The sequence below is a fragment of the Gorilla gorilla genome, chromosome 2 (assembly GCF_029281585.2).
Source record: "Gorilla gorilla gorilla isolate KB3781 chromosome 2, NHGRI_mGorGor1-v2.1_pri, whole genome shotgun sequence".
NCBI lineage: Eukaryota > Metazoa > Chordata > Mammalia > Primates > Hominidae > Gorilla > Gorilla gorilla.
In genome coordinates, this window is record NC_086017.1 from 118,217,685 (window position 1) to 118,724,800 (window position 507,116).

A 507,116-nucleotide genomic window follows, 5' to 3' on the forward strand; every position below is an offset into this window, starting at 1 on the left:
GTGTGGTGGAAAATACCTGTAGTCCTAGCTACTCAAGAGGCTGAGGTGGGAGGATTGCTTGAGCCCAGGAGTCTGAGGTTACAGTGAACTGTGATCATCAGGTCATTGGACTTCAACCTGGGTGGCAGAGAGAGACCCTGACTCTAAAATAAAAATAAAACTACCTGTAGTATTCTGAATATCTATTATGCACCAGGCCCTATGCCAGGCATGCTACATTTGATATCTTAAAACCTTGGCTGGGCGCGGTGGCTCACGCCTGTAATCCCAGCACTTTGGGAGGCTGAGGCGGGTGGATCACGAGGTCAGGAGATCAAGACCATCCTGGCTAACACGGTGAAACCCCATCTCAACTAAAAATACAAAAAATTAGCCGGGCGTGGTGGCGGGCTCCTGTAGTCCCAGCTACTCGGGAGGCTGAGGCAGGAGAATGGCGTGAACCTGGGAGGAGGAGCTTGCAGTGAGCCGAGATCGCGCCAGTGCACTCCAGCCTGGGCGACACAGCAAGACTCCATCACAGAAAAAAAAAACTCACAGAGTCCTTCCAGACAGATATAATTATTTTCATACCCTTACACTACTTAAGAACTCTAAACTGAAAAACCTGGATTGGAATCCAGCTTTCTCTAGTTACATTTTCTTTTAACACCCTGATTGCTCCACAGTTAGATGAATGTGAAGGGGAGAGTGGAAGAGGGTTTTATTCAAATTTTTCTTTGCCTCTTTCATTTATTAATCATTCCAACTATTGGTAATTTTTAAAAAAGTTAGATTCAGAAGCAAGAATCGAGAATACTGATAGATTCTTCATGACAGTTTGTCTTTATTTATTTATTTTTATTGAGACAGGGCCTCACTCTGTCACTCAAGTCGGAGTGCAGTAGTGCAATCACAGCTCACTGCAGCCTCAACCTCCTGGACTCGAGTGATCCTCCTGCCTAAGCCTCCCGAAGAGCTGAGACTACAGGTATGTACCACCACGCCTGGCTAATTTTTGTAGAGATGGGGTTTCACCATGTTGCCCAGGCTGGTCTTGAACTCTTGGGCTTAACTGATCCACCTGCTTCAGCCTCCCAAAATGCTGGGATTACAGGCATGAGCCACCTGGCCTGGCCAACAGTTTATATCTTTTTTTTTTTTTTTTTTTTGAGATGGAGTCTCACTCTGTTGCCCAGGCTGGAGTGCAATGGCGCGATCTCGGCTCACTGCAACCTTCGCCTCCTGGCATCAAGCAATTCTCCTGCCTCAGCCAGAGAGTAGCTAGGATTACAGGCGCGTGCCACCATGCCCAGCTAATTTTTGTATTTTTAGTAGAGACGGGGTTTCACCATGTTGGTCAGGCTGGTCTCGAAATCCTGACCTCCTGATCCGCCCCCCTTGGCCTACCAAAGTGCTGGGATTACAGGTGTGAACCATCGTGCCCAGCCCAGTTTATATCTTCTATTGGCACAATATGAATGCTGAGATGAAGTGAAGATGGTGGGTTTATTTAGGTGACTCATGGTCCTGATGTTATAGGTTACAGTGGCATTTCCCAAAGCACACCCCATATACCACTGCTAGTCCTCAACATAACTTTAGGTTAACATTTCAACATTTTACTAGCTATATAGTTTTAACATTTTAACCTTTACTTTTTTTTTTTTTAAGACAGTGTCTTACTTTGTCACCCAGGCTGGAGTGCAGTGGCAGGATCTCAGCCTACTGCAGCCTTGACTTCCCAGGTTCAAGTGACTCTCCCTCCTCAGCCTCCCAAGTAGCTGAGACCACAGGTGCATACCACCATGCTTGGCTAATTTTTTTTTTTTTTTTGTATTTTTCGTAGAGATGGTGTTTCACCATGTTGCCCAAGCTGGTCTCAAACTCCTGGGCTCAAATGGCCCACCCATCTTGGTGTCCCAAAGTGCTGGGGTTACAGGCATGAGCCACTATGCCTGGCCAATATTTTTAACATCTATCAGGAAACAAACTAGCAGAATAAACTTTATAACACTAACAGATGATTCACTCATTAATAAAGTTTTACAACTATCAACACTAGTGCTCTTATTTGTTATAAACTTCTGCTATTATGTCTAGGAATATTTTCAAACCTCTTAACCATAATTTAAAATTGGTGGCTTACACCTGTAATCTCAGCACTTTGGGAGGCCGAGGCAAGCAGATTACATGAGGTCAGGAGTTTGAGACCAGCCTGGCCAATGTGGTGAAACTCCATCTCTACAAAAAATTTAAAAAAGGCGGGGGAAGCAGCCAAGATGGCCGAATAGGAACAGCTCTGGTCTACAGCTCCCAGTGTAAGCGACGCAGAAGACGGGTGATTTCTGCATTTCCATCTGAGGTACCGGGTTCATCTCACTAGGGAGTGCCAGACAGTGGGCGCAGGACAGTGGGTGCAGCACACTGTGTGTGAGCCGAAGCAGGGCGAGGCATTGCCTCACTTGGGAAGCACAAGGGGTCAGGGAGTTCCCTTTCCTAGTCAAAGAAAGTGGTGACAGACGGCATCTGGAAAATCAGGTCACTCCCAACCTAATACTGCGCTTTTCCAACAGGCTTAAAAAACGGCGCACCAGGAGATTATATCCCGCACATGGCTTGGAAGGTCCTATGCCCATGGAGTCTTGCTCATTGCTAGCACAGCAGTCTGAGATCAAACTGCAAGGTGGCAATGAGGCTGGGGGAGGGGCGCCCACTATTGCCCAGGCTTGCTTAGGTAAACAAAGCAGCCAGGAAGCTCGAACTGGGTGGAGCCCACCACAGCTCAAGGAGGCCTGCCTGCCTCTGTAGGCTCCACCTCTGGGGGCAGGGCACAGACAAACAAAATGACAGCAGTAACCTCTGCAGACTTAAATGTCCCTGTCTGACAGCTTTGAAGAGAGTAGTGGTTCTCCCTGCACACAGCTAGAGATCTGAGAAGGGGCAGACTGCCTCCTCAAGTGGGTCCCTGACCCCTGACCCCCAAGCAGCCTAACTGGGAGGCACCCCCCAGTAGGGGCGGACTGACATCTCACACGGCTGGGTACTCCTCTGAGACAAAACTTCCAGAGGAACAATCAGACAGCAGCATTCGCGGTTCACGAAAATCCGCTGTTGTGCAGCCACCGCTACTGTTACCCAGGCAAACAGGGTCTGGAGTGGACCTCTAGCAAACTCCAACAGACCTGCAGCTGAGGGTCCTGTCTGTTAGAAGGAAAACTAACAAACAGAAAGGACATCCACACCAAAAACCCATCTGTACATCACCATCATCAAAGACCAAAAGTAGATAAAACCACAAAGATGGGGAAAAAACAGAGCAGAAAAACTGGAAACTCTAAAAAGCAGAGCGCCTCTCCTCCTCCAAAGGAACACAGTTCCTCACCAGTAACAGAACAAAGCTGGACGGAGAATGACTTTGACAAGTTGAGAAAAGAAGGCTTCAGACGATCAAACTACTCCGAGCTACAGGAGGAAATTCAAACCAAAGGTAATGAAGTTAAAAACTTTGAAAAAAAAATTTAGATGAATGTATAACTAGAATAACCAATACAGAGAAGTGCTTAAAGGAGCTGATGGAGCTGAAAGCCAAGGCTCGAGAACTACATGAAGAATGCAGAAGCCTCAGGAGCCGATGCGATCAACTGGAAGAAAGGGTATCAGTGATGGAAGATGAAATGAATGAAATGAAGCGAGAAGGGAAGTTTAGAGAAAAAAGAATAAAAAGAAACGAACAAAGCCTCCAAGAAATATGGGACTATATGAAAAGACCAAATCTATGTCTGATTGGTGTACCTGAAAGTGACGGGGAGAATGGAACCAAGTTGGAAAACACTCTGCAGGATATTATCCAGGAGAACTTCCCCAATCTAGCAAGGCAGGCCAACATTCAGATTCAGGAAATACAGAGAACGCCACAAAGATACTCCTCGAGAAGAGCAACTCCAAGACACATAATTGTCAGATTCACCAAAGTAGAAACGAAAGAAAAAATGTTAAGGGCAGCCAGAGAGAAAGGTCAGGTTACCCACAAAGGGGAAGCCCATCAGACTAACAGCAGATCTCTCGGCAGAAACTCTACAAGCCAGAAGAGAGTGGGGGCCAATATTCAACATTCTTAAAGAAAAGAATTTTCAACCCAGAATTTCATATCTGGCCAAACTAAGCTTCATAAGTGAAGGAGAAATAAAATACTTTACAGACAAGCAAATGCTGAGAGATTTTGTCACCACCAGGCCTGCCCTAAAAGACCTCCTGAAGGAAGCACTAAACATGGAAAGGAACAATCAGTACCAGCTGCTGCAAAATCATGCCAAATTGTAAAGACCATAGCGGCTAAGAAGAAACTGCATCAACTAACAAGCAAAATAACCAGCTAATATCAAAATGACAGGATCAAATTCACACATAACAATATTAACCTTAAATGCAAATGGACTAAATGCTCCAATTAAAAGACACAGACTGGCAAATTGGATAAAGAGTCAAGACCCATCAGTGTGCTGTATTCAGGAAACCCATCTCACGGGCAGAGACACACATAGGCTCAAAATAAAAGGATGGAGGAAGATCCACCAAGCAAATGGAAAACAAAAAAAGGCAGGGGTTGCAATCCTAGTCTCTGATAAAACAGACTTTAAACCAATAAAGATAAAAAGAGACAAAGAAGGCCATTACATAATGGTAAAGGGATCAATTCAACAAGAAGAGCTAACTATCCTAAATATATATGCACCCAATACAGGAGCACCCAGTTTCATAAAGCAAGTCTTGAGTGACCTACAAACAGACTTAGACTCCCACACAATAATAATGGGAGACTTTAACACCCCACTGTCAACATGAGACAGATCAACAAGACAGAAAGTTAACAAGGATACCCAGGAATTGAACTCAGCTCTGCACCAAGCAGACCTAATAGACATCTACCGAACTCTCCACCCCAAATCAACAGAATATACATTTTTTTCAGCACCACACCACACCTATTCCAAAATTTACCACATACTTGGAAGTAAAGCTCTCCTCAGCAAATGTAAAAGAACAGAAATTATAACAAACTGTCTCTAAGACCACAGTGCAATCAAAGTAGAACTCAGGATTAAGAAACTCACTCAAAACCGCTCAACTACATGGAAACTGAACAACCTGCTCCTGAATGACTACTGGGTACATAACAAAATGAAGGCAGAAATAAAGATGTTCTTTGAAACCAACGAGAACAAAGACACAACATACCAGAATCTCTGGGACACATTCAAAGCAGTGTATAGAGGGAAATTTATAGCACTAAATGCCCACAAGAGAAAGCAGGAAAGATCCAAAATTGACAGCCTAACATCACAATTAAAAGAACTAGAAAAGCAAGAGCAAACACATTCAAAAACTAGCAGAAGGCAAGAAATAACTAAAATCAGAGCAGAACTGAAGGAAATAGAGACACAAAAAACCCTTCAAAAAATTAATGAATCCAGGAGCTGGTTTTCTGAAAGGATCAACAAAATTGATAGACTGCTAGCAAGACTAATAAAGAAGAAAAGAGAGAAGTATCAAATAGACACAATAAAAAATGATAAAGGGGATATCACCACCGATCCCACAGAAATACAAACTACCATCAGAGAATACTACAAACACCTCTACACAAATAAACTAGAAAATCTAGAAGAAATGGATAAATTCCTCGACACATACACTCTCCCAAGACTAAACCAGGAAGAAGTTGAGTCTCTGAATAGACCAATAACAGGCTCTGAAATTGTGGCAATAATCAATAGCTTACCAACCAAAAAGTCCAGGACCAGATGGATTCACAGCCAAATTCTACCAGAGGTACAAGGAGGAATTGGTACCATTCCTTCTGAAACTATTCCCATCAACAGAAAAAGAGGGAATCCTCCCTAACTCATTTTATGAAGCCAGCATCATCCTGATAACCAAAGCCGGGCAGAGACACAACTGAAAAAGAGAATTTTAGACCAATATCCTTGATGAACATTGATGCAAAAATCCTCAATAAAATACTGGCAAACTGAATCTAGCAGCACATCAAAAAGCTTATCCACCATGATCAAGTGGGCTTCATCCCTGGGATGCAAGGCTGGTTCAATATACGCAAATCAATAAATGTAATCCAGCATATAAACAGAACCAAAGACAAAAACCACATGATTATCTCAATAGATGCAGAAAAGGCCTTTGACAAAATTGAACAACCTTCATGCTAAAAACTCTCAATAAATTAGGTATTGATGGGACGTATCTCAAAATAATAAGAGCTATCTATGACAAACCCCCAGCCAATATCATAATGAATGGGCAACAACTGGAAGCATTCCCTTTGAAAACTGGCACAAGACAGGGATGTCCTCTCTCACCACTCCTATTCAACATAGTGTTGGAAGTTCTGGCCAGGGCAATTAGGCAGGACAAGGAAATAAAGGGTATTCAATTAGGAAAAGAGGAAGTCAAATTGTCCCTGTTTGCAGATGACATGATTGTATATCTAGAAAACCCCATTGTCTCAGCCCAAAATCTCCTTAAGCTGATAAGCAACTTCAGCAAAGTCTCAGGATACAAAATCAACATACAAAAATCACAAGCATTCTTATACACCAATAACAGACAAACAGAGAGCCAAATCATGAGTGAACTCCCATTCACAATTGCTTCAAAGAGAATAAAATACCTAGGAATCCAACTTACAAGGGACGTGAAGGACCTCTTCAAGGAGAACTACGAACCACTGCTTAATGAAATAAAAGAGGATACAAAGAAATGGAAGAACATTCCATGCTCATGGGTGGGAAGAATCAATATCGTGGAAATGGCCATACTGCCCAAGGTAATTTATAGATTCAATGCCATCCCCATCAAGCTACCAATGACTTTCTTCACAGAATTGGAAAAAACTACTTTAAAGTTCATATGCAATGAAAAAAGAGCCTGCATCGCCAAGTCAATCCTAAGCCAAAAGAACAAAGCTGGAGGCATCATGCTACCTGACTTCAAAGTATACTGCAAGGCTACAGTAACCAAAACAGCATGGTACTGGTACCAAAACAGAGATAAAGATCAATGGAACAGAACAGAGCCCTCAGAAATAACACCACATATCTACAACCATCTGATCTTTGACAAACCTGAGAAAAATAAGCAATGAGGAAAGGATTCCCTATTTAATAAATGGTGCTGGGAAAACTGGCTAGACATATGTAGAAAGCTGAAACTGGATCCCTTCCTTACACCTTATACAAAAATTAATTCAAGATGGATTAAAGACTTAAACGTTAGACCTAAAACCATAAAAACCCTAGAAGAAAACCTAGGCATTACCATTCAGGACATAGGCATGGGCAAGGACTTCATGTCTAAAACACCAAAAGCAATGGCAACAAAAGCCAAAATTGACAAATGGGATCTCATTAAACTAAAGAGCTTCTGCACAGCAAAAGAAACTACCATCAGAGTGAACAGGCAACCTACAAAATGGGAGAAAATTTTCACAACCTACTCATCTGACAAAGGGCTAATATCCAGAATCTACAATGAACTCAAACAAATTTACAAGAAAAAAACAAACAACCCCATCAAAAAGTGGGCGAAGGACATGAACAGACACTTCTCAAAAGAAGACATTTATGCAGCCAAAAAACACATGAAAAAATGCTCACCATTACTGGCCATCAGATAAATGCAAATCAAAACCACAGTGAGATACCATCTCACACCAGTTAGAATGGCAATCATTAAAAAGTCAGGAAACAACAGGTGCTGGAGAGGATGTGGAGAAATAGGAACACTTTTACACTGTTGGTGGGACTGTAAACTAGTTCAACCATTGTGGAAGTCAGTGTGGCGATTCCTCAGGGATCTAGAACTAGAAATACCATTTGACCCAGCCATCCCATTACTGGGTATATACCCAAAGGACTATAAATCATGCTGCTATAAAGACACATGCACACGTATGTTTATTGTGGCACTATTCACAATAGCAAAGACTTGGAACCAACCCAAATGTCCAACAATGATAGACTGGATTAAGAAAATGTGGCACATATACACCATGGAATACTATGCAGCCATAAAAAATGATGAGTTCATGTCCTTTGTAGGGACATGGATGAAACTGGAAATCATCATGCTCAGTATACTATCGCAAGAACAAAAAACCAAACACTGCATATTCTCACTCATAGGTGGGAATTGAACAATGAGAACACATGGACACAGGAAGGGGAACACCACACTCTGGGGACTGTTGTGGGGTGGGGGGAGGGGGGAGGGATAGCATTAGGAGATATACCTAATGCTAAATGATGAGTTAATGGGTGTAGCACACCAGCATGGCACATGTATACATATGTAACTAACCTGCACATTGTGCACATGTACCCTAAAACTTAAAGTATAATAATAATAAAATAAAATAAAATAAAAAATAAAAAAAATAAAAAAATAGAAAATAAAAAGAAAAAAGAAAAAAATAATTTAAAAAATGAAAAACATTAGCCAGGCATGGTGGCAGGCATCTGTAATCCCAACTACTCGGGAGGCTGAGGTAGGAGAATTGCAGAGGATGTAGTGAGCTGAGATCGTGCCAGTGCACTTCAGCCTAGAGGACAGAGCAAGACTCTGTCTCAAAAAAAAAAAAAGGAAGAAGAAGGATCTTTTATTTTTTTAAAAAGAGTCCTTCAAAACCACAATGTGATACCAGTCAGAATGGCTACTATTAAAAATTTAAAATAACAGATACTGGCAAGGTTATATCATTTATAAATGGTATTACTTGCTGTAATGCCAATATATGTAATGCCATGGACTGAGTCTGGTTACTTATGCTGACCTATGAATGGATCGAAGTGTCAATAATTAAAATGTCTGCCTTGGATGTAAGGATACTGTGAATATACAAATGACCACTATAGTTTCTCATAATATTGAATTTTCAGTCTTATCATCATGTATTTCTTAGTGATACATCAATTCAGCACTTCTAGAAGTCAAATGTACATATACATTTTCATGAGCTATAATCCAGGTTGGACTCTTTTTTTAATTTAACTTTTAAGTTCAGGGATACACATGCAAGTTTGTTATATAGGTAAACTTGTGTCATGGGGGGTTTGTTGTACAGATTATTTTGCAACCCAGGTATTAAGACATTAGTTATTTTTCCTGATCCTTTCTCTCCTACCACCCTTCACCCTCCACCCTCCTATAGGCCCCAGTGTTGTTGTTCTCCTCTATGTGTCGATGTATTCTCGTCATTTAGCTCCTACCTATAAGTGAGAATATGTGGTGTTTGGTTTTCTGTTCCTGTGTTAGTTTGCTAAGGATAATGGCCTCCAGTTCCAACCACATTCCTGCAAAGGACACAATTGTTCTTTTTTATGGCTGCATGGTATTCTATGGTGTATATATACCACATTTTCTTTATCCAGTCTACCACCGATCAGCACTTAAGTTGATTCTATGTCTTTGCTATTGTGAATAGTGCTGCAGTGAACATACACGTGCATGTGTCTTTACAACAGAACGATTTATATTTCTTTGGGTGTATGCCCACTAATGGGATTGCTCGGTGAAACGGTATTTCTGTTTTTGGGCCTTTGATGAATTGTCACACTGTCTTTTACAATGGTTGAATTAATTTACAGTCCCACCAACAGTGTATAAGCATTCCTTTTTCTCTGCAACCTTGTCAGCATTTGTTATTTTTTGACTTTTTAATAATAGCCATTCTGACTGGTGTGAGGTGGTATCGCATTGTGGTTTTGAAGAACCCTTTTTTTAAAAAAAAATTGATTCTATTATGATTAAGAGGTTTAAAAAATTTCTGGACATAATAGAAGAGATTTATAAAAATATGAGCACTAGTGTTGATCATAGCAAAACTTAATTAATGACTGAATCACCTGTTTGTGTTATAAAATGCAAGCTTCAACAAAAATAACATTACACAAAAATGACAAAAATAGTTTGAAATTTGCAATTTAATTGCCAGCTGAGAGTGAACCTATTTCATTGTAGGTTGTGTCTCAAAATACTGGTGTCATTTGACACATACAAAGAACATTATGAGAAACTTATTAAAATTTCTGAGGCAAAGTAGAAGAACATTCAGGCATCCTAGGAACTAACATGTGTGTAATACGGATAAGAATACAAAAGCTGGAGAAACCTTCCCTATGTTGTTGTAAAATAGTTGATGAAACACATATAATCCTACAGGCAAATAAATGCAAAAGCAGTGACTGGGGACAAAGCAAGCAAAATGATTGATAAAGTGCCTCTGTCAAATAAGAGTCTATTTTGGAATTGCAGCTATGAACAGAAAGTAAAGGACCAATTATTATTCAGAGAATGACAAAGTCAATAAAATTCTCTGAAAACTGATGAATCTACCAGTATCGTATCGTCAGAAAATCTTTTGTAACTGTCTGACATGATCTGAGTAAAGTGATGTATAAAAAATTTTTCTCAGCCAAATTGTACATTTGAAGTAATATTTTTTAAATATATTGATTATTTCAGGTAATCAATAGCAATGATAAGAAGTGATATTGAGGCAGGAAATAAGCTCTGCATACAGGGAACCTAAAGAATTCCTAGAACTAAATTAAACTGAAAAACCCCAACCTTCTAAACCCAAGTATTAATAAAGAGCTTTGTAACTTCACTTCAGCTACGGCAGGAAACATCCTCTTCATTTGCATAGGACCTACACCAAGTAAATAACTTTGTAACTTCACTTCATCCTCTTCATTTACATAGGGCATACACCAAGTAACCAATGGGAAATCTCTAAAGGGTATTTAAACCCTAGAAAATTCTCTAACCAGTGCTCTTGTGCCGCTTGCTCAAGCCGGCTCCCACCCTGTGGAGTGTGCTTTTGTTTTCAATAAATCTCTGTTTTTGTTACTTCATTCTTTCCTTGCTTTGTTTGTGTGTTTTGTCCAATTCTTTGTTCAAAATGCCAAGAACCTGGACACCTTCCACCGGTAACAATACGACCAGGAATTCCACTCTGAGGTATCCACCCACAAGACCTGGAAGTATGTCCACACAAAGATTTGTACCCAAATGATCCTAGCAGCATTATTCATAATATTCTGAAATTGTAAACAATCCAACATCCATCAACCTGAGAATGGATAAACTAAATGTGATCCTCATACAATGAAATACTATTGAGCAACAAAAAGGAATAAAATGTTGGTATTTGGTACTAAATGGCTGAACCTCAAATACATTATGCAAACTGAAAGAAACCAAATGCAAAAGAGTACACATTGTATGATTCCATTCATATGAAATGCTCAAGAAAAAGACAAATGTGTAGAGACAGAAAGCAGATCAGAGGTTTTCTGGAAATAAAGGTGGCAGAAAGGATTGATTTCAGATAGCCTGAAGAGAAGTTAAGAGGAGGGGGTGATGGAAATGTTCTAAAACTGTATCGTAGTGATGGTTCTAAAACTGTATCGTAGTGATGGTTCAAAAACTAACAACTCTATAAATAAAGTTCCCCCAATGGAGTATCACAATCCCTAGCCAGGTCTTTGACTCAACCATCTACTGAAGGAATGAGCAGATCCCCATGAGGAAGTAGTCGAGACACAACGGTAGTAATTAACCAGTTCTTCCCTAAAGGAATCTGATTATTTATTCAGGTAAGTGTCCAAGGGAGAAGGGAAAAACCCAGATCTTAGGACGGTTGTTGAATACAGAGTCTGAGTCAGCTCTTACACCTGATACCAGCATGGAAATGTATAATTTGTGGATCAATGGTCCTCAAACTTTAACATTCATTGAATCACACACAAAAAAGAGCTTGTTAAAACAAATTCCTGAGCTCCTCGCCAACAAAGAGATTCTGATTCAGCACAATTCTGAATTTCTAACAAGCTCCCAGGTGATGAAGACAATGAAGGTCCACAGACCACGCTTTGGATGGTGCTTGTCTACGTGATATCCATATGGGAAACTTCCATTTAACCCACTCATATTCCAAGACAACTTCCCTCTTAGAAAAGTTGCTTAGGCCGGGCACGGTGGGTCATGCCTGTAATCCCAGCACTTTGGGAGGCCGAGGCAGGCGGATCACCTGAGGTCGGGAGTTTGGGACCAGCCTGACCAATGTGGAGAAACCCCATCTCTACTAAAAATACAAAATTAGCCAGGCACGGTGGCTCATGCCTGTAGTCCCAGCTACTTGGGAGGCTGAGGCAGGAGAATCGCTTGAACCTGGGAGGTGGAGGTTGCAGTGAGCCGAGATCATACCATTGCACTCCAGCCTGGGCAACAAGAGCGAAACTCCATCTCAAAAAAAAAAAGAAAAGTTGCTTACAGGACAAGCGTATGAATTTTAAAATCACATACAAATAAAAACATAACTCAGTAATGATATTCACATCAATGTACAAAGAAATTACATCACTACCTGCATTTAGTCAAGGATAATAATTCCTTTCACTCCTTAAATTTGTCTCAATTTTTAGTTCAATCATTGGAACTCATTTTGTCTTGTAATTAAGAAAGATTATCAATTGTTTCCAATGAAATAGATGAATAAACACAATGCATTAATTTTTATTAATAACTATTATGATCCACTAGCAAAAACATATGTTACATGGAAGACAGCTTGTTTAAATGAAACCGAGTCCCAGAAAAAATATCCTACCATCTATAAAATCAAATAATCACAGATCTATTATGATGATGGTTAAGAACAAAAATAGGCAACGTTTTTTAAATACTGAATTAAACTCTAATCTAAGCAAACAACACACTGCAAAACTCTACCTAAAATGGGCAGGAGAATCTCACCACAACTTGACATTGCTTTTAAATATTGTCAAACAAGTGTATGTTGCCTTTGTTCCCTGCCTTCATTTTTATTTTATGAAACTTCATATTGATATCATCAATTAAAATCCAACATTTCCTCCCAAGTACTGCCACTCAATAAAGTCAGGAATGTGACCACATGATGGGTAATTGCTGAACTATTGTTTTAAAAATAACATCTGTATGTGTGTACTTTGAGCTGAAATACGTCAGCTCCATTGCCAGAAGTTGATATTATTATAGCATATTTCAGAAATGTAGCAGCTTTCAAAATAATTTTTAAAAGCATTTTACTTTTATTACAGGAACTTCAGAGCATGCACGTGAGCTCGACAAAGCTATGCTTCCCAATGACATATCATTTTTCAACATACTGTTGTTGTTACATTTACACCACTCAGAAGACTGGGGGAAGTACCTGTTTCTCTCGGTCTTCTGTGTCCCTCTCTCTAGTAAACAAGATAATACCTGCCTCCTTGCTGAAATATTATGAAGCTACAGGAGCTAACACTATCATACAATTTCTGCCTAAAATTTTGTTTATAAATGTGCTAATAATAAGGAGAGAAGCTTTGAATACAACATCAGTGCTGCAAATTTCCATGAAAGCTCATTTTGGTACAACTCTAATTGGGCTGAGTGGGTGACTGAGTCACTCCTCTTCAGTGCATTCCTGGGTAGTCTTAGGATGCTGGTGTAGACCAGAAGAAGCACTGCTGCCTAGAGAGTGTAGCCAACTCAACCAGACTTCCCACCCACTCCCAGACTTGGCCTGACATCCAAGAGCCTCTTATAAGAAGTGAAGACCCCTAGAAAGAAGCCATTTCTGAATATTTTCTTATCTCCCAACATTTCCATAAACTAACAAAACAAGGAAGAAACTCTTGAGCATGTTGCTGTTTGTCCACTGCTCACGTAAGATATAAATACACGACTCTCTAAAACAGCGCCTACTGTTAAGCAGCCTTTTATACTTATTTTTGTTTTGTTTTTAAATAGGCAACTAATTGTATTATCCAGAAAACATAACTCAAATCCATTTGAGTGTTACTTCAACATTCCTGTCTCAGTAATAGGACAAGTAGACAGAAAATGAGTACGCATGTAGTAGAACTGACCAACACCATCAATCAAGTAGACCTAATAGACATTTTTGGAACATTTCGCCTAAAAAGAGCAGAATACACTTTCTAGTCAGCTGTACAAAGACCATTCACAGAGATAGGCCACATATAGGGCCATAGATAGGTCTCAATAAAATTAAAAAGATAGAAATCAGACAGACCGTGTTCTTTGACAACAATGCAATTTTACAAGTCAATCGCAAAAAATATGTGGAAATCACCAAATATGTGGAAATCAACACAATTCTAAACAATCCATGGGTCAAAACAAAAGTATTGCAGGGAAAATTAGAAAATATTTTGAACTGAGTGAAAATTATACGTGCTGCCTATCCTTGATGGGATATAGTGTCCAAAGGAAAAAATATTGTTGTAAATGCCTTATATAAGCACATAGATAGAATTAAAAATCCAAAATTAATGGCCTATGCTTTTTATTTTCAGAAAGAGAAAAAAAGGAAAAGCAAAGGGAAAGAAATGTATTTGAGTGAAAGGGTATTTCCTGAAGAACCTGGGTTATGCCCCCAAATTGAAGAAAGAACAACAGGAATGAGGGCCCCTGTGGGGACAGCGCCAGAAACAAGAATTCAAACATTGTCAGCCCTGTCTGCTTTGTCTCTCTCTGTTTGCCCTATTTTATTCATCACTGCATAATGCCACTGCTCTCAGTTTTTTCATGTGGCAGGGAACATCCCACATTTTCACAGCTCCTGAACACATAGAAAAGACACATTTTCTCTCCCAGCTTCTGATTAGAACTCCCTAGAGAAGGATGCTGGCCAACCTGCTCTAGACCCCTGGCTGCCCCTGGCCAGGCCACAGAAACCACTGTGATTGGCTCAGTCTGGCTGGTTATCTACTTCTGTGACCAGGGCATTGGGTGTGTGATTATGGGATTGTCTGCCCCTGGCAAAACCACAGGGCACTTCCCCCAAAGGAGCAGAGTGGCAGGGTACAGCAACAGAACCACAATCATTTTGGCTTCGGAATAGCTCTCTTTGCTATCAGCTCCAGGAAAGTTATTTATCCCATTCATAAATGAGAAAACATAATAAAACACAAATTAAGACACACACACAGTGGAAAGAGATGGAGTCAAATCATATTCATGACATTCAAACAACATCACTTTTGAAGATTTTAATAAACATACCTTCCTTAGCAATCTGTTACTGATATAGTTAGATTTTCAGAAATTTTGTTGTAGGAAAAATTGAGAATTTCAGACCTTAAAATGGATTAATCAAATACTCACTTTTGGAGGGGTCAGGGAAGATAGGAGAAAATTTCCAATACATTGTTCAGCAGTCTGGGGACGTGTTAGTCAATATCTGTAGTGACTCAGAATACAGAAGTGAGGTGGTGTTTTGAGTATCCTTTATCTCTGTGCACAATGGCTCCCCTTCTTACAGGTTCTGTTTCCAGAGAACAGGAAATATTCTGTGCTTTCTAGATTAACTCACACTTCCAGGTAGGACTTGGTATCTGAATTGAATATATCCCAGCTGAGCAGTCTACAGCGAACTCTGATGCTGACATTGGTTGTTTTGTTTTGTTTTCAGTAAAAGAAACTTACTTAGCTGCGTTCAGGTCTCTGACAAATGATCAGTAGCTATTTGGAAGTGCCTAATGGTCTAACACCTAAAACTTTGGTATTATGCATAAAATTTTTATTTTTAGTTAACTGGGTGGTTCAATGGGACAGATAAAAATTGAGACATCATTATGAGCCAGGAAAAATATTTACTTTTTTTTCTGTGTATTTCTTGCAATCTAAATGAGATCAAGTTATTTATGAGAAAAGAGAAATCCTAATAGGAACCAAAGGCAAAGCTTATTCAAAAACACTCCAGGCTTTAGAAAATTAAGTCAAATTAGATGAATTATTAAACTTCATGCATGCAAAAGTAAAAAAGCAAATATTAAATAAAAGTGTCTTAACTAATTGAGTATAAACCAGGTTGAAACCAAATTTTAGGGAAAGGCTTTGATTTGATGTAATCATAAACAGTCATGTAATCAAAGTATCACCAAAAGCTCACAAATCACCACTATAGAACTTATTCATGTAACCAAACACCACCTGTACCCCAATAACCTATGGAAAAAAAAGCTGAATTCTGTAAATTTACATAGACTTGAGTTTTTTAATAAGAATAATGCTACTTGTCTAGCCCAGGGTTAATACAGATATTTTTCTCTCTAACATAAATTAGAATAATTTGATAACATTTGGGTTTTATGAATAATACAGAGATGAAACCACCTCACATAATTTAGTATTAAATCACTTAATCCATAAACATTTGTACCTGATTTCTCATAGGAAGGTAATGATTCAAAATAACCTCTCAGGCAAAGTTAAAACTGTTATTTTGGAAGCATAAGGATATTCTGATGATGAGCCATAGTCAGATAACATACAGGGGTCTGGGATACTAAATTCTGTTCTTGTATTTTAGAAAGGCCAGAACAGGAAGCAGTATGATGTAAAGGAAATAACACTCAACTAGGAGATAGGACGTTTGGACTTTGATGCCTTCTACAACCAAATAGTCAGATGACCTTGGATGAGCCACTTAAATGCTTTGTGACATAGTTACTTCTGTAAAATAAGAAGGTTTGAGAGATGATCTCAAAGTCCATTCCAGCTCTGTAATTCCACGACTCCTTACATGTAAATGTGATTAGCATGCTGCTTAGACCATGGAAAATAATTTTAAAATGCTACTATATCTTCTTTCTTTCCTTTTCTTTCTTTTTTATCTTAATCCTTTTTATGACTCCAACCACATTTCCAATCCATATTGATTTCTGTATCTCCAATACACATCTAGTACAGAAGCTGGCAAAAATTGTTATCTATTAAAAGGGTAGTATCTGTTGTCAAGGAACTCAGTCTAACAGGGCAAATGTGTAAGTAAATTGCATTACTGTGATTGAAGTCCAAAAACATTAGTAATTTATGTTCCTTACAAAACAGTACATCAAAGAGACTGATGAGCTATTCTTTAAGGTAGGCCAGAGACAATTAAGCAGAGAACATCTCAATATCTGAAATATATTTTTTAAATGATTAGGAGCTAGTCAGGCGATAGAGAAAACAGAATAGTCGTTGGAGGTGTGACGCAGTAGTGTATTCAACTTAGGTGCAAATACAAAAATTGTGGTTAGTTGTCATAAATTCCCTGTCCTTAAAATCAGATTTCCTGGCATATACTATCTCTTCTGAGTGATTTTTTTTAATGACAAATGGTTTATTTGGTTTAGAGCTTCGACTGAAATATCTCTATCACATTTAGTATTCCTTGATTATTATAGATATCATTATGCATATAACATTATATGTTTACATATTTTGGGGTGTTTTCTATTTGGTTCCACCAATGAGTATGCCTATTCTTTCACAAATATGAAGTATATTAACTACTATAACTTCATAATATATCATGATATCTAAAATGGCAAGTCCTCCCAAATTTATTTTTTAAAATTTTTCCTCTTTAAGAATGTCTTGCCTATTCTTGAGATTTTGCTGTTTCATATAAAAGTTTAGAATCAGCTTGTCAAGTTTCACTAAAACCACCATTGGAATTTTACTGGAATTTCATTTGTCTAAAGATTAATTTGGGGAAAACATACATCTTTATGATATTTAGTCTTTCTATTCATGAAGTGTTATGTCTGTATTTATATAGGTCTTCTTTAATATATTTTAATAAAGTTTTAAATTGTTTCCATAAAGGTTTGCCTATTTATTGTTAGATTTGTTACTCTGTACCTATTTGCCTATTTTTATTGCTATTATAAATGGTATTTTAAATATTTTTTCAAATTACATATTTGCTAGAATCTCTAATACAATGTTAAACAGAAATGTTGATGATAAACAACTTTCCTGATTTTAAATAAAATGCTAATATATTTTACCATTAGAAAGGATGCCTTCTGTTCATTTTTGGCAGAGAATTTTCATCAGATTAAAAAAAGACCTTTTTATTCCTATTTTGATAAGAGTTTTTATAGTGAATGTGCATTGGCATTTCAAATGCCTTGTTTTCACTTATTGAAATAAAATTATGCTTTTTCCCTTTAATCTATTATTGCAGTGAGTTACATTAGTGAAGTTTCTAATATTAAACTCCCTTGCATACCTGGGATAAACCCAATTTGGCATATATATATATATATCACTGGATTTGATTTGCCAATAGTTTGTTTAGGATTTTTGCATCTATGTTCATGTCTGATATTGGACTACAAATTTGCTCCCCCATACAGTCTGTTCCAGCTATTTTATTGCTGCATAACAAAGTACTCCCACCCACAGAGGCTTAAAGTAACAACTATTTTATTACGTCTCCTGGTTTTGTGGGTTGGAAATTTTGGCAGGACTTCTCTGGGAAATTGTTCATTTCTTTACGCCATTAACTAAGATCACTCAGTGGTAGTCAGCTTGTGACTGAACTGAGCTGAAGTCCAAGACAAATTCAATCAAATGCCTGGTGCATTGGCAGGGAAGCCTGGAATGCTGGGCTCAGCTGGGCCCCTCTCCTTCTCCATATAGTCTCAGGGTCTCACTGCATAGTCTATACAACAGGATAGTTACGCTTCTTCCACAGTAGTTCAGGGCTCCAAGCAACCAAGGTAGTACCCATCAGTCCTCTTAAAAGCTGGGTCCAAAATTATCATAGCACCACTTCTGCCATACTTTATTAGTTCTAAAAAAAGGCAGTGTAAGCATTAAATACTGTAGAGGAGAGGTAAACCTAACTCTTTATGGAAGTAGTTTCAAAGACTTTGCATCCATGATTTACCTACCACAATAATTGTTTATGATCTTGTTATCAAGACCAAACTAGCCTAATAACATGAGTTTGATTTCCTCTTTGTCTATTCGCAAGAAAACCCTTAGTATGATTATCTGCTCCTTAAATGCCTGTTACAGGTTTCTTCTAAAACCTTTTTTGCCTGTTGTTTTTTGTATGAAGATAATAATTTTAAGACTACTCAGGCTTTCATTTTTTTCTGAGTCAGTTTTGATAAATCCTTTTTCTAAGGAATTATTCATTTTTTCTAAGTGTTTAGCATATTGGCACAAAATTGTTCATTGTTTTCTCTTTTTATTGTGTACAGATCCATAGCTATGTCAATTTTATTATTAATATTACTATTTTTTTTGAGAAAGCATCTCATTCTGTTGCCCAGGCTGGAGTGCAAGTGGTACAAATATGGTTCATTGCAGCCTCGACCTCCTGGGCTCAAGTGATCCTCTGGCCTCAGCCTCCCAAGTAGCTGGGACCACAGGCATGTGCCACCACATTCAGATAATTTTTTAAATTTTTTGTAGAGATGGAATCTCACTATTTTACCCAGGCTGGTCTCAAACCCCTGGGCTCAAACAATCCTCCCACCTGGACTTCCCAAAGTGCCCAAAGTGAGATTACAGGCACGAGCCACTGTGCGCAGCCTATGAATATTATTTATGTGTTGTTTGTTTATCAATCTAGCCAAAATTTATTTACTTCACTAATATTTCAAAAACTAACATGGTTGATAATTTCTATTGCTTGATTGTTTCTCCTTATTTTCTGCACTAATTTTTACTATTTTTCTCTCATCATTATTTCTATTACATTTACTGTGATGTTTTATCTTTTTAAATCTCTTATTCTTATCCATGTCTTATCCATTTGTAAAAGTTTTTTATACATTCTGAACATAAGGTTTTTGTTGATTATAAGTGTTATAAGTATGTTCTCCCACTCTATCTTTTTGCTGAACAAGTTTTCTTAATTTTAAAGTATTCTAGTATATCAATATTTTCTTTTATGATTAATGTTGTGTGTGCTGCTCAAGAAATCTATCACAATTTTCAAAGTCATAAAGATATTCCATATTATTTTTAAAAAGATCTAGCATTCATATAGAATCCATATTTGCATTTGATATCAGTAGGGGTCAAATATATGGTTCATTGTCTAGTTATAGTTATCAAGTTGAGCTGGAACCACTTATTGTTACCTAGCTGACCATATGGTTATCTAGTTGACCCAGAACTATTTATTGAAAAGAACTCCCTTTTCCTACTGCTCTATTATTTCTTCTTTAACATAAATCAAATAGACGTATATGTGTGGGTTTGTTACTGAGCACCATTTTGTTACATTGGTCTATTTATCCATCTTTGTTCCAGCACCACATTATTGCAATTACTATAACTTCATAATAAGCTTAATATCAATTAGAGTAAGTTCTCTCATCTTGTTCTTCTTCATGAAGGAAGTTGATTATTCATGGCTCTTGGCTCATTGCATTGCTCTGTGAACTTTATAATCAACTTGTCAATTCATACGTTAAGAAGACAGAAATTTCACTAGAACTGCACTAAATCTAGTGGATCAGACTGAGTAGAATTGACGTCTTTGAAACATTGACTGTTTAAATCCATAAATGTAGTGTATGTCTCCATTTCTTTAAGTCTTCTAAAAATTTACCTTTAAATTGTTTTTTGAATAGCAGTCATGCACAACCTGTGTCAGATTTATTGCTAGGTATTGGTTGTTGTTTTAATGCTACCATAATTGTTATTTTATTTCATTTTCTAATTCTCTGCCAATACATAAAAATATAAGTTATGTTTTCATATTGGATCTTGCACTCAATAAACTTGCCAAAATCATTTCTTAATCCTAATAATTTATCAGTGATTATTTCGGATTTTTGGAGCATGAAATTATACTGTACATTAATAATGATAAATTTTCTTTCCTTTCAAGTGATTGTATTTTAATTTCATTTTGATTTATTGCACTGGCTAGGACCTATACAAAAATGTTGACTTAAAGTGATGATAGATAGTGCCCTTATATTATTTTCTATCTCCAACAGAAAGCTTTTAATTTTTACCATGGAATTTGATGTTTGCTGTAGTTTGTTTTATTTGTTTTAGAGTATCTTGTATTTGAAATGAGATTAAGGTCTCATTCTTAGTTAGAGAAGAGCTTTTACCATTAATAACATTAAGTTTCATCAAATACTCTTTCTGAATCCATTTGAATACTTACAACATTTTCTCTTTTATGCCGTTAATGTAGACTACAATGACTGATTTTCTAATATTAAACCTACCTCATATTTCTGAAATAAATCAAATAAGGTCAATATTTTATACTTTTATCTATTGGCTGATTCAAATTTCTAATTGAATTTACAGACTTTCATGTCGTCATCATAAATGAATTGGCCTATAATTTTCATTCTTTAATATTCTTTTAAAATTTTCATTTTGAAAATTATTCTTACCTAATAAAGTAAGCTTGGACATGTTTCTTCTATTTTATTCTCCAGGAAAGGTGACAAAATTAGCACTTTATTTCACAAAGTTTACTAGCAAATATAATACATTTATTTAGAATATTTATAATTTCTATTTCTTCTTGCATCAGTTTTAGTGTTTTATTTTTCTAGGACTTTATTAATTTTACATATTTTTCAAATTTATTGTCATAAAGTTGGGAACATAGGATCTGTAGAAATATAACCTTTTCATTTCCAATATTAGGTATTTCTGCATTCTCTCTTTTTAAACTTTTTCTTCACCAGTCTCAGAAGGAAGGAGTTTGTCAATTTTATTACTCTTTCCAAAGTACCCCATTTTGGTTTTGATGCCTCTATCTCACTTTTTTAATCTATCATGGATTTTTTGCTTGTCTCTTTATGATTTCTGTTCTTCTGTTCTACTGCCTTCAAGACTCAATTTCTTGAGACAGTTCATTAACTTTAATCTTTCTTTTCTAATAGATGTATTTAAAACTAAAAATTTCTCATTCAGCATGCCTTTAATTACATACCATGAGTTTTGACAGGTATTGTATTTATTAACATTTTAAAGTATTTTCTAATTTTTGTTGTAATTTATTCTTTAACTCACAGATTACTTAGGAGCATATTATTATTTTCCAACTATTTGGGGGATTTTCAAGTTTTCTTATTGTTGTTGACTTTTATTTCTACTGTGGTCAGTGAGCACACTCCATTTTATTATAATCCTTTTAACTCTTTTCCTGATTAGAAAAAAAAAAAGCTTTCTGCCAGTGCTCATTTAATTTTACAAAAATATGCTCTCTGAGGCTGAAGCAAATCTGACTGGTTTTCACTGGGAAAATAAAATATAAAAACTGAGCTGGGCATGGGGCTCATGCCTGTAATCCCAGCACTTTGGGAGGCCGAGGTGGGTGGATCTCCTGAGGTCAGGAGTTCAAGACCAGCCTGGCCAATATGGTGAAACCCCACCTCTACTAAACATACAAAAAAATTAGTCAGGCGTGGTGGCACACGCCTGTAATCCCAGCTACTCGGGAGGCTGAGACAGGAAAATTGCTTGAACCAGGGAGGCAGAGGTTGCAGTGAGTCAAGATTGTGCCACTGCACACCAGCCTGGGCAACAGAGTAAGACTCCATCTGAAATAAATAAATAATAAAATATAAAAACTGTTCTTGGAGTTTTTTCTAAACAGAACTGACATCAGAATTGTCTATTTCAAAAAAACTGGATTTATCAAATGTCAATACCTGTCAGAGAATGATGTTAATATCACGTGTAAGAATGCTACTTTTTCTAGAATTCGACATTTTCAGCAATTGAGAATTACTATATTTTGTAAATGGGAATAACACTACTAAGGACAGAATGCATAAATAAAAAGATGGCTTTTCTTTCCAAAGTCGATATATGAGAGCAATGTTAAAATAGTAATAAAAGCGAGATATTTTGTTGCAAAGTTAGTTACCTCAGGGTCAAATGCTACAGCCGCCAAGTGTGGTCAGCGAGTATTCTTGGGGCTTCTCGGAGCAAATGGGCCAAGAGTTAAACATGTTGCGACATGCTTTCTGCCCTAGCTAGCATGCATGTACTGAATTTTCATAAATTTTCTCTGCTCACAGAGAATTAAGCTAAAAATGTCACCATTTGGTGTTATTTTTTTCTTCTTTCTTACTTTAAATAATTGACTATTTTAGTTATATATTCTTTACTTTTTTTTATTACCCTGAGCGATTAAAACCTGGATTCTTCATTTATCAAATACTAGGATAATTTAGCCCTTATATTTCTTCCAAGACAGTTCAAGAACCTTCGAACATGTAACCACAGTTTATCATTCTTTAGATTTAGATGGCATTGTTGTCATATATTTTAACTCTATATGTTTTAAATTTTAAATATGATATTATTATTATTAATTTGAACAGTAAATATTTAGACCCTTTTTGCTGCTCTTTCTCTTGCATCTCCACACTTTTCTGTCTAGTTTTCTCTCTAGTTGTCTGTCTAAAACTATCCATTTACCCTTTCTTACTGAAGAACATGCCTTAGTATTTCTTTCAGTGTAGATTTTCAGGTGATAAATTCTTGCAGTTTTTGGTTATGTGGAAAATATTTTATTTCACCTTTATTCATGAAGAATGTTTTTATTGAAAATAGAATTTAGAATATATGTATGTATAAAGAAAAAAGAGAAAATACAATTTTAGATTGGCAGTTATTTTCTTTCAGCCTTTATTTTATTGTGCTTGAGTTTCCATTGCTTCTATTAACTCACTGACTTCAATTTTTTTCTTCTAACATATATATTTGAAATGAAACATTCGCTCAACATAGCTTTAGCTACATATTATGAGTTTTGATGGTTAATCCTATTTTAATTCCTGTAGAGTTACAAAGATTTCTTCCTGGTTGCTTTAAGCATTTTTCTATCTTTGTAGTTCCGCAACTTTACTATGATATACTTATGTGCGACTTTGCTTTTATTTACCCTGTTTGTTTCATAAAGCACCTTGAAGCTATGGCTTTAAATCAAGCGTGTCCAAACCATGGCCCATGGGCTGCATGCAGCCCAGGACATCTTTGAATGTGGCCTAACACAAACTCATCAACTTTCTTAAAACATTTTGAGATTTTTTTTTGTGATTTTTTTAAAGCTCATCAGCTATTGTTAGTGTATTTTATGTATGGCTCAAGACAATTCTTCTTCCAATGTGGCCCAGGGAAGCCAAAAGATTGGACACCTCTATTTTAAATCTTTCATCCTTTTTGGAAAATTATAAGTCCATTATTATTTTAAATACACTTCTGCCTTATTTTCTTTCTACTCTCCTCCAGGATTCTCATTATCCACGTGTTAGTTGTGACTCACGTATTCCCAAACTTAGGCTATTTTATCTATTTTCTGTCTTAAAAATATATTTTCTCCGAGCTGTCTTCTAATTGTTAGTCCAAACTGCACCATTTTTTAAGCTCCCTGCTTTTTTGCAGACCTTGGTCAAAGTGAAACATTTCATGGGGGTTTGGGCCATGAGAAACCTCCTGCCTAACCACCTGACCGTGTCGCAAGGCAAACAAAGGCCCAACTAAAGAAACATCCCTATCACATCTTGCTGGACAAAGGTCCAAGGAACACCACGATGACATCCTGCCGGAACAAGGGCCAGAACCGCCTCATCATTGGAACATCTTATCAATATCCTGCCGGGCAGCAAGCCATACTGCCCAGATCCCTCCCGCCCATAACTATAAGTACACCCAGCCTGTAAGCAGTGGTGGGCTCTGGCATTAGGCTGGTCCCCCACTTCTGTAGGTTTTATGCTGGACATGAAGCCTCCATTTGCTGCTGCGTGCCCTCTTCCTCTGTGTGTGTGTGTGTGTGTGTGTGTGTGTGTGTGTCTTTCTTTAAACCTCGCCATCCCTTCAAAACCTAACACTATTCATTAATCTTCTCTTCCGTCAGATCTTATCTGATAGTAAACTCATCATTTAGTTCTCAGTTTCAGGTTTTTGTTTATTTGTTTCATTCCAGGATTTTCATTTAGTTTTTTGTTGAAATTATCTTGAACATTGTTAGCAGAGTGTCTTTAAAATCTGTGTCTGGTACTTCCATTTTCTGGACCCCCTAGAATCCCCTAGGTAATGGGGCTCTTCTATTATCTGTTGTTTCTCTTGGATTTTGATCATATTGTTTGATTTATTTATGTGTCCTTTTAAATTTAGTGCCAGACAGTATATATAAAACATTTTAGAATTTAATTTAGGCTATATTATCTTCCCTCGGAGAAAATTTATATCACCTTTGGCAAGTGATTATGGGCTCTATCTGGAATCACCTTAATCCAATTCGAGAAGCTGAGATTATTCAAACTAGGTTTCAGTTCCTTCAAGGACTTCATTTACAGTTAATCACTTCTAGAGTGAGTTGTTCAGGATCCCAACCCAAAGCATGAGGATTCTACCACTTCTCAACCTTTCTTGATATGCCCTTGTCTCCAATATTTAGGAGGAGGGGAAACTGGGGCCTAAATTGAATATGCTATTACCCAGGGAAAAATTAAATTAAAATTATTTCTTCTAAGACTCAGCTTAGACTTGAGAACACTCTGGCCCATTCTAAGATGCCCAGATTAATGTGGGGGTTTTAGGATCAGCAACTCAACCTTGTTGCATGCCTAAGGCTTAGTCTCCTTGCCTTAGCTCTGGCACTGGCATTAAAATCAGGGTAGCCTTGCTTTTCACAAGGGTTTACTCGTTGCTCTGGTTTTACTTCACAGATTATATTTTGTGTATTCTTTCTGCGTTTGTGTGTTTTGGGCTGCTGAAGATTTTCCTTTCTTCCTGTAAGCCCAGTGATGCAAGAAAAATTTATTAATGCAGGATTTATGCAAAATCTTCCTTGTTCCAAGTTATCATTTTGTAAGTTTTTTTGAAAAAGGTAACATTCTCAGAATACTTAACGTACTGAAGTCAAGTTTAAGCTTAGTGCTCTTATGGAAAAACTATACAGTGAATTAAAACATGCTTCTGCTAATTACAAATGCATCTTTTTTGAAATGCTTTATAAGATTTAAAAAATTATTAATCCCTTATTTTCCTCATTACATTATAGTTGCTTTATAGGTGACTAATAAGTCTCAGGTGAGTCAATGATATAACATTAGATTCTTACATGGGGATCAGTAGATATTCAAGACAACCTGTTATTTAAACCTCAAATTCTGGCTTTACCAGAAAGATCTGCACAATGGCAGTCATCCCAGTTCTCCTATTCATAAGCTTCAGACCTGCCTGTATACCCTGCTAGCTGACTCAACATGAATGGGAGCTTTCAGTAGATGTTGAGCGAATATGAAAGCTGGAGAACTAGACTGAAATCTATGGAATAAATTACCAATTTTTTAAGTTGCAGTGAAACAATTTGTATTTTTTTTTTTGGATTAAACATACCCATAATTTGGGAGGTTGAGGCCTCCCAAATTTGGGAGGATTGCTTGAGCCCAGGAGTTTGAGGCTGCTGTGAGCCATAATTGCACCACTGCACTCCAGCCTGGGAGACAGAGCAAGGCCCTGTCTCAAAACGAAAAATAAAAAACATATCCAGAGAGCTGTAATATGTTAAGAAAAGAGAGAGGTATTCCAATGTCCTAGCAGCACAGTTCCAAATGGCTTACTTCTGCCTAATCATTCGGATGTTAACTACAAAAATAGTACTAGTGTGTGATAAATTATGGATAAAAAGGTGGTGTAGGGCAGGCTGTGATCAGACTGACCTTTATGCTTAAATCTCAGTTCACGTAGTTATAAGCAATTAAATTTTGGGTGAATTTCTTAACTTCCTTAGTCTTCCATTTCCTCAGTAAAATGTTACTACTTGCCTCATATGATGATGAGGTTTTCAGATATGACAAGTTACTAAAATATAGTAAGGATTCAGGAGATTTTTATCAAGTTATTTCTTTTTTACTAGGTTTTTTTCTTGTCCAGGAAGAGTAATAGTGTTCTGAGGGTCAGTTCTCCAGCCAAGCTCCAAAATAGACCTCATGGCTTATAAGGCAACATGAAAAAATATAAGCTGGTGCTCAATCCATGCTTCGTCTAAACCAAGTAAAGCCTAAATAGCCAATAGAAATAATGAAAAGCAAATAGGATGTTCAAGAGTCTTCGTTATAATCATATATGACATTTTTATTTCAAAATGCATTATTTAGGCCAGGCTCACTCCTGTAATCTCAGCACTTTGGGAGGCTGAGGCAGGGGGATCACTTGAGGTCAGGAGTTCGAGACCAGCCTTATCAACAGAGTAAAACCCCGTCTCTACTAAAAGTACAAAAATTAGCCGGGCATGGTGGTGGTAGGCACCTTTAATCCCAGCTACATGGGAGGCTGAGGCAGAAGAATCACTTGAACCCAGGAGGCAGAGGTTGCAGCGAGCTGAGACCACACCACTGCACTCCAGCCTGGGCGGGTGACGGAGTGATACTCCATCTCAAATAAATAAAATAAAATAAAATAAAATGCATAATTCTAAACCTAACAGTAATTAAACATAAAAGAATTATTAGTACTGTTGGAGGATATAAATAATAAATTTTAAAAAGAGGTAAATGGCTATTAAACAGAGCAATTAAATGTTTGAGAATTAGGAAACAGAGGCAACTATAAAAGCAGGCTCCAAAAAATTTATATTGAAATGGTTAATATCGAAAATAATGGAACTTTAAGAAAGTATGCATATGTTATAAGAAAATATCCAAAGCGGGAATTCAGATATCTAACCACCTAAAATATCTTGTTGTACCGAAAAGGACCAGTTTTCCCTCAATTCATAGTCATATTTAGCAGTTATGTGTACATTTTTAATGTTTAATATATTTTTAATTAAAAATATTAATGTGTTGTTCGATCAGTATTTACTGAGCATTTAACTACCAGCAATTACCGTTCTGGCTCCGTACAAGTACAAAACTGCATGGGTCATGGTTTTTGCCCTCAAGTGAAGACATACATTATAATATGATTTTAACTGACTGTATAAAAAGCTGTGTGATCATAGGGCCATGCAAGACACAGCATATATCAAGAGTATAAAAACTGAGAAAGAAGAGACATCTGGAAAGATCAAGGTAAAAAGACTTGAACCATGTTGCTATTCGAAAGTGTAAAGACCTTTCTGTGGTTTTTCTGATCTACCCTAGCAAAAATAATAGATTACATGTATTGATTTCTGACTAGTACGTGGAACAGGCACTGTGTCAAATTCTTTAAATATCTTATTATTGTTTACAATAACCCTGCATGGTAGGCACTTTTAAAATCCCATTTTCTAGATAAGGGATTAAGAGATTGACTTGAGCTCATTCAGCTGCCAAGTGGCAGAGCTAAGTCCTGAACTTAGGCAGGCTATCCCAAGAAAAAGCACTTCACCATGCACTGTACTGCTTCATAAGCATCCAAGCATACTGCACATTTTGTCCAATGTGAACCTGTCTCAAATAAACTGAAGACAGCTTATGAAGACACTTGCTGTTTGTGTTCTTTGTAGTCTTACTTCATATCCTGCTGCAACATGAGCTCATGATCTTTATTTACAAGTTGCCCCCAAAGCTTCTAGATTCTTTTATTTCTAGGACTGAGTCTTATGTTTTTATCTGCATCTGTTCTAACACATATTTTAGCATGTGATAAATTTCAATGTAGTTCTTTCTATATGCCGAGCCCTGAGAATACACTGGTGAATCTGTGAATTTCTGCCATTTCTGCTTATTATTGAACTCAATCTCATGAGTGAAGTATCTGTAGCCACCAGTCTTATTCTGGTTAACTTAATTAAGACATTTAAAACACACATATTGAACTCAAACTACGTACATTGCATTGATTTAGATTCTGTGATGGATACAAGAAGTTTAAGACACAGTCCCTGTTCTCAACAAGTGTATACTTCAGCTGCATAAAATATAAAACAAATATGTAAAAGGTAAATAATTCAAGAGTTCTATTTCTACACAAGAGAATAAAACCAAGCTCATCACAGGGTGTTACATGATGATGAATTTGTTAGGATATTATAGAAAAAAAAGAGGTTCTGTAGTAAAAAAATAATTTGGAGATTCTAGATTACATATATTCAAGTAGTTTTCTTTAATGCACAATTTCTCATCGCCTTTATTATGGCAATGTACATTGCAATCTTGCAAGAGAGTTTCATTCTTTGTAATATTTTCCACATTTGTTTTGAAAAATGCTATGGTCTGAATGTCTGTGTTCCCCCTAAAATTCATATGTTGAAATTATAACCCCAAAGTGATGGTATTAGGAGGTAGGGCCTTTGGGGAGGCGATTAGGGCTTGAGGCCTCTGATAATGGACTAATGCCCTTACAAAATAGGCCAAGGGAGCTCATTTGCCACTCCCACCATGTGAGGACACAAGACGAAGGGGTTTCTATGAAACCCCTTGCAAGGAGGAGGTAAATGTTGAACTGAGCTTGGAAATATGAACAAGAAATTCCTTCATTAATTCTAAAACTTTAACTTTTTTTTTTAACCTGGATGAAATTATTTGCTTACTCAGGCTTTCCTCAAGTTATGTATTCAGGAGAAAGGAAGGTTAGGGAACAAAAACAGAAATAGATACACGGCCAAATATAATTAGGTTAGAGAGAATTACTAAATATAGTAATTCATACATCAAAGAACTTGTGAGAACTACAGAATAAGCACCTTTGGTGTGACCTGAGTTTCTCTAGGCAGGCCTCCCCAGCAGTTGTGTATGGGTAGAATAATATTAATGGTCACATCTCATATTTCCTGCCTCTTTTTCTCACCTCCATAGCAGACATAAATCAGTTTCATGCAAAACAAGCCTCTGCAGCCATGCCCAATTATCTCTAGAGGTCCTGAAAGGGTATCTCAAAGTTTTCACAAACTATCTTATGTTCAGCCTGTGGCCTAATTCACTATAGTCAAATACTGACAGAAGTCAAGGAAAGTACTTATGTTCACACCAATAGTCTTGTTTTTTGCTACTTCTCAAACTGCAAACACTTGAGATGCCTGTATGGAATGGCCTCCACTGTAATTCTCTTGGAGCTAAAGTCCCTCTGTGTCACAAGAATAAGTTGCAAGAAGAATGACCCTGATGTGATTTGGCTGTGTCCCCACCCAAATCTCATCTTGAATTGTAGCTCCCTGAATTCCCACATGTCATGGGAGGGACCCAGTGGGAGGTAATTGAATCAAGGGGGTGAGTCTTTCCCATGCTGTTCTCACGACAGTGAATAAGTCTCACAAGATCTGATGGTTTTATAAGGGGAGTTCCCCTGCACATGCACTTTGCCTGCTGCCATGTAAGATGTGACTTTGCTCCTCTTTCACCTTCTGCCATGATTGAGAGGCCTCCTGAGCCATGTGGAACTGTGAGCCAATTAAACCTCTTTCCTTATATATTACCCAGTCTCATGTATGTCTTTGTTAGCAGCATGAGAACAGACTCATACAGTCCCTCTCCCTACTTTGTGTCAACATGGCTGGACATGGTGGCTCATACCTGTAATCCCAACAATTTAGGAAGCCAAGGCAGGAAGATCGCTTCAGGCCAGAAGTTCATGACTAGCCTGGGCAACACAGGGAGACATGGTATCTACAAAAATTTAAAAACTAGTTGATCATGATGGTGCATACCTGTATTCCCAGCTACTCAGGAGGCTGACACAGGAGGATCGCTTGAGACCAGGAGTTCAAGGCTGTAGTGAACTATGATCATACCACTGCACTCCAGCCTGGGCAACAGAATGAGACCCTGTCTCTCTTAAAAAAAAAAAAAAAAAAAGACACGATTGTCTCTCTGCTTTTTGCTCCTCACATTCCAAGGTCACCAATTAAAATATTTCCTTCAGTCTCTGTTTGGAGAACCTTGCTGGAAGTCAATTCCCCAGGGGTCTCTCACATTTCTGCACATCTTGTGAGCAGAGGCACTGGCTAACTTTGTTCCAAATTATTGTTTTAGTGATGTCTGTATGGCCAACAGCCCTGGAAAATAGAGTGTCTTTCTGTGGAACAGAGGGAAGATTTGTGCAGGCTTCACCTAGCCCTTTTGCATCTCCCTCTGGGAACTCGAGCAAGTGGAGTCAATTCAAATATGCTGACTACTATGCCATGAATAATAAAGCCCTTTGTCTCTGATGCAGGAGTCTCATGTCTTCTGCCAGCATCCACAAAACTGTGGCGAGCTAACTTGTTAGGATGTTTCACAGTTATTGACACACCTTTCATTACAGGATTCAGACAGAAGTTCATGACAAGAACCACTGTCTACGACAGATACTGTTGACCTTGGCTCCTCTTCCTGGGTATTCCCCAACTAGTCTGAGAAGAGTGGGGGTACTAGGGCCTGGCCATTTCTGCTTATTAGTGAGCTCAATCTCATGGACAATCTTTGCTCCAAAGCTCCCTGTTGGATTTTCTGAGACTTTGTCTAATCTGTAGGCATTTCCTGCCCAATACAATTTCTCTGCCTTTTGTATTTCATAGGTGTTATCTCTAATAAACTGCTTGTACTCCCAACTCTGTCTCAATGTCTGCTTCCCATAGAACCCAACTGACATGCCTAGTCTCCAGCTATAGACTCCAACTGATATGCCTATCTCCAGCTATAGACTCCAAAACAAAACTTTCTTCCTTCTCTGAAAGCACCCCATTTGAATAAATTCGTATACATTAACACCTCATATGCATACTCAGTTTCTCCCAACATGACCAGACATGTTATTATAAATCCCAGTTTAGGCCCAAGTTGGAAATTCCATTGAATAAAAAATGCACAGTGTAGCTTTGTATACTAAAAATGATTACGTTTGGATACATTAAGTTCATGAAACCCTTAAGTTAAAGGATTAACATGTATAGTGCCTTTATGTAAGATTAGAAAACTCTTAAATTAGATGTTTATAGTATATTAATATGTGCTATATTTTAAGTCTAAGATGTCATTAACTGCAAGCATGCTATTAAGTATTTATTAAAAAAGAAAAGCATCACCAACTAATATACGACATAATACTAAGATGCCACCTATTGTAAGACAAATTTCAATTTCAGGGATATGAAAATATGCAAAAACATGCATCTTAGAGTTAATGAAATGCAGTATTAGATGACATGGGAGTTTTCCTGGACTCAGATTATTTGCACATTTCTAAAACCTAAGCACATATTATTAAAGAAAGAATCTCCAACTCCTGAATTATTTTGCTTACCATGTGGCAATTCATAATTAAATAGATAATATTTAATTTAAATTAATAACCAAGTATTGGACAGCAATCAAGTAAATTTGTTAAAAAGCTTCAAGCTTACTAAGCATATAAAAGTAGGCTTACACTGTGAAAATGGGATGTAATTGAATAATCTTAATACAACAGCAGGGTTTTAAAAAAAAAAATTCAATAAAAATTAATCAGGCCAGGAGTGTTGACTTATACTGTAATCCCAGCACTTTGGGAGGCTGAGGCAGGAGGACTGCATTTAGGCCAGGAGGTCGAGACCAGCCAGGACAACATAATGAGACCCTTTCTCTGTTAAAAAAAAAAAAAAAGCCAGGTGTGGGGGCATGCACCTGTAGTCCTAGCTATTCAGAAGACGGATGTGGGAGGATCACTTGAGCCCAGGAGTTCCAGACGGCAGGCTGCAGCGAGCCATGATCTCACACTGCACTCCAGCTTGGGTAACCAAGTGAGATGCTATTTCTAAAATAAATATTTTAAAAATAAATAAAAATTAATTAAATCTACCTTCTGACCCATCGATGTGCTTTTTCTAATATTGGAATTAGAATGGAATTAAGATATCATTAAGCCTCATCTCATCATTTTTCTGAAGATCACCATGAAGCACAGGGGGTGGGGTATATTTCCTTCCATGCAGTTAATGACAGAGCAGAACCAGAGCCTTCTGCTGATGAACCCAGGGCTCTCTCTGCTACCTCACCATGCCAAACTCCAGGCCATCATACTGACACTGAACAAGACTTGAACGCTGCTCAGAGAGAAAGTATCTCCCTCCCTTAGCACAGAGAAGAATGGTTACTTCATTGCCACAAGTCATGTGGAAGCAAACAAATAGTGTAGGCCTAGAACTGAGAGAGAGAGAGTGAGTGAGAGAGAGAGAGAGAGACAGAGAAAATACCTTACTTTGATTTATTTCTTTTTCTTCTTCTTAAACCATGACCCTGCTAGGAGATTATTGGTATCTGCCAGTTCTGAGAAAGAGGTGGATGGTTAGAGCTGGGGATTTATAGATTGAGTGTAGGAAGCAGGCTTCCTTCTCCCACAGCACATCTCCAGGAAGAACCAACTGTGATGGAGCTATTGTGAAGTTGGAGAGATGATGAAGAGTCAGAACCAACTTCAATCCACATCTTCCACCCCTGACACCTAGGGTTTGTGAGCACCTGGAAACAGAAAATTTGGCTCTTCTGTAAGAATAGCAAACAAACTGGCTGGGCATGGTGGCTCACACCTGTAATCCCAGCACTTTGGGAGGCCAAGGCGGGCAGATCACTTGAGGTCAGAACTTCAAGACCAGCCTGGCCAACATTGTGAAACCCCGTCTTTATCAAAAATAGAAAAGTTTGCCAGGTGTGGTGATGCATGCCTGTAATCCCAGCTACTCAGGAGGCTGAGGCAGGAGAATCACTTGAACCCAGGAGATGAAATTTACAGTAAACCAAGATCACGCCACTGCACTCCAGCCTGGGTGAGGCAACAAAGTGAGACTCTTGTCTAAAAAAAAAAAAAAGAAAGAACAGAAAAGAACTAAAAAAGTTTGGTGAAATCTTGTTTTATGTTCAAGACAAATAAAAAAGAAAATTTCAATGATGAAGACCTCAAAAACACATGAGACAGAACCAAAAATAGACAAATGGGACTTAATTAAACTAAACCACTTCTGACAGTAAAAGAAATAATCAAGAGTGAAGAGACAACCCACAGAATGGGAGAAAATATTTGCAGACTACACATTAGATAAAGGACTAATATATTCGAAATCTATAAGAAACTCAAATAACTCAACAACAACAACAAAATAACCCCATTAAAAAGTAGGCAAAGCACATGAACAGACATTCCTCAAAAGAGGATATACAAATGGCCAAAAAGCATATGAAAAAGTGCTCAACTACATTAATCAACAGAGAAATGCAAATCAAAACCACACTGAGATACCATCTTACACCAGCACTTGTATCCCCTAAATCTATACAAATTAAAATTAAATCAAAAAGTCAAAAATAACAGATGTTGGTAAGAATGTGGAGAAAAGGGAATGCTTATACACTATTGATGGGAATGTAAATTAGCACAACCTCCATGGAAAACAGCACAGAGATTTCTCAAATAATTAAAAATAGAACTCTCATTCAATCCAGCAATCTCCACTACTGGGTATCTACCCAAAGGAAAAGATCATTATATTAAAAAAAACCTATATCCATATGTTTATCACAGTATTAGATTGGTGCAAAAGTAATTGCGATTTTTGCCATTGAAACTAATGGCAAAAACCGCAATTACTTTTGCACCAACTTAATACTATTCACGTTAGCAAAGATATGCAGTCAATCAACCTAAGTGTCCATCAATGGATGAATGAATAAAGAAAGCATGGTTTTTATACACAATGAAATATTACTCAGCCATAAAAGAGAATAAACTTATGTCTTCTGCAGCAACATGGATGAAACTGAAGGCCATCATCTTAAGTGAAGTAACTCAGAAAGTCAAATACTGCATGTTCTCACTTTTAAGTGGGAGCTAAATAACGTGTACACATGGGCATAGAGAGTGGAATAATAGACATTGGAGACAAGGAAGGGTGGGAGGGTGGGAGGGGGATAAGGGACGAGAAATCACTTAATGGGTACAATGTACACTCTTTGGGCAATGGCTACACAATATACTCAGGTAACACAATTGCACTTGTACCCCCTAAATCTAAAAAAAAAATTTTTAAAGAAAAGTTCAAGGTTGTATTTAAACATTTCTTCTTCTCTCTTTCTGTACTCAGTTTAGACTAGTCTGGCAGCATGAGCCACCTACTGGCCTCTCGCTCTCTCTCCTCTGAACTGGGGTCAGTTGATTCCACAGGACAGTGGGGATGTCACCAAGAGACCCAGCTGGCAGCTGGCTTCTGGCTTTCCCTCCTTCTTCGAGCAATATTAACAATTTTAAAAGGAAATTCCCTCACATAGAAACTATACCTAGATTTTACAGGATCAAAATGACAATGGTTGAATTAAAAATAAAAAGAGACATTTAGAGAATAAACAGAAGGGGAAAAGATGAGGTCACCAATAACACTTGTTTCTTCTTCCCATCTTTTTAATTCCTCTATCTTGGACAGCAAAATGCTTGGTTGCTAAGTTCACTAATTCATAAAGAATGCTCTTGTTCTGATACAGTGCCAAGTACACCATAGACATTGATTAAACATTTATTGAATGCTTATGATAGGCCAGTACTGAATTATTTCTCAAATACATTTTCTCATTTAGTTTAATCCCCTCAAAAACTTTATGAAATACTATGATTCCCATATCACAGATAAGAGCATACAAAATTTTAGAAACTGATCGAAATGCCTCTATCTGGTAATTTTCATAACACCATTTTAAAAAAGCGGCTCAGTATGGTTTTCCATGTTTGCAGTGAAAAGAAAAAAGAAAAGATGTACGGTCACGTCAAAATTATAAACTCTGTACCTAAAATCAAAATTTCAAATTCATAGGCTTCTCACCAAATGTAGTTCACTCTAAATAGAATTTACTCGGGGCTACTCCAAAACCGCAGGCTGAGTAATACCATCCAAATTTGCAATGATTACAAATTAGTCTATTTTGTTGAGTGTATGAAAAGGTGAGTAAATTATGCTATTATTCTGCTCCCAATTTCTACAATAATTGAAATAGTCAGAAGAGTACAGTAGATCAGAGATCAAAATATCACCCTTATGATGGATGTAGCATAGAAGTGTGACAACCATAATCTTCCTAATACCCAATCTCAGAATTGGATTGAATCTCCAGGCTTCTCCCTGTGCCTCTCCAAACCCCACTCCTGATCTTTAGGGGCAGAGTCTGCCCTTATCCAGCTGATGGCATGGAGGACAGAATGAAGAATAAAGAGTGTCCTTGGCAGGCAGGCAAATTCCAAAGACAAAGGAAAGGAGGAAGAAGCTGAGCTATGCACGCCCAGTTCCTCAGTCCAACCTCACAACCAGCAAAGGCATTCCCCTCCTCTGAGGGGGTGGAGAGAGGGCAGAAGTGATATGCTAATTCTTATCCCTCCTTGTGGAAACTCCAAGTCCCAAAAAGGAGGTATCACCATCCTACCCATCCACCAACCGACATATATCCTGTGTGACCAGACTGTGATCTATTCCATCCTTTTCATTTGGGGCATGTTGGCCCTCAGGCACTTCACAACATGATTATTTTATTCCTAACGGTCAGTAGCGAATAAGACTTAAAATGACATAGTTCTGCTGTGGGTAAACTCAAGGTTTTAAAAAGGAAAAACTTCATTGTCACTTGCATTATATATGTAAAATACACAAATACATGTATAGCTATGTAAATTCTATATCTAAAAAGGAAAAAAATGCCCAATGGTGACACAGCATTAAATGATTTAATAGCTAAGGATTTTATTTACATCTCAGAATAAAGGAATGCCAAAAGCTGATTCACTGCACCACAGTGATGACTCAGCAGGTAGGCAGGAAGAGGAAGGAGCAAGCCAAAAAAGGGGTGGGGGAGGTGAAGCAGGTTCTGCGTTTGATAACAACAGCCCCCGTTTTTAAATATTTCTGAAAGAGGAGAGGGAAAAAGTCAAAATTAACAATAACTTTGTTGTCCCACCAAGCCTCTCCTTCTTTCCTACCCACTCTAGGAAATTAGGAAAGTGCACGCTGGAGGAGTTCCATTGAAAATGTCGGCTCTTCCACTGCTGTAGGCAGTTTAGGTCTACCGGTTAACTTCTGAGATTTGGAATCCTCACTATCAAGTTCCATTTCTAAAGGCCATTAGAATTTCATAATAAAACACTGGATATAACATTTCTGTTATTCCTTAGTTTCTTAGCAATAAAATCAAGACATTTAATTTTGCAAATCTGACCCTTAAAACAACTCTTATGAAAACATTTGCTCCCAACTGACCGCAAAAGATACCAGCCCAGCCTCCAACATTCATCTCAGTCGCTTTGTATCGGGGCGCACACAGAATTCCCTCCCTGAGTTTATGTTATTTCTCTTGGTTCAAACTCCTCACTAGAAATGAAGCACAAAACACTATATATTTATTGACAGCCTGGTGGCTCATAGCTTGCACCAAGCTAGTTTGTTTAGAAGAACAAACTAAATAGGGTCCTTGACTTCATGGTGTGTACAGCACAGAAGACCTTTTTGACTTTCACCTGTCCAGACCTCAGTTGTTTTCAAGGATTTCATTCCCAAGCCAATACATTCCATGGGGATCTCCCTCCTTTGTTCCTCAGATAATCAACTGCCTGCATTCTCAGCACTTCACGTATTCTAAGTTCTTGAATTAAACCACCTAAAGGCTCTAGCTCCTTCAAATCAAAAACACTCATAAAGGGAGCCTGAATAATGTTTGGTCCTCCTTCTCTTATTGTGAGGATTTTAACCTGGGTTATATCTTACGGTGTCCATAAAGGGCTTTGAGGATTGGGGTGGGAGAGGTCTGTGTGTCTATCCCCTGATGTACTTATGTGCAAATTTGTGTGTGTATGCTAATATTCTGTATTAGTCCATTCTTGCACTGCTATAAAGAAATACCTGAGACTGTGTAACTTAAAAAGAAAAGAGGTTTAGTTGACTCACTGTGCCACAGGCTGTACAGGTAACATGGCTGGGGAGGCCTCAGGAAACTTTCAATCATGGCTGAGGGCAAAGGGGAAGTGGGCACGTCTTACATGGTGGGAGCAAAGAAAGAAAGAGAGGGGAGAGGAGAGGTGCTACACACCTTTAAACAACCAGATCTTGTGAGAAATCATTATCTCAGGAACAACGGGTAAATCCAGCTCCATGATCCAATCAGCTCCCAGTTCACACCATGCCCCACCTCCAACATTGAGGATTACAACGCGACATGAGATTTGTGTGGGGACACAAATTCAAACCATATCAGTGCTGTTTTCTGAAAAAGCACGCAAAACTTTCATCGGATTCTCAAAGGAATGCTGGAACCCAGATCTGCTTTACTAAGGTTTAAGCAATTATATCACTTTCTCAATCATTTCAATGAGCCTGGACATTCATTTGACTTCAGCTCTACTTTCTAACAACAAAGAATGTGATTTCCAGCAACATGTTCTTATTTTTAAATGTCATTTAAAAATGTAAATGTAAAGTTCAATGGAAGTTACAACAGAAATTTTTGCCTATCTTAATATGTAAATTGCCCAAGGGCTCAGACCAGTTTCTTTTCATTTTACACTGCACGGTGGAGGAGAAACTTCGGCACTTAAATAGAATGAGCAGTAATTAAGTCTCACAAGTTACAGTGAGAATTGTAGCCATTAGTGCCAAACACTGAAGCTGAAAATTATTGAAATATGTATTTAATAGAACTGTCTTGTCGCTGTACTTTTTTTTTGAGACAAAGTTTTGTTGCCCAGGATGGAGTGCAGTGGTACAATTTTGGCTCACTGCACCCTCTGCCTCCCAGGTTCAAGCGATTCTTATGCCCCAGGCTCCTGAGTAGCTGGTATTACAAGCACGTGCCACCATGGCCGGCTAATTTTTGGATTTTTAGTAGAGACAGGGTCTCACCATATTGGCCAGGCTGATCTTGAACTCCTGACCTTAAGGGATTCACCTGTCTTGGCCTCCCAATCATTCTACTTTTTTGTTATTCAATACTTACATTACTTTAAGACTACAACAAAGAGACTCAAATTTCCAGAAAGAGAAGTACCCACCTCCCCCAAAAAAATAAAATTCTCAATCTTACAGTTAAACATTCCTAAACACCTTTTGTATTCTAGTTGGCTTTTGGCATAATAGAAACAGCTGCAGCAACAGTACACATTTCTACTGGGGGAGCCTTCAATAAATATTTAAAACAATGAATAAATATTTTCTCCTCAGATTATCATAGTTATAAAAACCTAGGTAGAGAAGGAAGAAAAAAAAAACCCACTTCATTTTATGATTGCCTTTTGGACATTTTCCATTTTGTGTGCAATCACAGTGCACAAGCAGAAGGAATACATTTGGGAAGTTAAATAAGATCTTTGTAATCCAAACCCATGCAGGAAAAAGGATGCCTGTAGCTTTAAACAGAGAAAGGAAATGATTCCAAAATCAAACTGCTGAAGAAAAAACACTGCCAAAACCATGCATAATAAGACGTTTACAGTTCTTAAATAAGAGGTATAATATAAAATTTAAAATTAGATATAATAAACATTTTCATGTTAATTCTGTGACCCCCTTCAATGTCAACATATGGCTTTACTGCTGTTCTCATTGTACAGATGGAATGAAACGGAAAAATAATACACCCAAGATAGAGAGGACGCTAATAACAGAAAGCAAAATACAGTCAAGGGATAAATACACATTCACTTCACAGAGATATGGGTGCAAATTCCATTAGAAACATAAAATGCCATCATAATACATGTCTCTCAAGGTGAGCACTATTAGGAAAAGCCAGTGCAGTATTTCACTTTATCACCTTTAAAATGTTGGAATAAGAAAGAAGATAGCTCCTTGGATTTTGTACTCCAAAGTACTACAAAGCATTAGGACAACTAAAAACCCAAACAGGAAAACAGAGTTTTTCTTAAAATTAAGGCTATACTAACATAGCAACATACCCAGAGACGACACCACTGCAAACTACACAGTATAATAATTAGAAATGGGAATACTAGCATTCTCCAATTTTTTAAACTTTATGATTTCTGGATTTGTTCACACTTAAATCCCCATTTCCAATGTGATCACTATTTATTCTCTAGCTTTTAATTTTTGGTTTCCTAAATGAAGAACAATACAATTCAGGAACAAGACAGCAAGTTGACTCTGTGCTGCACCCGTCACATAATGGTTTCCAAAAAAGATCTGCTAAATGATATAAATTCAGTGAAACAAAGGTGTTTAAATAGACTAACTCACTGAATTTATTCTCCAGTTCCATTAAAGGAAAGAGGTGAATGGTTAAGTGAAAACAAATCTCTTTCAGTTTCCCTTCATTTTTCCAGACATTTATTTTTACGGCTGCATCAATTGTGCACATCGAGACTTATAAAGCACTATAAGAAGAGTGTCAATCATAAGCTAAAGAGAGCAGAGGTTTCAAGGTGGTATTTGAGAAGGGAAACCAAGAGGTGAAGTTGAGAATTACAGAAACTAGGCAACCTCATATAATAAATTACCAGGGAGAGCCAAGCGTAACAGAAAGAACTGGAGGAAGATGACAGGGAAGAGAGATCAAATAAAATACTAATGTGCCCCAAGGGTTATGGAACTACATAGTGAAGGGTATGTTTAGATAAGCTAGAGAGAGTTCACTGTAAATTTGGAGTTCACAGTATAAGATGACAGAAATAAAGAGATAAGTGCCTGAGTATCTAAATTGATGACGAATGCATTCTCGGGCAATCCCACAGAGGTATGGAGAATACACTGATAACCTGTGGTTCTCTAGAGGCCTGAAAGACTTAATATGTTGCACAGGGGGTACATATGCCATGTACTTTAGTCACCTCTAGGACCAGAGCCATCACCTCCACCCCTGTCACCATCATTACTGGGCTCTCTCTCTCCATTCCATAGCTGTTTCCAGGTATGTAATTACCTCCATCTCTCTCAATTTACTGCCACTTAACTGCTTCAAGTCTGTGGGGAGCAATTATTAAATCCTATCCCAAAATTGCTAAATGATCCCCCAGGAACTGAGAAAAGTTATTCCCATTCTGAGTCAAACAGTGTATCTCCTTGCTGTCCATAGAAATAGGCTCAGGAGAGACCCAATCAACATCTTGACAATCATCCACAGGTGCATTCATTCATCCTTTCATTCAATGAACAAAGATTTTTTGAGCACTAACTACATGTTAGGCTTTGGGACACTGAGGATATACAGTTAAAAAGCAAGTCTCTGGTGGTGCACACCTGCAGTCCCAGCTACTGGGGAGGCTGAGGCAGAAGGATGGCTTGAGCCCAGGAATTTGAGTCCAGGCAGGGCAACATGCTGAGACTCGTCTCTAAAAAAAAAAAAAAACCCAAGTCTCTCCTCTCAAGGAACTCGGAATCTAGAGGGGAGATAGGCTCACCAACAATAACAATACAATGTGGGAATCATTGCTAGATGGAGACCCAGATCTGTTGGAAGCATTGGGAAGACTATAAGGAGAATCAGAAAAGGCAAGACAAGTGTAGTAGATGAATGAATGACTCCAAAGGATGGGTAGAAATTTGCCCTGGCGATAAACAGATGAAAGATTTTCCAGAAAGACCACACAATTTTAGTTATAGTGAAAAAGTAAATTATCATTGCCAAATATTATTTAAAAGTTATCGTTCCATCATTTCCTCAAAGGTGTTCACCTCATTTTTTGGCTTGTGGTCTCACAGGATTTTAAAGTATCATTATGAGTATTTATTAGAACCACATAGTGGATGCGGCCCTTTCCCTTACCCCATGTGTCACTCTCACCAGATGGCCTTATCAATGTCCCTGGGCTCCATCGCTTCCTTCAGCCTCAGACCTTGCCTACATTATAAACACTGTGACTTTCCCCTGTTTCTCTGTCCTGGTCCAGTGCAACAGCTCTGATTTCAAGCCCACTCTCTTCTATTTCTCATGGCTAAAAAGGAAGAAAAGTAGAAGACAGCTTTCCCTTTGGGCCCTTCATAACTACTTAGCATGTGTAACAGGAGATTGAATTCGCACATTCTTATCCCCTTGAGTCAGCTCACCCTGATCAAATTCGAAAGACTTTCCTGGTTCCTGTTTCCTCAATCTTTTATCCCACCATGCACATGACAGGTGATAGTCAGGTGGGAGGGTCCAGATTCTTGTGAACCTGGCCCCTAAATTTTGTGGGGGAAGTTAAAGACTTTTAATAAGTTTTTGTGGTCACGACCCCTAAGGTAACATGAGTAATAGTAGATCACTACAGGTGTAACACAAACGTTATACATAATGCTCAATTGCTAGCAGGATAGCTGTAACTATCCCACTCTCTCCTACACACACACAAAAACATGTTTAAAAAAAAAGAGTAACTTTTTTGTTGTTGTTGTTTTTGTTTGTTTGTTTGTTTTGAGACGGAGTCTCGCTCTGTCGCCCAGGCTGGAGTGCAGTGGCGCGATCTCGGCTCACCGCAACCTCCGACTCCCGGGTTCACGCCATTCTCCTGCCTCAGCCTCCCGAGTAGCTGGGACTACAGGCGCCCGTCTCCATGCCCAGCTAATTTTTTGTATTTTTAGTAGAGACGGGGTTTCACCGTGTTAGCCAGGATGGTCTCGATTTCCTGACCTTGTGATCCGCCCGCCTCAGCTTCCCAAAGTGCTGGGATTACAGGCGTAAGCCACCGTGCCCGGCCCAGAGTGACTTTTATATACGTAATTTATATAGATAATCTAAACTCTGCCATAATTAATATATAGTTAGTGTACTCAAACACACAGAATTTAAAATATTGAATAATATTATGTATTATTAGAGCCATCTAACCAGTGGTTATTCTACTCCAGTCTGCCTGAAACCAAAGCTGGTTGGGAAACCCTGTGCTAAGAGATAAAGGGCTGATATGTCACCCTTGTTTGCTGCATTTCAGTTGCCTCTAATCAAAATGCTTTCCCTGCATGGTATATTGGGTAGCAAGGACCACACACTTTATGTCTTGGTCGTATTGAAAGAGGGAGAAAGGCAGAGTGAGAGATTGAGAGAGCAGGCAGAGCTAAAGCTGAAAACGGTTAACCATCTCCTTTCATCTGGAAGAAGAGAAGTGAGAGACAGGTGGTGGGAAATGAGGAGGAAAGGACTTGTAACTATTCAGCATCTTAATTCTCAAAACCAGTCACTGAACTAGGTGCTGTTATTATCCCATTTTACAGGCTTGTGGGAGGCTAGAAACTTGTGTAAGAGCACTGAGTTAGTCATGGGACAGCCTTGAACCTTTCTGGCTCCAAATACCATTCCTGTGAAAGCCAACCTCCTGGAGAACAGGTAGACTCAGGAAGTCTCCCACTAGGCTTCAGACCACTGTACTATTTTATTCCTAAATGCCTCCATACCCTTGGCAGGAACCCGAAGAGCGGAAGTCAGCTTATTTCCCATTATTCATTCACTTTCTGACTGCTCTCATAACTTCGCCCAAATCAATAGGCTTACCTCCTCCCGGTGCAACTTTTCACCACCTGGCAAACCCCAGATAAGCCAAGGCTCCCTTTATTGACATTACAAAGGAAGTAGTTAGAAACCCAGACAGGTTTATGTTTGTATCAGCCTATTAGATTTATTTGTTTTATAAAAATAGTAAGCATACATTCATATTTTAAGTTGAAAACTTTAATTTTTTTAATTCCAATTATTGTATTACTATGTCTACCACAGTAAGGAAAGTAAGCCTCCAAATATTCACTTTTACCTATAAATTAGAGCTTGTTCAACTTCTAAAGTCTTCACAAATTTCTGTATCAAATGCTTTCGGTAAATAAAATAACCAATGAAAGCTTAAATTTTCTCATAATGCTAAACAGACAAAATTTTAATAAAATAAGTCTTCTATAAATATACAGTAGGATTTTAAAAAGAAAATGTCCATCTTTTTCTGAGTTGTACTAAATATATATTTTAATCATGATTGTGAGGCAGTAGAGGTAAAACACATGGACTCTGGAGCCAGAATGTAAGCATTTGAAATCTGACTCTGCCCATTTTTAAGCTCTATTACCTTAGGAAAGTTACTTGACTTCTCTGAACATAGTTAAGTAAGCTAATAGTTAGAACAGTGTCTGGTATGCACCCAAGAAGTCTTAGCTGTTATTAACCTGGAGGGAGTAATTATGACAAGCAGTCCCTCTAATTTAACTGGGAATTCTTGGAAAGTGAGAATACGTAATACACAAATTGCCTCCAAATATAATGAAATTTTAATAATACTAAATCTAACAATTAATGAATATGACAGTACATTTCAGAGACGTTTCATTAAACATTTATTGTTTCAATCTTGCAGCTTTCTTTCAGTATTCTGAGCCACTGTTTTTTTTTTTCTTCTGTTCTTAAGTATTTTCATTGGCCCTTAAAAACTGTATGGGCCCTAAGTACTGTGTCTGCAGAACTCGACGGATAAAATGGCCTTAGCCAGAGTAAACGGGACGGCTGTGAACTCTAACCTTTCCAAGCCACAAATGCCATTCCTGTGATAGTCTGCCTCTTGGAGAATATTTTCCTCAGCAAGTGTTTGGAAAGGTTTCTAGACATTTTTGAAAGGTTACTAAACAGCATTTGAAAGATAGGAGAGTAAGGCAAAATCCCAGATATTATTGATGAGCCAAAATTTTAAAATTACTGCTGGCAAAGCTCACTGTTTGTACCAAATCCTGGGCCAACACTGACCCTCCAATTGGGCACAGATAGAAGAAACAGTGATTTGGTAGAAGGTTGGAATTGGCATGGATCCAAGAGGGAATGTCCTTTTGAGTAGAATGGGACTGCTCCTTGAGAGACATGTGAGTATCATGTCATTTTGATTCCAGAGTGTTCAGTCTAATGTGTTTAGAGAATAAAATTAGGTTTTTACCTCAATATATAAAATGGGCCAAATATTATTTAATATTTCAAAGGGTTTGAATTTCAAATACTGTTATGTAGAAAAACCTATAAGAAGGAACATGAGAAATGGCTGATGTTATTTTTAAATTCTAAGGCAGTGACTCTCAAAGTGTGGAATGCTTTGTGTCATGAGGCCACTCTGTAAGTGTGACCATGAGGGCAAAAATATTTCAAAATAATCCTAGGACACCGTTTGTCTCTTCCACTGTGCTTACATTTGCCTGTTGAAAATTACATTGCAAAAGCAATGGTGGGTAAAACTGTTGATACCTTAGCATGAACTACAGCAGGGGTACCACACTGACTAACAGTGACTCAATCAGAACAGGCAAAAATTACAAGAAAAACCAGTTTCACTCAAGAATGTCCTCAATGAAGCAGTAAGAATTTTTAATCTTATTAGATCTCAACCCTTCAGTACATCTTTTTTATATTATGTATGATACAATGGGAAGTAAACATAAGTGCTTCTGCAGCTTAACAAAGTATACTGGTTTTCATGAGGAAACGTACATAAGTATTTGAATTGCAAATGTATGCTTTTTTCATGGAACACTATTTTTTCTTGAAAAAAAAACTGACAGCAAACTACAGTGTTCATAGTTGGGCATTTGGCAAGCATTTTTGCAAAAAAATGGATGGAGGGAATCTGTCACTTCAAGGAAAACAATAAACCAGCTTGATAAATTTCAATATTTTCAAGCTAAAATTAGAATTTTGAAAAATTTGCATTTGCTACCATGAGCTTGGCCTCTTCTCAGTACTCAAAGACTTTTCCGGTGAGATTGGTGGAGATATTAATGAAAATGATATTTTGATATTATATAATACAATGAGTCAACATTTGGAAGACCTACATAATTCAGTGAACCATTGTTTGCCAAATGACCAATACATGATATTATGCATCTATTCAAAATAAAAAATAGACCAGTGACTATTAATATAACAGAGTATGAAAGTTCATTGATTTGGCCTAAAATGACACATTGCAGCTAACTTCTTAAAAAAATACCATTTGTCAAATTTTCATAAAGTAGCAAAGAATGATATCCTCAATTATCTGAAAAAGCTATGAAAATACTCTCCCCTTTCCATTTACGTATCTCCATGAGGCTATTTTTTCTTCATATACTTCAAAATAATATATCACAACAGATATAATGCAGAAGCAGATATGAGAATCTAGTTATCTTCTATTAATTCAGGTATTTAAAACACTTGCAGATACGTAAAACAATGCCACTCTTCTCACTTTTTTTTTAGAAAACCAAATTATTTTTTATGAAAATATATTACTTATGTTAACATGTAATGGGTTTTTAAATTTAAATTAATAACTAATTATCTAAGACTTTCTTAGTTTTAATGTCTACTATAAAATGTAGGTAGATATAACCCAAATAAACAAAATCTGTGTGATCCTCAATAATTTTTCATTTTTATTTATTTTTATTTATTTATTTATTTATTCATTTTGAGACAGAGTCTTGCACTGTCGCCCAGGCTGGAGTGCAGTGGTACCATCATGGCATACTACAGTCTCCACCCACTGTGCTCAAGTGATCCTCCCACCTCAGCCTCCCAAGTAGCTGAGACTACAGGCACGCACCACCATGGCTGGCTAATTTTTTTATTTTTTTGTAGAAACAGGTGTTTTTCTGTGTTCCTCAGGCTGCTCAACAATTTCTATGATTCAAAAGAGCCCTATGACCAAAACTTTTGAGAACTGCTGTAGTTAAATGTGTTTGTTCTAAGCCAGCAGTCATTGTGACATCAGCAGCAAGTCAATGATTACCATATGAAGGATTCCATGCAGTTGACTATTATTTCACAGAGCTCTCTGGTTGGGCTGCTCTGTAAGAAGCTAATCACCTAAGAGTGTCTATTGCTGTGGCTGATGATTTCCAGAGCGTTCTAAGATGTTATCAGGAAAGGCATCCCACAAACAGTAAGAGAAGGACCATTTCATTTGTACATTATTTCTTCCTGTGATTCTATGTTTTCCAACACCTTGCCTCTTGTTTCACCATGAAAGATGTACACGCTTCACACCAAAAGGGTAAAAGCTGCTGCTAGGCAGATGTGGACTTCAAATCTCTCCAAGGTCAGACAGTCTCTTAAAAATGTTTACCACAAATGTAAGATTCGGCACCAAGATTCAACTGGATATCCCACTGTGACATCTGATGATTGTAATCAAGATGATGTTAGTTATCACGGAAAAATGAATCTTCCAGTAGTGCTCCAAGATGTTAAAACTGCTCAAGTTGAACTTTTCAGCCAAATGACTGACATTGTCCAGAAGATACCAAAAGTCCAGGAAAAGACTGACTTGTATCAAAAACAGATGGAGGTCCTGGAAACCAGAATGAATGTTAATGAAGACAAACAATGCACAACGACTAAAGATATCCTCTCTATGAAAGAAGACATCAAGGCATTAAAGAAGAAGGTGACAGAACTGGAAAATCAGAATTCCTGCTCCACGATACATTGTCTAGAGATTCTGGAGGGAGAAAGGGGTAAAGAAATCACAGAACTGCTTTACAAACTCATACAACCAGCAACTCTGAAGAACACTTTGGCCTCTACAGACATGGAAATCTCTTCAGCAGAACCAGAGAAAGTGCCCAGTTATCCAAAGTCCACTGACCATCTTGAGAAGAAAACAATTTCTCCCCAAATGAAAACTCTGAAGAAACGTAACCATCAAAATGCATCAAGGAGCTTTGAAAAAGCAAAGCCAAATATTTACATTTACCCAGACTTCAGTACATGGATCAAGCTAACTTTTGTTCATGGAGGAAAATGGACATTTTTCCTCAGTGCTACCAAGTTAGAAGAATTCATCCAGTGGCTTCTTTCTAGGCCAACCATTCTTCCTGAGGAACCCCAGGTCATAACCCAGAGATACTGTCCATTCACTGGGCCCATTTTGAGCTTGACCACAATCTGTCTCTCCATCTTCAACAATATTTACGGCTTTATTTGTTCCTTAAAAGAAGAAGTAACTCGACTATAGAGTTATGTTCTGCTTTGCTTGGCACAAAATAAATGTAACCTGGAGGCTCCAAGTATTCACACATTGGTGTGGTGGCTGTGAATTCTTCGGTAGTTTGCTCACTCTGGGCCCACTGTCTGCAGAGTTTCTCTATATCTACAGTAAGTTAAGGCACATGATCTAATTGAACTGTCGCAATTCGTTTTCTCTCAATGTTCTTGTTTTCTCAAAGGCAATTCATGAGGACTCATCCTGGGTCCATTTTCATAGATAATTGGAAACAAAGAATGAAGGAGCCCAGGGCAATGTGTAGTATGTTTGGTGGCCTCCATGTCAGTTTTCTATACACTTTGTCCTCGTGGCCTTTGTGGATACAGTTTGTGATACCAGAAACATACTCTACTGACAAGACTTCATTTTATTTGTTATTTATTTTTGAAATGGAGTCTCACTCTGTCACCCAGCTGGAGTGTAGTGGTGCAGTCTCGGGTCACTGCAACCTCCGCCTCCCGGGTTCAAGTGATTCTCCTACCTCAGCCTCCCGAGTAGCTGGAATTACAGGTGCACGCTACCACACCCAGCTAATTTTTGTATTTTTAGTAGAGACAGAGTTTCACCATGTTGACCAGGCTGGTCTCAAACCCCTGGCCTCAAGTGAGCCACCCACTTCGACCTGCCAAAGAGCTGGGATTACAGGCATGAACCACCACGCCCGGTCAGACTTTAGGTAGTATAGAGTGAAAAGGATACCCATTGTCAAGGCTACTAAAGTTAGCAGTATAAAAATGAAAGGGATTGAAAGGCCAAGTTATTGCAAGGAACATATTCAAAATATTGGCTTTTTCTTTCAACTTCAGCTTCTTTTCTATCAAACAATTAGATAAGAGGAGAAAGACAATATGATACTGGGTAGTTTTTACATTTTCATGAAAGGAGAAAAATACCATGTCCTATAGGTTTGATGCAGGGGAAAGGGAAGATCTAAGAAGGGGTTTGTGAACCAAGTTAAATCTTACCACTATAATACCCTAAATTCTTATATGATAGGTTTTTGTTTGTTTGTTTGTTTAAAGCATATAGCCAAGAAGAGCTTCATTTTTAGATATAACAGGTGGTTGTCATTGTAATTTCTGAATATCATGCAGAATAACTGAAAAACAATGTTTCCTTCACCACTTAACTCAGTGAATGAATTCTACCTTCCTTTGCGGTCATATATTAAACCACAAATATTCCTGGCAAATGTACTACACTTAATTATTTGCAGTCAACACTTTGAAAGGGGGGTTTTGGTAGCTAGCTGAGAACAAATGAAAGAGGACAAAGGACCTAAAGGTGGGCACAGCAAAACTTAAGACACAACTTTGTCTGATGCCAATCTGGGAGTAATTATATACCACATTATTTTTTCATTGACAAATATATTCTATTTGATCCTTCTTTATAAATTTATAGATATGTACATAATAACTTTTAGAATATGTCAAAATGCAGGGAATCAACCTAAATGCCCATCAATTACAGATTGGACAAAGAAAATACGGTACATATACACCATGGAATACTATAGACAGCCATAAAAATAGATGAGATCATGTCTTTTTCAGGAATGTGGCTGGAGCTGAAGGCCATTATCCTTAGCAAACTAATGCAGGAACAGAAAACCAACTACCACATGTTCTCACAAGTGGAAGCTAAAAGATGGGAGCTCATGGACACAAAGAAGGGAACAACAGATACTGGTGCCTACTTGAAAGTGAAGGTTGGGAGGAGGGAGAGAAGCAGAAAAAAATAACTATTGAGTATTAGGCTTAGTACCTGGGTACTAACGACTTGAGTTTACCTATAAAACAAACCTGTGCATGTACCCCAAAACTAAAATAAAAGTTAAAAAAAAGAATAAAATATGTCAATATGCAACATACCTAATAAAAGCAAAGGTATTTATTAAATGAGTTTGTTTAAAAATGAGATAACTGTGCTTACAATGTATTGTTCTGTTAAAGGCACTAGCAATCTCTGTGTATTTACTTACCATCAGAGATGTCCGTAAGGAACAGCCAGCACTCTACTTCAGTACCTTAGGTGTGATGCTCACATTAGGACAATATCTAGGGAAGGCAGGCCATGACACAGGCAAATGACATCACAAATAACTTCTGGAAGAGAAAAAAGTGACCCAGCTGGTATAAGCCTGGGTCATCTGAGCCTCTGTATATCAGCACTGACTTTCATTTTTCCCCCTCACATGTCCCTTAGACAGCGCTTAATGTTTCTAGAGAGGCACGCAGTTTACGCGCACACGCTTGAGGATCAAAAGACCAAAGTTCTCAACCTAAGTCCTAAATTTTACTCTTACAAATTATATTATTTAATTTCAACGAGGTTTTTCTGTCAGCTGTAAAAATATAATCATTATATGAACTTAGTAAATATTTTTTCAGTGTTCACTAATAATAAGGGATCGTGGAGGATACAAGAAAAGGTAGACATTCCATGTCCTGTAAATATAGAACATTAAATGGCATAAATAAAAAATGTACACAAAGAACTCTGAGACATGATAAATGGGGATGGGCAGCAAATAGCAATACTGCAAGTATTGCTGGTGTCAGAGGAGAAACAAGCTTGATGAGCCTTGCGGTAAGGAAGTAAAGTGAGGAGGAGGTGGAGAGGACAATGCAGCTGACAGAGGGAAAAACAGGAGCAGAGGGCGGGGGGATAGTAAGGAACGTGGGATGTGAAAGCCACCGGGCATTAGATAACATAAAGTACAGACAGGCTATTATTTCAACCCTTTTATGGATCTAATTTTTCTCTTCAGAGATTCCCACCATGTTCATTTCAACCTGTTTTCTTTACCTACATAAGAATATTAGAGGGGGAGAAAGTGACTCTACGTGATTTTCACAAGGTCTCACACTTTCCCTAGAGAGGATTCTGTTTGTCCTGTTAATGAATTGAGTTCCCTGTGAGCAAAGGGAGGATTTTACTTCTGAGTCAATTATTTATTGTCACCTAGACAAGATCTCACATGACTTGTTAAAATTATAAATCATCTTATAACTCAGCATGTGAGCAAATAACTTTTCCCCAGTCCTGGTTTGCAAGTTCACCTGCCTCTCACCAGCCCACCTCCATCCCTCCTGGCTTGGAGAAGTGGCGTTTCTCTAACCCACATTCCTCCACCAGTGCCTTGCAGAGTCTTCATCAATTATTCCCCCTTTCCCCTCCATCTTAATCACCACCTCTCAGTTCTTTGTACTCCGCTTACAAAAATACTCACCTGGTTCCCTTGTCCTTGTGTTCCCCTCGTCTCCTGCCAATTTCCCATCATCTTTTTGAATGAGAGGCCCACCCTCCCTGTCCTCACCTTCCCTCTCCTCTTCTCTCCATGGTTCATGGGAGCATGTCTTCCAGAACAGTGCTTTCTCATCTAGTTTTCTTCCCATCACTCTGGCAGAGCCTTCTCAGTTTTCTTAGATGATTCCTCTGCTACTAATCATTCTGTTAAAATATGGATACTTCATTTTCGTGATCCCAAATCAAAGAATTCCTAATCTAGCCTCTCCTGGGACGTCCTGAGTTTTGGTTCCAAATTACTATTTATCTTCTCCACTTTTATGTCTACAAAAAAAAAGTATATAAATATAATTAGACGAATGTCTATAATGTATATCAGTCAAACATGAAAGTCATTGTGCATTCACCAAAACATCTCAAATCATTGTTTTTGCTATTAAACACATCTATTGAGGAGGAAACACTCGGTGGTAAAAAGAGCAAAGACATTCAAAGAAGAACAGATTTTAGAATGATTATTTACTAAACATTTATATTATGTATCAGGCACTATGCTAGTTTGGTGTACAATTATGACCCTCATAACTATGTGATTTTGGCAAAGTCCTTAAACCTTGTATTCAGTTTTCTCAACTCCGAACTGAGAACAATTTATGTCATGAGACTCTTGTGTTAATGAAATGAAATCATGTGTATAATCTGCCAAGAATAATGCCTGATTTCGTAGGTGCTTAGCATATGGTGGTCATTTCCTTCCCTCCATAGGCTAAATGTCAATGGAGGGCATGAAGATGAACAGGACATGGGCCCTGCCTCAAGCAGCTCACATTCAGGACTCTGCCTCCTTTCATCAGCCATAAAGGACTCCAGACAAATAGGGAACAAAGTGACAGGCTAAATACAAATGCTTCAAACCAAATCTTGACTCCCTCATCCAAAGACAGTGTGATAAGAATAAGACGGGGTGTGAAGCTCTCCTCCTGGTCTGGGCACTCAACCAATATTCCATCATCTACAACAGTCGTTTGCCAACCTTTAATTGCACGCTGTATAAATAAGCAACAAAGAAAAGGATCTGGAGGGAAGGGAGGCTGAGTTAGGATAAATAATTTAGTTCAGTGTGTAATACTTGCTTGCATAGACACAGACACTAACAGCATTCTGTTCATTCAAAAACAATATTCACCAACATGTATTGAAATTTGACTCTATACCAGGAAGTAGCTGAGCTAGGTGTGAACAAACAGAGATGCAAAGACATCAGTCCTGTCCTGAAAGAACATACTTTCAAATGGTGTTATTTCCAGTTGCCAATTATTTTGGTCTGTTGCTTAGATTTGGATTAGAAAACCACACACTTCATTTAAAACTTAATTTAGCTTTTTTGTGGGACACAAATCAAGTCCCATTTAGAAAAAGACATTGCTTTCCTAAAAGTAATGTTTTAAGTTTAATTCATCAAGACAGAAAAATATGGTTTTTTTCTAAATGCTTCTACACACCTTCAAAATGTAGACTGTCACTAACATATCAGTGGATTATGCTCTGAAACTTTATTTGTAAATCCTTTAAAACTCAGAATGCACACTACAAAGAAATAGTATTAAAGTTGGATTTTTTGACCAACCTGTAAAAGCTGACTGAACTACAATGTAGCTGAGATAATGGCATTAATAAAACTCTAAAGCCAAGTTTTCGTATATTCCCATGCTAAAGTGTATTCAGGAAAATAACTGCAATAGTGGTAGTCCTGACAGCTGGACCAGCGCCCCCACGCTCCTTATTCTCTCTTCTATCTGATAGTGGAGTGAAAATTTCATAGATTGACGGCCCTAGTGGAGGACACCACGGAGAACAGGGAACAAAGAACAGCAACTAAGTGGGGGCCAAGACAGGTGCTCCACGGATGGGAAGCCAAGGTGGAAATTCTTGGGTGAGGAAAGAGACAAAGGCTCCATGTGGCTGCTGAGAATCTAGTCCAGGGAATAAGGACTGAAGTGGGGCCAACATCATTTTTTACAGTGATGAGGGACTGAAGGCTGCGTACAAGGGAGATAATTGAAGCATGTAAAGCATAATTTTTGGCACATAGTCAGGCTCAATAAATGGTGATAATGATACTGGAGATGATGGAATAGAGGCAAAAACTGTGGGTTTTGCTTCTTCATTTGTTTTTTGGAATACAACCTATTTGGAGGCTAATTTTATTTGTCAGGAACATGAAACTCCAATGTCAGTGGCAGATGGAGTTACTGGAGCAGGGCGATGGTTGTGCAGATGGGACATGTAGGTAAAGGAATGTTGCACTAGTGGGGCTCTTGGGACAAAGATAGGATATGTGAGCTTGTCCTCTCATCTTTCTCCTTTTCCATGCCATTCTTTTCACCTAAAGCTTGAGATGCAAGGATGTGGGGTTTGGGGAGACACATCCTAGACAGAGGCAGAGGTGGGGTGGGGGAAGAACAAGAAGAAGAAAAATGCTTCAATAGGATTAAGAAACAACTGATGTTCTAGTGCAGCCCACTCCTCCCATGCAGAGCAAAGGTACTACACCATGCGTTCCGAAAATGCTAAAAAAGGCAAAAAAAGGCAGTGCTTCCTTAGGTAATTTAATGATATGACCATCCTTTTTCTACCCTTAGTTACATGTTAGCCCTAAGCAATCTGCACAAGCTTCCAGGAATGACTCTCAACAGGACTCTTCCAATCTTTGTTTTTGTCAAAGATTCCACCAATTTTTTTCCCACCTATTTTTAGATCCTACCTTTCTCTCCCACTCTCATCTGCTGTCATAGGAAAAGAATGCATGAAAATGTGGCCAGGTGATCATCTGATTCTGAAGATTTATTCCTAACGTCAGTTGTTTCAGAAGGGGTGTTCTCATCGGCCAATCTCCTGATGAAAGGTGTGACATGCCTTTCAGATTATCAGAAAATCTAAATTTGGATAGTGCTGTCATTTATAGTGACCCTTAGTCAACTTACATTTACCAAATATAAAGATAATAATTGCTTGATGTACAGGCTGTAATTGGATCACAGCCATCAGTGACATGACTATTTGTTGTTATAGCAATATTAATGAAATTATGCCTACGGCAGCCTAATTAGAAAAGCACCATCACGACCCAGCTGGCATTTTCAATATGTTATCTAAGAGGTATGATCAGAAGACAAATCAGAGCTGACTTAACGAAGTTTCTGATCAGAGGCTGCTCTGAAGACAATGAGCTATTGAAGGAGACAAAGAGGAACTCATGACTTGCAAATTTATGCAGGCTGTTACAGAACAACAAAACACAACAGAGTTTGCAAGATTCGATCTTGTTGAGAGTGGTAGCAATAGAAATTTTCTTCCTTCTCAACAGCAGGATCCCAAATTCATAAAAATTTAACTACGAAAATAAGCTTAAAGATTACTTGGTTCAGTGATATTCAAGTGGGGGTACCCCCAAGGGTCTTTTAAAAATCTCCCAGCAGACATTTGCAAAGTAATCCCTCCCAATACCATGATACACCTATGGGTTGAGGGACACGACGTTGTCTGTACCCCATTTAAGAATCATGACAATAGGACCAGCATAATGTAGGGACTAAGAAGAAGCACCTAGATATTGGACAGGCCAGAATTCATGAGGGCTGTTACTCACTAGATGTGTGACCTTGCTGAATTTCTTAAATCCTCTGAGTTGATTTCTTATCTCTGAATTGGAGATAATAGAATATAAAGTAAAATTATGTGCTACAGAAAAACAAATGAGGAAAAACACTTAGCTCATCATCTGGCACATAGTAGGTACTCAATTAATGTTTCATATAACTCTACCACTACTACTACTATTACTACTACTACTGAACAGGCTGGGCAGCTGCTGTCCAGTATGTTGAGGCAGAAAAAAGACTGAGGACCAGAAAACTGGTCCAACCTACTGAGGAGGAACCTGAGATCCAGAGGCAGAAGTGACTTGCCTAAAGTTACCCAGCTTATAGGAGTGTGAACCAGATTCCAGGGCTACAGATGGTGGGTGTTGTGATTTTTAGACCATACTGAATCTGACAACTTAAGTAATAATCAGTGAAAATAACCAGGGAAATGCAGTGGCCTAGCAGTCAAAGACAAATTTAGCTGTGCTTCTCTCCCTCTGTGCAGTCTCCCTGATGTTTTATAAAGTATCAAAGTGCATTGATTGAGGATAAGAAATCTGCTATTACTGCAATTCAACCAAACCCCTTTGCTCAGATCATACAGTGCATGTTCCATTACCTTTGAGACTTTGACTTTTCTCACTCCATAATTTGTCAGGCTGGTCTTCTATTATTGATCATTTGATCAGGGATGAGGTGTGAATATTATATGGCAATGTATGTATGTACACACATATGTAGATTTAGATATATGCATACATATATGTATATGTGGTATCAAATGTGTGTGTATTATACACACACATCCCAGAGATTTATAATCTTTGATCAATTTTTTCAACCTATTGTCAGTGCTATTGTTCTAGTTACTATAGCTACAGATGAAAAAAACAATAGTGATAATAAGCACCCACACACACATACTTGTAATAGAAGACTCAGATGGTCCCTGTAAATGTTAATGTACTTTTAGAAAGTTGAAGAGCTGTGAATAATATAGTTTATATGAGTCTTAAAGGACAATGATAACTTACTGTGAAGCCTGTCATTCAAGGGAAGAGCAGAGTTTGACAGGAAACATGTATTAATACACTTAATGTAAAACCTAAAACCTAGAGAAGCACTCTCAGCCTGTCTTCCCTTCCTTCTTGCCATCTTCTTTAAAAACAAACAGGATTATTTCTCTTTTCCTATCTCTTTTCCTGGGTTTTTGATAAAGTGTTACTATTTCCACCAGTGGACTTCTCCCTCTTTCTCTCTCTGTCTCTGTTTCTCCCTTCTTCCTCCTTCCACCTCAGTTTTTCTCAGGATGGTGCAGCAGCCCATGGGGTCACACATATAGTCACTTGCCAGCCAAGGTCACTTTCCCCCACTCAGTTTCAGTGTTTACCTTTCCTATTCTTCCTGATTCTACTTCCTGTTATCCCTGCTTCCTGCTCCAACTTCCTCCCGTGGTTTCTTACAGCTACATCCATTTCCCAAATACCCCTCCCTAGGTCCTGATTTCTGTGTCCAACTCAGGCCGGCAATCATGCTTCGCCTTCTGACTGTCCTCTTGGTATGGCGGCTTCAATGTACCCATCTGATCCTAGACTGTATCTCCATTCTGACTCATTCTTACTTTTTTCCCATAGAACCGATGGTAATACAGAATAAAATTTTACTGTAGAACTTATTTTGTGTAATAAAGACAATGGAATGTTCCTTGGTCTGAATTTCAAAAGCAAGTGAATAGAACAAGTTATAATTTAGCTAGGGAAGTAACTTTAGCTATAGTTGCTTTTACTTATTATTTTTCCTGTAGCTTCTCAATTGCAAAAAAAAAAAAAAAAAAAAAAAAAACAAAAAACTCCATCCTGAGAAAATACATGCAAAAAGATTTTAATCCAATTTTCTTATCTTTATTTGCTCTTATATTCTGGTCCCTTTGTAGTTTCAAGCAAATTAATTTGTTTTAATTTGTAAGAAGAGATAGGGGATATTTTTGGTTGTTTTTCAATTCACTGAAAATGGGTTTTAGAATAAGCATGTTTTGAAGGAACACTGAGTCTGTCACCTGCAACAATGAAATGTAAGAAAGTCAGGAATAGCATAAACAAATAATTAGACAAAAATTTCAGATTTTTGGAAATTACTGGATCTGAGATGAGACTGCTTCCCTAGCTCCCCTTATCTCTTGGTTTAAAACAAAAACTTCCTAGGTTTTGAACTTCCACAATTACGAAATCAATTTTACGTATTTATAACTTTGAGAATACTACATGACTACACAGTCTAAAGAAGACTGAAAAAATTGTAAAGATTCAATTCACTCTGACTCATCTAAATGAGGCGAAGAACTAGGTAGTCTCAAATTCATTTCTCTTTCACTTTATTAAAACAAACTCATCTTACAGACAAATGGAATTTTTAATCAGGAGTGAAATTTCCCCAGCCAAGTATTCTGGTCCCTTACTAACTGCAAGTGCAGAATATTTTGAAGGACAGGAAAGACATGCAGGGACATGATGCACAGGGCTGCTCCAGATCCCCTGCCTCAGCTTGTTCTGCAGTCCCTGCAGTGGGTGGGGGTCCCAGTTGGCAAAGCCCTGAAACGCATCTCCATCCCAAACTCCTCAATTCTATGTGTTTCTTTTAAACAGGCTTATTTCCAGGACATATATTGGGAAAGAACATGAAGAGGATACGTCCTCCTTCCCGTCTGAAAATTAACCATTTTAATCTGCCAAATCAGCCCCAACTCCATGAAATAAATCCCAAATTAAGCAAGGAAGCAATAGTTTCCCACTACTATCATCTTGGATTTATCTCCCCACGTTCTTTGTTAAAAATTAATATTATTTTGGCCAGGCACAGTGGCTCACGGCTGTAACCCCAGCACTTTGGGAGGCCGAGGCAGGTGGATGACTTGAATTCAGGAATTCGAGACCAGCCTGGCCAACATGGTGAAACCCCATCTCTATTAAAAATACAAAAATTAGCCAGGCATGGTGGCACACACCTGTAATCCCAGCTACTCGGGAGGCTGAGGCAGGAGAATTGCTTGAACCTGGGAGGTGGAGGTTGCAGTGAGCCCAGATCGCTCCATTGCATTCCAGCCTGGGTAACAGAGTGAGGCTCCATCTCAAAATAAATAAATAAATAAATAAATAAATAAATAAATAAATAAATAAATAAAATTATTTTAATGGACAAATCATAATTATATACACATGGGGTACAATATGGTGTTTTGATATATGTAGATGTGTCAGGGTTCTCCAGAGGGACAGAACCAATAGAACATATGCATATATAAAAGGGAGTTAATTAGAATTTGCTCACACGGTTACAAGGTGAAGTCCCTTGACAGGCCGTGTGCAAGCTGGGGAAAGAGAGAAAAGCTGGTAGTGGCTCAGTCCAAGTCTAAAAGCCTCAAAACTGGGGAAGCCGAGAGTGCAGGCTGCAGTCTGCAGCCCAAGGCCTGTGAGCCCCAGGGAAACCACTGGTGCAAGTCCCAGAGTCCAAAGGCTGAAGAACCTGGAGTCTGAGGTCCAAGGGTGGGAGGAGCAGAAGCAAGCATCCAGCACAGGAAGAAGAAAGAGAGCCAGAAGACTCAGCAAACAAACTTATCCCACCTTCTCCTGCCTACTTTGTGGGTGCCCACCCACACTGAATATTGGTCTTCATCTCCTTGTTCACCAACTCAAATGTCAGTCTCCTCTGGCAACACTCTCACAGACACACTCAGAAACAATACTTTACCAGACATCCAGGCATCCCTCAATTCAATCAAGTTGACACCTAACATTAGCCATCACAGTATACAACGTGGAATATTAAATTAAGCTAATTGACAGATCCACCACCTCGCCTGCTTATCATTTTTTTGTGGTGAGACATTTGAAATTTACTCTAAATTATTTTGAATCACATGTTCTCATGGTAGTTTTGTTTTTTATTTTTTGAAGAACTTACATGCTATTTTCCATAATGCCTGCCCTAATTTATCTTCCCACCCATAAGCTTCTCTTTTCTCCCCATCCTTGCCAACAATTATCTTTTGTCTTTTTGACGATAGCCATTTTAACAGGTATAAGGTGATATCTCATTTAATTTTGCATTTCCCAGGTGGTTAGCAATGTTGAACAGTTTTTCATACACCTGTTTGCCATCTGCATGTCTTCTTTTGTGAAATGCCTACTCATGTCCTTTGCCAATTTTTTTTTTATTCAGGTTATCTGTTTTCTTGCTATTGAGTTGAGTTCCTCACATATTTTGGAAATTACCCTTTGTCAGATGTTCGGTTTGCAAGTATTTTCTCTCTTCCATAGGAATGGGAGACATCTTCACTCCATTGATTGTTTCCATTCTCAGCATTTTCTTAGATGATTCATTTATTCATTAATTAATGTAACAATAATTGAGAATCTACTATATACCAGGCACCACGCTAAGTTCTTGGTAATAGGTTGGTAAGTAACATAGATATGATTAACTATCCCGAGCTTCCTAGAGAATGGGGTAGAAGCCCGCAGAGCTTTTGTCTCCCTGCGAATTCTTCTTTTTGCTTTTGCAGATGCCACCTGATGTCTTCAACCTCTTTAGAGCTATTTTTATGGGGTGACTCTTGCCTCCTCTGCCTGGGCCCTGGTCATGGCTTGCCATCACCACTACCAAGTGGTTCAATGCTTTTCTCTCCTTGAGAACTACTGTCTCCCCCTGGGTATCCTGTGGCTCCCTATTGTTAAATGACACTGTTGCTTGGGCTACCTAAAGCTATTTCCAACCCTCCTCTATCATGATGCCTCCAACCACAGGGGCTATAGAGTCAGATATATACTCTCTTAGCTTCCTTTTACCCCCAGCCCAGATGTAAGCAGAGATTCACTGGAGGGAATTCAGGGGAAGCTTGCCTCTTTGATAAAAAGGGACACTTGCAACTGGTAAGCACTTCTAAGTTTCTTCTTCCTGCCTCAAAAGCAGAAGAAAGAGCTACAATTTCAGCACTTACATTGTGAGCATGAGGAGACAAGAGAAGCACAAAGATGCTCACCTTGACATCATTGAGCCACTGAAACGACACCAGCAACCTGTACTTCAGGACTTACTATGATGTGAGAAAAAAACCTCTGTTATTTAACTCCTATCATAAAACCCAATGTAGTTGGGTTTTTTGTTTCTTGCAGCCAAAAGCAAGTCTTACCAACATATTGCCATTGCCATGATCAGAGCCAAAAGTGCCTCTGCGTCTTAGGGCTTTAGTGAATCATTCTATTTTTGTGCTGCCCAGAACATGGGTGAGAAACTGACCTCACAGTCTTATTCAGTCCTGTTGAAGTCTACAAGCACTTCAGGATTCTTATGGTTATTTGGTGCCTATCAACTTTTATTTTGGTTGTTTGCTTTGAGTCCTAAGCCAAATTGCCTTGTGAAACTGGGTGTGAAAAGTGAGTGCAGCAGTGTGAGAGCAGCAGTATGTGTAAATACTACACCAGTACTACATACATGGCCACTTTGGCTCTCCCAATCCCCAGGCCAATGCAGTAACATATATGCCAACCCACTTCAAATAGGATTATGGCAACTTATCTACTGAATACTTGGTGAGTATTTGTGGAAGGCATCCACAAATACCCGCCTACATTTTAATTCCCAAGAATATGGACATTAGTTTCCAGTTCTGGAAGCACGTGTGCAAACAATCTCAGATCACTAAGATCATTCATTCTAGAGGAGAATCACATTTAAATGAATATATATATTCATTATATATGAATATATATTCATATATAATATATTCATTATATATGAATATATATTCGTATATATAATATATTCATTATATATGAATATATATTCATACATATAAAATATATTCATAATATGTATAAATATATTCATAAATACATATATATAAATATATATATATTTTTTGAGATGGAGTGTCTATCCCTTAGGCTGGAGTGCAGTGGTGCAATCTCAGCTCACTGCCACCTCCACCTCCTGGGTTCAAGTGATTCTCCTGCCTCAGCCCCCTGGGTAGCTGGGATTACAGGCATGTACCACCACACCCAGCTAAATTTTGTATTTTTAGTAGAGACAGGGTTTCACCATGTTGACCAGGCTGGTCTCAAACTCCTGAGCTCGAGTGATCAACCCACCTCGGTCTCCCAAAGTGCTGGAATTACAGGCATGAGCCACTACCAGGCCTTAAATGAATATTCTAAACTTCACAGTTATTAACTCTTTATTTCCTCCTGTTACCAAATAAAAGTGTTTTCTATCATAGGAGAATCTCTTGATATGTGCTATTAATCCCATCTCCTCCCACTTTCTCAGAAACCTTCTCCTCTAGAAAATACCCATTTTCCCCTACATAACTTCAACCTCTCTTTCTCTACTAGACACTTTTCATTATCATCTGTACATACTATTGTCTCTCCTATCTTAAAACATGTATACACAAATTTTACCGAACTACAGATCTCCAACTAAAATTTTATCTACTCTCCCAGTTACAAAATACATAGCTATAACTTCAGTTTCTACTTCCTTCTGCTACTGACTTCTCAGCCCACTCCAAACTGGCTTCTGTTCTTAACCTCTCAGATTCTAGCATTAGGTCGCCAATGATGTGCATGTTGCTAAGTCAATGAAAATATTCATGTCTTTCCTATTTAACCTCTCAGCATCATTTGTAACAGATTTCCACTCCTTCCTTCTAGTAATATTCTCTTTCCTTGCTTTCTATCTTTCCACGTCTGTTTACTTCTGTTGTTTTCCCTCTGATTTATTGTTAGGCCTCTTCAGAGACTTCTTCTCCTCGACCCAAACTTTTCACGTAGACCTTTTATCATGACTCAGCCTCGGACCTTCTTCTCTCTCATATTTTCAAACATCACCTCTCATATCTTATGAGATAAGGTGATCTTATCTACTGTCATATCTTCAAATGTCATCTAAAGTCAGTGGTTTTCAAAATTATATCTCCAGCCTAGACTACTCTTCTGAGTGAGAGACTTATAGGTCCAAATGTTTATAGTATTTCCATTTTGGATACTTGGATGTGTTAGAAGAATTTCAAATACAGCATGCCCCAAAATAAATGTATTATATTTAACCATCTTGCCCTAAAACTGCTTCTCCTCTAGAGCTCCCTAACATAATAAGTGGTACCCACATCCTCCCAGATGCTCCAGCCAGAAGCCTGTGATCCAACCATAACCGATATCTCCCTTCACTATCTACCCCCAAAAAATCAGCCACCAAATCTAGTTTACCCCACCTTCTAAATCTATCTGTTTTCCAGTTAACGTCACCGTCTTGTCTCAACCAGACTACTCCAGTTACTTTCTGGCTAGTTATCTCTAACCCACTTTTCCTTGCCTCAATCCCATTTTTCACAGGGCAGTGAGAGTAATTGTTTACAATGTAAATCTAATCAAATCACGCCTCTGCTAAAACCATGTAGTGGCTCCTCAGTACTGAGTATTAAATCCAAAATCCTTTGTATTTCCTGAGAAAAACAAGCTCTTTCTTGCCTCCAGCCATCACATGTGCCTCTGCCAGGAATGCTGTTTGCTCCACACTGTGCACAGCTAACTCTTACTCATCTTTCAGGTATGAGTTTAATTACTACTTTCTTTAAAAAAAAAATTTCTCCTGATTAGATTAGAAATATGTTAGGTTCCCTATTTATTTTCATGCCACCCTGTGATTTTTCAATTATAGAACTTGTCGTCTTAGTAATTAAATACTACTTGTGTGATTCTCCAGTAGGAAGACTCTAACTAAATAATGTAAGCTCCATGAGGGTAGAGACCGGGAATAACTTTCTCACTAAGGTATTCTCAATTGTTAGCAGAGAGGAATAGTGAAGCTCAATAAGATTTCTTGGATGTGTAAACTGAACTTTATACACTTCCATCTTTAAGATTTATATTGACTTTCTTTTCTGTTCACAAACATACTTGATTTAACTATGACTACTTATGTTTTAATTGTGATCATTATTCGATTATGACATATTTATACTTTAGAATTATTTGATTATGAAAAGGAATAAATTTCTAAAATCTAAAAGAAGTTCTGGATTTTTCTAAGAAGTCCATTTTAGGAACAGAATTTCATTTTTCTTGAAGACTACTAGCCAGTCAATTGTCATGTATTTAAAAAAAGAAAAAAAAGATAAAAGATAAAAAGTCAAAAATCAACTAATTCAGTACAATCGGTGCCTATCAAGGTTTAAAATATAGAAAAACATCTCTCACTTTCTTGAGGCATTTTCTAAATTGAACGAAATGTTACTACTAAATCTAGAGCTGTGAGATTAAGTAAGAAAAGAAGTTGAAGAGTGACACTCCAAAAATTTTCTCTAGTAATGTTTTAATACAAGGACCTAAAGGCCACTGTGTCCCTGAGGTCCATTATGAATATATGTGGGAATAGAATGATTAACATATAATCAGAGACTATGGGAGAAAAACCCTCCAAAAAGAAAAAAGACTAATGAAGACTTGAATTCTGAGAAAGCCCAAATTCTCAAGGGTTCTGATCTATTGGCATAAGAATATTATGGCAGACAAAAGTAAGAGGAAGTAGTAATTAGAGCAGATTTCTTAACTGCAGCACTCCTGACATTTTGTGCCGGATAATTTTTTGTTACAGGAGGCAATCCTGTGCAATGTAGGATATTTAACAGCATCCCAAGTCTCTGCCCAGTAGCTGCCAACAGTAAACCCACCCACCAATCCCCAAATAGTAATACTCAAAAGTGCCTCCCATACATTGCCAAATGTACCAGGGTGGGGGTGGGAGGGCAGGTGGGCAAAATTGCCCCTGGTCGAGAGCCATTGAGTTGGAAAAAGTCAAATGAATTTGTCAATTCAAAAGTGCAAAAGGACACAGGTTTTCAACCATTTACTGATTTCTTGACTCATATATTTATTCATTCATTCATTTGACCAGACACATTACTAGGCACGATGTTTCAAATACGAGTACAGCACAGTTTGTGTTAGGAGCTGAAAGTCTGTAAAGAGACAAAAAGCCCACTGTCTTAGAATGTATTGTGGATTTGCAGTTATGTGAGGTGTAGGTTTTAATGAGGAATCAAAATTAACCAATAAAGGTCCTAACCTTGCTCAAAATTCATAGTACACCTGGTTATGGTAGATATAGTAGATTACTATTCAGCATCCAATTCATCTTCCTAGAGTGCCTTCCTGACCTGCACCAGTCGGACTGATAAAACTACCTTGCCCAGAATCCCTTGCTGCCAGGTTTCTGTTGCATAAGGTTGAATCCACAAGTGAGGAAGAGTCTATCTTCCTGCTGCTTGCTGCTCAGAGGCACAGTCCTGGAGACTGTGGGTTTTCTCCAATTGTGTCCCAATGTCTGGTCTTCAGCTCTGTGGGCATCCAGAGGTAGGTACGGTGGGGATAGTAGTGGTTTCCTGATCCCTGAATGACAGCTATGACACTGTGCTTTTGAACTCAAAACCAAACAGGTCAGTAGTGAACTCTTAAGTCTGCCTCCCTGCTTTGACAGAGGCAGCAGCACTGCTATCTCTGGAACTTATCCTGACACATTCAGCCTTAAACCTCCAGCAGTCTGATGAATGTATATAGGCCTGATTCTTTGTATTATAATCCATCCTACTTAAAATAGATAGAATGAGTTCTGTTTTTTTTTTTCCAAACTGAGCCTTGCTACTGTATACAACAAACTGTAATAGCTCAGCAAATCAACCACACACAGTGCGATCACACACCCCCAGTATGGAAATGGATCACAGTTTCTTCAGTTAAGCACCAGATGAAGAATTTGGCTTTCATTTAGGGGCCATGCTGCATGAAAAATATGTTTGCTTTTGTTTGTGTGTTGTTAAATTGATGCAAGTGAAAATATAAGATTGCAGTATAAGTGCAGTGCCAGAGATAAGCACAGGATGCAATATGGAGGTGGTGCACAGTCAAGGAAGATTTTTTAAAGAAGTGATGTCTGAGCTGAGTCTTGAAGTGTGAGTAGGAGTGAGCCAGGAAAATTGCATTTGAGGATGAGGAAAAGGAAAAAGCAGGCTAAGCAGAAGATGTGTATTAGGTACAAAAAGTTGAGAAGGCATAGTATATTTACAAAGGTAAAAATTGTTCAGTGTAGCTGGATTATATGATGAGAGGTAGGGAGTGTGGAGAGGTCATTTGGAAAGCAGAAACAAGACGTAACTTCCACATTTTCTGGAGTCTAAGAGGTCATTGGTTATAAGACACCACCCATTTTATAAGAGCTTTCAAGGGAAAAATAGAAGCACTACCCTAAATGTCACATTTATTTTAAAACTAATTAAAAATATCATTCATTTATCCATCTAAACTCTTTCTTTTCAATACCTAAATCAGAATTTGCATCCAAACCTTCTTGATAAATAGAAAGAGTATAGAGATCCTTCTAAATCACTTTCAGTCATTTGGCAGTTATATTTAGCTTCTCACCAGTGCCTGTGGTCTTAACTTCTTTTAAGATTGACAGTACATTTCAAACCTTATCAAATTATATTAGAATTTCTTCCTCTGCATTTCCTATTTGGTTAAACTCAGAGGTTTTTTGTTTGTTTGTTTGTTTTGCATGATTACCTATTACTACAGGTCGAACAGCTTCTCTTAAAAGTTAGCTGGATGGCCAGGCATGGTGGCTCACACCTGTAATCCCAGCACTTTGGGAGGCCGAGGCAGGCAGATCACATGAGGTCAGGAGTTCGAGACCAGCCTGGCCAACATGGTGAAACCCCGTCTCTACTAAAAATACAAAAATTAGTGGGTGTGGTGGTGCATGCCTGTAATCCCAGCTACTCAGGAGGCTGAGACATGATAATTGCTTGAGCCCAGGAGGCAGAAATTGCAATGAGCCAAGATCATGCCACTGTACTCCAGCCTGGGCAAGAGTGAGACTCTGTCTCAAACAAACGAACAAACAAAACACAAGTTAGCTGGCAACTTTAACATTTTGATATTCCATAACTGAATAAAGGACCTACATGAATGCAAATTAACCACACTGACATCTTCCTGCTTTGAAAAGTCTATGATCTGACGTAAAAGACTTGGCAAGTTCAACACCCTTAAATGCCATTACCTGGTATATGACAGGCAATCATCTATGTATAGATAGAATTTATTTCCATTTCAGTGCTACATCATAAAGATATCTTTTTGCAAAAATTCTGAGCAAAAAATTGGGGATCCAAATTAAGTTTAAATTCAACAACTTGTTATCAATGCACAAAGCTCAACTAGAAGTGATAATAGAATGAAGAGATACTCTGATACACAGCTTAGTTCACATATACTGAACAAATAACAACTACCACAACTCCACAACACTCTCCTCTCCTTGGAAACTCTGACTGTAAGAGTTTTCCTGTCTTCAGAAATGGTAAAACGCAAAGAGGGGGGGAAAAAAAAAACCTCAGGCAAATTGGAGTCTGGAACAAAGTCCAAGGTGGGCCCCTTGCTTACAACAAAAACAAAACTTCCCCTTTCCCTTCAGACCAGGAGATACCACAAGACTGAGCAGGAAGATTATTTTGGATGAGAGATGGGAGTGGAAAACAAGAAAAAGAAAGCAGAAGTCTTTTGTTTTGATATAAGGGGTGAGTTTATTGAAGCAAACAAACAAACTTACTACCATACCCAAGGGATACTCAGATATGCAAATAATATGTGGTTTCTTTAATCCCTAAAACATGCCTAATCTTTCTCTGGAACTACCATCCTGCTAAGTAATGGCAGCAATTTAAACTTGTAATTTTATAATATTTTGATTTTCTGGTTAAATTATCTTCACTCACTTTAAACATTCAATCTTCCAACATTTTGTTTCCCTATCCAACTGGCTTAAAAATCTCCTTCAGATGACTCAGTTTTATGTCTTTCACATTTCTGTTGTATCCCTTTCTTGTCCCTAAAATGACATTTTGAATATAGAGTATGGGGAGTTATGTGGCTCATGTAATCTCCAGACAGCAGGGGCTGAAAGTTCCTCTAATCCTTATTGGGTCCTCTGCTTCCCCTTAGGAGGAGATATTCAGCCCCATCTCTGCCCTCTCTAGTGTAATATTTCACACACCCACATGTAGGCACACATAGGGCTGGCTCTAAACCTTATAGGGGCACAGTTTAAGTTGTCAACCCTGCAGCCCTTGTCTCAGCTACTTTACCCCCTCCTCCACAGCAACACCCCCACTACACACTGGAAGCCCTCCAGCCAGCCTCTCGGGGAATTCTAGGTTCCCCATCAAGGATATGAGAAAATACCTAGGTCCTAGCCATAACTGAGGAATCGACAGTGGCTTGGGAAATTTCAGTTGTGGAATTTCTTCAGCCAACCTTGCTGAGCTTTTGAATATGTTTTGATGCAGTCACTCCCAATTTGGTGTGGGGTGGCCCGTGAGGCATCTTCTTGCTGAGTTCCACATTCTAGAGAAAGGCAAAAAGCCCCAAGTAGAGGGTGCTTCCTCCATTTCTCTGACACCCTACATCTCTATTGTCCAAGCCAAAGCATGGAAAGGGATGATCAGTCTCACTCTTCAAGACACAAGAGTAAGTTGGGAGTGGAGAAATATGATGAGTTCGACTGTAGGTATTCTTATCTTCTGAGTGTGAAATGTCTGTGGTACATCAAAGAGGAGATGTTCATTGGGCACTTTGATATGTGGGTCTGGAGTTTAGACAGGGATTGAGGCTAGTAAAACAGATTTGAGAATCTTTGCAATATTAATGATAGTCAAAGTCATGAGAGTGGATGAGCTCACTCCCCCCAAAAAGTGTCTAAATTAAAAAGAGAAGAGGAATGAAAAGGAGACCTGGTTACATCAACATTTGAAGAATGCACAGAGAAAAAGGAGCAAAGATTGAAAATAAACGTCCATGGAAGTGAAGAGATAGAGAAAAAAAGGAGAATCAATCTCATAGAATTATAAAATAAGGCATCTACTTTTTATTTATTATTTATTTTATTACTTGATTTTTTTTTAATTTTAAAAAGCTAACATAAGTATACGCTTTATATTATTCCCCCTTGTGGGGTGTTGGGGACCAAGGACCTGGAGCCAGTTTCATTCAGACTTTTCATCCGCTAACCTGATCTAAGTTTTCAAGATCCACTCTTCTGTGGGTGCTGAAAACTGGGGGAAGGAGGGACTTCTTCATGCAGCGAGTTGGACAGAAGCTGGGTTTCAGCAAAGGCTTGCACAGGGATGGGCGATAACACTCCTGCTGGACAGTCACCAGGCAAAGTCGTAGCATGGCCAAGGGAAGTCCTCACTGGGCTCCAATGGGAAAGGCAACTAGCAGAGTCCCTGGGTGCGAGGACAATGACCTCACTCTCCAGAAGCCCTTGGACGCTGGACAATGCCTCTCACAGTGGTCCTCCTCTGAGACAGTCCTCATTGCTGGCTGGATTGGCTCTTTCTGGTCCAGCCATTTTCTTCTCATCCCTGTAACTTCTCTGCCCATTTCTTCAGTCTCTCTGCCTCTCCAATATAGATTTAGGAAGATGTTTTTCCTTTGAGCAGTCATGGGAAGAAAGCACTGCTCTCACCTGTGATGTTTCCCCAAGGAACCGTAGGGATTTTTAGACCAAAACCAGGAAGATATTTTTGCTTTCTCTTTCCACCTTGTCATGTCCTTCCCCTGAGGCAATGAGCCCAAAGAACCTAGTTGCTTGAATTAGGAAGTGGGAGGGGATGTCAAAGGAGATGAAAGGGAACAAAAATGTTCTATCAGTAGAAAAACATAATTTACTATATAAAATATTACACTGACACGAAAAAAAGCTGGATAGTGTTAAAAAGATGACTTGGATATAGTGCAATAAGAATACTATTTGCCTAATGGGATAAAGTGACAAAGGCCAATAGACAGTGGTGTAGACTAGGACCTTATTTTCCTTCTGAAGAAGTTAAGAGAAATAGATAGGGGTAATAAGTATTAAATTCTTACTGAGGTAGATTTTTCCAGGGCCTAAGTCACCCCTCTACACCCAAAATAAATTTGTTATTTTGGACTGGACATTGACTCTTTCTGAGCTTCATGGTACCACTTAGAATTCAGATTTGTATTATGATAATCAAGAGTCAGGTCATAGATGGAAATGTTTTATCAGCCAGTATTGACCAGTTTCATATCGTTGGTTCAAACAAATGTGGCTGTTGATTAGTCCATTGAATCTTTTTCCCATCCTCAGGTTCAGGTGGAATAACTGACCAGGCCACAGGCCCACCATTGAAAAGGGTAAAAGTGGCACCTAACAATGATATGTCCAACTCTGACCTCATCCTTTACCACACCCCAAGGTTCTAGACTCCTTATAAAGAGAGATTAGGGAATGATTCAAGTTCTTCTTACATATCACCATCTATGTATTTTTGAAACCTTGCTTTCCTACTTTAATCATAGGTTTTTGGTCAGTGATACTTTTTTACATAGCATTGCTTTGTATTTCAAAACAAATATTAGAAATAATCATCTATATCCCAGAGAAAATATTCTAAAATACAGAAATGGGAGGCAAATATAATCTTCTGAGTATAGTCCTCTTAATTAGAAGCAAATGTGGTGTAACGGTAGGAACATTGACTCTGGAGCCAGGTCTCATGGACTAACATCACAACGTCACTAGCTAGATAACTTTGGGCCTAAGATATATCCTCTCTGTGCCTCAATTTTCTCATCTGAAAATTTCAAAAATAATCTTGGCCTTATGCACTAAAGCTTTCAGGACACTGCCTGCCACATACTAAACACTCAATAAATGTTAAATATTGACTACTATTTTACACTTTTCAAAAGTTTCAGTTTGCTACTTAACTTTTTGCCTTATCATTTTCCTTAAGGCCCATCTTTAATGCCAAAGATAATAATTAAGTCATTGATAATGATGATAATGCAAGTGATGACAATGAGTTCACCATAAGTCTAAAGGGAGGTTTTTGGTCTAGAGTATCTTGGAAACCTTGGAAAGATATTATTACAGAATCTGTCCTATACTCTGACAGAGACAAAACTTCAACTCTCAATAGCCAATTTGATTCACATTGTAATTTGCTCAAACAATCTTATTACATAATATAGTTTACTCTCAAAATGTTCATTTCAGTGGCTGTAGGAATATATAATTTGTCATAAGACCTATTATCTTCATGTATTTTCATAACAAGATAGGGAATCAATTCATCCAACTAATTCAGTAAAAAATTCATTACAGTTAAAAAATGGGAATTAGCATTAGTCTGGCATCATCAAACCTTTTTTTTAAAAAAAGAGGTTTTCTGACAATGTCAGAGGGGAGTAAAAACGGACGAGATCATTGAGTCCAAGGTTAGAGATTATGGTCAGGGTGCTACTTTAATGAAATTTCTTATTATAAATGAAAACAGAATATAGGATTTTTTAACACAGAGGAATAACCACTCTGACACTTTAGCCCAAAAGGCTAAAGAGAAATATCTTTAATATTAACCTAATATTGTGACCTCATTATACCTTAGTCAGTGTAATCCTTAGCCATTAGCTGAGATATAGATTTTTGTACATGAAGGTATTGTTCTCTCTGTGAAAAAAAAAATGACTGTAGAAACATTTCAAACATTTCAAATAATTTATTATAAAAGCTTTCTGGTGAAACTGTGGGGTAGTGGTAAGAATGTGGAGGTAGGGAGAATGCTATTTTTAAGACTCTAAAATGACTTTCTGATGCTGAGTATAAAATAGCCTGATTTGAACTTCGAATTTCCAGAAGGATTTCTTGTTGAAACAGGACGAACTTCTCTCTTAAGGAATTCTATATTTAAATTAAAAGATAAAGGTCATTGCTGGGTGAAGTCAAAGTATGGAGGAAAACAGCAAATAGCTATATTTGTGCAGTATAAGGAAATATGCAATATATGTATATTGATGCATGTATATATTATGTATGTATATGTATGTGTGAAGTATGTATGAATATGTATAATTATGTCTGCAGTATGCATGAATGTGCATATGTATATGTATGGCTGTGTATATTATGTATGCATATGTATGTGTGGCAGTATGTACGTCCTGTGGGGAGCCATCCAGATCCACCCTTTATGACCCAGGCATACATTTTGCCAGCTTCAAAGGAGACTGGTTGCAGAATAGTCACAGCTCAGGTCTCTCTGCCAATTGCCACCAGGGAAAGGGAGATGACTTGGTCAAGTTTTTACACCTTGCTGGGAGAAGCCCCTATCCAATGACTAATCAATGTGTAGGTATAAAAACCAGACCCCTTTGCCTCAGTTTGGAACAACTCTAAAGGACTATCCCGGCTCCATAGCCCCTGTGATATGAGCTGTCTTTGTTGCATGAACACTGCTTTCCTCACTACCTCATAGGGGTTGTTCAGGAGAGCACGCCACCATAAACTTCCCAAATATAAATCTCCATCTCAGAGTCTGTTTTCCAGGGAACCCAAACTAAGACATTAGTATTATTTAGTATTACTTATAACAAAATGTTCGTTAACTAATTCATAAATGTTGAAGAGAGATAAATGTGGGATGGAGCCCTGAATTTAGCGAAAGTATTCATTGAGACATACAAGTAAAGAACTAAGATGGTGCTTTATGATTTTGTTAGCCTGATAGCTTTTGTGTCTTCTCTCAGGGCGGATTCCCAGACAACTATCTAAATCATTTTTTTAAAGGCTTTCAATCCAGTTATGTTCATCACACCTTCTAACCACCTAGACTACTACCACCATCGCCTTTCAAAGACAGTAGTTTTGGGGTTGGATGACCCTTTGAGAGTAGAAGAATTTAAATGAAGACCAGGCAGATAACATTGCAAGGAAGGATATTTAAGATGATAAAACAGCATGCCTTTCCACTATACTGATGAATAATGAGTGGTACTTTAGATGAGCTATAGGTGTCAGAGAAATCCAGCAAGCTGTCATCAGGACATGTCAACCATTGAATCTAAGTTGAGAGCAGGCGTCACTTAGAGATCACAGCGGGTAAGCAATTGACATCAAAGACATCCAGAAGCAACACAGTTGTGGAACTGAGGTTCAGAGCTAGGTTCCAACATGGTGCACACGGGAAAGTTCTGGGCTGAAGTTTGGTAGGAATATAAGTGTGTAAAAAAGAGCTACCATTTTACTCTCCCCTAAGTTCCTCAATATTTTGGTTTCCCACTATTTCCTCCATGTATTTCCATCATAGCAATAATCACCTTTTAAAAAATGCTGACAATTTATAATTTTTTGAGAATATTCTTATGAGGAGAAACCAGCTTCCACTGCTGCAGATCCAGCTTCTCAGAGACTAGAACATGGGCATAGGCCAGCAGCTTGGTCTCAAACAAGGCAGAGTCTGGTTGCCAAAACTCAGACGCAAAGACAGACAGCAAGATTGAATAGATCCTTAATCAAGTTCTAAGAAGCAGATTGATTGGTTGATTTCAGAGCCTAGGGTGGGGCTGAACCTACAGTTAAGGATCAGGAAATCTCAGTTATGAAGAAAGGAAGCACACGATGACAGTGAGCCAGGAATAGCACTGCAGTAGGACGGGGGCAAGACCAGGGATAGTAAGTAAGTGTCAAGTAGTAGGGGGAGCAATGGTCTGAATGTTTGCGTTTCTGCACAGATTCACGTGTTGAAAACTAAGCACAAATGTGATGCTATTAGGAGCCTTTGGCAGTGATTAGGAATGGGATTACTGCCCTTATAAAACAGGCCCAGAGAACTGTCTTTCCTGCTTCCACCATGTGAAAACACAGTGAAAAGACACTGTCTATGAGCCAGAGTGGGCCCTCATCACACAATGGATATGCTGGTGCCTTGATCTTGAACTTCCCAACCTCCTGAACTGTGAGCAATAAGCTTCCTTATTTATAAACCATCCAGTCTATGGTAGTTCATTATATCAGCCCAAACAGACTAAGAAAAGGGGAGAGTGGTATTTCATAAAAGAGAAAATCATTATTGCAAAACAAAAAAAGAAAGAAAGAAACTACAGGTACAGAGGGAAATGAGAATGTATACATTCCACGTAATGCTTGTGAAAAATAACTTTACCCACAAGCATGCAAAGTAGGCCTGTTCCTTTACATGTAAACCTCTGAAGGCTTTCATTAAAGATTTAGAATATGTTCTGTACATTTATTCATCAGCCTGTGCAGATTTAGCCCCATTGGCTTTTTTCCCTGTGGTTCTGATAAACCCAAAAATCATATCAAACCTAATCTACATTGGTCTAAATGTATCTAAAGAGATCAACTCAGATAATGATGATGTGTTTTATACCTGATAAAACTTGATTGTACATTATCTCACTTGAAGAATGTTATGTACTATTATCATTATTTTATAGATGTGAAAATTGAAGCTATAAGTGATATTATAAGAGGCATCTTGCCAGGAAGTATCAAAGCCAGGACAGAAATAGGTCTCTAGACCTCTAGATTAATTCTCATCACACCATTCTGTAGAAACTCTTAAACCTAGAACACCAAGACAGAGTCAGATATCCTGTTCATAATGTTCATAAATGTTCATTAAAGGAACATTTTATGACTACCATTATTTACCTGTGACATGACGTTTTCTTCCACTTAGTGGTTTGCTAGACCTAAGCATATGAGGTTGCCTTTGGGGGCTCAGGTTCCAACTATAAAAAAGGAGATTTGAATAGACATTTTTATAAGATTCTTTCAGGGTATAAGATCTAACAGGTTTCTTCTCCAGTAAATGATGCACAAACCTTCACCATCTGGTAGCCTGTAGCAGTGTAGATTGTGTGTGTGTGTGTGTGTGTGTGCGCGCACACGTGCGTGTGTGTGTATCTGTTGGCACAAAAGATTTTTCTCTACTGATTACATACAAAAGGTTGCTTTTTAGAAGCAGTTTTCATATTTCTACCAGTTTTCATATGAGCTCTGAGAGGTTCAACTATGTTTATATTAAGTTAATACAACAGGAATTCTCTGCTATTTATTAAGGGATATTTGGTGGTTCAAAACTTGCCTACATTTCTTATCTCCACAGATATTTTTCCTTCCTATACATTTTCTCATGTATATTTAGGGGTATACCCAGTTAATTGATGATTTTCTAGTACTAGTTAATTAAGGTTTAACTTTTATGACTGTTAATAATCAGTTACCAGTAATATTGATGCAAACTGTGACATAGAGTTCAAGGAAACTTATTGAGATCTATGCAGGTTTGCATTTACAAATCCAATTGTGTTATAAATGTAATTACTCTTAATTACAATGATATATGTTTACACATATAAACCTATGAAATGTAGAACACTTGGTACATATGGGTTTACAGTTTACAGCTTTCTTTCACATACACCCACAGAACATTTTGTGCAATATTTATGTGACCTTCGAATCATCCTCACTTATTTCTTTGCCTAGGCTATTGAGTGGCTCTGACTGTCATACATTCTTTCCTCTGGTATGTTACAAACACAGCCCACAAACTTTAGAAATATGCCTACCACCCAAAAGATCCAGCTTGATGTTTAACAAAAATCTAAAAATGGAGACTAAGTGACCTCAGTTATGTGAAGTATCTGAAATTTCAAAGTAATTCAACTCTATATGCAGACTAGATCATTTGTCTTTTTTAAAAAGCAGATGTACAAGAAATCATTTCATTGAATCTGCTTATCTGTTAAGTATCCTTTTCGACAATCATGAAATTTTAGCTTTCTGAAGCTAAAACTGCTGAAAATATGGATTAGGAAAAACTAGGTTGTTTCTGCTTGTTACTCTTTGTTCTTTTGATGAAAGTGTGTTCCTCCCAACAAATCACTTAATACAGAGAAGAACGCAAACTCTTAATGTTAAGCGGATGGTCCTAACTGTATGGGGGACTGAGTTCCTGCTCAGCCAGGGATGGAGATTGACTTTCAGTCTACTAATTACTGAGTATGAGAGATTGTACTGCTCAAGCTGACATCATTTTATTTTCATGTGCTGTATTATTCCTGGTGTACATACGTTTGTTTTCAATCAATTTTTTTCCTCTTTTGACCTGTTCTTTTCCAGCCACCACCTACCATTATTTTATATTGTTATTTTCACAGATTCTTTGATCTAATATTCTTATTTCTGAAGACTTGGATATTTATGAAGGAAGTTTTTACTAATAATAATACATTAATCCATGTTTGAGCTTTTTCTAAGATGTATTTGTTTAACTATTTGCTTAGACAGCCTGCTAATGAATTACTGAAGTTCTACTTTAGTTTATCCTAAATATTGTTTCACAATCTAATTTTTATTTTGTTTCTACTTCACTTTCTTTGATTCTTCTATTCACTTTTCAAATCAATATACAATACTTTAAATTTAGAACAGAATAAAACTGAGTGACAGCAAGATCAGTACCACATATGTATACTGTGCTCTAAAAAGTCAAATAACCACATAGCTTTATTTCATAGAATAATTACACTATAAAGTAACATTCTGTCAACAGAAGGGATAAAAATAGTCCATTTATAAGTCCAAATGATCATTTTCCTAGGGCCCATTTTGTAAGGTCTTAAAATATAAAAACAAATCTTTTAATATCTTTCTGAAAACCAAAACTAGTATATAAGTTAATTATTCATTTATAGAGGCATTTGAACACATCTAAAAGCTCAAAACATAATAAGACAGAAATAAATGGCTTTTATCGTGTCATAAAGATAGAATTATTTTACTGCTTTACTTAGTCGCTACTAAAATGAATTTCTCTATTATGTCATAAACTGGGCCAAGACACCATTATGGTATATATATATATATATATATATATATATATATATATATATATATATGAATGAGCTGCCATTTTAAATTAATTCTCCTACAGAGAATGCCTCAGAAATTTGTGGGAAATCCTTGAAGAATCAAACCATTTTAAAAATAAAAAATAATGAATAGGGACTTAATCCTTTAAGCAAAATTGAAGTTATAGAAATTGCAGGGATTTTTTTCTGACTAAATTTTTTTCTTTTCTTTTTTTTTTTTTTTTGAGACCAAGTTTCACTCTTGTTGCCCAGGCTGGAGTGCAATGGCTCTATTTCGGCTCACTGCAACCTCCGCCTCCCGGGTTCAAGCGATTCTCCTGCCTCAGCCTCCCAAGTAGCTGGGATTACAGGCATGGACCACCATGCCCAGCCAATTTTGTATTTTTAGTAGAGACGAGGTTTCTCCATGTTGCCCAGGCTAGTCTCAAACTCCCAACCTCAGGTGATCTGCCCGCCTCAGCCTCCCAAAGTGCTGGGATTACAGGCGTGAGCCACAGCGCCCGGCCTGACCAAAATATTTTAAGAGACTTTTTGATTTGAGAAATTATATTATTAGGAATTGCTGCATTTATTTTAAAATAGTAAATAAAATTGAGATATTTATTTAGAAGAAAATATCCTTTCTATATATTTCTGAAAAATGAACTGACAGATGCTGCTGGGCATATGAACTCAGGGTTTACATGAATCTAAAAGGCAAATACCTCCAACTGTTCTAAAAACATGGTTCTGAAAACATTTTACCATAAATTGTATTTGTCTGTCAAAGTCCAGCAAACAGAACAAGACATAACTTAAGCCAAATTAAGCCTTTAAATAAGATCCCATGGACATCTGAACACAGGATATTGCTGAAGTAAAGGATTCAGTGTAACATCCCATCTCCCCATTTGCTCCTTCTCAAGTCTCATGGAATTTAATCTGGTTAGTTGGCAATTCCCCATATATATGTATACATAATCTAATTTCAGACCTCCAAGACCTAATCCCTGATAATCAGAGAAGATAGACTTAAATTTTACTTTCTAAAATGACTCTGGACAGAATCATAGATTTATAAGCAGTTGTGGCCTATGCATAGAATAGAGATATAATTTATCACCAAACCAAGCTATTTTTGAGAGTGTAAAGGGGCTCAGTATAGTTACTGTATTAGTTACCTATTATTTCTGTACACAAATTTAGTGACTTAAAACACCACAAATGTATTATCTTACAGTTCTAGAGGTCAGAAGTCCAAAACGAGTTTCACTAGGCCAAAGTTAAGGTGCCTGGAAGACTAGCTTCTTCTGAAGCCTGTAAACGGAGAAGCTGTTCTCTTGCCTTTTTCAGCTTCTAGAGGCTATCTGCTTATCTAGGCTCATGGCTTCTTCTCATATCACTCCAACCTCATGCGTCTACTATCACATTCCATTATCACATCTCCCTCTACTAACTCTGATCTGCCTGCCTCTTTTCATAAGTACTGTTGTGATTACATTGGGCCCACCTAGTTAATCCTGGATAATCTCCCCATCTCAAGACCCTAAATTAATCACATCTGTACTTTCCCTTATACTAAGTAAGGTACAAATTTATAGGTTCCAGGGATTAAGATGTGGACATCTTTGAAGGACATTACTCAGCCGATCACAGTTAACATAGGCAAGAGGTATAAACTAGGATTATAAACTGGGACTATCCCAACATGACTGAAACATTAGGTCACCCCTTCAAATGAGAGATCAGAAGAGATATCAGCAAGATGGTAAAGATTTTAGCCTTTGCACCCCTACAAAAAAAAAAAAAAAAAACAACCATTAGACAGCTATTCATGAAGAAAAATAGCTCTGGGGATGCTCAGGAGCCCAGTTAAGAAGCTGCAGCAACACAGCGGAGTAAAATACCTGAGAAAAAAGGCACAAAATGGGTAGGAAAAACAGTTTCACTTTGGCTGTATCATCCCATCTCTGTGGATGATACACTGAGAGGGAACTCTCAGGCCACGAGTCCTCCTCCCAGGGAAAGGGAGAGTAAGGGGAACAACCAGTTTCCCTAGACTTTTGGGGAACTGCCTGCAGGACCCACTGTGTTTCACCCCACCCAGCCTTCACCACTGAGGACCTCAGTAGCCCTCACAACTGCTGCAGAGTCCCTACAGCTTTCACCACTGAGGATCCACAATATTTGTTGTAATGAATCTCAGTGGCCTGCTTCACAGAAGATCCTGGCAGCTTTTGCCACCAAGGGCTTACAGTTGTTTGTCTTTGCAGACTCCAGCTGCCTGAGCTGCCATACCACTCACCCTGCCAGAGCTGCCCCCACTTCTGCATGTGTGCCCACCGCCAACCCCTGCAGCTGCATGTGTGCATGATGCCAGCCCCAGCCTCCAAAGCTTCGCATGCACATGCATCTGGCCCACACAGCCACGCATGCACTGCACTTGGACCAGCCCTTGCCACTGGCAGCAGCCCTCACCATCATGTATTTGCCTGCAGCCAGCCCCTGCCACCAGTGCGTGTGCCTTTAGCTGGCCCCTACAGTTGGTCCCTGTAGCCAAGTGGATGCATATCATTGTCCGCAGTCCCCACAACTGCTTTCCCTGGTCTCTTGCTGCTGTGCCTAGAGGCGCTGTTGACTCCAACAGCCTTCACAGCCACTGTGAACCAGTCCCCTCATAGCTCTTGCCACCAAGAAGCATGCAAGTGCCAATGTCAGAGGGGCAGCTGCTTGCACCATCCAGACACCATGCCCCCAAAAGCCAGAGCCACTGTATGCCCCCACATTTGGTGCTATGTGTCTCTAGATCCAGTGCCACTAAACCTAGTGCCAAAGCATATTTCAGTGTTCCCTTACTCCAATAGGCAAGGGTCTCTCCTTACCAAATCCAGTCCATAAAGCCTGGAAGAGGTAGTTGCCTCTTCAAATATGCAGACACCTAAAAAAAAAGCTACAAGAATCATAAAGAATCAAGGACACATGACACCACCAAAATAATACGATACACTTCCAATAACCAACCCCAAAATATGGAGGTCCACGAAGTGCCTGACAAATAATTCAAAATAATTGTTCTAAAGAAGCTCAATGAGATACAAGAGAACACAGATAAACGATTTAACAATATCAAGAAAACAATACAAGAACAAAATTAGATATAAAGAAATATAAAACACAAGAAAGAACCAAATAAATTTTGAAATTGAAGAATACAATGACTGAACTAAAAATGCAATAGAGATCTTCAACAGCAGGCTCAATCGAGCAGAAGAAAGAATCAGCAAACTCAAAGACAGGACACTTAAAATTAATCAGAGGGAAAAAAGAAAAAAATGAAAAGTAATGAAGTAACCTTATGGGATTTACGTGACACCATCAAGGGAGCTAACATACACATTATGGGAGTTCCAAAAAAAAAGAAAGGAGGAAGGGACAGAAAGCTTATTTAAAGAAAATAATGGCTGAAAACTTCCCAAATCTGAGGAGAGATATAGACATCCAGGAACATGAAGCTGAAAGCATCCCAAACAGATTCAACCTACGAAGGCTTCAATGAGACACATTATAATCAAACTGTCAAAAATAAAATATAAATAACTTTGAAAACAAGAGAAAACAGATTTGTTACATATGAGGGAACTCCTATAAGACCATCCGGGAATTTCTCAGAAAACACCTTGAAAGTCAGGAGAGTGGGATAATATATACAAAGTGCAGAAAGAAAAAACCTGACAACCAAGAACACTCTACCCACAAATCTGCCCTTCAGAAATGAGGGAGAGATAAACACTTTCCCAGACAAACAAAAGCTGAAGGAGTTCATTGCCACTAGATTTGCCTTACAAGAAATGCTAAAAGGAGTTCCACAAGCTAAAACAAAAGAATTTTAATAATATAGGAAACATGTGAAAACATAAAACTCATCAGTAAAGGTAAATATATAGTCAAATTCCAATTACTCTAATATTGTAATGAGGGTGTGTAAATCACTTATAACTCAAGTACAAAGGTTAAAAGACAAAATATTAAAAAGAGCTGTAACTACAATAATTTGTTAATGAATATACAATATAAAATTATGTAAATTGTGACATCAAAAACAAAATGTGGGTGAGTAAATGTGCAGAGCTCTTGCATGTAATTGAAGTTAAGTTGTTATCTCAAAATAGAATAATATAATTATAAGGTGTTTAATGTAAGCCTTATGATAACCACAAAACAAAAACCTATAGTAGATACACAAAAGACAAAGAGAAAGAAATCAAAGCTTACCGGTATAGAAAAGTATCAAATCACAAAGGAAGAGAGCAGAGATGAAGAAGGGAAAAAGAATACACAAAACATGCAGAAAAACAACAAAATGTCAGTAGTAAGTCCTTACCTATCAATAATGACTTTAAATGTAATGAGAGTTCAGAGACAGAATAGATAGGACATAATAACTATTGCCAGCTTTTCCCCACATTCTTGCTCAATGCCATTTCCAAGTCCTGGAATGCTCTCCCTCTTCCAATCCATAATACCATCTCTGCTATTTGAAATACTTCCTATTGTTCAAGACCCATTCCTAAAGGCACCTCCACCATGAAAAATACCCAGCTCAGAGTAATTTCTCCATTCTTTGCTTTCTTTTCAGCATGGATTTATATAATCTCCTACTATACTTACCACAAACTGCTCAATTTAATGTAAATATATTTGTGAATTTGTCTTTTCTCCCCTACCAGAAATAAGCTCTTATTATTAAGGCAGATCTAGTGGCATTACTTTTAATGGTGAAAACTGCAATTACTTTTGAACTAACCTAATAATAGGAACATACTCTAGGCCAAAAGATAGCTGCAAGCATTTAATACCTGCAATGAAAACATGTCTGCAACCATTTTTAGGCCAATATCTGTTAGAGCAGCCTCTCCAAGCCAAATTCCTATCAGCTTATCATGCCAGCCAGCCAAATGCATGAGTCACTTGACACACTGGACAACTGAAAAGAACTTTCTACATCCTAAAAAGAACAATATTTCACTAGAAACTTCCTTCAGACTGGGTTAAATCCAACATTTTGATGCACCTATGTCTATTAACCAAGATGATTTTTATCAATAGGATGCTGCCAACCACATCTGCTTCTCCTGGTTATTCATTACAGAAACAAAAAATCACTTTGGATAGTGTTTAACTGTAAACTAAGCACGTTTAGATGTTCATCAACAATTAAAACTCAGCAGCATTGTTTCTGTATTTTTTTAATTAATAGCAGAAGATGATAACACTGAAGTATTTTTTATCAAGGGAAAAATACACACTGCTAGAATCCCATTTAGTCTGTTATTTCTCTAGAAATTGTATGTAATGGTGGGGTGATATTGAAATCCACAAGAAGTTATGTTTATTTAGTGGACCCTAATCAAGAAAGTTTCTATACTGAAACAATGGCCCTCAGTGCATTTGCTTCACCAGAAGCCCCCATAGCACAGACTCCCAGTACTTTTCAGCATGATTTTAGTGTAGCAGAAACTGAGAGAGAGAGAGAATAGTAGACATTGTAGAATTCCTTGTTAGGCAAAAACCTTGGAAGTCATTCTGACCACTTTTTTTTTCTTTCATTATTAGTCCTACGTTCATTCACAACCCAGGGAAGGAAAGGCCAAAAATAGCCACCAAACCATTGTGAAGCAGCTGTCTTTGGTGTATGAAGGCAAGCAGACATTTAGAAGTCCAAGTTTAGATAGTAAACAGAGGCTATACTGAAACAGTAATCATGCTAATTAATCATCATTTTGTTAGCAAATGTGCGCACTTTGTATTTTCAAAGCATTGTATCGTCATTAATTAATCAGCTGTAATCACTATTGCAGTGGCAAATCAAATTATGTACAAGACTTGAAAAGAAATTGTTTCATATGGAGTGCACTTAAAAAGTGCAAGTCTTTTTCTTTCTGTTATTGTTTTTTATTTATTTGTTTGTTTCTCCATCGAACAGGCTGTGCCACATTCTCTTTCACTTTTCTGCCCTAGCTTATGCTGTTCCTTCTACCTAGATCACAGATAACTCCTGTTCCTTTGTTAGATATCATCATAAGCAACACTTTTTCCTAGAGACAGTTCTCCAGTCCTGCTAAGCTATTTTAGAGACTCCTATAGTCCTTTTTCGTAGAAACTTTTACCCTCTGTTAAATTGCCTGTCTAGTCGTTTGTTACTCATGCTAGGCTGCAGGTTTTGTGAGGAAGAGGCCACAGATGACATGTTCATCACTGCATCCCTGGCATGGTGCCTGACACTTGGTAGTCACCCAAAACGTGTGTTTTTTAAATGGAAAAAAAAAGAATCCTCCATGAGAGAGAGCTAATAAAAGGCAGTTACTGTTAACATGAGCTCTCAGTACAAATCAATCTACTCAGCACTCCAGATGCTCTACCTCATTTAATGCTCACTGTGTTCCTTTGAGGTAGGTACCATATAGGTAATTGAAGTGACAGAGAGCAAATCATTTGCCCATGATCACACTGAAAGTAAATAACAAAATTGAAGTTGCATCATAGATTTCTCTGATTTCAACCCTACATGTCTATGAAAGTGATGAACAAGAAAATAGCAGGCCCTAAATCCAGAAACTAATCTGACACAACCAGGTCAGTGTTATCACAAACCGGACCAATGCTAATGGGTAGGTCATATTGTTCCTCTGTTGAACATTAGCAATCTCACAAAACAGCAGCATGAGACAAAGCCACTCTGAGACCATGATAAAGTGAAACAAAATATTAATAAGTCCACTTCATTATTTTATCTAAGCACACATCAAAATAAGGCCACTGTAGAAACCCCACAAAATACCAAACATCTCTTTCTCCTAGCTAATATGAGTCCCTGTTGCTTCTTTACTAATTATAGCTTTACCCTTGCTCTAATCTGCTGATATGGTTTGGATCTTTGTTCTCACCCAAATTTCATGTTGAATTGTAATCCCTCGCCATGCTAGAGGTGGGGCCTAGTGGGAGGTGTGTAGATCATAGGGGTGGAGGCTTCATGGCTAGGTGCTGTTTTCCTGATAGCGAGTTCTCGTGAGATCTGGTCATTTAAAATTGTGTGAAACCTCCCAGACACAACTCTCTCTCACTTGCTCCTGCTTTCACCATGTGACATGCCTGCTTTCACCATGTGACATGCCTGCTCACCTGTTGCCTTCCGCCATAATTACAAGCTTACTAAGGCCTCCCTAGAAGCCCAGCGGATGCCAGCACCATGCTTCTGGTAAAGCCTGCAGAACCGTGAGCCAATTAAACCTCTTTTCTTTATAAATTACCAAGTCTCAGATACTTCTCTTTTTTTGAGACAGAGTCTTGCTCTGTTGCCCAGGCTAGAGTGCAGTGGCACAATATGGGCTCACTGCAGCCTCTGCCTCCAGGGCTCAAGTGATTCTCCTGCCTCAGCCTCTCGAGTAGCTGGGACTACAGGCATGCGCCACCACACCGGGCTAATTTTTTTTATATTTTTAGTAGAGACTGGGTTTCACCATATTGGCCAGGATGGTCTCAAACTCCTGACCTCAAGTGATCCGCCCACCTCAGCCTCCCAAAGTGCTGGCATTACAGGTGTGAGCCACCACGCCCAGCCTTCAGATATTTCTTTACAGCAATGCAAGAATGGTCTAATATACCTGCCTTCTTTATAAATAAGGTTTATTGAGATACCCAATCATAGAATTTCCTTCACTTCCTGACAGCAGTTATGCAGAATAAATTGTTTCCCTAGACTCTTTTCAAAATCACCCATTCAAAGCCCCATTCTTTAATACACCTTTCTTAACATCCTCTTACTGAAACAGTTCCCATGGCATGATTTTTGTCTTGCTGCAGTGAGAAATAAACTCAACTTTTTCAGCTACAGGTGGGTTTCTGGCTAGAGGGTATTGACATTGGGTTAATACAAAAGCACCTATTAGGCTGGAGAAAGAAAACGTGAGAACTTTTAATTATAAATTTTTGTTTTGAAAAATAAGAAAAATAATCTTAACCAATATTTAATACAGTATACACACATGGTTCCCTTTCTTCATCCTTCCCTCTGTGAGATGGCCACATGACAAATTAGGTACACAACATAACTAGAGGGTCACACAAGGACAAATACTGTACAATTCCACTTACATGCAATATCTAGCAGACAAAATCATAGAAACAGAAAGTTGAATGGTGGTTTCCTGTGACTGAGGGGAGGGAAAAATAAGCAGTTGTTTGATGGGTATAGAGTTTCAGTTTTATAAGATCAAAATGTCCTACAGAACTGTTATACAACAAATGAATATATAGTTCATACCACTGAACTGTGCACTTTGAATGATTAAGAGAACATATTTTATATTATGTGTTTTCTGTCATGATTAAAAAAAGAAAAACTAGAGGGAAGAGCGAGTGTTCTACTGGAGGATTTGACATGGCAGCCATAGTCTTTAGTTCACTTCCTGGACACTGCAACATACTGCAGGTGACATTGTCCCCAGCAACAAAGTTTGTATCTTATGTAATTAGTCACTGATAATATACCTTAGTAACTAAAACTTGAACCATGTTATGAGGGTACTGGTACTATTTATTAAACCATGGTAACTGAAATTCATTTGACAGACTTTGTCTCTCATTTATGTTTTTCTCGAAGAATATAATGGTATATGCCATGTTAAAAAAATAGATGAGAAGGACAAAATCCCTCACTTCAACAAGTTTATAGTTTAATGGGTGTCAATAAAATACATAAATTCTGTAATCTGATAAACATAATGATCAAAAATAATGTACAAGTTTATAGGTGAGTGAAATTACCCTTGGTCAAAGGATCAAAAAGATAATGAAGCTAATGGCACGGAAGACAAACATTTTCAAAGTTATTCCTGTGGTTTCATGGCTTTCTATTGACAGCATCACATTTTTACCTGGTTTTTCCTATTTCCCAGATGTTAGTTGTTTTGCTGTTTTAAATAGTGTTATGATGAATAACTTTGTAATTGCCATAACTTTGAAGTGGAATACCTAGACAAATGGGCATGGAGATTTTTAAACCTGTTGGTGCATACTGCTGGTCTTAAAATGTTTAATGCCATTAGCTTTTATGATCTTTGTCTTCATTCCTCAATCAAAACTAATTTTACTCACCTATAAGTTTTCATAGCATCTTTGATCCTTATGTCCATTGAGTTATATTATTCTATGCATAAAAGTGTGGAAACAATACTTATAAGGTATTAGGGACCTATTTTTCTGGGGAGCCAAAATTGGGAAAATAGCATGCATTGCTTACTGAATGCCAACAATCAGAGCTGTCTCAGAGAACAAGAGTCTCTCCAAAAAATATTTTCTGAGCTTTCTAGGAATTATAATCCATGTGGAAAAATTAACCATATTGGTGAAATATTTAATAGTTTAGGAACATTTTGTACTTTGATAGCTTCAGAACAAAACCTCTTTGTGACTGTTCAAACAAAGAAAATTGTTTTTAAAATGTAGTCAACTTGTGCTTGTCTTCCTTCTACCACCAAACTGGGTTCAGTGCCACTAACAGTAAGGGCTCTAGAGAAGAGTCAGGGGACAAATGGGGTAGGAGTGAATTTTGTTCATGTTTGGTATTATGTCTATATAAACATTTCATAATGCCTTTGAAACCATACACAAATACTGAGTGATTTAAAAATTAGAATTTTGCTTATCTCAGGTTTTACATACCAACATGAAGCTAGAATTACTCTGTACTTCTTTCATGCTTATTCTGCTCTATTTCAGGAGAATGTAAAAATTATATTTCATTAATATTTTTCTCCAAAAGGTTTCCAAAGCATTAGGTACAAAAATCAGATGAATATATGGACATTGCCTCAATTTTTCTGCATAGCAGGCTCACATCTGTGATTAAAAAGTAAAGAACTGGAGACTTTCCGTTTCTAGTCTGGACTGTGAAGAACTTAGAAGTTGTCACACTTCCTAACAAGAGGCAAAAAGCTGAACAACCTGAAAAATCAACAGCACTTCTTAGAGCTGTCAGAGAAGTGAGGTGACAGGGCAAACCACTGCCCCAAACTTGAAGAGAGCAACAGGCAAATACAGAGAATTGGAATTTACCACAGCAGAAACCCCAGGGGCAGGTTAGAAAACTTCAGCCTAAACTAGTAGCAGAGCGGGAAAACTTGAACGTCTAGAGGCTGAATGAGAACCAGCCTGAGACCTTACAATTTTAGGAGGACCCAGGTATAGGGGATCCCTCATGCTTTGTGAATTTTACCTCTGGGAACTCTACCATGTCCATGTCCTGATAGTGAATAATGGAGAAAAATCTCCCTATGCTTCTGGTGAGGGAATGAAAAAAGAATCTATCTGTTCTTTTTAACAAGTCCTGTCCTCAGGACCAGAAGCTAACCTGCTAGAGTTTTATCAGAGCCCAGCCTACGCAGGGGAAGGGAAATATCCAATGCCAGCCCTCTGTAGCCATCCTGTCTAGCCTAATAGGGGAAATAGCATTGAGAAGCACTGGCGAAGTACAGGCGTACAGAAACACTGAGACCTAATCATAGGATACAGAATGCTTTTCTTCCTTCATACCTTAAACTGCACCACTAAAGGCCTGGTTATTAGAGCTTCTTTTACATATATACCATGTATGATTTCAACAAAAAATTATAAGGCATACAATACAGAGTATAAAAATTAAAAGGCAAACAACACAGTTTAGAGAGACAGAGCAAGCATTAGAACCAGAGTCAGCTATGACAGGTATGTTGCAATTATCCAACCAGGAATGCAAAACAACTATGATTAATATGCTAAGGGCTCTACTGAAAGAAGTACACAACATGCAAGAACAGATAGTGCAGAGAGATGGAAATTCTAAGAAAGAATCAAAAGAAAGCCTAGAGGTCAAAAACACTTACAAATGAAGAATGCCTTTGATGGACTCATTAGTAGATTGGACACAACTGAGGAAAGAACCTCTGAGCTTAAAGATATGAATAGACATTTCCAAAACTTAAAAGTGAAGAGAAAATTAAAATTGAAAAAAAAAAAGACAACAAAATATCCGAGAACTCTGGGACAACTAAAAAAGATATACCATGCACATAATAGGAATGCCAGAAGAAAAAGACATAAAGAAAGGGGAAGAAGCAATATTTAAAGCAATAACGACTGGGAATTTCCTCCAAATTAATGTCAGACAGCAAACCACAGATCCAGAAAACTCAAAAGATCAGCGAGCAGGATAAATGCAAAAAAGCAAAACAGAAAAACAAAATAAAAACCCTACACCAAGGCATACCATGTTCAAACTTCAGAAACAAAAAAAAAATTTTTGGAAAGAAGGCAGAAGAAAATAAAAAGCACCTTACTTACAAAGGAACAAAGATAAGAATTACATCCAACTTCTTCCCAGAAGCCAGGCAAGCAAGAAGAGAGTGGCGTGAAATACTTAAAGTGTTGAGAGAAAAAAAGAACACCAACCTAGAATTTTGTACGCCATGAAATTATCCTCTAAAAGTGGAAGAGAAATAAAGACTTTCTCAGACAAACAAAAATTGAGCCAGTAGACTGAGAAATGTTAAAATAAGTTGTTCAGAAAGAAGGAAAATGATATAGACTAGAAACTCAGATCTACGTAAAGAAAGGAAGAGCATCAGAGACTGAATGAAGGTGAAATAAAAACTTATTTTTCTTATTCTTACTTGGTCTAACAGATAATACTTTCTTCAAAATAATAGCAACAATGCATTTGATTATATATGCTTATGTATAAATGAAATGAATAACAGCAGTGATACAAAAGGAAGGGAGGAAATAATTATACATTTTTAAAAGCCCATAGAATGTACAACACCAAGAGTGAACTCTAATATAAACTATGAGCTTTGTGCATGTGTGCGGACAGGAGGTAAATGGGAACTCTACACTTTCCTCTCAATTTTGCTATGAACCTAAAACTGCTTTTAAAAATAAAGTTGGCCGGGCGCAGTGGCTCACACCTGTAATCACAGCACTTTGGGAGGCCGAGGCAGGCGGATCACCTGAGGTCAGGAGTTTGAGATCAGCCTGATCAACATGGAGAAACCCCGTCTCTCCTAAAAATACAAAACTAGCTAGGTGTGGTGGCAAGTGCCTGTAATCTCAGCTACTCGGCAGGCTGAGGCAGGAGAATTGCTTGAACCCAGGAGGTGGAGGTTGCGGTGAGCCAAGATCGCACCATTGCACTCCAGCCTGGGCAACTAGAGCGAAACTCTGTCTCAAAAAAAAAGAAAAAAAAATTAAAAAAAAAATTTTAAATAAATAAATAAATATAAGTTTAATAATTTTTTAAAGCCCAGCACACTGAGATGTACTATACACCTACACAATGAATAAAAGCAGAAAGTGACATCACCAAGTGTTGGTGGGATGCAGAGCAAGAGGAACTCTCAAATTTTACTGACAGATAAATGGTATCCCTTGCAATAATGCTAAGCAGTTTTTTACAGTTAAACATACATCTACTTGAAATAGCAACTCAACTCGTGTATCTTATCATAGAGAAATGAAAACATATTACTGTAATAAAAGAGTTGCACAAGAATGTTCATAACAAATTTATTCACAATAGCCAAAGAATGGAAACAATCTAAATGTCCATCAACAGGAGAATGAATAAACAAATTACAGTATATCAATACAAAAGAATAGTACGTAGCAATAAGAATGAACTACTGATACATAGAACAACATGGATGAGTCTTATAGGCAAAATTCTGAGCAAAAGTAGCAAAATGCTAAGAAAAATAATTATCTGATACATTAATTTCCCTAATCATACATTATCAGGAAATTGCATATTAAAACAAGATGCGACTACATACCTATTAGAATGACTAAAATCCAAAACACTAACAACAAATGCAGGCAAGGATGTTAAAGCAACAAGAATTCTCATTCATTGCTGGTGGAATGCAAAATGGCACAGTCACTTCGGAAGACAGTTTGGCAGTTTCTTACAAAACTAAACATACTCTTACCATAAAATTCAGCATTTGCACTTCATTGTATTTACCCAAATGAACTAGAAACTTATGTCCACCCTAAAAGCTTCACACAGATGTTTTTAGCAGCTTTATTCATAATTATCAAAACTTGGAAGCAGCCAAGATCTCCTTCAGTAGTAAAGAAACTGTGGTGTATTCATACAATGGAATATTAGTCAGCACTAAAAAGAAATAAGTTATCAGGGCATGAAGACATGGAAGAAACAAATGCATATCACTAAGTGAAAGAAGCCAATCTGAAAAGGGTTCATACTCCAACTATATGAAATTCTTGAAAAGGCAAAACTATAGAGACAGTTAAAAAAAAAAAATAGTGGCTGCCAGAAGTTAGAGGGCAAAGAGGGAAGGAAAGACAGAGCCCAGAAGTTATTTAGGGCAGCAAAACTATTCCATATGATACTACAATGGTGAACACATGTCATTAAACATTTGTCAAAACCCATAAAATGTACAGCACCAAGAGTAAACCGTACTGTAAACTAGTGACTTTGGGTAATAATGTGTCAATGCAGGCTCATTGATTGGAACAAATGTACCACCTTGGCGGCAGATGTTGACAGCAGGGGAGGTTGTGGATGTTTGGGGACAGGAGGTATATGGGAATTCCCTGTACTTTTTGCTCAATTTTGCTGTGAATCTAAAACTTCTCTGTATTAAAAAAAAAAAGTAAAGAATTGAATGTTTTTTTTTCTGAAAAGAGTGGCTGTGAATCTAGTAGACATTGACAGTATAATGTAAAAAAGAAGAGAAAAGATAGAGTTCAGTGAATACCTATGATGCAAGAATAGAGAGTTTTAGTTCACTAGCTAGTAGGATGTATAAGAAAATATCCCTAAGGTGTCTATAAATGTAGAGATTGACATTTTGAAAAACCAGCAAAAACTTTGTGGGACTTCACTCATAAATGGAATGTCAACATAAATTGGCACAATTTATATAGCTAGCACAGAAAGGAGAATTTTGTCACTGAATTTATGAAAAACCTGAAGGATAAATATTTTATTTTCAAGAGAATTTTTAAGGATATTATAAACTGAATAAAATATCATGTTGCTACTACTATAAGAACAAGTTTATCTCCATTATCGGTGACAACTTTCAGAGGACTACAAATCCAGTGTCACTTGGGGCTCTGCAGTTTCTAGTTCCTTTGGAAGAACTATAATACAGATATTTTCAGCAAACAGACAGTACCACAAATCAGCCAGCCTATTTTAATATGTCCTTGTCCAATCAAAGTAAATGATGAATTAACCAGAAACATCAACACTGTTCATGTTTATTGGTTATTTAAAATATCATAATAAACTAAGTAACACAACCAGTTTGACACTCACTTTTTAGATAAGTTTTGTTCATCTGTATTTACTTTTGTTTATGTTTCTTTATTTCCCCATGTTAGTTAATTAACACATATATACATAGATGTCTACACATTCTCCTCCCAGAATTTGCAGCTTAAAATGTATAAAAGTCATTTTCTTTTGATTGTTAATATGGTATTTGTTCCAAAATCTGTTAATGCTCTCATTTCTTCTGGCAATGTGTTAATTGCTAACAAAAATAAGGTTTTGTTTACATAGTCATTACATCTACAAACACTTAGAAAATTTTGTTTGTCTCTTAAGAAAAGTAACAGTACAAATGAAATGGTCACTCACCAATTAAAGATGGTAGCTGACAACCATAAAACACATTATTCTGTTTCTTGCCTCTGTATTTGCTACTTTACATTAAATTCTAAATTTAATAAAATATTTCATTTATCTCTCTCTCCAATGTCACCAAAATTTTCCCCCAATATCTGAGAGACTAAAATGCAACCTTACTTGCCTGAATCCTTATCCTAAGTAGTCACTGTCCAGTAAGCAGGTAGCATGTGTCCCTACGGGCACACGATTCAAACCAAGAAATAGAAAAGTCTTGAAAAAACTTTCACATTCAAAAGCGGCACCTTTGTTGATCTCTGAGAGCTCTGGTACAGTTCCTCAGCTTGTTGTCAGTTTTTGTCACTAAAATACTGCCACCTTCAGGAAGAAATGTAGGAATCTGCAATTACATTAGTGAGGGAATCTGACTGAGAACCCTTAAATCCAAATTCCACATGGCCCTTTATTAAAGCATAGCTATAATGTATCCTAAGTTATTTTTTCTATATAACTAAATATTAGTAATCTATTTTAGTAGATTTTTTTCCTTAATAGCTTTTTTTTTCTGAATAGCTAGACATTACAGTGAAAAGCTGCCCAGAAATAACAAATGAAGATAATTCACTATTATAGATAAAAGTAAAACTTCTTCAGTAAGACCAGGGATTCTCAGGTATTAAATTACAAAACATGAAGAACAAGTTACAAAATATTTTCTATACTCAAATAATGAAATATATATATAGAAAATATTGGTACACTGTTTTAAGAAATAATTCCATGACCCATTTATACATTTTACAAGAAATATATCTCTTTAAATCCTCTTTGAGAATGCTAAAATAGGATTTTTTCCCCTTTACCTTCTAGGTCCTCTTTCATTTATCAGTTAACATAAAAATTAAAAGTAACTTTGTGCCAGCTTTCTAGTGTTTGAATTGAATATTTCAGTTTACATCAAGAATGTTCTCGTTCTCTCTCTTTCTTTCTCCTGCTTTAAAAAAAAATTCTAGAAGTTCAGCTCTCTATTTCATAATCTGCTCTTGGTCTAATGTTATTTCATTTCCTTTCACTTATTCTTTCCCTTATCTTCTTTTCTATCTTCTTCTCCTCTTCATTGGTTTATTTTTACTTAATTTAGAAAGTCCATTGTAATTAGCCAATTTCTTTTATGTCCTATAAGCAATATATACAGAGCCCTCTTTCTGTTTTCCCTTTATTCAAAACCCATTCCCTATTCAGACAATGCCAACAAGTACTTTTCATAAACAGTTTTTTTTTAAATACATGATTATTGTGAAATGTCACAAATATTTTACAAAACACTAATCATAGAGTCTGACTGGAAAGGACACATACACAAAGCCTTCTCTTATTTTAATCCTCAAAGCAGTTTGTCAGATCGCCCCAGGTTAATTTCAAAATTGAACAAATTAAAATTTCAATGTGATAACTTTGGGAAGAAGGAGGAACTTTACAAAATAATTTTGATATTCCCCTAAAGGAATTGAGTGAAGACAATAACCACTACAAATCAAGTTTCTGGAAAAAGAAGATTATTAAAAGAGGAGGTATACTATCAGAGATTAATAATAATTAAAACTATGTGGAATCAGTGTCTGAAAACAAGAACATATGAACGGAGTGCAAAAGGACCCTAGTATAGCTAAGAATTTAGCAAGCGTTAAAGTGAGGGCAGATTGCTTATTTTTAAAATGATGTTAGAACAATTGGTTAACTATTTGAAAAAAAAAATTAGAACTTCTACTTTATAAATACACCAAAATGAAATAAATCCAGAAAAAGTAGAGTGAGCCATTTGAAAATTAAGGTCTATTTTAAAACACAAATGAATACTTATTTGATTACAACATAGACAAGGAAGAATCAATAAAAAGATTGATAAGTGGATTAACCTAAAAATTAAAAGCATCTCTGTTTAAAACATCATAAATATAATTAAAAGGCAAATGGTAACTTGGAAAAAATATTTTGGACATTAATGGCAGCTAAACATTTAATATCTTTACATTAGAAGACATCTTACAAACAATAAGATAAATACCTATACAGCAGAAAATGAGCAATAACCATGAGCAGACCACTCAAAAGAAACATTCTTGTCTCATTAACATATTTTTTAATGTTCAATCTCAATCGAAAATGCAAATTAAAACAGAAAGTTTTGCTTTCAAAATTGATGAATATTTTTTAAATTTTAATACCTGGTTTCACCAAGGGTATTGCAAAAATAGCATTGCCATACAAACTTTTGGGATGACAACTGACAATGTATATCCATAGTCAATCCCCTTACCCTTCACCCAGCAGTTTCTTAGGACACAGTCCTGTATGTTTAAGGAAAATAATCAAGATGTAAAAAGAAATCTGTATATGAGAATAATCACAGTGGAGATTGGTAAAATGAATAATGGCACATATATATAATGGAATACTATTATTTATTCAGTTTAAAAAATAATTACATGGGAAAAATTCATATATTTACTAAGTGATTAAACAACTATTAAACTATATTATGTAATGATCATAATGTGTGCTTAAATACACAGAAGAAACTGAAAAATTGTTAAAATAACAAACACATTTTTTATTTTTCCTGAGCGGTAAGACCATGGTTAATTTCTTTACTTTATTTGAATTTTTTTTTTTTTTTTGGTTTTTTCAAATGTTCTACAACAATATGATGTTTTAAACAAAAAAAAAAAGGCTTGTTTTAAACCAGTGAAGACCCTCATTGCAATTCCAGTTATTATGAAATATACATTTCAGGCCATGTATATTAATAGAAAAACAGAAATGTCATATGTAACATACATTTTTTAAAAAATGATTCCTTTGTCCCCACCCATAGAATGTACAACACCAGGAATGCACCCTAATATAAATTACGGGACTTTGGGTGATACAATGTGTCAATGTAGGTTCATTGATTGGAACAAATGTACCAGTTTGGTGTGGGATGATGATAGTGAGGGAGACTGTAACTGTGGGAACAGGGAACTCTCTGTACTTTCTGCTAAATTTTTCTGCGAATGTAAAACTGCTCTAAAAAATACAGTAAAAAAAACATGATTCCCAGAATGCAAACTGGATGCAAAGTAAATCTGCCACTGCTTAGCACAGAAATATAAAATCAATGCTGATTTAGTGAGGAAGGCTTTGAGGTGTGCTGAACAGGTGTCTAATAAAATTTTTTGTCTAATAAATTTTTAGATATCAATTGCTTTATGCAAATCTATATCTCACATAATGAGAATAAAATTAATATATAATATTTTCTCATTTGCCTTCTTATCCACATAGGTAGAAGGAGGTGTCCTAAACCAGCTCTGTCCAATATAAAATATGAATCACATATATAATTTTATTTTACTATTTTTATTTCATTTTATTTTTGAGACAGGGTCTCACTCCATCCCCAGACTGGAGTGCAGTGGCATGATCACGGCTTACTGCAGCCTCTACCTCCCAAACTCAAGTGATCCGCTCACCTCAGCCTCCCAAAGTGCTGGGCCAGGCACCACACCCAGCCTCTCACACATAATTTTAAATTATCTGGTAGCCACCATTTTAAAAAAGTAAAAGGAAATGTGCAAAATTAATTTTAATCACATTTTATTTAACCCAATATATCCAATTACCATTTCAAAATATAATCAGTATAAAGATTATTGAGACATTTTATCCATTTTATCATATTAAGTCATTGAAATTTGATGTGAATTTAACATGTGCAGCACATCTCAATTTGGTTGCTAAATTTGCACTGGAAGTACTAGATCAGTATTTAGATTTCATAAAATTTACTGTTGAAAAAGTAGATTAACATACCCAAGTTTTTCCAAACATAATTGTTTTAATGACTAATTGAGAATCTGTTTTAAAATTTAAATTATAATTCAAATTCAAGTTTCTCAGTTGCACTAGCACATGTATCTAGATGCTAATTTGTTAGACATATCTCCTCTTGGAAGGGGTTAATAGTGAAATATTGTCACCGGACATGCTACTTTAGGGGAATAGGCCTGAATACACCTAGTACTCAGCAAGTTCAAATCTAAATGTTAATCATGTTTAAAGAATGTAAATTGTGTATCCTTACCTACTTTCTTGGCCTTCTTTAATATCACTGAGTCACATATCTGTTAAGTTATTCTTAGCAAATTCATCTGCAAAAAGGGAAGTCATTTCCTACACTGAAAATGAGGTATTGCTCCCAGTAATCAATTGGCTGCATAATTTCACTTCCCCTTGCTGGATTAAGGGATGATTCTGCCACTATACAATTTCCAATAGTAAAGACTAAGAGTGTGAAAAGTGAAAAAAATACAGGCATATTGCTATTTATAGTAGATTGATTTGTGACCTCACAGGCAACAGAACTTCCTCACACATTTAAGAAGTCTTGCATGACCCAAAGGAGTGAAACTAATGAACTGTCCAAATTTCAGCTGTGTTTTGCAGCTTGCCGTACAAATTGGACAAGCCCTTTACTATTAGAAGCCATTCCTCTGGTGGCATTCATGACTGTCATATTTTAAATTCATCACAAACTGGACTCAAATTCTCATACACTGGTATGGAAAGTTGTTTCCTGTACTAGCAATGGAATAGCTAAAATGGAACACACACAAACATGGCTTCCAATGATGATAGCTGTTTGGAAAAATAATAACGTATCATGACGAATGTCCCTTTCCTTCCTCAGAATAAATGTATTCCCCCAAATGTATTTCTTCACTTGGTAACATAAGTAAAAAAGCAAAACCAGCTAGGATGTGATCTGCGATAAACTAAGAGTGTACATGAACCACTAATTCCAATGTGTCAGTCAATCAGTCATCAAAAAACTGTAATTGTACTGCCTGCCAGGCACTTCAACCATCCTCAAGATACATACATAAATAATACGGTTCCTAATTAGGGAGGTTAGATTTGTAGACAGCAGAAGACAAGTAACAACATAAGGTAGCATGTAGTCAAGTAGCAAGTGAGTGACCCAGATAACAACCGTTGTAGGACTAGAGCACTGGTTCTCAAAGCGTCTGTGGAGGTCCTCGAGACTCAGGGGTTCTGTGAGGTTAGAACTATTTTAAAGTACTAAGGTGATATTTGCCTTTTTCACTTTGCCAGTGTTTTCACTGATGCTGGGTGAAACTGTGGTGGTCTTGGCACAAAGCAAGGAAGTGGCATCAAATTGTAGCAAAAAAAAAAAAGTCAGTTTCACTCAAGAATGTACTGCATAAAGTAGTAAAAAAAAAAAGATATTATTTGACTAAATTTATTAAATCCTGACCCTCTAGGGTATGTCTTTTTAATATTTTGTGGGACAAAATAGAAATGATACGTAAAGTGCTTCTATTACACACAGATGTACGAGGGCTGTCTAGGAGAAGCACTAGTGCAATTGAGTTTCAAGTTGAACTAGTCACTTTTTTCATAGAATAGCATTTTTATTTGAAAGAACAACCGACTGACAAGACAAATTGTGGTTATTCAGACTCGAATATTTGGCAGATTTTTTTTCTCAGAAATAAACAAAGTGAGCCTGTCACTTCTAGGAAAACAATCGACAAGATTTTTTTTTAACCAATGATAAAATTATTTGAACTTACAAGTAAAAATTAAAATATTGGAAAATTCATATCCTAATATGTAAAATATTTCCTGATGAAATACAACTAATGAATATGATATTTTTGATATTGTACAATGAAATAGAAATTTGGAAGAGCTGCATAATTCAGTGAAGGAATAATTTCCCAGTGACCATTACCTGCTGTTACAAATCACTCACTGTATTATGCTTTGTGTAAAACATCCAAGCAATAGACCAGTGGGTTTTAATGTAACAGAATATGAAAAGTTTATTGATATGGACTTAAATTCCCCATTGCAATTAACTTTTTTGAAATTATCATTTGAAGGATTTTGTAGTAGTATTAAAGACTATCCACAATTATCTGAAAACACTCCTTTCTTCAATGATGTTTCTCTTTGGGGACAGATTTTCTCATGTACTTAACCTACACAACATGTCACAATAGATGAAAATGCAGAAGCCAATATGAGAATCCAGCTGCCAGATATTAAAGAGACTTCCAAAATATAAAATAACATTTTTCTCAAATTTTTGTTTGGGAAAACACTTATTCTTTTATTAAAATGTGTTACTTATGTTAATACGTAATGGCCTTGTCATTATTATAAATTAAGTAACTCAAGTAACATATTTGAAACATTTCTTCAATTTTAATTTCTAATACAGTAGTATCAATAGATGCAATCCTCATAAACTTACATAAACAAAAACTTTGTGGGGCTTTAAGATGAAAATATTTGAGAATCACTGGACTAGAGAAAGAGCAGCCATCAGGAGAAGTTAGAGAAACTGTTCTCTGGGACCTGCTATTTCATAATCTCCAAACACACCCTTCCTCCTCCAGCGCTTTATGACCCAGACTGAATGGTGTTGATTATTTAGAGTTGGCCAATTTACACTAGTGTTCTTCAGGTAACATTTATATTTGTGGAAATGCAATATAAAATCCTTAAATGCAGCACAACTCCTTCATAATCACAGACCTTCTATTAAGTGGCAGAACTAATAACACACAGAATAAATATACGAGATTTTGCCATGTATCAGTGGTTCTTTTGCATGTCCAAAGCCTCCCTTTTAACATTTATTATTATCATTTTCCAACCCTTCCATGGACCTAATATAATTAAAGATATTGTCTAGCAAACAAACTACATTTATTAACAGTAAATTTACTTTCCTACTTTGGATTGACTTTATGCAATGCCAGGCAAAGCAAAAACAATAGAATTTTCTGCAGTAATCACGCAATATCTGTTTAGATTTTTGAAAATTTAAACTAGGTTGTAGATTCCTCCCCACCCCATCATTACTTCCAAAAAGCACTTGGGATATAGAAACTCGAGTTTGAGATCCTCTGTGGCCTGTAGGTTTTGGTTTTGTTTGAATTTAGCTTTTGGTTTTTGGTCACTCAAATCATGACAGAAATAAGTTTTCCCATTTTTGCTCAGTGATCAGATATCTGAGAATCCAAGGTTTGAATCCCTTATACGGATACACGCAGTTTTAGGGTTTGCAGTGAGACAATGAAAAAGCCTGGGCTCTAAAATCAGAAAATGGCCTTCCAGTTAATAGCTGTGTAAATGTAGGCACGTTGATCAAGTTCACTGAACCTTAGTTTCCTTATATGTAAAATAGAGCTAATCATATCTACCTTGCTTAGCTGGTGTGTGGCACAGGAAATGATAGACATTATTATTCAGCAAATAAACCAAGTTGTGCTATAAATCCATAGACTGCTTTCAATATTGAAATTATTTCATATTTTTGCCAATTTGTGGCAAAAAAATGTAAAAGACACTTTTGTGATTGGTCCTTGGTACAGTTTTGCTCCTTTAAACATGGACTAAAACGTGCCCATGCTCAGTGTGCAGGTCCTTCAACACATTTGAAGGTGAACAGTGCTGGTCCCTGACAAACTTAAAAATTGTTCAGGTTTATCTTTAGGCACAAAGAATAATCTGTGTTCTCAAATGCCATAGTGACCTCTATCCCACGGTTCAACAGCTGTAGGGCTATCCATAGAAGCAGCTGGGCCTCTGGTTTCTCTTAGTATCATGAACCCAATATGGAAATCCTCCCCCTCAGATTTACTCACATTACTTCCCTGACCTAGACCACAAGTTAGTCCTTTCCTTCCTCTAATTCCTCCTCTCCCCTCTCAGATACAGATTTTATACTTTCCTACAAATGTTCTATGACTTTAATTAGTATTCATCATTAATTTGAAGAGAGTCTATATTCTGACATCATGATATGAACTTTCCACGTTAATGAAATTTCTGACAATTTAGTTTGCTATTGAAATTCTTCCCTTCTCTAGTGGTTATGGTTGCATTTCTAAAATCTGTTATGATGTTGGAAAAATTACATTAAAAGTAGATATCATCAATGTTTTGTTCATTATTGTAATAAAATGAAAACATCTTAGTGTTGTGTTATAAATCCTATAATTAGTCTGTAATCCTTCCCTCCCTTCCAAAGGTATTTCAGGGATTAGAGTTTTTAATTGTGCATGAGATTCATAAAGTAGGGGCACAGCTTTGTTACTACTATTACACATTTTTTTTTCATTCGGATAATTTAGCCGTTATCACTTCAAAAAGCTATTTAGAGATGACTATAATAGCTAGTCTCTACATTTTTACATTGGATTTTTCTTTCTTCCAAAAAAATTACTGTTCCACAAATCCCAAATATATTTTTAATTTAGGGAAAAAGTGCTCATATCTGAGAAAATGTGGATTTGGAGAATATACAGAACCTTTCCTCGGGAATTCCGAAAACTCAAGCGCTCTGGCTTACCAAGTGAAGTAGGTTTTCAGGAAATCCCAGCCCCTCAGGACTCTCGATCTGGACCAATCCCAGCTGCCATAGCTCCGCGCTCCCGGGATGGGGCTGTGTTGCCCACGCCTCGCGGCGCGGGCGGACACACACCCTGCTAGGACTAGCTCAGTCCTCCCAGTTTCCCTTCCGAGATGCCTCGGAATCTTTACCACGGTCATCAAACGATTCTGTGGATCAGTAGTTCCCAACTTCTAGGGACAGACGCCCTTTTAAAATTCAACGTAACAGACCACCACCCTCCAAACAGACTGTGATAGCCGTATTTTTAAATTCTCTACTGATTGAGAAAACTCAAAAACAATTAAAAACTCCAATAGAGCCTACAGTACTTTCAAATGACTGTATATTTTAATTATAGCATTTGCATACAACTGAGTTTATTTATCTATGCTGTACGCTAAGTTTAGGGGCAGGCTTGGTGCACAGATGGTTTCGCCCACCCTTTGCACAGGGGAAGCCCCCCAGGCGCCCAGGCTGGGAGGCCCAAGTCCCGGCAGCTGCTGCGGTGGACTTAGAGGCAGCAGGTCCTGCTTCTGCCCCAAACGTTCAATGTAGTCGGATTCCCGGGGACAGCAGGGCAGTCTGCGCGCACACCGCCGGAGCATCGCAGGACACCTGCTGCCCCCTATCGGTGGTGAGAACAATAACCCGAACCCGGTTGGAATCAACTGGAAGAGGCCTTTTGAAAAAAAGAATATTCCAGGACTACGCAGTAGCCAGACGACTCTCTAAGAACATGGGTTTCCGCAGTCAGCTCCGACTGCCTCGTTTTAATGCAGTTTTTCGCAAGTGAAGGAGAGCATGCTGGATCGAAGAGGACTCTGACACTGCTTCGGTGAAGGCAGGGAGTGGGGAAGGGGGGGTGTTGAAGGGGTTCAAGATACACCAGGGTCTATTTGTTTTCCACCTCCCTATTCAGCAACCCATCTGGTCCTTATGCAAAGCACTTGACTTCGCCCGGGATGGGGACACACATCAGAGCACAGCGTGGTGTTTTCCCAAGCCCCCGAGGCACCTGTCCCCTCACATTACACCTTGAGGAGAGTCCAGTGACCTCTGCTGCAGAGGCGACAAAGGCTCCCTGGGAAGCCGGCCTCAGTGGTGTCCAGGAATGGCTTTCAAACAGCGTGTACTCCTGTCGTCCCTTTAATAAATATAGGGCTATGCTTCAGAAAAGCAAAAATAAATGCCGAGAAGTAAAAGGAAGCTATCGGTTACCCCGTTACCTCTGAAGCCTGTATATGTGAAATTTTCTTCTAAGACCGAGCATTAAAATTTGCTTCCACTTGGACATAGCCAAGATTGCTAACAGGCTGGGAACGTGTGTGTGTGCGTGTGTGTGTGTGTGTGTGTTGCTACATACTCTGGGATTTCTAATTTTATTTTCATCACTTTGTCCCCGCTTATTACTACCCCCAACCCCAATACACACACACTTGGCAGTATCCTAACTTCTTCACTCTTGTCCACATTTGTCTTGGCGCTCTGGGGAAGAAGGCAAGAATAGACAGACGAACGAAGGTGCGTGCAAGAAAGGAGGGAGGGGAGGAGGTACGGTCGGCTTGCACACCAGACTGTGCTTGTTTGAGCAGGAATAGTGGCGGGGTGTCTTCGAGAGGATAACGGAAATGCCCCACCACACGCCCACAGCGCAAGTGCCGGCGTCCCCAGTCGGCCAGTGGCAGCAGCAGAACCGGGGTCCACTTGGCACCTCAGGGGCTCTCGTCCGTCCGCTCTGGGCGTCGGGCTGTCCAGTTTCCCTGGGAATCTGGGAGAGGAAGGAGGCTTAGCTAGCTCTGTTCTCCCTGCCAGTACGCTGTGGCGGCGGCCCCTGGCCAGGGCCCGGCCAACTCCCCGCTCTTGGGTGGTTGCAGGTGCCCAGTGGCCCATCCCCAGCGGGGGCGAAACGCCGAGCTGGCCGAACCTTCCAAACGTCCAGCTCGGAGTGCGTCTCAGTCGCGCGGCAGAGGCCCCTGGGCCCGGGCGCTCTGGGTTCCCGCGGCCTGTGGGCGCGGTGCACAAGGGCGCGGGCGGGCGGCGGCAGCTCCCAGGCGGAAGGCGCGGCGGGGCCACGGTCACCGCCGCCGCCGCCGGGGCTCGGGCGGAAGCGCGGGCTCCGGGGGGAGGGGCTGCCGCGCCCCGCCAAGGCCCAGGGATCCCGGCCCCGAGCGGCTCCCGTCCGGGCAGCAGCGGATCCCGGGCCGCCCTTACTCTCGCCGGGCAGGGATGAGCCCTGCTCAGGTTCAGCCGGAACCCCGCGCGCGGCGGGGCGAGGCCGAAGCCCACGCAGGTCCGCCCGGTGTGCGTCTTTCACTCGCACACACGGAGCCCCTTGCCAGGCGCGCAGGCCCTGGCTACGAGGCCGGCTGCTCCGGCGTCTGCCACCTCCAGGACCCAGAGCCGCCAGCCCTGGGCTCCCGGCAAGCTGTGACTTCCCGGATGGGGCCATGCTTTTCTTCCAGGACAATCGGGGCTCCTCCCCTCCCGGCGATCTTTCTAGGAGGCCACCTCCAGAGATTGCGAGGCGATTTCCTCCCTGCCGGTACCAAACTGTAACTCCTCTCGCTACAGACGCCGAGAACCAAACGCTGACTATTTGACGAGGGACCACCACCACCACCCAGAAAAACACACGGTTCAGTGTGCGTGGATTGTTTGCATCAGCGAGTTCATGGCGAATAGAAGTTCTCTATTTTTGATAGCCCTGATTTTCAAGCGTTTTAAAAGTTACGTTGTTCTGTTTTCTGCTTGGTCAACAACACGGAAAATGGAATATTGCTTTTTTTGTGATTCAAAATCAATTGTAGTTACAATGACTTTGAGAATTTCACGGCATCTTGTGAGATAAAATGGAGATGCGCACCTAGGTGAGAGTCACTGGAGTGGATTACGTAGTGGCCGGCTGGATCCGGCTAACAGTCTCTGAGGCTCATTCCTTTTCGTTCTCAGCTCGCCCACTCTAGTAGGACTTTCATCTTTAAATTATTTTTTAATTATCATGAGGCTCTCAGTCTAAGATAGCAAAGATTGAGCGCCACATTTAAGCAGTTCTCTCAAACTAGCTTTACCTTTTCAGGGAAGTAATTCCTGGGCTAATCATTTCAGATCTGAGAACAAAAGAAGTTGCTAAAAAAAAAAACAACTTTTATTTACGCAGCAGATACTTATGGATCGTCTACCTTGCACCAAATACGCGCGCGCGCACACACACACACAGTGAATACTGTGGGCTATACAAATAATATATAACATCTGTTGAATGATTAATATGTGACAGGCAGTATACTTGCTACTTAAAAAGGATTCTATCATTTTACCCTCCCGGGGACATATGAAGTAGAGATACTGTCATCCCTGCTTTACCTATGAGAAAAATACGACTCATGAAGTAACTTACTCTAGGTCACCCAGTTAATAAGTGGCAGGACAGGACATTACACTTTACGCCCAGTCTGATACAGAGACCTCAGCCCAACCTCTACACTGTGTCCTCCAGTCAGATCTGGGAATCTGTATATTTTGGAACCACCTTAGGTGAATGTGATAAAAGTAGAACTTGAGAAGCCTTGATGTAATCAAACTTCCTCATTTTCCTGATCAGAAAACAAACTCAAAGAAGCAATTTTTCTGGAAACACACAATTGCAGAAAGAGATTCAGAGAGGCTGTTCCTGGTTTCTTGGCTAAGGTCCTTTCTACTATCCAGACTACATTGGCTCAGTCCAGGAGGAGTCAAAGAAGGTAAATAATTCAACAGTTACAAAAAGTGTACAGTCAAATCTTGATTATCCTTAGTTTCCCCTTCAAATTGCTTGCCTTCTGGATTTTTGACTGTTAATCTAGTTTCTCTCCCAGAGGGAGAGAGAAACCATGTGAAACTCGATTATTTCATTTCTGCTCATGTTACCTGGTAGGAACGCTAATATTATAAAGGAAAATGGGGGCCAGGCATGGTGGCTCATGCTTGTAATCCCAGCACTTTGGGAGGCCAAGGCAGGAGGATAGTAGAAGTTCAAGACCAGCCTGAGCAACATAGACAATCCATCACCCCCCCGCAACCGCCACCCCACCCCCACCCTATCTCTGCAAAAAGAAAAAAAAAATGGGCATGGTGGTGCATCCTGTAGTCCTAGCTACTCAGGAGGCTGAGGTGGGAGGATCATTTGAACCCATAAATTCGTGGCTGCAGTGAGCCATGGTCATGCCACTGCACTCCGGCCTAGGTGTGGTGGTGTGCACCTGTAGTGCAGCTATTCAGGAGGCTGAGATGGGAGTGTTGCTTGAGCCCAGGAGGTCAAGGCTGCAGTGAGCCATAGTGCACCACTGTGTACCAGCCTGGGCAACAGAGAGACCCTCTCTCAAAAGAAAGAAAGAAAGAGAGAACCATGGAGACTACTGCCTTTTCTCAACAACTCTGAGCAAATTATTTCCTTTACTTAAAATCATTTGCTGATCCCCCATCCATTCTACAGGATAAAATTAAAATTAGACTTATGAAGAAGGCAGATAAAATATTACATGATATTACTACTTTTCATCACCCACAATTCTGCCTCTCATCAAACTTTGAGCAATACTAAACATGCTGTAGTCCTCTGCACATATAGTGCTGTCCCCTGCTTTGTGTTCTTGCATTATTCCCGTCCTCTGCCTGGCCTTCCTTCCACACTTGTCTCTTGGAAAATGCCATTCATTTCCCAAAACTCTGCTCAGACAGCACCACACATGTGAATTTTCCTGACCCTCTGCTACCTCCCACAGAGCAATAACCTCGCGCTTGTGCAGCAGACCTCTTCTGTTCCTTACATAGTCTCTTTTATGGCTCTTAATCTGTATAATGAGTTGTTTCCATATCCTTCTCTTCTCACTAGAGCTCCTGAGGAATCTGTCTATGTAAACTTTGTTTAGTGTATCTGAAAACTTAGGAAAGAGGCTAAACTTACTTTAAATGGAATGTTACATTTTCAAATAATATCTTCAGTATGTTTAAAGCAATATGTCCATTTGTCATATACTACGGAATGTCAAAAAAATCTGAAAACAGAGGAAAACATAGTGTATTTATTATACTTTTTCAAAATACCCCATTACTTTAAATTTAGAGGTATTTAAACTTCTGGAAACTTTTCTGGAGAATGAGGAAAAACATACTAAGCAGATTTGAAAATGTAACTAAAATACTGTTTAAATATAAGTACACACTGTTTCCTGACTTTCAGACACCTTGTAATCCCGGGACCTAACACTATGTCCCAGTTCCCAACACATAGAATCTGTTGAATTGTTCTAAACTGAACTGAGCAAATAGTTTAAATATCCATTGATCCAGGGCCTTCCAGTTCTAGCTCATCACAGTTCAACCTTCTGTCTCTCCTTTTGGTGAGCTCGTATCAGCTTTAGTCACTTTGTCAATCAACCCCTGTATTTGCTCTTTCCATTTGTATTAATGCTTTTAGCTAAATTATAATTGTATGTATGCTGTTTACATTTATTAGGGAAGGAGGTCCCTACATTCTTCCCCATTGGTGACAGTACAAGTTGTTGAGGGTTAGAGACAATTAATGGAGCAATAGAGTAGATAAGGCCTTCAAAACAGCTACTGGATCATTCATTCATTTATCCAACAAATATTTTTTCAGCATCCATTATGTGTCAGACTCTGAGCCAAGGAATGGCCTCCCAGACATGTAGAGGAGTCCTGTTTTATCCAACATCCCCACTTGTACTTGTTGCACAATTTCATACTGCTAGAAGCTTATGAGTGGGCAAATGTTTTCTGTACCATCCGGGACCATGAGGGTGTCCCAAGACTAGCCACTTAAAGATTTTGCTTGAATAAATTTTCCATGTCAGTTCAACTCTTTAGTGAATAAAGCACATTGTGTATATTTATGCAAAATTCAAAAGGTAATTGATAAACGTTTACAGAACCTCTGGAGCACAAATAGGTATACCCATGGACCACTTCCTTGACAAATGGTCTCAAGTTAACAAACTGATCTCATATGATAAGGAATCTGCATCTCTAGAAGGGTTTATTTCGCATTTAATATAATAATACCATGACTATCTTATATGTCTGTTTATTTAGATATATTAGTAATGTTTATATGCTCACCACAGGTAATTAGAATGCTTGTGAGATAATAGGTACAGTTTAATATACTTTTTAATATCATTAAAGTAGACTTTGTATATCACTAGGGAGGAGAATCTAGAACTCTAGATTCTTTCATTCTAAGGAAAGCAATGGGAAATATAGCAAGCTATGGAGAATTAATGAAGTCTGTAGTTCAGAGAAGAGATTATATTCTCCAACAAAAACACTTTCGGAACTTTTGGCTCAAGAAGCATTTCTTAGAGTACAGATTTGAGAAATAAGGGATCTAAACATATCATTTTTTGGAAATGCAGTTTTATTTATTTATTTATTTTTTAATCCTCATTGACACTCGGGTTGTGTCTCAATTTGCAAAGCAACCAAAAATATCCAGTCGATTACTTGAGTAATTTAGGCCCCTAGATAAATTGCTTGAATTACCTCAGTAGTTATCACCATTATAATTGTATTAAGTGAGGAGAGGTAACACAATATATTGGAAATATTTGGAGCCAGATGATTTGGATTCAAATCCTGACTCTTCAGTTTACCAGCTCTATGACCTTGCATCACTTCTTTCCTTTTGTGGCTAAATCCTTTGTGAAACAGGTATATCTCTACTGCCCTGTCTACCAATAGGGGGATACTGTGAGAATCAAATGAGGTAATGGATGAGAAACTGCACTGTGAAATGCACAGCAGTGCAAATGTGTTTCTGATGTAGGTCACACAATTTTCAATTAAGAGAAATATTCCTTGAAATTTAATAAAAGGAATATCCAAATTGATTCTTGGAATCACTCACAGAATAGAATTCTCTGAATTAGATAACAAGAAACCACTTTCTCAAATATTAGTCCATTTTGTTTTGCTTTGTATTTGATCAGGAAAATGAGTTCTGATACTGCTAGAGCTGCCAAACAATTTCTACTCTGATTCCTAAACTGGTGAGGAAAGCACCAATGCAATGACAAAAAGTATCATTGACTTCTCCTGTCCTTTTACAGAATTTATTTTACTATGAGTTTGTATTATTTTTACTAATTTATTTTATAGGATTCATTATTAGTATCTATAATGATAGCTAATAAAATATTTATAAGGGGGAAATGGGAAGATGGCAATCAAAGGCTACAAAGTTGCAATTATGTTGGTTCAATAAGTCTAGAGATCTGATGTTCAGCATGAGGACTATAGTTAATGACAATGTATTGTATACAGAACTTTGCTAACAAGATTTTTAGGTATTCTTAAAAAAGTAACTATGCGAAATAATGCATATGTTAATGTCTTTGACTACAGTAAAGTAGTATGCATATAAAAATATGATGTACACTTATATATACACAATTTAAAAATTATTAATTCTATAGCCATTTATTCAAACATTTATGAGTTTATATGAAAGGCAGAGGAGAAAACTGAGAAACAAAAAAGTGTCCTATTGCTAGACCTTCACATTTGATTTTGAAACCAGTTTTCCCTAAGCAAAAAGATGCTACAAATTCATAATTTTAAACTACTGGTGCTGTTCAAACTGGAAATGAGAGGAAAATGTATTAATAAAAATAGCTGTATAAGAATTAACTAACTCATCCTAACTCAAAACAACACCCATTTCTTCCAGTTAAGTTTTCTGTTTCATTTCCCACCTCTACTTTTCCCTGTAAGTTTGGTGATTTGTGATTAAAATGGACATACTTTTCATAATAATTGCATTAACATGTCCCTGTTTTCATCTTACCGCCTAACTACTGCAGTAAACAGTAAAATTATTGCAAAATGAAAATACAAAAAACAACCTATGGCTTTTTTTTAAAATTTATTTTGGGTAAGGAAAGGGAAAATTTGAGCATCACTGGCCAAAATAAATTACATACAAATTGTGTGTAAAATTAAGTTATTTGATTCTTTTAAAATTCTATGATGTTACAATCATCTTGAGTGAGTTACTAAACTAAGCTCCTTTCTTTTTTTTTTTTTTTTTTGAGACGAAGTCTCACTCTGTCAAGTGCAGTGGCACAATCTTGGCTCACTGCAACTTCCCCCTCCCGGGTTCAAGCATTTCTCCTGCCTCAGCCTCCCGAGCAGCTGGGACTACAGGCACATGCCACCATGCCTGGCTAATTTTATTTATTAATTTATTTTTTAGTACAGACAGGGTTTCACCATATTGGCCAGGCTGGTCTCGAACTCCTGACCTCGTGATCCACCCGCCTCAGCCTCTCAAAGTGCTGGGATTACAGGCATGAGCCACTGCACCCAGCCCTAAGCTCCTTTCTGACAGGTAAAGAGACCAGGTTTGGGCTGGGCGCAGTGGTTCCTGCCTATAATCTCAGCACTTTGGGAGGTCAATGCCAGCAGATGGCTTTCGACTCAGGAGTTCAAGTCCAGCCTGGCCAATATGATGAAATCCCATCTCTACTAAAAATACAAAAATTAGCTGAGCATAGTGGCGGGCGCCTGTAATCCCAGGTACTTGGGATGCTGAGGCAGGAGAATCACTTGAACCTGGGAGGCGGAGGTTGCGGTGTGCCAAGATTGTACCACTGCGCTCCAGCCTGGGCAACAGAGTGAGACTCCGTCTCAAAAAAAAAAACAAAAAACAAAGAAAAACAGGTTTGACATGATTTTGGATATCTCTGTAGTGGGGAGTGTAGAGTAAATAACTGGTAACTCCCATCTCTTTGCAAATAAGTGATGTTCGCTGGAGGTTTTCCTAGAAAGGCTGAGAAGTGAGTAATATTCAGTTACAGGGTTGTGAAGGTGTCCAGGGGTTTCTACTATGAGTATCTGTATGTGTGGATATGTTAAAGAGATTCCTTGGAGGCTAATGTTCAAAAACACTAGAAAACACCCACTAGAATTATTAATGACTCTTCAGTTTTATGATTGTAGTTTCCTGATTAACTTGGTAAATTAAATTGTTCTTAAGTGGACAGAATAAGAGATAGGTATATGTTTACACAAGATTGTTACAGATGACGAAAGAAGGGGTTTCACAAGGAAAGTCAGGTTAGGTATCATAAGAAAAGAAGGATGAGTAGGCAAACCCTCACGGCACCTCCACGGCTGCAGTTCTTTTATAACTTTCTTCTATTTCTAATCTTCCTTGCAGACTAGAAGGCCTGATTTCTTGCCTTTCCTCAGTTCAGTCCTCAATGCTATTTGAGAGAGATGGCTTTGCCAGCAAGAGTTCCATAGCCACCGTGTTATCTTGAAGTCAGCAGTGTGACTAGAGGCTGGAGGCTGGAGTAGATTAACCTGATTATGGACTGGCTTGGAACACGGTGTTCCTGGCCTCAGTGCTTGGGCTTCAGCCTTCTCTCCTGACCCTGAGTGTGTAAATCTGCACAGTATGTCTTTTAGCACATAAGCTTCCAAAGAGTACACAAAATTTCTATTTTACTAACTCTGCAAAAGCTCTAAAACAGGGCTGTGACTAACCTCTTGCTGTGTTTGGGGGGACTTTTTCTACAGCATATTGATTCATAATTAGTAAAATTGAATAATAGTAAAACTTTTTTGAGCAATTACAGATTAGTAAATGATATTTGACAATTTTTCCTAACGAATTCATTTAACAATTCCTGAGCAACCACTACATACCAGGCACTGTTCTAGGCCCTGCAGTTACAGCAAAACAAAACTGACAAAGACCACAGAAGTAGAATCTACAGTGCATGAGGTGGTTATAAGTGCTGTGGACAAAAATTAAGCAGGAAGGGCAATGGGGCGGGGGCTATAATTTGTTAAAAATGGCTTCACTGAGAGGGTGAGTGACCTTTAATTAATGACCTGAAGCACAGCCAGCTGTGTGCAGCATGGAGCGGGAGCAGGGCAGGCAGGGAGAGATTGCAAGTGTCCAGCCTGTGAAGCAGGAGTGTGCCTGCCACACACAGAAGAGCAGGGAGACCAGTGTGGCTGAGAGAGGGCTGGGGAGAGGAGAAGGAGATGGGGTCAGAGGTCATGGGTGAATGGCACAGACCAGATGCACTGCGCCTTGATGCTGTTGTAAGGGCTTGGCCTTGGTTCTGGGTGAGATGGAAGGGTTCTGAGCAGAGATGTGACATGAGCTGTCTTCTGTTTTATCAGGGTCACTCTGTCTGCTGTGTTGAAAATAACTAGAAAGGGACAAAGGTGGATGCTGGGAGACAGGAGCTGCTGCTGTGGTCAAGGGAGGGGTGACAGTGGATAATGGCAGCAGTGGAGATAGTGAGGAGTAGCACAGGTATTTTGAAGGCAGAGCTGGCAGTATTTCCTGATAACTTTGATAAGGGGTATGAAAGAAAGGGAGGAGTTTAAAAAACAAACCATCAGAAAACCGTAAGAAATGGAGCCTGAGCAACTGAAAGGAAAGAGTTACCATTACGGGAGTTTTAGGGAAACCTGTATGAGGAGCAGGTTTGCGGGGAAAATCAGGGCATTTTAAGTTCAAAATACCCCTATGTGTTCAAACAGAGATGCTGGATAGACAATTGGATAGTGAAGTTTGGAATTCAGAAGAAAGGTCCCAGCTGGAAATATCCATTAAGAGTTCATTTAAAGCCCTGTAAAGGAGTACAAAGGTGCTATTCAAAATAATTAACAACCAATATAGTAATGGTACTAACCAATCAAAGTACTGGAGCACAGTTCTAAAGGGTCAGGTGTCAACCTTTTAGAAATTAGATCCTTGGAAGGTCTGAGGGTCCCAGAGTGAGGCCAGAGTGGCCGGAGAGGGCAGAGGAGAGGGTGAGGAGCAGCTCTCAACTGGCCCAAAGGGCAGCATTTCCACGTTTTATCAATAGCATAGCACACCAGGACACAGCAGGTGAAAACTAGCCCCGAAGGAATACAGAACAAGAAGTCCTTCAAGGACTGAGCCCTGGGAAGTCCAATATTTAGAGGCTGGGGGAGGAGGACAGAGAGGAGACTGAGCAGAAACAGCCAGTGACATGCGGGAAATGCCAGTTGTGTGGTGTCCTAGGAGAACGGTGACTGTAAGGTCCAGTTGCCTGAGATGGTCCAAGTTGAGGCCTGTGTCTCAGCTGTACGTAGTAATAGTACCACCCATCTTTCACTCTCGAAAGTATCTTTATTCTGATGATAAATTACCTGGCCTTCCTACATACAAGCCAAGTGAAAAAAGTGGTGTAAGTAGAAGGAATAATCAAGTATTTAAATGCTGCTCCTAAGACAAGTAAGAGGAGGACTGAGAAATGGTGGCTGCATTTAGTGTTATGGAGGTCACTGGGACCCTGTCAGAAAATGGCTTTAGTGCTGCGGCAGGCATGAGGACTTGAGGTCAAAGGAAAATAGGAGGAGAGGAATTGGTGACAGTAAATACAGATGTATCTCTTAAGAAGTTTTGCTGTTTTAAACAACAACAACAGAAAGAGGCAGAAAATTAATGGTGAGTGGTTGGAAACAGGCTAATCAAGATAGGGTTTAGGGAGATGGGAAAATTGCAGTATGCTTGCCAACTGGGGGGGGTACCCTAAAAGAAAGGGGTAAACTGATGCTGAATGAGAAGAAAAGACAGTGTAGTCAGGGCTATGTTATGACTTCCATGAGCCCTAGGCACTTTTGCCATCATGGGCCCATATTTAAAATATTACGCATTATATAAAAGTGAATAAATTAACATATATTAAAGCATTTTCCTTGACCTAGAAGTTCTTACTTTTCTTATGATTTTAAAGGCGCCTCTAAAAGTATCATGAACCCCAGACACTGTACCTACCAGCCTGTGGATTCATCTGCCCTCAAAGTTGTTAGGTTGGTAAGAAGAGAATGGGGTTGGTGCACAAGTGGAGGGTTGGCCTGAGATGCAAGCCCTGGTTGTTCATCCACAGAACAGGACAGAGGGCAGAGTGCAGGGCACAGGTAGGTGGGTAGATACAGTGATGGGAATGGGTGCAAGGTTTTTTTGGTGTTTTTTTCTCTTGATTGTTTCTATTTTCTCAATGAAATGTAAGCACAGTCAAAAGCTGAGCGTGAGGATGGCGGAGGAGGCATGGATGTTTGAGGAGGGAGGAAAAAGTGTGAAACAGCCACCGAGGAGTGTGGGAGTCCATTCACTCGAATGGACTGGGAAAAATGGAGAAGGATTCCAGGGCAGCAACGAAAGCCCCCTGAGGTGAGGTGAGGAATTTCAAATGAGATCAGTCAGCATGAGTTGTGTGTTTTTCCTCCAGCCACATTCAGCTGCTTAGTTGCAGAGGCAGAGTAGGAGGAGAGTTGGAGTCAAGCGGGGATGGAGTTTTGCCAAGTAAGTATGACAAAGCAAGAGGTAGCTGGGCAGTAAGGTGTATGCACAATGACTATAATAATGGGCCATGGAAATTAAGCTGGGTAACGATGGAAGTGGGCATATGAAGAGAGTAGGGATATTGAAATGATAGGAGGTTTGATTGTGGATCCTCATGAGTCAAAAATAGCTAGAGTTAAGCTGTAGGGGAATTGAATTGGAAAGATGGCTAATGATGGTATGAGAGTGGGATGCCTGAAATTATGGAGGCATGTGCAGTTATTAATAGGAGGCCTACATGTAACACATGAATATTTTTTGTTGTGCAAAAATTCAAATAACTCATTACCTCATACAACCTCCAAATATTAATATAATCACTGTTAAAGATTTGATACATGGCCGGGCATGGTGGCTCATGCCTGTAATCCCAGAACTTTGGAAGGCCGAGGTGAGCAGATCATGAGGTCAAATGATGGAGACCATCCTGGCCAACATGGTGACACATCTCTACCAAAAATACAAAAAAATTAGCCAGGCATGGTGGCACGTGCCTGTAGCCCCAGCTACTCGGGAGGCTGAGGCAGGAGAATCACTTGAACCTGGGAGGTGGAGGTTGCAGTGAGCCGAGATTGCGCCATTGCACTCCAGCCTGGCGACAGAGCAAGACTCCGTCTCAAAAAAAAAAAAAGAATTCGATATGTGTCAAATATATATTATACACACATACACACACAAACACAAACACACACACATTTAATGCCTATATTTAATTTTTCTACATACATGGGATTATGCTATACATATTATCCCATGCCTTGTTTTTTCATTTAACAATATATTCTACAACTTTTATGATTGTTTACACAGATCTACCTCTTTCTTTAGTGACTTCACTGTTTTAAGTTAAATGAACTTCCAACTGAACTGTCTATGGAATATTCTAGACATGTAGATAACAGTGGATGTGATGTGAAACTAATGATGTTCAGGCTCTGGGTCCGTCACTCTCACATGCCCCGTCCAGGGATCCTGATTGGGGGTTAGCAACACATTCACGTGGCCATAGATTTTTGTAAAATTTACAAGAGTAAGATATTTCAAATGTGATTAGTTAAGACTAGTCCCTTTCCAAATCTCCCCCATGGCACTTTCCCTGTATTGGATGCTGTTGGAGAAGCTGTGAGCATTCAAAGTAAATATTCACTTCTAACAGAATTCATTTCTGAATAAGCATACATTTTCATACCTAATTTTGTATTCTTTTTTTTAAGAGGGCTCTTCATAATTGAATAAGCTTCAGGCCCTGTAAAACTTAGATCTGCCTCTACAGGTTTAGCAATTCTTCTTTAATAGTCCATTTCCTCAATGATGTCTAAATTCCTGGATTCCTGGCTATGTCCTGCTGCCCAAACATCTGTTGCTAAACGGTATAGCAAAAGCCTCTTCCCTGCTCCCTCTCCAAAGGCCAGGCGACTTTCACTTTCCTAGAAAAGTCATGCTCTGTAAACCTAAACCAAATTTTTGTGGCAGCAGTCCTGTACACTAACTAATTAGGATGAAGGTGTTAACCTTCAAACTGGTTTTACATAGTTATGAAAACATACAAATAACTCTAATTGTCTCAAATACTTTAATTTGGAGTGTTTTTTTCTATCATTGTTGCCTTAATTCTGTATCAACATAGATAATCATTAACTCATAAATTTTAGATGTACAAGATTATTTGGAGATCACTTAATCTCATCCTCTCATTTTATAGCTTTGTGAGCTGAGATGCAAAATAGGAGCTATGACTATTTACAGTTCTACTGGGAAGGATAATCATTTCTTAAGGAAGGCTCAGTCCTGAGTTAAGTGTAAGGTGAGAAGATCAAGTAAGGCACGTCCCAGCTCAGAGACAGAAAGCTGCTAACCACATACCCTTGTAAAATTCAAACACATTGTTTCTTGCTAACAGACACTAATGACTATAATAAATTAAGGAGGGTTAAGTTAAGCGATAAACAATTACATTGACACAGGGTATAAACTTGTTGTCCTAATTAATGTATTGACCAATAGATCTTTATAGGCTGAAAACCCTTGTCCTAATTCAGCCATAATACATATGTTCTTTTTTTATGTACTAGAACTGAACCATATTCAATATTTAAATAATAGTTACACAGAGTTAGGTCTTCGAAAAACACAGAGAGGGACTCAGAATAAATCCAAGTTTTGTCACACTTTCCTCTAAGAGTAATGATACTTTGACTTACCTCATAGTATTATGAAGATTAACAAAATTATGCCTATAAGTATTCTAAGCTCTTTGGATTTAAAAATTGCAGTTGGCCGGCAGTAACATTTTCTTTATGTCTAGTCTGTGTGGTTCATTTTATAATGAGATACAGCTTTAAAGTAAGGAGACTAATCTTGGACAAGCATATCCCATCAAGACTCATGTATCCAAACCTGCTTTGTCCTGCCATGTGGTCACCATGGGAAACTCTATATTTATTCTGATGAGGATTCCACTGCTTATAACAGTTCCTGAACTTCTCTTTAGGCACTGCCTTGGAGTCAACTTATGAGACACAGGAGAAAAATAGCCTCCTTATTAGGGAAATTATGGAAGTACATAAAGTTCTTTAAAAAAAAAAAAAACTACTACTACTCATTTACAAGGTAACTCAGTACCCTGCAAAGACAAAGTTCTATGCATCTAGCAAAGAAGCAATTGCAGAAGATGACAAATGTCAGGTTAAAATTCCTAAAGGGTTGATATAAGGTTCATCAAAAGTATTTTTAAGCACATCTATGCATATGATATTCTTCTGGAAGATAGGAAGAGGAGCTTTTTAAATATGAAAAGTCAAACATCTAGTTTTCAGTTATTTTGACAGGTCATATGTTGGCCAACAATTTTAGTAAGTGTGAACATCTGTGTAGTATGTTATAATTGTTAAAGAGTTTTTATGTACATTGGTTTATCTTCACAACAACCCTAAGATATTTCAAAGATAAATAATATTATCACCTTCATTTTACTTATATAAAAATTCAGGCTCACGAAGTTAAAAGAAAGCCCAAGTTAGTGCAACTAATAAATGAGTCTGATTTCAGACACACCTACTTCTAATTTCTCACCCTGGATTTCAACATTTTAACTAATTTTTTTTTTTTTTTTTTTTTTTTTTTTTTTGAGACGGAGTCTCACTTTGACATCCAGGCTAGAGTTCAGTGGTACTATCTCAACTCATTGCAACCTTCGCCTCTTGGGTTCAAGTGATTCTCCTGCCTCAGCCTCCCAAGTAGCTGGCACTACAGGCGCGCCTCACCATACCCGGCTAATTTTTTGTATTTTTGGTAGAGACAGGGTTTTGCCATGTTGGCCAGGCTGGTCTGGAACTCCTAACCTCAGGTGATCTGCCCGCCTTGGCGTCCCAAAGTGCTAGGATTACAGGTGTGAGCCACCACATCTGGTCAACCCTGAACGCTTTTTAACATTTTAACTAATATTTTCTAAAGTGTGTTATGAAGAATTCTATACCCTCAACATGGTCTTTATAGTGGTTTTAAAATATGTCCACAAATTATTTGACATTACTCTATTCAAAAGTTACAGCCTACAAAAGGGAAAGGCAGAGAAACCTAGTTCTCCTCTTGAGCGTGGGGTGGATTTAGTGACTCATTAGTAGATGTGATCATATGTGACATCTGATACAAGGTCATAAAAGGCATTACAGCTTTCTCCTTGATGTCTTTCATATCATTCATTCTGAGGGAAAGCAGCTACCATGTCATGAGAATATTCAAGCAGCCCTATGGTGAGGGCTACATGGTGAGGAGCTGAGGCCTCCTACTAACAGCCGCATGACAGAGCCATCTTGGAAGCAGATCTTTCAGCTCTGGTCAAGCTTTCAGATGACTGAAGCCCCACGTAACATCTTGATTACAATCTAAGAGAGACTCTGAACCAGAACCACCCAGTTAAGCAACTTCTAGATTCCTGATTCCCAGAAACTGTATGAGGTGATGTTTGTTGTTTGAAGCCCATAAATTATGGGTAATTTTTCAGCAATAGATAGCTGATATGGTCCTCAAACAAAGTTTGGGAAACCCTGTATTCTATAATCCTCTTAAAGATTTATAATATCTGTTAGTATATAAAGGCTCTTGAGAAGTCCTGCAGCAAAGAAACTTGTTTTTACTTTTTCATAATGCAATTCCAAGTCCCCCTTTGACAAAATTTCATTCACACCCCCATGGAACTGATTTGGGATGATTTGAACTTCATCCTTATAGGTTGTTAGCAATTTCAGTTAGTTGCAAATCTACAAGTAAGCATTTTGACAAAATATCAAAAACTATACTACACATCCAGTATATGTTTGAGTCTCTACTAGACATTCTACAAAGCAATGACTTGGATTCTTTCAAAATGTCAATGTCATAAAAGACAAAAATGTTTGGGAAACTGTTGTAGATTAAGAGAGACTAAGAAGGCAGGTCAACTAAATATAATGCTTGATTCTTGATTGGATTCTGGATCAGAAAAAATATATCTATAAAGTATACTATTGAGACAATTCAGAGAATTTAAATTATGGATTGTAGTTAGATAATAATAATGTATTAATGTTAAATTGTCCAAGTATAATAATTGTACTATAGTTATGTAGAAAAATATCTTTTTTCTTAGGCATGCTGAAACTGTAGGGCTAAAGAGTTAAATATCTGTAACCCTCAAATGATTCAGGAAAAGGTAGGAAAAATATCTTTTTTCTTAGGCATGCTGAAACTGTAGAGCTAAAGAGTTAAATATCTGTAACCCTCAAATGATTCAGGAAAAAGTAGGAAATATGCATTTGTGTCTGTGGGGGTTGGGGAAAGGGTGGGCAAAAGTGAGGAGAAAAATGTCAGAGTTTCTATCTAGAGTATAACCAAACAGTTAAGATAGGGGATAGGATATGAAGACCCTCTTCTAATTGCTGAATTTTGAGGTCTCTGTTCAGCAGCAGCCCCAACAGACAGATGAAGGAAGTGAAACACCTGTTCCTGACTCATCCTTCAAGTTACAGAGTCAATATTTCTACCTGACCACCATATCTCAGTAGGTTCCTCTCAGTTGTTCTCATTCACAGACCACTCTGTAAATCTCATAACACTTGCTCAGTTTTAAAATTTCAAGTGGATATTTATTCTATACCTCTTTATTGCATATCTTTTTCTGCTAGATTGTATGTTCCCTGGGGACATGAGTAATATCTCTTTCATTTACCACTTTTTTCAGTCCTTCACCCAAAGCCTGGCCCATAATATGCACTCACAATGTATTTTTTTAGAGTAAATTAATGTTTTTGTCGCTCTTTTTTTCCTACTGTGTGGTGCTCGTAGGTTACCTCTCACATTCAGTAAGTGAAAAGGGCCTTTATGCTACCTGGTGGACGTACACACATACCTGTCAACGTCAATGTCTCATATCATATGATGATTCCTGGTCCCCACAGCCAGATTTTCCCTAGAGGTTAGCTGAGTATCTAACCATCATCTAGCCACAATAAATGGTATGCTGGGTTGAACAGTGTTCCCCAGAAATTCACGTCCAACCAGAACCTCAGAATGCAATCTTATTTGGAAATAGGATATTTGCATGTAATTAGTTAAATTAAAATGATGTCATACTAAATTAGGGTATGCCCCAATCCAATAACTAGTGTCCTTGTAAGAAGAAAAAAGAGAGATACAGGGACACACAGACACAGAAGGTGGAATGCCATGTGAAGAGTAGAAATTGGAGAACTGCATCTACAGGGCGAGGAACCCCAAGGGTTCCTAATAACCAGAAGGTAGGAGGAAGGAAGGAAGGATTCTTCCCTAGAGCCTTTGATGAGACCATGGCCCTGCTGACACCTTGATTTCAGACTTCTGGCCTCCAGAACTGTGAGACAATAAATTTCTGTTATTCTAAGCCACATAGTTTGTGGTCATTTGTTATGGCAGCCTAGGAGACAAATATAGATGGTGTGTATGGATATCTTAAAACTGAACTAATGTGCTAGATACACCCTTCCTAGGTAAGCCTCCACTCTAGGTCTACCTTCCACAGTAATTAGCCCTATAAGCCTATTGCACAGAGACTGACCACAATGAAAAGAGTTTCAATAAACAAGTCCCCAGCCTATCAAATTGTTAATAGGGGTTGGCAGCTTATTTGTCATCCCTCTCAGGATATTTGCATTTTAATAAGATACTTAGACATTCAATATTCATGGAACCATTTACTCGCTAAGGTGAACTAAGTGCCCACTATGTCAGGCATCGCTGTAGGTCAGCCAGAGAACTATTTCAGGACAAAAAAGTAGCCTTCCCTGAATGCTTCAAATCACACCCTAGCAATCATTCAATGAGCTTAATGCACTTATTGGATATTCTATCTGGGGAATACAATAATATGTATATTTTGTATTGAAGAAGAGGATGCTCTGTCTGGAAAAGTTATTCTCTGTGTGAGCACAGTTTGGGGAGATACAAACGAAGAATCAAGAGGAGGAAAAGCAATCATATGACCAGGCAAGCACAGTTAGGCTAATCAATGCTGGAGAATCCCACAACACACGTTCTCTCGGCTTTACTCCTAGTTCTCTGGCCTCTTGTTCTCCTCCTTTAAATGTTCATCTCCCTCTGTCCATCCTGCAAATGTTTGTTCTTCACCATTTTGTTGATAGGTCTGCTATTCTACATACTCTCCCTGAATTTTTGTATCCAGTTCTATTGGTGTCAATTACCATTCAACATATGCTGATGTCTCCCCAATCTAGAACTTCCTCCTAAGCCCCGCACCAACTACTTACTAGAGAGCTCCCCTCTAGGTGTTCTATAAATATCTCAAATTTAACATTTCAAAAACTCCACCCATTGCTTTAACCATCAAATCTATTCTTCTATCATAATCCACCATGTTTGTTACATGAGAAACCACACTGTAATTGGCTCAATAAGATTAATATGGTATTTCCATTACTTGTTCAAAATTTAGTTCTTTTGAGCTTTAAGAGCAACCCCAATTCTAGTTTTCTGTGATTTTGAGAATAATTTCTGTTTACCCTGTCACTGATCTGTATTTCTCCTTTCAGACTATAATCTTAGTTTCAAAAGTCCATCTCCATTTTTTTAAGGCTTTAAGAATTACCTTGGTCTTCTCCAACTCTTTCACAAAACAGCAGCTGAAATTTCTAAGAGTAGAGTTCTGTTACCTAAATTATGACATATCGATATAATAAAAAAATCATGTTATAGATGTATATTTACTAATCTAAAAATGTTTATGATTTAATATTATAAAAAGCAGGTTTTACAACTGTACAGAACATGGTAACAACTTTTGTTCCACAAAATAAGTATGATCACAATAGCCAGGTAAATATTGCAGACTGGACAATATTTACCTTTACTCTTCCTTGAAACTCCACTAAAATGACAATTCCATAAAGGAAATAAGAGAGAAACTGCAGGTGGCAGCCTTAGAAGTGAAGTCAGGGAAGATGCCTCTGAGACAACCATGCGAGAGAAGTTACCCAACAGCTGAGAAGGAGCCTCTGTGTGAAGAATTGGAGAAAAGCACACCAGGACTAGGGAATAAGAGCAAAGGCCCAGAGGTGGCAAAGGGCTTTTCATTTATGATAAATTAAAACCCAGGAAGGGCCTTTGATGGGTTTTAAATTTGGGAGTGACATGATCTGATTTTTTGTTTTTTCTCTTGCTATGGCAAGGAAATCTATTAGAATTTGGCAAGACTGGCAGCAGAGGACCAATGAGGATTCCATTCCTGTTGTTCAGGTGAAAAATGATGTGATTTGGACTAGGAGGAGGCTGCTGAGATTAAAAAATAGAAATATATTTTGGTGGTATATTTTGATGATATATTGATATGTTTGATGACAGAGATATATTTTGTGATATATCCTGTTTGTTCCCTAGGACTTTAACATCCCTATCTGGATATTAAAATAAGAGAAATCAAGCATGTCATTAGCTTCCACAATGTGGCAAAGACTGTGCCATCTACTGGGATGATATTTATATGTTCAGGATATCTATTATGATTGATTATCAATGGGATGCCCCTTGGTGGGGGTAGAAAACTACTTAAGAATTATATCACTTATTCTTATGTCTAGATGTATAGACTACCAAATACTTGCAAAAAAATTCCAGTTCAGAGATGAATTATTTGAAAGGAAATTCCTAGTTCTATAAATAACTAAGACACACAGTTTTAAAAGGAGACATAATACTGGCTTCTTAAAAGTGTTTTAACACAACCTGCCTCATTATTTTACAAAGAGAACTTGTTCTTATAAGGCCATGGATTCATTTGCCAAAGGAATCCAGGCCTCTGTGGCAAAGGGACCCACTTATTGACTCTGCTTCTTGAGACTCAGAGTTAAGTAGACTTGGGAGGGTGGACAGAGTGGTCCCAGGCTCAGTGGCTAAAACTGTCAAGGAGGTCCCTGAAATAACCTTGAAGAATAGGCAAGTCTAGGCTGCACTGTGAAGAGTCTCAGTAGTGTGTGACTAAGGCTAGCCATAGTCACACACTTCCCAGGCTGCACTGTGAAGAGTCTCAATGGTGTGTGACTAAGGCTAGCCATGATGACATAGTGATACACAGAAGGTTTTGCTGTAGTGCATAATGACAGAATATCGGCGTGCAAACTAAGAGCTATAATTTCAAAGCTCGAGTTCAGAGCCCCAGTGGTGTGCTGAGAGGCATTCAGACCAACAAGGGCATGACACAGAATAGACAAGCATCTGTTGGCCTTTGGGCACAGTCTTCAACAGTGACACTAGGTACCAGCCAGGATCAATAGCAATCCTGAGTTGATTAGTCATTACTGATCTCTTTATGCCCAGCCCTGGGAGCAGGAATGACCCTGCCTATCAACCCATCCTCTGCAGCAAGTAAGTATATCCCTGGTATTCTTGGGAAATTGGCCAGAAGAGAGGAGAGATGAATTGGCCAGGTAGGTACAGAAAGCTCAAGAGTGATAGTTAGGACTTCCTGCTAATAAGGCACTTCGTGGCTTGAATATGTTTCACAAATAAATACATAAACATATCTGCTCAGATTTATATACAAATTTCAAGGGCAAATCATTCAAATGTGTATTCCTTCAAAGTTTTATACATATGAATGACATATAAGTGCATATATGTTTAATTTCCCAAAACATTAAAAGTTATCTCTGAATGATAAAATATCTAGGCAACATATAATTTTTTTATCTTCAAAATTTTCCAAATGTAAAAATGATATGTCAGAAAAAAAATAATGATGTAAGTTTTTTTTTTTTCCTAAGGAGTGGAGGGCCACAGAGTTTAATATAGTTAGTTGAAAAACTCTGTTTTTTTTTTTTCTTGCTGAATATCTAAGGCCAGTGTGCTACCCACAGAACCCATCAGGTATGAATTTTGAGGAGTTTCCATGTCCTGGGTTCCCCTCCACTCCCAGTCCAAAGACTCCCCAGAACCAGCTGGGTAGAAGAAGACCTAATAAATATCTCAGATAAAGTTGGACCTCTGACCTTATAGAGCAGTAGTTACCATCACTTCTTGTGAGAAGTGGGAAGAGCAAGGAGAGTATAGGCTGGAAACGGCTCAGTCATCCCAGGTTACTCAAGAATATGGGTCTTAGTTATTCAGCATGCTATTACATTTATAGTATGCTTATTGACTTATTTCAGGAACAATGCTGACCTTTCAGATCATTCTGAATGACAGTAGGCTCCTGCTATGATTTGAATGAATTCCCACAAAATTCAGATGTCACATTGGGAGGCAGGGCCTTTAAGAGGTGAGTAGGTCATGAGGGCTCCTCTCTTGTGAATGGGACTAAGACCCTTGTAAAAGTGGTTTTCAGGTCAGGCACAGTGGCTCGCACCTGTAATCCCAGCACTTTGGGAGGCTGAGGCAGGCGGATCACTTGAGGTCAGGAGTTCCAGACCAGCCTAGCCAACACGGTGAAACCCCATCTCTACTAAAAATATAATAATTAGCCGGGCATGGTGGTGCACGCCTGGAGTCCCAGCTACTCGGGAGGCTAAGGCATGCAAATCGCTTGAACCTGGGAGGCAGAGGTTGCAGTGAGCCAAGATTGTGCCACTGCACTGCAGCCTGGACCACAGAGTGAGACTGTGTCTCATAAAAACTAAAAAAATAAAAAATAAATGAAATACAAGCCTTCAGCTTGCTTGTCCTTCTGCCTCCCACCATGTGAAGGTTCTTCCCCTCTGGAAGATGCAACAGTACAGTGCCATCTTGGAAGCAGAGAGCAACCCTCGCCAGACAACCAAACCTGCTGGCTCCTTGATCTTAGACTTAGCCTTTAGCACTGTGAGAAATACATTTCTGTTTTTTATAAGTTACCCAGCCTGTGGTATTTTGTTATAGCAGCACTTACATAGACCACAGACCAGCCTCCCTCCACCTGGGTACATGCACCTCCATGGCAGCATTTCTGAAGGAGTCATTATAAAATCTTTATAATATTGATGCTCGTTTTCCACCAAATGGAAGTCTATAGCTTCTAGAATCTTAGTTGTATCTTGGTGACAAGCTTTTAATTCACTTTAAAAATGTTAACAACCATTTATATTATTAGCAAAATCTCTTTCTTAAAAGTTTCCAAATGTCTACCCCTTTTCATATAAAAAATAGGCCTTTTTTTTTCAGGAGAGAGAGAAAACTTACTTTGTTATAATACATGGCATGAGTCATGGAAAGAGCTTGAATAATTTGTAGACACGTTGCTATTGAGTCATCGTGAATGATACAAGACCACTTGAATACTGATGAAGTTAAATCCTTTATAATCATAAGAAATAAAAATACTACTACTTTTTTATTTTATAAAACTCAATTTCACTTTTAACCTAGAAGAGACACTGAGGCTAGATAGTAACAATTATCATTCATATATGAGGAAGCTTATTCCCTAAGAAGCCAAATGGGATCTTCAGCAGAGAGAAAGAAGTGGAGGTATAACATGGACTTGAACACAAGTATTACCTCTGCTTATCTAATAAATTCCTTTTTCCACCACAATAGGTAGAATATTATATTAAGAACCAGACTGTCTCAATTGTGACAAACATCTTCAAGGATCTTGTGATTCTAAAGGTTTTAAGCTATATGACTGACAGGGTATGATGCGTGCATTGGAAAGCCTGTGATTTATTATATAATTTAAGTGCCCATCTGTGCAGCTGGGCAAAGACATAGCTGATGAAAATATCAGCTGTCCAGCTGTTTTCTCTGCTCCATAAAGGTCATGAGGATTGCTTATCTGGCTGCCATCACCACTCTAACAACCCCACCTTCTGTCACAAGGATGCTTCATTTCCATACTCTCCTGAAAAAGCAATGACAACAACACTGGTCCTTAATTCTGCAGAAGATCCCAGCTACTTTCTAGGCTAGTTGCAATTTCATGATCCTTGACATTAGTTAAAGAAGTCATCCTCTCAACCTTTGTGTCACTGTGCCTCATCTTCCAGCTAGCTAGCCTGGGACATGGAGGGGCTGTGGTCTGGCCTAGTCTCCTGCATTTAATTTCTATTTCCTTACATTTGCCCTTCCAACCTTTACAAGAATAAATAAATTATGCAACACCAAAAACAAGAGACACAACGTTACCTTCCCACCTTTCAGGAGCTGCTTAGCTACTTATCTATTCTCCATGGCTCTGGGGTTATTGACAAGTGTGATGACTGTAAGAACTGCAGCAGCAAACTTAGCAATAATTTCCAATGGGTCTTGTTTTGTTTTAATATGATTCACTTGAACCATATGGGCCTTAGCAACCCTACTTACTATCCTTTCCATTGAAATAGCTACTCACTAAGTATCAGGGGTTATGGTAGATACTCTGTATATAAGTATGAACAAGAAGGAATGCTGAACAAGATAGTGAGTTGTTGACTGGTAAGTAGGATCAGAAGAAAGGACTGCAAATATATAAGCTATTTATTTAATATGCCATAGGCACAATGGGGATTCAAACTTCATACTACATTTATTGCCTACAACAGTAATTTAGACACATATCAGAAAATCAAGGAGCTGTGAGCAGGGTGACATTAAACATTAATTTCATAGCTATTGATCCTTTTATATGTCTTCCAAAGCCATAAGTAGCAATTTTGACCCAAGTGCAAACAGCAAAATAGTATCCTCAAATCAGTAGCATGGGGAAGCAAGGAGAGAGAGAGGAGGCATCCTGCAGGTATTAAGAGGCTTCCTGATCCTGACTTCTGGCCCCCAACTCCATCATCTCAGCTGGCTGCCAACGGGACTGGCCCAGGGCCCAAGACTGATTTGCCACCTTAATTTGTCAGGGGAGGCCAAGTGGCAAGTGGCTTAAAACCGTGTGCAACTTTTAAAAATCATTATTCCAAAAATATTGGCTGGGCGCGGTGGCTCACACCTGTAATCCCAGCACTTTGGGAGGCCAGAGTGGGCAGATCTCTTGAGGTCAGGAGTTCAAGACCAGCCTGGCCAACATGGTGAAGCCCCGTCTCAACAAAAAAATACACAAAATTAGCCGGGCATGGTGGCTTTTGCCTGTAATCCCAGCTACTTGGGAGGCTGAGGCCAGAGAATCACTTGAACCTGGGAGACTGAGGTTGCAGTGAGCCGAGATCACTCCACTGTTCTCCAACCTGGATGACAGAGTGAGACTTTGTCTCTCTCTTTCTCTCTCTCTCTCTCTATATATATATATATACACACACACAAACACACATATATATAGGAGCCCTTTCAATATCAGTGTGTCAGGAAAAGACCTGGTTATCTCATTCTAGTTTTGAAATCTGACTTTTTACCCAAAAGCTGTTAATGCCTTGAGAACAACCTCTAAATGCTATCCATATTGTAAGTAATAAAAAATAGGACCGGTCCTATATACTATGCAAATAGTCAGCATGTCATTAACATTGAAACTCATTGCTAGTGATCATATGGATTTTCAATGATAAAGGTTCTTCTATGTAATATATTCAGAAAAAATATTTACACCATTGAGGAGATTTTAGGTAAAGTCAAGCAACAGAAGACAGCTAGATTTTATTTGCAGCATTCTAGTCTCAGTTTCTCTGAACCTCTTATTTTGTGGGGAATGATACAGTTCTGGAGGCTTCTCTTCAAATTTCTCACCCATCACAATAATAATAAAAATATTTGAATAGTGTTTTAAATTTTGCAAATAATTTCCATATTAATTTGCTCATTCCACCTTCACTGATTAGACAGCTAACATTCCCTTTTACAGATGACAGGGCAAAGGCTCAGAAGAGTCGTGATATACCCAAAGTCACCCTCCAAATCTCACCCTTTTTCAACTATATCCTAAAGCCATTTATGTTCCTCTATTTTAGCTTCAGCCATATCTATTGCTCGAACTCTCATATGGGCAATTATGAGTCAAAAACTGTTATAAGTAGTATCAATAAAACTAATTAAAATTAAGTTCATAATTACTTATCCTTTCTTGCCTCCTGAGTCATATGTATGAAATTATCATTCAAAGCAAAATTACTGGCATGATAATAAACACATGTGTAGCCCTAACTAGGTATTTCTTTGTTTTCAGTGTGCTAAAATTTATATTCTCACCTGACATATAAGATATGAACATAGGCTGAATTGTGTTCCTCCACCCAAGTTAATATGTTGAAGTTCTAACCCCCAGTACTTCAGTATGTGTCTGAAGTTTTCACTAACATGGTGGGATTTATGCTGAGCATTAAGGGTGGGTAAGGTTTTGACATAAGTAGCTAAGTAGTAGGAAAAGAAAGATACAATGAAAGTGAAAATTCATAGAGGACAACAAACAGGCAGCTTGGCTGAAGCAGAAAAAGTGATAAAACCAAGTCAATTTGGTTTCTGGGAGGAGAGAACTGAAGAGTGATGGGTAATCTCATTGTGAGAGGAGAGTGTGAGGATGAACTGGGCATATTCACTAGCTTTCATTCAGAAGTCAGCCTGTTACGCCATCTATAAGAACAACTCAATTCTATGCCTGCCTTAGGCATTTATTGAATCCTTTTTCAGAAATACCCAGGGAAACAAATGCTTCTTCCTGTGGCAACGTGGCTCTCAGTATCACATGGGGACATTTATTCATTGTCCCCGTCCCAGACTTAGTGAAACATAATCTCTAGGGTCATGTGCTCAACTTTGGCTGTACATTATAAATCACCTGGGGAGCTTTAAAAAATTTTGTGGCCCAGGTTACAGTCAAAACCAATTAAATCAGACTTACTGGTGATGGGAGCTAGGCATCAGTATTTTTCTAAAGCATCTCCCGCCCCCTCCCCGCCTTCCACCGGCCGCAGGTGATTCCAACATGTAGCCAAGTTTTGGCTACTGCTATGCAGGTGATTCCAACATGTAGCCAAGTACAGGCTACTGCTATGCAGTAGGGCCTGGCTATCTGTGCTTTTAGTAAGCCTCCTGAATGATTCTAGCCAACCCATGAAAAACATTTGATCCTCAGCACCAAGGCATCTATCTTCTATTCCTTGGTTAGCTTTCTCTAATCCCCTAACAAAAAAGAAACATGTTTCCTCTTGTTCTCCACTCTTGCCTATCAAGAAAACTTTGCACTTATTTAGCTAAACTTACTTCCCTATTTGGCAAGATAAAAAAAATAGTGTTACACACAAAACATACAACATAGCGTCAGGGTCCCACAATCAACTTGACATCAAGGCCCTTTACAAGCTATACTATGTACGGATGAGTTCAAGAAGAAGAGTGTTGAAAAATAAGACACTTATGGACCAGATTGTGGAAGGACCAGTTTTTCAGCTAGAGAGTCAATGGCCTTGAAAAAATAATACAGCAGGAGATTGGCAAGATCAACATAAATTTTAAGGAAACTATAAAGAAAGTAATAAAACAAAAAATGTGAAAGACAGTGTAAAGGAGGAACAATTGAACTTGAGTGATGGTTAAGTATTTGAGAAAGTTGGGAATTAAAGACGTGATTCTGAAGTTGTAAGCCTGGGTGATAGAAAGAAATGACAGAAATGGGAAAATGAAGAGAAGGGGCTGGATTTTCTAGGGGGAAAGTGGATACTATTACATTTGGGATTAAGTTTTTTAAAAAAAAGAAAAAATAGGGGGGAAGTGGGGAGGGGAAGAGGACTGAATTAGGTTTTCCTTGTCTGAGATAACATGGCATTTAGAAAGCAAGGCCAGTCTAGAGACAGAGATTTCGAATCTTCTGCCAAGGAGTCTCAGGTGCAGCCAAAAGAGAATATTGGGAAAGATGAGTAGAGAACCAAAGACAGAAATTTAAGAAATTCCAGTAGAAAAGTAAGTGGACCAATGAAGCCAAAAAAGAAACATCTATTAGATCAGCAGGAGGAAAACCTGGATAAAGTCACAGAAGAAGAGAAAGGGGAAAGAGGAAGTGATCCTTAGTGTGAAATGGCTAAGGAGAAGGAAGCCTAAGATAACAGATATGATAACTGCTCATTTCATAGCAGTGCCTAAGAGCTATCATTGGCTTTCCACTGCCTGCAGGTTAATATTAGCCTGACAAGAAAAGGCCTTTATAGTTGGCTCTAGTATACCTTTGTGATGCTCTATCTCCCAACTGACACTGAACTACATACTAAATATGTATTGCTACTATGTTCTCCTAAGCTTTTTTATACATGCTACTTTCTTTACCTGATGACATTTTACTCATTCCTCAGGATTCACCTCATTATGCCAGTTCCTCCATGAATCCTGGTATACTCCTAGCCCCAATTTCAATAATGTCTAGTCAGTGCTTTGTCAATGCTAACACTTCAATTTGTACATACCTTAATGGTAGCACTTACCACATGGCATCATCATTTTTTTACCCATCTGTTTCAGTTATCTATTGCTATGTAACAAATCATTCCAAAACATAATGACTTAAGTAATAACTAAGTTATTATTGTCTCAACATTCCATGGGTTGACTGGGACCTGCTATGTGGTTCTTCTGCTCCACGTGACATCAGCTGGAGCTACAGTCAACGTTAGGGCTCAATAAAGATGGAGCATGTAAGACAGTTCACTCATACGTCTAGGACCTTGGCTGAGATAGTTGGAGGATTGGGCTCAAGCTGGGATGTTGGTGTTGGGAAAGCTGGGCTTCTTTCTCTTCATGAGGTCTCTCCACATGTTTTTTCATGTGGTCCCTCCACCAAAGCAGCCCAACTTCTTATACAGCTGCTCAGGGTGTAAGAGCGTTCCAAAAGGAAGGAATCAGAAGCTGTCAGTCCTCTTAAAGGGGGCCCTGAACTGGCACTGTGTCACCTCCACTGCTATTAACACAAGTCGGGGCCAGGAACTGCTCAAAGGCATGAAAGGACACAGTTCCATAGGGACCACTTTGGAGCTGTCACCCTTATTAATCTGCTACTTGCTTGAAGAGCAAAGATTATATCTTTTTCATCTTTGTGGCCCAAGTACCTACTGGGGAACTTAACACATAGTGGACACCCATTAAATGATGGTTGAGTTGGATCTTGAGAATTGAGGAACAGGCCAAGTTAAGAAAAGTAAGGGCCAATGCCAAGTTGGGGATGGAAGTGGAAGTATCTCAATTTTCAACTTCTGGTGTTATATCAAAAGGAGGCCACACCCGCTGTCATCAATTTTTTATCTGAATTTAAAATGTTAATCTATTGAGTGGAAACATTTAAAATATGTCATAATTTGTGTAATCCTGTTTAGCGTATTAAAAAATACAGAAATGCTAAACAGGATTACACATATGGAAGTGGCCTGAGATGCTCCTGACAAGTTGAGAGTCCCCAGGAATAACCATTGTTAAGTGTACATGTGAGATAGTAACTTTTAAACTGTGTTGCTAAGAGAAACCTGAGAGTTCAGTAGAACTCCCTCAGGGACCACTTTAGAGGGAATGGGAATGAAGGGTCTGAGCTGAGCCTATGGGCCTGTGGACTCACAACCCATCCCTATCCAAACAAGGAAGCTTTTATTGATTTCACTTTTTTTTTTTTTTTTTTACACAAATAAGGTTTTATTTGGAAAACAAAGGCAGGTTTTGGGTTTTTCCCCCTGCTAAATACATTGTGAAACTTACATGCTAGGAAAAAAAGAGGAGATGAATAACAAGATTAACCATGAAGACTTAGCTGGAACTGGACAGCCTAAATTGGCAGCAGGCCAGAACAGCATGGTCCTATTGGCAAGGCAAATATAAGAAGGGATTAAAATGACCAAGCTGTCTAGGGAAACAGTATGGAGGAGGGAGAGTGACATACTTTGAGTGTAGAGCCCAGATTTTAGTCCAGCTTCATCACAAACTGGCCCTATAGCCTTGGATAGGACACTTAACCTGAGTGGATCTCAGTTTCCCCATTTGCAAAACGAGGTCATTGGTCTAAATGACTTTCGAAGTCTGGGGTTCCTACTCTAAGACTCTGTGATTCCAGGGGGTTAATGAAGCAGTGCAGATGATTGATAATAATTTCCAGGCTTCACATTTATTCATTATTATCAGAGTAACCCCGTTTTTGCATGGTATGAGGACCAGAAAAGAAAGATGAAAAGTTTAGGAGTTTGATATTGCAGTATAGAGTTCTTAGCTCCGATAATATCTGATATTAACTGGGCATTAAATACTGCTATTGTACTAAGCACTCTATCCATAACATAGCATTTAATTCTCACAACATCTCTATCAGGTAGGTACTGTTATCCCAATTATAAAGATGAATAAATTGAAGTTTAAAAGACTGTCATTTGCCTAGGGTCATACACCTAATAAGGGATACAGCAGGGGTTTAAATCCAGGGATTCAAATGCATATCTTTATTTTTTCCCCTATTCATGTAAAGTCCGCCCATAATATAAAGTCCTAAAGAACTAGGCTTCTTACCAGCTTAACTCACTTTATACAACCATAGCACATGGCTTCAGGCATGCTGGCACCTAGTGGGAATCTTTTTATAATGATGATGCCAGTAGTGTTGACAATATTAATGCTGGTTAAACAGAATTTATCTTTGAAATGCAAGTTAACAAACAGAATCTAGAATTTCAGTATCAGCTCTGTTCCACTGCTTGTATGTAATTCTACAGGAAACTCTACTGCTAAAAAGAAACTATGAAAGAATGGATGCGTTTTCAGAGAAGTTCAAAAATTTCAAATTCTACTCTATGAATTAGGTAGATGTGTAGGTGGCAGAAGTGTCCAAAATATTTCACATTTTGGTAGCTTGTAAAATAGATAAGTTTAAAAAAACCTTATATTTCTAAAACATTACCAGACCACAGAGAAACTTCATAAATACTATTTCAGTTAATTTTCACAACCCCATGAACATTATCATCCCATTTTAGAGATCTAAAAACTGAGGTTTATATAAGTTAAATTTTTTTGCCCAGGGTGAGATAGCTAGTAAGTGGAAGCAAATTTTTATCTTCAGACTCCAAGTCCAGTGTCTTTCCATTATACTACAAGATACTTTACTAAAATGCACATTATGTATCAGTAAAATATAACAGCTATTACCTGCTAGAATAGAATTGATTAGTTTTGCCCCCTAGAGGATAAAATTATATATTTTCCAAAGATTTGGTTGCTACAGGTAACAACTTGGAGTTATAATATTAATAATATTGTATTAATATTTTATATTTATATAATAATATTGTGATATAGATGGATTAAAATATGTGGCTAACACTTTAAAAGAGGCAAATAAAAATAAAACCAAACATAAGTTTTTTTTTGAGACAGAGTCTTGCTCTGTCCCCTAGGCTGGAGTGCAATGGCGCGATCTTGGCTCACTGCAACCTCCGCCTCCCTGGTTCAAGTGATTCTCCTGCCTCAGCCTCCTGAGTAGCTGGGATAACAGACATGCATCACCACGACCAGGTAATTTTTGTATTTTTAGTAGAGACAGGGTTTCACCATGTTGGCAAGGCTGGTCTCGAACTCCTGACCTCAAGTGATCCACCTGCCTCGGCCTCCCAGAGTGCTAGGATTACAGGCATGAGCCACCGCGCCTGGCCCAAACATAAGTTTTTGTTGTTGTTGTTGTTGTTGTTGTTGTTTTAAATTAGGACTGTGAGCACAGCTAAATGCACTATTCTGTGTATATAGGACTAGGTAATGTATCGCTATTTTAATGTTTTTAGGATTTTAAACCTAACTATTATAAATCAGCCCCAAAGCATCAATAGTTTATGGTTGGACTTTAAGCTACTAGGGGTTTTGATATTTAAAGATCTTAATTTTCTTGATCACAAGGAGAAAGCTTATATGCAGTATGTTCTTTAAATCCATACAGATTTGGAGCATCCTCTGGCTCTATTGCTAACTACCTGTGTGACCTTGAAGAAATGCATTAACCTCTGTATCTATGTTTCCTCAAATTTATATGGGGCAATCATTCCTATGATTGCTTTGAAAATTAAATATGGAAGTGTCAACAAAGCATATGGTGGAGGATCTGGCGCTCAAAGAATATTAGTTATCTTCCTTAAGGAACTTGTGAGTATTGGTATATTGGGCTACAATGTGCCTGCTACAAAACCAAAACCAAAAACCCCTTCATCTCTGCTTGTCTCTACTACTAATGTCAGATAGTAGACATTAATATCTGACATTAAAGAGTGAGCTATTTAGCACCCCCTCTGGTACCTTGTTCACAGCCAGGAACTTGGTAGATGCCCAATAAATGTTAGTTGAATTAAACTGAAATCAAATTACCACATCCCCCCAGGGTCTCAAGTGTTTAATTAGAAGCCCACCATAGTCAGTATCTCATTGGCCAGTATTCGGCCAATATATAAAAGGATGCTGTCCTTGTAACATTCCTCCTTGGTCTCTGGGCCCTGCTTTTTTGTCATGGTTCATTCCAGCTGAACTAAAATTTCCCCAAACATGACTGAAGCGATGGGCCGAATCTAACAAGATTAAGTTTAATAGGGATAAATGTAAAGACTTATACTTCAGTCCAAAAAGAATCCTGTAAGAGTGCTAGATGGAGAATATGGGGATTAGCAGCAACATGTGTGAAAAGGACTTAGGGGTTTTAGTTGATATTAAGCTCAATTAGTCAACAGTGTGCTTTTCCTAACCAGAAAGTTGATGTGAACTGAGCCTGCATTAACTCCTGCACCAGCCTGGCGATTACCCGACTGCACTAGTTTTCAAACTTTAGCTATATCAGAATCGCCTGGCAGGCTTGTTAAAACACAGACCATGGCCCCATCCCCCAGAGTTTCTGATTCAGTAGGTCTGGGGTGGGGCCTGAGAATTTGCATTTCTAATGAGTTCCCAAATCAGTGCTAATGTTGCTGGTTCTGGGATCATACTTTGGAAATCACTGCCCTCCTTTATTTTGCCTGGTCAGGTAACACGGGTACTATTAGTAACAAAAATAGTGAAGAGACTGAAAACATAAGAGGGACAAGGAAGGAAGGAAAGAAATGAAGAGTTGTTATGTGCTATAGTGATATTAGTACGATTAATAATAATAGCTAACATTTGTTGAGAGTTTATTATGGGCTGGAAGTTCTACCAAACATATCATATGCAATTAACGACGGTAATAATAATAACTACCAACCAGATAGCACTTACTGTGTGCCAAGTTTTGTTCTATATGCTTTACATATTTCACCCTTACAACAGTCCTAAGAGGTACATATTTACTATGCTCATTTTTCAGATAAGGACAGTGCAGCCCAGAGAAGAAACCTGCAAAGGCCATGTTCACACACTCACAAGAGATATGGCTGTGATTTGGATCCAGATGTGATGGGCTGACAACAAAACTCCTGTGATACCATGAAGTCTTCGGGAGGCAGAATTGAAGTGAAGATGAAGTTTAGCTTAGAGAAGAAAAGAATAAATACATACAAAACATTTGATGTTGAATAAACAGAAAATGGTGTATTCAATAGAATTTGACTCAGCAATAAAAATGAACCAAACTACGGAAAACAACACCCAACAACAAGAAGAAATCTCAAAATAATTATGGTGAGTGAAAGAGGCCAGACCAAAAAAAAAAAAAAAAAAAAAAGACTAGAAAATGTTAACTACCCGATAGTGATGAAAAGCAAGCAGATCAGTGATTGCCTAGGGAGTGAGGGGAAGGGCACCCTGAAAAGAGGTAGGAAGGAAGGGATGATAAACAGGCAGAAGGAAACTTTTGAGGGTGATGGATATATTCACTACCTTGATGATGGAGATGCTTGCAAGGGTGTCAAAATGCATCACATCGTATGCTTTAAACATGCACAGTTTATCGTATGTTAATTATAGTTCAATGAAGCCATAAAAAACATATTTGAATTTAAATATGTTTAGTAGGATCCACAAATCCTATGAAGTAGACCAGTATTATTGTTCTACTAATAACAGATTGAAAATTGTGTTCGGTATACCTATAAAACAGGTAATTTTGACAAATAGCCCCTTCAGCATATCTAATGTATACTCAATATGTCTTACCAATTTCCAAGTAGAAGTTATCCATTAAGTAATAACTTAGGTTCTATTAAAACCTAATTCAATGGAAAAAACCTATTACTAAATTCTAGCTTATTAAAAACCAATTTGGCCATAAGAGGTCATGAATTCTAAAAACTAATAATACTTAAATATATTACTTAAAATTACTTAAGTATTAAATAATACTTAAATATATTTACCATAATAATAGTAGTAGTAGAAGTAATGCCATTTCCTTATTAAGTTTCCCGTTTTAAAAAATACCTTAAAAACTCTGAAATTTTTCTTCTGAAATAAATAAGAGGATAGATACAATTATTTTCATTTACCAGACATTAATTTTTAAATTGCCCGAAAAATGCCTTTTATACAACTTTTTTTTCATAACTGCTTTGATAACAAGAATCACAATCTGTTTGGAAGTTTGCTTTGCTCAGTGTCATAAGTTGGTTTACAATTCAATCGAATGCCCTGGTTTGTCACAGGAGCTCACCAATAAGCAAAACAGCCAAGGCTTTTGAAGACTAATTAGAAAAAGTACAATAAAATTAATTCACACAGCACATGTGTTTTTTAGACTTGGAAGAAATATACTGTCTGTGAGCAAAGAATTCTAATCACATTTGGAGGCACTCCTATAGAACTGTTCCTGGGATTTTTCAGGATTATTAACACATGCTGTTCTCTAATTATTTGTGATTTAGTAGACACATAAAACTCACCTGATTAAGCAATCAAAACTGAATCTACGGCAGAGGTGGGTCTCATGCCCTCTGCATCTTTATTCTAATTTCAAGACAGAACTGAAGTGTTTCTATCCCCTGACTCTATCCCTAGGGAGAACAAAGTCATACAAGTCAAAGATAAACTAAAGGATACAGCTGTGCCTCCAAGATAAGGAGGAGTAAAGTGTGGGGAAACAGGAGTAAAGACCAAATTCTCTGGTTCAGGAAGATCGATCCTCATCCCTCTATTGCCTGGAGGGGTGGTTTGGGAAGGAGGAGAAAAGGCCTAGAGGAGATGGCTTCCACCTGCCTGGAAGGTGGCCCAGAAAGAAAAGGAGTACACAGATTCAGTTTCAGCAAGGGACAGAGATCAGGGAGGAATTTGTGAGAAAGGCCATAGTGAAATAATCATGTAAGTGCCTTTGCCATTTCTCCCTCATTCCAAACTATATGGGGGTAGATGACTGCATGAAATCTCAGAATCCCAAGACTGGGGTCTTGGCTTTTAACAACTGACAATCAAGTGGGAAGGAATGCAAGCATATACTTCTAGGATGAATTATTGAGGTTCCTTTTTTTTTTCTTTTTTTGAGTCAGGGTCTTGCTCTGTCACCCAGGCCGGAGTGCAGTGGCACAATCTCAGCTCATTGCAACCTCAACCTCCTGGGCTCAAGCGATCCTCCCACCTCAGCCTCCCAAGTAGCTGGGACCACAGATGCAAACCACAAAGCCCAACTAATTTTTTTATATTTTTGGTAGAGACGGGGTTTCCCCATGTTGCCCAGGCTGGTCTTGAACTCCTGGGTTCAAGTGATTTGCCCACCTTGGCCTCCCAGAGTACTGGGATTATAGGCATGAACCACCACACCTGGCCCTATTATTGAAGTTCTATTAAGAGCCAGCCCTACCCAAAAAATCTATGATGTCTTCCACTGTGGGATAGATAAGGGTTCTAGTATATTAAGAAATCACAGAATAATAAGAAAAAAAAATCACAGAATCATGTTTACATAGCACCTCTATAGACTCAGTCATAATCTGGATTTCTCATGTGTGTCCAGGGATACATCATTTAATCAAGAAACACTAAGAACAAAATCTTGTGGAGAAGGATCTCAGTAACTGGTGGGTAACCAGGACTGGTTTCACAAATGTAGGACTTATACAGTAACACCAGTAACACAGTCCCCAAGCACCTCTCCCCCACCTGCCTCACATCCCTACTTGGTTTAATGCTCTACTCTGCTAAAAAAAAATTCTTAATACATTTTGAACAAGGAGTTCTGCATTTTCATTTTGTATCAGGCAATAAGTTTGTAGCCAGTCCTGAGGTTAACAATGTAAGACCTGGATTACAGACCTCTCGTTTCTGGGAAATCCCTTCTGTCTGGGCACCTTATTGCTAGTTGCAATATTTGTCAGATGTTTTTCAAAAGGGAACATAATTAAAATAAACTGCTACTCCTTAACCATGTGTTTTATTGTTCTTTAATAATAATTTTGGGCCGCCGTGGTGGCTCACATCTGTAATCCCAGCACTTTGGGAGGCAGAGGTGGGAGGATCACTTGAGGTCAGGAGTTCCAGACCAGCCTGGCTAACACGGTGAAACCCCATCTCTACTGAAAATACAAAAATCAGTCAGGCATGGTGGTGCATGCCTGTAATTCCAGCTACTTGGGAGGCTGAGGCAGGAGAGTTGCTTAATCCCAGAAGGTGGAGGCTGCAGTGAGCTGAGATCATGCCACTGCACTCCAGCCTGGGTGACAGAGTGAGACTGTCTCTCAAAAAATTATAATAATAATTTTAAAATTTTGCAGGGTGAGCCATTAAAAGTGGCTCACACTTGTAACGCTAGCACTTTGGGAGTCCAAGGCAGGAGAATTGAGTGAATTCAGAAGTTCAAGACCAGCCTTGGCAACAGAGTGAGAACTCATCTCTATTAAATTAAAAAAAAAAATCAGCCAGGCATGGTGGTGTGTGCCTATTGTCCCAGCTACTTTGGAGGCTGAGGTAGGAGGATCACTTGAACCCAGGAAATTGAAGCTGCAGTAAGCCGAGATCATGCCACTGCATGCCAGCCTGGGCAAGATAGCAAGACACTGTCTCAAAAAAATGAAATAAAAATAAAAAATATTTTTGGAATCAAGCATACATTGTGTGTGAGACATCAGGTAAAGTGCTAATACTATAAAGAAACATAAATGCCAGAGATGTAATCCTAAGTATAGTTTCCTGCAGAATTTTTTTCTTTATGTACCTTTGCATTGTATCTGTATTCCTTTTAGCAGAGTGACTGCATCTGAACAACTACATCCACAAGCTCTCTGGCCATATCTATATGCACAATCTATTCAAAAGTATTTTGTCAACTTTTATCTCCATTGTAAAATTATGCAGATATTTGGATCATCCCAAGAAGTAAAGGTCTCTACATGTGAGTACAGACTGATCCCTTAATTTGTTCCTTCTTGGCTGCCAATGCCACTGGCAGAGGAACCTCTAACACTATTTTCTAAGGGACAAGGCTCAAGTGAAATTCTGATCTACCAGGACTTGCTAATTATTAAAGTAAAGCTGAAATACCACACACAGAAAGAGTTGCTTTATAAGAGCGGTAAGAATAGGTCCAGGCCATACAACACTGATTTCCACACACACACCTCTATTGTTTTGTGTTATTTTGTTTCCTTTAACTAAGCTAACTTTTAAAGGGTTACTTCTACAGCAGCCTAGCAGACACACAACTGTGTCTGTTAACAATGAATTAGATTTTCTGGTTGCAGAAAAGTTACAAGATCTGGGCCTCTTTGGGGTGAAAACAGAGAGCTAAATGTGAATAAATGCTGCAGTAGAGATGATGGCCAAAAAGAATGAAGGCTACACAATTAGGATATTCAGAGACTGTTAATGTGAATCACACACTCTCTCTACAAGATCTTCATTTCAATAATTGTCAAATTAATTTCATAAGTACAGTAAAACCTCATTGATTTGGATGCTCTCAACTTAAAATTTGTATAAGTAATATAATAGAACTCTGCTGGTTTATCTTTCTATAGTGGGCACAAAAATGACAGGTATAGGCCAGATGCAGTGGCTCACGCCTGTAATCCCAGCACTTTGGGAGGCTGAGGCAGGCGGATCACTTGAGGTCAGGAGTTTGAGATGAGCCTGGCCAGTATGGTGAAACCTCGTCTCTACTAAAAATAGAAAAATTAGCCTAGCGTGGTGGTGCACGCCTGTAATCCCAGCTACTCAAGAGGCTGAGGCAGGAGAATCACTTGAGCAGGAGGTAGAGATTGCAGTGAGCCAAGATCGCACCACTGCACTCCAGCCCAGGCAACAAAATAAACCACCTCTTTAAAAAGAAACAATTTTAAAACACCCTCATGTGCTTTATAATTCTTGGCTTCATTACATAATAATTTGGGTTGGGCATAGTGGCTCACACTTGTAACAACAGCACTCTGGGAAGCCAAGGCAGAAGGATTGCGTGATGAGCTCAGGAGTTTGACACCAGCAAGGGCAACAGAGTGAGAACTCGTCTCTATTAAAAAAAAAAAAAAATTAGCCAGGCATGGTGGTGTGTGCCTGTTGTCCCAGTTACTTGGGAGGCTGAGGTAGGAAGATCGTTTGAACCTGGAAGATTGAGGCTGCACTGAGCTGAGATCATGCCACTTCATGCCAGCCTGGGCAACAGAGCAAGACACTGTCTCAATAAAATAAAATTTAAAAAATTAATAAAACATATTTTTAGAATTGAGTATCTACTAGGTGCAACACATCAGGTGAGGGGCTAGTATTATAAAAAAACATAGATCAAAGGTCTGTCTTTAGTGAGCTTAGAGGCCAGTGGGTGAAACAGGTCAGGTACATGGAAATGTGACTCTAAATACCAGGTAACTCAAAAACTATGGAATGAGGCTGGGTGTGGTGGCTCATGCCTGTAATCCCAACACTTTGGGAGGCTGAAGCAGGAGGACTGCTTGAGGCCAGGAGTTGGAGACCAGCCTGGGCAACCTAGTGAGACTTCGCCTCTACTAAAAATTTAAAAATTAGCTAGGCCTGGTGGTGCACACCTGTAGTCCCAGCTACTAAGGAGGCTGAGGAGGGAGGATCGCTTGAGCCCAGGAGATCAAGGTTGCAAGAGCTATGACTGCGTCGCTGCACTCCAGCCTGGACAACAGAGTGAGATCTTATCTCAACAACAACAACAACAACAAAAAGTATGGAATATGAAGGCTACAGATAATTTGTTCTGTTCATTAGAGCAGAGCTTCTAAAGTATGATGTGGTCATTGCTCTATAGAGAATTATTGTAAATACTTAATTTTTTTTTAACTTTTTCTTTTAAGTGCCATAATGCAGATTTTCCTCTTCATTGAAGCAACTTACACTTAACCTTTAGTTGTTGAACGCCTACTTCGAGTAAGAGATTGTGCTAGGTATTGAAAGGAACATGCTGAGAAAGATGCTGTTTCTGATCTCAACGACTTTTCTCAAACAAGTATTGCCCACGCTAAATGAAGTTAGGAAGGGGAAAGTCTTAAGTAGCCTGCTATGAGAGCACAGGGACTGTGTATTACATTAGCTTCCACCAGAAGCCAACCATGAGACAAGAATGCATGCACAAGTGGTTTATTTGGGAGGTGATCACAGAAAGCACCAAAAGGGGAGTCAGGAAGTTAGACTAGCCGATAGCAGAAGGTATATTATGGAACAGATTCCTGCTGTGAGCAACTGGGGCTCAATGTTGCTGGGGAGCTCTGGGGACAGAACAGAAGATGCCTTCATTAGCCTGAGGGGCAAGGACACTCAGGTATTTATCTTCCAGTTTGCTTCCTTCATTGGTTAAAGGCTATTCCTGAGGAATGAAAACTTCTGGCACTTGTGAGCTGCCCTGGTACCAGGTGCAAGAGGAATGTCCTCAGGCAACTGCTCACAGCTGGAAACCTAACTATGTTCCTGGAGATGATGTGCTTGGGGGAAAGGGCAGGATGCTCATTGTATCTCCCATGCAAGAGGGAAATATGATTCCAGATTTGATTATGAAAGAAGGCTGCTGGCAGAAGTGGTATTTTTAGTAGGGCCACACAAAGATGGAGGTAGTGATGGAGGAATGACAAACTTGGCTGTAGTAACTACAAGACTAAAAGCAAAGAGATGGAGAAGGGTGCATAGTCATCACTAAAAGCAAATATCCCTGCATAAACAGAGTTTAGGGTTCACAAACGAAGAGGAATAGAGGGAAATATGGCCAAAAGACAAACAGTAATCAGAAAGAGGCCTCTACATGTCCTGTCGAGCAACTTTAAACTCTATCCCGTAGGGTCTCTATCCTGTAGTCAAGGAGACTAAATATGTTTGATTACTGGAGTGACATGATTAAATTTTTATTTTAGCAAAATTACTCTAGAAATTTTGGCATAATGTTTCAGATGGCTTGGAGGAAGGGACAGGAGACTATCATTAGAGCCAAGGTGAGACATAATCAGTGATGGTACAAGGGCATTAACAGTGAGAACAGAGAAAGGAAATAGGTGGAAGACACTCTGAGAGATGCTCCCGGGGCTGCACACCAGAAAGGAAGATGGAGAAGAAGAGGAGGGTCTCAGAAATGAAGCCCATGACTCACTGGATTGATGTTGTCTTAAACTGAGGTAATATATTATAGCAGGAAGAAGAGAATTTGTGGTTGGGGTTTGGATCTGTTGAATGAGAGGCGGACTATTAATCTGGAGAAGTCTGGCAGGTAAGGTGTATCCAGAGAGCCAGAGCCAGAGGTATACATTTGGGATGCATCCCAACAAACTGACCAAGGAAGAGGATAAAATGAGACAGCTTCAGTTTGGTATTCCCCCATTATTAATTCTGAATTAATAATGTTTTTCCATAAATATAACTTGGAACAATCATTTCAGGATACTCACTAATTGGGATATAGAATTTCCTTTTCCAATTTTTGTTTTAAGGAGGAGGGCTGGCAAGATGGCCAAATAGGAACAGTTCTGGTCTGCAGCTCCCAGCAAGATCAACACAGAAGGCAGGTGATTTCTGCATTTCCAACTGAGGAACCAGGCTCATCTCACTGGGGCTGGTTAGACAGCGAGTGCAGCCCACAGAGAGCGAGCAGAAGAAGGGTGGGGCGTTGCCTCACCCAGGAAGCACAAGGGGTCAAGGAACTCCCTCCCCTAGCCAAGGGAAGCCGTGAGGGACTGCACCATGAGGAATGGTGCATTCTGGCCCAGATGCTATGCTTTTCCCACGGTCTTTGCAACTCGCAGACCAGGAGATTCCCTCGGGAGCCTACACCACCAATGCCCTGGGTTTCAAGCACAAAACTGGGCAGCTGTTTGGGCAGACACCGAGCTAGCTGCAAGAGTTTTTTTTTCATACCCCAGTGGCACCTGGAACACCAGTGAGACAGAACTGTTCACTCCTCTGGAAAGGGGGCTGAAGCCAGTGAGCTAACGGGTCTAGCTCAGTGGATCCCACTCCCACGGAGCCCAGCAAGCTAAGATCCACTGGCTTGAAATTCTTGCTGCCAGCACAGCAGTCTGAAGTCGACCTGGGACGCTCCAGCTTGGTGGGGGGCAGGGCGTCCACCATTACTGAGGCTTGAGTAGGCGGTTTTCCCCTAACAGTGTAAACAAAGCCACCAGGAAGCTCGAACTGGGTGGAGCCCACTGCAGCTCTGCAAAGCCGTTGTAGCCGGACTGCCTCTCTAGATTCCTCCTCTCTGGGAAAGGCATCTCTGAAAGAAAGGCAGCAGCCCCAGTCAGGGGCTTATAGATAAAACTCCCATCTCCCTGGGACAGAGCACCTGGGAAAAGGTGCAGCTGTAGGCGCAGCTTCAGCAGACTTAAACGTTCCTGCCTGACAGCTCTGAAGAAGGCAGCGGGTCTCCCAGCACAGCCTTCAAGCTCTGCTAAGGGACAGACTGCCTCCTCAAGTGGGTCCCTGACCCCCATGTCTCCAGACTAGGAGACACCTCTCAGCAACAGTCAACAGACACTTCATACAGAAGCACTCTGGCTGGCATCTGGCAGGTGCCCCTCTGGGATGGAGCTTCCAGAGGAAGGGACAGGCAGCAATCTTTGCTGTTCTGCAGCCTTTGCTGGTGATACCCAGGCAAACAGGGTCTGGAGTGGACCTCCAGCAAACTCCAGTAGACCTGCAGCAGTGGGACCTGACTTCAACAAAAAGGATGTCCACACAGAAACTGCACTCGACGGTCACAAACATGAAAGAACAAAAGTAGATAAATCCAAGAAGATGAGGAAAAACCAGCACAAAAAGGTTTAACATTCCAAAAACCAGAAAGCCTCTTCTCCAAAGGATCACAACTCCTCATCAGCAAGGGAACAAAACTGGACAGAGAATGAGTTTGACAAATTGACAGAAGTAGGCTTCAGAAGTGGGTAAGAACAAACTCCTCTGAGCTAAAGGAGCATATTCTAATGCAATGCAAGGAAGCTAAGAACCTTGAAAAAAGGTTAGAGGAATTGCTAACTAGAATAACCAGTTTAGAGAAGAACATAAATGACCTGATGGAGCTGAAAAACACAGCACAAGAACTTCGTGAAGCATACACAAGTATCAATAACTGGATCGATCAAGCAGAAGAAAGGATATCAGAGACTGAAGATCAACATAATGAAATAAAGCATGAAGAGAAGATTAGAAAAGAAAAATGAAAAGGAACGAACAAAGCCTCCCAGAAATGTGGTACTATGTGAAAAGACCAAACCTACATTTGATTGGTGTACCTGAAAGTGATGGGGAGAATGGAACCAAGTTGGAAAACACTCTGCAGGATATTATCCAGGAGAAATTCCCCAACCTAGCAAGACAGGCCAACATTCAGATTCAGGAAATACAGAGAACACCACAAAGATACTCCTCGAGAACAGCAACCCCAAGACACATCATTGTCAGATTCACTAAGGTTGAAGTGAAGGAAAAAATGTTAAGGGCAGCCAGAGAGAAAGGTGGGGTTACCCACAAAGGGAAGCCCATCAGACTAACAGCAGATCTCTCTGCAGAAACCCTACAAGCCAGAAGAGAGTGGGGGCCAATATTCAACAGTCTTAAATAAAAGAATTTCAACCCAGAATTTCATATCCAGCCAAACTAAGCTTCATTAGCAAAAGAGAAATAAAATCCTTTACAGACAAGCAAATGCTGAGAGATTTTGTCACCACTAGGCCTGACTTACAAGAGCTCCTGAGGGAAGCACTAAACATGGAAAGGAACAACCGGTACCAGCCACTGCAAAAACATATCAATTTGTAAAGACCATTGACACTATGAAGGAACTGTATCAACTAACAGGGAAAATAACCAGCTAGCATCATAATGACTGGATCAATTTCACACATAACAATATTAACCTTAAATGTAAATGGGCTAAATGCTCCAATTAAAAAGACACAGACTGGCAAATTGGATAAAGAGTCAAGACCCATTGGTGTGCTATATTCAGAAGACCCATCTCACGTGCAAAGACACACATAGGCTCAAAATAAAGGGATGGAGAAAGATCTACCAAGCAAATGAAAAGCAAAAAAAAAAGCAGGGGTTGCAATCCTAGTCTCTGATAAAATAGACTTTGAACTGACAAAACTCAAAAAAGACAAGAAGGGCATTACATAATGGTAAAGGAATCAATGCAACAAGAAGACCTAACTACCCTAAATATATATGCACCCAATACAGGAGTGCTCAGATTCATAAAGCAAGTTCTTAGAGACCTTCAAAGAGACTTAGACTCTCACACAATAATACTGGGAGACTTTAACACCCCACTGTCAATATTAGAGAAATCAATGAGACAGAAAATTAACAAGAATATCCAGGACTTGAACTCAGCTCTGGACCAAGCAGACCTAATAGACATCTACAGAACTCTCCACCCCAAATCAACAGAATATATATTTTTCTCAGCACCACATCACACTTATTCTAAAATTGACCACATAATTGGAAGTACAACACTCCTCAGCAAATGCAAAAGAACAGAAATCATAACAAACAGTCTCTCAGATCACACTGCAATCAAATTAGAACTCAGGATTAAGAAACTCATTCAAAACTGCACAACTATATGGAAACTGAACAACCTGCTCCTGAATGACTACTAGGTAAATAATAAAATAAAGGCAGAAATGAATAAGTTCTTCAAAACCGATGAGAACAAAGACACAACATGCCAGAATCTCTGGGACACAGCTAAAGCAGTGTTTAGAGGGAAATTTATAGCACTAAATGCCCACAGGAGAAAGCAGGAAAGATCTAAATTCAACACCCTAACATCACAATTAAAAGGACTAGAGAGGCAAGAGCAAACAAATTCAAAAGCTAGCAGAAGACAAGAAATAACTAAGATCAGAGCAGAACTGAAGGGGATAGAGACACGAAAAACCTTTCAAAAAAAAAAAATCAATGAATCCAGGAGCTGGTTTTTTTGAAAAGATTAACAAAATAGATAGACCACTAGCCAGACTAATGAAGAAAAGAGAGAAGAATCAAATAGAAACAAACAAAAAAAATGATAAAGGGGATATCACCACTGATCCCACAGAAATGCAAACCACCATCAGAGAATACTATAAACACCTCTACACAAATAAACTAGGCAATCTAGAAGAAATGAATAAATTCCTGGACATATACACCCTCCTAAGACTAAACCAGGAAGAAGTCAAATCCCTGAATAGACCAATAATAAGTTCTGAAATTGAAGCAGTAATTAGCCTACTGGCCAAAAAAAGCCCAGGACCAGACGGATTCACAGCCAAATTCTACCAGAGGTACAAAATGGAGCTGGTATCATTCCTTCTGAAACTATTCCAAACAGAAAAAGAGGGACTCCTCCCTAACTCATTTTATGAGGCCAGCATCATCCTAATGCCAAAACCTAGCACAGACACAACAAAAAAAGAAAATTTCAGGCCAATATCCCTGATGAATTATCGATGCACAAATCCTCAATAAAATACTGGCAAACCGAATCCAGCAGCACATCAAAAAGCTTATCCACCACAATAAAGTCGGCTTCATCCCTGGGATGCAAGGCTGGTTCAACATACGCAAATCAGTAAATGTAATCCATCACATAAACAGAACCAATGAGAAAAACCACATAATTATCTCAATAGATGCAGAAAAGGCCTTTGATAAAATTCAACACCCCTTCATGCTAAAAACTCTCAATAAATTAGGTATTGATAGAATGTATCTCAAAATAAGAGCTATTTATGACAAACCTACAGCCAATATCATATTGAATGGACAAAAGCTGGAAGCATTCCCTTTGAAAACTGGCACAAGACAAGGATGCTCTCTCTCACCACTCCTATTCACCGTAGTATCAGAAGTTCTGGCCGATGCAATCAGGCAAGAGAAAGAAACAAAGGGTATTCAAATAGGAAGAGAGGAAGTCAAATTGTCTCTGTTTGCAGATGTCATGATTGTATATTTAGAAAACCCCACTGTCTCAGCCCAAAATCTCCTTAATCTGATTAGCAACTTCAGCAAAGTCTCAGGATACAAAGTCAATGTGCAAAAATCACAAGCATTCCTATACACCAATAATAGACAAACAGGGAGCCAAATCATGAGTGGACTCCCATTCACAATTGCTACAAAGAGAATAAAATACCTAGGGATACGACTTACAAGGGATGTGAAGGACCTCTTCAAGGAGAATTACAAAGCACTGCTCAAGGAAATAAGAGAGGACACAAACAAATGAAAAAACATTCCATGCTCATGGATAAGAAAAATCAATATCATGAAAATGGCCATACTGCCCAAGGTAATTTATAGATTTAATGCTATCCCATCAAGCTACCACTGACTTTCTTCACAGAATTGGAAAAAATTATTTTAAACTTCACATGGACCCCCAAAAACAGACCATATAACCAAGACAATCCTAAGCAAAAAGAACAAAGCTGGAGGCATTACGCTACCTGACTTCAAACTATACTACAAGGCTACAGTAACCAAAACAGCATGGTACTGGTACCAAAACAGATATGTAGACAAATGGAACAGAATAGAGGCCTCAGAAATAACACCACACATCTACAGCCATCTGATCTTCGACAAACCTGACAAAAACAAGCAATGGGGAAAGGATTCCCTATTTAATAAATGGTGCTGGGAAAACTGGCTAGCCATATGTAGAAAGCTGAAACTTTCCTTACACCATATACAAAAATTAACTCAAGATGGATTAAAGACTTAAACGTAACACCTAACACCATAAAAACCCTAGAAGAAAACCTAGGCAATATCATTCAGGACATAGGCATGGGCAAAGACTTCATGACTAAAACACCAAAAGCAATGGCAACAAAAGTCAAAATGGACAAATGGGATTGAATTAAACTAAAAATCTTCTGCACAGCAACAGAAACTATCATCAGAGTGAACAGGCAACCTACAGAATGAGAGAAAATCTTTGCAATCTATCCATCTGACAAAGGGCTAATATCCAGAATCTACAAAGAACTTAAACAAATTTACAAGAAAGAAACAAATAGCCCCATCAAAAAGTGGGCAAAGGATATGAACAGATACTTCTCAAAAGAAGACATTTATGCAGCCAAAGACACATGAAAAAATGCTCATCATCACCGGCCATCAGAGAAATGCAAATCAAAACCACAATGAGATACTATCTTACACCAGTTAGAATGGCAATCATTAAAAAGTCAGGAAACAACAGATGCTGGAGAGGATGTGGAGAAATAGGAACGCTTTTACACTGTTGGTGGGAGTGTAAATTAGTTCAACTATTGCGGAAGACAGTGTGGCATTTCCTCAAGGATCTAGAACTAGAAATACCATTTGACCCAGCCATCCCATTACTGGGTATATAACCAAAGGATTATAAATCATGCTACTATAAAGATACATGCACACATATGTTTATTGCGGTATTATTCACAATAGCAAAGACTTGGAACCAACCCAAATGTCCAACAATGATAGACTGGATTAAGAAAATGTGGCACATATACACCATGGAATACTACTATGCAGCCATAAAAAGGGATGAGTTCATGTTCTTTGCAGGGACATGGATGAAGCTGGAAACCATCATTCTCAGCAAACTATCACAAGGACAGAAAACCAAACACCACATTTCCTCACTCATAGGTGGATGTTGAACAACAAGAACACACGGACACAGGGCAGGGAACATCACACACTGGGCTGGGGGAGGGATAGCATTAGGAGAAATACCGAATGTGAATGACGAGTTGATGGATGCAGCAAACCAACATGGCACATGTAGACCTACGTAACAAACCTGTACGTTGTGCACATGTACCCTAGAACTTAAAGTATACATATTAAAAAAAAGAACATTAGGTCAATGGAGAACAATATTTCCCCTATATCATCATCATAATCATCACCATTATCATCACCATTGATAAAGGCCAGGCTAAAAGACATGGCTTAGATGAGGAGCAACAATGGGCATTGTAATGCTAAACCCTACAATTAAACAAATTTATCCACCAAGTCATATGCAAAAGAAGACAACCACAGACCTCTCCAGGTGAGAATTCACCTTGTGAAACAACTTCAGGCATGGAAAAGCTGACCAGAATTCATACACCCAGCAATTTATTCTCAAGAGTAAAAGAGAAGGGATAGAGCCATGAATGTTCAGTTCCACATCCCATACTCACCAACAAATTATTTAACTCACTTATACATATGGATGCCCCATATCCTGAAAACTGAATTTAAATAAATTTCTTCCTTCTTTGTCACGTCCCTCCTCCACCACCTATAAAGTCATAGTCCAAGGACTTAAGGAGAGTTGGAAAATAGAATATAGAGTTAGAGAAGTCTTCAGAGATCACTCAGCCTGCCTCATCAGTGCAGGAAGGTGAAGTGACTTGTCCAAGGTCACACAGTTAATTAGTGGAAAATCTTAGGCTAGTATCCCTTAGTTCATAGAGATCTTGGAAAATATGCTGTTACTTGATTCCATAATTTTTTACACCACTCAGAGGTGCCTTTGAGAAGAAACATCAGCCAGATGGTGATAACTTTTTCAAAGAATCTCTAACCCAGAGAGGGAACTTAATGAAGCAGCAGTCTTTCACATGGCCCTTATTTATCCTAATCTGAGCAATGTCTTCTGAGGCCACTAGCTGTGTTCCTTCTCCTACTCTGGAAAGTCCATGTCTTTCTACCCAGAAAATGACAAAAGGCTGACTCTGTCCATTGCTTCTGGGGAACCACCTCCCAACTAGAACAGGACTTGACACATAGCAGGCACTCAAGAGATGGTGAGTGATGAATGAATAAACAGGTTTTCCTCTCATTCAGAGGGGGTATGAGATGAAAAAAGTCAGTGCTATTCCAGTTAAGGCAAAGAAACACAATCAAGAAATGCATCAATTTACTAAACCCTGCCAAAAATATTTTCTAAACATTTTGACCTGAAATGAATCCAATTATTAACAATTATCATTTGAATTGACTTAAGTGGAAAGAATGGAAACGAAAACCCAGAGTAAAGAAACAGTGGGAGACAGATGCAAGTAAAAAAATTAAAAAGTATTACAGAACCACAATATTTATGAGGGACAGTCCTAAGAATCCCATGATTTCCCAGATTGATAAGGGAACAGTGAGCACTAAACCAAGTTCACTCCTGAGTAAAATGCCTCACTTCTGAATACCAGCCCCAGAGCATTTAAGATTTGTGTTATGCCAGGAACTTTATGTATCCTATTCTATTTTAACCTTACAATCATCTACCATGAGGTATGCATCACAGACTCCATCATATGAGGACATTATGCTAAATGAAATAAGTCAGACATAGAAAGAAAAATATTGCATGATCTCACTTCTATGTGGAATCTAAAAAAAATAATAATATATATAGAGAGAGAATAAAACAGAGGTTACTGGCAGAGGAAATGGGGCAATGTAGGTCAGAGTATACAAAGTAGCAGATATGTAGGATGAACAGGTCCAGACATCTAGTGTACAATATGAGGACTACAATTAATAAAATTATACTGTATTTGGGATTTCTGCTAAGTTAGTATATTTTAGCTGCTCTTACCACAAAAATGTGAGTAACTATGTGAGATGATGAATATATTAATATTAGTTGGCTTCATTACAGTAACCATTTTACTATGTATCAGTATCCCATGACATCATGCTGTACACCTTAAATATACACAACACAATTTATTTAAAATAACAAACTCCACCATATACTATACACGTTAGGAACCTTCACAAATGTTAAATTGCTAGATACCAAACTTGTGCTATATAAATGTTTAAGTTTACTTCCTTCTCTCTCTCTCCTTTGGCTAAAAATTTTCCTCTTGCTCATTCACATGTAAATCCATTGATTTAAAAGTATTTATTAAGTAATAGATGGGAAAATAGATTAGTATATATGAGCAATGAACAATTTGTAATAAAATTAAGAATACAATGCTATTCAAAATAGTATCACAAGGAATAAAACACTAAGGAATAAATTTGACAAAAGAAATGCAAGATTTATACACTGAAAATTACAAAACTTTGAGGAAGCTAAAGAAGATCTAAATGCCGGGTGGGGTGGCTCACACCTGTAATCCCAGCACTTTGGGAGGCCGAGGTGGGTGGATCACGAGGTCAGGAGATTGAGACCATCCTGGCTAAAATGGTAAAACCCCGTCTCTACTAAAAAATACAAAAAATTAGCCAGGCGTGGTGGCACGCGCCTGTAATCCCAGCTACTCAGGAGGCTGAGGCAGGAGAATGGCGTGAACCCGGGAGACGGAGCTTGCAGTGAGCCGAGATCGTGCCACTGCACTCCAGCCTGGGCAACAGAACTAGACTCTGTCTCAAAAAAAAAAAAAAAAAAAAAAAGAAGATCTAAATAAATGGAGAAATTCCATATTTATGGAATGGGAGATTCAGTATTGTTAATATGACAATTCTCCCCAGCCTGATCTATACATTGCATGCAAATTTCAGTATGCATTTTTGAAGATATCATCAAGCACAGCCAAACATTTATGTGGAAATGCAAAATACCTAGCACAGCTGAAACAATTTTGAAAAAGAACAATGTTGAAGGACTTTCACATCTTCATGTAGAAACTTATTATAAAGTCACAGTTGTAAAGACAGTAGGACTAGGATCAAGATAAACATATAGATCTGGAACAGAATTGAGAATCCAGAAATAAATCTCTATATTTTAAGTCAATTGAGTTTTGGCAAAGGTGTCAAGGCAATTCATTGGGCAAAAGATTACATTTAACAAATGGTGCTGGGACCAGATGCAAACCAGATGCAAAAAAGATGAACTTAGATCCTCACCTCACACCATACACAAAAATTATTATGGATTATAGAGTTAAATGTAAGAGCTAAAAATACAACTTTTAGAATAAAATATAGGAGAAAATCTTCAAGACCTTGGATTAGGCAAAGATTTCTTAGATATGACACTAAAAGCACAGTCATTACAAGAAAAAAATTGAAAAATTAGACCTCATCAAAATTTAAAACGTTTGCACTTCAAAATACATCATAACAAAAATAAAAAGAAAAGCAACAGACTGGGGGGAAATGTTTGCAAAACTCATGTCAAAATAAAGGACTTGTAACTAGAAGATATGAAGAATACTTACAACTCAATAAGACAAAAAAACCAAATCAAACCATGGGCAAAAGACATGAACAGAGATATATGAATAGCTAATAAGCATATGAAAAGATGCTCAACATCATTACTCATTAGGCTAATGCAAATGAAAACCACAGTGAGACACCATATCACATTCACTAGAATGGCTAGCAGACAGACAGTAATAAATGTTGGTGAGCAGGTGGAGAAAAAGGAACTCTCAACCATTGCTAGCGAGCATATAAATTATACAGCCACTTTAAAAAATGATTTGCCAGTTTCTCAAAAAGTTAAACATAAAACTACCATACAACCAAGCGATTCTACTTCTAGGTATCTACCCAAGATAAATGAGAACATATGTTCACATGAAAACTTGCACCAGAGTGTTTATGCCAGCATATATTAAAGACAACCCAAATGTCCATCAATTGGTGAATGTATAGACAAACTGTGGCATATCATTACAATGGAATATTATTTAGCAAAAAAAGGGAACAGACTAAGCTAGGTGCAGTGGAGTACCTGTAATTTCAGCTACTCAGGAGGCTGAGGTGGGAGCACTGCTTGAGACTGGGAGTTCAAGACCAGCCTGGGCAAAAGAGCAAAACCCTGTCTCAAAAAAAACAAAGCAAAACAAAAAACAGACCATTGACACAAGCTACATGGTGAATGAACCTCAAAAACATTGTATAAAGTAAAATAAGCAAGACACAAGAGACCATACATTGAATGATCCCATTCATCTAAAATGGTTTCTCAAAAAGATACATTTATAGAGAAAGAAAGTAGAATAGTGGTTAATTGGGAGTAGGGTTATATGAGCTGTGACTATAAATGAGCATAACGGATCCAATTTGGGGACAAAAATGTTATAAAACTGATTTATGGTGATGGTGGTACCACTTGGTAAAGTTACTAAAAATCATTAAATGGTATGTTTGGAATAGGTGAATATGTAAAATATACCTCAATAAAGTTGCTAAAAAAAACCTAAATTTTAAAATAAATTATTAAAAGCTAACATATCTTTGATTTTAGATCTAATGTACATTATTTGCTCAAGTTCAAACCTTACTTATTTTTATATTTTATTTTTAGAGACAGGATTGCCCTCCGTCATCAAGGCTGGAATGCAGTGGGTGATCATGGTTCACGGTAGCCTTGACCTCCTGGGCTCAAGGGGTCCTCCCACCTCAGCTTCCCAAGTAGCTGGACTACAGGCACATATCACACTGGACTAATTTCTTTCTTTTTTTTTTTTTGCAGTAACAGGGGTCCTGATATGTTGTCCAGAATGGTCTCAAACTCTTGGACTCAAGCAATCCTACCACCACGGCCTCCCAAAGTGCTGGGATTACAGGCATGAGCCACTGTGCCTAGCCAAATTCAAAGATTAAAGTCATTTTTGAAGCATTCCTCCTCTTCTTGGCCATACAGATGAGGCACTAAGGCCTTCTTTATTCTTCCTGTAAATTCTATTGCATGAAACCATTTCTTTCTTTTCCTCCCTAAAAAAAACCATATTATTCATTCAGGTTTTCCTTATTTACCTTATTTAATTTTATTATAATTGTAGGTGGCTTCCCTATTTTTACTTACTTCCTACAGGTTATATAGCATTAATTACTAGATTAATCTTCTAGTGACATTGGTTTCATCAGGTGGCACTTTAACTCCAGACCTCTAATTGTTCTCATTGCAGGCACTATACTGTGTGTGATGGTTAATTTTAAGTGTCAACTTGACTGGCTAAAAAGATACTCATTTAACTTGGTAAAGCATTATTCCTTGGGATGTCTGTGAGGGTGTTTCCAGAAGAGATTAGCATTTAAATCAGTAGACTGAGTTAAAAAGATCCCTCACCAATGTGGGTGGGTAGCATCCAATCACTGAAAGCCCGGATAGAACAAAAAGGCAGAAGAACAAATTTGCTTTCTCTTCTGGAGCTGAAACATTCATCATCTCCTGCCCTCAAACATCAGAGCTCCCCAGGATCTCAGGTTTACACCATTGACTCCCCGGTTCTCAGCCCTTCAAACAGACTGAATGACACCATTGGCTTTTCTGGTTCTCCAGTTTGCAGATAGCAGACTGTGGGACTTATCAGCCTCCACAACTGTGTGAACCAATTCCCATAATAAATCTCCTCATAGATCTGTCTATATATATCCTGTTAATTCCACATCTCTGGAGAACTCTCACTAATATGATGTGCAAACAATAGCCTTCCTGTTTGGACCCACACTATAGTTCCAGATTTATTTTTCACTCAATACAATTCATTTACTCTATCAGATTGGCTTCCATATTGTCCCCTGTCTTAGTTTCTTAAGACTACTGTAATAAATGACTATAAACTAGGTAGCTTAAAGCGAGTTATTTGTTCTCTTACAGTTCTGGAGGCCAGAATTCTGAAATTGAGGTGTCAGCAGCTGTTCCATCTGAAGGGTCTAGAGAGAATCCTTCACTGCTTCTTCCAGCTTCTGGTGGCTGCAGGCAATCCTGGTGTTCCTTGGCTGGAAGGCACATCACTCCAAACTCTGCCGCTGTCTTCACATGGCCTTCTTCCTGTCTGTCTTCTCTTCTAAGGACTTAGGACCCACTCTAATCCAGGATGCTCTCATCTCAAGATCCTTAACTCGATTACAGCTGCAAAGACCTTTTTTCCAAATAAAGTCACCTTCACAGATTCCAGGTGGACCTGTCTTTTGGGAGGCCACAATACAATCTACTGCCTCCCCCAAGCACCCTATGTCCTTTTATACCTTTGGCTATGTTGTTTCCACATTAAAAATTTCTTTTTCATTCTCTTTTCAAAATACAGATTGTCTGTCCAGCTAGCAAAGCCTCTCCTAGTCAGAACACCCTGTATTCGTTTCTCCTTTTTCTGAACTCTATCGCACTCACTGTTCCGTACATTTCTGCATTGTTTATGATCATGTTTGTAGGTCCTGCTTGCCAACCAGATTTTAATCTCTTGTAAGAGGATCTCAAACTCTAAAACAGTGTTTCTCAACTTTGGCTGAATATCAGAATCATCTGGGGATCTTTAAAAAGACCACCCCAGAGGTTCTAATTTAACTGGTCTTGTTGTGTGTCCCCGGCATGGGTGTTTTTTTAAAGCTTCCTTATTTCACTCTAATATGGAGCCAAGATTGAGAACCCACGGGTTTAAAGCATTCTCAATGGGGAGGGCTAAAATTGTTTCTTGGTGGGGAGGGCGTACAAAAATCTTAGTAACCATGTTTTTGTTTGTTTGTTTGTTTGTTGTGAGACGGAGTCTCGCTCTGTCGCCCAGGCTGGAGTGCAATAGTAACCATGGTTTTGTCAGCCTTCAAATGGCCAAAGTACATAAACAGATATATAGTACTATATATCTATGCCATTCAAATTTAATGAGCAAATTTCATGAGGGGGGTGGCAATGAGAGGAAAAAAAATCTTATTGGGGGGAAATAATGAAAGGCTTAGAAACACTACTCTAAAGTATATCAAAATCATTTGTGGAGCTTGATAAAATGCACATGGCCAAGCCTCCAGAGATTCTGAGTCAGGAGTTTGGGCTGTGGACCTGAATTCTATATATTTCATAACTAATATTTATCACATGCTAACTATATAGTAAGTACTGCCCTGAAAGCACCCATATATGATCTTCACTTTACGGATGGAAAAACAGAGGTACAAGGAGCAGTCTGCCCAAAGTCACTCAGCTAGTAAGTGGCAGGAAAAAAGAAAATGACCTAGGCATTCATGTTCATGCACTTAACCCCAATCACAGGACCTCAAGTATCGGAGCATGAGGACCACTGTCCTGCTAGAAAACATACCCCATAGTTCATTTCTATTCCCTTCCATAAGGAGCAGAATGCTTCATATACAGGAGAAGCCAAAGTGCACTTTTGAGTAAAGACCATGATTAAATAAAGAACCAAAGAATTGCCAGCTAGACTACAAGTAGGGCTACAGGGTACGAAGTATCAAGATCACCAGTCAGGGCTACAAGGGGTTAGATTCCATGTGCTGACAGGGTTGGTTACTGTGAAACTGGTTAAATGGATAAGGATAAAGAAGCTTTTGTCCTTAGTCTGAGGTTTAGGTAGTACTTGGGAAGCCTCCAGTATATTAGTGATGACAATTAACACAGAGTTAAACCAACAGAAATCAATGCTGGCCAGGCGCAGTGGCTCATGCCTGTAATCCCATTACTTTGCGAGGCTGATGCCGGTGGGTGGCTCCCCAATCTGGGCAACGTGGTGAAACCTCGTCTCTACAAAAAATACAAAAATTGCCCAGGAGTGGTGGTGCATGCCTGTGGTCTCAGCTACTTGGGAGGCTGAGGTGGGAAGACGGCTTGAACCTGGAAGGTCGAGGTTCCAGTGAGCTGAGATCACACCTCTGCACCCTAGCCTGGGTAACAGAGGGAGACCCTGTCTCAAAACGAAAAACAAAAAACAAAAAAACGAAAAAACAAGGCAACACTCACTTCTATGATTTCAAAAGCGACTTGATTGTTTAGGATTCCTTTAGAACAGGGGTTTTTAAATTCCATAGACTTCTTTGGCAATCATTTATGATTGCCATATAATAATATATGTTATATATTATGTCATATAGTAATATACAATTAGAAAATTATTCTGAGAAAGGTAAAGCCTATGGACTACATCTCAGAATAATGTTTCTAAATGTATATAATAAAATTATGAGCTTACAAAGGCAACCAACTATACTGAATTACAGTTATCAAAATATTTTTTAAATGTGTGATAGGGTAATATCTTGTGTTTCCTTTACATTTTTAAAAAGATCTAGTGGCATGTCTAAAAACAACTGTAATTTGAAGTTGTGATGAATGTAAATGATATTTTAAGCTATTCATAACAACTTAAATGTGGTAACAGAAATATCTGTGATTTCTAATGGTGACAGAGTCATAGGTACTGCTAACACTAGTGTGGTTTATTGCCAAATTCATAGTAGAAAGAAATGTTAATTTTCAGTTACAGACTAGTAAAAATAAAGTTGTAAACATTTTTTTCCCATCCATGAACCTTACAAGTGGTAAGATTCTTGTGAGGATCTGTGGACCCCAGGTTAAAAACCCCATTTACAGCATACAGAACTTCAACAGCTTAACCCTGTCTGCTTAATCCTGTCCAGTTTGGCCCACCTTGATTTAAGAAAACTCCTTAGAACAGCTCCATCACTGTTAATATCATTTGGTCATGAAAATTTCTCCAGAAGTTCAGGACACAGCCTCTTGACAGCAGCACTTTGGACATGGTGACCCTTATAATGACAAGAATTAAGCAGTGTGGTGAAGAAGGGTTAGTTACAAAAGTGTTTCTGGAAAGGAAGGCAACCTTTGTTTTTACTTTGCTTAACAATCAACTGGGGACTCCATTAAAAAATGCAGGTTCTTGAATTCTAAGGCACCACCTCCCATAAAGCTCAAAGCTTCTATTTCAGTAGGTTTGGGGTAGGCCCCAGGGATATGCATCTTAAATTTCCAGGCCAGATGATTAAGCGGCTTGGATCAGGTACATGGGCCTGGAGTCTAGCTTGCCAGAGACCTCTTTTGAGAGCAATTTGAGTTTCCAAGTGGAGGAGAAAGAAGCAAGCAGCAAAGCCTTTCAGAGCGTTTCCCAACAGTTGCCAGGTCAGCGCATCAGGTGAATGTTTTAGGGCTGACCACAGCCAAAATCTAGGGATTCACCATCAGGACAGAGTGGTTTATGGTTGCCATCAGAAATTAAATCTTTTGACTAAATTCTCTTTCTCGAAAGGAAAATTATTTTCCCTCCTTTTCTCCCCCACCTCCTCCATTCTTCCCTGGGGATGCTGCAAAGACTACAAGGGAGGCTTGAACTCTAATAAATGCCAGATAAATACACTGATGCTTCAAGAACCCTATAATTTTAGAGCACATAGGGTAAGGATATCTTGGACCTAGGAGGCTTGCTGTTCTACAGTGTATGGGATCACTCCTTTATAATCTACTTATCTGCAGTCTGGAAGATAACTTCAGACTTGTTAAGAGAACAATGATATAAGCCTCACTCTCAGCCACTCGATCCTTGACCTTTTTCTAGAAGAAACACAGAAGGGAGGGATGTGGCTTCCTGATCCTTTTATATCTTTAGTCTCACCAGTCAAGACTTTATTAGAAATTTAACTAGACTCTATCTAGCAGACAAGTGGTAAGATTTTTCATTCAGGCCTGAATGAATCTAAACTGACAGGTTGGAATTGTAGTTTTTTTATGTTAACAAAGAAGCAAATAGCATATTTTCCTAACATATTAAACAATCTTTTATATATAACACTATGCCAAATTATATTTCTTGGCAATTACAGTGTGATTTATTTTTTCCCCTCTTGTTATGGGGATACTTATAGCTCCTGGCTGTAAATTTAATTTACCAGTATTTTAAATTTTTTAAAGCTTCCTATTTAATAGGTGATTGGTCAGTAAAATGAACAGAGTTTAGGAACGTCTTTCTCTTCAATGTTCCATCTCCCTCTCACAAATAACAACGGCACTCTTTACTACTTTTGTTTATTTTTTCTTTTCCTGATATCTTCAATGTTTAGAACAAAGTCTAACACAGACAATAGTTCTTAAATAAATTCCATGCCAGGCACTGTATTCACTACTTTACTGTAGTTAATCTCATTTGGCCTGATTAATTAAATATTCTTGATCAAATTCTATGAGGCTAATTAAAATTATCACACTGTCATTTTATAAACTGAAAAACATGAGTTTATTAAACACTGAATATATTTCCTAGGTCACAGGGAATCACTGGAAGAATTAATATTAAAACTTGAAGTTGCTTAAGCCTAGAGGTTCATAACTGCTTAGTCCAGGTGTCAGCACATTACAGCCAAAGGCCAAATGTAACCTACTGCCTGTCTTATTGAAACTCATCTCACTCATTTACTTGCCTATGGATGCTTCCACAGCGCCTTCAACACCACAATGGCAGAGTTGAGAAGGTGCAAGAAACCAATGGTCCATGAAGCCTAAACTTACATCTGGGCCTTTACAGAAAATGTTTGTCAGCTCTTAGAAAAGCCACTCTGAAAGGTGATCTGAAATAAGGAATATTATGAACTCCAAATCCTTATTTCCTAAACCTCAATAAAGAATAAATATGTTGACTTTGGACTGTAGAATGAGGTAAACAAAAAAAGATAAAATAAAAAAAGAATAAATATTTCAAAATATTTGGCAACCTTGGTATGTTGATAGTACTTTAATAGATCAACTGTACTTATAGTTCCCAGATTAATCAGATCATAAAATTTTCAATTACATAGGCATTTACTAATTTATTTTTTAACTCTCTGTCCTGATGCTTAAGAACTGTATGACTGTAAAAAAGAGATGCACTCTGGAGAAAGCTGAAACCAAGGAAATCACAGAATCCAAGGGCAGGAAGAATCATTGAGTATTACAACTGGAATGAACTGAGAATAAGAAAGCTATCAGAGCCCACAGCCAATTATGTTTCCATCTCTCCCACTTTCCAAAATCACATGATCTCTTACCTCAGTGCTCCCTACCTGCTTATCGAACACACGTGACTCACAATTAATACCCCTCAGTGATGGCCTCAGTTGCTATACAACCTTACACATCTAGCTTTTGTGGCCATTAACACAGTTGCTGATTGCATTCTTGGTTCAAGCATCTAATGCACAATTGCTGAGGGAATACGTGATATAAACCTCTGTTTCTTCCAACATTGTGGAGGGTCAAATTCCTCAAGAAGGCTGTATAAGGAGAATAAATGGTGTCATCACTAACATGCCCTATTACAATTCTTCTCAATGTGATGGGAGTGGGTGTATAGACAGACTGCATTATAAGTACTGTAATGAACCACTATTACTCATAGGCGTATATCACATCTTTCAGTTTTGCTTGTGTGGATAAGAGGTGGAAAACCATACTCTTGTGTGATTTATAATAATTTATCATGCTAAGAAGAAAAAGCTTTGTTATTTTCAGAAACATTATATTTGGAACTAACACAAGCATGATGAATGTTGTTCCTTAAAATATTTAACTTGGTATATATCCTTAAACACCAACTGATAATTAAATAGAGGCACTGAGATGCTAATTTGCATTACTTCGATGTGCTGTAAATGTTATTTTTCTTTTTGCTCCTTAATCTGACCTATTTATTTGCTTGCTTTCTGTGTATTTCTTGTAATATTTGTGCTTAGTAAAAGAGGAATACTAATAAGTACCACAATTTTATGAGGCTTGTCAAACAGGAGACTATCTAGTGTGCTGGTAGGCTTTAATGATGTTATCATGTCTCTGTCCCAGTACACCTTGTAGCAATTTTCCAGCACATTCTTAGGATTATATTTATAATGCAGTATTAATCCATTTGAAAACTCACATCTGAGGTCATAATGTTGACCTGCAAAATTAACAGTATACTCATGCTGTTCATCCAGCAGCTAAGTATAACCTCCAATTATTTTAAAATTGTTTTGATGGCTGTGGTTTCTTTTGTACATGAAAATGATCATCCTTTCTCAGCTGAACTTACACTTGGATTGTTCCCCTTTGTGATAAAAAGTACTCATATTGATAAATGAAGTGATCCAGACTGCTGTTGTTTTCCCAGACCAAAGAACAGCATCTTCCTCTATAAAATTGTTCTCATCTATCCTGAGAGTGAGACTGATTTGGGACTATGAATTACTAAGTAAACATTTGTTCAGTGCCTACAATATTCAAAGCATTGTGCCAGAAGTTTGGGAGACAAAAATGAATAATACACTTACTGTCCTCAAAGAGCTTCTATTTTGTTAGGGAGCAGCCACTTAAACATCTAAACCTTACTAATTGTGGCACGTGTTGTAATAGACTAGAGGGGTGTGCAAATGCCATGAAGATCAGAAAAAGAAGCCATTAATTATACTGGGAGTGGGATAAGAAAAACTTCATATAAACATGGCATTTGAGTTTGGCCTTGAAAGAAAAAAGAAAAATTCAGATAATAGAGGGGCAACATGAAAAAGTATGGGGAAGTGAGGCAAAATAATTAAATTAGTGAAAGAATTGTGTTTAGGGTGGCTGCAATATATTGTGGAATGAGGTATGAAATAAAGTTGGGTAAATAAAATGGGATCATGGTATCAAAAGCCTTATATGCCACCACAGCGCATTCAACTGAATAATAGAAATGATGGAAAATGATTGAAAATGTCTTTGTTTTCTTGATACAGGGTTTCACTCTGTCACCCAGGCTGGAGTGCTATGGCACAATCGTGGCTCACTGCAGCTTTGACCTCCTGGACTCAAGCAATCCTCCTACCTTACTCTCCTGAGTAGCTGGGACTACCGGCACACATGGACCACTAGGCCCGGATAATTTTTTTCTTTTGTAGAGAGAGGGTCTCACCATGTTGCCCACTCTGTTCTCAAACTCCTATGCTCAAGTGATCCTCCTGCCTTGGCTTCCTAAAGTACTGGGGTTATAGGCATGAGCCACTTGGCCCATTAAAAATTTTAATTTGGGGATTTACAACAACACATTTGTATTTTAGAGAGATAATGCATGAGGCAATGAGGACTGATCAAGGAGCAATAATTTCACGAATATCCATTTAATATCAATCTATTTTATTTCATTCTGCAATTAAGACATGTATTTATCCATTTATTCATGTAATGACTACCACCAAGAATCCTATTTTGAGTTATCATGGCCATGTCTATATAACTATCACTGATTGACTAAAGGTTAATTCCTTTTAACTCCAAGAAACCCCAATATTCTTAGATTTCCTTTGTACTAAATCTACAAATGTGACTTTCATTAGTAGTTAAGCCACATTTACATCAAGTTTGCTTCCTGCTATTTTTAATTATGTAATATAGAAATATATATAATTATTCAAATTATTTTAAAATGGTTTTAAAAACACAAGTTACCAACATCAAGAATAAAAGAGGAAATATTACCACAAGTCTTATAGATATTAAAAAGATAATAAAGAAAAATTATCAATACTTTGTTGTCAATAATTTCAACAACTTAGATAAACAAATTCCCTGAAAGGCACAAATGAACAAAACTGACAAAAAAGATTCAGAAAATCTGAATAATCTTATATATATTAAATAACTAGAATTCCATAATTTAAGTAATGTTCTCACAAAGAAAACTCTAGGTCCAAACGGTTTCACTGGTGAATTCTACTGAATATTAAAAAAAAAAATTAAAAAACACAAACTCTTTAATAAAATAAAGTGGGAGGGAACATGTCCCAACTTATTTTATGAAGATAGCATTACTATTATAACCAGACAAATATTACAAGGAAAGAAAACTACAAACCAATATCACTCCAGACTCAAACGTTCTCAAGAAAGTATTAACAAGTTGAATTCAGCCATGTACAAAAATAATATTATATCATGACAAAGAGGGGTTTATCCCAGAAATGTAAGTTTTTATTTTATTTTATTTTATTTTATTTTGAGACAAGGCCTCAATCTGCCACCTAGGCTGTAGTGCAGTGGTGTGATCATAACTCACTGTAGCCTCCAACTCCCAGGCTCAAGCAATCCCCCCACCTCAGCCTCCTGAGTAGCTGGGACTACAGGCATGACTCACTACGTCTGGCTAATTTTCTTATTTTTCCTTTTTAGAGAAAAGATATCACTGTGTTGCACAAGCTGGGCTTGAACTCCTGGGCTCTATGGATCCTCCTATCTCAGCCTCCCAAAATGCTGGGATTCCAGTTATGAGGTGTGGCCTCAAATTATTTTTAAATCTAAAAAGGTAAGATTTAGAACTAACACAAAGCTTCAACAACAGCACATGGTGTAATAGACAGACAGATGTCAGTCTTCATAGCTGATGTCTTATTTTCTTTTAGCTTAATGAACTTTCACCTAGTTGGATGCCTAGAGAGGTCTGTGCAACCCGTCTAATATAATCAGTGACCGCCCCTCCCCTGGCCACAGTCATTGGTTTACGTGTAGATTCAATCAGAGTGATGTCTAAAACATCTGTTTGTTTGTTTGTTTGTTTGTTTGTTGAGCAAATTGAAGTTCTCTCTTTCTCAGGAATTTGAGTCATACAGATATGATCTCTTGATCTGCTGCGGCCATTTTGTTGTAAGAATGAAGTTCACATACCAAGATGTCCACTGTGAGAAAATCATAAAAAGAAAATATAGAAACAAAGCCCAGATCAAACCATTCACAAAGCCCTTAATACATTTTTTTCATAAAGCTAAATGATTTTGATCTTAGCTGACTGGAATTTTTTTTATAACTAATAACCATAGAAGAAAAATCTGAAAGTACAGAAAGCCCAGTGTATTTCTATTACTTTCTTATTTACCATAACAGTTAACGTGCACGTTCAAAAATTACTAAATATCTGTATCATCCTCCTGAATAATACAAGGTCTCTAGAGCACTTTAATATATTAATCTTTCACGATTTATAGCTGTGTATTCTATATATCTTTTTTAGTATCTCCAAAGTTATTTTTTAGTGTTTGTTTAGATTTGCCTATATTTTAACATTTTGTTTTATCATCTCTTCTTGAATCCCAGACTGTCAATTTGGAATCACTTTCTTTCATCAGAAGTACATTTTTTAGAATTTCCTTAGATTAGGAATTAATCACAAACTCAGGTTTTTTTGTCTGAACTGTGTTCATTTTGCCCTTGGTTTGAACTCTGTTCTTCATGGGCATGCAATTCCAGAGTGACAGTTATTTTCTTTCAACACATTAAAATTATTATTTCTTTTGTCTTCTATAGTTGTTCTCAGTTTAATTACCTTTTCTTGATAATCAGTCTTTTTCTTTTAGGAGATTCCTTGCTACTGGTGTTCTACATTTATCTACAAGGTGGCTGGGTGTAGATTTCTTCTTTGGAAATGGATGTGCATTTTAAATCTTCAGATATACATTTTTCATGAGTTCTGGAAAGTTCTCTACTATTAACTCTTTTAATATTGTTCCTGCGCCATTCTACCTCTCATTCTTACTGGAATTCCAATTTTATATATGTGGAATCTTCTCACTCTATCATTCATGTCTCAATGTCTTTTTATGTTTTCCGCCTCTTTTTCTCTGTGTACCACATTCTGCATAATTTTTACTTCTATCTGCCAGTTCACTAATTCTGACTGCAGAAGTGTCTAATCTGTTTTTAAACCAACCTATTGACATTTTTTCAAGTATTGCACTTTTCATTTCCAGAGATTCTATGTGATTCATTTTCAGATCATCTTGATCATCTTTTAGTCTTTTATTTCTTTAAACATATGTTAAATATTTTAAATTATTTAGACATACCAATTAAACATTGGTTAAACATACCAATTGTCTTGATAATTCAAATAGTTGAAGCTTTTGTGGGTTTATTGTTTCCACTGGTTCTTGCTCATTGTAGGTAGTTTCCTTGTGTATTTTGTGATTCAAGGCACATCCCTTCTGAGAGGATTTGTGCTTACTTTTTCCAAACCTTACATGAACACTACCGACCTGGCATCACTTTAATTTTCACCTTGAAGTTTTTCAGAACATGTGAGTGGTGTGAATTCAGGCTGTAATCCTTGAGGGGAGGGCTTATGATTAGGGATTCTGGGAGAATTTTCCTCCTTCAACCAGTGCCAGAGTTTAAATACCTTAATTTTCTTTGAAGTTCCCTTAGGAAATGGGGAGTAAGGGTGAGTTTATTTCACTGTCATAATGAGTGAAGTGTACAGATTCACCCTCAGTGTCTAGTTTACTGAGTATTCTGCATCCTAATAAAATGTAGTATGGTCTCAAAATTAGACTCCCCAACTTGAGAGGATCTTGGAATCAAACTTTCGTTCCATTGCACATCACAAGACCCTGAGAAGTGAAGTTCAAGTTCAAAATATTTGGCAAATACTACCAAAATGAAAGCTATCTCCAGTGTTCAAGTTCACGCTTTAACTTAGTTTTAAGTGTTCTTACTTTCTTGCTATTTCACTGAAGCATTTAAGCCCAAGTTTCTTATTTTAAAAATATAGGATATTTTGGGTTTTTTTGTTAGTTTGTTTTATAGTGGGAGTGTCAGTCTGGGTATTAAGTTCATCATGCTGCCAGATATGAAAGTCCTTTTTATGTGTCTTCTCTGGTGCTACTCCCACTGGCTGGAAGGCTCTCTTTCCACACTGTGCTGGTTATCAATTTACTGTCTCAGGTCAGGCACAGTGGCTCAAGCCTGTAATCCTAGCTCTTTGGGAGGCCAAGATGGGAGGACCGATTGAGTCCAGGAGTTCGAGACCAGCCTGGTCAACATAGTGAGTTTCCATCTCTATAAAAAAAAAATTAAATAAATAAATTACTGTCTCAGTTCCAAATTCACACTTAATTACCTGCTGTGTAAAAATGCAACTAGCCTTTTAAATAGTTTTTATTTGCCAGTGGACATAATGCTAAACTTTGTCAATAGAGGGCGGTGGGAAGATACTGCAGGAGGAAGGGATTTTCCTTCTTGTTCCCAGTGTGCTCCTGCAGCAAGCTTCTGCAGCATGTGCAGCTTTTCCAGCACCAGGCTTCTCCTGGGCACATGGCTTCCCAGGCACCCACCTCCTGCACTGTGGGCAGCCTCTCCCACACCAGGTACTGGCAGCTCAGGCAGCTTCTCCAATACAGGGCAGCCAGCACAAGGAGCTGCCAGCATCTTCCTCTAGCACGGGCTTGGGTTATTTCCTAGCAGAGTGCATTCAGCAAGATACCTCCCTGTGAACAGCTTTCCCCTGCACTCTGGCGAGTGTATTTCCGGGACTTCCATCACAGCAACTTCTCTGCAATTCAGTAAGTCCTGGAGGTCTAGATAGCAGACCTGGGGCAGAGGGCAGAAAGAGCTCTTCCTTGGGTGTTCTGTGTCAGTGCTAGGGTTGAGTAGTGGCTGATTATTACATCTATTTCTATATTTTTAGAGTTCTCTTTACTTCCTACAATCCCTCATTAATCAGATCCCCTGTTGTAGTTAATCATTCTTCATATTAAACTCTCTATGTTCAATTTATTGCATTTCTTTTTTTTAGTCTCCTGATTTGAACCTGACTCATGAACATACCTTCGTCTGGTATATCCTCCTTCCTCAGCAAGATTCCTCTCAACTATTACTACCATTCTGATTTAGGTGTATCAGAATGAATTACATAAAAGTGCCATTTTTGTAGGTCAAAAATAGTTGACTATTGACAATTTCAAGTGGTTCAAACTAGTATTTTCTCTGTAGTTTCCAATGCATACCTCTACCGGCACTTCTCTCACTAATTGAAAATACCAATTTTTGAAATAATGTCACCTACTATAAGGTTGCACATTCTTGGCAACAATTTTTAATCTTTCATCCTTAATGCCTAAATGCCTAATCTAATTCACAGTAATTACTATATGCTCCAAAAAATAAAATACACTGTTGAACTAACTGAATACTGGCAAATCATGTAGTCTCTCTAATCTTCAATTTCTTTCTCTTCTAACTGGGATCATTAACACCTGCTCTATCTAATTCTAAAGTTCTTAAAACAGACTAAATGAATATTTGCTCCTACTTCCTCAGTACAGTTGAAGAAGGCAGATAATGCTACTAAATGTGTTATTTCATGTGGGAAAAATAACTGAAGAATTACTCTTTTAATAACAAGATTTGATTTTCCAAATATTATAATTAATTGTAGCATTATTTGAAGAACACAAAAAGCATTTTAAAAATAAAAATTATTCAAAATCCTATTAGCCAGAGATAAAACTATTAATATTTTCATATAATTATTTTCAGCACTTTTCCTGTAAACATTGTAAAAACTGCAATAGAAAAAAAACTATGTATGTAGCTTTTTATCCTGTTGTTTCCATCAATGTAATGTTGTGAGTATTTTCCTATTAAATACTCTTTGCAAAACATGTTTTTATTGGCTGAATAATATTCTATGAATAAACATCAATAATTTATCAAATTATTTGAACATTTATGTTTTAAATTTTTGCAATTAAAATATTATTAAAATAAACATTCTTACAAATACTTATTCATACCGTTTACTGTTTCCTTAAAAGAAATTTGTGGGAGGACATATCGGAACAAAGCATATAAGTATTTCTATGGTTTTTTTAAACTATTGCCAAATTTCCTTCCAGAAACCATGTACCAATTTGTACTCCAACATGAGAATAGTATTTCAATGCATACTCAACAACAAAATAGTTTGGGGGAAAATTGCCAATTTAGTTGTTGAAAATACTATTTACTTCCATCTGTATTTATTTTTAGTAACTGCTGTGTATGTTTCCATAGTTCTCTGTATTCCTTTTGATATTAAGCATCTATTTATTTTGTACATACTCTGTTTTATAAAAACTGGAATCAACATATTTTAATTTTTAAAAGTTGTTTATATATTATGGCTATTAACAAATTTTCATGTATTTTGAAAAATTTTTTAAATTTTCATTTTAGTTTTATGATAGGTTTGTAAAGTTTTTATTTATTTATTTATTTTTTGAAATGGAGTTTTGCTTTTGTCGCCCAAGCTGGTATGCAATGGCGTGATCTCGACTCGCTGCAACATCCATCTCCTGGGTTCAAGCGATTCTCCTGCCTCAGCCTCCTGAGTAGCTGGGATTACAGGTGTGCACCTCCATGCCCAGCTACTTTTTGTATTTGTAGTAGAAACGGGGTTTCACCATGTTAGCCAGGCTGGTCTTGAACTCCTGACCACAGGTGATCCACCTGCCTCGGCCTCCCAAAGTGCTGGGATTACAGGCATGAGCCACCATGCCTGGCCAAGTTTTATATTTTTATATAGTCAAGTATCTTGATTATGTATTGATTACATAATTAGTCCTTTCCTTAGAGTTTCTTACATTGATTTTATGTTAAGCAGGTTCCTCCTCATCCTGACATCAAAGTCACCTCTATTTTACCTTTTTAAATTCACTCCTGGGTATTTTATTATCTCAGCTCTAGTGTACCACATGATAGAGTATGACTATTTTTTTCTAAAAATGTAATAATGTACTAACTATAATCTGAAAGTTAACCTTAATATATTTGCAAGATCTTTAAAAATACCAGGCATTTTTGGAGCAATGGAAATTTGGAGAAACTGAGTCATGTGACTTTTTAAAACAACTTAATGATAAATATGGTTTTGCTTTATTTGTTTTATGATTGCCTGATGAAGTGTATAGTATCTATAATGGCCTAGCCTTTATAAGTATATTATTATTTATGATTTTCATTAAAGAAATTATTCTTGTCAACATGTGAGTAAATTCTGTCTGCTAAAATGAATTTTTCTAGCTTGATAGGAAAATTCTTGGTGGGCATGTAATAGTCTTTTGAATTTTAAATACTGTCTTTGTTGAAGGTGTAGGAGTGTGTGTGTGCATGTACGTGTGTGTTTTATGCTTGTGAAATATCTGGCAGCAATTCCAGAGGAGTTGTAGGAAATGGTAACTTTACAAAGTGCCCCTTCCTACCCCATTCTTCTGGCTTGCAATGCATTTTCCTTTTCTTGCTTATCACAAAAGATGGCCATCTTGCACTTTTGTCCTCTCAGCCAATACCTCACACATCCAGAGTCCTTGGGGTGGGTTATATGAGGATGAAGGAGGTTCCTGAAGTGTTCTCCTTGGGTATGACACATGCCTTCATGGGCTATATTAGAAATCTTCAGGAGATTTTGGGTCTTCCCCTCCCTCTCTGGGAGCTTGCTATACATTTCCAGCCAGCGACTCAAAATAATTGCCCTCAAGACTCTTTGAAAATATGAAATATAGACCCGATCATAGTATTGGAAAAAACAAACTGCCACCCTAGCTAAATTACTTAGAAAAAAAAAAACCCTTAATTAGTCGGGTGTGGTGGCAGCCACCTGTAATCCCAGTTACTCGGGAGACTGAGGCAGGAGAATCACTGGAACCTGGGAGGTGGAGGTTGCAGTGAGCCAAGATTGTGCCATGGCACTCCAGCTGGGCGACAAGAGTGAAACTCCATCTCAAACAAACAAACAAAAAAACCTTAATTTTTAATTTTAAAAACTGTCCACATGACATGGCTACCACTGCAACTGCCACCACCCCAGGATGGATTCTGAGTGGTCCCTGCTTTTTCGCATCCTTACTTTGACTCAGGGTCCAGAGCAGGTAGATATGAATGGTAGACTTTATGACAGCTGCAAGGGAGACTCAGAAATTGAGCTGCTGGTATTTTCAGTGTTAAGATAAGGGTTACTCATCTTATGAGTAAGGGGTCCGGACGCTGGGTAGACATAAAGAATGTCAAATGTCCATTCCCTAAACTCATGCAGATGAACATTACCTTCAGTGCTTTTACAATAATCTGGGTGTCAGGTGACCAGAATTCTCAAAGGGATTGATACTACCTCTACAGCTGCTTATTTTACAAATATTTTCTATTAATAATGGAAATTTGTCATGGGCAAAACAGTACTCTAGGTACTAGTGGGGATGATACAATGTATAAAAAACTCTTGCTATCCTTCGCAGACCACAATCTAGTTGTCCAAGCAAGACACACACAAATAAGACTTTAAATATTGACTTAGCAAAATTACAAGAGCAATGCAAAGCAGTCCATAACCATTGTGTTTAGATTTCTCCCAAGGCAGAACCTGAGACAAAGACTTGAGTCAGGCAGTCTATTTTGGAGGTGGACCCAGGAGGCAGGAGTGAGAGAATAGGGAGAATGCATAAGGAAAAGCCAATATGCGAGTGTCTGTCATGGGTCAGTACTGTGGGCACTCGGGGCTACTTTCTACAAAGCATACAGAACAGAAGTACCCACCTGAAAAACAGAAAGTGAAAGCATTTATCCACTGGTTCCCACACCCCACTGATGAAGAGTTTTCCACAGGGATGATAAATCACCCACACTTCCAGGCTGAGCTTGTTCATAGATCCTTCAAGTTCCCTGATATTGGAGAAAGCCCCTTGAGCAAATGCAATTGAAGAGGGTGAGGTGGGCTGCCCACTGAGCGAGGTGAGTCTGAACGTACATGGGCCCTTCCACCACAGCTGCATTTGAAATCAGAGGTGGGTCAAGGGGATGTGACAAGGGCCTGTTATTATACAACTGTCAACCTACAGACACACTTAATAGGAGTGATACATTCAAATGAGCACAAGGTCACTACAGGCTGAAGTGTTTTGGTCTGGGGAGGGCAGGTTCCTTGAGGAGGCTGAACTTCAGCTGAGCTTGGAGAGAACTGATAGAATTTCTCATGCCAAAAATTTTGCAGCAGATCAGAATCTGGAGCTTTCCAAACTCTGGCTGTGCTGAAGGCAGAGGTTATATATTCCAGTGCATTGTGCTTCTGTGTTTCAGTCTATATTCTATTTCACTTCTGGCAATAACATTACATTGAGGTTATGGCATTTAGGCATCTTTCAAATGCTTGCCAGGGTTTGACACTGAAAAACATTCCTTCAATCCAAGTGGTTTCAGAGTACTAGAAATTCTGATAAGGATAGCAGTGGTTATTTAAAAAGTCCTATGTACAAAAAATATAATCCATGATAATTTAACTTAATGATGATTCTGATAAAATAAGCAATTATTGTTGGGTAAAATAGGTGATATGTTTTTCCCTCTGTATGTTCATAACCTTGCTTATAAGGTACCTGTAACATAAAAATAAAGAAATGTATCTACATTTAGGAGCCAACAATTATGTCAAAGTATGTATATTAAATAAAGTGTTTATAATATTAAAGTAAAATATGGGTCCGTCAGGAATTTTTTTTTTTTTCATTCACCTCATGTTACTGCTGTCAATATGATCTAGTCATTATACTGGAAGAAATAAATTCCATTTCTCTTAAAATTATATGATATATATTTTACCTAAACCAGTCTCACATACTCCCCTATTATTTCAAAGCGAGGTGTCTTCAGAGTTACAAATAACTGATTGACAAACACCCCAGGCATAAGGCCACATACTGCATTTAGTGGTTTCCTTCGTTCCCTCACACACACTCACTCACTCTGAAAGGGGATTCTTTACTCCTCACTGCTCTTCTTCCTCCTTTGAATGATGCCTCCACAGACAACCACTAACCTGAGCTGATAACACTATAGAAAGACAAAGAAATATCATGCATAGAAGTCACGTGCCCAGAAACCCCCTTCTTTCTTTCTCAGGTTAGTGATAGCCCTGTGGAATTTTTCTGTGCTCTTCTCATTCTCAATGCCCTTGTGCTTTCATCAACTGAGGCTACAGTTCTTTTCCACCAGAGATAACTGCTTACTTGCAGAGGTTCTCTTAGACGCCCTTCTGATTTCCTTAGCTTCCTCAACTTTTGACAATTGCCGCTGTAAAATCTCCACCTCTTTGCTTGGTTAAATGAGACAATATTCTTGAATGAAATTTGTACACTGTAAAGCAATGTATGAATGCAGCTTATTGTCATCATTTATGATCTCCCCAAATCACCCAAGTCAGGCCTGATAAACAGTGTTCATAATATATGTTTCCAGAAAAGGAGAAAAACCAAAGTTTCATAAATAAAGATTTTTTCCCCCTCATTCTAAAAGTACACATTCTAGTTGAAGAGTGAAATAATCTATAAAAATTGGCTGAGTGCAGTGGGTCACACTTGTAATCCCAGTACTTTAGGAGGCCATGGAGGGTGGATCGCTTGAGGTCAGGAGTTCAAGACCAGCCTGGGCAACATGGCAACATGGCGAAACCCCATCTCTACTAAAAATACAAAAATTAGCCGGGCGTGGTGGTGCATGCCTGTAGTCCCAGCTACTTGGGAGGCTGAAGCAGGAGAACTGCTTGAGCCCGGGAGGCAGAGGTTGCAATGACCTGTGATGCACCACTGTGCTCCACTCTGAGTGACAGCGTAAGGCCTTCTCTCCAAAATAAATAAATAAATAAATAAATAATGAATAATAAAAGTTACCCTAAGTCTGACCATCCAAACTGAGCCATTTTTTCTTCCTGTTTTTTAATCTGCATATTTTTTATAGGCATGGTCATTTTCTTTTCTTTTTTTTTTTTTTTTTGGGACAGGGTCTGACTCTCGCCCAGACTGAAGTGCAGTGGCCTGATCTTGGCTCACCACAACCTCCACCTCTCAGGCTCAAGGGATTCTCCTGCCTCAGCCTCTCAAGTAGCTGGGATTACAGGCGCATGCCACTACCGCCCAGCTAATTTTTATATTTTTAGTAGAGACAGGGTTTCACCATGTTGGCCAGGCTGGTCTCAAACTCCTGACCTCAAATGATCCATGCACCTTGGCCTCCAGAAGTGCTGGGATTACAAGTGTGAGCCACCACACCTGGCTGGTATGGTCATATTTTATCTACAATTTTGTAGCCTGCTCTTTCTAATTAACATTATAGTAAAAACTTTTTGTGCCATTATATGCCCTATAACATCCTATAACATAAAATATTTTATTGAAATTTTATATAACAAAAATGCCAGCACCATTAACCTCCTAAATCTTTGAAGGTATTCAGAAGTCCCCTTTAAAACATCCATAAACTTCTCCAGCTATCCCCTCTAATTAAAATTGCCTTTATTCAAACTCTATTAAAAATAAACACATGCACATTAAACAGGTTAATTGTATGGTAAAGAAATTCTATCTCAATAAAGCTGTTATTTTAAACATTACAATATAAATAAATATAAATAATGCATTTCCCCTTAAACATGATTACATTTTTAATTAGTTGCTAGTGTGGCAGAAGAATTTATTAAAATATTAATTTGTGTTTTGGTCTGTGCTCAATCCCAGATGTTAGCCTCAAGATTTTACATTTCCTTTCTTCAGAGGTATTTGCATGGCCAAGTAGAGGCTATGTGAAACAAATTTTCTTCTCAACTTGGATACAAATCTAAACTTACCGAAGAGTTTATGCAAGCTATCCCACAGAGTGAGGAGAGAAAAGAAAGACCCTTTGAAGTTTGAAAGAGGGAAAAATAAGGGCTGTTCTCTTGCCTGGGGAGAGGTCAGGGGTAGAAGGAAAACAGAACTCTGGGGCAGGTGGTCCTAGATTGGAGTACATGGCAGTGATGAGTTCCAGACACAGACTTGTCTTGCCCCAGCAGTGCCACCAAATCATCAGAACTCCTGAGACAGCAGGTGCTCAGGGGCTGGTGTAGGTTCTAGTGGAAACTAGGGTTGCTCCTAGCGTAATCAGATTGGCTTCCCAGGAGCTCTGTGATTTCAAGAGAATCTGGCAATTTCGTGTGAACCATTTCAGGAATAGTGAGTCCTAATGATCACAGACTAAATCTTTCACGAGTCTGGAGGCACAATGCCTCAGGCTCAAGTCTAAACTGGGTTACAGTAGTTCAACCATTGTGGAAGACAGTGTGGCGATTCCTCAAGGATCTAGAACTAGAAATACCATTTGACCCAGCAGTCCCATTACTGGGTATATACCCAAAGGATTATAAATCATGCTGGTATAAAGACACATGCACACGTATGTTCATTGCAACACTATTCACAATAGCAAAGACTTGGAACCAACCCAAATGTCTATCAATGATAGATTGGATTAAGAAAAATGTGGCACATACACACCATGGAATACTATGCAGCCATAAAAAAGGATGAGTTCATGTCCTTTGTAGGGACATGGATGAAGCTGGAAACCATCATTCTCAGCAAACTATCGCAAGGACAAAAAACCAAACACCGCATGTTCTCACTCACAGGTGGGAACTGAACAATGAGAACACTTGGACACAGGAAGGGGAACATCGCACACCAGGGCCTGTCGTGGGGTGGGGAGAGGGGGGAGGGATAGCATTAGGAGATATACCTAATGTAAATGACGAGTTAATGGGTGCAGCACACCAACATGGCACATGTATACATATATAACAAACCTGCGCATTGTGCACATGTACCCTAGAACTTAAAAGTATAATAAAAAAAAAAATTGGTTTACAGGACAGAAGGAAATGCAATCGCTTTTACTAAGAACATTCATATTCATGATACTTGTACTGCAACCATATAGATTGTGACTATTTTCTAAATATCACTTCACGTATGATGTTAATAATCAATTTTTATTTATTTTTATTATTTTTTTAGAGACAGGGTTTCGCTCTGTCATCCAAGCTGGAGTACAGTGGCACAATCATAGCTCACTATAACCTTGAACTCCTGGGCTCAACCTGTCCTGTAGTAGCTAGGACTACAGGTGTGTGCCACCATGCCCGGCTAATACTTTTTTATTTTTTTGTAGAGATAGGGTCTCACTGTGCTGCCAAGTCTGGTCTCAAACTCCTGGCCTTAAGCTAGCCTCCTACCTCAGCCTCCCCAGTTGCTGGAATTACAGACACGGGCCACGCATGTGGGTCCTAACCAATTTTAAAAAGGAAAGTTACTCCTCTGTTCCACCCTCCAATGGAGTAGAACTGCAGTATTTTAAATCTGGAAGGGATCTTGTACATCTAGTCCAACTCCCTCATTTTATGGATTAAAAATTCGAACCTTCAGAAGGAGGGATGAATTCTCCAGAGTCACAGAGTTAAACCTGGAGTAGAATCCAGTAGTATCTTCATTCAAGGGAGTGTTCCTTCACTTTCTTGAGATAGGATTTGTAGTTGCCACATTAAAGTGCTAATAGATGGATGTGTCATCAAGCCCTGCTGGTCCGCCCTATGGATACAGATATTGAGTTGGATAATCACTATATATTTACTTGTGATAAAGCTTGGCTTTATTGCAATTCAGTTGAGAATGGTGGACTTTCAAGTTTGTATAGTTCAAAAGAAGAATGTCATTGTCACCAAAACCACATATCTACTATGGCACTTCTCCAAAGACCAGCAGTGATCAACCACCATCATTACTATATACTGTATAAAAATATAAAAAACACCTTATCCCTTCATTGTTTCTTCTAGTGTTCCTACAGTGATTTCGCAAAGATACACTTTGACCTACGTTTTTATTCCTTCTATAACGTGAGGATGTAATTCAGAAGTGAAGAACCAGCAGAGATGACAATGTAAGATAAAAAGGGACAGAAATAATGTGAAACAAAAGAAATGACACATTGTGCAAGGGTTAGTTTTACAAAAAGATATGTAATATCATGAAAGATAAAGATGAAGTAGATGCTTTTGCTCGTACACTGATTGGAAAAATAGGATGCTTTTGCTTGTTGTACACTGCTTGGGAAAGTATGGAGTGGCATAAGCATGCATGGTTTATTGTGACACATGCAGAACTGGTCTTTTCTTTGTCATCCTTTGTATGCTGGTTAAACATTTGTTACGCATTTTATCACCATTTAAGCACTTTTCCTATTCACTAACTTAGAAGCAATTGAAGCAATTTTAAATTCTCACTCTGGGAAAATAAAACTGCCATTAGAAGAAAACACATTTACTGTGATTTATTCCTATCAATACATTTTAATTCAAAAATATCTTTTTCTGATTATACCTTCGTTCAATAATTGCAATTACACAGTATGGTTGTTGTTGAAGGAATCAAATATACTTTTTATCTGGTAAACTCACTAAATTTTGTGTCTAAGGTATGGGTTTTATTTATGAGAGTGGTTTCTTTCATTATAAAAATGCAAATTTGTTAATAGTACTCTCTGGTAAACAGATTAGTTTATGAAATTATTGGGTCACCAATGTTGAAGTTAAAGTTCAGAAACAGGAATGTCAGAGGGAGGTGGCCAGCAACTGCCTTGGCAAGACCTCATAGGGTCAAATGACCTTCGAGGAGTTTCTCTAGGTCAGTAGTAGGTCCTGAACTATCGTGAGACCAATAATTTGATTTTGTCAATACATCCAGATTTGACCATTTCAAGGAAGTAATTCGTGTTTATTTAAATTCTCAAGGGACTGACCTATAAACCTAGATGCAAATTTATTCCTTTATAATGGTAGACAGAACTTGGGCTATGATGTCAACAGAGCTGGATTCTGATCCACCGTCACCGTTACTTACTATGAGGGCAAATTACTAAATTTCTCTAAGACTCACTACTTGCATCTATAAAATGCAACTGTCATGAATATTAAAAGACATAGATAAAGTACAAAGCCTGGTAGTTAGTGAATGGTGACTATAAGGACGAACTTGATGATGGTGATGAAAACAAAGAAGGAGAAGGAGGAAAAGGAGAAAAAGCAGGTTGCTGGAATCACGGGGATTAGAAAGCTTATGCTGGAATCAGCATATTTTCTTCCTGAGATCTAAGACAGTGCAAGAGTGAATTAGAAGACACTCAGCTAGCAGAGAATCAGAGCAAAGTTAATTACATGGAATGCTATAAAAACTTGGGCCTTCACACTATGAGGATCTGGTAGGTCCATCTCTATCTTATGGATATATCTGCCTGGCAGAGAGGATAAGTTGTTTTATTCCACCACCAAGAACAGTGCCTGGCAAATGGCAGGCCATTAGTAAATAGTTAATGGATGGACAGGTGGAGTACCCCAATTCATAGGCAGTGTTGCAAATAGTGATAATTTTTTTTATCTTTGGTTCACCTATTTCTAGACTCAATAGATGTGTTATTCCCTCCATTTCTCCTCAATCCTCATACGATATGAACACAGAATTCTTTCAGTAATGTAATGAAGTGGTTCATATTTCTCTGTTATATCAATTACATTTAGACATTGTCTAATTAAACTCAAATCATTTTATCATTTACTTCAATCATACTGCCAAATTCTGTAGCTAGATTATATTTATCTTAATCAACTCAGTTTTGGTCACATGATTGAGTTCTAACCAATAGAAAGTGTGCACAAATGCTGTACATTTCTTCTAAGCATGGCCATCTTCCTATTTCTGATCTCAAATTTAAGCCCAGAAGGAGGTAAAGAATCCAGTGGTCCTAGGAGACAGTGTACCCAATAAAAGGAAAAGGCCATGATCTCTGAAGAATCACATGGGGCAGAGAGGGAAAATGGAGCAGGTTCACATTTCTCTTGTCACATCAATTACATTTAGACATTGTCTAATTAAACTCAAATAATTTTATGATTCACTTCAATCATACTGCCAAATTCTGTAGCTAGATTATAGTTCTCTTGATCATCTCAGTTGTGGCCACATGATTGAGTTCTAACCAGTTAGAATGTGTGCACAAGTGTTGTACATTTCTTCTAAGCATGGCCATCCTCCTAGTTCAGATCTCTAATTTCAGTCCAGAAGAATGAAGAGAATCCAGTGGACCAAGGACATGGTGAAGCCAATAAAAAGGAAAAGCCAGGATCTCTGAAAAATCACATGGAGCAGATTTTGCCTCCCTCCTCACCATCACCTCCGCACACATAGACCCTTCACTGGACTACGATGAGAATGAAATATACGCCTTCATTCTGTATTCTGAAAAGAGTTCTATAATCTGTAAGTAGCCCATGTATTATTTGTTGACTGAACAAATGATACAGTTTGAGTACATACACATTACTACCAAAGTACTTAATATACATAATGCATATAGCATATGTGAGCTATTGTTATCACTACCATTTTCTAAATGTATATATTTGTGATTGTGATTAACAAAATAAAATTTTATCTGAATGTAATTGTTTGCAATATATTTCTCAACTACAGGCTGCTACAATATAACTACTATCATGTGCATCGGAGGCTCAACATTTTGATATTAAGAAGGGATCCATACTTAAATATCTAGAGACTACTGCTCAACATTCCAAACTATTTGCAATTCCTTGAATGGACAGTGACATTGATTTTGTATATGTGACAAATTCTTTGGCTTGGCTTGCCCAACCTCTACTCCACCTTACTTCATGATTGTCTTCCTGGGCTGCAGAAGGTAGAAAGCCATCTTTCCCGACTTTTGCGAAAGGGTTCCAGATGCACAAAATAGATGCATTCTTCTAAGACACAGAAATTGAAAATGGGGTTGAGGCCATCTACCTGCCTTTTTTTAGTTGTTTTTTTTTCTACTGGTAAGCAATTTTGCAGAGACTGTTTTCTATAACAGAGTTTCTGTGTCCATTTTCTAGCCTGAGTGTTAAGAGACAGTTGCAGTGGCAGCATCTAGGATGCCTTCCTGATTCTTCATTAGTGGATGGCAAGATGTTCTTGGGCTGAATAATTCCAGGACAGTACTATGGTCTTCTGGGAATCATTCCTGGTGGGCCAGTCTATATCCCATTCTTTTGGCCCTTTCATGATTTTTTCCTAATTACTTATGGCTTTTAGCCTATTCTTTCTGTCTTAAGATGACTTCATTGGTTTCTGTTTTCTGCACTGAACCTTGACTGATATGGGCCTTGGAAAATATTGCTGGGACATGGAATGCATATCCCCTTCTCCCCCGGTCCCTATCCTCTTCTTCTCCTCAGCTCAAGTATCTACTTTTCCCAGACACCTTCACAAACCCCTTCAGCTGAGTCAAATACCTTTCCTTTCTGTTCTAGTCATAATCCTTGATAGCACTTCTCCCTATAGTAATGGTCAGTCATTTGTCTATACAAGTTAACTGGATAAAGCTACATTTTATTAGTCACTTGTCCCCAGGTATGTACACCATAAGAACTTGTGGAATAAATGAATGGATGAACAAATAACAATTAAAAACAAGTAACCAGCCCACAATGGAGAAAATGAAGAAGCAAGAGAGAAGATGTGTAGTTTTCTTACAAAATGGTACCATGTGCCAGTATATGTAAAATAAGGCAGAGCTGAAATGCCATGAGTCTAGGTATGTTCTCCTTAGTCTCCTAACAAAGAGATCCATATGGTCTAGACCATATGGCAATTTTTTTTCTGTAAAGGAACAGATAGTAAATATTATAGGCTTTGTGACTCACACAATCTCTGTTGCGATTACTCAATTCTACCATCTTCTTAAGAAAGCAGCCATATATAAGGAGGAGAAGAGAAAGCAGATTTAGCCTGCAGGCAGCAGTTTGCCATTCCTTGGTTTAGAAGATTAAGGAAAGGCCTGGGTTTACAGTGTAGACTGACTGATTTTTTTGAGTGGATCTTGTATGCATTTCAATTTTTCCCATATGAAATGAAGATGAAAACATTTTACTTATAACATATTTCTGATACTAAACTAATAATGTTTAAAAGCCTTTGAGAGGCGTGCATCATTTGTAAATCTCTTTAAGTTCACAAATAGTGGAATATTTTAAGTATGTGATAACCAATATTTGATGACAAGGCCTTGAATTTCTACATATACGGCAAAATTGTGGTGAGCTGTATGTGGTAAGAATAAATTCTCTCCTTCATTTACAACATAAAAGGTAAAGAGGCCCAAATAATATGTAGATGGATACCATTCCATTTTTGTTCCTGTCCAAAAACGGGCAAATCACATTAATTGCAATTTTCAATAAAGCAATTGTCAAGAGATTAGTCTTAAACATTATACCTGCTTTAGCTTCTAGAAGAAAACTTTCCTTGGAGTTTTTCAAAGACATGTGGAATTACACAGGGAGAAGGGACACTTTCTCCCACTCCCAATTTACAGATGAGAAAGTCTTGGGCACAGAACTGTCAAAGGACAATTGGTGGCAGGGCTAGAGCAGCTCCTGGTCTTTGAATCCCATTGCAGTGCTCTTCCTACTTTACTAGGCTTACAAAAAATTGTGCTGCTGTTTTAATTAAATTTGCCAAACATTAAACCTAATCATAAATTTATAGTTAAATTGTATGTATCCCTGAGTTGCAAAGGATTTAACTTTGTTATATAAAACATAGTTTCATGTTATATAAACTCTACGTTACAGAAAACGTAGAGATATAGCATAAGAAGCTCTAATTTCTCAATTTTAATGATAACATTATCCATCTCTCAAGATCCTGAGAGGTGAAACTGAGGGGGTTGAAGGATGAAGAGTCTGTAACCTTGGAGAATAGAGGGGAGTGAGATCAGAAACGGAAAACAAACAGAAAATGGGTACTACCCAATGGGCAAGTACCACCAAGCTTCCTTCTGCTAATTTTCTGTTGCATTTGAGAAATTAAGGCATGACTTCCCAGTTGATTTAGGCATTCTAGCCCCTTACTTTTGCCTAAAATTGCCCAAGTATACTGAGCTCTGCATAATTTCACAAAAAAAGGTATTTCCCATTCCCTCTATGTTTAAACAACTCAGGGAGGCCTATCCTGACCATTACATTTGAAACTGGATGAAACCTCCACCGCCACACTCAGTCTCCATGTATAATCCTACTCTACTTTTTTTCCCACAATACTAATCCCATTTAGCATACTATGTAACTTATTTGCTATGTTTCTTATCTGTTGTATTTCTCCCCCTAACTAGGGTATAAGCTCCATGATGACAAGGATTTTTGTCTGTTTTGTTCTGTGACTTAAGTAGACAGAATAGTGTCTTGCACATAATAGGTGTTCAGGAAATATTTGTTGACTTAATAATGAATTTGAGAAAATGAAGAATAGGGAATTAGGAACATCTTGACATGTTACACGGTTACATTTGGAAAGATTTGGACAAGGTGCGCAAAAAGAGTGGGACAATAGAATCATAAGAAGACAACAAAGGTGAACAATTGAGTACCGCTACATGCTAGGGAAAATACTACAGGCTTTATGCCCATTACCTTATTTTTCTCACACAGCTATTATTATTCTCATTTTACAGTTTATGAAACTGAGAGTAGATAACTTGTCTAAGTTCACTTAACTGGTGAGCAGTGAAGCCAGGATTCAAAACCCACATTTATTTGACTTCAAAGGCTATGTATATAACTACTGCTCTGTAACAGACTATAAGGCCACCCCTGTGGCCCAGACAGTACTAGTGGGAGCCATCTCAGCATATGGGCCTGATTTTATTAAAGTTTATAAATGGACAGGTATCTTTCATCGGACAGGTGTCATCTTTCATTGTAGATTCATGCTGAAGAGATTTTGCTTTCCTGAATTGCAACCTCCAAATTTACCATATAAAGAATGTTACTTCCATTAAAGCTAGAAGGATTTCCTAAAAACATCTTTAATCAAAAGGCAATTAGCATTGTTTTCCTCACCTATCAATCCTCTAAACCAGGGAACTTCAAATATCAAAATTTGTCAAGTTGCCTCAGCAGTAGAAAATGGCTTAGCAGGCTACATACTTGCAGATTCAACATGCTGAGGCAGTATCAGATGTACCTCCGTGGCTCAACTGTCTTTGCCTGTAACTACCTAAGGGTCAGGCAATATAAAGGTAGAGATTATTTCCCTGAATTCATAGGCATTTTTCCCTTTCTCCTCCTCGCCCTCGACTCACACTGGCACTTCTACACATATATTTCTTCGCCATTTATAAACTGGAACTTATTAAAATATGTTTTACCACTTTCATGGTTAACAAATTTCTAGAAACAGAATCAGATAGCAATCAGAGATCAAAATGGATCTGGAGCAGTGAACAGGACAGGAAGGGTCAGGGACATAAGGCTTGGTATGCCAGGGATGTATGAGACTTTAGGGACAGGGATGGGGGAGAGAAAGACCAGCTTTAACAAGTTCAACCATGAAGAGGCTGGAATAAACCACGGGTTCTCTATGGACACCAATCACACAACTATTAACTTTTGCTTCATCCCCAGCCCTATTCTTCTTATTTTTGGTATGGGAGGTGTTGGGAGGACACAGTCTTGCTCTGTCGCAGAGGCTGGAGTGCAGCAGCGTGATTTTGGCAAATTGCAGCCTTGACCTCCTGGGTTCAAGCTATCCTCCTGTCTCAGCCTCCCAAGTAGCTAAGACTACAGGTGCACACCACCACACCTGGCTAATTGTACTGTATTTTTTGTAGAGATGAAGTTCCATCATGTTGCCCAGGATAGTCTTGAACCCTGAGCTCAAGTGATTCTCCCACTTCAGCCTCCCAAATTATTGGGATTACAGGTGTGAGCCACTGCACTCGGCCGTCCAGCCCTACTATATTTGTTTGTTTGTTTGTTTGTTTTTGTTTTGTTTTTGAACAGAATCTTGCTCTGTTGCCCAGGCTGAAGTGACTTGACTTCCCAAAGTGCTGTGATTATAGGCGTGAGCCACGGTGCACGGCTGAGTCCTGCTCTTTAGTAAAAAGGATAAGCTTAACAATTTAGCTGTTACCAGAAAAAGCAGAGAAAGACAATTGTTTCTCAAGGCTAGAAGAGAAAGTTAATCATTATTAATCAAGTGATTTGGAAGGGGTTGTTAAGGCATAAAGTCCAAAAAATTTATGTTCTGTGAAGGTGTCAGGGTATGCCACATAAATATATCACCCAAGTTACTATTTAAGTAATAAGCACAACCTGACCGAGCTTCAGGAGTATAGCTTATTTGTGGAACACCATAATTTGTGTGGTCTAGTCATTCTGAAGCTTAGATGTTCATAAAAATCAGCTGGGTTGGGCATTTATTTAAAATTCAGATACCTGCCACATCAGGGCCAGGAATTAGAGCTTTTAACAAGTCACCTCCATGATTCTAGTGAACCACACTTTGAAAAATGCTATCATAAGGCTATATGATACTAAGGATGCAATGAAAATTTGGAGCTAAAAATGAGATCTTCTTCTACTAGACACATATTAAGAAAGCTAAATGAGCCCAGGCATGTTGGCTCACACCTGTAATCCCATCACTTTGGGAGTCTGAGGTGGGCAGATCACTTGAGCCCAGGCATTCCAGACTAGCCTAGGCAACATGGTGAAACCCAGACCATACAATTTTTTTTTTAAATTAGCTGAGCATGGTGGTACATGCCTGTAGTCCCAGCTACTTGGGAGGCTGAGGTAGGAGGATTGCTTGAGCCCAGGAGGTCGAGGCTGTATGAGCCAAGATCATGCCACTGCAATCTAGCCTGGGCAGCAGAGTGAGACCCTGTCTCAAAACAAAAAAACAAACAAAAAGCTAAATAAGTCAAGTAAAAAATACATAAATACTCTGGATTTCTCCAGTGTTACCTAAATAATTGGGAATACCACTATCTTTTGTAAAGAAAACATAAGTAAATATTTAGTTCATCTCATCCATTGTATAATACTCTGCCACCATATTAAATTTTTAGCAATCTTCAAAGAATGGCCCTCCCAAATCTCTCAAGCATTTTAATTATTATAATTAGAAGATAAAATTTCTATTTATTATCCAGGGCTCCCTATCACTGGGCACTAAACATCACTCTATATCACAAGGCACACTTAAAATAACAGCTATTATTTATTGTCAGTGACTGTTTTTATATGCATCATCTTGTTTAATTCTCATAATAACCCTTAAGGGTAGGAACCGTTAAAACTCCCATTTTACAGTTTAGGAAACTGAGGCCAAAGCCTTGGCAGAATTAAGAAGCTTGGTCAAGGTCATGTCAGCAGTATGACAGAGCTGGTGTTTGAATCCAGATCTTTCCGACTCCAGAAGCACCAGCTTTTAAGCTGTAAGTAATTCTGCCTCCACTGGGAGCCTTAGTTCATACACACCCTATGAACATGTACAGATAAAGCAAATATCAATACAAATTGCATAGCTTACTGAGGATACACAATCCCAGTAGAATAACAGGTCTATTCCACAAGAAATGACATAAAATCAAAATGTAATTATGCCTCTCCAAAATATAAATAAAAACTAAAATCTACATCAATATCTAGTGTTTGCCATTCTTACCAGACATGCTTTAACTACGGAAATAGTCATTCCTGTTGCCAGCACATGAACTATTTTTTGTTCTGTGTAGCTGCCACCTGAAACCTCCAATGTGTAGTATTTTCTGACATATTTTCTTATAACTACTAATACATTTTTTTTGCTGAATATTCCTAATACATTTAGCCTCCTACAGAAATTTCTGAGGCAAGCAAAATAATCTCTCCCAACCACTTACTACTACACACAAACCAAAGAGTTTAAAAAGAATAACAGTGACCACACAAATCAAAAAGGACACATCCCAACATGGAATTTTCTTTCACTTAGAATATAAAGTCAAACTAAAAACCTAAAGATCCTATAATCCAGCTTTTTTTTTTTCCTTAGCTGACTAAAGAAAACCACTTCACTCTTTAAAACAAACCTTAGCACCCTCAGGTCCTGAGGTTTGCTCTTCCACTTTCATATTCCTCTAGCATTACAAGCTGGTCTGCTCTGCCTCCATCCCTGATTCTGAGGAATATTTTGTGTTATTTTGTATATTACAGCTGCCTCTGCTACTAGACCATAAGCTCCATTAGCACAGGGATCTGTTTGTTGTCTCTTACAATAATCATAGTACCTGGCACAGGGAAGCCAGGTCATAAATGTTGTTGAATGAATTAATAAGTAAATGACCCATACAATTTAGTGACTTCTAGAGCTTGGTTCTTTCTTCTATCCTCACCATAATAATAGTTTGAGAATTATTGGGTGCCTCTTTCTTCTTTACTTCACACAGGATTGAAGAGTCACTGTTTTCTCAGATGATCACCAAGTCCTTAGACCAGCTCTTCTCCATTCACACTTTGGAGAGCCCTTCTGAATTGCTAGCTCTCCTCCTGCTGGAGTGATAGAGGTAATTTCCAGTCAATGAAGGCTGGGAGAGCAGATATAGCCTCCAAATTAGGAAGGGAAGCCTAGATGGGGTGGAGGTGCTTTCTGCTGCTTGCCTTTCTCCTCTGAACAAAGTATGACTGGAGAGGAGAAGGAATGGGACTCTACTCAGCAATTAAGGTTTAGAAGGAAGACACACACTAAGTCAGGATGGCCACAGGGGGCCTTGACTCTGCTGCAGCTATGGACTTGGTCATGTCTAGAATAGATGGGGGTCTGGGCACGGTGGTTCACATCTGTAATCTTAGCACTTTGGAAGGCTGAGGTGGCGGATCACTTGAGAACAGGAGTTCAGGACCAGCCTGGCCAACACAGGGAAACCTCATCTCTACCCCCGGCCAAAAAAGATTAGCTGGGCGTGGTGGTACATGCCTGTAGTCCCAGCTATTGAGGAGGATGAGGCACAAGAATTGCTTGAACATGGGAGGTGGAGGTTGCAGTGAGCTAAGATCACATCACTGCACTCCAGCCTGGGCAACAGAGTGAGAACATGTCTTAATAAATAAATAAATAAGATTAAAATAGAGGAGACGGGAACTTAGTGGGCATGAAGACCCCTATTTCTCCACCTGGTGATATGTCCCAGCTGTTGCTGCAGAGGCCTCAGGAGACCTCTTGCTTCTCTTAATTCAGAGTTGTATATTCAGCAAAAGGTTTCTTCAATATTACTTAATATTATTTCCTCTCCCTCTTCTCCTACTCAGGTCACAGTCCTCTTTATTTACTTCTTTCTTCCTTTCCTCCCTCCTTCTATATTGTGACAGGCAAAATTATTCATTTTATTTTTCCTCTGTTCAATGGCACTGGCCATAGGTCAGCACTTTAACAAATTTGTAACAATCAATCTGATAGTTGGAAAGAGAACTTTAGCAATCCAACAGGTTAGTTTTGTTTTTGAAGGAAGAAGATGGTGTTTAAAGAAAAGTGTCAGATGATGGAAAAGGAAAATATCTGTTTCCAAATAGCTCAGTACTTCTAAGTCCTGGAGTCCATTCTTCCATTGTAAAGGGACTTCAGCCTAATTTCAGGAATAGCATTTAATGCCTCCTTTTGGAGCACTGTCACATTGTTCTTTTTAAAGCTTGTCCTTGGCTGGTGTTATGGCTCACACCTGTAATCCCGTACTCTGAAAGGCTGAGGCGGATCACTGGAGCCCAGGAGTTCGAGATCAGCCTGATCAGTGAGACCTCATCACTACAAAATATTTAAAAATTAGCTGAGTGTGGTGGTGTGCACTTGTGGTCTCAGCTACTTAGGAGGCTGAGGTGGGAGGATCACAGATCACTTGAGTCTGGGAGGTTGAGACTGCAGTGAGCTATGATGACACCACTGTACTACAGCCTGGGTGACAGAGTGAGACCCTCTCTTAAAAAAAAAAAAGAAAAAAAGAAAAAATAAGGCTTGTTCTTTCTGGTAGGCCACTTGCAACACATTTGTTTTTTGTCAGTAACTCATATAGGTGGGGGTGAGCATAGAGGGGAATTCATACAATAACATTATTTAACTCCCCCCCCCTTAGTTTTAGCCCCTTTACCTCAAAACATCATTGTTTTAGTTAACTTCTCAATTGTATGTCCCATCCTACTGCAGGAAAAAGCAGACTTTCTCGCCAACTGTACTTCCTGTATTGCAACTGCACCTTCAGACAATGCTCCTGGCCTATCGCCTATCTCCTGTCTCCAAGCCCTGAAAATCTCACTTCATTTGGGGTTTCAGTTATAGCTTTCAATTACTTGTTTCTTGCTGTAACCTTACCTGTATAATGATTCTAATAAATCCTCCTTTTTCTTCAGCTAGTTTGAGTAGATTACTGTGGAATATAATAGGAAGTTAAAGCATTTAAAACTTTTTGAGACCACCTAGACACTCAAAATGAGTTCAGATTTCCTACACTCTTGAATAATACCTGAGGGTCTTAAGAAAATATGCAGTTAAGATTGAACTGTTGAACTCCAACAAAAATCCTTTCCAGAACAAGTCAATGAATATAACAAATAAACATATTAAGAAATAATTTATTTCTGAATATTTGCAGATGTAAGTTCAGGCCATAAACATTCTGAGTAATTCTAGTTAAATGTCTTGGGGTTGAGGGGGAAAAGGTGAATTCTGGAAATCATAGAACGGTAAAAGAGACATTGAGCCTAGATAAGATTCTAGAAAGTGATATGTAGTAGAATGCCCATTACATCCTCCCATTCCCATGTTCACTTTAGAAGACTGTTTCTGCCTACAAACACCAAAAGAGCAGCCCTCCATTACAGGTGAATCCTTGCCCTTCACCTGATGACACTGACACCTAGTGACATAGAGGTGTGTGCTTTTGTTTCCATGCTTAGTTATCTTTAAAGCTCTTGAATTCTGTGAGAAACCCCCAAGAGCGGTACAATTAATTTCCCCCTTTTTAAGGCTTATCTGAGTAGCTTTGTGGCCCTTGAAATTAAATGAAATCTGATAGGCAAGTGAAGGAAAGACCTGTGCATACTTAGAAAAGGATGACATAATCTCTAGAAGCCAGCACAGTGTCACCAAGACTAGCCTAAATTTATATTTCTTTTGTAACAGGGTTAATAAACGATAGCTTAGTTGCATGGTGGCTGTTGGGGATGTTATAGATTTCTCGTTTCCACCTGTCTGGTATCTATTTGCCTTCCTGTCTTATTAGTTCTCTACTTTTACACCGGTAACCAAAAAACCTTCTTTGCATGCAATGTTTTTTTTTCTATTGTTTTGTTAAAGTTTATTTTTAAAAATATTTGATACATATTACAAAAATAATCTAACATTTATATTCCTTATAAAATGAACATCTGTGAATCCACCAATAACCATAATGTTACCAATATATTGTATCCCTCTAAATATTTCTGTCCTAACTCGACTTCTTGCCTCCTCCCTCACTGCACCTCCTCCCCACACCAGGTAAGCAAGCAAAGTGTCCTCTACTACCCTAGCCAAAGGGTAAGCACCAAACATGGCGAAGCCACTCTCCCACTCTCTTTAGTGGCATGATAAATGCATGGAAAAAAGTTTGAGCAAATTCATCATAATGAAGATATTCTAACCTAAAATGATGTCAATACCTGGAGGTGACACTGTTTTTGGGCTTTCTGAGATCTCATTCTCTAGCTTCTTCTTTATTTCTAGGAGCTACCCCATATACTTCTATAATTTCTTTTTTTTATTTTAATTAACCAGCATTGTTAAATACCCCACTTATCAAAGAACTCTCTGATAACATTAGTAAATGCAAATTTCATAAACCCTTTTTGATAAAGCTATATCAAGTATTTCAATAAATGAACTGCAAAAAATATGGGTAGGATGAGAGTGAAATTACACAATAATGGTCACCTCTGGGGAAAAGTGGAAGAGGACTGGACCAGGGAAGGTGATTTCAACTGAATGTGCAATGTTTTACCTCTTATAAATAAATCTGAGGCAGTATAATAACATGTTAAGTAGTAATAAAGATCCTAGGTGGCCGCTACATTATATTATTCTCTATAAATTTCTTTAGGTTTAAATAATAAAAATTTAGGTGAAAATAGGCGACTCTATCATGGCTCAACAACTGTGGCCATGGGAGTGCTGGTTAATAAATCAATGTTAACCAATATATTGGGAGGTGGGTGCTTTTCGGTTCTGCCTTGGACAATGCTTTTAAAAACGACTTGGAAAAACGTAAAGAAGCCATGAAATTTGTGAATGAACCAAGATGCTGAGATCAATAGCAAATGTGTTGAATAAAATGATCGCATACAAAAAGACGTTGGCAAAGTGGAATTATGGGCTGAACCTCACCGGCTTAAAAAAAAAAAAGAGAAAGGAAAACTCTACTTTGTGTACTTCTTACATGACAAGCACTGTTTTAAGTATTTTACATATATTACTTAATTCTTGTAATAACCTTATAAGGTACATTATTATTACCTCTTTTTTACATGAGGAACTGAAGCAAAGGGAAGTTATATAATTTGTCCAAGTTTACAAAGCTAGTAAGTATTGGATCCAAATACTGACCCATCTTGGTATAACTCCAAAAACTCAGCTCTTAATCACTGTACAATACCAAGGTTAAAAAGGCGTATGCCTCAATATGTCCCAAATAAACGATACAATAAACAGTGGAGAAGACACGGCTTAACAGCCCACGTTTTAAAAACGTTTTTTGTTTTTGAGAATAAGCACAATATGGGTCAGCAGAGTGATTTGTAACAAAGTGACTGCCAAAAAAACATGCTCTATCTCAAGCTGCATTAATAGAAATATTGTATCAAGGAGCCATGGTCATGCTGTTCTGCACACTGCCTCAGCTCCCACCTGCTCTGTATATCACACATCAAGGAGCACATCCACAAAGACAATAGGCAGGGTTTGAGAGACCAAGAATCAACAATGGTCCCTAGGAAGAAAGTTTTAAGGACTTGGGACTATTAGCTTGGAAAACGCACAACTCAAGTCAGGGGGCAGTCATGATAGCTGTCTTCATATATATATATCAAGTGCCACATGGAAGAGGGATTAGATTTTTTTTGTGGTCTCAATGTGAAACTTAAAAGGACAGAAATGATGTTAAAATACCAGAAAGAACTTTGTAGTGGTCAAAACTGTCAGAAGATGAAATAGACTGTCTTGGCAAGAAGAGAGTTCCCAGGATATGGATGTGTCATAGCAGAAGTTCCTTGCTGGGGATGTTGTTGAAGCTTCTAATGGGACCATGGCTAGAAAGACCTCTCTGCTAACGCTAAAGCATACTGATTTGATGATCAACTCCATTAGTGTAAAATCATTGTCCACTTAGAGACCTCTTTTTATGGTATGATTCTTAAGTGTCTCCCTGGTCAGTCCCCTCTCCCTTCCTCCAAAAAAAAAGTAGACAGCTTTCAGAATGAGGAGTCTAGGACCTTTGTATTAACCCAACTCTGTTACTAGCTTTATAATATTAAAGGAATAATTTAACATTTCCTTGCTTTAATTGTTTTCATTTATAAAGAAGGTCCCTCTATCTGTCTGTCTCACCTACCTCATCTGGATTTTAGTGAGTATGCTAGGCTGTCTCATGTAAAAGTGTTTTAGAAAATTACAACAATATGCAAGTATAATTTATAATGCCTACAATGTAAGTTCTGTTTACCATATATCTGGGACCCCCCCAACCTTTTCTGACACTTCTCTTATCCTTGGATTCTCTCTGAGCTTCCTTAGAATTTATGGCATTTTTGTTTGTTTTTGCTTGTCTTCTTCATTAATTTTACAAATCTTTGTTGTTATTGTTACATGTCAGTCATGTATTAGTTACTGTTCTAGCCACTGTTGGAAAATAAAACCTTGAAGGAGACAACATTTTCCTCAAGGTGTTTGCCATCAAATAAAGATCTCTACCAATACATACATAACATAATGCAAGGCAAGATATTTGAATGCCTTAAGAATAATATAGATAAAATGCTATAAAAGATCACAGGAGAGTGGGAATTCAAAGATGTTTGGCCCCAAGAATCACCCTAGGAAAGCAGGATATTCTCCTCTTTCTTTCTTATCCCCAAGTCTTCTGGGACACCATAGAAGCTGGTTCTCTTCAAGATTATGAATTTCTGCATTGGTGCTAAGAAGTGGTCCAACTATCCAAGCTCTAATTTTTACTGCCTTTGCATTGGCTTGAGGAGAAAGGTATGGTTTTCTCTATTTATTTTCCTATAGAAAGAGAAAAAACACTTTTTCCTATAGAAAGAGAAAAAACGCTGAAGCTCAGCAAGGTCAAGTACAAGTCATAAATTGTTATGTAAGGCAGACCCTCATCATTGTAACTATCTAGAGTTTCAGTGCACAAAACAAGGCCTGTTTCAAAGAGTGATTTATTACAAGTTTGCTTTTTTAGGTGCTTAATAATGCCCACCCAATAAGATGTTTGCTTTTTCCTGGGATCAGGCTGACATCTCTTTTATGTGCAGAGATGGTGGAGCTGGTAGAGTGTAGGCTAAAAGGAAATTGCAAACACTGGGCAAGTAAGTTGTAACAGGTTCCATAAACTCCATTTGATATGATAGTTAAGTCCTAGAACACTTTCTGTAAAGCATCTGTCATTGGTTTGTCTGTGTGGAAAGATAAACACTAATAATACTGATTGAACCTTTAGTATATTCCAGGCTGATGCATTTTATATGTATTGTTTCAATTATGATTATTCCCATTTAATAAACAAGGAAACTGAGTCAAAGTGATTAAGGAATTTTTCCAAAGTTACCCAGCTAGAAAGTGGCACAATCAGGGCCCAGCGCGGTGGCTCACACCTGTAATCCCAGCACTTTGGGAGGCCGAGGCGGGCGGATCACCAGGTCAAGAGATGGAGACCATCCTGGCCAACGTGGTGAAATCCCGTCTCTACTAAAAATACAAAAATTAGCCGGGCATGGTGGTGTGCGCCTGTAATCCCAGCTACTCGGGAGGCTGAGGCAGGAGAATCGCTTGAACCGGGGAGGCAGAAGTTGCAGTGAGCGGAGATTGTGCCACTGCACTCCAGCCTGGAGACAGAGCAAGACTCTGTCTCAAAAAAAAAAAAAAGAAAGTGGCAAAATCAGGATTTGTATTAGGATTGTATAAAGAAGTCATATATGAATAAAGAAATAAATTATGTGTAGGCATACATTTAAACAATATATACATTTGTTTATACACATTTAAACACACACTTAAATTTACTTTCCCAAAATTATTTTATGTCACAAAAAATGGCCCATATAAAATAAAATTTAGAAAACAGACAAAGCCATGAGAAGGAGAAGTACGATAATCATGTAAGTTTAGTCTGTGACTGGTCATCAAATGTGAAAACAAAAAGGGAAAAGGGTCGTCCCTTTTTAATGCCATTTTGCCCAAGTAACCAACCATTGTTTTTATTTTCATAACCCTACATTATAAAAATTAAGTAAACTCCATGAAAGGTATGATTTTTTCTGATCATATTTTAAGTTTCGAGCATAACTAGCATTTAAAATTTCTTGGTATTTATTCTCAAATGAGGTAATAAACATTTTAAAAGTATTTCCAAAATGGTAAAATACTACATTAAAGTTAGCTCTAAGCCTCTTTTCCTTACTTAGCAGTGAGACCCTACGGATCACACAGTAGAATGGAATTCTATTCTATCCCTTCTCCTAGGAGCAGGTAGTTTTCCTTTTCTGGCATCTGACATGCACAAGAGCACATGGAACCCTCTAAATAAATATTCTGCCAAAGAATATTGAAAAATGGCTTATGCTGGAACATGACGCCCAATGGAAATACAGTACCAATATATAATATGTGTTTAAAAATGTGTCACTCTCTCAATCTGAAGGCCCGTGGACCTAACAATTTTCTAGTAGCAGTAATGACTTATAGGAAGTCACTGCAATACACTTTATGTTCTTCTGCATCAGTCTTGGTCAGTTAGCACCTTGCACTCTCAGAGGTGTCCAAACTGGAATGCAAAGTCCTGGGGCATGTGCTAAGACTCTATCATAGGAATCCACACTTCTATGGACTATAGAAGAAATTAAACTCTTATTTATTTTTTATCTCATGCTTTTAAATTTTGTTTTTGTAAATATATGATTTATAATAATAAATAATATATCTATGCAATGGTGCATTTTTTTTTCTTTTTTGGTAGAGACAGTGTCTCTCTATCTTGATCAGGCTGGTCTCAAACTGTTGGTCTTGAACTCGTGGCCTCAAGCAGTCCTCCTGCCTTGGCCTTCCAAAGCACTGGGATTACAGGTGTGAGCCACGATGCCTGGTCCAGTGGTGAATTTTTAATGTTTAGATGAATATACTTATTGAGACTACATGCTCAAACATTTTACAGACAGCAATGTGTGATCTAAAAGTTTGAAGACCATAGCTCTAAATAATTCTGCTAAGCTAAGTGTAAATACGAAGAATGTTTTCCTATGGTTGGAGGTTGGGGATAAGAGTGGGGAGTAGGCTAGGCTTTTCTATTTTTCACAAAATAGTTCTACTAGCAAGTAATGCACAACACTTCACTCTGCAATTAAATGTAGCAACTCCTGTCGACTTTTTTTCCTTTTCAAAAAGGAGCACAGTGAAATTCTAAGAAAGTTTTTTTGGTTTTCCCTCCAATTCCCTCTTGCCTCTGAAGTTCATGATTTGGAGGGAAGGGTTGTCAAATTACTCAAAACCTGTGCTGGGTATTAAACGTCCTCGGTTTAAGTTCCTTTTTCATTATCATTCTGTGCAATATGGAGCAGGCTATATAACTTGTCCCTCACTCATTTCTCATATGGGTAAACTAGAGGTGATAATACTTAGCACTGACCTCAGAGCAGTGTAGTGTGGAGAAAGAACATTTTGTTCCTTGTGTCAACTAAATGAAACTGCCGTTAATAGATTTTTTTTTTTTTTTTTTTTTTGAGATGGAGTCTCGCCCTGTCCCCCAGGCAGGAGTGCAATGGTGCAGTCTGGACTCACTGCAACCTCCACCTCCTGGGTTCTAGTGATTCTCCTGCCTCAGCCTCCCGAGTAGCTGGGATTACAGGTGCCCACCACCACGTTCAGCTAATTTTTGTATTTTTAGTAGAGATGGGGGTTTCACCGTGTTGGTCAGGCTGGTCTCGAACTCCTGACCTCAGGTCATCCACCCGCCTCCATCTCACAAAGTGCTGGGATTACAGGTGTGAGCCACTGTGCCCGCCCCTAATACAAACTTTGATATTATCTGTTTAAAATGCTGTGATTGGCTGGGCGCCGTGGCTCATGCCTGTAATCTCAACACTTTGGGAGGCCGAGGCAGGTGGACCACCTGAGGTCAGGAGTTCGAGACCAGCCTGACTAACATGGTGAAACCCTGTCTCTACAAAAATACAAAAATTAGCCAGGCATGATGGCAGGTGCCTGTAGTCCCAGCTTACTTGGGAGGCTGAGGTGGGAGAATCTCTTGAACCCGGGAGGCGGAGGTTGCAGTGAGCTGAGATCACGCCATTGCACTCCAGCCTGGGCTACAGGGTGAGACTCTATCTCAAAAATAAAATAAAATAAAATAAAATAAAATGCTGTGATTTTTATATACTTTTCCTTTTAAAAATGATTTTTCTAAAAAAATAAACATCACATTTCTAAATACCACTTTGTTTTCTGAACTTTTTAAACTTTTCTGATTTTATTTCTCTTTCTCCCTCTTACACAGGAGTGCTCACATGCACACATACACTCTTTTAACAACTTTATGGATGAGAGAGAAAAACCTTAAGACAGCATTAAGGAAATAAAAGGGGAATTGAAATAAGTTGCCTTAGTCGGGTTTAAGTTTTAAAGCTACTTACCTAGGCCATAAAATCATAGTGTTTATGTAATCTCCAAAATGTTTGTATTTAAGAATAATTCAGCAACTCTTAAAACGGAAGGAACCCTAAGAAAACATCTAGGCCTAAGATTATGCCTGACACATAGTAGATGCTGAATAAACATTTAATTGAGGGAATCTGGAAAAGCTTCTTATTTTAATCTTAAAAATCAAAACCAAGTCTGAGCATTGGAGAGGTTAAGTAACTTGCTCAAGATTGCTCAGCTGGTTAAAGAGTTTAATCTACAATTTATTCCTTCTAATTTCCAGCTTTGACTTCTTTCCACCAACCTGTTGACTTATTTATACTGAACTGTCTCATATAATCTTCCGAAGTTGCATTGTTGAAAAACAGTCAGAAAGACCAGTCCTGAGGTTCATCATCTCCAAAAGTCATGCAACATATGATGTTCACATGAGACGTGAAATATGTAAAGAATCATATATTTTTATATATAATATGCAAAATATAAATCATGTATATATTGAATCAAAGGTCTGTTTTGAAGGCTAAGGGTCAATAGCCAATCTTCCATGACTTATTTTACCTAACAGCACAGTTTGCATGTCCACACAGGTGATGGCAGTCCACTGACCAGTTAAAAGTTGTTTGGCTATTTCAGCAAAATGTTTATCTTTGTGTGTTGTTATATTGATTTTTTTGAATCTACCTACGAATGAGGCACTAACAACCTCAATGCATTAGAGTCCTGATAAACTTATCTTGCACTATTTTGGCCTATGTGATAGCTAACCCATTGACAAAAGAAATCCAAGGTGATAAAAGCCTTTCTTGGCCACTTGTTAGCCGGGTCAGGCTGTAAAATCGTAACACAATGCAGGCCTCTTCCATGGGGCACCAAAAGGCAGCGATGAAAAACCCCCCTCACTTCCATATCCAGTGGAGTTGTAGTTTATTACCATAACCCTCCCAAGTCAAAAGGACACCAGTTTCAAGCCTTGCAACTTGGTGCAGACAGGGGTTTTCCCCTTTACTCCACTCTGCTGGGCCTCTTTACCTGTCCTCTCCTACTGTCTACAGGTCCCGAACATTAGAAAATAGAAAATGTGATGATCTTTGTGTGTCTCTGTAAAATGTGTGTATGTGTGCGTGTGTTTGGGTGTAACGGGCCTCTTGTTTGGCTGCGCGGCCTGTCCGTCACTGCGCGGGCCAATGGCAGGCTGCCTTATATAAAATGAGTGTTTTCAGTCTCTCCGGGTTGCATGTACTGTATGTGGAGCAGTGTACAGTGAAGCGGAGGCAGAGCGGCTCCGCGAGCTTCTCTCCACTTTCCCATAGAGAAACCCTGACTGGCCGCTGAGGGCTAGCTACACACACGCCCTCACGCCCGGCGAGCCCGCGAGGTAGGCGCCCCCCATCCCCAGCCCTCCCCGGGCGCACTCCCCTCACTTTCTGTTTTCCTACTCACTTGCGAGCCGCCGGGCTGCAGCCCCAAGGACTCCGCGGCAGGAGCAGCGGCGGCGGCGGCGGCGGCGGCAGCCGGTAGGGTGGACTTGAGGAAGACGGAGGGAACCCCGCGCGTCCGGAGCCGCCGCCAGCCGGCCCGCTCCATGGGCACTTTCCCCCTCCGCCAAAACTTTGGGTCGGGAGAGGTCGGGGGCGAGGGTCGCGGCGGCCGCGCCTGCTGGGGCCGGGGGGCGGGGGGCGCGGAGGCAGTGCCCTGCGAGCGGGAGGCTGGGGGCCGGGCTGGGGAGTAGTAGGCCAGCCGGTGCCAGGCTGCGTTTGCAACCAGCACCTCTCGGCACACAGGCAGCGCCGCCTGAGAGGGGCACGGGCGCCGGGGCGCGGGCTGGAGCGGCCCCAGGAAAACAACAACAGAGCCCTCACGCCGGCGGGCGGCTCGTGGCCGCCCGGGGAGCCCCAAACTTCATCTCGGCGAAAGTACGTGGAGCCCTGCCTGGTCTCGGCTGCCGGGGAGGTGGGGCCTGGGGAGCAGGGGCAGTGGAGGAAGGTACGAGGAGCCAGCCTTCGGTGGATTTATTGAACGTTTCGTCTGCGTTGGTGACCGGGAACAGCAGCCCAGTTGCTCGTTCATCTGGAGAGTTGGGATTTGGGTGTTCCGGCCCCGCAGATCAGTGCCCTCTCACCCCCCACCCCTACCCAAATGCGCGGCGAGTAGAGAAAGTGCTGTTTTAGTGCCAGAGTAGCCTGGAGGAAGAATAGGGGGAGAGGGGGAAGAGGGCGAGGGAGAAGGGGAGAGAGAAGAGGGAGGGAAGGGGGGGGAGAGAGGGAGACAGAGAGAGAGAGGGAGAGAGAGAGAACGGGAGGGAAGAGAGGAGGGGGAAGAGGAGGAGGGAGGCTGTGTCAGGATTTTGCTTGAATGTGGGATTATGTTGTGTCAATAAGTTTAAGGTGGAGAGAGCGAGGCTGAGGGTGGTGGTGGAGGGGAGGAGGAAGGCCTTGGCCGTTTAAAGTCTTATTTCTGAAGGTAAGTTACGGCTTTGCCTGGTCGCGATGACAGAAAACTTGCAGATCCTTTATCCGGGGATGGGGTCGATGCCTCTAGAAAGAGCTCCCTAGCCCTCTTAAGCCACACTCGTGTTACACTGTTATTTGCTGCGATCCGGGTCGCTAGTAAATTACAGAAATCAGACTCGAGGTTTCTTTTCCTCCTCCACCTCGTCTCGCTCACTCACCCTCTGAAATTTATTATCATATTTTATTTATTTTTTGGTATTGTATGAAACTTAACATAACTGAGACCGAACCCGAGTCCTGTAATTTACAAGGACCCTGAATCCCAGAATCTGGAACACGTTTATGTGTGAAATAGCCGCGATCATTTCTGCTAAATGAGGAAGGTAAAACGAAACGATGCAAAAAGCTAAGACACAACATGTACGACAGAGGGGGGGGGAGAGGGAGAGACAGAGAGAGAAGCTATTTTTTGCTTTCCTTTCTGTAGGAAGGAAAATAAAGCTTGCATTCCCCTTCCTTCCCGGTGTGTAGGGTCTAGTCAATATTTTAACTGTCTGTGGACAAATTAGTCCAGGTGGATCTTGTTGAAAAGTTTCGCGAGGTGGGGTGGAGGTGGGGGGGGGGCGAAGGGGAAGGTGGGTGGAGGTTGTGGGGGATGGGGACGGAGCGAGCTCTGCCTCTGCTAATGGTCATTGGCCTGGGGCTTTGAAACCATTGCCTGTCCTGCTAATGACACGTCCAGTTCTCTTCTCCCGGCCGCGGACGCCGGGCTGCCGTTCCCGGGGTGGCTGACTGGGACTGGGGTACTTTCCCCGCGCGGGGAGGGGCGTTCTTCGCCATCTCCTGGGGTTGCCCACTCGCGGCGTGGGGGCCCCCACGCGGCCCCCCGCCCCTGCGCGCCGCCGCCACCTCTGCTCGCGCGACTTTTGTAGGCAGCCAGCGGCCCAGGGGCGCGGGGGGTCCCCGGCGCGGACGTCCCCGCGCGGCCACCCTGGGTCCGGCCCCACGCGCTCTGCGCCGCGCGGTCCAAGCCCGGAATGGCAGCGCCGGGCCGGGCGCCGGCGGTGCCTCCCTGGGGGGCAGCGGAGGCAGAGGCAGTGGCGGCGGGATCTTCGCCGGGGCCCGCGGGAGGAGGAGGAGGAGAGGGAGAAGGAGGAGGGGAAGAAGGAGGAAGAGGAGGAGAGGGAGGCGTTTTCTGCCCAGACCGCCGCCAGTTCGAGCAGGCACGGGTACGGGGACACCCCACTCGTTGCTCCTCCGTTATGGAAAGGTGTTTAGCAGACTTTTACGCCCGGAGTGTGGTATTTGCACTTCATTTTTTCCTCCCCCCTCTTTCCCAAAGCAAGATGGACTCTATTCCCTTTCTCTTTCTCCCACTGCCTCTGCCTCTGTCTTGTCAGCCTTTAAGATCGACATTTTGTACTAAGATGCAAACTTGATGGTGACCAGCAACAAAGCCGGGGTGGGATCCCTCGTTCTCTTCCTCCCTCCTTGTTTCCTAGCTCCCCCCACCCCGACCTCGCAGACCTGGTGGCCCTGCACTTGCCGCTGTGGGCTTTGGCGAATGTGTTTTCGCTGGTCGGTTCCTATCTCCAATCTGGGGATTGTGACCCGGGCTGGGTGTTTGGGAGACGGCAGTGGCCGCCCAGGTCTGAAAGGCTGAGGGCTTCGATACCTGGACCCGCTGCCGCCGCGGTGGCACCTCCCGCCGTCTCCTGGGCAAGGCGAGGCTCGGGCTGCCTATCGATCCCTATGATTTGGTTACTGGTGTGTTTGTCCTGGGGGCGGTGATCACTTGTGCAAGTTGATGAATGATCGCGGTGTGATTTTTGCGTTTGCAGAATGGATCAACTTTCTGCTTTGTACATATGGGGAGTAGGAAGCGAGGGTGCTGGAGATACCCTAGAATGCCAGTTGGGTTGCCCCCCAGCCTCTGCCCTTTCAATACGGGGAGCTTCTTTGCCTTCTGTTCCCACAGTTCTCCAGTGTGCGGGGGGGGGGGGAGGTGGTAGAGAAAGGGGAGGGGTTAGTGGGAGCTGGACTCCTGGGTTTTGGTACCTTTTCTTCATAGATGTTACAGGACTTGGGACTGTACTATTGTAAAGCCCTACTATACTGATGATGTACCTTTATTTGATACTTTATAGGTCACTATCATATGACAAAGGCTTTGCCGCAGTTCATCTTCCTCCCTGTGTACTTTCCATTTGCCTTCCTGGGTAAGTATGCAAACTGTTCGTACAGGGAAGCAGGATGACAATTAGTAATGACATAAGGGTCTTTATTGTTCACAGAGGAAGATGCTTTATTGGGGTTACAGCACCCCAGAAACCTTGTCTCACTGAGTTTCCCACAGCATAAGTCAGTTTATGATTCTTAGTGTTTAGAATTCAGCTGTGGGTTATTATTAAGATAGTAAATATTCATTTTGTGTTTATCTACAAGTAATTGTCGTTTCAAAACTTATTCTCAAATAGGCATTTTAATTTATAATGAAATTTTACATAACATTGAAGGTCTAGTAAATTTAATGCTAGACAATACTATAGGAAGAGTGCAGTGTATGAGTGGAGAGAATTATTAAAAACCCAAGGAAGCATTGTGCAGAAGTCCTCTAATTATAGTGACTGACATTTGCTTACTCTCTCTCAAGTTCTCTTTCTTGAGTAACCTGTGGTGTTTGTAACAGTTACTTTTGGGGTGGGGAAAGGTGGGATTGGCAGTGTAGTAAATCTAGCGTTTAGTGCACTAATTTGATTCAAAATTGATCATAATTTCTTTTAAAACTTACATGTTTGGAGAAATTAGGAACAATTCGGTAGCCTGTGAATTTGATAAACAATGACTTTGAGATCTGTTGTTAAGTGCCTTTTTCAGATATATGATTCCCAAGTGGAAAAACCTGCAAAATATGTGTGGGACAGTAAGTGTGTGGAAAATTTGTGAGAGGTAACAGTGTGGGTAAGAACTGAGGGTTTACAGAGCATTTGAAAGCAGCACAGTGAGCCTAATCTGCAGAAAACCACCTTGTAAGTTTGCCCCTCCATTGTAAAGGAACATCCCAGGTACTCTGAGTTGTTGATGTTTGGAAACTAGTACTAAATTGTGTAAATCAGCTGTAGTGCTTTGTAATATTACCATAGTGAATTTAGAGATTGTATTTTGTGAATGAAAATGAACTTGAACTTACTTTTCTGTGAAAGAAAATTTAGAGACCTCATCTGTGGTGTTTCCTGGATTGCTGACATAATGTGTACATTAACAAAATTATTGTCTTTGTATTAAGAGTATAAAACTGTTGTCTTAGTATTGAGTTAGAGGACTAGACCTTTCTGGTAGTGTCCATTTGGTAACAAAATATACTTTCATATTATTGAAGACTTTAGATAATCTATGTAAGTTTTGCATTGAACATTTAGAAAATCTAGAGAACTTTAGATAATCTGTATATGTTTTGCATCGAACATTTTCTATGGAATATAAATATTGCATTACTGCTGATAATTAGGTGGTTTGTTCACTAAGAGCTCAGAATACATCACATACATAGCAGGCCAATCGGAGTGGTCAAAATGAGAAGGTTCTATAAGATGAATTTAGTGCACACTAAAATACATGGATTTCATTGTCTTTGAGTTTTTTTAAAGCTTGTTTGAAAAGTTTCATTTTTGGCAAGAGTATTCAAAATGCATTCTTGATTACTAAAGAACACCACATTTATACTGTTAGGCACATTATTTTGTTCATTGCAACAAACTTTTAATATTCCTTCCCCATGGAAATGTATTTGACCAATTCAGAAATTAATATGAGAGGTTAGTAATGTTGAGAATAAAAGTCTGATAAGTGCTTGTATTTCTTTGAGATATCAAGTGACTGCTTCATTAAAACAATATTTTCAAGAACAGTCTTGGACTTTGAAGTCAGTGAAGTAGTTCTGATAGTGTAAATCTTGTAATAGTGATCTAAAAAAAGTCATTTTGACAATGAATTGCCAGTTATTGGCATCTAAAATGTATCTATTAGATTTGAGGTTTACTTATCAAAATAAGAATTTAAAGAAGTTTTTGCTTCTCCATTTCCAAGTGTTTCCAAACTTCCCATTTTATTATTCTGCATGTCTCTGTTAGGTTCTGAAACTGAAGCCCTAGTTTGCATTTCACATTTAATGCTAGCTATTGAAAAGGTGGCTCATCTATATTGTTTCCTAGTGTTACCTCTTTGGAGGTACTGTGGCAGTTTTAGGAAAAACCTTTCTCTAGAGACATAGATGTTTTTTAAAATTTGCAATTTTTGAAACATTAAGAAAATGTATCTTGATCTTTGTATCCGTTTTTTTGTTCAAGGTATATGAGTTTTTGAGATAGCTGTGCTTTTAACATACTTTGAAAATGGTATATATAGCACTTTTGACCTTATAGATCTGATTTTTATACTTAATCCATTAAAACAGATTCATGTAGACATTGAATTTAGAACATATCTTTGAATGAAAATGAGGTTGCACATATGATTACGATTGGCCTGTGCCGTAAGGAACTACGTAGTTGATAAGTTTTCTGTATGTTGTAAAAATAAATAGGTCTGAAGATGTGCAACTCATGAAAATCTAACTCAGTAGCTAAAATATTTATAAAGCCATACTTTTCAGTAAAATCACAGGCAATTTTTAATTACTAGTCATTAGTCAGCCTACTAACAGTATGTGTTTTCTTACATTTCATAAAGAACATGGGTAAAAGCAAGGGGTATATTTTTAAGTAGATCTTGTCATGAATTTCAATTACTTTTATATTAGAAATCTTTAATAGAAATGGTAAAGGCTTCACAGCTCTATACTACTAAAAAAAAGAACTTTTTGAAAACAGTTCCATTACAGATGTGCCTTTTTGCTGTACTACAGGAAGTCCCTGAAGTTATTATTAGTGTCTTACAAAAGTATATAAAATGTTGACAATTGTTACATCAAATGCTCCAAATTACTAAATATAGGCATTAATTTTAACATATTACATTACCACCAACGTGGCATACCTGTGCTTTAAGATTTAACCTTAAGCAGGTGCTTAACTTAAGAGGAAGATGCTTTTCTTGAACTTGTACCTTGAAGTCCATCTCATTGTTTAACATTTCACCACTGAGGGTACCTTTTGAAATGGGCCTGAGTGGTATCTCTCCTGTATTTTTTGTCAGATTCCTTCTTGTCACTATGAAATGAAAACAAACTCAACTTTACTAAAGACATTGTAATCTTACTGCTTTGTTTTTATCGTGTGTCCCAGGGAAATCAGAGGCAGGCAGTCCTCAGTACACTGAGCAACACTGCTATGAAGGGAATAGGTAAAGAGAAAGACTGAGACTGAATGGAGGCTCTTCCAGCTTGAAGATTCTGTGACTGTCATTCAGTCACTGGGTGTTGTACTACCTCAAGGGTAGTCATCACATACTGTGTCTAATTGTCAATATTTCTGTATTTTAAGTCATACCTGTGGAAAGCACTTTTTGATTACAACTTCGCTCAATGTTCATATGTGATATTATCCTTTAGAAGGCAGTTATATTTCCTTGAAATGCCAGTACATCATTTTAAAACTGTACAGATATACCCGGAAAATCCTCATGTATTAATGGGGATTGTTTTCATTTTTTTTTTTTTTTTTGCTTTCAAGGAAACAGGTAAGAATTGAAATAAGTGCCAGTTATGTGAGAGAATACAAAAGAAGCAAGCCAGTAAAGAATTTCATCTAAAAGTATATATAAATAGAAGATGAGAGAATGAAAGACTTAAAAGATTAAATGTAGACCATGAAGCATTGATATTACCAAATGTACCAAAATGTAAACTTAATAAGTTAAAATATGTAAGTTCGAGAATCTAGGTAGTGAAATGACTTCAGATAATGAGAAGGTTTGTATAAAATGCAAAGTGACAGGCTAGGTGTGGTGGCTCACACCTGTAATCGCAGCACTTCGGGAGGCGGAAGCAAGTGGATCACCTGAGGTCAGAAGTTTGAGACCAGCCTGGCCAACATGGTGAAACCTTGTCTTTACTAAAAATACAAAAATTAGTCAGGTGTATTGGTGGGCACCTGTAATCCCAGCTACTTGGGAGGCTGAGGCAGGAGAATCCCTTGAACCTGGAGGTTTCAATGAGCTGAGATTGTGCCACAGCACTCCAGCCTGGGCGACAGAGCAAGACTCTGTCTCCAAAACAAAACAAAACAAAACAGAAAAACACAAAGTAACAATGAGAATGAACTGGATTTTATGAAATCTTAAAAAATTAAAAATATTTTTAAATGTTGATTAAATAATTAAGCCAATGGTTAAACATGGTCCTCGGATGAAAAGTTCAGGGAATAAAACAAACTCCTGGAACAGAATAACTGAACTCTTAAAAGGAACATACAAGGTTGCATTTTTTGTAATAGGAATAATTAAATAAAAGGCCAATAACCTACTTTAGAGGAGAAATAAGAATGGGGTAAAAATTATTCAAAACAGCTGTATTTCTCAAATACTTTTGACTGAGGTATATTATAAAGAATACCTTTAACATCCCAATCCACATAAAAGAACTGAAACAAGTTTCCTGAAACAGGACAAAGTGCAGTGCCCTCTGATATTTTCTATTCCTAACTAATCTTTATAAATCCAATCTGTTTCAAGCCATTTTATTAAACAAAAAATACTAGGTATTATCTATCAAATTGATTTCATGACTTATAGTTTGAAAAACACTGGCCTAGAGTGCCTGCTTGCCTTCTTAGAAATGGAGGTCTCTAGGCCTCATCCTTTGATATTCTCATTCAGTGTTTCTGGGGTGGGGCCATGGAATTTAGATTTCAGCACATGTAGCAGGTGATTCTAAAGCAAGTAGGAGGTCCTCCAATTGACTTTGAGAAACCTCAATACAAAGGACAGATGGCCTAAGATTGGATGTTCTGAATGTGGGGCTGAAGTTCATTGACTTTATGAGGTGTCTTGCATCTTCACCATTCTTTGGCTGTATTTCAGTCAGCATGTTTGCAATACTGAGGAAGGTCCTCATTACCCTCTGTAGGTGCTCCTGTAGTAGAAGGTGTAGTACAAGGAACAGAGGCCGTACCACCAAAGAGCTCTAGGTTCCACTCCTGCTGCCTCTATTGCTTATTAGTTGCAGGACTCTGAGCATGTTACCTCACATCCCTTAAACTTTCATTCTCATATGTGCACAATGGGTATGGTAATATTTACCGTGCAATAATATGGGGATTACACAAGACAGTAATGAATGTAGGACCCTTATTCACAGTTAGCGCTCAATATATAGTCTCTGTTTTTGTAATTACATCTCATCTCACCCTACCCTCCACTGTTTGAAATTTCTGAAAGCCTTTTAGTTTTTTTTTTTTCCTCTAAAGTGATTCTCACCTCTAGTTATCATGAAACGTGGGTATGTTTTTAACTAGACATGAGGTGCTGGACAAGTAATTTGTTAGAGAAGGAAATAATAAGAGTAACCAGAAGGAGAAAAGCCAAGCACAGCTGAGGCACGCCACAGTAAAGTACAGTCCTCCTTCAGGTTTGGGGAATGATTTTCCCACCTCTTTAAAAAAGTAGAGTATGGGATGAGAGAACAGCTCTTTTCATATTTCAAGGTAGTTCTCCCTTGTCAGCACAGGGCATTCTCTCTGGTGACTTATAGATATTAGAATGTCTTAGAGTATCAGTTCTCAAACTTACTTCCGTCAAGACACATGTGTAATCCCAGCCCTTTGGGAGGCTGAGGAAGGAGGATTGCTTGAGCTTAGGAGTTTAAGACTAGCCCGGGCAACATAGTGAGACCTTGCCTGTACTAAAAATAAAAACAAATTAGCTGGGGGTGGTTGTGTGTGCCTGTAGTCCCAGCTACTCGGAGGCTGAGGTGGGAGGATCACTTGAGCCCGCACGGTTGAGGCTACGGTGAGCCGTGATCGTGCCACTGCACTCCAGCCTGGGTGAAAGAGCAAGGTCCTGTCTCAAAAAAAAAAACCAAAACAAAAACATGTGACCAATGTTTACATATGGGACATTATGATTTCCCCTGGTTAACAGACAGATAAATTATGCTGTGAGTTTTATAGGTAGTTCACAGTGTGATAAAGCCACTCCTTTTTTAAAAAAGTCAAGAAAGGCATATCAAATTGCAAGTGAGAATGGTGTTATAATGAAAACTTTGAATATACTTAATATACACATGGAAAATTGTAAATTATGGTACTTTAATTGTTCTAATTGGGGCGTTCCTCATAAACAATTAAAACCCATCCTTGTGTCAAGGCATGGAGATTGAGAAGTGTTACATATGTAGTGCCTAACAAATTACATTGCACAAAATAGGCACTTGAAAAGAGGGGCAAGCTAAGGAGAAGATAAATGGGTAATACATTAAATCCCTGAAATCACAAAACAATGTGAAAACCAAAAGCTGGGGAAATGTACAGAAAATACAGAAGACTACAGGTATCAGGGTTTTCAAACGGTACTGTCGTACTCAAATACACATTGACACAAAAATTTAAGTAGTCTCAACAATCATTAAATTTATGTGAATAAATCAAAATTAAGTGACTTTGGCATTTCCTAATTTTTAAGGTTATATTTGCCAGGAACATCTTCCCACTTTGCTAAATTTTAATTTGCCATACGTTTTTGATCTCCGGTAAATTCATAAGCTCTATATATTTTGAAAATGCCTCAGTACTTTGATGTAGTAGTATTGGAAATAGATTCACAGTCTTTTATCTAAAAAGCTCTGAAAAACTAAAAGTTTTTTTTTCCTTCAGAAGTGTGGTATCAAAACTCATTTGGTAGCAAAACCTAACCCATACTGTCATGGGATTGTTTAAAGTAGTTTTCAAGCCTGCTTAGAATATTCACATATTTTGCTGGAAATAATAATATTGATTAATTGTGAGGTATTATCCTAGATATAGCTAGGAATGTTATGTAATATGTGCTATAGGTACCATTTTGCCTTTTTAAACCCAACAAAAATCTGAATCCTGAAGCATATCAGGACCTAAGGGTTTTAAATAAGGGATTGTGATCCTATTGCATTAACTTCCTTGGTTGGTAGAGTGAAATTCTCTGATATGCCTAACCACTTAACCCAATGAAAAATTATTTTGCTAACTTTGATCACTGATCATTGAACAATTTAAGTTCCTTGCCAGCTAACAAATGATGAAAGAGTTTTTAACATTATATATTACCTCAATCAAACTGTCTGCTGAAACCCTGTGGCTCCAAATGTACAGGTGTAAGGCATAAGGATATAAAGTCAGGTAAGCAAAATGGTAGTCATTGACATCATTTGTACCATCTAAGTTGAGCCAAGTTAAAGGCTTCTGGGTAAGGAAAGCTTAAACCCAGGCAGAACCTGGTTAGTTCACATTTCATTGAACCTCTTATATTCCATTTTGACGTGATGATTCCTTTGTTGTTGTTTTTAGTTTTATTAAACACACACTAAAATCTGCATAACATTTGAAACCTGTACCATGTTGAAAAATGTTTCTTATGTAATGTTGAACAAAATTCAGGCTACTTTCATTAATGGTTTATTGTTATTAGAGGTTATATTTCCTTTATTATACTGCTACCTGCACATTTTTTTTTCCATCTATCAGGAAAATAAAAATAGACAGTGTTTTCTGTAATTTAGTCTGTTCTCAGGTGAGAATGTTTTCAGGTTATATTGTTTTGTAGAGGTTCTAGATACCTTTATTTTCAATAATTAATTATGAAATGTTCAGATCTTGCCTTTTAATTTCCTATAAAACTACTTTAGAAAGATGAAAAATATGTCATGGGGAAGAGTCTGTATGGCAATATAGGAATAAAGTAATAGCTTTATCTGATTTGTTATGGTAAGACAAGTCGGTCTTCATTTGATATAGACTGGAACTGTTAATGCTAAGGAATTGTTTATTGATAGGACTTTCATTATTTATTTACATGACTACATTCCTTGGTGTAGGAAAGCCACAGATTAAGTAATTCAGAGGGACTCTTATTAGCAATGCTGATTCTTTTAATATTAAAAATGCTGGCTTGTTTTTCAGCTTTTGGTGCACCTCTCAAAACTCACCCAAGTGTAGAGTTCTCATGGACTGCAGAGGGAATGTGGTGGAGCATGGAACAAAATGAGAAAATAATTCTTTACATCCAGCTGTCAGACTTTGATTATCTTTTGAGTTATTGAAATTATCATTTTCTTTCTTCCCTCCTAGGGTTTCCCTCCCTTCTTTTCCCTCCCTCCTTCTCTTCTTCTTCCTCTCTCTCATCTCTTTTTTTCTCTCCCAGTCTATTATATTTGGTAATGTGCATCTGTGATACTGCATAAAAATATTTTAGAATGGGAATAGGGAGTTGAGCTTTCCTTTTTTAAAACACCTTTGTTTGAGTTTAAAGATCGATTTATAGTTTTTGAGTCCTTTTGGTATTTATCACTGCCTATATAAAAAATTGTTGATAAATGAGCTTGAGACTTATACACATCCCTACATATGAAAGTGTCAGTTAGGAAGGGATTATAAGGAACCTTTAGCAGGGCTCTGTGAAATAAAGGCACCTGTTGTTTTTATGAAATAATGGAAATAAACTCCTTATCCAAACATTTTCAGTTTTGGGTTGATAGAACGACTACACAGTTTCATTTAAACTTCAGGAAAGTTGAATGCAGTTTTTAGAAGTTTCCCAAAGAGTATTTTACACTAGGAGGAAGGGAGAAAGATAATCTGGACTAAGGGCTGCCTTATGAGGCCCAGTTTTGTTTTTATTACTTTATTTTTCACAACAACTTTCTGATGATAAATACTCGATTTTAATGACAAGGAAACTAAATCTCAGGTTGAATAACTTGTCTGAGGTCGCACAGCTGGTAAGTGATCATGCCAGGTTTAGACTGCCTGTCTGCAGTGCCACAATCTCCTAAGGCTTTTTCTCTATTTACCTGCCATTAGGGCCACATTCCAAGAAGTTAAAAATGAAAGGTTTGGGACAACTTTTAGCTAAGAATTCTCCCCAATTTTTTTTTTCTCCTAGAAGAGAGGTCTTCATTTTCAAGTAATAAGGTTGAAACTCTGTACTTTATCAGTTGTAAGGAAAGTTACGTGAAAAAGTCTCTGACCTGGGGCTTGTAAATTTTCATCTGTAAGATCATTGTCAAAGACTAAGCCTTTGTTTATAAACTTAGTATATAATTGATGTTTAGTCGGCTTTCTTTCTAGTTGGTATATCTAGTATAGAAATGTCTATGGCAGCTGTTATTTTTAATATTTATTAATTCCTCTGGTATAGTAGAAATTATTTATTCTTTCATGAGAAGTTGAGTTTTCCTAGCTGAATATTCTATATCATTTGTGCTCTGGTCCTTTTTTTTTTTTTTTTTTTTTTGAGGCAGAGTCTCACTCTGTCGCCTAGGCTGGAGTGCAGTGGCACACTCTCTGCTCACTGCAACCACTGCCTTCTGGGTTCAAGCGATTCTTGTGCCTCAGCATCCCAAGTAGCTGGGATTACAGGTGCGGGTCACCACGCCCGTCTACTTTTTGTATTAATATTTTTAGGAGAGACAAGGTTTTGCCATGTTGGCCAGGAAGGTCTTCAACTCCTGGCCTCAAGTGATCCACCTGCCTCAGTCTCCCAAGGTGCTGGGATTATAGGCGTGAGCCACCACACCCAGCCTGTACTTTGTACTTTTAAATACTTAATCAGTGAATATATTTCACTAAAGGAATTAACAGTATAACATGCATAATGTTATAAAACGTTTAATTCTGACATTTGCTTTGAAAGGCAGTTCCATATTAGTGGAAAAATTAATAAGCAGATTCATGGCCTTCACTTCAGAGTGCCTGATCAAACGTGAATCAGATATAGGGTCAGTCAGCAGTTCTAATTCATCAGTTTAGGAAGTGATTTAAGTGTGCTTTTAATTTTACCTAAGGAACTTATTTCTGCTGTGCTAAGTGGAAGAGATTTCATAAATTACACTTTTGTATACGAGTAGCCAAACATTTCGAAAATACAGCATAACATGTTGCTTTTTGGTACTAAGAGCCCTATTCATCTGAAATTAAAATCTTTTATCTTTGCAAATTCAGCAAAGTCAGAGCCTAATTCAGATATGGAAGATTAAAAGTTTGTCTTTTTTTTTAAACTGGCTTTTCTTTTTCCCTGATCCATGAAACATGGAAATAGGGTATCTGTCTATTTTAGCAAAGTAGCTTTTGTGGATATGATCTTACTAAGAGTGTGCTCTTCTTGCCTTGTTTTAGCCGAACAATGGTTTTCCGAAGGTGCTCGTCTTTTGTTTGTTGTGTTTCATTCCCCCCCTCCAAAAAACACCATTCACATTGGTTGGTAAACGGAAATAAGTTTAAACTTTATGTCATTTGACACCTTTCTTTCTGCTTGTTTTCTTGGGTAATATTCGAAGAACTTTTTCCAAATTAAATAATTAGGTCAAGTGTTGGTGAGGCTAGGGTAGCAGAAACTATACCAATTTTTTCAACATTCATTGATTGAGTGCCTACAGAATGTTGGTGCTTGACCTAGACTTTGGAGATATGAAGATGAATATGGAACAACCCTTGTCCTCAAAGCAAACATGTTCTACTGGCTGGAAAAGGCTAGTCAATGTAAATATCTATCATATAAATTAATCTGTGCTAATTGTTTTAATAGATATGGTATGAAATAGTGCTGAGTAAATATCTGAAAAACTGGCCAGTTCCAGCACAGGAGCTAGACCTTGAAATATGGGACAAGTTTCTTACTGTGGCCCTGTGTTTGCCCATTAAGTCTGTAGAACTAATTTGGCCTAAGCATTATAGCGAATTTTTAAAAATCAGACTTCTAACAATAATTTCATTTTTATTTAAATAGTAGTTCATCCTTTTGGCTTCTGGTATTTTAAAAGGCCACTGACATTTTTTGGATAAAGATTTAAACATATTAAAATTATATTTCAGTCAGGTATTTTGGACTTCCATTTTATTTATTGCTATTAACGTCACCATATGTAAAGACAACATGACTGATTGAACCAAAGAGAATTGTTCAGCTATGTAACATATCTGAAAGAGCATTCTACATATACCAAATAATGTTAAAAGCGCACTTAATAGATAGTAAGTTTGAGCTAGATGTACAGGGGTCCAAACATATGCCAATAAAAATATTACAAACTACTGTAGCTGATACTTTTAGTTAAATAAATTATACTAATTGGGAGTATATTAATAAGAGTTCTAGCCCAATATGGGATTCCGAAAAGGGGAAAATGTGTTTTCCTATCTTGAGGACTAATAGATTACAAATTATGCTCAAAGCTTCCATCAGGCAGTTTTTAGGTTTTCCAGGATGTCTTCAACCTGTGCTTACAGTTGTGTTTTCTCTCGTGGTTTAGTAAGCCATGGCCTGGAGAACACCCGTGAGCTTGGTCAGTCTTCTCTTTTATGCATAGTGATCTAGGTCTGGTCTTTCATTCATGACTTTTGTGTTTGTTATACCTCAGAATGTATGTGTTTTCACTCAGTTTTATTTGTGGCCCTTATTTGACTCGTCACTTCTGGACATCAGCCCAGTTTAGATTAAAACTTTGTTTCTGAAATATTGTGCTCAGTGTTCCAGATGCCAGTGTACTTTAATAACAAATACATTCATATGTGAAATCATAAAGAAGAAGCTGACCTGGGAAGAATTTGTTCAAAGCTCACATCAGTAATAACCCCAATGTTTACGTTAAAGCAACAAAGAGAAACAGACACATGGAATAGTAACTGTGAGCCTTTCTTCCATTCTTTGTCTTGGGGCTGTTTGACATCATGGAAGCATAGCCACTTGGATCTTGTTATGTACCAGTCTTCATGGTAATAAGAACTTCTTTTTAAGTTTCGTATGTGGACATGCATTCTTATCTCATTGGGTGCAATACATACTTAGACCCAGAGAACATGTTCAGATTGTCATAAGACTAGGGTTTTTTTTATGTTAATAATTTTCTACAGATAATCTCTGCATGAGCGATGCAAATTCATACAAGTTTTTTTGTAGTTTTCTGAAAAGTCTTGAGGAATGGGATCACACATGAGCACAGAGTTATACGTTTGAGGACCTGGTCTCACGTATATGGTGATGTATTTACTGCATAAGGAACTGTGATCATGAATCAGTTGTTGTTTCTTTTTCTTTAATTTTTAAAAAATATGACCTTATATGGTCATTTCTGATCTATATATTTCAAAAACAGCTAGATGGCTTTTAAGTCTAGTATATCCTTAAGAATTAGGATGATCCATACTTTTCTTCATTAAATAGATATTTTTCCGAAAAGTTTTGACTTAGTTTTTCAAATAGAACTATATATATATTTTTTGATATACTATAATTTCAGAATGCCTCATATTTATTTTTAATTGATCTTCAATTAGCAGTGGCTGTTGGTTTTACAGATGGAAGCTTTAATATTCCCAGGTCTCTATATTGACTAATCAATGGTCTATAAAGTATACATAAGGGAGCTTTGAAAAGGATCACAGGAACACAGTACTAATCATTGTGTGAAGAGGAATCATCTTTTTTTTTTATTTTTTTTATTTTTTAGGCAAGGTCTTACTCTGTTGCCCCAGCTAGGGTGCAGTGGTGTAATCATAGCCCAGTGTAGCCTCAAACTCCTGGGCTCAAGTGATCCTCTCGCCTTAGCTTCCAAGCTGGGACCACAGGAACATGCCACCACACCCAGCCAATTTTTATTATTTATTATTTTTTAGTAGAGATGGGGTCTCACCATGTTGCTCAGGCTGGTCTTCAACTCCTGGGCTCAAGTGATCCTCCTTCCTCGGCCTCTCAAAGTTCTGAGATTACAGGTGTGAGGCACTGCACCTGTCCAGAACAATGTTTAGTAAAGCAATAATGTTGCTTTATCACAATAATGTCCTTTATCATAACTGTTTGGTAATTCTGGGTTCAATATATTGAATTATCTTTATTTTTTGCAACATATAATTATTGAGGACCCATAATGTATAAAGCTGGGTTAGGAATTCTGGAGCTTGCAGAATAAAAAGGCAGCAGCTCTGGTCTCAGGATATTTCTAGTATAGTAGTGAGATACATATACCAAATGTGAAATAGAAAGTAAACATGCCATAATATCCATGAGTTGCAGGGATGGTGAGTACAGGGTGATGGGTGATTAGGGAGGGAAAATTGGGATGGAATTGAACTTCAAGCTTTGGTTGTATAGCTGGATGTCTAGGAATCCTTGCAAAATGCTTACTTAATCTATCAGAGAGAAAGTGGACCCAGTGGAGGGCCCAGGCTAACCCCACCTGGGCCAAACAACTTACCCCAAATGTGTGATTATCCAAGTCAGTGACCTTCCAGACTTTTAAAATGCTATTCCCCTCAGTATAAGAATTTGAGCATGTGTTCCTTGATATGTATACATTTCTTTATAAATTATATATACTAGGCTATTAATATGGTATGTGTATATCGAAATATAAATAGCTTAGAAATTGAAAAAGATAAGATAAATTGAATATAAATAAAAATTTAATATTTTCCTGTCACTCACTCCAAGTGGACTATCCTGTTCATGTTTTTGGTGTTTGAGAATCTCACTTTGGAGACCACTGGTCATTATTGAGCAGTGTCACACAAAGTTTAGGTAAGTTTCATGAGACCTGGGACTTTGTTTTGTTCACTGCTTTATCTGTAGCACCTAGGACATGGTAAAAGCTCAACAGATACTATTAAATGAGTATGTAGAATTAGGCTGGTTGATAGGGATGAGAACAGGCTAGCTCAGCATGGGGATCTGGTAAGAATTGGGACAATTTTTGTTCACTGTTTTATCTCCTATGCCTATAAAAGTACCTGCCAAATAGTAGGGATTCAGGATATATTAGTTGGACAGTGTTTTATGTAGTTCAGCACGAGGGATCTGGCAGAGGCCATAGATGTATAGACATGAAAAGTTAAGTTCTAGAAGCTCCCCTGAAGCAGTACAGCATATAGAGATAGGCCAACTATGGGTAGGCAGAAAGATACAGCCCATGGGGGTCAAAGTGTTAGCAAGAACATTTCTGAGGAATGGCTTTGGTAACCTCATATCTTAAAGCAAAAACTGTGACCATCTTAAGCAGTAAGATCTGGATCTTATCTTTGTATCCCGAGTCCTAGGATGCAGTATGGTAGGTGTCTAATAAATTTTTTGTTGAATCGAATTACTCCGTTTTATATTAATACTATGTACTGGGTATAGGAGGCCCTGAGCCTGCTGGAGTGGATCAGCATCAAGATCAGAGGCCTGTAAATGAATCCTGCTTCGAATGAAGCAAAGCCAGTGATTCTGGAATTATGTCATATGTAGATAATGATTTTAAGCCCTGGCAGTGTTGCCTGTATAGAGGTACTCTAGTGACCAAAACTGCCAAATCACATTATGTGTATGTTTATTTAAAGGTTGCTATTAACATACTTTTATTAACATATTACACATCAAGAATGTGGAGTTTATGATTGGATTATTTCATATATGCTGCTATCCTGTTCCTTCTTCCCTCATCACTAAAGTTGGGATATGTCCTGGATCACCCCAACCTATACTATTACAATTAGTACTGAATTTATTTATAAATACATAAAACAAGGTAGTTTATGTATTCACTTCTCTTTTTGGAATTTTTTTTACTGAGACTTCCTTTTTAAAATGATGGTTAAAAATTCTTATTTTATGGTCATAAAATAAATCTGTCATGCATATACTTGAGCATCATCAGAGTTGGGGAGAACAAACATTTCCTCCCTGAGAAGCGTCTTTCTCCTTTAGTGGCTGGCCACATGAAAGCATGCCTCGTTGGCTCTCTTATACTTGTTATTGCAACTTTACATTGTGACTTTACATTGTGATTTCACTGACGTTGCTTTGTTTGCTCTGTATAACCATGCTCTTAGGTAGGTGTCATTATTCCCATTTTACAGATGAAGGAACAGGCTCAAAGTTGTTAAGTGTCTTGACCTAGGATATTGAGTTTGCAGTGGCTCCCCTGCAACCAGCACTCATATATTCTGGCCATTCGTCTAGAGAGCAGTGCAAAATTTATCTTTTTGAGCTAAAATTTTTTTTCTTGTACTTAATTTCAACCTGATAAGTTATTATAAATATTTGGAGTAGCAGTGGTGAAGAAAATCCGGTGCTAATTTTGTTCATGCCCTGTGGGCTACAAAATATCAGTTAAGGCCCATCTAGGGCCTTAAATTTTGGGTGTACTTAAATTTATTTGTGCATTTAAATAAGTGTACTAAAATTATGTAGAAAGACTGTCCATTTGACTTAACTTTTTTCACAACTTGTGATGGCAAATTAAATGTATAGGGACCACATACTGACAAACAATGAACTTTTAGGTGTATGTTGGGATTTGTAAGTGAGATTTGGATTATATTTAGATTATGTTAATCCCCCCCCCATGATACATATTTCTGAAGTTACAATGAAAATTAATTAGAGAATATGATTTGATATTCAGATACCTGAGCTACTCCTATTTCTGTAACATGTTCATATTGTAACTTGATATTAACTGATGTTTTTAAAGAAGTATAAGCAAATTCTATAATTTTTTTTTTTTTTTAAGAGATGGAGTCTGGCTCTGTTACCCAGGCTGGAGTGCATCGGTGTGATTATAGCTCACCACAGCCTCAAACTCCTGGGCTCAAGTGATCCTTCTGCCTCAGCCTCCCAAGCAGTTGGGCTACAGGTGTTTGTCACCACGACTGGATAGTTTTTCTTTTTAAACTTAAAATGCTTTTTAGTTTGGCACTCCGTAGAAAAGGAGGTTCCAGAAGCCAGTAAGAGAACCTCTGCCAACTATGAAAGAGAAGATATTTCTATCTACAAGTTATTTCAGGATCAATTATTCAATTAATATTTTATATAATAGAAAGCTTTTATTTGTTAGGACTTTATCTTTAAGTTCCCCAAGAGTAAAAAGGTCTAGTCATTATTATACTGTGGGAGAATGATAGAAGATTGATTACATTAGAACTCCAGAACTTCTTTTATTTAAAAGATTTAAGATTTGACACAAAAGTGGTTTATTTTAGAATGTTTATTTCTATAGATTGTCATTACTTCAAGTCAGGTTTCATAATTTGTATTTGAGTATACTAACTTTGGAACATAGTGTAATATTAATGGCTACAGAAGAGGTTTGTTGAAGAATTGTAATTTGAAAGAACAGCATATGTTTATTGAAGAGAGCATATAGAGATGGAAGTGGTTAGAAACTATGAACTTTCTTTAGTTTGGCTTTTCATGTAAAGTGGAATATGAAAACAAAAGTCCTAAAGACAGTTCAGCAGAGTTCCTCTTCACCCTGTTTTTAAGCAGTGATGTAAACCATGAATTTAGTGTTCCCACCCTCTTTTATACCATGCAACAACCTGTGAAGTAGGAACTATTATCTCCACTTTGGATGAGGTACTGAGTTTCAGAGGCTCAGCAACTTGCCCAAGGTCATTCTTCTGGTAAATGGTGTTGCTGGCATTCCATCCCAGTTCGTTCTGTCTACTGGAGGCCATACTTATAATCACTCACTCCGCTATCGTGCCTCCTAGGCTTCCCACGTGGCATTCATACCACTCCACAGTGCATGGACCAGTCTAGGCTCCCACTGAATTTCTTATGCCTGTGGCAATAAGGCATGGCTTTCCAGCCCAGGGTAAAAGAGCTTTTTCTCTATTTGTGTTTCTGCATTGTTAAGCCTGTTGTCATACACACAGTTGCTCCTCAGTAGCTTATTTCTTGACTCATTCTAGACATATGGTAAACTTCTAAAGTTAAAAAAAGTTAATGTTATATTGAGATGAAATATCTGTGATTAAAAAAATGAACATCATGTCACAATATAAAAAAGAAAATAGGTTTGGATTCAGATAACTTAAATCCAAAGAGAATTATATTTTAGCTTTAAAAGGGATTCCACAGATGATCTTGGAGCATTATAATCTATCATTATAAATTTGAAGAAAGGAAGGCCTAGATTAAGAAACTAGGACCCAGGACATTTGAGTAGCAGAGGTGGAACTGAGATATAAGACTTCTGGTTTGATGTTTTGCTGTAGAAATCTGTTTAGCTCCAAAATGATGTAAAACACATTTTTAGCCAATTAACGACACCATCTTTACAGCAGGAATAGGTGAACAATTTGTTGTTATTGTTTATAAATGGTTAAAAAATTAAACCAAAATGTTATGTATTGTTAGAATGAAACTATAGGTAATACATTATGCATGTCAACTTTGAAGTTATGTTACTAGTTCTACTTTATTTAGTGGTACAACATGATTTTAGTAGCTAACAGATAATAAACTGTACGTGGCTTCAGTTTAGTTCCCTGTGTCCTGTGAAAACAGAGCAAGAATTTGCAAAACAATAACACATTGTTAAATGGCATACCAGTTTATCAAATGCCCTAAGTTTATTACAGTCTGATTTTAGGAAAAACCATTCCAGTTTCACAACAGCTCATCCTAATCTTAAGCAAAAGAGTCTTTAAAAGCCATTTCAAGGCTGTTAGATTTTGTTCTGTCCATGAAAGCATAAACTGCTCATAGCTGTTGATGAGGAGAAAAGAAGTTTGTAAAGCCATAACAGATTTAGTTGTGAAAGAGTCATTTAACTGATTTGTGTACTGCGACGCCTCATGGTGGCTGTATTAAGAAACTACTGTAGTGAAATATTGCAACCACATACCTTGTCACTCGGACTGGATCCATTTACATGTATGCAGACTAAACATTAGTAAGTTAAAATTCCAAATAATATTTTTAAGGTTAGTATATTTGTAAGTTTTATTTGGGAGAAGATATCTTTTGTCCTGCAGTTCAGGGAGGAAACTTGATATGCCTTATCAGAGTTCTGCTCCTGGGAGTTCACCTGGGAAATGACCATCATTCAGCCCTGAACTTCCAGAAAATACTAGCCAGGTAATCTGGGCAGCTGCGACTCTATTCTGCTCCTTTGTGTAAATGAGAAAAAAGTTACCTCTTTTTGTGATACTTTATTTCTAAGTGTTGGAAAATTGTCATAATAGATTGATTTTGTTAGAACACAACACTTTACTGCATTTTGAAATGTCGTCACAGAGATACAGATCTGTGCTTGCTGATGTGAACGGCATCTCTTAGGGTTCTAGAACATAGCATGACTTCCACAGATGTACACAGAGACCCTGCAGGCAGTTATATCCTAGGAAATCATGTCTTTAGACATGAGATGTTAAAACATCACATCTGGAAACCTGTACATATTATATATTTATTGAATGTAAAATGCTAGTTATTTGTAAAATCGTTACTTTAAAAGTTATAAATATAATAGAAGCCTGGCATAGTGGCTCACACCTATAATCCCAGCACTTTGGGAAGGCCAAGGCGGGCAGATCACTTGAGGCCAGGAGTTCAAGACCAGCCTGGCCAACATAGCGAAACCCCATCTCTATAAGAAATAAAAAATTTGACCGGGCATGGTGGCTCACGTCTGTAGTCCCAGCACTTTGGGTGGCCAAGGCGGGCGGATCACAAGGTCAGGAGATGGAGACCATCCTGGCTAACACAGTGAAACCCTGTCTCTACTAAAAAAAAAAAAAAAGAAAAAAATTAGCCAGACGTGGTGGCGGGCACCTGTAGTCCCAGCTACTCGGGAGGCTGAGGCAGGAGAATGGCATGAACCCGGGAGGTGGAGCTTGCAATGAGCCGAGATCCACCATTGCACTCGAGCCTGGGCAACAGAGTGAGACTCTGTCTCAAAAAAAAAAAACAGAAAAAATTTTAAAAAGTAATAGAAATTAAGAGAATACATTATAGAGACGTTTCTTTACCTCTGTGGTTTATTGACAAAAGACTTTATATTCTGTTACATATCTCTTGGCCCAACCAATTTAATGTATTTTCCAAGTTAGTGTGTCTTTTAGAGTTTGATTAAAGAAGAAAATTTTCTGACCTTTATTAAAAAGCTTTTCTTTATTAGATGGGTACAGTAATAGAATGCAAAATGACTTTAAGCATCTATCCCCTTTATCCATCATTAAAAGTTAATTGTCACATAACATAAGTGCAACTTGATGGGATTTTTAACGTACCAAAAATTGGCAAGCTGTGATGAGGAAAGTGGGCTCTGTGAGGACTCAAGTTAAGAGAATGAAAGAAAAAATGAAGCTTTTATAAATCTTAAGTGGTAGCTAAATGGAAATAAAAGCTTTTAATTTTTGTAGGAGAGTAGTGATAGCAGATCAGTACCTTATGTTTTGCTGGAAACGGAAGTTTTCAGAATGTGCTTGTATGACTGCTAGGGTGGTGGTTTGGGCCACTGAAGACTGTACAGGGTTAATTCCTTATGTTTGGAAAAATGGTAATGCCTTCTTTATCTTTGTGCTATCCATGGAGTTATTAACAAGAGCAATAATGACCTTTCTTGCTCCTCTTTAGGGAATGGCAATTGGTGGGATATTCAGTAGGAAATCCATTACCCTGTCTGTGTCTTGGGTAGTTTGTGGTGCTCCCCTGGTCCAGTTTGGGTCTTGCTCAGTAGGTAGTGATGACGCATTAAGTGGATAAAACCACAGTCATGCTGGGGCTTTCATTTGGCTCAGTGACATGGTTGTAAAACACAGGGTTTCAAACAAAGATTTTTGAAATGGTGCTCTCTTACTAATCCTCCTCACAGTTTGGTAGAAAGGGCACTAAAATGTTGCTGGTTTGTAAAAAGTAGAGTGCTTGTTTATCGTAGTTCAAAGGTGCTAATTGTTTCTAGCAGGAGTATTACACATGAAACCTCAAGGTCATGCTTAACCCACTGGCTACTGAACAGTTTGACTGCACTGTAATACACAACCTGTCCCAAGCTTTCATGCAGCTTCCTAGCTCGGACTCATTAGATAACGTTAGTTTGTTTGAATCAGCACACTCTTCTGTGCCTTCTGAAGATCTAAGACCCGGGAGCTACTGACCATCCATATTTTCATTCTTTAACTCCTAAGACTGTGCCAAGATGTTACGTCTTCTCTAGTCATTCCTGCCTATAAATTATTTGCAATTTTGTTTTACCTTTACTACTGTCATAAATCTAGGAAATTTTAGTTTGGGCAACTTAAGGACCATAGTTTTTATAGCCCATTGTCAGAACACTGGTTATTTACTTACTTTTTGTGACATAAAACCCAGATTTTTTAGATTCCATGATACACAGAACCACATGATTAAATCAGTTGTTATTATGTGCTTTTAGTGACAAATCTTTTTAGGGCTACATCATCTTATCTTACATGAGACAGATAATTTCTGTAAGAAACTTGTATCAGAAACATATAGCCTGTCGTGAATTTTTATTACTTTCTTTGTTGTTTATTGAAAGGGTTGGGACTTCTGAGTTAAATAATTTAAAAAATTATATTTTACTGTTATAAAAATCCATGTTAATCCAAGAAGAAAATTTCTGTTAAATGCCTTTTTGATTTAAAGTGTGTGAATTAGATATTTGATCATGATTTGGGACCTGAAAAACTATCTTATTTCTTTATAAATGTAATATAGTTACTGTATCTGAAAGTAATATATGGTTCCTTTATCCTCTCTACTACTGCTGTATTTTCAGAAGGAGAAGCAATTATATTGATTTGCTGAGTAACTTCTTACTCAACCAGTTTCTGTTATAGTATATTAACATAACTGTTCTGTTAGTTTATTTATTCTGACTTGTGGGCATGAATATTTTAGGTAAACTTTATAATGTTCAAGATAGTTTGAAAGATTAATCGATGCTTATTTCCTTGCTTTACAAATGTATAAGAGCTATTCAAGTAACAGTTATCTAAACAAGTTGTTTTATAATGAGGTAGTATAAGAGAAGTATTTCCCTAGACAACATGAAATAAAGCTCAAACATCCTCAATTTTTTTTGTTTGTGAATATTTATAGCTTTGAATCTCAGCTGTAGTCGGGATGATGGCATAAATTGTAATTATACTGCAGAACTGAAAGAAAAATTTGAAAGAATTGATAATGGCTCTAAAACAGTATCTTTAATAAGCTAATGGTATTGGTGACCATTCAGTAAGTATCTGCTCAGTCAATGAAATTATTGAACTTCATCTTATTTGTGTAAGTGATGATTGTGCCCTCCATGACTTCACAGTACCTAGTTCAATACCTACTAAGTAAATGAGCATTCATGAATGAATGAAATGTAAGGCTGAATTTTGAATTTTGCAAGCTTTTTTGACATACAACTTTAAGATCTGATCAGATCTCTCACAGATTCCCATGAAACCTATCCCAGTTGGTTTTCTTTTCGTTTTATATTTGTTCTACCCTTCAATAAATGAATAAAATATGATATTAAATATAATATGTACTTACTGCCTGTTGTGTACGCGGCACTCTTCTGTGTACTTTCAGATATCTCACTTTAAAGATCATAACAAATATTACTGGTAGATGTAATTTATCCAACCCCCAATTTCTTGTTTCCTCCACTCCTCCACCTCACTCTGCTCTCCTTCCTTCCCCTCCCCTTCTTCTTTCCCTTCTATTGATCTTATTCTTTATTTCTCTGTTATTTGACAAATTTTGAGACTGAGACTTCGAGAGGTTGAGTAACTTAGGTGGAATCACACAGGAGGGCCAAAGCCAACTCCTTTTCTACTTTCATCACATATCTAGGGACTCTGACACCTAGACTCTAATTGCTGATTCCTGGAATGGTTGCTTGTCTTTGTCATTTGTATGGCTTCTTTCTCATGATATAAAATGCAATTCTGGGCTCAGCCACACTCTCAGAGCCTAATTAAGTTGGTCTTTTAAATACTTACCTGGGAGGCATCGAGGTTTGGACGTAGGATTGTGTGTCAGACAACTCCTGTTTGAATGTCATTTGTACCACTTCTTAACTGTGTCAGTATGAACAAGGCACTTAACCTCTTGGATTCTAGTTTCCTCATCCATAAACGAGGAAAATAATAGTTACCTTTTGAAGTCATTTTGAAAATTAAAAAGATACTACCTATGTAAAGCTACTTACTAGTCATAAATTTATACTCTTGCTAAAAACACGTTTGCCTTTTTCGTTAGACGTGTTTAGCGTATCTGTGTTTATGTGTGTGTTCCATTTGTCTATTTATAAGCATAATATGTGGTCTGATAATTTATGGATGAAAAAAACAGATGCAGAAAACATCTGGGAGAGATGTTTTTGGGAGATGTTTTGGGAGATGTTTGGGAGATGTTTTGGGAGAGATCCTAATAATGGTTAGTAGTATACATTTAAAGACAAAGCAGAATATTATTTAAATAGTTCCACTGTGGAAAGCAGTTAGGAGATTTCTCAAAGAACTTAAAATAGAACTACCATTTGACCCAGCAGTCTACTACTGGGTATACACACAAAGAAAAGTAATTTGTTTTGTCAAAAAGACACATGGGCTGATATGTTCATTCCAGTGCTGTTTACCATAGCAAAGACGTGGAATCAACCTAGGTGCCCATCAACAGTGGATTGGATACAGAAAATGTAGTACATATTCACTGTGGAATACTGTGCAGCCATAAAAAAGAACAAAATCATGTCCTTTGCAGCAACATTGTTGCAACTGGAGACCATCATCCTAAGCAAATTAACGTAAGAACAGAAAACCAAATACCACATTCTCTCAGTTATAAGTGGGAGCTAAACATTGAATACACCATAGACATAAAGATGGGAACAACAAACCCTGGGGACTATTAGATGGGGAAGGGAAGGAGGGGAGCATGGGCTGAAAAACTAACCATTGGGTATGCTCACCACCTGGGTGACAGGACCATCCGTATCTCAAACCTCAGCATCATGCAATATACCCATGTAACAACCCTACACTTGTATTCCCTGAATCAAAAAGTTTTAAAAATAGAATATGAAAAATAAATAGTAAAATAATTGTATTTATTCAACAAACATTTATCAAGCTTTTACTCAATAAATGGGGTAGGCTCCATTCTAGTTCCTGGGACTATAGTAATAAGACCATTAAAAATACTGCCTTTATGAAGTATACTTTCTAGTGGGGGAAAACAGAAAATAAATAAAATAAGTAAGCTGTATGGTGCATATTAGATGGCTATATGTTATAGGAAAAATAAAGCAAGGGAAGGAGAGAGAGGGGAGGTTGCTCTAGAGTGTGGTTTGTGATGAGATAGGGATCATACTCTCAGGAATTATACAAGTCCAGGATAGGTGTGTGCAAAGATGGCAAACAGTGTGCTGACCTTAGGGATGTCCATCCTCTTTCAAGACGTGCACGTCTTTTTCTGCACCATTTTTAGAGTAGCTCTGGCAGACTTGGAGACATTCCTGTTCAGCATGAAAGGTTGTACAGAAGTTTGTACCTGGTGGCAGACTTTTGGGAATCTACTATTATGCTTGGAAGAGGATGCCTGGTATTCTGGATGGCTTTCTCCATAGTTGGCAGAATTAGGGGCAAGCCATGTGCATTCCCTGCAGCTGAAGTGCTGATTGATACTTCTCTTAAGACTTTTCCTTGAAATTCCTAATAGCAGTCAGGTGATCTGTTAAGTGGGTGTTTTGGACTGAGAAAAAGTGTCTTAAGTAAGCGTGCTTGTTCTTACTTTTTTTTTTTTTTTAATACTGAATGGAAGGAAAGGTGCATTTAAATTTTAAAATAACTCTCAAGGAGCCAGGACAAGGGAGAAGAGCTAATATTAATTTTTCAAAAATTCTTATGGGAATAAATACTTTCTTTTCCTCCTCATTCATTCATTTATACATTCATTTATAGATATTAATTTTTTCAGCATGTATTTATTGAGCATCTCCTGTATTCTAGACACTGTGAATGTTACAAAGTAGATAAGGATAGGTAAGATACATGCTCACAAGGAGTGTATACAACAGGAAGAGAGAGGAAGAAGTACAGAAACAACCTTCTTACGAGACCTTAATGAGATAACACAAGGGGAATAATCTAGCACATACCTGGGTATAGTAGATGCTCAATACCAAGAGTCAACACCTGTGTTGACTCTTGGATAAAGTGATTAGTCACTCTGGAGAGGTACAGACAATATGGTCAGATGAGGGATTGGTAACTTTTGACGCTATTGTTGGGGAAGTCCTCATGGAAACTTGAAATGGGCCTTGGAGTTGAATGGGATTTGGGCACATCCCCCTGAGCGTGGGGAGATCACCTTATTTGGCTTTGTATTTTTAGCAGGTGGTACAGCATAGGTTGGAAATAATTTTTTTAGATGAATAAATGAGGGGAAAGGACAATTTTGGTGAGGGGTAAACCGCAAGCAATGGCATGCCAGAGATTGGGAAGTACAACAGAGTTTAGGGGCTCCAGCAGTGATTCAGTTCAGCTGAAGAAAGAGTAACTACAAGGGAAATGTGTCTTCTAAGTAAGATCAGGGTCAGATCCTGGGGAGGTCATAGTTGCCATAGGGTCTAAAGCAAGCTTGGTAGCCAACACTGGTGACATTGGAGCAGGGTATGGGTGGCAGGAGCCTCAGATGAGGAGACTATTACAGCATCAGAGCTGGAAGTAATTACTCATCTAGGGTGGCCATAGGGACTATAGAGACCTGGATAGAGGTAAGTGATATTTTAGAGGCGGAATTGACAGCACACTAAAGTAAGTACTTCAACTGTAGCTCAGTGGAATGATTTTGAATGCCTCCTTTTGCTATAGGAACTCTTTTTGAGAAAATGAAAACATCAAATCAAATTTCCTGGAACAACTTTTTTGGAGAGTTTAGCGCTATCTCAGTCATTCTCCTAGGAGCTCTTATAAAACATTATGAAGGCAAACAATGTTAAGTAAAGTTATTATGTCAACAGGTAATTTACAGCACAGTTCAATATTTATACACTGTAAATATATTTTTATAGTTCTTTTGGACCCTTTGTATATTCTGTGTTATACATACTCACATACAAACACACACATACCAGGAAAGGAGAGAGGAAATACAGAAGTAGCCACGTGTTAGTTAATTATTTGATGCTGCATCTTCGATTACTAATGAGCCCAGTGACAACACTTTGTTGATTTTTATGTGAAAATTCTTTATGATCATCAGTGTTATGAAGTGGTTTCCACGAAAGCATTTCACCCATCTTTTTCTTCTTTTAAAGAAACATTTACAATAGTGATGCTGTTTAAGTTTTGTTAATACAATGCATTTTTGTTGGGGGAAGCATTCTTCCAAAAAACCGTATCAGCTTTTGCTTTCATATCTAACATAAATGTATAAGACTGTAAGAAGAGGCAATATAAAAATGTAATATGCATGATCCTTTCTTTCTGGCATCACCGACCTCATTAATAGATTTGTGTGTAAGGGAATATAGTCCTGAAAATTGTTAAACCAGTTCTCAACCCTGATTTTTACACTGATGTGAGTTGAGTATCCTGTGCCAGACACTTTATTTCAACAGGCCTTAGTTTTCTCATTTATAAATAAGAGCCTGCCCTGGAATGATCAGGAACATCCTTCTGGGAGTAATTCCCTGTGACTCTGTGCCCTGTTAGGGCCACATGGGGAAGAGCTGCTCATAAACATTGACAAATTGAAATATTTTAAAATTCAGATTATTTGTATTCTTCACAAGTTCCAGACTATTATCTTTTTTCATGTAAGAGGCTGAAGAAAGCCATATGTTTACTTTAGTTGCAGAACATTGAGCTTTTCTGAACAGGGTACATGGCACATGGAAGATTCCCCAATAAATAATTGCTGGGTTTGTTTCAGCTATGAGAGATAGTACAGTGTTAAAGGATTGCTCCTGGGGCTGGGCGCACTGGTTCACCCCTGTATTCCCAGCACTTTGGGAGGCTGCGGCAGGCGGATCTCTTGAGCCCAGGAGTTCAAGACCAACCTAGACAACATGTCAAAACCATGTCTATACTAAAAAATACAAAAAGTTAGCCAGGCATGGTGGCCCACACCTTTAGTCCCAGCTACCTGGGAGGCTGAGGTAGGAGAATCACTTGAGCCCAGGAGGTCAAGGCTGCAGTGAGCCATGATCATGCCACACTGCACTCCAGCCTGGGCAACAGAAGAAACCCTTTTTCATTAAAAAAAAAAAAAAAAAAAAGGATTGCTCTTGGACTTGGTCTGATCCTCTGCTCATGTTAGAGAAGCAACTGAAACAATTCTTAATGTATTCAAAGGTAAACTCTTAAATGGATAACCACAGAAACCTAGGCATGGTATTAAGGCCTGGGAATATGAAGTAAATAAAAATAGGTACCCCCACGAGCTTTCGCTATGGTAGGGAAAATAGACATTAGGGACTTGGGACATATAGATTTTATTCCATTGTTACAGATAGAAAAGTGTGAAATTAAGTGACTGTTCTCTAAATCATTGTTGAAAGTAAAATTGTATTTTAAAAATCAGTAAAAGTGCTTAAAAATTAATCACAATTGGATTCATCCCCACTTTTCCTGCCCCAACTAAAGGTTATTTCTTTTGAAGTAACATGACAAATTCTAATCTGGTTTCTTCATAATTTCCTTTTTCAGGTCTGAAGCACAGATATATTTCAGCTAGTCTCAACATCCATGTTGAGAAGCAAGGAGATACGCAATCTCTAAGGACATTGCATTTCCAAATATATAGGGATTTATAGATCAAAGCCATTTTTAGTCATTTTTGCTGAGGTAGTGAAGACCTAATTTTACCCACCCTTTAAATGCTATACTTCTTTTGACTTCATAAAGAAAAATGTTGATTTCAAAAATTTTATTTTGGTGTTAACAGTGATCTCAGGGTGCTAAGGATCTGCTAAATTTGCTGTGTTTGAATGGTTTGGTCAGTAGTGAAAAATTTGGCTTATTTGGTATTTAGGCATCCCATTAAAATGAGTGTTGAACATTCTCATTGCATTATACTGTTTTCATAAAATCCTCTGTATTCACAATAATAATTACTACTGATTATGGAACATTATGTATCAGACAATGTGATAGATATTTTAAACCATCTTATTTAATCTTTACAAACAAGACTAAGAGATAGACATTATTGTTTATCATTTTATCTATGAAGAACCTAAGACTCCAGGTGGTTAAATATCTATCCATGTAGCTATTTCTATGCTTCAGGATTTGAGTTCTGGTCATTCTAACTCTAGAGGCTAAGTCAGTTACCATATTGCTACTTTCTCCCGTGCTCCCAAGTAATTATTGCTAAAATCTAAGTCCTGGCTTTTTAATGTATGGGCTAAAGGACAGATTGGATGTATGAGAACTGTGTCTATGAGGGCAGTTTGTGGGAGGAGGGACCTGGGGCCTAATAGGAGAGGTAGATTTTAGAAACTGAGTTAAGGACAAGAAAACTGTAGCTGGCAGGAGAATCCAAGTCAACAACTGAAAGATACTGTATCATTCACTAAAGAGGAAGGGTAGATGAAGAAGTCACTGAGGACTTGAGGTCTAGCTGTGATTTCTGATTACTATCTCACTTGTTTTTTGAAACAGTATTAATTTTACACAAAAGGTATGGTTACTTACCCAGTTCAACTTATGCATATTTTATTAATTCTTTAATTTATTCTATCTAGTGTTATTAGATCTTTAATTCCTGAGTACTTATTTTCTAGATTTCTAACAATGGTGGACTATGTTCTTTCAGGAAGATGGTAGTATTTTAGGTTTGTTATGTGTTTTTTTTTCTTCTGGATTCTCCAGATAAGAAGTTAATTACCCTGAATTTGTCTATTCCTGAACAAATAAGAAATTGAGAGTGGGATCCAAGAATGTATGTTTTTCACAATTCCTGAAGTTGATTATGATATGCATCAAATGTTGATAGGAAATTGAATATGCATGTAGAGAAGGTAAAGGGATTTGGGATCTAAACCCAGGAGTGCCGGGTATGGGGAAGGTTGTTCCTTTACTGGAGAACAGAAGTTGAACATGAAGGAATACAACAGACAGTGGTGAGGGATTATTGATTACAGATTTAGAGAATTAGTCATTCTTAATTTAAAAAGCCCTTTTGGCTGTTACTTGTGGAAAATAAATTGGTCTTTTTTCACTCACATTTTCTATGTGTAGAATGGTCTGTTTTTAATGACCTGGTATCCAAGAAATTGTAAATAGACTGATGTCATTTCACTTACTTTTGGAACACAATATAGAACAGTTGGAATACTTTTCTTGTGTTGGTTCCTTGGTTTAAGATTTTATATGTATCTAGCTCACAAAGGAATTTGTGGATTTCCAAGGGCATTTTGGCAAAGAGAAGGTAATATACAAATTTTAATATACAAAGTAACCAAAAGGTATGGTTTCTTGTGGAGTTTAACTTATGCATTTTTTATTCTTTAATATATTCTATCTAGTTTCTGTAGCTCTTTGATTCATGAGTACTTATTTTCTAGATTTCTAGAAAGATCATGCAATTGCACTCCAGCCTGGGCAACAGGGTGAGACCCTGTCTCAAAAGAAAAGGAGAATTCTTGATTGTGTCCTGAGTCCAATGACATTTTAAAAGATTGATAAAGTAGCTGGGCCTGGTGGCTCATGCCTGTAATCCCAGCACTTTGGGAGGCTGAGGCGGGCAGATCACCAGCCTGACCAACATGGAGAAACCCCATCTCTACTAAAAATACAAAATTAGCCGGGCATGGTGACGCATGCCTGTAATTCCAGCTACTCGGGAGGCTGAGGCAGGAGAATCGCTTGAACCTGGGAGGCGGAGGTTGCAATGAGCCGAGATCGTGGCATTGCACTCCAGCCTGGGCAACAAGAGCGAAACTCCGTCTCAAAAAACAACAACAACAGCAACAAAATACATATGTTTCTATTTTATTTTCGTAGTATTGATATTTGTTTCTGCTAAACCAAAGCTCCTATTTGAGGTGTAGTTGCTCAGTTTCCCACCTCCTGTCTTCTCTCTATTTGCATGTACTTTTGAGTAGATGGGGTGAGAACAGGATTATTTGGCTAAACAATATAGAATAGTTGGAATACGTTTCTTGTGTTGGTTCCTTGATTTAAGATTTTCTATGTACCTAGCTCACAAAGGAATTTATAGATTTCCAAGGGCATTTTAGCAAAGGGAAGGTAATATGCAAAGGGCCAAGTAATTCACCAATTGGGTCAAGACCCAGAAAAAGCTTGGAGAGTGCTTGTTAACTTTTCAAGAAGACATTGACTGCTGTGATCACATCACTGTTATGATCATGAAGGTCAAACAAAAAAGTTACTCATCAAAAAGCAGAACCGGAACCAAAACTACTATCCCACTCATGTTTAAGAATGTGGTGTTCATGTTCTGAAAATACAATTATGTATCTCTCGGTTAGAAAGATGTGAGTTAAAGAAGCCCCAAGGAAAGGCATCTGTAACACTGCTGGGATGGAAAGCTGCCACTGAAGAAGATTCTCTTCTTGAATGCTGAAAGCGTCTCTGGTTTCATCCCGTGAAATCATGGATGAAGCATCAAAGGATTAATCACTCAAATTCTGGTGAATCTGAACAAGTAGTAATTTCTTAGAGTCCTAAAAATTTCTGTATGAATAGTCCTCCCCTTGGGATTCATGGCTGTCTTAAACATTAGGGCAGAACTGTTATAAACTGTTGTCCTCAGAAAAGATAATAGAAAATACATATTTCTGCAAAAATATAATTTAAATAAATTTGTTTGTGATAGAAACATAATGGGGCATTATGGCAAGTAGGTGGCTTTGAAGTTTATCCCTGATCTTGTGAGGTTGATGTCAGGGTTGAGAAAGCCATGTTCTTCCACACCAAGTCCTTCTGTCCACTATCAGATCAAGTACTGGCCGTGGCTCAGGGATCTGCTCAACTCTTTTGATTCACGGGCTCTGATATTATATCACTCTTTGCTGCTGTCCTGTCAGGTTCTTCCAAGACACTAGGACTTTGCCTTTCATTTTAGAAAATTACTGGTTAATAGACTCCACTGCCTATTTAACACTGTGATTCAATAGATGTTTATTGAACAGGTTGATCTATTTATTAGTATATATAAAAATGGCTCATATTAGATTCATAATTTTGGTATGTGTGTATTTTGTTTATTTAATTTTTTTTTGAATTAGATGCTGTTTAGATGCTGGCCTTGAGTCAGAACCATTTTGCCAAGCAAACTTTCAGAGCCCTTCTCCCTGCAGGGAAGTATTACATGTAAATGCTGGGTGTTATACAGCTTTATAAGTACCTGGTACCTTTCTGCAGTTATTCCTTTGATTAACAGAACCAATGAGGCTGGGGTCACTGTGGTTGTGCTGATTTTCTGGTATTTATTTTTCATGAAGAGATTACTTTAGGAAATGCGTGTTAAGGCACAGACTACCTTAAGTAGTAATCCTAGCAGGTTACCCATTATAAATTTCCAGAAAAGGCTCAATTTACATAAAATTACCAAAGAAGATGTTGGGAAACTTTCAGGAACCGAGCATTTTTGGATAGATTCTGGAGCTACCTCTTAAATTAACCCGGAAGCTAGAATCAGAGGGATCTTTGGGTTTCTTAGTATTCTACTTCATGCATTTTTCTACGAAAGTACCTGAGTGGCAGAGGGAAGTAAACTATTATATTCTTATGAAGTCAGGGGTCATAGCCCAAATTTTGTTGCCAGAGCTCAGGTTTGTTGAATTTTCTAGAATGCTTTATCTTAAAAGTCCATGTGAATATTATATTGTATTCCATAAGGTATACCTTCTTTTGATTTTTGATTTTTTAAAAAATTGAGGTAAAATTGACATACAGTGAAATGCATAGGTCTTAAGTTCTGTATACAGTTTGAGTATTAACAAAAGCGTACACTGGTGTAATTCACATACCTATTGAGAATATACTACATGTTTTAACATAGAAGTAGCGTTTGAAATTATTTTCCATCAAGAAAATGGATGTCTTAGGAATATTTTCTCTTTTTCATTTTGTGGCTTCTACTTGATATACCACTCTGTATTCTTCAGGGATGATGGCAGTGGACAATGGCATGATTATTCCATTTTGAGAAGTGTGGCCTTCATCACCAAGATAGCTGTGCAAAATGATTAGACATCATAATGTACTTTCGTTAGCTAAAGCCTAACATTAGTTAGAGAAATTGGCTAATGACCATTATTCACTGAAACACCAAAAATTCCTGTTTCTCTAATTGCAAACAGTTTATCAAATCAAACCCTAGATCTATGATCAGGAAATTAAAGAGTCAGTCACATGCATTGTTTTTGCTGGTAATCTATTTTATAGTAAGGTCTTACTCATATACATGTGAACATTTGATACTTTCCAGTACTTACCCTCCAGGAACTCCACTGATGACCTATTCCCGGCTTTCATTCCTATTTCTTGAATTATTTCTTGAACATTGCCTGCAGCAGCTCTTAGTGTTTGTACCTTCTTTTCCTCCAGAATCTTTCAGGGAGTAGATATTAAAGCTCTATTTCAGTAGGGACCAAGTTTTAGTTATTGTATGTAGTACAGTGCATACCTTAAGCTCAGTAGATTGATTTCAGTTGTTAGTGTTAGGTAATAAAGGAGACACAAAGTTGGCTAAGGGATAGATAGACTCCTATGGTCAAGGAATGTTTAGTAATATTAGCAAGGGGGGAAAGCAGGATGAGGAGGGCAGTGGCCCCTGGACTAGCTGGGTCAGCATCACCTGGTAGAAATACCTATACCCAGGTCTCCAGAATCCTGAATCAGAAACTCAGGGGGGCTTGGCAGCAGTCTGTGGTTTAATAAGTCTTCCAGGTGCTTCTAATGGTGCTAAAATTTGAGATCTACTGGGTTAGAGGAAGAAGCCAGGCAAAGATGTGGGTTCTGCTAAAATCGAGCTTCAGCAGGATACTTCAGGGAGCTTTGGAGTGTGAATGTCACCTTAGAGTTGTCATTAAGAAAGGGGGCTATCTTGGCCGGGTGCAGTGGCTCATGCCTGTAATCCCCACTTTGGGAGGCCAAGGCAGGCGGATCACCTGAGGTCAGGAGTTCGAGACCAACCTGGCCAATGTGGAGAAACCCCGTTTCTACTAAGAAATACAATAATTAGCCGGTTGTGGTGGCTTGCACCTGTAATCTCAGCTACATGGGAGGTTGAGGCAGGAGAATCGCTTGTGCCTGGGAGGTGGAGGTTGCAGTGAGCCAAGATCACACCACCATACTTCAGCCTGGGGGACAGAGCGAGACTCTGTCTCAAAAACAAACAAAAAACAGGGGGCTATCTTCATACTCCATATTAATCAGGTATGGGCTGTCAGGGGCTGTCCTAGTTGACAGACAGTGAGAGAGGAGCATAATTTCCCAGATTCTTTGGGCAAGTTGGCTCTCAAGCAGCTGTGAGCTGATAGCATCCAACAACCACAGCATCTGGGCAGTGGGTATGCCAATTAGGTAAAAGGGGTCTAGATGGGACATTACACTGAGTTACAGGAAGTTATTTAACTAGCTTAAAGTTCCACAGCTAGTAGTGGGATTTGAACTCAAGCAGCCTAGCACCGGAGTCCATCTTTCTAACCATTAGCTATACTATGTGCAGTAGTCAGAACAACAGTAGCAATAATAGCATGGGCATAACTGAACAAGGGATGATTCAGAGAAAGGAGTTGCTTCTGACTGGGGGGAAAACAAAGAAATTATCATGGAAGAGATGTCATTTGATTTTGCTTTGAAGTAGTAGTTCATGTAAAAATTTATGTGAGAGGCTTTTTAGGCAGAAGGAATAGCCTGAGAAAAGGCATAGTGGCATGCAAATGTGGTTTGTGTGTAAGAAAGTTGGTTATTCTGTTTGGCTTCGATTTGGCTTATCAAAGAGAGTTCTGGGAGAAAAGTTGTTCAACATTGGTTTGAGGCCAAATAATGGATATCCCCAGATGCCAGACAAGTGAAGATTTTTAAACTGGGAAATGACGTAATCAGAGTATACTTTAGAAATATTAATGTGACAACAGATGAATAGGGGAAATTTTAGGAAAAGAAACTGGATCAGATAAGTAGGAGGGAGACAAGTCTGGAAGCAATCAATGTGTAGGATAAACTGGGACCTGCTCTCAGCTGAGGCAATTAAACTGGAAAAGAAATAGATTGAAAAGATACTACAGAAGAAGCAGTACAGAAGTTGGGGGACTGAAGGAGAGGGAGCCACTGCAGGTGCTAGCTGCTTAAGGGGATACCGGTCCTTTTACAGATATAATAGATACAGCTTCTGAGGTGGAGGGTGATAGGAGTGTGTAGAGAAATTGCAGTTCAGGAGCATGCAGTTAGGCAAGAGGCATCCCATGTGAAGATGTCAAGCAAGTAGCTGGAAAATGATGAACTAAAACTCAGGGATGGATATGTAGATTTAGAGAACTTCATTGTAGAGGCAGTCATTGAAAGCTAAAAGTGCTGATAATAAAATTGCCAAGGATGGAAATAGTAAGAGGGAGTCAGTGTTATTAGGATTAGAATTCTGTTTTGTTTTTTCTTTAAACAGATTCTTGCTCTGTCACCCAGGCTGGAGTGAAGTGATATGATCTCAGCTCACTGCATCCTCGACCTCCCAGGCTCAAGTTATCCTCCCAACTCTCAGCCTCCCAAGTAGCTGGGACCACAGCCATACAACACCATGCCTGCCTTATGTTTGTATTTTTTGTAGAGACGAGGTTTTGCCATGTTTCCCAGGCTGGTCTCGAACTTCTGGGCTCAAGCAATCCACCCACCTTGGTCTCCCAAAATGCTGGGATTATAGGTGTGAGTTACCACACTGGGCCAGGATTAGAATTCTTGGTCTCTTAACCTCTTGTTCAGTGTTTTTCCCGTCGACTCACATGCCCTCCAAATGAATACCGAAGTTAGATTTTGCATATTAAATTGAAAGAAAGTTAAAAGCCTTACTACTTTCTAATTCAGTGTAGGGAAAATAATGGGAAACATGAAAAAAAAAATAACAAACCTCTGGGATGGGTGAAAGCAAACATGTGTCTTCTCAGTTCCTCCTAGGTGGTATCTTGACCTTTTATCCCGTCTTGTTTTTTTCCAAAAAAAAAGTAATTAAATGATTTCACTTTAAAAGTCTTTCTTGCTCTTACTATACTGTGGCTTAGATTTATAAATAAAAGAAACAGTGAAAATGTCAGCTGAGATACTAAGTAAAGTCAGCTAGGAAGTGAGAATAAGATTTCTTTCTGATAAGCTGTGATAGTCAGATTTAGTTGTATTTCCAGTTGTTTCAGTTTAGATAATTCACAGTTCAGAAAGAGATATTGTAAATATTCTGATTAATGGGGTTATAGAATGGTATTAGTTGTTGTAGCATTCTCCTTATTCTGAATCCAGCTGTTTGTGGTGTTAGAAAACACTTCCATTAGAGATCACTGCTTATTATCTAAGGAAATTCTAAAGATTTCCTAGGCCAAAAGTTTCTGGAATTCATATTTGGCCAAGGATTGTAAGTAAATTTGTGTTTCCAGCTTAAGCTAGTACAAACAGGTGGATAGTCTATTCTTCAAAATTTAACATTGGGAAAAGTGAGTTTTGGGTTATCGGGAATAGCTAGGAGGGAGGTATTCTGAGCAATGAGGAAGTCTAAAAGTGTAACAATCTAATTAAGAAGGAAGACCAAATTAAAAGAAGGGAGAGACTGGATCTTCCTATTGCAAGTGTACTATTGATATTTTAGTTTGGAGAGTCCTTTGTTGTGGAAGGCTGTCCTGTGCATTGTAGAATGTTTAGCAGCATCCCTGGCCTTTTAACTACTAGGTGCTAGTACCACTCTCATAGTCATGACAATCAAAAATATCTCTAGACATTGATAAATGTCTCCTGGGGGCAGAAATCACTGGTTGAGAACCAGCATGCTAGCAAACCCAAGTGGATCAAGCAAGAATGTGAAAGTCTGCATGGTCCATATGTTAGGTGTTATAAGATGTGGAAGAAATGAATATTTGCCATTTGAGAAACTGATTTTTTAAACACTGTGCTTAGGACAGATTGTCCTGGTTATGTAGAATCCATTCCAAATAAGGACACATTGGTCAATCACTGAGGGGAGCAATTTGCCAATATCTAGCAAAAGTTGAAAAATATATAGCAATTCTATATCGATCTATATGCCCTCGTGAAACTCTAAAACATCTGCATAAGGACTTATGTATAAGAATATTCATAGTAAAATGTTTTTGTAATAGGGAAAACTGGAAATAGCATCATTGGCCACCAGTAGGGAAAGAGATACATTATGGTGTATTCACATGATGGAGTAAATATGCAGCAGATAAAATGAATGAATTATTATGGATTAATCACAACAGTGGTCATAGAAAATATGCATATTGCAGAATAATTTTTACTTTATATCATCCATATATATTTTAGAAACACCCTCAAAATGCTATATATTATTTACTCAAAAATTATGACAATATCTGCTTCTGGGGAGAAATGGATGAAGAAGAATCAGACTAGAGAGAGAAAAATGGAGGGTCTCAATTTCATTTAAATTTAAAGAAATTTTTAAAAGTCTGAAGTATATGCTACAAAATCTTAAATTTGGGTGGTAAGTTCATGCATATTTGTTATGTATCACTATTTGCACTTTCATTGTTTCTTTTTCAGTTTAATTCTTTGTGCTTTCATTAATTCTTTTTCAAAAATGTAAAGGAAAAGACTTGATAGCACAAACTTATGTTCTTTATTGCATTTGGGGATACGTTGAATTGTACCTTTTTTGAAATACCTTTTAGCCATGGATTTCATTTAATCCGTGATGTGTTTGAAGAAAGTAATTGTGCTCTATGCCATTTCCTATTCACATTTCCATGCACTAAGCCATGGTTTCATGATTCATTCTTGCACAAACATGTAGATCTGGATTCTCACACGTTGAAATAAACGCAGCTGTGTTTATTTCAATGCGATTACATTCAAATAAACACACATGGGATCCCTTATGAGCGTGAACCCATAAAACACTTGTTGATTTGGTTCTGAAATTGTGTGTTCAAATAAACACACTTGTTTTAAGGGAAGTTTCGCTTTACTTAAATGTTCATGCCTTGAACATGTGTTTTATAGAGGGCAGATGTAGAGTGTCTTAAAAGAATAATAGTTCTTTAGAGGCTGAGTCATTGCTTTAGACAAATGCAGAATTTATTTAATGTGCTTTTTTTTAATATGTTGGTAATTGTCTATATAAGTAATAAAAATCTTGGAATATCTCATTTTATGTAGTAATTTATTTAGTTTTGACAGGTTAACTGAATGGAATAGAATTTTAAACAAATTAATATGTAAAATATATTTGTGAGTATATTTTTAAGAAACATTAATGATAAAATAACAAGTGAAGGAGACTTTTTTAATTTTGGAAACTGCCTCTTCCTTAAGCAGACTTACAAAACTGTTTTTTTACACTTCATATTTTAGAATGAAAATAAAGTTCTAAACCAGGAAGGATACTATTCACATTTATATTTCTGCTGAAGTGGAAATGGATGAAGAAGAATCAGGTTACATGTGTAACCTGAAAAGAAATGAATTAACGTGCTTCAGACTTGTACAAAATATTTTAATCAAACAGAAAATAACTTTCAAAGTACTGATATTTGAGATTATCTATTTTTACCAAATGAACTGCAGAGTATAAGCCAGTGCTCTTCTTTTTCCCCTCCAAAATATGGGGGAAATTTATATGTGTGGTGTTATGCAAATATTTAGGAAATATACAAACTGACATCTCCTTTTGACCTGGAAGCCTGAGAATTTTTATTTTATTGTTAGGTTCTTTGGTTCAGAAGTCGTCTTAGGCTCACAGCTTTGCCTCCCATGTGGGAGGAGCGCTCAGGGTCAGCGATTTATGTGTGTGGAGGGAGGGAAGGGGTGGAGGTTGTTAATGGAGGGATCTCTTCCAAGCATCTCCTTTGCCAGGGCCTGATTATGGCCTCAGAGGCCCTCCTCTTCCCTGCCTTCTTCTCAGGATCCATGGATCTTGTTCACATACCCCTGTGAAGCCCCTTGCAGATTTTAGGTCCATCTCACAGAGCCAGACTGAAGGCAGTACCCGCTACTTCCTACCACAAGGAGTGTACAAATATCTCTATACAAACCCTGCATTTCTTTTTATTAAACTCATATTTTCTGGTCAGTCATTGCTGGGTTTGGCCTTTTAGGAATTTTTATCCGGGCATCACAGAAGGTTAAATATTATTATGTGCATAAATTCCCCAAATATAAAACTTCTATAGAGAAAATAAAATTGTATAAAGTTTTAAAAATTGATGTTTCTACTTCACAAGTAATACATAAATACATTTTTTGGGTCAAAAACCAATACATTTCAGAATAAAATTGTCCTGTTTCATTTTTGTACTAATTTCTGAAATTATTTTAAAGTAAAATAGGAAACATTTTTATTATTTGCTGTTCTACATGTTTATAGCCTGCCTCTCTAGAAAGGATGCTTCATGAAAACAGGGACCTTCATTTTACTTGCCCTTTATATCCAGTGCTTATTACAGGGCCTGACATGTATTAAACACTCAGCAAATGTTTGTGTTTGAATACTGAGTGAATAAAAGAGCAAATTTTCTCAACTTTCATTCTCAATCTTAATGTTTTGCCAGCCCATGTCCACCAACTCCCCAAGCTACCTACCTTGTCACTTAGGTGTGTATTCTTCAAAATCTTTTCAGTGCATTTGCGTACTTACCTGTGGTTTCACAGAGAAAGCAGAGCATAGTTGCTATTTTCCTATACCTTTGAAAAATTTAGTATTATCAGACTTTTTTTTTTCCAGTCTGATTTGCAGAAAATAGTATCTTGTTTTAATTTGAATTTTCCATGATAACTGAGGTGATTTCATCTGTTTATTGGCCAGTGTTTTTCCCCCTGAAATGACCTGCTTATATGTCTTGCCCATTTCACTATTGGGCTCTCCTTTCTTTTCTACCTTTTCTTGATACTATTTTTGAATGAGCTTTACATATATAGTCTGTATATTATTTGACTATATGTATGTATGTGTTAGACATATATTTATGTGGCAAATATTTTTTACAGTTTATTTTTTTAACTTTGTAGTGTCATGTCTCGTGGATGTTGACAGTTTGCAGGTAGTCAACTTTATCAATTTTTCCCTTTTTATGTCTTTTTGAACTATAAGAAACTCTTTCCTATACCAGTGTCATTGATATAGGTTGATTCACACATTTAAGCCCTTTAAAAAATCTATCTGCAATTTATTGTTAATGTTGTGAGATATAGATGAATCTTTTTGTCCCTCCCATCATCTCAATCCTCCACACAGGGGGCGGACAGTTGTTCCAGCCCCGTCTGTAGTCTACTGGGTGTTTTCTCTTAATTTGAATGCTTTTATCACGTACAAATGTTTTTGAGATGTTTTTTGAATTTACATGTTATATTCTATCAATTTATTATTGTATTTCTTTGGAAATAAGTGATTGACTTATAGCTTTATAATCCTCTTGCTATCAGATAGAGCAAATTCTCATTTCTTTTCACAATTTTTTGGCTATTCTTGAATATTCGTTCTTCCAAATGAATTTAGAATCGTCTCTTGATTCTAAATGTTGCATTTGGATTTTTATCTGAATTGCATGCAACTAATAGATTCATGTGGGGAAAGTTATCATAAAATACTGATTATCCATCTGGGAACATTCACTCCATTTATTCAAGCTTTTTCTTCCATCTTTCAGGAAATGTTAGTTTTTTTCCTACAAATCTCACACATTTTTTTCTTGGGTTTATTCTCAGATACTTTATAGTTTTTGTTGCCATGATGAAGGGGATTTGTTTTCAGCAGTTGATTATTGCTGGTGTATGGAAACTATTTGATTTTTTAAAAAAAATTGATCATATATATGTGGCCACCTTGTAAAACCTTTTATTAGTTTTACTAGTTTGTCAGTTGATTTTTTTGTTTTTTGTCTTACGCAAAATCAAATCGTAACAGTTGTGTCAGCCTGTTCAGTCGTTTAGTTTTCTTCTCTTTATTTTTTTTTTTGGCTAGTACATTGGCTAGCACTTCTAATATGTTGATTGTTTTTAGTGATAGCGTACATCCTTATTTGTACATATTTTTTACATATTTTAATTAGTCTAATATTTATTTCACTACTATTAACAATAGTTTTATTTTATTTATTTGTTTATTTATTTTTGAGATGGAGTCTCACTCTGTCGCCCAGGCTGGAGGGCAGTGGCGCAATCTTGGCTCACTGCAACCTCCGCCTCCTGGGTTCACGCAGTTCTTTGCCTCAGCCTTCCGAGTAGCTGGGATTACAGATGCCCACCACCATGCCTGGATAATTTTTGTATTTTTAGTAGAGATGGGGTTTCACCATCTTGGTCAGACTGGTCTTGAACTCCTGCCCTCGTGATCCACCCGCCTTGACCTCTCAAAGTGCTGGGATTACAGGCATGAGCCACCGTGCCCAACCTAGTTTTTTTTTTATTTTTTATTTTTTTAAATGTGTATGTGTGTTTCTTCTAGACCTCTTTATCAGGTTAAGGAAGTTCTTTTCTTTTCTTAGCTAAGAAATTTTATTATGAATGGGTGTTAAGATAGTTTGTTGGGCTGGGCGCCGTGGCTCACACCTATAATCCCAGCACTTTGGGAGGCTGAGACAGGCGGATCACCTGAGGTGAGGAGCTCAAGACCAGCCTGGCCAACATGGTGAAACCCCATCTCTACTAAAAATACAAAAAATTAGCCAGGCATGGTGGTGGATGCCTGTAATCCCAGCCACTTGTGAGATTGTGGCAGGAGAATCGCTTGAACTCGGGAGGCGGAGGTTGCAGTGAGCCGAGATAGCGCCATTGCACTCCAGTCTGGGCAACAGAAGCAAAACTCTGTCTCAAAAAAAAAAAAAAAAAAAAAGATAGTTTGTTGACCTAATCATGTCATTTTCTTCTCTTAAGTGGTTAATGTAGTGAATTCCATTGATAAATTTTCTGATGTTAAACACCCTTACATTTCTGAGATTAAACTCAATCTGATCTTACTCTTTTCAAACACTATTCTATTTTTTATTTTACTAAGAAATTTTACATCTACTTTGAAGTGTGAGTGGATAATAACTTTGCTGTTCTTACAGCTTCTAGCACAGGGTTAAAGTGAACCTCAGTTAAAATAATTTTCTATAACCTCTCTGTGCTGTGGAATAAGTCACTTAGAGTGAGAATTGTTTATTTGAACTTCTATGAAACTGCCTCAGGACTGGTACCTTTTTTTTTTTTTTTTTGAGAATGTAGATCTTTGGCAACTGCTTTAATATTTTTCCTATGGTGGTTTTGTTGTTGCGTTTTCTGTTTGTTCTTTGGTCAGTTTTGATAATTTATATTTTGTTAGCAAACTGTCCACTTCATGTAGGCTTTGAAGTTTTTGGTATAAAGTTGTTCTTACTGTTCTTTTCTAATGCTTAATCTTTTTTGTGTCTCTAGTTTTTGTTTTTCATGTATTTATTACATTCTTTTATCCTAATCAATTCTACTATTTTTGTTCTTTTTACTTTGTTCAGTTTTCTAGTGCTTGTTTTGAAATAATTCATTTATTTTTAAACTCTTTTATTCTCTTAAATGCCATTTGATGTACTATTTCCTATGAGTACCATTTTGGTGGTATCTCACAGTTTTCTCAGGTAGTGTAGTGATTGTCATTCAATTTGATTTTAAAATTTAACCATTCATTTATTCTCAAACCAATACATTATTTTAAAATGTGGTTTAAAATTTCCCATTAATTTTTTTTGTCTGTTATTTCATTATTTCTTATGTTACTGTATTTAGATTAGTGAGTATGATCTGCAGGTTAGCAGTATTTAGAAATTTGTTAATACTTTCTTTGTTGGCTGCTGTGCAGCCATTCTCTGTGAAGTGAGTTCTTTTTATGTGGGGTCCTGAGTACATATATTCATATCAGGTTAATATTATGTCTCTTAGGTTGATTAGAATTTGTTATTCCTAGCCTTCATAATATTACTTATTTTTCTTTTGATTTGTCTCTTATTTTCAGAGAGAGGTGTTCTAATCTGATTGTGATTGTCAAGTTGTGTTATGGGTTTTGTCTTTTTTTCTTTATATATTTCAAAGCTATATTGTTAAGTATATAAATAATTGGTGATTGTTATCCACTTGTGGAAGGTTATTCTTTTTGGTGGTAAAAATATTTCTTTTTCCCTTGTAATGATTTGCTTCTTGATTACTTTTTTGTCTATTGTTGATACTGCTTTACCTACTTTTTTCTTTTCATTTGCCTGATGTATGGTTTCACATCCCTGAATTTTAAACCTTTACGTGTCGTTTTGTTTTAGGTGTATCTTTTACGGATATGGACATAGCTGGGTTTTACTTTTTGGTTAGTCTGAACGTAACTCTGAATAGCCTGTTTATGTTTATTTGACTTAAACCTCCTGTATTTTCTGTTATCCTTTCTCTTCATTTCCACTTTCCAGACTTTTCTTGGAATGATTAAATTGTCTTTGTTTTATTCTTTATTTGCTCTATTGGTTTGAATAGCATACATTCCTTTCTATTTTGTGGTTGCCTTTATATTGTTAACATGCGTATTTAAACATGTTTTTCTCACAACATCTACAGTTATAGGTATTTGTAGCTTCTCCCTAAGCAAGAGAACTTGAGTATTCTCTTATTCTCCTCCATTCTCTTTCTTGGACCTCTCAGGTTGATAAAAAAAAAGGAAAACATCTCCTGGATTATTGTTAAAAGGAAGTTTGGTGCTTCTTGTGTGTATAATCTTTTGTTCTTTTCCTGAGAGTTTTTAAGGTTTTCTGTTTATCCTTGCTACTCAGAATTTTTCATTGATATGTCTTAGGTGTTTTTGTTTTTAATTTATCCCAATTGGCAGCCTCCTTTCAATGTGGAGGCTGTTGGAGTCATGTTCTTCAGTTATGTCAGATTCTCTATTTTCTGCTTTTTTTTTTTTTTTTTTTTTTTTGAGACGGAGTCTTGCTCTGTCGCCCAGGCTGGAGTGCAGTGGCGGGATCTCGGCTCACTGCAACCTCCACCTCTCAGATTCACGCCATTCTCCTGCCTCACCCTCCTGAGTAGCTGGGACTACAGGTGCCCGCCACCACGCTTGGCTAATTTTTTGTATTTTTAGCAGAGACGGGGTTTCACCGTGTTAGCCAGGATGGTTTCGATCTCCTGACCTTGTGATCCACCTGCCTCGGCCTCCCAAAGTGCTGGGATTACAGGCATGAGCCACTGCGCCCGACCATTTTCTGCTATTTTCTTATGTTGCCTCTTCTCCAATTTCTCTATTCTCACCTCTTGGAATTGCCAACGGATGGAAGGTAGATCTGTCCTCTATGTCTCCTAACTTTTCTTTTTTTAACCATTTATTTCTTTATTTCTTTCTTTTGCATTCTGGGGAAATCCTTGGCCCAGGTTCCACTCATAATTCTTTCTTCAACGATATTCTTTTAGTGGTGTCCTAACAGTCTGATCAGTCTTATAGTTCAATAAATAAATTTTTAATTTCCAGCTTCCCAAAGTTTCATTTCCAGGACTCAAGGTTCTTTTTAGATACATCCAAATGTTTTGAAGTCTATGTAAAATATGTGTGTGATACAAGTATAGATTCCAACAATCACACAGAGCTCTGTTCAGATCTTGTTTCTCTGCCATTAACTGTGTTGTGGCTGGTTACCTGATTCCTCTGAGCTTCAATTTTCTAGCAAAATTGTGGTAAAAATGTTATACTGCCTATACTGTTGTAGGGATGAAATCCCATAATTGTAATAATATTACCTAACTTAGCTAACTATGTGCCAGGAACTGTACTAGGTTATTTTATTCACATGTGTTATTTCATTTAATTGAGCAATTCCTTCATAACAATCTTAAGAATATATCCTTGATAGTTTCTTGATATCCTACTTCCTTGAAAGTAACTGAACTTGTTGAAATTAATTACAAGAGCAAGTCTTTGATCACTGGTTCTCATATTGATATCTCAAACTTACCACGTTAACAGTATTTTATGGAGGTGTGTTTGGCCTATTCTTGACTGTGTTTCTTATTTAGAGTAATTCCTTTTTTATTTTTTATTTTTTTAATTTTTTTTAAATTTTTATGACAACAAGGCTGTTTATTTCACCTGGGTGCAGGCAGGCTGAGTCCGAAAAGAGAACCAGTAAAGGGAGATGGGGTGGGGCCGTTTTATAGGATTTGGGTAGGTAGTGGAAAATTACTGGGGAAAAGGGCGGCAATGAGATGTGGCTATAGCCTAGGAATAGTCAGGGAAGCAGATAATTTAGTTAAAATGTCTCGACCTAATAAGGGAGCTGGGCAGGTGGGGATAACTAAAAAGGACTGTATAAAAGAATGTTGTCCAAGTTGGCATCAGAGTTGGGGAGTTTTAAGAGGTTTAGAAGCCTGGCTGTCAATGCCTACAACAGTTATGGAGGCAAGGGAAACAGGCCCTTGAAAAGAAGGTAATGTGGAGTGGGTAGCCTCCATATTGATTAAGAACGGGACGGACTTACCCTCCACTTTATGAGTTACCCAAAGTGTCTGTGATGGTCCAGAAGGCTTCCAAGGTGATTGGGCAGTGTCAGTCTTCAGCTGTTAAGCCGAGAAGATCTGGGAAGGAGTCAGTCAGAGAGCCTTGGGCTAGAGTTCCAGGGGCTCTGGGAGTGGCTGCCGGGCGAGTTGGACAGTCTGATTTCCAGTGGGGTCCCGTACAGATAGAACATGGCTTAGGTGTAATCCCGGGCTGCAGGCATTCCTTGGCTCAGTGGCCAGATTTCCAGCACTTGAAGCAAGATCTGGGGTGGGCAGTCCTGGAGGAACCCCTGGGTGCTGCGGTTCAGGCGTTATGAAGTTCTTGTGTGCTGGAGATGTGGCTGAGGTTTCTCTCACAGTGGAGGCAAGGAATTGCAACTCAGAAATACATTGCTACTTGGCTGCCTCTGTTCTATTATTGTACACCTTGAAGGTGGGGTTAATTAAGTCCTGTTGTGGGGTTTGAGGGCCGGAATCTAATTTTTGGAGCTTTTTCTAATGTCGGGGGCGGGTTGGGTAATAAAATGCATATTGAGAATAAGACGGCCTTCTGACATTTTAGGGTCTAGGGCTATAAAGCGTCTCAGGGTTGCTACCAAACAAGCCATGAACTGGGTTGAGTTTTTACATTTGATGAAAAAGAGCCTAAATGCTATCTGATTTGGGAGAGGTCAGATAAAGAAAAAGGAACATTAACCCTGGCTATGCCTTCAGCTCCAGCCACCTCTTTAAGAGGAAACTGTTGGGCAGGATGGGGAGGGCTAGTTGAGGAAAGAAACTGTAAGCCAGATTGGGTGTGAGGAGGGGAGGTGATAAAAGGATTATAGGGTGGGGGAGCGGAGGCTGAGGAAGAATTGGGACCTGGCTTGGCCTAGTGAGGAGCAGCTTGGGGAGGAGGGGAGAGGTCAGATGGGTCTGCAGAAAAGGAGGATTCAAAGGACTCAAGAGTTTGGGGTGGAGACTGAAGGAACAGATAGGAGAGAAAGAAGAAAGATTTGGGACAAGTCGCACTGGGAGCAGAGACTAGGGAGGGACTGATGTGTAGTAAAGAACGCCTGGACGTCAGGCACCTCAGACCCATTTGCCCATTTTTTCGACAAAAATCATCCAGGTAAAATGGAGAAATCAAAAGTGTTGTTTTCTGGCTATTTAGAACAATTATTGAGTTTGTATTGGGGCCAAGCGGTGTTGCAGAAGAAAATAAGACGCTTAGGTTTTAGGTCAGGCGAGAGTTGAAGAGGTTTTAAGTTTTTGAGAACACAGGCTAAGGGAGAAGAAGGGGGAATGGAGGGTGGAAGGTTACCCATAGTGAAGGAGGTAAGTTTAAAGGGAAAGGTAGTGACCCGGAGAAGGGGGTGGTGAGCAGCCCTGGGCCGCAATGTGGGTGAGCAGCCAAAGCAGGTGTCCCCGCAATTGACTTGTCACCAAGGGTACGTGGGTGAATGACCAAGGCAGGCATCCCCACGGTGATCAGACACCAGTGAAATATGGGTGAATAATCAGGCAGGCATCCCCGCAGTGGTTAAACACCAAGGGAAGACTGTCTTCCCGAGTCCGTGATTGGCGCCGGAGTTTTGGGTTTCCGGATAAAATGTGTCTCTGTCTCTACTAGAGGGGAGAAAGAACTGGAGTTGGAAGGACAGGGCGATTGAAGGGTAGTGAGAGAGGGAGATTGAAGGGTAGCGAGAGAGGGAGATTGAAGGGTAGCGAGAGAGGCTGGAGAAGAGAGTGAAAAGACCACTTACCTGATTTGAAATTGGTGAGATATTCCTTGGGCTGATTGGTCTGAGGACCCGAGGTCATAGGTGGATCTCCCCACAGAGTGAGGGCAAGGACAGGGGACTGGTCTCCCTAAGGAGTCCTCCTGTCCTGGGTCTTCGGCACCAAATGTCACGCGAGTCCATGTGAAGAGACCACCAAACAGGCTTTGTGTGAGCAACAAGGCTGTTTATTTCACCTGGGTGCAGGCGGGCTGAGTCCGAAAAGAGAGTCAGCCTCCTGTTTTATTCTTTTAAAAATCTGCTCAGTGTTTGGTTCCTGTGCATGTGTGTATGTGTGTATATGTGTATGTGTGGTACGTTTGTGCATGCACATGTGGTTCACTTTAATCCACCTGTTGGGATTCCTTAGCTGAGTGAGGTACCATTGGTGCAAGTTCTGCTTGCCATTGACTGTGCAGGGCATTTACTTTTTCTGAAAGGATAATGTACTTATTTTATGAAGAAATCATTTAACAACATAATATGAAAGGGTAAATAAAGGTTATGGGAAATTATATCATGTTAGACTAAGAGGCTGAAAATATTACCCAGAAAGTACGTTACCTTCTTTAAGGTGCTTAGGATGGTACATTTATTTCTGAGCAGAACCACTGTGTGCTGGTGACCACATCGGACACTCATTGTCTCTTGAACTTTTCCTGTCTGCTATATTCACGTAATCCTTTCGTTAGTTCTCAGAATTCCTAGCAAAAGACTTTGTGACAATCATTTATTTTTTTTAAATGTGGGCAATTAACTCTTTTTTTTTCTATTTAATATATTATCTTGAGACAACTGGTATGTGTTAAATGGCTATTTTACTGGGATTGTTATTCTTTAGAGATGCCAAAAATGCCTGAAGCTGATTGGAGATTCTCATGTATTAAAAGTAATTGCATATTAGTCTTTATATCTGAATGCTTTATAATTACAGGTAAACTCTCAGTGTGTTTCCTTTCTTCGTAACGTTCTGATCGTTAGTATGTTTACAGATTCTTTTAGAAAAAGGTTAGAATTAACATCAATATGGTCTAATCATTTCAGAATTTAATATAAAAATGTATAAACAGGCTGATTTTAAAAGTAACGTATAAATTATCAACCCTCAAATAAAAATTATATATCTTAAAAGTATGACTAGGGAAGCTAATTTTTAAAAATATACTGATTTACCTCTATTGTTATATTAAAAGGCTCATTTTAAAGAATGCAAAACATCCAGGAAAATTCCACTAAGAGATATTGTTAAGTGAGCCACCCTCTTTGTTAATTTTGTCTTCAAAAGAAGTCTGTGCATTTAATTTGCTACCGGTGTACCCAATATATGTGTTTCTTGGCTTATTTAAAAATTTTAAGTAAATTTCCAACTCATATAATATTTTAAATGTTATCCCAGTTTAGTAATAAATTAACCAAGTGAAAACAATGAAAATATTATATTCAATCTTATATCCTCATTATTGGAATGAGATCGTATTAACAATAATTAACCTACATCAATGCAACTATTTTTCAGTGTTTCGAAATTATGATTCTTTAATGTGTACGTAGAATAAATCTAAACAACAATGAAAAAGAATCAAACAAGCTATGTCTAATGGAGATTAAGAAGCATTCTCCGTGAAGATTTAGTATATCATCTGGTATCTCTTTGTATAAACTCAAAATTTTTTAGGTACAAATAATAAATAAAATGTTTGTTGGCTGGGTGCGGTGGCTCACGTCTGTAATCCCAGCACTTTGGGAGGCCAATGTGGGTGGATCACAAGGTCAGGAGTTTGAGACCAGCCTGGCCAATACGGTGAAACCCCGTCTCTACTAAAAATACAAAAATTAGCCGGGCATGGCGGGCATCTGTAGTCCCAGCTGCTCGGGAGGCTGAGGCAGGAGAATCGCTTGAACCCGGGAGGCCCGGAGGTTGCAGTGAGCTGATGAGATCACGCCATTGCATTCCAGCCTGGGTGGCAGAGTGAGACTCCATCTCAAAACAAACAAACAAACAAACAAACAGTGTTTGTTAACATGTTATGTGGGCTTTAAAAATGAAACTAAATATAGATTAAACATAGTTACAGTTTTGTTAAATATTTTCAGTACATTTTAAAGGAAATAAACAGCTTTGGTTTCCTGTGACAGTCCTAATTTAAAATCTCTCTCTGTCTTTTTTTTTTGAGGTAAGGTTTCGCTCTTGTTGCCCAGGCTGGAGTGCAATGGCACAATCTCAGCTCACCACAACCTCTGCCTCCTGGGTTCAAACAATTCTCCTGCCTCAGCCTCCCGAGTAGCTGGGATTACAGGCATGTGACACCACACCCGGCTAATTTTGTATTAGCCGGGAGACAGGGTTTCTCCATGTTGGTCAGGCTGCTCTCGAACTCCTGACCTCAGGTGATCCGCCCACCTCAGCCTCCCAAAGTGCTGGGATTGTAGGCGTGAGCCACCACTCCCAGCAAATCTTTTTCTTTATAAGTATTCTTATGTTTGTTCAGACCATGTATCTCTATTTTTGGTTTGAAAAATATAAATAGATAGTAAAAATAGTTTAACAGCTATCATTTCTTGAATACTCACTCTGAAGCAGGCAATATGGTTAAGACCTTTGGAAGATTATATCATTTATTCTTCTGAAAAAAAAGTTAAGATTTATAAACATCTCCATTTTATAAACGAGAAATTTGAGACCTGGAAAGGTTAGGTAAGTAATCCAATATCACACACCTAATAGGGGGCTCCAAACTTAAACCTGGCATCGTCTTACTGCAAGATTAACATTGTATTATATTTGGGTACAGGTTATTTCACTCTTTGCAATTTAGCAACCTTAGGTTGATCTTTTGAGAAATGTAATTTCAGGGAAATATATATCTTAAATAAGTATCTATTAAAGTTTAGGCTGATCTTTGAATGTTATGAAGAAGAGGGATCATGTTATATATATTTTGGTACTCTCAACATGTAGCTCAGTGTCACATATTATAATAAACACTCAATTCGTTGAAATGAAGTAAAGGAAATTCTTCATTGGGAGCTTAAGGAATAAAATGGGTGGAAAGGTATGAAGCAATATTGTAAAATCCACCTTTTACATCACCATTATTAAAGATATTACTAATTTTAATTACAAATTATAACTTTTAAAAAATGTAATTATGAATGAGATGCAACTGAATGCTGAAGAATATCTCTTGACCTCTTCTGTGTTGTCCTTCCACATTATAAAAATTGATTTATTTTTGAGAAGGAATGACTCAAGGCTGTAGAGGGCAGTATAAGCCAACTCAAGTGGACTTTCCTGGGTTAGTGAAGTGGTACAACTGTTGTTACTGTCCCAGTGTCCAGTTAGGTTTGATACCCCAAGTATCTGACCACTGGCCATTAGAATTGTTTCAGACTTAAAAATAAAGGAAGATAAAATGGAAAGTGTTTTAGAACCAAAGAATCACATAAACCCACAAAAAGGTGGCAATTATGCAACAGCTGTTTCCACCCTTAGTAACTCTTGTGGCAAAACCAAAGCCATTACCTGGATAATCCCAGCCTAAAAACAATTCGTCTCAGTGAACTTTTTGATAAAGTTTCTTGTAAAGAATTTACTTTCTTTACTTGTCTAGTTGTATAATTTCAATTAAAAATAGTAAAATCCTCCACTGTCCTCCCCTTTTCCTCTCTCTACCTTCACCAACTTATGAAGACATGGACTGTTTAGTTGTTTACCAATGATGAGCTATTACTAAATTTAGAAAATAATTAATATCAGTTCAGATTTTTTTGACATTCTCTTATTTTGTTGCCAGTGTTTATGGACAGTTTGATTATTCAATGTCTGCTTCATTATATCACTTTTCTAGTTAATAAGATGTTTTTGGACTATATTTTCATTGAGTTTTTTAGGTTTTCATTTAGGGAAAAAAATCCTGGCAATATTGTCACCTTTGTTGCCTACACTGATCATCTGATGGGGATGGATATCTAAAAAGAAGTAAAGTGCAGGGTAATGCTAATTATATATTTTAGTTAGATAGCATTTTATCTGCTCATTTCTTTTGGCATTTAGCTTTAGAGAAGTATAGTTTCCATGGCTGAATTTTTTTTTAAATTATATCTGACAATATCTGATGATGTAATACCAGACATTCTACTCATTTCCTCGGGTAATTATGTCTAATTTAAATAATTTTAATAGGCAGTAGTATCTCAAAAGTTTTAGTAAATAGCAAGTTTTCTAAATGTAGATAAATGAAGCATGTATGCCAGAAATGATAGTTGTGCTGTCTTCAGATCTTTCTTGTATGTTTGACAATGTAAAATGTGTTGAGGCCAGGCGTGGTGGCTCCTGCCTGTAATCCCAGCATTTTATGAGGCTGAGGCAGGAGGATCAGTTGAACCCAGCAGGTCGAGGCTGCAGTGAGCAGTGACTGTGCCATTGCCTTCCAGCTTGGGTGACACAGCAAGACTTTGTCTCAAAGTAAAGTGATGAGAAAAAGAAATGTGATAAGAACCAAGGAATATAAAATTAGTTCAGAAAAATAAAAATAAAAATGTGAAGACACCAAATGTTCCCATCATATTCTCATTTAATTTTTACCATGACCAGTGGTTGCCATTATTATCTTTGCAGATGTGGGGAAACTGGGGCTCAGTCAATACCAGTGATATGCTGAAGTTGAAGTGGTTCATAAATTATAATACTATAACTGGCATCCAGTCTTGCCTTAATATTTGCTTAGAATTAAGTAGCTATTTTATGATTGTATTGGCACAAATGTGATTTTTTCAATATCTTTTTCAAAACACTGCTTATATTTTGTTGAATGAATAACTGGCTTTTTTTTCTTTTAGCTGGAGAAGTTGTTGCCTGAAAATTATCATCAGTTTATTGACCTCACTAATTCCCTGACTTTGGGCAGTTTCTCATTTTCAGTTTTGCCTTAGAAGGTTTTTCTGTGTGATCTAAGGTATAGTTAAGCTTGATTGTATATTACATGTGTGTGAAAGCCAAAATTTAAAAGAATCTATAGAACTAAGAGCAGTGAGACATTAATCAGATGAAATTATAAATTCAATAAATTTGTGATGCAAATTTACTTTTTGACACTCCATATTTTTTAGATACAAGTCAGGATTCCAAATATTGATTGATTGATCTATCTATCTAATTATTTTTACTTTGTGATTTTTGTTTTAGCATTAGGGGCTTATATCTTTGGTTATAAGGGATTGACCAAAACGTACTATTTTTCTTTCCTCCTGAAGCTCTTTATAAGCGTTAAATTGCAAGAAGATATTTATTTATTTATTTATTTTTTGAGATGGAGTCTCACTCTGTCTCCAGGCTGTAGTGCAGTGGGGCGATCTTGGCTCACTGCAACCTCCGCCTCCTGGGTTCGAGCAATTCTTCTGCCTCAGCCTCCTGAGTAGCTGGGACTACAGGCATGTGCCACCATGCCCAGCTAATTTTTGTATTTTTAGTAGAGATGGGGTTTCACCATATTGGCCAGGATGGTCTTGATCTCCTGACCTCATGATCCACCCACCTCAGCCTCCCAAAGTGCTGGGATTACAGGCGTAAGCGCTACCGTGCCTGGCTGAAGATATTTATTTTTTGTGGTATCTCTGTAAAGCACATAAAATTTGTTGCCATGAATCTCATTATTAAAACACTGAAATGAATCGCTGATATGCCTGCTCTTCTCTAAAGAGGAGGGGGTAGACTCAGTATATGGTACTGTTGGTGTGAGTGTGGATCACAATATGATTCACCCAGCTAAGAAGTAAACCCATATTTGGTTTTAAATTTGTCAAAAGAACATTTCCAAAGGGAAAACATGGCGGGAATGGAAGGAAAGATTGGAAAGTAAAGATATTCTGCTACTATCTTACTAGGAGAAGAATTTGAGGCCTACTTTAAGGGTATATGACTTGGGCAAGTTACTTAAACTTTCTAAATCTCAGTATCCTCATCTATAAAATGGGAAAGTAGTAGTACCTGCCTCATTGATTATTAGGCATAAGGAATAATAGAATGATGAATAGTGAGATAAGACATATAAATGGCTTCTGTAGTACTTGACACATGGTATTCTCTAAGTAATTGATAATAAATAGTAAAAGGTAGTTCTTATTGCTGCAGTAATCGTAAATGAAAATTAGTGCCTGAAGTTCAGTGGTAGCAAAGGGACTGGAAAGAAAATATCAAATGAACGAAGGGTAGATAAGTAGACCCCATAAGTGCTTAGTGACTGATGTGGTGTGGGTATTGCAGTAAGGAGGCTCACCAAGATGACGAGCCTGGCCAAGCATAGAGGGTTATATTAGAAGTACTGTCTTATCTCAAGAAAGTAAGGTTTTCAAATATCAATAAGGCAAAGAAGTAGGGGGAAAAAACCGTTGAGAACAACTTCTGTTTTTGTTTGACACACTTGTTTTAATGAACTTGTATCTAACATTCACCATGTTTAAGTGGTTTTAGATAAAGTGCATTTTTTGCTGTTGTTCTTGTGGTTCTCCTACCTAAACAATTCAAGTTTTCAGAACTAATTTCTTTGACTAGTCAATGTTCTCTCTTAAACAGCTTAGTGGCAAAATTCCTGCCATTGCTCTGTTGTAAAGAATCAGCTCTTCTTTAAGATAAACAGTATCTAGAAGCATGGCCAGGTGCATTCACTGCACTGTAAGAGGGAGACATGGGGGGAGTAGTCAGGAAGCATGTAGGTGGGAAGGGTTTCCTGTTTCCAGGCAACAGCAAGGAGCTACAGACGGAAAGCAACTTGAATATAAATTCATTCAAGAAAGGACATTTTACCACCTTGCCTTCTAAGCAGTGGGGACACAGACTTGACTGAAAGATAGAGTGAGGTTGAAGCTTCATTTGTCAGTGGGTAAAGTTATTAGAAACCTATTTCTCATTAGGTTTTGTATGTATGAAAAATATCACATACTAGTGGCCAGGTTAGCATTTTTAAATATTTGAAAAATAGTAGCGTCTACGCTTGCCTTCCTTCCAATTTTCCAGAAACATGGGTTTTTTTGTGGCTTCATTTTCCTGTCTTTCTGCCTAAAGAGCAGAGGGGCTCGTGGCCCTGAAACAGGCTCCTTCCCTGCCTGACTCCATCTGCAGGAAGGAGAAGCACAGCACACTCAGCTCAAAGGGAGGTGCCTCCTCCCTTGAAGAAGCCCATCCAGAGGTTCACAGGGAGCAGATGAGAGAAGAGTTCCTCCTGCTCCCTGGGCCAAGGGGAATGTGGACCTGTCCCCTGCTTGTGACATTTTCCCCATCCTGTCAAATGGAAGAGTAGCAGATTTGGAAGAGTGGAAGAAGGCAGTTGCAGGCGGCAGCTACCTGATTGGGGTGAGTTATTCTTGAGGCATTTGAGATATTGAGTTGATGATTTAAATATTGGCCCACTAAAGATTTTATAAGTAATGTAGTCATTCCTTGGGCCCTGAGGGACCCTCTTGTTCTATATTCCAGCCCTTTCGTAATGAGAGGGATTACCCATACTCAGAAGAGATGCATGTCTCAAACGCCTGCATTATTTTTTCTCACTTTCACATTGTGTTTCCTCTAGTTGTTGAGGTGAGCTCCTTTTAAGATAGGCTTTATTGTTTTATTATACTGCTTATATTTAGGAGTTTTTCTTCAAAATCTATGTCAGAAGATAGGTCTCGTAAAGGGCGAGTAAGCACTTGGGCGAATCATGCACTGGAATTTATCTTTTGACTAAGTTTGAGAGTGTGCCTGGAACAGTTGGGCCTTTCATCTCTCAGTCTGGAGCCTCCTTCAGTAACTTGTCCTGAGACTATAGACAACCCACTAGCTAGTTATAGGGCCACCAAAAGAGCTGCCCAGACACTTAAGCAAACACACAGGGTCCAAGCTTCATACTGGATCCCTTCTTGCCATGTATTCGGGGATGAATCACTGCTTGAAGGGTCTAATCTGTCTCCTTATTGTCGTGTCTGGAAGGGTCACATTATTTGAGTGTAACTCCTGAGAGCCTGGCGGGTCTTTTCACACAAATGTTGATGGATGCTTTGCAGTCCCTCCCATCCCAGCAGATTTCTTTGTGCCTCTTTTTACATAGGCACTTAACCTATGTTGAGGGATCCTCTTTTATTACCAGAAAGAAGACGTTAAAGGAGTTTAATCCTCGCTGTTGGTATAGTTTGTTCTTCCCCAGTTTGCATACTCAGCTTTTAGTTAGATATCAAGCTGCCTCTCTTTTACCATATCGGTCTTCATTCTATTATTTGTGTTCTTAAATGTCTTGTGGGAACATTAAAAAGGTACCTATGATGGTTGAATATCTTTAGTTTTACTATCATTTTCTATAGAATTTTAAAATCTAGTTTTAAGAACACAAGTTGGCAAGCTCTGGAGTATTTTTTGTTAATTATATAAATTATATATTTATGGCGGTGGATTTTTTTTCCCTACGTAACTTTGGATTGTACTTGAGAAGCTCATTGCAAATCAGCACAGCAGATTTTAAAAAGCCAATAATCTTTTATGTAAAATTTGACTTACTTATGGCATTATATATGCAGTTAATTGGGTCTAGTTCATTTTAATCACTTGACGTCAGTTAATAGAGTCCAATTTCAGACATAGGAAATTATGAAAGATTAATGTAATAAAAATAGGCTCTTTATCATGCTTTTTTCATGAAAAAATAGTTTCACTTACTAGGAGTTTATGTTGGCTATTTGATTTTTAATCTTGTTTCTCTTGTGTGAGCATTTTGGACAGAATATGAATTTTAAATCCACAGGTTTTTTTTGTTGTGATTTTTAAAAATTATTTTCACTATCCTCCAACATTGTTATTCAGTATTATTATACAAGCACATTCATGTGATAATATATACTAACAATTTGTTTTATTTTACTGAAGATTCCGAAACAAAATTTCCATTAGTAAAGAACATTGTCTTTTGGTGTAATTACAGTAAATTTTAGTTTAATCTTAATATTTAAATATTTACCAAAATATATGACTCATATGTAGGTAAGTTATCAGGGGAAGACATCCTATGATTTTAAAACTGTTAAGCACTCAATTTTTTTTTTTAATTGAGACAGAGTTTTGCTCTTTTTTTGCCCAGGCTGGAGTGCAGTGGCACGATCTTGGCTCACTGCAACCTCCGCCTCCTAGGTTCAAGTGATTCTCTTGCCTTAGCCTCCGCAGTAGCTGGGATTACAGGCATGCACCACCATGCCTGGCTAATTTTGTATTTTTAGTAGAGATGGGGTTTCACCATGTTGGCCAGGCTGGTCTCGAACTCCTGACCTCAGGTGATCCGCCTGCCTCGGCCTCCTAAAGTGCTGGTATTGTAGGCGTGAGCCGTCACACCCAGCGCAGTCAATATTTTTAATAAGAGATAATAAACTTCATGATTTTAGTTAGTCTTCTGTAACTATGCAAACAAATGTTAAAATATGGAAGACCTAAAATCTACCTAATATCTGGTCTGAGTGTAATCTTTAAATTGTTATTCATAAATGAATTCTTGAATGAGTTTTGCTTAAAGACAATCTTGTATTTAACTAGGAGCAAATTTAAACCAAGCTTTTAATTTTTCATATCCAAGCTGATGATTTTGCCTTAAAATATCTTTGATCATATTTTTACTTACTAAACATCTATAAAATAGTTACACTCATTATTATACACTTATATATATTATTATTACACACTTGTTGGCAGTGTAGGGTGGATAAAAGAGAAATTTAAAACGTTTTCCCTGTGTCCTAGGAAGGAAATGGCCTTTTCCCATCTCCTTTGAATCTTTTTTGGTTATGCAGGCCAGTCTCTTTTATGATTCTTAAACCTGGAAATTCCCCTTCTGTGATCTTTCATTTGTGTCTTGTTCCTACCAGGTTTGAAGTGAAGAGACTATATTTTCTTCTAGGGGCTTAGCAGTACTTTGCATATACTAGATAGCTAAAAATTGTGGAATTAAGCATAGATTTTTAAAAAGTAGCTTTGATAATATAAGTATATGCCAAATTATAATTAGTGGTTTGGTAGCTGGTCTTCTGTGCTGTGGGCATCAGCTGATTTATTCAGTTTTTATACACTGCTTCATACTCCGTCGTTAGTGTCCTTGAATTGGCTGTTTCTTTTACTTTGCAAACAGGAACTTAAGATAAGAATTTGAGTTACACATGAAGAATTTATTTATCAGCAGCAGGGCAGAATTTATAGAATTTGTTAAATCTCATTCTTTATCATGTACTATGTCCTCTAGGGAATAGTTGTGTGATATTTTTAGAAAAGAATTATGTTATTACCATTAGAATGCTTTTTTTAAAATTAGAATCTAGATTACCTTTATCAATTTGTACACAGTATTATTACATCTGTAGTGCCATATTTGTAAAATATTTACTTTAGTATATAATGTATATATATATGAGCCAAGGTATTTTTTAGAAAGATTCTTTAACGTTTTATTTTTAATGTTTTCCCCCAAAACTTTAGGCAGAAGCAGTTGTTTCTTCTTAGCTTGCTAGGGCATCCGATTTACATCAAATTTCGCCAAACCTTCTTTTTTAAAAAAAATCACATTTACCTAGTAGAGATATTGTTAAAGTACTTTCTATAGGTAGCAAATATTAAGCAAAATAATATTATATTTTTTGAAAATATTTGGAAAAAATTCGTGCAGTTTTTACCTTAAACATTTTTAGCATGCATATGGCATATGTGGAAGCTTTTTTTTTTAAACACATTTTTGTTTTAAGTCTCATTGGAGTTTTATCCCAGTATCCATACAAAATTTACAGAACTAATATTTTTTAATAACTGATTTTTTGACAAAAAGATGGAAGTTAAATCTTTATGGTTGAAGGATCATCCTAGTCTGTCAGTTGTCATCTTTAAAAACCAATAGCCACCCGAAGCCAAACTATTGATACTAATTTTAAGACAGTTCCTAGGGACAAATTTCAACAAAGGAAGGTACGTTCTCCCTGTTTTTATAGTTTGCTTGTTCGTTTTTAATCATAAGTGGAGAACAGTTCTTTCCTTATTATCATACTAATATTATCCTACCTTAAATCTGTTGGCATATAAGAAAAGTAGTACTTCCTGTGTTAATGTTGTATTGATGGGAATATAATGTAGTGGTAAGTTAGTACGCTTATGAGTTTAAGTTCCAGAACATTTAGTTTTAAAATTTTTTAATGTAACGGTTAGCTTTAAACTTTTCAATAATGATCTGTTTTTCTGCTTTGCTAAATAGAATTTAACAAACATAATTTTACTTTTTTTGATAACTCAAAATCATCTTTGTTGTTGTTAGGACTAATAGAAAGGTGTAGGTATGTGCTGTGCAGTGTATTGTGCTCTTTGCTTTGCTATAAAAGTTCTACAATGCTGTTCCTTGGAGAATGACCTGTGTTTTAATGCTTTTTTATATTCTCTTTTTCATGTCATTAGACTCAAGGCTGTTAGCCTTATTACATAATTTGCTACTAGATAATAAAGCAACTATGAAGTATTGCAACTATAATCAAAATAAAAATCAACATATGAAGTTTAAAGAACTGCTTTAAGTATATGGGACTTGTCGGATATCAGTAAAAACAAGTTTTGGCTATACAGAGGACCTTCAATGTTTTTTTAAGGCTTATACTATTTTGCATTTTGAGTAGTTAAGAGTCTTAGAGTGAGCTTTCTGATTAAACTCTTTAACTTTCAAAAGGATTGGAAAGGAACTTGCAGATCAGCTGCTCAACTGCTTATATTATAAGTGAGGAAACAGAACATGAATGATTTGCCTGTTTATTACCAGTGGCACAAGATAAAAGATTTTGGAGTAATCAATACCTTATTTATCATTTTAGGAACAAACTGAGTGACTGAGTAGTTTTTTTTGCATCTAATTTTTTTTTGATATATCATAGTTGTACATACTTTGGAGTTGTATGTGATATTTTGATACATGTATATAGTATGTAATGATCAAATTGGGATAATTGGAATATTTATCACCTTGAACATTTATCTTTTCTTCTCTAACCATTTTGAAGTATACAATAAATTATTAACTGTAATTTCTCTGATGTATTACCCAGTATTAGAAAGTATTCCTCTACCTATTTTTGTACTCATTAACCAACTTCAGGCTTAAGAAATGTTTATTCCACTGTGTTTATGGCTTTCTTCATTATATCCTGGTTTCTGATGAGCCTGAGCAGGTTAATGGTTCTGTAAAATAGTCTTCAGTTTTAATTTCTGGAACTATTTTTTATAGGATTATTTTGTTATTTTAATCTTCAAGATAAATTATACTTTATATATAATATTACATATAAAGTATACTTTATATGTAATATTATATATAAAGTATAAATTATACTTTGTATATATTATACTTAATTATATATATATAATATATAAATATATATAAATATATATATTATATATATATTTATATATATATTATATATAAAGTATAAAGTATAAAGTATAAATTATACTTTATGTATAAAGTATAAATTATACTTTATATATATTATATATAATGTATAAATTATACTTTATATATATTATATATAAAGTATAAAGTATACATTATACTTTATATATAATATCTCTAATTTATTAGTTCTTCTGAACTTAGTTCAACTAACTTTGCAGTTGGCTTGTTTTTAACACCCGAATCAAATTGAAACAATACTATTTTTTCTTTAGTTTTGCACACATTTTAGAATTAAAAATAGTAGTTGTCAATTTAGTTTGTGAAACTTGTCCATTCAAATCTTCATGTCTGGAAAACCATGTGGTGGGCACCGGGGATGATAGCCCCTAACGTTACACTGTAATGATGGTAATTATTACCAAATAATTAATAATGTAATTATTTTAATTCAGATTGTCATAAATGCTTAACACAGAAGAATGGAATACTAAGAGGATTGGATGATGGGTGCAGAATTGATCAAAACTTTATGGGGTGGGGAAGGCTTGTTTAAAAAGTGATTTTTCCGTTGAAATCTTTTTTTTTTTTTTTTTTTTTGAGACGGAGTCTCACTCTTGTTACCCAGGCTGGAGTGCAGTGGCACAATCTCAGCTCATTGCAACCTCCGCCTCCCGGGTTCAAGCAGTTCTCCTGCTTCAGCCTCCGGAGTAGCTGGGATTACAGGCATGTGCAACCACACCCGGTGGTTTTAATAGAGACAGGGTTTCACTATGTTGGCTGGGCTGGTCTCGAACTCCTGACCTCAGATGATCCGCCCACCTCATCCTCCCAAAGTGATTACAGGCATGAGCCACCACCCCCGGCCTCAGTTGAAATCTTAATAATTACTGGCCTTTGAGAGACAAAAATGCAGGTGAGTATATAAGAACAAAGCTTGGAGATCCAATTCAGTGGCATGAACCATACTGGGGCTGAGAACTGGCCATGGAAGCAGGAGGGGAAACCAGTAGAATGTCCAGTCAGTAATCCACGTGGAGGAAACAATAAGGTGAGGAGGTAACCCACCACTGCATTTAGCAATGTGTAGGCCATTGCGATGATGCGGAGAAGTGTTCTGGAGGAATGGAGAAGGGTCAGAGCCATCTTAACAGTGGGTTGAGGAGAGAGAAGGAAGAAAAAGGTGATAGTTACCATTGACACATATTTTTAAAGTTTTACCTGGAAATGGAGAAGAGAGATAGGATGGTGGGGGTGAAATTGATAGTAGTCTGGTTATTTGTGCTAAAATAAATGAGACGTATCTTCATACCCAAGTAGAAAAAAATAACTTTGGAAGCTAATGAAGGCTTAGCTTCTTGAATGGTCTGTACTATATATGAAAGCAAGAACAATTAAAAAGTCTTTAAAGTGTTCAATTTTCTATAATTCCAATGCTCCTAAGAAGCTCCCCTCCCCACTGCCATTATGGGGCTCTTACCTAACTCAATATACCAAAAATACTATCCTATTTGTTTATCTGTGGTTCTTTGTTTATCTTTTTTGGAAAATGTTTTATCAAAATTTATAATTTCTAATGATGCTGTATTGGCATAACCACTTGAAAAAATAAGAGAAATAGTCCCAGAATAGGAAACTTGTGATATATATGACTCTCTGGAGAACTAAAGTAAAAATTAAACTAAAAAGTGAACTTATTTTAATTATGTTATTAAAAACACAGTAGGCGGATGTAAGAAAACAAGATACTTGGTTATATTTATTTCAGAAAAAATGTCAGTGACCCATAAACTAAGAGGTTTCACAAACTTCAGATTTCACTTGGCTGTTACTCTTGGTTAGGGTCACATTATAATTTTTGAATATTTTTGTGAAAGAACAATACAAAATTGAGTTTTAAATATGTTTTCTGATGTTCTTTCATATAACTGTATTGTTAAATATTTTCATTTAATGTTTTGTATTCTCATTTTAAGAAAACCAAATGCAAAATATGAAGTTAATAAAAAAAAAAGACGGTGATTATTTGGCAAAGATAATTCACCCACATCATTCTCTTAACAGTAATCTGATATTCTAAAGAGGTTATTTATATATTATTAACTAACTTGTATACCAGAGAATTGTGGCTGAGTGCAGAGAAATTTAAAATTAAGAAATTTAAGACTTTTGAATATTAATCAAGAATGAACTTGTATGCAGTTTGTTGTACATACATATTCTGGTACTACAACTATATATTCATTTCTTGAGAGATATTCTTAATTGTGTTTTTTAGATCTGGATTTCTGAAACTTAAGTAATGGACATATCAGGGGTCACCTAGTTTTTAATGTGAATTAAAAAAACAATTTTAATGTTTCATTTAGATGATAAATATAAAAGAAATAATGTCTTCTTGGTTACCTAATTTGATTATAACTGAGCATTCCTATTGGATTCTCATAATAAAGTTTGCATTTGTGTTTATGAGGCCATGTAATATACCTAAAATGAATGCTTAACTGTTAAGACTGTTTTCCTTAGGCTGGTTCACAGAGTTGTCTGTGGATTTATTTTCGTTACCAAGGCTAAGCAAGTTTGAGAAATAGTGCCCTTAATAATGGTCTGTAATTATTGTGATGTTGTAAGGAAGTGATTCCACACTTTATTTATTTATTTATTTTTTTTGAGATGAAGTTTCGCTCTTTTTGCCCAGGCTAGAGTGCAATGGCGCGATCTCAGCTCACTGCAACCTCCGCCTCTGAGGTTCAAGCGATTCTCCTGCCTCAGCCTCTGGAGTAGCTGGGACTAGAGACGCATGCCACCATGTCCAGCTAATTTTTGTATTTTTAGTAGAGATGGGGTTTCACTGGGCTGGCCAGCCTGATCTCGAACTCCTGACCTCAGGTGATCCATCTCTCTCGGCCTCCCAAAGTGCTGGGATTACAGGCATGAGCCACTCACTGCGCCTGGCCGATTCCACACTTTTGAGAGTTTTGCCATCTTATTTTGCTTCATTTAAAAATATATTCTACCATTTCTTATGAATGTCTTTTAAAAATTAAGCTAATATTTTAAAAGAACATCTCTACTAAACATACAAAAAAATTAGCTGGTTGTGGTGGTTCATGCCAGCAATCCCAGCTACTTTGCAGCTACTTTGGTGGCTGAGGCAGAAGAATCACTTGAACCTGGGCGGCAGAGGCTGCAGTGAACCCAGATCATACCACAGCACTCTAGCCTGGTTGACAGAGAGACCCTGACTCCAAAAAAAAAAAAAAAAAAAGGAGTGAAATTACTTTTGGTAAGCTTTTGAGAATTTAGTTACATATTGGAATGATTTGGATCTTCTTGTAATTTTAAATAATCTACTCTAGAAATTGCTGTTCTCACAATTCCTAAAGAATTAGTTGGGAATATGTTACAAAGTTTTTCCATTTGCTGGCTACTGTTAGTTATTAAATTTTGGGTTTCTGTCCTAAAGCAGATCCTGTCTGGGGGCAGATGCTTAGAGGAGCCAGGCAGGAAGCATGAATATGTGAGTGGGGCCTTGAGTAATACCACAGCAAATAGTCGGGATCGTGACTTAACAGGAGATGCGTGCCTCACCTGAAATCATTCGAATTCATTTTCACCTTCACTGGGTATGCTAGACCAACACAGATTTGCAGGCTCAAGGCTCTTTTAGGAGTTAACAGTCTGGTTGAGGGAGGTAAAACGTACAGATGAAATGGTTTATCTACAATCCACCCATTTATTCATTCATCCATCCATCCTCTCATTTATACATGCATTCATTTACTCATCACTGAAGTACCTATTATGTGCCAAGCTTTAGACATAACATGGAATCCCTACCTTTAGTAATTCACAGTTTTACAGCAAGTTGGCAGAAAGCCAGCCAAAAACTAGTACAGGAGTCACGATTTTTAACAATACGTATCACTGACCAGAATTATCTTTGTATTTTTTTACCTGTTTGTTTTCTGTTCTTCTTATTAAGGTAGAAGTCTTTTTTGTTTTATTATTCTCTTTTCTATCCTGATGACTAGAGCAGTATCTGATACATAGTATATGTTAAAAGAGTAATTATTAAATGATTTGAATGACTGAAGGTTCTGCTTGGTCAGCTAAGGCTTTATGGAGGGGAGGTGTATGAGCCAGGTCTTAGATGATGGTTAGGCCTTGAGGAGGCAGAGAAAGGAAGAAGTGACTGACAGACACTTTGAGGGCTGTGTGAACAACATGATCACAAAGTAAGGGGGTGCCTGGAGCAGGGGGTGAGGAATAATGGAGTGATGTGTGTAGGAGGATCAGTAAGGAAGCCAGCCTGGATTGAGTAGCCATTTCATGCTGGAGACAAGCCAGGAGCTAATGTGTTGGAATGAGATGTAGGTGGAAGGATGAGAGGGGTGTGGCACACATTGCACTCACAGAAGCAATTTGGTTGCTAGCATGAGTTCTGGAATCACATATGTTAAGATTCAGATCCCAGTTTGCCACCTATAAACTGGGTAACTTTGTTTAAGCTGCTTAACTCCTGTGTGCCTGAGTTTCCCATTTCCAGTTTAAAAATACATACTTTGGCCATTAAGATTCTGTTCATTGATGTTTTTAGTAACATGGGGAAATGCTTATGCTATTTTTCCTAAAACTGAAATAAGTGAATAAAAAAGAATGGGGTAAAAATTGAACATATAACATGTTTTAAAGGCAGTGTGCCTCTTTATGTGCCAGGGTTATAAAGGAAAAAGACTGGGAATAAAAAATATCAATAGTGATGTCATTACAGGCAATATTTATTTATTTTAATTTTAAAATTACATATTTAGTCTACTAACCAACACCCATGAATATAAGAAATTAAATCTCCCAAGTTAGGTAAGAAATACCATAAATGATGTCTCCAAAGACCATCTGTGTTGTCAAAATTAGGGGGGATATGTTACATCTACTTAGATTTCTGTCATTTAACCTGCCCCATGAACCTTCCATTTGACCTTTTTTACACACCACATTAGAATCTTTGGGTATCATTTTATGCTGTTCTCCCATTTTTTAACGTGAACTTGACTTTAGTGGAGGAAAAATTAAGGAACTATTTCATTGTATTACTTGAGCTTGTTATTTACACTCAGTGAGTAAGTATCTTTTGAACATCTACTATTTGACCATCATCTTGAGTTCTTAGGAAGGTCAATAAATAAGTGTATTTGGTTCTTTACCTCCAAAAGTTTATAAAAGAACTGAGAAAACAAAGCTAGTAGAAGAAAATGATTGGTGGACAGTTAAAGTCAAAGCAGTTTAATCCTAATTCTGAACTGTTTTTCTGTTTTCTGCCTTCTAGTCCAGTAGTCTTTCCCTTGCTTCCAGATTACCCTATTGATCAAGTTATTTGGTCCTCCAGATGGTTACTTGAAAATAAAAATACAGCAGAGAAATGACCACTGCTTTCAACTTAGCAGCACCAGTTTAAGTGATCACATGATTGTAGTTGGCACTGTTTGAAGAAGTTCCACCAAAGGAAGCATGAAAGCCCAAGTCTTGACTTGGTTTTTGAGCAGTGCCACAGAGTTCTTTTTCAGTTTCAGAAGTGGAATCAGACTCTTCATTGTCTCTGGGAAGATACCAAAGAGGGCAGTTAAACCTGACTATTACTGAAGCACAGAAATAACTCAGAATTTCTCCATGCCTGTTTTGAGTATTTTGGCCTTCTTAATCACAGAAAAGTCACACAGATGTATTTAGAGAAAGAGCAAGATCTAGCAAAACAAAATTTGTTTTAAAGTGTGATTTTCACAGTTGGCTAGAGATTTCATGCTCTATGAATTCTGATTAGTTCTTTATGCTTTTATTTTATTGCTTTCTATCATTTTGGGGTCTAATATGGTACTTTCAGTTTTTTTATAGGTCTTAAGTCTTTCATTTTTTTTTACCCCAAGAATATGTGGCATCACATGTGTAACATACTTTTACAGTTTCAAATATGAACTATTTCCCTTAAAGTGAACTTTTATAAACATCTCTGAAAATATTTTTATAAATAATCATTTTGTGGGACCTTTGTCAGTAGGGTTGTACCAGCTTTTAGTATAAAGATTTTATAAAATAATTACCTGTGTGCATTTATTAACATGGTTAAGCAGAAATTTATATGTATTTATGTATATAGGCGTCTTTTTATTGATATGTAGTAACTGTACATATATGGGATATTTGTGATATTTTGATACATCCATACAGTGTGTAATGATCAGATCAGCGTAGTTGGGATATCACCTCAAACATGTATCATTTTTGTGTGTAAAGAACATTGCAAATCTTCTATGTATTTTGAAATACACAGTAAACTGTTGATAAGTATAGTCACCCTATTGTGCTTTCGAACCCTAGAAATTATTCCTTCTAAAATGTATTTTTGTACCCCTTAATCAACCTGCCGATCCTTCTCAGTCTCTGGTATCTACTGTTCTACTCTCTACCTCCATAAGATCCTTGTTTAGCTCCTATGTATGAGTGAGAACTATACACATCTATCTTACATTCGTTTTCTGAGTCTCCACTTCTCTTATTTTACCCATCCCTCTCTTATTTCTTTAAATTACTTTAAAGTTTGAGTACCATCAGAGCACCTCCTACCTACATTGATGGGGCCCTTTTATTTCAGTGAGTTGGGCTGCTTGTTCCTCTCTCTTACATCTTGGAGCTTATTTACTTGATATTTACTCCATTTTCAACAGCTATAGCAGTGGGCTGTGCCCAGCACTTGGGCTGGGGACAGATAGTAGGAATTAAGCTGCTTTGGAGTATGGAGTTGGGGTTCCACTCAACAGTGGCAGCACAAGTTGCATGTGGTCCCAGTGGAAGTCAGTTTGCCTGCTGCAGTATTGCCGGAAACTTAGTTACTGACCTTTCATGACCTTGCTTCCCTAACACAACTTGAAATACCTCCAGCTTCCAGGCATTACCCACCCTTGTGATTTGGCCAATTTCCCAAAGGTTAACGCCATTCTGGATAGATTTTTTCCCCCCAGTCTTAAGTATAGTATAATAGATTAAGCAGAGAAACACGTCATTCCTTTTCAAGGTTCATATCTCTTATTGGTGCTTTCAGTTCTAAAGAAGACCTTTTTAAGGATTTTTTTTTTTTAACTGCAGTGCCCATCTGAAGAAAAAAGCAAACTTAGATAAGTTTTCCAATAAGCTCCTTAACATTCTTCATTTTTCATAGGACAGTGAAGAAAGTTATAAAACTTACCTAAGAGTAAAATGGGTCAAAAGCATGGTTGGAGAATTCAGGGGAGGAGTGTAAGTCCATTAAAAGAAGCTTATAAAGACTTGGTTTAAGATCTATAAACAGTCAGTAAACTGCTAAAAGGGGTTAGAAAGGAAAGGGGGAGATATTTTATGTTGTGTTATTTTATTTTTTTGAGACACTTCTCACTCTGTGACCCACACTGGAGTGTGGTAATGCTATCAGGGCTCACTGCAGCCTCAACCTGCCTGGCTCAACCGATCCTCCTGCCTCATCCTCCCGAGTAGCTGGGACCACAGGCATGCGCCAGTACGCCTGGCTAATTTTTGTATTTTTTGTACAGATGAAGTCTTGCTTTGTTGCCTAGGCGGGTCTTGAACTCCTGGGCTTAAGCAGTCCTCCCACCTTGGCCTCCCAAGTGCTGGTATTACAGGACATGAGCTGCCCGGCCAGTAAATATTACATCTACTAAACACTTTTAAAAGAAAGGTCCAAACCCCACACTGAAATATTTTATTGAGGCAGAGTATTATAGGTGATTGAAATGTTCTTAGTACAATTTCATGGAAGTAAAGGGAAGATATTTGAAAGTATGTGGTGAGGAGATTCTGAAACTTTCCAGTGTCTTTATGCTGGTTAGCATTTGTAATCATTAAGGTGCAAAAAATGTTATTTTTGAATATTTTTGGCATTGTATATGTAATTTGTAGTTAGCTATGACTGTGGCTTCATATTAGAGATTAACCCCATCAGGAAGTTAACAGTCTCCCAGTTTAGTATGACTTTCATATTTGAGAAAACTTGTAAACTTGTCTGTTTACAAAATGTAATCTACTTACTGTTCCTATATTTTTCTTAATGTTTTGGGTTAAAAATGGTGTATTAAACAGCTGGGTTTGGTGGTGCGCATGTGTGGTTCCAGCTACTCAGGCGGGAGGATTGACACTTGAGCCTGGGGTGTGAAGGTTGCAGTGAGCCGAGATTGCACCAGTGCACTCCAGTCTAGGTGATAGAGCGAGACACTGTCTCAAAAAAAAAAAAAAAAAAAAAAAAAAAAAAAAAAAAAGGTGTATTAAGATGACTGTATGTTCTTTGTGAGATTACTGATTTTAAGAAATCTTATAAAACTGATTTTTAATATAATAGCAGCCTTAGTATTGAACAGAATGCTCAATCTTAAACATCTATTGGAGTCCAGTAATACAAGGAAATTTTAGGGAAATGTGAAACATTTAAAAATAGATCTTTGCATAGAACCTAAAGTTTAAATTTAAAATGTATTTATTTATTGATATTGCTGTGTTTACCAGTATGTATGAGCTCATGTTTTATTGATAAAAGGGGCATGTGCAATTTTTAGGAATGCCGAGGTAACTTTTTCAAATTTTTCAAATAAGTATGTTTAGATTCATCAAATAATAATTGAATTTGGGGAGTTTCAGGAATATTATAATAGGTGATCCTTGATCCTGAGCCTCCCACCTCCACACATGTCTTAAGGGCCAACAATTTCTGTTAAGTTGTACAGCTTATCTTATGGAAGAGTGGTTTTTTTAAGATCAAGGTCAAATGCTCGTTTAGCGCTTTGTTTTTCAAAGATCTACTTGATCTTTCTATACAGAAATAAAGAATTATGATTTTTTAAGGTTTTCAAAATTGTCTCTAAGTATATATAATTTTAACTTTGCACTTCTAAAAAGCTAATTATCTGATCTTAAAGTCTTACTGGTGTTCTGCTAAATCTGTTAACACCCTCGTTGGGAGTTCAAGGATTGTCTGCATTTGACCTGTGGCAGTTCTAATAGCAGGAGTCAATTAATCAACCAATATAAAAGTGTTTATCTGACACTGACCTTGTGCTAGGCACTTTGCTAGATATTATGGGATAAACAAAGCCCTTTGAGCTAGTTAATAAATTTTAAGTGATCATGACCCTAAGGCGTATCTTCTGTTTGAAAACTGAACACTGGCTGTTTGTTCACCAAAATAGATACTGAAAGATCAACCCAAGGGAGGCTTCCTTTTTATTTTCCCAACCAAGTGCCATGCCAGAGTAATCACTAATCCACTAAATCCTAATCAATTTTGGTGATCTAAGATTATTACTGCCTAAGGAGATAGGCTTCTAGAGTAAGTTCAGTGTCAATGGAAACCTTGAAGGATTCAGAAAACAGACTTGAAAACTTTCAAATAGTTTTTCTTCCAACATTTATTGAGTGCAACACAGCATACTAGGTGCTGGGGTTGTAAAGATGAACAAGACATGGGTCTTCTATGGGATCGTAGAGGGTAATGGGGAAACCAGATCTATAGTCACAGATGGGAGTCATCTGCTCTCTAAGTGGCATATTCAGAGTATTTGGGAATACATAGGATGCAACCTAATTCCGCCCAAGGGAAATGGGCAAACTGTGATTTCCCTCAGTCCCTGTAAGTGGAAAAACAAAACAAAACAAAACAAACAAACAAACAAAAAAGTCCCCCCAAAAACCAAACAGGCTTTAGTTTTATACAGAAGCTGTAGAGGAAAATAATGTGGATTAAAAGCCCAAAACACAGTTATTCAAAGGAACCCAGAAATAACATTGCATGCACATATGATTTAAGATTTGCCAAAGAAATAGAATTGCAGTTCAGTAGTTGAGAGGGAGGTTTTGCTGGGCTCTGATATTTTTAGAGGCAAATGCTTTTCTTTGTGCTTGTATCAGGTCATCAATGAAGGGAGATTAAAATGATCACATTTTTCTCTTAGTGTCAGATAGCAGTTATTTAGTAGACAAGGATTAGACTCCAAGTTGTATCACAGACCAGGTATTTGCTATTTTTCTTTTTAGTATTCTTTTAGGCATCTGATAAATTTTTTTATATGTAAGTTTGTCTTTCTTGGGCTGTTTTCCTTTCCTCCCCCTTTCTAGTAGCTGATATTTTTTCATGTTCACAGTTGCAGGCCTCCATTTAGTTCATCCATTCCGCTGCACATTATTCTCTTCCGGGGACCAGCTTCCTTGGTGACTTCTTCCCTGAAGCCCTTATTCCTGTCAGTCTTACTTAGTCAAGTTTTTGTCTCTTTGTCTCATCACCACTGGGGTGCTTCATAGACCTAGCCGCCCCTCTAGCCTAACTGTAGACAAGGTTGGTGACGGCAGCGGAGATGACAATGATGGTGTTGGTGGTGGGAATAAATGCAGTGCTATAATTATATCATTTCCAGAGAGGTCGCATTTCTGACTATGAGCCCTAGAGTCAGGCTGCTTAGCTTCAATGCCAGCTCTTTCATTTCTTATTTCTGTGACCCCAGGCAAATTGCCTTACCTCTCCTAGACAAGGTCTTTCCTCATCAATGAAACAGGAATGAAAATAATAGTATTTACCACATCATAGGATTGTTAGGAGATTTAAATGAATTAACACATGTCATATAATAATAGCTTAAAAAACGTTATTTTTTTATTTTTAAATTTTTGCCACTGCCCCTTGCCTGAAGAAAAAAAAAATTTGATAAACTCAAGTTGATAACTGGCATGTGCTAAGGATACTGTCTTTTTTGATCCCTCAAAGATGCTGTTATTACCTTTTACAGATGAGGAAATTGAGGCTTAGTAAAGTTAAATAATTTGCTCACAGTTATGTTGTCTGGATTCAAACTCACATCTGTGTGACTCCAGAATGTCTGCTCTTTAAAACACGTTGTCCCACAGGAATCATAGAACAGAGCAAGAATGCTGCTGCCATTCCTTGCGGCAGAGTCTGTGTTTATCCTAACAGAGCTGTTTCAGTGGGGCAAGCATGTTTACTAGGGAACTAGGCTGGACCATCCATCTGGAGGCTTGAGTTCTAGTTTTGGCTTTCATCTGCTGCCTTTGTGACCTTGAGCAAGTCACTTAAATACATACGAGGTTCAGATTCAAATCAGTAACCTGGGAATAATAGCAGAGTTGCACAGAGGATCAAGTGAGAATATAATAATAGTAACTTTATAATAGTTTGTGGAAGAGAATAAGGGGCCTAGCTTACCATATGTGCATTTTAAAAAACAGAATACCTCCCCTCTGATGTTATTTGAATTTTATTTGCTACTTCTTGAAAGTGAAAGGTTTATTTCATGCTTCTGGGAATGAACCTGAGGTTTCAGACAGGGTGAACCAAGAACTTGGAAACTGAAGCTTCGGACTATCAAACACATTAATAAGCAAAAACATTTAGTGCGGAAATAACTAATGAAAGTATAATAATACGGACTTGTGTGAGTGGTTGGGAAGGAGATGGATTTGACACTGAAATGACTGAGGATCAGAGATTAAAATTGTATTAGGCCTCTCCTTTCTGTGACTCTTGTTATGTCAGAGCAGACTGAAGTTTAGTATGGAACACGTATAGTTAAATTGTTCTATACTTTACTCAGCAATCACTATCAGTGATCCAGAATGCATATGATCTCTAAAAATAAATTTCACAAACTTGATGTAAAGCTTACTCTTGAACAACACGGGGTTTAACATGCTGACCCCTGCACAGTTAAAAGTCTGTGTGTAACTTTTGACTCCGCCAAAACTTAAATAGCCTACTATTGACTGGAAGCTGTACCAGCAACATAAATAGTTGGTTAACATATAATTAGACTAGTATCTACATATATTTTAGGCACTCATGACATACCTAATTTTGTCTTAATTTTTTTGATATTTCTGGGCTTTGCAGTTCATCTGTGAGTTTTCACAAATTGTCGCAAATCTCCAAATAGTTTTCCAATATATTTTTTTGAAAAGAATCTGTGTGTAAGTGGAATCACATAGTTTAAACCTATATTGTTTAAGGGTCAACTGTATTTTATAGACAGCACACTCATCTCTTACTTAACCTATTTTTATTAGAATTAAATACATCTAATTAATTTTTTGGCTGATTTCCATGCCTACTGCAGTTGGAATGCAGGAGTTGGGGGCAGGAATGGGGGGTAGGGACTTCATGCAGTCATTCAGTGTTGAGAAGTGATAGGAGGAGCCTGACCAAAAAGGGGAAAAATCCAGAACATAGTAAGTTTTCTTGATATGGCATCTTTAAATAAAAAGTGTATTCACATCTGTGCACTCATGTCAGTTTTGTGAGATAGTTTAAGAAGGTAATGGTATTAACAATTTTTTATGGGGAAGAAAGTTGGGACCCAGAGAGTTTCAGTGCCTCTCTCAGGGGCTGGCAGCTTATGTGAGATAGGCTAAGCTAGGAATTGAACCCAGCTCATGAGATTCCACACCTTGCAATTTCCTGGCAGAGATGCAGAGAAGCAGACCAGAGCAGCCTCCTGGGTCTTGGGGGCATTATGTTTGAGTGCTCAGTGGGATTAATGTTACTGGTGATTGCCTGGGAAACACTAATAAAGGTTAAATCATGTTGATGTGGTCCATTTAAGAAGATGGGAAAGAGTTCCCCATTTTGGCAACATTTTCATCTAGAATAATTTAAAATTAGAAAACAAAACTGTTTGGTACTCAACGAATATAACCACAAATATCTGGAACACTTCGTTGATCAAAGTGGCTCATTTCCTGAGGGTCTAAATTGCTGTTTTCTTTGGTTTGTTTGTTAGTTTTTTCACTCTGTAATGGCACTTGAAAGGTGTTTTGTGTGTGGAATAGACGAAGAGTAAACCAGTACAATGGCCTTTAAACTTTTTTACTCCTGTAAAAGAATTTGAAAACTATGGATTACTTTACTGACATTTGAAATTTTTCATCGTAAGTCTAAATCATTTGCTAATGGTGTAATTGCCATTTTATTGTAAATTTTGGCATTTCTTAGTAAAATTGTTATATTCTTAAATATATTTGTCTTAAGCAAAGCCTATAACTTTATAATACTTTATGTTGTCCACTTATGAACTACTGTTTGTGTGAAATTTTTGTGTTAATTTGCCTCCTTAAAACTTTTTCCACATTTTATCTTTATATATTGTTATGTTTAAAAATCTATTGATTACCCTATCATATTTCTGGTAAAAAAGTTAATTTTCTGTGACCATACGGCTCCCAGTGATTGTTTTTAAAAAGTATCATTAGAGTGATGATTAGAACACGGTAGGTCAAAATACACATGTAAATTGCAAATCTTTGAAAAATATTAGAGATAAAAATACAGTTTTACTAGAAATTTATCTCTGCATCATTGGTGTTTTTCTTCTAATGAATTCATAATTAGTATATGAATATTATTGGGGAAAGAGTTCAGCATATTTTTCATTCTTTTTAAATATATACACTCTGGAATTTTGTTTACATAAGTTGAAAGAATGAGAGTACTTATATAGCAGTGTTGCTCGTTTCTTTCAATGATTTATCACGTAAAATTATTTTTGATGATTTAATGATTTATCAGCTGACAACTCAATTAGGTCCTTCTCCAATTTTATTCTAAACAAAGAATTGGCAAAGCCACCTGAGTGGCAAAAGAAGAGTGATTGATTAGGGCCATTCACTTTTTCACCAACAGTATTTCTAATTGTCCCCTTGTGTCCTGCCCAGAGGTTTTGTTTTGTTTTGTTTTGTTTTGTTTTGTTTTTTGGTCCCCTACCCCAAGCAATGCCCCAGAGTGAGAAACTGATGATGGGTGAGCTGTGTGCCTGATTTTGTAAAATGGGAGAATGAGGGGTTTGGGAAAGGGAAGGTAAGATAGGGTAATCTACTCCCCTGGAGCACTCTCAGACAGGTCAGTTTTAGGAGAGGGTACTTGGAAAAGTTGACATGGAAATTGATTTACTACCTGTGTGCCTGCATATCCTTTGGAAAACCATGTGCTTCCAGAAGTTTGCTTATCCCAGTTTCAAGACTATTGTGATAGTCATTGGCGTATTTTGGCATCTTAATTTTTTAATAAGAATTTCTAGGGGGTGTGTGTGTATGTGTCCCTTAAACTTAGAACACTGCTGACCAAGGTAAATTGTTTATGCTGTCTAGGGTAATGTCTTAGGTCTTTGGTCTTGATTGCATCTATGCATCTGTTTATAAATTGTCTTTTCCTACGCATGAGTCTTTGCAATCCTAATTCTCTGTAAGTTTTCCAGATCAGGAGTAACACTTGAACTACCTGTAGCTTATCCCCCTTTATATCTTGTGCTAGTCTTACTCACATTGACTAGTACTTTGGCAAAGCAGATCTAAAATAGCTTAATATAGGGAACTACTTGCAATTTTGAGTAAACAACAAACAATTGGCCACAGTAAGATTACTTTCTGCCTCCCGGCTTATTTATTTTGGGTGTCAGTTTATAAAATTACAATAGTACAAAAGACTGCAGATATAATTTATATTAATTCTTTAGTTTTACAGAAAATGAAACTAGAGAGGTTATGCCGATTGCCTGAAGTCACATAGATGGTAGGAAAAAAGTAGAACCTATGTCCCTTAACTCCCGGTATTATATAACCTTTGCTACATCACACCTTCTGCTGCCTTTTGGCAGATTGCATTCCTCACCTCAATCCTATTTAATACTATTTCTCTTGAGGACTGATTAGCTTTTAGTGATGCAGCATTATTTTTTAAATGGAAAGGCATTTACTTTCTCATTGAAGACTTTCTCAAAACAAAAATGCTTCTTACCCCCTGGCAGACACTTTCTGCCCCACAATAGGACCCAGCTAGGCAAGCCTGGGGCCCGACCCTGGGGGAGGAAGGGGATATTAACAGGTCAGAGTAGAGGTGGATTGGCAGAGCGGGGGCTGGTGGGAGGTGGGAAGCTTACATCATTTCCCTGCAACTGGGCTCTGGCGGGGCTGTAAGGCCTTACTTTCCCCTGTGTAATAGTTTACCAGATTGACAGAGATTCATAAAAGGAAGGAAAGGTATGGCAGGATGGATGCTCACCCTGTTTATAAATCCTTGCTATTAGATGAAACTGTCAATAAGTAACTAGAAGCAGCCAGGACTGTCTGTGCTTCGCTCTCTCCCCCAGCTGAGTTCCTTTCTGCTCCGCCCCATCCCTGCTCTCTGCTGCTCAGATCAGCTTCCTGCTTCTCATGAAAGCTGTTCCCCTATAAAGCTGGTCTGCTTTCACTGAAAGAATTATATTCATAAGTCTGAGGCTGGTTTTGTGGAAGTATTGTTGGTTTGGTTTCCTTTGGGGGATGAAGGAGGAGGAAACAATTTTTTTTAAAAAAAAAGTGGGGGGGCAGGCTGAAAGAGCAAAATCATCTTGAATTTTGTTGTCACATCGTGCCGGTGTTATAACCAGCTCTGTAGACTGCCGCACTGAAAACATTTCTGTGAGAGGTATGTGCTTGAAAAATGGAAAGGTGACTGTTGGCTGTGGAGCAAACTGCCCGTCCAGCAGCTGCTTAGATGGCTGTAAGGTGGTAATTCTATCTAGTGTTTTGATATGGAAAGGGTAATCCTTACTTGAAACGTAGTACAGTTAACCAGCTTAATGGTAAAAAAGGTTAAATATGTGCTTCGTCCCCACATCAGGACTCCTGAAATGCTGGTTCAGGCTGAAAACGTCTAGTCAAATCCACGGTGTTATTCCAGGCTCTTTTGGTGGCGGTTGTCTGTAAACAAGATGATGATTTTTAATACGTCTCTCATTATTTATGAATCACATGACAAAGATTAATGAGAGAGACTCCAAGTAGCCTAGAAGAAGCTTCAGATTCATGAGGAGCTTTTTGCACTGACAGATGGCAAAAGTAAAAGGAAATGGGTGATGATTTATTGTAAACTAAAGTGAAAGTTTTAAAGTTTTTAGAGGGTGTGTTACATTTAAGTGGAAAAATCTGGAGGAGCCACTAAAATTTAGAAGCATAGCCTACAACCATTGATGCCTGACCTATATTAAGGCCAGAAGCCTTTTGAACACACATGCATGTATATTTTCAAAGGAAATTAAGAAATCTTTATAAATGTTTTTATTCAGTAGTCAGAGAAAAGTATTAAGAACAAGACTATAACCAATACCTAAGGAAGCATGGAGAACTGTATATTGGTTACTAAGAAGCCACATTGTTCTGTTATAGAAAGTTTTAGAAATGTTTGAAGTAGGAAAATATATAACATTTTATCATGTGCGTTAGATGAGCTACTAGTGGTAGAGACCATTCAAACTACAAAGTGGTTTCTGCTTGATTTGAATTATTTTATCATGGAAGATACTGGAGAACATTTGAATGTTAGTATGTTTTAAATTTATTTTACAAAACTTGGGAAATTAAATTGTTTAAGTTAATTTACATACAAAGGTGCTGGCACTGTTCTTTTCCACAAAGACAGTAGTGCTTAAATCTTTGAAACCTTTTATTCATGAATAGAATACACTGGCTGTTATAACCCAAGCTATTACAAATTCTTGAGAGTGCACCATTTAAATTTCAATTCTTCTCAAATATTTGTAAACAGGAGTTAATCTTCATGATCATAGAGGATAATGTTGGGCCTAACAAGTTAAAAATATTAAAAGTTCTAGAGAAGACGGAATCTGGGAAGTAAACCTAATACAGGCCTCTGAGGAGGACTCACCTCTACACCACAGAGAGACAGGTGACCATCCTGACTGTCCATGTGTACCTTGCTTTACTGTGCTTCACTTTATTGCACATCACAGATACTGTATTTTTTACAAATTGAAGATCTGTGGCAACTCTGCCTCAAGCAAGTCTATCAGCACCACTTTGCCAGCAGTATGCCCTCACTTCCTGTTTCTGTGTTACAATTTGGTCATTCTTGTAACATTTCAAATATTTTCATTATTATCATATCTGCTATGGTGATCTGTGAGGAGTGATCTTTGTTGTTAGTATTTTAATTGTTTTGGGGCACCACGAACTGCACCCATACACAACTGCAAACTTAATTGGTAAAAGTTGTGTGTTCTGATTGCTCCACCCACTGGCCAATTCCCATCTTTCTCCCTCAGGCCTCCCGATTGTCTCCAACACAACAATATTGAAATTAGGCCAATTAATTACCCTGTAGTGGCTTTTAAGTGTTGAAGTGAAAGGGTCTCATGTTTCCCACTTTAAATGAAAAGCTAGAAATGATTAAGCTTATTGAGGAAGGCATGTCAAAAGGTGAGAGAGGTGAAAAGGTAGGCCTCTTACACTAGCTGCTAACCAAGTTGTGAATGCAAAGGAAAAGTTCTTGAAGAAAATTAAAAGTACTACTCCAGTGAACACACAATGATAAGAAAGAAAACTTTGTTGTTGATACGGAGAAAGTTTGGTCTGGATAGATCAAACCAGCCACAACACTCCCTTAAGCCAAAGACTAATCCAGAGCAAGGCCCTAACTCTCTTCAATCCTCTGAAGGCTGAGAGAGATGAAAAAGCTGCAGAAGAAAAGTTTGAAGCTAACAGAGGTTGGTTCATGAGGTTTAAGGAAAGAAGCTGTCTCTATAACATAAAAGTGCAAGAGGAAGCAGCAAGTGCTGATGGAGAAGCTACAGCAAGTTATCCAGAAGATCTAGATAAGACTATTGATGAAGGCAGCTACACTAAACAACATATTTTCAATGTGGACAAAATAGCCTTCAGTTGGAGGAAGGTGCTATCTAGGATTTTCACAGCTAGAGAGAAGTCAATGCCTAGCTTCAAAGAGCTTCAAAGGACAGGCTGACTTTCTTTAGGTGCTAATGCAGCTGGTGATTTTATAAGATAAAGCCATTGCTCATTTACCATTCCAAAAATACCAGGACCCTTAAGGATTCTGCTAAATCTGTTCTGACTGTGCTCAATGCAACAAGCAAGCATGGATGACAGTACATTTGTTTACAGCAGGGTTTACTGAATATTTCAAGCCCACTGTTGAGACCTGCTGCTCAGAAAAAATGTTCCCTTTCAAAATGTTTCTGCTCATTGACTATGTACCTAGTCACACAAGAGCTCTGATGGAGGTGTACAAGGAGATTAATGTTGTTTTCGTGCCTGCTAACACAGCATTCATTCTGTAGCCCATGGATCTGGAGTAATTTTGACTTCAAAGTCTTATTATTTAAGAAATACATTTCCTAAGGCTACAGCTGTTATAAATAGTGATTACAGTGATTGCTCTGATGGATCTGGGCATAGTCATTGAAAACCTTCTGGAAAGATTCACCATTCTAGATGCCATTAAGAATATTGGTGATTTGGCCAGACATGGTGGCTCACACCTATAATCTCAGCACTTGGGAGGCCAAGGCAGGAGGATCACTTGAGCCCAGGAGTTTGAGATCATCAGCCTGGGCAACATAGTGAGATCTTGTCTCAAAAAATATATATTGGTGATTCTTTGGGAGGAGGTGAAAATATCAACATTAACAGGAGTTTGGAAGAAGTTGCTTCTACCCCTCATGGATGACATTGAGGGATTCAAGCCATCAGTGGAAAGGATAACTGTAGAAGTGGTAGAAATAGCAGGAAAACTGAAATTAGAAGTGGAGACTGAAGATATGACTGAATTGCTGTAGTCTTACAATGGATACTTGAACAGATGAGGAGGAGTTGCTTCTTGTGGATGAGCAAAGAAACTGGTTTTTCAAATGGAATCTACTTCTAATAAAGATGCTGTGAACATTGTTGAAATGACAACAAAAGATTTAGACCATTGTGTAAACTTAGTTGATAAAGCAGTGGTGGGGTTTAAGAGGATTGATTCCAGTGTTTTTGTTTTGTTTTGTTTTGTTTTGAGACGGAGTCTCGCTCTGTCATTCAGGCTGGAGTGCAGTGGCACAATCTCAGCTCATTGCAAGCTCCGCCTCCTGGGTTCACGCCATTCTCCTGCCTCAGCCTCCCAAGTAGCTGGGACTATAGGCGCCCGCCACCATGCCTGGCTAATTTTTTTTTGTTTTTAGTAGAGACGGGGTTTCACCCTGTTGGCCAGGATGGTCTCGATCTCTTGACATTGTGATCCAACCGCCTCGGCCTCCCAAAGTGCTGGGATTACAGGCGTGAGCCACTGTGCCCAGCCTGATTCCAGTTTTGAAAAAAGTGTGTAAAATGGTATCAAACCACATCTCCTGGTACAGATCCATCTTTTGTGAAAGGAAGAGTCAGTGCATTAAACTTTCTTGTCATCTTATTTTTTATTTATTTATTTTTTTGAGACGGAGTCTCGCTCTGTCGCCCAGGCCGGAGTGCAGTGGTGGGATCTCAGCTCACTGCAACCTCCGCATCCCAGGTTCAAGTGATTCTCCTGCCTCAGCCTCTTGAGTAGCTGGGATTACAGGTGCATGCCACCATGCCCGGCTAGTTTTTGTATTTTTAGTAGAGATGGGGGTTTCACCATGTTGGCCAGGATGGTCTCGATCTCCTGACCTTGTGATCCACCAGCCTCGGCCTTCCAAGGTGCTGGGATTACAGGTGTGAGCCACCGTACCCGGCCTCCTTGTCATCTTATTTTAAGAAATTGCTACAGCCATCCTGATATTCAGCAACCACCACCTTGATCTGTCGGCAGCCATCAACATGGAGGCAAGACCCCTCAGCAGCAAAGGGTATGACTCACTGATGATCACTAGCGTTTTTAAAATATAAGATATTTTAAAATTTAGTGTGTACTTTTTTTTAAGAAATAATGTTATTTGCTTGCTTAATATAGTACAGTATCGTGTAAACCTAATTTTTGTATGCACTGGGAAACCAAAAAGTTGGTGAGACTTGCCTTCTTGTGATACTGGCTTTATTGTGGTGGTCTGGAACTGAACTCATAGTATCTCCAAGGATTGCCTGTCTTTACCTTGGTCATTCTGAAGTGTAGCTGCATATTGGAACCCCCAGGGAAGTTTTTAATTCCTCCCATTGCCCGGGCCTTTCCCGAGAGATTTTAATTTAATTGCTTGGGGATGGGGCCTGGGCATTGATAGTTTTAAAACTATTCCCAGGTGTTTCTGATGTGTAGTCAGACTTGACAGTTGCATTGCCTGAACATTCCTAGTGCTATAGCAGCCTGTTCCGTTTTGGGTACTGTTTGTATCTGCTTTGGTATGTGTCCTCTTAGGTCGGAACTCTTCTGTCACAGAGCAGCTCATGACATATTTAATATCATCTCTCCTCCAAGACTTAGCTTTTCCAGCCTAAATAGTCCTAGTTCCTGCAGTCTTCAGGACTTATTTTCTAAGTTCTTCGCTATTCTGGTCACTCCCCTTCCTGGAATTGCTCTTGTTTGTCACTATTACTCTTAAGTAGGGTACTTTTGGGACTGAGCCTATCATTCTAGATGTCTGGGGCCCAGCAGAGGATGCAGAGAATACAGTAAAGCTGTAACTCCATGGTTCTGTACATGACACTTCTGTTATTGGTGGCCAAGATTACATTAGTTTTTTTGGCAGTCATGTCACACTGTTGACTCATGTGGAGCTCAAAGTCAGCTCAAGCCCTTAGTTCTTTTTCAAGTACATAAACTACTTAAATCAGGCCTCTCCTTCCCCATGCTTACATGGCTTTCCCACCCCTGCCCCAACTTTATTGCCAGAATTTACATTTTTCCTTTTGAAACATAAGAGGAAAACCCAGTGGATAAGTTATTCCACACAGGGAGATAATACATCCAAACTGAATGCCAGAAATTTATTACATGTATACAGCAGCAATTTTAAAGAATGATCTAGGCCCTTCGTTTGGAGCCACAGTTAAATATATTCTTATTTCAGTTCATCTTTCCAGTGTGCCTTTTGATTCATTACTCAAAACTCACTGTTGAGAGTTAAGAATTTACTTGACTGCGTAGCTTATTTTAAAGTTTGTATTCAGTACTCGGTGAGATGCCTTTTCACAATCAAAATACATGATAACCATTGCATTCTCCTGACCTATTGGCATAGCACCTTTATTTTAAAAGGAAATGTGTTGTATCTATCATAACATTCTTGATTAGCAACAGAAGGACATATTTTGTAAATGAGCAGGTGGTTTGTGTACAGTTCACTACTGTCAAGCCTAGAACCCCAATCTAACTCTGCTGGTCCCCACTTCATTACTCTTTGTATCAAACCACAATAGCTGATGCAATTTGTCATTTAGGATAAGACTTCAAAGAAAACTAAAAGGAAACAAAAGCTTCCATGGATTCTTCACTTTCTTTTTTTTGGGGGGGGGGGGGATTTAATATTAAACCCCACAGCATTTTAACATATAGCCCAGTCATGGATTTGTTATTCACTCAGTGTTCTGCCCAAAGCAATAAAAAGAGGAGTGAAATAACTAAAGTCAACATTCCTAAGGTTACTGCAGAGAATAGTTTTCTTAGGAATTTGGGCATCCAAATTTTTACTTTCCTTGGAGAGTTAGATATCCCTTCCTTCTCCTACCACCCTCTCACCACCCAAACACACACACAGTTGATGGTAGAGTAATATCATTTTGCTCTTAATAAATCACAATATGAGAACTTTTACATATAAAGGGACAGGCATGTATGTCCCATCTCCTCATTTTGCAGATGAAGAAATGGAAGCACAGGAAGTGAAGGCTTGCTGTAGCCATAGTGCTTAGCCAGGGTACTTAGCACATAAGACATACTAGTATGTAAGACATGCTTAATAATTACCTGGATGCTGAGCAGCTTTCTTCAGTACTATTTTCTTGTCCCCAAGCTTTTTAGATTTTACCTTTCTTGTCCCCAAGCTTTGCTGTTGGATACTCATTGCCTTAACTGCTGAAAATGGAACAGATTTTTCAAGAATACCTATTACTTTCGAAAAGCTCCAATGATATAGTAAAAGTTCAGATAACCAGGTTTATTTTTCCTGCTCTTGACTTTTAGGAAAATAAGGTCTTTTTCTCCCCTTTAAAAATTGATTTTAAATAGTTGTAGTTAAAAAAAAGAGGAGTTTCCAAAGAATGAATAGCCTAGGGTCAGTTTGTGTATGTATGTAACCCAAATGTTCACATCTTTGTTTGGGTCCAGTGAGAAATAATGTTCACAACAATGCTTATCCTAATATATGGTAAGACCCACGGTCAACAGTGGGAGATTTAATTATGTTCACTATATTGTAGTTACTAAAGCAAGGAAGTATACTCTAATATATTTTAAAGTGGTTTGCAATAGCAGATGTTTGAAACAAAAAGGCTTCAGAAGTACATTTAGTCAATCAGACTGGGCTATTCCTTCAGCTGTTTGGTTAATACAGGTTGATTGTGTTCCTTCATAATTTGGAAGCCCCTGGTTTTATTAACCTGAGGCTGGCATCATATCATAATAATACCATGTGATGCGACACTTTTGAAACATCCTTGGTTTCTCTACCCCAGTATTTCCAAATGTCTGTTTCCTATTTTGTAGGATATTTTATATTACTCAATTAATATTGGTTATATTTTTACATGGCTATTTCTCTCTTTTTAAAAAGTTTTTATTTTGAATTTTTGTGGGTACCTTGTAGATATATATATTTATGGAGTATGTGGAATATTTTGATACAGGCACACAATGTATAATAATCACATCAGGGTAAATGGGGTATCCATCACCTCAAGTCTTTATCCTTTGTGTTACAAACAATCCGATTATACTCTTTTAGTTATTTTTAAATGTGTGATTAAATTATTGACTATAGTCACCATTTTGTGCTATCAACTACTAGATCTTATTCCTTATAACGACTTCTTTATACCCATTAACCATCCCCACTTCCCCCCATTCTCTGGTAATCATCATTCTACTCTCTATCTCCAATGGTTCAGTTGTCTTAATTTTTAGCTTCCCAAGATTAGTGAAAACATATGATGTTTGTCTTTCTCTGCCTGGCTTATTAACTTAACATAATGACCTCCAGTTTCATCCATTTTGTTGCAAATAACAAGATGTTATTCTTTTTTTTTTTTTTCTTTTTTTTTTTGAGATGGAGTCTCACTCTGTCACGCAGGCTGGAGTGCAGCAGCACCGTGTCGGCTCACTGCAACCTCCATCTCCTGGGTTCAGGCAATTCTCCTACCTCAGCCTCCCGAGTAGCTGGGATTACAGGTGCCCACCTCCATGCCTAGCTAATATTTATATTTTTGGTAGAGACAGGGTTTCACCGTGTTGGCTGCTGACCTCAGGTGATCCACCCGCCTCGGCCTCCCAAAGTGCTGGGATTACAGGTGTGAGCCACTGTGCCTGGTCAAGATCTTATTCTTTTTTAAGACTGAATAGTATTCCATTGTGTGTGTGTACCACATTTTCTTTGTTCATTCATCTGTTGATGGACACTTAGGTTGCTTCCAAATCTTGGCTGTTGTGAGTAGTGCTGCAGTAAACATGGGAGTGCATGTGTCTATTTGATATATTGATTTGCTTTCTTTTAGGTAGTATATATCTAGCAGTGGGATTGCTAGATTATGTGGTAGCTCTATTTTTAGTTTTCTGAGGAACCTCCCAACCGTTCTCCATAGTGGTTGTACTGATTTACATTCCCACCTGCAGCGTACAAGGGTTTCCTTTTCTCCGTATCCTTGCCAGCATTTGCTGTTGCCTGTCTTGGATAAAAGCCATTTTAACTGGGGTGAGATAATACCTTATTGTAATTTTATTTCCATTTCTCTGATAATGAGTGATATTGTGTACCTTTTTATATACCTGTTGCTGTTTGTATGTCTTCTTTTGAGAGATGTCTAGTCAGATCTTTTGGCCATTTTAAAATTAGATTATTTGATTATTTTTTCCTTAAGAGTTGTTTGAGCTCCTTATATATTCTGTTTATAAATCCCTTGTTAGATGGATAGTTTGCAAATATTTTCTCTCATTCTGTGGGTTGTCTCTTCACTTTGCTGATTGTTTCCTTTGTTTTGCAAGAAACTTTTTGACTTGATGTGATCCCATCTGTCCGTTTTCTCTTTGGTTGCCTGCGCTTGTGGGGTATTACTCAGGAAATCTTTGCCCACTCCAAAGTCCTGGCAAGTTTCTCCAATTTTTTTCTTTTAGTAGTTTCATAGTTTGAGGTCTTCGATTTAAGTCTTTAATCCATTTATCTATTTTGATTTTATTTTTGTATATGGTGAGATATAGGAGTCTAGTCTCATTCTTCTGCATATGGATATCGGTTTCCCAGGACCATTTATTGAAGAGACTGTCCTTTCCCCAGTGTATGTTCTTGGTACCTTTGTCAAAAATGAGTTCACCATAGATGTATGGATTTGTTTCTGGGTTCTCTATTCTGTTCTATGTCTATGTGTCTGTTATGCCAGTTCCATGCTGTTTGGTTGCTATAGCTCAGTAGTATACTTTGAAGTCAGTTAAGGTGATTCCTCCAGTTTTGTTCTTTTTTGCTTAGGATGAGTTTGGCTAGTCTGGGTCTTTTGTGGTTGTGTATAAATTTTAGGAATTTTTTTTCTATTTCTGTGAAGAATGTCATTGCTATTTTGAGAGGGATTATATTCAATCTGTAGATTGCTTGGGTAGTATGGACATTTTAATAATACTGATTCTTACAATCTTTGAACATGGAGTATCTTTTCATTTTCTTGTGTCCTTTTTGATTTCTTTTACCAATGTTAAATAGTTTTCATTGTAGAGATCTTTCACTTCTTTGGTTAAGTTAATTCCTATGTGTTTAATTTTATTCGTAGCTTTTGTAAATTGGATTACTTTTTTGACTTCTTTTTCAGATTGTTTGCATATAGAAATGCCATTGTTGGCATATAGAAATGCTACTGATTTTAGTACACTGATCTTGTATCCTGCAAATTTACTGAATCTGTTTATAAGTTCTAATAGTTTTTGGGGGAATCTTTAGGTTTTTCAAAATATATGATCATATCATCTGCAAACAAGGATGACTTGACTTCTTCCTTTCCAATTTGGATGCCGTTTATTGCCTTTTCTTGTCTGATTGCTCTAGCTAGGACTTCCAGTACTCTTAACGGTGGTAGGTGTCCTTGTCTTGTTCCAGATCTTAGAGGAAAGGCTTTTAGTTTTTTCATCCTGTTGCTATGATGTATCACACTGATTGATTTGCATATGTTGAGCCATCCTTGCATCCCTGGGGTAAATCACACTTGGTTATGATGAATGATTTTCTTAATGTGTTATTGAATTCAGTTTGTTAGTATTTTGTTGAGGAGTTTTGCATCTGGGTTCCTTAGGGATATTGGCCTATACTTTTCTTTTTTTGATGTGTCTTTATTTGGTTTTGGTATCAGGGTAATACTGGCCTTGAAGAATGAGTTTGGAAGTATTCCCTATCTCCTCTATTTTCTGGAATAGTTTGAGTAGGATTAGTATTAGTATATTTGGTAGAATTCAGCAATGAAACCATCAGGTCCCAGGCTTTTCTTTGCTAGAAGACTTTATTATGGCTTTGATCTCATTACTTGTTATTGGTCTCTTCAGGTTTGGAATTTCTTTATCATTCAATATTGGTAAGTTGTATGTGTCTGTGTGTCTAGGAAATTATCCATTTTTTCTACTTTTCCAATTTATTGTTTTGTAGTTGGTCACAGTCGCCTCTAGTGATTCTTTGAATTTCTGAGGTGTTGGTTGTAATGTCCTTTTCATCTCTTATTTTATTTATTTGATTACTCTCTTTTTTTCTTAGCCTGGCTAAGGTTTGTCAATTTATTTATCTTTTCAAAAAAAACAGCTTTTCATTTATTGATATTTTGTATTGTTTTCTTTATTTCAGTTTCATTTATTTCTACTCTGATCTTTATTTCTTTCCTTCTACTTTAGGTTTGGTTTGCCCTTGCTTTTCTGATCCTTTAAGATGCATCAACATATAGTTTATTTGAAGTTGTTCTTCTTTTGATTGTAGGCACTTATAGCTATAAAATTCCCTCTTAGTACTGCTTTTGCTTGCGTCCCCTAGGTTTTGGTATGTTTGTTTGTATACGTTTCCATTATCATTTGTTTCAAGAAATTTTTCAATTTCCTTCTTAATTTCTTCCTTGACCCACTCGTCATTCAAGAAGATATTGTTTAATTTCCATGTGTTTAAGTTTCTTTTATTATTGATTTCTGGTTTTATTCTATTTTGTGGTCAGAGAAAATGCTTACTATTATTTTGAAAGTTTTAAGATTTGTTTTTTGGCCTAAGATATGGTTTATTTTTTAGAATGATCCATGTGCTAAGGAGAAGAATGTGTATTTTGCAGCTATTGGATGAAGTGTTCTGTGTATATCCATTAGGTTCATTTGATCTGTAGCATAGATTAAATCCAATGTTTCTTTGTTAATTTTCTGTCCAGTGCTGAAAGTGGGTTGTTTAAGTCTGCAGCTCTTATTGGGGTCTCTCTCTCTTTCTCTTTAGCTCTAATAATATTTTATTTATGTATCTGGGTGTTCCAGTGTTGGGTGCATATGTATTTACAATTATTAGATTCTCCTGTTGAATTAACTCTTTTATCATTATATAGTGATCTTCTTTGTCTCTTCTTCTAGTTTTGGTCTTGAATACTATTTTGTCTGATATAGGTATAGCCACTCCTGCTCCTTTTCTTTGGTTTCTACTTGCATGGATTGTCTTCCCCCCCCCCCCCCCCCCCCGCCCTTTATTTTCACCCTTCATGTGTCTTTATATGTGAAGTATATTTCTTATAGGCAACAGATCATTGGGTGTTGTTTTTTTTTTTAAGCATTTAGTCACTATGTCTTTTGATGGGAGAGTTTAGTCCATTTACATCATATGTTATTATTGATAAGTTAGGACTTACTCCTGCCATTTTGTTATTTGTTTTCTGGTTTTGTGGTCCTCTTTTCTTTTTTCCCTTACTTTTCGTCTTCCTTTTAGTGAAGGTGATTTTCACTGGTGGTATGTTTGAATTTATTGTTTTTTATTTTTTGTTCATCTGTTGTATGTTTTTAGATTTGAGGTTACCATGAGTTAGAACCTATTATTTTAAACTGATAACTTAACACTGCTTGCCTAAACAAATAAGCAAAATGAGAACTATTAAAAACTGTATGCTTTAATTTCATATCCCCACTTTTTAACATTTTGCTTTTTGTATTTATATCTTATTGTACAATGCATGTCTTGAAAAGTTGTTGTATTTTTCATCACTTTATCCTTTTGTCTTTCTACTTAAGATCGGTGTCTTTATGCACCACAATTAGGGTATTATAATAGTCTGTGTTTTTCTGTGTACTATCAACCATGAGTTTTATTCCTTCAAATGATTTCTTCTTGCTCATAATGTCTTTTTCTTTCAGATTGAAGAACTTCCTGTAGCATTCCTTGTAGGACAGATCTGGTGTTGAAATTCCTCAGCTTTTGTTTGTCTGGGGAAGTCTTTATTTCTCCTTTATGATTGAAGGATTATTTTCACCAGATATACTATTCTAGTGTAAAAGTTTTTTGTCTTAAGCCCTTTAAATATGTCATGCCACTCTCTCCTGGCTTGTGAGGTTTCCACTGAAAAGACTGCTCCCAGACATATTGGAGCTCCATTGCAGGTTATTTGTTTCTTTCCTCTTGATGTTTTTAGGATCCTTTCTTTACCCTTGACCTTTGAGAGTTTGAATATTAAATGCCTTGAGGTAGTCTTTTTTGGATTAAATCTGCTTGGTGTTATGTAACTTTCGTGTACTTGGATTTTGATATCTTTCTCTAGGTTAGGAAGTTCTCTGTTATAAATCCCTGGAATAAACTTTCTACCCCTCTCTTTCTACCTCCTCTTTAAGTGCAGTAACTCCTAGATTTTCCCCTTTGAGGTTTTCCAGATCTTGTCGGCATGCTTTATTCTTTTTTTCTTTTTGTCTCCTCTGATTGTATATTTTCAGAGAGCTTGTCTTCATTCTCACTAATTCTTCTGCTTGATCAGTTCTACTATTTAGAGACTCTGATGCATTCTTTAGTTGGTGAGTTGCATTTTTCAATTCCAGATTTTTGTTTGATTCTTTTTAATTATTTCAATCTCTTTATTAAATTTATCTGATAGGATTCTGAATTTCTTCTCTGTTATTTTGAATTTCTTTGAGTTTCCTCAAAACAGATATTTTGAATTCTGTCTGAAAGGTCACATAGCTCTGTGGTCACATAGTTCTGTCTCTCCGTGCTTGGCCCCTGGTGCCTTAGTTTGTTTGGTGATGTCATGTTTTCCTGGATGTTCTTGATGTTTATGGATGTTCATTGGTGTTTGGGCATTGAAAAGTTGGGTATTTACTGTTGTCTTTGCAGTCCAGGTTTGTCTGTACCTGTCCTCATTAAGAAGGCTTTCCAAGTATTAGAAGGGTCATGGGTGTTGTGATCCATTTTTTTGTCACTGTAGTTGTATCTGTATTAGGGGGCACCTCAAGCTTAGCAATGCTGTGGTTCTTGCAGATTTGTAGAGGTACTACCTTGGTGATCTCGGATAAGATCCGAAAGAATTCTCTGGGTTAGCAGGCAGAGACTGTTGTTCTCTTTCCTTACTTTCCCCCAAACAAGTGGAATCTCTTTGTCTATGCTGAGCTGTCTAGAGCTGGGGGATGGCTGACACAAGCACCCCTGTGGCCAACACCACCGGAACTGTTCTAGGTCAGACCTGAAGCCAGCACAGCACTGGGTCTTGCCGAGGCCTGCTGTAACCACTACTTGTCTACTGCTTATGTTTGCTCAAGACCCTGGGGCTCCACAGTCAGCAGATAGTCAAGGCAGGCAGTCTTGTGTCCTTCTGTTCAGGGTAGCAAATTCCCCCAGGCCCTGGGTGGGTCCAGAGATGCTGTCTGGGAACCAGAGCCTGGAGTCAGAAACCTGAGAGGTGTACATGGTGCTCTATTTTACTGCAGCTAAGCTGGCACTGAAACCACAAGACAAAGTCCTTCTCACTCTTCCCTCCCCTTTCCCCAGGCAGAGGAGTCTCTCAGTGTCCACAACCACCACCACAGACCCACGGAGAGTACTGCCAGGGTACCACTGATGTTCACTTAAAGCCTCAAGCGCTCTTTAGTCAGCTTGTGGTGAATGTTGCCAAGCCTGGGTCTTAGTCTGTAGGGCACTGGGCTCCCCTCTGGCCCAGGGTAGGTCAGAAATGGAAGGCTATTTTTTTTTTTTTTTTTTTTTTGAGATGGAGTCTCGTTCTGTCGCCCAGGCTGGAGTGCAGTGGCGCATCTCGGCTCACTACAAGCTCCGCCTCCCGGGTTCACGCCATTCTCCTGCCTCAGCCTCCTGAGTAGCTGGGACTACAGGCGCCCGCCACCACGCCCGGCTAATTTTGGCTATTTCTTTTATCTCGTGTCCTAAAATACATTCCTGTTATCCTTTTATTATTTTGATTTCTCATAATGATGCTTTTAATCAGATGTTTTTAATAGGAAATAAAATTTGAATATATACACAACCATGATGAACCATATATGTATGTGTGAACTATACAGAATTGTACAGTTGAAAACTGTAACGTGTGACAAATAGATAAAGTATAATTACTAGTAGAATTAGTTAATTCTTGAGTGGTACTTACAAAGTATTCATATTAATTTGAAAACAGAGATAGGATATCAGGGGAGAAAACCCATCACATTGGGAAATAGATTCAATACACATGCTTTTTGTTGTAGAATTTTAAAATGTAAAGATTTAAAACCCTAACCTCTCAAAATTATTATTCAGAGATTGCTTATAGACATATCTTCTAAAGCTTCCAGCAAATTATTTTGTACACGGCACATTGCAACAGTCATTTTCCTATTTTTTCTCTTGTTATTGTTTTTATTATTACTGTTAAGAGACTGAGTGGAGCTCAATAAACTTTAGAAAGAATGCTGTATAGCTGAAATTCAGGGTCAACATACCATGGGTTTTTTTTTTTTTTTTTGAGATGGAGTCTCTCTCTGTCACCAGGCTGGAGTGCAGTGGCGCGATCTCGGCTTACTGCAACCTCCGCCTCCTGGGTTCAAGCGATTCTCTTGCCTCAGCTTCCTGAGTAGCTGGGACTACAGGCACGCACCACCACGACCAGCTAATTTTTGTATTTTTAGTAGAGACGGGGTTTCACCCTTTTGGCCAGGATGGTCTTGATCTCTTGACATCATGGTCCACCTGCCTCGGCCTCCCAAAGTGCTGGGATTATAGGCGTGAGCCACCGTGCCCGGCCCATGTGTTAATTTTTAAACAGTGAACTTAAAAACCTCTAAAAATTTTGTATATATATGAATACTTTAGCAACCAGTATTCATAAGAAGTAACAGTTATAGTTTAACTGTGAATGACAAAGGCTGTTACTAGAATTATTATTATTGTACTTCATATTTAGAAAGCTTCACCCCCCCCCCCCAAAAATGGATGTCAAGTGACTATCCAGTTAGGCCCAAGTTAACCTAAATGTACATGTGACTTATGTATATAAATAGAATATAGTTCTTCCTTCTTCTCTGTGAAGATTCTAGGACCCCTGTGGATAGGAAAATCTGAAGATCCTCAGGCCCCTGATATTAAATGGTGTAGTATTTTCATATAACATACTCATGTCCTCCCATATTCTTGAAATCATTCTAGATTACTTCTGATACTTAATACAATGTAAATGCCATGTAAATCATTGTTATACTGTATTTTTTATTGTTACCTTTTATTTTTAATATTTTCAGGCTATGGTTGGTTAAATCTGTGGATGTGAAACCCCCAGATCTGGCAGACTGACTGTATATGAGGTAGATTGGTCTGGGAGTGGTAGGAGGAAAGTGCAAAGGCCCTGCAGGGAGAATATCAGAATACCTTGGAGAAACTAGAAAAATCTTATTATGGCTGGAGTTTAGAAATGAATGTGAAGAGTGGCATGATGTGGGTGGAAACCGGACTTTGTGGGATTTTGTGTGCTTTGATAAGGATTTCTATAAGCACAGTAGTAGCAGTGAAAAGTTTTAAGCTAAGGAGTGAGGTGTTTGGATTTGCATTTTGTAAAGATCAGTCTGTTTGCCAGGAGGAATGCTTTTGAGGAGGGGACAAGTAGAGCTACAGAAATCAGCTAGGAGACTGGTATATTGGTGTTTCAACAAGCTGGCTGTGTTGAGGATGGGAAGAAGTGGACTCATTGACCATGTATTTAAGAACTTGAGTTAATGGTGTTTTATAATTTACTAGTATATATGAGAATAAGAATGAGTAAACCAGACACCAGCTTGAGCATCTGGGTGCATTGGATGGTAATACTGACATCTTAAGTCCGTTCAGGCTGTTAGAACAAAATACCATACACTGGGTAGCTTATAAACAACAGAAATTAATTTCTCATACTTCTGGAGGCTCAGAAGTCCAGGATCCGGGCATATAAGGTGTCTGGTTCATAGATGGGATTTTTTTTGATGAGTCATTACATTGTAGAAAGAGCAAGGCTGCTCTCTGGGGCCTCTTTTATAAGGGCACTTAATCCCATTTATGAGTACTCTACCATCACGATCTAATCACTACCTCAAAGGTTCAACTCCAAAAATTGTAACCTTGGGGCCTAGGTTTTCAACCTGGCGATTTTGAAGGAACACATTCAGACCATAGCAAGTGACAACTACTGAAACAGGGAAAGATCCAAGGGAAGCAGATTTGGGAGCTGTAGGGGAAAATACTATGTTTCAATGATCGAGCTTGAAATGCCTCTCAGATACCTAGATTGAGATATTCATTTAAAAGTAAAATATGCCTGGACTTCAGAAGAGTGGTACGGGCTTAAAATACAAATTTGGCAATCATTGGCATATATTAATTGAAGCCTTTCAGAATGAATAAGACCAGATTAGGAGGAATGTAGAGCTAGTAAAAGCTCTATTTGGTAACCTTGGCCTGAGGCCCTTCAAAGGAGGCAGTCCCCACCCATGGAATGAGAACCTAGGAGAAGCACACACTACTCACCTGCTTTTTTTTTTTTTTTTTTTTTTTTTTTTTTTTTTCTTATTTTGCTGTTGTTGTTGTTGTTTAAAATTTTTTTTAACTAAACTTTTTATTTTGAGATAATTTTGGATTCACATGTCGTTATCAGAAACACAGGTTGAGCATCCCAGATCTGAAAATTTGAAGTCCAAAATGCTCTGAGATTCAAAATTTTTTTAGTGCCAACATGATTCTCAAAGGAAATGCTCACTGGAGCGTTTCAGATTCTGGATTTTTGAATTTGGTATGCTCAAATGGTATAATGCAAATATTCCAAAATGAAAAAATTCAAAATCTGAAACACTTCTGATCTAAAGCATTTTGGACATTTTGGAAAAGGGTTACTCAGCCTGTAATACAGAGAGATCCCACGTGCCCTTTACCCAGATTCTTATAATAGGTGCATATTCAGTTTTTGTTTTTGTTTTTGTTTTTGTTTTAAAGAAACTTCCAAATGGTTTTCCAGAATGGCTGTGTTTTCATTCCCACCAGCAATATATGAGTGATCCAGTTTCTCTGTATCCTCAACAGCATTTGATGCTATCGTTTTGTGTGTGTGTGTGTTTTTTTAAACAACCTAAGCTGTTTCAGTAGGTATATGGCAATCTCATTGTGGTTTGAATTTGCGTTTTTGTGATGCCTAATAATATTGAACATCTTTTCATGTGTTTATTTGCCATCTATATCTCTTTTGGTAAATTGTTCATGTATTTTCTCCCTTTTCTAACTGGAGTTTTTCTTACTGTTGAATTTTGAGTGTTCTTTATATATCATCGATAACTAGCACCTTGTTATATATGTGGTTTGCATGTATTTTCTTCATCTGTAGCTTGTCTTTTCATCATCTTCTTAGGGTATTTAGAAAAGCAAATGTTTCAAATTTCAAAGTCCAGATTACAAATTTTACCTTTTATGGATCATGCTTCTGGTGTCAAGTCCAATAACTCAAATTTAACTAGTTCTGGATTCTAAGATTTTCTTTTATTTATTTTTCTTAAAATTTTATAGTTTTGCATTTTACATTTAAGTCCATGACCCATTTCAAGTTAATTTTTGTATGAGTTGATCTCAGGTCAAAGTTCCTTTTTTTGCCTGTGTAAGTCTACTCGCTGTAGCACAGTTTGTGTGAAAAGGCTATCCTTCCTCCATTGAATTGCTTTTGGACCTGGGTTAAAAAGAAGACAGGCATATTTGGTGGGTTTCTTTATGGGTTCTCTATGCTGTTCCGTTAGTCTATGTGTCTGATCGTCCACTGATACTACACATTCTTGATTACCATAGCTATGTAAGTATTGAAAGCAGGTAGACTGACTCCTCACACTTTATTCATTTTTTTTTCAAATTGTTTTAGCTATTCTAGTTCCTTTGCATTTCCATGTAGAATTTAGAATCTTGTCTGTGTTGCTGTGTCTACAAGATTATAGGATGTGTCAAATCTGTATATCAATTTGGAGAGAATTGCCATCTTCGCTATGTTTAGTTTTCTAATTCATGAACACTGTATGTCTCTTCAGTTACTGAGATCTCCCTTGATTTTTTTTCCATCAGCATTTTACAGTTTTCAGCATATGTATCCTGGACATGTTTTGTTGGATTCACGTTTAACTATTTTTTATTTCAGCTATTGTAATCTTCATTTTAGTGTCTACATGTTAAAATATTTTAATTTTGATGTCTACATGTTCATTGCTCATATGTTAAAGTACAATTGATTAAATATAATATTTAACTGGTGTCTTTTGACTTTGCTAAAGTCATTCATTTTAGAAGATGTTTTTGTAGATTCCTTGGGATTTTCTGTATAGATTATCATGTCATCTGTAAATAGGGATCGTTTTGTTTCTTCTTTCAGGTCTGTATGCCTTTTTTTTTTTTCCTTATTGCACTGGCTTGCACTTCCAGCACTATGTGAATAAGAGTAATGAGACTGGCCCTTCTTGTTCCTGATTTTAGGAAAAATATATTCAGTATTTTTCTCTTGTAGTGTTAGCTGTAGGTTATTTTTAGATGCTCTTTTACCAAGTTAAAGTTTCCTTTGATTCCTAACTTCATTTAAGTTTTCTTTTTATCATGAATGGGTGTTGAATTATATCTAATATTTCTATACATCAATATGATTATATCATTTTTCTTCTTTATCCTGTTAATATGGTGGAGTACATTCCTTGATTTTTGAATATGGACTCATCCTTGTATTCCTGAAATAAATCCCTATTTATGTTGTATAATTTCTTTTAGATATTTCTGAATTCCTTTTGCTTATGTTTTGTTAGGGATTTTTGTATCTGTATTCATGAGGAATATTAGTGTGTGTCTTCTTTTTTGGCATCATCTTTGTCTGGTGTTAGTTCGAAAGTAATACCAAAATTGTTTTTCTGTTTTCAATTTTACTGATTTCTGCTGTTTATTCTTTTCTTAATTTCTGCTTATGTTAGGTTTATTTTGACTTTTCTTCAGGTACCTGAGGTGAGAATTTAAATTATTGATGTGCATGATGTCCTGTTTCAAAAAAAGTATTTAGTGCTACAGGTTCCCGTTTGAGCATTGTGTTTCCTGTTCTACTCTTGTTGATATGCTGTATTTTCATGTTCACTTGTTTCAATGTTATTTTCTCCCCTTTGAAACTTTTGACCCATGGATTATCTGTAAGTACGTTGTTTAGTTTCCACGTGTTGGGGTATTTTCCTGCTTTCTTTCTGTTACTATTAATAATTTCTAATTTTATGCCCTTGTGACTAGGGGAGCCACTCTGTATGACTTCAGTTCTTTTAAAATTTGTTGAAGAATGTGTTTTATAGCATAACATGTAGTCTGTTTTGGTTTGTGTTCCCTGGGCACCTGAAAAAGAATGTGTATTCTGCTGTTGGGTCAGATGTTGTATAAATGTTAATTAGATCCTGTAAGTTGATGATGTTGAGTTCTTATATATCCTTTCTGATTTTCTAATTGTTCTGTCAATTGCTGAGAGAAAGGTGTCAGTGTTTCTTACTATATTGTGGATTTGTCTGTTTCTCCTTTCAGTTCTATAAGTTTTTACTTTATATATTTTGTAGCTCCATCTATGCATACACATTTAGGATTGGTATATTTTCTTGGCGATATGGCACTTTTATCATGATATAGTGTTTCTGTCTGTGATCATTGTTTTTTGCTCTGAAGTCTACTTTTTCCTATTAATATAGCACTCCTACTTTATTTTGATTAATATTTGCATGATATACCGTTTTTCTTCTTTTACTTTCAGCCTACCTATGTCGTTATATTTGAAGTAAGTTTCTTGTAGATAGCATATAGTTAGGTCATTTTTTTAACCACTGCCAGTCTGACTTTTAATTGGTGCATAACCCCATAACCCCTTTATGTCTCTTTACGTCCTCCATTGGTAATATAATCATCTTAAAAGCTTTCTTTAACACATTTAGATCCACAGCAGATAGTATTCTAATTTGTTTCAGTCATCAAACATAACTGTAAAATTCAAGAGAAGGAAAACTTATTATATTTACCCATATTTTTGTTTACCATTTTTTTTTTGTCCTTTCTGATGAATATCAGGTTTTTTCTTTCACTTTTTCTTCTCCATTTATTGAATGTTTTTAGCTGCTCTTTTAGGGTAGTCTTTTGGGGAAAAATCTCCATGTTTTTCTTCATTGGAGAGTGTCTTTATTTCCTTTCCATTGCTGAAGGGTATTTTCACTGGGTATAGGATCCTGGATCAACAGTCCTTTTCTTTTAGCACTGCAGAATGTGTCATTCCTTCTGGCCTCCGTGGTTTCTAATGAGGAATCTGTCATTTGAATGTTATTCCCATATAAGTAAGGTGTCTTTTTTCTCTTATTGTTTTCAAGATTTGAGAGGGAGGGGAGATGATTAATTTCCAGAAGTTTGACTATGTTGTGTCTTGGTATATATGTTTCTTTGCCACAGTTGGGAAGTTTTCAGCCATTATTTGAGTACTTTTTCAGCCCTGCTCTCTTTCTTCTCTCCTTTCTGGATTACAGTGACATGGATTTTAGTTCTTTTGTTACTGTTTCATAGGTCCCTGAGGCTCTGTTTATTTTTTTCAATATATTTTCTTTCTTTGGCTCAGATTGGGTAATTTCTTTTGTTTTATTTTCTCCTTTACTGATCTTTTTCCCTCTGTCCCCTCCATTCTACTGTTGAGCCCATTTGTTAAATTTTTTATTTTGGTTATTGAGGCTTTTAGTTCCAAAATTTCCATTTGATTCTACTAATATATCTTCTGTTTCTTTGGGGAGACATTTTATGTTTTCATTTGTTTCAGGCACGGTTGCTTATTAAAACATTTTTATGATGGCTGCTATAAAATCTTTGTCAGATAATCTAACAACACTTTCATCTTTGTTTTGTTGTCTGTTGATTGTATTTCTTCATTCAAGTTGAGATGTTCTTGGCTTTGGTATGAGAAGTGACTTTCCATTGAAACCTAGATATTTTGGGTATTATGTTGTGAGACTGTGGATTTTACTTAAACCTCTTGTTTTAGTGGTGCCTTCTGACACTGCTTTAGCAGCATGAAGAGGATGGCGCTGTCTTATTATTGCAAGATGAGAAGTCTAGGTTCTCACCTGTCCTTCATTGACACCTGAGTGGAAAAAGGAGTTTATCATTCCTGCTGGGCAGGGGCACAGTCTACCTTTCACCAGTAGGCTTCTGCTGATATCACCCTAACTGGAAGGGATAGGAATGACTCATTACCGTTTTATACATGGCCTTTACTGATACTATGGATGTAGAGGTGGGAATGGGGGAGGTGGCCTCTTTACTACTGGGCAGTGGTCAAAATCCTGCTACTTCACTAGGCCCCTTCTGATGCCACCCAAACAGGGAGAGGAGAGAGACATTATTGCTGCATAGGGGGTTGGAAATTCTGTGTCGCCACATGATTGATTTCTGCGAAGTGTGTGTGTGTGGGGTGGCGGGGGGGAGAAAATCGGAGGTCACTACTTTTGCTTCTCTACCACCCCCTCAGTATTGGGGTTGTGGCTCATCTTTATAACCTGGCCAGGGTAGAAGTCTAGGTTTAGTCCTCAACCATAGCCAGCATTGGTTGGTGAAGGGCCACAGTTTTTTTTCGGTGATGATTGGCTTGTATAGAGCAGTTACTGTCTAAAAGTTTTCGGTCTTGCTATACTGCTCCTTTCCTGCTCCTTTGGCTAGAGAGAGCTGACTTTTGGGGGGAGCTGGCTTTTTTGTCTGTGCTCTGTTGGCATTTTTGGATTGCCAGCTTCTTCAGTTTGAAGTTGCAGATATGTGAAGTGAAAGGAAAATCCAGGAAACATACCACTGTGTTGTTTCTTGCGTCCCCAAAGTCCCTAGCTTCTCTGCCCTTTTTCTGCCTTTCACAGTCTTCTTAATGATTGTTTTATATATAATGTCCAGCATTTAAAATTCTACCTCATGGATATGCACATGTTTCATTTTTCTGGAAGTGGAATTTATTCACCTGCTTTTTAATGTAGCAGAGAAAATAAAAATGCTGCATAGATTACATTATAAAGAATATAGCTTAGATCTCTAGGTAGAATTATTAACATTGGAATGGGTCTTTCAAAGAGATTCTCATCTCAGGTAATTTAGATATCGTTCAGCTTGAAGACCTGAGTTGCTGCCTGGTGACAGGCAGTGACACAGTGTTCTTTGATTTTCTTTCCATGTGCTATTTTGGTCTTGGTTTTGTATATACAGTTAAAGCAGGAAGCATATTGGGTAGGATTATACCTTTGTAAGTCATTTTCAGCACTGATGCAGTTCGGTTGATCCTACTGGCCTTCAGTGCCACGGGCCAAATTTATTTCAATCAATGAACTGATACAGCTCATCCCCTTTAAATACTCTTATTCATAGATACACCAGTAATTTGTTTTTCTAGGTTTGCTTTTTTTAAACGTGGGGCCTAAAAAAACTTTAATTTTTCGATTACCAGCAGTAATATTGGCTTTTTGTGTGTATCATTCTATGAAGTTTAAAACATGTATAGATTTCGTGTACAGTTCTTTGTTAAAATTTAGAAAAGTTTCATCACCTGAAAAAATTCTCTTACGTTTTTCATTTGTAGTCATACTTTCCTCCCAACCCTAACCCCTGGCAACCCCTGTTCTCTTCTTTATTGCTGTAGTTTTGTCTTTTGGGGGCATGCCATATAAATGGTGTCACGTGGTATACAACCTTTTGAGATCGCCTTCTTTCACTCAACATAATGCTTGAGGTTCATCCACATTGTTGCTTTATATCAGCAGTTCCTTTCTGTGCTTATCAGTAGTTCGTTATATGTAACTATATATATGCAGTTTATTTACCCCTTGGGTTGTTTCTACTTTATAGTAATTGTGAATAAATACAGTGTAAACATTCATGTACAGATTTTTATGTTAGCGTAACTTTTGATTTCTCCGGGGTTAATACCTAGGAGTGGGATTGCATACATATCCTGTACATGCGTGTTTATATAAGAAATATCCAGATTTTTTCAGAGCAGCTATGCCATTTTGTACCCCACCTGTAAGCCCTTTATCTTTCTATCCTTTTCAACAGCATTTACCTTTACTTGTTAGAGAATTTTTATAAAGCCTCTTTAATGTCTTTATCAGGTAGTTTCAACATCTGTGTCATTTTAGAGTTGATATCTGTTGCTTGAGTGTCTTTTTTCTGTGCAAATTGAGATTTTTAAATTTATTCATGTGTTGATTGATTTTGAATTTTATTCTGGACATTTTAATTGTTATGAGACTCTGGGTCTTTTTTTACACATCCTGTGGAAAACATTGAGATTGTCGTTTTAGTAGGCAGTCAACTCAGTTAATTTCAGGATTCAAGTTTGATCCAGCCCTCTGTGACTTGTGGTTCCTATGTCAGTTCAGTTTTCAAAGTCTTTTCAGTGTTATTTGAATTTGTCCCACTTATTTGCCACCCAGTGGCCAGTTTGGGAATTTGGCAGTGCTCTGATCAGTAGTTCGGCACTCAGTGTCTGCCTATGCTGTTTAGGATCAGATCCATGCTTGTGTAGCTTGGGATGAGATGAAGAGTTCATAAATAACTTGAAGGAATCACTTCGCTGAGCTCCTCCCTGTCTGCCATCGACGCAGTGCTTTGTTTTTGGTTCTCTGGTTAGGAAGCTGGAGTCTTTAATTACTGTGATCTGCTGTACAGTTTCCATGATTGTGCCCCTACCTGGGGACAAGCAGTGGGATGATAAAGAGGATAAAAACAACAGGGGTTAGCCTTACCCTCCTGGGACCAGTATTCCGTCAGTCAGAGATGAAGGTTTCCCACTTTCAGAATTTTTGCTCTCTTTCTGTGGACCCTGGTTTTTTGTGCCTTCTTTCTACCTCCACAGAAATATTTGAGGCCCAGCATGTGAAAGAATAGAGAAAATGGTACTTCAAATTTTGTTGTTCTTCCTCTATTCCCTTCTACTTTTAGCTACCACATGCATCTTGTCCAGGTTTTATAGCTACTTTTCATGGGACAGACAAAGTGAAGTGTGCTTATTCCTTCTTACTCAGAACCTGGGATCCAGTGGGGTTGCTTTAGTATGGAAATCATTAACAGGAAGAGCAGGAGTAGATCCAGGTTTCATGGGGTCTGAAGGTTGTATAATTTGGAGACCCTCTTTAAGAAAAGGAATAGAAAGTTATGAATATGAAATTAAGTACACTATTTAGAAGGGGTCATGAAAGTGAAGGCCCCTGAAACTTAAAGTTTCATTGGTTTTAATATAAACCTGCCTTTGGGAAAAAGATAAAACATAAATACTGATTATGGGTTGGGCACTGTACAGGGTGATTTTAAATTCATGTTTTCACTTAGTATTCATAAATATAAGAATGTAACCTATTTTACTCCCTATTTTACAGACTCTCGTCTGTAAAGCAGATGTAAAGTAGTAATACTGTATAGAGAGAAGTGTTAGAATTGGCCTTTAAAACTCAAATGTGGCAGAATTCCAAAGCACCTTATCTTTTGACCACCCATCGCACTTTATGAAAGAGATCACAGATTATAAGCATCAATCTAGGCTCATGGTTGAGTCTGCTCAGAAGCCAGGCTGCCAGGGTTCAATCATGTCTCTGCTATCAGTGTAACTTGGAGAAAGCTTCTCAACCCTTCCTTACCTCTGCACCTCTGTAAAATGGGGATAATAGAGCCTACCTAAGGGGTGGTTATGAGGACTAAGTGGTTAATGTAAAGCATTTAGAATACCTCTGGCATATAGTAAGTGCTTTTTATCCATTACATAAAACAAGGCATTTAGATAAATTGTATCACACTTTCTTTGCTGTGCTCATCAGCCTTGTTTTTTTTGTGTGTGTTTAAAAATTTTTATTTTTTTATTTTTTTGGAATCCTTTTTGCTTTGGATTCTATAGGCTAATAAACATCATATTTACAAGCTTAAAAGCAAAAAATATACAGTATATGAAAAGTTATTTAAAAATGCTGAAGGGCATAATAAAAATATTAGAACAGTTTTTATCACTAAAAATGTATAACATATTAATATAATTATCATGCAATACGGGACTGATTTCTTTTAGTTAAAAGTAGTTGGTCGGGCACAGTGGCTTATGCCTGTAATCCCAGCACTTTGGGAGGCTGAGGCGGGCAGATCACCTGAGGTCAGGAGTTTGAGACTAGCCTGGTCAACATGGTGAAACACCATCTCTACTAAAAATACAAAAATTAGCTGGGCATGATGGTGGGTGCCTGTAATCCCAGCTACTTGGGAGGCTGAGGCACAAGAATCGCTTGAACCCGGGAGGTGGAGGTTGCAGTGAGCTGAGATCGTGCCATTGCACTCCAGCCTGAGCAACAGAGCGAGACTCCATATCAAAAAAAGAAAAAAGAAAAAGTAGTTTACTTAGGAAAATAACATTCATAGTTTGCTCCTGAATTTAGGCAAATGGTAATTAGGCTGGTTATAAAATTCTTAGGCCATGACTGATAATTCTATTACTTTATTTTCTTCTAGCATTGATTTTTGGAGAAGGTACTGCTAAAGCTAGCTGATTTTAAATAATTTCAAAGAGAGTTGCTGGACAACTTTGGAATTTCTTCTTTCTGCCTCATTAGCTTTTTGTTCTCTTTCTGAGACTTAAGAGTTAGACTTTACTGTATCTCCTGTATCTCTTACCCTCTATTCTGTAATTTTATACTTTTATCTCTACATGATTCATTTTGATTGTTTTATTCCAGTTTTGCTTCTGGTTCACTAATTTTCTCCTCAGCTGTGTATAATCTAATTTTATTATTTTTTTTGGGACAGAGTCTCACTCTGTCTCCCAGTCTGGAGTGCAGTGGCACAGTCTCAGCTCACTGCAACCTCCACCACACACACAGTAGCGATTCTCTTGCCTCAGCCACCTGAGTAGCTGGCATTACAGGCATGCGCCACTACACCCAGCTAATTTTTGTATTTTTATTAATAGTAGAGACGGAGTTTTGCCATGTTGTCCAGGCTAGTCTCGAACTCCTGGCCTCAAGTGATCCACCTGCCTTGGCCTCCCAAAGTGCTGTGATTACAGATGGGAGCCACCATGCCTGGCCTGTATAATCTAATTCTAGATTCATCCATTGAGTTTTTTAACATCAGTTATTTTTTTGTATGTCCAGAAACTCTGGTTTTGTTTTGTAGTTTCTTTTTCTTTGTTAAAATTCTTAAATTTGTTCTGGCCTTTTGGACATAAATGCTTATAGTCTGTATATAAAAACTTCACCATATAGGTGCCTTCATCTAGGTCCCCTGTAGCTCTAGAACTGTTGTCTTTTATTTCTCTTTGTTTTTATTTTATATGTAATTTCAACTTTTATTTTAGATTCAAAGGGTATGTGTGCAGGTTTGTTACATGTAAGATTATTTAAATTGACAAATAATAATCGTATTTTTTCATGGGGTACATAGTGATGTTTTCATACATATAATATATATACCTTACATCTTGAATTACAAAGACAGGTTATGAAAAAAGGGGATTTTCACTTACTTACACATAAGTTCTGGACATATTACATGCTTGGCACACAAGCTGAGACATGATCGTTGGTAAAATAGGCTCCAAATTACACAATCGATAATATATTTTCTGTCAACAATTTTAAAGTTTTTCTAAAAGTATAGGAACATTAATCTATTTAACAAGCAAAGCTAGAAGAAACATGTTCTATATGGGTGACTGGAAAATCTGAGATATTATAGGTTAAATGTTTTGGTGAAATGACCAAATAATGACAAAAAGAGAAAAAACAGTTCAACAAAAAGATATTCCTGTTCCTAGCATATCTGAAACCTTCCTGGGCTTTTCTGTAAAATAAAAATAGTTGTAGTATCAATCTGTATTAGTTATCTATTGAAGTGTAACAAATTATGTGAAACTTAAAACAATGAACATTCATTCTCTCACAGTTTCTATGGTCAGAAATTTAGGAGTCACTTAGCTGTGTGATTCTGGCTCAGGGTATCTCATGAAGTACAGTCAAGATGGTGGCTTAGGCTCTATTCATGGGAAGCCTTGACTAGGACTGGGAGGATCACTTCAAGGTGGTTCACTCACATGCCTGGCAAGGTTGTGCCTGGCTTGCAGGAGAGCTTATGAGTTTCCTCACCATGTGGACCTTTCCATAGGATTTTTTTTTTTTTTTTTTTTTTTGAGATGGAGTCTTATGCTGTCACCCAGGCTGTAGTGCAGTAGCATGTTCTCAGCTCACTGCAACCTCTACCTCCTGGGTTCAAGTGATTTTCCTGCCTCAGCCTCCCGAGTAACTGGGGTTACAGGCACCCACCACCACGGCTGACTAATTTTTGTATTTTTAGTAGAGATGGGGTTTCATCAAGTTTGCCAGGCTGGTCTCAAACTCCTGACCTCAAGTGATCCGCCCATCTTGGCCTCTAGTGCTAGGATTAAAGGTGTGAGCCACCGCACCTGGCCTTCCATAGGACTTCTAAATGTTCTCATGACATTGCAGCTGGTATTTCCCAGAGCAAGTAGTCCAAGAGAGTAGAAGCCACAATGTCTTGAATGATCTGGCCTCAGAATTCTTACTATCGTTTCTTCAGTATTTTACTGCTTACACGGGTCAGCCCTATTCATTGTGGAAGGAAGTACTACTAGGAAGTGAAAATTATTGGTTGGGCTTACTGGCTACCACCTTATCTTACCGGATTACTGTAGCAATTAAATGAGATTATTCCAGTGAAGGCTTCTAGAACCTAGTAGGTGCTCATTGCAATACCTGTTTGATTAGTGTGTTTCTTATTGATGGTACTAGGCAGAAGAAATCAATTTCTGGCTGTTTCCCAAATGCAGAGGCTTATGTATCTCTATGAAGAAGAGATGAACACTGATCTGTGGCCGAAGAGATTAAATGTTGAGATTGTTATTGTAATTGGTAGTTTGTTTAGAAGCTTAATTGGTTGTTATTTAGGTTATTTAGGTTGTTATTTAGGTAATAGCAATTAGTTTTGAGGCAAGAATATTGATAAGTGCTGGAAGCTACAATTTTGACCCACAGTGAACTCTTTAATTTGATTACCACCTAGCATGTAATCATTGAGGAAGAATAATGCATTTCAAGTGTTATACGTGCATTTTTTATGATTGAATATCATTTAAACTTTTACTTTCTCTAAGTTTAACTAGGTTCAATTTTTTTTTTCTTTTCTAAATTGACCATATCTCACTATTGATAGTGATATAGGTATGGTTTCCTTATAGAGGACACTAATTATTTAAAAATAATATGTAACAAGAATGTAAAATAGTTATTTTTAGATGTTGTAAGAAAGAAAGCATGAACTTTCTTATTTAATGTTTTTCTCTAAATGAATTTTTATTTAGTATCTGAAAGAGTTGCTTCTTTTTTCTTAGAATGCCTGTTTTGATTATGTTTTCAATGAGTTTTTTTCTCACTATAGCAATGAATAATAAGGGAACTATAACACTGGAAAATGTCCATCATTTTATAAAATCTAGAGTCTGATTACATCTGGTTATTTATGAATGAAATTAACTGAAGCAATTATCTTCTTTAAACATAGGAATAAAACGAGTTCATAAAGAGGTAGTACCCATGGCAATCAGTAGACTGTCTTGATTTATCATGGTATTTATAAGTATTTGGCCACTGGAGGGCTCCATATTTTAAAAAATTATACCAAAGATATAAATGCTTACTGTACCAACTTTAAAGATAGAAATTCTATACAATTTTAAAGTATAGAAAGATATAAAGGATTCCATATTTTGGAGTAAAATTGCTAATAAGTAAAGATATTGAATTAAAAAGCAGCTGATTATAAATGAAAATTGTGTGCATGTGCAAATAAAGTGTATTTATCAAGAGTTTGCTTTTTTTATTGAAATGAAAAAAACATATTACCCAATTTTTAAAATAAAATATCTCTCAACTCAGATGTCAAAATACAAAACTAATTATTTGAAGCCTCTCAGTAAAGAAAGAAGTTGAAATAGATTAAATAATTTTTTTCTCATATCTTTTTTATATGTACCATTTTTTATATGAGGAAACCTTTTTTTAGGATTCATTGAGATTATTATTTCCATTTAATTTAAGAAACTCTCCAGTTATCTTAGTGACATAATATTAAAATTCACAGAACATTAGGACACATTGTGAAATTGAACCGAACATAAAATAGATGTGTCATCAAATAGTTGGTTATCACTGATTTTTAGGGTTTTTTAATACTTAAAATTAGTATTTCTTTGGTCAAGATGTGCAGTTTACACTGTCTTGCTCTGAAAATTGGCCTTCACAGCTTGTTTTTCTTTATTAAAATAAAATGGGAACTTATAGGGGTGAGAGATTAGAAACTCCATGTATTAGTACCCGAGAGAAGCATCTTTTTGCCTAGAGAAATTCTAGATAGTAAACTACATGATGTTCATCACAAACAGCATTTTTTATTTCCTTGATCTTTTTCCACTTGAAAGAAGTGTTTTGATTTCTTTGTAATTGTGAAGTGTTTACTTTTTAAATGTTTGCACTGAGCTCTGGGAAGCTTGCATTTTTTAAGGTAGTTAGTTAAGCTTCCCCTCCCCACCCATAAAATTTGGGTCTCTTTGTACTCAGCTTGCAGAGCTGAGAATGTGTGTTTTGGGTGATTTGAGTAGCTAAGTTCTCAGGTTGTTCAGTAGCTTTTTCCGTTAGAACCTCCTCTTCACAAAAGGAAGATGAGATGCAAATTAATTGCTAATGAGGAGGAAACAAAACAAAATAATATAAAAAGCAAACAACTTCCTTACGATTTCACTTGAAACCTATCCAGGGTCCATGATTATATAAATCCCAACTTATTTCTACATAGAAGGGCCAACTATTTATATAGGGACAAAGATACCGATGAATTATGAGAGAAAGCTGTCCCTAAATTAGTACCCATTATGCACATGATGTTGAGCACCATTGTGGAATGATGTTTGAAGCTACTGTGAAATAACTGGGCAGCCTCACAGAGGATATATTCCCCCTCATCTCCCCTGCTCATTGGTATGTTAAAGATGATAACCAATGTCATTAACTTTTGGCCATGGGATATGTTTTTTTTTTCCTTCTACAAACACATCATTCAGTGCCAAACGTGTTCCATCTATTTAATAGTAATCATGGCATACTTCTGGTTGGAGCTTAGTGGTCACACAGAAATTTTGCCCTTCTCTTGCAGCCACAGAATGCATTCTTAATATAGTCAGCTGAGTTGCAAAACATGTTTATCAAATGTGGTGGAGAACATAGGAAAGGGCATGATGAACCAACCACATCTCTTCCTTATTGCTTTGTGAACGTAAGGACAGTTTCACATTGCGTATTTTGAGACTTTCCTCCAACACCATTTTTTTTTTAATACACAGATCCATTCAAATGTGTGGCATAAACTGGTGAGATGCCTGTCTGTAGAGGTACGGTCTTGCTATAAAAGAGAATAAGCCTAACTGGTCTGATTCAATATTACCTGTGACCGTTTTAAACCCTCCACTTTAGTCCTCTGAGCACATCAGTCACAAATACTATCAATTTTTAACACTTAGTTGTTATCACTTCAGTCCTTCTATATCCATAGCGGTTCTCAAGTCTGACTGCACCTTAGAATCCCCTGGGGAGCTTTTCCAGCTCTGGATGCCTGAGACCAGTGTTCAGGATTATTCTGATTTAATTGGTTTAGGGGAGAGAATGTGTGGTTATCTGCATGTTTTAAAGTGTCTCCTGTGATTGTGTTTTGTAGTCCAGCTTGAGAGTGATTGATTCAAAAATAATTGTGGAAACTTTTTGAGGTTCCTACAGATTGTGAGTAGTTAAATGTCTCAGAGTAAATATAAGGACTCTATATTTGAATATGTTCTCCCTCCTCCTCCCCACTCCTTTGCACGATGCGGGTGGGGAACTCTGGTATTATTTGGTTGCTGTCATTGCCTAAACTATTTTGGACTTACATTTCTGGGGTGGAAGTGGGGAAAATGACGTTCAGTTTTCAGACAGAATTTGCCCCGACCCAGTGAGTTTGCCATTTCTGTTGCCTGCCAAAGCAATGAGCTTATCTTTCATCTTTAAACCAATTCTGACAGAAAATAGGATGTGATCTGGCCAAGGGAACATAATTCAGTGAGTAAAACATGTTTTGAGTATAGAGATCTTTTGAGAGATCTTCTGAAATGTGTGGGATTATAAGGAAAAGTTATGGAGGAACAGTGTACGCAGTAGACAGGCATGTGCTGTCGGGATGGGGTACTTGAGGATTAGCTTGCCCAGAGAACAGGTTTAGACCAACTCCTAGAAATACTCAACAGTGTCAGTTATGGGCAAGGGTGATCATGTTCATGTTTCTTTGTTAACTCTTCTCACAATGAAAAAGGAACTGTCAAAAGCCACGCTGTGAAGGTTCCCTGAGATTTCAGCCCATGGGCCCCTGATTTCCCTATTCTCTTTTGGGGAGGACCCTGGGTGACATCTCTTCACCATAGGTTTAGTGGTGTGCATTTAGATGACTCACAGATCTTCCTGTCTGCTCAGACTTTTTCTGATTCATTCATTATAACACCCCATGTAAAAGTGATCCCAAACTGGATCTCTGCCTGACTAGAACAAACTGTTTAGCTTGCTGCTCATCCTAATCACCTGGACAGGAGTCTTTTCCATCACAATAGAGAAATTACCACCTTGTCACTCTGCCCAGCCTTCTAAGCCTTTGGGCTCATTTTTAGGCTCATCCTAGGCACATCTGACTATAGCCTAATCAAACATACCTCATAAAGTGCCCAGGCAGGCACTTGGATAAAAAATAGTGAAGATGTTTAGATTAAAACAAGGAAGAAGAAAATCACTGTAGAAGATACATGCGGTGGGAGAAAGTGAAGTGTTAGGATAAAATTCAAAGTGTCAAGTAAGTCTCCCAGTGTAGGTCATCTAGAAGACTTTAACCAAACATTTTTGTGTTTGATACATAGTGTAAGTTTTATTCTGGCATGTTTGGGTTAAAAACCATTCTCCTTTCTTAGAATTAGTTTAAAAAAAAACCCTAAAAATAAAAATCTAATTAACTTCAGACAGGTTTTGGGGTTCTATTTTGTTTTTAAAGTCATCATCATTTTTGTGGGGTCTCTTACCTAGAAATATATTAGCAGTGCATGCATTCTTTTTGCTATTTGTGGATTATTTGTGACAACCTGATGACATTTCAGTTCCAGGTCAACTTTCCTTAGCTACGGAAGACTCTTTAACTTCTCTGCAGTTGATACTTTTCTGCCTTGTGTCGTCTAAGAAATGTAAAATTGATTTTACTTTTAACCATAAGAAATGTAAATAGTAGTTACATTAAATGTGTTATATTTGAAAACTTAAATTATTTTTGCATATATTTATATCATTTTAAGAAAATGTATTTATGGGAGAAGAAGGTATTTCAAAGTGATTTGAAAATGGTTTTCAGAATTCTTAATTCAGTTGCCTTTCTTTAGCACTGGCAATCAAGAGCTGGCTCACAGGTTTCAATTTCAGATCCTAGTGGGAACCTCTGGTGGAATCTTAGAAATGCTTTTTTTTTTTTTGTTGAGATGGCGTCTCCCTCTGCCACTCAGGTTGGAGTGCAGTGGCGTGACCTTGGCTCACTGCGACCTCCGCCTCCTGGGTTCAAGTGATTCTCCTACCTCAGCCTACCCGAGTAGCTGGGACTACAGGCATGCACCACCATGCCCAGCTAATTTTTTTTTTATTTTTTTTTAATTTTTAGTAGAGACAAGGTTTTACCAGGTTGGCCAGGCTGGTCTCAAACTCTTGACCTCAGATAATCTGCCAGCCTTGGCCTCCCAAAGTGCTGGGATTACAGGCATGAGCTACCACGCCTGGCCTTAGAAATGCTTTTACATATTTATTAGTACTTTTAGTTTTTGAAAGTGTGTAGGTGTGTCTACTTGTAATCTATTTGAAGTTAATTTTTATAAAGGAAATATGATTTTTTAATTTAGGGTTGTTGGAATTTTCTTTTATTGCTTTTATGTCAGATGTTTGGAATAACCTTAAGAGAAGGGTTCACACAATAAAAATATGTGATTACAAAAAGAGCTCACCTGTTATCAAAGTAGTTATCTGTATAGTGGAATTTTAACTGAAAGGGAATGTCCCCTGGCAGGAGAAAAATGGTAAAATCCCTTAGCAAGTCAATTATAAGGCATGTTAATTCTACAAATATATTAACCTTATGATCTTCAATTCTGGGATGCATTCTCTACCCTGCAAGGTCAGCTAAAAATATGCTGAAAAGCAAATTTTATAAGATAATGAAATAAAAATGTGAAGCTAAGTCTGTAAGATACAAATTAGAAGATAAAATCCCTTGTTAAATGATTCTGACAAATCCTTTTGCTCTTTTACAATTAGTAGTCTGTTCTTTTGGGATGTTCATAAAATACTGATTAAAAAACAACAACAACCAAAAGTAAAACAAAATGGATATACATAGAGAAGCCTTGTAGTTGAATGACTTACCCATCTGATAATTTGTACTGTGGAGATTATTTTTCATATTTGTACAGTTAATGAGTATAACTGTAGCTATTGTTAGCTCTGTTCTTAATATATAACATGGGAAAACTTTATTATATAAGTTACTATAATAATTTTTAATAGATTTGAATGTTTCTAAGTGCTTTGAATTTCAAAAAACAGTTATATGAAAATAGATAATAATGCTATTTATTTTGAATTTCATATGTTAACAGTTTCAATTTAGTGCAATAAAATGAGCATAAGCTAAATATATAATAGTTGAATTATATTATTATTAAATCTTTTGATTTTATGAAAAGTTCTGTACTATCTTTAAATTAGAAACTAGCATATGATCAATTCTTAGTTTCTTAAACAGTTTGATATTAATACTGATATTAATCATGATTTAAAATGCATATAACCTGAACTTTTGAAAATTTATTACTGCACTAGCATATTTGGCGCAGATCAAAGGGATAGAGCTGTCATCTCTGGGCATCATGCCTGCGGACATGATTGATTTTAGGCATCATGGTTTCCAGCTCTCATTTGTTTTGTTTTTTGAAAGATAAAGAATCTTGAAATGTTAGAATCTTAGACTCTAAGGCCTCAGTGCCCTGCACAAACATCCAAGAGGAACTCACTTCATTTTTAGACAGACCTGATGGTTAGAAAGAATTTCCTCATACGGAACCCCCAAAACTGCCTGTTAGAAACATCTGCTTATTGATTTCAGTTTTAACCTCTGAAACCACCATACAAAATTATGTCTGATGTCTCTTCCTTAAGACCATAAAAGGATGTGAAAAGAGCACTTCTTCTTTTCCAGAGTAACATTTTCATTTCCTTCAACTATTGTGACCCCAACAGGGTTTCTTAGCCCCTCTTCATAACCTCTCCATAGTCTTTATGTTCTTACCAGATGTAGACAGACAGCACCAGATAGAGTGGGCTTTCATCTCTTCTTGCTAGCCAGCTACTTCACAGTGTTGGCTCATATTACAATATGTCACTTCACATGCTTTTCAGTTAAGGTAGGCATCCCCTCTCTATTCTCTACTTTTGGACTTCTATTCATTCCACTTGATGCTACTAAGTTTAGACTATAGGTGATACCTTTCAGTTATATAAACAGATAAAGATGACAATGCTTACTTATGTCTGTGGGTATGCTTACATGCCACCTCGTCTTATTACTCTACCGTTGGATTTTTAACTTAGACAGATGTCTGTTAGTATGCATTGAGTTCTCATGCTAGAAGTTCAAAAGAGAAACCTGGAGTTTCCCTCTTAGTCCCCTCCTCTACCTCTGTTATCTGTTGTACCATTCTCAGCTTTATGTAGAATTAGTACCATACAAAATATTCAGTAAGTATATTAAAATAGCTTTGGAGAGAGGACTGGAGTATGGAGACAAAGCGCGACCTAATTAGTTAATTAAAATTATTTTCTAGCAACAGTGTTGAACTGTGTTGTAGATTTTACTGTAAACAAATAACCTTAAATTTCAAGCCTATCAAGTCTATATCATAGACAATCTCTTGAAGATTCCCCAAAATTTATTATATGAAACTTGTTGCTGATGAGATTCATTGAAGGCTATAAACCATGATTCAGAATTGGAATCCAAAGTGTGTTACTATTCCTGTTACTGTTCACCCTGAAAATAGAATAATTGAAGTTTGCTTTTACTCTTGTTATCAAAGCAGGCTCTGGCATTTCCAGAAACCTGTAAAAGCCTTGTTGATATAGCTAACGTTTGGAAATAAATGTTAGGTCTGAATTTACATTTAATGATTCTTTTCTTTCTATCCACCTTACCTCCAGAGAATAAACAAATACTTTTGTTGTTGCTTTTAAGTTATAGCAAGTACTCTCTTTGTCTGGAATCTGAGTAATGGTAGAGCTCAGTAGTTTGAAGTTTATGTTTTTGATTATGTGATGTTCATGTGTGACCATATCACATATATTAAATTCAACTTTTATGAAAGAGACCTGGGTCAAGTAAGTTGATATGAGGGATCTAGTCTAGTGAAGAAAATAATTATCATATATATTGTATGATACCCAACTCTTGGGTTCCTTGTGACTATTACCATCTATAAAAATAACTCAAACACTGTGCCTTTTCAAGCTATGAAGATTTTATTTGAAAATTATATTTAGAATAGTTTGGGTATTGATATATTTTACTTTAACTCCTCAGAAATTGATTATGTTTTTCTGGAGGCATGTATGATAACTCTCACGGAAGCGAAACACCGTATTCCAAATGAGTCCATGTTTTTATTTTGTTTAATTTTTTCTGCTAAATCTAAGAAAACATATCAAGCCATAAACTTGCATGGAAAATGAATTGTGTGCCACTGTCCACTTAAGTATACTGCCATCCATAAGCAAATTTCAAGATATTGGAAATACCATAGAATTAGTTTTAGAAGTCAAATTAACATTTGCCAGTTTTTAGTATTTGTGTTGAAACCTGAAACTTATCTTTATAGGAAATACAATTGAAGGAGAAACTGATACATGTAGTAAAAATTTAAAATCTAAACATCTTGACTTACTGAATATCATCATGTGCCAAAAATTTTGAATAAAGTCACTGAAATTAGGATTTGAAATAGAGTAAAATAAATCAGTATTCTCTTTCCTTTCTTTTCAGGAAGTATATATGTGGTTCAATATTTTCATCTTTTTTTTTTTTTTTTGGGGGGGGGGATGGATTCTCACCCTGTTGCCCAGGCTGGGGTGCAGTGGCGCCATCTCGGCTCACTGCAAGCTCCGCCTCCTGGTTCAAGCGATTCTCCTGCCTCAGCCTCCCGAGTAGCTGGGATTACAGGCGCCTGCCACTACGCCTGACTAATTTTTGTATTTTTAGTAGAGACGGCATTTCACCATGTTGGCCAGGATGGTCTCAGACTCCTGACCTCGTGATCCTCCCGCCTCGGCCTCCCAAAGTGTTGAGACTACAGGCGTTAGCCACCGTGCCCGGAGTACTTTTATTTCAACAAAACTGTTAATTGTTCTACTCTCTGTCTCCTCTCCCTTTGGGCACTGGGAATAATGTAGCATAAACTTGGTATTATTTATTTTGCATGCTTTGCCATGATTCAGGTTTCGTACCCATTCATCACCCAGCTGCAGTGTTCACGAAGATGGAATAAGCTGAGTGGCCAAGCCTGGGTGATATTTCTTTACCTGAAACTCGGGTAGAATTAGGTCAGTCCCACTCAAGGAGCCATGGACTATTTTCCCAAAATATATATACATTCAAGGTACATGGAATATTTTCCTAAAAATCTAAGCGCCTTTACCAAGGAATGGAGGTGGGGGAGACTGTATGATGAGCAGGCAAAAGCATACATGTCTATAATTTGCTGCTTAAGAAAAGCTAATATGGAAAATACACTTTTGTAGCTGATTATTCTGCTATTTAAATAAAGTTTGTACATGAGACTTGAAAGTTGACAATCTGATTTTGATAATTATATAAGAAGTTAACATTTCAAAATACTTATTAGCAGTATTAAGAACCATGGCTATTACAGGTATCTCTTAGGCTGCTTCAGGATAAGCCTTTTGCCATTTGCCTTTTAGTACTTATAATTGGTGCCCCCGGAGTTGTATAGCACTGATTTCTGTGGGTTGCTACACTGGAATTAGTGACAAAGGATAACCCTTATGTCTACCAATGGAAATAGTTGGAGAATATTTCCTTTGCTATTTTGAATTGGCTTAATCTAAACTAAATGTTTTGTATTATTTTAAATATTGACTGCTGTGGGAGCAGTAGAACTAATGCAGAGGGCATTTATTGAGGATTAATTATTGGTAGAGCATTTATATCGTAAAGAGGTTGTTACTGTAGAGAATGTGCTTAGTTTTAATGGAAAACATAATTTTAATTGGTACTAGGTGTTTCTAGTGCGGTGAGCGTTTAAAGGAGAATTACTCTTCATATATTCTCAACTGGCATTGGCTTGCTATTTATTCTTCAGTCAATATATAATTTTAATATAGTTAGAATGTAATAAACTGGCATTAACTTTTTAAAAAATAATAGACTTTTTTTTTAGAAGTTTTAAGCTTACAGCAAAATTGAGTGGAAACTACAGAGAATTCCTCTATACTGTCTACACTGACATTAACTTTTTATTCTAAGGTATTTATAGGAATATTTAGGAACACAAAGAAATATTTTACATGCTCACTTCTACAGCTAACAGGCTGTAGAAGGCATCTTTCTTTGCCTTCAGACTAGAAAGGAGAAAGTGTTTTAGAGCCAAGAAACATTCTCTGACTGAGCATTGACAGTAAAAACTTAGGCCCTGGTTTTACGATACTTTTCCAACTGAACGCTTCTGTAGAGGAACACAGGAAGAGTAGGGATGCATTGTAATCTGGTCTGGAGCTTCTTGCTAGTCTGTGGATGACAAACTGCAGATCAAACAGATTGATCATATTCCAGAAGGGCAGTGTGATACAGGGCAAGTGTACTGACCATGGCAGTAGCCCTGGGTTCTGGCCTACCTCTGCCTCTGTCTTGGTTGTGTGGTCGATGGGTTGAACTGAGTGGCTTCAAACTCTTATCTGCCTCCAACATTCTGTAATCCTGTGATTTCACAGGATGTGTGATAGAGAGAAACATCAACTCCTACAAGGGCAGCAGTGTGAAGTCATGAGAAAAGCAATGTGAAGACCTGGGATGTTGTCACAGCTCTATCATAAACCAGCTGATGGCCTTTTGTGTAGTCACTTAAACTTTCTGGGTCCTACTTGGCGTCAGCTATGGAAATGTGATTGGACTTCCCTGATGGACTCTAAGGAAAGTTTCTTGGATTCCTTCTTTCCCTCCCTTCTTTACTCCTTCCCTTTACTTTCTTCTTTCCTTTATTTCCTTCCTTTTCTTTCTTGAGACAGGGTCTTGCTCTGTTACCCAGGTAGAATGCAGTGGTGCAATCATGGCTCCCTGCAGCCTTGAACTCCCAGGCTCAAGCCATCCTCCCACCTCAGCCTTCCAAGTAGCTGGTACTAACTACAGGCACAAACTACCAAGCCTGACTAATTAAAAAAAAAAATCTGTACAGGCAGGTCTCACTGTATTGCCTAGGCTGGTCTCGAACTGCTGAAATCAAGCAGTCCTTCCACCTCAGCCTCCCAAGTAGCTGGGACTATAGGTGTACATCACTATGCCCAGCAAATTTTTAAATATTTTGTGCAGGCGGGGTCTTCTCAGTATGTTGCCCAGGCTGATCTCAAACTCCTGAGTTCAAGTGATCCTCCTGCCTTGGCCTCCCAAAGTGCTAGAATTACAGGCGTGAGCCATGGAGCCCAGCCTCGTTTTCTGATTTAAAACAACTAATTGCCATGTGATGTTATTTGTCCCAAGGATAACTGCTTTGTAATAAGTTACTTCAAAAAGGAGCATATTGACAGTTGCCATTGGTCACTTTTGAGCAGACTCCTGTGTGTCTTCCTTATCAGGAATATCCTTGGAATTAATATATCTGGAACAATTCTTTCTGCAGGTAAGCGATTTGCTGGAAACATGTTAGACACACTTGAAACAGGTACTTTTTCTGGACAGTACAGTTTTTTGTTTTTTTAACAAGTAACATATGACCAGGCACACTGGCTAATGCCTGTAATTCCACATTTTGGGAGGCCGAGGTGGGAGGACTGGTTGAGCTCCGGAGTTCAAGATGCCAGCCTGGGTAACGTGGAGAAACCACTCCTCTACCAAAAAAAAAAAAAAAAAAGTACACACACACACACACACACACACACACACACACACACACACACACACACACACACACACACACACACACACACACACACACACACACACACACACTAGCCAGGCCTGGTGGCATGTGCCTACAGTCCCAGCTACTCAGGAGGCTAAGGTGGGAGGATCACCTGAGCCCAGGAGGCAGAGGTTTTAGTAAGCCGAGATTGCACCACTGCACTCCAGCCTGGGCAACAGAGTGAGACCCTGTCTCAAAAAAGCAAAGGAATATATTATAATTTTTGATCATAATATGCTGTTAAGTGATATTTAATGTATTAATAAGGAAAAATAAGAGATCACTGTCCTTTGCTTCTTGGAACTGAAGATTTTCCATTTAAAATTATGTAAATTGATAATTAATGACTTCCCTTTTTATCAAATGATTTTGGACTAAATTTTTTTATTAAGAATGTGATTTTGTAATATATTGCAAATTATTGCCAAATTATTGCTGACGTGAAAGGAGCCCAGGGAACACTCTTGCCTCAACAGGGGACAAGGTGGTCTTAAGGTTTCTCCAGTGGGTTTCATTTGCAGAACCCCTTCCTGAAGGTGCAGGCTGATGCCTAAACAGTGTAGGTCAGGGTTTACTTCAACTAACCCAATCTCTGAGGGGTATCCCATGGGGCTGGGATTATCTTCACTGTTTATTTTCCAGCTTAGTTCTCAGTGGCTTGATAGAGCTTATGAATCTTCCCAAAGATCCTGGGGCTTCCCTGTCGTTATTCCTGATGTAGCTGCTGGCAAACATGTTTTTATACCGTTCCTGGAAGTGAAACTCTTTTTGCCTTAAATGTGCGATATCCCATACCTGAGAAGGTCTCATTGATACAATTCATAGGAGTTTAAAAGAGGCATCTGACTGGACTAATGCCTACTCCTTTTACTTCTCCACTTATGGAAATTGCAGACATTCATGGTTCCACCATGGTCCCTGCAGCAAAAATCTTATGGCAATGTACATAATGTACATAATGTACAAAAATCTTATGGCAATGTACATTAAATCAGCTAATGTATATTGAAATTGGTAGGGTTAAAAGTGAGACTGTCAGAACTAAACATATATGAAAGCCATCTAAATTAAAATAAAATCTATGGTGAAATAACACTTGAGAAGTAGCAATTCATTCAGCACCCAAATGCTGAGAATAGTCAAGGCAAACTTAAGTGTGTTCACAATGTAACTTTATTAAATGCTTTTCTACCCCTTAGTTTTATCTCTAATGAGATTACTGACATTTATTGAGCACTTATTGTATAGCAAATGCTTTGAATTTATAATATCTTCTAATAATTCTGAAGGCAACCATTAGAGATGTAGGGATTGTTATCCCAATTTTGCTGATGAGGAATAGAGGCTCAGAGAGGCTTAGGAATTGGCCCACAATTGCAGGGTAGTAAACCTAAGGCCAGTATGCTTAGTATACCACCATGCTGCTAACATTACTCTGCTATTTAGGAAACTATGGAGAGAAAAAAGAGCAAATCACATTGCTTTCTCATTTGCCCACATTTCATGTCCTACTTTCTCACGTGAACGCTGTACTTCAACCAGATCTGCTGCATATGCCTCCTATCCCTTCCAGCAAGTCATGCTTGCTTTAGTATTGAACCTTTGCTAATCCTATGCCTTTAACACTCTCCTCCATCCTGTCTGTCTGTATTCCCAACTGCCATTGGTTCTTCAGGTTCCAGTTTTATTCATCTCCTGTGTAGAGATCCCCTGGTATATTCTAACTTGAAAAAATTCCTTTCCTTACCATTTTGACATTTATTACATATTATGCTATTATTATTTAGCTGTGTGTGTTTGTGTATGTGATCACCCAACTAGATCTCATCAGCTTTAAGAAAGCAGTAACTATTATAGTAACTGTTTTGTTGTTGTTGTTGTTTCGTAAGATGGAGTCTTGCTCTGTTGCCCAGGCTGGTGTGCAGTAGTACAATCTTGGTTACTGCAACCTCCGTCTCCCGGGTTCAAGTGATTCTCCTGCCTCAGCCTCCCAAGTAGCTGGGATTACAGGCATCCAACACCATGCCCAACTAATTTTTGTATTTTTAGTGGAGACAAGGTTTCTCCATGTTGGCCAGGCTGGTCTTGAACTCCTGACCTCAGGTGATCCACCTGCCTCGACCTCCCAAAGTGCTGGGATTAACAGGCATGAGCCAGCGCACCTGGTCTGTTAATAGTTTTTGCAGTGTTAATGCATAGTAGGTTAGTAATTTCCCAAACAGTAAAAGGCTACATCATTTGCCTTGCTATTCTGTTGGCATATAGGTAGGTGGTAGGTAATTTCTTTTCTTTCTTTTTTTTTTTTTTTTTTTTGAGACTGAATCTCACTCTGTCGCCCAGGCTGGAGTGCAATGGCATTACCTAAGCTCACTGCAACCTCCACCTCCCGGGTTTAAGCGAGTCTCCTGCCTCAGCCTCCTGAGTAGCTGGAACTATAGGCCCACACCATCATACCCAGCTACTTTTTGTATTTTTAGTAGAGATGGAGTTTCACCATGATGCCTGGGCTGGTTTTGAACTACTGAGCTCAAGTGATCCACCTGCCTGGGCCTTCCAAAGTGCTGGGATTATAGGCGTCAGCCACCAAGCCTTGCCGGTCATTTTTAAAAATAACTTTATTCTTGGTTCAATATTAAGTACTGAAGGGGAGAGGATTTGCAAATCTTTCATCTGCTGTTATAAAGGGCCCGTCTGAAACAATGAATGCTGGAGTTTTCTGTCCCTGCTACCTAGTGTTTTCTGATACTTTTTTTTGGAGAATCCAAACAAATGGACAAATCTGTAATTACTTAGTAGTTACTATGGTTTACTGCCAAATTATCTAGGGAACTCTTAAGACATGTTTGCCTTTATTACTATATTTAATGTTTTTCAACTGAAAGGCTCTGGGAGTAATGAGGAAGTGCCAAGGTAGGGGTGGGAAGGTGACAAAGAGGTAATTCACATTTGCATTTCTTTTGAGAGATTTCCATTCTCAGTATAGCTGTCATTGTAATTTCAGTTAAAGATTGGTGCCTGGCCAGAAATGCCTGTGAAACAGCTGTGGTTTAAGCTTCAACTGTAAAAGACAGACGGGTGATTTTAACAAAAGTTTCTCTTTATTCATAGTTTATGTTGCCACTTTCTTTATTTTATATGTGTGTGTATGTGAGTGTATATATGTTCCTGCAGTTATCTTTCTCTATATGAAGATATTTTATTTCAGCAGATGATTTAACTAGAGATCAGACTGTCAGTTTATCATTTCTAGGCCTTTAGCCTGTAGTGGACAACAGTGACCTGAGGCATGGAATTAATTGGCCAAAATTGCATAACAGTTGGTATAACAACATCATTTTCAGTACTATAAATTGCGTAATGTGTATGAGGCCACTGTTGGGAATAACAGAATATATAGAATGGGAAAGGGTTATGCACACCCAGGACAGGGAAGGCTTTAATTAAATCAACAAGAATTTTTTGACTACAAACACAACTACATTATATTACATGGAGGTAAAAGCTTGGTGATTAAGTTCATTTTATCAACATGTAGTATATAAAATAGTGAGTCAAGGAGAAGATAAGAATTGTATCCATGTAAAGATGGAGAAGTAGTTTTAAAGTAGGAAAAGTCTCTTAAGAAAACTGGCATTATAAAGTGGAAATTGGAATACAGTACCTACTGACGAAATGGTGGAAGCCAGCGGAAGGTTTTGTGGAAGAGTGGGTATTAGAACTCCTAGTTCGTGACCTATACTTGCTTGGGGTCTCAGAAGTCATGCTGGCTCTTAAATTAGAAATACAGTCTCTTTGAAAGCATACATGTAGTTGAAATCAGTCATTTAAAAATTTGCTTTTTCATTCCCTACCTCCCCCCTTTTTAAGGTATGAAAGCATGAGTATTCTGTTTTCCAGAGGATGAGGAAAAAATCCTTATTTCCTTTTTCTAGCAGTTTGGCTATTTTTGTTGTTGTTTTTAGTCTATAAATGGAGAGGCATGTGTACCATGCATGGTATCATGCCCAGCAGTTTTTTTTTTCAGTTGAATGTAATTGTTCCTTAGCAAATAATTGCAGTCCAGAATGACTTTTATTGAGCTTGATTGAATTAGGGGTATGTATGAAAATGAGTTAGTTAAAGCTTAATCTATTACCCAGAGAATTGATGAAAACATCAGAAAAGCAGTCATTCATGGGGATTAAATATTCTTCTGTGTAAGTGGGCAACATCGTTACCTCGGAGTCCCTTCTGCACTGACTAGGTAGTAGTGACATCAGGGTGCAAAACACAGTTTTGGCATACTAGGGGATTTTGCAATGACGTGCCTTTGAATGTTATGCTGGACATTAACACTAATTGGGAATCTGCCTCATTGTAAGAGGTGGCACCTCACCTTTTTTAGTATAAAAAGCTTTTTAAAACAGCACCTCAAGGGGGAGTGTGAGAGCTGTGTCAAAAAGCCAGTTGCTTCAGCGTGTTTCAGTGGTGGTTTAGACCACATCTGTAAGATAGGTTTTTCAGATGCCAAGTCAGATGCCCTGTTTGTAAGGGACAAATAATATTTAATAGATGGCTGTCCCACCTGCCATTATGAAGTTTCTCAGAGGGAATCCTAAGCTGTGCCAGATCAGTGCTGGCTAGGACTGGGAGGGGGGTGTGCAGTGTCATGGGTGGGAAGCAGAGGCCTTGAAAAGGGAAAGACAAGTTCGTAATGAGGCAGTGGAGCTAATCACCAGGAGTCAGGAAGCCAAGGCTCTGTGGGGGTGATTGGGGGTTGAAAGTAAGCCAAAGTGGGACCCAGAGAACACAGACAGGTACCAGGTGGCCCAGATGAAAATCTGCCCAGGCGTTGGTCTCAGGGCTCATTCAAGTCACCGTTCTATAGTGTTGTGCTCATACTTAGGGCATTTCCCCCTGCTGGCCCACCTGCCTTCCTGATACCTCACATCACCACTCATTTCCGTCAAATCAGTACACTCTCTGAAATACTAGTGATTTAAATGCAGACCAGCCTATGCTGCAACTGCTTTTCTGAGGCTACTCATGTGGCCATTTGTAATAGCCAGATAAAATTTGGAGTGTTTCTGTTTGGCTGTCAGAGAACTCAAAGGCAGTCTATCACAGGCAGGACCCTCAGCCTTGAAACTGATGTCTGCTCTGTGGCTGATTTCCTGGCTTCTTAAGTCTACCATGATTCCTTCGTTATTTTAAGAGAGTTAAAAAACCCATATTGGGCAAAGCATAGCCAATCTCCTCTCTCACCCCTCTGCTACTTTATCTATAGATAGTTGCATCATGGGTAATAAATTATTGAATGGTTATCAAGACAAAGTGCAATTATGGTCAGCTTTTTGGAGTATATTCAATTATATTAATAGAAACAAATCTCCGAGGGTACCTGAAGATTAATGAGTTTATCTTTGAGCTCCTGAAAGAACTTACGTATATAGGGATGTATAGGGTATTTTATTTCTCAGATAGCATATATTCACTTCTTAAAGAGAAAATCCTTAAACCAAAATAAGAATGAAACTCACACTGTCAAAATTAATGGTAGACTTTCTTATCCCAATTTTGGCAGTACAAATTATATATATTTTTAGATTATACCAGTTTATTTACTTGACGTTTATTTACAGTTATTTACTTCATGATATTTACTCATCTATTTCATAAAATTTAATGGTTCTTCTGTATACTTTCATAGATGTATATGAAAAGTATGTGAATGTGATAGTATTATGAGATTTTCTTTAAAAATGTTTTTGATATTTATATGTTGCCTATTTTATAATAATAGACTTTGATATTATTTATTTCATCAGTGTTTGGAATTGGCATGCTGCTTTCCTAAACTGTAGTAAAAGCGTAGACGTTTGACTTGAAAGTATTCATATGTGTCCTTTATAGTTTGCTTCAAAGATCTGGATTTATTCTTTGATCTATGCCCTTGTTTTAAAAAATATGGATGAATGAGTAGTATCTTGCCTGAAGCCACATGAGACCAATTAATACTTTATTCATTCTTTCCAGCTTTTGTTTTTGTTAATAGCACGGGGTGGCAACTGAGTCATCTAATTCTAGATAGGATTACTCAGATGAATCATTACATATTTTTGGTATTTAATGTGAAGAGCCAGTTCTTCCATATCATAGTGGCTTATTAGAAAAAAAAACTTAAGCTAAGCCATAAAATGACTGATATTATATTGATAGAGCCATAAGCCAGAAAGTGATATCCAGTTTCTACAGTGTGTAGCTTACAGATTTAGAAGAAATATATTGTCATAATCTGCCTAGAGCAGGGAATTGTTTCTTTTAGTTGAGTGTGGATTTAGTTTCACCACTGAAGCAGCCTAAATTTGTCTTACAAAGAAACATAAATGATAACTTTTGAATTCTTAGAAATGATATGGTTTAGGGATATATATTTGCAGTGTTATTAAAATCAAATATTCCGTTTAATTTACATGTACACCATTTCACTGATTTTGATCTTATATTCATCCTTTATCCTTAAAAAACAAAAATTATTTTCTATTTGTCCCCCTCACCCCAGGCTGCTTTCTTGTTTGTTCGTTTTTACTATCTTGCCCTATTAACTTTAAAATATTTAAAAGGCAAATCATAAGTATTAATATCTGAATCACAGTTTATCTAGTTGAGTGGGGCCAGTCATTTAAAATAACTTGAATTTAGTTAGGGTGTCGATTTAACCCCATGTTTTTCCAGGGGATTTGCCTGTAATTCTACACTTAATTATAGCCAAAAGGCCAAGAAGTTATTGCCCGTGATTAATTCTTAGTATGTGTAACCTTAATCTCAGAATTTCCGTTGAATAATTTTAGTAACTGTCTTTTTGTTAAAATTGAAAATAAACACTTTAGGGCCACTTTCTCTAACTAGCATTGGCATAAGGATATTTGCCTCATGTTGATTGTTTGGCTGGTAGTTCATTTTATTTGGAGATTATTTTGCTAAAGAGAATGAGTGTCAGCTTTAATTTGAAAGGCCTTCCTGGCTCACCATTTTAACTACTTTTCTATGGGTCCTTCACAGAATCCTGCTGCATCACAGAAGCTGGAAGTTCTGATGTTCCACTGAAATCACAATGGAAAGTCTTGACTTGACTGGTAAGAGCTGTTGTGAAGGTACATCTTACTTACTTACCTGGAAGCAGTGAGGCAGTCAAGAATTATGTGCTGTCAGAGCTGGTCTCAACATGATCAAGGAAGTGTGATCATTGGATATTTTTTTCTTGTCAATTTTATTATTTTTTAAAGTGTGACTTTTATTGATCTCCATTATCAAGTAAGTTAAATTTTCTTTTAAAATCATGAAAATGTTAAAACTAGCAGTTTCAAAATCTCTGATTCGTTTCTCCACAGTAGTGCATTATTGGTGAAAGTCAGTTTTCTAAAGTCCTAGATACTAAGAGGTTATATACCTAAATAGGTATTAAATTGATCTGTTCCCCAAAAGCTGTTTTTTGTACTGCTGTTGGCTTTAATTGAAAAATGAATCAGTATTGAAGCATTATGGAGTTTTTCTTACCTGTTAAAAATAATAGAGGTGGGTGTAGCTGCATCTTGAAATCACTTTATATATGAAAACCACATAATGAAGGAAAAAGTTGAGATTTTAAAATATATACATGTGCCAAATTATATAAAACTCTGAAACTCACAGATACTATAACTGTCCTTTTACATGTTAGTTATTTTCAAAGCTGTCGTTTTAGGGGAAAAATTTTTTTAACTTTAATGTATGGTAATAATATTTTAAAATTAGTTTTAATAATAATTACTTACATGCGTAGAGTTTTCCCAATCTGGGAATCAGATGTGGGATTGCTTTACTGGTATCTGAATACTTTATGGTGAACTGACGATTTATAAGACTGAAGAAACAGTTGTGAATTAAAATGAGCAAATATAGTAAATATTATTTAGTTATAGTTTTCAGGAAAGGAACTTATTCTTTAACTTTTTAATTAAGATTAATCCAAAACGTTTTCTATTTTAAAGTATATTTGGTAGCTTATTACATCTGTCTAGATTATGTGTCTACCTTCCCCTTTTGGTAACTATATCACTGAATATTGCTTCTATGATGTCAGTATAAATATAAGGCCTCTGAACGAGTCTCCTAAAAGTCATTGTCTAGGATTGTACACATAGTAAAATGTATATGATTTACTTGAATGTGTATTTATAATAGGTCATTTAAACAACAACAAAACCTTAATGCCAGTGAGAAGACTGGAATTTAATTATTGTTTTTCTTCTTCACTGTGCTATCCTTCAAGGCACACTTGTTACAAATATTAATACAAATTCTGAACTTAAGAATGTCAGCCAGAATACAGTTAATTATGGTTTTATTGAGTCAGGAGTATAGACTATGGAATTTTCAAAAATTGATACTGAAATTTCAAGTATGTTCTCATTTGCTAATCTAAAAGAGAGCTGAGTATGGTGAGGTTTAAAGAAAATGGAATTTGTGGCAGTATTCTGAATTTGCTAAATATGAATACATATACAAAAAGCAAAGCCGGACACTTTATCTGACCTGTTCAGAAAAACTAAGTAATGAACCAAGATTACCATGGCAGACTTCACTAAGTAGCCATCTGAGCAATGATTTCTGAATGTTAATCAGATTATTGCAGTAGAGTGTTTTATTGACTATAAGCAGAAATTGACAGAAATTCACACTGCTGATAAAATTTGAAATGGAACATTAATTGCAGATGGCTAAGACTGCATACTTTCTAGCTGACCTATATGCTTGTCTTAAATGCAGTATTAACTGAGAAATAGAAAAGATGCCATACAAAAACCAGGAGTAATTGAGGAAACAAATCCTAGAAGATATTACTTGGCAAAAGGATGCCAGGGTTCAATAAATCTGGGAAACATATCTGTCAACTTAGTCAATTACATTTCAATATCAGAAGAGCCTCCAAATCTTAGTGGTTTATGGCAATAAACATTTATTTCTCATTTGTGTTCATGTCCCTGATTAGTCTCCTGCCACTCTGCTCCGTGTCCTCTTCATTCTTGGACCAAAGCTGAAGGAGCAGTCTTTCTGGCATGTACACGTCTTGCAGAGGAAAGAGGAAAGAGAAAAGTGATGGAACTATGACTCTTAACAAGGCTGCTTGGAAGTGGCACATGTCATTAACTCTCATATTTAATTGGCTAGAGCATGTCACAGGGTGAAACCTGCATCATCTGAGAGAGTGGTCTTGTAAGAGGGGATAGGGAAAGACTGATAGGGAGAAACAGTACATATTTTAACTATTATATCTGCAAAATACCATCTGCTGCTTTTTTAGAGACAGAATGCACATAATGTATTAAAGATTCCAGGAAGTTCTTCGGTAAATTAATCTGTTTAACATGTCAAATTGTTTGACCATGAATCCTTTTGTTGTTACGTGGAATATTGTCAGTGACAAGTTTTAAGGATACAATTCAAGAGTTTCTTGATGTTTTGTACCTTACAACTTTTCCTAAAACTTAGGAAAAGTTTCTAATATGTATAATAGACTTACATTATTCTTTTATAGGTAATTTTAAAGTGAATAAAAATTACTGCAAACTGGACCCTCTGTAATTTGCATACAGAATTAGAGAAAGGAAATATGATACTTAAAATAATTCTTTTACCTATGTATAATAGGTTACAGAACTTTGACAGATATTATCTAATTTGATATAGGATGAGAATGAGGAAATGGGTACTTCGCTTTTTCCAGTAGTAATATATTAATCGTACTGGATATAACAGGAGCCAAATACCTTTGTCTACTTAAGTTCAATTTGAAGAATCATTCTAGTGATGAAGAATGCAGACACCATAGGGAGCTTAACAGTTGCATCCGGGAGTTTTCTAAGATACTCTACCTGAGGTCACATTTACTATACAGTGACTTTTGCATTATTATTATCATCTCTTGAATCTTCTAGAAAATTGTTAGCACATAGAACTCCTCAGCCAATAGTGGTTTTATTCATCTCACAATATGAAAAAACATTATTATCAAACTTGTGTGGATTAAGATGATTGATTTAAAGATCCAGTAGTATATAAACAATGCTTTGTGATAGTTTATAGTTCCTTAAGATTGGGAGTAAGGAACATGCTTAGACATCTGTATTAGTCTGTTCTTATGCTGCTAATAAAGACATACCCAAGACTGGGTAATTTATAAAGGAAAGAGGTTTAATGGACTCACCGTTTCACATGGCTGGGAGGCCTCACAATCATGGCAGAAGGTGAAGGAAGAGGAAAGGCACGTCTTACGTGGCAGCAGGCAGGAGAGCAAGTGCACGGGGACTCCCCTTTATAAAACCATCTGATCTCTTGAGACTTAATCACCATTACAAGAATGGCATGGAAGCAAACCCACCCCCATGATTCAGTTACCTCCCACCAGGTCCGTCTCATGACATGGGGATTAGTACGATTTAAGGTGAGATTTGGGTTGGGACACAGAGCCAAACTATATCAACATCTGCATCTTAAAAAAAAAATAAGGTTAGAAGGCAAGACACTATAGCAAAACATGGGTTTTGGATTCAGATAAATCCTAGTTTTGGCACTTTTTAATTGAAAGCATTTGGGTGATTATATTTGACCTCTCTGAAATGTTGTTTTCTCATTGTAGTATAGGGCTAATGATCTCTACCTTGTAGGATTGTGAGAATTAAATGAGATAATTGGGTTAATTGCCTGAAAAGAGTCCCCGGCACATAGAAGCACTCAAGAAGTAGTAGTTTGAAAAAGAAAGATGTGATCAAAGTTCAAAAATCTTGATACCCTGTACCATACCTCTGATAGACATCCGACAGTGCATATCTAAAATGTGTTTGTTTTTAAACACATATGTCCACACACCTGCCAAGGGTTTTTAAAAAATTGTCCTGAATGCATAAGAACTTAGGCATTCTTTTTTACTTCTACCGGAAATTGGAAGTGGCTTTATCCTTACTGCTGAGAGAAAGAGTGAGTCCTGTAGAAATATTCGTTACCACATAATCTAATAATTAACTTCTTGCCACTGGGAATTTACTTCTTGCCACTGGGAATTTGGAAGTCCCAAGGACAGAGTGATGGTCAAAAGTTCATATACTTTATGGCTTTTACTCTGTATATTAATAAGGTCAGCATTAAGTTGCAAAAAGTATCAAATTTTTATAATCTTGAGGCAAGGTACAAGAACAGAAAATGGTGCTACTGAAATTTTTTTCCTCATATAGAGGAAATACTGTTTGGTTTCAGAAGAAATAGACATTTCTATTTTAAGATTTTTATGGTACTGTTCCCAGTGTGAAGGTTTAATTAATTTAGACTCCTTAAAGCAGGGGTCCCCGACTTCCTGGGCCTCGGACTGGTACTGGTCCATGGCCTGTTAGGAACCAGGTTGCACAGCAGGAGCTGAGCACCACCTGAGCTCTGCCTCCTGTCAGATCAGCAGCGGCATTAGATTCTCATAGGAACCTGAACCCTACTGTGGACTGCATATATGAGGGATCTAGGTTGCATGCTCCTTGTGAGAATCTAATGCCTGATGATCTGAGGTGGAACAGTTTCATGCCCAAACCATCCCCCCCACCTCCCCTACCATTCGTTGAAAAATTGTCTTCCATGAAACTGGTCCCTGGTGCTAAAAAAAAAACATGGGGACCACTGCCTTAAAGAACTTCTCTATTGACGTTGTCCCCTTGTACTTTCAGAATCAAGTACAACATAGTAATATCTTTTATGATTCAAAGCCTTATGCTTTTTCTAAAATGACTACTTTGTTTAATTTTAAAATAGCACATGTATATAAAAATGGTTTTTTTGGGCCTGGATTAGTCTTCAAATTGTTCCAGGCTGTTCTCTTTATAAATGGAGTATTTTTGTAACTATTAGTTGCTTATTCACCTGGATTATTGGTAGAGTAAAACCACCTCAAAAAATATAAACTCTCCATCTTTAGAGGCTGTTTGCTTGTGTTGCTGTAACACATAAAAAAAAAGTGTCAGACTGGGTGGTTTAAACAACAGACATTTATTTTAAGTTGAAAGTTCTGGAGGCTAGAAGTCAGTGATGAAGATGCTGGAAAAGTCAGTTTCTAGTGAGGTCTGTCTTCCTGGCTTGTACCACCAGAAAGGGCTGCCTTTTTGCTATGTCCTTACATGGCCTTTCCTCTGTGTAGGCAGCGAGCTCTAGTGTCTCTTCCTCTTCTCATAAGTACACCGGTTCTTTGGGATCAGGGCCCCACCCATATGACCTTGCTTAACTTTTATTTCCTCTTTATAGGCCCTGTCCCATCACATTGGGGACTGGGGCTTCAACATATGAATTTGGAGTGGGACACAATTTCATCTATAACATAGGTTTTTGTTTTTCTTTACCAAAGAATGAAGTAAAAGTGTTTTAAAAAATACTTTCTACGTGATTTAGTCTATAAACAAGATATCTGGTTCGTTAACAGTCTTCTAAGATTCTAAAAATATCTTTGATACTTTTGAGGAGGGAGACATTTGAAATTACTGAATTCCTGTTTCTTCCACTTTGAAGTCACCATCCATGAAAATAAGGTTCTTACAAGTGAAGGAATTAAGTCTAAGAACTTGAAAATTCAAGTGATTTGTGTGATGGAGGAATTACATCATTATAAAAATTGACTTCCATGTGTATTTATTGTTATCTAGGAATACTAGGAATGTATTTGAAAATTAAGTTGAACAAGATAATTACTCTTTTGGGTTATACCTGTTTCTGTTTGCTGTATCAAGCCAATTCACATTTTGTAAGGCAATATTCTTTTACTTTGTGAATCAGTTGAGAATGCAAACAAGGAAATGGCATATACTTAAGATTTTTGGTAAACAGAAAAAAAAAAAAAGATTGTGTATTTGAAATAATGCCAACAGAAGTCAGGGAGTCCTAAGTCTGATAGATCTACTTAATTATTGTCCTGTCTCCTTACCTGCCTTCTTTCTTTTTTCCCCTTTTTTCTCTGACATCAGCTTCTAAATTAGGTAATGGATGCTTGAATTTCTCAACCTGCCTTATTTTGTTGTTGTTGTTGTTGTTATTTTGTTTTGTTTTATGCTTTTAGCAGCCTGTAGCCATGGTTTTTAGTTTCTGTCTCTAGTAAGCAGAAAAGAGGGCTGAGGAAGGGGCTTTACTGGTTCAACCAGAAACAGAAACTAAGAACCCATGACTGAATTCTCTCCCTTGGACACCTAAGTGCAATGTGTGTATAGTACTTCTTTCTATTACATAGTCTTTTATAACCTGCTTAGTTTAATTTGCAGTTCTTTAAGGTAAGTCAGTTGATGGGTGCTTGGGATTAGTGCTGAGTAAATAGTGCATTAACTTGTGGGATATTGGTATAGGCTCAAATGAACTTTCTTTGTTTCTTTTTTGGACGATTTTTGTGTGTGTGTACATATGTGTTTCTGTGTGTTCTACATCACTAGAATAATTTTAGTTTCTAGTGATTTGGCATTTGTCTAAAAAATGTAATCAAAAAAGGAAACAAACCTTTTAGACAAATACTTTTATGTAAAAATAATTGTAAATTCATTTGTAAAATTTACCAGTTTTTCTGTGTACTTATAGACTAAAGGATATGCTATTCAGCAGTGATATAATTTTAATCAGTTTGTCAGTGTAATTGTTTTGTCCACTTTTGATTTCAGTCTTCCCTAAAAGCTATTTATGAAATGACTCAAACTCAAAAACCTTGTATATAAGGAATTTTACCTGTGTATTTGTTCTTAACATTAAGATCAATCTAATGATTGTGAAATTCACTAGTTGAGGACAGTATGAATATATTCAGGCATGGCTTCATGCATTTAATGCTACTCTGAAAGGTGTTGGATCAATTAAGTATTTTTATATTGAAGCCTGTATTCCCTCTGATCTCTATTATAGAGAAGTGTGTTTTCCTAGGAAAATAAATGGATCTAAGGGGGGGAACTTGCTCATAACATTTCTTCCAGGATCTTCATATATTTTAGTGTAAAATATTCATTTACTGGATATTCTATATAAACACATAAACATATGTATATATGTATACATGTAATTCATAGAACCTCTTCAAGATGCTACAGGACTTGTTTATGCTAGAAAGTTTACTAGAAAGTCTATTTTGTGCATGTCTGTATTCCCAAAATTTAGAAATAGCGTCTGGTACATAGAAGTTGCTCAGTAAACGTGATGAATTCGTATTACAGGAATTCACATTTCATTAACCTATATTCCACTGAACTTGGTGTTGATAAGCATCTCCTGGTCTACATGGAAATTTTTCCCAGACTTCGTTCAGGGAGAGGAGTGTTCTTCCAAATTACGGTCTCTTTGTGCCTTCAAGTTTGCCATTAGTTTTATAATCAATAAATATTAGTGGGCTGAGAGCTTAAAATGCAACCACAAAAAATTTCTCTATACCTGTTGGCTCATTTGTAGCTTACATTGAATCAGCAGGTGTTTGTTAAGATTTATTAGTCTTCTAACAAGTGCTTTTCCAACACTTCATCAGCGACCCTGTGAGTGGAGTACATGTGAAGGTTGTGAGATTTAAGGCAGGCACTTTGGTTCATGTTGGGCTTTAAGAGATGCAATGTGATACCTGGCTTCAGTTAATGTGTACCAGAAAGGTTGACTGAAGTCAACATTTAGGTGTTTTGTTCTGGGATGTATTTTTAGGATATTGCTATATTCAAATTGATCTATGAAGCTGATAGACAAGAATACTGTGTTTGTTTTGTATTATCTTGTATAACCTGGTTAATTTGCAGTTGTTCTGTCTCTGCTGTGGCTATATTACTATTCTTATAAAACGGATGAGTTATCTAATTGTTTCAGTGTTCTTAACATTTACCGTAAAGCAATTTATTACCAAGCGTCTCCTTATGACAGAAATGTTCTGTTTTAGAGTATTGAACATTACCATAGGCACTTAGAATGCCCTGGTTTCTGAGAGAGCCAGCCAGATGTGGAGGAACTGGCTTCCAAAGGGGCTTAGCAACCTACTGTTTATGTGGTGAGCACTGTCCTAATAAGTTGTGCCACAATAATTATACTGAAGAATTGCCAAATAAGAGAAAAATTAACACCTATCAAATGTGAGATGTATCCATGTGCAGAGTAGTATATACCCTCCTGTCCATGCAGGTAGCACCTGGATGGACATGAAACTCCATCCATGCCTTCAATAGAGTTTTTGAATACCACTATGTTTTCAGCATTGTTAGAGTTACCAAATCATTAAATAGGTGTATTATAAAAGTTAATGAAGAAAAATTTGAAGTCAGCAGCTATTGTCAATCCCCTTAAATACCAAACCTCTTTTTATAGCAATCATTTTGTCAGGCCATTTGGAAGGACAGAAGCATACAGATCATCTTTCAATTCATTTGGTGAAGTTAACATTTAAATAAATCATAAAGTTTTCAGGTTTGAAAGTTTAGTTCCTGTTAAAATGCTGGGTGTTGCCTATCTTTATTATTCACCTAGAGTTTCACTTTTTAGAGAACAAAAGATATATCTTTCTAATAAGGCTATTATATCTTATTGATAGTAGACGTGTTTCAATCATGTCTCTTTTTATGAGTTTTTCCCTAATCAGCAAAATTATAGATTTTTTTTTTTACTGGCTTTCTGCTATAATAGAATATTTTATACATTGGAGTTTATTATGTGCCTCTGAAAAAATATTTTAGAACTTTTACTTTCGAATACTTATAAAGATCTTGATTCTTACCTCTAGATTGTCAGCTCCAAAATGCTCACTATTGATTCCCAGATATTAATATGGATAGGCAGAAACTTAAGGGTTTCCTTATAGGAGACAGATCTAAATGGATCACTTAAAAAAATATGTTTTTGTTTTGTTTTGTTTTTGTTTTTTTGTTTGTTTGTTTTTGACTGTAGGGTGATCTCTTAGAAACATGGGCTGTGGAGTCAGATAGACTCAAGACTAAACTAACTCAGCTGTTTACCGTAACTGGGATGTGGTAAAGTTACTTAGCTTTATGTGAAATGGGGCAAATACCTGCCATGTAAAGTTGTTAGAGGATTAAAGGTACTAGAGGGTATAATGTCAACCCAGCATATGGCAGGCACTATTAAGGAAATGTGTTCTTAAAATAGGCAGCAAGTAAAAAATGATCTATAACTTTTTTTGCTTCTTAACTGGTCCTTGACATTTAATTTCATGTTTATTGCTATCTCTATTCACAGCAAGAGAAATGTCCGGCTTCAAACTGTACATTTTTACTATGTTGGGAAAATCTTTATTGAATACAAGATGGACTTGCTTTCCTGATGATTTCATTAGGAAAGAATAAATTAACATTTACTTTTATTGTTGGATTTCTTAAAATATTTTCTGTACAATTCTAAGTGATAGAAGTTTGATTTTATTTTAATTGTACCTCCCCCAATTTTGCAATTTTAGTAAAGCCCAAACGTATGAAAATACTAGGAAATAAGTCATTTGTCATTCAGTGGATTATAGTTATTTAAGAATATTATTGCTACCTGCTATTAGTATTAACAAGATTATCAGCCCAAACTATGTCAATTTTTTAAGCATAAGAACAAATTTATATAGTCTAGATAATTTTCTTCAAAGACTATAATTATTTGAACAAAACAAGGAGATATCTTATGATTCTTAATGAGAATTCACTAAGTATGGGAATTTAAAGTATGATAATTAATTTTTTTTTTTTTTTTTTTTTTTAGAGGTAAGGGCTCATTCTGTTTCCCAAGCTGGAGTGCAGTAGTTTCATCAGAGCTCACTACAGACTTGAACTACTGGGCTCAAGTGATCCTTCTGCCTTAGCCTCCCAATAGCCAGGACTTCAGGCGTGTGCCACCACACCTGGCTAAGTTTCTTTAAATTTATTTTATTTTATTTTTTTTGAGACGCAGTCTTGCTCTGTCCCCCAGGCTGGAATGCAGTGACACAATCTCAGCTCACTGCAAGCTCCACCTCCCGGATTCACGCCATTCTCCTGCCTCAGCCTCCCAAGTAGCTGGGACTACAGGCGCCTACCACCATGCCCGGCTGATTTTTTGTATTTTTAGTGGAGATGGGGTTTCACCGTATTAGCCAGGATGGTCTCGATCTCCTGACCTCGTGATCCGCCCATCTTGGCCTTCCAAAGTGCTGGGATTACAGGCGTGAGCCACCATGTCCTGCTAAGTGCTATTTTTTAAAAATATTACACACTGATAACTATATAAATATTTAAAAAATTTAAATAGCTCATTCAACCATGATCTTATTCTGTTATTTAATTCATAAACTTGAAAAGAGATGCAAAATTTTCCTTCATTTCAAGTTAGTGGTTTAACATTTCATAATTGGTCCAAGAGAAAAAAAATATTTTTTATCTGTCTTCAGAAATGTTCTGTGAAAGTATTTATTTTCTAATAATTTTCATGCACATAAGCATAAAAATCAGTATGGCGTGGTCTTTGTCCCGTGTATCAATAGCTATTTTGTATTAATTTTGAATATCTCTCAACAATTAATATATCTAAACTTGTTTTCAAGGTATTTTAGTACTATCTATGAAATACTTTGGTTCCTTCTAAAAGCTGCTTCTTATTTAGTGTGTATGTGTTAGGTGTTTGTGGTTCTTTTATAGCAGTTTTCCCTTTTCCTTGTTGAGTATGTAAACATCCAAACCATAACCACCATGGATTTTATAGACTTTAATTGTATACTTTTAAAATTATTAATATATATTGAGAAATCTAAACCTTTCCAGACTGCTTGTGAGAGTTTGTGCTTTGGATCGTTATCCCTCTTTAATCTTTCTCCCGCTCTGTTCTGTTTCTTTTTAGAACCTGAACAACCTATAGTGGTCTCACTGGAAAAATGTTTTCTTTAAAGATAAATAATGTATTTTCTATTCCTCTGTATAGCTAACAAATATTTACTAATTATCGTGTGCAAGGCAGTGCGTTACACACTGTCAAGATCAGGATGTGGTAATATAAGGCAATGTCTAGGCACAAAAGAGGGAGATATACAAATAAACTTCAAGTTCCGAGGAAGACCTTAAATCCCACTTAAGGATATCAGGGAAGACTTCACAAAGAAGAGGAAATAACAGAAATGTGGAAAGGTGAATAGACTACTTGGGCCAGTGGGATGGGATACATGTAAAGTTACGGTGGGAAACTTTGGTGCGAAGGCAGAGATGTAAAGAGGGTTTTGAATGTTAAGGTGAGTTTACTTTTTTTTCCCCTCAAAAGGCATATGGGCCACTGAAAACTTCTGAGCGATGGATATAAATGAGATGGAACAGAAGGAAAAAAAGGTAGACGTTGGAAAGACTGGTTTAGGGGGCTTTACTATTATCCTAGGTAAGAAAACATTCATTCTTCTGTAGTGTGTTGACAGTTGTAAAAGGGGCTATTATGAGAGACATTATGAAGGTTATACTCTGGATCTTGAAATATTTTAGATTGAAGTATTCCAAGTTACAGAACTAGTCTTTCCCATTTACAGGGCAAAAGTTAATGGATACTCAGTTTTAAGGATTCCTTCAATGACAATTTTCTAAAACACTTGATTCCTACTACTATTTAGCCTCTGTTTTGTGTGTTTAGTTATTGTAAATTTAGCTTTCACTGTGTTTCTCGAATATGAAGTCTAGGTATCTGTCACCTGAACCAATTTAGAAACTATTAATCTACAGAACTTGACAATAGACTGAACTCATTTTGGGGATGTAGAGGGACAGAGAGGTTAGGAGGCAATGGAGGGTATTTAAAAGAAAGTCAAAGATAGGTTTTTAATTTAAGTGTGGGTGTTCACAAGAGTGCTAATATTGCCACCAGAAGTAAGGAGCTACTAGTATTACTGATTTGTGGGAGGGGGAGGTGAAGTTTGGGATGGATTGGATTTGAACACACAGGATATCCATGGCATTATATTTAGGATGTAGTTATAAATTTGAGATGAGGTTTGGTAGAGATTCAGACTGAAGATAGGTTTAATAGAAGAGAGAGGTAAGAGCTGAAACTTTGAAAATTGGTGAAAGATAATATGCCTAAAGTGGAATTGTTGAAAATACCCATTCTTTGTTAAGGGAAGTCTAAAGGAAAGAAATCCAATCAGATCTGTGGTGGGAAAAGCAGAATAGTGCTGTGCAAGATGGGAAGACTTTCAAGATTGACAGTATTGAAAATTTAGGGATATCTAAATGCCTGAAAAAAGTTCCTTGAGTTAGTAATCCAGGGGTGAATAACCTTTGGAGAAAGCAGTTTTATAGAGCAGTCAAAGAAGTAGCCATGTTGTATAGTCTTTCCAATATTCCTTCTTTGAGTGCCAAGTTCTTGATTTTCTTTTTAGCTGAAACTATGTGTTGAGTCACCGTCTTCATTGAGTAATCCATAATGATTTACAAATCCTCTCCCTCGGAGCATAGAACTCATCTTCTATAAATGTAGTTGTAATATTCTTTAAATATGTTACCTTAGACTATTTTAAATCAAAGCTCATCCAGGTATTAGTATCATTTCCTCAAATGCACTGAAGTGATTTTCTTTAAAATGCCATCAGCAAACATACTTTCAAATGCCTTACTCGTAAGTCTTATATCTATTATAATTGGCATTACAGAGGAATGAATAATAAATTTCCTGTCATTGTCGACTCTTCTTTCACACTTACTGAAACTTAAAATAAGGCCTACTCTTTTAATAAAGATCCTTTAGAAAGCCCTTTGGAGTATTTGGGCCAACTGCATATGCAGTTTCTAGTCTAAGAAACAGATACATAGCCACTTTGGTTTTCATCTTCAGAGAATGGTGGTAAAGATAAACAAGACTTGCCCTAGGTAGTAATGATGATTATGATTAAAAACTACAGCTGTTATTTGTCTTTTGTGTGCTAATTTCTTTGTTTGTGTGTGTGTGTGTATTTTTCTTCCTTGTCTTCACAGTGAGCCTTAAATGTAGGTGTTGTTATTCCCATCTTATACAAGCGAGAACTGAGTCTCAGAACATTTAAATAGCTTGTCTGAGCTTCTTGACTTGTTAAAAACAGACCTGAGATTCAAATCCAGCTCATTCTTGCTTTCAAAGACTATATTCTTTGCATAGTCTGTGCAGTTTTATGACGTATCTGAAATTTGACCTGTAACACCTTTGATGGCAACTACTGACCCCAGTTTGGGAATTCAGTGCCTTATTACTTTCCTCCCCTTTTCTACCAACTTGGAAAGAATAGATCACTACTTTTCATTTGTTTAAATAAATATATTGTCAAATGCCATTATTAAGTCAGGCATTCTTCTTTATATTTAATAGTATTATATATATTTAATCTTCACATCAGTCTGATGAGAGGTAGGCATATTTTCCCCCAACATTTTATTATGAAACTCACATACTCTCCACCTAGATTTGGCCATTAACATTTTATTATATTTATTTTATTACATATCTGTCATCTTTTCATCTCTCTATTCCTCATCAATTCAACTTAATTTTTGATGCATCTGAACATATAGATATCACTACAGCTCCCTAAATGCTTCAGCATTTATATTATATAATATTTATATTAACTAGAGTTCAATATTTATGTATAATTTTTTGATGTAAGTCTACATTCATTGGCGTGCACACATCTTAAAAGTACATTTTCTGAATTTTGATAAATGCATACACCTGTGTAACCCAAATACTTATCAAAATATAACCCATTACTTACTACTGGTAGGTGCTTCTTTTTCTTCTCATTTTTTAGATGGGGAAACTGAAGAACAGAGAGGTGAAATTATCTCCCCAAGGTTACGCTGCTAATAAGTGGCAAAGCTGGAATTCAAACTCAGGCTGTCTGTGCAGGGTTTGTTCTCCTAACCACACCACCACACTGCCTGTAGATTATCCTCACGTGTTTGGGTATCCTTTTACTTTCATGTGCGTGAATGCACTGTTTATTTTTAACGTAAGTGTGTAGATACAGAAGTGGTACCCTGGGTTTAGTGAGAGTAAAAATGCTGTTCTAGAAATGCATCAGTTCCTAGCAAGAGGTTTATGGCAGGAGAAATTAAGAGGGACGTATAATATGACAGATTCCCTTCGTTGAAGTAGTAGGGTGAATCTCTATGTAATAGCTCTGTCTTAACTGGCATCCTTGATTAATGTTTCCACACATAGCAGTGAAGAGACAGTGAGTTTTCTAATGATGACACTGAGGTTCAGGAAAATCCTCAAGTACCACTTGAGCAATTAACCGTAAATTATGTTCGGTATAGCTTTGTATTAAGCATTTTTGCTCTTTTATAATTAGTAGAAAATTATTCATCTGTGTGTGATATATATGGTATCACTCATCTTGATATCTCAGACTCTGAAATAATATAATTGACTGATTTGGAATTTATAAGTTAAATTTATAAGGTTTTTAACAAATATATTTGTAATGGAATTATTTGACTTTTCCAAATAAATTGCATAAAGATGTAAGGATTGGAACAGTTTATATTAAAATTTTTTTCTGGTTTGCAATACTTGGGTGGCCTGATGAAAAGAAATTCTTCAACTTTAGTCTCTTTCCTGCATTGTGTTCATACCACTCATATTTTAAAAGTTGACCAGCACTTTTTGTTCACTTCTTAAATGATGAAAAAGAAGCCATCATGTAATTTTTTTAAATCGTAAGTATTGTGCAAAAAGCATTAAAAAAAAAAAAAAAAAAAAGCATGTAGCTCACAAAACCTATCCAGTCACTAGAGGGCAGAGCAGTACTGTACTTTAGACCTTATTTGAAAATTTCTGGTTTAAAAATTGCTGAACATGATGGAAAATATATTGATACACAGTTGAATAGAAATTTCTTTGTGTTCTTATTGTCTTATTTTGCTGTAAAATCCAATAACATGCTTATACTTTTATCAAAGGAGCTTTTCTGGCAATTCCATTGAATGTTACTAAAAGGGCATGATTATTTAGAAGAGTTTAAGTGCCCCTCAAAAGAGAATACTCGTGCATACAAAGAGCAATACATTTTATAATTTCTACCTTATGAAGTACCCTGAAATTGGATTGCAGTGTAGACTTTAGGTGAGACATTTGAGAGAACAAGTAGTTTTGAGCACCGGTTCTTTACTAGTGCTTAGCTCTAAGAATTTATTGAAATGCAGAACATCAGTTTATCTTTCCAGTCAGCTGAAATGTGTTGAATCATTAAGACTGAAATTACAAAGTTGTAGAAGCAAATAAACTAATTCTAGCCCTTTTTAAAAATTTTTGTCAAGTGACTGTTCACTTAATTTCATTTCTGTTCTTAATTTTTTTATCATTCTGATATTTTTATGCAGATTTTTTTATGGTATATCTTAAAAATATCCTAATGAGTAGCCTGAGTAATTCAGTGTCCCATAAGATAGAAAAATTTTATCCTTAATTATGTTTATTTGAATTTTATTTTACAAAACCAGTTTGGATTTCTATAATATTCTACTAGGGACAACATAGGATACCAGAAAAAGCAGTGGATTTTGGAATCAGAAAATTTGGGGGCCTCGATTATCATTTATTTGCTTGTGTCTTGGGCAAGTCACATTACCTCTCTGACCTTCATTTTCTAAACTGGGAAAAATACTTCCTTATTTATAGCTGGGTTGTTTGGAGGATTGTGTGTGTAGATGTATCTCCAAAGATGAAACCCTGTGAAGATGAATTTTAATAGGTAAAGTTACAAGCTCAGAAAAACCATGGCAATAACTTCAAAATGGTTGACGGTATCACAGATTTAGTAACATGAGAGCACCTATTACATGAGTAAATAGAACCAGAAATGTGGTTTCAAAACCAAAACCCAAGTTCAGATTGCCAGCTTCCTCCCTGTCTGTGATTTCTCTGGCTGCTTAATCTCTCCGTTAACTTCTGACTCTTTTGCTCCTCTCAACTCTTTATTTCTGTCCTCTGTTTATTTCCATGTTTCCTCTCTCTGTGTTTCTCCTGACTGTCTCTGGTCTCTGTGTTTTTCTTGTCCCAGGCACCCTCAGGAAGACCCCAAGCCTCTAGCAGTACCTGGTATCATCTCCAGCATGTTATAGATGTGAAGGATTCACTGGGATATTGAGAAATACCAGAGGCGAATTGTTCCACTGTAGTAAGTCATTCAGCATTTGTTAAGTGACTACTGTTCACGCAGCATAGTTGGTGGTCCTTTTGGGGAAGAAGAATTTGTTAGGACACAGGACAGAAGAAATAAATTTGTAAACTCTTGTCAGTGGTTCTTGCAGGCTAGACAAACATGCAAATGAAAAAAACAATGACAAATTAAAAAGCTGACAGATAATCATATAAACGAATTGTGTTTTATGTGTGCTGATGGGGCCTAGGGTTAATGGAGTAGAGAAAGCCAAGTGGTGTTAATCAGATTTCCTGCATGAGTTTAAAATTAGGTTTTGAAGTACATTTGGAAGAGAGATGAGGAAAGAGAGAGTGGAAGTGAGTAATTTCTGTGGGGCTTGGCAAGCCTTTTTGCTTCCCTGTGAGTGAATCCCTGACGGTGGGGGGTAATGAAATGAAAGTGCTAAGTTTCAGTCTCCCAACAGCTAACTTTACTTCCAGTCTTAGAGAAATTCCAGTTATGAAAAGAAGTACAGCCAAGTTGAGACTTTCCATAAACATAATTGGTATCCGCTGCCAGTTTTAGAATTTATAGGGTTTAAGTGTAAATTGTGATTATATGAAGTAATAAAGAAGTACTATGACATAAAATTGATACAGACCATTAGAACATGATTCAGGGATGCATTCTAAATAACATAAACTGAAATAGTAAGCTGAAATATAACAAGTCTGGGTTTTTTTTTTTTTTTGCATTAGAAATTTATTTTTGCTGTTGTATTTTTAGACAGTCCTAGCTAGTAGATGCATGCTTTTCACATTTGGATATCAGAGTTGGATATGGTTTGAATCCCAGCTGTACTAGCTTTTAAACGTTGGGCAATCTACTTCACAATGCTGAATCTCAATTTCCACATGTGTAAACTAACACCGGAAATATTTACCTCAAAGAGTCCTGAGTACGTGCTAGGTACTTGCTACTCGCGGATACTTAAAAATACCTTTAAAATTGTTTGTTAAATAAATATGTTATTTCTGAGAGCTTTTTAAAAGTAAGAATGCTATATATACAAGAATGTTTGTATATACAGAAAATGCTATAGATACAAGAATATTTATTGTGCATGGATATTAATGACCCTTTGTACCTTCTGCTAATAAAACATTAGAAAACTGTGTTTCACAGTGATAACAGGTATAATGTCACAATACTGAATTAAATATTAGAAATGGTGAATTAGACTCTCTGTATGTCCCTGTGGTCTGCAAGCTGAATATGTGCCTTTAAACAAAAAATTTTATTAACTTGAGAAATAAGTTTGTGGCTATAGTCAGCACCCTATTATGCTACCTTCTCTACCATTGTCTGTGTTTATAATTCTGCAGTCATATCTTTAGAATCAGGATGAATCTAAACTATGATAATTTTTTTTGCTACCCTACACAAAAATATTTATACTATGTAGATAAGGTACAAAGAATAACATTAACACGAATAACTGAGAACCTACCACTAGTTTAAGAATAGAACATTACCAGTTTCTTTGTAGCCCAGTGTGCCCCACCCAGATTCCATTGCCTCTCTTTACCCCCTCATCACAATCTTTAATGTTGAGTTTATTACTTCTGTGTTTTTCTTGGTCGTTTTTCTCATACTTATGTACCCCCTAGATTAAATTTTGCCTGTTTTTAAATTTTATATAAATAATACATACTACATGTTTTCTTCTGCAACAACTATTTTTCCTGCTCAACATCGTATTTATGACTCATTCCTGCTTGTCTTTGTAATTCATTTATTGTCATATATGTATAATCTTTTATTGTATTAAAATACCACAGTTTATTTACTTTCTTTTAATGGCTATTTAGCTGTTTTTCTTTCTTTCTCTTTTTTTTCCTTTTTTTTTTTGAGATGGAGCCTCATGCTCTCACCCAGGCTGGAGTGCAGTGGTGCCATCTCGGCTCACTGCAAGCTCTGCCTCCCGGGTTCACGCCATCCTCCTGCCTCAGTCTCCCAAGTAGTTGGGACTACAGGCACCTGCCACCATGCCCAGCTAATTTTTTGTATTTTTAGTAGAGACGGGGTTTCACCGTGTTAGCCAGGATGGTCTCGATCTCCTGACCTTGTGATCCACCCGCCTCGGCCTCCCAAAATGCTGGGATTACAGGTGTGAGCCACTGTGCCTGGCCTCTTTCTTTTTCTTTTTCTTTTCTTTTATTTTTGTCATTGGAAATAAAGCAGCAGAGGAAAAGTTCTTGAGTCCTGTATATGCCCTCTTTATGTACATATTATTTTTTCAGGATATATGTTCAGGAGTTGAATTGTTAGGTGATAGAATATGCCCAACCTGAAATTCCACAAGATAATGCCACGTGGATTTCCATAGAACTTGTTACATTTTATGCTCCCACTAACAGAATGTAAGTATTCTCTCTCTCTGGCTCCTATAGTTCTTTAAAATTACTAGATTTTTGTTTAATATATTCACCATATCTTTAGGAATGATACTTTGCATGAATATGACTGTATCCGAGCAGAAGTTTAAAAATGGAAAAGATTTTTTAGTTTGCCTGTAAACATCATCTTAACAAAAACCCTGATGACCCTCATTTTTTAAAAGTTAGTTTTACTCTTTGTGGAAGCTGCTTTTATTTTTGTTTCCCAATTGTCACTCATACCTTTTCTCAAACTCATTTAAATCTAGACATCCTGAAATAGCTGGATATGTGTGCTCACTAAATGTTTTGCCTCCAGAAAACCTTATCATAAGAATAAATGTTCTCTTGCAATAAATGAAAACTGTCAGCTGTTTCTGACTTCTAAGAAACACAGTTTTTGCAGAGAATGTACATTTCTTTTCTTTTCCCCCTAATTCTTGTTGAGATGGAGAAAGAGTGACCCACAGAGGACTATTTGCAAGCTGCAGCGCTTTGATCAACCCATGTTTTGTTCTGTATTGCAAAAGTTCCAAAAGCTTGAGTAAATGACTCAGGTCCCCTTTTCTGTCCTTCACCCTCTTTTGTTTTTGTTAGCCAATGATTCTTTTGGTATCTGATATTTGTACACACTGTTCCAATTTTAATATCAAAAGTTCCTCCTAATCTCGTAATGGGTACTTCGTGTTTTATAATTTTAATTGACTAATCTCAATATTTTGCCTTTTGTCAAGCTTGCTGCCACTACTACATGTATCTTCTGCAGTTTCCCAGGAAATATACCAGGATCTATCCTATTTCCTGGTACTTATTCAATGGGTATTTATTGAATGTAGAAAGGAAAGATGTAAATACAGTCAGCACTGAAATACCTTTCCCCTGCTGAGCTACAATAATTTTCCTAAAAGCACTAGGCCAAAATCATGAATACCGTAAATAGTTTTGCTAGTAAGTAGCTTTATTAAACCATAGCCAGTCATTTCTTCTTAGGCTTTACTCTACTTTTTTTGAAAAATTAGAGTGGTAGACCAGTGAACTGTAAGATTCCTTTTGACGCCACAATTTTGTATTCAATCTTCTAATTGAAATGAAAAACGCTTTGTCACTGTCTGAGCACCACTACCAGAGTCTGAATCTATCTACCTTACTGAGCTTTAGGCCCATAACTGTGTCACAGCAACCTGCCAGTGATTGTCTCTCATAACCAAGCAAGTGGGGGCATACATTGAACTTCTCTTCCTCTCTTTGTTCTTTAGGGTTGATTTGTTCTAGTATAAAAAATGCCTTTGGCTTCCCGATTTCATTTATCAGGCAACCCAGGCATTGTTCTGTGCTAATGTTTGAGTTCTGCCTTCTTGCTCCTTCTTCTCTTCCCTCAACCCGACAGCCATGCCCAGGGCAACTCATCCTTACCTTTGTTATTTGCTATACAGCATAACCCCATGTCTTTTCTCACACTCTAGTTACCATCTTTGAGTCAGTATTGATTCTTTCTGTTGGGCTTTTCCTTGAAGTCATTGAGTCTGTCTGTATCTGGTGCTGAAGGCATGTTGTTTCTTCCTTTCTGTTGTGGTTCCTCTGCTTGGGACACCTCAACTCCAGGTGAATGGTGAGTGACAGCCTGACTTCTTTCCTTGCTACCTTCATGTAGTCTTTCCATTAACTATTGCAGGGAATCGCTAAACCACTTTCAAGGAGTTATTTGACTCCAGATGCTCACGTGACTAATATTTCCTAAATGTGTTGCTGGTCCTGGATTCAACTTGTGAGTACTTTTGAACTCTGCACCAGAGGCAAAAGATGCCAGAGATCAGGCTACAATGGGAAGGGGAACCAACTTCCTTTTAATTCTCTGTAGACTGTAACTAATCACTCCTGAGGGTCCTGGACAGAGAGCTATGTATTTGGTCTTTAACCAAGGTCAGGTATAGACTCTTCCTGACCTTTATTCAGTGATACAGAATGTGTATATTTCTGTTGTGCTTAGCCAGTGGACACATTACGCTCCTCATGATGTTAATAGATCTGGTTTGTGAACATTCCATTTAAGTCTTGCAACTTTTAGCATAAAATGAGAAGGCAGGAGAAAAATTTTACAACTAAAAAACAAGGGAAAGGGAGGAAACTTCTTCAGTGAAGGATTTATTTTTAATAACACTAACTGAATTCTGAATCAAATTTGGAAGCTTAAAAATTGTGAGTTTTTAATATGTCAAATTATTTATTATTTTTTTTGAGACGGAGTCTCGCTCTATTGGCAGACTGGAGTGCAGTGGCGCGATCTCGGCTCACTGCAACCTCTGCCTCCCGGATTCAAGCAATTCTCCTGCCTCAGCCTCCTGAGTAGCTGGGGCTACAGGTGCGTGCCACCACGCCCAGCTAATTTTTGTATTTTCAGTAGAGACGGGGTTTCACCACGTTGGCCGGGATGGTCTCAATCTCTTGACCTCATGATCCACCCGCCTCGGCCTCCCAAAGTGCTGGGATTACAGGGGCGAGCCACTGCACCCGGCCTAAAATATAAAATTATTTATTATTGAAAGCCTAGCTGTTAACCTCCTAACCCCAGCCTCCATACACATAAAACACTCAAGATTCACTGGGCTATACAGCCATGAGGCACAAGAAGCCAGACTATCTGTGAGAATTCACCCCTCCTACCTAACTGCTTGACAAAACTGTTAAGGAAACGTATTATGCCCAATGTTCTGTTCAGAGAAGCAGTTAATACCACCCTATCTCAAGAAGAACAGATTACTTTTTGTTCCTCAGGAATTCAAGGAGAGAAACATTCTTTTATGCTTATCAGGGAAAAAATGGGAGAAATTACCTGACATGAAAACTTTACTGATAGGAGAATGTTCATTCTAACTGTTATTATAATGTGTCTGATTAATGTAAAAGTGTTGACCTGTTAAGTATTCACATTAATATTTTAAATTATCAGTGATAAAAGTTTCTTTTGTAGTATTAATTCACTTAATATTTTATTAATTTAGACAGGCTTGAAAGTGCTTCATAAAACCTACAACACTCATTTAGTATTCTTATTTTAATTTAATGTCTTCTGAAAGCCATATATTCTCTAATGATTTAAGTTGCAACAAATATTAAAAATAAACTATATTATTAATAAAATAAGTTGGACCATCCTTAAGTACAGTAGAAAAATTTATAAATATATAAATATGTGATATAAAATTTTCTTTCTGATGATGCTAGGAAATGCATTTATGATAGATTCTGTATTGGATGGGCTTAATTTGGAAAAGGTTTCATAAATGCTAAATTAAGAATAAATTTTGAACTGCATATTTTTTACTCTTATCTATTGTACAGTAAAGTTGGTAATAAATATAAAAGTAACTCAGCATTGAGGTTTATGTAATTATTCAAGGAAGTATTCTAAAAATAGATTTATCTATATTATTAGAAAGTATTTTATTAAAATAGTTTTGAATAGTTTCATTCAGATTCAGGTCTTGCTTGAATAACAATATTCATTTTGTCTCGTAGTTTGTATTTGAAATTTAAAAATTGAAATGTTTAAATGGATCTGTAATTTTGATGAAAAAGAAGTGAGCAATGAATCTGTTTTCTTGAATATTTTCTAGTATTTATCTTAGCTATAAAAATGTACATTTCCAAAAGCCTGACTAGGTTTTATTAAATCTGAAAAATAAATCGCTGATTGTTTTTGTAAAAACAATGGAACAGAAAGTAGAGCAGCTGCACTTTAATATTGATATTTATTTTGAGGAATTGGGACCCTTCTAGGAAGCTCACCTACATATTATATTGTTGAAGATTACTAAATATGGTTTTCTTCTTCTATGCAAGTGCCAAACTGTTTTCTCCCAGCAAATCTTAAGTCAGAATCTGTGTGTTTCTTTTGGGCTCAGCCAGTGGACACTACTCCTTTTTCCTGTGCTAGCCAAGCACTGTGTCTCATTTGAATGATGACATTATTGCCCTTAGGTTAAGGTCTGTTTTGAACTTAGAGGATTCTTGGCTGCCGTTTTCATCCATTTATAGTTATTTCCTGTTACTTAACCCCTACACAGCACGTATAGATGTGTGTTTGTTATAATCAGGTTGATGGCAGTATTATTTCTATGAGCCCGGAGCTGCTCAGTAAACATTGGGCTTGCGTTTTCATCCCTTAGTAACCAGCTACCTGCTAAGAACCACTCTGGACCTAAGAAAGTTCATGCTCTGGAACTCTGAGTCAGAGAACTAATAGAGCTCTGTGCCAAGGCAGGAGTGGGTCTGATTTTCACTGAATGGAGTCATCCAGTCAGCTGTTTCTTCAAAATTAAAGCTCATGGAGACAGCGTTTCTTCTGCACTCATTGGAACTTAATCAAGATTGATTTGAGTACGTTTCCTTTTCTTTCAATCTTTAAAAAATGTGCCAGAGACTTTTGTTGATTTGTTTGAAATTATTTGCATTTAAATGGCTTCCAAGACAGTTTTCACGCAAAGGTTCTGGCTCTTATTTTTTGTACTTACTATGGTTGACAAAATCATGATGGGACTGCGTTCTCCTTCTTCTTGATTTATGCTATTGTGGCAACTTCAAAGACAAGTAAGGGAGACACCTACTTTTTCCCATCCCCCTCCCACATTCAGAGGTTAAAGTTAAGGATGAACCGTGGACAATGTTAACTTCAGAGATTTAAATCTGTGGTCTTCAATGGGAACTTTAAGACTCCCTGCCTGTAATTAAGAGGCTAGCGATGATGATGATGATGATGTGACTATTTCTGAGGTAGAGGTACAATAAGAGGCTGAGTCACAGATTTAAAATTATCATTTGAGATAATAATAGAATAGTGTCACAAGGCAGTTTATGGCTCATGCTGTAGAGAATTAAGAATTTAGAGGAAGGAGATGTTATTTTGCCTAGGATCATATTTGACTTGCATCAAGAGGAAGAGAGAAGGGCCGTTTTAAATAAGGGATCTCTGGACAAATGATAAGAGGCAAAAAAGCACTCCATTGCAGGGAGCTGGGCCTTGAATACATCTTCTGGGATATAGTAAAAGGCAAAGGAAGTTTGAGGCCAGGTTTTGAATATGTGGGTGGGGAGTGAGGTGGGAAGGGGCACAAAAAAGATGCGGAATACCAAACTAAGGAATTAAATTCTAGGAGTAGACCGTAAAGGGCCACTAAAGGGTTTGATTTCAGGGAGTGAAAACCTCAAAGCATGATTCTAAGTAAATCTGGTACAGATTAGTTTGAATGGAGATTATCACTTAGAAACTGCTATAGTTATCTCTTGGGTTGAAGTGGTGCCAAAGGGTTTGAAGAGGGAAGGAAATATGCATTTTTAATAGTATAATAGTATGTATACAAGGCAGCATATATGAGATACTCTAAAAGGGATTTTTCAGATTTATTATCTGTTTCCATTGTCACCATCCTGTGAAGTAGGCCCTAGTCTACTTTTACAGATTAATGAACAGAGGTCCTTAGGTTAGTGGTCAAAATTCATAGCCAGGCCTGACTGCCAAGTCACAAAGCCTTTTAACACCCCTGCTCTGACTCATGAGCATGGAAATGGAAAACAGATAAAGTTTTTAGTTTTTATTTCAAAAATATTACTTTACTAGGAATTATGAAATGGATCCAAATTAGGGTTATATTCATACATATTTTTATATATATTCTTTCATGTATGTTAGTACACCTGAGTTTGAATCAGATGTTATGTATTAGACTTAGCTAATTAGACTTAACTATTTCTTATTCACAGCATTTGAGGAAATGCACTTTAAATTGAGAGAAAATGTCAGTTAACAAAATAGATCACTAATACATTTTATTAATGTATCAACTTAAAACATACAGTAAGAGAATACATTTTCTACCAAATAGTAATTTTAATATATTAAGAAATGAAACTGATGTCTTAATTTTCAAGAATAAAAATGAGATTTGTTAAAGGATATAAAATGACAGCTAAATAGCAGGAATAAGTTCTAGTGTAATACTGCTGTTGAATGACTGTAGTTAATAATAATATATAGTTTCAAATAGCTAGAAGGAAGATACTGAGTGTTCCCAGCAGGGAGAAGTGATAAATGTTTAGGACAATGGATATGCAATAATTACCCTGATCTGATTACTATACATCGTATGTATTGAAATATCAACACCATAAATATGTATAGCTGTTATATGTCAATTAAAAAATAAAATAAAAATTTCAAAAAATAAAAATTATGGAATAAACAGTAATGTTTAGGAAAGAAGAGTTTAGGTTACTTTATTCATTGAAAGCTAGAAAACTTTTTAGTTTCATATTTGTGTTACAAATATAAAAATGTTTAATACACTTGACTGGATTAATAAGAAATAGTAGAGGGAAGCTTATTTTTTAATGAGAGGATCACTTTAATGAATAATAATTATTTTACAGATGTTTGAAGAAGTAGGTACTGACACCCAATTAATTGCCCACTACCAACACCAACAACATCTCTACCTCGGCACTCCCTGCACAAGACATTCTGGAAGGCTGGTGTTTGTTTTTAATTGATGTTAGCTTTTTATAATTTGTCGTTTTTTCCTAAAAACAATTTTAAAAAATATATGACTAGTTGAGGAATATCTGTTAGTTGTGTTCTGAGATTTACGTAGATCAGATTGCTGTTTTATCCTTAAACATGTTAAATGGATCCTTTCTGTTGAGCATTTTTAAAAAATTTTTTGGAGGATTCTGATTTTGTTTTTTTTTTTTTTTCATTGTACAACCTGCGCTTCCTTCAGTGAAAATAGTTTTGGGTTCACAAACAAGAAGCAGCTGTCTTAAATATGTTCATTGACTCAGCCGAGTGTCTGCAGTTGCCCAACAAAAGTTATTTGATTTTGGGTAGTGCAAAGAAATCAAAATTAGCATTCAGATTATATTTTGGCTGCTGTAATAAGAGCTTCTGTCTGTAACTTGAAGTTCTGAAATCCACATGTAGTGTATTTTTATCTTAAAATTTGTAGAGATTTGAGCCTAAACACCACTGAGACTATTAAGAGAACTTAACTGATAGAGCTCAGTATTTCTTTTGAATTATTTTTCTGATACTCAGAGGAAAACATTGAGTCTTCATTTCAAGATTGACCTAACAAGGGCTACATCTCAATGTTATTCACAAGCTGAGAAAAAAAAAAGTCATAATTTTATGTGTATTATTTGGTGAAATTAATTTCACCAAAGTGAATGCTTTAGTTCACTGAAGAAAGTCAATTCAAAGAATGACATGGACAAGGCCAGAAACATACGGAGAAACATATCTCAAAAAGACTTTTCAGAATTGTAAAATTGAGCGCTGCAGAATAAAACAATTCACACATTTTATTAGATCCGTATGGCACTGCAAACTCATTGCCTCCTTGAGAGACCATTGCTGTAAATATGTAGGGAGCAAAAGAGTGTTGATGAGTCTCTGACATAACTAAATATTCATAATGGAATAGCGTGCTACAAGAATAATGACCACACGAATGCAGCCTAGTTTTACGATTCTGTTTTCTCAGATCCTTTTTGAAAAATCTTACGTCTTCAAAGTCTCTACTTGTGATTCTTTATCTCAGACAACTACAGAAAGATCAACATGGTTTAGAAAAGTCCTAAACACCAAATTTTAATCGTTGATAAAATGAATTTTTGAAGTTTTGATATCCACATGTAGTGTATTTTATTTGAAACTTGGAGGCAAATTGGAAAAGGATATCTTCTGTTTCATAACTTTCTAATGAGGCATAATCTTATGTCTGGACTGTTAAATTGAGAATTAGAGCAGATGTATTAGAGTCACTTGTATGAGACCTTAAGTATCTCTTCACCTTAGCTCCCCAAGTGCAAAATAATTATGTTAATTATATAACTGTTAGTGCAGGTTATTTGATAAAAATTGTTCTTATCTTCAAATCACAATCTACAAAGTACGTATTGAGAGGATTTGACCTATTAGGAGAAAGGTCCTGGCTATTTTATAACCCTGTGATACAAAGTGATATTTTTAGTTAAAGGGGATCTAGGATAACATGACTGCAGTGTTCAAGCATAAGTTGAGTATGGGATTTCATGAAAAGAACCTATGTTGGAAACATTTTGTAGTTCAGGTAGAAAGTGTGTATTTTTGAAGCTGTGTTGTACTATCGCCAGTTCCTCAAGATAACATCTCCTAAGTATAAGACATGAATTATTTAGAAGCTGAAGTAGGGAATGGTAAAAGAAAGCAACCAGAATAGAGGAAGAGTATCAAACTAGGGTATATTTTTATTAAGTAGAAGAGTCCATTGGAGTACAGTGTGCTGAAATATTAGAATCTTATGATAAGTATTTAGTTCTCATATATTGTTTTGCCTTTTGTTTTTAAAGGGCCTGGCACAGCTGTGGGTGCTCACTACATTCACTTTGAATGTGGAATGACTGTTGGTCATTTTAATGAAGTAAATTTTAATGAAGTGAAATTTTTATCCTTTGTGAAGAGTGTCACGATTTACTTTTTAAAAAATTAAATAAACTTTTGTTGGCTTTAGAATTGTTAGTCTTTCTCAGTGATAAATGAAAATGAAAAATTAACCCCATGGATGACTTTGTACTAGCCCCAGCTCTTTCATCTTGAACAGGTTCTAGGACCTTGAGCAAATTTCTTAATTTTGGCCTGAATTTTCTTGTCTTTCAATATGAGAGTTAAATTGGATAATCTCTGAAGTATGTTCTGACTTCTATAATTTTGTGATTTTGAATGAAGTAAAGTAGGAGTCCAAAATGAGTAGAAGATTATTCCTAAATCAAGTTAGATGAAGTTAATAAGAGTTATTAATAAGAGTTTCACGTTAACAGACTTTTGATAATAAAGAAAAGAGAACAAGAGTTAGAGAAAACGTTCCTTGTAGAAATGGTTTCAGGAGTTGCAAAACCTTTTATGGGGTGTAATGACAATTAGATTTGTTTGATTAGGGCAAAGAGTTTTTCTTGGGGTATGGTAGTAAGTTTTCCTATTATGTTGATAAAGGCTCAACAATTTCTAATAAAATGGCCATTTAAAATCTGTTTTTAATAAAGCTTTAATCTACATTTTTTTAAACCCCAGCATTTTGGCTTCTGTACCTACCTGCCCACCCCAAAAAACCTTCACAGGAATCATATTGTTTCCTTTTTAACAGTTGTATAATTCCCCGGAAAAATTCAGAGCATAGGCAAAAGGTAAACATTCTAAGACTCTCAAAGAATGAAAATAATACTGATTAAAAGTATGCCTCCTTACAATAAAGTTTTCTGTTTTATAAATTGCTGCTTATTAGAGACAACCGGATAATTATTATAGTAAGACCCATTTCAAGTTTTTTCTTAGAAATTTCTCTTATTCTGGATAACATTTGACTACTGTAAACTCTTGAAAATTATCATAAAATACTACATGTAGAACTATTTTTAAAATAAAGAAGCCCACTTGTTAGAAATACATTTCTTCATGTATAAACACATACCTTTTCCACATTTGGAAGTCTTGTTTCATGTAAAACACACATAGAGCAGTTTGACAAAAGAGGCACTGTCCTCGTGACAGTCTTCAAGTATTTTATTTTTGTTGGTGGACAGATGTGAACTGTTCTTTACAAGTGGTATGGCCACAAAATGTAAAGTTAATCACTCTCTTTAGAAAAAAAATGCATTCAAACTTATATATGATAGAATTTGACGCAAACCATTAATAACACTTGTGATGATACATTTTTCAAGGGAAGAGAACGTGTCAGTAAATCATCTGTAGTCCCTTAAAAATTGGAAATACATGTCAGAGGAGCCTGAAAATGAGGCATTCACATGTAAATATCTTTGGAAATTCTGACTATGTAACTAATACCAAAAACTGCCTTTTGATTCTTCTTCATTCTTTTAGTAAGTACCATAATGCCTTCGAGCCAGAAAGGTGTGTCTGAAAGTTCTAACACACACATTGTAGGATTCCTAAGTCATTGTCTCACTACCCTTCTAATTTTTCACAGATTATTCCAGGCGTTTAGTAGTAACATAAAAAGACCTCCTTTGTACTGATGTTAAACTTTTATATCACCTTGGAAGTTTTAGACTAGAAACCCTTGCGCTAGTAATGACTTTGGGACTCTGGACATTTAGCTGGATGACTGATCCCAGTGTATCGTTGCCAAGTGAAGGGAAGACATTGAGGCGTGCCATGCGTAGAATTGCTTTGACTCACTTCTTTCCCCTGGCAGCGGTTGCAGCCTGGCGGCAGCAGTACCAAATCTGTGTACTTGCACGTTTGAAAGCTGCTTTTCTTAGGCTCCCACAGCAGTTTGTATAGAAGAGGAGCCAAAGTAAGACATCTAAAGAGACTTTCTCAAAAGCAATTCACATGTGATCTTACAAAGAACTCCTTTTAGATTTGGTCCTATCACTACACTCCTCAGACTTCTGTTAAAGCCTTTGCTAAGAGGTAGTGTTAGGGCAAGGCCTGGTAAGTTCTATTGTGTTGAATTTGTTGCAGAGTGTTTTTAAGAAGTAACAGGCTTAGAGTAATTTAGAATGTAGGGGCCAGCCATCTCCAGACACGAAAGAGGGAACCTGAGATTGAGAGGTTAGGTGATTTAGCTAAGGCATGCTCCTGCTTACAGAGTCCAAGTTTTCAGACTTCCATTTATGTGTGCATTTATTATGTCAGAATATGGTTTATGAATTGTAAGAAATAAGTTGCAGAAGAATAACAGAAAGGACATTTTAACTATACCATAAATGGTGTCAACTGCCATTAATCTGATAGGAAGATCGAGATTAAAGTTTCAGACCCTGGAGACTGGAATGGGTTCAGAGCTGAAAGAATGTATAGTGTATCTGTCCTTACTCTGTGATATGATGAGAGGCAAAAGATGGCAGTTTTGAGGGAAATCGGAGCTTTTCTTCTCAGATACTGAGGGTTAGTTTGTGAACTTCTGTTTTTTGGCCATCATGTTTTGAGCACCTGCGGAGGAAATTGTGCTCCCTCAGCCTCAGCTAGTTTAAGGACTGTGCTGATGGGAAGCAGAAGCAGCTCCTTGTGCCCTCTTAGTAAACAACACAGATTCTCACTTCAATAACTGATGAGTCTGTTCTGTTGTCTCTCAGTCCCCTTGTCAAAACCACTGATCTGGATTGCTCTACAGAAGCTGCTTTGCCCCTCTCTTCTCTAATGATCATGGAGGAGCTCAGTTTTAATACCGTCGTTTGTGTCTGATACACTTAGGCAGCAGTTCACTCATGGACCTTTTAGATAAAAAATGAAACTATAGTACCTTAAGAAGCTTTTAAATGAGACATTCTGTTACTATTTGGGGAAGAATAAAAAGGCAGTATGATATAGCGGAAAGAGTTCTGATTTTGTGGTCAAGAGACCCAGATCTTAACTCTGCCACTAATTGGTTTGGTGAACTTGAGCTAACCTTTAACTCCTGTGGGTCTTTTTTTTGTCATCTGTGAATTGGGGGACAAGATGATCTCCAGGGGCTGGATTTGCAGTCCCTATCAAGTCTATGTTGAAGGGTTTCATTTTTAGAAGAGTAGCTCTTTAAACAAATTATCCTATAAATTAAATATGACACCAGAAATAGCAGTGACAAATGGAGAATTTTCCTAGGGAAGCCAGTTATGATAGGCTACAGAAAACTTTTTAAAATAAAAACTTTTTATTATCACACAGTAGGAATGCCCTCCAAATAAATTGATAATTTCTGTTTTACAATGTGGGAATCTGAAAATATCTAGAAAATTAGAAGCTTTTAAAACAAAATTATAGAATCTGCTTCCAAAGATCAAAACAAAACAAAACAATGAGTCTATAACTAAGGTAATTTAGATAGATGTGGGTTTCATCTGATTAAGTTTAATTATAAATTGTATCTGAATTATCATAGACTAATACTATAAATAAACATTTGGTTGGATATCAGTCTTCCATTTTGCCTTATGTATTTATGCTACATTAATTGGTTTCATTAATACCACTTAATTGATCATAACTTGTGTTACTGCCACCCTGATGGTAAAAAGAGCCTTTACAGCTGTGTACATGTAGGGACATGGTACCACTTTCAGAGCTTTGCTGGAAACACTATACTGATTTCTAAATATCAGACATAGCTTATTTAGAACAAGTGAGTTTGTTTTCATATAGTGTAGGGCAGCAGTAACAGTAATTACTGTCCTGATATAATGATGCTAATCTTTTATCATCATCATCTGAAGTGAATGATAAAAGCATGTTAAATTGAATGTCCTTTCTAACTTGTGTTATGCAACCATTATAGGTCCTGGACCACTTAGGAGATAACTGGGCTATTCCTTATTCTTTGTGGTAGTGGCAGATATTCAACTTGAGATTTAAAATCAATATTACCAGTCAGAGTTGTGTGTGTTTAAAATACGTTGTCCACCAGCTCAGACCAGTAATTGGTGAGAAAGCGGTGTAAGGGATAGGTGTTTTTTCATGCAGAATAGCTTTTTAAAAGATCATTTCATCAAGATTTAAATGTAAGCAAGCAGAGAAATTTTATAAAAACATCCACTAGATGGCATCTTGTAATTGTGTTTAGCATTATCCTGAAGCATTCTTGACTAGAGGGTATAATTGGAACAGGTTTTTATTTTTTTCTCTGAAGGTTGGTTGTTCATGAATATATGGATTCATATATACTTTAAAATAATCTTAAGTGAAAAATTTTAACCAGTCATTTTGTCATACTGCCCACTCATCATAGGAAACGTTTCTAGAACATTCCTGATATGTTCTCAAACATAGCATGACATTGGTAACCTGTACTAATAACATTGGGAAACTTGCTTTCGTAACCATTTTATGTTCTTAATTTTATAAAAATATGGAAAGCATAGAAAACTGGTCCCCTGCTAGAATACCCATTAGTTAGAAAATAAGCTTTGGTATTTTGCTTTGGTAGGGCATCGTGCTTGTGGCAGAGATACAGATTATATTTCTGGTGTGGTTCCAAAGTTCTTTTAAAGTTCTAAGAACCACTGACCTTGATCCTCTGAAAAATTTCTTAGTGTTGAATTTATTTTTCAAATACAGATGCTCTTTGACTTAAAATGGGGCTACATCCTGATACACTCACTGTAAGTTGAAAATATCCTGTCAAAAATGCATTTAATACATCTAACCTTCCAAACATCATAACTTAGCTTAGCCTGCCTACATGCTCAGAACAGTTATATTAGCCTACAAGTGGGCAAAATCATCTAACAGAAAGCCTATTTTATGATAGTGTTGCATATCTCATGTAACTTATCGAATACTAAAAGTTTTTCAAGCATGTTTAAGCTAGGTTAGGCTATGATATTCAGTAACTTGGGTATATTAAAGACATTTTCCACTAATGATATTTTTAAGTTACTTGTAAGTTGAGAAACATCTGTATTAACAAGCTAACAATCTTATTCTTAAGTGCATACAAATTTACCAATGATTTGGTTAATCTCTTTAGCCTATTAGTATTTTTAAAAGCTTATTGTTTACGGAACTATAAGTATACCCCAATGTCTTCTTTTTTGATTTTTGAATTATTTGTATTTTAAGTTAAAGAAAAGCTAGAAAATAGAATTACCAAAAAGAAGAAAACCTCATCCATAATTTTATCACAGAGAAATAATGTCATAAACAATTTAGCATTCATTCTTTCAGGCTTTTTTGGTTTATGTATATATAAGCACATTTATTATGTATTTTTTTAAAGGAATCAGGCTCTTATATTCTATGCAACCTTTTTTCCCACTTATCTTCAGTGTCGTTTTATGCCAGTAAATGCATTTTCATGGAATTCTTAGTCACTATAAATTGTTACATTTTAACCAAGCTCCTGCTGTTTATATTTTGCCCCCCACCCCCATTTTTTCTCTACCCACAGATTTTTGACATGCAGAGATATTTCTTTACCTAAGGATATTTACTGAGGAGAGCACTGGATTAAAGCAGCATAGGTCAACCTAGCACAACATCTGGTTAATAGTAGGTTCTCAGTAATATTGAATGAATTTTTTACTTTTTTTGGTTACATGAGTTTAATGGTTAGAAGTTATTATGGGCCTAGCATGGTGGCTCAAGCCTATAATCCCAGCAGTTTGGGAGGCAAGCCGAAGCAGGAGGATTGTTTGAGCCCAGGAGTTTCAGATAAGCCTAGGCAACACAGTGAGACCTCGCTTCTGCAAAAATTTGAAACATTAGCTGGGTGTGGTGGTGCACGCCTGTAGTCTCAGCTACTCTAGAGACTGAGGTGGGAAGATCGCTTGAGCCCAGAAGGTCAAGCTACAGCAGTGAGCTGTATTTGCACTACTGCACTTCAGCCTCGGCAAGAAGGGCAAGACCGTTTCTCAAAAAAAAAAAAAAAAAAAAAAGTTGTTAATTGTAGTTTATTTCAAGTTGACTTGAATGTTTATAGTCCATGATTAATTATGATGATAATGATAGCAAACCTTCATTTGCACTTACTGCAAAGCACTATTCCAAGCAGTGTATGTGTATATAAAAATTGGCTTAATCCTCACAATGAAATAGATACTGTTATTATCCTTCCTTTTACAGATGAGAATGCCAAGGCACAGGGAGGTTAGGTTTCTTGCCCAAGATTACACAGTTTGCAGCTAATAATTTATAGATGCGGGTTTACAAATTCAGGAAAAAAGAGAGTTCACAGTTAACGTTTGTGTCAAATCGCATGAGATATGAAGCATAGACAAAGTGAAATTAAGCAGGATGGTCTAGGATTTCTTTCAAAGTCATATTTAAGGGCTTCATTAAAAAAAAAAAAAAAGCCAAAGATTTGTGTAGTTCTTTTGAAATGGCGTCTGTGCCATTTTCTTATTGAATATAAGATCGCAAGTTGTAAAGTTTGTAGTCTAGATAATATAGATTACAGTTATGTTTGACACCGTACATATCTTACTTTGACACAGATGATACATAATTTTTAATTTGTATGGAATTTACATATCATGGTAATAATTTAATGTATATTACCCAAAATTCAGGCTCATAGAGTTTTCTGGGCTTGAGTCGCATATTTTCTCAGCTTTGTCCAGGTCCTGCTGTGCTGAATATGGAAGCTGTGTGGTTTCCCAGCAGCAGAGCCATTGATTTAATGGACATTTATTAAGCACCTAATATATGCCAGGCACAACAATAGCACTGGGCATACAAAGATAAATAAAATGTCACCTCTTCAAGAAGACATAGTGTGTGGCTAGCAACATTGAAAAGATCCATCCCAGAAACAACAGGATTCTGTTAAAGTGCTTGCTTATTACTTGCTTTAGGATTGTTTCTTTATAAAATGGAAAAAATAAAACATGAACAAACAGAACCAGAAAGGGATTAGTATAGTCCAGACTTTCTCTTTCCTCTGAACTTGTACTGTGGGGGCTTTATAAAAAAGCCCCTCTCATCTTGATGTCGTAGTACCTAAAATTCCTTCATGAAGAGTCATTAAAAATTACTCTTCCCCAAAGCCATATTTTAAAATGAGTTTTAATTTATTATGTTACTTAACCCTTGTTGTCTCATTGGGAAAGCCCAGCCTATGACAACCTGGAAGGACTCAGAATTGGCATTTTAAAACAGAAAGTCTATCAGCAATGAACAGCTTCAGTAAGAAAGCAGGGTCTGAGTCCCTGGGATCAGGGAAGGCTGGGAGGAACAAGTGTTCAGTGTGAATGTAATTCAGGATTTCAGATACTTCCTGCTGAGCCGATAAGTGTTACTGTGGCCAGAAGGCTGTCAGACTTTGACAAGTGAGCCCTATTTTTGGATGATGGAGAAGCAAGCCAAACCTTCCTTACTGGCCACATGGGGCTTTTTGGTTCTTAGGAATGTCTGGAAAAGCTCCTCACAGACCAAAGTCGAAGGATGGCATAAATGAACACATCTGGCTTCCCTGTTTTACCTAGAGCTACTCCTGAGTTGGACTTCTTTATCACCGCTTACGAGTACCTCTTTACAAAGCCAATATTCCAAAATCCAAATAGGATTTCAGAAGCCCCATATTTCTAAGAGGAGGCCAAGGGGTGTAAGTGGTAGTAGACATGCAGAAAGTAAGGGTGAAGTGGTTTCCAAGTAAAATGAGGTTGTTAATTGACTTGAAGAGGTGACAGAGCCAAATTTATGAAAGCATTAGGGTTTCCCATACCTGACAGTATGGCTTGTTGGAAAAAGGAGCAGAAAGAGGCTGAGTTTTCTGTCAGTAACCACTGAAACCACTATTTATGTAATATTTATGGGAGACCATGTGTGATTCAATTGAATTGCTCTGTCTCGCTATAGCAGTTTTTAAAAGCTTCTTCGATTGTTGACCGGTCCGTTAAGACATGCTGCCCATGTAGATAAGGAAGACACTCAAGTTTCAACATCCACACTAAGTGATCATGAAGTTCTTATGGTTTAAAAAAGTTCAGATTTACAATTCCATGTAACCTTTCATTAATTAAACAAATTGGATCTTTGTTACTCTTCTGAAAGTTTTAGAATTGCACTTCATGTTTTAGAAATGACTCATCAGCTTTGCATTGCTCTGCTGACCGGAAAGCCTAAACTTGCAAAAGTACTGTTTTTCACTGGATTTTGGAGTGTGCCTCTTTACGTGTGTTGTACCGTGGTGGCCCAGCATAGAGGGTATAGCGATTGACTCCCTTCCTGTAATGCTTTTCAAAATGACACCTGAATAGTGGAAGCCCTGATGGTAGTGCTGATAAATAATGCTTTAGAAACCTGTTTTAACAAAATTAAGCCAATTTGGATAGCTTATAAGTAATCAACACAAATAGACACAGAAATATTAATGGAAGGTTTATGATATCAGGATTGTTAGCAACCAGAGGTCACGTAGAAAATATTTACGTCCACCAAGGATGCCTTAAGCATATAGTAGATGAGTCTTGTATGTTCCTGGAAATAGATGGGGAAAGGTTTAGTTAATAATAGTGTTATGAAACGTCTTTTTTAAGGAGTCTTAAATTATTTTTAAAATTCAAATTTATATAGTGCAGTGATTTTCAACTAGGGATCAATTTAGAGCAGTGATTTTCAACTAGGGATCCCACAACCCCACAAGGAGTGTTTAGAAATTCGTGGGACATTATTTGGGGAAATGCCACAGTCTGGGAGTGGGTGTAGGGGTCAAAGGGCAGGGAAGAGCCTAGATATATGTTAACTCAGCAGGAAGTGAAACAGCCTTGCCAAGTAAGGAACTATCTCACTCAAGATGCCAAAAGCTTCCTCACGGAGAAATGCTGATTTTAGAGTACTGGATATTACTGTAAGTTAAGCCTAACCAGAGAAGTAATTGGAAGTGTCCGCCCTTTGGACTCTGAAGATGCATATCATGTACCGAGAGAATAAAGTAGAATTTCCTGTAGAAATTCTGGAGATTTCCACACTTACTATTTTATTAAGGTGAACTACCTTGTGGATAGTTTTACTCAGTTGCTTAACTGAGGGTAAATTTTATTTCTCCCTGTCAGTAAAGCTAGCAACAGGGGAGCTATAAATATAAATTTCCAGAATCTTACACCTGCTGACCATAAAAGTCAGTCTAGATCACTGGGGAAGCTGCACCAAAAGCATGTTTTCAGCAGCTACTGATAAAGCTAACATGAAATAAAATCACACACATTCAACGTGCTTCATAACAGTGCAGTGTAATGAAATCCAGAGGCCAATTGATAGTAAAAATCAGGTGTTGTAAAAGTGTACTTTACATAAAACTGATTTGATTACTCTTTTTAATAGCAGATGTAGAATAAATTCATGAAGATGTTAGGAACATGGGTAGGGTGAGTGAGGTTCGAGGAAGGAAAGACAATTTAAGTTGTTGGGAACTTTTCTTATGGAAAGAACATTTAATAGTTTTTCCAGTGTTATTGAGGTTATGGATGATTCACTATGATTTCTTAAGCTGTCTCTGACATTTTCCCCAAGTTATTTCTAAGACAGTTCACTCGTTCATTCATCACTAAGAATTTGTTCTTTGTAGTAGGTATGCTTCTATTAAGTGTGGAAGACAAACCTGCAAACAATAAAACCCCTATCGAAGGTGATAATGTCACAGTAGCTGTGTAGATAAAATACTGTGGGACCGAAGGGTCTACTCCAGCAAACCAACTCCAGCTTCTGATCATAATGGGGCAATCACTTAAGATACCTAGAAATGAGATAAAACAGTATTTCTGCTCTCCCACTAGATTCCATAACATTGGTTAATAAGCTAGGATGACTCTGGTATAAACAAACAATAGAAATTTAAAGTTCATTCTTAATTAAGATATGATATGTTGAGAGTCTATTTTATTCCCATGTATGTAGTCAAGTAAATGCTTCACTTCTAAATACTGAAACTGTAAGATGTCCCACAGTGATTGAATTACAGACAAAAAGGCCCATTTGCTGTAGTTGCAGTAATTATGTGGTGAAGCAGTTAATTTTGAGCAAGTGTGAAAAGATGTCACGTTGTCACAGAAAGGATCAGAAAGAGAAAATCACTTTCCACTGCAGCATATTGATCTGATACCTCAGAAGCCTGATACTTTGTCCTCCATTAAATCACGTTTAAAATATTTGATTTTAAAATAACTTATTGACTTTCTTTTTTGTTTGTAAAATAAGACATGTTGAATAACACCAAAATGCATGGAGACAAAAATATCAGTCAATGCATATACCACTCCATATCCGTTGTGAACATTTTATTGTTTGTCATTTCAGCATGTTTACTAGGCATAAACATAGTTGAACAGTTTCTTTTCTTTTTAATTAGAATTATGGTACATAAATGTTACTGTAAATGCATTTAATGGAAAATATTTTTATTGATTGATTTTGCCATCAAATTCCTATGCCTGCCCTTGTTAGAGGTCCCCCCGCTTCCAATTTTAGTGTTTTATTTGATTTCACAAAGATGGTGTGATTCAAGGTGTGATGTGGTGTAAACTTGTACTTTTTAGAAATAGATACTTCCTCATATGTTTGCCATGTATCATAAAATTACTGCCCTTTAGTAGGATGGGAAGCATAGTTTTCTTTTTCAGGGAAAAGAAAATAGCTATTTTGCTAGAGAAGGAAAACTTCAGGGTATTATAAGGATTTATTTGTGATCACATTTGCCTGATGCTGATAGATGCAATGGTATACACGTTGCTTGTTTAGATTGTCGTTCTTTTATTCTGCTTTCTTAACTTTGCTGCAGATGCTCTTAGTCACTGCATGTTCACATACTGGAGTGGTTAATGCTCCTTTTAGAAGCTAAGCGATCAGGCTGTCAGTCAAGAATGTACTAACTGCTGACTTTATGGATGCATCCCAAAAGTTAGATTTGGCGTTAGAGGTCACATTCATACAAAACTCTGTTTTATGAGAGCAACGAATACTTTACGGTCCAAGTGCTGTTGGCAATTTTCCAGTTTCTATCTATGTGTCTATCAGCTCTACACTTTGTAGAAAGTAGGCATGCATGTGCCTGCACATGTGTTAACCTTAAAAGCATAGTTCTTTTCCATGAAAGCTGCTTTATTTTTTCTTACCCAGAAAGATTCTATTGTGGTAATGGGAACTTTTAACCCAGGATTATACATCTTCCTTAGGCTTCAGTTAAATCCTACTGTTGCTCTCTACTAACTGAACTTTAAGTTATCAAAAATAAGAGCCTTCCCATTATTTTACTATGTCAATATCTGTTGTTACCTCCCTGCATTAAAAGACCCCAGATGGAAAATTGTCTTTCTAAATTCCCTTCAGCAATACCTATTGCAGGTAAGAAACTATTTTTTAACAAATATTATAATGTGGTTGCTATTTATCTTCTCTAACTGTTTAACATGAACCATGGAGATGACGGATATTTTATTGTTTTAAAATAAGCTTGTTTCATTCTACATATCATCATTAGACTTTTGCCTTAGCAGTAAGTATGAAAGGTTAAGAAATAGATTCCATTTTTAAATATAAAACTTAAACTATGTTTCAGTTTAAGGTCTTCAAAATTTTTCCCATAGTTGCGATTTTTTTTTCTGAGGTAATAGGCCCTGTCCAAGGAGATGCTGAATAACTCTCTAATAAAGTCCAACAATGTCTGACATCACAGAGAAGGAATTGAGAGGGTCTCCCAGGTAGTCAAATGGATGCTGTTACTATGGTAAGTTCCTACGTCACCATGACAAGCAGAAATATCCAAGGAAGCAGCAGTGGCGGAGCAAAGGCAGCCACTTCTAGCCTGGGAACTAAAAGCTGAAAACTCACATGACTGAATTTCAGGGAACAGTTTCACAGTTGAGAGTGGGGTGCCTAACTGAATCATCAATGTCAGCTATGAACAGTGAGAAAAATGCTTTTGTAAGATCAAAGATAGATACTGTATTTGGAATTTGTTTAGGAAGAGTAACTTTGCAATTGCAAATATACTTTTAACTGCAGTATTTGTTATCTGTCTTCGAAGGAGAGCTGCATGTTGATAGGCCACTTCCTGCCTTTCATCTTTTTTTTCTGATTGTAGGCAAAGTGGGTGGGGGGAAGCAGCACCGTAGAAGTGCCAGTCCTTTTTTAAGAGCTGTTTTAAAACATGGACAACTGAATTACATATTTTAGAAAGTAGAGTTGGTTCTGAAGAAATGCAATTTTGTGGTAATTTTGTGGTAGGGTCACTACGAATGGCTTCCAAGAGACTTCTGCCAAATAATAGCAGAGGTCAACAGTATAATCTATAGAGAAACTAGAGAACAGAAAATAAGAATGTATTAGTTTTAGGAGCCAGGGTGTTATATAGACTGACAGGAGGCTGCCAGGATCAAGAAACAAGTTTTAAGAGAATAGGAAGCCCATCTGATAGGAAACAGTATCCACGAGAGTAGACACTGATTTGTCAGTTTGACAGGTTCTTGTTCGTGGAATCAGCATAAAGTTACCTTGATCCACTTTAACTTGAGGGTGTTTAATCGGGTGTTTGGTATAACGAATGTTGAGGGTAGTAATTTGGGGCCACATTAGGCTAGTTGCAAAGTCACACTTGAATAGCCTTAACCAAGATGATTTTTCTAAATGAAATTGAAGGAAGCAAAGGGGAGGAAACTCATCAAAGGTTGCTGAAAATTACATGTAGAAGATACGCTATTCCCTTTCCTTCTCAGCCTTCATTTTTCTTCATCAGCTCTCGCCAGTGATGCATCTGTGAGAGGATAATGCAGGCTATCCTGCCATGAGTAATGGACCTTGATTTCCACTTTTCTGATTGCTTGCTATCTGCTGTAAGTAATGCCTTACAGGCATTCTCCCTGTGTCCTAGCGCATTTTAACTAATACTCTATTTGGGCAGAAGTCCCAATAACCACATAATTTTTCATTCAACTTTTCTAATTTTTGTCTTTATTGATTTCCAGTAAAACTCTGAGTGCAGATTTTTGCACGTTTGTTTTGTAACCCAAGGTTTTTTGTTGGTATGTACCTTTTCTTTGTGATATTCTTTCCTTTGAGAATAGCAAGGAACCCTGAGAATTGTTAGATTGTTCTCAAAATAGATCACTTCTTGTCTGCTCCATTCGGCTGTGACTCCTCTCATTAGGATAATAGAATAAAATTGCCCTTTAGAAGCTTTTCCTTTATTGATCCAGTTCATTTCAGAGGCGGAAAGTGAAGAAGAAACTAAGAGTTCTTTTTATTATCTTATTGTAAATAAACCTGGCCGTTTTTACTCTTAAAAACAATACTGTACTCATTTTACTCTTACTAATAGTACAAATTCAAGTAATCTCAGTTTTATAATTTAATAGGAAAATACGTAAATATGTGTGTGTGTTTATGTGCAAAATGTTTAGTTTTAACTTACCCTCTTGTGGATTCAGTTTTACAGATCATTAAATTGGTGAGTTTAGATCAGTTCTAACATTGTACAGTTTTATTTGTGATTCCCAATGTATGCTTCATAAAATCTCAGATCTAGAAATAACCATAAGAGAAACCTTCTGGTTTTCCTTTGTCTGTTTGAGCAGTAGTAGATTTAATATAACAAGAGCTGTCTGTGTTTTTTGTTCTTGTTTTTTGTTTTTTTTTTTCTTCTGGCGAATTTCTAAGACTATAAACCTGTGGTGATTTTTAAGTAGGAAAGTTTTTAAAACTGTTTTGGAAGATAGTTGAAATAGTGACAGTAGTTGTCTGGACTTTGCAGTATCAATAATTTAGCACTTTTAGTGGTCAAGGACAGACCCCTCTTTCCACTAGTCATGTCTAGGGGCACTTGAACTCCCCATTGATTTTTTCATCATGGAGGAGCCCCTCAGTGTTCCAGCTAGTTCTTCCCTGAGCACACGAATGGTTGGATTGATGTGAGGAGGCCCACAATTTAAAGGCCCAGGTTTGGCCATGTTTATTACTTGTCTGAGCTGCAGACAGTTGTGGTGTTCACATTTTCTAGTGTCATAGGCAGTTTTGTTCCAGATTCTGAATAAATGCAAAAGTAGGGCTAAGGTGGTTTAATCCTAACCAACCCGTTAAAGGTCCAGATCTCCTAATTTCTGAAAGTTTAACATCTCCATAATAAATTATGCACTGAATTGTGTCTAAAATAAAAAATTTATATTTATTAAGGGCCTCTATGGCTTTGCTTTGAGGACATTAGAAATTGACTTTTTTTAAGGAAAAAAATGTTTTTCAGTATACTTTCTAAATAGATGTTGGGAATTCTTATTAAAATGTTGGAGAAGTTATTTTTTCCTTAGTAGAGAAGTCTAAGAAAGCACATCAGAAATGTTTAAAATGTCAGAAGTTAAAAAACAACTTAGTGACGGCTTACAAAATTCAGCTTTAAGCCAATTTTCAAATCATAGAATCCAGCGTTAATTAATAATGGAGGGCAGTTTGCATAAACTGGGAAAAACAGGGAGTGGGACAAATATACAAAACAGCTGTTACAGTTTTTCTTAAGACTCAGCTACACAGTTAAGTTTCTTTTTTTTTTTTTAACGAGTATAAAGGCTCTGTGAAGGCCTGCATAGCTGATATATTGTGTCTTTATTTTTCTAGTAGAGAATGGAGAGGGGGGAATGGAGAACTTATAGACAGAGAAGGGGGGAATGCAGGACAGCCTGGCCCCTGCTGGAGATAAGGAGGTAAAATCATAGCATACAGTGGTAATAACAGGCCTTCATGGTCATCTAGCCCAACTTTCTGATGCTTGAAGAGTCTCCACAGTTTTTCAACTTCATCATTTGCTAATTTTGTCTTGAACCGGCCTGACATTGGATCTATTTTTCCTCTTGTGAGGTGAAAGCCAGGACTAGACACTGGTCATTTTTACTCTGTCTGGTACCATTATTGGTCCCATAGTTCACTACCCAAAAAGTGCTCTACAAGCAACAGAAAATGAATATGAAAAGTACAAAATGGTCCGGGCACAGTGGCTCACACCTGTAATCCCAGCACTTTGGGAGGCCAAGGTGGGAGGATCATCTGAGGTCAGGAGTTCGAGACCAGCTTGGCCAACATGGCGAAACCCCATCTCTACTAAAAATACAAAAATCAGCAGGGCATGGTGGCACACACCTGTAATCCCAGCTACTCTGGAGGCTGAGGCAGGAGAATCACTTGAACCCAGGAGGCGGAGGTTGCAGTGAGCTGAGATCGCACCACAGCACTCTAGCCTGCGTGATGAGCGAAACTCCATCTGAAAAAAAAAGAAGAAAAATACAAAATGTTATTTACACTTTATTACATTTTATATCTGTTCCCAGATTATCTTTGACCGTTTCTGTATGAATACCACAAAATTCCAGTTCTGTTCTCTCTTCAGCATTACTTTCCTATAAAGGCCCAGCCAGTTCTTCTAGGTCAATCCTGAGGTTCCAGGAATGGCCAGTTACCTGACTTATTTCCTGTGATCACATCCCTTGAAAGTTGCTGAACCTACTTAGTCCTAAATAATAGCACAACAAATAACTGAACAGTTCTTTTCAGACCCTTTTCAATGTGTTGTTGATGCCCAAAGTAAGAGAATCCAGGTCACAGTTGGCAAAGTTTACAGTGGCAGGAAGCTCTTGGGGAACCCAGGGTTCATTCTTGACCATGTCTTCGGCAGTGTGGATAAATTTAGCCATTAGTTAAGGGGTTAATAATGGGACAAATTGAGATCATCAGAGGGAGTAAAGAGAATTGTCTGAATTCTCCAATGGCTTTTATAATTGCCAAGTGTCCAGTGCTGAGAATGTTATATTATTATATATTATCTATTCCCTAATGATTCGGACCACATTTGTTGCACTCTATTACCTGCTGCCTAGTTTCCAAATGGTTTTATTATTATATAGGTTTTATCTCACCAACAAGTTCTTTATTGTTCCAACTCATATTTTATAATCACTGTCATCTCTCTTAATGCTAGTCCATTAATAGGTCCTCAAAAGGTTGATTTGGGATCAGAAGGTCTCCCTAGAGGAGTTATATAAGAGCTATAGAAAGAATTTGCCCACCTTTTAGTACAGATTTGGCAGTCATCAAAGCAAATGGCTGGGAGAGCTCAGCAAGCAGAATTCTCCTTTGACTCCTCAATGAGCCCCTACCTTTCAGTTCAAGGGAAGCTATAATGTGATATAAAATATGTCTGATATCTGCTGTTAGATTGTGATTTTTGGTACACAGCAGACAACGACAGGTTTTCCTTATTTTTTTCCCCCTAGAATCAGGGCGATCAAGTATATTTTATTTTCTCCAGTTGGTTCTTTTTCAAACTTTCGCCTAAACTTTTATTCTTAAGCCGTATAGTAGTACATATTTTAAAATCTAGCAATACTTGGACATTTGTGAAGACCTTTATTTGGTACAAAATGTCTTTTGAATTTTTGCTTGTACTTAAAAATATTTACAATAAACACAGGAAGTTGTATGCTACTCTGAGATTATAGGGGAGGTTTGTAGAGTGCCCTTCCCTTACATGCTGTGTTGCTTATGAAAATGACAAGCTTTCATAATATCTGTTAAACTGTAACCTGCCTATTGTGTTCAGTACAGAATGCTGAATTTAGTTAAAATGTTAAGATATGTTTCTTCCACTTCTGCCTCTCAGAAAAATTAGATGGAGATGTGTGTGCTCTCCATCAATAAAGCGTATTTGTTTTGAAAGATGCAGCACTCACGGGCTGTCAGTCATAACGACTTCTGAGAGTACTTTAAGAGCTGCAGCATCAATATTTGCAAAATACAAAGTGAAGAAAAGTACACTGCGTCACAGACATGTGCTGTCTTGTTCCGATTCCCTCCCTCCTCAGTGTATTTAGTATAGTTAAGTCTATATGGAGGAGTATTTGAGATACGAATGGAAGTTTGGGATTCCTCTAAAGTAATTACTGAGAGGTATGAATGAAATACCAACAAGGCTTGTAAAATGGAATTACTTTTCCTCCCAAAGTAAATGTATTGATTAAAAACTAAAATCAGTGATACAATCAGATGGAAGAAAGTACCTATGTTTAAAGTCCAGAGCCTTTATAGGCTGTGTTCCTAGTTTGCTTCTTAATGACATTATAAAGATTATGTAAATCTCTCTGAGGCGCCTCTCAAATGGGCATAATTATACCCATTTCATGGGATTTTGTAACAATAAATGTGTGCAGTAAAGGCTTTGTAAGTTATAAAGTGGTACATAGTTGGAAAGCAGCAAATAAGGTAGCCTAGGGTTTTTTAATGGCAGTACTAGCTTTTTGTATAAGAAAATATATTTGGAACTTATTAATGAAATGTACTCAAGTTGTATATTATAAAGTGCTTTATCATAAAAAATTAAAATGAATGTATTAGATATGTCAGAACAATGACTTTATTATTATATTATAATCTATCTTTGAAAAAAAACTCAAAGCAGCATGGGCTCACTTTTAGCATATAGTCTCTGTTATTTATCCTGTATTCTGCCACTAAGTCTTGTGGCCTGGTAAATTACTAAGTGAAAGCATTCTCTCCCTCTTGTTTCCCCAACATAATGCCATTGTGTAAATATGGAAAGGCTTGGTTAGACACTTATCACAAAGTACGTTGGAGATTCCAATTAGAAATGGACTAAATTAATGAGAAATGGTTTTAGCAGGGTTAAGAATCTTGCTTAGGGGAAAAATGATATTGTATTTGAAAATTCTTGGGTTTAACTCAATATGTGGATGGTTACCTCTCCCTAAAATCAAAAAACACAATGCCTTAATGATATAAAGAGCTTCTTCAGTGATTTCCCAGGTTTATATGGTTTATGATTATTTTACAGAGTAGCTTTTTTTGGTATTATAAAGCATTACCTTTATATTTAAATAGGATGCTAGAAGATAAAAATTTGGCCAGCAGAGGGAGCAGACTTATGTAAATTGGGCCGTAAGGAAGATACTCTAGGGTACTTCAGTAAACGTGTATCTTGTGGGTAGTGATTTACAACATTCTTGTACTGTGCATTGAGAAGAAAATTAAAGGAAGGAACTTCAGTCATATTAAAACCAGTTCTTTATGGTCTCACTTTGATGCCTTTTTTTTTTTTTTTTTTTTTTTTGAGAAAGAGTCTCATTCTGTTACCCAGGCTGAAGTGCAGTAGCATGATCACAGCTCATTGCAGCCTCTACCTCCTGGCTCCAAGGCTCAGGGGATTCTCCCACCTCAACCTCCTAAGTAGCTAGGACCACCGGTGTGCACCACCATGCCTGGTTAATTATTAAATTTTTTGTAGAGACAGGGTCTGATTATGTTGCCTAGGCTGGTCTCAAACCCCTAGGCTCAAACGATTACTCCTGCCTTGACCTAACATAGTGCTGGGATTACAGACATGAGCCGTGGCACCTGGCCACTCTGGTACTTTTTAAAAAAGAAAAAAGGCAAGCAAATAATACACGAATAGGAACTGTGTTTTGTTATTGTTGTTATTCTTAGACATGAAGAATCTTTTGTAAATAAATGTCATCAATTTAATAAATTTACTAGATAAAAATAAGGTTTTAGTACTTGGCTGTGGTTGGAGCACATTCATTCTAAACACATAAAAGGAATATAAATAACACCTGAAAGAAATATAAAAGGAATTGTTAATGTTCTAAACAGAGCACTGTTATGACTGAATCATCAAGTAAGCACTTACATTTTGTATCATATATATTAAATCAGGAAAATGGAAAATATTTAACATAAAAATTTCACCCAGCATGAAGCAAGTATAAAACAAACGGTTTTCTGCTCAACACTAGTTATATAGAAATTAATCAATCATAGCATCCTATGCATTCTAATTAATTTCCTTGGCAAATGTGCAGGCTGATATAAGATGATTGGATTCATGCATTTTCAAGTACTATTTATTAAATACGTATATTCAAGGCAGTATTCTAAGCATTTGGGAAGGTAAAGGTAAACCACACCTGCCTTTATGTAATTTGTAATTTAGTAAATGGTGAGTCTAATTCTAGTGTGCCAAAGTGAAAGTAGGTGGGCGTTGCAGCAGCTAGGATAAGCAACTTCGCTAAACACGATACTACTTAAAATAAGAAATAAGTATTCTTTTTTTGCTTTTGAGAAAAATATTTTTGTTTTGCAACCATTAAGACTGAGAAGTTTTGCTTTATAAAGTGAAGTCGATTTGACTGTTACTTAAGTTATTCACCATCTTTCTTACAGTAAAGAACAGTAGCTAAGGAAAAAGATTTCCAATCAGTGATACAGACTATTGATTCTTAACTAAATCATTGTTTCTGCATTGTTTTTTTAAAATTATAATTAGATATCAGGATGATAGAAAACATCCAGATTTTTAAATTATTTTATTTATTTATTTATTTATTTATTTATTTATTATTATTATACTTTAAGTTTTAGGGTACATGTGCACAATGTGCAGGTTAGTTACATATGTATACATGTGCCATGCTGGTGCGCTGCACCCACTAACTCGTCATCTAGCATTACGTATACCTCCCAATGCTATCCCTCCCTCCTCCCCCCACCCCACAACAGTCCCCGGTGTGTGATGTTCCCCTTCCTGTGTCCATGTGTTCTCATTGTTCAATTCCCAGCTATGAGTGAGAACATGCGGTGTTTGGTTTTTGTCCTTGCGACAGTTTGCTGAGAATGATGGTTTCCAGCTTCATCCACGTCCCTACAAAGGACATGAACTCATCATTTTTTATGGCTGCATAGTAGTATTCCATGGTGTATATGTGCCACATTTTCTTAATCCAGTCTATCATTGTTGGACATTTGGGTTGGTTCCAAGTCTTTGCTATTGTGAATAGTGCCACAATAAACATACGTGTGCATGTGTCTTTATAGCAGCATGATTTATAATCCTTTGGGTATACACCCAGTAATGGGATGGCTGGGTCAAATGGTATTTCTAGTTCTAGATCCCTGAGGAATCGCCACACTGACTTCCACAATGGTTGTACTAGTTTACAGTCCCACCAACAGTGTAAAAGTGTTCCTATTTCTCCACATCCTCTCCAGCACCTGTTGTTTCCTGACTTTTTAATGATCACCATTCTAACTGGTGTGAGATGGTATCTCATTGTGGTTTTGATTTGCATTTCTCTGATGGCCAGTGATGGTGAGAATTTTTTCATGTGTTTTTTGGCTGCATAAATGTCTTCTTTTGAGAAGTGTCTGTTCATGTCCTTTGCCCACTTTTTGATGGGGTTGTTTTTTTCTTGTAAATTTGTTTGAGTTCATTGTAGATTCTGGATATGAGCCCTTTGTCAGATGAGTAGGTTGTGAAAATTTTCTCCCATTTTGTAGGTTGCCTGTTCACTCTGATGGTAGTTTCTTTTGCTGTGCAGAAGCTCTTTAGTTTAATTAGATCCCATTTGTCAATTTTGGCTTTTGTTGCCATTGCTTTTGGTGTTTTAGACATGAAGTCCTTGCCCATGCCTATGTCCTGAATGGTAATGCCTAGGTTTTCTTCTAGGGTTTTTATGGTTTTAGGTCTAACGTTTAATTCTTTAATCCATCTTGAATTAATTTTTGTATAAGGTGTAAGGAAGGGATCCAGTTTCAGCTTTCTACATATGTCTAGCCAGTTTTCGCAGCACCATTTATTAAATAGGGAATCCTTTCCTCATTGCTTATTTTTCTCAGGTTTGTCAAAGATCAGATAGTTGTAGATATGTGGCGTTATTTCTGAGGGCTCTGTTCTGTTCCATTGGTCTATATCTTTGTTTTGGTACCAGTACCATGCTGTTTTGGTTACTGTAGCCTTGTAGTATACTTTGAAGTCAGGTAGCATGATGCCTCCAGCTTTGTTCTTTTGGCTTAGGATTGACTTGGCGATGCGGGTTCTTTTTTGGTTCCATATGAACTTTAAAGTAGTTTTTTCCAATTCTGTGAAGAAAGTCATTTGTAGCTTGATGGGGATGGCATTGAATCTATAAATTACCTTGGGCAGTATGGCCATTTCCACAATATTGATTCTTCCTACCCATGAGCGTGGAATGTTCTTCCATTTCTTTGTATCCTCTTTTATTTCATTAAGCAGTGGTTTGTAGTTCTCCTTGAAGAGGTCCTTCACGTCCCTTGTAAGTTGGATTCCTAGGTATTTTCTTCTCTTTGAAGCAATTGTGAATGGGAGTTCACTCATGATTTGGCTCTCTGTTTGTCTGTTACTGGTGTATAAGAATGCTTGTGATTTTTGTACATTGATTTTGTATCCTGAGACTTTGCTGAAGTTGCTTATCAGCTTAAGGAGATTTTGGGCTGAGACAATAGGGTTTTCTAGATATACCATCATGTCATCTGCAAACAGGGACAATTTGACTTCCTCTTTTCCTAATTGAATACCCTTTATTTCCTTCTCCTGCCTAATTGCCCTGGCCAGAACTTCCAACACTACGTTGAATAGGAGTGGTGAGAGAGGGCATCCCTGTCTTGTGCCAGTTTTCAAAGGGAATGCTTCCAGTTTTTGCCCATTCAGTATGATATTGGCTGTGGGTTTGTCATAGATAGCTCTTATTATTTTGAAATATGTCCCATCAATACCTAATTTATTGAGAGTTTTTAGCATGAAGGGTTGATGAATTTTGTCAAAGGCCTTTTCTGCATCTATTGAGATAAACATGTCATTTTTGTCTTTGGTTCTGTTTATATGCTGGATTACATTTATTGATTTGCGTATATTGAACCAGCCTTGCATCCCAGGGATGAAGCCCACTTGATCATGGTGGATAAGCTTTTTGATGTGCTGCTGTATTCAGTTTGCCAGTATTTTACTGAGGATTTCTGCATCAATGTTCATCGAGGATATTGGTCTAAAATTCTCTTTTTTGGTTGTGTCTCTGCCCGGCTTTGGTATCAGGATGATGCTGGCTTCATAAAATGAGTTAGGGAGGATTCCCTCTTTTTCTATTGATGGGAATAGTTTCAGAAGGAATGGTACCAATTCCTCCTTGTACCTCTGGTAGAATTCGGCTGTGAATCCATCTGGTCCTGGACTTTTTGGTTGGTAAGCTATTGATTATTGCCACAATTTCAGAGCCTGTTATTGGTGTATTCAGAGATTCAACTTCTTCCTGGTTTAGTCTTGGGAGAGTGTATGTGTCAAGGAATTTATCCATTTCTTCTAGATTTTCTAGTTTATTTGTGTAGAGGTGTTTGTAGTATTCTCTGATGGTAGTTTGTATTTCTGTGGGATTGGTGGTGATATCCCCTTTATCATTTTTTATTGTGTCTATTTGATACTTCTCTCTTTTCTTCTTTATTAGTCTTGCTAGCAGTCTATCAATTTTGTTGATCCTTTCAGAAAACCAGCTCCTGGATTCATTAATTTTTTGAAGGGTTTTTTGTGTCTCTATTTCCTTCAGTTCTGCTCTGATTTTAGTTATTTCTTGCCTTCTGCTAGCTTTTGAATGTGTTTGCTCTTGCTTTTCTAGTTCTTTTAATTGTGATGTTAGGCTGTCAATTTTGGATCTTTCCTGCTTTCTCTTGTGGGCATTTAGTGCTATAAATTTCCCTCTACACACTGCTTTGAATGTGTCCCAGAGATTCTGGTATGTTGTGTCTTTGTTCTCATTGGTTTCAAAGAACATCTTTATTTCTGCCTTCATTTCGTTATGTACCCAGTAGTCATTCAGGAGCAGGTTGTTCAGTTTCCATGTAGTTGAGTGGTTTTGAGTGAGTTTCTTAATCCTGAGTTCTACTTTGATTGCACTGTGGTCTGAGAGACAGTTTGTTATAATTTCTGTTCTTTTACATTTGCTGAGGAGAGCTTTACTTCCAAGTATGTGGTCAATTTTGGAATAGGTGTGGTGCGGTGCTGAAAAAAATGTGTATTCTGTTGATTTGGGGTGGAGAGTTCTGTAGATGTCTATTAGGTCCGCTTGGTGCAGAGCTGAGTTCAATTCCTGGGTATTCCTGTTAACTTTCTGTCTTGTTGATCTGTCTAATGTTGACAGTGGGGTGTTAAAGTCTCCCATTATTATTGTGTGGGAGTCTAAGTCTCTTTGTAGGTCACTCAGGACTTGCTTTATGAAACTGGGTGCTCCTGTATTTGGTGCATATATATTTAGGATAGTTAGCTCTTCTTGTTGAATTGATCCCTTTACCATTATGTAATGGCCTTCTTTGTCTCTTTTGATCTTTGTTGGTTTAAAGTCTGTTTTATCAGAGACTAGGATTGCAACCCCTGCCTTTTTTTGTTTTCCATTTGCTTGGTAGATCTTCCTCCATCCTTTTATTTTGAGCCTATATGTGTCTCTGCACATGAGATGGGTTTCCTGAATACAGCACACTGATGGGTCTTGACTCTATCCAATTTGCCAGTCTATGTCTTTTAATTGGAGCATTTAGTCCATTTACATTTAAAGTTAATATTGTTATGTGTGAATTTGACCCTGTCATTTTGATATTAGCTGGTTATTTTGCTCGTTAGTTGATGCAGTTTCTTGCTAGCCGCTATGGTCTTTACAATTTGGCATGATTTTGCAGCGGCTGGTACTGGTTGTTCCTTTCCATGTTTAGTGCTTCCTTCAGGAGCTCTTTTAGGGCAGGCCTGGTGGTGACAAAATCTCTCAGCATTTGCTTGTCTGTAAAGTATTTTATTTCTCCTTCACTTATGAAGCCTAGTTTGGCTGGATATGAAATTCTGGGTTGAAAATTCTTTTCTTTAAGAATGTTGAATATTGGCCCCCACTCTCTTCTGGCTTGTAGAGTTTCTGCCGAGAGATCTGCTGTTAGTCTGATGGGCTTCCCTTTGTGGGTAACCCGACCTTTCTCTCTGGCTGCCCTTAACATTTTTTCCTTCATTTCAACTTTGGTGAATCTGACCATTATGTGTCTTGGAGTTGCTCTTCTCGAGGAGTATCTTTGTGGCGTTCTCTGTATTTCCTGAATCTGAATGTTGGCCTGCCTTGCTAGATTGGGGAAGTTCTCCTGGATAATATCCTGCAGAGTGTTTTCCAACTTGGTTCCATTTTCCCCGTCACTTTCAGGTACACCAATCAGACATAGATTTGGTCTTTTCACATAGTCCCATATTTCTTGGAGGCTTTGTTCATTTCTTTTTATTCTTTTTTCTCTAAACTTCCCTTCTCGCCTCATTTCATTCATTTCATCTTCCATTGCTGATACCCTTTCTTCCAGTTGATCGCATCAGCTCCTGAGGCTTCTGCATTCTTCACGTAGTTCTCGAGCCTTAGCTTTCAGCTGCATCAGCTCCTTTAAGCACTTCTCTGTATTGGTTATTCTAGTTATACATTCTTCTAAATTTTTTTCAAAGTTTTTAACTTCATTGCCTTTGGTTTGAATTTCCTCCTGTAGTTCGGAGTAGTTTGATCGTCTGAAGCCTTCTTTTCTCAGCTTGTCAAAGTCATTCTCCGTCCAGCTTTGTTCCCTTGCTGGTGAGGAACTGTGTTCCTTTGGAGGAGAAGAGGCACTCTGCTTTTTAGAGTTTCCAGTTTTTCTGCTCTGTTTTTTCCCCATCTTTGTGGTTTTATCTACTTTTGGTCTTTGATGATGGTGATGTACAGATGGGTTTTTGGTGTGGATGTCCTTTCTGTTTGTTAGTTTTCCTTCTAACAGACAGGACCCTCAGCTGCAGGTCTGTTGGAGTTTGCTAGAAGTCCACTCCAGACCCTGTTTGCCTGGGTAACAGCAGTGGTGGCTGCACAACAGCGGATTTTCATGAACCGCGAATGCTGCTGTCTGATCGGTCCTCTGGAAGTTTTGTTTCAGAGTACCTGGCCATGTGAGGTGTCAGTCTGCCCCTACTGGGGGGTGCCTCCCAGTTAGGTTGCTCGGGGGTCAGGGGTCAGGGACCCACTTGAGGAGGCAGTCTGCCCCTTCTCAGATCTCCAGTTGTGTGATGGGAGAACCACTGCTCTCTTCAAAGCTGTCAGACAGGGACATTTAAGTCTGCAGAGGTTACTGCTGTCTTTTTGTTTGTCTGTGCCCTGCCCCCAGAGGTGGAGCCTACAGAGGCAGGCAGGCCTCCTTGAGCTGTGGTGTGCTCCACCCAGTTCAAGCTTCCCAGCTGCTTTGTTTACCTAAGCAAGCCTGGGCAATGGTGGGCGCCCCTCCCCCAGCCTCGCTGCCGCCTTGCAGTTTGATCTCAGACTGCTGTGCTAGCAATCAGCGAGACTCCGTGGGTGTAGGACCCTCTGAGCCATGTGTGGGTTATAATCTCCTGGTGCGCCGTTTCTTAAGCTCGTCGGAAAAGCGCAGTATTCGGGTGGGAGTGACCCGATTTTCCAGGTGCCGTCTGTGACCACTTTCTTTGATTAGGAAGGGAACTCCCTGACCCCTTGCGCTTCCCGAGTGAGGCAATGCCTCGCCCTGCTTTGGCTTGCGCACGGTGCGCGCACCCACTGACCTGCGCCCACTGTCTGGTACTCCCTAGTGAGATGAACCGGGTACCTCACATGGAACTGCAGAAATCACCGTCTTCTGCGTCGCTCAGGCTGGGGAGCTGTAGACCGGAGCTGTTCCTATTCGGCCATCTTGGCTTCTCCCGCCTTTTAATTATTTTAAACTAAAAACAACGACTAAGTCATATAAAAGAAAAATTACCTTTTAAACTTTTACCATTTTAGATGAAATTTAATATATATATATATATGTTTTTTAAAAAAATATGTATGATTGCTCTTAAAATTCAAAGAGCTAGGCCAGATGCAGTGGTTCACACCTGTAATCCCAGCACTTTGGGAGGCTGAAGCGGGCGGATCACAAGGTCAGGAGTCTGACATCAGCCTGGCCAATATGGTGAAACCCCATCTCTACTAAAAATAACTTTAGTCAGGTGTGATGGCATACTCTGTAGTCCCAGCTACTTAGGAGGCTGAGGCAGAAGAATCGCTTGAACCTGGCAGGTGGAGGTTGCAGTGAGCCGAGATTGTGCCACTGCACTCCAGCCTGGGCGACACAGTGAGACTCCATCTCAAAAAAAAAAAAAAAAGAAAAATTCCAAGGGCTCTGTGTAACCTGGAGCATGGAAGATTAAAAATCAGTGTTCGGTGATGGATACAGGAGAAAAGGGAATGGATAATTATTTCTCTTCTGAGGTCAAAATTACAAATAGAGAGTCATTTTTTCTCTTCAGATCTGCAATACTTAGAAACTATTTCTAAGTAAATAAAATCACCAGGTGTTTTAGTTTGGCAGTTTGAATATGGTATTTGAGTAATTGTTAGGAATGTCTGAAACAGAGGGTCACAGAGCAGGGCATGGCAAGGACGGATTAGAAAAGAAGGATGGTGAACAAGGAAAAGGACTATGGGCAGGAGGAATGGACTTCAGGGAACAGTCCTAGAACTCATTCATTCATTCATTTGCCTGTAGTGCGCCCAGCTCTGTGTCAAGCCCTGGAGACACACCATGGTGAACACGATGCAGCCCCTGTTCTCTGTCACAGTTGAGTGTGATATAAAGAAGAAACAGGTCATTTCAGTGTAGCCTATTAAGTGTAGGGTGCTGTGGAGACACCTCTCTCAGACTTGAAAGGACCAGAAGGGGCATGAGGTGAGATCCAAGCTAAGCCCCGAAGCAGGGATAAGAGTTCCACCGGAAGGAAACAGCAGCCAGGTTCCAGGAGGTGGGAGTGCATGGCAAGCTCCGGGTGATGGCATGTGGCTCAATATGGGTAGAACTTTGAAAGTGAGAATGAGCAAAGAAACATCAGCTGTAAAGGCAAGCTGGACTAGGTCAGGAAGAGTCTTACATGTTTATGTGAAGGAAGGAATTTGGAATTTTTCATTAATACATTGAGGGACTATTAAAGAGACTCCCTTTAGGAGAAGGACATGAGCAGATATTTGTTGAAAATTAAAGTCAGCAAAGCTGTAGGTAAGAAGGTCAGACAGCTGAACCAACCTTGTGGGGCTGGAGAGGAGTAGACTCTTTGTAAGAGGTAGAAGGGACAGATTTTTGAGAGATTAGATGTCAGGGTGAACAGCTAATTGCAGTGATTTCAGTTTATGAAGAGAAACTTGCAAAGAAATATAGGCTTTCCAGATGCTTATGTGAAGGGAAGGGATGTCTAGTTTCTATTCACCAGGCTCTGACATAACTCCACAAGGGTATGGTGGAGGCAGAGGCCTGGCCCAGACAAGATATTTTCCCGAGAGGATAGAAATTAAAGACATGTGAGTCATAGTGAGGTAGAGAAGCCAGAGGTGATAGACACGTTGGAACAAGTTGTAAGTTCTTTCTAGGAAACTAATCCTGAGGTTTAGAAGCAAGAATATTAGGAACCAGGTCACTTAGTGAAGCACATCATTGGGTGTGGAGGCTGTGAACAAATGACACTATCAAGCAGCCTGGTTCTTGGATCCTAGCTGCATTAGGCAGTACCATAGCCTAAGGGCTAGAGGCCAGTTTGTACAAAGAAAGAGGACTAGCTAAAGGAGAGTGAGAATTCAGGCAGGTCTTTAGACTTGAGATTGTGTATAGACTGAAGGAGTAGAATAAACTATTGACAGTTCATCAAACTAACTAAAAGACTAATGGCTCAGGATAACTGGAGGGAAACATATAGATTGGGAGTGTGGTGAGGGAAGGAGTTGACCTTGAATCTCTACCTTTGAAAGAAGACAGAAGAAGAAAATAAACTTTGAAAGTGGCAGGCAAGATGAGAATTTGGGAGGGTTCAGGAAAATTAACACCTTCTTGCTAGTTAAGCAGGAGGCAAAGGTATTTTCTTTTATTATTATTATTATTATTATTATACTTTAAGTTTTAGGGTACATGTGCACAACGTCCAGGTTTGTTACATATGTATACATGTGCCATGTTGGCTTACTGCACCCATTAACTCGTCATTTAGCATTAGGTATATCTCCTAATGCTATCCCTCCCCCCTCCCCCCACCCCACAACAGTCCCCGGTGTGTGATGTTCCCCTTCCTGTGTCCATGTGTTCTCATTGTTCAATTCCCAGCTATGAGTGAGAACATGCGGTGTTTGGTTTTTGTCCTTGCAATAGTTTGCTGAGAATGATGGTTTCCAGCTTCATCCACGTCCCTACAAAGGACATGAACTCATCATTTTTTATGGCTGCATAGTAGTATTCCATGGTGTATATGTGCCACATTTTCTTAATCCAGTCTATCATTGTTGGACATTTGGGTTGGTTCCAAGTCTTTGCTATTGTGAATAGTGCCACAATAAACATACGTGTGCATGTGTCTTTATAGCAGCATGATTTATAATCCTTTGGGTATATACCCAGTAATGGGATGGCTGGGTCAAATGGTATTTCTAGTTCTAGATCCCTGAGGAATCGCCACACTGACTTCCACAATGGTTGTACTAGTTTACAGTCCCACCAACAGTGTAAAAGTGTTCCTATTTCTCCACATCCTCTCCAGCATCTGTTGTTTCCTGACTTTTTAATGATCACCATTCTAACTGGTGTGAGATGGTATCTCATTGTGGTTTTGATTTGCATTTCTCTGATGGCCAGTGATGATGAGCATTTTTTCATGTGTTTTCTTAGAGTGACAAGGATTGCAGGTGGGGGGAAGGGCAGTGTGGGGACATGATTGAAAGCTCAGGCTCTAGGGAACGGAAGACCTTGTTTTCATTCCTGGTCCCATCATGTGCTGGCAGAGTGGCCTTGGGCATGCTGCTTAAGGTTTGTCATTCTCAGTTGCTTTATACTTAAGGTATATTCATTGTAGGATCTTTCGCCTAGAGTTGTATTAAGGATTAAAGAAATTAATTCATGTAAAGTGTTTAGCATGTAGCAAATGTTCAATAAAATTTGTGATGATGAAGCAATATTGTATAATGGTCAAGAACCAGACTGTGAAGCCAGACCGCCTGAGTTCAAATACTAGCTTCACCAATTTCATGCTAGTAATGTGATTTATAAACATAATTCATAGCTCACCAAGTGCTCAGTAAATATGTATTCAACTGCATTGACAATAAATATGGAGACTCCATGAACTTGTCTTCCTGTGCTTTGAGTTCTTGCCAATGTGATGCTTATGTTCTACCCATTTGACAAATGGATATAGTAAAAACCTTTGTTAATTTATAAACTAAAGGAGGCAAAATATGTTATCTCTGCCTCAGGTTTCTCATCTGTAAAAAAAAAAAAAAAGGGATAATAGTACCTACCTTTTAGGCTTATTGTAAGTTAAGAGAGTTAATAGGTATAATCTCTTAGCTCTGGTACATAGGAAGCATTATATATGTCTAACTAGCATTGTCACATTTATCCTTACTCACCATCATCAGTAGGAGTTGAGAAACAGAATTTATAATGGGCACGGTGGGATTGACTATGTAACTGAGTAAGACAAGTAAAAAGGATAAAAGTAAAGAACAAGTGATAAAGCACTTAGGACCAACCTGAGATTGAAAACTTTTGTAGTAGGGTCAGAACACAGGAGCAGCCAGAAACCTGGGGATAGACTTGAGAAGAAAAATGGTTGGAGAAGTTTAGAGTTAGGGTTTATTACTGGACCGTTTGTGAAACTATAAGAGAGCCAGTGAGCTGAAGGTATAATAGTACGCTGTTTTGAGAGAATAATGAAAGTCATTGACAAATAACCAGAGAAGGGAATAAAGGAACATGTTTTAGACAGCTGTTTGGAAGTGACTTTGATTTTATTCTATTTATTACATTGCCTTGTCAATTTGCTTGTTTCTTTTCTCTCTCCTTTCCCATCCAAACAACCTTTCCTGGCTTCTTATTTCTTCTTCTCTGCATATTTCAAGCCTTTTGTCCGTTCTGCCTTGTAGCAAAACAACATAAAGAAACGCATAATAAGAAAACAGAGAAGTATTGTTTCTATGTTCAATTCTCCACATATTCACTGAACATCTATTCCCTGTCTAGCACAGAAATCTTTGCTCTGACAGATCCAAAAAAAGCATCTGGCATGTTCATTACCCTCAAGGGTCTCTGTGGGAGGAATTCACATGAAATCATTATACATACATTGTACAGAAAAATGATAATTGTCATACAATCAAGTGTCAAAAATTATGGCACAGCCATTAAGTGTTGCAGTGATCAAAAAAGGTGCTCAGAAAGGAGAGAGACATGAGCTGAGGCAAACACAGCCTTTTAGAAATGGATGTTCAGAGAGGCCTTTCATAGAGAGGGAGAATGGGGGTGTGGGGGACGGTGTGCAGGCCTGGGAGAGCAGAGAAAGGACTGCGCAGAAGCATGTGGCGGGTGTGGAGAGCAGGTCAGGCACCAGCCCAGCAGGAGGTGAGTTGAATGAGAGGTAAGGCTGGACACTTAACCCTTCCAGAGCAGCAGGTGATCAATACGTATGTGTTCAGCTGCATTGAGAGTAAAGGAGGAGGAGACACCCATGAGCTTATCTTCTTGTGTTTCAGCTTCTTGTCAATGTGATCATTATGTCCTAGCCATGTAATAAGTGCATATAATAAAAACCTTTGTGAATTTGTAAACTGAAAGAGGCAAATACTCTTTTGTTAGGTCAGCTGAAGAATAGAAATTTGGTGACTTTTTGATTAAGAATGTGAACACCTCTGTAAAATTGTAGGAAAACAGAAGGTTGCATTTTTGGAAGGTGTGGTGGGGAACATAGTCCTAGCTTGCTACTGACTTCTCTATGTATATAGCTTTTCCTCCTCAAGCCACCTCTTTGGATGCCTTGTCTCTTTCAAGGTAGCTTTTGTCTCTGTTTGTAGCCTAGAACAGCATTCCATTTGAGAACCATGTTAAGCTGTCCCAAGGCTAAGTGTCGTGGAGTGCAGGTATTAGAGATCTTAAAACTACATATTTCTTTATGAGTTAAAGGCAGAGGGACCAGAACTGCCAGTACAGCTAAGCCCTTCTTTGAATAGTGGGTGCCTTATTAGTATTCATGAAGAGCATATCGATAACATCTTGACAGAGTTAAAGTTTCAACTTGAAGAGCTACTGCTTTTCAATAAGGAGCATATTTAAAGACACTTTTTGCATGACTAGTGAGTGAATTGCTTCTAAAATGAGAGTATTACTTTATTGAATGAGATATTTTTCATGTAATTTGTCTGCAGTTTAGAATTGTCATTAGAATTACAATAAATAATGATTAGCACTTGTAGGGCTTTTATCTTCAAAGAGTTTTAGAGTTAATCTAATTTAATTATCACTTGGCATCATCAGAGATGTGTATTTGCTTTTCTACCATGAAAAGTGGTGTTCACTTACCAGCCCCTTAATGCTTCCTTTTGGTATTTTCATGGTCTATGAGCTGTTTATTCTATAGGAAATAGAGAGTTGGCAGATTGAAGAGCTTTATATTATAGCTCTTTTTCCCAGGTAAGCATTTGGGTTCTTTGAGCTGGGTTTCCTGGGTCCAGTTCTGGTTCCTCTACTTGCCATGTTACCCTGTGCACGTTACTTAACCCTGTTGCTTTAAGTGGAATTCATCACAGTAACTGCATCAGAGTGTTTTTGTGAGGATTAAATGAGAAAGTAAATATGTAGCAGTTAAATATTTAATAAATGTTAGTTGCATATCAGAATTTTAAAAAAAATTTAGGAGCATGTCATTCTGAGAAGTCATATGTGGTTAAGTGTTAGATGAGGAAATTATAAGCCAATAAATACCCTTTTCAGAAACTACTGTGTAGTAGGTTCCGTGCTAGGCACTGAGACCAAAAAGGTAGTGATGGCACCTGCACTCTGAAGGTCACAACCTTTTGTGGACGTGGAGATGTCTTAATCCATTTTATGTTACTATAACAATACCACAAACTGAGTAATTTATAATGAACAAAAGTTTATTTGGCTCACAGTTCTGAAGGCTGGGAATTACAAGAGCATGGGGCCAATATTTGGGGAAGGCTTTTGTGCTTCATTATTCCATGGCAGAAGAGCAAGAGAGGATGAGAGTAAGAAGAGGCTAAACTTGCTTTAATAACAAACCCATTCTGGTGATGACTAATTCACTCCTACAATCACAACATTAATCCAGTCATGAGGGCAGATCCCCCATGACTGCATTGCCTCTTGTTAGGCCCTACTTCCCAACACTGTTACACTGGGGATTACCTTTGGAGGACACATTTCAATCAAAGCGGGGTGCAGGGGAGTTGTCAAAACACTATGATAAGTGCTTGACCTAACAGAGTCAAGTACAATCAAAGCTCATAGCAGAGTGATGGACTTTGACTTAGGGCTTTCAGATAAAAGAAGAGATATTTGACCCGGGTCTTGGAGGATGAGAAGGACTTTCAGAGAAAATGGGAGACTTTTAAGGTGAGAAGGAGAAAGCCTTCAAATTTGGAGTATTTGCTGTTTTCTGTGGCAGCAGGACCCCTTGAAAGACTGAAAGCAAGGTGTGACTTGAAAGTCCCAGAACTCTTTAGAAAGAATGAAAGCAGATGGGTCCAATTTGTGTGGAAGTACTAGAGTTTCCACTATGTTACAGTGTCTTTGGGCTGGTTTTTCCTCTCCTCCGTAGACTCTGGAGAAGGCCGTGCGGTTTTGTAGTCTTAATTGGACCCAGAAGAGGCCCTATTTGTGGTTAGAATATGTAGTTGTCTAGCAGTGGTATTTAATGGGCCTCCCATACTCTCCTGTTTCACTGGGCGTGAATTTTAATGACCAGGATTTGAGTGGAATTTCATTGGACTTTTAGGAAACAGTTTAAAATACCACCGTGACACAGTTCAGTGTATACTAATGTTTTAATGATTAAAGTGTAACTGATTGCCTAAATTGTAAGACAAGACAGTAGATGAGAGGATCTTATTCACAAAATTTATGACGGTGCCAAGGCACTGTGTCTGACTGTGTATCACTCAGACAAAGGAAAGGAAACTCTCCATCTTTTTTTTTCAGTTTCTGAGGCTGTAGATTATATCATCTGGGCAGCATATGGATCACTATCAAATGGGAGACATCTATGCTCCCTTTTGAGTCACATCTTAGGATGAGTTTAAGTGAGCAGATGCTGCCTGTTAATCCCATGCTTCCCAGTCTAAAAAGCTTGTTGAGTAAAGGGTGGATTTGCCAACAGTGAACGAGAATCTTCTAGACACTGTGCTGGGTATTACATATGTGTTCTCACAGTAGAGCTATTATTATTTAGTTTTAACATGAAGAAAGATCAGCACAAGTATTAACTTTCCAACAGGTAGTTTGTGGTAGAGGCAGGATTCTAAAGGAAGCCTATCAGGCTCCAGTGTCCTTTTTTTTTTCTTCTTTTAATAAATATGGCATTTGCTTTGTACTGTTTCCTTCTAAAATCTTTCTTCTTTAAGTTTCTCATGAAGTCTGACCTCAGTAAACGTCCTTCATGAATGAGCTTGCTACTTTTTTTTTTTTTTTTTTTTTTTTTTTTGGATACAGAGTCTCACTCTGTAGCCAGACTGGAGTGCAGTGGCATAATCTCGGCTCACTACAACCTCTGTCTCCTGGGTTCAAGCGATTCTCCTGCCCCAGCCTCGCGAGTAGCTGGGACTACAAGTGCATGCCACCAACAACCAGCTAATTTTTGTATTGTTAGTAGAAACAGGGTTTCACCATGTTGGCCAGGATGGCACAATCTCTTAACCTTGTGATCCACCCGCCTTGGCCTCCCAAAATGCTGGGAGATTACAGACGTGAGCCACCACGCCCGGCTTGGCTTGCTACATTTGAAGAATATAATTAAATGAAATTTTTCCTAATCTGTCAATTTACATTGAATTCAGTACAATGAATGTCAATTTAGGGTCACCTGTCCTGCCATACATAGAAAGGGGGCAAAGGGGGTACACATGGGTTGGTTTTTTTTTCACAAGGTAAATTTTGGTAGGGGGCTTTATATCATCATTTGACAGTCTCAGCAGCATAATTTGATGATATTTAGTTTTTCAAGTACAGAGTCCATTGATAGTTAAATAACCTGATTTCAATTATTCTAAAATTGCAATGCAGAATGGAAGAATAACTTCTTTTGAATGAAGTCCAACATTTGCTTCATTTACTGCGTAGAGGTTATTAGCTTAATTTGCTCTTGTTCTAAGACCAAGAAACCAAACTTTAAAATGTGTGGGCTTTTTAGTGGCAAAATAATGACAAGATTAGTCCTCTGTCACTTCAAAAATTAACAATTTTACCTCCTCCTCATTGTTGAAGTAAGATGAGTGATAACATTGTCTCAAAATTATGCTTTCTTTGCCCTTGTCTTTCCCACTTTTTTTCATCTTTTTAAAATTATTTATTCTCTCTTGCTTTCTCATTACTTCTGAATCATAATCAGGAACATCATTTCCCTTCACTGTTTTGCCTTCTTTCAATAATTTGAACATAGATGCATAAGGAATTAAGAAAGAATTAGATAACTATAAATTATTAAAGTGCACAGTTTATACTTTGAGGTATTTCATAGTTATTAGATCAATTGCAGTACATTTTTCTTGATTTTTCATCTGAGGTATACCATTTCCAATTCACTTACTGTTTTATTCATCTTCTGTACCTGCTAAAAATGTACCTACTTTGTTCCAGGCCCTGTGCTAGGGGTTGCCAGCCTTATTTCTCCCCAAGCCTGTGCATCTGGTGGTTCTCAGACATCACATGCCACCTTGGTCTGTGTGTCTGAGCTGTGCAGTTTTCAATTCCCTTTGTTTCCCACTTAGAAAAGAATATCTGAATTCAGGAAAGTGTAAGAAATTGTAGTTAATCTTGAAGCTATCCTGGAGAATATAAACAGTGAATCATCATCACAATTTGGCACAGGAGTTTGTATCATTGTTTGTGACAATCCTCACAACTAACTGATCTTAATGATCTGATGTGCCAGGATGTTTCTGAGTATAGTCTTGGGCCATTAAGAAAAAGGCCTAGCAATGGAGGTATGATGTATCTAAATAATTATAATTCAAGGGAAAATGTGGTAAGTGCCATTAGCAATGTAGAGTCTTTCTAATGTATTTCTGGGTGAGAAAGATTAATTTCTGGAGTATCAGAAAAGACATTTTCTCCAAAGTGGTATGTGAGCTATGTGGGAAGAATTAGAAATGAGGGAGGACTGAATGCGATTATTTGGAACCCAGAAAGAAGCCACATATAACCCTCATTAATTTGATTCTTGAGATCCTGTTTTTCTCTTTGAATATTGAAATTATATGTATATACACAAAGGTGCACACATACCCACACATATATATACATTCGCACATAGTTAAATAACAATTTAATTCAAAATTTTGGGGGCTAAAGATTTATTTTTCTCTTGGCATTGGCCATCACTTTACCCTCTCCAACTGATAGAAGTTGCCTTACTTACAGTTTCCCACTGATTTCTTTTACTGTTTAAAATATTAGACCCTCAAATGGGTTTAACTACCACTCAAGCAACTCATCCTGAAGTGATTACTATGTCACAGAAACAACCATTTCCTCTTCTCTCTATACAGCATTGGCATTTCTGGAAATTGAGTTACCTGTGCCAACTTTTATTTGTAGATATAATGGGAATTGTTAAATGGACTATCAATTCACAAGAAATCTTCTCTTATTAAGAGCACACCAGATACCTAATTCCATTTAGTTTTCAATAACTTCTTGTATTCTTGAGTCAGCCACACAAGTCATGTAATTGCTTCAGATATTCCAGCATGAGCTTCTTGCTAAGAACGCCACAAGAACATGTTTTTCTTTTCCCCCTTTCTTTTTCTTGACTGGACATAGCTTTTAATAAATTAATGAAGGCCGGGCGTGGTGGCTCACACCTGTAATCCCAGCACTTTGGGAGGCAGAGGTGGGCAGATCACAAGGTCAGGAGTTCAAGACCAGACTGGCCAATATGGTGAAACCCCGTCTCTACTAAAAATGCAAAAATTAGCCGGTTGTGGTGGCAGGCACCTGTAGTCCCAGCTACTCAGGAGGCTGAGGCAGAAGAATTGCTTGAACCTGGGAGGCAGAGGTTGCAGTGAGCCGAGATCGCACCACTGCACTCCAACCTAGGCGACATAGCAAGACTCCGTCTCAAAAAAAAAAAAAAAAATTAATCAGAACTTTTATTAAAAATGAAGATTTTTTAGAAAATGATTTTATTAAAATGAGTTTTATTGTAGCATAATAATCTCTTCATCAATAGTAGACTCAGTAAATTGTGATACATTCATATTTTAGAATATAACACAATTATTTTAAAATTAGAACAATCGACATATATTTACCTATATAGAAGAGTATGATATATGCAGCTTAAATTTTTTAATGGCTGTTTATTGATATATTTGTATATTTAAAAAGATGTAGAATGATATAGTCCCTAAGGACATTGAAATTGGTCAAAGGATAGGCAAGCAGTTGGAGGGAGGTTATTAACAGAAGAGAATCCAGAAATAGGCTCATATACATGTGATAATTTAATGTAGGATAGAAGGAATAGTGAAAAGCTGGATTATTTAATAAATGGTATTGGTATAGTTGTCTAGCTATTTTTTTAAAAAAAGAAGCTAGATCATTACCTCACTTATTTTATCAAAATGAATCCCAGATTGATCAAGTATTTAAATATTTAAGTTGAAGTTGTGCAAGTTCTAGGAGAAAACATTGGTGAATAATTTTTTGAAGTAAGGAAGACCTAGGCATGACCCAGAATCCAGAAATAAGGAAGACAGATAACCTATACCATATTCTCTGAATGGCTTGAGAACTACATGAATCTTTATATTATGTGTTCATCAATCCCAGTTTCTGTTTTAACATCGTGTTAAAAGTTTAATGGTACCACTTCTCAAGCATTTGGACTAATGCAAACATACTGAGCAAATAGGCTGCTACCTGGTGATTTTAGCAACTGTACTTGTGTTTGTATTGTCAGCATTCATGAACCATTTAAACCGATGGCATTTAATGGTATTGTTTGAGTTTTTCCATGACAGTAATTTCTATTTTAACATTACTTTGAATGAGTGAATGAATGAATGAGAAGTAACATCAGAAAAAAAGTTGTGAGAAAACATACAGGAAACTAACATGCAGTTACCTCTGGACCATGGTGCAGACATGATGGAGAGGGCAAACCTCGTTTTATGCTATTTTCACCTGTTTAATAGAAATATGTATTGCTTTTATCATGGAGAAGAACTTTTTTTTACATCATTGAAAAGTAATTCAGAATTTTAGGCTTCTAAAAGATTTTTGTCACGTTTATAGCTTGGCCATTTCTTAGCTTAGCCAACTGCCCAAATCTAAAATGTTGGATTCTTACAAATTACTCATTTTATTTAGTAATATTGTAAGCACAGATTTAACATGGTATAGAATGCAAAATTCATGTAAATCATTATAGTAAAATAGCCATCAGAGAATGCCTGGGGGGCAAGCCCCTGTGAACTCTTCAACTCTCTTGGGAGGCATCCTTCATGTTCTTCTGATGGGAAATTGAGAAACACTTCCCTGAGTAAATACACACAGGTGAAGACAACTGGTAACATCCTTAAGCTTACTGGGGTTTTAGGTTCAGAAGCTATGGAGAGGAGGGAAGTAGATTTCACAAAACGCAAATTTTATTAGCTCCATTTAGCCCACTAAAATGAATGTTTCATTATGTATTTTGGATTCATTATGTATTATGTATTTATCTACCTGTAAATGAGCTGATAGTATAGTCATTAAAATTATAATCTAATTAATGCTAAAGGGAGCTAAATAAACTAATTGTAATCAAATTTACTTTGATTTATCTCGGTGTCTCTCTTTCTCTCCCTCTCTTCCTATTACAGGTCACAGTAATGAAAGGCAGTAATAGAAATAAGGATCATTCAGCAGAAGGAGAAGGGGTTGGAAAACGACCAAAACGAAAGTGTCTTCAGTGGCATCCATTGCTAGCAAAGAAACTTCTTGATTTTTCAGAAGAGGAAGAAGAGGAAGACGAAGAGGAGGATATTGATAAGGTAAGTCCTATATTTACTATAGAAGTTTCAAGTTTATTAGAGCAAATCATAATCTAGAAACAGTAGTGAACATGAATGATATTACAAAAGTGTTTCCAAAAGCCTGTATAGCTTGAATCCTATTCAATTACTTAGTTTACGTCTTTATTCCAATTCTTGATTGCTCTTAAAGTATTTGTACTTCCTAATAGTGTAGACTGAGACACATCCTTTTAAATACGATTTTTGTCACCTAACTAATGATGTGTGGGTAATGTTCAAATACATTGAGATGGGGATGTTCCTAAAACTTGATGTGCTCATCTGACATTCTACCCTGTGGCTCTTCTGGCCTCTCTGTCTTGGCTTCTGGCCACGCCCTGCTACCATTGGCAGTCTTAGAACTGCTCTCTTTGTCTCTATCCGTGGCCTTCACAGCTTCTGGCTGCACTTGCCCACAGTCTTTGTGATGACTCATTCCTCCTAGTCCTTTCTCTGGCATCAGGCCTCAGCAGCTGGCTCTTCAGTCACATAACCATGGAGGTGACTTAAGAAATCGTCTCAAGTGTTCGTCCCACCCAACTCATTCAAAGTCAAAAGATTTTCTTCATGGCACTTATTGCTATTTGCCATGTATTTAGCTGTATACTTATTTATGTCTGTCTTCTCTCAGACCAGAATAGAAGCTCAGTATAAGAACAGGGGCCTTGCCTGTCTCGTCCTTTCCTCTTGCCTCAGAAATGAGAATGGTGCCTGGCACATAGTAGGTATTAAATATAGATGTATGCTGAATGAAAGAATAAATGAGTACATATTTTGTGTCACTATGAATTTTATAAACATGTTTTTAATATTTTTGAGGCCTTTGACATCCATTCAGTCTCTCTTGGCTTTCAGCAGGAATTAAAAACATTTTTCCTCTTTTTCAGACATCATCTGGATACCCTCTAAGGTCTCTCTTACTAATGACCTTTTCTCCTTTTTCACAGAGAAAATAGAGGCCACCAGAAGTTACTCTTTTAGCTTCCTGTACACATCTATGTAATTGTCTCACTCCTTACTAATCTTTCCTTCCACCTTTCCTGTTTCAGAGAAACAGGTTTTATTCTTCTTACTTGAGGGTATTATCAACCTTGTACTTAATTTCATTTTTTTAAACACATTTGCATGTGTTGATCACTTGGTCATTGAAGCAGTCTCCTGTTTCCATGAGGGCACCCACTCCTGTTTCTCTTTCTTCTTCCCTTTGGCCACCCACACCTGTTTCTATTTATCCTTTCTTTTTTTTTGAGAAAGGGTCTCACTGTATTGCCCAGGCTAGAGTACAGTGGCACCATTTCAGCTCACTGCAGCTTCCATCCACCTCCCGGGTTCAAGCAGTCTTCCCACTTCAGCTCCCTGAATAGTTGGGACCACAGGCACACACCACTAAGCCCAGCTAATTTTGTTTATATTTTGTAAAGACAGAGTCTCACTATGTTGCCCAGGCTGGTCTGGAACTCATGGCTTCAAGCAATCCTCCCTTCTCAACCTTTCAAAGTGCTGGGATTATAGGCACAAGCCACCATGTCTGGCCCCTCTTTCTATTTCTACCTTCCCCACTGTTCCTTCCTAGTTTCTTTCAGTTAATGTCCCTGCATTATTTACCTCTCAAATGATTATGTTCTCTAGGCCTCCAATCTTAATTTCTACCTCCATCCTGGACTTTTCTTCTGAACTCTGGACTCATATTTCTATTTACTTGGTATATCCATTAGTTCAACTAGAAATCTCAGTATGAATGAATTCAAAATTAAGCTTTTGCTTTTCTTCTCCCAACCTTCTCCTGCATCTTCCCTTTCTCAGTAAAGGGCAACTGCAACATTCCCATTTATCCGACCTGAGACCTTGTAGTTCATACTTTGCTGCTTTATTTTGCTCAAACTTCACATCCATCCATTAGCAAATCCTCTCAAACTCTACCTTCAAGGTATGTTCACAGTTTTGTTGCCCTTTTAACAGTTCCTTCCTGTACCACCTTGATCCAAGCCACCACCATTTCTAGCAGAGATTATTGTATCTGCCTCCCTCTCTCCCGGCCTCTGCTCTTGCCCTCCTGCGGTCCATTCTCAACAAAGCAGCCAGAGGAATCCCTTCAAAATGTAAGGCCAGTTGTGCGGCTCCTGTTTCTGTGAGGGCAGGGACTCTGTGTGCTCACTGCTGTCTGTGCTCACCGTGTGCTCACAGCACCTAGAAGAGTGGCTGGCTCATAGCAGGAACCCAGTAAATATTTATTGGGGGAGGGATTAAAGTCATTGAGTCCTCTTCTCTTTTCACTCACACTCAGTGGTCTAGTCCATACTTTTAGTCTTAGCACCTTCTGTATATTGGTATCTCATATTGTTATCCTGCAGACATAGGTATCCACACACCATTCCCCATAGCCACTTCAAATTCAGCCTGCCCAGCACTGATCTTTCTACTCTCCACCTGGCTGATTTCTCTCATTTGAGAACAATTATTTTTTGTTGTATATGAAGAAACTTTGCCACCCAAGCCAGAATCACTCTTCCTTTTTCTGCCTTCAGATCCAATTAGTTACCAGCCACTCTTGCTTCTGCCTCATAAATATTGTCCCTGTTCTCACTTCTGTGTTCCCATTACTGCTTCCTAGATTTCAGCCCTATCCCTTTTTTGCCTGGACAGCTGGAATACATTTTTAACTGGGTTTTCTAGTCTGGGTTGCTTCTAGTTTTACTCTTAAAATTCATGCTGTTGTTAGAAGTTATCTCCTTAAAATACAATCTAATGATGTCCCTCCACTGCTTAAAATCACTCATGGCTCTCCATTACATCGATCCAGCTGTGGGAACTAGTGTTGATTTTTCTTAGAAAATATTAATGAGCTCCTGGGGAAAGAAAAATAAGTTCTAAACTCTAAGAGCGTTTTTATTTCTATTTTGTTATTCATGTATTTATGTATTTACTTTTTGATTAATAAAATAATTACATTAAATAGCAATTAAAACATTTTTCGATGTTCATAGTTGGCAGAATGAAAAGTTGACAAACTGTGTCAAATCAAATGTTTTTATTGGTCCATACAGTTCCAAACTGCTGGTTTACAGGATCAAATGCATGCGTTTAAATATGGCAGAGCACACTCTTCATGAAGTGGCACAGATCATCTTCTTCATCCTTGTCTCCTGAAGCCCTGTTCTCTTTTACGTACCAGTGCTGTCGAACTGCAAGTTGATGTTCAGATAAACCAGCAAGACTTAATCCCTGTTAGTTCCCCATGTCTCTCCATTGACGACCTGACACATTCTGACTTGTTTCTCCTTTTTTTAATTTTTAAATTTTTAATTTTTTTAAATAATTTTTTTTCTTTTTCTTTCTTTCTTTTTTTTTTTTTTTTTTGAGACAGAGTCTTGCTCTGTCGCCCAGGCTGGAGTGCAGTAGTGTGATCTTGGCTCACTGCAGCCTCCTCCTCCCAGGTTCAGGTGATTCTCCTGCCTCAGCCTCCAGAGGAGCTGGGATTACAGGTGTCCACCACCACTCCTGGCTAACTTTTGTGTTTGTAGTAGAGACTGGGTTTCACCATGTCGGTCAAACTGGTCTTGAACTCCTGACCTCAGGTGATCCGCACCCCACCTTGGCCTCCCAAAGTGCTGAGATTAGAGCCACCACACCCAGCCTGATTTGTTTCTCAAAATTTAGCTCAGGCAACCTTTTCCAGGGAGGCCTTCTTGCACTTCTTCCCATCCACTAGTGCTTTGTTATCTTGCTGGTTTCTTGTTGCAGTCAGCACACTGCTTTTTAATTTATGTTTATATGGTTTTTTCCCCCTCGCAAAACATGAGGTCCTTTGTCCATCTGTTACACGTTGAATTTTATAATTTAATAACTGAATGAAAAGTTACTCTTTTCTGAAGGGGAAATATAATTGCTTCTTCATCTTACATGTTAATAGTACACTTTTTGGTTTTTTTTAGCTTCCTAGTTTCAGAATGCTAAATAAAACTCGCTTGAAAAACGCAAATTATTGTTACTATTATATACATAATGAGGAAGATAAATATGTAGGCTTCACCCCAATAATAATTCCTAACATATTTCCAAATTAGATGGCTATGACCTCAAGATTTTTTCTGTACTCTTTGTGTTTGAAGATAATTAATGGTTAATTGATTGCATTTGAAATACTTAACGGCAAAAGACTTTTTTTTTTTGAGACGGAGTCTTTCTCTGTCACCAGGCTGGAGTGTAGTGGCACGATCTTGGCTTACTGCAACTTCCGCCTCCTGGGTTCAAGCAATTCTCCTGCCTCAGTCTCCCAAGTAGCTGGGACTACAGGCACGCGCCACCATGCCCAGCTAATTTTTGTATTTTTAGTAGAGACAGGGCTTCACCATGTTCACCAGGATCGTCTCAATCTCTTGACCTCATGATCCTCCCACGTTGGCCTCCCAAAGTGCTGGGATTACAGGCGTGAGCCACCGGCCTGGCCAAGACTTTTTAAAAATACCAGTTGGATTAAGCAGGTGATTAGTCCTAAAGTATCTGCTTGTAACAATTGCCCAATAAACATTGTAATAAAAGAACATGGTTGCCTTAAAGTTGTGGTTCTCAAAGAGTGATCCTCAAACCAGTAATATCAGCATCACCTGGGAACTTGTTAGAGATACAAATTCTCAGGACCCACTCCATACCTCAGAATCAGAAACTCTGGGAATGGGATTTAGAACCTGTGTTTTAACAGAACCTCCAGGGATTCCAGTGCATACTCAAGTTTAAGAATTAACCACTCTGCTGCATAATGCAGACTAATGGTTACAAGTTGAGTATCCCTAATCCAAAAATTCGAAACACTTCTGGTCCCAAGCATTTTAGATAAGGGATACTTAACCTGCAATTTGTCCTTCTTGATTTTAATTTTGAAACCAGAAATTAAGGAAATGGGCTTAGTAAACATTGTGGACTTCTGTTTATAGTTACATTGTTTCTAAGAAACATTATAGAATCATTTTTGCCTTAGAAAATATTTTACAATCATAATATGTTCTGAGATTCTGTAATCAGAGATGGGCTTTAAGAAAGTTAACCTGGCAGCCATGTGCAAGAAGTATTGTAAAGAAGATGAAAAACGGGAAGACTAGGCGTAGGCCAAAGTGGTACTAGGGCAGTGGGAATGAGAATCACCCAGATGGAATGGACAGATTCGGAGCTTTGTAGAAGTCCTCGAAGACCTTGAACAATGATTGAATGAAGTATAGGATAAAAGAGGATTCAAAATTGATTTTGAAGGTTAAAGCCTAGAGGAGTTTATTCCTATCACCAGAGCATTTCACTAAACAAGAAAGCTTGAAATTTACAAGTTTGAAAATTTATTGTGTAGTTCTTCTTTCAAATAATCATGTTAAATATCGATTTTGATTTTTTTACACAAGACTCTACTTGTGATGCTTGCAGAAACATTGAGTAGTCTATATTACCTTTTTATGTCTTAACTTTCATGTTAAATAGTCTCATATTATTAGTTGTAGAAAAAGGCACTTTTCAAAGCAGAGAAAGACAAAGGTACTATTCATATATTTTATGTGGATGTTGTTAATCTTGATGCCCATTAACCATAGAATGGGTTTATTCATTCATTCAACAATTAATTAAGTACTAATATTATATCAGACATTGAGCTAGGCACTATGGTTGTAAAGGTGAATAAGAGCTTTTGTCCTCAAAGAGCTCACTGTTTAGTGAGAGAGAAAAAAATGTAAGCAATTATAACACAATGTAATATATGCTGTAATAGAGACACGCACAGGTTGCTATAGAAACTAAGCAGAAGGATACATCATAAGTTAGTTACCAACCATGAACAGTGGTTGTTGATTTTTTAAAATTATATTTTTTTCAATGTGTAAGTTGTTTAAATGGAGCTAAGAAAAAAATACAATTTGCAAACCAAGACTAACTGTTAAATCAAAATTATCCAAAATATGTTAAAGATCTGGCTTTGTTTTTGGTGGTAATAGGTTCAACTTCTTGGGGCCGATGGCCTAGAGCAAGATGTTGGTGAAACTGAAGATGATGAATCACCAGAGCAGCGAGCCCGGAGACCAATGAATGCATTTCTTTTATTTTGCAAACGCCATCGCTCTCTTGTACGTCAGGAACACCCCAGGCTTGATAACCGAGGTGCTACCAAGATACTAGCTGATTGGTGGGCTGTTCTTGATCCAAAGGAAAAGCAGAAATACACAGACATGGCCAAGGAGGTAGGTTACAATGACAAGGTATTCTGATAGCTAAAAGCAACCAGTCCTGAAACTCCCAGTCAACAAATATGAAGCACCTGTTGAAGGTCTAGCAATGAGAAGGTGAATCATAAATGAGATGTTAAGTAAAAACATAAGCGCTTTCTTTGTATGACTTGTTCCTGTTCCTGTGTTCCAAGTCCATGTGGAAATGCTGGTGGAGGTGCCAAGAACAATATATTAACAAAAAGTTTTTTCTCATTGTCTATACCCCACTGATTGATATAAGGGATTGATTTATTGTGAAGGTTTATTATGAATGGTTTACAGTGAATGGTGATTTGTTTATTTATCATGGTAATTTATTGTGAATGGTGATTTTTTTCTTTTTTTTTCTAGAAACTCTACTTTTATTGTCAGAGAATGCCCATGGTAAAGTTGACAATCTTAGGTTACTGTAGTTATATCATGGCAAAGAGCCTTGATCTAGTTCTGATGCTAAATAGCTTTGTGGCCATATCCATAAGTCAACCTCTGCATCTCAGCTTCTTTTTTTTTCTTTCCTAATATTATTGGAATGAGAAAGTTGGACAAATATTTGTATCCTTTCTAGTGCTAACATTTTTTTATTTTGTAATAAACAGAATTATCAAGAAATATGCTTTGACTTGTTTCTGTTCTGTAGGTAGTGCTGCATGAATATTTAAAACCAATAAATGATTGAATACCAGTGGAACAGGATGTACTGCAAGGTGTACATGCTTGTAAATACTGTATAGGCGGTGGTTAGTGGGAAGCATTTCCATGCAGGAAGGCTATTCGGAAAGGTGGGACATTAATCACTTCCAGAATGATAGCAGTTACTAAATTTCTTCAAAAATTGTATCATGGTTCTTTTACTATATTTGGAATTAATGTGAGACCATTATACACTTAAATGTATTGTGATGGATTTAGCTCCAAGTAAGGGATAAGCAAAGCAATATTACTGTGGCTAAACTTGAAAGTAATAATTCTAACATTATTTCCTCAGCGTTGCAACTTGCAAAAAGATCTTGATTCATGAAAACCCCTGTCACCCAAACACTTGGTTAAGTTTTATCAAAAAATGAACCAGCAGGGGACAAAATACAGAGTTTCAAGACATTTTATTAGACATCTCAGTATGTGAAAAAATAATTCTTCCAGGTGCTATGCCTTTATTGAGTTAATTAGCTAAAAACATAAACATTAAACATAAAAATTTTAAAAAATACCACGTAAAAATTTCTTAAGAAAGGTTCATGGAAATTTGAATCTAAATTATTAGCATGGTTGCTACTAAAAATTATTAATAATTATATTAGCGTAATTATTATATTAGTATTTATAATTATATTAGTATAATTATTAATTTTATTAGTGTTAATATAACTATTATAATAGTATTATGATTATAATATGATTGTTAATTATAATAGTATTAATATAAATATAATTATTATAATTATATAATTAATCATACAAGACTTCAAAAATTGACTGTTAAAGACAGGATTTTAACTATATAGGGCCTGCGGAAAATTTGAAATCAATTACAGTAACCTACATGATTTTAAATATTTCATTAGATTTCCATAGCATAACAGTAATTAACAGTAAAACTTTCCCATTAAATAGCCTTACATTTTTCATAGTCATGCTTATATAGTAAAATAAATAATTATCTGAAACCTCATAGGGAAATGCATAAGCTTCCTATAATTAAATACTTGAGTTTGTTTTAGATTGCTGTTTTTGGATAACATGCAGCCTGTCCCCAGTATATTGTTTGTTTTTTCTTAAAAACTCCTAATTTACAAACCCAATAGATGACCACTTTTAAGAAAAGGAAGTATTATTTTCATACAGGAAATCCCTTACTAATTACTTAATTAGGTTCACAATATTTGCCATTGTGGCACTAAAATGAAATCTGTTAAGGTAGCCCAGTGCAGTCTAAGTGTGGAGACTGTAACTGAATGTTCCACGTTATAATTTGCCTTGTTTGTAGTTGCTGTTAGGAAATGTTGCCTGATTTCTGCTGCAAAGTGTAGAAGATTCGGCTACTTTCAAAATTATTACACAATTGATCTCTAGTCGTAAGTGATTCCTACTTGTTTCATCTTACTTTCTAAATGGTTTTGCAGTTACGTTAAAGGGCATGTAATTGTGCTGGTGCTTTTTGTGTTAATATTGCAGCCTTAACTGGAATGTTAGTTCACTGAGCAAATACTTAATAAGTGCCTTCAATTTAACCAGGTTTTGTGATAGTTGCTAGTGATACAAGGCCGTTGATAAATATGGTCTGTTTTTCAAGGCTCCCCCAACACACAATCATTTTTAAAACTCTTTTTTAGATGTGTAACCTTTAAATTTTAAACCTCAAATTTTAGATGTAGTCCGTTAGGGTGCAAGACAGATTCTTTCAGCGTAGTGTGTGGATGTGGATGTGAATGCTTAAGTGGTATTTGCCAGTATCTGTCCTGCCATTATCAGTTGAGTGAGAAATGTTTCCTTTTTCTTGTTGTTTTTAAAAGAAGTACATTTTAAAAGCAAGAGTGAGTAATAATACAACTTTGAAAGGATTGTTTGTTTACCTGTTCATGAAAATTTCCTCTGACCCCTTTCCTTCCTCCTGATTATCTCATTGCGTCTGGTAAGACAAAGCACCTGTTCTGGGATTTGTTTTTAGTTTCTTAAATTATTGCCCAGTGCTAATTTGCATTGCTGGAAAAAAAGGCTGATTGCACATTTCGTGTTCTCTGATGAACCTTATTAGAGCAATAATTCATTAGTAAATTTTAAAAGACTATTCTAAGGATACAACCTGGGTTGCTTTCTTAAATTCAGTAATGTACATGATGATGCAATGTTGTGGATGTTCACAGGTTCTAATTTTTGAATGTGTGACTGCCCGTTAGGAGATACAAAACAATTATATCTTTCCTTTTAACATCTTCATGTATGTACTCTTACAGGAATACAAATCTCTGCATTTTTGCCTACAATACTGCTGGAACCTTCTATTTGTCATTTAAACTAATTATCATAATGAATTGAGGATAAATTGAGAGGATCACACACCTTGAACTTCAGCTAGAACAGAGTACAAAGAGGAGGGGAGGATTTGGAAAGCTTAAACAATTTGAATGACCTTTATCATACCCACTGTTTTAGCATCAGAGGCATGAGGCAGAATGTGTGCATTTATTGATTGATTGGTCCTTTTTGTGCTTAGCGTATAAAGTAAGCACCAACCTGTAAAGTGAGTTATGATTATTCCCATTCTTCAGAGCAGGAATCTAAGGCTCTGAAGGAGTTAGTGTCTTGACCAACCATACATTTAGTATACAATGGAGCTGGGATATTCTTTCCCATTTGACTCCTGTTTGTTCTTCTAATACGTATAGCAACCTACCCACTTTAGATGCCTGAAAGATAAGTATATTTGGGTAATTATGGCAAGAATGATAACAATAAAATGTCATGAGTGTTACAGGAAGAATCTGCTTGTGCTGGGGAGGGAAGTGGGTGGAAGTGGATCAGGAAAGGCTTTATAAAGTAGGCAGAATTTGGCCTGGGTTTTTGTATAAGGATTCAGAGAGAAGGAAAAGGGTAAGAGTAGAAGTGGGAAACTGAAATCAATTTCAGGAACCAGATAGTTTGTTTCACCTGGAGCCTAGGTTATACATAGAAGAGTAACAGAAAATGATGATACAAAGGTAAATAAGGCAAAAACCACGAGAGACCAGACTTAAAAGTTTGGAGGTTCAGCTGTATGCCAATAAAACAGCTATGGAATTAAATGTAATAAAATGCAACTTGAAGGTGAACTATAATGGCCCTTTGAAAGTGTTGGTATCTATTTTTGTCAATACTGTGGGAAAGGTTTTCACTGCCACAAAACTCCATGGGTTTTTTATTGACTAGTTCTTTCATATTTCTTCAAGACAAAATGAATCTATTTTTGATTATTTGTTTTCAGCTGGGATAATTTTTGTAAAGACCATTCATTCCCTTATTTTGGGTTCATCAGATATGGACTCTTTTCCAAAGAAAATACTCTCTCATTTACTCTTCTGTTATAATCTGGAGAACTTTTCTTAACTGTTATGCATCATGGTTAACAAATAGTATAATTTGTATTCTTGCAAGCATGCTATAGCACTTTGCCTACTATTAGAGTAGCACCTCATTTATCCAGCATTCTGAGAAACAGCTGCTATACCTAAGTGATTTCCACATAGATGAAACTTTACTCTTCTTTTAAAAACTTATTTTATATATTTATCGTAGAAATTTCATTAAAATTTTGTTTACATACTTTCTCAAAGTATTCAGAACATCTTTTGACTTTTTTTGAAAAGTCACACTATTTCCACAGGAATCACTTTATGATCTGTGACTTTGTGAGACTTTTGTGAATAATGTTTTGTCTATATAGTAATTCTCAACTATTTTATTCCTTGAATTTCCTCTCTGCTTTTCTATAGTTGTTTTGTTTTTTGTTTTGTTTTGTTTTGTTTTTTTGCAGGGGTTGGGGGTTCCACCCTCAGCTAGCACTTGCCATTTCTCTCCTCCGTCAGCCCCTTTTGGCTACTTCTAATCAAATGGCTTACACTTTTTGAGTATGGTTTAATTAGGGGTCCCACCACGTTTGTGGGATATAGATAGTAAACCTAAAGATGTGTGCTTTGTGTTTCACAGCATTCCTTGCTTCTGAGACCTTTTCCATTCCTGTGTTCCAGATATTAGAACTTTCTTACTGTGTTTAAAGAAATATTCAGATGTTTGCTTTTGGAATGATAATAATTTTGTGAATATTGCTGTATCATGTCCAGGTTCTTTTATAAACATTTAAATGTTTATAAACTCATTTTATTAAGTTAAATTATTAAATTCTAACTCATTTAACCTCCCTTCTCATACTGTTTTGAATTGCCACATCTGTAAAATGGCAATTAAGATGCCTGCCCTCACAGAGTTTATGTAAGATACAAATAAGGAAATATATGTACAAGCATTACATAAAGTTTAAAATTCTATACAAATGTTGGTTTTAGGGTTATTTCTGATACGCAGCTTTATGTTGGTTTCTGTTTCATATTTCTCTATCTAAATGATTATTATTTTTATTATGAACTGTTAATACATTGAAGTGCTACTAAAATGCAAAATCAGTCTTTGAAACACAAAAATGAACAAAACTAAAAATATCATTTGCCCAATTTGGCCAATACTGTCCAGTGTTATTAATAGCCTCTAGCAACATAGATGTTAATTAAGTGAACTATTTGATTTCGAAATATTAGTCCATTTGCCAATTGTTAAGTAAACACTTGTATTTAAATATTCAAATAAATTTATAAAGACTATAAAAACCCCATAACTAGGGAATAATAAATTGAGAATTTAAACTGTGTCTCTCAAAACTCGTTTTGGTATTTGGTTTCAGATGTTAATTTTTAGATTGACAGATCTTAGTAGACAGATCACTGTCTACCTTTTTTAAAGTAGTAAAATTATATTTTTAAATAAATTCTGAAATTTCAGCTTTTAAAATTAGTGCACACTGATTAAACTGACTCTTCTGGTAATTACTCAAGTTAAAGAGTAAAATTATACTTGTAAAAAAACTACTATTGCCATAATAATTTTCGCCCTTATAGCCAAATGAAGTAGCCAGTTTCCTTGCTTTCAAATTTTCATTTATGACATTTCCACAACACAACAAGCAAATAATTTCCTGGTCACATATTCAAACCACTTTTTCAAGTATATAATTTCTGTTGGAGTGGCTTTATTATGAAAGTTTTGCAGGTTTAATGTAGAACTTAAAATATTGTTCAGTCAAACCATAAATTTAATTCAATTTTCTGTCAGTGAAATAATCTAATTTTTTTTCTGTTAAAAACAGCTAGCAAGAATAATTCAGATCAGATAATGCTTTGAGTTATATTATCCTAACGATAATTTTTAAATTTTTATGAAGGAAAGGTCCTCAAACTAAGGAAGTACAGATTAATACCACTTATCAGATAATTCCTTCTCTTCTTCCACCCTTGTATAATGTGATTTCTGCTCGTGGATGGGAAGAGAAACAGCTGTCTCAGAATTTATTATGCTAGATATTCACTTAGCCCTCTATTGCATATATGATTATACAGTAAAACATTTGTTATATCTCTTTCTCAAAAATCCAATAATTTTCTAGTTTAATCTCTTTTTCACAATTTTGGTAGATGATACTTCATATATTTGCACCAGAGTCGTCTATCTTTATTAATTATACAAACATTCTCTGGGTCCCTCCTGACTGAATCTCACTAGGGTTGCCACTTCTCTTTCACCCTGTTGAAAAGATCTAGACTGTAATAATAACTGGAAATACTAGTGGACTTTTAGATAGCACCTCCTCCCAGTTAAAAATAGGCAAATGGAGAACAGTTGGTAAGTCTATCTTTTATTAAAATTAAAGTGCTTTTGTTCATCAAATTTGCATTTCATTTTTTTGTAAATGATCTGGAAAAGTAATGTTGAGACTCCATTTTTATTTTATTTTATTTTTTAATTTTTTTATTATACTTTAAGTTCTGGTGTACATGTGCACAGTGTGCAGGTTTGTTACATATGTATACATGTGTCATGTTGGTGTGCTGCACCCATTAACTTGTCATTTACATTAGGTATATCTCCTAATGCTATCCCTCCTGCCTCTCCCCACCCCACAACAGAGCCCGGTTTGTGATGTTCCCCTTCCTGTGTCCAAGTGTTCTCATTGTTCAATTCCCACCTATGAGTGAGAACATGAGGTATTTGTTTTTTTGTCCTTGTGATAGTTTGCTGAGAATGATGGTTTCCAGCTTCATCCATGTCCCTACAAAGGACATGAACTCATCCTTTTTTATGGCTGCATAGTATTCCATGGTGTATATGTGCCACATTTTCTTAATCCAGACTATCATTGTTGGACATTTGGGTTGGTTCCAAGTCTTTGCTATTGTGAGTATTGCCACAGTAAACATATGTGTGCATGTGTCTTCATAGCAGCACGATTTATATTCCTTTGGGTGTATACCCAGTAATGGGATGGCTGGGTCAAATGGTATTTCCAGTTCTAGATCCTTGAGGAATCGCCACACTGTCTTCCACAATGGTTGAACTAGTTTACAGTCCCACCAACAGTGTAAAAGTGTTCCTCTTTCTCCACATCCTCTCCAGCACCTGTTGTTTCCTGACTTTTTAATGATTGCCATTCTAACTGGTGTGAGATGGTATCTCATTGTGGTTTTGATTTGCATTTCTCTGATGGCCAGTGATGGTGAGCATTTTTTCATGTGTCTGTTGGCTGCATAAATGTCTTCTTTTGAGAAGTGTCTGTTCATATCCTTTGCCCACTTTTTGATGGGGTTGTTTTTTTCTTGTAAATTTGTTTGAGTTCATTGTGGATTCTGGATATGAGCCCTTTGTCAGATAAGTAGATTGCAGAAATTTTCTCCCATTCTGTAGGGTGCCTGTTGACTCTGTTGGTAGTTTCTTTTGCTGTGCAGAAGCTCTTTAGTTTAATTAGATCCCATTTGTCAATTTTGGCTTTTGTTGCCATTGCTTTTGGTGTTTTAGACATGAAGTCCTTGCCCATGCCTATGTCCTGAATGGTATTGCCTAGGTTTTCTTCTAGGGTTTTTATGGTTTCAGTTCTAACATGTAAGTCTTTAATCCATCTTGAATTGATTTTTGTGTAAGGTGTAAGGAAGGGATCCAGTTTCAGCTTTCTACATATGTCTAGCCAGTTTTCCCAGCACCATTTGTTAAAGAGGGAATCCTTTCCCCATTTCTTGTTTTTCTCAGGTTTGTCAAAGATCAGATAGTTGTAGATGTGTGGTATTATTTCTGAGGGCTCTGTTCTGTTCCATTGGTCTATATGTCTGTTTTGGTACCAGTACCATGCTGTTTTGGTTACTGTAGCCTTGTAGTATAGTTTGAAGTCAGGTAGCGTGATGCCTCCAGCTTTGTTCTTTTTGCTTAGGATTGACTTGGCGATGCGGGTTCTTTTTTGGTTCCATATGAACTTTAAAGTAGTTTTTTCCAATTCTGTGAAGAAAGTCATTTGTAGCTTGATGGGGATGGCATTGAATCTATAAATTACCTTGGGCAGTATGGCCATTTTCACGATATTGATTCTTCCTATCCATGAGCATGGAATGTTCTTCCATTTGTTTGTGTCCTCTTTTATTTCACTGAGCAGTGATTTGTAGTTCTCCTTGAAGAGGTCCTTCACATCCCTTGTAAGTTGGATTGCTAGGTATTTTATTCTCTTTGAAGCAATTGTGAATGGGAGTTCACTCATGATTTGGCTCTCTGTTTGTCTGTTACTGGTGTATAAGAATGCTTGTGATTTTTGCACATTGATTTTGTATCCTGAGACTTTGCTGAAGTTGCTTATCAGCTTAAGGAGATTTTGGGCTGAGACAATGGGGTTTTCTAGATATACAATCATGTCATCTGCAAATAGGGACAATTTGACTTCCTCTTTTCCTAATTGAATACCCTTTATTTCTTTCTCCTGCCTAATTGCCCTGGCCAGAACTTCCAACACTATGTTGAATAGGAATGGTGAGAGAGGGCATCCCTGTCTTGTGCCAGTTTTCAAAGGGAATGCTTCCAGTTTTTTGTAAATGATCTGGAAAAGTAATGTTGAGACTCCATTTTTAAAAGTTTGACAGAATATTGTCTTTTGTCACATAAAAATGCCCTTGTCAAATATTAAGTAGACAAAATACTGTGACAAAGTGTATTTGATGCCAATACTAAATAACAGTAAAATCAGTAGCAGGATTTCTAATGTATTATTCTTGCTACGGAAACATGGTAGTGGATTGGGCCTGAGGGAAGGGATCCAGCATTTACCAAGCACCACATGTAAGTCAGGAACTATGTGTCTACTGCAAAGTAGGATTCCCTTACCTCATCTAATTGGTTGGAAATTTGCAGAAAAAAATTGGAAGCCATGAGGTGAATTTTGATTTAATGGGAGAATTTTGAAAATCAGTATTTTTAACAAAAATTTTGTTATCTGAGAGAGTCTTCCATTGAAATCTTAGGAGCAATAGCTTTTCTGATATTTTTGGAGGATAAGTGAGCTTCCCCTCCCACCATCAGTATGAACAGTCTGGCCTTGGATATCTGGGGCCTGTCTCTTAGGCCTTTTCAGTCCTGTAATGAGGGATTTTGCCTACATGATTGACCTGCATGCTAATAAGTTCACTCAGCTGTTTGCTTCAGAGGAGTATACAGAGTCTTCCCCAATTTGTCCCTTACCCAGCCTTCTCCTAATAATCTCATCACAACAAATGATTAAGCCTTTCTACTATTGTCTTTTAGCTAAATCAGAGCGAGTGATTGATGAAGTGCCAACTTCCGAGAACAGATAGACATCATCATACCCTGAGGCTCTTCCTGCCTCCACCCTCCCTTGATGCTCATATACTGCTTGTGTTAACTTGTGTTTTTACATGAACTGATGGCATCTCTATCTAAACTTTAAACTCCTTAAGGACAAAGACTGTGTGTTGTTCTGTTCTATCTCTCACATTCTTAACTCTTCCACTCAATTTATACTTGATGGAACTAATGAACGTGGTTTTGAACATCTACGTTGAGTTTAAGAATCTGCAAGAATAATATTGTGATACAGTTACAGAGTGTTGACCCTCATAGTAAATTCTGTTATTGTTTTCCATAAAACCCCACGTATTCCCGGCCTTTCTCTTGCTCTCTGTTATTCCACTCATATAGGTAGTTAGCCCTTTTGCAGATCCACTGTGAAAGCATTTTTCCTGCCTGAGCCAGGGGAAGCCATGGTCCAGCTTTATGGACCATGTGTAAAAAGAAATAATATATTTGTGTAGTAAACTGTGGACTGTAAGCAATATGAAGACAGGGACTCTATCGAATTCATACTCTTTTCTCTCCCCAATGTCTGGCAAGTTTCTGTCATCTAGTCAGTGCTCACAGAATATTTGAGATGTGGATAGGTGAGTGGAATACATGCAAGAGAAATTAGGATGTGGTGATTATAACTGCTCTATGTGATTTTCAGCACCAGCTCCCCATTGTAAATTAGTTTAAGCTGGACTCTATTGGTATGATTGGTGCTTTAAAATTGGTTGATGCTGGCAATCATTCTGGTGACACCTGTCTAGCATTTTTCACAATTATGACTTCCTTCTTAAAAATTTTAAACTACCCCCCCAAAGAAATAGATAATTTTATTTCTCATGACAAATATGTTAATCAATTTGTTTGAAAGTCTTTTGACACTTTATAAAGTGGTGACCTTTGTTCAAGTGACTGTTCATCTGACAAACCCGGCCCGTGTGCTTTTACTGGGACACGATAATGATGCATGTGTCTGCTACTTCCATTTTCACCTCACCCTACCATTTGTCACTTTCCACTTCCAGACAGCAGGCAAAGCTATTTGTCTGCCTCAGCTTAATATGTAAATCCCTCATGCACATGAATGCACTGTGGTAGTGTGTCTCTTGTATCACCGTTGATACCTCCTAACACGTTCTGCTTTTTGATGGTGAATTCTAGTTTGGCCTTGTGTCCAATTTTAATTATTTTTGTAAGAAAAATGGGACTGTATTCTACAGTCTTTTATGCTTACCTTCCTTCTACATGTATCCATGTATCAATAGGCATATATATCTTACAGGTAAAAAAATGGATTATTCAGAAACTTTGAGTTAAGATAATGTGAAATAATTCTACACCATTGTCAATTAACATTGCATAATTATCTATATTACAGTTTTCATTTATATGATTTAAAGGGAAATGATAGAAAAAAAGTATATCCTTGGTATAAGGAAAGTATATAACAAGGATAAAGGACCTTTTTCAAACTATTGGGTAAAATTAAAAGCTGTTTGGAAGTTATAGTTGGTTCATGTCACACATTAAGTTACCATTTTAAAAGGCAAGCTTATGGGATTGAATGAATTGTATTAATTTAATAAAATGTCTAGCAATAATAAAAATTGAAGAATATGTGGAAAATACATTCTTAACAGATAACTTTTGGAAATATGTAACGAATAGCAATAAATGTAGTTTGTTTCACATTATTGTCATGCAAGAGATAAGAGGTAGCAGAATTGAGAGAAACGGTAACGAGAGCAAGCCACAGAAAAATGAAGGAGAAAGATGTTGTCAGTGAAGGTTGAAACCTCCAAGTAAGACAAAATTTGTGATGGATTATTGCAACATCACATATCAGTGCTCTTAGAGCTTATTTATCCATTCAGTTATGTATGCTCATTACAGACCCCTGGCATGGTGGCAAGTGTGGTTACACTTTATAAGTAGAGGAATTGAGGCTGAGAAAGGTTTAACAACTTGCTTAATGTCTACAGCTAGCTAAAGATATGAGTGATGTGCTGTGCACCACTGCTTCCAATAACCCTAGGCACTGGTGGTATTATTCTCAGTTTATGGAATCTAAGGTTGAGGCCCAGAGAAGCTACCTTCTCTTGGTTACTGTAGCCCTAAGTGGAAGTTTGAGGGTTTGAACCTGCTTCTGTCTCCAGAGCCCTAGGCTCATTCCATTATAAACAACTCTCTTTCCCCACCGAGGTCAGAAAGCTTTTTGGATACTATTTTTTAAAGTTGAGGATTAAATAACACAAAGTATACAGCTTCTGAATCCTTATCCCACAAATGGATTAGATAACTCCATGTCCTATCTCTAGAACCCTATGCTGAGATTGTCATTCTTCTATAAGGAGAGCCACAGAAGTCACTGAAATTGTTTTTCTCACTTGGTATCTAAATAGGGGAATGGGGTGACAGCCTTTAGAACTTTTTCAATCTATTTGTTAATTAAAATCTGCTCTCTGTCGTTTTATTTATAGTATAAGGATGCATTTATGAAAGCAAATCCTGGCTACAAATGGTGTCCTACCACAAACAAGCCTGTGAAATCCCCAACACCCACTGTCAATCCACGAAAGAAACTTTGGGCCTTCCCATCTGACTCTTCAAGAGACTTGCCAAGCCCCAAGAAAGGAAAGACTGAAGAAATGCCTCAGCTTAACTTTGGAATGGCTGGTGAGTTGAGACACTATTTCCACCTGTTCTTTAAGGACAGGGCAATACATTTCGGCAGCATTTTAAACAATACAGAGGGCAGGGGGGACAAAATTTATAACCAATATTAAGCAGTGGCAAAGATATAGCATATTTTCAAGCATTGGATCATGATATATATAGAATACAGGTAATTTAAAAAAGGATATATGGCCTCGGTGGTAGTGTCATTATAAATATATGTGAATTCCTGACATTGACAGTATGGAAAAGTAGACAGCAACATGGAGATTGTCAGAAGCTTAGGAAATTTTATGTTCACAAAATAGCTTACACACACACATACACACTAGTAAGCCATCCCAGGATGCACCTTAGTTATCATGCTACTTGAACAGCCACAGTCATGTAGATCATCTGGGTGTTGGAAACACTGAGGACAAGAATATGAACAAGTACATCACAAATCTGAGATGGACCTGATAGCTGTGTCTTAGAGAGAATTCTCATCCTGTCTATCTCCTCTCCATTCTTGTATGGGACAGACAAATTTAAAATTCCAGATGGTGCCATTTGTTATGGGACCTTTAGTACTCTTTGGGTGGTAAGGTATGCTAAATCATTTATTACCATGAAATAAAGTACTTATATTCACCCTACAAGTGGGCTCTGTCTTCCTTAGCTATTGCAATGCAGTAATCAAAAGAGGAGTTTGCCAGATGAAATTAGCAGATTGAGCAGGGGAAAGGCCGTGAAGTTGCAATTGAGCTACAGGGTTCCTATTTTGGTATTAGAAGCAAATTTTCTTCCAAATCAGAGTATTGAACTATTTGCATATGGAAAGGTTGGGAAAAGAGGTTGAGTGATACTGTGATAACACTTTTTTTTTGAATAACCAATAAATTTAATGAGACTTTATGGTTCAGTGTGTGATTCATACCATGTAAAGTATGTGGCAGTATTCTATATAATCTACAAAAAATATTATTTTAATCAGTCCTGTATGGTGGCATGTGCCTATAGTCCTGGCTACTTGGGAGGCTGAGATGGGAGGATCACTTGAGTCCAGGAGTTCGAGGCTGCAGTGAGCTGTGACCTCACGACTGCACTCCATCCTGGGCGACAGAGCAACACCCCGCCTCTAAAAAATGAAGTCTAACATAATGGCAGCATTCTAGGGCGGAAAAAAGGATTCAGGTGATTGCTATGTAGGTGTCTGTAGTGTAATTCTAAGTAAGCTCCCAAAATGATGCTTCTACATGTCCCAGAAGAATCAGACATAGTTATCTGTCCTTGCTTTAGCTGTCACTTTTGTACAATTTTAGCTTCAAATCATTTGTTATTAGACAGTCTTGGTGAGTTTTCTGGACTTCCCAGGTTATATCAGTTGGAGTACTTTCTAACATATCTTATTATCAGAACCCAGAAAGAGTATATAGCTAACTGACTTCCAGCTGATTTTCTTTGGTCATCATATAACATCCATTGCTTTTTCTCCCAATTCTCAATCTAGATCCAGGGTATGTAGTTTGTTGTTGTTGTTGTTGGCTTTGTTTTTTTTTTTTTTTTTTTTTTTTTGCATACATCTGCTCTTCACAAACCATATAACAATTGTAGGTGAACTGCAGAAAGCTATGAAAGATATCTTTTTTGTAGCACCGTTTCTGACACTTTATTAATCTGCCTTTTACCTGCAAATTGAAAGTCGAACCCAGACTTCAAACAAGATCTTTACAGATCGGTATTTAAGATCAGTGTTCTCAAAAGAAAGTACAGGAAAGAAGGAAAACACCTTCCTTGCATTTATCTCATTATATAATGGCTTGGGTTATATGTTGCAAATCCATGTTCAGAACTCTTGATAGGCTTCCATATAGTGGATAACATTGATCTGATATTTCCAGGTATGTTCCTTTTCAACAAGATGAAAGCGAACTAATTTGTCTTTAATTAAATCCTGGTGCTTAGACATCTGAATCTAGGAGATAATAGAGGGCCTCTAAATGCCAGATTGTTTACCTCAGTATGGAATCTCTTTTATTTTGTTTGCCCAGTAGTCCTTGTCACATGACATTTTGCAATTTTGAATAACCCCAAATTACCAAATGTATGATATCCAAGAAGGGAAAGCTGTGTAGATTGTAATTTAGTGCAAGCCCTTTCATTTAATTGCACTAAAGAAAGCATCCTATGTATGTCAATATGTTTTTGATAGTTCTAAATAACTTTATGTAAGTATGAATTAATATAAAGGATATTGCTAATTTCTTGGCCTATGTTTTAGTATCTATACAGCAGACTTCTTGCAAAGTCACATTGGTATATAAATTATCACGTAATCATGTTCCTATTTTACTTTGTAATTTGAACTAACACATTTTTATCTTTAGAAAGCTATCATCCAATCCTCCTGATCTCTAGGATGACAGCTGCAAAAGTATTTCTCTTTTAAAGAACCAAACTAAACTTTTACTTTCTACTAAATTCATTTCCCCCTCTTGATTTTTAGGTAGATATAAGTATCTGTTTCAACAGCCATAGTATTTCTTAAACTTAGCATTTAGTTGAAATTGGAGTCTTGAAACAATACCAAAGAGCTTTGTTTCATCAAATTAGCTACTGTTTGTCTGTGTATTCTCTGTGTATGTCTTCCTATGTGGCTGCCTTCCAATGTTGAGCTATTTTTTGACCCCCTGATCTTTTGGTAACATAGTTTTTCCTCTAATAACCTCTTCCCCCAACCCCTGCCCCTTTTTTTTACTACCTCAGAACTTTTTTTGCAATTTTTTTTTTTAAACTGTCGATAACATATAGTCAAAGTTGCTTTATGAGTTCCTAGGACAGGTTGTATACAAAGATGTACTTAAGGACATATCTTCAACCTGAAAAAGAAAAGAAACAACTGAATTTCTTTGTGCAACATTTTGACTGATCCTCATTTTCAATTGTAGATTCCTGAAATTAAATATACATTGAGGACCTTATATGTACTAGGAGAGATGCCGAGTTAGGCATTTTTACATATGTTCTTTCATTACACTTCTGAATTTTAATTCAAGATAGACTTATAGGACACAGGTGCCTTTTCTTTGATAACTTCTTTGTTTTTATTTATTTTCTATTTGTTCATTTAATTTTTTAGAGACAGGGTCCCACTCTGTCACACAGGCCTGGAGTGCAGTGTTGCGATCTTAGCTCACTGTAGCCTCAAACTCCTGACATTAAGAGATCCTCCTGCCTTGGCCTCCCAAAGTGCTGGGATTACAGGCATGAGCCACTGTTCCCAATTCTGCTTTCTTTATTTAGATACAGCCTGGGTTATAGATCTACCACTTTGCTGTTTTTATTTTCTCTGTTTATATTGATTATTGAAATAGTGAAAACAAAGACTTTGATAACATAAAAAGCATTAATTTTATACCTTGAAGGCATTTTAGGCATGTGTTTGACACATGCCCTAAGATTTAAAATGTCAAAAACACATCAGTTAATATAAATTTATTTTTAAAACTGTAAAGAAAGATTATTTGAATAAAACCTACCAGATTTTACAGGCCTGATTTGAAAACTTCTCTCTGTTCTCTAGTTCTCTGATAGCCTATTATTTTAAAATTAGTCCTGATTTCACATGGCAGAATTAATAATTTGAGAATAACAATCTAAAATTTCTCAGAAGACAAACAGAAACATTCTTTTGTTTAAAAAATCTTATCTAAACTCCCTAAGCAGTAAGGAAAGAAACATTGCATTAGGAGATAAATTAATGTTACAAACAGCAATGGTATTGAAGAAAGTGTTGTTGGAATGGTGAGACAAGAGTGGTATTCAAGAGGCTCACAAAGTATGAGCACTAAGCACATATATGCCAGGTTACTGTTGCATAAAGAGTTTTTAAAAGTTTTTATAAAAAGTTATATGTGGTTCTGTTGGATTTCTAATTGCTAGTCTTTATGAGTATTCTTTTTGACTCTGTGGATTGTATGTACTTTATGCTTATAAGTTGGTGATTTGTTTTTGACTTATTTAGATCCTACTCAAATGGGAGGCCTGAGTATGCTGCTGTTAGCTGGAGAACATGCTCTTGGCACACCAGAGGTAAGCCAGTCCTTTTCCGTCTCCACTCTGCTCATATTGCGGGTTGGGAACACAGTTATAGTCTGTTTACATTATTCATTCTGCATTTTCACTGTTTACAGCTCATGAACAAACTTTATAATCTTTCTCTTTAAGATCTTTCTGTGTGTCTTGTGTGTTGAGTGTAAAAAAAGTGGTGTAAATAAGGCCATGAGGATGTAAACACAAGTCAGGTGTTATTTTCTGAACCTACAAGTAAGGTTGTAGTAATGCAATATATAGATCACTGGTGTTTGCATGACTCTGTCATGGTTATGTCAGTTGGGTGCTGTAATTCATTTATTCGAAACATTCTCTGCTTGGGTGATGTTCACATGCTAGTGAAAAGATGATAGCTAAAAATTTGCAGCTGTCAGTCTCTCTGGTACCTGAATAATTCCAAACAGCTGTTTTGAAAATTAGGAAACATGGCATTTCAGGATTGTTTTATTCTTCTTTCCCACCCCCACTTGAGACAGGGTCTCACTCTGTTGCCCAGGCTGGAGTGCAGTGGCATGATCACAACCTCCCAGGCTCAGGTGATTCTCTCACCTCAGCCTTTTGGGTGGCTTGGACTACCGGCATGTGCCCCCAAGCCCAGCTAATTTTTGTATTTTGTGTAGAGACAGGGTTTTGCCATGTTGCTCAGACTGGTTTCGAACTTCAGGGCTCAAGCGTCTTAGCCTCCCAAAGTTCTGGGATCACAGATGTGAGCCACTGTGCTCAGCCTGTTTGAATCTTTAAAATGGAAAAAGGACCTAGGCTTTCATGACCTTGGTTTCATGATCTAGTTATTGGACTGCTTTGGCTAAACATTTTTAGGTATGATTTTGACGGGCAGGTAGTGGCAGTTAACCATGCACAGTCTGCATTTGTAGAATTCCCCTATTTCCCAGAGACATTTAACAGAGGCCAATTGAATTAACCTACAGGTCATGTTATTTTACCACACTCAGGTTTTTGAGATGGAAATTTTTCAATCCCCAACCAGAATTGTTGTTTAGGGCCAAATAGCAATGACTCAATTTTATTTTGGGTCATATTTTTTACTTTTTGTTTTTTAGTTGTGATTATGTCATACATATTATACTTGAAGGCTATTCAAATAGTGGTTTTGTAGACATATAATTAGATAATAACCTATTTACATTATAAAAGGTTTTTATTTTTTATAGTTTACATTTGGGATCCACAATTGTTGACTATATATTCAATTTAACAGAATTATTTTGATTCTGTTCACTTCAGTGTAGCAAGAAATGTATAAATGTGTAAAAAATGCACTGGTAGTTACTTACTTTGTGCTAATCTTCAGCTGGAAAAACATACATGTTACTTTGTGCCTTTGCATACTCATTATTCATCATGTTTGTAGTTTCTAACATAATAGCATTGTCAGGCATCATTTCACTTTCTAACACATTGCTGCTACCTCTTAACAAATCAAACTCTCACTTAGGTGTAGAGTATCCCAAGCGTGTTCCAAAGGTGAATGTTGGACTAATAATATGCACTTGACCTTTCAACATGTCTGACTCAATATGATTCCCAAGAATACATTGAATTGTGAAAGCCAGCATCATCTTTCTTAACTATTTAAATTATCATAGTGTTTCATTCGCAACATCTATTTAGTGTTCTTTTTAACCTTCAAGTACAAATGTAAACAAATCAACGTCTGTAGAACTCATGGATGCTAGTCAAAGAAAAGCATGGTTTCTTTTTCCCCTTTTTGCTTAAAGTTTGCCTTTTGGGCTCTTTTCAATGAGAAGTTCTCCTACTCCTTCTTAAGAAGGCAGAGTTTTGACACATGCAACTCAATGCTGTGGTGGACCCTTTATCTCTGAAGTGGAAATGTTTTGAGAATTCTCAAGCTAAAGAATCAAAGAAAGCTAAATGATTGAAAGAAGGGAACCATAATGGGAGAGGAGAATCTATGCTAAGGAAGAAGGTGGTAGCAGTTAGGTCTTTAAGAATCACTTCAAAGAACACAACTCTTTCTTCATATTCAGTATTTCCATCTCAGAGATATTTAGGTCATTATTGAAAATAGTCTTGAGATATTTAAACAGTGAAAGTTGTATAAAATAATGCTGTCTCTAAATATAGGTAGTTTGAGAATTTACTTCACAGCTATCAGTAGACTGCATTAGCACCTGAATTTCTATCCGAAGTCTTATTCCAGATATGTAGACATGATAATGAACTTTAAGAGCTTATATGCATAGGCAGATGAACATGAGACAAATGTAATAAATATGTACTTATGTTTTCCTAAGAAGACTAGCAGGATAATGAGATAAGAGAAATACAGAAATTTCATATTTCTGACATTTAGAACAATTACTGTGAAGTCTATTGGTACTGTGAGGTAAGACCAAAGTGACATTTTCAAAAATTCTGCCACCAACAAATGGTCTAATCATAATGGCTTTTAAAAATGCCATGACAGAACCCTTATTCTGAAATATTATTCTTAAACAGAGAAGGTTTTCTTTTGTTCACTGACTTGAGACCTAACCATATAGAAAAAGTCCTCAAAAGACTATTTTTTTAAATATGAAAATTTTAACATAGGGAATAGATTTCTTTTAAAAAAACATCTCTAGAGGGTAGAGAGGTTTACTGTAACTGAAATAATAAAGTCCCAGATTAAAAGCCTATGCTGCTTCCTAGATCTACTGAAATGCACTTAGAGTTTTTAGAGAGAAATTATAATTTCTTGAGATATCAATCGCAAATAATAACAAACAAAATGTTGTGTATTCTCTTTTTTTCTGTCTTCTGATCAATTCTTAATCTACAATAATAGATTTTTTGCATTATTATTTCAACATTTTTTTATGTGCCTCTATTACTAAGCCTAGCGTGGTTCTATAGTCTCATTGTGGTAACTGGGTCTGTGATGAAAAAAATGGATGCATTTTGATAGTTTGTTTTGTTTCTTTTATTTGCACATAATCAGCCTTGTTTTTTTATACCCAGAGTACGTTGAAATGCATAAATTATTTGGGATAAATTATTTAAAACAATGTTGGTTGTTACAGAATTTATTGATTGAGGAAGCAAAATCGATACATTGAGCACGAAAGACATAAAGGAGTGACTCCTGGCTCAAAATAGCAGACTAAGCATGTCCCTACTGAGACCCTGTAAAATAGAAGTATAGAAGTCTCATTAGTAAATAACCCCATAATAATAAAGGAAATGGAAAGGAGTGTGTCCAGTGAATATGAGATTACAGCAAATTATTTAAATCAGAAATCAAATGTAGTTGTTTAATCAGTAAAATGTAAGTACCACACAAAAATAGGCGGCAGGGAGCTACAACGGAGATGAGAGCCTCTCTATTCAATAGAATGCCCAGAAGTTTAAGTGAATATCACTTTTTTTTTTTAATTTAAAGAACCAGAAATAAAAATGTAGAACAAATAAAAGTAATCATGTTCACATCAAACTCAGGGAAGAACTAATGAGAAGGCAGAGAATTAAGCCTTTATGTTTTATACCACAGAGTTATCTAAAAATGAAAATACAAAAAATTGTCAGTACTTGATCTAGAATTTCTAGAAGTAATCTCCAGGACTAGAAATCCTTATATTTGTTAGTTATCTTAATAAAAATGGAAAGCTAAATTAAATTTTAAAAAACAAGGCAGGGAGTGATATAATTCAGATTGTGGAAGGGGCAGTTATTCACCATGTCATATATACAACAACTTGGATTGATCTCAGAAAGGATGACATCCAGTATCAGACCTAAGTGAGCAACGTAAATTCATCTTGGCTAGAACAGAAGGAGAGGGGTGGTTGGAGAAAAGTAGAATATAAGTTAGTCAGATTAATTATAGCTGATGAAAAGCTTCGAAGGTATCAATATCTGTGTAGTTGTATGACTGTTGGAAGCTAAACTTTCAAATATATGGGAAGTACCTTAGACTTTGGGTCTGTGATTTTAGAATGCCTGTTTTGTTGGAGCCAGCAGATAATGACAGTAAAGTATTGATCAAGCCACTCTTTTCTTTGCCTTCCATCCTATGAAATGGAGCTAATAATACCTGCTTGCCTTCAAATCTCAAGGCTACAGTGAAGATTAATTAAATAAAACCTGTAAGGCACTTTTAACTCTCCTGCAAATAATTCTTATAGGTATATATTATTGCCATTAGTTATTCTAGGCATTTCATATTCAACTTGCAAGTTTAAATTATATCAGACATTTCTCCCACAGGCTGATATGCTTTACCAGCAACATGCATACATACACACACACACACACACACACACAGAGAGAGAGAGAGAGAGAGAGAGTTCCTTGTCTATTGAAAACTTAGCAGAAATTACCGTTGTAATTTACTATCTTTATCATCAGGTGCTCAAGAAGGAGACAATTTTTTAATATCTGGGAAAAATCAGTATAGGAAGTCCAAAGTCAGCAGAGTAGCTGAGTTAGTGTCAGATTAGTGGAGAAGATGCTAATAGATGATGGCACACCTCCATAAAAGGACTGTAAAGGTCGTGTTCTCTGAGAATTGAACAGTGCTGAACTGTGTGCCATCTTTTCTTATATTTAATTACATGACAAGTGTTATGGAATGCCTTCTATGTGTAAGGCATGTCAGGGAACAAACCAGACAGCATGAAGCTGATATTGTCTTAAGGTTCAAGTTTTTAGATATAGCAAATTCTTCACATGATACTTCTAGCTTAAAAGGAAATCACATTGATTTTCATTTGTTCACCATGATCTGCCTATTTTAAAATGTTTACAGCTTATGCATCAAAATTTCTTAAAATCCAAAAATATAGGTTAAATATTGCTTATTCAAAATGCTTGGGACCAGAAGTACTTCAGAGTTCCAGTTTTTTTGGGTTTTTTTTTTTTTAAACTATTTGTATGATCCTTACCTTTTGGGCATCCCAAATCCAAAAAATTGAGATCTGAAATGCTCCAGTGAGCATTTCCCTTTAGCATTATGTTGGCATTCAGAAGGTTTCAGATTTTTTTGAGCATTTCAGATTTTTGGATTAGGGGATACTGAACCTGTAATAAATATATTTTGCCTTGTAAATTTGTAATATCAATCTGTCATCTCCTCCAGGAAGTCCTTCATGATTTCTTGAGCCATATTCAATTCTCTGTTTATTCTAATCTCTTATATCCCATATTGTTAGTTTCATACCTTACAACACTGATTATATTTAGTTTTATACTTTATTATAAACTGTATAATAAAAGTCATTTTAAAAAATTTTCTTATTGTATTATATGTAAGTATTGTCTCTAGAAGACTAAGAAACTTGGGATCAAGAACAATGACAAGATTTAAACTGCAGCAGGTCTACCCACTTGCCTGGAGAATAGTTGTTATTATATCACAACTAACATGTATTGAACATTGCCTCCAAGGCTCAATTCTTAAGTGTATTCCGTAAGAGTAACCCTTAATCCTTGTAACAATTTTGTGAGTTAAGTCTTATTTACCTATAAGTAAATATTTACCATTAGGTGAGGAAACAGAGGCAGAGAAGGGTAAAGTAACAGCCCACGATGGTGAGGCTACAAAGTGGCAGAACTGGGATTCCAACGCCAGAGGACTAGCTTCAGTCTTCTTGTAGCACGCAGGGGCCTTGGTGATTCAGCCTCTGACAATCCAACCTTAGCTCTGGCCACTTCTCCTGTGTCCTGTGTCCTGTGCTGCACCCTTACTGAAGCTCATCACTGCCAGAGCAGGGGCATTTTGTGAGTGCTTTCTGGGGCCAGGCACTGTGTTCACAGTTGACATTGAGTATCTCATTCTCTCAAGAACCCTCTGAGGCTGGTTTATTATTTTCCCCATTTTGTAAATGAGGAAACTAGGTCAGAGAGGTGAAATAACTTCTCAAAGGTTTCATTAAATGAGATAGGCAAAAATCTGAGACACAGAAAGGTTGAATTTTACCAATATTTGTTGAATAAAGGAATGATTATGTCCACATCTTAAATGCTGAGTTTTTAACAATTTTAAACAAATACAGATTTAAATAAAATGGAAACTTTTCACTTTCTTTATTCTAATTTCTGACATCAATGAAATGAGGCTATTTATGTTCCTGCTTGTTGGTGTATTTGAATTAATTAGATATGTGCCTCCTTTAGGCTGCTAAATTTGACTATTCCAGAATACTTTAATCCATTGAATTCCAAACTCCTTGCCCCAGTTCCTACCTGAACCTCATCAAAAATTTTATTCCCTTCTTATAGTCTTATAGCTTACTTTATTTAAATTCTACACTGAAAAGGAAATGGGCTCTCTGAGCTTCCTCTTTTCTTGGGTGGCTCCCCCTTTATGTCCCTCTTCACTGCCCATTTTGGCTGGACCTGCCCATCCAAATTCAATGGTAGAACCCAGCCTCTACCATCTGTCCACTGTGGGGCTCAAGCCCAGATAATTGGGTCCTTTTACCCAGCTTGATTGACAAACACACATCCTCCATAACTCCCTAAGCTGCATTGATGAAATTGAGTATGCTCCTTGGGCTCTCAGAGATGAAGGCAAAGGTAGAGTGGAAGGTGGGCAGAAAGAGAGCTGGGCTCGAAAGAGAAGGGTGGAGAGCAGGAAGATAAAGGAGGCATCCTTCACAAGAGAGGTGTGGTTATTGTCAATTAGGTGGTTGTTGGAGAGCACATTGATGTACACTGTTGCATTTTATTCTCACAGTTTACTGTGAAGAAGGCAAGTAGACAGAGTGGCATTGTACCTACTTTATCAAATGAGGAAACTGAGGCAGAAAGGTGATCGGAGTTATCTCAATTGCTCCTGCAGTTATTTTTACAACTGGCCTGGAGTCTGTTCTGGACTTTCATACTAGTGCTCAGCCACACAGATTATAATGTTAGGAGAACTTGACTCATGGGGTAAAATCCATACGCCAGCAGCCCTGATGCCCTGAGTAAAACCAAGGATGTGTTCTTCCATTTAGCCAGATGACTCGACATGTATTCTGCTTGTGGGAGAGCTCAACTCTATGTGGTGCTGTTGGGTTATGCCCCACATGGCGGCCCAGGACTCTTCTCAGATGTAGTGCACCGCTCGTGTCAGGTAGCCGAGTGCAGTGCGTTAGTAACCAGCTTCTCCTTTAACTCTCAGATGGAATCCTTTACCCCAAAACCATCTCTTCTCATAAAAGACACTCACTGCCTCCTTCCATACCTCCTTCCATCTCTCAAATTTCCTCTTTCAGTGAAAGCTTTAACTTACCTTGGAAACACAGGCATTGTGTTTCTGACCCCTTTCCCTCAGCTCTGACATCTTTCCAGACAATTACTGAAGCCTGGCAGTTACCATCTTTGATTCAGTTGGAGTCTCACATCTCAAATGGCTTATTTCCTTAATCTTCTAATTAGCCTCCTGCCTCCAGTCATCCCCAGACAGCGTCACCCTGCACTCCACTGACAGAATTACCTGACTACACATCTCTCTGACTGAAAATCTTGGCTGGCTCTTCACTGCCTCCAGCCCAATTTTCAAACTTCTTCATGTAGAATTCAGATTCTCCCACTATACTCCAATGCATCTTATTCTTCAGCCACACTGAGAAAGTCACTCTCTCAAACACACTGTGTTCTTACCTTCATACTTTCCCACCTCCTGTTACCGTATCATTTCTACACTTGTGAGAGAACTCCTGGTTTTCCTAAGGTGTATCTTAGATGTTATCTATCTTCCACCTGTTCCCACACAGAGTGAAGGCTGCCTCTCCATCCTCCTGTAGACCTTGTAATATTCTACCATTATGCACTTACATTTTTGTATATGATGTTGCTGTCCCCTGCATATGAGTTGCAAGCAACTAAGGCTTAGGCACATTTCCTTTGGTCATCATTTTATTCCCTAACACATACTAGATATAAGTAGAATACAAGCTTCTTGAAAGTAGCAGTCTTTGTGTCTGGCATGTCATAGGTGCCTATTAAATATTTGTTGAATGAGTGAGTAATCAATAAATGTTTGAATTAGCAAGGGTAGGAACGTATGGCTCAGTTTCTACCAGTGCAATACTCCTTTTGTTGACCGTGTGTTCATGCCGGCAGTGCATGGTTGTGGTCCTGTGTTTTGCAAAGTAAGGACAGGCTCATGATAACAACCTAGCTTTCCACACTACTCACAGTGCATGTAACTGGCTTGATCTTGTTTTATATCAGGAAGCCAGTTCACTTTTTTATGTATTCAATTTCACTATGTGAATTGCTCCTGTGAAAAAAACTACATTATTGTAATTGTTAATTATACTAACCACTCCCCTTCCATGGTTATTGAGAATTATAACTAAATCAAAGAGAGGATTGAATTTGGGGAAATCAAATGAATATGTACTTAACAAAAATCCCGTTAGCTATTTTTGTTTTTGGGCATATAGCAACACCTAGTGGCTTTATCGATTATTTCAGAGACTATTTCTAGAAACAGCTTCTTGGGTTTTTTTCTCCCTTATTAAATAACCACTACTTATTTAATATTTTTTCTTTCCTCTTAATTAACGAACAAATATCTTTGACTATTTTGTATTTAGAAAGTAAACTGGCTCTAGCATAGGAATAGATATTACAGAATTGATGTTTATCCATAAAAAGTGTGGCCCACCTAATAAAAATAAGTGAAGTACTTTAAATGCAGACATCACAATGATATGGCACAATATTTTAAACATTTCACAACATCTAGAACCTTCTGAATAATGACATTACTCAAATGGGAGCCTTTTGTGGGAAGTATTCTCTCCCTTTTATATAGATAGAATTTCTTATTTCTTTATGAAATTCATGTGTAGATCAGTGTATCCACAGATATATACATTTTATGGGTTGCCTTACTTATCAAGTACTCAATAATGAATTCTTCATATTTATATTTGCCATGTCATTGAACCATTTTTATATTTTGAGATTTTAGATCCCCAGAAGAAATATGTCTAACCTGTATCACACAGATTTCTGCCTTCTTAATAAATGATATATTTTACAATTTTTCTTACCTTGACAACTTAGAATTATAGTTGTAAATAATTATTGCATTGAGCTGATGCCTTCTAGAGAAATTTGGGGGCTGTTTTCCCTATTCAATTTGTTTTAGACAGACTCTAGTGCTTTATGAAACATTTGTATCTGTTCTTTACAGCTTTTCTGTCTTCTCCTTCTGTCTTATCCTGCTGCTGGCATTGTTTCTTTCTTTCCCAACCCTCCTTTTTCTTTTTTTTTTTTGTCCGCCCTCTTGGCCCCTTCTGATACGCTGCCTCTATTCTTTTGTGGACTAGAGGGTCAACTAACCAAGTCAGCTAACTACATAGCTTAGTACTCTCCCAGTTCTCCTGGCTCCTAATTTTGTGCTGTTTCCACTATACTATACTGAAGATGTATGCTAAATCCGTAATGCTTTAAAGTAAGAATAACTAGGTTTTAAGAGAGGACATGGTCCACTAGAGTAAAATCCACAGCATTAGTGATTCTATTACTGTTATTTTAGCCATTGGATAGCATTTGTTGTACTCCTGGCCAGGTCACTGAGATTCTTCCTATTCACATACATATGGAGAGAATTAAGTTAATAGATATTCATTGTGCCATCCCCTCTGTGTCAGGAGCATGATAAGCACAAACATGTGTAGACTTATTTGATTGCATGCTAAAATTGACAAACCATGTACAGGATTATAGATGCCTTCATAATTATGTGTTCAAATAGGAAGTTTTATATAAGACCATCCATCCTAAAGATTTGCAAACAGTATTATTGAACTTTTAAACTTTCTGACTTGATGTGTTGTCGTGGCCAAATAATCTATAAATGACACTTAAAAGAAAGTTGAATTTTCTTCATGCTGTTAATATGAACTCTAAGCCATAGGGTAATTTACCTCCTCATAAATGGTCACTATTTCTTGTGAATTGTGGGATCTGAAATAAGCATGTATGTCATATAGACTTTACGCAGTGGAGCAACTCTAAATAATAATACGTTTAATTCCAAATATATTTTATAGATTTCTGTCTTATGCACACCTGTTTTATTAAAGTTTTATGAAGACATTTTATAATTTTCAAAAAGTCCTAAGCTTGAATGTAAGTAAAATTTTGATTATTTACCAAATAATCTAGGAGCCAAAAATATATTTTTTGATAAAGCAGAGAAGTTGATTTTTTTAAAATACCTCTAAATTATTAAGATATATTTTGTTCTGGTATTCCTACCAATAAAGGAGTTCTCAATTTTTTGTGGCTACGAATTTCAGGATTTGTTGGCCTTTTTAATTCATTTTGTGTCTCCTTGGTGGGACATTTGGCACAGCATATCAAATAGTGACAATAAGAGAGTCAGGCTTTGCAGCCAAACCACAGGTGGCAAATTAATAAAAGCTTCTGCACCTTCACTAATGTGCTTATCTCTGGGAGAAGGTGACCATTACTCTTTAAAATCCAAAGGTGACAATTAAAATTTCAAATGTTTGCTCCTGCCCAGTGGCCTGTGACATTGTTAGAGAAACACGTCCTCAATGTCTTAAGAGGGTCAGTGAGAAACTGTTTTTAGGAGCATAATCTGGGTAACTAGTAGCTCTTTCCATAGGATTTATCCATCAAATATAATCACATGCAGCTAATAAAATTACACTAGAGAAGACTTAGTGATGCAGAAAAATTAATATTAAAGTTTTTTTTAAAAAGAACATTCTGTAACTGTGGTAGAATATTCTATTTTTGTTAAAAAATTACACAACTGGAAGAATATATAAGAGTATTAACAGTACTTATCTTTGGGAGGTAACATTGTAGGTGATTTTTCTTCTTTGTTTTAGTGGGTTTTTTTTCAGATTTTTAACAGTGAACTTGGATTATTTTGTAATCCGAAAACAAGTTATTAAAAAGTATTTGTAACTTTCATTTTTTTCTTTAAAGTGAAAGATTATTTTTCCCCCTAGACTCTCTAACTTCATTATTCAGGAAAGTGGGAAGGAATCACACTGAATTGGGGTTAAGAGAACTATTGTCAGCTTTCGTTAGTTCACTCCACAAATACTTGTTGAGTATCTACATTGTGCCCAGGCAGTGTTGGGGATAATGCATTAAATAAAGTCTCTGGGAGAGGATGTACAATAAATAAATATTTACATCTTGTGGTGATCAGTGTTTAATAAAGATGGGATTTTTTAGCATTGGGAGAGGAAGTGTCAAAGTTTCTTCCTCTTTGAAAAGTGAGAGGTTTAGATCACAGGAATAATGAAATCCTTCCCTCTTTAACATTCTAAGCTTCCTATGACTTTTGAATAACAGTTGACTACCAAAGCAGTTGTCACAAAGCAAATGCAAAAGTGGGTCAATGTTAGCATTGAGATAAAAGAGGAAATGTATATCCTGAGAAAAATACTTGATTAAAAAGTGATGTTTCTGTAACTGTTGTTGATAATAAAGATCGCAAATGAAGATAGAGCATTAAATGTTTACCTAACACAGTAAATAGTACAAAAGAAAATATGATATCTTTCTTTGTTTCAGGTATCCTCTGGCACATGCAGGCCTGATGTTTCAGAATCTCCTGAATTACGTCAGAAGTCACCATTGTTTCAGTTTGCCGAGGTAATATATTACAATTGATACTTAACTAATGAGGAAATTGTAAACTGGGCTTAAATTGGGGCTGATAACAGTAACTGAAAGCAATGAAGAACTCTACTCAGCTCAACCGTAAGTGGGAAAATAGAATCAAATTTTGGAAAAGATATTTTGGGTCTCTAGAGTTCTTAATTAAGAAATAACTACATTTATGCATTTATAGAAGCTTATCATTAAAGTCATACTAAATATTATTAACCTCATTACTAATTTTCACTCATGGATAGTAAGGTTAAGAATGTATTGAATTACTATTAGAATTTAGTCATTTGTTGATGTGTTTATTTGATAAAACAAGACAAAATCAGCTCATGGTTATTGGCTATGCAGCTAATCTATGCATTTCTTTTTCTTTTCTGTTTTTAGTACACTTTCATCTTAATTGAAACTTTAGCATGAGGTTGGCAGTTTTCAAAGTCTTCTTTTGTCAGACTTGTTCAGCTCAATAGGTCTCTTGACACTGGTTCAAAGAGATGGTGTATAAAAGCACATTGTCCTTGATATCAAGTCTAAAGTTTAAGACTGCTCAGAATATCTTAATTTACTCTGGAACTCAATATGAGCCCTCACTGATACATTTTTTTCTTAAACTTTAAGCCACCTGGTCTTTCCTTGATCATTTGAATTGTCTTTGACTAGACATTCTTCACCACTGTCATCCTTCCTGGTGTTTGCCCAACTGTTTTACAGTTTTGTACAGGGGGAACATTTTTTGTTTTTTATTTTTTTTTAAGAGAGAGTCTCACTCTGTCATCCAGGCTAGAGTGCAGTGGCATGATCATAGCTCATTGTAACCTGAAACTCCTGGGCTCAAGGGATCCTCTTGTCTGAGCCTGCTGATAGCTAGGACTGCAGGCACATGCCACCATGCCCAACTAATTTTTTTTTTAAACAGGGTCTCACTGTGTTGCCCAGGCTGTTCTTGAATTAGTGATCTCAGGCGATCGTCCCACCTCAGCCCGTCAGAGTACTGGATTACAGGGCATGAGCCACCATGCTCAGCCTGCACTCTTTTTTGTCAAAAGCAGTTATAAACATGTTAAATAAGATTGGTCCCAACTTTGAAAGCAGAACGGCTTAAGAGATGATCCTTGAACCTCTAAAGATCTAATGAAACCTCTAAAATTTCACAGGAAATTTTGGATATGTTAGCATGTGTACATTTTTGTGGCTTCTAACAGCATATCTAAGATCCAGAGAGATCCCTGATCCTATTGCTTTTATATAAAAGGTCTCTATCTCCAGGAGCTCCTATTTATGTTATTAATTGAAATCTTTATCTTAATTTATAATAACATCCCCCTCCCCCTTTTTTTTAGAACTTCTGAGATACTTTTCACAAAATTGGATGGATTGTAACACTGGTTCTATTTTGTTCGCTGCTTGATTTAATTCTTAAAGGAATATATTGTATTTAGGTATAACCTACAATATTTGTGTATTTCCCCTTATATAAATTGTTTATTTTTCTCTAACTTTTACAGAGGGTTGGTAGGGATGAAAAGTGATGTCTGAAATAAGTTGTACTGAGTTTATAATTCCTAAGATTTAAGGAAGATTTCTCTGGGTTCATTTTTGCATTCTGTCATACTTGCACATGGTGGTCACTTGAAATGATAAGATTCATGGTTTGACCAAGAAAAGTTCTAAAATTTTATCCTTGAATGTCTTCAGAACACTTGGTTAGATCTTACAATGGATAAAATGGTTTATTTCTACCTAGTTTGTTAAATTGGATTTGGTTGATATTTGTTCTTCTTACTGATATTTATTCTAAAAATCCTTATCAGATTAAAAAGCACAGTAGAATGAAATTTTCCTGATGGCTTCAGCAGTGAATACAATTAATTACTCAGTCAGTCTCTCTACTAATTTTTTTTTTTAATTTTGAGATGAGGTCTTGCTATGTTACCCAGGCTTGTCTTAAACTCCTGGGCTCAAGTGCTCCTCCCACCTAGCCTCCCAAAGTGCTGGGATTACAGATGTGAGCCACACTATGCCAGCCTCCTGATTCTTTCCCATTCCTAAACATCACTTTTATATGTATAACTACATGGCCCTGTTGTTTTTCTAACCAGTTTAACTAAAACGAAAAAGCAGTTTTTATGATGAAAGAGTTTTGATGAAGTGGATTTACTGCTTAGTAAGTACCCTTTGATGGAGTTGTTGGTGAACAGTTACTTGAAGGAAAGACTTGTGGGATTGGGAATGGGCTGAAGTTATTATGACGCCCAGGCTTTATGCTCCTGTGACCCACTTTTACCCTGTATTATAGCTGAATAAAAGTTTTTTTCACTTTGGAACCAAAATTACTAACTCACCTTGCTCCCAAAATGTCCTTGAAAAGTATTTCCACATGTTCCTCTGAGCAAAGTTGAAGAAAGCTACCATAATTGCCAACTGGAAACAAAAGGTCCCCTAGTTGAATCAAGTGTAGGGTGGCAGACTCTTCTATTCATTGTCACACACTAACGTGTGAGAGTGTGTGTGTGTGTGTGTGTGTGTGTGTGTGTGTGTGTGTTTGTGTTGGGTGGGAGGACGCAGGTGCTATGAAAGAAGAAAATGCTTTTCATATTTAGTAAACAGTTTATTGAGTTCTGGTGCCACGCTAGGTAACATCTTTTATGGCTTTTTTTTTCACCATAATCCTCTAAAATGCAGATTATTATCATCATCATCAATTTACAGTGGTGAAAAATAAGTCTTAGAAAGTTTAGCTGAGCTGGCCAAGGTCATGTTGTGGGTAAGTAGCAGAGCTGAGATTCAGTCTCCCAGATACCCTGAGCCATATCCATATGCTTCACCAACACTGCATCACAGCTGCCTCTAACTAGAGAACAGCTTGGAAGGAGTGGTGTTGGGAAGAGAGTGAGGGAGTGGCTTCACTTGCAACCTCCAGCTTTTAACAATATACATTTTTTCCTTTTTTTTTTTTTAAGTAAGGAAATTTATGTCAACAGGTCTCCTTAACTGCTGTTTGATATATACCTGGTACCCTTACCAAAGACATGGCAAATGAGCCATGCTCAGTCTTTGTTCTTTATAGTCATCTGTTTTTAGAAACATGGCCTTTGTCTTCCCTTATCATTTATACTGCTCTTCTAAAGGGATTGAGGGTAATGACTCATTTTTAAATCTTTATCAGTGTCTACAGTTGAAAATATATGGCAGAATCTTATGATCTGATGTGGAAAAATGTCATTGTATATTAAAAATTGCTTGTTTCCTTTCAGATATCTTCAAGTACGTCCCACCCTGATGCTTCTACAAAGCAGTGTCAAACATCCGCCTTGTTTCAGTTTGCAGAGGTATGGCCTTTTTAAAATGCTTTTTAGGCTAAGAAAACTTGTTGAGCTCAGGAATACTGGAATGGAGTTTTAATAATGTATAGTGAACTTTAGGCATGCCTGTTGTCATTATTAACATAATACACATAACAGAATATTTATTGCTTTTTCTGCTGCCTTTGATCTAATCATAGTCAAATCAGCTCCAGATTTTACACCCATTTTATAAGTATTCATTAAAGAGTTCATTCAGAATACCAGTAATGTGTTTATTTCATTTTATCTTGTTTTTAATTTATTTTAAAAGCTTGGAAAAACTGCTGTCAACAAGAATGTCAGAGGGTTTCGATTTATTAAATTTTTCCAATAGTGAAATTAGATGCTATAATTCATGAATGACTCTCTCACAGTGATTGCAGTGGTGAATACGACCTGTTAAATCAGGTTAAATTAGCTTTCAATGTGATGTAGCTTCAGCCAGTATTTTTATTAGTATTTAATCCCAGGCTCAGATCAGATCAGCTTTTGTAAGATCTCAGACTTCTTTGGTTTGTCAGCCGAAGAGAGCACACACCAGAGAGTAATTTTTTTGGTTGGTGTGCTGCAGAGACAAATCTGATATTCTTGATTTTGCCACAAAAGCCCTGGCCTCAACCATATGCTCATTTCTAATGAGCACTATATGACAAATAATAAAACATATACAGTTTATGAAAATAAGATGCTATCTGCTTTAGGTCTTTTCTTTTTTCCCTTTTTATCCCAACTAAAAAATACATGTCATAAACCAAGCAATTTTTATAGGGTTGAGAGAAAATGACAAGCAGGACTGTGCTGTTTAATATTGATGTATTGAATCACTTTGATTCATTTGAATAAAGAATACTGCATAAATGGAATGTAAAATGATATCCTTTTGGCAGAAGAAAACCTAGCATCTTACTTTGAAAATGAGAAAAAAATACTTTTGGCTCTTACATTAAAAAAAAAAAAAAGCTGTTTCCTCTTGGGACAACTCGTGTCAACTACTATGACTTTATACCATCGGTTGGCCTGCTTATGTATTAGGCTTCCCTGCCATAGTATTTGCTTAGCTGCTGAGGGCTATTGTATAAAATTGGTAACAAAAATATATAATGTTATTTCATAAAGAATAATTTGCTTAATTAAACTGAATAAATTAAGATTTTGTTACAGTTTTCCATTATAATAAGCAAAATGTTATTTTCACTGTCTAGGGGAAATAGTTAATAATTGTTAATAATACTTTCTTGCTTTCCTCCAGTTGTTGATGCCCATTGATTCTTCGGAAGTTAAAAAGGAATTTTGCCCATATTGACTAAATTTATTTTTAATGTTGGTATCTGAGCCAGTTCTATCTAACTTTTCAGAAACATTTTTTTCAAAACAATTGATTTGCCATGTATTCTGTTTGATTAAATTCTATACTGCATAGCAGGAATATTAGAAAGGTAGTGGCTCATCTTTGACACACCTGATATTTACATATCCATTGACTACCAAGAGTATTCAGCTTAACTTAAAATACCAGTATGGAATATCTCAGCTGATGCTGGTTCTAACTGTTATCACCACGCAGCATATGATTCAGTGTATGACCTCTTTTTTTTTTTTTTGAGATGGAGTTTCGCCCTCATTACCCAGGCTGGAGTGCAGTGGTGCGATCTCGGCTCACTGCAACCTCCACCTCCCAGGTTCAAGCGATTCTCCTGCCTCAGCCTCCTGAGTAGCTGGGATTACAGGTGTCCACCACCACGCCCGGCTAATTTTTGTATTTTTAGTAGAGACGGGATTTCGCCATGTTGGCCAGGCTGGTCACGAACTCCTGACCTCAGGTGATCCGCCCGCCTCGGCCTTCCAAAGTGCTGGGATTACAGGTGTGAGCCATTGTGCCTGGCCATGATTGTTATTTTAGCACCACTATCATCAGATTCATTAGGAGCTCCTGAAGCACTGGGGACAGCTCTAAGGGACCAGTTTGGTGGTGTAATAGCCACCATCCTATGATTCTGCAGGATGAGATGCCATGCCTTTCATAAACTAATTTGTCCTTGCTGCTCCGTACACTAATTCTTGAATGAGATTTTGTGCTTGCCTCTTAATTATACTAAGTTTTCTTCTAGAGAAGAAAAGAACTTCTTACTTGGAGGAGAGAGTCATGCAGGGTGGCATTCCCAGAGGTTGCCCCTCTGCTCTACAGCACTCATCTCCTGAGGACTCTTGGGGTTTTTAGCTATAAAGTATATGCAGGATTTGAGGAGCCTTTTAAAAAATTATTAATTTGAAAACTTATTAGGAGTTGTTTCAAAATATAGGAAGGCATGTATGACAGAAAGACCAAAATAAAATGGATGGTGTAAAAATATATTATTTTCTGTTTTGCCCTAGAATGAGATGTAGTCCCTACAAGTATAAAACTTTTCCTAGTTATATTTTGTAACCATTGGTAATAGCCCTAGTTCCTCAGCAAATTAAATTATTGTATCTTTGGTTATTTAGCTGTAAATGTTATATGTGTTTATACAAGAGTAGTTCATGGTTCTCAAAGGATACATAACCTCTCTCGTCACTTTCCTCCTCTGACCCAGCAGTACCCTAACTTTCAATCTTTAACATCTTACAATCTGACCATATTGTCAGACTAATACTGGGCTGGTTTTATTTAAGGCTAAATAAGAGCTAACTAGATGAACTAAGAAAAATATCTACTAAAATCTGCTATGAGCATATGTATTGTAACAGAAATAGAATAGGCTCTAATTACTCACTGCGATATCCCTAAAGCTCTTAGAATTATTTCATAAAACACCATCACCTTTGAGAAAACCCAAAGATTCTTGAAATTCTTCTTTTAATTAGTCAAAAGCAAAGGTTCTCAAACTTTACAATACATCAGAGTCACCTAGAAGGCTGTTTACACACAGATTGCTGGGCCCTGCCTCCAAAGCTTCTGACTGATTAAATCTGGTGTTGGGCCTGAGAATTTGCATTTTGAACAAGTTTCCTATTAGAGAACCACAGTTTGGGACCACTGCTCTATAGTTATGTGTTTTTTAAAAAACCCCAAATTATTAAATCATTATTGTTAAGGCATTTATTAATATTTCTGGAACTTCACGGTGGAAGGGTCAAGAGAGGAAGGGATTGATGTATAAAAGAAAATTACTGAGTGGAACGCTTTATATCCCTGTCTCTTTTCAGAGGGATTCCTGGTCCTATTATATACACTTAAAGAGAAGTGGGTGTTTATGTAATCTAGGAAACAATTTACTGTTTAAAAGTATTTAGCTTTGTAGTATCATTTTAAGATCAGGCATGCAAAATTCTCAGAAACTATTTCCGTTCATTTTATTTACAAACTCTTTTAACACTGGGAAGAAGTTAACTAGATTTTCTCTTGAAAATGGGTCATTTATCGTGTAAAATATTTATCTTAGAAACATACTTTTAACAGTAAACCCTGGTGATTTCTTTAAGTCGAAAATGTTTTGTTCGTTTTGATTTTTTTTCATTGAGTCCTGGATCTCTTCCCTGCAAGATGAGAAAGATATTTTTCCTTCTTAACCAAATCTGATCATTGAAAAGCTCATTGAAATTAATCTATGTGGAGCCATGAAACTGAATAAAGCATATTTGTTTGTAGGTGCCTCATAAATGTTTACATTTAAGAGAAGAAAAATCAGGATTTAAAAAGAAATACAGACTGCAGGGACAGTTTCTCACTCCCCACCCCCAATTTCAGCCTGTCTCCCATTCCAAGGTGACACTCATATTTCATCCAGAGTCAGCTTGGCCCATCCAAAGTGCCATCTACTCTGTGTTTCCAGGCTCCGATCCGTTAAGTTGGTCAGAATGAATTTCCTATCTGTGTCTTCTGTTGTTTACAGGTAGAGTGACACATCAGTTACTTTTTAGGTCTGGTTTACCAAAGACTAATGACCAGATATAATGTCAGAAGGGAACTGTTGTCTTTAATTATTTAACAGGCCTAAAAGCCACGACCAATCCACATATTCTCTGATCTGCTCTGTGGCTCACTCTTACACCTAGAGTATATCTTTGCATTGAAAAATTATATTTACCTTGAAGACACAGCTAATCTGGGTGATTTAGATAGATTTGGACTTTAAAACTTCCCTTAGAAGATATTTGCTTTGCCTATATAAATATAACTATAATCTCACCAAAATTAAAATATTGTCACCATTGGATATAAGCAATAGGTACAAATTTAATGCATTTATTTTCATGAGGGAATGCTCAGTTTGTTACACAATATTACAGTTGATTAAAAACACCATATACTTACACTGTAACTAATCAGTGGATGTATTATGTGTTTTATTGGAAGCACTAATATTTCTTTTTAGATAAGAAAGGTAAGGTAAAGAAGGCCTTATTTGTTCTTTTGACTCATTTATTCATTCAACAATTATCAGTCATTTTCTCCCAAGCTACAATATTTATAATACCATCATAATTGCAAGACTTCCACCATTACCTAATTTGATTCTCATCTTTACCACCTGTTTGCTCACCCACCTCAGACAGCCATAAAATTAGCAATTTAACATCCAGGGTGATCATTTTTCTTAGCACTTTAGCTGTACCTCATGTACTGTTGCACCCACCCTGTAGCTAGACTTTATGGATGAATACTGTTTATCCAAACATTACATAATAGTCAAGAGAGACTACAGTGGAATTAACTTATTGGCAAGCCCTATCCAATTTGAGGAAAATAAGAAGCATACCCATGAACATCCTATGCCGTATGGCCCACTAGTGCCCTCTACCTACCAACCTAGCAAACACACACTTGCCTCCATAGCTGACCAGTCATTGGAAAACAGATGTTAACTATATTGTTCGTATCTGAAAGGATGTATATATCTCTTAGGTAGAACAGCATGGGCAGGAGTGAACAGTAATATAACAAATCATTATTATATCAGCTATGCTTGAAATTGAAGCCATCAGCATAGATGAGATTACTGAGAGAGGGTCCTAAGACAAAACACTGAGGAAAAACATTGAAGGGATTATTATGGAAAGAAGAGCCAGCAAGGAAGAACCACAAGGAGTGGCCTGAGACATAGGAGGAAAGCAAGGACCCTGCAATAACAGAAGGGCAGGAAGGAGTTTTTCTAAAGAAAGACTAGCACTGTCAAATGCTGCAAAGAAATTAAGATAAGGACCAAGCCATGGAAATTAACCTATGCCCAGTTTTCCACCCTTCCTTCCCTCAAATTAAGAAGTTTTTGATTTAACTTTTAGAAATCGTATCTCACACTAAGTAATGCCATAAAAATGTTAGTTAGGAGATCCTGGAAATGTTGGGCTACTAAAATATGTTGAACCTCCCCCGACACATGCCCTTTTGGGAATCAGGCTTCCAGCAACCTTGAGCATTTAAAATGCTTCCCTGTACCTGTAAACAGGTAAAAATCCTCCCAGAGGCAATAAGGAAAACTGTTCTTACTAAACCTAAGGAGAGCATTCTCAAGCCTCCTCTCTGACAGCTTTGCTTTAACTCTAAAGGCAGGTAGTGCATCCATGCAGTCAGTCATTCATGAGCCTCTCAGTGTGCCATGCACTGCATTAGGCACAGGATATGTGGGAGTGACACACACAGGGAACAAAAACCTGCAGTGACAAAAGCAACAGCAGAGGGAGCCAGTGGAAGAAACAGAAAAACAGCATGGGTGTGAAGTGCAGTGCTACGCAGCTTGTGGTCCTTCAGTAATTCTTGAGCATGTCATGGGATTATGTGACAAATTTAGTGCTCTGCAAATTACTAAATTTAATAAATATCCATACACACTGCTGTTTTTAATTCTGCTCAATTTGTGTGTAACTAATTTTTGGAATTGTACCAAAAAGGTGTTTATGTTTATTAAGTGTTAAAGATAAATCATTATTAGTAATAATTGGGCCATTTATTGAGAGCATAATATCTCTTCAGCACTGCCCTACACTGGCATCACACCTAATCTTCACAGCATAATTGCGGGCAGGTATTACTGTTCATATTTTGAAGGTAAGGTAAATGAGGCTCAAAATCTTATTTGCTTAAGTCCACACAGCAGCAAGTAATGAAAGCATGCCTGTGTGGCACAAAGGCCATATTCTTTCTATTATAGAGCGTTGATTCAAGGCACTGGCATTTATGTTCAGTCCTTCATTCCCTGAAGCACTGAGAGCCGGTGGTATTAATGTGTTTGTTTTCTCTTAGTCTCCTGATAAGGTGAGTAATTGAATTCAACATGTCTAGAAAAGGTAGAAGTAGCATTTATCAGTGAAAATTCGGCCAGAAGAAAATATTCCAAAACTTCAGAAAGTTTGAGCCCCATAAATGTATCTTCTAAAGGAAAAGTAAATGATAGAGATGAATAGAAAAGCACTCTGTTAAAACTGATAACACCTAGGAGGAAAGAGTCCTCATAACTTCCTTAAGCTAGGCCCTTTTTAATGGCCTAGGTAGGCCATTATTAAATACATGCTTCTACAAAGGCCTGTTATTCAGCAAGTATTCTAGGGAAAATTTCTTCTAGCACGAAGCACCCAGTCCCTCCTGGAGCTAACAACTTCGTAGAATCACCTGTGGGGTCTGTGGTCACCTTTAAGGATATAGTCACAAGCAGGATTACCTACTAAATGGAAATAAGAAATAGCTCTGTTTTTAACTGAGAAAGAATTCAGAATCACAAAGAATCTAAAAAGCTTAGACTATAGCTCTCTACTCTTAACAATGACAGAACTTCTCCAGGTGAAGATGCTTGTAAATGTCTTTAAGAATGTATGTCCTTCTCAGCTCTTATTGAGGCTAGAAATTGAAAATGAAGTTTTTATTTAAAAAATGAGAAAAGGCAGTGTTGTTTATTTTTATCAATGCCCAGCCACTTTTTAGCCAAATTTGCAGAAGAGGATGCAGTCAATGTTAATGTTGTACATATGTTATGTACTGCAACACAGCATAGGCCATTAACTGTACAACTCAGATTTGTGGCCTTGATTATCAGTCTTTGCATGTACATTAAAGCATACTCTGAAAGCCAGGGTCAGTGTTTTATATAAAACTCTTAGATTCCTAAGCTGCTCTCATATGACCTTGCACATATATATTGGATTCTAAACAAAATTTGTTGACTGACTTGATGCTGTCTTTCCACAGAGATCCCAGATATATTCCTCAAAAAAATTAATTGTTTGGTAAATGCAAAATAACTCTAAGTCTCTTTTATATTTGACTAGTTGTTAAGTTAGTACTTAAGTAGAAATTGAAATGCATTTCTCACTTTCAGGTTACAGAGTTAAATTTAAAGCCTAGAATATCCAAGATAATATTCTTACTGTTAAACAGCCATACCTACTTTTGTTATTATTTTTGAGGTCATTTACTAAAAATGGTTCTCAAAATGATCATCCCAAATGTGACATGTTTTGTTACTTGGTACATGGGAGCAATGATACTCTCGTAACTAAGAAAAATTCCTGAACGTATATGAATGAGAAGCAAAGATTCTGGTATCACAACTAATATTCCCTATTTGGATTGTCTTTAATATAGATTTCTTCAAACACTTCGCAGTTGGGTGGTGCTGAGCCTGTAAAACGCTGTGGAAAGTCTGCACTCTTTCAACTGGCAGAGGCAAGTTCCTAAGAATATATTGAGATAAGATCTGCAGAGGTGGAAATTACAAAATATTCTAACAGTGTTTCCTAAACTGTACCATCTCTCCTGTGACCATAAAACGAGTTACATCTAATTTTCAACAATGAGAGGGTTAACCTTTAATTTGGGAAAACTGAATTTTGCTACTAAGAGTCATTAAGCATTGCTAAAGGTTACCTAGAGATATTGCAAAATTTTTTTCACAGGTAGTATTTTAAAATAAGGTTACTTAGATTGGCTATGTAAGTCCAGCCTGAACACAGAAGAATATCTGTGGTTATTTTCCCCTTTTCTGATTCCCGTAAACCATCTATAAATCTCCAGAATGCACTGCTTTTAAATCAGATGGTTGATGATTGAATTTTTGTTTTCCTGGTGAAGAATTCATATGACATGTTCTAAAATCTGATTTTATAAGATCAAGCAGTTGTACATTTGATGTGACGTGTGTAAAATGCTACTCTTCCATTGGCAAAGTAGAAAACTTGCTTTCATAAAGCTGGTGAGGAACAGAGACCTTATTAGTGGGGGATGGATTGGGGAGGAAGACGCCGGAAGCACCTGTTGCTAGGGAGGGCAAGGCAATGGCTTTCTCTACCAGGCTGTGACTACCCTACCTCAAGGAAACATGCAGAAGAAATGTTTTTAGCACCAGGACATTCTAGTAGCAGTTTTCTCTGTTGGTAAGATAAATTAGGAGGTACAAAGTGGATGACCAAAAATCTCTTACTAAATTTTTTTAAATTTTCTCATTTTTCTGGTTTCCTTTCAATGAGCTCCCTTTGAGTTCTTTTGTAAATTTTTTGTAGTTTATTTAACTTAATGAGATGACCAATCATATTCTAAAATTGCTAAATTTTATGGTAATTTGTATCATAAAATTTATGCACTTAAAATATATAATATCTTTAAATTAGGTTTTTAAAGATTACCAAGTCCAAATTAGAAATATAAAAATACAAAGACCTTAAAAAGTAAAATTAATAAACAATGGAACAAACTACCCCATTGTTGTCTGACACTACAGTGACACGCTTCTTGTGTGAGACAAGTTGAGACCAAAATAGAGGGCTACAAGTGACTGGAAAACTCTAAGGAAAACTAATGAAGACAGCAGGGAATAGTTCTAAAAAGAACTGCATGAGTCAGTGCAAAGTACTACTCCAGACAGAGCTGAAACAGTGAAGATCTGACAAGAGAGTGCCTTTGGAGTTAGAGTTGTAAACAAATCCTTGTAAACAGACAGACTGTGAGGTCATGCATTTGTCTAGTAACTCTAAGACTGTATATAGATTGTCAAGAAAATTTATTTGAACGAAGTGATTATTTTTCTTGAATAATATGGATGTATGACCCTCTGCTTGTGCTGGTTATATAATTGCGTGTGTATGTATGTGGGCACACATATATAGGAAAATACATATGATTTCTTAAATATTAAACAATACTAAAATGTAAAACCAGCTTTCAATGTATGATATTTATCTTTAAACAGTTTTTTTTTGTTAAAAATGTATGAACCTTTGGGGTACTTTGCTGCATGGGGGGGCTGGTAAAGAAGTGGATTCGTCTTCTCATTTTCTTTCTTTGGCATAGCAGTCATAAAAAAAGGATTCCTTATTAAATCAGAGCTCATTAAAAAGAACACTCTTCTAATTTGTAGGGATGCATCCCAAATATGAAACAGATGCTATGGTTTAACAGATGTTTGAATGTTGGTATCATAATTTAACGGGGTAAAATGACTGAAATAAGCCTATTCCAATTATAGCAAATCAGCTTATACCAAGACTGAGTTTCTTATGACATTTGAGCAAAAATTTATACTTTTGGTTAAACAGAATCCCTAAAAAAGAAAACTTTCTGGCATTGTTATTTGCACTGAATCAGTGTGATGTCTTAATCCAGTGTATTTTAGAATAACATTCTAAAACCTCCCAGTTTCTAATTAAAATTAAGTATATGCACAATGGATTAACCAGCATCTCCAAATAATCACCAGTAGATTTATGCTTCCTTAATTTTTTTATTGCATGTGTATTTGATATTCATTTTTCATTCACAAAATATAACATTTAATTATTTCTGATGCATTTTAAGATAAATAAATATAAGAGGATATTGAAGATTTTTCCTATTGCCTAGAATTGGTGATGGTGTCTGCAATTTGAAGACACAACCTTAAATTCACACATTCTAAAGGGAAAGTCACCAAGAAACTACTTCCAATTTGGGCCACACCCATCTCGAGATTTCTAAAGAGATAGCCTAATACAACTTATTATCCTATCTACCACTCCAGGAGTTCCTCCTCTTATCCCCACTCCAATCTCAAGTCATCCTTTGGTAGAGGGTTATCATAGGCTGTCCACACATCTGGAATATTTTGCCTTTTCTCTGTGTCTCAGGGAGGAAAGAAGAGATATTAATTCTCATTCTTTATCTATGTCCCATGTCAAGGGAAGTGAAGGCAGCTCCAAGAGAAGCACTGTTAAAGATTGAGGGAGGTACATGCAAAAGATTTCTTCTTCTTCTTTGGCAAGAAACAAGAAATATTTTAAACATCAATTTATTGCTGGATCCTTTACCTATCTGACCAGGCAAAAAAGAAAACTGAAGGAAGTTGACAGCATGGAGAGACTTGGAATGGCCCCCTGTACTTTGGGCATTATAAAGATGTATGAGTTTCCCAAGGGTCAAGTGGATAAATAGAAAATAGATCCATGTGATCAGGCAAAAGACTATTGGACAGTAACAGAGAGGGGTTGCATAAGGTAGGCCTGGGGCAGTCTCTCACATCAGGGGAGAATGTGGTAGAGATGCCTTTGCTCGGGACCTCTGAGGTGTGCCTGCAAGCAGGAGTGATACTCAACTGGTTTGCCGTCCTTATACTAAAACAACAGGATACTTCCTACTGTCGGGAAAAAGCCTGTAACCCAACCACCTGAGTACTCTTCAGCACCTGGAGGGCACATCCCCTCTGATTAGGTGGCATCCCTGCCTATTAAATATTTTGAATATCACCCCTGCCTATGACATCCCCTGAGAATGCCATTGAGTCTTGTGTAGAGTTAACAGTAACAAAGAAAAAAAGAAAAACATAACCTTGGGCAGTTAGTTATACCTCCCCCATTCTGTCTTCTATTCTCTAAATGAGAGGTTTTAGGCCTTGTGAAAGAAGGGCCAGGAACCAGCCCCAAACTAACTACTCATCTTTCCCCAACTCCATTCCTGTGGGCTGTAGTAAGAGGAGTGAATGAACAGTCCTTCCAAACATGGGGGTTGTTGCTTCCAAGAAATGTCTTCTCCTTAGTGAGAAGTAAGAAATATTTGGGGCATATATTTACTGCTATGCCCTGTACCCATGTAAGCAGGCAAACAAAAAAAATTGGGGGAAATTGGCAGCAGGCACAGAGATACTTGGATTGGCCTGTACTCCCAACTTTGGCATTGTAAAGACCCCTTTCCCGTTTTCCAGGACCCTGGAGCCAGGAGATTTCCTGGGGAAGGTCCTAATTCAGGCATATGATTGGCATTTTAAACTGGGTAGACTTTTAGTAGCTGAAAGTGACCTGAAAGTTCTGGGATTTGTTCCAGATATTTTTAAGGGTTTTGTCTGAGGTCAGGGAATTGGCAGAAATATAATGCTTTATGTTTGGACCTCCATGAAGTTCATACTGTTCAGTTTATCATTCATTTAAGTTGTGCAGGTACTATAAGGTATTGTGTTTCCTTTCGTTTTGAAATTAATTAGGTCAGGTCATATAAAGAACAGCAAAGCAGGTCAGGTCATATAAAGAACAGCAAAGCATCCCCACTGGACATCATTGTGTATTATAGTGGCTATAGTTGGAGGACACTGAAGAGGTTCAGAGATATCTGAACCTGCGTACATTTCAGCAAAGAAAAATTCTACCCTTGAAGATCTCTAGTACCAAAATTGTCTAATATAACAAGTAGAGCAACTTGTTCATTTATTCTCACAGTAGTTATTGAGGATGTATTCTGTGCCAATAACAGAGGTGACTGAAGTTACCTGTATGTGTATATACACATATTTTTGGTGCAATGAGAACTAAAACCTGTAAACCTTCTTCTAAGATCGGTGATATAGGAACATGTTACCTCCAAGTACAGAGTGTTTTGAAGTGTGACTAGAGGCTGCAGCATAAGCCTAAAAAGATTGCTGTTCTGCTTCTCACTTTTCTGAAACAATTTTGAATGTTCTTTAAAATACATTACAAATTTGAATGGCAGATCTTTCTACAAATAAGTTATGCTATCTAACCTAAGATGATAATGACTGGCGTTTATTATCTGCTGTGTGTTAGGCACTAAGTACTTTATGTGTACTAATTTGATTCTCACAACTATCCTCTGAGGTAGCTACTATCATTCTTCTTTTACACATTAGGAAACCAAAAGCTATAGAAGTTATATAACTTGTTTAAGGTCACATGGACAATAAGTGTTAGAGCCTACACAGGAACCCAGGCAGACTGTCTCCACAGCCTGTACTCTTAAACACTAGGCTGTTCTTTCACCTTGTTTTAGATGAATATAAAAGACTGTGCAAGTTGCTTGTTATAGGAGTGTGCATATTATAAAAGTCTCTATGGAAGACAGCTTACTCCTACACATGTATGTGTGGCTGAATAAGATGACAGATTGTCCAAGACTGCTGTCAAAGAAATGGAGCTCATGTTTTCTTTTTAAAAAAATGTCTGTGCTTTTGAAACTGCCAGGATGCATCTTACACCCTTAAATAAGTGCTTGTTTGTGAATGTACTTTGGAAGATACTGTGGGGATTGTAGGAAATTATGGTATACAACTCCTGTCCTCAAGGAGCTTATTCTCTAGTTGTAGAGATAAGATATAACAAGTTAAGGAATAAGAAATAAAGAGTGCAAGTGATTTAATAAGGAATCATGCAAGGAAATGATGAAACTCCACTTGAGTGATGAGTGACACACAAAAATGAATGTGTGAAACTAGGGAAGGGAGAAAATATTAGCAGGCATGTTCTGGAGACCAAGCACAGGGGAAGAAACAACGATGATGGTTTTCAATCAAGGAGTTACTTAGGAACCACTAGAAGTTGAAACTAGCAGTCTCTGGGTGACATCCAACCTGCAGAGATCCTTTGTTTGGCCTATATTTTGTTGACCTATATCATATTCTACAGTTCAATTCATGGCTAATATTTGAAGATTAAAACTTCAAATAAATATAGATTTCTGACTTCTGAAAATTTGGAGGACCTGGAGACATCAAGCTAGCCTTCCTCCATGAGAACAATTGCTCAGAGTTGATTAGTGGTTGCCCTCTTGGATGCTTGTTCTCCAAATGACTGTCCTCTCCTTTCCCTGCTGAGCCCTCAGTCTGAGGCCAACAGTCATTGCCATTATTCGCTTAAATTTGCTCATTTCCCTCCTTTATACCTGACCGCCATATATAGTGGGGATTGTGACTTACACATAATTAAGTGGACAGCTGGGGGAGATAAAGCAAAGGGATTAAGGCAAGCACAGGAGAAAGGTAGATGGTAACAAGTCTATCACATTGACAGGAATAGAGGACTGTGTTTATGGAAGATGAAGGTAAAGTGTATCTGTGAGTCAGAATTGGGAGAATGTTTAGTGCAGAGCAAATAAATATATACTTGAAAATAATGAGGAGCCATTGAAGATTTGGGACGGGGTTACACAGTGATAAAAGCAGCACTTAGAGAGATCTTCTTGGCAGCTATGTATGGAATGGAGTGGAAAGCCCCTGTGGACTTAAGGTGTGAGAAGATAAGAACTGGAATTGAGAGAGCTGACAGTGGGAACGGGAGACAGAAAGAGATGCCAGGGGTATTCAAGTGAATTGTTTGAGTGAGTCAATGTGAGAGGCAAAGAAAAAGAAGAGTCAAAGATGACTCCAACACTGAACCTGATTGACCTTGACCTTGGAGCCCTGCTTCGGGAAGGCTGGTTGCAAACAAAGAGTAAGCCCTGCTAGTAGAAAAGAAGAGCTGAAAGATGCTGAGGGTGGTGAAAGAGAAATTCAATAATAGAAGAGTGGAAAAAGGAGAAGTTTGCTAGCCAAGTAAATAGTTGAGTTTAGGAAGCAGAGACCTGCATTCCTGAGAGCACAGACGACAGAGGCAGCCACCATAGATCCCTCCACTGCTCCCAGTTATTGGTGATATTTGACCAGTGTATGATTCCTTTTAAGATTTCTGTTGTGTCTTCATATTATTGATGTGCATTATCCCTTCCATCCTATGGTAACCCCCTTAAAGCCCAGAACATCCCACCTCAGCTCCTCCTACACTATCATCATATAAATGAATTCTAATACTTAAAATGCATTTAAGGGGACCCGTGTGGTGGGTTTCTTTCCTTATCATTTTACACAAAGTTGTGAGTTGTTTTTAGAAAACTCCTATTCTAAATCTTTTCACCTCATCCCCAATTGCACTAGGTTATTTTTGGGGGAACAGAAAGTAGAGGAATGTATTTAATTGACTGCCCTTAACCTCTTTGGGGGAAGACTTTAGTAGATGGGCTTATGGAGGAAAGGCCACCTCCACCCCATTCAAAGTCTTCAGAAACAGTACCATTTCTGAGGAAATAGTGAGTAAAGAAAAATATTTAAATCACCGTTTCACCTAGTCCAGTTGTTTCAGCAAACTACAGAACTGTTAAATATGCCCAGATTTTAGTGTTGAGAGAAGCTTAGACCACTGTTCTGTGACCAGTTATCTCTTATGATAAATGGAATTGAATTTTTTAGCAGCAATGCTATTCTCAGAAACCATCAACCAGTGTATATTTCTCTGGCACAAGCGTTCGGGTTTTATTTAATTATGAGAGAAATGCACATCCTGAAAAACACTGCTAAAATGCCATCCTAAGGTTATGTCTACATTGTTTTGGCAGATAATAAGCCAGTACAAAATGATTGTAAATATACCTTGGCTGCAAAACATTTGTTTTGTACTAAAAAGCAGAGATTTGGAAATGGAAACTTCTTGATTGGTGTCAGTAGGTCTGTTTTCACACTGCCTTGTTTTTAATCTGGCCAACTCCTTTATAATAGACAATGAAAGAAGACATATAATTAAGAGAGAAATTATATGGTGCATTTTGGAACTGCTTATCATTTCTTAGGACAGGTTGAGCATCTCTAATTTGAAAATTAAAAATCCAAAATGGTGTAGAATCCAATACTTTGAGTTCTGCCATGACCTCACAAGCAGAAAATTTCACACCTGACACCGTCGCTTTTTGATAGTTCAGTGTACACAAACTTTGTTCCATATACAGTTATTTCAAATAGTGTATAACATTACCTTCAGACTATTTATATACAGTGTATATGAAACATAAATGAATTTTGTGTTCAGACTTGGGTCCTATCCCTAAGATGTGTCATTATGTATGTGCAAGTATTTCAAAATTCTAAAAAGTCCAAAATCTGAGACACTTCTGATGCCAAGGTTTTTGCACAGGGGATACACAGCCTCCACCAGTTAAATGGTTTCTGCTTCTGTACTTCTGTGGTATTACCTTTTTTTTTTTTTTGAGACAGAGTCTCGCTCTGTTGCCCAGGCTGGAGTGCGGTGGTGCGATCTCAGCTCACTGCAAGCTCCATCTCCCAGGTTCACACCACTCTCCTGCCTCAGCCTCCCTTACTTTTTATCTAGTACACCTAATTTGTTATTTTTCCACTAATCATTTTATTAAGTCTTTTAAAGCAGAACAAATTAAAAAATGAATATCTTAACATCAGTAGAAACGAATACATTTTAAAATACATCTGATTCAGAAAGATAAAAGCTTGTTGCAGCCAAGGTTTATTTTATCTTTAAAGCGAGTCCGCAGTAACAAACTGAGCCTAAGGTATGGTTTTACCTGAACTAAAAGTGTGACAGTCCCCCTGAACCCAGGAACATAAAATATAATCCCTTTACTACACATTTTATCTCACCCCTTCAGTATTTCTATTGAATTGTTTTCTTTGTAATCATTTTGAAGAAGATAACTTTTTATACATGGTCTAACATGCACATCCTTAGGAATCCTAGGTATTAACATACTGATTTTTCTTTTTCTTTTGGGAGTGAGTTCCATTTCTTCCAGCACATCACTGTCAGACCCTTCTGACTACACAAAACAGTGAGAAACCTCAGTGTGGTTTTTATTGACAGAGGTAATATTAAAATATTGGTGATTAATTTCACTGGTATTCTTGGGAGGTATAACTAAGGACAGTATGATTGCTGGGCTGGACCAAGCAGTAGCATGGTCATAATTAGCATTGTTTTTGTTGCTGCTGCTGTTGCCGTTTTTTGAGATGGAGTCTTGCTCTGTCGCCCAGGCTGGAGTGCAGTGGCACGATCTCAGCTCGCTGCAACCTCTGCCTCCTGGGTTCAAGCGATTCTCCTGCCTCAGCCTCCTGAGTAGTTAGGATTACAGGCGCCCGCCACCATGCCCAGCTAATTTTGTGTTTCCAGTAGAGACAGGGTTTCACCGTGTTGGTCAGGCTGGTCTCGAACTCCTGACCTCAGGTGATCCACCTGCCTCAGCCTCCCAAAGTGCTGGGATTACAGGCGTGAGCCACCACGCCCAGCCAGCATTGTATTTTATAGGCTTAAAGTAACTCTTTCCTTGTGTGAATCAGAATGCATTTTAGGCTCATAGACTACCTCAGAACTAATGAACCATCCTATTAAACACAATTATCTGTTGAATGCCTTCTTTTTGAAAGGTACTAGGGTATTCTTGGAGGAGAATACAAAGGTGAACAGAATACGTTTTATGCCCACTGAGTTACAGTTATAAAAAAATAAAGTAGTACCTGAGGGAATAGACGATAGGTATCAAATATTTATGCCCATCATTTGATTTAAAACATTAACATTTTAACTTCTTTGAATGCAGTCACGGGAATTCCATCTCTGGAAAGTGTCCAGATGATTTTTCATTCTTACTTTTTAAAAAGGTTATTGTCCAATTTAAAATAATATTAGAAGAATAAATTGTCATTTACTGAGGCATGTACTGTTTCAAAGCCTGATTAATAACTCACCCTCTATTAAGGGCAGCTTGAGTAAATTAATAACAGCCATTAATTCTGTTTCCCACAATGTAGCCTTATTCACTTGAGTTCACATTGATTTATGTTCTTTTATGTCTTCTGTGTGCTTGTCTGTGTGCACATCCATGCATACATTTGTAAGTCCCACTACAGTGTTGATGAGTGCATCCAAAAGTAGATGTAAGTGGATCTACTTGTACCCCAAAGTAGGACTGAGCTTTCCTACATGTTTCTTAGAGTTGCTTCTTGAAAGACAACTGATTTGAGGTCTTCCTGAATCTCATTTTGTTGAATATTTTTCCTCCAATGATAGAATCATTCAACCCTAAAATGAACACTTAGAGCAAAGCAGTCTACCAAAGACATGTCATGCTATTGATGATACTAATATGAGTATTACTGGTAAGCTAGTATTTATTCCATATGGCATAAGGCTCCAGAGGGATGGTTATTACAATACATTATTTTAGCTCTGTACTAGGCACTATTTTAAGTACTGTTGCATGTGCAACTCATTGAACCTCACAGTTTTCCCAAGGCAGTAATTGTAGCATACACATTTTATAGATTGAAAAGCTGAGGCACAGAAAAATTTAGGGAAAATAGCTAATCAGTAGCAGAGCCTGTCTATAGTCCTAGACAGTCTGGCTCTGGCTCCAGCATCCCTGCTTTTTGTGTGGGTTTAGGGGTGGGTGTGTGTGTGTGTGTGTGTGTGTGTGTGTGTGTTTTCTTTTTTCTTGAGACAGGGTCTTACTGTGTTGCCCACACTGGTCTGAAACTCCTGTCCTCAAGCGATCCTCTTGCCTCAGCCTCCCAAAGCATTGGGATTATAGGTGTGAGCTAACCTCGCCTGGCCCATCCCTGCCTTTTGAAACTGCCTTCTAGTACATCACTGTCGGACCTTTCTGACTACACAAAACAGTGACCGCCGATGGCTGCTGACTGCCTTTCCTCAGCTCCTGTGTCCCCTGCTTCCACCTGGGTTCCTTCAGTAGGCGGCACTGGCTGGAGACTGGGGAATGGGAGGATGGGAGAGGCCAAGGATTTGCTTACATCCAAGAGTGATGCGTCTTATAAATGTTACTACATTCATAGCTGTTCCCAGGTTTTGTTTATATCTTGTGGAAATGCCTAATATGCAGTGGAACAAATATCAAAAATAAAAATTAAGGAATTTATTTGTAATGATTTTCATAGTAATAGACAAACTGGAATTTACTTGTAATGATTTTTATATTAGTAGACAAGAAACTAAAGTGCTTAGAAGAAGATGCTTAAAAGGAGAGTGCTTTAGAAGGAAAATGCTTTAAAAAGTCAAACATATACTTTTGACATAAGGAAAAGTGAGTTTAAAAAAATTAAGAGACTGAACATGCAAATAAGCACTAAAATGGAAAAAGGACCAAGGTCAATGAGAATGTCTGTCTGTCTCTCCACACACATATACACATACAATCTCAGTAAAAGAACAAGGAAGATTTTTTCAAATTGTGATTATGCATAAACTCTAATGAATTCATTTGTAAAAGAATATAAATCTTGCATGACAACCAAGGAGAAATACAAAAATACAAAAGTATGGTATCGACTAGTAAGAAAAAAATTACTCTAAAATCCAGTATGAGGTAGGGCTTGGGCAAAAACAAACAAATCTTAAGACTATTTTTAACTGTTTAGAGCTACATAAAGAAATTGGCTTTGTCTGGATTAGAGAAGGTAAAGCCAACAAGAAACAAGAGAAGGCAAACTATGTAATTATTGCTTTTGTCACCAAAAAAGCAATAATTTGGTGGGGGGATGGGGGGCAAGGAAAATTATGATCAAACCAAAAAGTATAGGTAAAAAAAAAAGATAATTATATATTAAATCAAAGTTAGAAAAAGCTAAAATATGATTCCTCAAGGGTCTAGAACCAGAAATACCATTTGACCCAGCAATCCCATTACTGGGCATATACCCAAAGGATTATAAATCATTCTGCTATAAAGACACATGCACATATATGTTTATTGCAGCACTGTTCACAATAGCAAAGACTTGGAACCAGCCCAATTGTCCATCAAAGATAGACTGGATAAAGAAAATGTGGCACATATACACCATGGAATACTATGCAGCCATAAAAAAGAATGAGTTCATGTCCTTTGCAGGGACATGGATGAAGCTGGAAACCATTCTCAGCAAACTAACACAGAAACAGAAAACCAAACACTGTATATTCTCACTCATTAGTGGGAATTGAACAATGAGAACACATGGACACAGGGAGGGGAATATCACACACTGGGATCTGTCGCAGGATAGGGAGCTAGGGGAGGGAGAGCATTAGGACAAATACCTAATGTAGATGATAGGTTTATGTTGCAGCAGACCACCATGGCATGTGTATACCTATGTAACAACTGTGCACATTCTGCATACGTATCCCATAACTTAAAGTATAAAATACATATGTATTTCCTTTCCTTGGCTCCTATGCCCCCTGCTTCCACGCAGGTTCTACTAATGGGAGACACTGGCAGGAGACTGGGAGATGGGAGGAGGGGAGAGGCCAGTGTCAACAGGGAACTGGTAAAGAGGCATCAGGGTAAGGCAAAGGCAGCTTGTCTTCCATGGATATATATCCAATTTAAAAAAGGAGAAAAGCTAGAATACAATACACATGGTCTTAGTATATTATTTCAGGTTTCCAACAACAGAAAAAACAGATTGTAGGATACCACAAGACCTTGCAAATTGGGTTTCAACCTCACTTTTGATCATCTTTGACAAGTTGTGTGAAATAGGAGAGCTCAATAGGAACAAAAAGGGGAAAAGTTCACTTTAATTTTTAAAAAGAATAAGCCTGATTTCTCAAATACAGACGATTAATTCCTAGAAACCTTTGAAAATTATTTTAATTAGAAAATCATTCTAATCATGTTTGAATCCACAGAAAAGAAGAAGAAAACAGGGAATTATCAAAGTCTCTCTGAAAAGGGTCATTGTCAAATGTGCCATCCCAGAGTCTCTTTGCCCTGCCCACTGCCTTCTGCCCCATGTGACTGCTGACTGCCTTTCCTTGGCTCCTATGTCCCCTGCTTCCACATAGGTTCTACTAATGGGAGACACTGGCAGGAGACTGGGAGATGGGAGAAAGGGAGAGGCCAGGTTAGGGTCAAGAGGGAACTGGTAAAGAGGCATCAGGGTAAGGCAAAGGCAGCTTCTCTTCCATGTTCCAGTGCTTTTCAGATAAGTGCCCCATGCTTCCATCTTCCACTAGGGACCTGTCCCATGGGCTTCAGTGTCACTCTTTCCGCATCTGTTTCTTCTGTGGCTTTCTGCTGTCACTAACCCCTGTGTCGCGTCACCGCCTCCTGTTTGGGTGTCTCAGTTCTTCATGGCCTGTGTAACTAACCTATTCCCTGCCTTAAGTTCCCGCTGCTAGTTATGCTTTAGGTGCTTCCGTTTCCCTAATTAGACCCCGACTGGTACAAAAGCCGACCTCATTTTCTATTTGGTATAGTTACGGTTGGTCATAAAATTGAGTAAGAGAATGCTGTTGGCATGCTGTATCCAGATTTTAGCAAGACTTTTGACAGATGTTACAATGTTTTGTGAACAAAATGGGAGGAATTTCGAATGGATTAGAAAAAACGTTCTTAGGTTGCTGAAGTTTATTAATGTTCAAATCATCTTCATGAAAGGGCTCTAGAAGTTTGGCAGAAGGCCCCGTCCTTGGCCATGTTTTGCTCAACATTATTACCAAAGATTTGGACAAAGACATGAAAAGCAGCTTTATTTAATGTGTGTATAATACAAAGATGGAAGATAATTCACATTTTGAAGAGATAAACTTAATAAGAAAAAATGGAAAGTCTTGCATCTAAGTGCAAAACATAAATTATAAAAATACAGAATAGAAGAGATCAAGTTTACCAGCATATTATGTGGGTATAGAAATCCAGGATTTTACATGACCGTAAAGCCAATACAAGCCAGAAATGTGACCTATTAAAAAAAATTAATCTCTGGGTCCCATTAAAAGAGCATTCCTATCAACTGACAAGTAGTTACCCCTTCTCGTCTAGTATAGGCTAGGAACATAATCTTAGAAAGATATTGTTAAATTGAAATAGCCAGCCAGATGCAGTGGCACATGCCTGTACTTCCAGCATTTTAGGAGGCTGAGGCAGGAGGATCGCTTGAGGCCAGGAGTTGGAGAGCATCCTAGGCAACATAGCAAGATGCCTATTCTCTACGGGTGGCGGGGGGGGTGGGCGGGGGTGGGGAGCCGGGCATAGTGGCATGAACCTGTAGTCCTAGCTACTCGGGAGGCTGAAATGTGAGGATCACTTGAACCCTGGAGGTTGAGGCTGCCATGAGCTATGATCATGCCACTGCACTCCTGGCTACATAACAGAGCACGACTCTATCATTCATAGATAGATAGATAGATAGATAGATAGATAGATAGATAGATAGATAGATAGATAGATATCTGATAGATAGAAAAAATTCTGAAGTATCCATTTTCCCCAAGCTTTGTAAAGCTTTGTATCATTTACAAGTTGTGTTTGCATATACATTTCTTCACTTTTGCCTCACAACAGCCCAATGTAGGATGTACTGTTAACCCATTTCTTAGCCTCTGTTTCCTCATAGGGGTTCAAGTCTAAGTTACATAGCTTACTATTGTGGCTTTAAGCAAACTAGGATGCTTGGTCATGAGCCCAGCCCCTTTCAATAAAACCCATCTCATTTCAGGATACCTACTGCATCTAGGTAAGAGGGACCCAACTTTTGAAGTGTGGAAGCCTTTACATGTGATGAGCTGTTAAGGGAGATGGGAAGAGACTTACGGGAACATAAAGTCTTTCTTCAAGTATAGTATCTGTCGTATGAGCAAGAGTGAATTCATGTGGCTTCAGGGAACAGAACTGAGGCTGATTGATTTTTGCTCAATATTTTAAAAATTCAAGCAGAACTGTTGTCTGATAGAGTGATACGCTCACTGTCTTTGTGCAAAAGTTGCTTAACTGACTCTCAGGAATACTGTAGTAAAATGAATTCCTGCATTGGGTAGGTTAAAGTAGAAAACATCTAGAGTGACGCCCAACTCTGAGAGTCTGATTGGGTTTTCGGTTAATGAGTAGATTTGCGATTTGTAGTTTTAATTCAGAGTTATTTGATTTACATGTATAGTTTCACTTCCAGCAATATAATTGCTTTTCCTATAGTTTAGGGTTAACATACTCTGTGAAAAAATTTTTAAGAGCCTGAAATGAGGAAGTAAAGCATGACTAGTGTTCAGCGTAATTACCTACACAAGAAATATTGTGCTATTTCCCAGAATACGTCCCCAGAGTGAATGTCTGTGTTTGTTCCATTTCATTCCTAGCTTTAGAGTCCTTTCAGGGGTGATGAGAGAATCATTTTGAAATATATTGAAGCCTAGAATAGAGTTTGCAAGATATTATTAAGTTTGCTAAGATGAACCTGTGCAAATGCAAACTGTCAGCATACTACTAAAAACTAGCGCCTGTAAGGTAAAGGTTCCTGAAGTGAGCTATTAAAAGCCACCAGAGTGACAGTGGTTGAAAAATCATAAAATGTACCTTGAGAATGCCTTTCTAGCCTTTTTTCCAGAACTAGTATAATTTCTCTCCCCCCACATGGGATAGTTATTCACGAAGGGCTATAGTAGTTGAGAAAGGAAAATAAAAATTATTTCAAAATTGATATAAAAACAGTACATTCTCCCATAAGAGTAAAACATGCAGGGAATATTAAAGGTTTCAGTGATTCAGAATTAAGATAACATTTTGCTTTGAGCTTATTTCTGGTTATGTTTAATAAAGAGAAGTTCATAGTCTTCATAGCCACTTGCTGAGGTCTAAAGGTTAGCTTACCTGAATTCCTGAAAAAGACAGCTCTGTTGTGAATCCTTAATATTTCATGTCTTCCCTGTGAATGATCCGAAGGGCTGTGTGCTCTTGTCATGTTCACTTTTTTTAATTGCAGTGTCTGCCTCTCCCCACCCTTTCTTTAATTTCTTCCCAGACTTACTAATCATAACATAATTCTCACAGGAAGATTGGTGATGCATTGAAAATACTAAGAGAAAAATGAGGTAAAAAAGCATCTGGTATTTAATTCAATGTATTATCCACCTAAAAATGAATTTTACAGATGGTAATGATCTCTGACAACTTGCCATTTAATAAAATGATGGTTTTTAAAAACAGATCAGTTTCCTACTCATGTGCTTGATTTTGCATTGACTCAGCAACCCCCAATACTCTTTCCCTTCTAAGTTGCTAATACAAAGTAGATAAAATAAATTATGACTAAGACTTTCTTGCTGCCCTTGACCAAATCGGTGTCATCAGTCTCTTTATAAGTTCCTCAAAGGCAGACAGACCTGACCTTATTGATTTTTGTATCATTAGTGTCCTCCATGGGGGCTGGCATTTTGGGAGGCTTGCAGTTAAGTGTGTATAAATGAAAACCCAGGCACTGAAAACAGGTTTTACAATAAGCTTAAATTTCCCCTTTTAAAAAATAGCTCTATATTAAAGTTTCAAGGTATCTGGGAGCCAGAGAGGAAAATGGCAACTTTCCCCTTGAATGTTCTGTACGTGAAATTTGGGGAGTTTTGATGAGAAATATAAAAACTTAACCAAATTGGGGCCAGATGGGTTTTGGTGTTCAGAATCTTTCAGATTTTAGGAAAATTATACAGTAGATACATATTACACTAAGTAACTTCCCCAGTGCATATTTGAATGCACCACTATTCCAATAACAAAAAGTATGAATGGTCACAGTAAGTGAAATAAACTGTTTTAAGACTGTAAAGTTTCGGGTTGGTTCAGGTCAGAATTTGCAGCCAGCTGAGTTCACATCAGATCAAATTTGCCAGCAAATGAGTTAAGAAAACAAAAACAAGTTTGTTCCCAGAGCATTTATGACTTTAGAGTTGTCTGTCAGCATTTGTGGACCTATAATGTTTTGTTCATTAATCAAAACCTTCTGTAATTGTTTAGCAAATTGTTATATCATTTCTGATTTCAAGTGGACAGGTAGAAATTATTTCTGTTTTCCTCATTTCCCTTGGAAAAAAAGAAAAGGCAAATATCTGAACAGAGTTTGGGGATGATTAAATACAGGTTGAGCATTCCTAATCTGAAAATCCAAACTCCAAAATACTGCCAAATCCAAAACTTTTTGTGTACCAACAAGACGCTCAAAGGAAATGCTCATTGGAGCATTTCGGATTTCTGATTTTTGGTTTAAGAATTCTCAACCAGTAAGTATATAACGCAAACATTCCAAAAAAAAAAAATCCAAAATTTGAAACACTTTCGTTTTCAAGCATTTTGGATAAGGGATATTCAGCCTGTGCTACAGTTAAGTACATCGTTTCACTTAGACCACACAGAATCCTCTGAGATAGGCCCTAGGATCGTTTTCCTTTTACAGAAGCCACAGAGGAGTGAGGGGGTAAGTGATTCATTCTGGGTCACAAAGTTAATAAGTAGCAAAACTAAGAATCAGACTTGGGTCTTTCAACTCTGAATCCCTTCCTCCTTCTTCCAGGTCTTGTTTTCATAGGAAAAGCTTCTGTTGAAGCTAGAAAATGACAATTCAGAGATACATTTGACGAGAGTTAAATGACTGTATAACAGTGCCCACAGCCTTCTATCAATTTGATTCATTTCAGTTAGTTTGGCAGAAGTGGGCTGATTGTTGTAAAGTTTAAAGTGTGTTTTGATTATTTTTAAAACGGATATAATTGAAAACTTTAATTTTGAAGGTGGAATAATAAGGATACTTTTGGGTGCTCTCCCATTTTGTTTTAATTGTTTAGATGTGCCTGGCATCAGAAGGGATGAAAATGGAAGAATCAAAGCTAATAAAAGCAAAAGAATCCGATGGTGGAAGAATTAAAGAATTAGAGAAGGGAAAGGAAGAAAAAGAAATTAAAATGGAGAAAACAGATGAAACTAGGTTACAGAAGGAAGCAGAATTTGAAAAATCGGCTAAGGAAAATGTAAGAGATTCTAAGGAATTGAGAAATTTTGAGGCATTGCAAATAGATGACATAATGGCTATAAAAATGGAAGATCCCAAAGAAATTAGAAAGGAAGAGTTAGAAGAAGATCACAAATGTAGTCATTTTCCTGATTTTTCTTATTCTGCCAGTAGCAAGATAATAATTAGTGATGTTCCCAGTAGAAAGGATCATATGTGCCATCCTCATGGAATTATGATCATTGAGGATCCCGCAGCATTAAACAAGCCGGAAAAGCTAAAAAAGAAAAAGAAGAAAAGCAAAATGGATCGACATGGAAATGATAAATCCACACCCAAGAAGACTTGCAAAAAGAGGCAGTCTTCGGAGTCTGACATTGAGAGTGTCATATATACCATTGAAGCCGTCGCAAAAGGAGACTGGGGCATAGAGAAACTTGGAGATACCCCTCGCAAGAAGGTCCGCACATCCTCAAGTGGCAAGGGAAGCATTTTGGATGCCAAGCCACCAAAGAAAAAAGTGAAATCAAGAGAGAAGAAAATGTCAAAGGAGAAATCCTCAGACACCACCAAAGAGTCAAGACCTCCAGATTTCATTAGTATTTCTGCTAGCAAGAACATTTCTGGTGAGACGCCAGAGGGTATAAAAGCAGAACCATTGACCCCTATGGAAGATGCACTACCACCCAGCCTATCAGGACAGGCCAAGCCTGAGGACAGTGACTGTCACAGAAAAATAGAAACTTGTGGTTCCAGGAAATCCGAGAGGTCTTGCAAAGGTGCTCTTTATAAAACCCTGGTGTCTGAGGGCATGCTCACCTCTCTGCGAGCTAATGTTGACAGAGGTAAGTAACTTCTACAAACCTGAAAAGAATTCAAAAACCAAACAGAATTTCACCTTTAGACCTATTGAAAACAACTGCCATAAAGAACAATATGGTATCAAAATAATACCTTACATTTGTATATTTCTTTATGGTTTATAGATCATAATTATTTGTTACTTTACTTACATGTTTTCTAGCACCATTAAGGGAAGTGTATTCATTTTGTAGGTAGTTCTCAGGATGTAATTAAAGTAATTTTAATCTCTTCTTTCCCCCCACTGGTATGGGCTGGCTGTTTGTTTTGAAAGATTATTATTAAATATTCAGAGCTTCAGGTTTGGTTTTGAAAACTGGTGGAATTTCCTGAATCAAGCACATATGTTTGTCAGAATCTTCACCTGTAGGCTCCAGAAGCAACTGCCTTTCTCTCTTCATTAGGTAATCAAAGCTGTAACTGAAGTGGGCCAGGCGCAGTGGCTTACACCTGTAGTCCCAGCACTTTGGGAGGCCAAGGCGGGTGCATCATTTGAACCGAAGAGCTCTTTAAAACATTATAATATCCAGAAAATAGTTAACCTGTTTACCTTTATTCCGTTGAGTGTTTTATATAAATTCTCTATTTTAAAATATAGCATCTGCCTGGAGGACTACCTTTTGCCAAGCTATATTCCAACAAGACATGTGTGAGTCCTAGGTCTAACAAGCCCCAAATGAAGATACTTAGGCCTATTTCATCCCTAGGGATGTCAGTTCAGTGAGTTTTAGGGAAATTAGACTGAATATTGCCCACCGGCAAAGGACTCCCATACCTTGGCTGGTTTTTGAATGGAAAAGCTAGCAGCAGTTAGTCTGTCTCTTTGAGTCATGTGATACCTGTTGAATTACATGACAATTAATCCCAGAAGCTCTAAGTCACTTTTCTGCATGTTCCATTATTAAAGATGGTCCAGCATGAATCACTCTGAGAACTCTGAAATAGCTACAGTTAGCTTCATGCAAATGATACGCAAGCAGTCAAGAGGTTGCTCGTGAAGCAACTAACATCATCTCCCCTCACCCACCCGTATACCAAACACATCCTTTCTCTTGAATTTTCTTAGGAAAACGAAGCTCAGGAAAAGGAAACTCCTCTGATCATGAAGGGTGTTGGAATGAAGAAAGCTGGACATTTAGTCAGAGTGGGACCAGTGGGAGCAAGAAGTTCAAGAAGACAAAGCCAAAAGAAGACTGTCTCCTTGGGTAAGTGCCTGTGAGCACAGTCACCTGTACTCCACAAGCCTCGAGTGTGGGTGGGATTTTCAAGGTAAACAGATCACTAACTACGCATGCTTGTTCTTTGACTACTCGCTCAGGACTTCCTACAATCTTAGTAGGCACCCTAGTGAACACAAATCAAGTGCATCACATCATTCCTGCTGTTAACATGGTCGTGTGAATGACAATAACATTCACATTTTGATAATAGTGAAAATATATAGACTTTAGACTTGGACCTGAGTTTGAATCAACATCCCTTCACCGGGATGCATTTTTCCATCCGAAGCTTAGAATGGATAGTATTAGCATGTTTACATTTTGCCCATTTTACATACTATATGTATTTATTGTTTATAAAATGACAGCTGAAAAATGTAAGGTAAATGAAATTATGCTTCTATCGCCAACTTTAATTTGTTCCAGCTGTCTTCTGTTGCTCTAAGATAAAAATATTAGGTCAAATATTCTGCTGTAGAGAACATTCAATATATTAATTATATATTGAAATGCAGTATTAAGCAATGGCATGCATCAAGATAAAATCACTAAGAATTATTTTATATTTAACGTTATGCCAAAGACTGTTAATAACCATCTTAATATAAAGTATTTTGTTAGTTAGGAGATCCAATACTTTATACTGGTGAGGAAAGTATCTGCATATTCAGTTAGACTATTTTGAAAATTCTTGAGGTTTCTTGTCGGCTCAATTTGAAAAGAATACTTTGAATAGAAATAAGTACATTGTTATATTCACCATATTTTTTCAAAAGTGTGTTTAAAGCTATGCAGATTGTATGCATTGGGTGTATTGTATTTGATTTATTCATAATATTTGCATATCTCTTTGTGGAATAATATATTTTTCCTTAGATGTCACAGTGCTTTAAGTCTGGCTAATTCTAAGGCTCTAGGTCATCACAAAGTAGCCGAGGTAGAAATTATTTCCCATAGTGCTGGCTCTTTAAGAATATTTTTATTGAAATGATATATTTATAATTTTATGTATTTCATTTCTAATATTTTTAAAAATCCAAAGTACTTCAAATTAATTTTGCTTATAATTTTATGTATTTCATTTCTAATATTTTTAAAAATCCAAAGTACTTCAAATTAGTTTTGCTTACATTTTGCTTAAGTAATGACATGAAAATCCTCGTATTTCAGTGTCAAATTATAGTGTAAATGCAGAATATCATTTTAAAATGACCTGCAAGCATCTAGACCAGTGCTCTCTGTAGTCTAGAATTACTGCCACTGCCTTGTGGGTCTGCTCACTGAGAGAGGAGCAGGTGTTATGTAGGCAGTGTGAGGTCCTAGGGGAATAAAGCAAGCACTGAGGCTCCCCAACAGAAGCATTTCTCTGATGCTTCTATTAGAAACTGCTGAAGCTGTAAGAGAGATTTTCATCAATTTTCTTTGAGGAACAAGATAAGTGAAACAATCTTGAAAATCTGTTCCTGAAAAGAGATTGGTATGTGGATTGTATGTGTTTGTTTTTTTAATCATTTCTGAGGAAGGCACATGTGTATAACTGGGAGATGCTGTTTTATAGCTGTAAATTAACAGTAAACTTCAGTGCCTTTTCCTCCTTTCTCCCTTTAAATATTGGCCTGTCAGGATTCGAGTATTTGGGTTTGCCTTGTTTAGAACATGCCAGTATAATACTTAAGCAGGGAGAAATGCCATTTCCTGTCAGTCTGCTCTGAGATTTGTAGATGAGCATTTTAAACCTTTTTTTAATCTCAGAAAATGTGCTACCTGTTAACTGTAGCCAAGAAAAATTCTCTCAGTATTGACAGATCTAATTTTATAGACTTCTCTTAGAAAAACATAAATGATTATTATTGTTCTCTTTTTAAGAAAAGTCTCAAGAGACCTTATGAGTTACATCTCACATTTTCAGTTTTCTTTTGGGTATTCAGAGTATTTGAAAAATTCACAAGTTATAGACAGCTTTCTGATAGTATTTAATTAGTATCCAATTGTATCTGATTTTCCATCAGAATAAACATTTTTTAACTAAATGAGAAATGGTGATGTTATTAAGGGGAAAACATCACCTCCACCCGTTACCCTTTATTGCTTTGACAGAACTTAGTACAGTAGTTCCCCCTTAGCCATATTTTTGCTTTCTGCGGTTTTGGGTCTGAAAATACTAAATAGAAAATTGCAGAAATAAACAACTCATAAGTTTTAAATTATGCACCACAATGAGTAGCATGATGAAATCTCGTGCCATCCCACTTCATTCCACCCACTGCATAAATCATACATTTGTCTATCATATTTCACTGTACAATATGCATGTATAGGAACAAATGTAGCATATGTAAGGTTCAGTACCATCAGCGGTTTCAGGCATCTATTGGGGGACTTGGAGTATATCCCCCCTCCAGTAAAGGGGTGCTTCCATAATTGCCATTTCCTGTTGACCATTCAATTGGTCATCTGACCCTCTTATCTCTGCTTCTCAACTCTTGTATATTCCTCCAAAACAGTTGTAGTTAAAAACATTTTTAGGACACCCCTTAGCTAGCAGCCTAACACATTTACTTCTTATAAGCTGGTACTAAAATTGCTGTCCTCTTCCCAATACACCTTCCATTTTCCATCTACCAGGCACAGCAGTTGTCCTACAGCCTCTTCCATCTGTCTAGGTTGTTACATGTTAGTTTAATAAGTCTCACCTAATGAAAGCCAGAAGCCAGCCTAGGATCCAGCAGGCATGTTGCCATTGCTGTGGGACCCTAGAGACAGTCAGCACCAGCCCAGAGATTGCCCAACTTTACAGGTGGCATTTCTGAAGTCACTGATGATTTAAGTTAAAGCATGTTGCCTCTGTGCCATTGCATTCATTGAAAACTGGCTTTACTTTGCTCATTGAATATTTTGTCTTCATTCTAGTCAACTCTCCAGAATGTTTTCCTAGTATTAATGCTTTTTGTTTGTGTATGTTTTAATCAAACAGTAGTCAGTACATTTTTTTAAAGAAACTAATTTTACAAAACTACCAATATATCATGTGGTAATTTAATAAGCTTGATTATTAATAATAAGCTTATTAATTTAATAAGATTGATATTGATACCAATATATCATATGGTAATTTAATAAGCTTGCCATATATACATGTATATGAGTCTGTAAAATGAGAACTATATGAATAGAGTATGCTTTGTACTGAACTTTATGAAAAACTCCCATGCCAGTGGAGAAAATGCCAAATTCCCCACTTCAGAAATATTCTAATATTATAAATGATGTTTCTACTTTTCTAAGGTAATAACATAACCTGTCATACGAGTTTACTAAGAAAACTGTGTTGGTAAATCTCAAGCATTTCAGAAAAGGTGTTTTTTTCCTTGCACAGAATTTACTTACCTAATTCCCAGAGACCCTGTTTTCAAATAGAATATCCTAAAATATATTTCATGTCATTTTCTGTGTCATATTTGGTCATGTGCTGATTGATTCCCCTCTCCCCTTTTAATAGCTCCGCAAAGCTGGATGAAGAATTTGAAAAAAAATTCAACAGCCTCCCTCAATATAGTCCTGTTACATTTGACCGGAAATGTGTACCTGTCCCAAGAAAAAAGAAGAAGACTGGAAATGTGTCCTCAGAACCGACTAAAACCAGCAAAGGTTAGGTGTGACCTGTACCTTCCTGCCATGTGGTCAGAATCTCAAGTGACCCTTCAGCTAAGCTTTTAGCTCCCTTTAGACATGTAATTGGATTTGGAATTGAGGCAGTAGGGAGTTAGAATCTTAGGTTGCTTTCCAAGGTTATCTTTGTCCCTTTTTTTCTTCCTCATTTTCTGTAGCCTCTGTCCATTGGCATCTCAGTCTGTATATTTGCCCGTAATGGTGTAGCTAAGCTTTTGCAAAGATGTTACACATGGTCTTCAACCTCCTGCTCTCCAGAATTCTAATTTGGAATGTTAACCTTTTCTTGAACAGAAACTGCAGGTTGAGTCCAGTTCTTCTGTTCCCTGTGTCCGCAACAGGTTGAACTCGGGGACTGTAAATCATTCTTTTCACCTGATAAGCAGATGCTAACTACTCTTTACTGGCATTATAGACCAAAGGAAAATAAAACTACCTGAAATCCTCCAGCAACATATATATATATATATACACACACATACATATACATTGGTTTTGTTAAATTTAAAAAATGCTTTGTTTAGTATATTCATTTTCAAGTAATCAGCTTCTCTACTGCCTATATCAGGGAAGCTTTTTTAAAGTTATCAGCATGACTTGGATGGATCTCAGCATTCATCAGTAACAATGCTGCAGTCCTAAAGGGGATTGTAAGAGGGTGGGGGCATTTTCAGTGCTCTCATCACCTGAGACCACTGTTGACATTTGTGGGACAGGCACTGGAGTACTAAACATCTTGCCCTTCAAGCACAGTGAAGGACTGTACTACCCAAAATGGCAATATTGCTTTCATTGAGAAACTTACCTTCTGATTTTTCTTAAGGTCTAAAGATTGGTAGGGAAAATGTACCTCTAGTTTTCCATACATATATGAAATACTTCATTCAGTTGGCTCTCCTATAAGGACATGGAATAGAGAGATGAAGAACTTGGGTGGCTGGGCTGTAGTTGCTTTCAAGATCAGACTCTAGCAGGATTTGCTGGAAGAGTTATTTTAATTATCCTGTAAAAGTTGCTGCCTATTGCCTGCTTCATCAAATTGGATAATTTAATCATCTCAGATTAATTCCACTCTTTTGTATTTTAAATAGACCAATTAATCGATCAGATATAAATATTAACAAAAAGATATAATTTCATGCATTTTAGGGAATATTTAAGGTATATATATGAGGGAAAATTATGGTTTATTCTCTGGAGAAACCTGAACCTTTCTCCTTCAAAGCCTAAAAACCCTTTGCACACTGGAATTGACACAACCAAACAGGGTCAATTTGAGATCTGTATCTTAAGAAAGAACTGAAAGGTTGAAGAAAATTTCCCCTTCATGATTAAAGCCAGGGAGGTATATAAACGTCATTTTAGAATTAGCTCAGTTTTCCTCTGTGGTTAATAAAAACAAGTCTAGTGAATAAAGAACTAAAAAAGAAATGTTGTTGCATCGCCAAGTTTGCTCGTCTGAGAAAATAAAATAGGGTCGTATCAAGATCTTCCAAGATAGAAATAAAGTAGGCTTGTTGACAGGTAGGGAGCTGAGCACCATAATGGATTGCCAAATGAAATGATAGTCTCTGTGCCCTGGAGATATTTAGGAATAGGAAAAGTAGTCCATGAGCCCAAAGATACCAAGTATCTTGAGCTCCCATAATTCTTGGATTTAAAGTTGCTGATAAATACCTGACAAGCCAATAAAATGGAACTTAATTGATAGATGTGCAGGACATTATTCCTTCTTCCACTCCCAAAACATTCACGTTAGAGCTCTGAAGTTGGCTGAATTATGTCTCAGGGAATGTAACAATAAATTTATTTTTGTAAAGCTATAAAACCCTGAAGTTAGGATCTATTTTCATGAGACCTTCTCTTGGGTCTTAGTTGTCTGTACGATTTTTCTCTCCCAGCTGAGATTAACAGTATTTCTTTTGATGTGAAATAGCTTTTTGAAGCTTTGGATTATACTTCATACAATATCATCTTAACTCTTCCATTATACCTCTCAAGCCACAAAGTCACTGGTTCTTATATAGTATATCAGTAATTACATATGTGGGAAGTCTTCCAAGATGAGATTGTTCTGCCTTCAGATTTGTGAAGCAAAATGTAATTAAAATAAGCAGAAATTAAATAATATATTATCTATTCAGCAAACTAAAGAAATAGTATTTGTGACTGATTGTAATTTGGCATTAGCAGCACCAATATACTAGACTACAAGTTATTATTAATGAAATTATCATACCAGCTGTGCTGTAATTGCCTGATCTTTAGGGGATAGAGGAGATTATTTTCTTAGACTCTAGACCCTTTCCACGTTTGCATAATGAATCATTCAGAGCAAACATTGTGTATGAGATCATTAGTTCATTAGTAAAAGAGTATATGTCCATCAGAAACCTAATTTTTCCTCTAATAATTTGCCATTTGTCTATATTTTATTTTTTCATTTGTCATCATTCAATATTCATTATATTTTCCTTCATGACTTATACTAGGTGCCTTTTTAGGTACTTCAGCTTACATAAAATGTATAGAATTTTTCTAAAGTGTAATTTCTATAATAAATTTATATGTATGCATTTATATAGTTGTATATCTCAAAGTCATAGTACCTGCTTGGATTTATTCCTCTGTTTTCCCAGTAGTTTCCATATTCGTATCTGTATTTCTAAGGAGTCTCTTCCTGTCTTTCCCATGGTCGTCCTACTATCTCTGCCCTTCCTCTTATGTCTGTGTCATAGGTCTTGTCAAAGACTTGACAATGAAAAGGGATGAAAAATAATTTTAAAGGCCACTTTTCTCCAACTTGGGCTATGTTATAGAACAGAGCATGATGACAGGAATAGGATTTCCCTTTCCTTCTAAAAATGAATTATCCAGTAAATTCTAATCTAACTCACAATGCAATTCAGCTGAATCAGCCCAAACTTAATGTTTTCTGAGACATCTCTCTGTTATTTTAAAATATTTTTAAAGGAAAGCTTTAAATTATATGTCTAAATTTAATTGTAACTTCCTAAGAGATTTGTTTTACACATGTTTTTACATGTACTGATAACGTATGAAGCATTGTTTACGAAAGTATTAGAAGTCAGTTCTCTGTAGAATAGTAATTTTTCAGTGGAAGTAGGATCATGGAGAAAAAAATTGTGTTGAAATTATGCCTCATCTTGACTTATTAGACTCACTTCTTCACCTTATTCCTTCTATCTTTACATAGTTCCTTGGCCTATTATCAAACATACTGTTGATCCTTCTTATATTTTTTCAATCCACACTTACATTTTAAGACTAAAATCAAAAATGGTTAAAGCATTGAGTATTTCAAAAAATTACAGTGGGAATAAAAGAAGCAGGTTTACAAGATTGAAAAGACAGAATCCTCTGTTTGAGGTGGGGCCAAGCCAATAGTACTTTCAGTCTTACAGAGCCGAGATGTGATGATAGATCTCCTATTAGGAAATTTTAGCTTCCAGATTGGGCAGAGTTCTGTATCTTTCTCCATAACTGTTTGAAAGTCTCCGCTGCCACCAAATTTCTTCAGGATTATGGTGGCAGCACCTTTGCAGGTATAAAACGTATACCTGATACAATTTTGAGTTCCTTAACAATGCATGCATGTCCAGCCCAATGAAGTGGCTCCTCCCTCTGAATGAATCTTAACTTGTGACTGATTGACTCAGAGAACTTATTCAAGTCAGTAAATGCACATGCCCTGCAGGTGGGAGCACATTGCTATAAATTATTGCATAGGAATATATTTTTTCATTGAGTACTCATTACTTACAAGTCCAATACAGAAATGGTAGCCTAGTCTTAGGAGAAAACCCTTGCTCTTTGTATATATACACATATATATAGTTTAAAAACATGAAACTACAGAACCTGGGCAAAAAGCCACCACCACCAGAGTTACGCCTGACATTTGTTTCTCACAACAGGTATAAAGAGCAGATTCACTTAATTCACCTTACTCACTGACCTTGAAAAAGTATCATGCTAGGCTCATGCTGAAGTGGCTCCTGTGTCACTGCAACTTCTCACCCCCAAAACATTCATTTTTCAGCAAACCTTGAACAATAATGTTCTGGAAAGGTTATTGTCAATGTCCTTCTGGCACCCCTCCTAATCTCTCGGCTTGTCATTGGGCCCTTTTGTTTTCTGCCCAGCTGTGAAGTTGAGGTGCAAAGGAGATTGATACCTTCAGAATACGGGTCATCTGCCCAAAAACTTAAGTGGAGACCTAAGCCAGTTTGCATACCAGCAATGAGTGATTTTTTTTCATAAGGAAGCTGAAGCTGATGCAGATATTCCCTCAAGAAATTTGGTAGGGAAAGAGATGGGACGGAAGCTTGAGATATGATAGTAGAGTGAAGAACAGTTGTGAATATTTGTTTTCTGAATGATTCCTTCTAAAAGCCCTTCTGCATTTTACTTTCTACCATTCTTCCTCCTCCATGGATACTTCTACATTAATATAATAATTGACTAAGGAAAAGATGTAATAGTAAATTTCCTTATATTTGCTATTTATTACAGATTTTGGCTTTATTTTCTGTAGACAAAATACCCAACATATACACTATGCTGATTGGCAGAAATCAAAGTTTTCACTTCTTGACTCTAAAATGGCTGCTTCTCAGTGACTACAATTAAATCTTATCTATTTGTTTTCGAGTTTGTCACTTTCTTTTTTCATCTGAAGTTGTCATTTACTTAGAGTAGTTTTATATCTATAATTTGGGGGGTGGCCAGAAGAAAGGAATTTTAAAAATTTAAGTTTACAGAAGCTCTTCTGTGTACAAAACTACTATGATTGTTATTTTTTCATGTTAAAATTGACAAGCTCTATCTTTAGCTTAGTCTTTAAATTACTTTTTAGATTTCTCTGATTATGATTGGGTCCAAAAATATGTATTTCTTTTCTTCTTTCCTAACACACTGCATACGTCAAATCATTTTGCTTCTGTGAACTACTTCTTTATATCATTCTTCCTATGAGCCAATACCCTATTATTAAGTTATTTTCCTACAGGTAAATCACTAGGATCTTTATAATCCTGAGTAGTAATTTTTCTCCTTTCTCCTATTTTCATTTTCCATGACTGCCTATGTATCATTCAGGTCCACCAGCCTAGTTTCTTGGGTTGTATAAAACACATGAGGCAGTGATTGCAAATAGATTTTAGACACCTGTAATATTAGTGTAGTATGTACATGTGATATATTTTCTTTGTACTTGTTACATTTATTTTCTTTTCTCGTTGCTCACTTTTTCCCAAAGAGGCAAACAAGGAAGCATTTCTAGTTTCATTTCAAACCACCACTAGTCAATTTAGAAGCATTTGCTATTGGTTATTTAGAAGGATTGCTTAGTGTAGTCATCAAAAAACACTTGCACAGATTTATGGTATCAGTAATAACAGCAACAGCTATAATTTCTTGAGCTCTTACTTTGTGATAAGCAGTGCATTAAGAGCTTTATTTGTTCATGGAATAAATATTGAGAACCTGTCATGTGCTAAGCACCATTGTAGGCATTTAGATTATATCTGTGAATGAAAACAACCCTACTGCCATCAAGATTACATTATAATGGGGGAACCAGACAATAAGTAAGCCTAAACAATAAGCAAAATATATAATTTGTTTGAAGGTGAGACGTACAGTGGAAAAAGAATTGGTGGATAGAGCAACTAGGCAAAAGATCAACAAGAAAAGACTGGAACCAACACTACAAACCAACTAGAACTAACAAACATATAGAACTCTCCACTCAGTAATGGCAGAATGTATATTCTTCACAAGCATACATGGAACAATCTCCACAGTAGACCATATGTTAATCCATAAAACAAACCAATAAATGTAAAAGGATTGAAATAATACAGAGTGTGTTCTCTGACCATAGTACAATGAAATTTAAAAATCAGTAGTAGAAAAAAATTGGAGAAACTCACGAATATATAGAAATTAAATACACTTCTACATAACCGTCACATCAAAAAAGAAATCAAAGAGAAATCAGAAAGTACTTTGAAATGAATAAAAATGAAGACACAGTATAAGAGAATTTAAGAGATGCATCTAAAGCAAACTTAGAGGGAGAATTATAGCTCTAAATGCCTATATTAAGAAAGAAATCTCAAATAAGTAGCCTAGCCTTCTACTGTAAGATACTCAAAAAAGAAGAGCAAACCAAACTCAAAGGAAGCAGAAGAAAGGAAATAATAAAGATTAGAGAAGAAGTTGATGAAATGAAATTAATTAAATAATACTAAAACAGTAGAGAAAAATCAATGAAACCAAAAACTAGTCCTTTGAAAATAACAAAATTGAGAAATTTTAGCTAGATTGACCAAGAAGAAAAAGAGAAGACTCAAATTATTAGAATCAGAGATGAAATAGAAGACATTACTACTGGCTACAGAAATGAAAAGGATTATAAAACAATACTATAAACAACTAAAGCCAATAGATGAGATAACATGTATGAAATGAACAGTTCCTAAAAAGACACAAACTACTGAAACTGGCTTAAGAAATAGATAATCTTGATAGATGCATAACTAATAAAGACATTGAACTAGTAATTTTTGAAGTACCTGGGGGAAAAAAAAAAAAAAAGCCCAGGCCCAGATGGCATCACCACTGTATTCTACCAAACATTTAAAGAAGAATTTACACCAATTTTTCACAAATGAATCCAGAAATTACAAGAAAAGTAAACACTTCCCAATTCATTCTGTGAGACCTGTATTACTTTAATGTCAAAGACATTCAAGACATTCTCAAGACAAAGACATCACAAGAAATGAAAACTGCAGATCAATATCTCTTACAAATATAAACACAGAAATCCTCAACAAAACACTGGCATACTAAATTCAGCAACATATGAGAATTATACATCATGACTAAATGGGATTTTACCTCATGACTGCAAGTTTGCTTTAATATTCAAAAACCAATTAGTGTAACATACCCTACTAATAGAATACAAAACAAAAACCACTTGATCATCCCAATAGATCTAGGAAAAGCATTTGATAAAAGTCAATGCCCTTTAAAAAAAAAATACTCAACAAACTAGGGTTAAAAGGGAAATTCCTCAGCCTGATAAAAGGCATCTACAAAAAATACACAGCTAACATGATACTTAATGGTAAAATACTGGATGCTTTCCCGCTAGGCAAAGGGGCAATACAAGAACATCCACTCTCACCACTTATTCAACATTGGACTAGAGGTTCTAGCCAGGGCAATTAGGTAAGAAACAGAAACAAAAGGTGTCTAGATTAGAAAGGAAGAGGTAAAATTATATTTATTCTCAGATAACATGACCTTGTATATAGAAAATCCCAAGGAATCCACCAAAAAACTATTGCAGCTGGTAAATGAGTTTAGTAGAGCTGCAGGTTATAAGGTCATTAGATAAAACTTAATTATATTTTGATACACTTGAACAATGAGCAATCTAAAAATGAGATTAGGAACACAATTCCATTTACAATAGCATCAAAAAGAGTAAAGTACTTAGAAATAAGTTTAACAAAAGAAGTACAGTACAATGAAAACAAATCATTGCTGAAACAAATATGATAGAAATTAATAGAAAAACATCCCATGTTCATGGATTGGAGGACTTCTTATTGTTAAGATGGAAACTCTCCCAAATTGATCTACAGATTCAACCCAACCCCTCTTAGAATCCCAGCTGACTTCTTTGTAGAAATTGACAAATTAGTCTAAAATTAATATGGAATTGCAAGATATTCAGAAAAAACAAAACAATCTTAAAAGAGAAGAAAGTAGTAGTTGATTTTAAAATTAATTACAAAACAATGGTAATCAAGAGAGTGTTGTACTAGAATAAAGATAGACATATAAATCAGTGGAATAGAATTGGTAGAGAACCTGTCATAAACCTGACATTTTTGGTCAACTAATTTTCAACAAGGGTGCCAAGAACATCCAATGAGAACAGTAGAGTCTTTCCAAAAAATGATTCTGGATCAACTGAGTATCTACATTCAAATGAAGTTGGACACTTACCTCATACAATGTACAAAATTTAACTTAGAATAGATCAAAAACTTAAATGTTAAAGCTAAAACAATAAAACTTTCAAAGCAAATGGGCAAATCTTTATAACCTCAGATTTGGCAGTGAATCCTTAAATATGATACCAAAAGCCCAAGCAACAAAAGACAAAATAGATAAATTGGACCGTATCAAAATTTAAATCTTCTGCGCTTCAAAGAACACTGCCAAGAAAGTGAAAAGACATCCCACAGAATGGGAGAAAATATTTGCAAATCACATATCTGATAAGAAACTTTTATCTAGACTGTATAAGGAATGTTTACAACTTGGCAGTAAAAGACAGCTCATAAAAACGGGCAAGTGATCTGAATAGATACTTCTCCGAATAAGATATATAACAAGTATGTGGCCGTTAAGTACAAGAAAATCCAATTAACATCATCAGTCATCAGGGAAATGCGTATCAAAACCACAATGGGAATGATACCATTTCACATCCTTAGGATGGCCATAATAAAAAAGACAGATAATAACAAATGTTGACAAAGATGTAGAGAAATTGGCCTAAGCTTTATTATTTCCTTTCTTCTGGCCAGGATGGTCTTGATCTCTTGATGTCGTGATCTACCCGCTTTGGCCCCCCAAAGTGCTGAGATTACAGATGTGAGCCACTGCACCTGGCCCACCAACTGTTGAATGAATAAACAATCCATTAAATGGAATATTATTCAGCCCTGATACATGCCGTAGCATGGAGGAGCCTTGAAAACATTATGCTAAGTCAAAAATCACATTATATGATACTATTTATATGAAATTTCCAGAATAGGCAAATCTATAGAGACAGAAAGGAGATTAGAGGTTGCTTAGGGAGAGGGGGAATACAGGTATAGGAGGAGTAGTATTAAAAAGGTTTGGAATTTATTTTTGAGGTGATGAAATGTTCAAAAATTGGTGCCAGTTGCAAATATCTGAATATAAACACAAGTTTTATACTTTAAATGGGTGAATTGTATGGTATGTTAATTATATTTCAACAAAGCTGTTTTTAAAAATCAGTTAAAAGAATAGGTTTGTGAGGGAACGGGAGATCAAGTGATGGGCATGGGGTTGGCTTGCAGTTTTATATAGAGTGGTCTGAAGATAGTTAAGTAAAGCCTTGAAGGAGGTGAGGAAGTTAGCCGTGCGGACATCTTGGAGAAGAACATTTTCTAGGCAAGGTAATGGCTGGTTCAGAGATCCTAAAGTCAGGAACACTGAGACTACATGTGCAGAGGACTGCCAGGAGGCCCATGCATCTAGAGAGACTCAAAGGAAAGGAGTGGCAGGATATGAGGTTATGGAGGTAATGGAGCTCTGGATCTCTTAAGTCCTTGTAAGATAGTATAAGATTGCTGACTTTTCATATACACCCAATATAAGAGGTCTGGCTGGGGTGATGCATTTTTGAGTCTTCAACCTATAGCTGGTATTTATTTTATTTATTTTATTTTATTTTATTTTATTTCATTTTATTTTAAAGCCCTGACAGTAGAGGTAATCACCAGATGAGTGAGAATAGAGACGAGGACAAGGACCAAGCCCAGAGCTTTCCAAAATTAAGAGGTCAGGGAAAATAATAAGCAAAGGAGACAGAGGGAAAGATCAGTGATGGAGAAGAGAAAAGAAGAGAAGGTGGTATCCTAGAAGCCCAATGAAGGAGGCATTCAAGGCAGAGGGTGTGGCTCTAGTGGTCAGAAGCTACAGGAGCAGCCTGGTGCAATAAGAACCCACAATTGGCCTTCACAGCATGGGGGTACTGGATGACCCCTTGAAGAGCAGTTTTCCATGAGTGGCGGGGCAGAAACCTAGCTGTAGTGAGTTTAAGACAGAATGAGGCTGGGCACAATGGCTCACACCTGTAATCCCAGCATTTTGGGAGGCCAAGGTGGGCGGATTGCTTGAGCCCAGCCTGGGCAACATGGTGAAACCCCGACTTTACAAAAAAAATACAAAAAATTAGCCAGGCATGTTGATCCCCACCTATAGTCCTAGTTACTCAGGAGGCTGAGGTGGGAGGATTGCTTGAGCCCAGGAGGTGGAGGTTGCAGTGAGCCGAGATCATCCCACTGCACTCCAGCCTGGTGACAGAGTGAGACCCTGTCTCAATAAATAAATAAATAAATAAATAAAGACAGAATGGAAAGAGAGAAACTGGAGACAGCCTGGGCAACCCTTCTGTGGAATTTTTGCTACAGAAGGAATGAAGAACTAAGGCAGTAACTGATGTGAGGGAAGTTAGGTTAGGAGCCACCTTTTTCTTTTCTAAGTTAAAAGAATTTATGTTTGTATACTGATGGAATGGCCCATTAGAGAGGGAGAAATGATGGTGTTGAGCTGGACAAGGAGGGTGGGGCTATGCCATGGGTGGAGGAACTGACCAGTTGGGAGCATCAAATGGTTCACCTGTGGCCAGAAGGCAGAGCATGTAGTTGCAGCTGTTGGTAGGTGGAGAGATGCCACCGGGGCTTTGGGGAGGTCAGTGCTGTTGCTGGTATTTCTGATTGTTCACTGAAAAAAAAAAAAAATCTCAATTTTGTTTCTTTATCTGAGAAAACTAAGAATCTGAAACATCTCCCCCTTCCACCCAGAATAAAGTTTTTTGGCAGATATTATCTCTTTTTAAGTCATTTTTTCTTCTTAGATTATTCTCAGAAAAGGCCAGAAAGCTATCTAATGCTGTCGGGTCAACTGCTGTCCTGAAAGTGCTATCCTTGTTGTGAAAAGCAGTTTCATTGGAGAGATAAAACACATATGCCATCCTTTCCTTCATGGTATTTAGGAGTCTAAAGTAAAATCTTTTCTCTATTACAGACTCTAGCCACTTTGCTGTTATTGGTTGTAGTTTGTTTCTACTCACTGTATCTGCAGTTTCTGCTTAGGGAGTCCCAGCCCTAATGGAGGCTTTGCCCAATACATTTCTAAGGAAAATCTCACTGGGTTTAAATAAGCCTAAAAAGGGGGCTGAGCACCAGTTAAGTAGGTGAAGATGCAAGATGACATTTATTGAGATTCAATTTGCTTATTCCACAGGAGGGAGGAGGGTGGAATTGTTGAGAAATACACAATATTTTTTATGAAACATTGTGAATTTAAAATATATTTATATTAATATTGTCTGTAGGTCCTTTCCAGTCTCAGAAAAAGAACTTATTCCACAAAATTGTCAGCAAATATAAGCACAAAAAGGAGAAGCCCAATGTTCCGGAAAAAGGTATTGGTGCCCTCCATCCTCCATGAAGGGTTCTTGGTCACCTCCATTGTGATTCATCTTTGAGTAATGCTTCCGTGCACTGCCTTTGCCTTGTCCTCCCCTCTGCTTGCTTCAATGCCATCAGCTCCTGACGCGGGTGTTCTCATTCTTTCCGGACTCTGCAGCTAATGCAAATCTCCTTCACTTGGATTGCTGTTCAAATCCATATTTGTCTCTATTTTCAGAGCCCCATATGAATCCTAAAATTGCCTCTTCTCATCTGTATTTGGTGCGTTTTGCAATTCAGTCTTCTTGACCACTTATCCATTTATTTTCTTTGACTATTCTTGGTTTTCACATGTTTGGCAGCCCTTCATACCATGACCACATTTTCCTACTTCATGAAATCTTACAGTTTCGTGTTCATGTGAAAGTGCCACCGTTTCTGTACTTCCTCTGACACTTGGGGATTCTTGCGGACCTTTTTCTCCACTCTTAAGTTGTAACCTGTTTCTCTTTTTCCCCCCCCCTCTCGTTTGCCAGGCTCTTCTTCCGACCTCTTTCAGTCACATGCCTGTTACTTGAAAGGGCAGTAGAGACTGATTGTACTCTGTCCCCTCTTTACTCGGAACGTCTGTCTCATTGGTATGATCTTGATGGGCCTTTAAACCTCTTCAGGGCTCATCTTAAGATCTCTTTCTTCCCATAGTGCAGGACTCCTATTCTTATTTCACATAAAAGATAAATCTTCCCATCTGGCTCAGTGCAGCCAAGTATTCTGTAGGTCGGGTTTTCTTTAGCATCTCCCTGCATGTTAGTGTCGTGACTGCCATAAACCAACTCATCCGGTGCCCATTTGCATCCTACTTGCATGGCCAGATGTGAAGCAGTCCGTGTTTCTTGAATGAGGCTTTAAACGCAGCTGTCTCCTGTGTGTAGACATGTGTGCCTGTATGTTCCTGTATGTAACCTTTTACTTAATTTGGGCCTTCTTTTCACTTCCACTTCAGCTTCTTAGTTTTGTTTTGTATATTGATATTATTTTTTCTTCTGCTTCCAGTAAAGAAGCATTATTCATTAGGTGAAAACATCAGCTTTTTTCATTCCGTTTTATTGATCTTCAGATTACTTTGATTAAAGTTACAGAAATAATCCAACACTATATTTCATAAAAGACAAAAATTTTATTTTTAATCCATTTTCTGTACAGCCTCATTATTTTAGTTGGCAAATACCATTTTAAGAATTAAGTAATTGACATAAAATTCAGCTTCATTTGTGTGATGTTTTCAAAAGTTAGTTTGTATATCATCTTATTTTTGTAGTATGGGGAATCTACTAAGAGTAGAGTTTCACTTTTCTTTCCTTTTCTGTCATTGTTTTTAGGAAGTGGGGATAAATGGTCAAACAAGCAACTCTTCTTGGATGCCATTCACCCTACAGAAGGTAAGACAAGCCATGTTATTTAATTTGAGACAATCGGAGCTGGAAATGACATAAGTTGTATAGGTTTTTAAAAGGTATAATTTATATAGGTTTAAACAACAGCATTAGACTTATGTGTTCATAATTAGGTTATTTTTAATTTTCACATCAAAACTGCTGTTTGGGGGACTCCTGCCAAGGGTCAGACAATGTGTCATGTGGTGTTTAATCTGTTAAAGGGCGATTTGTAACCTTTGAATCGTATTAATCAGAGATTAGAGTTTTTCATAGCTAAATATATTCAGCATTGCAGATCATGTTGCAGGCAGATGCTTATGCCAGTGGGAGCTGGAATAACAACCTGGTTGGCTGGGCATGGGCAGGCCTGCAGGAGTAACTTCTGACCTGGATGTTTTCCTAGCCCATTAAAATGAAACACCCCAGCAAGGCACAGTGGCTCACGCCTGTAATCCTAGTACCTCAGGAGGCCAAGGCGGGCAGATCACGAGGTCAGGAGTTCGAGACTAGCCTGACCAACATGGTGAAACCCCGTCTCTACTAAAAATACAAAAATTAGTTGGCTGTGATAGCGCATGCCTGTAATCCCAGCTACTCAGGAGGCTGAGGCAGGAGAATTGCTTGAACCCGGGAGGCGGAAGTTTCAGTGAGCCAAGATCGTACCACTGCACTCCAGCCTGGGCAACAACAACAAAAAAGAATAGAACACCCTGAGGCTTATGGGTAGCCCAAGAAAAATCCAATATTAACTAATCATGTTATAGGTCCTAGGTGCAGATTTGATTTTGAAATTTCTCACGGCCATATTTATTTGTGACTTTATATTATTACTGTTAAGCATTGAGCCCTTAGGTGAAGCCTAATTTCTTCAATGGTTAAGAGGCCACCTCTCCCTTCTTCCTGTTGATTCTCTTTTTTTCATTGCAGATATTTTAAAAGAGCTGACATTTTTGTAGGGCTTAATTAGGAGTCACTTCATTTGAAAACTAGAAAGGATTTTAGAGATGATTTGTTTCAACTCCTTTGATTCACTTATATCCAGAAATGGGAACTTCATGACCTAGTCCACATCTTTTGACTCTCAAATATGCTATCATTCCTTTACTGAAAATGAGAAAAAAAAATGCACAACTGACTTAAGTCACTTATCAGAAATATTCATGTTTTTAAGATAGGTAGCAAAAATGGTCAAGTTTGAGTTCATGTTAAACATAAGTATTTTTGATTTAGTAGGCATCATCTACATGAGCCACATCAGCTTCCGTGTCATTTTACTTTTACAGAAAACGCCAGCACTACATCTATTATCTCACTTGTTGATTCACATTCACAGCCTCTATGGAATATTCTGCTTCAGTGCTGGCAAAACAAAATATGAATTCTGCTGTTCACAGCATTAAATCCTAACATCCTCAAATTGATACATTAGCTCTTGTATATTTTAAAAATATATTCCATATAGATTTTTTAATGTAAGGCACTGATGAACTAGCAGAAGAGTTTGAAGGACATTTAGGACCACTTTACTCTTTACTTAAAATGTTTACTCTTTACTTAAAATGATACTGTTCTAAGTACTTTGTTCTGTTTTTTTAAACACTGAAAACCCTACAGAGGTACCAGAGCAAGTGCAGTGTGGTAGAAAGAGCACTTACCTGGGAATTAGGAAATCTGGGTTCTAGTCTCAGACCTGCCACTAATCAGCATTTTTCAGTAAGACAAATTGTTTAACCTCACTAGGATTACTCTCCACATTGGTATTAAGTACATATATAATTTGTGTGTTTAGAGATTGGGTGAATGATGAGATGTAGTAGTACACAGACTGTAAATTCTGTTTCCCCTCTAACACTTGATAATGATTTTATTGCTCTGGTATCTTGAGTAAGTATTGTGATACTAGAAGTACTATATTCTGTAGCCCTAATTTTCTGCTTTTGGGGGCAGAAAAGTAAATCACCTTTGAGTCTTACAGGCAGTCCCAGGCTTTAGCAGAAATATAATTATAATTGGTGATATTTAATTACATTTATTATTAATGTATATGAAACAACTTTTGGAGAATATGCACTGAAAAATGCATGTCCATTATTTAGTGTAGAGTACAAACTCATTTTATGTGGCCAGGAAAAACAGGAATCAATTTGAACATCAGAAATTACTAGTAATTTAAAGTAACCATTTTTGGTTTTTTATTTTCTTACTATCTCCAACATTTACTTGTTTGTGTAGTGACTATGTGCTTTGTGAGTTTTCTAGGCCTTTAATCCTCTCTCTCGTCTATGACTATATCACTGCTTATTGAAACTTCACCTTGGAGAGGGTATAAATATATGACAGAAAATATAGCAATAATATAGAATAATTTAAACATGTCTAAGATTAAAATCCTGCTCAAATGTTAGACAGGCATTGTTTGTAGCTGATGTCTTTAATAGAAATATTGAGTCAACTGATGCTACATAACTGTTCAGCTATTCTGATTTCTTCTAAAGTAGATGACTTCAAGTTCACTGTGTTTTCTTTATACTGCCCTGTATACAGGCACCTTGCAATCTTTCTTTTTTTTCAAAATATCAGAAATATTTAGATGCTTAGCAATATGTTTAAATGCTAAGTTTATAATGTGTCTTAAGCCCTGGGCTTTTACAATTCAAAATTGTTAAACCACTTTTTGAAATTTCGGTATATATGTATTAAAAAAAATTGTCCACAGGCTAGAATTAAAGGTAGGATTTTCAAATAAACCGAGAACACTACCTCCTACCTCTGCCACTGTGTTTATCTTTCCACCTAGTTATGGTGCCATATGCTCATGCTTTAAGCCAGAAGTTTCTAATTGCAATAATAATGATGATGATAACTAATACTTACTACCACTTTATAGTTTACAGGGGGCTTTCATATATATGTATATATTTTTTTCAATTTCATCTTAACAGCATTCCCAGTGAATTAAGGAGGGTTTATCAGCCCCGAATACATGGTAAGGAATTATGGCCTGAGCAGCACAAGCAGATAGGGAAGAAACCATATCTCCATTTAAGTACATCAGCTACTTCATTTTCCGTTTTTCATATTTGTAGACTTTTAACCCTCATTTGGTTCAAATATTGAAAATATAAATGGTATTTCACAACGGGGAAAAAAAAACCCCAAAACCTAGGACTAGGAATCTCTGTTAAAATTCACTTCTTTGCAGTGTATAAATCTAATTACAGGCAGGAAAATTCTGGTTTATAGTTAGATTTTCACACACGATCCACAGTGCCCAGTCTAACTCGATCTCTTTTCTTAAGTTTGAAATAGTTGCTATATAACTTCAGCAAAGTCTCCCAGGATGTTGGATAAGGCTCATTCGTTTCTTTTTCCTGTGTTCTATTCAGCATCTGACTGCTGTTTCAGCTCATGGGAGACCTACCAAAGGCGATTAGATTCCAGATCTGGCTATAATAATTTCAGTGCAAGTTTGAAACCCCAGTTGGAATGTGAATTCATGACTCTGGAGCACTCTAGTGGCCTCATGGGGTACAATACAAGAGCAATGCTGCTTTCCCAAAAAACCTACTCCACATTTTGGGATCAGATTTTGGAAAACAAGACGGTCTCTTATTGCTACATTCCTGATGTGGCTCCAGGAGTGAGCTTGCATCATCACTCTCAGATGATACGCACCAAGTGTGTTATGGTTATTGTTTGGGTGTAAAAACTAGCCCAGTGGACTTGTTCTGAAGTGTTCGGGTAGTTTTGTGTGCTCAATTAAAAGCCGGAAAAGAAATGACTAATTTGTTTTGGAGCCACAAAGCGTTTCTTTTCTTACATTTCCATTAGGTTACGGGTTGTCGGGAGGAACTAGCTTGCTATCTTTGTACTCAACTTTTGTGCTTGTTTCCCTCTCTGAACTTTTTTCATCTCATGTCCCTCACCACCAAGCTTTTGTCTGCTTTGCCAATGTCGTTGGACTCAGATCTGCTGTTTTGTTCCAGAAAACTACTTCTCGGACACAGTCCCATCTGCCTTCCCTAATTCTTCTGTCTTAGGGGAAGGGTCTCCCTGAGGGCTGATCCTGAAGGCTGTCCTCAGTCTAAACCACCAAACAAGACCATACGTTCTGGGGTTAACCCTTGGGTCAGAACATGAGTCTGGACCCTTATCCTCTTTCAAACTCTAGGAGGGTCACATTACATACCTTTTGCAAATGTGCATCATCTGCAGGGCCCATCATTGCATTTTGATGTAATAGTAGGTTTAGAGGAGACCTCTGGTTAATTGGCATTACCTTCTTTTGGGGAACTTATGAGAACCTCCGATGTAGTCTTTTTTTTTTTTTTTTTTTTTTTTTTTTTGCCTCTTCCACTTGGTCTGCAGTCTGATTCACTCCTTTACTTTCCTCTAATATACTGACCCTTGGGACTTGAGTATTACTGGCCTGCTTTGGGCCCCCAGGCTCTTTGCCTGCTGGTTTCTGAGCTTTCCATAGTCACAGTCTGGTTTTAGGCAGAAACTGTACCTCCATTTGCAATCAACCCTTTTGCAGCTGTGCCTTACGCTTCTTACTGTGTTTTTACCAATTCATCTGGAACAACTAGAAAAGGAACAACTATTAAGTAGAAATGAAACCATTTGAAGGCTCACCAAACAAACGGAAACGGTGCTAGTCACGGGAGTACTGTTTCCCAGCCTATGACTCTGGAGCTGACTGGTGGTTTGTTGTTGTTGTTGCCCCTGGCCAGATCTCTGATGGTAGCCTATGTAGCAAAATTAGTTTAGGGCTAGATGGCTCCTTTAAAGCTAATACAGTCCAACCTCCATCTCTGAATGAAGAAACAGAGGCCCATGGTTGGTTGGACTGCAGTTAGTAAATTTAAAAGTCAGTAGTAGAATTCTGGTCTCTCTGTGACTGTTATTTCCATTACCCCATGATCTCTGTGTAAAAAGCAAGTCATCTTTCCCAACCGACTTGGCCTTTTTCTGGTATCCATGCCTTTTCATTGACCTCCTTGGTTCTTCTTTCCGAGTCAGTTCTAATGTAAGATATGATACACCTTTCCATCTTTGGAACCCCACTATATACCCTTATTTCTACATGTTCTGTACTTTCCTGGGAAGGGGGAGTAGAAAAGGGAAGAGGTTAATGTTCTTTCTGGAATGTCCATCCACAATGTGGTGATTCTATTGGAGAGGTAAACAAGACTCCTGTAATCAGAAGGGACAGCTGATGGATCTGGATAGGAAATTGGAAATCTCGAAGCTTATGAATGTGCAATAGATGTTATTTAATGCTCATTGTAAATTCAGATTTTGGGCTTCTTCATACTTAAAGGAGGCTTTGAATTTTAAGGCTAAAATAGAATCATGCATCTTCTTTGGAGTGTTTCTTACCGAATTATTTTTTATTTTGCTGGAAGCTTTTATTGAAGTTTAAACTAAAAAAAAAAAACTTAAAATATGTACCACCACTGGCCTATGTTAAGCTAAATATCAAAGTATAAATATTCTAAGACTAAGTATAATAACTGAGTAAATTAATCCACCATTGAGGTAGATCTATTTGACCTGGGAATAGATCTGCAATCTAAAAGGAGTATGTTTTCTGACCTTTGATTACTTACTTGAAAAGGTGTTTGGGAGCATTGCCAAGTAGTTTTTTAAAACAACTGTTATCTTAAGCCTGTCTGCACACAGCCATCTGTTATGCAATATTGAGGTAAGGCCAAACCACAAATGATGGTATGATTTCTGCTTTACATACTTTCTTTTGATGTAATTGAAATTATTTCCCACTTGTTTAGGAATGTGAAGCCTGGAATCAGCCCTTCTTTTGAAACATCTTTTAAAGACAAGGTGCCATGATTTCCAGGACAAATAATCTTATTAATTCATAGCCTTCTTTCTTGAGGATGTACCTAAATCCATTAAACACCTAGATTAAACATTTTAAATGAGGGCTGTGCAAGTGTTTATACCAACAAGTTCATTTTTTCACACCCTGAGTTATTCTTGCTCTAGTTTTTTTTCCCTCTTAGTTTAGCTTTTCTTCCAAATATATATATATATATATATATATATATATATATATATATATATATATATAGCTTTATTGCCAATATCTACCTTCAGATATGCCTCCTCTGGATTTAGTTTGCTTAGGGCTTGTTATGTATGACATTAGTTTTCTGACCCACATTCTCCTTTTCTTTGTCAAAAATAATTTCTATGTCTATCCTAAGAAATTGGATAGTTAAAAATTATGAAAGTGCATCTTTTCCCGGCGTAAAAGCCCTTGGGTCACTGGAATTTCTTTAAAGTCCCAGTCATAAAACTCAACTATGGTATACCCCTAAACACTTACTAAACTCATATCTACACATCTTGTCTTACTTTTAAGTTAAGGTCAGGAGGGGGTAAACTGCTAAGAAAATGAGTATGTAAGAAAAGACACAAGCATCCCCAATCTGTGTAAACCAGGAGAAAAGTCTGTGGTACAGGTGTCTTCCTTGCTCTTGACAGAGTGACTCAGAATATAGGAGTGTGCTATCAAATGATTCATTGGGGTTACAATTAGGATACCTAAAACTAGCCTCTCCACAAGCCAGGATGACATGTGGGACTTCATTAAATTATCTCACTAAGTGTATTCCTTGTTTTAGAATTCAGTGAATGAAAGAGTTTCTTTCCTTGGCGTGCTGGCTTCAACAATGTTTGTCCTGTCCTTACTGCACAGTCAATCTACATGAAAGAAAGTCAGGCCTCAATTTCTTTTCTGATCAATTCAACCTGGTGCTTAAAAGCAAATGTCCCAACCATAAATATAAATTTAAGAAGCACATATTTAATTTTAGTGTCCTCTGAAGAAATTTCTTTTACCATCCTCTCTAGGCCAACTGGTCAAAAGGATCTCTCAGATAGGGACCCTGATCACAACTAGGACATAATTTACAAGAGGACATAATTTACTCAGATTTACCTAAATTATCGTCCCCACCGACATGCAACACCCAGAGACTTACAAAATGTAAAAAAGAAGGGGTGTCTTAATTCATTGCATTTAATTTATCAAAGCAAATATCAATTGGTAGTAAACAAGTTAGGGGCAACGTTTTATTTCATTTTTTTCCATCAGTACTTTGAAAACTCTGAGTGTAAATTCTCCATTCAGATGGGTCAGAAATTTAGACATGTTTCCTTCTAAGAGCAATTTTGGTGCCTTCTGTTTTTGTGCATAACTATGCATGGTATTTCCTATTTCAGCCATATTTTCAGAAGACAGAAACGCCACGGAGCCTGTTCATAAGGTTAAAAATATCCCATCCATTTTCAACACTCCAGAGCCAACAACAACGCAAGAACCTTTGGTGGGCAGCCAAAAGAGAAAAGCAAGGAAAACCAAGATTACACACCTTGTCAGGACAGCAGATGGCCGGGTATCACCAGCAGGAGGTACTTTGGGTAAGAAGAGAGAGCTTTAGACCAGGGGTGTCCAATCTTTTAGCTTCCCTGGGCCACACTGGAAGAAGAATTGTCTTGAGCCACAATAAAATACACTAACAATAGCCAATGAGCTAAAAAAAAATAAAAAAATAAAAAAACAGGCCAGACGCGGTGGCTCACGTCTGTAATCCCAGCGCTTTAGGAGGCTGAGGTGGGTGAATCATGAGGTCAGGAGATCGAGACCATCCTGGCTAACACTGTGAAACCCCATCTCTACTAAAAATACAAAAAATTAGCCGGGACTGGTGGTGGGTGCCTGTAGTCCCAGCTACTTGGGAGGCTGAGACAGGAGAATGGCGTGAACCCGGGAGTCGGAGGTTGCAGTGAGCCGAGATCGCGCCACTGCACTCCAGCCTGGGCGACAGAGTGAGACTCTGTCTCAAAAAAAACAACAACAACAACAACAAACACAAAAAAATCTCAGAATGTTTTAAGAAAGTTTACGAATTTGTGTTGGGCTGCATTCAAAGCTGTCCCCAGCCACATGCAGCCTGCAGGCCATGGGTTGGACAAGCTTGCTTTAGACAGAGATAACCAGAGCAAGCAGATGACCACCATGTCAGCAAATGACTGTAAGCAACTGTGGTTCCTACTGAAAAATGAATCTATTCTGCAGCTTTCTACAGACCTCCAAATATGTTTTATTCCATGTTTAAAATCATAGCTAGTTTTACAAGAGCATATCTGAATTCCTAGAAAAGAAAGGTAGTTTTTAGACTGTCATCTTCCCTTTATCTTTCTCAATGTGCACAAAAGCAATCTTAATTCCAGGAGATCCTATACTTTTAAAGATACTAGATGAATCAGTATTTGACCATGGTCTGCTGTTCGAGTCACTACAAGCCAGATTACCAGGCATTCAAACCAGTAGATTAAGCTTAAAATGCATCCAACATCCACTTCCTATATAACTGGTTTAGACCATGCAGGGAGCCTGAGAATGCTTCTGGATTTCTTGAGTTATCTGATTTAATTCACCAACTGGTGAATTTCTCCATTTTCAATCATGGCCTCTTGTCTGTTTGCTGTTCCTGGTAGCCTCTTTGGCAGTAGAATGACCGGAGGAGCCCAAGGTAAGGGGTGTGGCCGAAGAGTGATGCTGAGACCCCCCGGCCCCAAAATCTTGGAGTGCTATACCAGCTAGGTACTAGTGGCCTTGGCTGTTGCCTTTCTGCCTCTCAGCACCTCCGCAATTTTATTTTATGTGATTTGGGTTAATCTAGGTGTTAATAGAGGGGAACTGTTTGCTTAGAGGACAGTTTATGAATTTTGTGCACTTCTTTTGTGTGTTTTGAATATTTAGATTGTTAGAAACATAGAGTATATTAAAGGCCCTGATTTTCCCCTGTCGTATAAGAGAAAAAATTCGAAGAGGTGGAAATTTTTGTTTGAGTACATTCAATACAATAGAAGTAGAATGAGGACTAAAACCTAGATGTCCTGATGTTTAGCCCAGCAGTCCCCTCCCTCCTTTTCTGTCCAATCTGAGTTCTGTTCTGTGACTTTCATTTTGTAGATTGTTACATCCACGTTTGTTTTCACTTGGAGGAGGAGTGAAAAAATATGAGAACAGTCCCATTTACATAGAAAAGTGTCATACCACTTTTGTGTCCTAATAGATAATATTTAAAGCTTCTATCAGTCATTTTCTATATTTACAATTTTTTTTAAACTATGATAAAAATTTCCCTTCTCTATAATGGCTACATAATAAAGAAAGTATACTCATTTGTAGCAGGCATACTTGCACAGCATTTCATCCACCTCTTTGTAAAGACCAGAGGGCTTTGTCTTCTCTCCAGTAGGTCTTTAGAACAAAATAACAACTTGGGCTCTCATTAGAACTGGTTAATGTGCCGTATAAGCCATCCTAAGTGTTGGTATCACAGCATACCCAATGTCCAAGTTGCCATAGTAGGGCATGCTACAGCTTCATGAGAAATGCTTAGTCAGTTGGGTTTTTAAGGGCTCTTTTACAGCATCTACAGGCCCCTCTACAGAAGTCCCTTGGGCTTTATTTTAGCTGAGGCTCATTTTTCCTTCTCACTCCAAGACTGACCCATTCTTTGACCTCAGATAAAACACAGCTTCTCTTCAGCTCAGCCTCAGGGCACAGTGCTGTCCATAGTTGCAACTAAGCTTAATAAAAGAGCTTTGTTACTGAGGAGAAGAGATTCTGTAAAAGCCTTAATATTCGATGGATAGCAAAAGTGAACAGTAGAGAACGTTAGCTCTTTTCACGTTGACTGGCACAGCGTTTTCTGTGTCTCTTCTCTGGAGAGAACAGAGTGATCCTCTCATGATGGATTTCTCTTTTGTTACAGATGACAAACCAAAGGAACAACTGCAGAGGAGTCTCCCTAAAGCAACTGAGACAGACTGCAATGACGAATGCTCACACAACACCGAGGTCGGGGAGACGCGGAGCAGTACTCCAGAAATGCCTGCCGTGTCTGCGTTCTTTAGCCTCGCTGCGCTGGCTGAAGTGGCAGCCATGGAAAATGTGCACAGGTTAGTGGTAGAAGGTGGAAGGAGAAAGCAACATGGAAACCAGATCAACCTCTTTGATGTGATTTGTGACATTTTTTACAGGGCATTGGGGTTCAAACTTGGTTCAAGAGCACTATTGGTTATATGAGGTATTACAAAAGTATATATGCTAATTAGCAGTGCGGGAAACTACCAGGGAATATAGTCAGCCAAGTATTTTATTTTGAATATGTTATCCTGTGGCTAAACTTCATTTCCATAAAAAGCCTGAGAGCAGGGAAGCAGTATTATCTGACCAATGAGCTTTGGAGTCCCATTGCAGACTGAGGTTTGAGTCCTAGCTCCATCACCTGCAAACCGAAAGATCTTGACCAAGATTATTAACCTCTCTACCCTTGGTTTTTTTCCTCTAAAAAAACAGGGGCAGGTGGCACTCATTTCACAGAGATGTTATGTGGGGTAACTCTAGCATCCCAGTGCTGGTGTGTGGAATGCCCCTTATTGGTGATGGTGTTGGTGCCATCACCAGCCATCAGAAGACAGTGCAGTTCAAGGGAAAGAGCATTTTGGCATCTGACTCATGGCAGCCAGAGGCCTGGATTTTTCTTCAACTCTTCTGTGATTTCCTACAAAGTAATTTTTTTCTCTGGACTTTAGTTTTCTCAGCACACATTGAGCATAGTGATATCCCCAAAGAATTACGAAGTTGTAAGCATCAGACGAGATCATAGATGTGAAAACCCTTTGAACTCAGCGAAGCCCCACAGAAAGTATATTAAGTTCTAAGTGTATAATTGGGTATTCTGCTACTTAATGGATCCTTTGGGAAGGCAAAAAAGCCTGTTGTAAATTCAGGTATTTTATATTCCTGTTCAAAGTGGATTACCCATGGATGAGCTGCTTTCTTAGACTTTCAGTCTTCAGTACAAAAGAGCTCTCAACCCAATGCAGCTTGTGTAGCCAGTTGTAGGCCCCATGCTCCTTTTTGACATCCAGGTAAACCTGGAGTCCCCTGACGTGAGCTTGGTTTGCTTCTTGCTATTTACCTGTCGTATTACAGTTTGAGTACTTCCTCACAAATAGCCTCTAGATATTTCCAAGAAGTCAAATTCCTTTTTATGTGTACATTGCAAGTTCCTAATAGCAAGTGAATGCTCACAGACATTGTTAAAATTCACTGAGGTCTCTGAGGGAGACAATGCACAGATACTTCTCCATTCGTGGAGTTGTGCAGTCAAGGATAGAGGACAAGCACATACACGTGCAGTGAGAACTTAAAATATCTGCCTGAATGTTATTAAGTGTCCCTGTGAATTGTGGAAATGAGAGGAAATCTAAGAATTGAGAGAGGGATAATAATTCAACGGTAGGAAAAGGCTAGCACATAAGCAACTTGGCTGCTGCCTGTGTTCTAAGTGTGGTCACACCGTTGCTCTGTTAACCAGCCCTCCATGGTTCCCAATTTGCATCAGCAGAAAGCCACAGCAGACCTTTCCAATCTCATTGTCCCTGCCCTCCACACTCCCTACCCTGCAGTTATGTGGAATCACTTAACCCCTTTCCAGATACGCCAAGCTCTTGCCTTGTACATCCTCTGATCAGGTGAACTGCTCTCCTTCTCCTCACCCTAGTCCCCGGTCCTCTTCTCTCAGTCCTCCTGATGCCCTAGGCTGTGTGTTTCTTGTTGCTGCTGCGTGCTATGCTCACACCTCTCTCAGACCACATTGGGATGTATTGATTTGTCGATACTTCTGTCTACTTTCAGTATATTTTGAAAGCAAAACAGTGGTTTTATTCTCTATGTTACCAGCTTGCTTAGTTCCTGTTATAACCATTGATAAATGAACAAATGAGTGGGTGAATGAATAAATGAGGTAGTTTCTGAAGTATGACTGCCTAAGTTAGATAACAGGTATAGAAAAAATAATGTGAGTAAAGATTCTTCTTATTTTTTTTAACCTTCCATTAGAAAGAACAGTAATGATTACTAGAATTTTACCATCAACCTAATAAATGGTTAGTGTTCTTAATAGCTAGAAGGACAGATCACCCTGGAGAGTCTTAGCTGTAACTTGAGCCCTTACCTGTTAAAGCAGATCTACCCACCAGGCTTCTACCTGTAGGCTCACTGTAATTGAACCTGGGTTGCATACCAATGAAGTAAGCATTACTTCAGCATCAACTCGGTTCATAGTTTATAAAGGGTGGCCCATGGAGTTAGGGGTGGAAATATACGACCTGCACTCATGCCATGAAAAAATCTAACATTAGGTTCAGAAACCTAACTTAGACAGTTTTACAAAATACACAAAATAGAGAATTGGAACAAACCTTTGTTAAGAGACCAGTTTATTTACTAGAAGTTAAATTAGCCCTCCCAAGTGGGCCTTTTTAGTCCCATTTTAATGACCGTTAATTAACTTGCCAAGAGCACACAGCCAATTTGTGCCCAAGTCAAGATTTGAACTCCTTATCTCGTGTACTGCCAAAGGAAAGCTTCAGTCATGTCAGAGAAAATCATGAAGAATCTCACCTGACCCTTCCTCTGGGAGCTAGAATCATCAGTTGCAGCACATAGTCCTCTCCCACTGTGATTCTGACTTCTTTCCTTTTTCCATTGATTTAGCTGGACTTTCACCCCAATTTCTCTCTCCTTCTTGCCATCTTTTTTTACATTGCACTTTTCATCTTTTTTGGTTTTTTTTCCTTTTCTAATGCTTATTAAAATTCTTTTGGATCTTTTAATATCTTAAAAGTAAAAAGTAGCATTTTAATTTCATCTTTCTTGAACAAAGAGCTGAACATATTGAACAGGTGGTATCTATAACATCCACATGTGAATAGCTTAATCCAGAGGTTTGATTCTAAAATGTTTTGCTTTTCTAAAATCCTAAATATCTTGGGCTATTAAGTGATCATTTGATTCTGAAACCCCCAAATGTTGCAATTTGTCTACATTATTTTTCTTTTTTGTGCATCAAGAGAAACTTGAGTATAGTTATAGAGCAGGTACGAGCTAAATCTTGAAATAGCTCCTTTTGTTCTATGTACTCTGAAGAAGATACGATTTTGAAAGATACGATCAGCAATGAAAATATTGCTGATACATCACGTATTTTCAGCACAATGTTATGCACTACAGACCATTGTAGGTTACAGAGCAGTGAGTGTGCATTTTCTAGGATTGGTAGGCCTGTTGGAAAATGTCAAGGAAGTACCCAGTCCTATCTTTTTAGAATGAGAAGCTCTGTAGAAATTACCAAGAATTTTGGACAGTTTTCTCATAACCATGAAGTAAATTGTATTTTTACTACTAATTATACAAAAGCTGAATGAAAAATCAGCTATGTTTGGCATAGGTTCTATCCAAATGATGGAAATTTCCATGAATTTTCTAGTCCTGTCTGGAGTTCTCCCTCCATGTGTATTGATTTTCACCCAACTAGGGTAGATTTTGTTAAAATCTAAAATCCAGCATCAGTGCTTGTTTTCTTCCTCTAAACACTCTCTGTCCATGTGCATGTGAGTTCAGAGGGTTTTATTGTTTCTTCATTCTTTTTTTTTTTTTGGAGTCACAGTCCGTCTCTGTTTCTCTTCCAGAGTCATTGCTTTTATTATCACTAAATTACCTGAAGGTTACCAATTACTATAGAACTTTCCCTTCAGGCAAGTCAAGAAAAGGAGTGTGCCATTTTTAATACCAATAGATCAACAGGAAAATTATTGTCCAAGAACCCCGGTCCTTGATTGAAATTTTCCCACTTCTTAAAGAGTTGCCCCAAATCTGTTGGTACTTAAAATTTCATCTCTTCAAAATGGAAGTGGTTAGTTGTTTGAGGCCAGAGGGTATGCTGTTGAGTTGTATGAGGGGAATTCAGATATGAAATCTTAGGAAGGGAGACTGAATGGGAAGGAGGAAGGGGAAAAAAAGAATAAGGAAGGGGACAGAAGAGAAAAAACTCTAAAGCAAAAACAGTTTTCATTAAATGATATAAGTAACAGCAGTAACTGTTAAACAAGATATTGGAACACACTTGTTATTCATCGTCCTCTCCTGTCTCTAATAACATATGCTGAATAAGTGACTTTTTCTTCCTTTTATTTTACAGAGGTCAGAGGTCAACTCCACTCACCCATGATGGACAGCCAAAAGAAATGCCACAGGCTCCTGTACTTATTTCCTGCGCTGACCAGTGAAGCGCCCTTTCATTGTAAAACATTGTGCTTTACCTACTACCCTAGCCTTGTCTTTACCGAGGGATGCTAGTGAGTCCAAGTGGTGGAAAATATAGACTGCAAACAAGTGCTTGTTGCCCCACACGGCCCAGATTCACTTGAAGCAGAAGTTAGCATCCTGGGCCAGTTTGTTCTCTCAGAACCCAGAATCTTTGAGGGTAAGGTTATCTGTCTGATATTGAGCAGAAACAGAATGATCCTGGAGCTTTGCTTTCTATTGAAGGCTTTTGATGGTAATAGGTGGTAACTTGGTAAAAGGCTGCCTTTACTGTAGCTCATCCAGCATCTCTTTTACCAACCAGAGAGTGTGAAACTAGTTTCATATATTACCTAGTTATTCTTTCAAAACAAAACAAAAAAAAAAACAAAAACTGACGCACTGCACTAGTTATTATTAGATATTCTTAGTCTTTTTTGTACATGGAGATTTAAGTTTAAGATGGTTTATATAATAGGTTATACCTACATTTATATTGTAGAATAAATATTAAAAAGCCTGTTCCAGAGACTCCCAAGCAGCCTGGGCAGGCAGATGTACCATTGTTAGTGGTGTATGCTCGGCCTCGTGGTCCATATATTCTGCACTTTTATATTTGCCACCAGAATGGTAGTTTGCTGGCAAAAAAAAAAAAGAGAGAGAGAGAGAAAATTACAACTCTTACAATCTGAATTTTTTTCTTAGCCTTGAGTGACCAAGAAGAATTTGCTTGAGGCAAATTGTGGCAAATATTTTCCCAGACAGGGGAAGAGTCCTGCAGATTACAGATTACTGGTGTTTTCATGCCTTGAGGATTCTTTTATTTTTACACAGGGGTCTAAGTGACCAATGGATTGTTCATACAAACAAAAAAAAAGACAAAAATATTATTCAGAAGTGACCTTAGTATTACTTCACTATTCTAAACACATTGAAGACACTCACTTCATGTGGACTTGGAGCTACAGACCTTTTACATCCATCACAGATTGACTGGACGGGTTGCAATTGCTATGCACAGCCTGATTGGCACTGCAGGTTTTTAGAGCCATTTTGAGTTTGTGTTGTTTAGGAGGTACTGAGTCAGTGATGAGGGAGGTATGCCTGACCAGAGTGGGACTCTCAGTCATAGATCCACCTGCAAGTCTCTGTTTCCTTTTTGTGTTTTGTTGCTTTTGAACATAAAACCAACCATACATATGCCAGCGCCAGGTGGATTAACTGGCTTAGAACATTCAACATATTGACTTAACCACCTGACATTCACAGTGTCTTGTTTCCTAGCAACAGATGCAAAGTGATAAATCAAAATTAGTCTGAGGCTACAGATTTTACAGGGTATTTGTTCTATAGCACAAAGTATTTCCCCACTCTTGTGTCACAGCACAAACTACCAAATTTTAATTATTGGATTCCAGCAATAATTTTTAATGGTTTTCAAACTGGCGGAATTTTGACAGTGCTAGTTCGAGTTTGAAGCTTTTGAATTAGATCTCTAAATGGTGACAGTTTACATGGTTTTATCTAGCTTTCTTATTTATACTTGACTGAATTGTAATGATTTTTTTCTAATTGTAATTTGACATAATAGCCATACAAAAAATGACTCTATTCATACTAGGTTTAGCTTCTCATGGTTGTAGATATTACTTCAGTTCCGGTGCTGGAAAATATGTACAACATACTAACAGGATTGAAAAAAAAAATAGAGGTTTTTCTTCTTGTTTTTTTTTCCAAAGCAGGTAAAGAGGGTAGCAAAGCATCGGAATGATGTACTCAAAAATGCATATTCCTGGTGGGGATGGAGGAAGAAGGCATTAGTAAAAGGTTAATCAAACGTTACAGCTTAACCCCATTCATGTAGGAATAAATCAAGTGAGCAGTTCCAGACTTTAGCATAATATTTTTACTATGATGCTGTTTTATTAATATTTTCTAAATTTCAAAACAAAAAGTGAATGTTTGAAATTGCTGGGTCCCGATGTTGGTGGCTGTTGGAGTTTTGGACCACTCGCTAGCAGTGATTTGAAGATTATAATTAGCTAAAATCCAAAACAAAAAACCAACAACAAAAATTGTATGGTGCGGAACATGCACCTTGACAATGGTACTAACTTGTTATTCTATAGAACACGTTAGAATAGATCTATTTTTGCCAGAGCACCCTCCTTCAGTCCTCCGATTACATTTCACTAGAGTTCCTTACGAGATTGCTGTATATTCATGGGACCTTTTTTTAAAAAAAAAAGCAAAACAAAAGATTACTTTTTTCTATGTGATTAATATCTTACTTGATCTGCTTTTCCTAAACCTCAGTGGCTTTTCCCTTAGGCAGGGTTGGGGGTGGGAGGGCAACTTACTGGAGATGACTGTTTTCAGATACTTTAAAACAAACCTTTTTGTAGAAATGCTTAATTTTTAAGCGGTTAGGCACTGAGAGTAGCAGAAATCCTGCAAAGCTTTATAGTTCCTTAGACTCACCTTGTCGATTCTCTGAGTAAAGTCTTGATTTCAATAATTGTGCTTCTCATGCCCTGAATCTGCTGGAGAGGAGTGTTGTTATTTTCAGGTAACAACATTCGTTAGCACAAATATTTCAGACCAATATTAGTGCTCTCCACCCCACCCCTTGTTATCATTTTCATTTCATTTCTCTCATTCTTTTTTATTTTGGAAAATCATATTGCTATAGTGTGTACTTTAATCTGCCAGCAGATACCATCTACACTAACATTTGTCCCACAGCATCCTCAAGAGAAAAAGTTGTTGCACCTTATATATATCTCAAGCAAACCAAAATATGATGCTCTTCTGCTTTGTTTTATTCTAAATTGTTGTATCATATCTTTCTGAAACCATTCTGAATTTAGTTGAAATTATCAATATTTATGCTTTTAACCTTAATTTCTGGATTCAAGCCTGTATATAAATCTTTTGGAAAAAAAATTGTCCTAGCCCTTCTCTGCGATGCTGGAAGTAGAAGATTGCGTCTCAGATGGAGACGCAGTACTGTTCCAGTTTTCTTTAGCCTTTTATTTATTTAGTTATTCTGGGTATTTCCTATGTAATTTTGAAGTGTGTAGAGTATATTATAGTAACTGAAGCTGCAGCTGTAAGAAGCTGAGTGAAAGAAAAAATACTGTAAGACATCCTTAAAGTTTTTATTTGTTTGGGTACTGTATATGAGATCAGGAAAAAGAAAAATGTCCCACAGCCACATTGGAAATACAGGTTCTTGTCCCCAAATTAGGTTAGTTCCCAGATTTTAGATCAAAACTGTTAATTCATTAAAACCCCTTTTAAAAGGTAAATTCTACTTTTGTAATTCCGATAGTCTTTTTCCCACAAATATCAGAAATATATTTATTTAATTCTGTCAGATGAGCTTTCTACCGATGCCATGTCCCAAAGCCATGTTAAAATAATTCCCACGTTATCATTGTGATTCTACTTCCTGCCACTAAAATTGCTGGAGAAACAAAATAATGATGGAACACTATGAACAAAAAGGAGCATCTGAACTGGTCTGGTTATTTAGAATCCAATGTGTTCAAATCCTTTTGTTTTCTTATTAAGTCAGATGCTACTGTAAGTCAGATAAAATTTTGTTTGCACTCTGCAGTCTTTGGCTCAATGTATGGAAATGTTTGCACCTATGTAAAGTCACAAGCTAATTACAAATTGCTACAGAACAGGAGTAAGCTGAAAACTGAATGCCATGTTTTGTTTATAAGGTGGGGAGGGGAGGGAAAATACCAAAAAGCTCTGTTCCAAGTTTGGCATTTGACGTTAATGTGAAGCAGTGGGACCATGCTGCCTGCTAAACTACTGTATGAATCGTAAGTGTTCTGAAGACGAGCAGCTGGAGGCTGGAGGATGGCATTCCATACAGCAAAGGAGAAGCACCCACCACTTCGTCTGGGAAAAGGAAGGAAATTGCAGGAGGCCTGGAGCCATCATTTGTAAAGGGGATGTTGCGGGGTGTGATGCTGTTGAGGAGATTCACCTTCAATTGCACTGCTCCACAGAGCCCTCATATAAGGCCAATCCTAATGGGCTACCTCGGCTTTAAAAGTTAATTTCAGTAGGTCCTGTTTCAAAAGTTTGTCTTTTTTTGCTTCTACCTTCAGTGCCACTATTTTCCACTGCAGTGTTTTGACTTCACAAACTGCCTCCTCCAGAGAGAACAATGTATTGCTGAAAATGGGCAGTAGAAGCAAATGCTGTTGTTACATTTGACCTATAAAGTATTCAGAGTGACTGCTAGGTAGAAATTAAAACTTAGCTTTCCCAAATAGCTCCTTATTTTGCACCTTATAAAAAGTATACTAATTGTTAATTAGATGTTGCTTTTGTTTATACAAGCATTCCCAAAGAACTAGATTTGGATTTTGTTTTGAGTTTTTGGATTTTTAAAAATTATCTTATTTAGATTGACTAACAGCATACTTACAATTTTAAAAGAAGCTGTTGTTCAGTTCATCTTACCAGATGTGTCTGGCGAAGTATTCAGGGTTTGATGGACTGCTTTACTTTCTTTTGGAAGTGATAGCTAAGTTTATTATACTCTATATTAAACAACTTTGTTCATTTCACTGAGGACCTTATCTTCCTTATATTTCAGAACAAAGAAGCAACAAGCGTGAATAAAAAGACAAATGTATTTGACTCCCTCATAATCCCCATCTGTATGTGCTACCCTTCCTTCAAATATATAAATGTGCATCTTTTTTTTTTTTTTTTTTTAAAAAAAGGTTCCTCTTCTGGCCAAATTTGATCTATGGTGGTATGATTCATACTGTTAAATTGAGAGAGGAAACCTTGTGGTTAAAAATTATATGGCTGCTGTTTTCTTTTTGCAGTCAGTGTTCAAAACTGATCATGCGCTTAAATCGATTTTTATGCACAGAACTAGTTATTGTGAACATTACTACTCCCTCCAAAGATTTCCTGATAACTTGGGCCAGAGCTGGTTACTGAGTAACAAGGATCTAATTCAATGCCTCAAAACTCTTCCACCCACAATGCAAATCTTACCTCACAAGCTCTAACCTAAATCATAGAGACATGCATGTTTCATGCATTAACACTGATTTCGCTCTGTGGCCCACCAGAGGGGTGGGCTCATGTCCCCTGACTCCTCACATGAGTGCCTCAGCTCTAAGAGCCGTGGAACGGGGGGTAGGGAAGGTTTGCGATCTGGAGCTCAGCAACTGGCTCAGCAACGTTTTCTCCATTTCATTAGCACTAAACAAGTCTCTTGCTCTCAGGAATTTGTCAGAAAAAAGAATAAAATCACCTGAGACTCCACATCCCAGATTATAAACTCTTCTCGTAGGTTTGAATTGCTTACTCACATGTCATAAATTAACCACAGCTTCATTTGACCACCAGGTCTAAAGTCTGTTGACAGTTTCAGCATGACTGAATCGCTCATTTTTTTTTTTTTTGCTTTCAGAAATTGGCTTGGTTCTCTTTAGAGTTGGTGTAAACATGCCATGTAATAAATGATTTCCACTTAATGGTACAACAGAATTATTGCTTTCTTAGATGTATGTGTAGTAAAAGTCAATATACACATTTATATAATTTCTTTCTTCAAAATCTTATACCTAATTTGATATTTCTAAAAATTGCACATGTAAGTCATGTGTATAACATGCTAAAGTACTTTAACTGTGATCTTAAAACTGAATAAAAATATTTAATAAAACTTTGAAATATTTTAAAGATATTATTCAAATATATTTCTTTATGTTCACACTACTGGCCATAGAGTATGTGCCTTTAATGTACCATTTTCACTAAAAACAGTAGGAAAAATACTAATAAAAGTAAGATATTTCAACTATTTTAGAACATCGAATGATGTGTCCCCCTGAACTGTGTTTGCCTGTGATTTGCCATTGTCTGGACAGCCTTGGTTGCTTTTCCCAGAAGTGTAGAGTGATGATCAGCCCAATAGAAGAAGAGGATATGCTTCAGTACGCCTCTGGGGTGCGCTTCTGGGACTAGTGATCAGAACACACCATCTTTCCCTGAACTGGGACAAAACTGTGGAAGCGATTTCATTAAGAGTGTTACCTAAGTATAAACTCACACCTCAGATTTGGTGAATACAATGTTCCTAAGTTTTTTTTTTTTTTTTAATCCTTTGGAAACTATACGCATGCATGCGCACAGTATAATTATCAACAAATAGACTTTGTATTCAGACAGTTCTTCTACCCATGTACCATTGGGTTTTTTTTAACCTCCCTGATTCAGATTTATTGATAGTGATGATACCTCCTCATACCATTGCTGTGGTGAAGAAAAGAGAGTATATATGAAAGTATTGTCATAGGGCCTGTAGCATAAATGCCCATTAAATGGTAATTTTTGATTGTATTGTTTTAATTCCAACTCTAAGGTTAGCATTTTTTTAAGTACATTCAAAAGATGATGAGTGTAACTATTCAAGATAAACTTTGATGCTGTAGAGATAAGCTGTTGCAGGAGATTTGATGGTATGGAAAACTCAGAATAGGTAAAAATTTGCACCCATTAACTCATAACTTTTATATATAGCACTATGTAAGATTTTTCTATAAAATTAGCCTGTCTAATGAATTATACGAGATATTCCAGCACACCTCCTTTCCATTGCTGAGAATAGGATTGTGTGTGTGTGAGGGAGAGAGAGAGAGAACATGGGGTCCATACCAAAGATTAAAATTCTGTTAGGAAAAAAGTGACAGGATATACATAAGTGTAGTTTTATGGTCCTGTGTGTATTACACAATTGCACCCATCCTTTTGAATAGAACATAAAACCTATTGCAAGGAAAAATTAAGTGATTCTAATCAATAGTCAGCTAAAACATACTACTGACTCCATTCCATACATATTTTAAAAGGATTTATACTAAAGATAAAATTATGAATCAATTTATCATAAACCTTTTTACCTTTTTGAAATTATAGGAATTTTCAAATACAGTGTATGCAGAAGTAGGGAGGTATTTTGAACCCCATATACACATAATCTAGCTTCGACAAATAACATTTTCCCACTCTGGTTTTATCTGTGTCTGTTTTTTCCCTTTTACGTACCCCAGAAGATATGCATATCCCAGAAACATTTCATCTGAGAAAATTATCAGAGAAGCTTTAAAAGTGAATCTTTTGGTACTCACAGATTTTAATTTTTTAAATATTTTCTCCTCATGATTCCAAAAATGTTGTCTAAAGCATAAAGGAACCCATGAACCCAAAGAACGGAAGTGCTGAAGTGAAAGTCATTTGGAATTAGAAGACACTGTTCAGATTTGCTCTCTCTGTATTTACCTTTTTTGATCCACGGTGTCGAGAGAGACTTTTAACTTACTTCATCAAAAAGATCCCTTCTTTATGATGACTTTTTTTAGGGGTTGAGGGGGAGGGTTGTTTATGATTATTTTTTCCCTAGACGACCTAATGAAAGGCCCAACAGCTAAAACTTGATTTGTGTCAACTGCATGTCCTTACACTTTTCCCTCCCACACTATTCCCACTGCATTTTTTTCTCCCCTAGACTTGCAAGAGAAAATCTGTTGGAGGGGTAGAGAGAATATTTTAGATGAGCCCTGGAAGGCAAGTTGCCAAAGGTTTTAAAAATCTGAAATGCTAGGTCAGTTGGCCCAAAATTAAAGCATGAAATGAAATCTCTTTCTGGAAGAGATAAAATGATAGTTTGGCTCACTCCACTTGGAGATTCCGTACCCTGTGGAATTTTACAAAAGGTCATTTTGTTGCAGGGTTGTATGTAGGAGAGTCAGAAGAGAAAAATGTGAGATTGAAAGTCTCTTAAGGGTGATAGAGGATGAAAGGGGGAAAGGGGAAGTTTATATAAAATAGGTTGTGGATATCTTATGTTTAGAAGTCAGAATGGTTTTAAAGCCAGCATGAAAATATGTCCAAGAAATAAGCTCAAGTACAATGATTTTTTCCTGATCTTTTCTACTGTTGGGCATCATGATCTATGGTGCTTATAAAAGGCCAATTAAACTTCAGATAAAATTTATATCCTCCAGAAATCAACATATGAGGCCCTGAAAAATATGTACAAGCTATATAAATATAATAGATACAAAAACAGGTAATGATTTACCATATGCTTTGAAGTATTCAAATATATTTAATAGAAAAGCGAATTTGTAGAATAAAAAAATTTCTCCCAGGTCAAAATATATAATCCTTGAGATAAATACTGGAAAAATTTAGACATTGTTTTATAAAATATTTTCAATTTTCCCATACCATGTATCTTGGCTTGGGTATTTGGTAGTGTGTTAAAAATAAATTTAAAAGCAATATTCTGCACATGAATCCTTGAATACCTTAAACCTTTTAATACATAGGATATGAAGTATTTAACAGGTGAATGCTAGCCTCACCTGCGTTAAAAACTGTATTGTTAGAATAAAATTGCTTACAGTTCTTCATTCCATTACTCTGTTTCAAAGCCCATGGAAAATTATTTCATCTCCCATGCTTTGACTTCAGAAGAGTTTTCTGTTACCCACAGCTCATATCATGCACCCATAACAACAATCCATTCAGCAAATCTGCATTGGATGTCTACTGTGTGCAAGTACCAAGAAGACAGTCTAGCAGGGGTTAGAGACAGTGTCTGTTGAAATGCAGTACAGATGAAGCTGGGGATCAAAGCCTGTCAGGGGAAAATGACATATGAGCTCATGGGAAACTCGATAATCTGCATTTTGAAGACATCAAGAAAAAAAATGGGTATGTGTTACTGTTCTTTAAAATTTTATTTTTAAAACTTTTTCTCACAGAAAAGATCTTAGCGCAAGGACAAAAGGAACTGCTGAGACTAGGCCACAGAGCTCCAAGACTGACAAATATGTGATCAAAGTCTTTGGGGGCGATCCATCATGCTGTGTACCTTTCCTTTCTGAGTGGCTTAGGATAGGGAGCATCTCAGCCAGGCTGGTTCCAGGACTGATGTCACTGTGGGGCTGGGTTGTGCACCAGCTACAGCCTTGACATAGCCTAAGAATATTTGGAAACGTAAGGTCAGAAAGTACAGCTCAAACATTTGGCCCAGGAAGGAGGTGGTTCTGTCACCAGATAGTGTGATTCCCCCAACTCTTTTCCTTCTCCCTTTGCCATACCCTTCTTTCCTCACCTTAGTTCCAGCTCTCACATGCTGCTGAAATCTAATTTTTTTCAGTCGTTGAATTTTTCTACAGGGATGGCACCCCATGCCCACCACAGCTATTTTAATTTCCCTTTCTTTTTTACTTTTTTCTTCACTGAGAATAGCTGTAAGGTTTTTATGGCTGAGGGAATGACTCAAGAAATCCTTTGCTCTAGGAGGATTCCTGGAACAAAAAGGAGCTGCTATAAAGGATTCTCATTTTTGATGAGTGCTGCCCCCACTTCGTTTGGGGTCTAAATTGGGCACGTGAGCCCTTGCTAATCCTTATCCTTAAAAAAGGACTTTACTACAGAAGGTACCTATTCTTACAGGACTCCCTGGGATTACTTTTCCTTTGGGAGTAGGGAAGGTTTTGTTTCTACTTTTTAAACATTCACCTTCATGTGACCAAATCAAAATCCCCTTTTCTGGAATTGGTAAAGGAATTCTTTCTTCTAACTCTGAAAACATCTTTTAAAAAAGCAAAACCGTCTCTCTTAGGTATGCAAGCTGCACTGTAATTTATGTATGTATGCAGCAAAGTTTTAGAAATTTAGAGTTTAATTTAAAGTTCATCAGGCACCTGTCTGCAGCCCCTGAAGATTCAGTCAATAAAATCTGTGTTGCCAAAGGTTTAATTTGAACTTCCTCTCCCCACTTCCCAAAGATCTGACTTTAAGTGAGTTGGTGACATATGGAGCAACATTTCCTAAGCACCTAATGTGTACAGAGTACTGGCTGACCAACAGGCAGGATGCTTGTCTTCCGACACCTCCACATGCCCACCCGATATGGCACCTAAAATTCTAACCATAGTGCATAGGGGTTGACTCTAATAAGTATGCTACCTTCCTCTTTGGGACACTGAAATTGGAATCAGACCAAGATATTTTCTTTTACATATGGGCATTTATCCATGTAAATTACTTTTTTGGCTTCCTCTTTCACTCCCCTGCCCACACATCCAATATTCCATATGTCTTCTTTTATTTTTATTTTTTATTTATTTTTAATTTTTTATTTTTTTGAGATGGAGTCTTGCTCTGTTGCCAGGCTGGAGTGCAGTGGCGTGATCTCGGCTCACTGCAACCTCCAATTCCCGGGTTCAAGCGATTCTCCAGCCTCAGCCTCCTGATAGCTGGGACTACAGGCGCGTGCCACCACGCCCAGCTGGTTTTTGTATTTTTAGTAGAAACGGGGTTTCACCATGTTGGCCAGGATAGTCTCGATCTCTTGACCTCGTGATCTGCCCCCACCTAGGCCTCCCAAAGTGCTGGGATTACAGGCGTGAGCCACCATACCCTGCCCATATGTCTCCTTTTAAAACACAAATAGTTTTCTGGTCCAGGTGTACGCTTTTCCTTTTCCGAGTTGCCTTTGTGTGACATTCTAGCCTGCCACCACCACTGCCTGCTCCTCAGCCAAAGATCTATTTTAGATAGAATCCGTCTCAGCTTTTGAGCCTACTGCAGAGAGCAGCAACATCAGTAATTAGTGGTGGCAAGATGAAGCAAGTCATAAATTAACTGATGAATAATATTTTCCGGGGAATAGCAGGGCTTCACCCACATTCAAAAGGAAGGCAGAACCAACCAAGTGGCAAAATTCCACAGCAGGCGGGATGCTGAAAGATACTCCAGTCACTCAGCAGAGAACAGTTTTTCCCCGACAGTTCACCTTGCCCTGCTGAGGAGCACTGTCTGCTGTCATAATTCTCCAAGTTCTGGAACAGAGCCAGAGTTTCCAGGATTACACTGCTGCAGATGAGCAGCACTATTCACACTTCCTAGTACCTCATTTCTTTTCCTAGTCAATTTTATTTTGAGGTTAAAACTTTTTCATTCGAATGTTAAACTCATATTAGCTTTTCTTAATTTTACCTTCTAAACGTACAATATACATACACATTTCCGAGTTTGAGCATCAGGCACAAAGGTGGTCCATTGTCATGTACACAATGACCTTGTGTTGCCAGCACTCAAAAGCTAAGAAATGGGCACTTGTCCTACCCCTTTGCCTCTGCTTTTTTTTAAATACAGCTTTTTTTTTTTTTTAGCACTTGTGTTGCACTAATTACTCCAGATGTTTACATAGAATTATATGTGCTTCCGAGTCACTCAACAGCCTGATCTACCTTTTCCATTTATGGGTTTTAGGCTGGGTGTGGTGGCTCAAGACTATAATCCTAGTGCTTTGGGAGGCTGAGGCTAGAGCATCACTTGAGGCTAGGGATTCGAGACCTGTCTGGACAACAAAGTGAGATGTCATCTCTACAGAAATTTTAAAAAATTAGCCAGATGTGGTTGTGTGTGCCTGTAGTTCGGGTTACTTGGGAAGTTGAAGCAGGAGGATTGCTTGAGCCCTGGAGTTCGAGGCTGCAGTGAGCCATGATCCTGCCACTGCACTCCAGCCTGGGTGACAAAGCAAGATCCTATCTCTAAAAAAGAAAAAAAAAATTCAAAATAAAGGATATGGGTTTATCCCCTCTGTTGCTCATAAGCTGCTGGCTTTACTGAGCAATTGCTTCTGTAAGGTTGTATAAACCTAACTGTGTTCACTTCTACAGAACCTTCTTTTCTTTATCCATGCCAGATATGTGTGACTCAGTTTGTAAATCATTTGAAGACAGTGTCTCCTCTCAACCCCCTTGTACTTCTTATATCAGAGCTGGCGAACTATTTCTTAGGTATCATCAGAGGCTGAATGTCTGGCTTCTTCCCAGATCAATAGGTGCACTGTCACCCTGCAACAAGGCCTCCAGGAAACCAGAGAGAAAGGAACTGCTAGGCAGCTTCACTTCATTTGTACATTCCACTTGGCTATGATTATCAGCCAGAGAATATTCTCCCTGAGATGGCCGAGACCAGGTCTATTTCAAATGACTTCGAAAGGACAATGCTCTCATTGCATACTTGAGAAAAATTGCCGGCTGCACAGAGGAAGAGAAGCGACATTCTGAAATGTGATAGTGAAGCATAACAGTAAAATGGAAAGCAATTTAAATGTATTACTGGACAAAAACCATTAGCCCAATGAACATAAATAACCTGACTGAAGAAGGGCACTGTTCCCAGATAACTTCTTGAGTTTGGAGGAAATTTCTCTCTTACTAGAAAACCATTGAGTGTCATTAGAGTGGTTTGCAACTGAAACATGTTATCAAGGAGTCAGATTTTTCCACTTGTATAAACAACTCTATTGGAATTACTGTGTGACATTTTTGCAGGCAGGGAAGCCAATAACGACTGATATCACCAGAACCAGGCAATTTTGCTTTAAAAGAAGGGCTGTCAATTCCTGATTGTTCCTCTCAGATTATCCTCAGCAGATGCTGCCAAATACTTATTGACATCACCCACACCATTAACCAGTCCGTGAAAGTCTGTGTGTTGTTAATTCTGTTTTTATTTAATTCAGCAAAAACTAGAAGACAAATCTCTAGACTCTGGAAAGATGCAAAGCTCAGAGACCCCAGTGCTGCTTTAGGTTGGTGGATCCAAGTAGGTGAAGGTTGTGCATGGAAGATGTCATTAGGATTATCCATAGTGCATCGTCATCATAATTTCTTGCTACATTAGTAATACTCACACTGAAGAAGCCTATTCAACTTCCCAGTGGTTCATGAATCTCAGGGGGTGTTACCCTCCTCCTGAGACTCTGAAGGTGGTGATCAGCAGCCCCTAATAAACGTGTTCACAACTGATCCAAAATGCAGTATGTCAGTTTGAGAGGTGAAGCCAGCTGGACTTCCTGGGTCGAGTGGGGACTTGGAGAACTTTTCTGTCTTACAAGGGGATTGTAAAATGCAGCAATCAGCACTCTGTAAAAACACACCAATCAGTGCTTTGTAGCTAGCAAGAGGTTTGTACAATGCACCAATCAATGCTCTGTAAAATTGATCAATCAGTGCTCTGTAAAATAGAACAATCAGCGCTCTGTAAAATGGACCAATTAGCAGGTTCTAAACGTAACCAATCGGGAGGATTGAGAAAAGGGCATTCTGATAGGACAGAAACAGGACATGAGAGGGGACAAATAAGAGAATAAAAGCTGGCCACCCCAGCCAGCAGCGGCAACCCGCTCGGGTCCCCTTCCATGCTGTGGAAGCTTTGTTCCTTTGCTCTTCACAATAAATCTTGCTGCTGCTCACTCTTTGGGTCCCTGCCATCTTTAAGAGCTGTAATACTCACCAAAAAGGTCCAGGGCTCAGTTCTTGAAGTCAGCAAGACCACAAACCCACTGGAAGGAACCAACTCCAGACACAAGTTCATAGGGTTTCATTTTTTTTTCTTTGGTATTGTTTGTTTTGTTTCTGCCAAAGGAGGAGAAAGAGTTTCCAGGACAATCACCTTGGACTCCGAAAAAAAATTTTTAAATTTCTTGGCTCAAGGTATCTGCCCCCAGTGGGGGCGGGACCACAAGCACTCCAGGATGGCGGCTAAGCACTGGCTGGAGAGCATCAGCCTCATGTAAGTGATGTGGGTGGGAGGACTGGACACTCTGAAAATCAGAATCTTCGTTAATACAAACCCACAGCCCAGGACAAGCAACAAACATAAATTCCCCAGGAATCAGTCAGGCTGGGAGGAGGGAGCTGGTTTGTACAGCTCTGCAGCACCTAACTAGTGCAGTGCCAACATATCTCTAATGTGGCCATAATAACATCTAGCTCCAGGGGTCATTTGGGGATGCTATATTACATTTGAACAAATTGTGTGAACTCTAAAATGCTATATAAGAATATAATGGTTAAAAAATTAAAAAGCTTTAAGATAATGAAAAGAGAAGCCATAGACTGGGAAAAAGAAATATGCGCAAAACACATATCTGATATAGCACTCGTACCCCACATGTACAAAGAAGTCTTAAAACTCAACAATTAGGAAACAATCCAATTAAAAGGTGGGCAAAAGATCTGAATAGACACCTCAGGAATGAGAATCTACAGACAGTAAGTAAGCATATGAAAAGATACTCCACATCATATGTCATTAGGGACTTGTAAGTTACCACAACAATGAGATACCACTATGTCCCTATTAGAATGGCCCAAATCCCATACACTGATGATATCAAATGCTGGAGAGGATGTAAAACAACTGGAACTCTCATTCATTGCTAGTGGGAATGCCAAACACTACGGCCACTTTGGAACAATTTGGTTGTTTCTTACAAAGCTAAACATAGTCCTACCATACAATCCAGCAAATGTCCCTAGATATTTAGCCAAGTGAACGGAAACTTATGTCCACACACACACACAAAAATCTGTGCATGAATGCTTATGGCAGCTTTTATCATAATTGTCAAAACTATAAGCAAACAAGATATCTTTCAAGAGGTGAATGAAGAAACAGTGATACATCCAGATAATTGAATATTATATGAGCTATCAAGACACAAAAAGACATGGAGGAATTTAAATGCAGATTACTAGGTGAAAGAAGCCAATCTGAAAAGGCTGCATACTGCATGCATTCAACTACTGTATATGATATTCTGGGAATAGCAAAACTATACAGATGGTAAAAGCATTGGTATTTGCCAGGGGTTCGGGTTCAGGGAGGGGTAAATAGGTGAAGGACAGTGGATTTTTAGAGCAGAAAAACTATTCTGTATGATACTATGATGGTGGATACATAACATTATACATTTGCCAAAAAAAAACCCACACAGGCCAGCCATGGTGGTTCACGCCTATAATCCCAGCAATTTGGGAGGCCACGGCAGGCAGATTACTTGAGGCCAGGAGTTCAAGACCAGCCTGGCCAACATGGTGAAACCCCTTCTGTACTAAAAATACAAAAAAATTAGGTGGGCATGGTGGTGCACACCTGTAATCCCAGGTACTCCGGAGGCTGAGGTACAAATCGCTTGAACCCAGGAGTCAGAGGTTGCGGTGAGCCAAGATCGCGCCACAGCACTCTGGCCTGGCAATAGAGTGACTCTGTCTCAAAAGAAAAACAAAAACAGAAGAAAAGCACACACAGTGTGTGACACAAAAAGTTAACTCTCATGTAAACTGTAGACTTTAGTGAATAATAATGTATCAAAATTAGGTCACCAACTGTAAGACACATGTTCCACACTAATGCAAGATGTTAATGATAGGGAAAGTTGGTGGGGGGAGGTGGGAGAGAGTTGGAAAAAAGGAGGGGTATGTGGGTATTCTCTGTCCTCTCTGCTCAATTTTTCTGTAAATCTAAAAGCACTCTAAAGAATAAAGTCTATTAAGTCAACAAAAAATTAGCCTCCTCCGAGTGTCTACTCAAATATCACCAAAGAGGAACAGCTGAGCGGCTAAAAAGCCATGCTAATTTTCTCAATGACAATTTTCTGTTTAATAGAGTAGGTAAACTAAGAAAAAAAATATATGGCATTTTCCTCCTTTGGGCCTCAACAAAGGCTTTATTTTTCTACTTTGAAAGGAAAAAACAAATCACTGGTAAACTTGTTCTTTTCCCGAAATGGCTCATATACAAAAAAAAAATTGGTAAACATGGTACCTAAATGAAAATAAAAAGAAATTAATCTCTCTGGAGGACAGCCATCACATTTTACACAGGTGCTCTGGCTTTATTTGAGATATGAAATAATATATTTATAAGTATGCTCATCAGAAAGTCCTGATGTAGTTTAAAAGGAGGCAGTTGTGACTTGGGGTGTTTGACTAAACCACTTCGGTGTTTCAGGTTTAGAAAAAAATGACTTACAAACGTTGTCACTATTGGGACACCCATTTCATAGCAGGTTTGCTAGTACTACATTGATTAGGGACTGAAAAAATAATCTGAGAAGGAGGAATCTATTTTGAGAGGTGGTGTATCTTCATTCTCACACAGATTCATTTATCCCTTCACTCAGCAAACATCTACTGAGCCCACTGAAAACTGGGGGAGAGGTCATGTTCATGTGGGAGATAGCGGGGAAAGATCTTATTTCTGCCCTCAACAAAATCACAGTCTGTTGGGAGGACAAGAAATGTGATCATTGCAATATAAAATAATACTGCTTTCAGTGCTTTAGGAATGCCGTGGAGGGAGTTGTTCCTTTGCCTGAGGGAGCCAGGAGGCTTCTCAAAGGATATAACTAATTAGCCTGGAATCAGGACGAGCCATCTGAAATCTGTTTCTGACCCAAGGAATCAGGTTTATCACAGGCCAACGCATCTTTCACTGTTGGCGGTAGAGTAGCTCGTTTATCTTCTGCAGGAAGTACAAAGACCCTGGCATAAAGAGAGAAAAAGCATGGATGTGTTAAAGCAAACAAACAAAAACACAATTTGTAAATTTAGAAAAAGAAGGGAGACTTAGGGTTACAGCCTGCATGGTGACCATCCCATCCCACAGGCTGGAAAGCAAGACTCTAGCGGAGACCAGAGACAGGCACTTCAAAAAACGAGGGATCGGAGTAGGAGCTTTAGGCTGAACAGGTTGGTTAAGCATACATATTCAACAGGTTACAGGAGGAGCTATGAATATTCATGAAGATGGTCCTAACACACAGGTATTGAACAAGCATGCGTGTTACATCCATGTTCACTTTGGGGTTGAGACAACATTTAAATATTAGGCTCTAGGTGTCAGAAGGTCTTTTCAGGACATGAAGGCACGCAAGCGCACAATCTCCATAAACCAGCCAGAACCAGTTGCTGGAAAATTACTGAAATCAGCCTCTTGTCCAATCAAAGCTGTTGGTTATGGCTAGTGGAACAGGGGGCTAGTTACTCAGCATCTGATCTTGAGCTGCAAATTGTGTTAATATTGCTTATCTTGAGGCCAGTGCTTGTTCAGCTGCCAGAGAAAAAGAAAACCCTTGTGGCAGTTAAGAGCATAGTTTATTCCTTAAGTGTAGGGGGACCATGACTTAACCCTTGCCCAGGATAGCCTTGGGTCCTGTTTATAATTTAGTATCTTATTGCCATAGTCTGTTCTTTAGGTCTTATGATGTCTATTTTCACATGAATGCTGGTCAGTTGTTGTGTGTAAACCATAAATGGAAGGGGAATATAATGAGGGGTGTCTGACCTCCTGCGCCGTCTTGGCAGGGAACTCAGTCTTAATGTTTTTCTGGGTTCCCATTGGCCACAAGGGAGCCCGCTCATCTGGTGGAGGGACTTAGGATTTTATGTTTAGTTTACAGATGGATTTCCAAGTGAGCACAAAAGTTACAAAATTTGATCCTTTAATCATATTTTCTCCACAATGTTTTAGGTTCTTTACAATGTTTCAGCTGGCAGTGCTGAAACCAAATCATTTTTATTTAATTAGATTTTGGTAATAAAATCGTTTATGATCTTCAGTAATATTAAATTAAAAACCATAATCACTCTTTGAATTTTTATTAAAAAAGTACTGATTATTCGGTTTTAAATATTCCCATCCTGGGCTCCTACGCTTGTTGTCAATGGCCATCTGCCCTTGAGTACATCTACAGTGTTTTAATAATAGAGGGCAGATGCTCTTGTTTTGGAAGTTCAAGACCTGTCCTTCTGTACTGCAAACTGGCCCTCACTTGAAGCACTAGATTACCAAGACTAATTCTCAGTATATTCTTAAAGCATCAGCAAGGCTGGGGCACCAAAAGAAACATTTTTGAAATAAGTTGACATGTGCCTGATTTGAATGTGTCATCTATTTCCTGCTGAGACTTGACTAATGCAATAGCAACAGGGTCCCGTACACACTACTCCAAAATATGGCACCTTGGCATAGTAGGGGAGGAAAAAGCACTTTCTCACTAGGTTCATGGCTCAGGCCCCTATAATAGAAGACATTAACAAGAGAAAAGCATACAAACTTATTTATTAAATAGTATAAATTTTATTTGACATGAGAACCTTTATAAGAAAATGAAGACCCAGATAAATGGTGTACTAGTCCATTCTCACACTGCTATAAAGAACTGCCCAAGACTGGGTAATTTATAAAGAAAAGAGGTTTAATTGACTCACAGTTCAGCATGGCTAGGGAGGGCTCAGGAAACTTACAATCATGGTGGAAGGCACCTCTTCACAGTGCAGCAGGAGAGAGAAGAACCGAGCAAGAGAGGAACTACCAAACACTGATAAAACCATCAGATCTCCTGAGAACTCTCACTATCATGAAAACATCATGGGGGAATTGCCCCTCCCTCCTCCACGCCGTGATCCAGTCACCTCCCACCAGGTCTCTCCCGCAACACCTGGAGATTACAATTCAAGATGAGATTTGGGTGAGGACAAAAAGCCTAATCCTATCAAATGGCTAAACCTGTATGTTTTTATGCTAGATTTTATGAAGAGTAGAGTCATGGAGAAATATGATAGGGCAAAAAGGGTATGATTAAATGGTAATAAACTGCGGCGCGGAGGGGCGGGGAGGCACTTACCAAGGCCTGTTTGTCCAGATTCTTCTCTGTGACCCTTGATCTCCAGAGATAAGGATGTTCCTCTCCTCTAGGAGGGGAGGGACCCTTTCTCCTGAGGGTCTATGACCTGCTTCAGGGCAAGGCCAGGAAATCCTTCCTAGGTTTATGATCTGCTTCAGAGGAGAATGGCAGGGCAAGATAAGAGTGGCCTTTCTGCTTCTGCAGTTTTCTTAAATTTCTTCAGCTTAAAATATTAGCTATGCAAGATGCCATATTTTTGGGTAGTGTGTCCTGAACCCTGTCAATATTGTATTAGTTAAGTCCCAGCAGGAAATAGATGGCACAATTGAATTGGGCAAATTTGCGTTTCATAAAGGAACTATTTACCAAGTTATAGTAGGGAAACCACAAAAGATAGTGCAGGGTCTTGGGATTGGTAACAGTGGGCCTGGGACCCTCTCCCCCTAGGCCTGAAAGGTCAAGGTCCTAGGAGGGTGGCCATAACCTCAAGACACAGGGCTGGGTGGGCAGGGCAACAGACAGCCACTGCCAGCCCATGGTGACATTGATGTCACTCTCCTCTCTACTGCTCTTTGCCTGCTCCCTCCCCCAGTGGCCAAACCCAACTGGAAGCTAGAGAGCAATGGAACTAGCTCAGTCTGTTCATTCAGCCGACAGGACACAGAGCAGGGTGGAGAAAGGTGAAGACTGGAACAGGATGGCAAACAGAAAATATCCAGCATGGAATGTATTCATTGGTGGCACCAAAATAGCCTTGACTTATTTCATGTCTTAGTATATTATTTTGAAATATGTGGTTGGAGAGAAGCCACAGTTTTTTCAGGCCTCTAAAAGTCTTCATTGGACCTCCTCATTTGGGATGTCTGACCTGGAAGAATAAGGGTGGTATAATTTGGTCCTCATCAGTCAACTCCAGCCCAGAATATCAAAGGCTCCCAAGGAAGGACCATATGTTCTGTTCAGTCTCAGTACACTGGCTGTGACCTTGAGAGGGGCTCTGCTGACATCCTGAAGGGCAGGGAAGAACTGTAACCTGTTAACTAGGCCACACATAGGCTCTGCCACCAGACAGACCCCCACACCCCCACAATCTCTGTGTCTTTCTAGTGACAACAGCATACTTCAAGCCTGTCAGGGTTAGAGAGACACATACTTCAAGAGGCAAGCTGTCCCACTGGAGAGATAAAAAAGCAAACAAGCAAAGCACGGAGTCAACACACAGCCAATTTAGAAAATAATCGGGGTCAGCACACAACACCCCAATGGATTTTTCCAGGGGAAAATGTTTGTGTTATTTAATAATGTTGATATCTCTCACTAGCTCTCAGCAGTGAAAAGCAGCAGAGTGCCTTCATCTGCGCTACGTACCAAAACAGAACATTTATATTTAAATATTTGAGTTAAACATATCTTGTGTTTGTAGAACATTAATGCTGTTGACATTGTTCCATAGCTGTACTCTTTAGGGAGTTGGAATCTGTCTTCAATATTAGTCAACAAACCTAAGAAAACACTTTAGTAGGAATCAGGACCGTGCAGGCTACTCAAAGAGGCTCTTGAATTGGAGGAGGGGGATGAACTCTGGCAGGATGGCAACAAAGGCAAGGATTGTAGAGAGACACCGGCTGCTATTCTTGCTCCTGCCAATTTCACTTTAGAGGGCATGCATTTGTCCTTGGTACAGTATGGAGCCTCCACTTCTGGAGAAAGACATGGTTCTTTTCCAGAGCAATGTACCTTCTCCTTTCCCCCTGAATTCCTAGAAAGCTTTTCTCTAGCTTCTTGGCACTGGCTTCACACACTTGAGCCCACTTGCCTCTGCTTAACCTGGCCCCTAATTCAGAAACTATGTTCTGATGTCACAAAAGGAAAAGTAATTTACCATCTGGGAGCTGAGCCATCGAGCAAGTGAAAGAGGTAATAAATGTTTCTGAGAGGTACCAAACTCTATGTCTCACACGTGCCTCTGTATCTGTCATGTCCCCATCTCATTTGCCCTAATTTGTACCTCTGGGGCTCTGTATGCCAGCTGAGGTCTGTGGGTGAGAGATCACCAGTCCCCAGGACAAAGGAAGGGTTGAATTCTCCATCCTCCCTATTCTGACCACGCAGCCCTATGAGCTGTTTCTGTTTTAAGAGCATGAGTTGCAAGAATGCTTTACGTCGTGGGCCTCAGGCAGGTTAGGGAAGAAATTAGAGAGCCAATGGCAAACTCTGAGTTGCCATCAGTGACTGCGGCCTGCCCTGGGGCATCTGGTTTGCAGGAGAAAACTCATGAGATCAGATGCCGGTTACCCAGAGGCACAGAGTGACACAGCACAGTGGAAGGGAAGGCAGTGAGGGCAGATAGCACCTGAGACCCCAGGGAGAGGAGCGATGCCAAACACACCCACTCCACCCCCGCCTGCTCTGCCCAGTCTCCCCTCATCGGCCCCCCAAGCACCTGCTTCCCTCCCACCCAAGCTTTCTCCAGGAAAGGGTGGGCAGGTGCAGTGGGCCTAATTCTCCAGATCACACTGCCCCGCGTACAGGAGGAGAGGAGGATCTCCTACCTGTCATTGCAGTTTGAGGCCTGGGATCATGGGAAGGTCAGCATGTCCCTAGCAGAACACGTGCATGGCAGCAGTAGCCCCAGTGCCCAGCCAAAACAGAGACAAGGCAAAGGCCATTGTGCTGTTAGGACTTGGGGGTTCCCGGGGAGAGGATATACTCCTGTCAATCAATAGGGCCCAGAAATGTCATCTGGGCATCGTTGTCTAACTCTACTTCCCAGGGAAGAGGTGTGAGCAGCCAGAGTGGGTGCCACGGGCCCACCTCAGTCCATCACTGGGGAGCTGCCCACAAACCCCACCCATTTCTTTAACAGTTCCCAAGGGTCCCTGACACTCTTTCCAGCCTCAGAAGCCCCCAGGGACCCAAGTAGCCAATTCTCACCTTCCTTGAGCTGTTTCTTCTGGAAGAACATCCACTTCCACAACCACTACTGCTGGTTGTGGTTATTAACTACTACTGCGTTAAAAACTCAAACCCCCAAATCTGAAGGTGTGGCCTCAGGGCTCGTTGCCCTTGACCCTCACCCGTTCAACAGTCGACCCCTCTGCCTTCACAGCCTTTTCCTCCTCTGACATTCCCGACCTCCCCGTGGCCTGCCTTCCCCTGTCTCCTTGGCCGAGCCCCCTCTGTCACCTTCACTGTTTCCACTAGGTTATTGAGGCCTTCGGGTCATGAGCTCTTGCCACCAAATCAGTGCCTGAGGCTGCTGCATAATAATCTCCTTCCTTGATTAGAGCATCTTAATTATGCTCCAGGAATTTGCTTAAACAGATTAATCATTCTGGAGGACAGATTTAGAAGCTGTGCTAGCTGAGGGATCTGCTCTGAGTGTCCCCGGGGAGATTCTGGTGACAACCACCTGTTGGGCCTTTGCCAAGGCCTTGGGTGCCTCAGGGACTCAGACACTGGCTGGAAGCTCTACGCACCCCCGAAGGCTTCTCTTTGCTCCTCTGGGCCTGTAGAGCAGGCTCTGAAACTCTTGGATGTGAAACGTGGCGGGAGTTTGAGAGTAAGGAGGCCCTGGTGTCCCCTTTCCCTTCCAGCGGACTCGCTGCACTCTAAGGAGTGGATTTGTGGGCCCCTCCTCAATAAAGTAAAGCCTTAGTCCACTTACTTGTGGCAACTGGGCACCACAGATATTGGAGCCTCACCTCCAACCAACTTAATCAGTATTTCTGGGGTTGAGCATCTCTAATTTTGCAGGAGCAACTGAAGAGCCCACCAGTTGGTTCTAGTATACGCCCAGGTTAAGGAATCACAGCAAAATCTGAGCACTATCAGATGGTTTACTTCTGTACACATCAACGTGGAGAGTCAGCCCCAAAGTCCTTTGGCACTGAGGATAGATCTATCTGGTACTAATGGACAATAATTAGTGTGCCCAAATCTCCCCAAAGTAGGTGTTTACAAACGCTTAACGCTGGGGAGGCAATGTTTCACGCTGTTTAAAAGCCAGTGCTTTGGATCAGACTATATAGATTTAAGTGCTGTTCCCCCATTTCCTAGCTCTGTGACCTTGGGTAAGTTAACCTCTCTGAGCCTCGATTTTCTCATAGGGACTGTACGCACTTCACAGGATTGTAAAGAAGGGGAATAAGACTGTACATGGAAGGAGCTTAGAGCAGTGCCTGCCATACAGTAAGCTCCCACTTAAAGTTAGCTATCACTACTTGCTCATTCTTCTCCTCAGCATCACCATTTGGCTCAAGGATAGAACAGAATGTTCATAAGAAGCCAGGTCAGGAGGTTTTTCCCAGTGACAACCAATGAGGCTGAACCTGGAGCAAATCAGTGACACTAAGCCGGTCCTCTACCAGTCCCCTACCTATGTGAGGACTAACCAGGAAGGAAAATGCATTCCTTTCAGGGCTTAGAGTCATGGGAAGAACCAGATTATTTTTTGGAAATTTTAAGGAATGGTTGGGAAGGGAATCAAAAACAAATAAAGCTGATCTAGCCAAAAGAGTGAATTCAGAAAACAAGTACAGAGAATGGTCCTCAGCACCACACGCTTGTTTTTCATGTCATCACTGTCCTGATCGAGCCATGCTTTATTCTTGAAATCTTGCCATATAAGGAACTGCTCAAATTCCATAGTTTTGCAGAATGGTGGAAAGAGTATTGCAAGCACAGGGCAGGAGAAGTTGGTGTGGTCTTGGAGAAGGGCACATAGCTCGGTCTGGTTGGATGTGCATGGTGTCTGCAAGATCAAGCAGCCCTGAGCCATGCCAAGGAGTATACAACTGACTCTGGAGGTTAGGGGACTCATTTAATTATGCAGGGAGAGTAGTATAGAAAGAGTTTGTAAACAGATTTGGAGGAAAGATTGGAAGCAGAGACACTGGTCAGGAAACATGTTCAATCAGAGAAATAGACAAATGCAAAAATATTTAAGCATTTGTTAGAACTGTATTTAAAGCCTTCACATCTTTAGAAAAAAAAAATAAGTGATGCAAGTTTTAAACTAACTAAGACATATCCTTGGCACCAGCAACTGCATGCTATGTAAAATCACATTTGTTTTCAAAAATAGGGAATTACATTTCTGGATGGAGATAATTTTCCTTTTTCTTATATTAATCTTTGTTGCTTTTATAGACAGCAAATTGTCAACAGAAAGATGGATGACCCCTCATTTCACTTCAATAAATGCTTTTTGCACATCTGAATATGTATGATGCCATGGGACACTGCAGACTAAATTAAACATCTTTATAAGGGATGCCAAGGAAGATGCACGTAATTCGCCATATAGAGTGTGCTGGCATGGGAAGAAAATAAACTGGATATTAAAGTGGAAATTCTAAAAGGTCTTAACAGGCCGGGCGCAGTGGCTCATGCCTGTAATCCCAGCACTTTTGGAGGCCGAGGTGGGTGAATCATCTGAGGTCAGGAGTTCGAGACCAGCCTGGCCAACATGGTAAAACCCCGTGTCCACTAAAAATATAAAAATTAGCCAGGCATGGTGGCATGTGCCTGTGATCCCAGCTACTTGGGAGGCTGAGGCAGGAGAATCACTTGAACTTGGGAGGCAGAGGTTGCAGTGAGCCGAGATCGTGCCATTGCACTCCAGCCTGAGTGACAAGAGAGAAACTCTGTCTCAAACAAAAACAAAAACAAAAACAAAAACCTTAACAGACTAGGTGTGCCACTGTAGACAAGGTGGAAAAAGAACAAGATTTGGTATAATGTGACCTGAGCTCAAGTTTTATCCCATGGAGGACCAACATTGTGAACTCTGTGCTAGTTTGTTTTTCAGTCTCAGCTTCCTCTTCTATAAGTTGGAGGTAAAATATGTGGACTGAGTCACGTTGTTTCAATCTTGTACGTATACAGCGTGTTTCTTAGGCCCCAGTGGAAAACTTTACATTTATCTCTGTAGAATTTCATCATCTTGGTAGCAATTTTCAAACATGTGAAGGGTTAGTATATTTGTGGAGTGATTAGACATGGTCCATGTGTCCAGGGGCTAGGAGCAAGACAGATATGGGCAATAGAAAGATAGAGAAAGGGTCAATATGAAAAAGTAATTTTCTAACTTTCAGAACAATCATAGCACGCAGCCTTGGTGTCAGGAGGGGGTGGTTTCACGTGATGGAGGTGATCCGGCACAGGCTGGAGACAACTGGATAGGGACATAGTAGAGAGGATTCAAGCATCGGATGATATCTTTTCCAAACACAAAGTAGAATGACAAACAGCTCTAAATGAAATCTCATCCACATGCAGTGAGGGCACGCAGGAGGAGCAGCCTTCTTGTTGAAGACTAATGAGAAGGTTCCATTTAGTAGTCTTACATTGCTGTGAGCTGACTTTGCATCTAATACCTTTTTTCTTACTCTTACTCTTTTTCTGAGTATTCTTTTAAATAAGTCTTCTTTTTTTTTTTTTTTTTTTTTGAGACAGAGTCTCGCTCTGTTGCCCAAGCTGGAGTACAGTGGTGCGATCTCAGCTCACTGCAACCTCTGCATCCTAGGTCTAAGCGATTCTCCTGCCTTAGCCTCCCGAGTAGCTGGGATTACAGGCACCCACCACCACTTCTGGCTAATTATTGTATTTTTAGTAGAGACAGGGTTTCACCATGTTGGCCAGGCTGGTCTCAAACTCCTGACCTCAAGTGATTCACCCACCTCTGCCTCCCAAAGCACTGAGATTACAGGCATGAGCCACTGTGCCCAGCCTATTTTAAATAATTATTTAAATATATTTTACGGGGTGTAAATATAAGACCTCCTTTCTTTCTGAAAAACGTGATTTCAGTGAAAAGTTATTTAACCTAAAGTACCCAAGTAAGCTTAAAAATATTAGATAATTTTAAATTTCTATTTACATCTAGGAAGATATATAGATACACACACATTATACACACATATATTTACTCATTTATTCATACATTTATTTTTGTAGAACTTGTAAACTTTTAACTATCATTTACTAAAACAACTGAACTATAGGGAAAATGAAATAGGTCATTTCATAAAAATACATTTAATTACCAAGAATTTAGTATGGGGAATTAATTGCAGAAAGCTTAGCTATAATATCAACTCAAATCAGTATTTTTCCACATGCCTCTTATCAGCCTCTTATAGACTCACTCCTGAGGCGATGAGTTTTGAAATAATTGTTGAAAATGATTTATTGTATTCAATCTGAATGCTTGATGAAGTGGAAGCATTTATTGCTCTGTCATAATTATGTATTTATCTGAATGTTCTTAAAGATAATTACTTGGAATATTTATTTCAATGAAACTTACTAGGTAGAGGTTCATATCAACTATTATGTATGTGAAATTCCAAATTCATCTATCTAGTCTAAAATGCTCTCTATAGAGGCAGGCCTTGAAAATGTCTAACCCTACAGTTGGGTCAAGCACCCTCTGACTAGTGATTCTTGTCACCTGCATCCTGACCAGGAGAAGCAGATATTGGGTGCCAGGGACGTGGGTAATGTCCCATCAAAGGAGGTGGCCACATCTATTCCATTCATTAAGCATGCATGACCTACGCAAGCTATACTGACTAGTTTCTTCACAGAGCTCTATTTGTAGGAGGCAGGTCCCTATAGCTAGAAGTTTTATGTACCTTTCTGTTCCAGCGATTTCTTTCCTGTTTTATGCCTCTGAAGTCATAGAGCAGTACTATCCTAATAATTTTCCACCCTGGATGCATATTTTAATCTTTGGAGGTTAAAAAAAAATACAAATGTAAGTAGATAGAGCAGCAGTTCTCAAACTCTGCATCAAACTCACCTGGAGAGCTTGTTAGATGCAGGTGGCCGAGCCTCGTCCCCATTCCCATCACCATCTCTAGCACCAGAATTCTGATTCAGTAGGACTGGGTAGGCCTGAGAATTTGCATTTCTAACAAGTTCCCAGGTAATGCTGAAGTGCCTGGTCCAGGGCCCACAATTTGAGAACCACAGACCTAGAGAACTGGAATTAATTTGTCTTACATGGGGCCTAGCAGTTATATTTTAAAAACATCCCAGGTGATTCTAATGTGCAATTAGGGCTGCAAATGACAATTAAATCTGGTGGACTTCTTTCTCTAACATGTACCTTTTTATTTTATATCAAGGTTAAGTGTGATATGAAAAATCTTATACCAAATACAAAGGTAACATAACACCAACTGCTGAACATTGAGTCTGACCTAATTTTGAATGCACTTACTGATTTAACTATTACACTAGCAGTAACTTGAGTTGTTAGCTCACATTATACTGGTAAGGCTATGAATATCTTCTTAAAATAATTCTTACTGCATATTTAAAAAAATAAAACATAGGTACATGAATTGCACTCCCAAATATTTTTCAATTTGTTCTACTCAGACCTTCCTAAAGTACTTATAAGAGTCTAACAAGGCCGGGTGCAGTGGCTTACGCCTGTAATCCCAGCACTTTGGGAGGCCGAGGTGGGCGGATCATGAGGTCAAGAGATTGAGACCATCCTGGCCAACATGGTGAAACCCCGTCTCTACTAAAAATACAAAAATTAGCTGGGTGTGGTGGCACGTGCCTATAGTCCTAGATACTCAGGATGCTGAGGCAGGAGAATCGCTTGAACCCTGGAGGCAGAGGTTGCAGTGAGCAGAGATTGCGCCACTGCACTCCAGCCTAGTGATAGAGCGAGACTCTGCCTCAAAATAAATAAATAAATAAATAAATAAATAAATAAATAAATAAATAAGAGTCTAGCTAAATGTTGAACAAACATGGAGAAGCTAAGCAAACAATGTGGTATTGACTATAAATAACATGGGCACAGTATAAAGTATTTTAGATATAATAGACCCATTTCAAATTAATGCCATCACTAAAGAGCCTATAAACCTTGATTTAGAATTAAATCTTATGTTGTTATCATGTATCACTCTGGATCAATAAAGACAGAATAAGCAAATAGATTTGGGAAATTTTGTTGTTGATAAATCATTGAAACAGAGTATTGGAGAAATATTTTTAAACGTTCACAGATGTGTTTCCCTGCATACATGCCCCAAGATCTTGCATCGCGGCTCCCTTTTGAGTACCAGTAGACATTATCCTGGGGAAGATTTTTTTTTACCAGAAGGCTGAAAAGTTCTAGTTAGCACATAGCTTTGCCTGTCAGGGATTATCAGGACTCCAGGGTAATTTGTAATTTCATACAATAGGCATGTGCTGTGAATAGAATTATTTAAGAGAGCTATGATTCAAGTATGGATAAGGGGAACTTTCAAATATTAAGTGGCATTTGAATTTTAAGAGTCTTTTGAAAAGCAAAAACAAAACCCTGAAGTGAGTATATATATCCACTTGTGAAAGCTTCATTTCTACCTGCCATTACGGAAGGGTTCCTTCAGATGGAACATGATAGGTAATGTTTCCACAGCACTTTACAGTTTTCAAGACACTTCTACATATATTACTCATAGAATCCAGGCTTAGCTTTAAAAAATCACTTTTTAGAAAGGCTGAGACAGGAAAGTAGCAAATAATTTGTCTGCTTTTGTTCAATGACATTTATCCATGAACTATATTTGCTTGGTAGCAGCTGAACCTGAGGTAGCAGACAAGTCACGAACAAAGCAGGGAGGAGGAGACGAGGAGGGGGTAAGGAACAGAGCTGCCTGCGGGAAAGATACAGTTAGAAACCCACTGCTCTGGGCAGCGCTGTCCAGGAACGCTCAGCTCCAGAGCTGGATGGCTCTGAAGGCTGCAGATGATCAGGGCAGAATCCCAGGGGGCCCTTATCACCCAGAAAGGAATCTAAAACCAGACAGATGAAAGTGGACACCGAGAGAAATTCAAGGTCAAGGACACCATAGCCAGAAGTGGCCAAGATACACAAAACAAAAACAGAACAGAACAGGAAAATGGAGAGAAGGAAAGAACATAGAATTAGGGAACCTAGCGCGGCTGCAGGGGCCAGGCCAGCGCATGGCCGCTCTTTTTCCCCGCGGCGCAGCTGGCATCATCCTCTCACCATTTTCTCCTTTGGGAGGAATCAATGCCACGGTTTCAAGCTTAAACTTCCCCCGTTGACTCTTGTCTTGATTCTGAGAGAAACCATGCCTTGGGTAAAGGTGTCTTTAAAGATCTGTTGCATGCTTTCATATTTTCTTTTATCAAAATAACAGGCCACCGTCTCAGATTAGCTTAATATGCTTGTCGTATCAGTTTATAATATTAAAAAATATTTTTCCCATAGTTTTTATGTGGTGGAAAGATGGGTCCGGGTTAATGAATATTCTTTGCTACGGCCAGAGAAAATAAAAAAGAGCCCACGCAGTTCTGAAAGCACATTTTTAATCCCCTTCATTACCAGACTAGAAAGGGTATCAGTTCTCTTCTTCCTAGACATACAATAACGAGTACCAGGCTCTAGTCCTTATCGCCCGCCTTCATTCCTATGCACTAAAGCAGCTTACCAAGCCCGATGTTCTCCACGTAACTCGACTCTGCGTTCCATCCACGGAAGAAAGCGCCACGCTGCGTCCTATTTGCAAGGCCTATTCCTTTCACCTTCTAAGTCACATTTGTTATCTCTCTTGTCACAGAAGCTGATTCGACAACACATATTCAGTTATATCCTCCCCTTCATCTCACTCCGCAGCCAGGATGAAGGGACGCACCTGGCATTTAAACCTGGGTGCTGAAATGCCTCTGCTTGTGGCTTAAACCGCTCGCTAAGGATTCCCACTTACATCTTTGCAACAGCCACATTTTGGTAAATGAGTAATCTGTGCTTCTTGAATGGAGAGGCTGGCTATTTCCCTGCAGCCATATTCTCCTTGTGGGCGGTCACTTGAGCATTCTCCTTTAGTGGTGCTTAGAAGAAGATGCCCAGGGGTTCTGAACACAAGGCCAGATACTAGCATCATTTTTGTGCATTGATGGAATTCTACTGCTGATCACAAGACTAAGAAGAAGCAGGGGGGAATGGGGTGGGGCCAAAGCCTGGGTATTGAGAGGAGGGGCAGGGGGCGGAGTGAGGAGGGGTAATTCCGGGTCTCCAGTGGAGCCGCCCCTCTGTAGAACAATCTTGGGAAGTGGGCCTGGCTGCCAGGAGAGGTTCTGGGAGGTCGGTACGGAGGGTGGGCAAGGGGGGCCCAGGCACAGGGTTCAAATACTAAGCAGTCTCGGAGGCAAACAGGCAGTACCTCTGGTAGCAAACGAAGCCATCAGGCACCCTGAAGGATGAGCTGAACCCACCGTGGGGTCTCAGGCAGGTCCTCCAAAGGTAGCAGGTGTGGCAGGACCATCACCATGGTCGAGGCAGTGTGCGGGCACACAGGGCCCCGAGCTTGTTTGAGGCTCTGCTGCCGCCATCTTGAAATTTTAAATAATTCTTTCATTACGGGCTTGGCATTTTTATTTTTTAAATTTTATTTATTTTTTACTGTGCCAGTCCTAAAAAATGCGGCCTGGATTAGGGAGGGGAGGTCAGTGTTTCTTCTAAGCTAATGGGATCCCAGCCAACAATTTAGGGCTTGGAGTAAAACTTCCCCCGACTCCACAATCTGCATCACTCTCTCTGTCCTTCCCCTGCTTGATGTTTCTTTAGAGCAGTCTTCACTTCCTGAATTAAAGTGGTTCTTGTTTACTTTGTTTATTGCCTATCTCCCTTTTGCCTGTAGGAGGCAAGGACTTTGTCCATCTTGTTCACTGCAGTATCCCCAGTCCCTACAACAGTGCCTGGCACATGCAAACATGCGCTGAATGAATGGTTAACTTCAGGCCTTGGGAAAGGTAAGACCCCAGGATCCCAGAGGAATTGCTGGATTCCACGGGATGTGGGCAGCACCTGGAAGTAACTCAGTCCTATACAGAATCTCAGGAAGAAGAGGAGCTCTGTGTCAGGGCAGGAGGATCCTGTGTCTAGGGAGAGATCTGCCATAAGGGTGAGATTGGTGGGTATGTTGCAGGGGGGAGAATCACTAGGGAACTTGAGGCAGGTGAAGGTAGCATAAATAAGATTGGAGGTTGGTGACACTCAATTTTTTTTTTTTTTACTACCTAAGAGTAATATCCAAACTGGCAAGTGATATGCCAGCTTACGTTGGCTTTTTCTAAAGGTAAAGCTGAAGTGGAAATGTGCTAAGTTGTTATTGCCCCAGCAGAGTAGAAGCAACTTCCAAAGTTTCACAAAAGCAACTACTGATTAGCATTGCCTATGGGGCTTGATTTAAGACCCCCAGTGATGAGGCCACCACCCTGTAACGTTTTAGGATTGTCAGAGCACTAGCTTATGTCAATGCACTTCTCGTTATCTGTCAGTGCACTGTGCTTATGAGGCCCTGGACCCTGAGGTGCAAATGTATGTAGAGGTGACCTGAGCCTGGAGTGTACCTGGGACCCATGAGTGACAGCTCTGAACCTTCGGAACTATTTTCAAAATGTTTCAAATGAAACAGACTTTTCCTTTCCTGATCTGAGCACTTCCAAAATATTTTATCTCAGAAGTAGCCTCCCACCTCCTCCTGACTTGCATGATGGACAAACTGAGGTGCTTTAGCTGTGGTCTTAATAAATGATAAGCTTGTGTCCCTGTGAGCAAACCGTAATAAATTTTGGGCTGGGTGCGATGGCTCATGCCTGTAATCCCAGCACTTTGGGAGGCTGAGGCAGGCGGATCACGAGGTCAAGAGATTGAGACCATACAAAAGTTAGCTAGGCGTGGTGGCGCATACTTGTAGTGCCAGCTACTCTGGATGCTGAGGCAGGAGAATTGCTTGAACCCAGGAGGCGGAGGTTGCAGTGAGCCAAGATGATGCCACTGCACTCCAGCTTGGCGACAGAGCAAGATTCCGTCTCAAAAAAAATTTGGAGGCATTGGCATTGAAGAAATATGTTGATTTCCAATTAACCTGAATGACATGTTGGAAAACTAGTTAAAGCAAAAAAACCCTTTAATCACCAAACCTGCTGCTGTGCCCAGTAGGGTCACTCCTCCTGGTCTCAGGTTAGATGAAACTTTCACCTCCACCAGTCAGAGCAGGTGAGCATCAAAGGATGAGACTGTTGGGTTTGTCATTTAGGCATGATGTGATGAGTTTCATTTAATAAGAAGGAAATTATGTTTTCAAGTGTTTTGTTTTTTCCAGCTTTATTGAGGTATAATAGACAAATAATTGTGTGTTTAATGCATACATGATGTTTTCACATATGTATACATTACAAAATGGTTACCACAATCAACCTAATTAATATATCCATCACCTCCCACAGTTGGTTACTTTTGTGTGTGTGGTGAGAACATTTAAAATCTGCTCTCTTAGCAAATTTCTAGTATAGAATACAGTAACTATAGTCACCATGCTGTGTATTAGAGCTCCAGAACTTCTTTTTCCTGACTAACTAAAATGTTGGGCCCTTTGACCCCATCTTTCCAGCCCTGCCTCATTCCCCCAGCAACCATTATTCCACTCTCTGCTTCTATGAGTTTGACTTTTTTATTCTATAGAAATGAGATCATCTAGTATTTTTCTTTCTGTGTGTGGCTTATTTCACTTAGCACGTCCTTCAGGCTCATCCATGTTGTCTTAGATGACAGGATTTCCTTGTTTTTTTTAAGGCTCAATAATATTCCGTTGTGTATATACACTACATTTTCTTTATCCATTCATCATCACTGGGCATTCAGGTGGTTTCCATATCTTAGCTATTGGGAATAGTGCTGCAATGAATATGGGAGTGCAGATTTCTCTGATGATTATTAAGTATTTTATTTTTGCCTTCTCTACAGCATAGTGGTTAAGACCAAGGTCACTGAAGCCAACATGCCTGGGTTCAAATCCCAGTTCTGATACTTGTTAGCTGTGTAACCTTTAGCAAATTAACTTCTCTGTGCCTCAGTTTCCTTATCTGAAATATAAATTCCTAACTTCTTGGGGAGGATTCAATGAATTTATACATATAAAACATTTAGAATGGGGCTTGGTGTATCCTAAGAATTCAATGTATGTTGGCTATTCTTGT

The 507,116-nt window shown here is 37.8% G+C and overlaps 2 protein-coding genes and 2 long non-coding RNA genes across 44 annotated transcripts; 3 read left to right on the plus strand and 1 right to left on the minus strand.

The window, feature by feature from the left end:
* Positions 1-45,021: 45,021 nt before the first annotated feature.
* Positions 45,022-100,327, minus strand: LOC109026153 (uncharacterized). Of its 3 annotated transcripts, none has more exons than XR_010132895.1 (4): positions 98,536-100,327; positions 51,035-51,288; positions 49,697-49,820; positions 45,022-47,016 (listed from the first exon to the last, which is right to left on the minus strand). It is a non-coding gene; the product is annotated as an uncharacterized lncRNA (long non-coding RNA). The 3 variants fall into 3 exon arrangements; XR_002005096.3 differs by lacking the exon at positions 98,536-100,327 and adding an exon at positions 90,285-90,456; XR_010132896.1 differs by lacking the exon at positions 98,536-100,327 and adding an exon at positions 57,610-57,708.
* Positions 46,481-47,745, plus strand: CCDC54 (coiled-coil domain containing 54). Its single transcript, XM_055383527.2, has 2 exons — positions 46,481-46,608; positions 46,696-47,745. The coding sequence occupies exon 2, from the start codon at positions 46,696-46,698 to the stop codon at positions 47,680-47,682; it is 987 nt and encodes a 328-aa protein (XP_055239502.1). The 5' UTR covers positions 46,481-46,608; the 3' UTR covers positions 47,683-47,745.
* A 29,405-nt stretch (positions 100,328-129,732) lies between the features above and the next one.
* LOC129532718 (uncharacterized) lies at positions 129,733-132,999 on the plus strand. The gene is made up of 2 exons (XR_010132897.1): positions 129,733-129,850; positions 131,652-132,999. It is a non-coding gene; the product is annotated as an uncharacterized lncRNA (long non-coding RNA).
* Positions 133,000-191,962: 58,963 nt separating this feature from the next.
* Positions 191,963-480,271, plus strand: BBX (BBX high mobility group box domain containing). Of its 39 annotated transcripts, none has more exons than XM_031009315.3 (19): positions 191,963-192,161; positions 195,384-195,455; positions 314,851-314,924; positions 330,839-330,955; positions 379,537-379,707; positions 385,701-385,943; positions 397,862-398,057; positions 402,064-402,131; positions 413,676-413,756; positions 417,026-417,100; positions 424,671-424,751; positions 441,716-442,724; positions 443,807-443,945; positions 447,460-447,608; positions 458,836-458,925; positions 460,291-460,350; positions 467,599-467,796; positions 470,163-470,349; positions 474,438-480,271. In XM_031009315.3, the coding sequence occupies exons 5-19, from the start codon at positions 379,546-379,548 to the stop codon at positions 474,523-474,525; spliced, it is 2,826 nt and encodes a 941-aa protein (XP_030865175.2). In that variant the 5' UTR covers positions 191,963-192,161; positions 195,384-195,455; positions 314,851-314,924; positions 330,839-330,955; positions 379,537-379,545; the 3' UTR covers positions 474,526-480,271. The 39 variants fall into 39 exon arrangements, with proteins under 39 accessions (XP_030865175.2, XP_004036061.2, XP_018879765.2 ...); XM_055383512.1 differs by having other exon boundaries at positions 192,008-192,161; positions 467,599-467,787; XM_055383515.1 differs by having other exon boundaries at positions 192,008-192,161; positions 467,677-467,796.
* The last annotated feature ends 26,845 nt before the right edge of the window (positions 480,272-507,116 follow it).

What these genes read in the sequence shown, in the direction of transcription:
- CCDC54 (XM_055383527.2), top strand. Translation starts at nt 46,696, where the DNA reads ATGTACACGCTTCACACCAAAAGGGTAAAAGCTGCTGCTAGGCAGATG.
- BBX (XM_031009315.3), top strand. Translation starts at nt 379,546, where the DNA reads ATGAAAGGCAGTAATAGAAATAAGGATCATTCAGCAGAAGGAGAAGGG. An exon ending in CATTGTTTCAGTTTGCCGAG is followed by an intron (nt 413,757 to 417,025) that starts GTAATATATTAC and finishes GTTTCCTTTCAG; the next exon opens with ATATCTTCAAGTACGTCCCA. An exon ending in GCCATGGAAAATGTGCACAG is followed by an intron (nt 470,350 to 474,437) that starts GTTAGTGGTAGA and finishes TTTATTTTACAG; the next exon opens with AGGTCAGAGGTCAACTCCAC.